A 440016-nucleotide genomic window follows, 5' to 3' on the forward strand; every position below is an offset into this window, starting at 1 on the left:
GGGAATACTGTTATTGTTCTGTCATAAAAAGTTGTCTGTGGATGTATAAGTGCTTACAAAATTTCACTCTGAGGAGGTCTGCAAAAACACTTTGAAGTTCCTAGGAGAAAAAAAAAAACCCACCCTGACCCATGCTGATTTTTGCATGTATAATGTATCTCAGAAAAGCACTATTTGCAATCAAAAAAAAAAAAGAAACCCCACCAAAAAATGAACCCCCCAAAAAAACATATCACACAAACCACCACTGCTATGAAATGAACACTTCAAACTGAAGTTCAGGCACGTGCTGTCTGACCTATGAAAAGCATCCAGAACAATGTACACGCTTCATTTTCACCAAAAACTTGCTTTGATTTTTTTTTTTCCTTCTTTTTTTTCTTTTATTGGCATTTTGTAGCTAAGGTTGCTTATTTTTTGGCTGGTAAAGCTGTTGTAGTTGTTGACTGTAGAAATGAACATTGGACCTCAAACGGAATTTATGCAGTCCTACATCATAAACATTTTTTGCTCATGCGATTTATTTCCCTGTATCTAAAAGGGCTTCTTTGTATGAGTGAAACAGTAGCAAAATGTGGGCATGTTTCAGAGTTTAAGCCTAGCAGCTACCTTTCCTGATACTGCAGCTTAAACACTGAAATCACACCACCACCTAAAGTCTTTGCAAGATATGACTCTCCATTTGTGTGATTTGCAAAAGATACAAGTGAAAAAGATGCACTTGAAACAGGTCATTTTCCTCATTTTCAATAGTAAATGAACAAAACTGTGCAAACTTATTCTTTCAGACCATATTTAACTGAAAAATTAGTATTTTGCCATTGCATATAAATATAATCTAATTAAAACGAATTGCATGAACTGCCATGAGCCTTTTTCCTCCAACTTTATTGATTCACATGTATATTACAGTCATAAATTGATTTTTTTTTTCCTGAAAGAAGTTCTAGTAACGTAGATGTTAAGTAAAACAATCCAGAGGACACATTCCCCAATGAGTATACAAATTATTTCAAAATGTAAATGCCAGTGGACAAAGACTTTCGAATTAAGTTGAAATTAGAAGAAAACAAATTATCAAAAAATGTGCTACTACAGTGCAATGTCTGTTTTGTTTGTTTGTTTGGAGGGGTTGTGAAGTCTCATTACCTTAACGGGCAGAAGGTATAGCTGCTCTCAAAGGAGTTGAATGATATACAGGAGTGAATACTGTAGATGAAATACTACTGCTTATAAAATATTTTTCCATTTTGAACAAATCTGTAAACTACACCTTTGTTTATAGGAAAATGCTTGTAATAGTCACTGTAATATTCAGCTGTGGATAAAAAAAATTTGTGAAATAAACACTTTTGAAGAAACTGGGACTTTTGCTCAAAAATGGGAATGTAAAAAATACACCTTTCAATATGTAATTCTATATATTGGAAACATTCCTATTTTAAAATTACAAAGTACTTTACAAACACAAATGAACAGTCTCGAAGCTTTTACTTAAGAAGTTGAAAGGTTTAGAAGATATAATGTAATTTTGGAGGTGCTGAAATACTGTGAGTTAATTAGAAACCAATTGAGCGTGGAATCATGGCCTTGAAGGCACTTGTAAATGAATGGAGAAGAGGGGATGCAGTGCCAGCCCCTGTGTGTGTGTTTAAATAAGATAATTTGATGGCAGAGAGAGGAAACATAGTAAAACCCTCTGCTTTTTTCTTAAAGACAAAGTTGCATATTGGTGGATGTTCATTGATTTCTAGACTCATGAAACCATTGGAAATGATACTGAAAAGCCTGTTGAAGAAACTCTCTAAGACCCGTTTTGGAGTTTTAGAAAGCAGGCATTCCTTATTGCAGCGCTGAATGCACAGAGGATAGTTCCACCTAGCATGCATACCACAGCTTTAGCACAAACAGGTTCTGTAGAATAACTAATTGCATATTAATCAGATTAGTATACCTATACATAAAAATGACTGTAACTGATTATCATAGTACTTCCTACATCCGATCATGCGCAATGAAGGATCTATTTGAGTCAAAGGGCTGCTTTTGTGACCACTGACCCATTTGAAGTTCTTGCTGGCTGTCCTTGAATTCTTTATTCTTGTCCTTGTTCTTTGATCTTGAAGCTTAATGCAGTTTCAATCACATGTGGTCAGTTTCAATATTGTTCTCATCTGGTGTACAGGAACATCTAGTTGTAAGAGTGTAAAGAACTGCAAAACTTATGAGTAACTACCTCTACTAGTTAATTGCTTGGCTATACTTTTGTTTATTGTTTCAATCATAGTGTTAGTATAAGATTTACCAAATCTCACTTCTACAGTCACCTAGCAGCAAACCAGTTTCCACGGCTGGTACAAAATATTAAAACCATCAAAATATTTAGACATACCATACAGAATGTATGGAAATATGCTATCGAATTATGTAGGGAAAGCAGTTGAAAGATAATATTAAAATAAAAAAAAGGGAGTCTTCACGGGAGAACTTTTTTTTTTCCTTCTCGAAAATTTATAAAACTTAAATTGCATCAGTGGGGAGCCACACAGCAATTTTTATTTGTAGACGCGGTATTCTGACTGATGCTGACAGTCTGAATGCTTCCACTACCGTTTTTATGAGCTTAAATCGCACCTCGGCGTGCATTTTTCAACCACCAGAACTCTGAAAGGTGGGTTTGGTTTTGGATCTCCTACCCCCAGCCGGGGGGTTGCAATGGAGAGGGGCCACGGAGGGGGCCAGGAGCCAAGTCCTCCTCCCCTCCACCCGAGGAGAAAGGCTAAATCTTGGCAGCAGGGGCAGCTCAGGGCTGCGAACCTCCATTTTTAATGGCGCCCCCTGACGCGGCGTCTGAGGCGAGGGGCAAACCGCCCTCAGGGCCTCCCCTGGCTGCCGCCCGCGGGTCTCAGGTACCTTCCCCAGCACAAGCTTCCTCACCGGTCCCCGCGGAACTCGGCTTGCGCAGTGGCTACTCATCACGGACCGCGGCGGGGCGACCCCGGGCCGGGCAGGGCAAGGAGGAGCGGAGCGGAGCGGAGAGGAGCGGAGCAGGCCCGGTCCGCCCGCCGCCGCCATTTGTTACCGGGGTAACGCCGCGGCTGTCGGCGCCACCCGCCCTCCGTTTCCTCCGCCGCCGATTCGCCAAGGCCCGCGCCGCCCTTTTGAAGGCGCGGCGGCGTGAGGCGAAGAAATCAAACCCAAGTTAAAGCGAAATAATAATAGTAAAAATTAATAACAACAGTAAGGTTTAAGACAAGTTAAAAAGTGCCGCCTCCGCCCCCGGCGTGGCGAATGTGCGGCGGGGGAGGCGCAGGCGGCGCGGAGCGGAGCGGCCATGGCGTTGCTGAGGGGTGAGGTTCCTGTCAGGCGGTGGGGAGCCGGGGGGGGGGGGTCCCTGGTTTTTCGGCGTGGCTCTGCCGGTCCCTGAGGGAGAAGGAGCGGGGGCCGGGCTGGTTCGCCGGCTCTGAGGGAATGGTGACCGGCGGTAGGGCGGTTGTCCCGCCCGGGGTGGTAGGGGCCCGTCAGCCGGCGGCAGCTCCCGTTGTCCAAATCCAAAATGGAGCCTCCGAAGCCGTTCCCGTCCTTCGGGGCCGGGGGACGGAATTTTCCTCCCCGCTGTCTCGTCAGCAGTTGTGGTACCAACAAACCTATAGCGAAGGGTGCGTGTATATGTCCCGAGAACTGGCCGGGTTTAGGTGCGGTGACTGGAAGTCACTGGAGGCGACGCTGGACGTGCCAGTGACTGAAAGTTTCTTTTGTCACATCCAGCCCCTGCCTGTGCTGGCACTAACGGTGCAGGATAAACTCTGTTTGTAAGTGCCAACGCTTCCTCAAAGCGTTTTGTGTAAAGAAGTACTTTATGCTCGGCGTGGTTTAAATATTACGTCTCTTAGAAGTGAGATAAATACGCCTTCTAATGCCTGATCTTGTTTTTAAATGAGAAATTTACTGAAATAGGGCTTTTTATCTATTTGACAGTGCTTCGCTGCTTGACAGGCTGTACCTGAATAATAACATACGTGTAAGTCGCGGTTTGAGGTTTCGGTGCCAAAAGCCTGTCTAGCCAGTGTTGCAGTAATTCTGTATTGCTCTACTAAGCTGGATAACACAGAGAGCAGCTTTGCCTGTACTTGTTTGATGTTAGTTTTCTATGCCTATTTCAGGGTCTTATCTCATCTCTTGCCACGATATTTTTCATATGCTGTTCTTGCTCCTAAATTTTTTTGAGGGTAATGACTGTTCTTTAGGCCTTCAAAATAGGATCTGACGAAGAAATATTTTCATACCATGCACATTTGAGAAATGTTGGAGGGTTAGAGAATGTTTCAGACCTATAATAGCAGATCCCCATTTGGCAGCAAGTCGTTAACAAAACCAGATTAAAATATGTCTTGAATAGAGTGTCTGATAAGGATTCAGAGTGACCTTTGCTTTCTAGCCCCCAATATTTCCAGATACCTGTGCATTTGGTAGTATCCTGCTCTCATCCAGTGTTTATCACCTTGGAAAACTGCAGACATTCTGGAAGTCTTGCCATGGTAATGTAGGACAGTACTAATTAACGGAGACTTAGAAGAGCTGTCAAAGGCCATAGAGTCCTTTCTCACTCAGGACTTCAGCCACCCCTTGTTCCCCTTCATGAAATTCTGTGGAGGGAGTAGCATTTGTAGACCAATCAAGCAAAACTAGGCAGGCTCTGGAGTAATATACCCTTAGGGCAATGGCTCTGTGGTCAGTTTAATTCAGCATAACTCAACACAGGTTGTGCTGCTGCTTCTTCCCGTACTGGTTCAGTCCAGCCTTCTCTTTTAGTCTCAGATTACTGTTTTATTGAGCAGCCAGAAGGTGAACTCGGGTGCAGAGCTGATCCAAATGAAATTTAGCCCCTCATTTTCCACCAGCTCTGGGTTAGTCTTCAGCTACTGCAGTTATGTGATCTGCTCTGGTTTACGCTTTGGCCCCGCGGTGCTGCTGTGAAGAAGCGGGCAGCAGTGAGCAGCCTTGGTGAAAGAAAGCACGCGAGAGATGTTGCTATTGTGAAAGGAAGGTTTAAGGGCAAAGTTCCATCCTTGCCCCTGGACTGTTTGTTTGCGAGGCAACACGGTGTATGTGATTCAGCAAATAATGTGGATAACCAACAACCTGGCCAAAAGGGAGGAGAGCAAGTTCTTTTAGCTTGATCAGGTCCCTGAGCTGGTCTGCAGCAAAACCTCGTAATCAGCTATTGTTGGCACAGTTTTGGAGGAGGCAGAGGGACAGGAATCAGTGGGCAGGAGGTGTGATGTCAAGGTGAGTGTCAAGGCCTGCTTTGCTGCAGGGGAGATAAGCTTAGGAACATGAGATCGTTCTTAAAAGAGCTAATGGTCTTTTTTTCACAAGCTTTGTTAACATTTAACAAAGACTCAAACTTAACATTCCATAAATTATTGTTAATACAATCCATTTTGGATAGTTTAATGAAAACTACTGGTCTAAATTTAAATCTGTCACCTGAATGTCCAGGGACTAATTCTGCAGTGACTGTATGGAACACACCTGTTTTCCATAAACATAAATCAGTTAAAGCATCCTCACCTTTGTTAAAAAACCCTGTAGGGGTTCACATGTTGTGTCTGTTAGTAGTTTTCAGCTTTTTTAAAAACAATATGTATAAACAAAGTAAAAAAAATTCAGTCAATGGATTAAGAATTGTTTCGGATTAAATTGAATTACTTGTTGGTATCAGTTGAATGATGATTAAATGAAGAGTGAAAAACTATGATGGATATAGCATACACTGTGTGTATACAAGGGGTCAGTTCCAAGCATTTGTTCCAAACCTGGGTGCAGGACCTTCCCCACAGTACCAGCTTTGGTACTTTTCAGACCTCTGGATATACAGAGGCCTCTTGAGATATACATTTTTTAATGACACTGGTGTTCCCTCTACACTTAAAAACCTGAAGAGTGGGCTTTTTGGATATATAATACTTAGCAGCTAGTTATTCCTTTGAGGAAATAAGTTCTGCTTCTCATAGTTTATGACTAGTTACCATGTCAGCACTACATTTTAAGGGAGCAGCAGTAGTGAGCTTAGCAAAGACTTCTTTTTAAGGTCTTCTGGGTACCCTGGAAAGAAGCCCATAGGCAGCATGAGGGTGTGAGGGTGACACTCTGTTTTGCTGTCTTCATGGCATAGAAAGCCACCTTGGTTTTCGCATTCATCCCTCTCCTTGAAGCTGCAATTCATGCTTAGTCTACTCCAGGGTATTTCCCAGATGATCTTCTGAACATATTCATTGCCTGTTTCAGATCCCAACATTGTGTACAAGTCCTTGTCAGTGGAGCAAGCTTGACCTTCCCCAGTCTGGAAAGTCCTTTCCTATAAATGGTGCAGCCTGGGATCGAAATACATGAGAGACAGAGGAGGGACCCTCTCTCTGACAAACCAGCCAAAGAAGATGGATCACACGGCCTCTAATAGAAGGCCTGAGAACAGTGTCCTTGAGCAGCTTAACGAAGAGGCATTTTAATTTGCCTTCATTCTTATATCTGTATATATTCTTCCAGTGTTACTTAAAATAACAGTGGATGTTTCATGGCAGCTGTAGGAGAAGGGTATGTGAGCTCTGTTGTTCAACTGGGGCAAAGTTCACAGGCTGCCTCCCACTTGTTTCTGCACGCAGAAGCAGAGAGCCGCTGTGGCAAGCAGTCAGCAGATGTTCGGTTTGGTTCAGAGACAGCTTCTCCCAAGCTGAAATTCATATAGACCGCTTCTGGCCAAGGCATTTGTACACATGCGCTTGCACACGCTCTCCTGTCCATTGAAAACTGGATTTTCTTCTCAGAAAGTGGAAGACTGATGCTAATGCATTTTAGATGACCTATATAATTCTGGGAATAGCATGACATTTTTGATTAAGGAATGTTTTTCCTCTTAAGTTAAAGGAATCAAAGTTAAAATGCATATTAGAAGGGTTTTTGTTTTCCTTTATTGTTTTGGGGCTTTTTTTTTTCTTTCTGAAAATTCTTTCAGTGTATAAGCCAAAAATCTGCTGATTTTTCTAGGATGTGGGAATGGCCTCTTTGTGGTTTTTAAAAGAACTGTTTCTCATCTGATTATTTCACAGGTGTCCACTATGGAATTTCACGGTTGTTACTTTCATGCTTTTAGTACACTAGCACTGATGTCTGCTGTGGTGTGGCAGCCTCCTTTGTCTGCCCGCTATCCAAACTATCTGTTTTTTTCAAATCTCTGTGTGGAAAGGTTTAGGATCTTGGGAATCTTCCCAGCCTTTCTTTCTGACTATTAATTCTGCATGCCTTCCCTGTCTAAAGTATTGGTGTATCTTACTTATCTTGAACCGCATGGGTTCACATTGCCTATATTTACAAAGCTTCTTGTGAATTTAGGATGTTATCCAGTTGAGGCTGACTCGGTGATTTTCTGTGTGTTAGACTCTGCACATCTGGATAATTCTTGCTTCTCTTGCAGGTGTATTCATTGTTGCAGCAAAGCGAACTCCTTTCGGGACCTATGGAGGTTTGCTGAAGGACTTCACAGCCACCGATCTGACAGAACATGCTGCTCGAGCTGCTTTGGCTGCTGGCAAGATCTCTCCTGAGATCATTGACAGCGTCATTGTCGGCAGCGTCATGCAGGTTGGTAGCACGGAAAATTTGCCGGTCACTGATGATTTCAGTCGTCTCCTTCAGTGTTGTCCTACAGATAGTTAGTTACCTCTGTTTTGCAGCCAAGAATAAACCAAAGGGGTGGAAATTAAATGGGTGAGTAGTGTTTATAGTGTAGTGTTTCCTGTTCATGTTTAAGGGACATACCCTGCATGATTGGTGATATTATTGGGAGCAAGGCTTCGCTTTCTTTTTCTGGTACCAAAGGTAGTTTAAACTAGGACAAGCTGATCTTCTAAAAACACGTGGATTCATTAAATGGTTAGTTGCTAATCCCTGGTACATTTTTCCTATTTTAATGACTTGAGCTGTGTAACTCGATGATCAGTTGGTTTTCACTGGATTGTATAAACCCCTGTCTTTCTGGAGACTGTAACTGATCCGAGTCCATTCCCCTTGAGTTTTCTATAGAATTTTTTTGAGTGGCTATGAGTTTACTTTGAGCTGGAAGGATGCATCGTTTGGCAGAGACATTTGAACAATTGTGTCTTTTTCCAAAGAGCTTGTGATGTAGATGCTATTGTACACAGGGCACCAGCTTTGCAAAACTGCAGTTATCCACATACCTAGATGAGGGTCTTTGTTTTAGACAAGACAGCAAAGAGCATTTCTGGGTTTGTTTTGTTCTGTATTCTGACTTCACCGTTAAGGGTGGGCAGTCTTATTTTGCACTGAGTGTTTCAAGGGTGCAGAAGAAACAAATAACTGAGAACTTCTGTGATAAATGAACAAACGTGCAGTATTCCTCCTTAAGGATTTTCAGCCAAAGGAGTAGCTTTTGAGTCTTGCATTTCCTACAGCTACCATCTCAGCTTCTTTTATGCCACTTTTAGATTTTATAAGAACTGTTTGTGGCCTAGGAAAAAAAAAAAGAAAAATTGCTGCATCCAAATCTCTTGTAATGCTTTCGCATAAATAGCAGCATTCTCCTAATAAAAAAAAGTCTTTTCTTGTTGAAATAATATTTCTTTTCCTTTGTATCATACTTTCCCATCCCAGTAGATTTTCTTCTTTTCGTCTTGGATTCCTTTTAGGTATTATTTGATTAAGTTTAAACGACTGTGAACGTATGACCATTTTAAACTCCCCTTCTTCAGCAGAAGTGGCTTCATGGTGGCCAAGAAGGCCAGTAGCATCCTGGCTTGTGTCAGAAATGGTGTGGCCAGCAGGACTAGGGCAGTGACCGTCCCCCTGTACTCGGCGCTGGTGAGGCTGCACCTCCAATAATGTGTTCAGTTTTGGGTCCCTCACTGCAAGAAGGACATTGAGGTGCTGGAGCGTGTCCAGAGAAGGGCAGCGAAGCTGGTGAGGGGTCTGGAGCACAAGTCTTCTGAGGAGCAGCTGAGGGAACTGGGGTTGTTTAGCCTGGAGAAAAGAAGGCTGAGGGGAGACCTTATCGCTCTCTACAACTACCTGAAAGGAGGTAGGAGCGAGGTGGGTGCTGGTCTCTTCTCCCAGGTAACAAGCGATAGGATGAGAGGAAATGGCCTCAAGTTGTGCCAGGGGAGGTTTAGATTGGATATTAGGAAAAATATCTTTACCAAAAGGGTTGTCAAGCATTGGAGCAGGCTGCCCAGGGAAGTGGTGGAGTCACCATCCCTGGAGGTATTTAAAAGACGTGTAGATGTGGTGCTTAGGGACATGGTTTAGGGGTGGACTTGGCAGTGTTGGGTTTACAGTTGGACTCCATGATCTTAAAGGTCTTGTCCAACCTAAATGATTCTATAATTCTTTTTTTTTTTCTGAACTTGCATTGGCAAGTAGTATTTTGCACAGAACTTGAAGCATACCGCTCTGTGTACAGTACTTTGCTTTTCAAATAGAAGTGTGGTAGAACCATCTCTGCAAAGTTTTGGAGGAATGAGATTTCATTGTTAGAAAAGGCCAGTGTCCAATTAGAACACAACACTTAGGAAATTTCACAAAGTGGATGTGAAGCAGCAATGGCATCTCTGCATTTTCCACACTGTTTTTGAGCAGGCCTTTCCCTGCCACTCTGAGCAATTTTATTTCATCTTGAAATAATTGCTGCTTGCCAGTCAGGATCTGGTCTTATCTCAGTCTGTTGTGTGCATGCTGTTTTGAAGATAAAGGGTAAGGGAAAACATAAGAGTATTAAGTTCCTGACTTCAGTCTTAACATCTGTAGTACCATTTTTGGCCTGATGTCTAGCTTTTATGACATAGTTTCATTAAAATGCATATTAAGACTTTGGCCCTTTTTGATCATACAGGATGGTGGTTTTTTGAAGTGAATCAAAGTGCTTCTTGCAACTAGTAGGATTTCTGTTGAACATACACTATCTTCTGTCAGTGATACAATTACACCATTCTGACTTTTCATCAAGACTTTTACTTTCCGAAGAAATGAGAGTGTAACAAAACCTCCTATTTGTTCTGTCTGCAGAGCTCCGCAGATGCAATTTATATTGCGAGACACGTTGGTTTACGCGTGGGAGTTCCTGTCCCAGTTCCAGCCCTCACTGTCAACAGACTTTGCGGCTCTGGTTTCCAATCCATTGTCAGTGGATGTCAGGTACAAAGCTCTTTTTTTCTTGTGTTAGTTGTAATCTTTATCAGACTGTTAACATGAGAGAAGAGACGGGTGGAGAAACGTGTACTTTGTGTTTGGGATGAGTCTTAACATGCATTTTGAACACTGATAGAGACTTCCTGTTGTCCTGCATGGTTTTGTGCAGGAGTTCAGCCTTCACAGTGCCATTTTTTTTGTGGTTGGTTTTAAAAATCATCATTGTAGCTATTTTGAGGTTAATATAAGGAATGCAACAAGTGTTAGCCAGTGAAATAGAGCTCAGCTGTGCAATAGTTGCATTCTGTGATCCTGTTTGTATGAATTGGAATTACTGGGCATCAGAACCACAACAGGAGGCTTTCATCTTTTGATCATTGCTTATATTCTCTAGCTAGCTATGTAAGCAGCAACCTGTGCTTTTTAAGTGTGTTTTTGTTCAAAGATCCAAACCCTCTGGTGGGTTAGGTAATTTATAGTGTCACTTCTTCTAAAATAGAAGAAAACCAACTTCTCTTTGAGTGATTGGCCAAAACCACTGAGTAAGATGGTACAGTGGTACAGTGATTTTTATTTCATTTGTTCATACAGACCAGTGGTCTATGACTAGCAGTGGTCTAGACTTTACAAAATTGAAGGGTATTTTATGAATATTTGAGCAACCACATAGTTGTTTTTTGTTGTTTGTTTTGTTTTTTTTTTAAAGTTCCCATTGGCTAGAGAATTGTTTTAGGTCTGATCCTCTAGAGGAAAAAACGTGGAAGACAACATAGACTTAAGGTTACATATTTACAGTAATATCCATCTGACTGTTCTTTCTAGTGCTTTCTGTAATGGCTATACACACATCGGTCTACGCTGAAAAAATCTGTTGGAGAATTTGACCACTTATATATCGAAAGTATGGTTGTGAGGTCTTTTCCAAAGATGGCATTTCATCAATGCAGCTAATGTTTCTGTATTTCTCTTGCACACAACAAAGTTGCAGTTTCTGTTCTGAGCTGCTTAAATGTGTACAAAGTTTTGGTAACTATAGGAAGCGTCTCAGCACGTATTACTGCAAATCAGTCATACTCATTATTAACTAGTCATCTCAAATGCATATCAAGATAATTTCATCTGCTTCCATTCCAATACACAAATAACCTTAACTGTCCAACTGACTGACTCATTTTAAGGAAGCAGAATTTTTGAGTGGTCTGATGGCGTGTTTAGGAATTAGGGCTTTTAGGTTCTGTGCGGTTTGCCACAATGAATTAGTGTGTTTTGGGGGTTTCTTTTGGCAGCTTACCTGGCTAATGTTTTCTAAAATGATGTCCCATTTTTTTAGAATCATAAGGTCTAGTGAGTTTCAGGCTTTGAGGTTTAATTTGTGTTCCTTTTGAGAAGATTGGGAGCTCAAAAAAAAAAAAGCTCAACCATCTGTCAGCCTAACCACACAAGCATGCAGATGCTTAATGGCTTTATGCCTCCTTCCTGTCATATGTGTGCACCCATATTCTCTTCCTCCCTCATTGATATAATCATTTCCTTGCTGAAAGGAGGAAGAAGGAATGAAGGAGACAGACCCCAATCTTAATAGAAGGGTAAACCCTTTATAAATGTACACATGGCTAAGCTTGAATGCATTCTCTATGTGTGGCTTTGTAGGTGATGAGGTCTTTTTCTAAAACAGTTGTTACTGTTTTACAAAACCAGCAAACTAAATCCTAGATCTGTTTTGTTTTTCTGTTAACAGGAAATTTGCCTTAATGACTCAGAAGTTGTTCTGTGTGGTGGAGCTGAAAATATGAGCCAGGCTCCTTACGCAGTTCGAAACATTCGATTTGGAACCAGATTAGGAGCAGAACTCAAGGTCTAGTACTTTTTTTTACTTTTTTGTTTTTTTTCTCTGAATAAAGTCATGTTTACAGAGCAACGTAAAGTGTCAGGCCTGTAGGCACTCTATCCTTGCAAATGAAATTATTGGAGATTAGATCCGGATTTAGTTGTTCAAAGCATCTATCCAGTATTCAGACATTATCAGAACAGTAGGTTCAGGCAATTTTGTTAAGCATGCCAGTTTTCTAGCTTTTCCAAAACCTTATTTGAATTCCTGTTCCATGTTAAACATATTAATAAACTCTTAGAGACAAAACTTAGCTCACTTGGTACATCCCATCAAAGTACTGTATATAATATAAAAACTTGTCAGAGGCAGTAAAATAGAGGCATACACAGCTTAGGTAAAGCTAGTAAGGCTAGCAATGAGTAGATAGACTAGTAAAGAACATGTATACCTCCAAGTTTTAAGCATCTCTCAATTTTAAAAGTGAAAACTTGAAATTAAAGACATTGACAGATAAGTTATTTTTACATTTTCTTCTGAAGATAATCCTTAGTGGATACTGTGGGAAATTTGGAGCAGGATCCAGTTCTGCTCTGATAATTACCATTTACTCAGTGGGTCATAACCAACATCAAAATGCTAAGTTAGGGTATTTCAGTGTTTCAGCCCTTTGGTTTTTTATGCTGTTTTTCCATTATGAAGGTGGTGAATATGAAGTATGCGTGACTCGGTTCTGTAAATCTTGTGCGGCACTGTGACTAAGCCTCAGTTCCTACAGAGAACACATTCACAAGGTTGCTGATACACTGAGTCTCCATAGGTGCCACTGGGTTCTTGTCTTGAAGATAACTGAATTATACAGTTCCAGGTGAATGAGTGATTGATATTGCAGAACTTTGCTGGTGACAGAGATAACAAAACCCATCTGGACTGATTGGGCTTGCCTTTATCAGTGAAGTTAGACTTGGCTATTTTCTCACCTGAGATGTTTTATCCACAGAAACCTTTGCCCCAGGTAAGGTGATTTTACCCCACAGTAGAGCAAGCCAAAGAATCAGTAGGGTGTTGTGCCTTTTCACAGTTCCTCACCTTTCCTTCTTGGTAACCAGAAAGACAGGTGTGTTTTCTCATAGGTCCCTAATCAATAATTCCTGCAGCAGTGAAATACATGGAAATGCTAAGAATCATAGGCTTTTCCCAAACCTCTCAGGGCCACATGTGAGTGGAAAGAACCACACTAGACCACCGTGGAGATTAACTAAAATAACACACAAGAACTTGCCATACTGTTTTGCAGTATGTTTGTTCTGATTTGGATAAAGTATCTGTAGTTAACCTGAGTTAATTTTACAGAGAGACATCAGTTTCCAAGAGGCTGCTGAATAATTAGAAATGTCAATAATAAATGTTAATATTGCTGTGCTTTTATAATTTTTTTTTCATAATGTACCATGCAGTTGGAAGACACATTGTGGGAAGGTCTAACAGATACGCATGTTAAAATACCGATGGCAGTTACTGCTGAAAATCTGGCTGTAAAATACAACATCACGCGAGAGGACTGTGACCGTTACGCATTCAAAACGCAACAGAGATGCAAAGCTGGTTAGTAAATTTAGGAATGGAAGTGTTTATATGATACTACTTTCAAATCTACTCAGTTTTTAGCATCAATTCAAGGTATTTTTAAATTTTGCGCAGCCCCTGCATCTTGGTGTAATTTGTCTTTTGATTTGCAGATACTGTAATTCATGCTTTTGTTTGCCCTGTGATACAAGTAGCCTGCTCCTAGGGGGGTTGACTTTGAATATACTGAGTCAGGTGTTGTGCCTGTCAGCAGGTTAAGTAACAAGCCCCTTTCCACTGGCTTGCTGCGTCTTCCTAGTGGACATGCAATAGCTGTTCAGGCAGGGAATGCCACTGGCCTGTCATGTGTCACCTCCTGCCTGAACAGGATTCACGTTCGTGAATGGAGCTTGTTGGTGCCCCTTTGGTGGGATGCCTTGCCCTTGTTTCCCCTGCGGCAGAGCAGCATTGTCCCAGGCACGCTTGACTCCACTCCTTTCTTTCCTCTCCACTACAGAGCAGTCCTCTCCCACAGCAACCCACATCCTTCTTGCATGCCAACATGTGCTATAATTGATGAAAATCTTTATTCTTTCTTTTGCAAATCATATGCTATTCTATAACCCTTGAACAGTTAGAGCAGATAGAATCTGAGGAGGGAATATTTGTTCAGGACCTGCGTTTAAACTGTTCTCTGTGTGGTTTACATGGCCAAAGCCATAATTCAAAGGCGTTGGGGTTACTGTGAAATTGATTGATAGTGTAAACAGGATGGTAGGCCAAAAGCCAGTAGAATAGTGGTTGTCCTGGAACTTCAACGTACATTGCAACCCAAAGGTTAGCATAAGAAGCAAAGATCTAAGCATACTTTTAGATTCTAATGATGGTGCTTTCTGCTACTCTTGAAGGAAGATTTTGTATTTTTTTCAATGGGCGTAGCAGTGCTTTCTGTAACTTTTCTCAGTTGTGTGTTACCTTCCCTGCTGATTTTGTTAGCTAACTCCTGCCATTCCTGGAGCCTTTGCTAGAAACTGTGCCCCTATAGAGGCTTTTGCTTCTTTCTTATTTTCTAGGATTTTGCCTTGCTGTTTATATTTCTGCTTGTTATGACAAGTTCATCTTATTCCACACTAAAGAGAGTCCTGTGGCTAATCAAGAAAGAAAAAGATTTTGTAGAATTTATTGAGAAACTTCAGAGGTAGCTAAACAACATCAGATGTGGCAATTTCAGTGTCTTAGTTTTAAATCCCTTAGAGTTGCATTTGTGGAATAATTTGAAGTGGCTGGGAGTCTTAGTTCAGTTTTGGGAGATAGGAGTTGTTTGGCTTTTAAATCTGTGCCTTCACATCGACATTGTGGACACAAAAGGTAGTGTTTAGTTGCCTGAATATTGGTGTCTAATGTCATCTTAGGTGATGTGCCCAGATGTTCTTATGGGCATCTTGGATGCCTACAATGTCTTGAATTGTCTCAGGTTGTTTAGGCAGCTGAATCCCATTCTAAGATTGTGACTTGACTGTGAGAACCTGTGGAGGAGCACCTTGGACAGGAGTTTAATTGGTATACAATAGCTTATGCTGGTTATCAACAGAGAAAATGTGGCTCAGGATTTTTTTCCCTGTTAGTCTCTGAGTGAGATTTACAGCTTCTTGGCCTCTGATAAGTGACAGAGCTGTAGAATAAAGCAATGGTACAGGGGGACGTGTACCAAAAATAAGTCTAGTGGTTTAAAAAGAAAAAAAAGAAAAGTTCAGTTATTTACAGCTGAAATAACACAGACTTTCTTTGGAGAAGTTCGAGAATGTATTTGTAGTTTTTGTCCAGTTTCTGAAAAAAAACCCAAAAATAAAACACCAACCAGCACATTTAAACAAAATAAGGCATAAACAGGACTGTCCCTGGACTCTTGGTTAAAATAGAGCAAAAGTTGTGTGCACATGAAAATAGGATTACTGGTCATGCTGCGCAATCATCTTGATATTTTTATCTGAGTCCGTTTATTTTCCTTTTTGTGGTTGCAGCTCATGATGCCGGTTACTTTAATGCTGAGATGGCACCAATTGAAGTGAAAATGAAAAAAGGGAAGGAAAGCATGCAAAAGGACGAGCACCCAAAACCCCAGACCACTCTGGAACAACTGGCAAAACTTCCATCCATCTTTAAAAAAGATGGAACGGTCACTGCTGGGAATGCTTCAGTGAGTACGTCAAAGCTTCGGGTTGTGAATTGTCACCTCTAAGGTTCTCCATACTTGTTGTCACTGCATTTATGTCTCACTGAGCCACCTTTGGCTGTCAGTGGTGTCTCCTGACGAAAATGATTTCTAGTTCTGCAGTTGAATGCCCCTGGTTGACTGTTGTAGCCCCAGGATGGCAGGGGATCCTTCAGTCTGCTCCTATGTCCTAAAATTTGGTTCTGTGGATTGTCACTGATCTTTTAGTGAGGCATTGACACTTTCTTATCAGCCTTATGATATTATCAGCCTGAATTATGCAGTTGATACCTGCAGTGGCTGTGTAGAATTAGCCATTCTACTTTCTTTTGGGGGCAATGGTTACTGAATATTTGCTTTACAAATCATGCATTATATTAGTAGGCATGCTGCTGCTGCTCATCTTTGTACCACAATTAGTATCCTCTGTAGTCCAAACCACATTTTGCTCTTACCCAGAGTAGACTGTGTGCTTAGCAGCATGTCATTACAGACTGTTCCTTTTACAGTCATTATCTTAATCGATTGATTAATGTTCTTTGGGCCAGAAGGACCACTGTGATCATATGATCTGAATTCCTGCCTAAAATAGATCATAGCCACAGTAAGTGTGGGCATCTGTAAGCTATCTTTTATAATTAATAGTACATACATTATCCAATATTAATAGCGTTCTTGCAAGAATGATGTTTCCAGTGTAAAGGAGACCTTAAGTGGCAAAAATGTATTTTACTTTTCTAAAACTTTGAAATTAATTAAACATCTATACTTAACTTTCTTTCACAGTCCACAGAACACTGAAAGATTGTGGTTTGTTGTTTTGAATAAACACTAATACAATTGTCTGTTAAATGTTAATAATAGGGTCTTGGACTCAAGCTTTTTTTGAGGGGCATATTTAGTTTAAAGTGTGGGGGTTTTTTGTTTGTATGTTTTTCACTAAGATTGCTTGTCTCTCTTATTGCAAGGGGGTGTGTGATGGAGCTGGTGCAGTCGTCATTGCCAGTGAATCAGCACTTAAAAAGCACAGTCTTACTCCTCTGGCAAGAGTAGTAGCATATCACTCAGCTGGCTGTGACCCTTCAATAATGGGCATTGGTAAGTTGCAATAAAGCACATTATATTATAGCATCAAGCAGCATTAAAATATCCTTGTGTTGGGCATTCTAAAGGAAAAAAGGGGAGGCAGCAGTGTGCTGAAGTCTGGTAGCGCTGAAGATGTTTGTGTGTCTTACTACAGAGAGACTGTCCATTTCACTGCATCTGTCCAGCCCTTTTACGTAGAGGGGCTGACTTACTCCTCAGTTTGGCTGAAAGGGTATGTGCAGTGCCTAACCTATAGCATTAGCACTGAACTGTAGTCCCCCAGCCACCTTTTTTTTTTTCCTTATTTACTGTCTCTGTTAGTAAGTCAAGAAAATAGGCACTCCTTCAATGTTTTTTAAAACCAGTTTTCTCCTGAAATTCACTTTAGTTTCTTGTAAGCTTTAAATCCCATTATTAAATGTGTAACTATGAGTTGTTTTCCTCACCTCTTGCTGAAGGAGTATTGGCTATGTGTACACCTTTCAGCAGTTACTCAGTTGCTCAAGCTAGGATTGGATTCCAGGATACACATCTGTTCAGGTATTATTTTGGCAAACCAACTATTCTTTTTTTGTTAGTCCCATATTTTATGCTTCCTAGTCAAGTAGCTGTTAATGCAAACAAACCCTCAAAGCCAGTCCAGACACCCCAGGATTCTTCCCTTCTGTTTAGTTTGTAGACAGCATTGTATCCCAGCCTTGCTTTTCCTTTCTGCCATTCTGTTCAGAGAAGTTATTGTTGACTGGTTCCATGTGTCAGTAGAAATGCAAATGAAGCATTGTCAGATTTGTTTTCTTGATCAGACTATCTGACTAACTCAACCTTCAAAGCAAATGTAGAGGGAGGGTTTCTTTCGCTAGACTTCATGCTGTCATTGTGCTTTCTAAACTAGCCCATTCTTTCTAGGTCAGGCAACTCTTTTAGCTTGTTTAAAAACTTCATAAATCATATGGAGAAACAGTTAGTATCCTAACTCCTTAACACCACAGCTTGTCCCCAGCAACTCAAAAAGACCAGATGAGATTCATTGACACGACAGCAACAGATCTGAGAACAGGAGCTCAGACTGAGCAACTGCCCTTTCACATACTGATAGTGATACGGAGTCCTGCCTCACAATGTCTAGTGAGAGAATTCATTATTTTTTTAAAAAAGGAGGAGGGGGGGAGTCTACTTGGCTGTCATTAATGATCTTTGTATTGTCCACACGAGACCCTCCCATTACTGTCATGCGTAACAGGCATACTAAAATCCGTCTGTAATGAGATGCATTTAGAGTCTAGTATTGAGCCGCCTGAGGCTTTCTAATAATCCACTGAGCTTTGAACTGGGCCCTTTCTTCTTTTAATTTTTCTGTCTCTCTGGTCATTTGCGTATTTTTATGGTTTTTATTCTTTGAGCTATGAGTTGTCAATACCATTTTTTGGCAGTGAGGTAACATTTAGGATTGTTAACGTTTTAGGATTGTTTTTTTTTTGTCTAATGATCAGCTACCAACTAATACCTCAGTATCTTTGTCCTACAAGCACGTTTCTAATCAACCCTTTCAAATTCTCTTTGAGTGTCTCTTTCCTTAGGTAGCTGTGCTTTGAGATTAATTTCCCCTAGTGGATTATACTGGGTCATAGATGTCAGCTTTCTTCCAGAGAACAGTTTTATTGCCAAACTCTAATAGTCTCAAAAAAAAAAAAAAAAAACACCAAACCAACTTAATAGCTTCAGCTGGCTGGGACCTGGGTCCAAGGGAACATTTTATTGTTAGGTTTTTTTTACTATAAAATTTTCAGGTAAATTATATTAAGAACACCAAAACAACGATACCCTTAACTAAACACATGACCAGCAAACTCCAGAACAGCCTGCCTTTTTCTTTTTGTATACCTGGAGGCTGCAAGTTATGAGGAAAGAATAAGCTGAACCAAGAGTATGGGGAAGGAGAATGCCTCGAAACTGTCGTGAAATTGTTTTATTTGGCTGGGGACTGTCAGTTCTCTTGACTTGAAAGCTATGCATTTGTTTACCGACATAGCTGTGCAGCAGTAATGACACTCCTAACTTTCCCTGGCAGTGTGCTGAGAAGACTGCCAAATAGTTTTGAGATTTAGCAGTTCTCTTACCACCTAATAAAGCAGGTGAGTGGCATATCCAGAATTCACTGGCTGCACAGAGGCTCACAGGAGGCTCACAGGAGGGGATCTGAGGAGGCTTTATGAAGCTGTCCTATGTGTAACGTGTTTATAAGCCTTTATTTATTTATTCATTATTTAACTAACTGTGCACACAATTTCTGAATAGGCCCTGTACCTGCAATTACTGAGGTTCTGAAGAAAGCAGGATTGACCCTGAAGGACATGGATTTAGTAGAGGTAAGGAGTTTTAACGTGAACAGTGAGGTTTCTGATCATTTTAGCAGAAACATTCCACTCATATGTGTAGCCTGTCATCACAAGGTAGGAGTTTCTTCATGTCTGGAGCCCACCCATCTTAGCTCGCCTGTATGACCTCTATCCATCTAGTTTCTACCACACAGTTGCACGGTCATTACAAAAATCTCAGGCATGTGGAAACTGAAAATGGTGTGATAGCATTCCATGGAAAAAAAAAAAATCCTCATGTGACATGACGTTTCACTCTGTTGGCTGGACTGTTAATGTTTTAAGTCAGTCACACTTCCCCATTTATGAGCAAGGCCATTTTTTGTCAGAGCAATAGGCTCTTCATGAACACACTGCATCAGAATATACCACACCTTTTTTTTTTTTATAAAATGTACTACATACTTGCTTTGTATCACATGTGCCAGAAGGATTTAAATTTACATCAGGTTGGCCTGACAGTTTGTACATTATCTGAATACATTTTTCTAAACACAATGTTTAATATTTTTCTCAATCAAAATGACCTGGAGAAGAAGCACACCTCATTTAATCTTGTATGCACACATGCTGCTGAAAGCTTGCGTGGAAAGTCAGACATGAACAGTTGTATTGTTTCTCTGGTGTTTTAGGTGAATGAGGCCTTTGCACCTCAATATCTAGCTGTCGAAAAAGTTTTGGGCCTTGACCCTGAAAAAACCAATGTCAACGGAGGTGCTATCGCTATAGGGCATCCTTTGGGTGCTTCAGGATCACGGATCACAGCTCATCTGGTTCATGAATTAAGGTATGTACATAGCCGATAGCTGCTGGTAGTGAATGTAGTGCTGATGTATTTACTCCTGCAAAAGATTTTTAGCACGGATGCTGTGTGACTAAAATCTTCCAGTCGACTGGCTCCTTGCTAAGGTGTACCACTTTCTGTACAAATTTGTTACCTTTGTGCTGTAGTCCAAGTCCTGCAGCTTGCCTCATATTCCATTCTGTTGTCATTACAGGGTTTTTTGCTTCCTCTAGATCTGATCCAAGCCCACAGTAGTCAGTGGGATGGTTTCCTTTATTGAAATGGCCTTTGAGGAAAGTCTGTTCTTTTCTTAACAGGGGGCATTTAAAAAAGGCTTTGTCATCACTGTCTTCCTCCTTTAGTCCATTTTCAGAAATTTTGACTCTTTTGGCTTGCTTGATGTGCTTAGCGCCATTTTAATCTGAATTTTCCTTTTTTTTTTTTTCCCTCAGGGCAGAGATGGCTGTATCTTTTTGCTTGTACTTACAACATTATATTAATGTTCAACCATAAAGCCTCAGTTGATTTGCACTTTGCAGAAAACTGTTTCTTGGAGTGTGGCTGTAGAAAACTTAGCTTTTGAAAACTACCTTGGCAATAAAATTATATTTTATTTATGCCATTTTTGTTATGCATTGAAACCACAAGTATCCTGTAATGTCATTCCTTGCCATTTTGTATTCTTGAGAACATATAACGTACCATCTTTTAGATCGCGAAAGACTCAGACCTGCAGCTCCTTGTTTTTCTACAGAAATATTTCAACATCAGTTGAAAAGAAGAACGTACACATTCCAAAATGTTATCTTCAGTAGTACCTAGTTGATAGCTAGTTTCCTTTCATAAAATCAGGACAACAGCTACTATGGTTTCATAAATGTAAATAATTTTCACTGTGATTTTTCTGTACAGGCGTCGTGGCGGGAAATATGCGGTTGGGTCAGCTTGCATTGGCGGTGGACAAGGTATTGCTCTTATCATTGAGAACACAGCCTGAGAGATTCTGGACACTGCAGCATTGCCCAAATTACTAATTCCCTGAGAAACTTCTGCCTTTTGTGACAATACAGCATCACTACCTGTCTTCGTTTTGTGCCATTCCTGCAAGGTAAAGGAATAGCTGAGAAGTCTGAATTATGAACAGAAAGATTCGTTAATGTCTTTCTAATTAAAGGAAGTGTAACGATAATATAATTTCACACTGATGAACATTTTCTAGAGGCTTCTTTTTGATCAAAGTTAATGAATTTCTGTAGGCAAAATTCTTTTCATTTCCTGAGGAAATTGCCTGTCAAACTTTCACCAAACCTGCCTTAAAATAGCAGTCAGTGCAGCTTTTTAAGCAAGTATTGCTTAAACTATTCTTACTTCAGCTACTGCTGCTGTCTGGCACATGTGCCTTTTATCATCAGGAAATGTGAAAATTTAATTGGAGATTTCTGAAGTATGTACTGATTGTAGATTGATGGCTGTAACCTGTACCCTGCTGTTTTGCAAGGGAAAAGAAAATGAGCGAAAACTGAAATTTCCATTGTGCCTCCCAAAAGAACAATAAATATAACAGAAAAAAGGGCTTGGTGTTCATTTGTTTGTTTGTTTATTTTAAAAGTAAATGACTGTGAGAATTGTTACTTTACGTAAGTCAGTGTTTGTTTTTGGAGAGACTGTTTTTCCTGGCTGAGGGGTAACTGGTGTTTACTAGGTAGTTTCTAGAGAACTCCAGCAAATCTGCCAGCATTCCAAGAAGGAGGGTAGTTGCATCTAACCGTGTTGCTGCATGGTAACTGCATACATAGAGCAACTCATGTCTTAACTTCCTCTGGTAGTATCATCCGTATCTCTTGGGTCACTTAATGTGTGACTGTTCTTAGCTAATTTGAGAAGTACACATCTGAGCAAGTTGTCTTGCCTCTCACGGGCAGTGGAGTTCAAGTTATGAATCGTTTGACATAATGTACATGACATTTGGATGAAATGAGATCTCCACTGACTGTACTCACTGCAGTCCTCTAGGCTCGCTGTACTGTCAAGAGCAACTTGCGGCTTGCTCTGATGTGGATGTCTACATTAGATACCCACAGTTAGTTGGACAGATCCCACGTCAGTGAAGGCACACACTTCTCCATAGCCTGTACAGTGCTACATAGGCTGAAATAGCAGCAAAGACTTCAGCCTTTACTCTTTCTCATCCTCTGTCCACTGTCAAAATATTGCTTATCTGCAACTTCATCTTGCCCCTCCGCTGGCATGAGCTGTGATGATTGTGAAAGATGGGAAGCCATTCAAAACCTGACTGCCTAGCCTAGCAAGAAATTCAGGTCAAGGCAAGTATTACTACAACTGGTGGATAACAGTTGAAGTATGCTGATTGCTGTTTCTGGGGTTTTTATGGATGCAGTGTCTTTAATGACTGTAGAAATATTTAGCGCTGTTTATATGGACTAAAAAAAACCCAGCTGCCATAAGCCAGCAAACCAGATGTTCATCTAATACAGTATCTGTTTTCCTCTTTCTACTGTATCTTAGTAAGTTAGGGTTACTGGGGTTTCACTGTTCAAGATACAGTTGGCACACGGATTTTATAAAGCAGGATGTTTTCTATTCTTAGCTTCTTCCGTAATAACCGAAAACTAATTCCTTCTTCCTTCTTGACTGTGGATAATCATCTTCTTTTCAGAGAATTGGCTGCAGTTTTTCCAAGATCTTGTCCCTGTGTAGTAACAGTTCTTTCAGGGCTCATCACTGTGTAGGTACAGTAAAGAATAATCCCCTTCATGCACTTTATTTTGCACATGTTTCACTTCCCCCTTTTATCAGTTTTTTGAGATCCATGTGTAATTCTGGCTGTGAGAGTTGCATTTGGTTATTCTGAATAATTGTGTATTTTCTGCAGAATGCATCATGATGTCCACCTCATTTTCCAGATAACTTATGAACTTATTACCAGCACAGATGATTGCACATCCTGCTAGTAACCTTTCTTTGCTGTATGAGCCAACTGCTTATTTCCATATCATTCCATTTTTATCCTGTTCATTTCCTGTAAGAGCCTCTGATGAGGGGCTTTGTCACACTAAAGTAAGACAGTGAAATCCTTTCCTATGAAGTTACTGGGACTTAATGTATTGCACTTCTAATACATGCAACTTCTTCCACAATTCCCGGTTTTAAAGTTCAGTGTCTGTATTTTCAGGGGCAGTAAGGGAAAACACTCTTGTTTTGGGAGTAAATTAAATGTCTGTCTTTTTGCCTGGCTGTGGTCTTGGGTTGCGGTGCCTGGTGGCATGAACACTCCCTCTAAAGGATGCCAAGTTCATTTGGTTAGGGAGAATGTAATCCCTTCTTTAGGTTTGAAACCAACCTAGGTGTTCTATATAGGGTGAGTTATGTGTGGATTGTCCAAACGTGCTTCTGCTCTCTGTTGCCCATTTGAAATGTGGCTGCTTTGTTAGACTGCTGCTGAAAGGGGTACTTTGCATCAATGAAACCGTTGAACAGTTGAGACCATTGGCAGTCGCTCTGTGTAGACTACCAGTCATCAAGTGAGTTGTCAATGACTTTGTATCCAGGGGGAATTTCTTCTTCTGAAAGGTGCATGGATGCTCTGGGTTTGGGGGGAATATACTGCATTCCTCTTCGGCAGTTCCTGATTTCACTTTTAAGCCTAGAGTGTGGTATTCCCAGAAATGCAAAACCAGGTCCTCTGCTAGGTTTTGCACAAACGCAGTTTGCTGTGCTGCAGAATATTGGCTTTTTCTTACTGAGCTATTACTAAAGATGAGCACGAGAATTGACATTTGATTCCTGAGCCAATCTTCCACAATATATAGGGGTGCCTAGCCTTGAGGACTTGGTCTGAGCCTGTCTTTACTAGCAAGTCCGATCATTTATTACAGAATAACAGCAGTAATATCTGATCCTTGTACATCATTCCAGAGTATGTTCTCCAGTTTCCCAGATACAACAATGGTAGAACTGTGTTTCTGCCTTTGGGAAATGAAGGCATCTCTGCTGAGAGCGATCAGGATTAGGGCAATTGAATAGTGTCCTGGGAGGAGTAGAAGATACAGAAGAAATGTGTTAGATTTTAGAGGGGTAATTACATACATTGATTGTACCAAGTGCATACTTATTTTTCTCTTTTTAGGCTCAGGTGTATTCTATATTTTTGTGTGAGTAGTCCCGATTATACAATATAGTGAAAATGTTGATTTTGTCTTTCTTGAGTGAGAAAAGAAAGCATTTGTGGAAAGTATTCATTGCCCACATAAAGCTGTGCAGTATTTCCTCCTAAATGTAGATGTAGCTTTCTACCACTGGGTGGTGCGTTTTAAACACCCTGCAGATCTCGCCATGTTACAAAGGCGTTTGTCCTTACAGTAGCGGAGCTTTTCTCCTATGTGCAGGCTAGGTTAACCTTGAAACTGAATCACCCAAAATTTCAAGTCCCATTTCTCCTTTTGTGGGTTTTAAACAGGCAGGTGCCATGATACTAACACATCTTTGCTACTGTACACCCCAGAGTCTTTGGTGCTACTTGGTTTCAAGTGAATTAGAAACCACCTGATGTTTTACAGAGTGGGTTCCAACTACAATTTGAGAGGACTTGTTCAACAAGAGGACTGAAGTACTATATCTGGCAGGAGATGAAGAAAAGAATAGATTATATGATCCCTTTGTCCAGAAAAAAGCTATTGAACCTTAATCCTAAGCAACTGTATGTGAGAGAAGGAGAAGGTACAGACACCTGATGGAGATAGACTTACTCTTGCACTCATTTCTGGATTATGTATAAGCAGTTCCGTTATGTTGCTAGTGTTGGAGTATTACTCCAATGATTAAGATGGGATGTTGTGTAGCAATCTATAAAAAAAAAAAATTACATCTTGAAGCTCCTAAAGTGCACAATTTCAGGCAAGTCTCACCTCATTGTGAGAGTATTTCTAATAAACTCTTCCTCAATCTGTAACTCCAGACATTTTCCATCTGGTGTGATGCTGTTAAGCTGGGCAGGGCTCTGTGTCGTCTCTCCACCTAGCAGAGTCTGTGTTGTCCGCCTGGGTCAGCTGGATGCTGCACAAGGATGCCGAAGGGGATTGATCAGAGGGGAAGTTAATCCTTCTGAGAGTTCACAGGCTAAGAGTTTAGTAACGAGGGTGCAGTTTTCCTCTTCTGAAAACAGCTACAAGGAACTAGTGCTAGCAATGTCTTTGCTGGGTTAGGTACTTTCATTTACATGAAAAATTAAATTTAAAAGAACAGGTCGATTGGAGCATGAGTTAAATCTGAATTACACAAGTGATTGTTGGTTTTAGTTTTCTAATGGATAAGTATTCCTCATGGAAGGTGAGTTAAGATAAAAAGGTAACATTTTTGAACTTATTTCAGGCTGCTGTTTGATCCAGCTCTAGAGCTACTAATGCCAGGTCAAAATATTGTAGCTGCAGGAATTGCAGGGCAGATCAGGTGTAAACTCAGGCTGCTAATCCACAGCTGTTCGAAATTGTCAGCATGATAAATTCATCCTGGCAGGTATTAAGCCAGAGCAGCTATTGATTTTCCTTCTGTGGTCATGTTCTTATTCAGCAGGAGCAGGGCTGTATGTTCACACCCTATCTGGGCCGAATCTGGTTTCTGAGAGATCAGGAATTGCCTAAATGTGGCATTAATGATTGTGAAACCACAGCTTTAATCTTTTTGAAAATCAGCAAGACAGTGATGTGTTGCACAGAAACTTAAGGTAGCAAACTCAGGACACTTAACGTGCCGGTCCATGGAGCGATTGTGGTACCTGACCTAGACACCAACAGCAGGCAGGCCGAATTTCTGCCCGTGGTGGTGGAGCGGGGCAGAGCCTGGCCCTGCCGGGCTGCCATCAGGCTGGATGGTTCATTGCTGTCCCAAACATAGGTGTTGGAGCAGGTCCTCTGCATTAGTCCCAGGTCACTTAGCTACTTCTGTGAGCCAAAAACTATGAACTATGGGGGTGGGAGAGGCAGGAAGAGGGGAAAGGTTTTGTGCTTTTATTTCTGTGTTGCTGCATGATAACCTATGTGAAATGTTTATCCTTCCTGTTACTACCTAATCAATCAGTTAATGAAGCTTGGAAACACCATCTGACTACATCTCAAAGGAAAACTCACCCGAGTTTTGCTTTGAGAGAACTTAACATTGGCAGCAAGCTGGAGCTCAGAATTTTTATGGTGTTAGATTCTTCTGCAAGTTCCTCACAGTACTGTATCCAAACATTTTTCTTCAGTGTTGAGTTGAGTGTCTTCTATTTTGCGTATTTTCTCTAGCAGTGTATTTATTATAGCTGTTGCCAGGGAGAAAAAAAAAAAATCTTAATCCCTCTTTCTAAACATTTAGCTCTAGTATAAGATACACATAATAAAATCATTGGGCTTCTTGTTTTGTTTGTAAGAATACTTTACACTACAATGTTTTTCTCCTTCTGCTGTGGTTATTTATAAATAGAGATTTTTCAGGTCTCGAAAAGGGATTTGCAAAATGTAGTCTGTGAAGCAGAAGACAACATAATTTAAACACAGAAGGGAGAACTTAAGAGATGGCAGAGCATTGAGAAGTTGTATTTACTGGACCTCTAATTGTTGAATTGACCATTAAACAACTCATTTTCTGGAGTTTTTCCTCAGGCTCATGAGGCTAAAGTTTGTCACCTACACAAAACTGAAGTTATGCTCTTTTTAAGAAAAAGTATACTTGCCAGACTCCAGAAACTTCTACATCGTATTTTAAGAGTAATAATAAAACTGTGAGATTCAGCAAATCTGCAGTTGGTAAAATGGTAAAAATTTGACTAATTTGGAGAAAAGCATGTAAGGTTGTGGTGAAAAAAAAACCAGAATGTAGCATTTATGACTACTACTCCAACAGTGGCAAGTGTCGGTCTTCAAGTACTTACGATTCAGGGGAAGGTAATAAGGAAGTGGAGTATGGAGTAGACTGCGTATGAAGTTGAATGTGGAGTAGGTTGAGCATAGAGTAGGTTGAAGTTGAGGGAAAGGGCAAGTATAGATATGAATCAAGAACTCACTGTGGCAGGTGTTGAACGCAAAACAAAACTACCCTATGCAAACACCAGTATTTATTCATTACTGCTATTTCTAAAAAAAAGGTGAGATGCAGGTGCTATACACAAGGACCAGGGATGTCCTGTCTCTGGCCTCTGTACCTACAGCATTACATCCTGGAGATCGGGAGCCCCGAGTGCTGGTGCTCTGTGCAGAACTGCGTGGATTGGGCTCTGTTTCAGGGGAAAGCTGCAATCAGCTATGTACCCAAGCAAAAGCTGAGTTGCAGTGTGCGATTAGTCCCATTGAATCTAGTGCGATTGCTTGTCCACTTTAGTAGTTAGGCATGACTTCAGAAGATCAGTGGATGCAGGTTGATGTGACTGCAGAATGAACGGTGGCCCTTGTTCTTCACTGCAGTATGTCTTTCAGCCTCCCCTGGGTGCCTTTTCCCTTACCAGCACGCAGAGCGTGCATTCCTCTAGGAACTTCTTCCTACGGTTGCAGTAACATGGTGACCATGCACTAAAGCTATCAGGAGTCACATTCTCCAGAACTTCGTATTGCTCAATGCTGATGCTCTCTTAAAATGGCTTCCAGATATCTCAGTGGTGGACCTATGACTCTTGTACTTCAAAGCAGGTCTGCTCCTTGCTCAAGTCTGTTTGTTTCCTGTGCTGGAGGGTTGGTTTCTGTTTTTAGCCAACAGTGGCTGCCTTTTCTTGCTCTGCCCAGTACTGGGGTGGGAGGCAGGGTGATTGAGTGCCACGGAAAAATGCAATTGCAGACCTAAAAATAGATTCTCTGAGAATCATTTTAGAGATAATCAAACCCAAAGAATTTGCGGTATGTCGCTACCACCTGTGTAATTCCAGTCTAAATCACTGGCTTCTGAGGTGGGAAGGATTTCACCGTGACTCTCCTGGGAAGGAAGGGGAGTGTCAGTGACTCCCATCAGTGCGCGTGTGATGGAGGAGAAGTAGCTTGGGGCTCCTACCATATAGGGATGTTCTCTTTTTCCTTCCTTTTTTCTGTCACTTCCCTGTTCTCCGCTTATTCACGGTACCTGTTGCTTAGACATTTGTGCAGTTAGGTGGTACAGCTTCTGGAGATAGCTAGGTAGCTAGAACGAGAGCTAGATGTGCCACTGCTGGAACGGGCCTCTCCATGAGATTGCTGTAGTTGTGGTGAACTTACGCTCACACCTCAGCCTGCTTCTCAAGGACTGCCAGCAGAAGCAAGATTTTTGCATGTCAGGAGATTCTCTGATTCAGTTTGACATTGCAGGCGGTCCCCTTTCCTGTCTCCCATCCTTGGATCTGAAGAACGTACTGCATAAGTACAAGGGACATTTGGAAGCAAGATGCAAAACTGCAGAGCGCAGCACAGGCACCCAAAGGCTGGATTCCCAAGCTCCCACCCTGCTCGGTCCCCCTCCTTCCTACTGCTTTCCTCAACATACTCCCTTGTGCAAAGCTTGAGCTCAAGTCAGTAGGTTGCAGTCTTTGGGTCAAGCCCTGGATAGAATTCAGGAGCAGATCTATGAGGTCAACTCTTGGCTAAAAGTGGAGCAGTAGAAAATTATTTTTCTGTGAAATAAAGTACATTAAAATTCTGAAATTATTCCCTGTGTGAGATAGCTCCTTAAGCTGTTATATACCACTGATAGTGCTAGGGCAGGTGCCTGGTACAATCCTGTAGCACACTGCATAAAATGGATGTCAGAATCCGGCATATTTTAAATAATTAGTCAAAACCTGACTTTCAAATTCATGGACCCGCTCCCATTTTCCATTCCAACCCTTAAGCTTATCCTGGCACCAGGTTTGCTGGATGGCTCTTTCCCAATATGGACCTGAGCAATTGAGACCTGCTGTTGACTTTGGCCAGTAACTGGTTGCAGGTGGGGAGCTCGGTGGTGTGACTTAACACCTGACATTCAAGTCAGTCACATTCAGCATCACCAGCTGAAGCAGCTCCTGATCTGCTTGTGATAAAAGGTTCCAGGCCACCAAAGGAGGTATTTAATGCCCAGGATCCTCAGCTCCCAAAAACGGGGATGTGGCTGTGTAATGCAGATTTAAGAGTGCATGCAGGTCCTTACTGTTTTGTGCAACTACTTGATTCAGCCTGACCTGGCACTTGAGCCCTACTGTGCTTCTTTGCATAGCCCAGCCGCTGTGCGAGCACGTAGTCTGAATCCCAGATGAGGTAAGATTGGGTTATGTTGGTGTGTGCCACGTTCACAAAGTCTGATTAAGAAATGAGTGTTCTCAGCAGTTGCTGAACAAATGCATTTGTGCAGCCTGTTGTTTGTCCTAGGAGAAGTTTTAGTTCTTACGTAAATATATGATTTGTGAGCCCAGTTGAGGCCAGAACAGGGGTCAGTTTGGCATGTTTTGAAGTGACTATCAGCTCTTTAAAGCATGTATTTGATATAAATAAAATCCTTCAGGCCAACAACCCCCATAAATATGGTGAAGTTTATCAAGGTACTCGTTAAACTGCTAGAAAACTTGCAACTGGAGCTCCCCCTGCCCCTTTCTAACCATGAAAGTTTGTGACTGAAAAACAAAGGGAGGACTCTTCCCAGGGAAAACAACATTCTAGTGATGGCGAATATATTTCTAAAAATGTTTTATGTGATTTATGGGGCTGCTTGTTGCATGTGTGTATTCAGTGCTGATGGTTTGATGACCACACAGCATGTGAGCTGAGGCATCACTGGCTTTTGCAGGCTTCTTGGTAGTGTTCTCCGCGCTCTCTGTGTGCTGAGGAGGAGTGAAAGATTCCTCTCCTCCCGCTTCGGGTCTCGATGCCTGGATGATAGAAGCAGAGTTATGCACATAGATGAATGTAGTTGCTAAACGTGGTGGGCTCATCCAGTCTCAACCCTAAGGTTACATGGTGGGAATGCAGTTTAGTGCTAGAATAAGGAAAACTAGGTATGATTTTAAAGGACGGTTTAAACAACTGAGCAACCTGTCTTCTTCCTTTCTCTCCAGGGAGATGTCCGAGGTGGTGCTTGTACCTGCTTGCAGTGTGCCTTAGGATGCAAGCCCTTCTAGCCCACTGTCTCCCTATGGGCTAGGATTAAACCTGCTCATCTTCCTGTGGGACAACCACAAACCCACGAGTACTAAAGCTTGTACCCTTCCTGAGGAATGGGGAAAGAAAGGCTTACTTCTGTCTGTCTTGTGAGACACAGAAGTAGACCACTGTCGGTACTCGGAGCTGGATTTGTGGTAGTCCCCTCTCACCTGAGTATGAATACTAAAGGCAATCAGAGCAAATGTCCAGAACTCGAGATCAGTCTGTGGTATAAGGCATGCCCATTCTCCTGGGTTTGACCTCTTTATTCCATTTTGTAGGTGTGCTTAAAACCTGTGAGTATGCACCTATCAAAACGGCAGAGGTGCCTGTCAAGAAGACGGTGTTACTCTGCTGTAATGCACTTGAGGTTTCAACAGCATAACCTGCACAAACTGTTCCTCAGAGAAGTGGATTTTCCTGTTTATTTTAGACCGTATTTGGGCTTGGTCTTTGGCCTTAGCGGCAAGCTCTCTGGCAGGTGGTGCACGCTGGTTATACCTGCTCCGTCACCACCTATGGCTCCTTTACTTGTCGGCTGGCGTGAGGTCTTCTGCAGGCTGGATGGCTGGGGGTCTTCATCAGGGACTGAATGCTCTGGGGCTGTTGCCTTCGGCCAAGCAGAGCATCAGGGGGAGGTCAGGATGTGCTGTAGTGTTTTCAGTCGGCAGAGGTTCTTTAGGGTGATCTAGAAGAGATGAGACCTCAGTTTTAGCCTTGCATTGCCTCTGTAGCTGCTCCTATAGGGCTGTTCGTGCGGGCCACTGATGCTGGACTGTTCATACCCACCATTTGTCCACATTAGCACTCCAAAATCTGCCTCTGAAAAGGCCCAGCTGGTATTTGCAGAGGAGATGAGTATCTCAGCTGTACTTTGGGCTCAGGAATGTGCCATATCTCGCATGACTGGACTGTGACAATGTGCAGCACCCATGAAATCTGTGTGTGTCCCTGCAGTTACATCACGTGGCTGACCGCAGGCAGACACAGTGGCCTGAGACCCTGCTTAGGAGGGCTCCAGCATCTCCTCCGACAAAGAGAAGGCTCGGTGTCGGGCTGAGCTTTGCCCAAAGTCTTGCTGATGCCTGCCACGGGGCTCTGCTTTGGGACAGCCAGGTACCATGCAGAAAACCAGCCTCACATGAGGCCATCCACCACCTAAAAGCAAGGGATGGGGAGAGCTGGCAAATGCAGTTTATGAACCGTGGCTTTGCAGTGTGGTCTGCAGTTAATGTTTGGGGTTTTTTTTCCCCACACTCATTTCAATGGGACTGGAGTCAGGGTCCTTATACATATTTTTGGATGAGTGGATGCCTGTTGGGACTTCAGGGTTCATAGAGGCTTATTGTCATCCAAGGGATGTGTTTACGTTCATGCTCAGTCTCTTTTGCACAAGTTATGCAACAACCAATTCTGCAAATTTCATTTCCACTCATCAGGGGTCTCAAGAAGTGGAAGTGAGGGTGACAAGAGGAATGGTGCTGTCAGGAGCTGAGAGACTGCATGGCAATGTTGCAAGCAACAGTCATTGAGGGGTCTGGTGCAAAATAAGGTGTTAAAGGATTTTTACTCATTGAAAAACTATTGTACAAATCCGTATCAAATTTTAATTTTGGAGGAGGATTTTAATACTCAAATCGGGAACAGGTAATACTTCCAGCAAATATCAGTTATGATGGCATTTATTTCAGTATTCATGTTAGTCCTTGCTTGTAGTTAATGCACAATCTCAAGGTGGGGAGGAGGAGGAAACGTGGATGTAGCAAAGACAGAGAAATCTAAAGCTTAAAGGATTTTGCAGATCTTCCCAGTACCACAGGGTTTCTCTACCAAATTGCATTTAATGCTTTAGGCATCAAAGGAAAACATGCTACAGCCAGCTCTTTCCAGCTGGCTCGCTGTGCCTGAGCAGTGACACATCCACCCAGAGTGGGACTTTTTGTGGGTTACACCTCTCAGAAGACTCGACTGTGGTATTGGTGTCTGGCTTGGATTTTCTCTGTCCAGGGAAGACACGTTTAAGTCATGGACTCAACTCGGGCTCCTTGCAACACGCAGCCAGCTCTCAGCAAGCCTGTCACTTCTGATATGATTTCAATTTAACCGGGTTTCTTCTGAAACGCTGGCTTACGGAAAGGATTTCCCTTTATGCTGCTGGTTATATTGCACCAAGCTCAATTTGGGTTGGGAAACTTAATGCTGGTCTTGTAAAACGGCTTCCACTTGCCTCTGATTATAACAGAAGATAAACCACGCAGCAATGGGAAACACAAAACTCTTGTAACTGGGTGAAGAAATGCACGACCAAGCCACCAAGGAATGTAAAAAAAGAGAGGAATTTGCAGCGGAACAGCATCCCCAGAAGGTGCAGGAGGACTGGGCAGCGATGCCACGCATCTGGTGCAACTGAGGTCAGGCTCTTTAGAGCTACGCTTACGCAGTCCAGCAGCGTGCTCTGTCATTTGGGATGTGTGCATGCCTCGCCTCGCCTCCCTCCAGCATCATCTCCAGCCTCCGACCGAGATTGGCTGCGGCAGAGTCAGCCCATATCTTACTAGAGGGAAACTTGAGACCCGCCAAGCCCAAATGTCAAATGCTGCTTAGTCTGATGAATAGCAGCAGTCACAAGCAGCCAGCCTGGGCTCTTTCCACATTTCATCGGGGCAGGCGTTTTGCATCTGAGCTTTGTTTCTCCAGTGTAACGCGGAAAAAAAAGTTTGTGTGGAGCTGGCGGTGTGCGTGGAAAACCAGCATCTGCCATGTAAAAAAAAAAAAAAACCAACCAAAAAAAAAAGCAGATAAGCTTCTTCCCCTCCCTGCTCCGGCTCTGCTCCCCACACACCTTCCCCTGACAGCTGGATGCTAAATATGAGACCAATAAAGGGAAAAGCCGTCACTTGCAAGCCTTATGTTGGGTTTTGCAGTGCAAGGCTCCAGCAATAAAAACGGGGGCTCCTTTCCAGGACTTCTCCTTCCCGGGTGTTAACCCTGCAGCCCTCCGTAGATCTCTAAATGTCTCCTGGTTGTGCGCGCTCATCCAGGAAGGTTTTCTGGCAGCTGGGGGCTCGCACCGTACCTTTGGGGTGATGCTGGTGGGACACCCTTTGCCTCAGGCACCCGACTAAAAGCGTGGGGGTCGCGCTGGGTGCCGCTGTCAGGAGGAGAAGCTGGTTTGGTGGGGCTCTGTTCTTTTTTGGGTCTGCACATGCACACACACATTTGCTTGCTTGCATGCATGGTTGTTACAGGGCGATGAAAAATGCTCTCAGGTTGGAGGTCACAGACAAATTTAAACTTTTTTTTTTCTTCTTTTTTTAAAATTTTTTTCTCTCTATTGGACCTTCTTTTGTATTTGACTGTAGCTCCTGCATATGAACTTCAGAGATGCTTGTTCGAATGCTTTCAGAGTGTGCCTTTGTAGAGCAACGCTGCTCTGGTAGGGGTCAGCCGTATCTAACAGTAAAAATATCCCAAGCAATTAATCTCAGCCGAGAGGTTGAGAGTGCAAGCACCTTGCTTGCTTCCATGTTTACCTTTCCTTTTGAACCAAAGTAAATGGACGCTGGCGTGCTTTCCTGGAGGATGCTGGATGCTGGGGGTGCTGCCAGCCAGCACGGCAGGTCGCTCCGGTCGGCTGCCGCAGCACCTCCGAATCATCCTGACCTCCCCAAACCTCTGGGCAGCAGCAGCAGAGGACTAAAACACCCTTCCAGAATGACAACTGTGATTTTTCCAAGGACTCCAGTGTGCTTTGGATTTGGGCCATGCATTCAGGAGTTCTGCTGAGGGTGGAACACCTCTGATTTAATTTCAGCCCCCTATTTAAGTTTGGCATTCGAGTGCTTTCTGCAGCCTCTGGGGAGAGAGAAAGGAAGACCTGCACATAGCAGCTATCTTAATCGGTGTTAAAAAAGAAGCCAAGATGACTATCAGCCATTTAATTTTTAGACAGCTTATGTTAGGCGAAATTAATCCCTTCTTTGCTTCTGCCACTTGCAGAATATAGATGCTAATGTCGCTAAATACCTTCAGGTCCTTCTTTTTCCTTTGCAGGGGTGGGAATGCAGGGCATGCCATGTGTTTTAGAAATCTGAAATTCTAGAGTGAAAAGTGAGCTTGCTGGAGGTTTTTCTGGTATCATGTCTTACTTCTGCAGAATTGTACATTCCAGGATTACTTTTTTTTTCTTTTTCTACGTATTATTCCAATGGGGTTAGATTAATGTGAGCTTGTTTTGTTTCTAAAACCTTGTAAATGTGAAATATCAATTCTGAATTCAGCAGTTGCTGGCATCTCTCAATTAATAATATCTGGCTTGTTTAAAGAAGAACAACCATGGATGTTTGCAGACTCCAGTATGTGTTTCCAGGGATAACATCTCTGTGCAACTCTGGCCTCCCATTAGAAAGTAATTGGGCAGGGGTAGAGGTTTGAGCAGAGCTGATACCTGCTCTAATGAGAGCAGTGACAGACACCGAAGGCGGCGCGCTTGAGTAGGAGCAGATGGCAATATGTGATCTGTGTATTTTGGTATTTAAACATCAGCGTCATTCGATTATTACAACTCACCTTCCCTCCTATTACTTAACGTTTGGCCAACTCTCCTACCCAGCCATCTCCTTGGAGAATCCTCAGACTTCCACAGGGCAGAAGAACAACAGTGAGCAATGCATTCTTTTACAAATTGAGGGCTAATCAACGCATTCCCCTGGAAAATATCATATTAAAAGACAGGGATATTTTGTGCATCAACCTTGTCACTGGGAAGCTGAAATTTTGGGACTGCATCACAAAATCCCAACAAGTTTATCAGCTTAAGTCAGCAGTGAGTGTGGTATCTGTATTTAGCCTCCAGCTCTAAGAGTAGTTGGCATATTTTTCCTGCCCTGCAGTGTTGTTCTTCCCTTCAGCGACTGTTTATTCCAAAAAAAAAAAAAAAAAAAGCAACGATTGGTGAAATCTAAGGGAGCTTTTGCACAGAAAAAAGTGTTGCAACTTGCAATGTAAATAACACGCTGTGTTTCTGGAAATTCAAGTACAAACTGCTTGCATAGAGCTGCCAAATGATGCATGAAGTCTCCTTGTTTCATGAAATGAAGAGGAAAAAATACTTCTGGTTTATTGGAAGCAAAAATAATTAAGATGTGATAGAAAGAGGTTGAAAAAAAAAAAAAATCCAGCTCTATCATCTTTAAAAATGAGGCATTTTATATGTGTTAAGTATATACATGACATTGCATTCACAGCTTTTTTAGTACAAAAGCACCTTCTGCATCTCTTCATGGAAATGATGGCTCTGTTGGGACAAACACAGTGACATTATCAGCAGGTTCAGAAATGTGGACCAAACTTTCCAAAATGGCTTACACCTTTCCCCAAAAAGCTTTTAAGTTCTTAAATAAGTAAGAAGATATATTTTTTTAAAGCACTTAGTAGCTCTGATAAATGCTACATTTAATACTGTGAGGTGTTTTTGAAATAATATATATACAAGTACTTACAAAGGTGCATGGCCTCTGATAACTGGTAGATGTGACTTCCTGAGTGTACTGGGATTCATTTACTCAAGGCAAGGTGTTTCAAATAGTTTCTGAAATCTGTTTATTTCTGTTGATAGTAAAATAAATGCTCTTCAAGAAATTCTGAAATTATTTAAAGAATTTTTTAAAAATTTTTTTAAAATATTGTTCTTGAACTTGCTTCTTGGAGGATGGAGAGAATTATTTTTGATTAAAATAATACAAATACAACCTGTTTGATGCTGTGATCCCAGAAAACATCCAGGGGCAACTACCCTGATGGCATATGACTGTCTTGTGTCTTTTGCATGAGGGTTTTGCATACAGCAAATGTAGCTTCTCCTGAGACAGGAAACACCGGAGAGTGTTCAGTGTGAATAAATGGGAACAGGCGAAGGAAAAGTAAGTCATTCCTTTTCCATAGGTGCTCCAACAGGAAATCTGCAAGTTTCTTGGCATCGCTGCCATCCAGAGCTTGTCCCTGCGATTTGGCTTCCTCCGATGTCTCCGCTATCGGGAGGTGTGGAGTGCAGTGCTGATGGGAAAGGGAGAAACTTGTGTGCCTTTGAATGCCAGCGGGGTAAGAGTGATAAAGTCTGAGATAGTACTAAGAAATCAGATTTTAAATCAGGAGGGAGGATAGAGGAAAATTGAGCTCTGGTTACTGACACCCAAGGACAGTTGAGTCGCACCTGAGAGCAAGAAGCCAAGTAACTGGGCTTGTGGCATTCTTGAGTGTGAGCCCTTGGAGGTGAAAGGAGCAGTGATGAATAAAGAGGAGGGAAGGAAAAACGTCTCAAAAGAATCAGAAGCAAAGTGGAGAAGCGGTGTCTGCGTTTCGGTATTGAGTCCCCTTGCTAGGAGCATCACAACTGTCAGTCTGCAAAAGAAAAAATCTCCAGCAGCCCGGTGAGTGAGGGGGAGAGGAGCTGGGAGATGCTGCATGCAAAAATGGGGTGGGTAAGCTTTCATTTATGTATTACAGAGGTGCGGTACATGAGAAAAAAGATTGAGTCAGCAACTTTATCACAGATACTTTCCTAACGCTGGTATGAAGAAGAGTCTTGCAGTAGAGTCTAGAGTAAGTACAAGAATGCTGAGCTGGGCCCAGATTGCTTGTGTCACCAGAGGCATGCCTTTGTGTGAAGGAAAGGATTAGAGAGTTACAGCCAGAGAGAAATGATGTAAAGACCCGTAGCAGCGTTGTGCTTGTTACCCTACTCCAGACTCACTGGGACGTGTGTGTGCTCCAACAGTGATGACGAAGGAGCTGAGATAAAAGCTGAGCCTAAACAAGATTTCCCAACTAAACCAAATTCAAATTGCAGGTAAATAGGTAGTTACTTTGAGTGCCAATCCCTGAAACTCGGTCTGGAAACCGAGAGTCATTCTGGGCTCTTTCCCGTTTGCTCATTAACAAGAATAATCCCACAGATGGGTCTCCATCGCTGCCTCTGGCCAGGTATGAACCGCAGAGGGAAAGGAGCTCGTGAATAATACAGGAATGAAAATTAGCACTGATTCCTCCCCGCTGGTACAGTTATGCATTGCAGTTGAATCTTTGAAGTAAGAAGTTGCTGCTTGTATTGAGACACCTTTTTCTAATCCTATCCAAGTTTTAGCACATGGACTTGCTCCAGCATTGGGGCAGAGCTAAACTTCATCGTTAGTTTCAGAAAGTGCTTTGAGACAGCCAAAACCAGGGCTGCGATAACAGCGTGGTTACAGCTTTTTTTTGTTTTGGATCAGGATCTAAACTGTTTAATTCCTGCTGTCTCTAACGCACCGCACAAAGTGTGCATCAGGATCTTGGAAACGGGCTCTATTCATGCAGAAAAGTAGGGAATAAGTATGTAAATATGTATATAATGCAGGAAATGCTATGTGAAAATACCTGAACTGGGAGAACGTCGTGACTAAGTGAGACCAGCCTCATCTGTGTTGGGCTGTAATCTCCTATACCCGCATTTACGGACCTAGCCAGCTGTTTCCTAGCTGTAGTTAGGGGCTAACTCTTTTTGGATCTACTAACCACTCTTAAGATGCGTTTGGTCTTGCCAAAGTCTTTTTAGGGCTTGATCGTATCGCGGGACGGCAGGGTACGTGAAGTAAGCCTCGGCATGGGCTACGACTTGCACCCATCATACCTCACACCAGTTGAACCTGCTTGTGCACCCCTTCTCCCCGGGGCCAGTTGGGGACCGGCGGAGGCATATTCCCACATAAGGCAACGTGGCACGCTGGAGCGTTGTTATTGCGATGGAGGAGCTCCAGGCTATGTCAGGAATCCTCCTCTTCGGTGGCTGAAAATACTGAGGTTACTTTCTCGATAACAGCCGATTTCCTAGTTTAAATTTAGGGATTGAGATCACTGTGGGCAATGGGTGGATTTTTTTTTTTTTTTTAATGCAGCTGCAGGGTAAAAAAGGCTGTGCTCTGCACTTTCCCTAGAGAACTTCACTTTGCTGAGTTGTTTTTAAATAATGTGGGTTTTATTCTGGACTCCACCAAAACTATTAGTCCTCCTGGTGTTAATAAGTGTTGATGAGAATCCCCAAGAGAAAGTTCAGTCAGCGCTCTCTGACTGTGAGATTTCTGTGATTCACTTGCCATCAATTGATACCTTCCTGTTCATGAGCATTGCAACTTATCGATCTGAGGGAGAAGCTCTGCCCGGAGAGGTTGTACAGCCTCCATGCTTGGAGACTTCTGTGACTCAGCTGGATAAAGCCCCGAGCGACCTGGTGTGACTTCATAGCTGACCTTCCTTGGAGCAGGGTTTTGGGCTGGAGACCTCCTGAGGCCCATTCCAACCTGAATCATCCTATGAGCCTAATGTTGAGGTTGCTAGATGAGCTGGATAATTAGCTCTGGGTCTTTCCTTGGTGAACAGCTGCTCATTTCGAATTTGTATGGCTTGGAAACGAGCTTTCTATTTCTTGTATGTTGTCCAAAAGAAGAAAAACCCCCGTTCCTGTGAGCATTGCAACTAGGAAGCCTGATTTTCTGCGGTCTTGTGTCTTGAGGTTGATTGACTTTGGTGTTTAAGAAAGTACAAACTCTCATTGAAAGTTTTCTGACGGTCAGGGCGTTTTAAGGAGTCTCTGGTGTGTGTGTTTCTCCATTATTTAGTAGGATGGATATGGGCCCTTAGATTGATTCTTACTCTGATACATTTACAGGGTCTTTCTTTCTCTCTGTTCTGGCCAACACAAACTTTCAGAAACCTTTGAGAAAAACTAATTCTTAGAGGTCACTCCTTCTTTGTCCAATTTGCTTAAAAACTTGCCAGCATGAGGCATGGTGGAGGGAGAGGGATCCTCAACTGCTCGTCTACATTCACATGGCAAGCAGAGCTGCAGACAAACCCCAGATCTTTCGGGCCCTCTTATGTCCTCTGTTTAGGACATAACAGACACCGACCTCTTTGAAAATGTGACCCTTATTCAGGTTTGTATGTGAGAGCTGATATCTGCAAATATCTGGTGTTGTATTTCTTTCGGTCAAGAAAACAAGTCAGAATGTGGCCTGTGACTGTACGAAAGTGGGAAGGACCTTCTTGATCAAGGACAAGATCAAAAAGAAAGCAGAGTGCTTTGTACGAGGTTCTGGGTGCCCCTTAGCCTCTGATCCTCCTCCCCCTGTCTCCTCCTCTTCCTTTTTTCTTTCCTTTGCTTTCTTTGTTGCCTTTTAGCCCTAGTATTTGCTACCAAAAGCAAAAAAAAAAAAAAAAAAAAAAGGCGTCGTGCAGTACAACAGGGGCTGCATATAACAAAATCCCACCTTGCTTTTCCTTTTGGTGGTTCTGCTCGACTGCTTTATGCCATGGGATAGTGTTGCAGTAGACTCTTGGTCACTAAAACACCAGAAAGCCTGTGGTTTATCTTGGAGCTCCCTTTGTGAATGTATGAAAGATTTCTGTGTCCCTCAGTCAAACCTTGGTTTTTGTGTTTATTGACTAGGTTGACCAAAACATGGGACAAGCCCTGGGCTTCAAGGCACAGTTCTGTGAATGGGGGTCTAAATTCCCTGGTCCTGGGTCCATGAAGCCCCCAGCATGAACCTGATAGTAGCAGCCAGTGTCTGAAAAAGAGTATTTTGCCATTGACAGGAAAGATACGGTGAGTGAGGTGCTCTGACCTTTTTCTCCCATCTCAGACATGGGGAGGTATCTAAACATCAGCTTAAGTGCCCCAAAGCATGATGAGGTAATGAAGTCCCGTGAGTAGTGCGATGATCTGCAAGTCGCCGCCGCCTTCTCCTGAAGGTTTCCAGTCCATTGTCATCCAGGACAACTAGTGGCACCACACTAAAGGTAAAGGACAAAAGAATATCAAGAAAACAAGGGCAAGGAGCAAGAAGATTTGTTAGGGTCTGGAGGTACTGCCAGCTTGCGCTGGGGGGTGTTGTGCCGTGTTCAAGATCCTTAAGCCCAGCTGAGTGACAGTAATCTGGCAGCAAGAAGGGATGCCATGAAAACCCTGTACCTCCTAGAGAGGATAAAGGGCATTCTTGCCCTGTAAAATATCACACGTTGGATTGTTTTATTTTAGACAGTCATGTTTTTCTGCTGGGAAGGAGGAATGCGGCTTGTGTTTCACACAGAAACGTGGGCTTGGTTACGCTCTGGCTTCTGCCACTCAAGGAAGGTCCATACCTGCTGATGGGTCTGAGTTTGAACAGTAACCTGCCCCATTTACATATATTAAAATAATTATTTTAACAAAGAACGCTGTGTTCTGGCTAATTCTCCATTCAGTGCCCTGGTCAGCTCTGAAATGCCATCAAGGAGAAGATTGGCCTCGCCAGGGAGAGGTCACGACTACAAAGAAGCAGAGGCAAGGGAGAAGGAGCGAGCGCGACGGGATTTTTCTGAGCGCTGTAGATCAATGGGTTGGTCCCTCCGTGCTTCCCACGCTCTTTGTGTTGCGTTCCCGAAAGAAATATGGTGCAGAAGGGTGGTGTGAGTCGAACGACATGGCCTGAAACAGCCGTGGTGTGAGCAGGACTCCTGCGGTTGTGCTCCACCTCCTGCAAACCAGCAGAGAAGGCTCTCAGACGAGAAGAAAAAGCCACATTTAATAAGGGAAATTGTTATGATTACGTTGCAGTGATACCTGGGTCTTGGATGTGGTATTAGGTTCACAAAGAGACTTCAAAGTACTGCTAGGTAAGTGCTGCTGGGCTCCAGTAGCAGGTGGGGAAACTGAGGCACGCAGCTTTGGTCCTCACTCAAGGTGAGGAGATGGCTCGGTGCTAGAGATGGAGACAGATTTTGCTGCTTTTGTGCTGGTTAGCCCTAGCAAGCAGCCCAGGCACTGGGAGACCCAAAGCAGTTGTCCCACTCTGGAGTGTGACCCACCACAAAGTTCAGGTGCCGAAGATGAGATTTAGGTGGAATTCAGACCTGAACTTTAAAATTTTAAACCTTCCCCCAACCTGCTGCCTACCACTGTCTTCTGGGTCCTTGCCGTCCATCCCAGCTCGCTCCAGGCAGGCTCCCCGCTCAAGTGCATGGGGATTCCTGGAGCCCCTTCAGAGTTGTTCCAAATCCAGGCCATGACAAAGCTCTGTCTCCAGACCAGGTTTGCAGAAAGCTTTTTGTGCCTGGCAGCAAGCCCAGGCTGAGATCTGAGCACCTCCGAGCTAAACCCCCTGTAACTCTTGCTTCTTCCTGGGCTGAACTTGCGCTCGAGCTGGATTTTTCCCTTGGTTTTTATGGGCTTCCTTGAATTTTATTGCGAACATAATGACTGGAAAATGGCAGTCACCAAGGTGTCTTGGAGCAGGTGGTGGCTCTCCAAAAAGGCCAGGAATTGGCCACACCTGCAGAGCAAATAAGCATATGGGTCACGTAACAAGGGTGCAGGTGATGGGGGAGATAAAAGGGCCCATCTGGCATCTCCTACCTGGTGTGGGTTTAGCTCTTACAGCCTGAATACCATCAAAATTTGCTAAGGTTTTTCCTAGGAAAATGAATGACCGGTCTGAATCAACAGGGAGACCTGAGGCCAGACAGCGTGGGTCCTCAGCCTCCGAGTTGGAAGATCTATACCTGCTGCTGTCCTGACAAAGAAACCATCTGTACGTCTCGCTGCTAGCTTGATCGCTGCTTCTAAATTTGATCCTGGTGCATGGAAAAACTTGTCATCTAATAAAGCAGCTGGCTGGAGAAGCTAGTTGGCAGGCTGCAGTGGAGAGCGGTGTCCAGCCTGCATCATGTTTTGGCATGTCCATCTCTGTTTCTAGCCGCCTTGGAAGATTTCCCAAGATATTAGTTCTTGATGAAAAAGAAGAAAAAAAAAAAAAACAAACAAAAAAAAACCACCAACCCCCCAAAACCCTAATGCCTGTATTGCAGCACAGCATTCCATAACCATCTCCCAGCAGTTGAGTGGGGGGCCGGAGCAGGCAAACAGCTGTACCTCATGGTAATGCAGCACACTCGCTCTGGATTTTGTCCAGCCTGCGCTTTCCTGCTCAGCGATGATTATCCCTCTCCGTCTTCTATGAACACCCTTAAATAGAGATGATCTGACAACAGAACGACTGGAGCAGGCTTCTAGGAAAGTCTGCTGTGCGCGCTGCCTTGGGGAGCCCCGTAGGCTTATGGGGCAGGCGTCCTCCAGTGCTGGAAAGCCTGACCTCAACCGAGATAGCTATATGCTTCAGGTTTTCTAAAAAGCATATATGGTATATTTTTCTATGTTATAGCTGATGCAGCTCGTTGAACGATTTATCTCACAGGTGAATTACAGCAAATCAAAGCCAGGACATGGATTCAGTCAATTCAGATGTTAGAGCTGGCAGTCACCGATTAGGTTTGGGGTTTTTTTTGAGGCTTGTACGGCAGCTGGAAGCTGGGCACTTATTTTATTGCTAGGTTGGCTTTGCACCTCTTTTCCTCGTGTATCAGCTTCTAAGAAAGTGCGTTTCAGAAGCTGCCCCACTGCATCTCCCGCTCAGCAGGGGATGACGGCAATTGGGGGATGTTGGCTGGGGTTCAAGGCTCTGAAACATGTGATGGATGTGGCCCAGTGAGTCTCCCAGCTTTGCCCAACTGCTAACCACACACAGATGACTGCGATCACAACAATTTGTAGGCATATTTGACTTCTGTAAGGTTGGATGACAAAGAGCTCGACAGGAGGACAGGGCTGACCTTAGTGTCACGATAACCAAACAAGTATGTTTGTTTCTATTTAAGGCTGAGGTTTTTTCAGTCTTTTGACAGATGAGGTCTGCTAATCTGTGGTAATTAAGGATTTTCTCCAGTTCATGAGTACGTTGGAAAAATATCCGTGTGCGTGTTATTTAGCTCCGCTGACATCTCAGATAATTTAATGTGTTTTTTAATGCTGTTTGTTGAATGAAGCGGGTGTTTGCAAGAGATGTCAACATTGGACTGGAGTTCGCCAATATTGACGTGGTCACAGCTCACTGGAAAGCACAATTGCAAATACAGGATGGAAAAAATGGTGATGGGAGAGACCTTTCCCATGTGATAGGAAGTCTTTAGTATTGCAAGTGGGCTCTTGTGTCCAAAGCAGATAGCTAGAGAAGAGACATCCTTTCATTCTCCATCCATCCATCCTTGGGACTTTCCACTCCTCTTTGATCCCTAGTACCTGCTTCTTTGCAGAGAAGGGGGGAAAAATACTCAGTAAAGATGTCTACTCTGGGGAAAAATGTATTGGTAACTTGAGCAATCAGCTTGATATACCAGGATACCGAAGGATTTTGAGAACCGTGTAAAACAGAAGTTGTTTTTAAAGGAAGATTTTTAGTGTGCTTCAGAGTTTAACAGTGCTTTTTATTCAGCCTTCTAGTATGCCTGGAATAAATTGGGGGGGGCTGGGGAGGAAATAAGTGCCTATCAAAAAAAGGAGGGTTACCAAATATAATCTAACATAGTCTTATTTAGGGAACACCTTGGGGGTGTGTAATTGGAAGGTAAAATAACCATGTATATAATGTTATGATAGGCTGTCAGCAAGTGGCTATGTTCCATGCAGACATCCAAGATGTTTTCTTTAATGTTCGAGCCAACGCTCAGTTTGGGGAGGACAAGCTGTGGTGATGTTAGGGTTTTATTATGTCCCGTTCCGCAGAGAAGCGCTGTGCCTTGGAGAAGCAATTTATGAATGCGCTTACTTCTCACATGTCTACTTTGCTCTGAATTTTCTAATAAGGCACTTTTAACTGGTGTAAATGTGTTACTGGAATGAGCTGGTCCAGATTTTGGGGCTAATTTCTGTTCCACGGGAATGGTAACTTGGGAGGTTACCTGGAGAGCAGCCCTGGTCCTGGGTGGGAGATACTCCATATAGTGCTACGAATGCAGATGTATAAACAAACACGTACAAAGGAGATACCCCTCTAGGCTCGTGTACATGGTGAACTTGAAAAACAGATGCTTGTTATGGAGGTCAAATCTATACGTCTCTATATGCCCCCTCCCTCCCCCATTAACAGTTTCCTCTTTAGCAGCTGAGCCCATCATCTGTGTTCAGGGTTTGAATTTGACACCTCTGCCAAGTTTGACATTTCCTGGCTCTTTTTAACCAGGAAATTTCTCCTTTCTGTTTTTCTGAGCTAGGAGAGATACGTGATGATATTCATGAGCCGCTAATCCGCTCGGTGGTTTGTGTGTGCAAAGCACTGCCCTTGAGCCCGATCTGGGATCCTCCGTCCATCTGCAGCTCTGGGAGAGGCTGCAGAGCAGGAACTGGAGAGATCTGTGTACAATGCAGCAATTCAATAAGTTTTAATATTGCAGGAACCCCGGCTCACCTTAAATTGCCAGTGCTGAACCATACAGCATCCATATGTATCAGCTTTCTTCTTTATGAATCACTTGCAAAGCCCCTATTTGACTCTTGAAATGTTTTTTAAATTCATTCATCTCTAGCTGTGCTGCATTTATCTCCAGGTCAGACACCAGCTCCTAAGTGGGATCTGATATTGATTCAAAACAGGTTGAGGCTTTTCATCAAAAACTTTTTCTTGAAGTGCACCGTGGCAAATCTGGATGTTTAATACATTTGAGGAGAAAAAGAACTTTTTTTTTTTTTAAGCCTTGCAGATAGTCTTACTCTGTAAATCACGTTGGCTGCAAAAGTAGGAAGTGTGTCTGTACGAAGGGGAACTTCTGCGAGGGTTTTTGTTGAAGAGGTCAGTATTTATTGTCAGGCTGCTCAAGGATGAATGAACGAGTATAAAATCGTGTGATACCAGTATCTGGGGTTACTTCAAGTCAGTGAACTTCAGTTGCAGCATAGGTAACACCTCAGGCCCTCTCTTCCAATAGGAAAAGGACTTTTACGGGGCGAAATCAGGAGAGTTTGTCGACCAATGAACGTTTGCTCTGGGAGTGAGTCACATTCATAAAGAGTTTCAAGTTTGTGGTCTGGCAGATCCTGAGAGATGATTAAACCCACATAAAAGACCATTATTAATACAGTTTCTATAGTTCTGCACCCGCGTTAGTTCATGCAGTTGGGGCAGGGGAAGAAGTACAGAGGGGGGGGGAAAAAATTACTTAACCAAGCGTGAGTCACTGCTCCTCTGGGTGAAATACAATCCTGTAAATGCTCTGTGGGCACCGCATACCTGCTGGCATTCTTATCAGGAAATTCCTATCTGGGACAAAGACAGAAGCTTTGGGAGTTGCAGAGCAGTCGACCCAGAGGATTTTTTAGCTGTGGTCTTTATCCGAGGTTGCTTTGAAGCAGGTTTCCACCTCCTGCTCCCTGGTGTCCTGCCCGCTGCCCCCAGCAGCGCTGCCTGGCCGGGATGGTGACCCCGGGACCCCACCGCTGTTGGGTACTGGGATAAAATGAAGGGGCAGGTCAGCCCCCAGCAGCTTGGCCAGGGTTTTCCTGGAGCGGTACCCACCTCTGCCTGGCCTCCTGACAAGATGCTTGTCTCTCCCTCTCCACCGCCGGGACCAATTCGCAGATTTATACAATCCTTGTCTTGGGTTGGAATAATTTGTCTTGATTTTTAACATTAAGATGATTTCTTAATGTTTCTATCCCTGGAAGTCTTCTGTTGGAGAAAATGTTTCTCATTATCGGCTACGAGGTTGCCAGGTCTGGGAAATACTTCTGTTTTATATTACTCCCCACGCTCCTCCTGGTGTGCGTGAGACATCCCAGAACCAAAGATGACGAGATCCCTGTTTTATCCGTAGGAAATAGAAGTCAGAGGGTACAGGGGGCTGCAGCCCCGTCCGTGGTACCCCCACCAAAATGCCGTAGTCCTGACTCTGCCATCAGACCTTCATCCCCTCTTGGACAGCAAGCATGGGGATGCCCGAGGACGCCTGTCCCTGCCGCCGATGCTCTGCCACCCTCCTGACCTACACACCTCACTGCAGGAGAGAAATGGGTGCAATTCTGACACCTTTGCTACCACAGCAGCAACTTCCAGGGAAAGTGCAAGAGTAACGATGGGGAGGATGGGAAGAGGGACAAATTACGGAGTGGCAACCTCCTGACATCGGGTCAGAAGTGGCTTAATGGGAAGGAAAAGGAGAGAGGGACCCGTACGGTGTTTGGCCGGTGACTGCTGGGGGTGGAAGCTGTCTCCCTTGTCTTGGCAAAACAGCTTGAGACAATTTCCCCAACAGAATTTGATCAGAATTTTGTCAGGGAGTGAAAGCATCGAGCAAGGCTCATCCCAGTCCCTCTGTGTGTTTAGGGAGCTGCAACACAGATCTGATAACAGCTGCTGGTTAGATCTTCGGATGGACTCTTCTCCACCTAATGCAGGTACCCAGAAGACAGGAGATGTCTTTGGTCCCGGTACACTCCTGTTAAAGAGCTGTGAGTAGGACAGTGATTTTTCTCTTCCATAGCCTGTGACCTTCTAACAGCTCTTGCCTTTGCCTGAAATAGGCGGTTTTCCCCTAACCCCCCATGGCTCTACCACCCATCCCACTGTAGGCTGAGCAGCACAGGGAGATGTCACAGGACACCAGGCTCCCATGTGCATGGGGAAAGCGTGAGCAAAACTACCTTCATCTTCATCTTCTCACCCTGCTCGGGGGCTCTGCAAGGAGATGCAATAGCTTTCACATCGCATCCTCCTCCAGAGCAGGAGAGAAAAGGACTTTTTTATCACTTGGCCCCATGGGCTGTTCCGCCAGGCCCGTTGTTTGACCAGTGACCAGACGAGATTCCAGCTGAGGTCATTCTACTCCCACCTGATTACGCCCTGCGATTTTCTACCTAGGTAAATAATCCCACACTGGCTTCAGGAAGGGCAGTCCCAGACTGAACTAAATATTTCTACAAGCAAATACCGTTCTAGTATTTTTGGAATGAGACTTAAAAAAAAAAAAAAAAATTTAAAAAAGCCACATTTGCTGTTCCTCAGGACCCCGTCCACCTCTCTTCTGCTGGTGTGTCAGGCTGGATGTTATCCTGAGCTTTACCAACACTGAACTAAGTCACTTCCCATCAAATATATGTGTTGGGAAGGCTGTTCTCATCCCTTTGGCTTCCTGCTGAAGAAACAAAGTGCAGCTGGTCTCAGCCATACTGACTGGTTCATTCACATTTTTAGGGTTTTTCATATGGAAAGGAGCTAGAAAATCATTTTCTCAGATCTGCCTTAAAGGGAGAGCTGGTAGCAATGATTGCTCATGGCTCTGCTCCAAAGAACGGTACAATCCTGCTCGTCCCATGTCCAAGGGGAGCTCTGAGCTGGTACCCTTCAAGGTACATGATCTCCTCCCCGGGTTGGGGATCTCCTGGATGAGTAGCTCCTTGCATAGGGCCAAATTGGTTGACGTAGCTCAGCATGAAAGCAAATGATGCAGCCAGCTCTGCTGTGTACCGCAGGGGTGGAGAAAGCCCTCTCTAATTAGTCTGTGAATAATAAGAGCAAGATTTGGGCTGAGCGTGTTCTGCTCTGGAGGTATCGCTGCTGAGGAATGCTGACATGGGGCTCAACTCATGACAGCTTCTCTGGAGGGCTGGGGGAACTGGGAGCACTTATCTGGACATGGTTCAGCTAGCAAATTAGCTAATCTCCGTGTTGTTACCTCTTTCCGTTGTTTATCAGTCTAGCCATTGCATGTGTTTCACATTAGCTGGTAAAGGCTTGGGGCAGGGACTCCAAGTACCCGGCTTTTACTTGCAGGGTTAGCAGGCAGGAGCCTCGGTTGGAAATGCCAACCAGACACGTTACCGTCAGGACGTCTCTGATAAAAGCCTCATCCTATGGTCCACGGACAATAACTCCCTGTGGCCAAAAATCACCATGTATGTGTGGTGGTCGTATCTTCAAGGGAAGAAACAGGTTTCCCAGAGAGGTGGTGGATGCCCCATCCCTGGGCACATTCCAGGTCAGGTTGGACGGGGCTCTGAGCAACCTGATCTAGTGGAAGATGTCCCTGCTCATGGCAGGGGGGTTGGACGAGATGACCTTTAAAGGTCCCTTCCCACCCAAACCATTCCGTGATTCATTCTATGATTCTACAAACAAGGGTGGCTCTTGAGGGACCCCACCATGCCCCGTGGGCTGGGAAGGGTCCCAGTGAGACCATGAACCCAACTTGCCACTTGAAGGTTAGGAACTGCCCGTCCCTGAGCCAGACTGAGCCACGTTTTACACATCGGGTTGTTGCTGTTGGCATAAGATGGGTGTTAGGGGAACGCACCAGGCTGTAAAAGCACCGGGTGCCGTTAAATCATCCTGTCCTGCAAGCTGGTGGAGTCCCTGTTCCCTCTCCAGATCTTTGACTGGAGAAGGGAAAGCCTATCATCACAGCAGTATTTAAAAGAAAACCCAACTACGAAAGCTTTCCCGAAGCAAATTCTGCAAAGTTCTCTCTTTTCAGTTTTTTTTCTTTTTTTCCCGGCAAATTTACACTTCTGACAGAGAGAAATTTCTCGCTACAGAGAAATTTGTGGGGTTTCATCTTCTGAGAAAGTTCCAGAGCACTGACTCGAGAGGGGGTTTTCTGCAGAATTAATTCAGCGGATATGCTCATGCTACGCGGTGACAGAAGAGGCTTTCAACACGGGCTGGGACGCTTCTCATTTCCTTGAAATGTTAGCTGGGGAATTTGGTTTGCTGCCATCAGCTGCTGCTCTTCAAAGAAAACCCCCAGTGCAATCTCATATCAGTAAAACATAAAAAAACCCTCTGCTGAGCCCTAGTCCCATGCCTGGATCACTTGCTGCAAGCCTGGGAGGTATGACTTTGGGGAGAAATAGTTATATCAATCTTGCATTGTGTGTTCCGAAAGCACATTTTTAAAAAAATCTATTAATGTCAGTTAATTTTGCTGATTGAAGCTTATTAATACCTGGCTTTAGTTTTGCCAGTCTGAACAAATCCACATCCTCAGTCATGATTTTTTCCTTTTTTTTCTTTCCCCTCAAACCAATCTCTAAAGTTGGCCTACATTCCTGGGTAGGTGCTTTTTTGGTTTTTACCTGTAACTGAATGCTCTTGAGGTAAATGCTATAATCTGACAACAGCAAAATAGTCCTTTCTAACAATCTACCTTGAAATTATTCCATTGTCTATTTAGCATCTCTGTAGCCCAAACCTCAAATAACACAGTATAGGGAGCTAAGATTTTTTTGCTGAAATAAATACTTTGCAACTTTTTTTTTTTCCCCCAAAAGATTTGGAAAATGGATTTCTTTTAATACTTTATAGAGTCAGAACCATTCCTGGGTACTGGTGCTATTAGTTTCTCATTTTTGTTGTTATCAAAATTTAGACTTAAAAAAAAAAATAAAAAAAAAAATCCCTGAAAAAAAGTTCCTTTGACCCCAATTTGTTGGCCAGTTATTTTCTGGGGAAGTAACTGTTGCATGGTACAGTTCAAAAGAGAAACTGAAAACTTTCCTTCCCAATAGTTCCTTCTAGTTTTATATGGTGGTACTGTGGGAAAATATAGTAGAAGTAGTGCTTAGAGATCGTGAACTTGACCAGGAGCCCATTTCCAGAAATGAAGGTGTCTCCTGAAAGAGTCCCTCCTCACCTCTGTCTTATAGAGGCATTTGAATTCAGTGTCAGCTTTAGCCCTAGCTCTCTCACGTATTATATTAATTAAAAGTTAATCACTTCCCTATCTCCCCAACACAGAAAATTGCTTGAAATCACAGTGGCTTGTTTGAAATCATGTATTCAGTGAGGTTTGTTTACCTTTTCATTTTTGAGCTTTTTGATCGTTGTTTTTCCAGCATCCACAAGAAACAGGTTTTGGTTTTATGTTGGCGACAGCTAAATTTTTCCTGTAAGCACAGAAGCCTGGGAGCTAAGATTTTAAAGAACCCACTAAATCAGGGGGTGGTAAGAGTGAAGAAGAGTGAGGCAGCTCTGATTTAATTTATTATCCCATCGTGAAAGGTACCACTTTGCTTTGGAGATGCAAGGCTCAGCTTGTGTGTAATTCCACCACTTGGCTGTGGTTTTCGTTTATAAAGAAGGAAGTACGATGGAAACAGAGATGTCTTTTCTGCTGTTTGATGGCTGCTAAATGATTGTCAAGGTTCTTTGGGCACGTTTCCAACTCTGTGAAGGGATACGATGGTGCCGATGATTTTTAGTACGTGAAGCGATAACGTGTGGTTTCCATGTGGAACCGAAAGCTCGTTCTAACATCCTGCCCAGGAGGAGAAAACTTCAGCCCCATGCAGAGCAGCTATTCAATAGTCTTGTACAACCTTTGTTGAACAGATATGGAAGCGGTTTGTTTTTTAGTACGTTTAATTCATTTCTGACATGCCCCAGACTATTATTTAGCTATAATTTGACTTCCAGAGACTTTTGAAAAGGTTAACATGTAGAATCACTTTTTTACCCAGTCAAGACTCAAGGAATAACTTTATTCTCTTACAACTCACTGATTCATACAGCCTCAACCCAACTGTTGAAAAAAGGAGATGGCAAGGGATGAAGACAGGAGGTAGCTTATTGCTTATGAAGCTCTGCAGAATATGGAGCAGTTTGGAAAAGGACTATTGACATCTCGGTATGCTCAGCCCCATTTTGTGCTCTTGAGCCCAGTTGGTAAACAGAAATGATGAGGGGTAGGTTGCTGCCCTGAGCTGTAGTCGTTGAAGACTAAGGGGTGTCTCTGGGGAGGAAATAAGGAATAGACCCATCAGGCAACTTCCTAAGAGCATGCTGCTTCGTAAAGTTGCATTTGAAAATGCAGTGGGTTTTGGCTGTCTGATAAATTAGGGGTTTACACGCAAAGTTGTCCGTTGTGGCTTGGTGGAGCTTAAAGGCCTTTTTTGTGGTAGATGGCTCACGTCGAGACAGATGGCAGTGGGAGAGCTAAAACAAAAATAGCATTTAAAAGCTGAAGAATACTTCTGAACAGCACCAGCTGGTGCCACACAACATAGGCTGCTGTTCTACTTGGACACAACCATTTCAGTGAGGTACTTGGGCCAAGGAGCGTGTCGAGGCATAGGAGAGCGATGATGATGTTCCTGCTGAGTAATATGCAGATATTAGGTGGAAAGCACTCCAGTTTTCTTAGGGACCAGTTTTCTTAGGGTTCATGCACACATTCAGCTATCTTGCTACAGGTCAGAGACCTTTCTTGAGCTTTTTGGTCACTGGAGGCACCTTTTCCCCTCCCACACCTGACCATCAGCAGCTCGTGACCCAAGTAGTGGCTGACCTGAAGCAAACCTCCGTGCCCATCAAAGCACGATGCTTTGGGGAGGTAGCGCTGGGTGATCACGTCCCTCTATCCCAGTTTGAAGGGTCGCCAACCCCAGGGGAGGAGAATACTTTGTCGTGTCTCAGCTCACGCTCACCCAGCTGTACCACTAGACAAGACAGACAGATGAATGAGTACATGAGGCTAAAAACATAGATTTGGAGCAAAGGAGCAAAGATAAGAGAAGATAAAACAAGAAAATACCTTCTTAAGGTTATGCTTAATTACGGAGATGGTGCTTAGCTGGCTCGGTACTTTGACTGGCATGGGTTGCTCTTCCTCCTGGAAAGAAGCTGGAATCACCCTCTTTTTCCTCCAGTAACTAAGACAGATCCCACATCTTTCTTTCCTCTGCTCTGGAAGAGGAAAAGGTCCAGAGGAAAATCCGTGACCCTTCCAGTTAACAAGCCCAAGCTCGAGTACCCCTAGTTGTGTGTGTCTGTTCAAGCTCCACACCTTGTTCTCTGTGGCTGGGTGGTGGGACAGGGCAGGGACTTGGGAGAGGTGAAGTCTTCTTCTCCTGAAGCCTTCTGTGAACGTTTGCATCTTAGCTAGCTCTTCACTGGCCTCTGGCTGCTTTCTTCCTATTCAGCTGTCTAAAGATGCATCAGTAAAACTCTTTGTATCTTGAGAATATCCTGACTTCTCTAGCTGAGTTTATAACTTTTTTTGACTAGAAGCACTATATGATGAAGTCCATGGGTACTTTGCTGGGGGGTCTGTGCAAGGTAGCCAAGGCAAGGAAATGTGCTGGCAATAGGTGTTCCCTTCCATGGGAAAAAGTCAGAGGCCCAGGGAATAATAAGAGTTGAAAATGCTGGCCGTAGGGTTCAGACCCATTACGTTAAAAATTAACAGAGACATGTGAAAACCTCAACCCACATCTGTGGCTCATAAGTGAAGGTTTACAGTTGAACAAATTACTGCTGAAGTCTATTGACTCGTTGAATTCGCTGGACTTCTGGTAGGTCTTTTAAAGGCTGTGTTTTGCTTTTCAGCACTTCTCCACATTATGTGAGACAAGTAACAACATCAGCGTTCTGTGGAAATCCAGTCTTGTCCTCTCTTGACATCTTCATGGCTTGCAAAATATACGGTGCAGCCAGCCAGATAGCTAAGGCATGCACTGTGAGTGTAAACTCCTTTTATTAAAGAGTAATGAGGTTTAAGATGGAAAACAAGTGCTGGTTATGCGGGTAAATACCAGCACCGAAATAGAAGTGCCTAGGAGAGCCTCCTGTTAATTACTGTGTGCATCTGCTTGTGTTTGCTTTGCATCCAAAAGCAAGCAGGCATTTGGTGGCTGCGTGCTAAACGCTGCGTATTCCCAGGAGATGGCCGCTCAGCTGTCAGGTGGAGATGCTGTGAAAAAATATGAGCTTGTTTATAAGGCCTCATTTGAAGTTTTGCCAGCAGAGTAAATAAAGACAGGATGTCCTCAGAAGTCTTGGCCCAGTCATCTCCAAGAGCTGTGCCTTTGGGATGGCTGAACCGAAGACCCCAGCACTAAAAGAGGCAGTGATGCGGCTGATTTAGGGAGGACTGTGGCACCAGAACTGATTTTTTTTCCAGATGAGAGGGAGCATTTCACACTTCCAACTTTTTGGTCCTTAATCTGAAGAGGAACTTTTTTGTACCACCTGAATTTCTAGGGAATTCCCAAAAGCATTTCGGTTTGCCGGAATCTTCTCGGCACCCGGAGCCGTTCTCATGTCATGCTAGCTTCATTATTTCCTCCTGCCATCCATTATCCCGTACGTGCCTAGCTGCCTTCATGCTTTGCCTCCCAACATCATTTACATAAGAGTAAAATTAGCAGCTTGAGTAATTACGAATAAGTCACATTAGACAAAGAGGCCTTTAGGCTGAATGTAGGGAGCTGAAATGTCTGGCATCGCAAACCGTCAACGCACCAAACAGCAGGGAAAGGGTCCTTTTTCTCTCTTTTGGAGTTTCCCAGAAAAATGCCAAGGGGTTTAGGAACCCAAATCCCATTGACGCTCAGCGGGACGCTGGTGGGGACACGAGGGGATGCTCAGCCTGCAAATATTCGAGGTGCCCAAGCTGTGGTCTTCGGTCTGGCTCAGCTTTGTCGACCTTTTCTCCGTAGGTTGGCCACGTACAGCGCCCAGCCACGAGCATCCCTACCCGCCCGCATCCCCTCGGGTTATTCTGCTGCCGACGCGATGCTGCGGTGCCAAACACCGCCGAGCTTTTTCCGAGAGCCGGGGCCAGACTCGGGCCCCGCTCATCGCTCGTCAAGGGCTGGGCAAGCAAAGCTGCACCTGATGGAAAAGAAAAAAAAGATCAGAGTTTGGGTTGGTGTTTTCCAGATTGAAGGGTTTACCAGCCCCATCTAATGAGGAGAACGGGTGCTGCTAAGCTGAGTCCAGGACAACAGCTGTTGCTAGTAAAAATAATGATTGTTTTTACTAGGAAAAAACTACTCACTGACAGCAGAAAAAGAGTTTTACTTGAGTAGAGTCTGCAGGGCCTGTCTCCTCATAGCCATGGATAAAAAAAAAAATCTTAAAAGGATAGCTTGTAAAGAGCTAGTTCTGTTGTCTCCAAGGCCCGATGAAAATAAAGGAAGCTATTTCAGTTTTTGCGTATATTTGCACACTTACTTGCATAAAAAGCAGCTTGCTTTTGTTTAAAAATATTAAAATACATGTAAAAAAATTAGGCTTATGGGCAGTTTTCCAAAGGGTACCACCACAATCCCCCCCAGGAGTAACCATACCTGCGCCGTGGCAAACTTCCGTGCTGAGAACCCCCAAGTGATGGAGCTAATCTGGTTTTTTAGGTTTTGAGTTAAGCGCTGGAGGTTCACTTTTGAAATGCAAAGCCCAGAGATCACATCAGGACACGCACGCTGGCCCATACAGAATCATTGTCAGGGGTCCCAGCAGAGCCAGACTGATAAGAGCCTGCATCTGACCATCAGATTTTAATTGCAGCCAAAGATAGTCTCATTTTTTTGTGGTTTGGTTTTGTTTTGGGTTTTGGGGGGGGTTGTGTTGTGTTTTTTTTTTGTTCCATGCCATAAAAAGAATGAAGTGCTTCTCCCATCATTTATGTATGGAAAAGGTCTGGTTCTGAAATTGTGCACTTCCCACTTGGAAGCAGATGACTGTTTTACAGCTTGCTGGTTTTCAGTATTACTCCCCCAAAACGTGTCATGAGATGATACGTTTCAAAGCGTGATTTTTTTTTTCCTGCACCACAAGACCTATTTGCATTTCATTCTTTTTTATTCTGGCCTCTGATCATTTCCTGGTCCCTCAAAGTTTTTTGTTACCATTTTGTATCATTTTGATATATTTGCCCTGCCAAGATTTCTATTTTATTCCAGCTGTCATATTTCATCGGGATTTCGGTCAGCCTGGCCAGCTACAACATGTAGAGGCCAGAATAAAAGCTTTGTTTGGCAGAGGTGTTGAATAGCTTCTCGACGAGCACAGTTTACTGTACACAAAGACATCAGGGAGGAGAAATTTCCTTCCGTCTTTCTCTTTTTTCTAATTCAACCTCTTCTTCCTTTAGATCTGATATCCCAGCGCTGCTGCTTGATGTGAATTTGCTTAAAGATTCATTTTACCATCTCTAATCCGCTGATTCTTCCAACCTTTCACGGGCTTGCTTCCTAACAAAAGAGGTTTTGAAACTTTTTTTTTGAGGTTTTTTTTTTTTATTGTTGCTAAGAAAGCGAAGGGGGTCACAGTCCTTCATCCCTGTTGCTTCACTTTTAACGGCTAATTTGAGCCGATATCACAGGGCAAGGAGTTCCCCAGGTATGCTTCACATTGTACGAAATCACTGCTGAACTCTTTGACTCACTTTTATTTTGCTCTTCAATATTCCCACTTGATCACTGTGATTTTTGCTCGCCTCAGTACCACCAAAAATCTCTTCTTATAATATTTTGCCTTCTTAACAAGTAGTCGTTTGTCTGCTATAAATCCCGTGGTATATTTTACATTGTTTTCCCTGCAAAGATAATTTTAAGAAAAGTAGCAGTACTGCAGATACTAAAAGGTCATGGGAACCTCTTGCTAAGATTAGTCCAACTTCTTCCTATCAATAGCTGTAAGTGGCGTTAGCATTTTAAAAGGAGTACTGTGTGAGCATTAAAAGACATTTTTTTTCCCAAGTACACATTGAAAAGCACTTTTATCCCATGGCTAGGGCTGGGCACTAACTGGAGCTCTATCACTATGGGCTGATGTTTTCTATTCAGGGGCTCACAGAGAATGCATTGTTCGAAGGAGAGCCGAGCTGCAGAGGTTGGAACAATTTCATAAGCATAAAATTATTGCAAGGTGTCTATGAGGAGCCTTCAGACAGAAGGGAAACCCTGTGATGCAGGCTGTTAAGCAAATGAGCTTTACACTGTACAACTCTAAGAACGGAAAAAATAAAATAAAAAAAACCCTGAAGTTGGCAATTCCCTTCACTTTACTCAGTTTATCACTACCAGGAGCCGGACAGAAAACATCGTGTTGTACATAGATGTAGCAAATAGATTGTCCTGAATTTTTCCAAGGATTTACTAACAAGCAAACACCTTCCAGCACAGAGCATCCCTCTCCAGCGTGGTGGCTGTTAGCATCTGGCAACACTGTAAAGACATGGACACACGTTTTTTTCTAAAACCTGAGAGATGCGACTCTAATTTGAGCCCCCTACCCAAATGGATTGAATTTCTCAAATGGCTCCTTCTCTTTTTTTTTTTTTTTTTCTTTGCAGCATCTGGAGTCTTTACAGAGGGAGGGTTGTAGGCTGAGAGCCCTCATCTCCATGGGCTGTGCTGCTTGTTCCGAGGAGTGGCTGGAGGCCGCCTTTTCCAAAACGCCATGGGTCGTCCTCGGCACAAAGACTCCCCACTGCTCAACCTGAGCCCTGCCCAGCACCCCTGGCAGATTATTCCAGTTACAAGTGCATTTCTACCGATATGGAGGGCTAAATGTGTTATTCGGTGGCTTTCCTGCTCCCCCTAAGGCTGTTCTCATGCTTGCTCAGCCCTTAGCGAGAGGAGGAAAAATCAACTTGGGAGAACACCGACTTCTGCAGGGGAAGCATTAAAACATCAGGCAATTACTGAAAACTCCTGTGCAGTGACGACAAATATCCTGACGCAACTGGAGAAAGACAAAGCCGTCCCCCGAGTAAGATCAGGGTTGGCTAGCACAGCAGGAAGAACAAGATGTGATTTTGGAGGTTTTTTTCTCTCTGAAAAGGAGAGACCATGCTTCAGAGAATCCTCCTTGTATTGCTTTCTAAGTGGTGCTTCCCACTGAATGACCGATTCATGGTGCTGAGGGCTTCTTCAGCAAAGGAAAATTATCCAGTTCCCTCTTGTTTTCCCCCCATTATTCACAATAACTTGGGTTTGGCTAAAGCATGCTATTGAGAAAGGCACTGTCTGGAGCTGAATATATAAAAAAACGCAGATCTATCGTCTCCCATGATGGTTGTCTCATGCGGTTAATCAAACCCTCTGCAAAAAGGCATTTTATTCTTCATTTGCAGTTGTCCGGCTTCAGCTGCCGGGGGTCCATTAGTACCCATTTACTTTTTTCCCTACCCAGGCTCTCCCATGCAGCGATCAAAACACCATTCCACCCTCCTCTTGCTAAATCAGAGAGGAGGGTGCCCTCGGACCCCAAGGTGGACGGAGTCTGCTGTGAGACCTTCCAGTCGGCAAGATCTCAGCGAAATGCCCCTCGGCTGTGGGGATGCCGCAGCCCCAGCCGGACCTGTGACCCCCCCAAAGTGGATGAATGTCCACCTGCATTTGCTTTTTGTCCTTCCTTTTGGTGTAGAGACCTGAAAATATTTCTACTACCTTCAAATAATTTGTCTAATCCTTTTTTTTTTTCCATCACTACCAGCTTTTTCAATATTATTGCAGCTGCAGCTGCAATGCATCGTCAACGCAGTATCATTGCATCTGCATCTTTTCCAGCTGAAACCTTCCAAGACATGTTTTCCCACCACGTAGATAATAACTACAGCTGCAGCTTTCTGTACAGCTCAGTGAAAAACGGGATTTGTCTGAATATGTTTGGCTGGCTGAAGGATCTCCATCATCCTGCGCAACTGCCCTGCCCTCAATGATAGCTGCCATCCTGCCAATACTAATATTACCTGCAGATTTTATCAGCAGTGTTGTGTAGGCGTATTTCAGGCTCATTGATTAAAAAAGTCAATTAGCATAGCAATATTTCCCATTAAAAAAAAAAAAAAAATCAGAGTTGCTTCCAAATTCTTGAGATTCCAAAGCTGTGAGTGTCTTTCTTTAAAAGGAGCAGGGAGATGATGCTGCATGAAGGAAATTGCCTCTTGAGTTGGAAATTTTTATCATTTCTGCCCACCCGGATATCCACAGGTATATTCTCTCCCATCACAGTGCCTGTGGGGTAGACATAGCTGGGGATGAGGATGTTTTGGTTGTGGTGTAGGAATTTTGTGTAGGAATTTTTTTTTTTTTTTCTGGGAAAAACGTGCCAGCCTCTGTAAGTGCTCCTCAGTGGGAGTTCAACAGCCTTGTTGGTTTTGAGAGCGTGTCAAAGGGCAAGAACAGACAAACTCATGCTGTAACACAAATACAAAAACTCTGGGAAATTCAAGGGCGGATAGATCTGAGGTTCTGCCCCAGGTCCATTCCTACACTGAAGCGCTCCATCCAACAGCAGTGCCACGGCTTTTCTTTGGAAAATCTTCTGCTCTGCAGAAGGGGGTCCTCTCGCTGGGGCTGTGCTGTTAGTAGTAATATTTTCCACCCCAGGAGTCCAGTGTTGACCGTGGCATATCTTTTGGCCAAGGCTGATAATATAAAGTAACAAACCAGAGCAAATATTTTATTTGTATTTAATATACACCCTCAGTGAAATGGTTGTGGGGCGTGTGCTTAAAAAGTACAGCCTGAATTTCACTCATAATTAATTTCATGCAAAGAAATTAGGAAAGCTTTTGCAATATGATGAGTGTGGCAAAAACACGGCAGAGTGGATGTAGAATAGTATTCTGCAATGCTTTTTTTTTTTTTTCCCTTCGCTTTATACAGTGGACAGTACACAGTTTTGTCTGTCTCATCAGGAACGACTGATGAAACACCACTGGAACAGATCTGGAGCATTTCTCTGAAGTGTTTCTTAAATGGGTACCAACTGGTTAAATAAATTCACTTGTAGTTATCAATAAAACAACTTACACAGCGGAAGCAACGAGCAATCTGATTTTGTCTTAAGCTTTTATGCAGTCCCTTTTTGAGACTGGTGAAAGGACAAGATCATTCCTATGGGAAACATAGTGGATGGGATGGGATGAACCGGGACTCTCTTTATGTGAAAGGCAGGATACAGAAATTATTTGATCGCTTTTTCTAAGCAGAGATTTTGCTGATGTTCTGCTTGGTTTTCTTTGCTCTTCTAGAGCGGATGAAGGAACGATGGTAAAATTAAGATATTTTTCTGGGCATGGTGGCAAATTGACAGTTCTCCATCAAGAGGCCGATATTATAAATCAATGGTTATACTTAATCTGTTAAAGTTATCACAGGATGCTAGGACAATCTCACCTGAGCATCTTCTCAGTGCCTTAGAGGAAGGTATAGAGAGGACGGTAGGAAAAGACCAGCTCTGAGACGCAAGTGTGGCCCAGCTTGTGGAAAAAGCAGCCCCCGGGGTAGCTCCTGGGCTTTGCTGGCACCTCGGGGGTTTCAGGAGCTACAAATCGAACAAACCCCGCAACAGTGCTGCAAATTCTGGTTTGGTCGAGGGAGACGTGAATCCTTGCATTCCCGGTGTGGCTGTGGCCCTTTGGGTTAACAACGCAACCTTTTTTTTCAGCCTGGCTTTTGAAGTCTAAAGGCGTTTTTCCCCGAATGCTAAGGCTACATTTGCTTTTAACGAGGCTTAAAGGAGCAAACGGGGTCCTTGCAGCTCCCACGTGGCTGCGCAACGTCGTTCCTGAAGGCCCCGTGCTGAACCCAGGGCTTCATTTCAGTCCCGAGGAGTCCAGCAAACACCAAGCGGCCATCAGCGTTTAAGGCTTTGGCGTAGCCGAGGGATGAGAAATCCACTGGTCCTTGCCAAGAAAAAAAGTCAACTATCAGAGAGGCTGGTTCTTAACTTCTCCCAAACACGTCCCGTTATTTCACGGGCAGATCTTTCAATCCAGTTACGGCATGGTTGGATACTTTGAGGGCTCCCAGGACGCAGAGGCTGTGTCCACGTTTGCAAGGTCGGAGCGCTTCTTCAATGCGTCTTCCAGTTGGGTTTGAGATGGTTCGCGCACCCGGAGCCAGGTCCCTTCTGGGAGCCAAACCGAGGCAATGGGGACCTTTCGGAGAATTACCCCCGAAAGCATCCTCCAGAGCCAAACCGAAGCTCGGATGTGGACCGAGGGGAAGCTTTTGGACGCAGGCAGATTAAAAAGTGGGTGCTCTGGCTGTCGCTGCCCCCAGGTACTCGTCGTCCCCCTCGCCTGGGATCCCCATCTCTGCTGCAGGGGGGGTTAAGCTCCCACGGAGCAGCTGCTCGACAGCTGCAGGTTACACTTCACATATCAAAGAAACCCCAAATCTGTGTGAAATTTCCAGTGGTTTAACAGCTGTTGCCTGAGCCAGGCTGTCTGTGTCACGTATACGGGGACACTGGAGGGGAAAGAGGCAGGACAGACAGCTGGGAGCAGTAATTTCTCCAGCCGCTTAGTTTTAATCTGCTTTTGCTCATGTCAGAGCCTTTTGAGTGAAAATTTGAGAATGGAGAAGCCTTTGGATTTATTTTCGTCCCTTTTCTCACCCCCTAGCCCACGATTGCAGGGAGCCTAGTGCGAGCCAAACTCTGTCATTACGGGATTTATTTGTAGGGAGACTTTTTGGTGGGTCATTGCAACTTACTTGGAATGTCTGAGCAAGTCAAATGCTCATTCTTCTGAATGGAGAGGAGTAGCAATCCAGGTCAGTTCAGCTGAATTAGCTATTGGTTTTAGAGAAAGACAGTTTGCTTTCTGAAGACAGGAGTATTCTCTGACTCTAAAGCTACTTTTTTTTGACTGCAGTGCTGGGGGTAGGTCCTGGTATGTGCTGGATCTTCTGGGAAGGGGAAGGTGTTCTGGAGAGACGAGAAACTTTTGAAGGAGAAGTGCCACTAAAAATCAGGAAATTAGTTGTGTACTTTGCAAAAACCATGCAGAGCGATTTGCCAAAGGATCTGGAGGGTGTTTAAAATATCTACATATTAATAGGCTGTGGTGTGACCAACTGACCAACCTCGTTTGCCTGTGGAGAGGGAGGGTTTTATGCCCAGGCCATAGCAGGGAAAAGTCTGGGTCACAAGAAGGGCTTCGTTCACCTCAGCCAACAATAAAGTGCAGGATAAAATCTGTGGTATTGCTGGGATTTATTCTCAAAACACCTGGTATAAACACTTGGTTTTATTTCCCAACATTTTGCACTCTCTCTGCATTTATAAAAATAAAATGACCTATCAATTCTTAATCAAAACCAGTTCTTAATTCTGGGTTTTTTTACAGAAATTGTATTTATGCCAGGAATCCCTTATTTGCTCTTAAATGTGAATTCAGGTTAACCAAAAAGTGATGTGATTTTTAGCTGTGGGAAGTACTGCTGCTGGCAGAGGCGACGCTGCAAAGTTAAAGCCCGCATAGCACACGTCGTGTCTTCCCACCACTGCTTGGCTGTATTTTGGCTGGTATTTCCCTGCTTCGTTGCTTGCCCGATGGGTCTCCTCTAACGTAACATCAGTCTCTGTTCAGATAATACCGACATCAAGGAATCACGTCTTGATGGAAGAGGGTCTCCTACAACGAGACAGGGGACGGGTAATTTCTCTCTTGGTTGCTCTGGTTGAAATTGTAACTTGAGATGCGGTTTGAGTGCAAAACCAAACTGGCTTGGGTCTTGGCGTCCCAAAAACCCTCGGCCGTGCAGGGTGCTGTTCCTGTACCCCAAACCTCCCTGTGGGTCTAGTGGCTCCACAGGGATGGGACATCAGGGAGGGAGAGAGATGGAGAGGCAGAGGGGAGACCTTGAGCTGAATATGTTACCCCGGGGGAAGCCCTCCATCTCCTCTGGCTTGCCCAGCAGCTTGAACACAACTTCAGTAACCCCCAAAGGCTCCGTGAGCAGCACAAGCCGGAGTTTTCTGTTTGTGGCTGCTGGGCTGTGAGCTGCAGCCGGCTCCAAGACTTGCTGGAGGAGGCCAGGACAGCTGGAGGCCCCCAAACTGGTGGGAGCCGGGCTGGTCGCCAGCAGCTGTCGTGACGAGCCCATGGACGTGCTCCTTATGGAAGGGAGAGCAGAAAACAGGGATGGGTCTGCCAGGTTGGAGCAGAGCTGGGAGGGTGCATGGTTTTCCCACCCCCAGCCCCTGCAAGGGGCTTGGCAAGCCAAAAACCTCTCCTCGGCGCAACAGCGTAGAAAAGTTGCGTCCCACCTTTGTCCCCTTGCTTCCACGGCACGGCCACCCTCGCCGTCCCACCGGGGAGCTCCAGGGGTACAGAACACCCCGTCTCTGAGATGGGTCCCGTTCGGGGACACGAGGTGCGATGCCACCAGAGATGGCAGGGGACAAGGCGAGGGGCCAGCGCGGCGTGTTTACCCCATCCCTTCCCCATCATGGGGTTGTCCCTGCCCTGGCACCGCCGGAAAATTCGAAGCAGAAAACGCCAGGGCTGGATGGGCGATGGTTTGGTTTTGTTGTCTTGTTTTAAACAGCCCCTGTGAACAACCGTTGTGGGCGAGGGGCGGGAAGGGGGGGTTGCCATGGCAAAATGGGATTTGCTGGGAATGAATAGCTTTCTTTTTCTCCCCTGAAATGAATGGGTTGCTAAGACCTCCCTGCATATGAAGACTGTAGGTGCTACACTCGGTGGAAGAGACGGCGAACAATATCCCCCCCCAGCTTTAAGTTAGCCATAGGCCTCTTAATACAACTCAATCTTATTACACAAAAAAATGTGATCTCAAGTGTAGATTGAGAGAGACAAAATGTTCCCAGTGGGATCTATCCGTGTCTCTTCCTCAGTCCCCTCCAACAACAGGGATTAGCGGCAATGTTTGCACTGACTGTAACTAGGACATAAAGACCATGGTTCATTTCTTCCCATTCAGCTAATTCTTTACATTGCAGACACTACAGGATCCATTTATGTTTTGTTTTGTTGTTTTTTTTTTTTTTTTCCTTTTGTGAAAGTAGGTTGGGGTGGGAGGGGGTGAGGGGGAGAAATCTGCTGAGGAAACTGTTGGCATCTCCAAAGAAAAGTATCTTTTCAAACCTTAGCCTGCAGCCCACAGCCCTCCTCTGCCGGGGATGAAAGAAGCCGCCGTCCACATGCGATGCAATGGCATTTGCAGGCGACGTTGCTTTTAGATGGAAGCCGTGATATATTTGCCAAGAATGGCAACTTTTAAGAAATAAATAAAGCTGGCAGATTTGACTTCCCATATCAAGTTCTGGGGCTTTTTTTCAGCAAATGGGAGTGCTTGCTCTCAGCCGTCTCTCATTCCTGACACGTACCCACCTCTAAAGCAAACTACAGCACCGACTTTAGGTATGTTTTTTTCTGGGAGAGCTTTGGGAGGCAGGATTTGACCATGTGGAAAGGGTTTGGCCAGGAGCCCAGGGTAAATATTTTTGCCAGCCATGCGATCCCTAATACGCATCGACGGACAATGTTCACGTTTTTCTCCCCTTTGGAAGAGAACTTCGCCAGCAGCCGAAAACACGGTTGTGGGACACAGGATTTGTGCAAAGGGGCTAGAAGATGCCCTTGGTTTTGTGCAGCACAGTCGTGCCACAACCTCAGCCTGTCTGGGGAAGGGTCAGCGAGGCAATGGCATCTGGAGCAGCTTCGTGCAGGTCCTGACTCACTCCATCCCTCTTCTGGGGCATGGGGATGAGAGAAGAGATGGTTAATGTTGCCAAAATGCCTTCTGGCTGACCCGGGAACATACTTTATTTGCTCCAAAGCCATGCATCAATCTTGCCTTAACAGACAAGTCCTGCTGACTCACAGCAGGTTCACAGGAGGTTATGTCACAAAAATGAAGGATTATGAGATGAAGGAGGAACTCATAAATCTTCCCGAGGTGGAAGGCCGGCAGGGCTCGGTGTCACAGGCAGTACACGGTGACCCATCTCTGCCTTGTGGTCTCTTGTTCCTCACCGCTGAAGCCAAATACTGTAGAAATAAGAGCCACAGAGCAGACTTTGGAGCTTCAAAATGTTGACCGTGGTGGTTTATTTCCTTATTTAATTGCAAACTTCCAGTCTCAGAGAGCAAAAGTGCGCAGCATGGACACACCTCTTGTCTGAAATTTCATCATCACAGTTACAGGCCATAATCCATGTGAGGATTAACCCAGATTTGTGCACAGACAAAAGAGAGGAAAAATGACCTCAAATTGCAACGTGCATCGTGGGTGAAAAATGACCTCAAATTGCAACGTAGCACCCTAGCTAGTGTGCCCCAAATGGGTGTGATGATATATCTACTACCTCTTACCTCCATTCTTGGTGCTGGGAGAAAGAGCAGATGATTCTGAGCTGTCCTTTTGGGGAGCACAGGCTTGCCAAGGACTTCAACACACGCTTTGGAGAAGGACAGTGCATGTGCTCGAAGTGGAGGGCGATGCCTGGGTATGTTTTCCTGCAGCACTGAGAAATATCCTAGGAATGGGCAAGAGTGCTGATATGCATGACGTATTCCTCGGCACCTTCCAGCAACGGGAAGGCATGAATGGTGCCTTGGAGAAAGTCATCTTTCTACCATCTCAAGATCTTCTTGCAAAGGATGTCTTTTGGTCCAGACCTCCCAGGGTGTCGGTGTTGAGACCGATAGACAACACATGTTCCCTGTTGGTTCGTAGGGGAAAAAAATACTAGGACTTTCACAGGGTCCTACTTGAAATCTGCTCTTCGCATTCAAGTGTGCCAAACTGAAAGAGGAGAGGGTACCAATGGAAAGCAGAAAATAGTTGAGGATAAGATGAGAGAAGTTTGGGGGAGGCTGAGAAGGCAGGATTTCCTCCAGTGGGCCTGATCCAGCATCGTGGTGAGGAGCTCCAACCTGGGAAGTTACTAAGAAGGACACCACGGGTGGGATTCAGGTCCGGATTGTCAGTGTCCAAATGTAGGTACGCACTGGTGTCTCCACGTGTGGTCGGTGTCTGAGTTCCCATCAGCTGGCAGAGATCTAATCTGTGTGGTCAAGCGGCCGGAGGATGACCCGTAGCTGCTTTAGGTTGAGCAAAGTGCTCTCCAGCCTTCATCACCTGCATCCATCAGATCTCAGGTGACTCTGGTGGGAGCTCAGATGTTTACCACACGTACAGACACCTCAGTTCAGGTGTTTCTCATCTTGGGCTGAATCTTGCTGCTTTCACTGACACCTTTTGTTCTGCTGACCATTATTCGCCAAAAATAGACAGGACGCTTGATCTGCTGATCCCAGGAATAGTTATGGGGAGTGCTCACCAAAGCCACACAATATTAATATAGTGGCTGTCCTGATGAGTTTTCCTACAAGGGAGGGATGTGGTTTTGGTAGGTCAAAGGATGCTATTTTTCAAAATAAAGGTATATTGGAGACTTCAGAGAACACGTGCTTACACTGACATATTCAATCTGATGCTAATTAATAAGGACAGGGGACATATGTTGTCAGATTCAGAGCTGTGTGTTAGCTCACCCCTTGCAGCCTGTGCTGGATGAATGATTTATAGCTTTAAACCTAAAGAATTTGAAAACAGAGTTGCATTTTCTTCCCATGGGATTACCACCAACTCGACTTGTTCTAGCTTTTTTAAAGTCTGAAACAAAGATGGTTTTAGTGCATTACTGTCAAATGTGAATGATGCTCTGACTTTGCAAAAAAGTAACATACTTCTAAAATGAGTGTTATCCTGTTTCACTTTCTTCTCGGTCACTTTGTGCAAGCAAAGAGATCAAACCTTCGTGCTTCTCCAGAACAGAAATCGTTCATATTTGAATTAATTTAAAATGAGGTCAGTGTGTATCCACACTTACACAGTAAGCGTGGACTGATTTGTTTTTAAAAATCAGGTGGGAAGAAGAGCATACTTTGATATTAGGAAATATTCTGAACCTCCAAGTGCTCTTCAAAGATGCACTGGAGATCAAATACCTTTTAGACTTTCTGTTGCAAAAGCAGTGAACATCATACCCTGTTGCATAAGGGAAAAAGTTAAATATACCGGACACCACAAGGTAACCTTCTTACTCATTTCAGTCATTGTGAGACTTTATCTGGGGCAGAGCTGAAAAATGACTTTATGTACTATCTGTTCTGGTTTTGGCCAGGGGGTTGGACTCAAAAATCCATCCTACCCTATTTTCATTTTTTTATGGCGATTTTTAATTTTTTTTAATGTAAACCACCTAATAACCACAGGAAGCCAGCTAACTGTTAGTTCCAGGCAGACTACTTCAGTTATCAATTAACTTGGAGGAGTTAGAGTTTTTGCTTTCACCCAGAAGCTAAATCTCCTCATCATCCAATTTATGCAATGACGAAGCTGCTGAGGGTGCCTGCAAGAACTTGGAGCAATTAATTACCTGCGTATTTCCTGTGGCAGGAGGAACACCGATTGCTGGAACTCTCTTAACTAACACAAATCTGGACAGTCTCAGTAGCCCATAAATCACTGCTGGTTCCCACATCCAGAGCTACGCAGCCATGAAAGTCAGTCTTGTCTTGGTATAAAGTAGGTCCCCTCTCCCTTCAGTACAGTCTGTCTGCAGGTGTCCTTTGTCACAAAAAAACATCTTTAGAAGATGCAACTCACCTGTAAGGAGAAATACTGGTGGGTGGTTTCTGAGCACAGCTGCAATTAATTACCAAAGGTCTGCCAAGCGAGGAGTGTCTCTGTCAGCAGGGGACGTGTAGCTTTGTTTCAGAAATCCAAATGCAATCAAAAAGCTCAGAAAAAAACCCTTGTTGAAGATGTGGCAAGTCCACCCCTGCACACTGAGCTCACCAAGCTCAGAACGATGCGTTCGTCCCGAGTTCGGGTACACGGGTGGAAAATGGGAGGTGAAGATAACCCTGGAGTAAAACCGCTGCCCAAATTCAACAACTTGGCATTGGTTTCTGCTCAGGTGGTTTCTCAGGAGGCCTTGGCCATAAGGACACGTGCTCTTGCTGCTGGCAGAGGGTGCAGTCACCCCTGCTGCTAATTACCCCATCAGCTGGGAGGGTTATTAAGTTAGGTTGGCTTCCTTCTGCTAACTTCGCAAGGAGCTGGGTAGCGATGCTGGAGTAGCACTGGGATGGGAGGAGGATGAGGATGAGTGGTGGAGCAGTAGAGGCTTCTAAACCATGCGATGGCTTAGAGGGTGGTCCCTTGGCTTTATCTCCAGCCAAGGCATTTGCTTCAAAAAAGGTAAGTCTTTTATTTCTATTGGTTTTTTTCATGAGCGCTTGCTGTGGCTGGTGGGGCTCATTATTTTGAAGGGGCAGGGAGGAGGACGTGCTGGTGTGGATGGAGATCCAAGCAGCCCTGTGGATGTTTGTTCGTTTAGCTGCGGTGGAGTGTTCTCTTTTCTTTTGTACGAGCGTGTTGTTGGATATTAGCTTTGCGTAGCTAAGGATCCAGTATCTCTAGTAATTAGGGTCTTTTGCATTTCATCTGCTTCTGATAGACTGTGACTGCAAGCTAGACAATAGAGATATTGCTGGATTTTTCTAGTTTTAGGAATTTGGGAGTGTTTTACATTGAGAAACTAACTAGGGGATTTTTCTTCTTGGAGACATTATTCTACTTGGTTACTAGACATTTGAGAAATGTTTTCTGGCCAAAAGTCCAGTGTAACTGTTGGAATGGTAATGAAGTTGGAAAGTATATTTGGAAAACAAGTCATCATGAATTATTCATAACCTGGCTTTTTTTGGTTGTTGTTTACCTATTGTATTATAATAGCATTTTTATTTTATATATCTACATGTTGTTATTCTTAGAGAATACAGTATAAGTGTGTATCTTGTATGGAAGAACTACTTGGAAAAATAAGGGATGGTTCTTAATTTTAAATAAATTTTGGGGGAAAAAAAACTTCAATATAGCATGAACACTTCTAATCATCAAGCATATGGTTCATTTGTCAAAGTTTCCTTTAATCCGTTTAAAATGATACTTATCGTCAGTTTAAATATATTCAGAATATATGATGAATATGCATTTTCAATTTTGCAATCAGTTCTTGAGATTGCGTACATGTACCATTAAAATTAACATCCATTTGAAACTCAGTTTTAATAGACGTGTTTAGATGGGGAAAATTACATATTTACAAAAGCAGAATTCCTTTTTCACTGGGATAGGGAATGAAGATGACAAATTCCAGAAGAAATGTGGAACTGAAGGGCTGGGATTTTTGAAGATAAAAAGATGAGATCGTTTCCTCATTCAAGGTCCAAGAAGCACTGCACATTACTGAATCTTTTGACATGCAGTACTCTGCCTACAAATAATCCATCCCTGGGTATCTGGGGAGCTAAGGTCCACCCTCGCGTGAAATCCTTTGCGTGTTTTTCCTGTTCTGCAGTGTTGTGTTATTAGATACAAATTTTATTTACAATAAAATAATCTTTGATCTATTTGCTATTGTGAAGGTGAGCTGTGTCTCACCATCTCGCTTGGCTGCTGGAGGAGGAAAGTTAGTCATCCCACCTCTCTCCACAGTTTTTGGAGAGACAGATAACTTCAGGAAGCAATCAGCCCAACTGTGCTGGGTTTTCTGTTGTTTCTTTAGTGTTTTTTTTGGTTTTTTTGTTTTTGTTTTTTTTTTTTTTTTTTTTTGCCGGGACAAGACTTCTCAAAGTCATTTGCTTGTGTATCTTCTTACGTATTGCTTTTTATGTTGAGATCATCCTTCTTCTGGAAACGCTTCTCTCCTACAGGTTGTAGATGAGGTGCTTCCTATGGCGATGGTTGGAGCGAGACGAAATTTATTTCTCAGCCCCTGCCTCCGTTATTTGGACAGAAGCAGGAATTTGCGACTTCTGGCTTCTTTTGGTATCTGTAAGGCCTGCCTTTAGGGACTTTATGGGCTGGGGAGGGGAGGCTAGCTTGTTTATTGGTTTTAAATCCCCAGTGTGAAATCAAACTTTCTTACGAAAGAATCTTTTCCCTTAGCATCTTCCTTCATGGGCATGTGGCTGGTAGACCAAGGGGAGGAAGGACAGATGGACATGGAGTGCCGGGGTGGTTTGGGAGCAGGGGATGGGACCAATGCCATCCCTTTACTGGTGGATAGGCATTGACTTCTCAGCAGCACCAGGGAGACTTCAGAGCTCCTAGGCCTTCTCCTGGGGTGATTAATCCCAAATCCCTTGGGACGAAGGTCCCCGAGAAGCTCTTCCTCTCCTATCTATTGGCAAGACTGCTTGGAGGGACATTTGGCTGCAGGGCAGGATTGCCAACAACAGCAAAACAAGAAGAATTCTTTGCTGTGAGCAGAATTGCTAACTGGGTACTGATAAGGTGATGCCCCAAAAAGCAGGGTGATATCTTGGGGCATGGTGGGAAACAGAAAACAGCCAGGAATGAGAGGGTCTTGGGACAGCCTGTCTCAGAAAACGCAGCTCAGTATGTTTTGGGGTTTTGTTTTGTATATTTTTTTTTTTTAACAGCTTAACTTGCTGTGGGTGAAACCACGTGTGGCTTCCTGTTTTCATTACTTGGCTTTTCTTATTGTTTGGCAAGGATGGGTTTTAGAAGCAGAGTCGAGTCTCTGGGCCCACCTTAGCAGGTTTGGCACTGCCGTGCAGGTAGCACGGGCACCCAGGGGCTCTGTTGAAGGGGTTTGCACCTCATTAAAAGGAGAGCAGCTCTGTATGGCAAAGGGGAGGCAAAGAAAATAGGTGTAAGGCTTGTCTTGTCACAAAGGCAATAAATATCTGTCCGCATGTCTGCTTTCGCTGTTGATACCCAAAGCTCCCTGGCTGGAGGCTGTTGCTGATTTATAATGCTGCACAAAGCCCTGAGAGCTGGAGTAGACAAAACAGGAAGCAAAAAAAGCTTTACAAATACAGCAAGTATTAAGAAATTGCTAACTGCTGGTGGGTCTTGCAGAATGATAGTCCTTTCCCCATGAGAGTGTGTGCGTGGTGGGGGAATAACACAAGAAGCACGCGCTGGGCCACCTCTTTGGCTGCTTTTCCCAAAGATGACTCTGCAGGGAGAAATCAATCCTGGTTTTTTTTCCCCAATCCCAGTTTATACCTGGTATTGATACAACTGTGCAAAATATGATGGGTATTTGTATCTCCTCTTGCTTGTGTTTCAGATGGCTGAAATTTCTTAGAATTAGCGGTTCTCTGCCAGTCCGAGTGCACGATGGAGAAGGTGTTGCTCTTAACAGACCATCTGTACAAACTTTAAAGGAGCCAAGAGGAGAAGCACGATGTTGTGGCCCAGTCTTGGCTCCAGGGTTGGCTTAGCAGCAGTGTTTTCTGCGTTCAGGATTTAAGAGAAATGCGGTCATGGGAAAACATAGGCGAAAAGTGTTGCTGCACTTGGAGAAGAGCCTCTGCTGCTCCAGCCAGTGCTGCGGAGCTGAAAATGTGGGTTGTTAATGAACTCGTATTACAAATGGAGTAATATCTGTCCCTGCCCTGTTGGGTTCAGTAGGAGTTTCACCGTTGTTTCAGGCTGATGCTGGGTTATGTCCTTAGAGCCTGCGAAGGCCAGAAAGGACAGGAGCGTGTTGGTCTCCTGCTCGCTTCCCCCCATCATCTGCCAAACTCCTTCCAAAACACCTTCTCACGTTGCAATGACATCACGATGTGCTGTAAGTGACCTTCTTCCCTAAACATTTAGAGATAAACTTAGCTTTTTAGTGCCTTTCAGTAACAAGGAAAACTTCTTCTTTTTACGAGCTCTGTGACTGAACCCTGGAGGTCAGTACCGATGAGTGGGGGTTTTGTCATGTTTCCTGGAAAGTTTCTTAATTTATAGCCCACGAGTTTTTTTTAGGAAAGACAAAAAATGTTCACATTGTATAAACCTCTGAGAAGCACTCGTTGCTCTAAGTGCTGATAGAGCTGTGTTACACCAGTTTACATTCTGCAGATGGCTGATTTATGGTGGTGGCAAGTTGTTTTCCCTTCTAGATGCAAGGTAATTTCCTGAGCAAGCCTGAGGTTGAGTATCTGTCACATGTATCCTGCAAGAAATAATTTTGTTTAAAGATCTCTCCAAAACGAGAGAATTGAACACCCTACCTGTATGCAATCGGTACCAAGTCATGTTTGCAGTGAGCAGAAGCTCTCCCCAGGCTGTGGATGAGTTGGAGATGCTGGGGAGGCAGGGTGGCTCCAGTTCCTGCCGAGCAAAGGACCAGTATCACAAAAAAATCACCAAAACATGGACTTTAATAATTAAGGGTCTTAAACAATTATTTTGCTCCTAACAAAAACCTGCTCCTGTGGAAGTAGAGGTGTGCAAGCAGCACTGGATGAGAAAAGCCGCTGGTATTTGGTCTGTAAAGGTTTTATGAATAACCAGTGCAGTTCCCTGCATCAATGTGCAGCTGAATACACTTGAGAATAGTTAGATATATATTCTACTGCTCAGCAACAGTAAACACTGTCTCTTCTTCCTTAAAAATAGCTCGTTCATGTTTATATCCATGACAACACATCCATTTTTGGCACAAATGTTTCTTGGGATTTTCATCTGCTTGAAGTGTCACAAGAGGATGAAAAGGAATTGGGGATACATCTGAAGGTTGAGCTGTCCTTCCTTCAAAACATCAAACCTCCCCGGGTGAAGCAATGAGGGGTGCCTGTGGAGCTGCAGGTGCCCTATTTGTTGGGGTTACCCTTGTCGTTTTGCAAGTGGCCTCCAAATTTTGATGCCACGCTGGAAAAAAAAAAAATTAGGAAAAAAACCCTAATAGAAACTTTTCCTGTAGGAGATCACTGAACAGAGCTTTTCAGTGCTAGTGTTCTGAGGTTTCTTTCTCTGCTCCTGCTTCCCCTGTTTTGTATGTACATCATCAGATGGATTAGCTGGATTTAAATGTCCACCTGGCTGAGATGCTTAATAATGAGTTGGCGGCACTTTCTGGCTGTGCACAGGTCACTGCATGTGGCTGCACATCTTTAAGCAGAAGCTCTATAGGTATTTTCAGCTTTTGTGAGGAACTGAAAGTAAAAAGCTCTTTGTCACTGTCAGGAAATAACAGGAACACCTGAGAGGTAGGAAGCAGAAAGAAAATGCGGTTTTTCTTTCACAGAAAGACAAATTCGGAGAAATAGAAGAACAACAAAAATTTGACTGCAAATTAAAAACTCCATGTAACTTTCTGGAGCTTCTGGAGGCTTCTCTTAAGATTCTCCCTCTCCATCCAAAATGTGGTTTTAAACAAAAAAACCCAACCCTACGTATCTCTACCAGTGGCAGGGAGAATATTCCTGGCCAGCTCTGCCCACCAGCCTTCCTGTAATATGCATTATTTTGGCTTCTCTTGGGTATGAGCTGCAGCATGCAGATTACAAGGACAACTGTCTGCAAACAGTTGATACTGGGACTAAAGCCGGTAAAAACTGGAAGAGTGCCTAGTCTGCAGCTTCAGAGCTGTAGTACTGCAGATATGCCATGCTGGAAAACACAGTGAGAACTCCAAGTTCATGGCCACCTCTACTTAAAAAACAAAATAACCCCCAAACCAACAACAGCAAAAAACCAAACAACAAAACCCTTCCTCAAAGATGTGCTAGTGATGTGACCAGTACAAGAACTGCACTGAAAAATTGTTTTAGGAACATCCTGAAAATGAAATGCTCTGAAAAGACAGCTTCCTTCCAACATTGCTGACATCGAGTGGGGAAACAAAGGAGGCTATGAAAAAATGCAAACATTAATGTAGATAAAAGGGATTCCTTGGAGAAGATGCATCTGGGAATAGAGGAGTTTCACAGTGGACTGACCTCACGTGGTCACGGAGAACCTCCCTGGAGGCAGCGGAGCCAGAGGGGCTTTTCAGGACCGTCCATCCCTCCCTAAGAGAAAGGATAAACATGAGCTAAATCATCTTCAAAAGCGCTCATTATCTCCACTGACTGTAAGAAACCTCTTGGTGAGGCTCGAATGTCGAACTTTTAGCAGTCTAAGATTAAGTGAGGTGACTCCGACTTGGTGACCTGTGAAATATTTATTTTGTCTCTTTTGTGGTGGACCACGGCAGTGTCTCCATCCTGGTGTGTCAGCCCTTGTCCTCTGGGGGAGGCTCGGACCCCTGTCACAGCAGCGTCACCCAGCCTGGTGGCGTGATGGTTTTGGTGACATTCCAGGAGCTTCTTTCCCACGTGCTGGATTTCGGGAAGGGTGTTGAGATTCCTAGTTTTAGTTTAAAATGATGTCTGCTCCTGGTTGTGGCAGGGGAATTCTGCATGAAGCAACTGTGCCCTGGGCATTTAAACGTCGCAGCGGAAGCATTTCTGTTTTCTAATTTTGTGACGTTTTAGAGGGCCTGTGACTCATCCTTTTTGAATGCCTGGGATTAGCAAGTCCCTTCAGTTCAGTTAAGGGTGGTTTTTTCCCCTTCATTTATTCATCTTTGAATGTTGGTGCTGCATATGCAATGGCACAGAAACAACATCCAGACAGTCAAGGACATCCAGAGCTGCTGCTTAAATTCTGTCCTTCGCAGGAGCCTTGTGTGCCCGGGCTGGATGCTCCAGCTGTCCCTTCTCTCTCTGTGCTCCTCTAGGTCTATGGAGGGATTTTCATTCTTCTTGCTTTGATCGCAGCTGAAAAAGCTGCGTGAATGCAGATCCTTCTCCTTTAACGGGCTCTGCTGGGGGAGTATTTGCTGCAGTTGCTGCCTGGGTTATGTTGGTGGCTCAGATTTCAAGCCTTTTGTCTGCTCCGAATCATATTGTTCTTTTATTCACGCACTCTTGCTCGTAAGAGGCATCCTCGTCAGGTTTTTGGCAGCGCATCTTGTGGGCACTATGGCTCGCTTGATGGTTTTTGTGTTGGTTTAACTCCTGTGGTACAGAGGCTGGGAGCGTTTGGCCGGTTGGAGTGGGGTGGGCTGGGCTCCACATGCTTTATGGATGATGCCGCAAGTGATGTATGGTGTCAGAACTATAGGTTAAGCGTAATTGGAGTCCATGAATTACTGTGTCGGGTTGGGAAGACAGGAAGGGGAGAGGTCAGTTTAATTTTACTCTGCAAAAATGAGTTATTTTGTAATCTTCCTGCCGCAACTAGGAACGGGATCTGGATAAAGCCTATTAATTCAGATTTTGCAAGCATCGGAAGAACAGGTCCCTGAATGCCTTCCAGCCGTTTATCCTGAGCAAGTAATTCCATTTATCCCGAGTAGTCTCCAGCTCCTTTTATCTCTGAAGATGCTTCTGTGGTGCTTTAGAGGAGAATCTGAGCAGCGTCTCCTGCTTCACGCCGAGATGTGCTCGAAGGTCTCCTCTGCAAGCAGGAACCTCGACTTGCTTAGTCACGTGGCCGATCTTCGTATCATCTTTTTCTCTTCCAAACACCATAATTAAGTTAACTGGTCAGCCTGTAGCCGTGCCAGCTGAACGTCGGTCCCCTGTAGTCACGGCAAAAGATGGTCACGCTGGTTTGTGTGCTTGGGGTGGGAGCAGAGGACACTTCTTTCTGACTCAGCCCCGGTCACGGAGTCGCCGGGACACTTTCATGGTGGAACAAGTTTTGACAAAGCATGACAGTAACCCATCATCTAGCTTACGTGGCCAACTGAGTAATTCAGTTAAATAGTCCAGAAGTTCCTTCTGCCGTTTTGCCTGGAATATGGGATTTTCCTGCCCCAGCTCCCTGTTAAACAGGTGCTTTTTGTCATCTGGAAATAGCTGCGTTTCAGCACGGGGATCAAGTGGATTTCACGGAGTGGCTGAGAATCGCTTTCAAGCTTGGCTCGTGCGATGTGAAAAGCTGGCTCTGCATGTAATAAGCACTAATATTAAAGCACATTTCAGGGTGGGCACTCTGACAGAAAAATACCACCATATCACAAATGCAAAAGAGAAAGGTGGGGGGTTTTTTTTTCAGTTTTGGGGGGATTTTGAAGTCTTTTGTTGATGTTCCAAACTATGCTGCATTTGGCCTAACCCACAGTAATAAAAGTAGATTATCTCATGGATGGAGCAGGCCAGTAAGCTCAAAACTGTTCTTTGCTGATAACAGGGAACAAACACCCTTTGCATCTCAGCACGTCGGAGGAACAGGCTGCGTTCCCTCCCTTGCTCCAGATCAAGTCAAAGCAGGAATCTTGGCTGCGTGTGTGAAAATGGGATGCCAAGAGATTTTATTTTGTTTTTTTTAGTTGATTTATGACTCCACCTGCAAAATATTCCCAAATTGACATCTATTTTTTTTCCAGCGTCATCCTGATACTTTGAAATAGGATCATGATTCCCAAAAAAGCAGGAGGTGTGGTATGCTCACCCTCTCTTTTTCTCTCTCTCTTTTCTTTCTTTTTTTTTTGTGTGAAAAAGAGGGGGGGAAAAGTAAAAGCATATTCAGGATAAAGATAGTTTCTTATAGCATGAGTATTCTTTGTGGTGCCAGGAAAAAGGATTTTAAATGACAAGACACTTAATTCCTCCATTTAGCCCTTATTTTCTTTCCTTTGCATCGACTCGGTCGCTGTGCCATCCCTTGAAGCCTTGAGAAGCACGGTGGGTGAATGCGCAATGAGGGGAGCGCGTCGCTCCCAGCATTACGTGGGCTCGTGGCACGTCTCTCTTGACATCATGCAACAACAGCAACAAATCTTTCATCTCCTATGTATCACACCAGCATGTTCAAAGGATTTAATTAACTACGAAGGTAGTAAATTTTTAGAAATCCATCTGAAGACGTTTTGAGGTACTTCTGGTGCTGCAGTTTCCCAAACACACCTTCCCACATTTTGTAATCGTGGTCTTTGAAAGATCCCCGGAGACTACAGAAACTGGGCACATGCACAAAACAAACGGAAGCAGGGAATTCTCTCTTCCTCTCTCAGCTGCTGAGATTTTCCTTTCTCCCAGCTGTGTTACCTTCAAGAAAATGAAAATGCTTCTTGAAGCTAATGTCAGTTGTACTGTATTTTGTGCAACAATGCAAAAACGACTATAAAAGGCTGCTGATATCGTGTGGGTGCAGTAGTATGTTTTCAAATGCAAGTAACTTGGTTGTCCAAATGCTGATATGTTCAGCGCAATTAACCAAACAAGAGCAAAGATTTTCATAAGTAAACCTCTACATACCCCCGTGCTTTCTATTATTTTGACCACTCTCTTTTTGTGACTCAAGCAACAGACCTAAACTAATTTGCTCTGAAGATACTTTATGGTGTAAGAGATGCTGTTGCTACACTATCTGTAGTGATGAAATGAGCATGCAAACGGGTGGCTCACTGCATAACGGAGGCATCCGTGCACGGAGGGTTGCTGGGGTCATCCACTAGAAATAAGGGGCTAAATGCACGGAAGGACTTGGGAAAAGGAGGACCGGGGTACCACCTCCCCTCTGCTCCTGATGTGGGGAGGGTTGGAACTCCAGGAGAGAGCTCAGGAGGTTGAGGGAATGCTGGAGATACTAGGGCATCTTCCCGAGTGTGGCTGGAGCTTGGCCCTTCTGAGATAAATAAGTGTTTCTTTTCAATTTGGGAGGCAAAACTAAGGTAGGGTGATAAAGGGGATATTTTTTTTTTCTATGAAAACAGAGCAAAGCAGGGCCTATCTCGGGTTTAGTAGTCCAATGGAGAGACCACACGCCTGAGATATTGAAGAGCATTGAGCTGCAATCTGTTCTTCAAGCTATATGCAATTATTTATGTAAATGAGAGCTGCATCAGCAGGAGATACTGGCTGAGGACCCAAGCTCAAACCTAGGCAAGGAGGACTTGAACCTGGCGCTCCCTTGCCCCACTTAAAATGTTCTGGTATCCGAGTCAAAAGGCATATTCCTTCCTTGACTGGGTTGGGATGTTCTTTGGGAGCTTGGAGGCATGTTCTGCACCAGCAGCTTGGCTGGGGCTTTGGGAGTTTCCGTGATGGTGTCCGGAGGGGGTACGTGTGCCGGTGGGTGCAAACCTTGCTGAGCCCAGTCTTGGGTGGTGGGAGCCCAGCTGGGGTCGGTCCTGTTCCCGCTGCCCTTGGGAACACGGTGTGAACTCTCCTCCTTATGATGCCCAAATCGTTTTTGGGGTCATCTTAGCTTGGGAGGGGAAAAAGGTGCTAGTAAATATGCAGACAATTCAGTAGTACAGTTGTTTTGGTAGTTGAACTTACTCCCTGGCTGTTGTATTTAAGAGCACGTAGTCGTAGCTTTTGTGGCTTTTGTTTTGCAGTGCCCGGGTAAGGGGCCATCATCTATTTTCAAGGATACAGGAGACTGTGGAGCTGGGGGTCCTGAATGCAGAGCCCACGGCCCTCCATCGCCTCCCTAGTAGGTACAGGCAGGCAAAGTGTCCCTTCTGGGGGTACGGAGGGGGACATGGGTACCCTGCCCATCTCAAAGGCCCTTTCTTTGTCCTTCCTTGAGTTCTTTAAGACCAGCAAGTTTATTTTCCTACAAAGGCTCTATTCTTTCTCTTTAAAATTAGTATTTATTTCTGTTAAAATCCCTTCCAGGCTACAAATACCAATATTTCTCCACTTGTGATGCTGCACTCGGCATCAAAACAGAATGAAAAGTCAGTCCTCCCAAATTCTGCAGGAAGGAAGGTTTTTCTCGCGATTAAGATAATTGCTGTCTCGGTCATTGTGTACAGCAGGAGTGCTGCAGAACTGTCCTTGTGCATGAAATCTCGGTGAAAGTCACTTGAAGCAGGCAGGGTTGTTTTCATTTCCCAAAACAAAGAGAGTTTGGACTTAGACAAAACAACCTGATGGGAGATATTAGCTTGGCAGTTTAGACTCACTGGGCTTCTCGGAAGGATGGTGGCTATGGGAACAGATCCGAGGTCAGTTTAAATTACATATTGAATGTTCAGATAGTTGTAATGAAAAAGTGGTTGCTACTACTGATTTTTTCAGAGCTGAAGGGACCAGTGCCGCTGAGATAAAACTTACCAAAATGTTGTTTGCTCCTTGGGGCCCAGCTCTGCTCTCCGGTAGGCAAAAGAGCGATTACCATATTTTATTGTTTCTATTTCCCTGCTTTGCATTGGTCTTCCCAGCCTACATCAGGGAGAGTGTGTTAGAAAGGAGACGCGTTCCTGCTGAAAAGGCCTTTTTTAAGTCTCCGCTTTGGCACTTTTACGTAGGCTTTCCACCCATATAAACAGCAAGGCGGCAGCTGTTAACAGCAGGGAAGGCAGCTGGAAAGGCAGGGCGTGCAGCAAACAGCTGGTATTTATGTTGTCTCCCTCTAGTTTGCAACTGCTGCATTTAATAAGCTGAGCAGTTCTGTTATCAGCGCAAATGGATGCGCTCAGACGCAGCAGATGCTCTAGGAAAGTATAAAAAAGGACAAGGCCGTAGCGGTATTTCTGCAGCTATGCCTTCCTGCAGGCTGCATCACTGGGACTTCTCAAGCCAGAGGTGATACCTGCAGCTTGGATAGATTTTACCGCCTTGGAAGTGTCTAATCTTGCTTCCAACCTGTTGCCACTGAGACCGATGTCATTTTGTCTGTGGCTTTTCCCAGTTTCATGAGGCACTTGATGAACAAGGACCTTCGTGATGTCTTTTTTTTTTTGAAGCTTTTACCCGGTAATTTAATTTCTTGCCCTCCTGTGCTTGGCTCGCAAGAGTGTGGATGCAAAATGGGCAGCTTGGGCATCAAAATGGGATCTGCAATAATCTTTTTAATACTGCACAAAACCATGCAGTTGCATCTGAGCTTTTGCAGATGCACCTTCTAATTACACGTAGACACTACCTATAAACTTTTACTCCTGGGCATAGTTATAGCACCTTTCTTTTAAGGCAGTTTCCTTGTTTCCCTTAAGCTGCCATCAGCTACAAAACCCAGCATGCAGCCAGACATTTGCAATGTTCTTCTAAAGCTGGTGTCCACATTGGAGGCGCGTCTTTCCGTGCCAAACTTTGCCGTCTTTAATTTGAGTGTCCGAATAGAGTTAAGAGTCTCAAGCAGGCACAACGCTTTCTTACATCCCGAGACACACAGCAGCCACGGAAAGTTCAGACTGCAGCTTTGAGGTAGGACCATAGGGATCACGGTGGGGAAAACTCAAACCCAGCATGAGCCGGTGCTACGTGGCCAACTTCAGAAGATCTGTAGCTGTTTATGCCAGTGGTGATGTTTGGCAGAAGTCGTGACCTGTTAAGAGGCAGAATGGGTTCAGTTTAGCTGATTCACATGAAATTTAATGGGATTTGAAGTCGCAAGTACCAACAAGAACCTTCTCAAAGGTGTATTTGCTGCTTGTTGACTCATGCTGCTTGGGATAAGCAAGGCACGGTCAGGATTTGGGGTTACTCTGTTCGTGCATTTTGTCATTTCTTTCTTGGGAGACAAATACCTGATATGAAAAATTAATTTTGTAGAGCAAAATGGTCAAGATGGATACGAAATAGTTGTGTGATGGAATATCAGCACCACATGTTGCTTTGCAGCACTCCTCAAACAGTACATTTTACTGTTCCCTTTATATGCCAAAATAAAGGCTATTAAAGATTTGATGAGAAAGTATAGAAATGGAGGAAGGGGAACACGTGAAGGATGAGGGGGCAGAAGGTCTCTCGATGCTAAGGCTATGGAATGCTCGTCAGGAGGAGTGGTGAGAAGTTGGACAGATTTCTGAGTTTATTCCTGTTCTTGGAGAGGTCTGAGCTCACAGTAGTAGCCAAACCAGTGGGAAATACAAATTGCAGTGGCTTTTCGGGTGTTTTTTCTTTTGTTATTTGGTGGGGGGTTTTTCCCAAAATACTCTTTTTCTTTTTTTTTAATCTGTATTTTCCATTGGTCTTTTGTTTTGCAGACATTCATACCAAAGACAACTAAAAATAGAAAGATACTTGGTTTCTTAAAAACATAGAAAGAAAGAAATGCCTGATTTTTCTGTAATGTTCCATACCACAACAAAAAGTAGTCAAGAATCCCAAAGTTTTCTATGAACAGGTTTGGTTTTTTTTTTTTAAATTAAACCTTTATAATACCAAATGGATATGGAGACTTTTTGTCTTTTAACTCAAAAAAAAAAAAAAAAAAAAAATGTTTGGGCTAGCCTGAATTTTACTTTAGCTAACCTGAATAATCTGGAGTTGCAGTCTCCCAGAACTTCTTGAGTGTCACACACTGAAGCTCTTCAAGGCCTTGAATGTGCCTCAGATCCCTTGGCTTTGCAGAAGGAAAAGTGATGTTTCTAGAAGACAACTAACAATATTGCAAGGGGCATGGTTCAGTAAATCTGAACCCATTTACATTTTCAAGTCACCTGTTTATGTTTTCAGTTGAAATAAGCCTTATACTAGTTAAATGCAGGGAAAACACTTAACTTTGGTAATTGCTGGGCCATGAAGAACCCAGTTGCTAATTCAGTGCTAAGCTACTGCATTTAATTCCTCTGCATTTTTATGGGGTGAGGGTGAAAGCCAAAAATGATGGTATTTAGGAGTTTTGCTGCACGACTGGTTGGCTTTGTGTTGGATTTGAAGTTCTCCAGCACAGTGTTTCTTAGTACATGTGTTTTCTGAAGCCCTGATTTCTTAAATCCAGAAATTCCTGTATATAATTGTAGCGTTGCCAGGTCATGGGTTTCTTTCATAACTCTTGCAATTTGCTGTGGTGCTTTTCTAAAGCCTGATTTCTTGTGTTTGTGAGAAACTCAGCTTTCGTTAAATAAATAAACAAAGCTCCTGGCCATCTTGACTGTAAGGAGAAGAAAAAAAAAAATATCTTGAAAAACATGACCGGAGTATAACCCGACAGTGTGGGTGGATCCTCCGCCCCAGAGGGAAGCGGCATCCCCAGGTTTGCAGAGATAATGTGTGTTACTGGAAGGGGGAGCTGGACCCGTTGTTCAGATGTTGGGGATTGCTCTCTGCAAATAACATATTGGGTTTTTTTGGATCACCTTGAGGTGCAACAGCTCCCAGAGGAGAGATGGCTCCTCGGGTCTCCTCCAAAGAGGGGTCTTCTATAGCGTCCCTGGCAAAGCTATCCATAGGGGTTGAGGGAGGTATGGATCAGCTGTCAGCCAGCGTAACGTGCAGAATGTACCCATAGCCCACGGCAGGGAAAGCTACTGGCTTCGTAATGTCCTTTCTAGCGTCTGTCTGGCAGCTGATAAGCAGGAGATATTCAATGTATTGGAACATAGACACCTTAGAGCCAAAACTTTACCTCTACTGGTAGCTGCAAAGATGTAATGGAGATGTAGGAAAGGCAAATATTTTGCCAGTCTCCTAACCTCCCCGGTCCTCGGAGGATCCAGGTGCCCTTGCCGAAGCAAGAGATCAAGACTCGTGCGTTGTGTCATCGCAGCGGCCGTGCTTTAGAGAACTCATTTCACGTGAAGACTGGTAATTCCTTAGGAACTGAGAGGGGCTTGGAGCTATCCCTTACCCAATCCTTTTACCTGCAAGTATCGGTATCATTCATTCACAAAATACCTGGGAAATGTGTTGTTACTCATAACGACAGCATGATGGATTGTGGAGTCCTCCCGAAGGTAGGCGTGTGCAGGTTGGCAACACATCTCTGTGGTGCAAGAAGGAATGTGCAGGATTTTCTGGAGCGTTGGGGAGTGGTCAGGCAGGAGGTTTGACTGAGGCTGCAGACACCTGAGGTCCTGTAACATCTGCTCAGAGTGAGTCATTCCAGCCTCACAGACTCGGAGAAGTATTTCACCAAATTCCTTCTTCAGCTGAACTCACCCCCTACAGTATGAGCCTTTTATCCTGGATAAATGGGAAGTGAATCTCCATATTATGTCTGAATTTTGAAATTGAAACAAGAAAAGTACTGACTTGTTTCTTGTCTGACTACCTTGGCACTTCTGCTTTAAAGTATTTCTGGACTTTTTGATTAGTTTGTGTCTTGTATTGAACAAAAAACCTACTGTGCTTAACATTATGAATACTTATTTTTGGTATTGTTTGTTTGGAGGCCCTTTCAGAATTGGAAATTTATTGCAGTCAATGCTGTCCAAACACATGGGGAAGCGTGGTCTGTCTTTCTCTTTGAAGAACTGATTAGAGATCCAGATTTGGCACAAATAGCATCCCAGAGGTGACTAAAATGGCCTGATTATACTTAAGGAAATGCCTATGTACAGTGAACGGACAGACACAGCCATCAGACACCTATTGACTTGGTGTTCCACTTGGTCAAACGACCTATCTGCTGCAATGGAAATGTGACCCTCCGGCTTCACATGGGCCATCGTGTCCTCCTGCAGGCCACCTGCCAAATGCACATATACCTATTCCGGCTGATTTAGAGGCTGAAGCTTGAAGGAGCATTTTAAAGAAAAAGTTTTAGACCTAGAAGTGATTAAAAACAACAAATAATCGCTATGTGTCTCTTGGCATGAAACTGGTACCGTGTTGGGAATGAGGAGGATTAGCAGTCCAGCAGTGTTTCTCCAGTTCTTCTGTCCTTTGATCCCTGCTTAATGCATTTCTGAGGGTTATGCTTTGGGTAAATGTAAGGTTTTGGCCCCAGTACAAAGGTGACTTGGTGGATGGAGCCTTCCAGAGCAGCCTCCAAACTGTGTCCAGTTCAGCCTCGTGTTTGGATGTCATCCACTGTAGAAGTAAGAGCCACCCACGGAGATCTGATCTAATTTTAAACTTTCCAGGAGCGTTCAGAGGATTTGATGGAGATTCTCAGTTGGGGATTGAAGTAGAGGGATGGAATATACATGAGCTCCATGGCTGGATAAATAGGATCCTAGCAGGGAAGGCCCATCATGACATAAACACATATGCTCCTTAACAATTAGATATTCACTGGGGCTGTTTATGTCTGTCTGAGCATTTATGCAATCCCTAAAACACTCTGAAAAAGCAAAGGCGGTGAAGCGGAGTAAAGCAGAGATGCTTGATTAACCTGGCTCAAAATTACCTGCAGCAGTCCCAGAAAGCCAAGGAGAAGTTAGTGAGTGGCCACTGGAAAGAGGCTTTCGGGAGGCTGGGTGGAGAAAGATCTGTTGCTGCTGTTCTGATGCGGTGAGTTTCTGTAGGTTTCCCAGAAATAGGAGTTAGTGTTCCTGTTTATGTATGTACTTCATGTACATGCTTTAAATTCATAACTGATCACAAGTTAAACTTTTGGCAGGAAAGAATGAGTGTCTTGACTGTTTCTAGACTTGCAAAACTCAGTTCCTCAGGGTTGAGCTGTTGTTGTTGTTATTGCCCGTAGAAGACTCGATGCTCGGTCCCGCTGGGCCAAGTCCCCCATACACCAAAAAGAGGGTCTGTCCCAAATGACTTGCAGTCTGAATACAAGAAAAAAAGACAGACAGATTGGGAGTGCCAAAAAAAAAGTGAAGATACACCTCTAGGCACAGCAATAGCAAGCAATCCACACCTGCCAATTGTTAAATTCCCCTTAGCAAAGGTTTCTGCTTAGCAGCTGTATCTGAAACGCTTTTATTAATCCAAATTATTCTTCCCCCTTTCTCTCATGCAATCATTATGATTTTATCTTTTTTGCCCCTCAATTTTGGTGAGTTTTGTCTCCTGTTGTTTTGCTGTTTAGGATTTTGATTGTTTCCCCTTTATCTCCCCAGCCCATAGTATTACTTTTTTCCCCAAGACTTTCTGAGGACCCAGCTTCCAGCTGCTTAAGCTACAGAGGTGGCCAGCTGAAAAGGCCAGCTCCCACCGCTCATTCCACAGAGTCTGGTCTAACCCAAGTCCCCAGTGCAGATTCTGGATAACAAACTCTTTGGGGTGATGCTGTCGGACTCGGGCAGAGCCTGGGTCAGCATAGCAAGCCCTTTAGCTGACCTATAAGTAATGGCAGCACACACAGAGGATAATAATTACATTAATAGATGGAGATGTGAATAGCGTGGTTAGTTTTTACTAAGCCCCTGAAACTGTACAGAGGCTCTATTTTGCAGTATGGGCCCATTCCAAGCAAAACTGGAGAACGCCAGTGACACAAGGAGTGAGGCTGTTCTCTTGCCCAGTTTTCCAGGTTCATGACGTTTGGAGCTTTCAGGCTCTCGGATGCCGACCCAACCCTTACGACGCAGTCACTCCGGGGTGCGTTCAGGCAACATTTTTCAGATGCTGAGGAGGTACAATGAGGGCCAGACTTAGAAAAAGCTCACATTGCATTTAGGCAGTCGGATAAATCTAAGCTGCTCCTTTTAGGGTGTACCAGTTGCAGAATTGGGTGCTCTACCATATGAGAAAGGGTATTGGTTTCGCCAGGGTTTGAGCTGCTGCAGGGCTATGGCTCCTTATACGTTATCCCAACCAGTGCAGGGCTGGCCTGAAAGAAGCAGCTAGATACGGGAAACCTGTGTCTCTATGCCAGAAAGAACAGATGGATATTAAACAACCAGATTCCCCCAAACACGAGTGACTGATAATATTCCAAATTAATGTTCTGGGTAGAAAGTCCACAAGCAAACAGAGTATTTTACTTTTTTTTTTTTTTAAGCTCAGGAGAGTGGTCTCTGTGCATCAGTGTGCTGCTGGCCAGGCTCCAGGACTGGATGTGTATCAGGTTTCTGCCTGTGTATTTATTTGCACATGGGTTTAGGTTGGGGAGGAAAAGCCCTTCCTCCTGTGATGCAGCCCCAGCCTGTGCTGGTTTTTCAGCTGCCCGAGTTACTGCAAGTTGGAATGGATTTTGAAAAGTGTAGGTCCTGTTGAGACTGCTAAGAAAAGGCAACTTCAGTTTTGATCCTTACAGCCAGTTTTTATGCACCCCTTTGTATTTTTGTATTCCCTTCAGGATCGAAGGCCTTACTTTGGTGTCTAAATAACTTTCTTTGCAGCTGAATTTTATATCAGTGGTCACTTTTCCATGTGCCTGGGCATCTGATGCATCAATGACTCTTCTTCCCTGGTATCTATCTCTTGTTTCAGATGACAAATGACTGAAAGAACCGCTTTATATTTCCATGTATTGAGCGTTTGCCCTGTTGAACTGACCTCAGCTGCTTGACTGCGCTTGACTTGTTTCCATCATGCGGGAAACTGGTGCGAGGACAGATCTGAGTCAGCATAAATATGTTTAGGAAGCTGATAAAATTTTATTGTGAAACCCCCTCACTCACTCCCTTATTACATTCCCTGTTATTGTTGAGGTTTTAATGTGTGTTGACTGCATCCGGCTTCTGTCCTTGTCCTCAATCAACCTCTCGTTTCTGGTAACCTCTGGGCTGTGTCTCCTTGGGACTGTTTGATTGCCCAATTTCATCACTTTCTCTCTGCTTGGCTCCCACCGGCTGAAGCTGGTGGTATTTCTGAACAAAGAGTCAAAACACCCTGATTCCTACAACATACTTGCATCCTACTGCATTTAGTTTATAGACATTTATGTCTTTCCTAGCCTTTCTTGGTTATGTTTTTGGCAGGGGGGTTAACCCTCTTTTTTTAGTCTGTCACTTTGCCTCTTCTGCTCCACCTCTGGGTCTCCAAGCTTTGTTCTTTCTTATCTTCACAAAACGAAGGATTCCACTAGTCCCAGCTCAACAAGCTGCTCAGGTGCAAATTAAGCTGGTTTTTTTTTTTTTTTTCCTCCTTTTTGGCTGATGCCTAGCACACTTTAGTGCTGTGGGTTTTGCCACAAAGAGTTCAACCTTTGAAAATTAACTAAACATCCCAGGAGGTATTTAGAAGACGTGTAGATGTGGCACTTAGGGACATGGTTTAGTGATGGACTTGGCAATGTTGGGTTAATGCTTGGACTTGATGATCTTAAAGGTCTTTTCCAACCTAACTGAGTCTATGATTGAAGGAGCTTGGACCATTACTGTAGGTGCCTGCTGGATGGGGAACCAAAATCTCTGTCCTCACCTGGGTGATGCCAGTTGAGTAGTCATGCACTGGTGGGGGGTGTTGTTGAAAAACTGAATTGGCACATCCCTGGGACGGGAAGATGTTTACCCACCGTCTTCTCTAAGTACAAAATGTTTCTTTTCAGTAGGAAGCCTGCAGTTTGTAAACACAGAAATTGCAAGCCTAAAAATACAAGGTTAGAGTAATCTCCCATTCTCAGCTGCTTTTCAGTTGCTGTCCTGACTTTTTCCACTGAACCCTGATGATTTCTTTCACAGGTCTCTGAAACGGAATCATTAGTGCCTGGTTCCTCTACTACTGCTGGTGGTTGTTTTGTTGGCTTTTTAAGATGGGGGATTTTGTAAAACCTTTCAGGAAGATACACCAGTGGCCTGGGCAATACCCTGTAGGTCTGAAACTGGTTTGGTGACAACCCCTCACACACAAATTCTTGGTAAACTTTTTGTCATATTTTCACATGCTTTTGGTGCCTTGTGTGGACAAATACAGTGACTAGGAATTTGGGCATGCATGTTGCTTGGATACTGAAATTGATACTCTTCTGCCTACAAAAATATATGCAGCATTGAGTATAGTTAAAATATCTTCAGAGAGGACATCTTATACTGCATGTGTGCTGTACTAGCAGAACAAGAATATCGTGGTGGCCACCTGTTGCATAGGTTGCATCTACAATTGCAAGCCTAAGGACAGTGATCTTCCTGGTACCTGTTCCAGCTGTCAAAACTGGCTAATGCAAAAAGGATTTCACAGTTGTTCCTGGAGCAGGAGCTCTGTGGTGCAGGCACTTGACTCTTTTGGCTTTGTGCAAGTACTTACTTCCTAATAGGTGAAGAGTAAGTGAGTGCAAGTCCCACCTAGGTGGCTGTTGGTTCAACATGTCCAATAAGTATAAGAAATTCTTTACTTTGGCAAGCATGTTACGTGCTTTTTGTGTTAATTGTGCTTGGGACAGCCACACAGAAGTTGAGAAACTGGGACTCTGTCTTTTGGACAGCATGGCCTTAGCTAATGCTAAAAGATCAAGGTCAGACCTGAGAACTTGGTGCTGACTGAGAAGCAACTGGTCCTCCAGTGACATGTAGCACAACCTTCTTCCAGCAGCACAAAGCCAGAGGGGTTCACACTCAGATGCCCGTACTTAAAGATGGGCAAGTTCCTATATAAATAGTATATTTACTTTTGACAGACTGGTATCATAAAAAAAAAAAAAAAAGATTAAGGAGGACTGCAGCATCACTTCTACCCAGATTGCCAAAACTCCTCAGGAAAGCCTTCAGCTCTGCAGAGTATCAGTTATAGAGGAGAGGACCAGGCTCAGGAGGTGGGAATCGCTAAGGAGCTGACGGTCTTGTGGAAACCAGCACCCACCGTCTTTCTATGTGGTCTCTGAAAACGAGAGGCAGCTCGTGGGGCTGATGTCCCGAGAGCCGCTGCCAAATACGGAGCTGCCCGTGTCTGCCAAGTCCAGCGGTAAATAAAACTGAACTGCCCCTCTGCTAAGCCATGCATCAAGTAAACCTCCTGGGAATGGGATCAGGGGCTCGCTTCAAATGCAAATCGCCGTTCATCCCCGGTGGAGGCGCGGACTCACGTGCACACACTGCCATTCTTCCAGCCGTGAAAGCCAGACAAGAATTAAAACGCGTAATAAAGCACCTAATTGGACTTTGACCTCTGGCTGCAACGGGCCCGCGTGTGAGCGTGGATGTGTATGTGTGCGTGTGTTTTGCCCTCCTCGGCCGAATTCTTCCCCGGGGTAGCTGCTGCTGTCTAAATGGTGTGGGTCCGTCCGTCGCAGTCTGCTGCCTCTTGGCTGGGTTCCACCTGGCAGCCTTTCGGCTAAGCCCTTGGAACAAAATAATTCCTCTGTAGGGTCTTTCTTACTTTTCCCCGGGGGCTGGGAGCAGCCGGCGAGGACCCCAGGACCACAGTGCTACGGCAGCAGCGAGGGGTTTGTGCCATCACCCACCCCGTGTCTCCAGCACGGGTCTATCATTCCAGTTCTCTGCCCCCAACGCGGTCCTTGTCATGCAAAAAAGGCGTTCGAAGCTTTAGTTCATCCAACAGGGGATGTTTTGGAGGTGAAATTCCTTGATTCGTCTAGGCGGAGAAAGAAGTTGGGGTAGAGAAAGTGCCAGTGCTGGGTCATGTGTTGTTTTTCTTTTTTTTAAGGTAAGAATCCCTGAGTGTGCCCAACTTCTGTATTTCCTCTAAAACCTATGGAGATCTGGGGGAAGCTGCGTGCCATCAGGGCGCTGAGCCTTCGGCTGCCCTGGTCCTTCAAACTGGAAGGAGGTTTTCCTAATAATTTCCAAAAGACTTGGAGAGCACACAAGGGAGGTTGTGCTTGTGTGCACAGGTATTTAGAAGTTACCCCAGGGGACTGGGAGCTATCGATGGGTTTTGTGACCTGGCTGATTCACCTTGCTTTTTCTATACCTTAGTTTCCCTTCACACACTTCGTGTTGCTGCTTTATGCAATGTAATCCCTGGAGAAGTTACTCTTTATTTACTGAGTACCTGTAAAGCACGTGGAAAAACAGGATTTCAATCTATTTTGAAACCTCCAAGATCTATCTTTCCCATAGCAATTAAATCCCCAGGAAAAAATTCTGCTCTATTATGCAAGGTGATCTACAGCCATCTCTTTATCTTCTCTTTACACTGAGCAGCAGGAATAAAAAAAAAAAACAGAGAGAAAACAAATAAGCCCTGCCAGAGCCAAATGGGCTTCATATGGAGTTAATTCTTGTTTTGCTGTTGCACACACTGCAGTGATTTTTGCCTTCCTTTAATTCACCTCTCTCCCAACCCGCACAGGCTTGCACAGATGCAGCTGAAAGTGGAATGAGGCCCATGGTCCATAAACACTTCAGCAAAGATTAAAGGTACTCCATAAATGCAGAGTATGTTGTTGTAAGGTGTTTCCAGATGAGAGAAAAACGGATTATCCTTCAACTTGGTCAAGAAAAATATTATAGTGCAGAGCCAGACTCTGGAAACCTGGTTTGAAACAAAACCAAACTGGTTTGAGAGACAAAGAAAAATATGCATTATCTTGTTCTCCTTGGTAGCAAATAGGGTTCAGATGCTACAGCATCTGACATGATTTCTTCTCTTTTTACGGTGTAGCAGTGATGATTTTACTAGCTAATTCCTTGTTTGCTCTTCCCCTGTTTTTAAATATGGAAAACCAGTAGTTTTCCTTCTACTCCTGGTTTTCTGCCAATGTGGACCAGTTCACTGACTTGAAGAGCTGATCATACCTGCAGGTGACAAATAACCAGCAAACAGTAGTGAGTAAACTGGCTAAGTAAAGAGAAAAGTGCTGTTTTCTTGTGATGCTGAAGCAGGATTGATCATGACCGAGCTCTTGGGAAAGTTTCTTTTGTTAAAAGGCAGAGTGAGGATTTGGTGCTATTAAATGCTGGGCTCCCTGCTGCTGTATGGCAGATTTTTGTCAAAACAACCCTATTCGTTCCTTGGGGAGATTATGGTTTTGGTAGATAAAGGCAATATAACAATGTAAGACTCTGACTTTGGAAAGGTCTCTTTGTACTATGTGGAAATTGATAAAACTTTCAGTGCTGTTCCTAGCACTGAAACCATAAAGAAGGTTTTACGTGGGCTGTAATTTGGGTGAGATGGAGGAGCCTTGTTTAAATTCCAGAAAGTCAGCTATTACATCCTCATCTTAGGTGTTTGAGTTGGATCTGAAATTTCACCTTAGACATTTAAGTTGGATCTAAAATTTTGCTGTCTGAGAGCTGAAAAACTCAGTCAACTCTTTGGGTTTGTTTTTCCTTTTTTAGGAAAAAGGGATAAAGACCTCAATAGAGAAACTGCAGAGGAGTTATCAGGCATACCTGTTTTTGGGGTGGGTAGGGGGGGTTGCTTTTTTTATCACTGTGTATATTGATAGCTAGATGGATATTCTGGCTCCACAGACCATACTCCACAGGGTGTTGATAACTTAGACAAGGTGCATGCATGCGCCTTCCCCCTTCCACCAAGCTGAGGGCTGAGCGCACGTGGCCCATGCAGCCATACGCTCCAAAACTCATCCCAAAGTGTGCTCCTGTTCCTTTTTTTGCTTCTCCAGCCTGGTTTCCATGTCTGACAGTGAAGTCAAAGGGCAAAAAAGTGAGGATATGTGCTGCTTGCGGTAATCGTTGGTGGTTTGGGGAGCTCCCTCGGGTTCTGATGCTCTGTCCCACACACAGAGAGCCTCGGCCAAGAGCAGGAATCCTTCATGGTGGGAAGATGACAAGCACGTAGTAGGAGTCACTCCCCACCTCATGAGGCTCTTGGAACTCAAAGCACCTGTTTAATAATCTGAACCCGCTGATTTTCACACCAAAGGCAGACCTTGCAGCAGTTTGAGATCTGCTCTAGTGTCCTCTCGCTTTGCTTGGGCAGCTTTTCCAGAAGGTACGAGAAGGACGTCAAGGAAGGGTTGACGTACAGTCCAGGTCCTGCGCAGCAGGTGAGCACAGACTGGAGAGGAGGATTTATCTACAGATCTAAAAATCTGAGGTTCTCCAAGACTGAAATTCCGGCAGATGTTGAAACTCCTGTGCAAAACCTGTGTTTCTTGTCTCTTGACAAGTGAAAGCATCAACCGCAAAGTCCATAAAACACCAGGCTCTGGCAGGAGCGCTTGCAAACATGTTGGAGAACGGGTCTGGGGCCTTGGGTTTAGGTATGGTACGGTGTCCTCTGCTGTAGGAAAGGGCTTTTTTGCAGGGAGTATTACCATCTTAGACTTGGTTTCTGGGTGTTTTGAAGAATAAGGGACACGATAACAGCAGATGATGAATATGAAGGGGAGGTGACCAAGGGACAGGCAGGGGGGCAGATCCTCTGCATGGCTGGGTGCATCCTTTGAAGACAGCCCTTCAGGAGAGCCCGCTCTGCTCCCACCTGCCTCCTCTGGCACCTGAACATTTCTGAAGTACTCAGCTGGGTTATTTTAGGCCCCTGAGCTGGACCATAAAGGCCAAGATGGATAAGACCTGATGTGTTGTCACAGGCAGAAAAAAGTACTTTATCTGTGGTCTTACTGCACAAATTCTTCTTTCAGACTTCTTTGTGTCTCTGGATTTTCTGTGTGATGAGAAAGTGGTTGAGCAGGAAAAAAAGAACGAAATCCATTTTCCTAACTCTTCCTCGCTTATTTTGCGATGCCAGCTACGCTCAGAGGGTGGTCCAGGAATGCCAACGGTCTGTAGGAAGCTACTCCATTCCTAGTCACAGTCTGTCACCGCTTTGGCTTGCAACGTGACAGCAAATGGCCCCTCTGATTTGATGCCCCCCAGCCTGAACACCCCCAGACTGGCGGTGCTTGGGGAACACATCCCTTGGCTGTTACCCAAGAGCTCTGGTCATGGATGAGTGGAGTAAGTTGGGTTTACTCCAGTAATTGGTGGGAGGTTGTCCTGCAGCTTTACAGGATTAATAAGGGACCTAAGCAGCAATGTTGTCTTTCTGGTGTGCTCCCTTGAGGGCGTGAGTAACACGTTGGGGACCAGATTGTACCCAGAAGCTGGGAATTCAAAGCTACTGCTTGGTGACCCATCATCGGGGACTATTTCTTCAGCAGACTTCAATGAGGTAGGAGCTCTGATAACGTTCTACTGTTGAAAAAGGCTATAGCTGCCAAAATAAGCGTGTCCTTTTTTCACCCTTGGTCAACACTGGTCGTTGATGTCATGCATGGGGTTGAGAGGGACTGTGTCTTTCTGCTTATTCTAACCTGTGCTTACACACAGCTGTGTACAGGATTGCCACATGGATAGCTGGGGTCATACTTGGCATGTTGTAAGATGTCCCTTGGTAGCCTTCATACGCTCCGCAACATCATCCTGCGTTTGCTGTGGATCTGCAATATAATAGTCTTAAGCCATCAGCTCAGAGAAAGAAGCCACAAGCTCAAGATGGTGCCAGCATAAATGTTTGTCTTTAAATAGATTTCACCCGTGAAAATCACCTTCAACCAGGCTGGGTTGCTGGTGACATCCTTTCCCATCTCTCAGGCTTCAACAGGCAGCTCATGTCCAGACCTGAAGCAGTTTCCCCTGTAATCGCAGACAGTAGGCGCAGCAAGAACAGCGAGTTACGGCTGTGCTGTTGAGAGATTTCTGGGCTTAAGACCCGAATACCTGGGTAGGCTTCAAGCATCCTGCAGGAACAGAGACCAGCAACCTCACAGTCTGGTTTTGGCAGTTTGCCGGAGGTTTTATAGCCTATTTGGTATGTCTGGGCTAGTCTGTGACCTTAAGGTTGTCCTTAAGTATCAATGTTGACGACCAACCTTGGATCTACTTTGCTGTTCTGTGCTATAACGAGAGACCCTTTTTGTGGTCAGTCAGCCAGTCAAAATATTATATCTGTGATTGCTTCAGCATCATCTCCAGAGACTCCGGAGAGTCAACAGGAATCTAGTAGCCAGGAGGGAGATGCTTGGTGTGTATTTTGCAATAGGTCAGCTCTAATTGCAATGGGTACAGAGACCATCGGCAGCCTAACAGGCACTGTGAGATTTTTTTGTTGTTGTTGGCTCCTGTGACCTTCCCTGGACCTTTCTGCCATGGAGCGGTGGATCTGTTCACAGCAAAATTCAAATTAATAGCTCCTAATATCTGTAACCTGCTGCTCCAACTGCTCCATGATAACAATTTTATATATATATGTGTATGTGTGTGTATATATACTTTCTGCCCCACCCCCCAAAAGCAGGTTGAAAAAGCTACATCGTATAAGCCCAAGCCTGAACTCAGTCCTTTGCCTTTGTTTCTTGAGCTCGGTCCCATTAAAGCTACGTGATGGGATGTTCTAGGCAGAGCAGTCTGGGTAAGCTGGCACCAACAGCCTCCTGGCTTGTTGGAGCACAAAATGCTGTTGAAGCTGCGTAAGGAGGTAACTCGGTGGGATAAGAAAAACAAATTTTGCTTGCTTCTTAAATAAAAAAGCTTTTTTTTTAATGGAAGTTAAACTGATTCAGCAAAACTGGGAGAAAACAACACAGCAGGAATTTAAAAATCAGTTTCTGTTTGTCTGCCACAGGGTAGAACAATGTGTGTCTTTGTTCAAAGCACAGATTATGCAGGAATAAAATAATAAATAAAAGGGCTGCTGAATGGAGCTGACATAGTGTGCCTTCTGAAGGATACTGAATTAATAAGAGGAATAAATCATCCTTGGTTTACAAACATGCTTGCTAGTGTGCTCATCTCCCAAGGTGTAAATCAGCCCCAGCCAGCCCCTGATGGTGAGTAGCTGTTTCAATTCTCTGGGCCGGGTCTGGAGCTGGTGTAAAGCAGGTGCTGCAGGTGGCTTTATCCTGATTTAAAACAAACAAACAAAACAAATTGAGTGGGCAGGGAGCAAAGCTCTGCTGTTGTACAACCGCCACAGAGCCCTCCTGAGCATGGCAAGGAGCGTGGCTGGGGGAGGACGCAGTCCTTCAACTGGCTGCAAATTTGGGTAGGGGCTGGATGTGATCGTATGATCACCAGCTGATGATAGCTTAGAAGCACGTGGGAGGAGAGCTCTCATCCCATAGAGCCTTCCCAAGGGGCTGATGTGAGAGCAGAGCACAGGAACCAGCACCGCAACCCCAGTTTATCTCTGGCACTTCCCAGGAAAGGTTCCTCTTGCTGTGCGTAGTAGCCGTCTCTTCCAGATGCTCAAGCCAGGATCCGTAAAGATATTGAGGAGGGAGCCCTGTAAATGCCTTTGACGTTTGGGGTGTGCCGTTTGGCTTCCATAGCGTCTTCCAGTGAGGCGGGGGAGCTGATATTTGGCAAATGGGCTTGACCTTTGGTGGCTTCTGCCGTGGCTGGGTGCACCGTGCCTGCTGCTGCTGTCACAGCTCCTGGTGGGTACTTCCACGCTGCCTGGAAGGAGTTTATTGCGTTGGCTTTACGAGGGGGCTGACGTGGTCAGCGTGTCCTCCATCACTGTTTATGGACAAACCTTATAAAACCACTTGCCTGATCTCAGCCGCTTTGCTGCGTGGCTCTGGAGGTGCAGGGACACGGGAAGCCACGTACGCACCGTCCACTTGCTAAGGCAGTGTCGTTGCTCTTCTCACCCTGGCTGTTACTGGGGCCATGAGCAGGGGGTTCTGCTCCAGGGTGGGAGCAAGTCATCCTTAGGTTCTTCAAAGCTTGCCCTGGATGCTCTTCTATACCTGGCCATTCCTCAGCTAAGGAGGGGGAAGAGTGCTCAAAGTATTCCAGGAGTTACATCTTGGGGAGCTTAGCACATGGGAAGATGAGGAGGAGCTCAGGGTGTCGTCTGAGCTTTGGAGAGGGTCAAAATGTAGGTTATCCTTGGCTGAGCTCTGTGCTGTGTGGTTGTTTCTCAGCAATGGTGGTGGGAAGAACCTCCTGGGTAATGATGAGTCGGTGGATGGGTTGGGAGTGGTGGGGTTGAGCTGGATGGATGGAGCGTAACTTCATGGTGGAGAGGAGTTACTGGTGGGTGAGTGATGGGAAAGAGAGAAGGTGGAAGGAAAAGACTGAGAAAGAGGTGGGCTCGGGCTTGGACCTGGGGGTTGGACGGGGACCTGTCCCCAGCTACAGCACTGCTGGTGGGATTGTGCCAGCAGCCCTTGGGTTTTTTAATTTTCCAGCTAATATTTGAGCGCAGCTATTGAGACTTTGGAGGACAAGCATGGGCTCACTGTTTCTCCAAATGTAGGCAGGGGTGGAAGGGGCCGATTCTTCTAAAGCTTGGCAGAAAAAGTAATGAGGAACATAGATATGGATCTACTGGGGAGAGGCGGTGGCTTGTGGGTGGGAGCCAACCCCAGGATGCAGCTGCAGAAACATGGGTGCAGGTTGACTTTCACAAGCTGCGAGGTGAGAGGAGTTGTGATTATGCAGAATTAACTAAAAAAGTTATCTTCTATATGGTTTCTGGAAAGTAACGATGAACAGCAGAGCTTGGCTTTGGCTCCAGCGGCATGTACGTGATGTGATTTGAATTAACGTGGTCATCTTCATCGAAATGGTTGTTTTTAACATACAATTTTGATACAAATAGAAGAGTGGAAACTTTTTTCTGGTTACTTTCTCCTGTCCCAGTTATTTCCAGTATTAATGATTATTATCTTAAGGAGATAGTATTTATTTAAATATCATAAGTCTATTTGATTTTGTCCTCGCCTCCCTCCACTCCTTAATAACTTGTAATAGGACTAGAAGAAAAGGAAACAGTGATGGTTTTTTATCTTTATTTTTTTCCCCCATTTTTTTCCTTAATCATTTGACAGCATCTCATTTATACAATCAGGTTCATTGCTTCTCCCACGTATTTGGCAGACTTTCTCCACTTATTTCTCATGGTCTTCCAGTTGGGAAGGGGAAACAACTTTAAAGAACGCTAAAATCATATTACAGAGCAGCACAAGTTAATTGAGGATCTCTGGATCCAACTGAAAAAACAGAGCTTCGTTTGGCTCAGCTTTGTAAAGATGCACTAGATATAAAGTTCATCGTGTCCTGTTAAGTAGCTGTTGGCCAGAACGCAGAATCGGTCTAGGTCAGGGCTTTGATGTTGTTACTGGAGCTGGCTTGGAGGCAGCATGTGGCTTGGACTTCAGACAGGAATTTAACTGAGGATGATGGGAAGAAGAAACAGGAAAAAAATGTATGAAGTTTAATTTTTCTGAATTTATGCTTTTTGCAACCAGTCTTGCAAAGTGCAGAGCGTGCTCCGTGCCTAGGCATTTCGGCAACAGGTCAACTTCTGTTGCCTTCCTGGAGCAGCATCTCTCCGTGGGTTAAAACCCACCAACCTTCTGCTGAAGTCTGAGGAGAAACTCCTGTAGATTTCAAAGGGAACCCAGCTGGAAGACTCGTCCACGTGCTTAGCTGAGTTCGGTGTGCATGTCCTACCGAGCAGTGCCCCGGCGGGTGAACCTGAACTTGTGCGAAAGCAGCTGGTCAGAGCTCTTGCGACGAGGACTCTGGAGCCCGACTGCCTTCTCTGCCAGGAGGAAGCTTTGCAGACACAACTTGCAGGGAAGTTAACGTGTTCCTGCTTTTGCAGCTTTGGCTTTGCTTATGGAAATCGCTGAGGCAAATACCTACAGCGTGTAAACATGCTGCTTCTCTCCTGAGAATTGATGTTCTACCATGACAGCCATTAGGAGTGTCCTCCTCTCCCTTTTAATTTTCAATTTCCTTCACCTTCTGGCATATAATATGGGGATGGGGGTGTAGACCATATTAGACCAGGCTGAACAAGAAGAAGGCTTCAGTAAGTGAAAGAAACTCTTTGACTATTCTTCTGCTCGGAAGAGAAGACCATGCACCCTTCTGGCGCGTGTGTGCTGAGCAGTTACTCAAGGTCAAGGCATCTGGGATTTGTCTCTGTCACCGACTTGTGGAATGCTCTTAATGCAAAGCTATTAATCTTGTTGTGCTATCAGTTGATTTTGTTGTGTTTGAATTTAGTTATTTGCATGTCAACGCGTTGAGGATGGCAGCCTTGCCCGATCACGGAAAGGAGAGTTGTGCTGCTCTGGCTCCCAGGCTTCCCTGGTTTGCACTCCCATGTTATTCCCAGAGGCGCAGGTTAGCGATGACTATCACATGGATTTGTGTTCCTCATCAATAAAGTCAATGCTAATAAACTCTTTGTATAGAGAGCAGCAAGCTTTCTGAATAACCTTAGTCATCTGTAAACCAGCCAGATCCACCATTCTGAAATTTAGAGAGAAATTTCAAGCTTTATTAGCCAACTGATATTTTGAGATCCGTCATTGGAAGTTCCCTCCATTGCAATGTATGAATAATATATAATCCAGCTTTTCTATGGGTGTTTCTTTAATGGGTTATTCAAAGAACCGACAGATTTGGCCGTTTCACAGAGATCTGCAGAGCAAGGATCATCTTCTCATTAACATCTGCAGATTTTTATGGCATGGGAGTAAGATTGTTTCAGTTATACTTCCTTAGCTCCAGCTAAGCTGAATGTGGCCTTTCTCTTCATAATTTCGTAGGATATATCGGTTTTCAGCCAAAAACAGGATATGGAAAGCCATATGGAAAGGAGGAGAAAAAAATCAGCCAGATTTACCTTAAGGTTTGGCCCAAGTCTTGTGTCATTTCTTACTTTGTCTGAGCTGGTTTGCCTGTTTGCAATAATTAGGACAGCTGGCTAGGAGAGGTGGAACAGGATGGCCTGGAAAGCCTTACTTTTATTGGTCCCTTTTCCTCATTTTTCAATCTTATTACAAGTCAGGTCAGAAGAAAAGGATTCTGAACGTTTGCTCTTTGATTCTTCTTTATATGGTTTGCCATAAGCATCCTAAAGCTTTGTGAAACAGCTGCAAAACAACTGAGAACAGAAAGGACAGATAGGAAAAAACCCAATAATCAAGCAATAAAAAGTGATTTGATTTTTTTATTTTAAACTTGGGTCAGCTCTGGGTCAAGCTGCTTTACCCATCCCTCTGGACAGCATGAGGTCTCCTGATACTTTTGCATGGATTTGTAAAAGTTGCCAGATTCTTTGTGTTTGCTGCTGGGCTGGATGGGATTGCTAGGAAGGCAATGAGCTGTATAATTTATGTTGGAATGTCAGCATCTGAACAGGCGTAAAATTACAACTCGTTATCACGGTCCGAGGAGCAGGATCTTGGGTTTCTTGGACAGTTGCGGTCATCTTTTGGAGAGGCTGCTTTTGGGGATGGCTGAAAAGCTTTTACCTGGTGGAGTGGGGCTGCTTCATTATTTTAGCACGGGAAGCCGGCGAAGAATGTGCTGTCCTTGTTCCCGAAAGGACTGGCTGGTCTCTCTCTTTTCCCGAACACAGCTGTTATATTGAATTTATTCTGCCCAGATTTTGGAAAACTGTCTATGTGAGAGAGCTGGTACCTCCCGTGTCGGGGACTTCTGCTGACCCATCTGATGGCACCGACCGCAGGGGTGATGCCACGCTGGGAAACGGGGGAGAAGCAAACTCCAAACGGCCTTTGCGTTCAACTTACCTTCAAAAGCAAAGATGCTGGGGGGGGGAACCTGGCGAAACGGTGCCCGATTGCTGCTGCTCGCGGGAGCTGGTGCTGGCACTCGGATGCCGGAGCTGGGGCAGCCCCGGGCGGGGGGTGAGGAGGGTTGTAAAGCGTTCCCCGTGCGGGGCGTATTGTTCCTCCAGAGGCACAGCCTGACCTTTGGTGGGACCCGACTCGTGGGGCTGAATGGAGTGGCTGTGAAAAAGCGATCCTGAATAAACCTGGGGGATGGGGAGGGCTGCCGGGGGGGGGCTGAGAGCACGGTGGTCAGCCCTCAGCCCCACGGCCGGTCCAGCCTCGGCCCCGCCTGGCACGGATTTGGGATGTGCCTGTTCTGCTGACCCTAAATTCATTAGATATTTCAAAAAAAAAAAAAAAAAAAAAAAAAGCCCCCTTCTCTTTGTTTTTTCACTTGTTTAACACGCAACCACGCAGGGATGTGCGCTGATGTGCCGGGAGGTGTGATGTTAACCTCAGTATGTGGAGCAGCAGGAGCGATGAATTTGGGAGCCCACGTTTGCTGTGTGAAGGGCCAGACACCTGGAGGGGATGCCCATGGATGCGAAAGAGCTGCAGCCTGTTCCTCCTCTCTTGTGAGCTTATATTCTTTACCCTTTACCTCGTAGAGAGCAGCTGGATGCAAAAGGGGCCAGCACCTGCATGTCCTTGCACCAGCCCTTGCACTGCAGCTCTATCCAAGGGGTAGCATGCAAAAATAAAAAAAAAAAAGAGTCCCAGATGTCTGGAATGGTTTCTGGTATTAGTGTCCCCGCACTTTGCGCAGGGTGGAAGGTAGCCCCACAGGAACATGTTGGGGAAAAAAAAAAAACAACCCTCCAGCTCTGGGGTGCAGAATAATTAGGGGCCCTACAAGCATCCCCATTGCTCTGCCAGATCTACAAAGGTAGTTTTCCTTGTAGTCCAGCCATTGCTGGGCTTTTCGTAGGAAAAGGTTAACTAAGTAATTTCATACATATCTTGCACTGCTTGGAGGTATTTACTCTGTTTGCAAAGTCCTCCTGTTGCTGCTGGATTCGTCAGGCGTAGGCAGAGCACAGTGAGAGGTTTCCTTGAACTTGATGGTGTGGCTGCTGGAAAAAGCTGGGAAAACTCAGTTAGTGATCAGATTTGGGTACGTTTTTCTCAAAAGTATTCACCAATGGGCTAGCTATTGAAGTCAGGCAATGGTGAAGCATTTCAGGAAAAAAAAAGATGACTTTCAATGGACAAAAAAAGCATTAATGCAGGAAATCAACAGAGAAGAGGGATTTTGTCCTAACTTGTCCTGGCTGGCCTGGCAGAGCAGCAATGGTCTTCCCAGAGCCCACTGTGTTCACTGCAATAGCCATAGAGAGCAAGTAACACAAAATCTGGCTTTCCCTAGCCAAAAGCAGTAGTGGTATTGCTATGGCTGAAAGAAAACAGGGTGGGAAGGAAAAATGAATGTTTTTGGTAGTCTGCCCTGCTGAACAAGTCTTAGACATTGTGGGGAAGGGGCAGAGAGAAAACCCCTCTATTGCTACCCAGACAGGGATTTTTATTCTGTAATATTCACTCTGCCAAAAAAAAAAGACGATCCCCTGGGCACTGCTGAAATCGCATTCTCACTGCCAGGCTAAAGCTAGAAGTAAACTTGTAATGTTGTATGATGGGCATCTCGGGAGCTACAACACAGGAGGAGATATCGAGGGACAAGATGGCCATATGCTGTTGTTCTTGCAAGACACATCGAAGCTTGTGGTAGATCAAGAACAAGACTTCACTCATTTTTACAAAGCCCTTTATTTTTTTTCTTAAGGCTTATAAAAACTGTTACTCAAACCCAAAATGCTTAAAACTTTACATATGTACAATATGAGAAATAAATTATGTTTTAAGTCATACAAAAACCACAATATACAAATAGGGCTTTGAAACCGTTCTAAGTATGGCACGGTGACAAGTCACAGATACTTACTAAAGGCTTCAGTTATTGAAGCCTTTGCATAAAACCATGGGAAAAAAAAATATCTCCAAATGTGCTTGCTTTGGTAGGATTGAAGCTCTACAAAACTCAGAGAGTTGCAGGCCTCAGAAGGACTTGCTAAGTCTTCAGAACTCAGTGCACCATCTGGCAACACCATTTTTTGAGACTGCTTTTCTGCATGCCAGAAGTTTGAGGGTTGTTATACCAAGTCTCCTTCCAAAAAGAAAAAAGGGGGGGAAAAAAAAAAAAAAGCCAAAACAACAGTTCACCTCTGACAAGGTCCACTCTGCTGTAGTAAACAGGACGGTTGTAGAGTCCGTCAAACTCAGAGCAAAGCCAAGTTCACCTGGCACCAGGGAATCCAACCGGGATGTTGTGGCAATGAGGGTAGGATGTCATCTGTTTGGCTCGGTTAAATCCTTTGCACAAAAATAAGGTCTTAATAATGCGCTGGTACTACAACACCATCTGAACAGAGGCGAACGCTTTCTCAGTAGTTAAAAAGGGCTGGTGCAAAGCTCTCCTGAAGCAGTGCGGTTCCTCACCCTCCTCCTGTCAGTGGAAGGGCAGCTGGCATTTGCTTTTTGTAGAGAGGGACCAGGCAGTGACCGGGGAGCGAGGAGCGTCTGCCAACTCCATCTGCACCGTGTTCTGCCCGAGGTACAGGGAGGACGGAGTACTACCTTCTTATAAGGTCAGACAGAGAGATTTCGGTATCGGCCGGACGCAAAACAGATTTTTTTTTAAGGCAAGCAAAGGACAACTTGAAGTTAAGTGGCATTGTGCTTATTCCCACCCCTCCCCTGAACGACCCCCCCACGCTTGACCTGTGCTGTCTCATCTTCCCGCAGCCCATAGTGCTACTGGAGCCAGGGAAACTCCTACGCTAGATGCTAATTTATTCTTGGCAGCTCCGTCACTAACAGTCTGATGGGCAGTTAGCATGGTTATCTTCTCAACTCCCCTGGCAGGCAGACCAGAAGATCATTGCTGAGGTCTAGATCTGTGAAGATCTCATCCGTGGTCCTGGTAAACGGGAGCAGGGCAGGAAATTCAGCGTAGAACGGGTCAAGGTAAGGTTAAATGCACAAACCAGGCTCCTTGGGGAAGGGAGAATGTAGTTTTAGTAACTCGAGGTCTAGGACCGCAGTCCATCAATTCCTCCTCAGTTTCTTGCATCTGATCCAAGATGTTTTGTCCTGAAGAGCTGCTTGCTTTAAGTGCTACCAAGCCGGATTTTTGCCAGAGCATCTTGCTGCCTGTGTGGTCTTTGTGCATCTAGGTTGCTCAGTTGTGAGTCTTTAGAGAAGTCTTCAGAGCGAATTTGAGACAGATCTGGGAAAAGCAGAGAGAAAAAAAAAAAAGATCTAGTTAAATGCAGAAGTTAAGAGGAGTAATAAAGAATTCCTAAGAAACTCTGGGATTCTAAGAACAGGTTTAGGCAGTGCAGGTTGGTATTTTATTCTGTCAAAGCAGCGCTTTGCCCAGTAGCTACTCGACGAGAGCCCGAAGCAGACATTATGCACGCAAGTAGGCTGCAAACAGAAATTACAGGTCTTGACGCTAGACTCTGCCTGTTCAGATCCATTCAGGGTGGACAGATGTTTGCAGACTCAAATCTCCAAGTAGGGAACTATAATCTTGCAGTGACTTGGCAGGAGTGGAGAGCGGAACGGCAAGTAATTGCTCGTGATCTCGGGGAGGAAGGATCATTTCCTAGAAACCCTAGCGTGTTAGAGCTCAGATCTGCTCCTCCGCCTCGTGTAAAAGCTGTACTCCATGAGTAAGCAGGAAGGGCACATCTGCCAGCAATTCTGTTTTATGGGGGTTACCGACTAGCGTATCAAAACAGCCTTTTATTGTACCTGCAGGAATATTTACTTGCTCTTTCAAGACTTGTGGCAGAGCAACAAGTTTCTGTGAATGAAACCCCTGTGCAAAATTGTTTGCTACCGTATGCAGCACAGCTTGCTGGTTTCTGCCAAACTTGGAACAGCACCAGCTCGCATTTCTGAGCTGAACTCTGCTGCCCAAGAGGGTTGTGCAAAGCCCGACTTCCACGGGGCTTTGCCTAGCCCTAACAAGCACTTTGTCTCTGGATTAGAAGCGACAAAGCTCCGAGTTTACAAATTGAAATTTAAGAGAGGCCAAAAGGCTGCGCTTCATCTGAAGGAGACTGTCACGCAGTCAAATGAGGAGGGATTCGTTCAAAACACGACTAGAGGCAGCCTGAAGCAATCAAGCTGTCACTGCTGGGAGCAGGCTTACTGGAAGTCATGCTCTGGGGACTGATCCTAGGTGTCTGCAAAGTCCCTCGGAGGTTAAGCAGGGCTGAGGTGCTCTGGCAACACCTGAGTTTGTGCTCTCCTGAGCCAGAAGAGACTAGCAGGGCCAGAGGTGAAGCGGCGGGAGTCACTACTGTAACGACATGGCAAGTCCTCGGCTGGGTCTCGCTCGTGCAGTTGAGCTCAAACTTTAATCAAGAGATTTCTTGGCAGCTCAAGATTGTCTACCAGGCTGAAATGATCTTTGAGGCAATCCCCTGCGCTCCCAGCTTTCCTCTGTTTTACAGGGCAGTTAATAGATAACTCTCATTAGCTCTTCACTATTGCCCATTGGGTACTGGCAGCACCCATACTGTGATAGCAAGAGAGAGGTTCTTTAGGCCCAAGGATTGTGTTATACCAATCGGGTAGTAAGTATGTAAAGGTACAAGATAAACCAAGATCAGAAGTGAGGATAATATCACCCAGCTAGTGATAGTTGAGGCATACATAAAATTTAAGTCTAATAGCTGGGAATCTTGGGCTAGAATTTATTAACTGTTTTGAAAGAAAATGAGGTTCCAGGAGTCTGAACAAAAAAAAAAAAAAAAGGTTCCACTCATCCCAGCACAGCCACATGCATCAGACAGGATTTCTCTTAGCTGATTTTTTCCCTACCTTTTTTGCCATTCCCCTGTGCACTTCACAAACCAGAGCTCTTTACCAGGAGATATGTTGGTTAGCTGGGAATCCTCCACACAAAAAGCAAACCTAGGAGGAAGAATCAGAAGTCAAGAGAAGGCACCTGTTGTCTCCATGATTAACAAATAGCATATAATATGGATTGTAGCTAATTCCAGGACAAGTTGTTTGATTTGACGTCCTTCCTGTGGAGCATCTTGACACACCATTAGCCTGTTGAGTGGCTGTTTTATTTCCCACTTCAATATTTTATTTGGGGATGTCTGCTTCTACTACCCCTATGTTTCATAGATTGTAGAAACTAGGATGCAGAATACCTTACAGATGATAGGTAACGCTTATTCAAAGCTCTGAGAAACGTGGGAAATTGTCAATTTTTCTTTGACGGATCCGCGTGACATTCAGAACAATGTTAACGCAAGATTTGGGAGCGCAGTGCTGTACGTTTGGCAGGTTTACTTCTCGTTGGTTGCTGAGGTAGCTTTCCAGTTACAGAGATCTCGGTAGGAGCGATATAGTGCTTAAGGAGTTGGTGTCACCGTGTTGCCGGTTGCAGTTTTAGGTCTAGCTGCTTGTGTCAAATCAGCACGTTATGCCTGTAAATAATAGCCGTGCCCCATCTAGCTTTCAGCGTATTTGGCGCTGTCTGTACTGTAACCCTTCAGGTAGGATCTAAACCATCGGGAAGTAGGCTAATTTAGTCCCCAAGGGCAGGCAAGATAGTGTCACAGTATCTAAATAAAGCAAAAGAACATCCCAGATCTGATCTGCAGTGACTAGTTTTGCTTAAAGCCTCGTTTGCAACCTCAGGCTGGCAAGTAATCCCCTACCCTACACCATGAGGCAGCGTTAGCTGGTAACACTGAAAATGAAAGACAGTTCAGGGTGCTGACTAAGTTCAAAACCCCAACTTTTTGTGCTAGATTCTAATCTCTCTCACATGCAGCCCAACGCAAGTATTACCTCTGTTGCGTTTCCCCAGATTTCACACGTATGCGTCTGATATGCAGCTCCTGGGAAGATTTCACAGGCCGATACCAGTAGCTCTTCAGCTCTTTCCATAGATCGTACCATGACTGAGATGTTCCTTCCCAGGTGAGCTTTATTTTTAGAAGTTCACCCATGTCCTTTTCAGTATAGACCAGGAAGGTGTTAGTAGCGTTTAGGCCAATTTGATCAAGCCTGAAAGACAAGCAGACACTCAATATTGCTTCCTTATGGAAACGTGCCAGATGCTCATTCATTCCATGCAAGAAGTTAAAACAGAGCCCTCTGCAGCTTATCAAGTGCTCCACGTTCAACTGTCACCAGATAATTACTGATTACACTAAAAGTGAGCTTAGATAGCCGCTTCAATACAATGCGTTGTGTATTTGGCTCAGCCATCCGTCCATAGCTTAAAGGTGAATTTCGTGCCTTGTGTTTCTTCTGGGAGAGGCTAAAGGAGGTCAACAACGCCTCCAGAGATAGGGCTGCTTTCAGACTATACCCAAATGGGAGAGGGAAAAAGCAAAACAAAGTACTTCAACAACGAGCCGTGAAGGCTAGTATGCAGAGGACCGGGCACATCAAATTGCTTTCTCAGCAATAAACTATAATTAAGTTACTGGATGAAAAGCTTTTTGAATGGCGATGGAGTGAGGCTGCTAGGCTCAGGTGCAATGCTAGTGTTACCAGAGGAAAAAGAATGATGCCACCTCGTCTAGTCCCAGTGGCCTTCTTTACTTAAGTAAACATGACAAACCAGCTTACTTACATTTCTAAAGAGAGAGGTTCAGAGTCTCCATTGGTGCCATGAAGGGTGACGGAGAAAGTGGGATCAGCCTCTCCCAAGCTCTTGTAGCTGAAGACATGCATTTTCATCTGAAAATGGTAGACTGGAGAGAGACAAGGAGAGCGTACATGGAACCAAGTTTGTTGAGACACAACGTTGCTCAGCATGGCTCTTTGTGAAATAGGGTCTGGCCTTTGCCAGCCAACACTTTCTTTATTGAGACATCATTGATCACTTTTTCCTGCCCTTACTGATTACAGAGTTGACATTTACATAACAGCAGGTCCGCTCTGGGGAGGGCTCCCCAAACCTTACACTGCTCCAAGGTTGGGGTGGTCTTGCAAGTACGACATGTGTGGACTGTAGCCCTGCTCAAAAAGCAGAGCGTCCTTGCGGCCAGAGTCCTGTTGATTATTTTACACGGAGGAGGGAGCACAGTAATGCCACAGGACAGCAAGGCAGCCAGGTAACAGCGAAAGACTAACGCCTGGTGCTGCGCTGCTTTGAGGTGATGCTACTCTTCCACCTCTACATCTCTCCCAACATCGACTTTGGGAGTTTGCTCTTAGAGGTGAGACTATGCTCTTTCTAAGAGGGAAAGCGTACCTTTAAACGGCATGTCAGCTCTTGTTTTTAAGTACATCTTGCTGTTTCTTTTGTTCCGTGTCTTCCTGGCATTGTAGCCAATGCCGCTGCAGCGGTTCTTTCGGCAGCTCAGGCAGATGCCCTTCTTGAAGCGACTGGAATCGGTACATTGAAATGCGAAGCTTTGTTTATCTTGGTTCACAAGGGAGTCCACGAAGAGGTGCACAGACCGCTCGTGTTCACATTTAACAACTTCACCAATTGCTAGAGAAGCAGAGTTGCAAGGGATACGTTTTGTTTAAGCATTTGTCACCCCAGCAGCTGGTAAGATACAGTGAGCTATGCCTTTTTGTAGCCCAACATGAGTTGACCATGGCCAAAGTTGAACGTTTTTCAAACAGTAGCAATTCGAGAGGTTAGCGGAAGACGCTTGAAGAGGACCGTTCGCTTAGTCTCTACCATGAAGAGAGCTTTCAAGAGGATTCTAGACCCAGCATATGACCATAGTTTGTGATCAGGTGTTAGAATGAGAACATGCTACGTCAGAATTAAAAGCAGGTCTAGTTTCTAGCAAGCATCTCCAGTAGAACAGGCAGTTTAGAACGAAAAAGTAGTTTGCTCTGGTAAATCAGATCATCCCCCAGCATCAACCCGAGCCTATTTGCAAGGAGTCTACGCTGACCAGAGGCAAAATAAGTAATGAGGACTTACTCCCATAGGCAATTGCTCCCAAGACATCACCTAAACCACAGCCAGGCTGGAAGTCTCCCCCATTGGGGTAGATGTCAACATGGCCTACAGGCATCTGGATCCCAATGCTAACACCTAGAGTTTCCCTTGTGTAGGTGTGAAGGACATCCACAAAGTTAGCATCATCGGGGGAGAGGCGCTTGCTAGGGTCCACTCCTTCAAACATAGGGCCAGCTGGATCCAAGCCTGGTGTTAGAGACAGTACGCAAGATGCCAGGTAAGAAATTGGGTTATTTCATACAGAACATAGCCAGAAGCCTGCTGCTAGCAGCCCTCCTAACCAAGTGCTACACAGACAGTCCCTGCCTCGTTGCTGATACTGTCCCCCAAGATCTTTTCACCGTGGGCTCACTGAGGGAACAAATGAAAATGTCCCGTACTATTTTTGGTTCAATACGACCCAGCAGTAGCACCAGTCCGCTCTGCAGCGATGGTTTCAGATTGCCTGTTGGAAGCAATGAGTCTTTGCTTGGTCACAGTGAAGAGCTACTTCAAGAGGTAGCAGCAGAGGACCGAACACCAGAAGAGGTCTAGCACCCCACACAGACCGCTGGTTGCCAAAGCTGCCTTGGTGACGTTTAGTCGATTTTCAGGCTGGACATATGGAGGGACTAATGCACGTTTAAGCAGCAGCCAGGTAATCCCTGCATCTGAAATCCCTTGATGGGTTTGGGATGCTCTGTTAACCCCTGAGCCTCACCCCCAACCTGAAGCTGTGCTCCTGAGCCGTTCCCCAAGTTGACTGGTGATTTTCCTGCTTAACTAAATATAGGTATTTAATGCTAGGCTCTGAGCAATTCTCACTGCCAGTGTCACATTTAAATGCTTAATGCAACCCCTTGCACTATGCCCTAAGTTCTCACGTGTTGAAATCGGATTTCCTCTGGAGTCAGAAGCACTCTCTTCAAGATATTTTCAGAATGAGAGGTTGGGGGTTTTTGGGGGGGTTGGTTGTGGGTTGTTTTTTTTTTTGACCAAACATGCTATGGGACAAACAGCACCCAATAGCTCTCACTTCTGTTCATTTATGAGCTATAACTGCAATAACAGCATCACTCAGAGGCTTAGGATTTGGACAGTAAGAGCTTGAGCTGGACTTGTTTCGAACACACATTTAACTTCAAATACACTCAACGTCAGGTTGTCCTCTGAAAGGTGTTGGTTTTTTTTGTTGACCCCCACCTACATTTGGGGTTCAAAATTAAGATGCTCTCTCATAGGAAGAGACCCGTGCTCCCCACTGCTGCCACAGGTAGGAAACTTGTAATTTCTGAACAAGCAAGCCCAAAACAACATCGCAGCAACACAGGAAACAAGCCTCTTCGGGGAAACTCTGCTGCTAAGGAAAGGTAAGAGACTGCTTAAAAAGCCACTTGCCTGTAATTCTGCCTATTGTCCCATGGACGTAGTTACCAGCAAAGCCGGCAACGTGGGCGCCCAGGCTGTACCCGATCAGGTGGACATTCTCGAGCTGGAAGAGCGGGTTCTCCTGCAAGGAAAGAAAGATATGATCATCTGCCCCTCTGTCTTTCGGAGAATCTGGCGCTGCTCCTATCTGCATGACTCTCAAGTCTGATTCAAAGAAGAGACTGGAGGGAGGGGGCAGACAAGCACGCTTCGTTCTTTATTTCATTAAGACAACTACAAGTTGAATGGTTTGGATGGCACTTGTGGCTTGCCCCCGACCACAGTTCCCAGCTTCCACCCCCAATTACGATATTCTTTGTTTAAGTAGTATCTGGAGCAGCCTTCTCGCACGGAGCTGCCAGCAGCCCTCAGTACTGGCCATGGACACAAGCGCCAAGCGTAGCACCGTGCACCTTCTCCTTTTCCACCCTCTTGCCAAGCCGAGGCTGACTCTGCCCAACTCCTGAGTTCACAGCGCTCCGACAGGACTCCAAATTTGAAGTCTGCTCCACTGTCACTGATCCGAGCACGCTGCAAAGCAGCGTCTTCTAGGAAAGCAGGGTAGCGCTTGCTGGTGCAAGGGCTGAGCACAGCGCCTTAGCTACGAGCCATCACCTCGCCGAGCCTCGGGGTTGGGATTACACCAGAGCTTTCCCCACTGGTGAGCGCCGGAGCTGGTGAATGCTCCGTTCCCTTGTGCAAGAGCCTTTCACGGAGCATTACAACAGAGCCCGTTCTTAACTTGCGTTACCTGTAACCAGTCGAGCAGCCTCGCTATGCTTTTTCCGACAATCTGTGTGTTGTTCACAGCGTCGGTATAGAGCTGGTGGGCAAGCGAAAGCCAATCCACCACGACCACGTTGGCATCCTTCTCCCTCTTCTGAAGAGCAGAGACCAAGCTGCCCAGCCAGGTTTCGAACATGCCACTCATCTAGAAAGAGATTCAGGTGTTAGTTTCCAGCTCACAAGACCAAGATTACACATTCACGGTTAAGTTATTCGTATATCATTTACATACTCTGCGCCAGCTGTATGCTGCTCCTCTGCAAACCCCACTACTTCTCAGCGCTGCACTAATGGTCTAAGAAAAACAGGTTTTGAGAGACTCTGGATGTAATTAGTCACCTTGCCTTTTAGGGCAGGAAGGAGAGGCATTTATTACATGCCACCTTATCCCTCTTTTTCTCGAGAGTTTCAGCCCTTCTGATAGATTGCAAAATTATTTGCCAGTCCTGGCACCGCTGTTTGCATAAGCCCTGGTAGAATTGATAAGTCCCCTAGTGCCCACATCAAATGCAGGAGAAGAAAGCTTGATAAAGTCTGTCTGCCCTCTGTTTCTTTATTGAGGAGACCACATAGCAGAGGTGAGGACTGTGGACACGCAGCTGAACTTACAGAAAGTCTGTATGCGTGTCAAGCCGAGTGCCACCTTCATAGGGGTCAGTCAGTGGGATTTTAGGGAAAAACCTCATGTTCCCTTTACCACATTCACATTATACAGATGTGAAGTGATCTTGAATCACTTGTCGTGAATGAGCTGGGTGATTTCACAGAGTCTGACCCACCCCACTTTGCTCCAGCGACCTCAGGTGCAGCTACCACGGGGCCGCAGCGCTCAAAACACAAAAACTTGTCCCAAATCCCGCGTATTCCAGAGCAGCGGCCCCTTTACAGGGCAGCACGCTCTCTCCGAGCGGGCGGCTGGAACGCGGAGCGTCGCCCAGGAGCCCGCGGCATCCTCCGTCCTTACCGTCCAGCCGTGGATGATGAAGAAGGTTTTAGCCGTGGCGTTGAACTCGCACTCCTCCAAGCGCTGGCGGTGGCCGACGGCGAGTGGGCAACCGTCCTCCTGGTCGCTGGGCGAGGAGCGGAGGTGGAACTTCACCTGCGCCTTCGCCGCCGGCACATGCTCCCGCCTGGCCTCCAGCAGCTCGGCCAGGGTGGCATCTGGACACCAGCGGAGGAGGAAAATCAGCAAAACTCCCTACCTGGGAGGAGGAGCGGTGGGGGGGGGGGAACCCGCTTCGTGCACCCCACGGCGGAGGGGTGCTGCCGTCCCGCGTGGGAGCCCGCTACGACCCACCTTCTCTTAGCAGAGCAGCCTCCGCCACCCGCGGGGCGCTCCCCGCCGCCGTGCAACAGGTCAGGGCGGTGCAGAGCAGGAGGACGAGGCTCCTCATGGCTGGGGATGGACGGACGGACGGACGGACGGACGGCGGGGCTCGGCGGGTGCGGGGCCCTTTAAGGGGCCGCGGGGGGCGGCGCTCGTGGCCCGATGGGGCCGGCCTTGGCGGCGCCGGCCCGGAGCGCCTTTCCTATTGGTCACGCCCTCGCTGACGTCGCCCGCCGCTTGAATGGAAAGGCCACGCGCCGGCGGGGGGGCGGGGCGGAGCGCTCACGCGCGGAGGGAGGGCGGGGGGGGGGGGGAGCGCTCCGCGTGGGGAACCCTGCGGGGGAGGGGGGGGGGCATTTTGGAGGGTGAACCCCCCCACACCCCGGGGTGGTCACGGGTGGGTAAAGGGCTGCGCGGGCCGGCGGTCCTCCCCCTGCTGCAGCCACCCGCTCGGGGGCCAGCGTGGGTCTGCGGGGTTTTGAGCTTCACCCGTGGGAAACCACCACCACCCCCCCCCCCGGCTCTTTGCCACTCGGGACGCTCCCGGCTTAGTGGGCACAAGAGAATTCCCGAAGGGCATCGCCCGGCTCGCGGCCCGTCGGCTTCTGCCGTCGCGTTTGCGATACCGTAAAGAGTTTTGAAGCCTCCGGTGTGAAAACCTGTTTATTCCCACTTTTTTATTGCCTGCCTTTTTACCAGCTATTGATTTTCACCAGTTACCAGCCCATAAGAAGGTATTCCGGTTTATTCTGCTGTTATCTCGCCACACGTGGCATAGGAGGAGAGGTGATGCTCCGGGATGTGTGGCTTTCCTGGTCTCTTTTTCTTCCCCTTCCTCAGCCCCGTGGCTCCTTCCCTTTTCCTCCGAAAGCGAGGAGGAGGCACCGGGGTCTGCGGTGTATAAAAACAGCAGGGGAGAAGGCAGGAAAAAGGTGCGGGTAAACGATGGGCATAGATGAGAAGGGAAAGTTGGAGGCCTAAAACCAGTCTACGGCAAGGGAGATAATGGGAAATCGGGTACGGGAATTGCTTTAGCCCCTGCAGGTAGATATCGATGGAGAGAATTAATCTGTTTTTCCAGCGGTGCTTTCCCGGAGTGCTGAGTTTGTACCCTGTGGTCCTACGAGCCTTGCACAACCCAGCCACCTCCTGCCTCCACGTGGGTTGGCAGTTGGACCAGATGATCGTTGTAGGACCCTTCTAACTGAAATTATTCTATTTTCTGTTCTGTTCTATTCTATTCTGTTTTCTCGTAGCTCTCGTACATGCAGCAGGTTGTGGCTGGGGACTGCTGCTCTTCTTCTCTTGGGGATCGTTCCCAGAACCTCATTTCTGACTCTGCAGAATGAATACGTATTCTGGCAGCTATTTGAGCACCTCCTGTTTTAGGAGGCTGGAGATGATGCTAACTGCTTCTCCCCAGGGAGCGTGGGTTTGAGCGGAGTGTCCTGGGGACGCAGCCTCTCCCGCAGCTGTGTGGTCCCTCTCGAGGAGCAGCATCCTGACAGCAGTGGCCTAAAAAAGAAAGGACAGAGGTTTCTCAGCTCCTGGCCCACGACCGGACTTACTCCTGCAGGAAATGAATCAGCGAAGCCTCATCACCAAACGCTTCATTGTTTTAAAAAATCCCTGGTGCCAACAAAACCCTGCCAGACCATCGGTCACTGCGATGTCTTCTCATTCTTTCTCCCGTGCCTTTGCATTCAGCTGTTGCCTCTTGCCATTGTAGAGCTGCGGCGAGCGGGGACGTGTCCTCCTTTTGTCTGTGCAACGCCAGGCTCCGGGAGGGGGGTCCTGCTCTTCGCCTCTGGCTTCCAAGAATGACGGTAGCGGTGAGAATAGCTTAGCAACAGCAAGGAAGAAGTGCTTCAAAATAATTCTTGGCTGCTTCGGCCAAAAGGCGATGATAGTCCGGGGAGATGCTCAGGAACTGTTGCGATAGGCGCCGTATCGGTGCAGAGAGTGCGGCTCTGCGCTGACCTCTCTGTAACCCTAACGGCCTGGGGGGAAGAAGGCTCCCACCCAGAGCTGCTTGGAAAATAACAGTTCGTTAAGCCCAATAATTTTAAGGAGAAATTCCTAGTTTTGATTAGTTTTTCACTGGGAGAGATTTCATGGCTCCCAGATGGAATTCCTGGATATTGTAATAAGTAATAAATAATAAACCGGGGTGAATAATCTACCTTAAAAGAGCTGGCAGCTCAATATTTACAGCACTTGTAGGGATGCTGGAGGCTTTATCCCAGCAGCTGGTCTGAGCAGGGCAATGCCCAGGGAGATAGTGGCTGTTCTCGGCCGCGTCTTTCTGGCGCTCTTATTCTCTCCATCCCCGCTGTGATTTCCTAAAAATCTCAGTTCAGTCCAAAAGTAGAACAGGAATGTTTTTGAAATCATGAGTATTTTTACAGGAAATAGAAAAATGTCCCACTCGGCTGTAGTCACAAGCTCTTTGCAGGTGGGTGCTGGGTGGCTGAGGCCAAGACTGGTTTCTTCTTCAGCACCAAACATGGTGACTCAGAGCAGAGCCAGGAGATGTGGAGGCAGAAAGGACGTGAGAGGCGTTAAGCTTCTTTCTTAGTAGCAAAAAGCTAAAATCAGTATGGTATGTAAATTAATATGCCAAAATATTTAAGGGTCTGGAGTCTGCTGGTGCTCTCGGGGAAGGATTAGGCAGGTTTTTCAGCAGCAACATTTAATTTGAGAGGTTTCCATGTCCATGCATCTGGCAACGATTGACCCTTTCAATGCCATTTCCATATGAGCAGAACATCTCAGACCTGGGTTACGGTCAGTGTCTTCTGCAGGGGCTCGGCATCTCTGATAGAAATAGATAGGCTGTCACCGTCCTGCTCAAGGAGACTGAAGTCAGGAGCCTTTTGCAAAATGATTGCCTTTAATGCTTCTATTGCCCCGTCTTTAAAATAGCACGCTGACACCTCCTTTCCTTGCAGAAATCACAGCGAGAAGTATGAATGAACCGCACCATCAAAGAGCTGAGCATTAAGGGAAAAGGGAAAATCCTTCAGCATCGCACGACCTCTTTAAAGACCTGCAGAGGCAGAGTAATTCTGGTGTGAGCGGCTCCAGAGATCACAGGGAAAATAAATAGCAGCCTTTTGCATGAATGGCGCTGCCGACATTGCATCCCATGTTCTCCCAGGGGTGACCTGCCGTGGAAAGAGCAGCAGAGGGAGGGTTTTGCTGCCCAGGGCAGGGTACCACCACCTCGGTGAGTGGCTGCAGGAGGGATTTGCACAGTATTCTTGCGGCTAAGATTGCATCCCGTCGCATTCACATCACTAGGAAGGCGTAAGTGGAGCACTCGGCCCGAGTGAGCCCTCCTGATGGGGAAAAATGGTGGCTCTTGGGTTCGTGGGGTGCTTGTTACTGAAAGCAATGGCACAGCAACAAGAGTCAAAAATGCTTCGCTTAAGGATTGCTCATTTGCGCAAGCCAAAGATTGATTTCATTGCTTTAGGTCGGCTATTCGGTGTCAGGGAGTGATTATTGCTATTCTTCAAATTTGTAATTCCACATATAGAAACGTGAGAGTGTTTTACACACCCTCCATTCTTCCTGCCTGTTTTTTTTTCTATTTTCATTCCTTTTCTCCAATGAAAGAGGGAGTGGGATTTGCAGGATAGAAGGAGGAGGGGAGAGGAAGGGATTGTTCTTTTTTTTTTTTAGTTATAAAACAGTTTTTCTTTTCAATTATAAAACACAGCCTAGGCAGTAGAATTTAATGGGATTGGTGTTAGTTTCCCTCTTGGCTCCCTCTGCCTAATTTGTTTCTGAGATGATGAGGGAGGAGGGGTAGAGACGGGGCTGGAGAACAAACCGAGAAGAGGGAAGGGCTGCTCAGATGGCAGCAACCTCAGGGTGCACCGAGCTGGGGCGAAGATCGTGGGAGGACCCCCGCACTGGATGGGTCTGCAGAGCTGACTGTACCCCAAAAGGTCTGCGGTCCTGGAGAGGCAGCTCTCTGGTGAAATAACATCCCAGGTTAATCTTTGCGTCACCTTGCTCAGCCCAGGACCTCTTGGTTTGTCATCATCCCGTCACGCCGCCGATTATTTTCTACTTAGCGCTTAGTGCAGAGGGGGGAGATATTACTTGCATGGCACAGTTTCTGCTCTGGATATTTTTGCTCTGTAAGCATCAAACTGGGGTGAAAACAGGCCACGGTGTCTTTGTTTTGCAGCCATTCCTTATGCCGCAAAGGGTCTCCTCCCCTCCTCAGCCTTTCAAATACAGCCCCTCCGAGAACGTGCTTTATAGGACCAATACTTCATATTCCTTTGCTTACAGAAGTGGCTAATCTCCACCAGGTTATGAAATCAGCTCACATGCTTCAGTGGCATTACTCACTATTGATATCCCCCTTCGATCCCCGTTGAGCTCTCTTTGTTGGAGGTAACCCCTTCTCCTACTTCTTCTAAGCTGATTTCTTAGGCCACATCATTCAAGTCCCACATCCCCATGGTATTTAGATGTAGTAAAAATGACTGGAGGGAAAATAAATGGCAGCCGGCGAGCCAACTAAACTGTCTGACTATTAATGGTCCTGTTAGTTGCAAATTTACTTTACCACAAAGCCCCCAGCATGTAATCCTTAGATGAATGCCTTTGATTGTGAGGGAATATTTACAGCTGACCCTGCCAGCAGTCTGCAAACCTGCAATGGGCCTCCTATCCCACATTAAATCCGCTGGCATCTGTTCCTGGGTTCTTATCAAGCACATGCTCTGTTGGTGCAGTGTTCGGGCCGTAGCGCTCACAGATACGGTGGGCCTTGAAGAATAAATCCCTGCATTCCTGTGAAACACTAATTCTTGTGAACGTTGTCACACAGGGAGGAACGTTACAGTTTGTACCTGCCTCCGGGCATCGCCATCCACAAGGGAGGTTTCCAGAAGGCTTTGATCCCCACCAGCCACCCCCTCCCCATGGCAGGACCCCAGTCCTGCTGCTGGACCACCCTTCACCAAGGACAAACTTCTTCTTGGCCGCTCTTTGTTGTGCTGTTTTCCCAGACGTGCCTGAGTGACACGAAGTGATTTCTATGATGGGGGGGGGTTTATCTCTTTTTCGCCCCTGCCCATGCCTTGCGTTAGTCCCCAGGTTGCTCTGATTGAGCGTGTTGTTCCCGCAGAGACCCTCAGGTGGTCGTACGCCATCTCCAGCCACAGCAGAGCCGTGCAGGAGCACAGGCTGAAAGCCGGCGAGAGCTCAGCGTGTCCTGACGCCTACTCCCTGTGTCCCAGCGGACAAGTGTAATTCCACGGCTTGTCATTCCCAGCACGTCCCCGTGGTACGTGAGATGGATCCAGACCGCTTGGCTGCTTTGTGTCCGACAGAAGACCCAAGGGTGGGTGGTGGACCCGCTCCATCCACTCCGCAGACAAGGATGTCTTTAGGTCTGTGCCGAGGAATGACGTACATTTTTCTTTCTCTTCTTATGCCTTTACCCAAAGCCCACGCTTTTCCATCCAAGCTGTATGAATGCTGAGCATGTTTGGGCTTGAACGTGGACTTGGAGCCAAGCCCACTGGCAGTGCAGAGGTGTCGTGGGTGGCCAGGGGGCTGTTTGCTTCTGCTCCTTTCTGAGGTCCTGTTCCGGTGGGGGAGAAACGTCTCAGAAGTTTGCGATCACTCGACCCTTCAGGTGGTGGACGGTGAGCCCCCAGCGGTGCTTCTGCTTTAACTCTCCTGCATCCAGCGAAGGGAAAAGATTAAGAAAATAATAAATTACTAACACTGTTCCCCTGCCTTTTTTGTAAGTGGAGCCTGGAGCTGCTAGAAGAGTCCGGAGAGGAGTTTGCGGGGGGCTGTTTTTTGGTTTAGGGATTGCTTTAGAGCGCGTATCCTTATCCATCTACTTTTTCTTCAAATCTGCAGGAATATTTGGCCCAAGTCTGGAGTGGATGTGGTAGCACCATCAGTGTGATCTACTCAATGCTCAGCTGGACTGCAGCTCGAGAGGAGAGGGTAAGAACTGGCAGAGCCCGCGGCAGCTCCCCTGCCTGCTTAGAGGAGTCTGTCAGACCAGGGCACAGCCCTGTCTTTGGGCTCATTTCTGGTAATTAGCAGCTAAAAGATCTTGCAAGTTGGCATTTTGGCAGGATAATTAGAAAGCTGATAGCTCCTCCTTCTCCAAAAACTTCCCAGACTAAACTCTAAACCAGCCATCTAGAGCTTCATTTTCAGCGCTCCTAAATCCGCTTTAAATTTATCTCAGTGGTACTCAAGCTTTCAAAACTGATCCCGTAAATCTGGATGGACACCAAAACAAGGAAACTGAGCACGCCACTCAACTTCCCAGTGCCCACAGGAAAGAAAAGGAGTTATTTATTAAAACCACTTAATTTGTTACTTACTTTAGCAAAGCCCTGTAAAAACATATAATGTTTGTTCTCTCCAGTATTGCTAATTTGCACCCAAGCTTTATGGTTGCAAATCTCAGATAATTCTTTCTTCCTGGGCTGCTGTTGGGTCAAGCAGCTCATGCACGTTCTTTCTCTCCTTGTGGTCCTGACTGCTTATTTGGCTGGTGTTTAGGAGATCCTTTGAGAGTATTTTACTGTAATTCACCTTAAAGGGGAATGGTATTTTAAGCCACAAACATAGACTTTGCGCACTAGCTTCTGTTTTCCAGAAAAAGTGTGACAAACAGTTTGGGGCACAGAAATAAGCAGCACAAGAAGGTGCTGTGTGTCATCAAGGTCGGTATCATTTGTTCTCCAGCACCCTGTTTTTCATTTACCGTCCCCTTTGAGACTTTTGGCTTCTCAAATCTGAGCAGGGTGTAGCGCTGAGATCTGCCCGAGACAGGGGAAAGCCTCGAGCCATCCTTGGAGATATGTGGAGTCTCCTGCTTTCCTCATATGTTGGCTTTACTTATACCGACAGTATTACTAATTTAATTTTTCACCAGCTTTTTTACTTTGAGAACCCCTCGGTTATCCCATCCCTGAATCCAGTCTCATTCCTCGGTGTCTCAATGAAAAGGACATCTATCACATCCCGTTTGCAGTGCGTGCAATATGAAGATGGGAAAGAATGAGTTGTCCCTGAGGATGCTGGTCCCCCACTGGGCTCTGCTTCACCCCCTGGCCATTTATTCCTAATTGCCTAACTTCTCCCATTTGTTGCATTTGTTGAGTGTGTGGATCTTATTAGGAAGGGTCAGTGGCTCTGTAATTAATTAATAAAAGCTTGGGGCATTTCTTAGTACTTTGTACTCGTGTTCCTGCCTGTGATGTACAGACATTGCCAATATTCATCCCAGGAACTCCCAGTCCAAGGACAGACAGGCTGACAGACTAAGGTCAGGGCACAGGAAAAACAAGAGGGCTTTTCTGTGTGGGTAAAGGCTGCATCAGAAGAAGCGTGACCAGCAGGTCGAGGGAGGATCCGGATTCTGCCCCTCTGCTCCGCTCTGGTGAGACCCCACCGGCAGTACTGCGTCCAGCTCTGGGGTCCTCAACATCAGAAGGACACAGACCTGTTGGAGCGGGTCTGGAGGACGGCCACAAAGGTGATCAGGGGGCTGGAGCACCTCTCCTGTGAGGACAGGCTGAGAGAGTTGGGGTTGTTCAGCCTGGAGAAGAGAAGGCTTTGGGGACACCTTATTGCAGCCTTTCAATGCTTAAGGGGGGCTTAGAAGAAAGATGGGACAGAGTTTTTGGTAGGGCCTGTAGTGATAGGACAAGGGGAAATGGTTTTAAACAGAAAGAGAGGAGATTCACGTTAGATATCAGGAGGACATGTTTTACAATGAGGGTGGTGAGACACTGGAAGAGGTTGCCCAGAGACGTGGTAGACGCCCCATCCCTGGGAACACTCAAGGTTGAAGATGAATCTCATTGAAGATGTCCCTGCTCATGGCAAGGGCGCTGGACAAGATGACCTTCAAAGGTCCCTTCCAACCCAAACCATTCTGTGATTCTATTCTATGATTCTACGACATGCTTTGCAGATCAAGGGTGATATTTTCTAAGCAGAGCACCACGTAGGAGGTGTGAGCAGAGACCTGCCGGGCAGGCAGGACAGAGGACCAGTGGCAGCAGATCTGCCCAGTCTGGGATATGGGTGCAGGACTCATCCTGCTAACCACCTCCCCGCAGGTAACGCTCTTTCCTTGCACTTGCCATCCACGACCTCTGCCTCCCGTCCCGTGCCCGTGCCATCGGCGTCGCATCCCCACACGCTGCAGGTCCAGCGCCTGACTGAGTCACGGGGGGGCCGATGGCCATGGAATGGGGTGGGAACTGGAGATGTGCTATCTGACGGGGCCCCGCGTTCAGCAGATGCCTGCCACAGCCTTGCCCGGTGGTCCCGACCCATCATATGACCTTCCCGAGCACCGGCATGTGACTGGGACATGCTGGAAAAGACCACGCAGAGCAGAGAGGAGAGGTTGGAGAGGGGGAGGGCGGCTCAGCTAGAGAGGATTAGTAAGCGTGGACAGATAGGGAATGCTTTGAAAGAGGGGGCTTGTGTCAGAGGTGTTGCAATAGCAAAGAGGGACGTAGCTGGATGATTGGAAGAGGGAGGGAAGGAGCAAGCCAGGAGGGAGGGATGACCTCAAAGGTGACATTTGGGATTTAAATGGGGAAGTCTGCATCTTGCGGAGAGGAAGGTGCTGCAATCGTCAGAGCAGGAGCGAGCAGAAACTCGGGGAAAATCTCTGACGAGAATAGGAAGGAATGAACACCAACCACGTGCTGGGATGATAAATGAAGGTGCCGGAAGAGTTGCTATGGACATTAAGTTTGGAAGACAGTAGACGTTCAGGGCTGTAGCTTCTTGCCGTGCCACAAACAGAACCCTGTCTGCTGGTGCTAACTTTTGCACAGGTTGTGTTAACAGGCATCATACAACCTCGTTTCCCAGGCTCTCAGCAAGATCTCTGCCTTGGTTCAGAAGAGAGAGGGCTGCAGGGGTGACAAAGATGGGTCCTGCCTGCGAGGACCGTTCCTGCCCCGGGTCCCTCCATGCGGTGTCTGTTAGCAGCGATGTGGAGGTGCAGAAGCCCCTGAAAGAGAAGAACAGGTTTGATTGTGGTTTATTGTGGCTGATCCAGAGGGGCTCTTGACCAGGGCAGCCACAGAAAGATAAAGCAGATCATAAGAGAGGAGAGGAGGAGGCTGCTTTGATCCATTTTGGTTCGGAGATGCAATGCAACAAACAGATGGAGTTTGAGGCTGTGTTTCATAGTACGGGGCACACTCAGCTTTAGAAATGTTGGCAGGATTCACAGATTAAGAAGAGCTGAGGTTGGAAGGGCCAGTGGAGATCGTCTAGAGCAACCCCCCTGCAGCTCAAAGCAGGGTCAGCTAGAGCTGGTTGCCCAGGATATTGTCCAGTGGGGTTTTTTTAATGCTTCCAAGGATGGAGACTCCACAACCTCTCTGGACCACCTGTTCCAGGGTTCAACCATCCTCACAGTAAGAAAAAAAAAAAAAGTTTTATGTTTAAACACAATTTCCCATATTTTAATTTGTGCCTAAATTGTGGATGCAAATTGTGGGCAATATCCCCCATTCCAGGGATAGTTTTGGTTTCATTAACCGAAAGCATATTTAAAGCAGTTCTTCTCAGTTATGAGCTAGACAGGTTAGAGCAAACATAAGCCTCAGATTTAATTTATCCCAAACAGTGTTTATGATCAGGCATTTACATGATGTCTTTATTTACTGCCTTACTCGTCAAGGCAATTGGCTGGTCCATTGCTGGCAATTAAAGCCATGAACGAGCAGTCGTAGACCCGTACAACCTGCGTAAATGGTTTGCTGGCAAGAAATACACTGAATAAACACAAACTTCGGCTATGAGGTTATTTAATCACATATGAGGTTTATTTTACCGGTGATTCCCTCCTAGCTGGGTGTGCAGGGGGTGGATGAACCCATAGCTCTAGGAAAATATGCCAGAAATGTTGAGTATTAAGACAGTATCACCGATTGCTGTGTTTTTTTGTTTTGACCACACTCCTGGCTGTCTGGTCACCAGCAGCGTGGGGAAGGTGCTATGCCTGCTGCGTCATGCTTCAGCAGTGGTGACGGTAAGGACAGATACTCAGCTGTCATGATGCCAAGCTCCCTTGGCTGTTTCCTCACCCCTGGACTAGGTATGGTATATACACGACAGAAATAAACAGACTCTGTAGCTAACCTCTTCTTGTAAAGAATCGCCTGTGTTTTAGGAGGGCTCACGGGGAATCAAAAGCATTCCTGTTGTTCACATGTTTCAGATGATACACTTACGATGATTTATATACATACACTTATATACAGAAATATACACCTAAATATATATATAAAAAGAACTTTATTACATATCTGCTTAAGTAAGGACCTTTTCACCCCTTATGGAAGCATCTCTTCTTAAAAATCGCAGGGAGGAATATATAACATAACTGAGCTCTTCAAGTGACCAAGACAGAATTATTGATGCAGAGCAAAACTCCTGTAGTGTCTTGTCCTGCTGACGATGGTCAGTCTGTCTTCCAGAGATGCATCTCCTCCTTTTCCAAGCCCACAGATCTTGCTCCTGGGTCTCACTGCCTGGGTCAGATTTTAGGACATGGTGTGGAGAGTGGCTTAGCTGGAGAACTCACCTACCACGTGTCCAATTGTCGCTGTCTTGCTGACCGTGGGAGGAAAAGGAGAACAATGGGAGAGAGCTGTGCCTCTGGAGGAGCCATGCATCTGGGAGGAGGAGTGCGGGAGTCCATAAGCTGGTCAGGAGAGAGGAGTTCAGGGAAAGAAGGGGCAGGCAGCTGTCTGAAGGCTGGAAAGCTTCAGCGTTTCCAGCGTTCAAGCTGGTTTCAATTTAAAATGTCTTTGTCTTCAAGATTTTCTGCTTAATCATTAGGACAAGCAACCCATTTGTATGTGATTTTGTGAATGACAGTTAATATCCCCATATAACCCTTGGACTCCAAAAACTGGGTCTGTAAGATAAGCCAAGAAATCTACAATAAAGTTTGAGGAATTGGCTTCCGTTCCTGTGTAAAGAGGAGGTGAAAACTCCCTCCTATAGCACGGCAGATACACGGTGTGTTTTAGCAAGGCAGAGTTAAGCTTAGCCAATCAGCCCCAATGGATCTCTCTGTCACGGGGATTTTAGCACAGACCCTCCTGCTGCTCCATCTGCCCCTCTGTTAGAAATTACTGCCCCCAAGCAAGGCAGCAGTGGCAGATGCGTGCCTGCACCGACCGTCAGGCACTCAAGCTGCGACGGAGCAGGGGCTAAAAGTAATGCCTCGGCCTCTGAACCGGCTGGTCTGAGGATAGGCACAGGTTTGCTTCTGTCACATCTGCTGTGGCAGTGGTTGAACTCCAGAGCTGCTGGAAGTGAGCTCTCTTTTTGGTTCCAGACCTGCTGTGAAACCATAGCCCCGGCCAGTCCTGGAGCTCACCTCTCCCTCTGGCCAGGAGGGATTGTGGCTATCAAGGCCATTGCCTGATTGTCACACAGGATGACATTTGGCTTGGCAATTCCAGTAGCATTGATAAGGCCGCTTGTTTATTCACAGCTAAAGCCACAAAAGGACTTATGTGGTACAACATTCCTGCACCCGTACGCTCCCTGCTGCTGGCTGGGCTCTTCCAGGGCAGGCTAACGGGTGCAGCCCCCTTCCAGCCCCAGGAGAACATCCAGAGGAGAGGTATGAAGCCAACAGATTGCAGGCTGCTCGGCAGAAAACCTGCAGCAGGAAGGGTGGGAACATCTTTGCCACAGAATAGCCTCTGGCCTCGTGGTTAGGATGCGGCTCTGAAACCTCTCAAGGGAAGAAAATTGAAAGTAGGTCTCCCACATCCTGGGAGTATGCTGTGGCCACCATGCCGCTGGGTTAAGATGGGCTCTATCGCTTTCTCTTGCTGCCCTGGTGATGTGCCCTTCGCAGGAGGATGCTACCAGCAAGAGCTTCCAGAGCACAAAGTAGGGGAACGGTTTGGGTCTGAACACAGTTGGATCTTTGCTTTCAATGCCTGCTGAGAGAGTGAGGTCTTCCTGGGTGCGCACAGCACAATCACCAGGGGTGGGTGGCACGGACAGGGGAGCTAAGAGGGATGGTAGCAGGGGAGTTTAAGGTAAAGTCCTATGGTGTTGAGATTCCAGTAGGATTAGGAGGCAGCTGCCTCCTACCCAGGAGTTTTCAGGATCATGATTTTGGACTTAGATGCCTCAAATTTCTGCTTAGGATCCAAAAACTCTTTTCAAGTCAGCTCATGCAAGCTAAACATCCAAGGCAGCTGGTGCACTGGGGGAATAATCTGGGTAAATCTCAACAAGGGCACATGCTCAGCTGCCTCAGCCCTGATCTCAGCACTAGATATGTGCTAGGCTGCCTCTGAGAGCAGTTGTTAACCTCCCAACAAAGATGAAAACATGCATCTTGTTTCCTGACACCATCCGCAGGAGCTCCTACCTCTACACTTCCACCACCGCAAGCCCTCAGCAGCTGATCATAAACAGTTCCACGTGTCAGGGAAACAGAAAACGTAAGTAACAGAAAACGTGCCCTGTTTGTTTTGGATTTGATTGATGAACACAATGACCATGTGATAATTCCCACCATGTGTCAACTACTTATGTTTCACGCCTCTCTTCCAGCTTTCTCTGAGTGTCTTGCTGCGTCTGTGCTCTGCTGTTAAGAAGCTTTGTAAAGGTGCTTCCCAGGGAAAGGCTGGTTTCCTCCACCAGCCCTGGTTTCCTGCATGGAGGCATGTGCAGAGGGGTGGGCAGAAACGATGAAGGAGTAAAGTTGCATTCAGGTGGGCTGCAAGAGAAGATTCCCATAGTAGGGTGGGGAAGGCCATGGAAGTGTTTGAGGACCTCAGCTTTTGCTAGTTTTAATTTATTGCATCTGGAAACTTAGCGCTCTTGGAAGTATTACCGGTTTTGTTCCATAGGAAGTGGAAACAGACTGAGAAAGTGTCGGAAGTCATCGCTGAGATCTGTTTTTATGTATTTACTGTTTCCTCAGTCATGAGACCGCAGAGGGGACACTTTTTCTTGTCTGTTTATTTTTCTCTAGTAATGCTTGACTTAGGCTGTTGTGCGTGTATTTTGGCGGTGCTGATCCTTCTTCACATTACCACTGTTCTGAGATGGTTGTGTGTACGGAGGCGCTGAGTGGCTTCTTATCCCATGGACAATGATGGAAGTGCTAATTGGTGAAAACGCATCTTGAGTATCTCAAAGTAAGCACCCACGACTGAAAGCTAGTGTGTGTTCTTGTGAGTCTGGGCTCCTAATTCTTTTTTTCATGGGAACTTCATATATAAAAAGAAGAAATAACATTTGCCCACATGCCAGCAGGCTTCCTCACTTTGATCTTCGTTCGCAGAAGTTACTCGGAGACTTTGCAGCAAGCTTCCCCTTGACAGTGAAGTAAAAGGCACATTTTAAGGCAGCTGAATGGAGCGCTGCGGTCACAATTAGTGCTCTACAGTTTCCAGCCATGTAACTATTTGTGACATTCAAATATTTTCCTCTTCCCATCTGGGTGAAATCCTAGCTTCAAAGCTTTGGGGTTTTTTAGCTCTAAAGAAGAGATCCAAAAATAGCCTCCTGGTCAGAGCATTTACACGAACAGTAAGCTCTTGCTCCGCTCTGCCTATTTCTAAACGCAGAGTTGAACCCAGACTCTCTGGTGCCGCGGAGCTGCCAGGACACCGGACTACTGGCTGCTCGGGAAGACTTTTTTTTTTTTTTTTCCCCCCCACTCTGTCAAACTGTTTTCTATGAGCCTTTTGCTGGAGCAGGGTACCGCTTTCAGGAAATGTGTCAGTTTTTATTGAACCCCTGCTTTCTCAAATTTCCCAAACAGTTCTAGTTGCAAACGCAGCCAAAACCGGAAAAAAAACCTTTTATTTTAATAAGTAAGCTTTTTTTTTTTTTTTAAATAATGGTGCAGTAAATACCAGTTGCAATTTATAAGCAGGAATCTCTTCGGTCTCATCTCCTGGGTACCTGTTAAGCCACACTCTCAATTCTCAGCCTGAACCGCCATCTAGCTGCAGCCCTTGGGCTTGCGCCTTGGTCTAAACCCACTTCTGGCTTGCGAACAACACCGGCCCTGAGCCGGGGGCTAATAAAACTGCGCCTTGGCTCCCGTGTCAGCCTTATCCTGACTAAACCGGGTCTCTTCCCTCCACGGCCAACGGCTGGTCCCTCAGGGCGGCGCGGCCCAGCCGCCATTTTGCGGCCTTCGGCCTGCGGGCAGCCCCGCACGGCTGCGCGTCTGCTCCCCACGCTCCCGCAGGCAGACACGAGGACCTGTGCGTGGTGCACACGTTTAATTTTCACGTCCCAGGCTCACACGCGAGGCCGTGCCACCCCGACTACCCCATCGCCCTCCACCAGCCGCCGCGCATTTGTCGACGCTCCCTCCGGCCGCCCTTCGCCCCGCGGCCGGCGCAGCACTTCCGCGACGCTCCCTGGCCGAAATCCCGCCCGAGCTCTCGCGAGAAGCCGGCGGCTCTCCCGGCTCCCGGCATGCTTTGCTCTTCCTCTTCCCCCGCCGCCGCCCTGAGGTGAGGGAGCCATGGCGGTCAGGGAGCCGTCCCAATCCGGTCCCATCCTGCCCAGGGCGCCTCGGGGAGGCGATGAGGGGGCGAGGGCTCGGTCCGCCTCGCCGGACGCCCTCGGTATTTGCGGGGCTGGGGCGGGGGAGGACGGGCAGGGGATGGCGGAGCGCGGCGGGGGGGGGGGAGCAGGCCCTAGGGAGAGGCCGTGGCTGCGGTGATGACAATCTTAGGACACCTTTGGATTTAACTGTGAAAAGAAAGCGTAATTTCTGAGCAGCTCCTTCGGTTAGCGGAGGTGAGCAAGCCAGGTCCTGCATGTCTCTGTTGGAAGCTTAATACTTTTTTTTTTCCCCATTGCTTCTTTTGCAGTTGAGCTCCCAAAATGGTGCGCTACTCTCTGGATCCGGAGAACCCCACGAAATGTGAGTTGTTTTTTCGTGAGCTTTCGTGTAGGACTTCGCTGAAGCCATTGAGGTTTTAATTTCATGAGTTCTGCCTTTTTTCTCCACAGCATGCAAGTCACGGGGGTCCAACCTGCGAGTGCATTTCAAGGTACGGAGTGTGTACGTAGTTGGAAACGCAAATTCATTGGGGTTATTATTTTGAAGGAAGTGTCCCTTGCTCTCTTGTATTATTGTATAGTTACTTCAGAGCGGTAGCGTAGGTTTATGGCCTGTGCTTCTTCTAGCTGCTTGTAATGGTTTTTATCCACGGGAGCAAAACCAAGATGGTGTGTGCTAAAGAGCTGGCTGTCTAACGTAGGTAATAAAACATAATAGGAAAACAGTTGCAGTGAATTTAGGAGGCGGAATTGGGCTAGTGTTAGATGAGAGATTTGTTTTATTCGTCTTGCTCTGCCTTTTTGATTGTTTGGGAAGAATATCGTGTTTATCTGCCCATGCTCCTGATCAAGGAAGTATGGTGGGGAGGCTTGCGGTGTTTAACATGAGGACGTGGGTTCCTCTGGGAAGGGTTTAGGTGCAGCAGTGAGTTCAGGACCCGTTCGCGTTAACAGCAAAACCAAAGCTGAGCAGCTGATTTTCTGTTCGGTGTTACAGAGTATGGGTGAAAAGACATTTCACTTATTTTGGTTTGCTTTTTTATAGTGATGAGGTAGGATTATAGTTACTCACTGACCTCTGCATTTAGTATGCTCTCTTAAGCACTGGTACTTTATTCTTGATTTTTCTTTCTGAGCCTTTTTTTTCTCTTTCCTTCATAATTACCTTACAGAGATAATTCTGTTGTGTGTAGCTTGTTTTCTCATCACTTCCTCTGAGGTGCTGTATTTGACATTTTAGGAGGAGCTTATCCTTCAGGCTCCTGCTTTTTTGGATAACTGGCCAAGGAGGAGCTATGAAAAGTATAAATACTCAAGTTTTAATTTTGCTGGTTGAGAAGATCTAGCCGTTAGATGAAAAACAATAAAGATGTGTCAGAGCTGCAAATTCAGCAATGGAAGTAATACCAAGGGTTAGAAAAGTAGGTAGGACCCCCCCCCCCTCCCCAAAAGTGTTGCTAATTTTCCTTCATTCTTTAGTTTTATTTTTTTGTGTGAGGGCTTCTTTTAAACTGAGTTTGTAGCAAAAGGGATAGGATCTGGGAAAGGCAGAGGAGTGCTTTTGCTCGTGTTGTACCTTGGAAAGACATGTTAAGAGGAACTTTGCTATGCTCTGTGTTGCTAGAACACTCGAGAGACCGCCCAGGCCATCAAGGGCATGCACATCCGCAAGGCCACCAAGTACCTGAAGGATGTCACCCTGAAGAAGCAATGCGTTCCCTTCCGTCGCTACAACGGGGGAGTTGGTAGATGTGCCCAGGTGAGGTCCCAGGTGGAAGGGTGGGAAGGACACTTAGGTAAAGGCAAGAGAAAAGATGATGTTGAGACAGCGTGGAGAATGATCTGTTGTTGCTGATGATAATAATGTGTTGAAATGCAAGAGTTGCTCTTAATTCCAGTACAGCAAGGGATGCATCTGCTTGCAGTGTCAAGTCATGAATCAAATTTAATTATTTTGGTATGCAGCCTTAAGAAAAGGGGCTGTAATGGCGAGTTAGTGGCACGCGAAGGGCAAGTTGTGTTGCACCAGGACAAAAAGGGAACTCTCTTCTTTTTCCAGGCCAAGCAGTGGGGCTGGACGCAGGGACGCTGGCCCAAGAAAAGCGCCGAGTTCTTGCTGCACATGCTCAAAAACGCGGAGAGCAACGCCGAGCTCAAGGTGGGCTGTGTAGATGTCACGAAACGCAAAGTGTTGGTGTCGGGCTGCGCGTCAGCGCTCCAGAACTCTATGGCTGGATGGGGGCTGCTTCTTTAGATGAAACTGAATTGTATAGAGGCTTTTGGTGTACTGCTTGTCTGAATTAGGCTACCTGTGTTTTGCAAGTTAAAATGCGAGGTAACAGTTTTTCACAGATGACTAGTTTGCGTGTGGTTATCGACTGCTTAGGTCTCTTAAAATCTACAAAACAGAGGAAAATAGCAGTGATGTGTGGGGGTTGGTTATTGACGTTTTTGCTGCAGAGATTATGGATTTGAAGAGAAAAACAAGTCACAAGTCTTTACCTTCCAGGGTCTCGATGTGGATTCTCTGGTCATCGAGCACATCCAGGTCAACAAGGCTCCCAAAATGCGGAGGCGCACCTACAGAGCGCACGGTAGGATCAACCCCTACATGAGCTCCCCCTGCCACATCGAGATGATCCTCACCGAGAAGGAGCAGATCGTTCCCAAGCCAGAGGAAGAAGTCGCTCAAAAGAAAAAGGTACCGAGTGTCGTGTCTGGGTCCTCTTCGATGTCAGTCAAGAGATCGGAGCGTTAATGCTCTGCGGTTTTCAGACAGGGAGGGGTTGCTGTGATGACTTATCTTAGGACACCTTTGGAATACCCATGAAAAAAAAAAGGAAGTTATTTCTGAGCAACCTCAATAGTTATTGTGAACACAACCTTGAGAGCTTGGGGAAAGTGCTTCTCGGTGGTTTGTTCTTCCCGCCCCCAGAGCGGTCACGGCATTCTCTGTCCGTGCCTGCAAAGGTGTGGTGGGGCTACGGTCACGTTTAAGAGATGTAGTGCTTGCGCGGACGCTTGGATCCGTGGAAGTACGATGGGCGGATGGTTTTGGAAGGTGGTGAGGAAATCTCTCCTTGGGGAGGGTGACTGTAAAGCGAGTTGTGAGATGTGTCGGGAAGGTGCGGACTACCGCTCTTTTCTTGCTTTTGTTTTTCAGGTATCCCAAAAGAAGCTGAAGAAGCAGAAGCTGATGGCTCGGGAGTAAAGCCGAGGCAACGCATGTACATAAATAAAATTTAAAAATTAAGACTTTTTGTGTGTCTTGCTTTGCTGACCCGGCGGGGCGCTGCCTGGAGACACCACGGGGGGGTGGTGGTGGGTGTCTTACGGGTGTTATTCCTACGTAAAAGAAGATAATTTGACCCGAGCCGGAGGTGTTCACCCTTCCCTATCCCGCCGGGCCAGCAACCTTCCGCCCCCGGCCCCTGCAGCGGCCATAACGCGGCGGGGGTGGGAGGGGCGTGGGTCACGTGAGGCGCGCAGCGCCTTCTCCTATTGGCGGCGAGGGCGGCGTGCGCGTCAGCCGGAAGCGCGGGTGCCGTTTCCGGTGCGGCGGCCGGTGAGGGCGCTGGGTCGCCGCCGACTGAGGTGAGTGCGGGACGGACGGACCGGCGGGCTCCGTCCCCTCCGGCGGGACCCCGGGGCTGCTCCCCCGAGGGGCTCTTCGTCCTCCATCCCGGGCGGAGGCGTCCGCCGGTGCCGGCCTCCTCTGCGGCCGGAGCGGCTCCGTTAAGCGGGAGCGGAGGGGGCGAATCCCGAAATCCGTGGCGAGGCGCGGAGCTTTTTTTGGTTTCGACGCGTGTTTGAGCGAGGCTTTACCGCTGGGGAGGAATGTTCGGGCTCCCGAGGTTATCGGGGTACGGACGGGAGGGGGAAATGCCGCCGGCTGCGGTAGCTCGTCCTTCCCCGTGAACCGGGAAGCTTGGCCCGGCTGCTGGGGAATATTCGAGCCGGAACGTCGTCCTACGGAGAACCAGAACTGGGACGTGGCAGATAAATTAGCCCTTCTAGACTAGGTCATCCTTTATGGGGGGGGGGGGGGGGGGGAATAATTAAGCCCTTTTGTCCGTGTAGCCTTTTTTTTTCTTTTTTCTGTTTCCATAATAGTTGACTAACGAACACGGGAAACAAAGACCAAACGTACTTAAACTTGCAATGTCATGCATGTTCTCTCTGCTGACTCTAATGTATGGTGGCTTACAGAGAGAAACAAAAGCTTGCATCACAAAGAAATAAGCTTGCTATTAAAATTTGACCATTTGCCCTTTTACTCTTTTTTTTCTTTTTCTAAAAATTAATTGCCTGCTAACCAGCCAACAGAGCATCACCAAAGCACAGAAGAAGCTTGTGAACGGTATTTCCATACGTCAGGGCCAGTGTTGTGTTTCCCGTGGCTTGCTTTTGCGTCTGGCAGAGGTATGACTTATTTTTCATCTGGAATCTTGACGTGAAGTGGCTGCAGAGACGCTTGACCATTGCCTCAGGAAGGCAGCCTGGGATGTTGCCTCCAGCCAGGTTCTTTAGCTAACGGATAAATCCACATCATCTAGCTGGAAATTTAGTACCTAGGAAGTTCTGGTGGAGAGAGTACCCGAATTGTCTTTTTGAACGGCTTTGGTTCTCATTTGTGTTGTGTCCGTTTAAGATTCTTCTCTGACTTCAGATCCTGTAAAACTCGATTTGAAGTAGCCAAAATACAGTTGGAAGTAGTCAACTGGGAATTGATATTCTGTTGTTCCACAGAGCCTGGGGCTAAAAATCCTTAGGATAGCGTAAAAAAAAAAGTGAAACTCTGATCCCAGATGAAGTGTGCACATCTGCCTCTTCATTCTCCATCCTGGGAAGCTTTTGTTTTCCTTCTTAATGTAAGAATTCAGATGTCAGCAGCCTAGAAAGGAGGAATGTGAAGGGCGAAGCTGGGCTGTGCAGCAGAGCGTATCTAATGATATTGCTTATCAGCACTGAAAGGGACAGCTCTAATCCTACTTAACCGCTTCCTCTCCCAGTTGTACTTTTCTGCCCCTGCGCTTTGTCTTTCTGCGGCTTTCATCGCAGACTTCAGGCTGCTGTTTTTGAAGACTTCTTCCTGGTTTTGAGAGAGAGGGAAGGATTAATTTTCTAATAGTTTGGCCAATTGTATGGGATCGGTGTGGGATCAAGTGATTCCTCCTGCACAGGAGGAAGGAAGTAACCCATATTCTCCTCTTCTCAAATCCTGACTGGGATTCTCTTCCCATGTCACCGACCTGCCCTTCAGTGGTAGCAAGCCATCATTAGATGGACTGGAATCCTGCCACTTAATTTCACCTTGAATACAAAGGGAATGAGAAAACCAAACCTTTTGGACCCTCTGTTGTAATACAGTAGGGACTGGGCTAATATCTGCAGCTCACTGCTTAAGCTGTTTTTGTGTGGTTTAAGCAAAAACTTTTATTTTCTGAATTTGTTTTTCTAAGTTCCAGCTGTAGGACGGATGAATTAATAGCAAACTCTACTCCTTTTTTGTTAAAATGTCAAGAATGTTTCCCTTGTTGAGGACTTTATAACGTTGGAACACAGCATTTTTGAATCTTTAACAGTTAATCTATAATTAAAGAATGTTTTATGTTTGAATATCAACTACAATCTTTATTCATTATTTAAGACTGTTCTCTTAGCTCATGGTGTACAAACACTGTCATCCTAAGTTGTTTGATTTTTGTTGTGGTTTTTTTTTTTTTTTTACCTCACCAGCTTTGTCACACAACAAGAGGAAGCCATGGTGTGCATTCCTTGTATTGTCATTCCAGTTCTCCTCTGGGTCTACAAGAAATTCCTTGAACCGTATATTTATCCTGTTATTGCACCTTTCATTAAGCGTGTATGGCCCAAGAAAGCCGTGCAAGAAACAACAGCCACAAAACAAGGTCAAGGAGGCAGCGCGGGAAATCCACGGGCACCTTCAGCCACAAAAAGAGATCAGGAGGATGAATATGGAATTTATAAAGTAAGATTAATGCATTTAGCTAAGCAGGGAAACTCCAGGTAAAGCACCCAGCGAGAGTCCAGGGTGGGCACCACAAATGAGTAAATAGCTGGGCATTTTTACAGACATTTTTGTGGCTATTTTCTTATGAAAGGGTGTTACTGGTACCGAGCCAGCTAGAAATAGTGGCTTCTGGTAGGTCTTGGAAGGATAGGAGTTGCACCTGCTTTCTGAAACAGCTTAGTTAATTATTTTTTTTTTAACGACTGGCTATCCTTTCAGAGAAGGAAGAAGTCAAATAATTGGTACATCACACTAGATAGATGAAACAGAATTAAAAAAACCCACTCTTCAGCCAGCTCTGCCACTCAATGGGGGAAAATGCTTAGTGTGTGGAAATTGTGCATTTATTATTTATCTCTAACAAAATGCAAAGATTTGTATATGATGTGTCTGCCCTCATGCCCCCCTCCCCGCTCAAGCAATAATTATGTGTAAATCTGAAGAGACACCACTACTTTGGTTCTCGCTGCATATGTCTTTGTAGATCTTCACTGGCCTTGCTTCTAAAAGCCACTTTCATCACCAGCTGTTACTGTTCTGGGTGTGAAGTCCTTTTTTGACATCCCATTAATGATTCTGTCTTTTATTTGCAGTTTGAAAGCAATGGCATTGCAAATGGAATTGCCGCAAAGAGATCCACAGAAGTTTCTGACAAGAAAACGGATTAGAGGAATTCATTCTTAAGGATTTTATTCCCTTGTGTCCAATATGAACTGGTGATATTTCTCTCATTTTGAGACTTTTTTTCTTTGCACATTTTAGCTGAATAAAACCCCTTACCACTTACAGGAGAGGGTCTCTTTTGCCACTAACATGGCAGCTAGCACATTTCTTAATTTAAGATGTTTGAAAACTGAAGTTCTTTATTTTCCTCACTGGAGCTACTTTTACCATACCATAATCTGTTTGGTGTGATTAGCGTTTAGGTTAAATAACTTATGAATAAATCTAGCTTTGGAAGGTAACTGTATCTTAGCATCTTAGTTTCACTAACTGCTAGTGCAATACTTCAGGCTTTCACCTTAAAAACTATAGCTGTTCTTGACCTTGCTAAAGAACTATGAATTGCATCATGGCAACATAAGCATCATGGTTAAATTATGAAGACTTTAGGTTTTTCATGTCAAATCTGTGGAAGAGCTAAAGGAGTTATGCTATATGCAAAATTTACTTAGCTTACTAAAAGCAGAAAGTCTTGATTTGCTACTTCCATTAATTATTTACCTTGAAACATTGTGCCTTTCTTTCCTGGAGAGGAGCAGCAGGGACATGATGCAAGAGAATTGTTGCTTTATATTCGGTTGCAGTGGTTTAAAATGGTGCCGTTCTGTCTTTAAAAAAAAAAAAAAATCCAACTAAAATCTTCTTAACATGCTTGTTAGGAATTTCAGTTATAATAAACCAGGATTTTATTTAAAAATCAGTTGCTTCATACAACTGTTCTTAGGCTTCTGAGCTGTAAATATCCAAAGTGGTAACAAAATCTTTGCAAACCTGTAGACACACCCCAGGCAGAAGGAGGTCGTAAAACTACTGACTTCACCATAAAGAAAGTGAACTCGACAAGTCTGGCTTTGCCTCCTCCTGGGAAGATGCATTCTTGGTACTGACTTCCATCCCACCATTGTAGTGCAACTGTGAAGCATTGTAGATGTCCCTGAGCTTACTAAGGAATAAAAGTGGGAACTCCTGCTTTGTCCTCTCTGCCAAACCAGAGTGCTCTTTAAAAGATTCAAACCAAAACCATTTCAGCCACTTTGGACTGCTATTTAGGATTTGTTATTTTCCCAAAAGTCCTACCTAAGGTATGCCTAAAAAGGCGTACCTTTTAATATACGCAGTCCTTGAACTGTCACTGATGTCCAGCCTTGTTCTTGTGACTGTGTTTTCTCCTAACAGGTAATTAATTATTCTGAAGACTTGCTTGATGCCCGCCAAATGCCTCTGGTGAGGCGTATGGTTTCCTACCACTACCCGGTTTTGTCAGGTCATGTGTGAATTGATCTGCAATGTTCACAGCTGGATATTGGGTCCTTGTTGCTGCAACTGTTACTTCTGTAGTGAGTTGAATCACAGAAAACTCCTTGTAAGACATTGCCTTATACTGTTGGCTCTCCCTTAATGAGCTAGTCTATTGGGAAGTGAATTTAGTATTGCTGTTTAATCAGCTTTCGCATCATCCATGGAAGATAATCCCCCACCTGATCAGTGTATCACAGATACAGCTTTCTCCTAGACCAGTGAAGTACCTACCCTTTGTGATATTAAAACCTGGTTTTATTATTCTGAGCATGCGCACGTGGTATACTTCATACAATAAAAGATAACAATACTAACTGTGCATTCCTATAACTTCTCACAGATATTGTTGTGTGGATCATGTAGTAGAAAAGACAGGGATTGGATAGCGGAAGCAAGGGAAAGAGGCCACACTAGTTTCTGATCATTTTTGTCCTCCGTATCTTTGGATATTTCACCTATAATGTTGCAACAGATCATAGCCTATCCATCAGAACTTCAGCTGGTAAAAGGTGGATGTAATCTTGGCTGTGGTGGGTTGGGTTTTCTAAACCAATCGACTGCCACCTCTGCTACCGCTACTGTTGGAAGTTCATGCTCTAAATCTGAAAGCCGGGAACTTCTAAGGGTCTGAAATCACCTTGCAATGAGAGAGGAGTAAACTGCCTGAGAAAGTCACTCCAGAACTGAGGTCATGCGCAGTGTCTTTCAAATGGCTATAGAAGTGAAGATTTGTTGCAGGTGTGCAGCTGAACATGAGTACATGTTCTTACACTGTAAGAATTGCTGAAAAGATTGTCCCTTCTGCCGTGCTTCCTGTCCCAGAGCAGGTAACCTTAGCTGCTGTTTTAAAATCCTGGGAACCTGATCAGCAGGCCAAAGTTTTGGAGCAATACGTTCACCTCTAACAGCTGTGAACACGACAAAAAGTAGAGCAAGAGCTGTATTTGGGCTCCTTTAATTCGTAAATGTAAATGAATGCAGACAATTTATAAAGTGTACATAATCAACTACTTTGAGTTACTTGGGATATTATTATACAAGGAAGTGCATCAGAGAGTAACATGGAAAATAAACTATAGTACATCAGACTGCAGGCTGAACTGGGCTTCTAGCTGTGTGCCAACACCATATTGAAACACCAGGCCTACTGCAAAGACCGCAGAAAACCAAAATAGGCAGACAATACAAGTAAAATTATACCGCTTGTGCTTTCTGGAATGGTGTTTCAGTACTTTTATTAGCTGCAGTTAAACACTAATGTGAGTAAGCTTTATCACAAAGCTTTCCTGAATGAGGCACTTCGCTGGAAGTCCCAGCATATTTGTGTTGTGAAATTTTTCAAGAATAGGTCAGTAATCCTATTGTGTAGTGAATAGTTAAGCAATAAGTCAAAAAAACAGGTGAAAGCAAAGGAACTGCCTGAGCCTGGGCAGGGGTGCAGGAGATCTGCTGGGATGCAAAGAAGCGCACAAAGCCTTGTTTAAGAAAAATAAGTAGACAGAAATTAAGGAAATCCTCACATAAGAGAACAGTATATATCAAGTAAATTTAGTTTAACTGAGATTTCTGTATGTTTGTTACTCACTGAAAGCAAGATTTACAAAAGGGCTTAGGCACCTAATGATGGCAGGTGGACATCTCTCAGAATTTACTAGACCAAGTAGCAGCTTCGTTTACACTGAAGACTTTTAGAAAACTGCAGAGTAGGCATCTTTAGGGACCAAAGTACTTCTGCAAATCTAAGATCTTCAGCATTAAAGCTGTCTGCATTTATTTAAATACCACTGAGGAAGAATCAAGAAATCAACCAGTATTTGAAAATATTTGAAAAAAATATTTAAATCAACTAATTTAAAGTATTTTTTCTTTATGGGAAGGTCTGAACGTGGTATCTTTCATGTGTTGGTTTGCACAGGTAGCTGGATGCCAAGGACTTAAAATAAACTTCATTGAAATACACCTTTAAAATACTGCAAGTATGTGCAAAAAGTTCTTAAATAAATGTTCAGAAGGTTTTATGTTGCCAGTTATTTTGATGGGCCTGATTCTGCAGGCAAAGGAAGTTCTGGCAGGTTAAATGGAACATGATCAGCCTCTAAGGTTGTCTAAACTGACAATGAATTCTGTGCAAAATTATCTTTATTCAGATGTGTTTGTAGAACACAGTTAAATTCTACCCCCAAAGCTGATCCGATGACAGTAATACAATATGCTGTTATTACCCAAATGTAGCAATTGCGCTCCAGCATTCTTGGAACTGTTGGGCATGTTGCTAAGGTTCAATTCCTTCTTGACTTCTGTACAATGCAGAGCATTACTGATGAAAGAAGAGTCTTTCAGAGGCTGCAGGTAAAGGAAATGAAGAGACATTTAATTTACACTTAGATTAACTAAATCTGCCTTCAATGAGAACTAATTCTGTTTCATTAAACTGCCTAAGACATGAAAGAAGGGATTACCTTCCTTGTGCAGTTTTCTGATTGTTAGCACATGCTTGCTGAACCAAATCATATTTTGGGTTTCACAGACTGTCATTATTTTTGCTTCTCAGTGAACCTGACTGCAGTAGCTCAGCTGAAATGGTCTAGAAGACCATGTTTGCTACAGTAATTCTCTTCCTTTAGAAGAGTTTTTAGATCGTAGTGCTTATCTTTCTCTCATTGTTGTATTTGAAACATGAATTATTTGAAATGTTCTGAATAGATGTATTTATACGTAGATAGATGTAGCAATACTTGTGCATGAGGATTGTTTTTAAACTCCTTTTTTGTGCATGCAATCCTACCTCTTTTATAGCCACTAACTGTTGACCATGCACCATTTTTCTTGCCATAGCGGTCTGATCAAACACTGTATGAACATGAAGCCAAACCCTATGCCAAGATGTTTGCTTTTACGTGGCAAGGTATATGAAGTGGTTACACCCCACCTTTGCACTTGTGCTGTTTGCATATGTGCTATTTGCTTGCGCAGCCTGGTTAAAGGTATGTGTAAAAGCCAGGCTGCATATTTAGTGTCATGCACCATGATAACAGGATTATGCTCAGGACTAATTATATTCATAGAATCACAGAATCACAGAATGGTTTGGGTTGGAAGGGACCCTAAAGATCATCTAGTTCCACCCCCCCTGCCAGGGGCAGGGACATCTTCCACTAGCCCAGGTTGCTGCAAGCCCCATCCAACCTGGCCTTGAACACTGCCAGGGATGAGGCATTCATAGCTTCTCTGGGCAACCTGTGCCAGTGCCTCACCACCCTCACAGATGAAGAACTTCTTCCTAGTATCTAATCTAAATGTACCCTCTTTCAGTTTAAAACCGTTACCCCTTGTCTGATCATTACATGCCCTTGTATATAGTCCCTCTCCAACTTTCTTGTAAGCCCCTTTAGATAGTGGAAGGCTGCTACAAGATCTCCCCGGGGCCTTCTCTTCTCCAGGCTGAACAACCCCAACTCTCTCAGCCTGTCCTCACAGGAGAGGTGCTCCAGCCCTCTGATCACCTTCGTGTCCTCCTCCAGACCCGCTCCAACAGGTCTGTGTCCTTCTGATGTTGAGGACCCCAGAGCTGGATGCAGTATTGCAGGTGGGGTCTCACCGCAGCAGAGCAGAGGTAGAGAATCCCCTCCCTCGACCTGCTGGTCACACTTCTTGTGATGCAGCCCAGGATACGGTCGGCTTTGTAGGCTGCAAACACACATCGCCGGGTCATGTTGAGCTTCTTGTCAACCAACACCCCAAGTCCTTGTCTGCTGGGCTGCTCTCAATCCATTTGCCACTCAGCCTGTATTTGTGCTTGGGATTGCTCCCACCCATGTGCAGGACCTTGCACTTGGCCTTGCCCAACTTCACGAGGGCCTGTCAAGGTCCCTCTGGACGGCATCCCTTCCCTCCAGCACGTTGACCACACCACACAGCTTGGTGTTGTTGGCAAACTTGCAGAGAGTGCGCTCAATCCCACTGTCTGTGTCGCCGACAAAGATGTTAAACAGCACTGGTCCCAATACCGACCCCAGAGGAACACCACTCGTCACCCATCTCCACTCAGACATCGAGCCATTGACCGCAGCTCTTTGGATGTGACCATCCAGCCAATTCCTTATCCACTGAGTGGTCCATCTGTCAAATCCACATTTTTCCAATTCAGAGACAAGGATGTTGTGCGTGACAGTGTCAGATGCTTGGGAAGGGTTTCTCTTTTGAAGGAACCATTGGGTACTTACAGAACCAGCTACCGTTGGCACAAAAAACACGTCGCGGATGGAGGTTACCAGAGGCACAAGCAATGATTTAAAGCAACGCGAGGGCAGGGCCTGTGCCCGGTAAATCCTCCCTCCCTCCCTCCAGTCCCCCTTTCTCGAGTTACCTCCCATCCCACTGACCGAAAAGGCGGGCCGCAGAGGAGAGGAGCCCCTAGCAGTCAGCCCGTGCCCCCGACCACCCGGCGGCTTATCGAGAGAAGCCTCTTACCGTAGAAAACCCTCACCCGGAGGATGACGCCAAGCCCGTTGACCTCCCCTCACGGGACTACACTTCCCAGCATGCCCCGCGGCGCCTTCCCGCCTTTTAACCCTCCCCGGCCTTTGCGCATGCGCGGCGGGGGCGCGTTGGCGACGTGGAAGGCTGGAGGCGGGCGGCAGCGGCGGGTGCGCGCATGCGCCGGGCGGGGGCCGTTGGGCAGCGCCCCCGCGGCGCGCGGGTGGGTGAGGGCAACCTGTGGCGGCTGTGGAGGCTGTGGAGGTGAGGGGAGCGGGACGGGACGGGACGGGACGGGACGGGACGGGCGGCCCCGCCAACTGCCGGGGCCCGCGGTACCGGCCGCCTCCTGCCTTCCAGCGTTGCGGTGCGAGCGGGCGGGCGCCGCTGACGGGGTGAGCGGGGCCTCGGCGGTACCTGCGGGCCAGCCCCGTCGCTGTGGGGGGGTTGGCGGGGCGGCCGAGGGGTTCGGGGCAGCGGCGGGTGGCGGGTGCGACCCCAGCGGGTCTGCGCCGTTCGCCTTCAGTGCTGGCTCCCGAAGGGGGCGGGAGAGCGGGGAGCTGCCGCACGCCCCTAAACGACCCGGTTGTCCCCTTGTCCCGACGTCCGTCGTTGCTCGGCCCCGTATCGCGATAGAGGGCCGCGTTTGTGCCGTGACTCTCTCAGCACCGCCGCTGCGGAGAGTTCCCGGGACCGCTCCCGGGCCATCGGCAGCCGTTGTGCCCCCGCCCGGGCCGGGGAGCAGGGCGGGCCGCGGTCCCCCTCCAGGTACTCCCCGTCAGGGTCCCCAGGGACACGGGGTTGTGCCTGCTGTCCCTTCCTACGCGGTCAAAGCCAGAATAAGAGAGGTTCATAACCTGTATTTCTTGTTCTGTGCCCTTAACGACACTTATTTTTAATGAAAAGACTATAAACCGGCAAATTTTCTGTTCTGCTTTTGTGAACTGGAGGGTTTTCATGGTGGTCGGTGACTGCTTTTGCAGTATAATGGGTCTGCTCAGCCCCACTCTGCTTCCTGGTTGCTCTTGCCAGTTTGTTTTCATACTTCTGAAGGGTAATGCTTAGCAAGGGCGGGAAATATTTTGATTTAGAAGAGAATTTCTATCTGACCTTAATTGATGTCAGGTTTTGTCTTCTGTGCTTTCATGCAAAGCATTGTTGATTTTTTTTTTTTTTTTTAATCTTTTGTGCTGACTGTAGTGATTTTGTGAGTCTGTAATCTGATTTCTTTCATTGCGTGTACCGAGGGATAACATGCTGGGCTGCAGTTACAATCATTTGATGTATTTGTCGAAGTAAGTAGATTGTTAATATTTCCTGCACTGAGCACTTTTTGAGTGCTGGGGAGTGGAAAGAAGCTCCCGGGTGGTTGGGTCCAGTTTCCTAATGCAGGCCGCTGGGTTGTGTAATCCCCCATTTTGTCAATTCCCAAGTAAAAACTGTTGAAGTTGCTTCAGTTGGGGTGACTTAAAAATTGCCATTGCTCCTTAGATTGCCCAGAGCTCAGGCAGGCCTCATTCTGATCTCTCCCTGGGCTGTTTTCTCTTTTCACGTTGCTGCTGCATCAGGAGAAGCCCGTGGATGGCCCTGGAGATGTTGGACCCTGCTCAGCACTCTCACCTGGCTGAAGCAACCACCAGCTCCTTTTCTTCCAGTCCTGTGCTGATGTTTTACTAGCACAGCTTCTAGTGCTTAATATGTTGTGATAAATTCAGTAGAAAAGTATTTATAGCAAATTAATGCTAAACTTAGATGGCTCTGGTGCTTCAAGTGATTTTGTCAGATGAATAGGAAGATCCTGGGATGTTTTTAACATGCTGATGACTGACAGAAGATATTAAAAGTAAGAAATCATGTCTGGTGGCTGATGAACTCTTGTCAAAGTGGATGGTTAAAGATGATAACGATATTTCTTCAAAGCCTATTCTCTAGAGTGGGAAGCCTATTGCACCTTATAGTAATTGCACACTTTGGCAAGTGTAATGTCATTTGCAGTAGACCCTGGAGATAGACAATATAAATCATCATGTGTAGTATAATATAAAATTAGGTGTACGTACAAACCAGATTTGGCCTTCTGTACAATGGGCATTTTTTATGCTGTAGATAGATTTCTAGCTGTGGGAGACATAGCAGAGACAAATAGCTCTGTTGTAAAAATACGCATAATGTCCAATTGTGGGGAGAGTGCGGATGCCAAAGTAATTGTATAACCTTTGAAATATAGCAAAATGTACCAATATTTAAAAAAATGCAGACCTTTTAGTGGACATTGAAGTATCTTTCTGAAGCTTAAAAGGTAGTTGAAGTTTACTTTTTGAAACATCACTTTGGCCATTAGACAAGTTTAATTTGTGTCTGAGAGTGAAATAGGGAGAAAATCTTAAATATGTGTAACTGTAATCTTAACATCCCTTCCATAAAGGCATAACTGTACCAAGCTAGTAGCTACTTAGATAATTAAATTGTGCTAGGTTTAGCATGACTTGTGTCATATTGAACCCAGCTGCCCATTGTAATTATGGTAGTAGCTGAATGAATTACTATAAATTGATTCTTAGGTAGGTATACAAAGTATATAAAAAAAAAAAGAAGAACAAATTCATGAATAATCATGAACCATTTTCATATCAAACAAAAATTCTAACACTGTAATCCACCATAGATTATCAGGTAGTTTGTATAAAATTGTGCTTTGGAAAACCATTGCTGTATTTGTGGTAATAAAAGTATCTTTTCGGCCACTGGAAGAAGATGGGGTCAAACCAGTAATATTGGTACTGATATGCAGTATATTCTTGAGCTGTGACGTCAGGTCTCAGTATGGGTTGTGCATATTCTTGATTAGTCTTTTTTTTTTTTTTTTTTTAAGCTCCATATTCCATTGATATTCTTGTTTAAAGTTCAATTTGTTCTTCTTGTATAGTTCCAGTACAGCTGTCCTGCAAGCAGTAGGAATCTTACTGCTGAGGGCAAACAAAACCTTTAAATAAATATCTGCCCATTGCAAAGAGCAGAATTAGTGTTTGAATTTTCACTTCTTGAAAATTTTGAAAAATATGTTATATACCTCTAGTAGTTATTTAACAGGTGGAGAAAAGTTGAGCCTTTTGCACAGAAAATAAGGTGCACAGCCTTCCTCCCTTCTAATGGTGTTTTGCTAATCAAATTAAAGAAATTATTTCTGCATGTATTCCAGAAAACATTCACTGTGTTCGAGTTCTGACTTCTACTTGGGACCTATAAGAGTAAGGATAGAGGTAATTTTTTTTTTTTATTGCCCCCCCACTACCTCTCTTTCCTCTACGATAGGATGTATTTCTAAAACTGATGCTGTCATTCTACTCTCAAATTGGTAGGCTTGGTGCAGTAATTATTTAATAAAATGTTATGACTGGAATTACGTAGGAGGTCAGAAAAATTATCTTTATAATTTTTGTAGCTTTAAATTTTGTTAATTCATGACAAATGTTAGAGGCTTTTGAACCTTCAGGGAGATTTGGCCACAAGTATCGTGTTTTAGTGTGGGAGTGTAATTAGTAGCATTAAAAATGGACGGAATTAAGGAGTCCCTAATGGGTCTCGTGGAACTGATAGTAATGAACTAGAGACAGGTTTTGTTGCATGTGTGTAAACTAGACAAAGAAGTGCTTAAATGCTATAAATGCTTATTTACCTGTAAAGGTGAAATGAAAGCTATCTGAAGTGACATCAACTTCTTAACAGAGAGGTGTCTGTGGGATTCACATCCTGTCAGCAAAAACTCCTTCAAGAGGTTTAATATGTACCTGCTGTCTTGCCTTTGACAAAACATTGGGACTGAGGGGAGGGAGGACAAATAAGCTTAATATAAATTAGTCTTGTCACTTAATGGGTTTCTTACCCCGCTTAATTGGTATGTGCTAATGTAAGGGCCGATACGTGGTGGATGGAAATGTGGTAGTTTTGAGGTTTAGGTCTTCAAAACAAGATTATCATTTATCACAAGCATATATTTGCTTATTGGTGTCCGGTGCCATAATGTAATATTTTCATATTCTTTAGAGTGCTGTGTATCAGATGTGTTTGTTCTGAGGCAAACGGTTGGAAGAGTAAGAAGGAATGGCATTTTTATGTCAAGCTTTTTTGGATCTTGTATAACTTCAGAGGAAGGCAGTTTAAGCAAGGTTCGCTCCCCCCCCGACATGAGTCAGTAGTTCCAGTTCAGGACAAGGCTTTGAAGGTGACCAGTGAAGGTGACTAGTGCTTCATCTGAAATAAGCTATTTTGAGATTCGTAAACAGGCATCTCCTTTGTGATCAAAATTAGTAGATTTGTTCACCACAACAGTAACCTGTTGGTTAGTGATTATACGTTACTATAAAGAATGAAAGAAAATGTGTGTTAGGTTCCTGAGATGGCACTGAGAAAATACACATAAGCCATAGATCTCAGTGTCATTTATAGAATTTAGGTTTTCATCTTTCTCTCACCTATTCAGAACACTAACTAAAAATCAGCAAACTGTAGGATTACTGTAGGGTGAACTGGCAAAGACAAAGGTGATTTACAGCATGTCTTGTTGAGCAGTTTGGTGAACAACCACACTGTCCAGGCTCGCTCACATCTGATTTCTTCTGCTTGAAATACGCTCCCTAACCAAGAAGGTCTTGAAAAATCCCTTCTTCAGTTGTGAGCAGAACAACTGTTCTGTAGGTGGGACACAAAGTAAGCAGATTGTGCTCTTCAGAATTAGGCTTTTATTGATGACTGACTCCCACATAAAATGCATGTGGAAAAGGAACTGGAGCAGAAAACACAGTACCATTGCTAGTTTTTTTAGCTGCTCTTTGCCTTCCCTATGAGGGCCTACTTTGCCTGCAGTAAATCTATCAAGATTAATCACTTCTGCTGCGTACAAGACTCTTTAGGCTTCAGTGGAACCTGTAAGGACCATACTAATGTCACTGCAGTGCTGCTTTGTTCGGGCTTTTACTACGGAAGAGGAAGGCCCTAGAACAAGTTACTGGCCAGGACGACCAAAAAAGATGCTGTGTTTGTTCATCCAGCAGACTAAGTAGTGGACAAGTCAGATAAATTATGTTGAGAGCTACCTAAAGACCTTAAGATGGGGTTTTCTTTATTTTTCTTGTACTTAAGCCCTGCGTGGACCACTTCATAATTGTGCTGCGTTTCTTACTGCTCTCCAAAAGTACATCTGTCGTAAGGTATTGAGCTTTAAGGAGACATATTTAGGTACCTGGCAAATGGTTAGTGTGCTATGCTGCTGCAAAAGTACATTAAAGGATTGTAGATATAGTGGAGACTTTCATGACCCTGGACAGTAGCCATCAAACTTGGTAGAGTCTGAAAAATAGTGGGTAGAGGAGAACTAGAGAATTTGACTGATATCTGGAAAGCTATGAAAGGTGGTATTTGCCCCCAGGTTGCAAAGATAGACCCCTTTATGGACAGTCAGGTTCTCTAAAAGAGCTCATATATTGTATCTTTCACAAAACCAGCTTGCCTGTCTCCCCCCTACTTTGCACAAAACCTTTTTTTTTTTCCCCTGGTTTGTTTTGGTGCTTGTATGTGTCTGAACACTTTCAGCGTGGAAAAGTAAGAGGCGTGGGTAAAGGAAATTGGAGAAAGGAGTGGTTGCCATATACACAGTAGAAAACGGGAGGAAAAGTACAAATCTGTACAGTGAAAAGTAAAATGAGCAGAAACAGTCTTTCCTGCCTAACTCATTAACTTAAAAACAGTAGGAAACATTTTTAATTTGTAGTCGTGAAGGGTGCATTTATTCTGTTCTGAAATCTCCCCTGCAGCTTGGTTGTAAGTGACTGGTGTATAAGAGAAGGTGAATTCTTTGTAGTGGCTTGATTGTATTTGATGATTGCCAGGCATTAAGTTATAGCTGAAATATGTTGACTTGTTAACATGCTTTAAAACAAACCAAAGATTATTTCAGTGCTTTTCTATGATTAAAAAAGCCAAAATTCCTAAATTCTGAGGATTGTAAAGATTTTTATTTTTTTCCCAAAGATTCCTTTTACAGGCATGAATTCTTATTGCTGTATATTTCTGCATCATTAGCTTTGTTTAGCAAAATTTTACTAATTTAATTGGTAAACCCCAAATTCTTACGCTTTTGTACCTCACTTTGGAGTATACGTGAAGTCTAACGAATGATCTCTTGGTATGAGTGAAATATCTGAATAACTGCTTTTTATCTTTGAAGAAGTATCATGTCACATTTCTTGGTGTTTTTTCAGCCTCACTAACAGCACCAAAACTTCCCCAAAACAATTCCCCAAGCAGTGCACTTGAATGAACATTTAATATGCCAGGAAAGCTGCAAAGCCATCCTTATTAAGGGACCTTTGCCACTTTGCTTTTCAGATATGTAAGTGTATGCTTCAAAGAGCTAACTTAACTATGGTTTGTATTACAAGGACTACTTACTGTTTGTTGACTTCTTTTCTGGAAGGGGGCAGAAAGCAACTAGAGGATATGTAGATAAGAGAGACTGTGGTTTAGCTCCTGAAATCAAATCTTTTTTATTTTTACAGCATCCGTGTTCATTTCTACAGTTAAGATGTGTTAGTCCTTTTCTGGTACCTTTGGGTATGTGGGGTATCCAATTCACTTTCCTCTTGGAAAATTGTTCTGTGTAGACACCATAGGTATTTCTAGCAGCAATTAAAGTTAATCAGTACAGAGATTGTGATTTTTAGATGCACTGGGGAACCAGGTGACGTTGTTTCTTTAGGTGTATGTTTTTATTTAGAACATTTCTTTCGTGTCCCAAAGTGCTACGTGGTTGTTTACTGATAGACAGAAATAACATCTCTTATGTCATGAAGATTTTGCAGTCTTTGGAATGTGATGAAACGTGGTACAGGTTTAGCGAAGCCGAGGTGCAGAGAGGCAAGGATTAAAGTAGTACATGAAAGCACTTGATCAGATCAGCTGGGACCTATTTGATCTCCTGTCTTTGGTTTGGCTACCTCCCTTTCAGTGGGCCTAGAGATGAGATATTTTGTGTGTTGCATGGAAGATTGGAATATTTTAATAGGAATGAAATCTCGTATTGGGGAATAAGCTAGGACAGAGCATTGAGACTGTGACAGAAATAGGCTAGTGAGTTGCAAAAGCTGATTTGCTGGGTGCAGAAAGTTGAGGATCTTAATAAAGATAGCAAAAGAAGCAGGGCTTCTGGTTTACTGCAGCTTTCCCTGCTCTAATAAAGCAGGATGAAACACATTAAACAAGTATTTCCCATGAACAAACTTGAGGGCTGGGCAGCTCCCTTAGACCGCTAACTCGGGCGTGCTTTAGACCATTAACTCTGATCCTGCACGTGAATATATATCTGCAAGGTGTAACTTCATTTTTTTTAGACCGTTCTTTATCTGTGGATGTGATATCTGTTCATAAGTTTTGTAGGTATGTGTTGTGTATTTTACTTAGTCCACAAAGCATTTGATCCTTAGGTATAAATACTATTGTAATGTGCATAAGTAGACAATTAAAATATGTTGTGTGGACAGTAAAATACAAATATTGGAGCTGAACAATACCTACTGTTAATATATCTTCTGTGTCTTCTGTTGGTGGAGAATTACATATATATCGTGGTAGTCTCCTAACTCTGTGAGAAGTTTTATGTTAGGATTTTGTGGGACATTTTAATGTCTTATGGGTGAATGTCGTGGTTTAACCCCAGCCAGCAACTAAGCACCACGCAGCCGCTCACTCACTCCCCCCCATCCGGTGGGATCGGGGAGAAAATCGGGAAAAAGCAGTAAAACTCGGGGGTTGAGATAAGAACAGTTTAATAGAACAGAAAAGAAGAAACTAATAATGATAATGATAAGACTAATAAAATGACAACAGTAGTAATAAAAGGATTGGAATGTACAAATGATGCGCAGGGCAATTGCTCACCTCCCGCCGACCGACACCCAGCCAGTCCCTGAGCGGCGAATCCCTGCCCCCCCCTTCCCAGTTCCTAAACTAGATGGGACGTCACATGGTATGGAATACACCGTTGGCCAGCTTGGGTCAGGTGCCCTGGCTGGGCATGAGAAGCTGAAAAATCCTTGACTATAGTCTAAACACTACTGAGCAACAACTGAAAACATCAGTGTTATCAACATTCTTCATGTACTGAACTCAAAACACAGCACTGTACCAGCTACTGGGAAGACAGTTAACTCTATCCCAGCTGAAACCAGGACAGTGAAAGATGGTCTGAAACACACAGTTCTTGGATGCAGATAGGAATCAGCCAAAAACCTCAGTGCAGCAGCTTTGCTAATACTTGAATAAGCAGTATTACATCTCATACGTTCTCATCTTTACAGTGATATTAGCTGCTTTGCTTGAAAGGAAAACAATGTCCATTTGTTTTAGTTCATAAAGCAGCAAACTATAATGGTAACCAAAGTGCTGTTATATATGGGAATGAAATTTTGCTAGCTTTTCAAATATGTAATAGCATCACTTAATTTATTTTCATATGGTTGTGTTAAAGACCCAACCTAGACACCAGATCTCAGATGGCATCCTAAAATTGTCTGCATGACTGTCTCAAATTCTTGCACGTTAAAGTACTTATTTAAAAAAAAAAAAGTATATATAATCTATATTACATGGGTTGTCTGCAGACTCAGCCAGACAATCATGGCAAGGATAGTTTTGGAAGGGGGAGCTGGCTATACTGGATGGATTAGCAAAATGTCAGCATTGGCAATTAAGTTGTGAGACCAGTAGGAGATTTAATACTTAATGGAGCTATAATTACTTGTCTAAAATTATTTAAACAGAAGGCTTAGAGACCGTGACAAGTTTTTTTTTTTCCAAGTTCAACAGTACACATACTGTAGCTTGAGTTACACTTAAAGTGAGCTCAGACACAGCCTGTATGTATTGCTGAATTGCTTTTATCTTCAAGAGGAAAAATGATATTCTTGTAAATGTTGTTAATAATTAAAGTCTCTTAGAAGGGACAGTAAACTTGGGATTTATATCTACCCCTAGCTATTTGAGATTGGAATGAGTCCTGATGTGCAAAACAAACTCCTTTGTGTTTGCTCTGAAGCATCTGCTCCTGCATTGTGGAGCCAAGTTCTGGGACTAAACAGATGTTGGGTTTAATAAAGAATGGCAATTGTAGACGAGGCTGTGATTCTTTGGGGGTGTTCCCAGCTTATTTAGAAAGAAAGAGTTGTTGTTGGTAGATGTAATAATACTGTATTAAACTAAGTGACTTGCTAATAAATTGTATCTGTATTTTTTTGAGCAAATAACTAGATTAATTGCTTTTCAAGAGAAGACAACTTTTTTTTTAATGAACCATGCATTTATTTAGTGTGTTTCAAGAAAAGGATTTTTAGATTTCATTGGTAATTTACTGCTGGGGATAGGATTGACTATTCTGGAGTCAAAGTGTACTTTGTATTACTTGGTGTTTCTTGTGACTATCCCACTTCAGCATGTGAGGAAGCAGAATCTGTTTAACCTTGTGTTCAGAAGTGACTTTGGGATCCCCTGGAGCAGCAATTCTGTGCAGTGGGGGCTGTTATGAAAGTCAAGTTTAGGGAGAATCACGGTTAAGTGAGAATTAGATGCTATTTAAAAAATACTGTGGTAGTTGTGTTCCCAATACTGACCAACCTTTTATGTTGTCTGAAGACCTGAGCCTCTACTACCTTAACCAGCATATAGTGTTAGAGACACAACAGTAGTGCCTCCTAATCAAAAGCAATTTGCAAATTTAAGTGGTTACATGTTTTATTTGAGTGATATTTTCAGCTAAAGGCAGCTGTTTCTAAAAGAAACATGTCTGCTATTTAATAGCATTTTTGAAAATGATTTAAGGTGGTGACTGGAATTTAATTTAGTATTATTTAATAGCATCTGTCTTGGAAATGTGTTGGAGGTCATGGGTAGCATGTAACCATCTAAGTTGTTGTTAAAATGCCAGGAAAGTAAATGTTTGTTGGTTTGGTTTTTTTTTTAAATTTTTAATTATTTTTAGGCATTTGTCCTGTAGGATATTCATGAACTCCAAAGGAAAGACCAGTTTCTTTTGTAACCTGATGGCTGGAGTTCCTCAGAAATGTCTGTCTTATTTAAAGCTGGGCCTATGGCTGTTTAGGTTGTAGGAGCTAAAGGTGCTCAGGCTGCATCGTAACGTCATCGCAGAGCACTTCATCAGGTTTTGAGATAGCATAAGTTCCTCACGGAAGGAGTTAGCTTTGTGACACCCGTTGTATGTTGTTTCTAAGTATGGTCATCTACAGTAAGTATCAGTAGAACTTGCTGAGATTTTGACTTTAGAGGAGTATAGTGAATATAATGTTCTTATACAAAAAAACCCACAACAACTTCCTGGGATATAACAGAGAGAGAAAAATCTGCATGTTTATTTGATGGCTCTAAGATTTGTTGGCTGACAAATTAGTGGAAGGCAAAGCTCGCAAAGTCCACAAACCTACTAACTAGCTCTACAAGTATTTGGAGCTCGAGCTAGCAACTGGATTTGTCTGACAGATCTCAATGGCTTGATGTTTATTTTATTTAGAGGAAGACAAATAATTGGCTAGTGCCTTATTTTTCTGTCACTTTGAGAAAGTGCTGTGGAATAGAAAAATGTTCTCTGCAGTTTGGAAGGAGCCAGCCAGGTGCTAGGACACAGGGAGAGCTCGCGAGGAGTTCTAGCCAGCAACTCAACCTGTTGCTTCAGAGTATGGCTTTGGCCACAGAACTGGGCATGTTCTTGGGCAATGCGTGTTTGACACTGACTCTGAAAATAGACAATAAATATTTTGCTAAAACTTACTTTTAAAGTGCTGTTTATTTTGGAGGATTTGTTTTAATGGAATTTAATCTACTGGGATACTGCAGGAAATCTGGAAAGTATGCAGACTCTTTCCAAGGTCTAGCTTGCAACCTGTTCACATCACTCTTGTATTGTTGGGGAAATGGGTTAAACTGGGGGGCTTTGAGAGCTGCAGCAAGCTATGAGAATAGCTTGTGAAATAGAGAACAAAGTGGAGTTACTCACCGTGGGAGGATGGGCTAAGGATTTAGGGCACGGTCAGAGTGCTGCCATGGGGAACTCAAGAATTATAGGTTAAGGTGGAGGAATTTGAAGGCAGGGCTCCAGCTGCCTCTTGTTTATCTTCTCCCTTGGGTGTTCATCTTGGAGCAAATGAGCTGCTCCTTACGTGAGCTGGAAAGCACGAGCAGAGGACGGGAACTTGAGGCACACACGGACTTAAGCTGTCTGTACTCCAAGAAATAAAGGTTTAAATGTATGACCTTTAAGTCGTTTAAAGGTGCAAGGAAGGGACTTGAGCCAAAACATGGGTCCAGGGCCAAGAACATTGTTTTTGGCTTCTGTGGTAGTTGGGCTGCAGACCTGAGATGTCCATGTGCAAGCTGAACTTTGATTCTTCTCCTTCAAAGCTATGATCCAGTATTCTTGTATATTATGCAGACTGGTTTCTCTTCTACTTTATTCTCTAGCTTTAGTATTCATTGGCTTTATTTCAGAGGTAGTGTACACTGAGTCTTGGGCTTTTTTCTTTGAAGCGGCAAAATTTGTATTCAGGTAAGATGCATTCATTCTGTTCTGTGAGTAAACATTCCACCAAAGTTCTGGAAGCCCTCTTAAATTAATTGCATTTTATAATCCTTTAATGCTTCTCCACAGAATTCCCTGGCACAAACCTCCTCTTTCACTCCTAGGCCACTTCTTAATTTCTCTTCCTGCAGGTAGTCCCCATGACAAAAATGCCTTCTGCAAATGCTGCAGACAGTGTCTTCAGAGCTTTTTGCTAAATGAGACATACTTGAGGTTATAAGGTTTTTATATCTCCCTCCCCTTTGGTCAGATGTCAAGGGAGGTGGTAGAAACCAAACTGTCTCATAAAAATAGATCTCCCTGGGTGCCTGATGGCAGTGTTACAGCGGTGGAGTTGTTGTAAGAGCAGATGTACTGAGTCAGTGTAAAGTTTCATCTCACTGTATTCTGTCTCCTACACCAGCTAATAGTGATGGTGGAGGATGGAGTACTAGAATGGAGGGAAGGAGTGTGGACTGGTATTTTCCCAGCCTATAGTGTCCCCTACAAACAAAATTTAGGAAATAATGAACATTTTCCTCATTTTTCTAGGATCTCAGCTTTTAAAGATGTCTTTATGACTTAATAGTATCCTATATTCTACTCTCCATCTGTGCCGGCATTTTGTTGTTTGTGAAATATTTGGTTACCATGCATTCGCTCTAAATCTCAAATAAAAGTTCTTCAGATAGCCTCCATGATGGCTGCAAACATTGCAGCTTTTCATTGAATCTCTTGGTTTCTTTTTAGTAAGTTTTCCTCATTTTCATACTCTTCTTTATTAATATTAACTGCTACTAGAATGGTCTTTTCTGGAAGTAGCTGCTTCTGCAAAGATGATGAGTCTAAGAGAATTGGTACTGGAGTGATTCTTGAAACAGATCCTGTATCTTTGTTAAGACCAAGGGAAGAGTTGCTGCTGGGTAGTAGCTTACATCTTCTAGTATAGCTGTCCCTGTTCTTATGTCTTATGCCAGCTCAGGATTGAGTATTTAGGTTACGCAGTAATACACTGCACAGCGCTTTTATCTTAGTGGGCATGTTTTTTTTAAATATAAACTTTTAAAGCTATTAGTCACAGTTATTTCTTCTCAAAAGATGGAAGATTATTGAAGCTGATGTCCTGGAAAGTTGTAAGATGCTTAGGAGCATCCCTAGCACGTAGTTAATAGCATCATGGTGGATTTTCCTTTAAATTGTTTATAAAGGTGAGAAGTGCTGAAAACCAGCATGGAGAATTGAAATCTCATTCTACGCACTGATCAAATACAACACAGCTAGTCATGAAAAGAGGTTTTGGGGTGCATCTCTACCAACTTCTGCGGTGTTGCTTCAAAAAGCGGTTGTATTTCCAATGTGTTCATTTTTTAGCTTTTCCCCCCTTGAAGCAGTTGATTGGAACCAACCCATTATTTTACAAAGGTCAGGAGGTTCATGTATGGTCAGTAGTACCTTTCGTCATTTGATTCAGGGTAACTGTGCAGCAGGGTAACTGGTAGTAGCCTTGATATTGATCCAACTGTGACACTGTGTTCTTGCTGAGTGTAACTTATGAAAATCCAAGTGAGATGATGACTGAGGTATATAGCACAGTAATTTTAACTTCCTTCGATGAAGATGTTATTGTCTTAAGTTTGTTGAAAGAAAGATTTTCTTTTTAATGTCTTCCTATGCGTCTGTTTTCTACATTTCAGTAACTGTTCAAGGTAGTGAACTAAAGCTTTACCGATAGCTAATTTAGGGTCTGTATATTCCTTATTTGTATAAAAAACTTTAAATGTTTCTCTCTTCTTTTTTTTTTTTTTTCCTTGAAGAAATGAAAATTTAGAAAGGGATTTGCCAAATAAAGAAGATGGGAGCAAATAGCAGCAGCATCAGTGAGCTTCCAGAAAATGAGTACTTAAAAAAATTATCGGGAGCAGAGCCCATCTCCGAGAATGATCCGTTCTGGAATCAGCTGCTGTCTTTTAGCTTTACCACTCCAACAAACAGGTAAGAGGGAACTAAACTTTGACCAATATGTTTATGGAAGTGACAAGTCTGAAAGCAAAATGAGTGGTTACATTAATTATTCCTGTTTTAGGTAGCAGAGGAATAAATGCCTATGTAAAATGGACTGTTGTTTCTAATTTTGGAAGCTCTTTCCACCACCTCTTCCATTCCTGTGGGTTTCTTTCTTCTTCATAATAGGTGTAATTGCTATTCATTCTCCTGGTATCTGGGAAAGATCAGAAGGAGGGTCTGTAGTGTTGGGAGGGAGCTTTTCTTTTTTTCATTTGGTTGTTTTTTTTGGTTGTTGTTTTGGGGTGCTTTTTTTTTTCTTTGAGAAAGCCTCTGGTGTCTCTGGAGTTGCTGGAGACTCCAACGTGTGATGTTTCCTCTCAACTTATAGTGAATTGTACATTTTCCATGACTTAATTGTAGATTAGCAGTTCTGTTTCTTAGTCTGGTGCTTTCTGCCCCCCCCCCCCCCCCCGCTTTACATTTTAAAAAGGGGCTTGGCACGATGTCTCCATAAAAATATTTTCTAAATATCTAAAATTCAAGTTTTGCATGTCTTTTCACTCTAGCAAGAGGTGTAGACATAAACAGAATTAATATTTTTGAGAGGATCCGTAGCACATCTCCAGAAGTACAGAACAGAAGTCCTCGTGACTTCTGCTAACCCAAGTCCATTGCTAAATTCATTGGCTGGTATGTGGATTATCAGTCTTACAAGAACAATCTGGTATTACTTAATACTTTTAAGTGTTACTTAAACTGTTTATATAGTTTACAGTGTGGCCCGATACTTTTTTGTCAGGTGAATGTCTTATTTACCCCCTTTATTATCAGCAGTATTTCCTTGCAAAGGACCTAGCTTTTTCATAAAGGGTCATAACAGACTACATCTGAACACTTGTGTAACAGGTTTAAATAGGCCACAATGTGTTACTGCTAAAATTGGGAACACTCCTAATCTTTATTAAATTGGAAATGTGTTTGAGAGCTGTTCTGGCCAATTAATTTTATTGTCATCTTTCAATTTATTATTTTTTTTTTTGTTAAAACAGAGCTCCTCTCAAAATGAATGGTAGTCAAAGGGTTGGTTTTTTGGTTTTTTTTCAGAAGGTGAAAAAATAGTTCAGATTTATGACTACTCTGAGCTCTGGAACCTTGAATATAAATTAGTGATTGAATGAAGAATGGAATACATTTTCTAGTGAGATATAGTTTACTTGTTACATGATTTACCTCTCTGCTGTGTCTTGTGCACGGTAGATTCTGAAAGGCAGACATGTTTATTTTCATAACAATTAGGAGGAGATCTGGTACATAATCTGTCTTGTACTAGAGTGCCTGTGAGTAAGTGAAAGTTCAGACAACTGGAGGGAAAATGTTTAAGGTAGAGAGCTGGGAGACATTTTCTAGGCATTATTTTTGTAAAGAGTGAGGAGGAGCAAGGATTTTGGCTTCTGCATGGAGAGAATAGCTAGAGCGTAGCAAGAAGGTACAGTGTTGTGAAGGGTTGTAAAGCTTGTAAAGAGTGGTACATAATTGGCAGTAGGTGAGGGAGCAGGCATGTTTTCTCTAAGATCCCTGAAGATGCAAGAATTGTTTACAGTCTACCCATGACTAACAAGATGGACAATGTTCTAAGTTGTCATATAATACTGCATTGTTTGTTTTGTGGTTTTTTTTTTAAGTGGGAAATAGTTATATATAAAACCCCAGCAATCTCTTTCAGTTGTTCTACTGCTCCTCCCTCCCTCACCAAAGTAAAGTTTTTCATAATTTGCTTTGCAGCTTTTTTGTGCCTATTTCATGGAGTCAGATCCAGTGCAGCGTAAGTTTGCTTAAAAAAACAAAACAAAACAAAAACACCAACCAAACAAAAAACCCCAAATAAGAAACATAATTAAAAAAACAAGCAAACAAAAAAACTGATCCAAAAGCAGGTTGAAAGTTTAATTAGCTGAACACCAGATGGTGCTCTTGCCTGGCAGCTAGAAGAGAAATATTTTTAGCAGCATCTTTTGTGCAGCTTAATAATTGGAAGGAAACAGAAATTTCCCATTAAGTTGCATCTACCTGAAAACCATTTGACAAATGATGTCAGATGATGTTGGCTGCACAGCACCCTCAGCCATTGTCTAAATCAGATAACCTTGCCTGCAGGAACAGAACAATAGAGGTCAATGTTCATTTCTGAGATTGAAAGCTTGCGAAATATCAAGTTAACTCTGTTTTGTTTTAATGAGGCTTGAGTGTGGGTAGTACTTTTGACAGGAGCAAGATGCTAGTTTCTGACTGTTGTGGAAAGGAGCCAGTTTTCACCTGTCAAACAGGACAGAATTTTAAAGTTTTCTTGTCTTTTCAAATTATTCTTTTTTCCAATTGTCTGTTGCAAAATTAGTGACTGTTTGCAAGTGTTATTGGGATCCATATAAATGGTGTGTGTGTTGTTTTTTGTGGAGGTAATTGATGATACTCTGTCCCACTTCCTCAGATTTTTGCAAAGATGGGACTGATGTGATCCCCAGGGAGAAGAGGGTTGTATTCTCTGGGTGCTGCTTTGGACTTCTGTTCTACATACAGCAGTACTATAGGGAAGGAGGAGGAGAAAAACATAAAAGGAGAAGGTAGTAGGAAAATGCATGGTAGTAGGAAAAGCACCCACCTATCCAACCAACAACAAAAAAACCCCAACCAAAAACCAACGACACATGGGAGGTGGTGGGGCTGGGGTGGATTGCCTCCTTTCAGCGACAGATGCCTGACATTCACCTTGTTGTCATGAAACCTTGCCCATAGCAAGGAACCAGTATCTGCAAGGAAGGCAAAGGGTACTTTTGATACTTTTAAGGGAAATTTGAATCTGTATGTGTAAGTAAAGTTTGTGGGGTTCTTAAAACTTTTCTGTGCATGCTTTCTCTCTAGTGACGATTATGTGAATAGTGCTTTGCTTTATAGAAGCTGTTCCAGATTAGTCCAGGTACTGCTGATCGCAGCTGCCAAAGGGAGATCTTTTAGGCTGCCAAACAGAGTTGGATCTTCTGAGGAACAATAGTCTTTTAATCCCCCAAATGAGAAGCTCAGGGCCTTGGCTTCAGAGTTGGTGAATTACTGGCTTCCTAATCTGAGAAAGATGAAAGTGTGATACCATATCTGATTTTTTTTAATGGTATTGCTTTGTTTACTTTTCTCTTTGTCTTCATTTTCATATGCTTTGCTTTTCTCGGCACTTTGTATTAATTTCTTTCTTTGTCATTGTTTTGCTTTTCTCCCATTCTCATTTCAGTTTGGTTGATCTCTTTCTCCATTCATCAATTTCTCATCTTCCTGGTTCTCTCTTTTGCTTTCTCTCCTCCCTCCTACCAGATTGTACATGTTAATCTCTCTTTGTGTGGTTCTGTGTGTAGTTCTTTAGCATTGCTTATTTACTCAGCCATGTCTTTACTGGGTTTATTTTTTCAGTCCAGTTAACTTTTTCGTCTGTTTCTGTGAAGAACACAAGGTAGCTTGCAGGGGGGAATAAAGTTTGCCAAATACCAGTGTTACTGACTGCAACGTTGCTGTGTCTCTGTCAGCAATACTGATGCAAGATACTCATGCCCTTTCACTATCCCTTCCAGTGTTTATTTGGGTCTGCTGTGGGTTTAATCAGGAACTAATCTGTCTGAAAAACAACACAGCAAAAAAGTGTTTATTTTTTCAGCCAAGTTAATTCCCTTGAGTGATTGATAGCATGGCACCACAGAACAATTCTGGCACAATGAGGGATTGATTTTTGGGGCATAGCAGGCTGTTGGGCTAAAAGGTGGCATTGCTTAAATCTGATGTGCTATCCAGAAATGAATGTGAAAATGTGGGGTCAAAGCAGAGCTGGCTGCTGGGAGTGTAATATTGTGCTTTTCTGGGCTGTTTGTTGTCATCCTGTCATAATGTTGATTTTCTTAATAGCTAAGCAAGCATTAAGAGGGGATATGAAGTGGGAGTAATTCTGGTCTGTGCATTCACAAACCCTGATTATGAATCAGCTGTCAGTAATGAGAAATGAGCTGATGGTGAATCCCTGCTCATTGCCTGTGACTCCCCTGGCATGAGTGATAGTAACAGCCAGAGCAAGTCTTGCGTACTTGGCAGGTAAAGCCACTGGGGCCTTGCACAATTTAGGAGTGGTAGGAGATAAGTGATGTATGCCTAAGTGATAGTAAAAGGAAAAGCTGCTCTTCCATAAAGCAGGTCATGGATGCTAGGCAGATAAAATCCCCTTGGGCTACAGAAGCGTCTGCCGAGAAATTTCTAGTTTCAGCCGTTAGGAAGTACTTGGTAGTCTAAATTCACACTCCTGCATATTCTCTTTTTTTCTTCACAGATCCTTATTTGTTGCATAGAATGGACTCAGGGGAGCTGAATTAATATTGTGTAAAACGTCTTAAATCTGCCACTTCCTACGTTTAAAGTGGCTGACATCAATCTGAATAATGTTTGGATATTGGAAAAGAAAATATGGCTTTTTCTGGATGACTTTTTTAGTTATTGTTACGAGCAAGAGCTGTAAGGTTTACTTTGGAGTCTTAGCTCTCAGTTTAGGCAGACCTTTGTGTTTGGCTCTCCTACGAGTTGCTACCAAGAATGCAACCTCCTTCTTAGTGGTGGGTATTAGTTACGATTCTTTCCTGATGGAAAACTTAAAGCAGAGTTAACTAACACAGAACTTGCTGAAAATCATGTGCTTAATATTTACTGTTCCGCTTTGTTCCTTCCCCAGAGTTTTTAATGAGTGGCTGGTTCAAGAATAGTGTGCATGAGCCTTTAATGGAAAGACAAAAATGAGCAACTTTTATGTTGCCTTAATATGGTACATTTTTTAAATTGGTACAATAAATTATATGCAGCTTTTTATTCTTTGACGTCTTTCCTCCAACTAGTACATTAAAGTCAGCATTCCCACAGTATGAATTTACTGAATGGGCTGATTCTTCTGTTTTGTATTTGATGGCAAGGAAAAAAGCTTTACTTAGAGGAAAAAAACTGTCAGGAAAGCTGCTCCCCCCCTTTTTTTTTTCCTCCCCCTCTTTTAGAGGGGGTAGTTGTCTGCTATGGTTTGGGCCTTATTATGATAAGGGTAGGTGTCACGGTATGGCTGTGTTTATAGTTACAGTTTGTATGCAGAATACTTTCTCTTGCCATGTTGAGATAATTTAACAGTAGTCACTGCCACTTTGAAACCTCTTAGATTGTGATGCCTCTAAATAAAAGCAGATAAAACAATGTTCTTCAAAGATAACTGTTGTCAGGAAGTGACTTTCTCTGTCTTTTATTAATTATGGCTTTGCTGAAGTCTGTGGGACTGATTGTTAGCAAATTTAAAGTAAGGCAACTGAATTCAGTCTAAAATAACTCCACTGATTTTTTTTTTTTTTTTTACTATTTCCCCCCCCTCTTTTTGAAAGTAATCTTTTTTTACAACATATGCCAGAGTAGCTGACCATAGATTCCGTCTTTCTGGTAGTATGAAGCCAGATATGAAAATCTGCAGTCAATGAAAACTATGAAATCTTTTTGAGCAATAGGCTGCTTAATTTACCATTCTTCCCTACCTCTAGTGAAAAGATGCTTTCTTACAGAAAACTAACTTGCCGACGAAGAAACTCCTTGTACTATGATCAGTAACTACAAAGTGATTAAATCCCAACAACGTAAAAAAACTTGACATAAGATCAATTATGAAATGATAGAAGAGCAATTTCAGCAAGACAAAACGAATTTTTATTGTCTAAATACTGTTTCAATATTTTGTTTTACTTGGTCAGTAATCATTGCCTATACATATGATAGATAACTCATAATTTTCACTCTTCCTTGTGAAATAAGAAGAGGCAATTTTGGCTTGTTAGTATTCCCGTATGTTTTAGTGAGCGTGTGTGCATCGAATTCCCAAATGGCATTTTTTATGATAGTACAGGTTTGAGGGATTGAACTTTTGTATCAGGAAAAGGAGGTGACCTCTAGTATCAGAGAGGCAGTATTTGAGCTTGCAAGTTTGAACTTAATTTTGATTTTTTCCCTCCTCTTCCTAGTACAGTGTCCTTATGTGACATAGGGGTGTAGTGGTTGTGCTGTTGTCTTTCCTACAGAAGCTAATTACCCTTGATTACTTTTTACTTCCATCGCTGATGTGTGATACCTGGTGTCACACAGACGCTTCCTGTGTATAGATGAGTTTGTAGTGACAATTTGTATGCAAAATATGCTTGCTGTGTTGAGGTGTTACAAGACAATAATCACTGCCACTGTAAAACCTCTCCTGTTTCGGTACCTTTAAAATAAAACAAGATAAAACCATTTTCTTTAAAGAAGTCTGTGCTGTCAGGAAGAAAATTTCACTATTACTATTAATTTTAATTTTGCTGAAGTCTGTGGGCCTACCCTGTACGTAAAAAAACAAGTAAAATTAATTTCTTGCTTTTATAAAGGACTTTGAAAATGCTAGCCACCAGATCACAGGATGAGGCAGGAATTCCTGTGAAGCCTGAAACTTTTTCCTAAAATGTGTGGGAAGCAATCCTGCACCTCACATGTTTGCTTGGATCTAAATGATCCAGTCAAGTCTGTGTGGTTAAGTATAATTTTCTTTGCATCCTTAGTGTTTCCCGGCTGTGCTCACAACCTGTTTGAATCCCCACACCAGGTGATACCTTTTGCTGATGCCTCGGAAAATTGTAAACTGGTAAATATGATTGGGATACGTACTACTTTCCCAAAACCAGATGGTTTAGTTCAGGTAGTGCCAGTTGAAATATATAATTACATGTACAAACTCACCCAGGTCACTGTGATTGTGATACTAAAGATCCGTGGCCTGAAGATGGTGTTTGTTGCTGTGTGCATGTGAACATCTTCTAAAGTGGTGTCTTCTCCATGGCAGGGCTTACTGGATGTTACTGGGCTGCCTGGGTTTCTCCTAGTGATGCTTAGCAGTGCCATCAAGCAGCAGGCAGAGTTTACTTACCTTGCTGCTTGTTTATTGCTAGAAACTGATAATCTTTTTCTTGTTGAGAATGTACTAATGGTTCTCATAGACCAGAGGGTATTTTACTCCTCCATCCCAAATGAATCTCTCTTCTGTTTTTACATGTTCTACGAAACACTGTCTTTCAGGAGCTTCTTTTCCATTCTGAAAAAGTGTAATTTTTTTTTTCCCAGTTCTCGGTAGACAAAATTGCAGAGTGAAGAATGTGTGGGATCTTTTCCTTTTCTTTTCTGAAAGGTTGTTTTCTCCTGGATCCTCCCATAGGTACTTTGTTAAAATTAAATGTAATGTGTTGAAAGGGATCAATTTAATGCATTTTAGACTTTTTTTTTGTGTCCCAAATGGTGAGCTCCTAAAATCTCTCTCTCTCTCTCTGTGTGTGTGTGTGCCTGTGTATACACACATAGGTTTGGCAACAAGGCAGCCTGTATTCCTCGGGTCATGGTTTTCAGAGAGAATTAGAACTTTTATTTGTGATCAGTGCAGTGAAGGAGCTTCACTCTGTCAGTGCTTGCTCTTGTTGCTAGTGCTGAAAAACAGTTTGAATGCTACCAGTGCCTCTCTGTGGATTAATGAAAGGATGGATGTTTTAGTGTTAGGTTTCCATTCTTGTATTAATTCATTAACCAAATGTCATCTTCACAGGGATTATAGAGCAAACTCAATACCATAGCTGGTTGTAGCATTTCTTTTGTACCACCTTATGAATCTTGACTCTGGCATTTTCTGCCAAAGTGTTATTATAATGTATCTCCTGTCTTCACAGCACAAAAAAATAGGCAGATGGCTTTTTCCACATCTCTCACTTTTCTTTCCTGCCCAAGTTAAGAAAAGAAAGCCACTACTAGGCTTTGCCCCAGGTACCTGGAAATGGGCTGCTATTTTTTGTATCCCCCCACTATACCCTGTCTATGAATCCATCCTTGGGATGTAGCAGTAGTATTACTTCTCTTGAGTGTAAGAATACCATTTCACTGGTGTGTGTGTGTGTGTGTGTGTGTGTGTGTGTTGGGGTGATATTCTGCTGTAGTTCCTTCTCGCTAGGTGTTTCTATTGCACGAACTGAAATTTTGCAGATGTTGCCTCGTCCTGAGGATGGCAAAATTCAATTCCGTATTCTTGTTGTATGAATACAGGGGAGTGGGCTGTAGTTAGTTTTTAAGCATTAAACTTTGTTTTGGTGGGAAAAAGAATGACTTGATTGTTGAAAGCTTTGCTGAACATCTGCAGGTCTTGCTTGGTTTGCCACTGTTTTTGATCCTGGCAACTTGTAGAAATTAGGCAAGTCTGTGGAATTTGTTTGAGGACTTTGTGTGGTTTTTATAACTCGAAGGGAAGAAAAAAAACCCCAAAGAACCTGTAAGAATGCTATACTTTAAAACCTAACTACTTAGAAATTAGGGGAAAAATTAACCAGAATTAAAAGCTGTATGTCTACATTTATGGCTTAAATCCTGGAGCAATTACAGTAATCACTTGGTCTGTATTATAGAAGCCCCCAGCATCTTTGGATAGTGGGAGGTGGGTCACATTGTGTTGGGTTACGATTATTTAGTACCGAAGAACTCTCTAGTCAGTTGGTGTCCAGTATTTGCAGGAAAGAATACATCCTCATGACAAGCAGTCAGCTGGACAAATTTAGAAGGTTTTTTTTTTGGTTTTTTTTTTGTTTGTTTGTTTTGTTTGGGTATTTTTAAGTGCAAAAAGTCCTTGTCTCATATAGAACTAGAAAACTGCGTTGTCTGTAGTTGCTGGCAGGGTGTTCTAGCTTTATACCATTTGTTTTTAATTACTCTGCATGTTTTTAGCACTGAAACAAGAGACCACCTTTGAGACTGAGACTAAGTCTAACATTTTTAAAGTATATATGAAAGTGTGAGTTTGTTCTTTCTGAAACTTATGTTGCAAAGCAATTTATGGGGGAGGAAAGAATGCTGATACTTGATATCTAAAAAAGCCAATCTGCATAATCTGAAGTTGTCTTAGGATATTCAGCTGTAGGTGAAGAGCTGTCTCTGCTGTCAGCTCACTGCACAGTAAATTAGTCTGATATACAGGAAAATTTGCAGGCATCTTAAAACTTAATTTGTTTGATGTCTCTATCTTGAAGCATTTCCTATTGAAAAGTTTTGAAAGAATTATTTTGGCTGCTGTTTCTACCAATACCCTTACCTCCTCTTCTAGTCCTAAGGAATTTGAGCACAGCTCAGACAAACTCAACAGCTTCCAAGAGCATGGCTCCACATGAGTTTTCAGCAGTGGAGCTGCTTTAGGGGCTTCCCACACAGCACCACAGTTAGTCTCAGGTTGATGCAACAGTTGTTAGGACTGTGCTGTAAACTGGATTACCATCTAAACTGAAGAACAGAAAGAAGGGGTACTGTTTCCCCCACTGCTGCATTTTAGAAGCTCACTGGTAGAGTTGTAGGTAGTTGCCAAGAGCAGGTGGGACAGAGAAAGTGCGTGTGGTTCCATGCCCTTTTTGTCTCCAGTCTCTGATGTTTTTATATAAATCAGGTTACTCATCAGAAAATTTAATGCTTAGGAAGCAACAGCAACTTTGGCAATCTAATTATGGCAGTATTAAGTTTTCCAATATCTTTATGTGAGAGGAGTGCTTGAACGGAGGCCATACCACTGACTTTTACAGTCTTAGTTACTATTCAGGTTTCATTATATTGCTACTTTCCTATTTATTCTGTGGATGGTGATTTTCATACCTTTAATTACAAGGATGTAGCTGCATGAGCTCTGAAATTGTTCAGCCTATATTACATAGTATGTTATGTCTGCAAGCATTGAATTGTTTTTTTTTGACTGGCTTTTAATCTTCTCCGATATCCTGAGCAGTAGGGCCTGTAGTGATAGGACAAGGGGTAATGGTTTTAAACTAAGAGAATAGATTTAGGCTAGATGTAAAGAGGAGATTTTTTACGATGAGGGTGGTGAAACACTGGAACAGGTTGCCCTTTAGGTGTTAATATTGGGACACCATACTGCTTAACATGGCATTGGATGCAATATCTGATTATTATTTCTCTTTTTTTTTCCCCATCTGTTCAGGAAAAATATACTTTCCATGTATTCTTCTGTTTTGTTTTCAAGGATCAGTTACTCTATACTGGTAGGTTTGTAGTGACAGAAGTATATAAATGTCTTTTGATGCAGCTGGTGTTTACTTTCAGTGGTTGTTGGAAGGTTCTGCTTTAGTGCTTTATTGTTTTCAGCTGATGGTTTTCATTGAGGCATAATAACAGACAGTTAATGAAGTTATGAAAAATTTGATATATCTTGTGTGATTGTTGCATTAATAAAACAACATTAGTTAAAGGAAAGTGGTGCTTAGGTTGAGGTTAAATGTTGGTTTGAAGACTCTTTAATTTATGCTTTTTGAAAAGGTGTTACTTCATATGATAGTTTGTGTCAAAAATCAAGCTCTTTCTGTAGGCTGCCATTGTATGTGTATTTTCAGTGGCATCAAGCTAAGCATGGCAGTATTGAAGCCACAAAGGTGATAGTAACACAAATGATGTAGTGACATCATTTCACCTTGACAAACAATTCACTTTGCAACATTAGTGTCCTGTTTTATTGTCACTGTATGTCAAATGCATGTTTTACTGCCTGACGCTAGGATGACCGAGCACTGGAATGGGTTGCTCAGAGAGATGGTGGAGTCTTTGTCCTTGGAGATACTCAGAAGCCACCTGGACGTGGTCCTGGGCAACTGGCTCTAGTGGCCCTGCTTGAGCAGGGATGTTGGACAAGATGACCTCCAGAGGTCCCTTCTCACCTCAACCACTCTGTGCTTCTGTGGTATCTATGTAAAGCAGCTAATGGATTGGTAAAATTAAGTGCTGCTTAGAAATATTTTACTACTGTTTTGTAAAGAATTTTCACTTCAAGTACAGGAACGTAATTGCTTGTGTAACCATTTTTTATTTTCTTTTCCCCCTCCCCTAGTGCTGACTTAAAGCTCTTGGAAGAAGCCACAATCTCAGTCTGCAAGTCTTTAGGTGAGAAATGGTGACATCTTAACTTTTTTCCATGTGCTTTATCAGAAGAATTAAGAAACGGCATACATGTGCACATCCATGTCTTTAGTATACTTAACTCTACTTGTATGTGTTCCACTAGTAAGATTAGTGTAAAGAGTGTTTTTATATATCCTGGACTTCTAGAAACTTCCATTGTTAGCTGTTTTATAGAACTTGAAATGACTGAAAGGTTTAAAACAAATAACTTGATCCTCACTACCTCTTTTTCCCTCTGCACTCTAAGCTGATCAGTAAGGGGGAAGAATTAATCAGAGGATTAAAGGAAGGGATAATGTAAATGTCATCAACAATATTTCAAGAAGGTAAAAACTAGTTGTGAAAACCTGTCTAGGTTTCTGACAGGTGACTGTTGTGCTATAGACAAGTCTTGGAAAGGAAGAAGTAGTAAGAGCTCCACATTTGGGATATTTTGAATCTAGGATGAAAAGTATTGTTTAGAGAACAATTACGGAGTAGTAAAGCATGTACTGGAAAAATCTTAAAAGAAGAACAAAGCTGTACAGAAAAGTGGACATACTGTGCTTTACGTAGAAATATTTAAGACATTGAAATTTGGTTTCATTCTATGTATTGTTTGAACTAAATAGTGTCAACTTATGCATGCTATGTAATTGTGTCTTATTTTTCCTCATCTAGTTGAGAAGAATCCTCGAACAGGAAACCTTGGGTCTTTGATCAAAGTCTTTCTTTCTAGAACCAAAGAGTTAAAAATTTCAGCAGAATGTCAGAAGTAAGTACCTGGAAAAAAGCTGTGTGTGCCATTTCAGGTTTTTTAAATGTTCCTTTTGCTGCTAGCTCTTTGAGTTTTTTACTTTGCTAGTTAACATACCTACAGACCAAAACTTAGAATTCTCTTAAATTGTTGTTTGAAACAGAACAAGTATCTAGTACTTTGCCAAACACAGAAGATTAAGTGTAATAGGTAAATAGATTGCTGTGGAACAAGACATGTTTGTGTTCATCCTGCCTGTTACATAAACACATTTGTGTGCAAATGGTGTAACTTCTGCTTACTCTGGGTTTAGAGCTGTTTAAAAATCACCTGACCTTTTTAGCTAAATCTTAATGTATGAAACAGTATTTTATCTTGGAAATATTTTAAATTGGATTGGATTTGAACACAAACATCTGTATAAATATGTTGCTTTGAAATCATATCTTGCATCTGCTATTGGTTTTGCTTGCCCCTTCAGCAGTAGGAAATAACTCTTAAGAGGTTACGTGTGCAGCACTGTATAGTTTTTGCAGGAAGCTTTCTGTAATTGTTCCCCCACACCCATAGACAAATGTCTAACTCTCATCAGATTTAAGGCTTCAAAAAGGAAGACTTTCTCTTTAATGTCCCCTTGCTCCCGGGGCTGCCCTCAACCTTTTTGCTTATATCTGGAGAAAGAAGTTATTCCTGCCTGGATAGCTCCTGCTGCTTTAATCCAAAAATACTTTAAAAATACAGCTTCAAGTAAGAGCTTGACTATATGCTGTTGTATGGGCTTCCCAGCAGTTGCTTATTGGGACTCATGAAAATGTAACGAAGCTATATTCCCCTTGCATTCAGAAAGCTTGGAAAATGTCTCTGTGTGTTGCATAGAAGAATCTTGCTATATTGTGCTTCTGAAGTCTGTAAATGCCTATGGTTATCTGAAAGCTATTTGCCTGGGAAAAGTGCTAAGGTTCAGGGAGCCAGAGTAGCTTTCATATCAACGCTGTTGAAAATTTCCAAATGCCTGGGATCCTATAGTATCTAGAAACCTTTAGAAGTATGCTGAGCCATCTGGTGAGCTCTTCAAAAACTGGTACTTCTGGCAACTGTGGTGTATTTAACAATACAGACTTAGTTAGGAATAATTAGTTAGGAACAAAAGTTAGGAATTGTATTCTCTTGGGGGAAGAAAAAAAAATACTTTTAAAACACATTTCCAGTTTGCTGTAGCATCAACTGAAGACTCCCTGCTTAAGCACTTTGGCTTTTCCTCGCTTCAACTGTAGGAACACCTTTGTCTACTCTGGCATGTATGTTCTTGTGGGTTTTGATGCATGATTGCAAGTTAAGCATTACTGATTCTTGTTTGTTTCTGCTTCTTTTCTAGTCACCTTTTTATTTGGCAGGCTCACAATGCACTGTTTATTATTTGCTGCTTGCTGAAAGTATTCATCAGTCAAATGTCAGAAGAGGAGCTGCAACTTCATTTTGCTTATGAAGACAAAGCACCGGGCTCATATGGTAGGTATACACTAGTGCTAGTGACACAAATATCCCACCAGAGACTAAAAAGTGCTGATGTTTGTAGATGTGGCACTTAGGACATGGTTTAGTGGTGGACTTGGTAGTGTTAATGGTTGGACTTGATGATCTTAAGCGTCTTTTCCAACCTAAGTAATTCCATGATTCTATGTTTTGTTTAGACTATGAATCCCAAACTTTGCTTTAAAACTAGAAACAAAGTACTAGTGAGGTTACATACAACATGTTTACTGTTCAGGACAACATGTGAGATTGGAAGTATGTAGTCAACAACAAAACTGATTGACTTCCTTCAGGGTCTGAAGTAATTTGGTGTAAATCATCTTCCTTTGTATCATATATGTGAAAGAGAACACCTTCAAAATGTGATGAGAGCTTTTCATTACATACTGACTGTCATCTTCTGCTAGAATTAAATGTTTGTTAACAAACTGTTGACATGTTACAGGTTCTTACAGCAAAATAGACCTCCTAGAGCAGCGTTTAAGTTGTTTGGTTTATTTTTTCTTTAAACATTTGTATTAAGTTTAACATGATCATTTATTTACAAACTTAATTTGGCATTTTTTTAAAGAGTTGTTCAGAAGTGCTGCTGTAGACCTACCTTAGCTTTAGTTATTTTCATACAGTTTGAAAGGTGGTAACTGTTCTCTTCAGAAGAGCAGAAAAGAGTTGGGGTGAAGCTGACCGCATACTACTGTAGGAACAGTGACGTTGCAATTATTTAGTGTTTCTTCTCACATATGTTTCATAAACTGGCAATAGCCGGGGAGTGAATTGAATGCAAATTTTAGGAATCTAGTGAGGGAAGATAACAGTACTATGGTTAGAACTGATCTATTGAAAAGGCAACTGCTAAAATGTAATTAGTGGGCAGTAGTTTATACAAGACTATGGGAAAACTTGAAAGAGTTTAAGCAGAATATTCAAATATAAGTGCATCTCCAGGATATGGAGCATGTATTATGCAAGATGAAAGATGGCAGGGAAGATGCTCAAATAATCTAGCTGTTCTCTTTCTGCTATCTGGTCCTTCTTTTTGAATGTGAATAATGTGAATACATTCAAAATCAGTTTGATTACAGCAAAAAGAAAGTCATAACACTGCCACAAATCTTTGTGTAGTGCTGTATCAAGATGCTCTTACAGAACACGTGATGGATAATGCTGGCACAGGAGCCCTGATGAGCCCTTTGCTTTGTCGTAAAGATACTGTTGAGTTTGTGGTTGCACGTTGTTTATAGCATAGAGCCAAAAATGGCCTGGCAAAAAGGAGTGGTATCAGAATGCTAATACAGTGCAAGTGAAGTGTGGAAGAACAACCAAAAGTACCTGAGTGTGGATTTCCCTCAACAGTCTGTCCAGCAGGGACACGTGTTGAGAATGCCTAATAGCTGCTTGCTCACCGAATGGTGAGAGCTGTTCATTAAAATCTGTTTAACTCCTTGGCACCTGCTGTTGCTCTGGGGAAATCAGACTTCTGGTGTCAAAAGATTAAGTGCTACATTTTGAAATGGTTTAATGTATTTTAAACTGTGATGAGTAATCTCCAAGAATGAAGTCAGCTAACCAATGCATTAGAAATAACACCTGCTTATAATAAGCTATCACTGCGGACTGCCTATGGGTTTATACTTGGTTTAAAAAAATGACCCACCTCTTGCTTCAGTGGTATAGTGTAGCACAGTAGAATGGGTGGAAAAGCTGAGACGTCTTGTTAGCTTGAACCCCTGTGATTTTTATTGCCTATGCTGGGAGTTCCTCACAGCATGGTATGAAAAGTGATTCTTGTCACTGGGGTAGATCCATGTTTATACCATGTCTAGTAGCACTTGACTATAATTCACAGTGACATTTATTAGTGATAATTTTGTGCATATTGATGGCAAATGTACTTAGCAATTATCTTTGAGCAGATTGTTTGCTGGATGTTCTTGATTAGGGAGGTAATTGTGTGTGGTCTGCTGATGAGAGCAGGGGATGGAGGCAGGAAACGAGCTCCTCCTTTGCTTGCCCTGCTCAGCCGTGGCTCGAGTCCGCTGCCACTTTTGGCACGGGTTTCCGATTGGAGAGGATTCTTGTGACCTTCCTCAAGGTATTGAGGTTCATAATGTGCTGTGTTTACATAGCCATTGTTTTTGGTTCCTACCAAATCGTCACACAGGTTTTTTTAAATATGTATAGAGCGTGGCAATGGGGTGAATGCCTTCCTATAGCTTTTATGCTTAGCTATAGGAAAAGTGCAGTATCAATAATGGAGTCTAATAAACTGCTATTGTGTTAGGGCCATTAAAGTGAGCAGAAGAAATGAAATGGTTTTTTGTTTGTATTTTTATAATTAAGTCAAGTGTAGTTTTCTTGAATCTTTATTTTTCGTTCTTTGGAAACTAGAGCATGCCTTGTTATTGTGAAGTTCACACAGATTCATTAGTACTTTTACTAAAGTTTTATATACTTAATGGTATCTTTGGTGAACATGCTTTTAAAAAATTTAAGTTGTTCTTAGTTGTCCGTGCTGTCTTTTCATTTACCAGAGCTTGATATTATTTTAATATTCTTCAATTGTGAGTGTGATAAAACAAACCTTATAAAATACATTATTACATTAATTATATAATGTAAATAAAATATCCATATAGATGAAAGCTTTAATATAGTGTCTGACTTTTGAAGTACTGTTTGCTTATTTTCTTAATGGCTGGTGAGTAGTTACTGGAAAGAACAGTACAACCAACCAACAGCACAAACAACCCCTCTCTCCTACAATCTGTTTTTGTATGCTTTGTTCAATCTTACAGCCTTCTGAGAAAAGGTAACCATTTTTTTCAGGATCATCTGAAGACTCCTTTGGAAATCAGTGTGTGGTGGTGTTTGTTTCTCTGTTTAAACTATGAGTATCCCTTTTTTTTTTTCCTTCTAGTTGGAGAATATATCCCCGTACCATGTTTTGTGAGTTTAAAATACAGCATGTCAGGCTGCTCACACTGCAGTCAGTCAGAGCATCAGCACCTGCCGTGCGATATTTGGTGTGTCAGGCAGAAATGTGTACTGTATAATAGTAGTAATGTATGGAAAATATCCTTGTCACTGGCTACTCAGCAATATGTCTTGTATTTTGACAGGTTATATACGACATAGCCACTATTGTTTAGTTAGCATTTTTTATAACTGTCTTATCTGGAAGAATTCTCCTTCCAGGTTTTGCAATTCATATGCTTTCACTTTTTCTGAATGTCCAATTTGTGCTTTTTCCTTCTAGGCTGTGTTTTAAGCTCAGAAGAAAGCTGTGCAATTGTGCTTTGTGTCATAAAATGTAATTGAGTTTTTTCATTTTTCAGAAAGTTTGAGTGCATGGATATGTTGTAGCCTACCGTTATAAAGCTGTAATGAATAAATTGCACAGGATCGACTCCCTGCTAACAGCACTGTTTACTGATTTCCTTCACAGTAGTCAGACCATTAGTAGAAGTTTGTTCTTTTGACAGTTTTCAGATGGTTCTTTGGCCCAGGAAGTGCAACCTTTGCCTCTTCATCCATAATTGGGAATTTGCGTATAACTTTGGAGGATATTGCACAATTCTGATTGTAGGAAAATCCTTATAGATTCAGCTGCAAAATCCTGATATTAATAAATCCTAAACTGGACTTGGCATATGCTGATCTGAAGCTGGAGTTAGTCTTGCTAACATAAATCCTTCATCTTTCAATGAGGCTTCCACTGTCTGTATCCCATAATTTCTGCATGTTCTTTAACTGTATTGTGATTCAGAGATGTAAGAGAGCACATGCTGTGTATTGTATTCTAAGTCAAACCATCAATTCATTTAACCTATTCCCTAACCTGTAGTAGGGAACTTTATTCATTCTCTATAGAGAAGTTTTTATCACAAGGCTGCTAAGGACTGTATTTGGTGTATGATAGCAAATAAGAGGACATAAAGGAGGGAATAAATAACAATACTTTTGCTGCAACCCTTAAATGATTTCATGAGTGTTCAGCTATCATATAAAGGAAATGAGGGATGGCAGTTAGTTTATGTACTCATTATTAACACTGTTAAGTGAAAGTTGGGAGCTTTTGAGAGTCCTCAGAGCTGGAGATCAAACCACAAAACCCAAAGAATCTTTAAGTCTGCTGGTTTTGTAATTAATTGAAAGGGTGAGGCTTTTAGGTACTGTTCTACAAGTAACAAATTATTTCATTACTGATGTCCAGGGTCTATCCTATCTGTAGGAACAACAGGGCAGAAAAACGAGTAACATCTAAGATGACGCTATGCCTTGCTATGCCTGAATATCTTATTGACATCAGACACGTCCAGCTGCTACAGCAGCTCAGATCAGGTCGTGACAACATAGTAGTTAGGTTCTTGAGAAGAAAGATTGTTTTACTGTCTATGTTAGACCCTGTATCATGGCCAGTGAGGGAGCTGGGCTGGTTTAACTGGAAGTGGAGTCTCCTGGCATGTATACTTTCCTTTGGATAAGCCATTTTGCCTGTGTACTGTCTGCTAATCCAGTGTGTGTAATGTGCATAGCTTTGAAATGTTAAAAAAAATTATTTATGTTAAAAAAACCAACCAAACAAAAAAACCCCACCCAAAACCACAACACCCCACCCCCCCGCCCAAACAAACCCCACCAAAAAGCCAGAAACCCCACAATGCAAGTAATCCACATGTTCGAGGACTTAAACATGGCCGATGAAAAATGGTGCCGCATCATAACTGGGCTTTTTAAAAACTGTGTGTGTTTGCAGTTACTTCTACAGTGCGATAGAGCTTAGAAGATGCACCTATGATTCCTCTTTTTGCAAGTCTGCTCTAATGTTATCTGGACAGATTCACCCTTTACTTATTTTCCCCAAGGCTTTACATGTGTCTTTGATCCAAGTATGTGATCTATTAATGTGAATGAGTATTGTATGTATTGTCTTTATCCTGCTATTGAAAAAGGCATTGTTTATGAAAACACATAGTGTTCCATGTTTATAGCTTTCTCTCACGTTATAGATTTGGCATGCATCCGCCTCATTGTCTTGGCAAGACAAGAATTAAACAAGAATGTGTGTGCCCCAATGGGGAAAAGGATACATTAATTATTGCAACTGAATCACATTGATTACAGCAATTAAGCTTTTTTTAAAAAAAAGAAAAATAGTTTGAGAACAGCAGTAAAGACTAACATCTTCCATTTTACATGATTGTGCTAACCCAATATTTTTTTGCTTTATTTTGAGTATAGTGTGTGGGGGGGAAAAGCCCTCTTTCATACTCAAATGTTATTTAACATTATTCTCTCTGCAAATGAGTTGTGTATATAGCATGGTGGAAGAAACGATATTCTTAAGATGCACTCGCTTTACTTTTTTCATCCTTTTTCTTCTCTCCTCCTCCCTTTCCTCAATTGTCAAGAGAAATAATTAGGTACCTTTTGGGAATTAACAGCAGTCTTGCTCTATAAGCATTTTCTAGATTAAAAAAAACCTTAGGAAACTGTCACGTTCCAGTTACATTAGAAGGCATTATCTGGGCTTCATTATTGGCTGTGGTTTCTGTCTAAGGTTAAATAGTCCTAGCAGTTCTCAGTTTTTACTAACAGGAGCTACATTGTGTTACTCATGGGGGATTCTATATAAAGGAAACCACGTTTCCGTGATAAAAAACTGATTTCCTTTAGAATGTGCAGTTCACTAGGTGACAATTTTTAATGTGTTTTTAATAAACCGATTGTGGAAAGAAATAATTTTGCTTTATTGTGAATATTCCCTCTGGTGTGCTTCTTAAAATTGAGTCCTGGATTTAAGAACAAACTTGGGTTAAACAGAGTAACACCACCATAACCTGGCTATAATGTTGTGTTTATTGCAAGACTTATTTATTTGAAAATACAAAATAAACAAGCATTTGGGTAATCATTGTGCTGCAGTGCTGTAATGCCTATCAGGTAATGCAGAGGGAAAAACTATGCCTGTTCTTAGGCCATTCAACACTGTAAAGCCCTATACTTCTTTGTGCTGTAGGTTTCTCTTTATAATTTTATTTTGAAAGCAGAAAAAATCCTGATGAGCCAAGAGATTTATCTTCTATTTTGTTAGTATTATATGACAACTTCAAATGGTTTAATAAGCTTTTTCCTCAGTAAGTCTTGCAAGTCTTCTGTTACAGTTGCTTTTAAAAATTGTAGTGCTAATGTAAAATACCACCAGTGTTACTGCTTAGAATAGTTGCATTTTTTGAAAATAATTTTTAATCATCTCATGCATTTTGTCACATTGTGTATGAGTAGAGAATAATTTCCGCTCACTTAAAATGCACTCCGGAAATTCATGAATCCATACTTGTCATTGAACTGTAAAAACCTCTTCAATAAATAAACGTGCATTCATGAAAAAATAGTGTGTAGATTTAATTGTGTAAGAGCAGCAGTGATGTGTACGGTAAGCTGCATTCATTTGACAGATCACAGTTTAGAATATTGTTCTGTGTATGTTAGACAGATGAAACTGTTTTCTATTTGTCTCTGCTTATTCATCACTTGGGATTAAAAAAAGGAGTGGGAAAATATGCAAAGTGCAGGGGAATTTGAGAGGAGACTTGAACTGTGGACCAGTTAGAAGTCACTAGTGATCAGTTCAACTGTTAGTAATAATGCCATTTAACATGACCTTGGGTAAATAGTAAAGTAAGGCTTGATGTGCTTAGTATTAGCATATTTGTACAGTATCAACATCTCATTTAACTTATCCAATTGGTATTAGTTATTCGTTTTATATATAAAAGGGTAAGCATCACCATTTTCTCTGGTGATAATCCCAAGTGCTTTCTGTTTCAGGAAAGAATGCTATCTCCTTAAACTCTTCTAGTGTTTGTTCCTTAAGTAAAATACTTTTTGTCTGGATCCATGAGTTTAAATCTTTGCTTTCTTTTGGTTTTTGAAAATCCAGAAAACCTTTGGTATGCTTCTTTTCAGGAACAGAGTGTGAAGACCTCATAGAAGAGTTGCTGTGTTGCCTCATCCAGCTCATTGTTGAAGTTCCCCTCTTGTAAGTTGGCTTTTTTCTTTTTTTTTTTTTAGCCTACTTCTATAAACTGAGCATTTGAGAGAATATAAAACTTAGAGCGATGGGGTTATAATGTTTAAATACTTGTATTTGAATGCTCCATGTGATGGTGCAGTACTGATAATGATAACCTGCTGCCAGTACCAGCCCTGAGTATTCTGTTGGAAGTACATGATGAGCATATCGCACCCAGTTCAAACTACCATCAGAAATTATCCTGTTTTATTTTGTAGGAGTTTTGACGGTTGTTTCAACTGCCTCTGTCAGCACACAGCTACTGCTAACTTTTGGCTAGAAATGGTTGTGCTAATGGTACAGGGAAAGGTACATTGGAGGTGTCACACCTGGGGGATGCAGCGAGGCGCAAACAAAAGTTCCCCTTTGCACTTGTGTGGGTTTTTGAACTGCGTGTCCATTACATAAGTCATATGACTTATTTAATACTGATTTCTGAAATACCAATGAATTGATGTCTGAAAAAGAGAGAAGAGAAATCAGTAAGTGGAAAGTTTCTGTAGATCTCCAGATTTGTTTATATGACTTTTTTCATGCATCTGCTGTATTTGAGATTTGTTGATTCTACATCTCATTGGGATATGTGTCATGAAACATACTTCAGTATTACATGAAGGAGAACGAACTTTGTTCTTTGGAAGTAAAAATGTTTTTCTACACCTGTCCTGATAAGTTTTAACTTCATTTTTCCCCAAGATAAACTTTACCAAAGATAGCGTTAGCAGTATCTTTTGTGTTAAATTGCATTGTAATCTGTGCCTAAAATGTAGTGCCCCAGTTAAAGCATCACAGCTTTGAGAGAGTTTCAGACTATCTATTATAGTGTAGTATATAGCTCTGCTGATGATTCAGTTTTTGTACTTTGGATTGTTCTTTTGGTTGGAAAGCTGACAAAGATGCAATAGTTCTTGAAACATTGCTCTCATTAAATACAACTCTGTCAACATTACATGAGGTTTTGTGTAGGTAGTGTGTAATGAATTAGTGATATGATTTAGAGTGTCATTCTGCAAAGCTTGTCAGGACTTCCTGGAACAGATACACCTTTTGTTTGGAGCAGATTAGAGGAAGTACAAAGGGCTGAAAGGACTGCGATATATGGGCAAGTTCATAAATCCTGCAGGGTTTTATTTTTCTTTCTTGGAAGTCCAATGTGTGTGTGGAGTCCAATATCATTTATTCTGTCTTTCTGGCAGAAAAAGTTTTACAGGAATGATTGTTCTTAACCCTTTTCAACAACTAAACCTGTCAGCATCTCTATTTCTGTGTGAATGTGGTTGCTGGGAATGGAAGTAGCTGTTGAAGGCACTTAGTTTACTATATAATATAATGATAATAATGGGTTATTAAAAAAGGAGAAGTTATAAAGCTGGTCTATAATCTTTAATGTTCAGCTATATTGAAAACATACTCACTTTTCATGAGAGAGAGTTGTGGAAGGTTTTTGGTTTTTTTTGTCAAATAAGTTTTCTTAGCTAAATTTTTCCTGAAATAACATGCTACTGAATTTTGAATAAGATACTAACACGTACAAAAGTGTACATTTTTGTCTTGTTTACCAGTATAATATGTTTAACAATGTGATAATGCCTTAACTAATGATTATATAATGATATCATTGAAGGGGAAGTAGGGTAGGGGAAAGGAGGTATGGAAAAATTTGCTTTCTCTAATACACAATTCAACTCTGCTCTTCATAGAGATGTTACAAGGCTGAGACATTTTTGCTCACTGTACTATTAATTTTTTTCAGGAGAATGATCAGGATTATTTTAGTAGTGAGTTTACTTTTTACTTTCCCCCCTTCTCCCTGATCAGAGTTACACTGTAAATTCTTTCCCTACTTTGTATCAAGGGAGTAGTTAATTTCTGTCTTTAGCTGGAATAAATCAAGAAAATTACAAGCCTAGTATGTGACTTTTGGGAAGGAATAGATTGAGTGCAAAACATGAAATATTCAAACTTGTAATGATTTGTGTAGCAGGACTTAGGATCACTTGCCACAGGATAGGCAGCTTTGGCAGCTTACAGTAGCACTGCTAACAGACTGTCTGTCTGTAAAGCTGCTATTAAAGATGAATTTTTGTTGTGACAGACCATTAAAATCTCCATGCTGAGCCTGTCTTTGAAGCGTCATTCAGAATAGCAAAGTTTTTGTTAGGAGCATTCAATAGCCTTAACAGAGGATTGTCACAATTGGTGTGTCCCTTGGGTTCTGTAGATGCAGTTTCATGAAGGAGTGGATACAGCTGGCAGCTGCTGTCTAAATATACTGCTTCTCTATATCCCAGTTTAAGCTGCTTTTTTTCTCCTTCACCAAAATGCTGAGATTATTTTTACAGCATGGAAGACCATCTCCTTGTCCAAACTGCAGGAGCCGAGGCACCTGTATAACAGTCCTGCACTCTGCTTTTGAAGTTGTTCTAAATGTCATGTTAGGTGTTTTTTGGTGAAAGCAGTATGCTTCAGAGGTGCTATAATTTTTTTGCCCTCTCTCTATATAATTTCAGATGTGCTGTCTTAATTTTTATTTTTTTTTTTGCAAATGTGTTACTGAAGAGTGGGCAGCATTGCTGGATGATGCTCTGTAGATACTGTTACAGAGTAGCGAGAAATTTGTGCTTATAACATAGATCCTATTATTCTTCACTGTTGAGTATCATGTTGTGAAGATGTATATGAAAGACAACACATACTGTTGGGAGGAGAGCTTATGATACCTGTGTGTGGTATTTTGCAGGCAGGTAAGTAATCTTAACCCATGTTCCAGACTGACCAAAAGCAAGCGTAAGAGTTTGGGCTTGGCAGGGGCACAGAGTTCATGAAGGCTTGAGTCTTTCCTGAGCGTGGGCAGAGCTTGCTCTCACCTCTGAGCTTGCTTTACTTAGAAGCCTTGGCAGAATGAGCTCATGTCTGCCTACAAAATAACCTACAGACATACTTGGAAAACGCAGGTGGGCAGTCTAGCTCAAAATGAATAAGGAAGGTGTGTGAGATGGGGAAGACGACAAAGAGTTAAGTCTGTAACCCACCTCCCCATATCCTTTACTGTGAAATATAACTGAAGAACCAAAATGTGTTGATTTTTGTTGGGAAAGGCTGCAGAGATGTACGGCAAAGCATATCTAGGAGTGTCTTAGAATTGTATATGATGAATTTAAGGAACGTATTTCTCAAAGCTAGTTTATATTGAGGAAGGCAAATGTGCTTTAAGGCGGTTACACTCAGCATAGCTAAAAGAGGTTGTAGTAGGGACCATGGGACTCTGCAGCATTGTGGCTCTGTATCTCAGAGTTATTAAAAAGATCTTGAATTCCCCTTTTGAAAAACAGGCTCTGCTGCATTGTACAAAATGCCAAGGAAAAGGTTTCACGTTTAATTTAAAGACATTTTATAGAAACTACAGCATTATTGCTTTTCAAGAATTAGACTTGTTCAGTCCCTTATAACACTTGGGTTACAGCGTGTTGATGTTTGATTTATGGCTCCCTTGGGTATGTTATGGATACTCTGCTTTTTCTTTGGTTTTGTTAATGTTAGCACTCAAGAGTGTACATTAATGATTAAAACTGCATAGTCAGCAAAAAGATGCAACTTCAGTATTTAATTGTATGATTTTTATGTAGAAACTATTGCTAACATTTAGTTGCAAGATAGAGCTCCCAAGGCTTTAAATTATGAAGGCTTCTTTCAGCAGCTTGTTAAGAGCTGGTATACATAACTGAACATCTGGTTGTTATCAGTACATTTTCACTTCATTAAAAACTACAAATACATATGGAGGAAAAATGAAATACTGTGATCTTGTTACATCACTGTTAAGTAGCACCCTGTGGTGCCAGTAGAATTTAGTTGATATTTCTATTACATTCCATTATTTTTTGTAGTTACAATTGTTTTAGGTTGCAATCTTAGTTACTTCCAAATTTAAACGTTAACAGTGTTTTGACTCATTTAAGGATGCTCACTACATTTCCTGGGAGCTTAAAAGTCAAATGTAGGAGGAAGAAGGGTGATATAATTGATTATAAAGCTTTATGGAATCATTGCAATGTAGGAATGATGCCATGTACAGGTGATGAGAAATGTTTAGGCTTTTTTTCGTTGCTAATTGTGAGCAGTGAAGAGGTTAAGAACCATTTACTCTCCTATTTCAAGAGGGTCGTATTTTTAATTTTTTTGTTACTTTAAAAACAATAAGTCAGAATAGTGCTTTTTTTAAAAAAGGACTATTTAAGGAACTTTTATCAAGATTGTAGTGGCTCCAGTATTTGAAGAGCTATTTGACTTCAGCTTTTTTGGCAACTTTTTCTAATCATCAAAGGGAAACTTCCATCTGTTGAAACTTAGGTTGAAGCTAGCAAAAATATCCAAACTGAAAGAGATTTGTATTGCTTCATTTTGAAGATCCTCAAGGTTTAAGACTGTTGTGCTCTGTGTAGGAGGTATCTGATGAGTATAAAGGGAGTTTTACTTGCTGCTGCACCTTGCGGTGGTGCAGCAAATAAAAAATATGTATTTATTTGGAAGATTTTCTTCATCACTTTTATATCCTTTTCTCTTTTCTGATGGCAGTTGTGTGGCCTCTTAAGTGTCTAAAGGTCCTAAGTAGAAGAATTTTTATCTATCTGTCACATTCTTCTTTCTGTTCCAATTCTATTCTAATTTAGTTTTTATTTTAGACTTAGATTAGTGTTTCTCTGACCTGCATTTTAACTAGGTGTGCTTTAACTTACATTCAACTTGTAACAAACTTCCTAATCACAGAGCATAGTTATCAGACGTATGTACTCTTTATCATACATCGTGCTGTATATTCAAGCTCCTACTAGTCTGCATTCTCTGTTATGGTTTTCAGCCATGTCTTCACAAAAGATTGTGAAGATTGCATCTTGAAAAACACCTGCTTGCTAGTATTTGGGTTTGGTCGTTGGTCTGGGCACCAAAGACACCTAGGCACTAAAGTCAAGCGTCTCTCTCTTTGGTGCCTTAAAAGTTTGCAGACTGTTTCAAAGCAGTGACAGCGACCAGGCTGACAGGCATAAGCCTTTTTTCTCCGTTGCCTAGACAAGCATGTGAGACATAAAGAGATTATTGCTGCCACTACATCAAGATGGCTCTGCCTTCAAACTAGCACATTTGAGAAGTGGTGTTGTAGAGAGACTATGGAGCAAGTCTGCCGTTCACGCAGGCTGCACGGCTGGAACACAGGATGTGATTTGTCTGGTCTGGCTCTGTCCAGATCTCTGCAATGGTCTATGGTAGCTTTTTTGCGCACATGGGTCGTCTCTGTGGCTGCCTTTTCCCTGAGGTATGAAAGCTACACAAGCCCAGTCATTCGAGCTGTCCATTTTTATGGGTATTTGGATTGCTCTTGTGTTCTGTTCTTTGAAGGGTAAGGTCTTTCACTTAGATTTAGTGGGTATTGCTAACAAGACTTGTTGATATGAAAGGTAAGTACAGAAGAATATAGATTCTCTGTGCAACGTTTAAGTCCTGGACTTTTTCTAATATTTTTAATCTCTAGAGGGAAGAACTGAATGCCAGTGAGGTGGATAGGTACACAGCCATGTAGTCTGAGATGGTTTAGGAATAGGTCTGGGAATAAAGGGTCTTGAAACCAACTGTCATTTTAATCCTTTAGATACTCTCTTTAGAGTATTTCCATCTTTTTTTATTTTCTCACTCTCATTCTGTCTCCCAGTCAAGAGTATCCAGTGTGGGGGAGATGCAGTAGGAAATGTCAGAGATGCTCTCTGTTTCCAGTTGGTGTTTCTTGAGTGCCCCTCTGGGACATCTCCCCAGTGCTTGGAGTCAGCTGTAATGAGCATAGTGCATTATTGGCTGCCATGGTGCGTGTGTGGCATCAGCGGGTGTAAAATTAGGAGTGATTCCAAGAGGAAAGATTATGTTCACTTTGAGTTGTTGTACTTGTATCCTGAGACTGATAACCAGATATTCTACTTGCTTTTCAGCTTTCAAAACTGATCCTATTCTCTGTGGTGACTCCTCTTTCACCTTTCTGGTGGGCCCTCAGGAAGCAGGGAAATGAAACCTGGTTCCTGTACGATTTGAGAGTTTTTGTATGAATCAGCCCTTTTGGCAACTCTCCTAAATTAGAAAATGAGTTACCTTTTAACCTTTTAATACTCAGAGTAGACAGCTCTGGCTGGGTGAAAGTTCAGGAAAATATTTAAACTGGGAGGGGGTTTGGTCTAGTGGTGTGACTTGAAATTCAGAGGTTTGTTTCTGACTGTTCAGGCTGTTTGCTCTGTAGGTGTGAAATAATTTATGAGCTCTCAGCCTCTGTTTGCTAAGGTATTAGAAATAGCTGCATTTCATTGAGTAATTAAAATGTTTACAACAGCATGTGCCTTCAGAGTGGTAATTGGAGTTCCTAGCTGAGATTTTCTTAATATATTGCCTCTGTGCTTCATCTTGGTTCCTCTTTCACAGACCTCCCTCTCGGAGGCAGGGAACAAAGCTGAATGATGTGGTGAGCACAGAAAACAGTTGTGAGCAGAGCTTGGCATTGGAGAGAAGCCAGCAGCAGCAGGATGGTGAAACGTAGGTAGACTGTTGAAGTTCTCAGTAGATGACACTGCTAGAAGGTCATCCACATGGTTTTGAGTTGAAAAAGCAGATGCCAGGACACTGGGGAGCTGAGGTTTTGACAGGACCATAGTTCTTGTTCTGTGGGGGGCGATTGCATCATTTGGAAACAGTAATTACACTAATACCTCTCCCCTTAACAACTTAAATGCATAAGCTGCTGGTAGCATCAGATTCCGGCGAACTGCTTCTATTGCTTTTACTTGAGTCTGCAGGAGTAGACAAGCATATTTTGGTTTTCGTATTTTCCCCACGGGCTATGAATGACAGATGGCCTTGCTATTATGATCTTCACGTTTTGGTCTGCTTCAGACTCCAGAGTTTTCTTTGTAGCTCAGAAGAAATCTACTTTGAAACCTAGTGATGTGTCATGGTGTGGCATCTGTTTGCTGTGTGGTACCATTTAGTGTGAGCACTTGTCTGTGGGTGCAAGTAATGGCAAGTGTTCAAGCTATTGCAGTTGGAAGAGCTATTGCTCGGGCATGTTGCCTTAACTGGCTGCTTGTGCGTGCTCTTTTCCTGTTTCCACCACAAAGAAGATCTTTCATTTTTGTTAAAGATTACTGTTTTGACCATAGACCTCTTTTTCAGACATTTGGAACTTTTTAAGTGCAGTATCAGCATTGTGATATATTTGAAATAAGTGTCTGTAAAAGGGCAAGGTAAAATCTTGGTCCAGTTCAAGCCAACAAAACCTTGTGAGGGTGTGATACGCAGATAGATGGTCTGATGCCATTCTCAAGCCCCAAATGCCTGAAGGTTGATAGCTCTGATGGAATTTACAAGTTTGCCACCACAATTAATAAATGAAATAAATCAATAAAAATGTATGTTCTTGATGGAAGACCAGAAGAGAAGTGATATCCTTTCCAGTTTGTATCCTGGTAGAATTAGTTACCAATTTTTTCTAAAGCAGTACTTCTTTTAAGTTTAAATACAGTGCTGCTTTAAGCAGTACTCCCAGGGCCATAGGTGTCTCAAATTGGAGTCCAGGATCTCTGCTATCTATCTGACAAAAGGGATTAAGATGGAAAGTGTCGCTGACTTAGTAGAATTTTTGTCATTTGATTTTAATGAGTTGTCACCTAAAGATTACTATAATACAAATTGTACATGGTTGTTTAAAAGCATTCATTGAAATGATCTGGTATCATTGCGTTTGGAAGGAATCCATTGACCTATCAACTGTTTCTCATTGAAATGTAGATACTAAAAAGTGTGTTAAAGATATGCACACATTTATGTTATGCTAGCATCTAGGAGTCTTGCATTTTGCAGCTCAAGTTGTCATTCTCTAAAGAATTCATAATTTACAATAACAACGGATACATATGATATGTCTTTGCTTTAGAGACTAAATGTGTATATATAAGGTTTGTTGCCAGAAATCAGTTTTAACTTGGGTGTCACAAGAACCTGGACCTATTCCATCTGGTTAAAGAAACAGGCGCTTGCTTTGTGTCACGGTGTAAGAAATGTGATACCAAGGAGGACAGCTACTTGTAATAAGGAAAGAACCCAAATGCAGGAGAGAAACGATTGCCGTGATTTCTAGAGTTCAGTCTATGCCAGATTGTTCCCTCATCAAAAAAGTATGTCTTAAGAGGGACAAAAGAATAATATATGTTAGCTTGTCTACCCGATATGAGAATATCTTCCAGTGTGAAGGAGAGAGAGAAAAAGGAAAAAAAATTAAGTGAGAATAACTATTGAAATCTCCAAAAGAGAAAATCCAGAATGAGGTGGGGGGGGAAACCCCAAACCTGTGTATGCTTTGGTACATTGGTCTATGAAGTCCATATTCCTGGGAACATGAGCTTTATCTGCGTTCTGTGGATTTTGTTTGCTTTAGAAGACACTTTGGAAGGAAAAAAACCAAAACCCACAGAAGCTCAAGTCATCATGCAGTTCTTCTGGTTTTCTGAAATAAATAGCTAAATAATTTTGACATGTAATTGATACATGAGTTCATTATTTCTAGTTTCCTCCTTATCTGCAAGCAAACAGTTTTCAGAGGAAGCTGGAGATCAGCATAAATTCCATGTAAAGTCGTTCTATATGACCGATAGCTTTGAATTAAAAAAAAAAAATAAATCAAAAACAACCCCCCCCTATTCTATAGTCTCTCAATATAAATAAACAGTATTTTCTTTGAAGTTAAAAGAGGTTCCTGGTAGTTCTTGTGACCCTTTAGAAATGCTTGAGTTTCAGAAAACTGTACATTTGACCCTTGGTGGAGAAAATAATTTTGCTCTGAAGCTTTATCCTTGTGCTGATAAATTAAGGGTGACTGTAGCTGAGGGGTTACCCCAGCTATCAGGACTCTGGTTGTGTTTATGTCAGAGCAGATTTAATTTGAACAGAATTCTACAGGTTGAGTGGAATGTTTCTGCAGTTAAATGTGCCCTAACTGGGTTTTGAATCGAAAGAAAATGAGAATAACTGACTAACTGGAACTGTATGAATTCAGCTTTCTTTCTATTTTTTTTCTTTCAGAGTTATATAAGGGTATTGAAAGCAGATTTTTTTTTTCCCAAAAAATGTACTTAATACATTACAGTAGCCTCTTTGTTTATTTCTTCACACTGAATCTTAGAAAAATAGAAAATAATTTTGTAATGTCTCCTCAAATTTGCTATTCCACTTGTATGGTTTGTCAGAAAAATAAGTGAATGAATGATTGAAATGGAGAAAAAGTATAGTAGACTCTAAAATTTGTTTCCCCTCAGCAAAGTGACCCAATGGATGTTGTAGTGTGTCACGAAGTTAGCCTTTTCATTCATCAACTCAGGGCTGGAGATGTTATTCTTGTATTGACCCTTGGTAATAATAAGCTTCTGATTTTTTTTTCTATAGCTGAAAAGCATTTTTTCCAAGCTGTTGTTTTTATTTTGATAGAAAAACTTTTCTTAATTTTTTTTGGTGGTGGCTCAACCTCTAATAATCCATATATATTGGACTTCCTTGCTTTGCTTGGGATGAACATGGGTAGTGGATTGCAAAGCATCACTGTTCTGGAGAGGGAGTGGGAGCTGTTCCTAGCTCAGCCTTGTTTCTGGCTGAGATGAATTTGCAGTGGAACCAGATCAGTGTAACCTCTGGCCTGATCTAATTATCAGCATTTACACTGGCTAACTTCCTCAGTAGTGGGCAAAAAGTCAGGTAACTCACAAAAACTAAAAGTAATTACAATGTACTACATGATTTTAAGGAAGAATGTTATTCAAGCAGTATGTTTCTTCCTGACATATATAACTTAAAATGTTACAAATTCAAATACTTAAATTATGCAAGAGAAAACAAAACCAGAGAGTTTGCATAACCTTCACTTTCAAAACATTTTTATATCAGAGGTAGTGCCGTTCTGTAGACTGTGATCCAGGAAATTGAGATTCCAGTTTGCTCTTGACTTTGAGCAAATCTCTAGCATGCTCTTTGCTCAGAAACTCTGGCCTAGAGCTACTGCAGAAGCGCTTAACTTAAGCTGTCTATACACCGTGATGCATGAAACTCTTCTTCTCATGCTTTACAGTAATGCACGTTATTTACAGTATTTCTAGCAGCACACTTGAGAATATTAAAGTATTTGAGTGTGCTAAAAATCAGACTGATTTCTTCTAAATGAAATCCTGTTCATTTTGGTAAGGACCACACCAGTTCTGATCCTGAGACTAATGAAGAATTTTACTCCGGCCAGTCTTTTCTGTGGTTAATTTGTCTTGTTTCAAGAGAGATTGCACTGTAGTTTTCAAGTCATTGTTATTTGAAAGAGCACTTAGTTTTATGCTTATGCTTGTTTTAACTCTTAAGAATAACATTTTTGGAAGGTGACATTGTAACAAAGAAAAACTTAGCATCACTGCTTAAACACGCATTGATGCTGATTTTTTTTCCATTTTTTTAAATTTTAGATAGAGATACTATAAAATCTTTGAATTTGAGAAGTATAAATAGATTTTGAATTTCCAGTAGGTCCCAGGTCAAAAAACCCCTTGATAATTGATGCTGGACAGCTTTTGTAACTTAATGATATTCGGTTGTGAAGCATACAGTGGAAATTAAATAGTAACAGTGGGGGAAACCTTAAAAGTACTTAATGACAATCTTTCTAATGGATTACAGCATGGTACTGTTACACCAAATGAACTATCTCCTTACTTTTGCAGGAGGTAGAAATGGTCTTTGGTTGAAAGCAAGAACAATACTGGTTCATGTCCAAGTTATTTCATTGTGTTTTAAAAGGTTTTATGTAGTCTGCAATCTATGACTGATTAAGGAGGCAAATGCCATTTTTCTTCCCCTTTTAAAAATAAGATATGTCACAAAGACATTATAGGCTGAGGTGGGAACAGAAAGCACAAGATATCCCAAATAGTGGAGCTCTCATCCATTTTGCTGCACAGCCTTTCCTAATTAACCTTAAGTTAATGAGCTTTGCTAAACTGTCTGGTATCAGCATTTAACCAGTACAGCACATTCTTTGGGACTGGCTGTAATATCTTCAGACTTCACCGTTACCTCAAAAATACCATTTAAAACTGAACAATTGTATGTAGTATCTTGATATTCTGAGCATTTCTTACACAAACTAGCATTTGTGCATTATATTCCTTTCTTAGGGATCCACTTTTCCTGGCAGATGGACCTGTGTTTGGCTAGCTGGACTTTTCCCTGACTTTAGCATGATGTTTTTGTGACAATTTTATTTAACAGGACAAAGGACATGCTTTTGAGATATATTTATTATTTTTAGAGTGAAGCGTAGTCTGGAAATTGCAGCTGGAATGTTCTGGGCAATACCTCAATGTTTTTACATTGTCTTCTGGTGTATTGGGGGAGGGGGGAAAGCTTATATCTAAGAAAAACAACCCATTGTTGTTATGAAGAGATGTTGCTTTTTGAGTGGGTTTTTTTTGAATTTGTTGTTTACGTGTTCCCAATTGAAACTTGCTGTGCTAAACGGTGTATAACCTCAGGTGAAGCTACCGAGTGTTCTCAGAAGTCATTTTGTAAACAAACCCAGTAGATTAATCTTCATAAATTTTCCCTTTTTTTCCTGCAGAGATATTACATACAGCATTTCCTTGGAAGCTGTGACAACTCTCATCGTCTTCCTCTCGTGCCAATTATTCCACAAAGAAATTCTACGAGAGAGCATCATTCACAAATACCTGATGCATGGTCGATGGTATGTTGTGTTCTGGGGTGGTATCTAATGGCAAAGCAAATGCTTCTGATCGCTTGTTGAGACTGTTTGTACTTGAAAACAAAAGACAGCGAAATACATTTTGGTGGAGAACTTGTTCTGCTCAAAAGAAAACAGAACACGAAAGCAAACATTTGTAAAGGCTGCTGGAAGGTTTCAGGTTTAAATTTCACAGCCCAGACTTCAGTAAAACTATTTTGGAAGCCATTTTTGTTTTTGGTAATTTCATTAACTTAAAACAGCTTTTACTTTTCAGGATGGCTTTTTTGTTTCAGCTGTGGGTCTTTTCCTGTAACACTGCAGTCTAGAGAACCCATGTACCTCAGAAGTGCCAATGAGCCTTCTTGCAATACAAATAAATAGCAGCCCCTCAAAAGATTGCAAATACGTGCTACGCTGAGTTTTAAGCAGCAATAGTGGAAATACTTAGCAGGTGGTAAACTCGGTCCTGTGAGTAATACTACTTGTTCTGGCGCGTGGGTTGTTTTGTTTAAATGCTTTGTCATGGTGGCTTATATGCATTTTCGTCAGGCTACCATTCATCCTCTTTCAACTTTAAATTCCATGTGGGCAGATTTTTGGTAAATGTGTCTATTGTCTGGTTTTCTGAAATTTCTGCTAGATGTAAGAGAGAGGTATTGCTCTGGGGTGACACGTGGGGAAAGGAGGGAGGCTCAGCTTGCCTGCGGGCAGAGGGAGCACGGGGCAAACTTCAGCAATATGTGGGCAGAGCAACTGGAGGCAGAAGAGGTATTTGTGGGGTTTGGTGGTACTTAAATCTCAGCACTGAGGGAATTGAGGGTTTGGGGCAAAATGGGGAATGCTTGGGAGAAGAGGTAGTATGTGTAGGTCTAAGTTGGGAGTAGCAGGTACCTGGTCTCTGGAGACAGGGGTGGGAATTCGGTGACTGGGAATCTAGGGCAATGCGAAGAGCTGGAGGGGGACTGGTTAGAGGGGACTGGAGTTCATCATAACACAGCCTCTGTCTGTTCACCTCTAAATCATATGGGAATGGGAAACAACTGTTTGCCTCTGTGGAAATCCTTCTCTGTTTTGGAAATATTGTAACCTTTTGTTTAAAACCAACAAATTTTACGTGCATTTGTCAAACTCACTGATGTGAGGTCAGATGTTTCGTTGGTCTTTGCAAATTGGCCCCAGCCCCACACACAGACAAAAATATTGGGGGTGTGGAGAAATATTGTTGTTACCTGTTCTATGTAACCAAAGCATGGAGGGAAAACTAAACAAATACAATGTTTCTTTCTCTTGTGTAAATATTTTTCCCGTTGTGTCTTGAGGTAAAAGAATATGAGTCCGCAAATTACGTGAGTGGTTTAAAAGTGATATTGAAAAAAGAAAACAAAAAATAGTTTCCATGATCCTGTTGTTGAAGGTGCTTTTGCAGAGCCCTGCTGAAGTCCGTGCATCTTTGCATAGGCAAGACCTTGGCATTCTTTTCCTTTTCAGTCTGCTTAGCACTGGGAGAGTTACTGTCCATGTTTAATGCCAAACACCAGCCTTTGCACACTGCCTGGGCTTTGTTGTGCCAATTTTTTGCAAGCTGTGAGTCAACTAAAGCTGTTTTCTTTTTCTTTTCAGTCTCCCATATACCAGCAGACTTGTGAAAACTTTACTATATAATTTCATTAGACAAGAAAGAAGCCCTCCTCCAGGGACCCATGTCTTTCAGCAGCAAACAGATGGAGGAGGACTGCTTTACGGAATTGCATCTGGGGTGGCAAGTGAGTCTTATTTTCTATAAACTATATTTCAAACCTTATGAAGTTTTGCCTTGTATGTGACCTCTCTTACAAACACACCTGTAGCCCATTTCTTTTTCAACAAGTGATACTGGTGTGCATGCTCAGTATAGAAAAGCTGTCTGCAGGCCTGCTTGGATTGTAATCATATACGGCCCATCTTGAGACGTGTTAGAATCTGAAGCAATTACATCTGCAGGCACTGCAGGGATACCTGCAGGACAGCACATCGTAAAAGTAGCACTTAGGCCCTATTTTTCTTTCATTAAGATATTAAAAAAAACTCCAAACAAATGAACAAGTAGTGCCCCATTTGATAAATCATGTGCTTCAAGTTACTTAAAATGTTGTAAGAAATACTTTTATGTGCATATTTTGTTCTTTATAATCACACAGTCAATACGGTGACTTGCTCTGCGGCTCTGTTTGAGCAGAAGTTTGGACTAGGTGGTCTCAGGAGGTCCCTTCCAGTCTCAAGGATTCTGTGATGTAAGGGAGTGACCTAGATAGGAATTTTTGCAACATATTGTAGTGTATGCCTTTCCCAGTAGGTTGACTAATGTTTTTTCCTGAATAGTATGACTAGATTCTGACCTTTTGTGGGTGGACTGTTTGCTATAGAGAGATATTGCCTGAAGAATATGAAAGACTTGATGCCATTTTTTGTTAAGAAAAAGGGTTCTCGTGTTTCTTAATACTATATATTGTGTTTGGGTTGGTGGTTGCTCTCTTCCCCACACCAGATGTGTTTTATTGGTGTGTGTATTACATATAAAAATTCTTCCTAAGGGTTTTTCTTTTCCATATAATAAGAATAAAATATAATATATTGCTAACAGTAAAGGTATATGTTATTTTCTTTTTCCACGATAAACTAAATAACACTTTGCATGTCAGTTGCTGTTAAAACTGATACTATTTATTTTACTTTTTTGTGAGATCCATTCACTGGATGCATCCCTAGGGGATATTAAAGTTCAGGCCGCAAGTGTTCTGCCAGAAAATATTTTACAGTCTGTGACAGTGCACGTGGATCTCCTCATGGAGGCAGTAAAAGAGCATGTCTCTGTAACTTGGTGCAGCATAGCCTAAACACATTGCTGCCTCTGCATAAGATGAGGTTACACACAGCTCAGTGTGCTGCTGGAACATGCATCTCCTTTCTGGTTTCCAGTTTACATGCTCAAGGCTAGACCACTGCCATGTTTAGGCTGTGCCCGTAATGTAAATGCATCAAAAAACAGTCGCTTGGTTTGCAGTTTATTTAAACAGAGAAGAGATTAAGTTGTTCCCTACAGTATTTTTGTTTAAGAGTCCCAACAGGTACATTCTTTTCCTTGTTTTCAATTGCTAGAGAAAATTGTCCTTAAAATGTTTTTCCGAAGCAGTTTTTCAGTATGTGGTTTGTACTTCCGCTTGTGATTGGAGAGCAGTTCTCACTGTGTATATTGATACCTCTGCTTACCTGATGGTATTATTCTTCCTGGTTCTGATCTCTCTAGTCACGCTTGAGCATCTTTCTGCCTTAGTGCTACCACAGGCAAAATGGCTTCGTAAAGCTTGATTTGTGAGGTCCATCCACATTGCCACCACTCCTGCCTTCCTCTGTAGCTCCTCTGATATCATATCCCCCTGTGACTTTTTACTACTTGTATATCGAGTTTGCGTTTCTTAATGCAAACTCTTAATGTTTCAGCCTACGTCTGTTCTTGTCTCTTCCTACACTTCCACCCCCTTCACTCCTCTTGAACCGTTCTCTTAACAACTCCCTTGGCATACTCCTACACTTATTTTCTTGCTTCTTTCATGAGTACCTGAAGTGCCATCTCTTCTCCCAGTGAATTAAATATCTTCATTTAAAGCTTTAAGTAAAAGAGCCTTTATAAAGAGCTTTCTAATGACCTGCCCTGGGAAAGGGGAAAAAATAAGTACCACATCCTGTTAGAAAATTGAAATTTTTTTTCTGCTTGTGCCCAAACATTTGGTTAATGGTTTTTTGTCTGATTATTTGCCTGTATATGGTGTTGGAGTATAGATGAAACTCAGACACAATAGGATTGGTAGACTAAATGGCAGATTTGCCCATCCATAATATCTCCGAATTAATCCTTTGCAATCCTTTGTTTTACATGGGATCAGGTACATGGGTAGAGTGCAATACAGATTAGAAGACAGCAACATAAATTGATAGTCTGTTATGAAACAGAAGCAAGTTTTGAGCAATGAACAGATGTGGAAACTTAGACATGATTTCTGTATTGTGTTATTTTTGTGTATTTTGTAATCATTACAGGGTAAGAATTGAGAATAGAAGAATTGAAAATTCACTTTTATGTTGCTCAGTGTCTTTTAAATACCACATAATGCTTAAAATAAGTTTACTGAAATAGTTTAAATATTATCTATTTAGGAGGAAAGGAGATAGGAGCCTGTTTTTAAAAATCATTTATTTTTCAGACAAAATTTCAAGGCCTAAGGTAATTATAGTATTTGTTAATTTGAAATTATTTAACTTGATACCATAGTCATCTACGTTACTGTGTATTACATTATGCATATTTTGTAGTCACTTGCACAGCACCAGTAGATCAACAAACTCTTATAAGCACTGTATTTTAAATCCACCCTCCCCCCTTTCCTTCCTTGCGATTCAGCAGGAGTGATAGTTATATACGATATGAGCAGAAGTTTACCCTTTCCCACAGTTAACCTTCTCCTGCTTCTTATCCCTCGTAGTCTGTGGTTTTTGTTTGTGTTGGTCCCCCCCCCCCCCCCCGCCATGAGCCTCCTTAACTCTGAAACCATACAGTGAACATCCTCACACCAATTACTTCTCCTTGGTTTGGCCTCCGACTTCATGCAAGTTATCTGTGTGCAAGTACCTTTCTCCATCCTGTATGTAAAACACCTTCATTAGTATTGTATTGCCAATTATCTTATTCTCCAGTAGTTAAACAATTGGGGGTTTGGAATGAGGGGAGAAATAATGATATTTTAGTTCTGTAACTTGATAAAGGACATTCTTCTATACTGAGTCAACTTTGCTTTGTCTTTGCAGTCTTTTTGTAGGTGTGCAAAATAATTGTGAAGTGCTGCTAGATCTGGTGCTATGTTGTTGATGTGTTGTGAAGGCATAAATGACATCAATATGCATGGCAGTAGAGATTAGACCTCATATATTAGAAATTAGAAATCCATTTTTCTTGGTTCACAAGGTACACTGAACCAACTTACTTTCAAAAAACATTTTTTTCTTGGTTTTAAATCATCTCCTCTTTTTTTGGAGTATTATTAGTATTTGTCAGTTCATGGTCCACAGTTAACCAAGTTGAGAGAACTTTTTGTGGGCAAGCAAAATTTTTTAATTAGTCATTTTATTTCTTGCAAAATAAAATTCATGTTACAGTAGGGAACTGCCAAACAGATGATACACTAAGACAGGAAAATGTTAGTGCTACTCAAGACTATTGAAAAATAAATCAATTTAAATGGTTTCATTTGAAATAGTGGATCCTGTTGATACTTTGCTATTAAAAAAATAAACCAAACACACTTTAATGCATCTTGCAGTACTTGGGGGTTACTGTAACGGTAAGTTCTAATTGACTTAGTTTGTGCTATTTAGATGATTACAGATGTAATGGGTACAATGTTGTACCTGTAAGAAACTAATGAAAAGGCAGTAGCTGGATTCATCTTCATTAATCACCTAAGCAGTCATGATAACTCATCTGACCCACAAATTTACTGTTGTAGCATTAATGTAAATTGCAGAATTCAGTGTATAGTGGTCAATAACGACTGGTTTTCTCATGTCTGTACTCTTTGGTTGGAACTAGGCAAACATTCCTGACCATTAATGACTTTCTATCATGTAAGTATATACTTCACTCTGCATTATGTCGTTCAGCATTAGTGTACTTGAAGGCATTGGATGACCTCTGTTGTACATCTGTGACTTATATATATGCTATAGCTTATTGCTACTTTTTTTTTGGTCCTACATTCTGGTTAAAAGGAGCACTTGCATGGTTATCTTTAACTTTACAAGAAAACTATTTATTCATATTTAGCATTTTATGTTAATATCTTTTTCCTCTTCAATTTTATGTAGTCTGATTTGTAATCCCTTGATTAAAACATGTCAAAGTAGAGAGACACAAAAAGCTACTAATGATGTGTCTGTTATTTCTTACGATTCCATCAGGTTTTTTTTCTACTAACAAATATTTTGGGCTGGTTGTTTCTATCTTCCAGAGACTTTTCATGATGTGTCACAGATCTGATGTATGATCTGCTACATAACTACAACCTCGTCTATCTCCCTGGTGCTTAGTCAATGTTTAATTGCCTGTTCATGCTTACCGTAATGAAAATGTAGACCTGAGGCTTCTTTCCCAGTTCTGTCTGTTCATCTTCCTTCTTGCTTACAGTCCGTAACAGCGTCATCCTCTTGTCACTGTAATCGGGGCGTTTTGGCCTGCCTGAATGTGAAGATTTAGATAGTGTCCAGATCTCTAACCTTTCTCTTAGTTTCTCTAAAGATGTGTCTGAACTGGAGCAAAATGTGTGGCTGCAGTTCAAGCACACGTTCTTTGAGACTAAGTAGTTGAGTATTAATAGTAGTGTAGCTGTGGCAGGCTCAGTCTGCAAAAGCCGCCCAGCAAGCTGGGTTCTAGAGCAGCTTCATCCTGACCAAAGTATGTGTTTTGGTGCTATGAGGACCATAGGAGCTGGTTTGAAGTTTGCTTGAGCTACTGTCAGAGCGGTGCCTAAATGTCCCCTTTGAGAGTCTTGGTTGCTTTTTTTCATGAGATAAAACTCATCTTCTGTCTTAATCACAGTAGCACAGAAAAACATTGCCTCTGGCATAAATCTCTGCAGGCCAGAGATGTATTCACTATCAAGCTCTTGCACACTTCCTTTGACATACACTGTGTTGTGGTTTTTGTTTTTCTTGAAATCTAATTTATCTTTGTGGTTTTGAATGACGCAAGAGTATAGAAGAGTTTTATGGCAGTAGCACTTCTGCTAGCATGCCTTGCCCCAGGTCCGCCAAACTCTTGGGGCTTTCAGTCACAAGGATCTGAAACCAGAAGAGTTGTAGTATAATTAGTTAAGAAATTCTTGATCAATCTTATAAATTTCACCTATGTATTTTTGATAGTAAAGCACCAGTGATTTAGAACTAGCTGGACAGGTAGCCTAGATTTTTGCTTTGGGATCCCCACTCTTCGTAGATGCTGAAGGCAACGATAGCAAAGCATCCTTTCCCAGAAGAGCAACTTATATTGTAAGATCCGGGGCTTGATAGTTCTTGGAAATCTTCCATTGACTCTGGTGAGACTTACACATTTGCAGGGAGCGAACGGCAGAGTTTTTTTCTTTCCTTTGGAGAGGTAGATGCTCCTGGGGAGCCTTGGCTGCCACCACTCCGACCTTACGGCAGTGACAAAACATTTCATACTGAACATTCTTAAAGCTTATGTGTGTTTAAGTCTTCTCGAAAGCCTCTTTTCTGTGATATCTACCTGACACTGTCTAGGCTCATGGTGTGCTGGGAGCTCAGCTATTGTGCTGACTAATACTGCCTCTTCTCCAGCCCCTCTCTGTGCTAATCCATCTCGTCTCTCGCCCTACGTGTAGATTGTAAGCTGTTTAGGGTAGGGACCGTTGCTGAGTATGTACAATACATAGCATAGCGAGGCTGTGGTTCGTGACTAGAGCCTCTGATTTCTGTGGTCATACAAATCATAATTGTAACCATATGTTCTAGCTTGTTTACTGCGAGTGCTGCAGCAAGTTTCACGAGGTGTGTTGGTGATTTATCTCCCTGACATTTATCCTGATATTCCAAAACCTGAGCAGCTTCAAATAACCCATTATAAAACAAAAAGAAAACCTATTGGCTCAAAAATGATTTTTCTTCTTTAATTCTTCAGGGGAAATCGGTTGTTAAAGGAAACCGAGAATCAAGCTGATGTATTGTAACAACAAAAACTTTAAAACTTGATATCTTGCAAGCATGAGGGCTAGGAAAAACGAATTCTGTATTGGTGAAAAGGAGGCATTTCACGCTTTCCAAACTCTTAGCTCTAGAGAGTTCCAGAAATTGAAATTGAGATAAAGACAATATTTATAATTACAAGACTTCAGTAATCAGTTATTTTAAAAAGAAAAAGTGTTATACTTGAGTTTTTCTTAAAGTCCTATAAATTTCACTTGGGCAATGGTAAGAAATCTGTACTTTTTCACCTTACAATCCAGTGTCAACAAAAGTGTTCATCTCCTACATAGCATTTACTTTAGCAATAAGTGTGAAAACGCTTTAAGAACATTGTAAACACCATTATTTCCACTTTGTTTTTGAACATATTGCACATGATGAAGAGGGTTGACCATGCCATCTAAGAAACGGACCAAAATCTGGGAATTAAAGTCTTCAGGTTCAGCGTCTTCTTCCTGTAGGCCACAGTGCTTCTTATGAAGTATTAACAGATCTTAAACTTTTTGATGGTCATCCTTCTAGATGTTAGATACAGAGTATGTAGGGTTAATATATGACTGAAAGGATTGGGGTTTTTTGCACTAATATGGGATATTAAAGTAATACCTGTGACTTACAACTCCGTAAGGCAGTTAGTCTTCATAATTTTGAAAATATCTGCAGTGTGCCACTCAAGATGTGTTCTTCTGCTGCACGTTTTCTGATTAAAGTGGCTTAGTAGTTCAGGAAAAGGGATGGCCTGTTTAGTTTCAGATGCACTGATACTGTATTACAAATGGTTTTACTCTTGATGTCTGATTACTGGCAGGTCTGTTGGAGGGTTTGGAAAGTGAATGGAGAAAATGAGCTGCATTTCAGGTCAGGGTGAGGAACACTGATAAAACACAAATTCTTTTTTTTCTTATTGCTGGTTTTCAGGTCTGCTAATGGATTAAACTCATCCAAAGCTGTATTTGTTATTAAATTACATGTTAACCGGTTTCCCTTCATTCTCCTGCCAGATGTCTGTACCATCTTTTGGGGTGGGAGTGTCTGGACATCAGATCATTCAGGTTAACCATTGCCTAAGTTCAGCATAGCAGGGGAGTTGCTTTGCCTCCTGGCTGGTGCATGCACTTCTACTTCAGCACCTTTTCATTGTTGAATTTTGTTTTTCAGTTATTGGTCATGTCTGTAAAGACTGAAGAAATGCAAAGGCTGTCCTGTGGACTGCCTGCCTGAAATACTGATTAGCTAGCCCCACTTTTCTGTGGTGTTGGTTCTTTGGGTTTTTTTTGTTGTGTGTTTTTTTTTTTTCTTTTCTCTCCAGTAGCCTACTGGAGTACCAGTTCTGTAAAGTTGCCACATTCTTTTGCATTTTTTTCTTTATGATTTTATTTTATTTATTTTATTATTTACGCATTATAGGTGACGTGGGGAAGCTGAAAGTGTGTCTGTGTGCTTTCTGTTTAGTTCCCTTTCACCTTTAGCTTTCTGCTCCTTCCCCCAGTAAGTGATGATGGATTTTTTATTTTAACCCCTTCCTCAAATAACTCCTAAAGTCTGGTAGGCTTTTTTAACATGTACAAGGTGAAAGAGGAGAAGTTTATTCATATGATATCTATTATGTTCGGCATAGAATTACTGATAGGAGCAGCACAAGTCAGTTGTGGAAGTATTGTGTCATGATCAAATTAGATCAAGTTCTCAAACAGTTTTGCCTTACCAATAATTTTGTCAGGGGAGAGGAGAAATTACTTCAAAGCTTAAAATAAATTAAAACAGCCTTTGCCTTGGAAAGGGAGTGGAATTTAAAAATAAAAAAACTAAAGAGTACATTTTCACAGTTAGGGACGTAATCATACATGGCTGGGAGATGAGGGAGGCAATGTCTGTCACTTGCGTGGACAAGAGGAGCAGTGAGTTTGCTTACATGTTAATTGCATTAAATCCTTAAATTAAATCCTTAAATTAACACAGCAGAACTTCCTAAGTATACATCTTGCAGATACAGTGGAGCTTATGGTTTTCCAATTAGCAGTAGACGTTTTAATTTACATAACAGATCAGATCTAGTATATGAATTTGGTATGAATGTAGTCTTAATCTGTGATGTCAGTCTCAACTGCAACATTTAAATATAAAGAATAGTTGACATAAGGAGCTTGCAGATGAACTCTTATTTAATACGGTACTTTTGAGACAAGAGTGTTCCTTGCAGAAGGTGGTAGCTGTCTTGCTAGTGCTTAGAACCTGTCCAGAAGGAGATGGATAATTACCTACATTGTTAACTAAGTCATTAATGCAAGTAGATGTCATTCTGGTGGTTGAATATATGTGGTGAAAAGGAATACTGTGCTTTTAGGATATGATGGCTGTGGTAGGTTTTGCAGGGGCTCTAAGGGAAATGAAGCAAAACATAAGTGTATTACAAAAGCAAAACTTTTACTGGTGCCAAAACTCAAAATCAGATGAACACTTGAATCTGATTAATCTGTAATGAAAACATTTGTGTGCATTAGGACATCTGTACTTCAAAATCGCAGTCTTGCAGAATCATAGAGAAACTTTCAGCCTTGACTCGGATCATAAAACTACAATTTTTATTTTCCTATGCAACATAGTTTTTAATTCCGTTTTATAGTGCATTTTTCTAATTGTAGTCAATATGCAGAAAGTACGTTGAATTTGCATAGTGTGAGACAAAAATATTTTGGAGGATAAGTGGACTTACTGTGAAAATCTTGGCTGTAAAGAATTTTGTAATTTTGAGGTAGTACAATCCTGCTGGAGCCACAGTCCATCTGGATGTGGCTCATAGTATGTTTTCTCTTGAGCCTTGTTGGGTATGTACTCAAGAGCACATATTTACAATATCGCCTGTATGGACTGAAGTGTTTGACTCTGATTTTGAGGGTTCATTTCACAAATAATTTTATTTCAACAGCTATAGTTTCTAATGAACAATTCTTGTTTGAGAGGGAAAATGTTCCTCTTTATGTTTGAGCATAAAAAAGCTTGGAAGTCTTTCCATCTTTCTTTTATTTCTGTGGATTATAGCTGTACTTCCTTGTTTTTGTAGACCCATGGAGGAGCTAAGCTCTGCAAAGAATGATCTAAGATTTAATGAGGCCTTTGACTAAAATCTTTGTCTTAAACCAACAAAGACAAACCCTTAATGCGATTATAACATAGTTATTTTTTACTTAACGTCCTAGAAGAGCCAATGGTAATTAAATGTGTTCTGCCAAACTGTAGTTTCCAACACAAGTATGAGATTTTTACATAACCTGATAAATGGCTGTTTTTCCTTTTGAACAAGCCATCAAAAACATTTTCCGTCTTTCTGCGAAAGACTTCCCAGCCAAATTAGAGCAAAGCCAAATAGATCATGTGCTTAGCAGTGTATTAGTAGAAACTATTTTAACAGTTGCAGATTTAAATTTTATTTCCTTGTCCTGGAGCCAGTTACTATTGTTGAGTAATTTGGAACTTTTCTTTTCTGATTGAAGTTTAAGTTATCGGTATGTGGTAGTTGTAGTATAGAGAGGTGAACATTCATTTTCATGACAGTTGGGTTTGTTTGTCAATTTTTCTTTCAAGCGAGTGGCATTTTCCAGAGTGACTCACTTTGGGGAAAGAAAAATACTATTAACAAGAAAAGAATGTGGCAACTAGGAATAGACATCCTGGTGAAAAGAATGGGTTTCCACTATTGAAAAATAAATTTCTGTATTACATGGAAATTCAATTATTATCCTTATAGGAAAGTGTGAATTTTTGCTTGCTTCTCAGTAATTAGATTTTTATTTGGATTTCAAATTTGCACCAAGTCCAGAGCCGTGCTGCTGCCAAGCTATGTCAGTCTGGTTGATGGCTGTAACTGTCACCGGTGGGGGGACATGGCTCAGACCAAAGTGACGTCCTGCTTTTGTGCATGCTGGGCTGCTGACTGGGCAGGCACAGCCACATTAGGACAGGCTTAATGACAAAGCTTCAGCCTGATGGTTCTGCCCCTCGCTTACTGTGGGTGGAGGGCTGGAGCAAGTGGGACGAAATGGCATTTTGCTGGTGTCTGCTGTGCTAAGGATGCTTTGCCAATGGCAGTGTAATATGGTGGCGTTCCCAAAGGTGTCCACGAGAGAAGGTCTTTGAGTCTTACAAAAACAGCTGTAAAATTGTTGTGGTGGCATCATAGTCATTATCTATGAAGGGGAGGTTTGTAAAGAGAGGCAATATTTTCCATTAGACCAGTTACTGCAGTCAGATAACACAGGGATGTATGCAAAGTGTAACACCATACGTGTGCTACGCAAACCGTCTTCAGATGGCACAGCTTCCAAGAATTCAGCCTTAGGAGAGGGCTTAAAGACTTTGATGTTGGCACCCAAAGGAAGATTTCTCTAACCATTTTACTGGGAACAGATCCTGAAATACAAATTCTGTTACCAGCACCATAGCTGGAATACAGCTTTATTAATTTCATCTTTCATCAACAAGTATTTGAGCTTAATGAAACTAAGCATTATAAACTTATAGCTGTATCTCTTTCACCATGGAACATAAGAGAAGGATGAGGTAGATGAGAGGCTGGAGAGGAAGGCACAGAAGCAAATCCCTTATTGTACGAGTTTGTTTCTCTCCTATAAGATGAAGGATTGGGGATGGCGTGGAGCTGGGAAGGCAGAGTAGATGTAGGGAGGAAGATGACACTCTGATATCTCTAACTCAGCTATGATTTGGCTGGCTGACATGAAAGCTCTTGCCTATATGTAAATTAGTGTTGTGGACATAAAAACATTCCTGATGTGAATGTATATACAGAGAAGTTAATGGTAAACAAACTTCCTTTGTTGGGGGATCATTAGGGGCTTGCTCTTGCGAAATGGAGAGCATGTTGGTCTGACAAGCTCTTGCACATTATTTAGCATGTTAAGCAAATGCTTTCATGTTTGGCTTTTCTAGATCGGTCTCTGGATAGCATTTCTTCCGTTGTGCCAAGCATCGCCCTCTTTCCCACTCCTTATGGAGCATTTTGTGAGGTTTGAAGTAGACTGTTATCGGGGGAACTGCTGCAATTCAATGGACAGATTTTCCTTGGCTGAGATCCAAACCTTGTCTTCCTGTTGTGGATATTAATAATGACAGAGTTGAGACCTTGTCACTCTTCTACTGAATAGTGTAAGTAATAAATTTGAAACTAGGTTTCATAAGAGAATTGTGGTCAGGAACAGGACAAGGTTTTCTGTCTAAATGAAAAACTTCAGGAGGAGTCTAACTCTGGAATAATTCCTTATAATTGTTAAAAGACTAAATTTCTTAGCATCCCTACTAATATTTTGGATTTTTGCTCAGCATTATGAGAATCTGTGGCTGATAAATACACAGACCTGTAGTCTGTCTGACTGAACTGAAAATGTTTACTTTCCCGTTGGTCTTAATTTACACAAACCCCTCTCGTTAAGTGAGATAATTTTATGCTGCAGCTAACATTCAAAATAAGTTTAAGCCCATTTATTTCTGCCATGCACATACATGACTTCTGTATTAAACAGTTGTTGTAGGACTTCAAGTTTTAACATGTGTCTGGGGCAATGTACAAGTCTTTTGGGTGCTTGAGGGTGAAAGACGTATATCAGCAGGCTTTCTCAGGTCAACTTCAGCTGGCACTTAATAATAAGGCTTCAATAAGGTATTGAAGGTTGGCTTCTCGGATTTATTTCGCGCTTCACATCTTGTGAAGAGTACATCTAAAATGTGCAGACATTCATCAGGAGCCCCATTCCTAGAACACATGGTGATTATAAGAGGATGCACAGGACTGTAAAGAGGACGTTCTGCATCAGATCTTCTTTCTTTCCACCACGACACCTGTAATCACTGTCTTGTGTCATTTCTGTCTATAGCAAACAGAGTCTACACAAGTGAGATGTCCTGGTGGACACTCACAGCTAGTGCTGTGTCTGAGAGGTTTTAGGAAGGGGTAGCAGGCACATCTTACACAGGGGTTTGCTTTTCATTTTCTTTGGGATTTTTGTTTTCTTTTCCTCCTTTGTCTTCTTTTAGAGAATTGGGGAGTGGGAAACTGAACTTTTGTGTTTCCTTTTAAGTGAAAAAGGAGAAGTTCCTCTCTTAAAATCCTGTTATAACTCCTCCTGCAAAACGCAGGCATGCGTGCCCACCCTTCCTTTTGTTGCAGAGGCTGGGGGGCTGCCAGGCCCCTCCGCTGCTCCATCTGACATAACCAAATTTGCTGTCCTCTGACCCTCAGAGTGTATTGTCAGTACGTAAGCCTTAGTTGTACATTAGGAGAAATTTAACCATTAGAAACCCTGAGATGTCTGCCATATAGCTAGGTTTGAACCCTTGGGAAAAGGTGGATTTATAAATTCTGTTGAGCCTTTAGAACAAACTAGTTTTCAGCAGATCTGAATTAGGGCTTTAAAGGAACTAGGACTTTGCAAGCAAGAAATAGCTCTTTCGCAACTGGTTCTTACTGTACCAGTCATGTAATAGCTGCCTGAATACATTGCTTTGTGAAGTGAAATTCAGAAAAAGTGGGTAGAAGGATTAGCCAGTAGAATATATGAGAAGTGAATCATTTGCCGAGAACCATCTTAGCTATTTTTTCCTCTGTATTCTCAAGGAAAATCCTGTATTATAGTTATCAGGCTTACAAACTTTTATTTTGGACTGGCAAAGGAACATATCATTTCTTTAAACAGAAATTTAACTAGAGGCTGCATGCCTGAAGGCTTGTCTTTTTTCCAACTGCATAAGCTGGTCTTACAGTACTCTCAGAATACTTTGCTTTTGAAGTTTTTGTGTAAACATAGCAGAAGCGATGCAGTTCTTTCTTGAAAGAGAACAGACCCTGAGGATTGCCATTAAGCGTAGATGACAATGGCAAATTATAGAATGTGTGATATAAAAGCCTTCCTATTGCTCTATGTGGCAAAGGACACGTATTTATGGCTTCAAAGCTGGGTATGGTTCTGATTCTGGGGTGCAGTTATGCACAGAGACATTGTGTGTTCTTGCAGCATCCCAATAGCTTCAGTGGAAATCTTTTGAGATGAGAGCCTAAGCTTTCAACTCTTTAGCTTTAGCAAAGGTACTGAATGGTCGTAGGGAAGAAGGGACACTTCTTGATGATGCTCTGCAGCTTATGGTGATGGAGGAAATATAGGAGCATTTCATTTTTCCTAGTGTACCACGTGGAGTGTGGTGGGTTTTTAAACAATTATGTTCAAAGCAGTCAGAAAACCATATTTGGAACAAACGTAAAGTCACAATATTGAAGCATTTGAAGAAGGAAGGTGGTGTAGCCAGTTAGAAACCAGGTATGTCATGTAGTGGTACAATATATACAGAGCACCTTGATGTCTGGTGGGAACATTGTGATAAAATGTCTGTAGCCACTTTTGGTCCTGAGGCTGTACCTGACATCTTTCAGATGAAAGAGCTTAAAGCTTCAGGTGCAATTTCAGAATGTCTTGATATCTAGATATTTTAATAATACTATGAAGAGTTTGTATTTCTGTAGTCAACTGCAAACTCTTAGGTCTTTTGTGTTAAGTGCTGTTTCTTAGAGAAGTGTGGCAAATGGAACAAAATAAGTCTAAAGAAAACGGTTTTACTAAACAGAGGACATAATTATTTTATTTTCCAAGTACAACGTATGGAACTCCATTGGATTTCTGTAGTGCAAGGTCAAGCAATATATTATGACATGCATGACAAATTACCTCTACTGGAAACTGTTCTTTTAGAATGTCAGAGGTTCTAAAATGTAGTAACTGCTATAGTATAGTATATAACTATATATATAGTAACAAAAACATGGCTGGAAAATAAAATAGTAATAGGCAATTTTTGAAATGCAATGAGTTTAACAACAAATTGCTTAAAGGGTACTTGCTAGGATGTGTTAGTAAACTGCTCATGATCTTGTGGGGGGTGGCAATCGGGCACAGCAGCTGGAATGCCTGTGACAGTTCTGATCAACAGAATTTGACATTGCTCTTCTGAGACCTAGTGACTACCCCAAAAATGATTCGTACAACCGTATGTATCTAACCAGAAACAACACCTGTACTAGGTAATGGAATAAAAATTCCTTTGGGTTGGAAACTGTCTCCTTGGAGAAAAAGTAGTTGTAAATCTAAAAGTACACTGCTAAAAACACATGTATTCTCTTTATCCAGAGGATTTTCTAGGAAGCTATATGTCCTGGTATGGAATATATACTAAATTCTGGCAGGTGGGATTGACTGCAAACATGCTTTTCAAACAGCTGATCAGAGGAAGTGAAGCAGCTGCTTGCAACTCTATCACCTGCAATCTCCTGAAGGAAAAAGTAAAAATAAAAATTCCTCTTCCTAATAATCCGATGAAGACAACCAGCTAGTCAGCGTGTGCTTACAAAGTCAGGTAATTTGAAATATCAAATGTTTTGAAGAATGATTTTGGAATTCTTGAAATTAATACTTGGTTGAGGCTGTGTAGGCCAGTTAGACCAAGGTATTCTTCTGGCAATGGGAATGAAAGCAAAACCACTCCTTATCCTGCTAAAGTGAGTGGTGCTTTTCCATTTCACCATGTGGAGAGCCAAGACAGAGAGACTGCCTTTCATCCAAATATGCATGTGGCTGACTTCAGAGCTTCTCAGGGCGCTAGTCCAGACTTATCATAAAGTCATTAAGGAATCTTAATTCAGCTGAAATTACGGATATTAGAAATAAGTTCTGTCCTCAAAAGCTGAAAACCTTCTGGGAACAGAAACAGAATGGTTGCTGTTCATGGTGAGGCACTCTGAGTGTTAGTATGTGCACATGAAGGACTTAGTTCAAACGTGTGTCTCCAAACAGTAAAATAAGTAATCTGTAAATTTCCTCAGTTATCCAGTTGTTTAGTCTCAACAAAACACATGAACAGCAACAAATCTGGAGTAGTTTTTTTTTTTTAATTAAACACCCCCCCCCCCCCAACCAACCAACCAGATTCATTATGGGAATAATGGCAAGTCTGGGCACTACTCCAAGCAGACACATTCCCATACTTGAATAAAGAGGGGACTCCATTGCTACAAAGTCTGACCTTACTTGAGATTATCCATGAGTTTTCCTGTTGCCAAACATTTGGTACAAGGAATCAGATGACTGTAATCAGAAAACTATTGAGATGACTTTTGTTCAACTACTTTAAAGTGACCAAGGAGGCAAAGTGTTCTTCCATTGACATTTTCAGCAGAACCGCTGGTCTTCCAAGGTATCTCTCAAACAGCATCTGGAGCATCTGCTCCCAAAATGAAATCTAAGATCTGCATACTGCAACTCTTAGAGGTAGGCTTGCTATTTAAAATAACCACAGTAATAGTTTGGTGATCATTGAATGGAGTTTGCCAACATGCTTAAACATAATGCCACTTTGTTGCAGAGAAATCTTTACTTATTTCAGGCATTTTTTTTTTTTCCTCCTTGACTTCCTCTTCTGTTTTTCAGTGTTGGGATATTGTGGGCTGTCATTTCTATTAAAAGTTAAATTAGGGATTTGTTGCACAATGTAGTCTTCAAGGTGGTGTTTGCTTCTAGATCAGAGCAGTCTGGGAGGTGGACAGAAGCTATAGAGCCTCTGATTTTTGTAACAGTTGTTCTTGGGCAGGAATTACATGTAATCTAGGTTAGAGAACTGCTTATTATGTAAAGGTTTTATGCAACTGAAAGTGCAGCATTTTACATTTCTGCAATTAAGAAAGTTGTCCTGAAATAGTCTTAGCATAGATGGAAAACGTGCTCATTAGCCATCCTTGCCCGATGTTCTGTTTAATTTTTCTGTAAACTTTTAACTTGTAATGGCTGCTGTCACTATGTTTTTTTTTGTTATAATTGCTGTATTGGTTAGAATTGCTCGTTAGTGAAGATTTATATACATTTTCCCCTTTTTAACATCTATTTACTTGCCTTATCCTGAGTTCTAAAACACTCTGAAGCTTTGCAAAAGTTGTTGTACTGTTTCCCAAACAAACAATTTTTAGCTGCTGTAGCAGTCACAAAACAAAGTCCTGGTGACAGCACTTGGTGCAACCGGGTGATTTAATTGCAGCATTAAAATGAACAAATGCAGGGAAAACTATTGAGTGTGGCTGGTCTGAGTGCATTTGCTGTATATGCTAGTGCTATTTCATGACTTGAAAATACATTATGTTTATTATGGGCTCTCCTGGGACTGTGTAAGTTTACTAAGTAAGTGTATCAAGTGATAGGAAGAAAACAAATCGTAGACTGTAAGAGTCTTGTCTCTCCCTGCTCTTTTCTTCTGTTCCCTTGGTGCACTCTGTCTACTTGTAAAAGTCTCTCAGAAATGAAAGTTTAGGTAAACTTACTTTAAATGATATACAGAGCATAAAATCTAAGCATTATTTTCAAGATAATTAGATTTAAAATTATTTAGACATAGTCCCATGTAGCTTGTCTAGTCAGGTTCATGATTTGTCACATAATTTGTAGCTACTTGTGGAATTTTTGTTTTTGCTAAATAGAAAACTTTTATCTTTGCCATTTGGCTTCTTAGTATTTTCACTGGAAGAAGAAAAAATAACCTTGCGCGCTTTTGCAGTTTGTGTATTGGAAAATAATGTGTTCTCAATCACTGTTACAGTGTTTCTCTTCCTGTCTTTTTAATAGCATCTTTTTTTCCCCTCTGTGTTTTGCACTCTCTCTCCCCACCACAACCACCACCAGTCTCTTAAAACTCATGGCATGCTCTGATATTTGCAGTCATTTTTTAAGTCATTTCAGCATCTTATTGGTACGTCAACAGCTGGCATATTTGCAAATTGCAGTAGTCAATTCGTAAAGCATATAAACTGTGTAAAAGTTTGCTTCGGCACATATTTAGAGCTCTCCAGTTAATTAATTTTAAATTAAATTTTCACTGTGGTTTGGCACATACTTGAAACAAGCACAAGGCAACTACTAAAGATGGAAACCTGAAATACTTGTAATTATTGCACCTTATGTACAAATTAATCCCTTTGTTGTGTAGAACTGACATTTTCCTTGTCACTTTATCCTCCTTAGGAGGCAGACTTTGAAAAGAAATAATGACTGTATAAATTAAAATTTATAGTTCTGTCTGGTTAGTGTGGGTGTCGTGCTAGACATAATTCCTTATGAAGTGTGGTGTCCGTTATGGAAATCGTCATTGTATCCTTTCTCAAGCGTAGGAAGGGATTTATAATCTGCTAGAATGCCAAATGCTTTTAACTAGAATTGAATGTGGTCCACTATCCATAAATTATAATCATGCATGCATGTGGGTGTCTTATCATTAAACTCTTATGTCTGTGTGAGAAGTGTGGGAGGTAATAAGAGCTTGGGATATAATAGTTGATATATTGTACATTTTCTTTTTAAAATTTGTTCTGAATGTATTTTGGAGTCCTTTAATTCACATTTTCCTCAAAAAAATTAATGCTGTGTTTGGGATATTAATTAAGCACGACCGTGTTTTGTTTTTCTCTTTTGGGCTTGTACCAAATGGTGATTATAAAGTAGTTAATGAGGTCCATAGGCTCTGCTCAAGTATGTAAGGCATGTTTACACAACTTTGTCGTGATTTTAGGTATTTGAGTTAGAACCGAGGCTTTTACTGCAATAACTACGTCAGGGCATTCCTTATTGTGGAGGCAGGTGTCTCTATAGCTGCTTATGCTTTTCTTAAATGTATAAACTCAAGCAAGAGAAGCTTGGCTTAGCTGTAATTACATCTACGGTGAGGATTCCTAGGTGTGAAATTAATATGAACAGTAAAAAGTAAAGATTTGCATCTCTTTAGTTATACAGCTGAATTTCAGTAGTCCAGAAACAGATAAATAATGAGAATCGACACTTGACGTGGATATTGAGTCTTGTGGGACAATCTAAAAATGCCACATGTCTTAAAAGTGAAATTATATAGTTCTAAATTTTTGTCTGGCATGCTATTGCAGCAGTGCTAGCCAGCTGTAGAAATGGGGCTGGTTTAGCTACAGCAGTCGAATGGCTGGAGCAAAAGTAAATTGTGCTTGGCCAACTGCATTGCCTTTGCAATAGTAAAATGACAAAGCTTGTGGATGAGGGAAGAGTGGTTGAAGTTGTCTACCTGGCTTTCCTAAGGCTTTTGATAGTCTCCCATAGCATCTTTGAGTGCGGTATTATGGTCTAGGTGGATGGACTGCTATGTAGGTGAGACACTGGCTTAAAGGGGGTGGTGGTTTTTTCCCCCATGCAGCACTTTCAGTTAGGTTTCTGTCTCCCACTGTCAGAACATCTAAACGTCTTCCAGTGTTTTTACTTTGACTAGTCTCAAATCAAAGAGGCATGGGGGTAAGGATGGTTGTACTTGAGATCTGAACATTGATCAGTTTGCCTTTTGGATGACTGTAAGGTTTGAGCTGACACTTTCTGGGGACTATGCATAATGATTCTGAGATTTCTTTCTTGAATGGAAGTAGTTAATTTAGAATTTTCTATGACATGTAGCTTGGATTTCTTACCCCGTCATGTGTATGTATGTCCTCCCTTGCATTTATCACCCTAGTAGTTAGCTGGCATTCCATCAGGAGATTATTCTGTGACTCTTAGTCTCTTTAGATTTGATGATCTGCATTAGATTTTTGTGTCTTCAGATTGTAACCCCCGAGTGCTTTGGTTTCCAAGATATGTGTGAAAAATCAGAGGTGTTGGTACCCCAGTTAGCTGTATGGTAATCTACAGTCAATCTTCCTTCGTTATGCAAACTGACCATTTATTTCTTTATTTAGTCCCTGTTAAGTCTTATGAATGCTTTTCTTATTCTTTCAGAAGTTTGGGGGGGTTTTTTGAAAAAGACAAATCTCCTAGAAATCCAGTTGTAATGGGTGCAATTCCGCATTCACTTTCAATCCAATAGACATATGAGCTACTGTTGAACGAAGCACAGACCACATGCTACTGCTTTTGCCTGTGTATTTCTGCCTCTCCGTTTTTTGCTTATATTTGCATTTGTGTGGCCACATGGTGAGCTGTCGCAGAGAATTGACCTAGCTATTGTCCTTCCCCTCAACTTGGCTAAAGAAATTAATTTTCCTGTGTGGCTACACAAATACTGGTGGGTTGTTGTTTTGGGTTTTTTTTTTGTGGTTTTTTTTTTGTTTGTTTTTTTGTTGTTTTGGTTTTGTTTTGTTGTTTGTTTTTTTTTTTTCTAGAAGGGTACAGAAAATGTGGAAGAAATGTGCAAAGGGAAAGGGCTGCTGTCTTGGTGGAGGCTATATGTTGACATGCGCTCTTGTATCAGCTAGATGGCTCTTATTCCTGTTTGTTGACTCCTTCAAAAAGTTTTGAAAGGTCAGCAAGGTAGATATATGGATAAATGTTAAGCAAATGAGAAGGGTTAGTACAACTTTTTTAATAGGTATGACTTACCTATGTAAGAACCCAATTTGAATCTTCTCCAAAAATCATAATTTATTCCTGTGTCTCCTGCTTGTAGTCACTGCTCTGCTTATACATCGCCTACAGTGATGGTACGGAGATGTCGTGTCCTGCATCCAAAGAAGCTCTTCACAGATTGATGTTGCAGTTACCAGCTTATGCTTCTCTATTAACAGACTCATTCTGTTTGAGGGTTTTATAGTAGAGTTACTTTAGCACTACCAGGTGAGCACTCTGGTCTTGATGATTTGTGGCTATTCTGATTTTTTTCCTAAATCTTCTCCTGACCCTTTATTTGAAGACTTCCTCCAAAGGCGGCCTCTTGTTGAGCCTTAATCTGATTGAAGAAGACCTGTTGCCGAAGAGGCTGAGCGGGACACCACAGCAACTGCGCCTTCCGCTGGTCTTGTGTCAGAGCTGCTGATAGTGTATCCAGAGTGTGTTGGAAAATGCACCCAACATACTTCATTTAGCTCATCTGCTAGAGCCTGGCCTTCTGGGAGTGCTCCCTTAACACCTCCGTTGCTTTTTGGCCTCTCTGAGGAGCTGTCTACTTCAGATTATTTGAAAAAGCTTTTACTGTTAATTTTTATACCTTTAGCAATCTGTTGCTAAGTTATTTTTGGCTTGACTCAATATGGTTTAGCATTGAACTTGCCAAAGCTTATGTACCTTTTTTCTTTCCTGATTTGGAAAGGACTTAATCTTTTTACATTAATAGTCTCCTTCCTTTGCAGTTGAGTGTTGGTGCTTTTTTGTTTTGTTCGGGGTCTCTAATATCTGGTATGCATCTTCTCTGAGCCCTTAATGCAGTGACGTTGTCTTACTGCTGTCTATGAGCAATTTGTAAGCTGAGCCTGTTTTCTTACCTGTTTCTTAATCTTTTGGGTAAATGCAATGTCAATGCTGAACTTGCTAACTAGCAAAATTAATTCCACTTTGATAAGATACTTGGAAACTGGAAGAATCCTCTGAACATTTTATAGTTAATGGACTTCAATTAAGAATGCTTGTGGAAATACCTATGTGTAGGTTGGTGAGGGTTTCGGTTTTTAGGAAGAAAATCAGATCATGACCTTGGGCAAAGGTTTTCCTTGTCTGAAATAGGAGAGAAAGTAGAATTATGGGAGGTTTCAGCAGAGTTTACTCTCAGCTGGAAGGAAAATCTGGGTCAAATTAATTCTGCCAAGAATGGGGAATGTTTTTAGGCAGCACAGCAGTTGACAGGTGTTTGATACCCAGAAGTTTTGTGTGTGTGTGTATATGTATTTATGTAATAGGAAAACTAAATAATATAAATAAAATATAGTAACTGTATTTAAAAAATGCAAAGATAAATACATTTTTATAATATAAAAATATATATGACCTTGCATACTATATATATTTATATTCAATGTGTATATATACAATTATATATAGCTAGTAGATGTCAAAATACCTAGTAGAAATAAAAATAGGTTTAAGTTTTATATTGGAATGATTTGTTATATAACTCTAAAGATCATGTTATATAAAGATCAAAATACATGTAAATATATTAAAATAAATGTAGCTATGTAGAATGTAGATAATATAAAAATATAGTTAGAAAAAAAGTGTTTTGGCTTGCATAATTTTAATTTTGGCTTCAGGTTTATCCATGTAACTCACCGCTGATGTCTGAATTGAACCTCAATAGTTTATATTTATGGAACTGCTTTTCTCAGCAAGTGGCATTTTCAGAATGTCTGTCAATAGAAGATCTGTCTTCCTATATATTTATACATGGTACCTGCATATTTATATAATTATAGGTATATATACATGTGCGTACACACACACACAAATGTGTTATATAATCTATTCCAATGTATATATAATCTATTCTGACTCTCTTCAATGAGTCAGAGATGTCTTAGGTGATTAGGACATTAGCTTGGGATTTCTTGCTGCAGCCGTCGGTCCTGTCCCTGACTTGCACCAGCCCGGCATTGTTTTTATTTCCCGAAGCAGTAATCGGGAAGCTGGGTAGTTTACTACTCATTGATAATTGTTCTTTGGTCCAGATTCAGGAATCGCTTGCAAAGCTAAGGATTGTTTCCAGAAATATTATTTCACTCCTTACCTCCATGGGAAACTGTAATTATGAGAGTAGTTTTGGTAAAACCAGTGAAATTGTTCTTGTGCTCAAGTACCTTGCTAAGCTGGGATCTTGGGGGAGATAAATGGATATTGTCCAGTGCCTTAACCAGACCAAAGAGGACACATTCAGGCCAAGGGCATCAAGAGGTAAATGCCTTTATTAAGTAGAAAATTCTCATTTTTACAAATAGGGGAAATAGAGGAAATAACATGCTTGCAGCTTGACTAAAATTGTACAATGAGTTGACATTAGAACTAGGAACAAAATTCCAGTGTCCTGATCTTTATCCTCATGATTTAACAGCTAGGCCTTGCTTCAAGGTTAATAAAACATGCTGTTTGCATGTGATAACTTGTGTAAGATTCACACTTAACTAACAATTTCAGATGATTTTGTAAAACGTATATACAGCATATACATGTCTCTCTCTTGTCTGGTCTTGCTAATTATAATTCTTTATTTTGCTAAGTGGACTTTAGGACATAGGCAATCGATATCCATTTTTCCCCTTCTGAGGAAGCGTGTCATCAGTATTCCTGAAGAACCCGCATAGTAGAGTAACTAATGTGAAACACTATCAGATCAACTGTAATTTTGATAGATACAAATACCATTGAATATTTTAGTATACAAGTATTTAAGTTCGTGGAGCCTGAAATTGTCTGTTCAGAGCAACGGTATCATCAACCAACCTCACTAAGGGTGACGATGGGAGGTAAGAGAGTGGACGAGTAGGAGAACAGCGAGAAGGGGAGCTCAGCTGGGTGTCCGGGCAGGCGTCTTGTGCTGTGGCTTGCGAGACAGCGTATGTACCAAACAGCTTTGGCAGCATTTGTGATTTTTGCATAAAGTTAGCTGAGTAATGGTCGTGCAAGTCTTGAGTCAATGTTGGGGATAGTGGAAATATTTTCACAAAAAAATATTACGATATTCCAATTAACTACTTAAAAGCAGGTAGCCTAAAGAGGATTACTCTGCAGAAGTGGCAGCTGCTGATGCTGAAGGCCTACAAAGCTTGTATACAGCATAGGGCTTGCTTGGTTAGCTAGGGCTTGCTAAATAGTTTCAGCAGAAGAGTTTGTTCCATGAAAATCTGAGAGACTTTTCAAAAGCGAGCATAGTAGCCCTGGAGGCAGTTGTGCTGGCTGTCACCCTTGAGGGCAGTCCTGCTGCTCAAATTGGCATTTTTAACACTTGGGTTATTCTTGTGTAGAATGAGAATTACATTGTAGGTTATATTAAGAAGCTGTATTAACTTCTCTTTCTCAGTCATGGGCTTAGACCTTTTGTGGGTGACAGCAGAGAACGCAGTCATGGGTAGTTCTCTGTATTTCCTAACTGTCTTCCCAGAGAGCAAACGCTTTACTCTTTATGGCTTGGCACTATTGCAAAATCCTTATGAACAGGAAGAGCCTAAAGGAATCCCTTGCCCTGTGGTAAAACATTTTTGGGTACTGAAGATGAAACATTTTGGAACTGAACACGCATGCTAGAGACAAAATAAAGTGCCTCTAAATGTAACTTCTCATATTGGGATAAATGCAAATCTTTATGTAATTCATGCCATAAGGTAGGTTAATAACAACTGGCAAATCAGTATTTGGAACCAAAATTTTCTTAATACGTTATATGTAATTTTAGTCTTTAATAGTAAAGTTGACGAGTGTTAGCACATGTTTCTATATAATTTCAATGTTAACTATCAATTTTTGTTGGAAAAAATATCTCTTTATAAAAAAGTGTGTATATACAGGCAGAGTTAGTAATACTTAGTCAGCCTTTTTCTCTCCCCATAGTGTTGTATTTTTGTAGTCAGCACATTTGACACACCAAAACCTTTTCCAACACCATTCCCTCCATGCTGGCCATCTACCCAAAAGACAAGCAACTTAATAGGTATTAGATGCATAAGGGGACTTCAGATAGGATATCGTGTATTGCAGCTCCATTTTGTTGGTTTGAATCCAACCGTGGTGTCTGGTGACAAAAACTTGTTACTATCTGATGCCTCTGGAGCTGATTTCAGTTCAGAGACCGAAGCCAAAGGGCAGGTGCTAACATAAAACAGCTCATCAACATTGGCAGTAATTTATGTCCTGCTCTGAAGAGTGAGCAGGGAGACCGGATTCTTTCAGCTGAGGCGGCATTTTCTGCTAGTCAAGGTAATGAAAAATTTTGCCCTGGTTTGCCTGTGGTACGCTTGTTCTAGGGATAGGACTTCATTCTTCAGGCCTGCCATTTTTCTCAATGCTTTATCATTAAAAGTACCATTTTAATAATGTTGATGTGGCTGGAGCTGGTATTGATGCCTGTAGATAAGCTTATACAGCACTTTCTGTAGTAAAATCCAACTTTCAGTTGGTCATAATTTTTTTCAAACTTCAGTTCGTGATGAAACTTTTCATCCTGAGTATCTTCCTTAGGCTGATTTTTTTTTTTTTTTTTTTTTGTGGTACTGCTTTAATTGAAAACAGTTCTTCTGTTTCTGAGAATGAGGTTAAGGAAAAATGTTACTTAACCAATGCTGAATTCTTACATCTGTTTTATTGAGGAGTTTTAGAGCCTTCATGCCTTGGAACAGGCTCTTGAGATTTGGGAAGGGGGGCTTAGGGGAGTGAAACAGTGAACAAAGATGTGCCATTTGCAATCCTTAAAGTTTACTAAATCTGGCCAAGTTACAAGGTCCTGAAACTTGCTGTTTGCATATGTTGAGCAGAAACTTGTTGAAAAACTGGCAGCAAAATTGTCCGAATGTTGAGTTTTCATGAAGTGTGTTCCACAGAGTGTCATGCCAGTGGGGCTTTGGGATGCAGCACCCCTCGTGAAGTCTGAGAGCCTGTTCCAGGATGCGGAGGGGGGCTTTCCCCGCAGTTGCTTCATCCAGTTGCTGGTGGACCAGGTTTCAAGGAAGAGAATTAACACTCGGGGACCTTCTCTTCCTTGGTAGAGCAGGTAGTGTAGAGGAGGAAGTTATCTCACTGCATTACAAAATATTATAGCTTAGAGCAAAAATAGGGACAGGCTGAGGTGGATTAAAAACCAACATGCCCATTGCATGTGTGCATCAAGGAGAGGTGGTGGGGTCCAAGGAGCATGAGCAAATCTTCTCAGAAATAAGGGTGGCAGCCAGAGCACTGAGGTTTCCAACTGTACTTATATTTGGAGTGTTATTTAGTTGCTTTTAAATGCTCTCCTGAAGGCTCTGGTGGAGAAGCAGGTTGGAACTGCTGCAGGTACTAGTGCTCAGGTGCTTCCCAAGTTTGGAGGAGTGAAACTTAGGCCTAGCAGGGAAGCAGCATATCTGTGATGACTTTGCTCTGTTAGGTATTCCTGCTTAGTTTTGTTTGGGGCAAGAAACAGGAGATTGGGATCTTAGTATCTGGCATACGTGCAGCAGGCTGGTGAAAGCAGCAAGCAGGCATTTATTTCAGTAGAAGGAAGGGCATGAAGAGGCTGGGGAAGATGCTGAGATTTATCTGTCAAGATGTAATTCAATGATGGGTTGGAGGGAATAATGAAAACTGGGACCAGGAGGAGAGGTGCATCCTTGCAGAGCCAGGTCCAGCAGGTCTGCTAATCAGTCCGGTTGTGATTCAGGCAGTGAATTCACCCCTTGCATTATCCTGCTCCATTGCGATTGCTTAGTTCTTGCCTTGTTAAACACAGATAGAGAGATGCTGAGTTTTGCCATGGTAAAGCTGACCCTTGTGGTTTCCTGAATACTGGGCTTGAACATAAGTCTGGATTTGGCCCCTCGAGTGGTGGCAAGAATGAGCTCTGAAGTCCTTCAACAAGGCATATGTCTTGTCATGGAATTGGGATATGTCTTGTTGTGTTACTTGCCATGGAAACTGAGCCGTTCAACAAGTAAGGGAACAGAAAGATGAAAATTATCTTGTGTTTTAGGCAACTGAGTCCAGAAACAGTTGTCCCTTGCCTCTTTGTGGTTTTTTTGGTTTGGTTTTTTTTTTTTTACGACATTAGACAGATCATGTTAGAGGGAGATCTTTCCCAGGAGCCACTTGCTCATGTGCCTCGTGTTCTCATGTCTCACTTTGGAAACAGGTTAATTTTGAATTGAGTGCCTGTAGTCACAAGAAGTCAACAGAAGCAGTGTGTTAAACTTGCTAAGTGATACAAAATTCTAATTGCCCTGGAAAAGTCAATTGTTGGATGCTTTGATCTGTCTAGCAACATTACAGGTCGCTTCTGTCAATAGCAGTTGGAATTTCTTCTTTCCCCTTCCCCCTCTGTGCAGGGATAAAGTTCTTCTGAGGGTACTGCTTCAAAAGCATTAGTATAGGTACCCTGATTAGCACTATTTAAAAATAATACTGGAATCCAAGAAATAAAAATGGGTGGTAAAAAGGAAAATTTGAGTGCCTTTATGGTAGGATAATCTAAGGCATAGAAATAGGGATTCCTGTGAGTTAGTGTTTTGGTATCATCTGCATATGCAAGAAAAGGGAACTGAGGCACAGCATGGACAACCATGATTTTTGCAGTTGCCTGAAATTGTCAACCAAGGTGTCACTTGTGTATCTTGCGGTTCATGATTGGAACAGATTGACCTTGCAGTAGGAGAAGAATGAGAAAGTGTTGCAAACTTTCATTACCGCTTGTTTTCAGTAACTGAACACCACATTTCTAAGTTAGGTCTTACATAGTGTTTGAAGTGCAGCAGAGCCTGTTTGCATGGAATAGCAGCAAATTGTCCGTAGGAGAAGCCCTTGTACTTGGAGAAAATTTGCACTTAATGCGTTACAAATGTGTATTTATAAATGATGAGTACCTCATGATTCTACCTTATTTACATATTTATAGCTGATATAATATATTTGATAATTTATATAAATAGATGTTATTTGATAATTTATATAAATAAATGTTACAATTACATAAAATACATATATAAACCCCCAAATGTATCTATCTACATAAAAAACCATTAAAGTAATATTTGGCCTTTTTGCTATGGAGAGGAATTCATGCTGGAAGCCCTGTTCTGTTAAGTGGGGTTTCAAAGGTTTCTCTTCCCTCTCTCTGAAATGGAGGTTAATCAAGGTGTGCATAAATTTGTGATAACAAATACTTGCAATTCTCTGAGTGCACAGTAAACCAAAAATAATTTGAGGACAAGGTTATCGGGATAAATCCAGAGAGTATTCTGCAGTATGCTAGTAGCTATTTAAAAACTTTTGGCTGCAACTCTCCAGTAAATAGCAATCAGACTTCCAGAAATGTTTGGCAGTCAGCAGCTCCAGTTGTTCTTATGGTTCATACACTATGTTCTACCAAGATCATTACTTGAAGATCTAAAACCTCTTCTGCAGTGCTGAAATGGGAGATAGTTTCTCCTGGAAATGTCTGCATGTGGTATATGGAGCACCTTTGGAGACACGACCCTTGAAAGACTTCTCACTTTTAATCTTCCAGAGTTTTGTTAAATTCAGAATACTGTCTTACCATTACGCCATCTCCAAACTTACAACACTGATCACTTCTCCTAGTAAATCGTGTCTCTGCCCACCGTCGACATGGCTGCGTAAGCATTATTGTCTGGGGTAGCTTGAGTGTGATTGTGGTAGATTTTTTTCCAAGAAGAATCACACATTACTCTGACTACTGTCTTTGTCAAAATATTCAAGCTGTTTATAGCTAGCCCAGTATGATAAATTCACCTTGATGGATTACACTATACATTCCTTAATCATTCTTAACTTTTATATAGTATACTAAATGTAATTACCTTCTTCATCTGATTTGTACTCCATGCTTTTCTTTCAGGTTTATATTTGTCCTTCTATGCTCTATTATAAACCCTTAAAAGAGATGCATTCTTTCCCTATATGCGTGTTACAATGCCTTGCGCAGAGGTAGGTGTAGCTCAGATTGCTGAGAAGTACCTAGCGACTTCATTGCAAAAGAAATAATGACTGGCAAATACAGCTGACAAGTGTCTGACTTGCTGGTTTTGTATTAGTAAAAGTAACTTTGATATTGGTAAGTAGAGCTAGTATTTTGTTTGTTTTAAATGTTTGCATGTGCCAGCACTAGGTTTAAATGTGTTCTTTAATTCATTCAAAATACTTCCTCTTTGAGCGTGTGTGCATCTTAAAATCATTTCCCCAACAATCCTGTGCACCTGATTTTAAATCTCTTGAGGGTAGAGGGAGGAATGAATGTGAAATTGTAAGATCAGATATCAGTGTCACTGCATATAATTTTTCTTCTTGAAAAATTTATTTTGTACTTGTGGAAACTTTTTTGTTGCTTGTCTTCCTTCTCCCTTAATCCTGTGTTAAACATGTAAGATTAGAAAGGGAATTTTTTTTCTTTTTATAAATGAAGACTTAGTTTGCAAAGAAAATAAGAGATTCTGGAATCCTATGGAAATATTTATGCGTGAGGACCATGAGGATGGTTGAGCAGTGGAGCAGGCTGCCCAGGGAGGTTGTGCCATCTCCATCCTTGGAAATTTCCAAGACTCAGCTGGATGAAGCCTTGAGCACCCTGGTGTGACCCCATAGCTGCCCCTGCTTGGAGCAGGAGGTTGGGCCAAAGACCTCCTGAGGTCCCTTCCAGCCTGCATCATTCTGCAAGCTTATACTCTGAAAAATTATTTCTTCCTTTCTACTGAACTTTTAAAACTTCTCTGTCTTTTCCATCCTCTTAATCTGTTTTTTTTGAGCCCTCAGTTCGGTCCTGGTTGTGTTTTCCTTCAGTGGACTAGTATGATCATTTTGTTGTCAAAATCAGTGCTGCAAATAAATTTTGCTCTCAGTTTACCAAGATATTTTTTGAACAGGTTTCCATGTTTGTTTCCGTCCCCAATTTTGTCTGATTACGTTGACAAAAAATGTTACTGAAAATCCCACTGTCAGTGGGATTATACACACTTGCCGTGCTCCCTCCCATTCTGATCACAACAATAAAGTACCAGAACAGTGCCCTGGGCAAAAGCCAGAGGGGTTTTCTATTTAACCCCCTCCCCAGAAAGAAAAAAAAACCAACAAAAAAGAAGACTAAAAACCAACCATCACCACCCCCACCCTCGCCCACCAAAAAACCCACCAGAAAACCCCCAGCCCAAAAAAGCCCCCCAAACCCAACAACTGCTTTTTAATGTCTTGCTATGTGAGTTTGTTGTTGGCTTGAGGTTTGCTGTTCCAAGGCTGATAGTTGCTTGAGTCAGACAGTTGTTGTAAAATTGAATCCAACACTGGGTGGATTTGCAGTTTTTCCCACATTTCTTGTACGTTTTCCTGTCTCTCACCCTCCTCTTTCCTAGCTTGCACTTAGTTTCCCAGGTTTGAAATAGTCATAATCCAGTGGTATTCTGTTCTTATATAATACCATAAAACCTTTCTTTTTATACTGTGGTCACATTTGCAGCTTCAGTTATACTGGACAGTCTTCAAATGCACAGCAGAAATATTGTTCCATCTCAGAAATTGTATTGCCTGTGTCCAGAGGAATTGAAATAAGTGTTTCCAGCAACGGGCCAGGACTGGAGCTAATAAAAATGTGAGGATTTCCTTCCTTGTTTAAGATGTTCCCTTTCTATAGTTTTTCTGAACATATTTCTTGAAGTGAATTAATGGTTTATTAAGAGTTATTTCCAGCTTTATTTGGCAATTTTATAGCCTTTTGATTCAGGAATGTGGTATGTAATTTGCTTTACTTAATTCTTCAAGGTGTCTGTCACCAGGTATGTCTACTGCTCAGATTCATGTTACAGGTATCACAAATGTCTTCAGAGCTTTCCAGCTAACAAAGCTATCCCGTTCTTCAGCATCTGTATGCAAGTGAGAGAAGCAGACCCCATCTGGAAATGTTAAATGTATAACTTAATTGAGACAGTTTAAAGGTGTTGACTTAGTTTTTAAATGTTTCTGTAGTTTTTCAGAGGAAATAATTTTTGGGGGGTGTCTTTATGCATTTCTGATACAGCAGTGGTGTCAAAAGCTTTGATGGGAATGGAGGTCTGCAACTGAGCTTCAAGCTCTTGGGAGAAGGTGGTCTTCTCCTTATTTTGAAGTTCAAAACAACAACAAAAAAAAGAGTTTGGCAATCTAGTGGCATAGATGGGCCTCCTGCCCTGAAAAAAAAGCCTACATCGTTTTAGATGTCACAGTAAGAACTCCTGAGATCTAGTGATAAAAAAAGAGGATAAATAGTTTCAAATGAAATAAACACGATTTTTTCAGTGAATTGAGGAATATGCTTGTTATACTAAACTGCAGAGATTTAATATTTGTAATCTTTTTTCAGTGTGGTGACGTTTGAGAGGTTGTGCAAAGTGTTGGAGCTGGGATTAATCGCAGGAAGCAAAGTGGAAAAGACTTTCAAAGAAAGGAAAGAAAAATCTGTGTATATAATTTGGCTAGGCAACAAAGGAGACATGACTGTGCCTTTTATTTAAAGGCTGTAAACACTGAACTGGGGAAGAAATGTTTTATGGTATTACATAGAACCACTTATAGGAATAAGTAGATGAAGTTGAACAAAGTAATGCTTAAGCTGAATATTAGGAAAAAAAAATCTTAACATTGAGGTTTATTAGATTATGGAACACTCTTCCCAAAGGATGTGGTTCAAGCTCCATTACTAGTCCCTTAAAATTAGGCTGGATAGAATAACAAAATGTACTGGAGGGAACACTGTTGCATGGGTAGGGGATGAACACAGTTACCTAATACGTCTTCACATTTCACTTGCTTCCATGATTCATTTCCTGAAAAACTGCTTCCAGAATGTGTTAATGACATCACGGCCCCGGCCTCCTCGGACACGTTGGTGCTTCTCAGTGCTGTGGCTTTCAGAGAGTTTATTTGGAGTTTTGCTGGGCTGTCTTTTTTCCGGTGGCTCCTATAGCTCAACCGTTCCCTGCAGCTTTCCTGTACTGCTGCAGCATTGCCGGGAGCAATGGGGACAGACAAAAATCAGGTGCCTGCGGTATATTTAAAAAATACAGATACACACACGTGTTCTGGGCTATTCATGGAGAGACTGTGATCAGGAGTGGGGCAGGCAGCAGAATTTGTGTTGCAGTGCTTGGCTTCACAGAAATGATTACCTTCTGCTATTCTTGGCAAGTAGGATGAAATACTTGTCTCCTTTAGAATAGTCTTATTAGGTGTGAAAACCCACAAACAAATATGTCTTACTCGGTCATATATTTCAATGAGAGAGTCTTAGTGGTTCTGTTGCACTGATTTGATGAAAAGAAAATAACTTGTTTTTAAAACGTCTTCTACAATTATTTTTTTAAATTTAAAGTAGTTATCTAAAACATGCTGTTAATCTTTCTATAACATTGCAGTCACTTTTCTGTAGTATTTAGGAATTAAATACTGAAAATAAAGTATAATAATAATAACAACAATAAAGTACCTGAAATATAATAAATCACCTGAAATAAAGCCCATGGCAATCCACTGTGTAAATTGTCGAGATGTGTGACTTTGACCTTGCGCAGCACTTTGCACCAAGGACTAAGTGGTAGCCTGATAGGATTTTAAGCCTGGATATGCTCTTTCAACTGATCACGCGTTTACCCTGATATACATCCTTTATTGTTCCTATATTCCAAACAGTAAGTAGAGTCAAGATGGACTGGTACATAGCTGTTGGCTCAAAATGCTTACAGCACTGCACACAAGCTTTTAAATTTAGGCTCTCCCACGTGTGAATTCTTGCTGCAGCTTGCTGATGACTTGGAAACCAGCTAGCCTACCAGTATTTAAAATGTGTATTTATTTTGCTAGACTTTGTGTTGCTCAAACTCTTCATTTATAGTTGCTTTTAAAAATTCTTTCCTTCTATGTCTCAAGCTAGCTTGGGTTAAGTCTGTCAGTCTAATGCCAGACAATGGAGAGCATGAAAAATATTGCTGAAAATTTAAAAATTGTTGCTTTTGTCATTTGTATTGCCATGTCAGATATAACGTTGCAAAAATCTATCATTTATAAGAACTTGTGTCAGCTGGAAAAGTTACTGCAATTAAAAAGTTACTGCAAACAAAAAGTTACTGCAATGTTCAGGATGGCCATTTTTATGCTTCTGAGTTTTGTAATTTCCCTACCTAAAAAATCTACATTGTAGTCGGATTCACTTTTTCAGTCAGAGGTTGTAGTTTGTGTATGCATCAGTGTGTTTGTGCTCCTTATGAGTTCAATGTTGCTTGAGGATGGAATACTTCGCATGCAAGTTCATTAACCACATAAAAATTATGCCGTGTTTCCTGTACTTCACTTTGCTAGTTTCTTGCTGTAATGCATCTTCCAAAAACTTGCAGTGGGACTTCCCTAAAATTAATGTAGCTGTTGTTTTTATAGTCTTTTAAGCAAGTACACCCGGTGCTCCTCACAATTAACAATTTTAAGTTGCTTAAATAAGTATCTGAGATGTTAAGGGTGTGCTTATAAAGTGTAAAATGACTTTGACTTGAGACATTATGTGAACTGCATCTTGCTATAGCAGTTGCCTCACTGATCCAGCCTCTCCTGCTTACGATTCCATGGATCGCTTTTTCCTCTCCCATTCATTATCACATAACATCCCCGTGGCAACTTGAGAAATTGCTTACATGGAAAAGTAATCGTAGGAAAGTATTTATGTATTTTTAGCTTTCTTCTAACACAGTGTAGCAGCTGGAAACAAGGACAAGAGCCAGCACAACATGAACTGCCAGCTCTCCATGGGCCACCAGAAAGTGCTCATCAGACCACAATGTGAGAACTATTGAATTGACTTAAGAAATGTGACACACATAATAAGCGTTAAATAAAAAAAAAATAAAAAAAAAAAAATCCCAACCCTCAAGTTCCCAAAGCTGCTGCTTGAATGTAATAAGAATGAAATAGTAATTGTAATGTTTTTGAATAATATGTTATTCGCTGGTTTTGGTGGAGGAAGTACATGATGGTATCAATTAGATGCAATGAAAATCACTTTTGCTTTAGTTCTTCATAATCTATATTTACTGTTGTCTTATATGTTGTTGAAGCATTGAACAATCTTCTGGATGCTGAAAGTTTCATAAATAGGAAAGTGGGGTGTGGAGCTAGGACTTGATTTGAACAGATTACTGAAACTTAAGTTAGATCTGTTCTGTTTGGTGTTTTTTTTGTGGTTGGGTTTTCTTTCTGATATTTAACTCTTTTTTTTGCCTACTCCTCTGGCCTCTTCTACTTGTGTTCTTTCCATTTTTGCAACAAGGGAGCAGGACTGTCGTTTTGGAAATGTTAAAATGACAGGAAGAGATCAAGAAGATCTTTTTAAGATCTTCATGTCTACCAAAACTCTTACTACTTCCTTTTCAATGTCAAAAGCAGCCCGGGGGTGCACCTCAGTCCGGTTCACTCTGCAAAATAGTTTCAAAAGCAATAAAACTCATTGGCAGGATGCTAATGAGGTATGATAGGACTCGGGTTGTGTGTAAGGGGGAAATGAGGAAAGGATCTGCTCTGTTACCAAGGCCCAGTGAGGAGAGAAATGAGCATACTCAAAAAGGCTATGCCAGCATTAATTGAAATTTCATGCCTATGTTTAAACTTAATGAAGGATAGGCCATTCAAAGGAAAACTTGATGAAGTTCAATTATTAATATGATTGCATTTTGCAACTGCTATTAAATTAAAAAAAAAAAAAATCTCCTTTTCCCAGAAAGATACTTTGAAATAAGTAACACCAATTTCCTCTGCATTAATTTAATGCTCTTTCCCGGGAGAGAGCTCAGAGGGTTTATCTTCCAAGCCTTTACACTGAAGGTTGAAAAGTAAGACGGGTTTTGTGGAAGAATTACAACTAGTTTAATAAATATCCCAAGAAAGCTCACAAGTCAATTATAGCTCACAGTTTGTTGATACACTAACTTGAAATAATGGTATGCATGCTAGAAGTTCAGTTGGCTATAAATTTCAATGCTTTATAAAGAGTAAAATTTTAAAGTACCCTCTGCACTCCTACCTGTCTTTTGGTTTTAAAATGTCTTTAAAATCAAGCTCTTAAAATTTTGCTTCGTCACGTGAAACTATAAGTAAGTGCATTTAAACTCTTCTCCAAGTAGGTACAAACATGAACCTTATTTGTATCTTCTTGTTGTGTAACGGAGACCAGAGCGTTAGGCTGAGATTTCTGCAGAACTGTGTTTACGTTAAATAACAGTCTGGTGAAAGAAAGTTCTTTTTAGATGAATGTGTCATAACTTCATTTTGCCATTAAGTGTTGTTCCACAGACTGTCAAACTAGATTAAAATCCCGGGTTTGTTTTCATGGCTATGGGCAATGTTTCTAGCCATCTTACAGAAGACCTCAGATTCTCTATTGCAAAAAAAAGATACCTTGCTCTTAAGCAAGACCTGCTTTTCTTGCTGTGCCTTACATAGAATTGTATGAATAGGGAAAAAGTTGTGATGGGTAGTTTTGTGGAAGAGAAGGAAAAAATGGATCGGCCCATTTCGTTTTAAAGGTAACAGCAGTCTGTTCCTTCTCAAAGAATCTGTGCATTTGCCAGAAATAATCGGCAAAATTTTAATATTTTGCTAATTGACAAAGATTCGAAGAATGTGGTTCCATGTGGAATTGCATCAAGAAATAAAGTTATATTAAAGAATTGCAATTAAAAGTAGATTACAGGTATTTTTGCAGAAAACAGTAAATTCTGTGGGTGGAATCAAGTGATCCAAATACATACACAGTTGAGGATACTGTTTTAGGCTTATGGATTATTAACTCTATCACTTACAATTAGCACCCAAAAGGTAGTATTTGGTAATGTAGAGCTTTTTCAGAGTTTGTAGCTTCCAAAGCACTTTGGGTTGTGATGCTATTGCAGGCAATCTGCCCCCTTCATCCTTTTCACAGTTCAGTCGTATAGTTTTGAGAGTTGTGGCTCATCTTTGCCACTGCCCAGAGATATAGAAAGCTTTAAGAAAACTTCTGTAATTTGCATTTCCCTTGGGATATACTAAAATGACAAGAGAATAGGAGTAAATGAAATTTAAAGTGAAATTTAATTGTGAAAGAAATACAAGCACTATATGTTATAATGTCTAGGCAGATTTCATTCCATGCTTTTAATGATGCCAGGCAGCATTACTACAATTAGAGCTACCTATGGCTATCCTGTTGGCTTAAACAGGAATTTTAAACTTGCGATTTTCTTCCTTTTATTCTGTTTTTTCTGTGATGTTCTGAAGAAGCAGAATCTGAAATCTGATTCTGGCTACTCTTTCTGTATCACTGTATATTCATATGTTTTCTGTTAACTGTAACCTCAGATATAAAAAAAAAATATAGTGAGGACAGCTTCTAAGGCATTATGGCATAAATTATTTTTGTTTTGCTTGTTAACATCTTAAATATAGCTTAGTAATTTTGAAATATACATAAATGTAAAACCAGGTGTAGCAAAGTGATATCTAAAATATTGTGAACATACAGAGTACAATTAGAAACACTGACTGCTTGTCTCTCTGTCCTCCCAAACCGTTTATCTATTCAGCACTTTAATCTGCTGTTAATGATAAGAAACAATATTTTCCTTAGAAATGTCTCTTAACTTGAGTATGTTGGGAGCACCATCCAATACTTAGCACCTAATGTGACTTTGCATTTTGGAATTGAAAGGAATATTATGGACCCGTTAGCATGGGGTTGTTTTTCTGGAGGAATACACTTGCCAACAAGAGCCAGAACTTCAGGAGGCTACTTGGGTCATATATCACTGTGCAGATTTCTCTTGGACATAATTACCTCATTCTCCCTGGTGGAAGATTCAACTTACTTGCCAGTATTTTGGCCATATCCCTCTTTTCCTAACTATGGAGGAAAGGTGTAGTAATGGCAGATGCCAGCCACAGAAGGGTGGGGTGGTGGAAAATTAAAAATGAGAACTACACTAAACTTTAAAAAAGGAAATGTGCCGAATTTGAATTCATTTAACACATGATGATAAATATATGGTTACTTCCGTTTTTTAAGAAATAATTTCTTTGCATGTTACCTATCTGGATAACTCATGTGAGTTTAAAAGCTAACTTTGTGGTCAGCATTTTTATTCGGCTTCGTTGTGATTTGAGGACAGTGGATCAAAAACACAGTGATAAAGGATTATTAATGTAACATGAAATTTTTGTTAAGAAGGCTGTAATTATAGTGCTTTTTATTGTACGAACTCCCTCAAGCTGCTTAACACTGAATGGCGTTAGTTCTTTTGCCCTTGACATGGCAGTAATTGCCTTGCAATTGTGTTGATGAAGGGAATGTTGGTTTATTACAAAATCTGACTATATAATTATGTTTGCAGAAAAATACTCTTTGGCTGGCTTGAAATTCTGTAGGGCTAAGAGTACTTTAAATTCTTTTAATTGGTTATACTATAGTTATGTTTTGCATTCAAATGGCTTACCGTTTTTTTTTATTCTTTGCACCTAGAATCTTGCAGACTAGAGGATTGAAAACTAAACTTCCTTAATTTTTCTGTTTTCTTTAAGAAACTGTGCTACAATTAATTTTTTATTTAGGCATTAATAAAAAAAGGAAATAAGAACTTTAGGGTCTTTTTAAAGTTAAGATTATTTCTTATTTTTGTGCTGTATAATTCAAAACTTTGACCGATTAAGTGAATAATTTGATGAAATGCTCAGTGCCTGCCATAAAATTTCAAGATACATTCAAAAAAATTAACTGCTAAACAGGCATTTGGGGACAAATATAATCCAATGTGATTGGGAGGGGCTGCTTCTTATCACCTGGGAATGTATCAGGAGCCCAGATGTGATAAAGGTAGAGGCCCAGTGACACCGAAGTTGTTGTGTGTCACCATAGCCATGGGGAGGGCAAGTTTTATCCTTGCAGTCTCATGAGCAGTGGCAAGGAAAAAGGCTTTATGGATCTGCTGGAGATGGCTGAGGGGAGTCTTCTAATCCTCCCCTGCTGCTCCTTCTCCCTTCCAGTCTCCTTTAATCGCTATTTGGGCACGTAGTTGGTCAGCTTGGTTCACCAACGCTGCTGTAATTAGGAACAGGAATTTCAAATGCAGTAGTTTAGTATTGGACTTAATTTTTTTTAATGCGGTAAGGATTAAGTATGAAAATGACTCTGCATTTCAGGCTCAAACATCAAAGTTTAAACGGTATGATAATGAGAGTTTTAATGAGCAGCCTTCAGGTGCTTTATAGTGGCTTTAAACTTTATGCCTTAATACTGGAGCTGTATATGCACCACATACATATACACCTAGGTAAAGGGGAGGATATGCTAACATGCATTCTTGTTGTAGTTCACGAGCGAAGAATTGAGAGTTGGTGTGGAATGATGAGCTATTTACATTTTTGTACCTAATAAATTTTTGCAGGTCTAAAATGAATGAAGTTTTGGTGCTTTGTTATGTGTGTATCTTTGAGGCAGTTGTGAGACAACAAAAACTTGCTTGCCCAAGGGGAATGAATCAGTCTGGTTTTTTAACAGTATCAATAGTGATTTGTCACTTCAAACTTTTATTTCTTTTTAACTAGATTTTTAACTTCAAATTATTGTAAACAGTTGGTACTTCCATACCTTTACATCTTATGTACAATCTCTTAAAAAAGAATGTAAGTACTTCCAACTGGAGTGCTTTTTGAAGTTATTTCATTTGCTGTAGGAACGCAAAAATAGGAGGCTGAGTTTAATAATACTTTAAAATTTAAATTTAAATTGCTCTTGATCTTGTCTTTTTTTTTTCCAAGAAGTTTATTATTTGCTATTATGTTGTCTACCCACAATAATGAGCAATGATGATGATCTCTACAGGACTCTCACTATGGAGGTTCTAGTTTAAGCAGTATTAGTTTTTGTTACTGTGTTTTGCCTAAAATATGCTGACTATATTAAAAGTAGAATACATGAGAAAAATGCTGCATGATGGACCAAGTCGGTTTTATTAAAAAGGCAACAGACAAGCTCTTTTCCTCCCTTAATATGTTAGCATTATCAGGATTGCTGAATCTCTCAGCTGGTATCTGCTCTGTGTTTAAGGTTCTTCCCTTCAAACATGCTTTTGTTTCACCTCTCCTCATTTCCTTTTCATATATTCATATGACTTAATTTTCTTGAATTTCCAGTAATCTTTTAATTCCCATCACTCCATGCCCACTGCTGTGTTACTCCTGAAATTTTCATTTTGAGAAATCAAGTAGCCAGACCTTTCGTCTCATTGCACGGAGGTGAATTGTTTTTCCCTCTTCTCTCTACCTGTGTGTCAGATGCTATCTTTTCCTCTAAAGGAGCTTTGTTCATTAGAACGTGAACACACATAATAATTTTTTTTTTTTTTTTTTTGCCTTTTCTCTCTAGCTGGCCTGTGGACAGTCTTCACGCTAGGTGGGGTGGGGAGTAAAGCAACGCCACAGCTGGAGCAGTGCTCCCCTCTCGCGAACCAGAGTCTGCTGCTTCTGCTGGTCTTGGCTAATCTGACCGATGCTCCAGATACGCCGAATCCCTACAGGCAGGCTATTATGTCCTTCAAGAACACACAAGGTTTGTATCTGTTCGTACTTCAAAGCGTGAACTGATGAAAATGAAGTGTTAAGTTGCTGTGACTACTTGGAGGTTCTCTTTCCAAAATTTGTTTCCCCTCCAGCCAGCCCGTGGAAGAGCAGTAACAGTACGTTTTCCCCTGGGAGTTTTGAGGTGGAGTTCCTCAGCTGCTGGAACTTAATGGAAGGGGCAGAGGGAGAAGGATACTCTATCCTTCAGACCTGAGAAATTTTAGAAAGCTTCATAACTGCATAAAATATAAATAAAACTGTCCTATAAGTAGGTCGGTTATCCAAGAGTCTGCAGGAGTCCTCTAAAACTTTATAGCACTTGGGGAAATTCTGTTTAGCTGGAGTCATGTTCCTTAGAGCTAAGATAAGCAATTGAATTGCTAACTGGATTGATTTGCTAACTGTATTCCTGTACTGCAAATGTGAGGAGAAACTGGTTAATGTAAACACTTTTGTGAGACTTGTATGTACAGAAAGTTTCAGAGTTGTTTCAGTGCTTGCCTGGTTTTTGAGAAGGCTGGTTGCAGTCTGTCTATCAGGTAACTGCAGGTGCGATGCTGTACTGACTCAGTGCCCTGCTGCAGAGGGTCTTGCTTGGGATGCAGTAATGCCTTAACACAGCTTGGACTGTCTAGATAGCTCAGCTTGCAGGTAGTGTGCTTCTCTTCATGTATACTTTATTCATACACTCAAATCTCTTCAAGTTTTAGCCATGGGGTTTTACCTTTTGTTGGCTTTATGCAGGCTGACAGCATGCACAGAGCTACTCAGCCCAGCTCAGGTGCTGCACGATAACCTGTGGAGCCACATCAATATTTCCGAGTTATTCACTTTATTTGGGGGGGAGTTTTTATATTCCTTTAACCATTAAGTTTTTAGCAGGCTGAGCTCTAAATTCATTCACCGTTACCTAGGAAATTTTTTGGGGTTATGAGGATGGAGGGTTGTTCTCATAAGAAGAATTCTTAGTCCTAACGTGCCCTTTTGATTTCTTGGATACTGTTTACAGGCAATTGAGATCAAATTCTTGATACAGTTTTTGTTTCATTCTGTTTTTTAACCTGCAAACTTCTATGAATGTTTTATTTTGGTCCACTTTGTTTCATGTCATCAGTAACTAGTAATGTATTTCATTGAAAACTGTTATACATGTATCATAATAAAATTTTAAAGAACTTATTCTATGTCAAAAGTGGCGTGAAGAGCAGTGTTTTCTCTAGATGTGTTTGTTTATAGAATGATGTATTGTTTCCCATAGACTTATTTCCACTAGCAGCATTCATAAAACTGAGCTTAAATATGATTCCTGTCAATGTTCTGAGGGGCTGGTGAGAGGAGAATGATATGAAAAAGAAAGGCTGGTTACTGTCATCATGATCTATAGTATAAGACTATAAAATGAAAACTGGCTTTTTTGTTGAAGTAATTTGTGCAATTTAATTGGGATGAAACCAATAAAATTCAGGATAGTTTTCTTTAATAAAGATAATTCTAATATAATATTCTACAATTCTAATAATCTATAATTCTAATATAATATTCTAATAAAACAATTGGGACAAAACTAATAAAATTCAGGATAGTATTCATTATTCTACATGGTCTAGAGTTTTTATTTTAGTTTAATTTTTCTGTTGGTCAGTTTAATGTTTTCTAGAATAATACGGGATATGCTACTGTTGCTGATAAGTTACTTTAATACTGTTTAGATTCTTTTTTTACCAGTTTTAAATATACTTTAATAAAACAGGTAGTGAAGTGTTATAAATATAAGTGGAACGGTTTAAACATCCACAGAAGTGAAGCTTGAAAGTCAATGGACGCTCCTCAGCTAATGAACCGTGGCGTCAAGTTGCTGCTTAATAGAGCATGTTGAATTGATCTGGTTTTGCTGTCTGCTTCCAAATTTTCCCTAGTAAAGAGAAATTCTCGCCTGAAGAAGGTCGGTTTTAAACCAATCAGTCCATAATCACGATCAGTGATTGAAGGGGGCACGGGGGCCAGAAACGGTAGTTCAGAAAAGCCAGGTTTTGATCTCTCCTCTGCCTGTTGGTACATCATTTTGGGGAGAGGCAGGGTTTCCATCGCCCAAGGGCTGCGTCTCGCCTCTGTGCGTGCGGCAGTGCCTCCCGACTCCTGCAGAAAGGAGAAGCGTTTGCTCCGGTGCCTCCTGCTGAGTTCAGCTGAATGGCTGGAGCCGTCACCCCTCGCCCAGGCCAAGAGAAGCAGCGGCTCCCCGGCACGCCGTCTCCGCCGGGCCCCCAGAAACCCGGTGGGAGCCAGGGCTCCTGTGGGGCTCCTGCAGGTCTTCCAAGCACTTTTTCCTTCCAAAGAGGGTGGAAATGTTGTTCAAAATAAGTGAACTACCACCACATTCTTCCATGCTGAAAGCTATTTAGAAACTTTGCTAAGAATACGGGCAAAAAAGAAAGGGGAAGGCGAGACATCCACATCTCAGTGGGTGTAGGGAGTCTTTGTGTGATCAGTCCCTACCAGTATAGAGATTTCTCCAGACGAATGGAAAAGTTTGGTAAGAAACTATGGGAGCATTCATTTAAGAGCCAAATTTGCGTTGGCTCACGGTTGCCGCCCATGGGCACACACGTGACGACACTGTTCTCACCGTTTTCTGTGGTGATGCAATCTATAATATCTGAGAAATCTTTCAGGGTTTGCGGAAAAAGAACGATTTGGATGAAATGCAATAGTTGCTGCCTATTATGCTGGCTATGGTAATACAGTTGGCTGTAAAACGCCTTGTAAAAATGCAGGTTTTGAAATTTGCATTGTTTTTTTCCTTTATTCTTCTGAGTCTTTTCTTCCTCTCCTTAAAATCCCTTCTGTCCACAAATCACTGTGCAGGAGTAGTAGTAGTATTGTCATGCTGTTTTATACAGCAGAGCTTTCTTAACTTAATGCGTTTCTAATAAACGATAAACAATTCAGAGATCTGTAGTCTGTTATTGTGGGAACTAGGGAATTTTAGTTAAATTCTTCAACTTTGGACATCTTGTTTGTAGTAATACGGAAATTTTTAAGTCCAGACCTTTGATATACTTGAGTATCCAAACTGCTATTGTTCCCAGAATATCATCTTGCCATGAAATTGCTGTAATTTTTCCATATACATAGCTTGTTTGTGTGCTCAGAAAAGATAGCCTTTGTATTCAGTTGCCAGGATGCTGAAATAAATCAGCCCAAAAAGGCAGACTCGTCCTACTTCACATATCATCAAAGAAGATGCATGTGTTGGTTGGATGTTTTTGAACAGAGCTGGACAGGAAAATACTTTATAGACATGTCTGTGAAGCTTTTTGAGAGTTGAGAAATGTACCTGCTCTGCACTGGAACAAAGCCTTGCACTCTCAAAGGTTTTTTTCTATGAAGAAAGCAAAGGCAAAAATCTCTGACCTGGGGAGATCAGGAGGCTAAATAAGGACATGAGTCTGGCTTTCTGACATGAGTATGAGTGCATCGACTGTCACATTTGCTTTTTCCATTTCCACTGGAAATTCCTAGATGTTAGAGATCTGTGCTGATGGACGTTTGTGTTGAAACTGGTAAAGCTTCTTGTGAAAAGGTTCTGTGAACAGAAACCTGTTTTATTCTCACTTCCAGCTCTGGCATGGATTGTATCGTGAACGTGAACAAACTGTTGTTACTTTGAGGGATGTTAGACTATATGATGTGGTGTTTTAAATCACTTCAATTAACCCACTAAACTCCTCACCACACACACATCTTTAAAGTCCTGACCACAACTATGTTTCCCTGAAAATATCCTGATAGTCTTGACCTATGTGCATATGCCCTTTGTGCCAAGAAAAGGATAGGAGATACTCCACCTTGATGCCAGTGACCTAAACCTGAAAGTTTAGGGTGCAGGGTTTGGAAATACATGAATCATCAGTACATCGGTCCCAGAGAAGACACTGTAGCTGCCCTCCTTGAAGCAGCAGCTCCTGGGTTTGCCTTCCTTTCTGACAGTGGAAGCCATTTGGAAGAATAGAATAGCTTTATAAAGAAAGACAAGTGTCTTGTGCAGATACAGGGCTCATACTGGAGCTCATGTGGGAGGACCACCTCAGCTTTTTGGCACAACTGAAGCTTTTTGAGACCCTATTGAGGCTTATGATCATCGGTGATAAGAGTCATGGATGACTTTTGCGTCTTCCTTACTGTGGTGTCTGTATGAAATATTTCACTGAGAGAGTTTATAAAGTTAACAAATAGCTGGATGGTAAATGTATTTGTTAAGGATTGGGTTTTTTTATTTCTTTATTTCAGATAGCACTGCCTTTTCATCGTCAAATCCACACGCTTTCCAGATTAATTTTAACAGTTTATACACAGCTTTGTGTGAGCAGCAGAAATCAGATCAAGCGACTCTTCTTTTATACATGCTTCTGCATCAAAACGGCAACGTACGGACGTATGTGTTGGCTCGAACGGACATAGAAAATCTTGTGAGTATTGCTCTGCTTGCCTTACACTCATCACAAAGGGGTGGTCCTGGAAGTTTGGGTGTCACCAGCTGCCAGTGTCCCCTGTTCTGCAGTGGGGGCAGTAGGTTCTGACTCACTTATTCACCAGTTCTAGCTCACTTATTCATTTTTATTATGTCATCTCGGGAGTATGATGCTAAACATGTCACTGCAGTAAAAGATAGTACTGCTGAAGCTACCAGGCTGTCTTTGATTCCGTCTTTCTCAGTGCCCGCTCTGATCCAGGTCAAACCTGCTGACCTCTGGGCACAGTGTAAAGCAACTGGTAGCAGATATCGTACTATTCATTCTTTTCTTTTTCTTTTTTAGATATTCAGGCCAAAAAGTTACACAAGCTTACTGTGTGCATACAGGGATAATAGTTAACAAAATGAACTGTAACTTGACTAATATGCCAAATGTCTTACTGGGTTGACCTGAGGCTGAAACTCCTCAAGGAGCAGCTGACAGATTTTAATAGAAATGCAACTATAGTGACATTTTAACTGCTTTAAATGGGATTGTGGTTAATGGCCAATATAACAGACACCTGGTACAGTTTTTGTAGGTTATAAATTAGCTTATGCTCCCCACTATGTTTAGTAATGTCACAAACCACTTTAACAAATCTTACTTATTAAAAAGCATTCCTTTAATAAGATAATGGCTGTCTAGGGGAATTGGTAACGGAACAGAGAACCCTTTCCATTTTAATATTTGAAATCTTGCCAGATAATTAGATCCCTTGCCTGTTTGATGGCAGATATGGAATGAGTTTGGTCTCGGTCCAAGTTCTAGCAGATGTATTGCTAAAATCAGAGTTGATAGACACCACTCTTTGCAAACTTGGGTGAGATGGTTGATATTGAATTGATTCAAGACTGAACTCCTGTGTAGTCTGCTGCAGATTATCTAGGTGAGACCTGAGTCATTTTTGTGTGAATTCTGTGAACAAATGGTCATATTTAATTTTCTGGGCTGTTAGTATGTGATATGAGATGTCTCATAGCTGCTGGCCATATCAATTTACCTTTAGAGAAGTAAAGGTTAAGTGTGTGCATTGTTTTATGATTATAATGTCTGATATATTGTAAAACTTCCAGAAAAAGCATGAAGTGCATGTGTCAAAACAAATCCAGATGCAGGTACTTAGATGCTCTGCAATGTGGGATATTTTCATATATTATCACCTATCTTTCCTTCCCCTCAAAAAGAAATAATAAAAAAAATTTCCCAGAATCACAGAAATAATCAGCAACATTAAACACTTTGTGGGAAAAGCTGAGAAAATTGAGAAAAGCATCACTGAAAAGTCAACAGCTTGTTTGATTTATTTTTTTTAATACCAAAATTTGAAACTGTCTGCTCTTATTTTGCTCTTCATTAACACTGTTGCTTTTTGTGATCCCTACTGACACATTACTGACATCTGTGTCCAATCCTCTTGTTTTTAGCAGGCTAGTAGGTAAGGATGAGCCGCAGCCAACTGAGAAGAGCACTTTTAATTGCTTAGTAACACAGGCTGAGCCAGACACAGAAAGGATTGGGGGTGGGAGGGTTACTGGACGAAGAAATCATGATGTCCCAATTACAACCCTGCGGTGAAAAAGGCTAATTCAGTCTTGGGCTTGTAAACGAGACGAAGGGGCAGGAGTAATGGAGCTGGTTATTTCCTTCCCTATATGGCAACTGCAAGAGTGGTGCTAACACGCTGCATGCTATTCTGGTGGTGTACTACCATACTTCATAAAATATTTACAGGCTATTGAAAAATGGAGAGAGTGTAGAGAAACATTATTTTTTTTTTTGCTTTAAAATTAATAAAACTGTGAGAGGCTTAGAAAGCTAGCTCAGTTGGTCAGAAAAGAGCTTGAGAAGCATCAGGATGTGTACGTGCCTTTGCAAGGGGAAAGCCTTGAACAGAAAGGACTCTCCGCTCGCAGAGACGTGCTAAGAGCTAAAGCCTGGAGGTTGAAGCCCACAACTTAGAGATGTGGGAGCAAAACAGTTAAGGTAATTAATTCAGAGGCAAAACAGTGCTCTCTAGGGATATCTTTGAATGAGGGTGGATGACTTTTTGGAGGAATATGGCCGAAGTCAGTGGCTTCTTCATACAGAGGCAGTTGGGTGAATGGTCTGTGCTATATGAGAGATCACGTCAGCAGTCAGCTGAGTGCTCATCTTAAACTTTTAGGCGGTTTGCAGGTTGTTCCTGTTTCACTGCACTCAGTGCATCACATCTGTTGTGTTTTCCCCTATTTTAATTCTTCTTGGTTTTGGTGCCCAGGAAGCATCACTAGCAGATGTTCTGTGACATTTCCTAGGGGTTTTTGAAATGTCTTTGCTCTTTTGTAACTTTTGTTTAATTTATAAATTGATTCAGTGTGTTTTTCTTAACTGTTGTAATAGATAATGTCTCAGCTTGCTTCCTAATTTGTGTATGAATCTACCTCTGTCAGTTATAGATAAATACCTTCATCTTCTGTTGTGCTTTATAATGCTTTATCATTAGTAGGGCAATGTATCTTTTTGTTCTTATAATAAGTCTGCTTGGTAGAATGAATAGGATGTTTGTGTATCTTCCGTAACTTACAACATGTGACTTTGTATAATTTTATAAAATAATTGGGTTAAATATCTGATGCTGTTAGAGACGTTCACATCTGGAATTTGCCTGTCTTACTGAAAGTACTTGCAAGGATTCTCCAGGAAGTGATGAGACTGGTGAAATAGGGGCAATTAAGCATAGTGTCGTGGTCTGTGGATGGGAGAACGTTGAGCCTTTTTCTGTTTGAAAGAGCAGTTACCACCCATATTGCAGGTAAAAATACCAGTGTGAGATCTGCTTATAAGAAATAAGCTGTTCCCATTGAATATGTTTGCTTTGGCTGCTGAGTTGACATTTTGTTGCTGCTCAGCATGACTGGACCGAAATAACGTATATGATGATGTATTTATATCAACTGATGGTACAGCAGTATTTTTTCCTGTGGTATAAATTTGGCTTAAGCAGGTTACTCGTGTGGCTATGCAGTCTTGTATTTTGTTGTATATTAAAGACAAGGTATTTTAAAACTCTTTGCTGGGGAAACTGTTCCTGACCTTGGACTGAATATAGCACCTGCAATTTTCAGTGTCTGTTTTTACCTGCCCCTTGTTTTGGGGATTAAACATAACTTTTTAATGGGGGCTGTGTCTTGCCAGTTAAAAGCTGCTCCTGATGGAGGAGTGTTAGTAGTAGTCCAGCAATGATAGTTTAATGACTATGAATAAAAGGGCCAGCAATACAAAAAGAAGTGGTTATTGTCTTCTCAGTACGTGGCTGGACAATGCCATTGCATAACAAGACAGCTATAAAAGTTTTAATGTATGTGCGTAACATAGAAGTGTAGAAATGCATTTTGGTTACAATTCTAGATAAATTTTAATATAATTAAAATTTAAATTTAATCTTAATCTTATATATTAACTCTTTTTGATTTAAGTGGTGGCTTGTCAAATAGGTTTTGTTCTCAGAATGGTAATAGTTGTCCTAAAGATGTGTGTACATCAGCAACCAGTATACAAAGGAAAAAGTGTTTGAAGGAGGAAGGGTTATAGAAACTGTATGAATTGATTCAATTTTCATCTGGTAATGGCAGGTAGAGGGAGTTCGGTTGCCGTTTGCCTCCTTAAGTTTGGTCTGGTATGTGTATGGAGAGAAGTCTGAAAGAGGAGTGGAAAGGAAAGCATGGCCGGGGGAGAGGAGGTGGGAAGAAGAGGTTTTGAAAGCTTGCAAGGTGTGTTTGGGACAGGAAGACTGAATGCGGTGATCTGGAGAGCCAAATCACTCTTCAGAGTAAGAGTGATTTCACTAGCTAGTATGAAATTTTAGTAAGAGCACTTTCACATATCAGCTCATACGGAAATGTCTATAATGTCTTAATGTCAGAATCGAGGTACCCTTTTTTAATGTAGTTTCTAGCAGCACACTTCTAGGACTTGGAGCACTTAAGGAACACAAATGCGCTTTTTCAGCTACAGTTTGGCCTAATAGTAATGGGTGTTGACAGAGGAGATATGTTGGGCTGTTGTGAAGGAATATGTTTCGCCGGAGTGTTTTGTATGGTATTATTTAGCACTAACCAGACTGCATCACAGTTACATTGAAGGAGTGCAAGGCATGTACTTTATAAGGCAGTATATTCAATTTTGAGTAGCTGTAAAAATTAACGGACACAGCTATTTGGAAGCTGTCTTAAAAACTAAGAAGTTGTTCCACTGGTTACCTTCAGAAAGGCTTCTGTTGATCTCTCTGCAAAGTCAAGTTGTAAATGCAATTCTTCAGTAGTTTTACATTGCTTCCTGCTATATGCAGCTTATCGTAACGCTTGGACTTGGAAATGACTTTGTGCTTATGCAATGCAAAGCTACATGAGATATAAATATTGGAGGTGGAAATAATTTGAACAGCGGACTAATGCAGTGATGTTTGACTCCCTTTTCTCCCATCCAAGGAAAAGGACTAATGGCTTTTTGCTAGCTATGTAGATATTCTAGTGAAAACCTGGTCTTTACTCTTAAGACCTATATTCACAAAACACAAAGACATTGACTCCAGTTTCAACTGGAGAGAGAGATATTTGTGAAGGATCTTTTGAAATGGTAAAGGAAGGATGTTTGCAATGTGTAAATACTTTTTCCTTCTGCTTTTGTTGTGGTATTGTCTTGACCTTGGCCAAAGCATCCATCAGAAGGTTTTGTGGCCTGCAGCATTTAGATCAATCTCATTGGTTTTAATAGAAACTGTTGTGTGTTTTAATATGTTCCAACTGTTTTGGGACTGGTTGATTGTGAGAGAACATTCTGGTAACTTCAGAGGCTTGTGAAGCACTCGGTGTCCTGGCCGCTCACCAGAATAGGTTTCACATGATTCATCCTGCTGCACTCGGCCTGTTTTGAAAAACAGAAAGTCTTTAGGTGTCTAGAAGCTTCTTGGAACAAATTCTGCATCTCATCCGCTATCTTGGAATTGAGAGTTTTCTCCAGTTCCTTTTTCCAGGGTATTTTGCGATTTAGGCCTATTTCTGCAGCCTGGGGAAGCCACGTTGTACTGAGCCAGTGGAAAGCTAATTTTCAGTTGGTAGAGAGACAACGTTTGCATCTGGATTAACTTTAGACTAGCATTCAGGTATGCTTGCTGTTGCAATGAAATCTCATTTTCATTATTATTGCAAGACTTTGGCTTAAGCTGTTCATCCTGGTGGAAATGTTGCAAGACCTTGGGCTGAACTCTCATCATAATGTCAGTTCTCTTTGGCTGCCTATTATCTAGAATTGGAAAAACAGGCCTTTTCTAGTCTTAATCCAACCCAAACTGGTTCTTTTCTGGGATTATCTCCACACACCAAAATGGGATTTGAGTTTCAGGTCTCGAAATGCCTCTGTGCACCTCAGCTCCAATATGCCTGGCTATGTTTGATGAGGACAGTCCTTTCAGACCAGGCTTGTGCTAGCACAAATGGTTAGAAACAATTGGTTTCCTGCTTGAATGTGTGAAAATCTTGTTTAACAATTTTATTTTCCCATAGTCTAGAGGGGAACTAAAGCTTTTCGAGCCTATGGTAACTGGTATGGCTGGAAATCTCATTTATTAGGAATTGAAATTCCATGTCTGACCACAAGAAAGAATTTGTTTAGACTCTCTTGTGGAGACAGAATAAAACAGATGGAAGGTGTTTGAATGCTGCACGTCACTATTTAGGGGTGGTTATTTCAAGAGGGAGGAATTGCTATGATATTGTTAAGGGCAGGGTGATACACAGGAGGTTTAGAGTCTCCTCTGTTTATTGTCTGAGGTATTTGAAAACTAAACTAATACGCACGTTTTTCCTTCCCTAAAGGTTCTGCCAATTCTTGAAATTCTCTATCACGTTGAAGAAAGGAATTCACACCATGTTTATATGGCTCTTATCATTTTGCTGATCCTTACAGAGGATGATGGCTTCAACCGATCCATTCATGAAGTGGTGAGTTGTTTTGGTAAATAATTCTTCAGGTCTAAAAATCGTTTAAATATTTATTTTTATAAAGGTACATCTGTATATCTGTTTCCTCAGCAGAGGCTGTGTTCGTCCGAATTTGATGGCATATACGTATTTCTTTTGTAAGGACTAGTAGCCTGAAGTTAGAAGAGTAATTTCAAAGATTTCCTGAGTGAACAGATGCGCTTGTTCTTGTAGAGGAGATGCTGCATATACCTCTTTTTCTGTCTTTTTTTGGTGCTTCCTGTTACAAATTAATGTAGTAATAGCCAGGCAGGCTGCCTCAAAGATGCTGAGTGTTTGCCATGGAAGTGGTGGGGCTAGAAGAGAGAGAAAAACAGAAAACCTTTTTTATTTCTCTTGAAAAACTTCGCTTAACCAGTTTGATGCAGCTGAGAGGAGCTTTTAGTTGGAGGGGTTTTTTTCCAGGCTGAATGTTACTTCCTTACTTGGCATTTCTTTTTCTGTCTTTCTGCTAGATTAATATCTATTTTATGTTGTCCGTATAATATGATCCAAATTTTGACTAGCTTTGATGGGCCTTGACCATCTGTGCTGGAGAATACCTTGGATAATTATGTTCTAGTTTCCTAGCTTCTAAAGCTATGATAATGCAGAAGATGTCCGCACTGATTTGATTTAATTTTTTGTCTGGGACATGGAAACTCTCATTTGGGGTTATGTGAAATTAATGAAATGCAAAAAGCTGGAAGCAAGTTTCAAGGTATCGAAACAGAGCTCTTCTCCCAGGTAAATTTCCAGCCTGTTTTGGAGGGAACTGGCATTTTTTTCTTGGTGCTAAGCAGTAGAGACTTACAGTATTTATTTGCTGAAATTTCAGGTTATTTCCTATAGCTCTCTATGTAGAAAGCAAGAAGAGATGATGTTTATATGCAATTTCCTGGGAGTACCTTTTAGGAAGCGGCTTTTAGGAGGAGCAGCTATAGTAACCACACAGTTGACTGAAACAACATTTTCCTGAAGCATTCTTCTGCCTCATCTTCGTGTGCCTTGAAAACCTATACATACGTACGTGTGTGTACATGTGTGATGTGTATTTTGGGGTTCCATATCACTAAGTCATTTAAATTGTCTCCTAAATTGAGCTTGTTGCAGGTTAGAGTACAGCAGACAAGGTTTTGCTCCTTCCTCAGTCTCTTCCCCTGTCATTCTTCATTCATTTTAAAGACTTTACACATGGTCTTTCAATAAATTCCTTACTGGATAAGTAAAAGTGGAAGATTTCCCTAAAATTGTTCATGAGGATCCAGCTGTGGAATGAAAACATAAATCAAGTTTTCTTGTCCAGTTTATTCTTGCCTTTGCAGCTAACCCTGCCAATATAGTTGTAGTGTTTTCTGTGCAATGTGGATATTAGTTTACTGCCTCCATTTTAATAAAAACAAACCCAAACCCCACCTTGTTCCTTTTACCCTGCACTGATTTTCTCAGTCCTGCCTTTGCTTCTTCCATCATCTTCTCAATTTAATCTTTGATTTTAATTCAGAATTTCACTAACTGCTTCTTTTACTCTGTGGTTGCGTTTTCCCGCTCCATAGTGTCTGGTGTGAAGCATCCATTCATTCAGAACGCTATGTGGCCAGAGTTTTGCTGGTTTTGCTTCTCAGCTAGATAATGAGGTGGCTGTAAAATGCCTGAGCCTACAGGCCTGTCTATGTCAACTTCTCCTGTCGGCCCTCCTGCAGAAAAAGCTGTGAAAGTGGAAACTTTTACCATCAAAAACCAATGGAGTGTTATGACACCGCAGAGGATAGATGTGGAATAACCTTAACCCTTCCTCCTGTCCTCCTCTGTTCCTTACTACTCTTTCTCTTCCCTTGTCTCCATTCCCTGATGGGCAGGGCATGTTTCATGCCAAAGGAGAGAGCAGCTTGCTTTTCCACCCTTGCTGTGCTTTTCTTAGTGAATTGGAAGGCTTTTTCTTGCCCCATGCTCTTAATCTTGGTGTCATGTGGATGGACTGGATGCAGTGAAGGAGAAAGAAGAGGTCTCCTCTTGTTCAAATCTTAAACTGCACACTCCAAAAGTCACCTAAATAAACTATGATATAGACAAGAGTTGATGACCATGATCCCAACTCTCACATATTCCTTGTAGAAAGGCTTCCTTATTTATAGAAAAAACACATTATGTTATACTTCAAAAAAATAAAGTTTCCTTCTTGATCTACGTGACCTATGCCATTCCTGAACTTTACAGAGGGATGTGGCTATCAGAAAACAAATGTGAGCATCACATCTTAGCTTGTGAACTGTTGGGAAATGGATATATGGGTAGGGGGTTCCTACAGATCTCGTGATGGGGAATAAGTGTAGTTAGTGCCACACTTTGTGGAAAAAGGATTCAAAACCATATTGATAAATCACTTCCCACTCACCCATCTTTTAGAGTTTTTTTTAAGTGGGTGTTTCCAGGTACAAATGACCAAGTTACTATTAAAAAAGTACAGTATAAAGTAAGAAATTAGTCTCATACTTTCTTAAATAATAACTCCACATCTCCTAAAGGCTGAGAGGGTATTACAGGGCAGCAAAATGAAGGGAGTTGGGAAACCTGTTTAGGTATTTCTGTAAGATATGAACATCTAGTGTCAGTTACACAACTGAAACAAAACTCTTATTCTCTGCAAGTATTTATCAAATTTTAGCAATTGCAGCAGGATTATTTTTTTTCCCCATCACTTGGGTAAAGTATGAAGAAAAAAAGATTTGATGTATTTTAGATCAACCTGTTTTTCTCTCTGCTGCTGTGTATCCTGTGTACTGTTCTTATAAGAAGCATGACTGTACAGTCCATTTATGGGCTATTTTCCTTTGTGGTATTTAACCCACATTTATTTATTGATTTTTAAGATTAATTTTAGTAAGCACAGTTTTATAAATCTTGTGATTATACCGACTGGTAAAGAGCTCAGGAAACCACAGAAACTCTTTTTGACTGCTGAAGCGTTTTTTGTTTAAAATGAATGTGGTCTTAACTGCCTGGAAAATATGATCAAAACCATAGGTCCTGTTCCTGCAATTGGCTAAATGCAGTTAGGTCCCTGTAACCACACAGAGCTCCATTTCTTTCACTAATAATAATAATAACAACAGAGTAAATGAGTAAATGCAAGAATTCCCTAAAGGGGACAAATATTGGTGATTTTTCTTCTCTGATTTAGGAAACCATAAATAAAATTACACCAGATGTCAAAATAACATCATATAATACTTTATGTAGCAGTAACCTATACTATCGTAGTACTTCATGCTGTAGTAAATAGCAATAGACTGTAAAATCACAATTTAACTGTGTTTATTTTTAATGTGTTAAGAAATATCTCGCAAACAAAGTTATGGGAAACTGAGAATCTCTGTTCTCAGTATATATAGAACAGAGTTCCTGTTCTTTGCATCTGCAGTTCTTGCACCCTGAGTTGTAGGTGTCCAGGAGCCTGGTGCTAATAAGAGTAATTAATCAAAACCTTTTAAAAAAATTTTTTTTTAATTATTCTTGCAAGACTATCGCAGGTCTGAGCTTTTTGTTTTTCTTTTTTCCCCTTTTTAATATTATCTGCAAACCAATGAGATTGTTCAAATTGTGGCACTGATTTCAGGTAGATGATTTTGAAATTTAAGGTACTTTCATGTTTCATGCTTCTGAAACCCAAAACCAGGTGAGGGATGGTGGTGGTTGCTGTTGTTGTTTTTTAAATAGGCATTTCATTGCCTGCCTGCTATGGTTGCTTTCTTCAGTACAGGGGAGAGGAGAGTAGAGGTGACAGGGACTGGTATGTAGCTTTTTAACTTTGAAATTATTTTTTTTTTTAAGAATAGTGGACTATTCTAAGGCATAGTTGTCTCAGTGAATGTAATTTTCTGGGGCTGGTTCTCACTGAAACTTTAAAAACACCATTGGCTGTTTCTGGAGTGAGACTAGGGATGAGCATGTCTTGTCCATGGTTACAACTGTCAACATGTTCTTTAACAAGCTCTGGTAACTTCATGTTTTGCATTTGGAATTTGGAATTTGGCAGGTGGCCTTTGTGCTAGGGCTGGTGTGCTGCTGCTAATCTGACTAAATTTGACCAAATTATAAATCTCGGGGGGAAGAGGAGCAGTCTGTTTCCATCTGCAGAGCAGATACGTAGCCAGAGGTGGCCTGTTGTCCGTGGTGACTGCATATTCTCATTTTGCTGGGCTGTTTGCATCTCCCCTCTCCAGGGGTCAGGTATCAGTTGAGATACACAGGGACGAGCTGGAGCTTGCGTAGGTGCTGCTTCCAGCTCCTGCGGGATGGGACTGTGCTCCCAGGGATGCTCCTGTTGCTGCTTGGCGATGGTGGAAGCCGCGTAGAGTCATTTAGGTTGGGAAAGACCTTTAAGATCATCGAGCGTGAATCAAGGAACTTCCACTGTGGTTGGTAAGGTACAGGGATGCACCCCACAAAATAGCACCAAAAGGGGTAGGAGGAAACATGGCCCTCGTTTCGTTTGTGGGAGGAGGTTGCTTTGCTATTTCACTCATAAATGAGAGACTATAAGAAATAGCTTATTAGAGATTTAATCAATAAGTTAATCATTTTTTGTTGGGGTAAGTGTATTTTGTCTCAGAGGGGCAAAAAAACCCCAGCCCTTGGGTATCATTTTAGAGCAGGTTGGGTGAAATTTCTTTTCAATAAGCATCTGGAAATATGTCCCTTTATGTGCTATTGGTTTGGATTTATATTGTACATCATGTCAAAACAAACAGTATTTTATACTACCCATTTTCATAGTTATATTTGGTTTTAAAGAGTATGTTAAATTTTCAGTAATCTAAGCATTCAGAAGTCAGGAAATGAAAGGTGCAACCACAACTTATCCCTCTTATATTTATGTATTACAGAGTGTAACCATTACTTAATGATCATACATGATTCTTCAGATAACAGTATATTTTTCTTCTGGAAGGTTCAAGTGCGCAGCTTGAGATATTTTTTGTTGTCAAAGTGGTTCATTTATTTCTTTATATAAAATCTTGTCTTGAAAACAGAGATATTCACATAGTCATAAATAAGCTGTTTCTAAGAAATCGCAAACAGTTAGTTGCAACCAAAGTGACTGTCTGCACTTATTTTAGCATTTTGCAGTTGTGAAGTAACCCACTAACTTGCTATATCTGTTCATAGGTTTACGCTTAGCAGCCTTGGGATGTTCAAGCTCTCTAGCAGAGTATCTTCTTACAGTGAAGTTCATACGTGTAATCCATGAATTACTCAACTAACAGCTTTTTAACTTTTCAGTCGCCTGTATTGTGAAAATACACGTGGATTTTTCTTTGTCTTTCAGGCTGCTCCTGTTAATCATTTTTGTTGTTCGTCCTGACTAGTTGTCCTTGTTTACTGAAACTGCTTGGATGACTTGCTTTCATTTATACCATAATCGCTTTCTCTTAAAATAGTATTAGTGACTTGTTATAACCAGAAATTATACCTGTTTCCGCATCCATTCATAGCCTGCTATATGTGGAAACCTCTCTTGTAGTGATTTCATTTTCCTATTTGTTCCTCAGCCTTGACCATTCTTCCCTTAAATACCTCTCAAGTCTTTCTCTTTTTTCCGTATTCTGATTTTTCTATCCTTTTAGCAAAAGGTGTTTACCAGAAATTGTCACACTTGAACCTGTTGCTGGGGATGTTTGTCACCTTAGCCAGCACTGCACTACTATTAAACAGTGGTTTTCCCATCTATAGGTTATAATTATTGGCTTCACTTCAGCTCCCTTGTGGGTAATGGGACAGTGCTGACAAAAAGTCAGGTACTAGGTAGCATGTGATAGCAGAGATACTTTTTTAATTTTAATGGTCTGAACTTTTATTTTGTCTCTTCATATATGGTACAGAAATGACTTCTATATCTCAAACTGCATCAGCTTACCTACTAACATTAATTTCCTGAGCCTCCTGAATGTCTTCAGTGGCTATATCTTTTTTAATTTTAGTGTATCTAGTCTGTAATGATATTTGGGATGTACTTCTTGTTGCATAGACCTTTTGTATGCATGATTTTCAAAGCATAAATGGGTAAGAATCCTTTTAGGACATTCCTGCTTTTTAGGAGGTTCATCAAAAAAACCCACCAGGATCTTTCAGCATAGGCAAATGCAGTCTTCTCTGAAATACTTCAAGAAAGAGAGGCTTTTGGGTATGCTAGGAATAAAGTGAGGGAGGAGAGAGTTTGATGAATCCTAATTAAGATGCTATTTCAAATGTCTCTTGTACTGTCAAAGAGCTTCAAGAGACACACAGTTAAGGTGAGAATGAGGGTGGGAGGTAAATGAAAGAAATGTATGTGCATGTGGAATTTGCAGAGCCTGGAAGGTGAAAAAATGTTTAAAAAAAAAAAAAACAACAACCAAAAAGGCATTTTAAAGATAGTACTTATAAAGTACTACCCTTGTTTAGAATAAGTTTCATAGGATTCCTTTTTTTCCACTTGGGTTTTGCTTTAGGATCTATTGACTAAGGTTTTTGATAAAATATACGTGTAATTATGTCTTGACTATTAAGTATTACTTACGGTAGGATCCTACGCAGTGCTAAGGGAAATATAATATCCCCCAGTGCCTTGTGTTAAATAATACCCTGATGTTGCCAGCAATACTCCTATCCCAAATGCTGGGAAAAGCCATGATACCCATTGCAGAGCTCGGCTTGGGATGCTCTGCGGTGGAATACTTGAAAAGCAAGTGCCTTGATGGGTGGCCTGGGCAGCTGGGCACTTACAGGGGGCATCAAGTTGGGGGTAGCTGAGAAAAATCGGTTATGTGAAGGTGGTGACTGCTTTTCTGCCCCAAAGGAGGAGTCCTGTGAAAATGCTTCCTTTAAAAGAAAATTTTTTTTCCTTTTAATTCTGCTGGTTTGAATGTTTCTGATTAATCACGTATAGGTCTGTCACGACTGCAAATTTTGCTGTGAGAGGAACTGTTGGATGCATTTCTCAAAGGTCTTCGTTGTCATCGTGCTGTGTATTTGATAGGATAGTCTTACTCTGCTTTGGGTTTGGAGCTGATAGGGAAGGGATATAGTCAGAAGTGTGTTTTCATACAACTTTTTAAGAGAAGAGGTTAATTAATGAATTTGATCGGTGAGGTTCGTGGGGTTTGGATTTTTTTTTAAGACATCTGTACATGAAGTTTCAATGAAACATACTTAATGTATCAAATATATTGAAGTTATATGGAGGATCTTCATGGTTCTTGGGCAGTTCCTTTTGACTAATTTTTACCAGTCCTTTAAGGCAGGGGGGATTTGTGCATGTGTTTGCTATATCGCTCTAGGTTGATCGACTGAGGAAGAGGAAAGAGTGGATTGATTCTCCGTCTGCAATAAAGTCCAAAATGGTGGTAAACTTCATCCACCCGGATAGTGGAGAGCACTGAAAGATACGAAGCTCTTAACCTAGCTGATGACTTTTTGTAATGTATTAGGGGAAGAGACCTCACCTCTGGCAAGAGAAAGGCTTCAGTGTGAAGTCAACAGTTAACCTGTTGATCTGCCCTGCATCCTTCAGCATGTGCGCTCTTGCCCATCAGTCAGAGCTCGTACGTGCTGCCTCTTGCCCAACTTGTAATGAGGGAAAATGGGGAGGAATTGGCAACATTATTCAGGTGGCTAGGGTGGAATTGGAGACTTTATAAAGTGTAAAGGGTAGGATTAAAAAGAATATAGGAATGTGGTGGCACAGGGCATAGAAATTAGGGAACTGCCAAATTTAATCATCTTTCTACACTTAGTGTGTTTCCACATGACTTATGATAAAGTTGATGAGGTCTACTGGGTGGTAATACTGCAAAGATCTGTCTCTCTTTTTTTTTTTTTTTTTTTATTTTTTTATTTTTAAAATCTTCCTGCTTTAGAATCCAATTGGTTTTGGTCACATTAGAGGCTGGAAGCTAATTTACCTATCTTAAGGAATGTGAGAGTCCAGACAACTTTCTACGTTCTTATTCAGACCTAAGTGCTGAAGAACTTTGTTGTTTGTGGTTTTTTTCAGATATTGAAAAATATCACTTGGTATGCTGAGCGTGTCTTAACAGAGATCTCACTTGGGAGTCTCCTGATACTAGTTGTGATAAGAACCATCCAGTACAACATGACACGGACAAGGGTAAGAGTTACGTGTAGCACTTCTGCACGTAGTGTGGATTTCTAACTCCAACAGCATTAATTCAATTTCAAACAGGGTGTGGGATTTTTTTCTTCATTCTGTTGCAACCAGTTGGCATCTGAATTTACAAGAGGAAAGGAATGGGAAGATTAGCCATATTAACTAAGCGCAGTATTAAGTGGTTCTGAACTAGTAACACCATCTCTGTATTATCGTTCAATTCATTGAGTAGGTTTCTCTAAAGTCTGTGATCCAGGCACCGAACTGCTTATCCTCAGATGAGAAGGAAAAGTTCCTTAGGCTAATGAGTAGAAATGATTCCTTATAGGTTGCTTGTCTCTATTCGGTTACTCAGAAGTGGGAATTTCAGCTCTATTTATTGTTAGTGTTTTTATGAATTAAGACAGTGACCAGGCCATAAAACCTTTGAGCTTTAGCAAAGCAAAACCGCTTCAACTTTATAGCCTCGTATCAGATTTTGTGCATTTGTCAAGTATTTGATTCTATACCTTATCTCAAACATATAAGCAGGGTTTCATGCACTTTTGAATACTTTCAACAATTAAAGGCACAGAAGTTTTTACTTGAAAAAGTAGCAAAAAATATTTAAATATATTTTAAATTGGAAAACTTAAGGATTTCACTTTTATGATCAGAAGAATTGGAAGAAATGAGGGCATTCTTGGCATATATTTCTAGGGTTTGGAATCTGTTATGTTATGTAAATGCGTATTTTAGACTTGAATAGGGAAATAAATCCCTATTGGATTGGATAAGTGGACACATCTGGTTCTGTGAAAACCTTTGACTTCAACAGGGCCATCCTCTAAATGCTTATCTGCTCAAATGGTTTCAGGGATGCTAGCAAGGGAATCAGACCTCTGAAGTATCGTACGGTGTTAAAGATATATAGAATGCTTTGAAAGAGTTGATAGGGAGATGAGTTATGAAGCAGAAAATTTTCGGATTCAGGCTACAAAAAGGAGAGAGAGGAGTATGTCTTTCAGTATTTGTTACATTTATGATATCATTGTGAATCAACATTACTAAAGATATGAAGACATACACATATACGTATGTCTGTATACATATACACTCTGAAATTTGTATGAAACAATCACTCTTTTATAAGCCTTCTATTTTAAGAAAACATATTTAAAATATGACCAACTATATACACTTTGCATTTCTGCTGTATGCTTTTGACAGTGTCCTTTAAAGCAACATATATTACTCAGTCTTTTGAATGATTCCTGCAATAGGTGTCAGTATATACCAAAAGGACAGTTTGATGTGGGTTTTTTTTCTTTCCTCTTCTTTCTGACAGGACAAATACCTTCATACAAATTGTCTGGCAGCCTTAGCAAATATGTCAGCACAGTTCCGCTCACTTCATCAGTATGCTGCTCAGAGGATCATCAGGTAAATATAAAGACTTCTCTTGAAACTCATCTTTGCTGAAACTCAGGAGTAGAGAAACTTGAATTTTATATGCCTTAATAGATACTGATGAGCTAAATAGCTGAAATGATAACTGAATAACTAAATAATCCCAGAATAAACCTTATTTGCTTTATACTTCAATCTGTTCTGAATGCACAGAAAATATTAGTTTCTCTGAGAAACTGCTGACTTCTGATTCTCTGAACAGAACGGTACCTGCCTTCAAACTGGAAGGTTTTCAGGGATTTGTGTGAATTATGCTTTTTTTACTCATGTATCCCGTTATTATAAAAATGCACTGAGTGGTGGTTCTCAAGTACTATGCAGACTGGATTTTCAGCTTACTTTACTTCTTCCTGCATATTTGGCAAAGGATCTATTTGTTAAATCAGACAAAACACAATGATTTTGTGACGGTGCCCTGCAAAGATGGGCAATAAAAGCCACACCAGTGCTTTTCAACTGATAAAGTTTATTAGTCTGTATAGTAATAAATAGTCAATATCTGTTCTGGTTCTAAAACAGGGCCTTAATTTTAAAGTAGATATTGAAGTTGGTCCTTCCTAGTTTGTATCTGTGCTGCAGACCCCTTTGTAAAGGCAGGTAATCATGCATCAGGCATCCTTCTCATCTTGGCAGCAAGCCCTGCTCCATGCTCCAAGAGAAACCGGGAAGGTCCTTGTTAATGCGATCTGGAATAAACTGTTAAAGTGCTTGTCAAGTACAGACAGTGTGCCAAAAATAAGTAAATGATAATTGCGTGCCTGCGCACTTTGTAAAGGACTGGGTGAACAAGAGATACATCTTGTTTCTAAATCACTGCTCTTTAGGATTTAATTCTCTCTGAGCCCCTTTTCTTTTGGAAATGGTTGGTTGTAAAAGTATGGACAAGTAACCAGGATGAATGCATTCTGCCATTACCTTTTCCCTGCTTGATACTTGCCTCCTCTTCAAACCCTTGGCAGTGATAATGAGTGTTCAGAGTTTGAATTGGAGCTATTTTCCCATTATCTATCACAGACATTGTCTTACATCCCTGCTCTCTTCATTTCTCAAATCATAGGCATGGAGTCTGAGTTTTCCAAGCATTTGCAAATGTTGACCTCTGAAATCATAGATCTTGGCATGGTGTGAGATACGCTACCTTGATGCTCAGAAACTTGGTCTGTTTTTTGGTGTGATACTTTGTTTGCAACTTCAGAGCTTTTTCTTATGTTCCCGGTTTCTGATTTTGTTCCATTTTATTCTACTGCTGTTTCTGCAGACCAAAGCAAGATGTGTTCCTCTGGTTATATTTGGGCCAGGAAGAGGTTATCTTGCTAGTCCCGTTACAGCTGGCTGTTATCACCATTCAGTAATCTTGTAGTCATCTAGCATCGCTGCATGTGTTTTTATGGGTGGCTTGGCTTTTGTCAAAATGCTTTGAGTTTATGGACATCTACTGTTCAAAATTTTAACTCATGGTTTAAAGTAAGCTCAGCTGGACTTTTTTGATTTAATTGGGTTACAAAATGGCTAAGCATGTGGTCTGCTGGCTTACTGGAAGAGTTGGCAGCCATCAGTAGAGAAGCAGTAACCTCAGTACCTTTGTACATACGTCTCGCCTCAACCTTACAACTCAGTAATGTAAAAGGAGCCTTTATGTGCTGCGAGGCTCCTCCCCACACCAGCCTTCTCCAGCCTTTTCACATGTGGTTTTCACCATGTGTAATGGCATCTTTGAGGCAGATTGACTCCCTGATGTATAAGACCCATCTCAAGACCCAAGGAAGGATGTGCAACACCCAGAAATTCTCTTGTACTCCTTGTATACAGCTTTTCAACAATCTGCTGTGACATTTGGGTGCCTTAGTCATCATCTCTCTAGACATGCATAGTTATAATGAGACTTTAAGATTGCTGCTTGATTTTAGTTGTGAAATAATTGTGTGGGGAGACTTCTGTTGTTGCTTAACTCTGATGCACGCAGAAAGGGGGCAATAGGGGTGAATGGCAGAAAACAGGAAAAAAAACTTCTGTCACATTGAAATTGTCTGTCAAATTATCTATCTTTTATTGTGTGAAGGACTAACAAAGCCATGCTTGAAATGTGCCGAAGAGAGAGAAAGACCTTAGAGCAAACACATAGTGGCTTATTTGAAACTCTTAGTTCTTCCAAAGTTGTTAACTCTTAGTAGCTACTGTTGGGTGGTTTCTCTATGGCTTTTAGCGGAGAGACTTCACATGGGATCTGGGCTGGGCAGTATTACAAATAATAACCAAACAATATCCAACCAACCGTAGTGTGGTAGTATAGCAGTCTGAGAGGGATGCTGGTTATGCCAGCCATTGGGTGCCAGCAGGGTTGGACCTGTATTTTTATAGTTGGATGTAATGTAAGGATAGGCACAGAAAGTGGGCATACTCATCAACTGAAAAAGCAAAACCAAACGGCAATATGATATATATCGTATAGAATATGATATTCTTACATAGTCCAAAGATACTCCATGCTGTTATTTTTAAGGTTCTGCCTTGTTGTAGCCAGATGCTCCGTATTGGTATAGTGTAGAAATTGTAACGGAGGAGGTGAATTTAAATTTAAAACAGAACCAGAAAAACAAGAGGACTGTTAGGGAGTACATTTGATTTATTTTTCTTTTCCCCCTTTTTTATGTGTAATGTTGACTGAAGATCTTATTTTGCAGGTAGAAAACTGGACAATAGGCAAAAATGGCCACCAAGATTGGGATTTAATTTGTCACTATAATCATGATTGCTTATAAGTCAAAAGACCCTACTATAAAAATATATTAAAATCTGTTGTAAAATGTCCTGTGGGGTTAGGACATGGGCGGGCTGGAAGGAATAGTCTTCTTACTTCCAGTAAGTCTTTATTGCTAGTATGGTAACATTTTCTTCTCAGGAGCTTTACAACCTTGGCTTTCCTGGCAGGCTTAAGCACCATAAAGGAAATATTTTAACCTGATTCCATTTGAGTATACACAGAATTTTTATAAAGTTTCAGTTATCAAGAAAAGCAATAGGAATAAATACTTACGAACACATACGTTTCATAAGAGATTGATGTTTTGAGGCATACATTGTCCTGCCTTTTCCTACCTTATGAAGTCTGTTAGCCACTGTTATTAAATTTAGCCAGCGCTGATGGACCCAGCTTGCTCTATGATTCCAAAGCAGAATATTTATATTTAAATTCATATTCTGGTTCTACCATCAGAGTGCAAGTATCTCTGAGAGAAGAAACCACAGTATCCATAATGAAAAAGTGTTTGCTGTGAAGGAAAAGCCTAAAAAGAAGATGGGACTTTATATTACATAAAGTATTTTAGGGTATAGGTTTTTAAATTAAGTAGCTGTGAAACACTTAACTTAAAATCTGCTTAGCAATACAACTGAATAGACAGTCATAATTTAAGCCTCACCAGATGCTCTAATGATTCCTTCCTTAATGTGAGAAGTAATTCCATTTCCATGCAGGCTTTTTCCTAATCCTATTCTGAGCAGAGACTGCCAATTGTTTTAAATTCTGAAGACTATGTTCTATGAAAGAATTAGCTGGGAGTATTCAACGTAGTGTACTTAAGAGCTCAGTAAAATACAACTTCATCATGTTGGGTAATTTGTATCACATTCCAGCAAGCATGAAAATTGACAGATTTGTATCAATCTATCAGAAGCAGCTGCTGGAAGTAAAAATAGATTTAATAGATGGTTTATAACAAGATCCAGGGCAGTATTGGTTTAATGTTGGATGTCCTCTATTGTAGACAGCCCTAACTTTGAGATCCTTCCCTTCTCTATCTGCTGTTACCACTTAATTACCTATTATTATATACCTAGCTTTTTTATTGCCATAGTGCCAAGGGTGATATTGCACTGCACTGTCTCTCTCTTGCATTTGTGGAGGGCTGACATTTGTATTATCTTTAAATTATATTGGTAGACTGTTATAAAGAAATAAAATAAAATGTGTGTTGATGTCATTATTGTCACAAACGACTGCCAGAATTGGCTGTATAGTCTCTAAGCAACAAAGCACAACCAGGTGGAGTGTTACATACCTGCAATAAGGGTAGGTTTTTCCTTTGCTTGGTTTCTATCCTACAAGTACAATTACCAAAAAGTAAAGCTGTGCATCTAACTGGCATATAGTGCAGGTATTTGCTTTGTCACTTAAAACTGCAAGTCAGTTTGCATTAATTCCTTTAACCTATTTGGGAACACCTTTCATGATATTCAGCTTTTCTACCGCTAGCCTGGCTGCTCTAGTGTGTGTGACAGTTGGAAATTAAGAGGAGAGTCTTTCCCTGAACAGCTGTATTCTGACATCTCATCACCATGTCATTCTAATAAAATTGGTGACAAGAAGATGACTGATTACTTAAGGCAAATGCTTTTCCTATAGCTTCATATATTGGAATGTTAGCTGTTTTCTAAGCAGGCATATACCACTAGAGGTTGCCATGCACCTCACTAATTAGACACGCACATTTAACATTAAATGACTTTATGAGGCTAGAAACACTATGCAGTTTTCCTTTTTTTTCTACACTGTCACCACAGCTGTTCACATGCAGGGCTGTGTGAGCTGCTAAGAGCACTTTATCGGTTGCACTTCTCCCCGTTAGAGGACTTAAGGAACTTAAGTATCAAAAGATAGCACGTAATTATATCAACGTTATATTTTGTTGATTTCATTGGCTGTCGTAGAGAGTTCAGTGGGATTCAGGGAACGATAGGAAGAAAGGTTTCTGTCATCCTCCTGATGCTCATAGGAGCCAAGTGGAATTAGGAAAAAGGGCGTGCTTAAAAGGGATACAGAACAGAGACTTTAACACGTGCATGCTGTCGAATGCAGTATGTTGTACTTGAGTGTCATCGTAGCCCTTCTATACCCGTTACGAGAGCAAAGCGTGACACGTAGAGCCGGCCGTACTGATTCTGGTGCTGTCTGGAAGAGGCAGAGAGAGTAATCCTACTTCTCACTGGTCAGCCAGCCTTGGAGGTGATGGTGATGAGTGCTGTAGGATATCTTGGAGCATGATGCTGGGCACTGGAGTAGCTCAGTGTTGGGTTTTTCTTTTTCTTTTTTTTTTTTTTTAAATACAGTTGTAAGCAGTGTGCTTAAATGTCCATGCTTGTAGAGGATGGCTGCATCACTGTGGCTCCCCAAGTCCACTTTCTCTCATCTGAGAGAAGGCTGAAGCCTTTCTCTCCCTTTGCACTCTTCAGCAGTCTTCATCGTTTCATAGAGTCAATTGTATTTCATAAGCTACCAAGAAAAATTCCCATCCGTTCTGATATCTGCTGCTGTATTTGAGAATTTTCATCTCCCCAGCCAAACCATTTGTTTTACAGTTTCCTATGTTAGTAATTTAATTTTTCTGCTACGGTTTCCTCTTACAGGAGTCTGACGAGATTTTCGTGAGTGAAAACATTTATCACAGTTCTTTAAGCATAAGAGTACATGATGTTGCTTTAAACTGCACTCTTAAACTCAGTTTAAGATTATGCTGGATTAAAAATTGTCTTTAAGGTGGAATGTGTGAGTTTCTGTAGAAACACTGTATTGCTACTGCAATATATTTGTTAATACTTACTAGCTGCAGGTAGCTTTGATCAGCAAATTTCTTGCTGGCTGAGGAAAAAAAGCTTACTGTGGTTAATGCTACAGAAAGTAAAAAATACATATGGCGTGAAGGAAAACATGTATTTCTCATAATTGGTCTTTTAACTTGATTTTTTCCTGAGGAAGTCTCTGAATTTTGATAATAGATGCATGTAGCTGTGTATTTTATGTTCCTGCATATGAAACCATGTAGCTAAATTTTTTAAAAAATGGAGTAATGTGCATTCAGAGTCTAATGGTTTCAAGTTTATCAGCCATTTTTTCCATGATGGCCCTAATTGCTCTGAGTAAGATTGTTAGAGTACTGTAAAACTTTTGTGATCAAAACAGTAACTCCGGATTAAAAAGTGAATTATAAAAACATTTGCCGTGAAATTTTTTTTCTGTTTTAGCACACAATTTTTAATCATTTAAATGTGTGCCTTGTTCTTGGGTACTGGTGTAATTCTTGAGTGCTCGGATTTGCAGAAATGAAAACTAGTTTGTGTGCAGAACAGTTCACTGCTTATCCAAGAATGGGTTTTGCTTCTGATAGAAATATTTGTTGGGTTTGTGAATTTGAATTTTGGTTAGTTCACAGTGTCCCTAAATAAAGTGGTTAAATTTTTCTTGCAATGTTTTCCTTTTTCAGTCATCTTTATAGAATTGCACATCTTTGTAATATCCCCCATGTTATTTGACGGAGTGCACGACATGTTATTTTTCCTGCCTACCTTTTTATAGGCTGTAAGTAATCAGGTTAATTGTTATTATTGTCGATTTTCATATTATATTGTCCTTAAAAGAAGAAAACTAATTACTTCCCTCTGCTTCCCCCTAGATTGTCAGTTGTTGCTTTTATAAATTAGGGATAAGAAGGAAACTAATCAAATTTTTCACATGTTGCTGTGTTTGGCAGAACGATAATGACTCTCTAACACATGTATTAATTATGTCTTCTACCATGGCCTTTTTTCTGGGCCTATGAGTATTTATTGAAAATATTTTTTATTTATTTTATGTGTACATTGGTGAAGTGTTTTTAAACCTAAGCTTTCTTCAGTGAGGATCTCTGTGTATAGAGCAGAAGACATTTTGAGTTTGCCAGGCATTTGTTTATTCAAATAGTCCAGGATGTGTGTTCAGCAAAGACGAAAAACGTTTATGCAGCAGTGAGACGTGTGATCTGACCTGCTTGCTTATTAAGGGCCACATTCAACCGAAAAATCTGAAATTGTTAGTGTGTGTGTGTGTGTGTGTGGTGAAATGAGAATTTACCAATTGCTTAATAAAAGTTTTTAACAGTACCAATAATGAGATGTAATTGTTGGCTCGAAACTCATTAGGGTGCTGACATAGGAAGATAAACAAATTTCTCTCCCACATGGCTTTACACTTGGTGAGCATTCTGGTTTTCCTGCCTTTTTTCTTTGATGTCCACGGTGCTTTCAGGAAGCTCTTTCACATATAGCTTTCTCTTTCATTGGAGAATGGCGATGGGACAGTTGGTGCAGAAAACTAGTGAAATCGAGTTACCCAAATCAAAGGCACTTCTTAAGGAGAAAAACTTGAAAAAACCCCAAGATTGCTGCATGAATACTTCAAAGCTTTTTCGTTCCTAATTCTCATTTGTTTTTAATTCTTATTTGAATACTTAAGTATAGGAACAGAGGAGTTGCTTCTCATACAGGAATCATGATTTTTAAATGGTAAAATTTTAGCATAGCAAGCATTTCAAACTTTAAATGAGATGTGTGAATCGAGCAAAAGAAATTAGGTGAATATGGTATGCAGTACTTCTGTTAAACTCATCTTTGTGGCTTCTTTCTTACAGCAGGGGAATGAATGGTGTTCAGTTAGAGCCATTTTTCAGATAGGAAATTTCCTAAAATTGTTCTGAATTTAGGGGTGGAACCCTTTGACCCTGTGAAACCTTATTTTGGAAAAGGCTTATTTCAGAGATACCAGCTTTCAGTTTTCGGTAATCAAAAAGCAACATAATACTAGTAAGATGTCAGTGATAGATTCATAGCATAACAGCCAACCTGTACCTTTGTTAACACACAATATGAAAACGAGTTCCTGCTCTCTTTATTACTTCTCTGTCGGTATTGTTGTAACAAGGGATTTCTGTTGCTTAGAGCTGCGTGGCTCCGAGGATGCTTTGAAACACGCAGGTTTACGTCATACCATGCACGCTGGGAGCCTGGGCTTCGGATAGGCTTTAATGTCACCATAAGAACGATCAATAGACAAGTCTTTTATATTCTGGGTTCAAACCTTAATTGGACCATTAAATTAAATCTCAGTTTACTGATCTCTTAATCATAATAGAGGAGTGTTCATAATAGCAAACCCCAGAGAAAAGAGGCTGCTTCTGCTCTCACACCGGTGTACATCAAGAGATTTCACAAGTCAAATTATATAATAATAAAAGATCAAGCTCTGAAAGTGGTTCTTGGAATTAATGTCCTGTGGCCAGAGCTGTTAAATACTGAACCCTCTGAGCATCAGCTTGCCTCTTCCTTTTTTATAATCAAAAGAAAAGAAAAACGAAAGGAATTGAAGGTAATGAATAGTTTCACTAAACCAGTGATATCTGCCTCTGCAGGTATTGGGAGGGGCACAGTCACAAAGCCCTGGTTTCTGATAGCGAAAGATAAATATCTCCGGTCTGAGCTGTTCAAGGATAATAGGTAATTTTTTCTCCTCTTTTGCATCGCATATGGACTGTAGTTGTGCTAGAAGGAAATTATCTTAAGGGAAGTTACTGCAACAGTGTGACTGTTTTCTAAGTTTTCTAAGCACCAGGGGTTTTTCATGTCAGGCTTATGTTGGATTTCACTGGCAGTGCTCACCTGCAGGCCATGAACGTGCTGGATGCCCTGCAGCCCTGGACTCTGATTCGGTATTTTGGGGGGACCTGTTGATACAAACAGTGGCTTTCAGTAATTCCTGTTCCTGAGTATTTTCATGCAGACATCATGTCATTGAAATAAATAGGGGAAAAGCATCTTTCTGTGGATGCAATTTTGGGTGATTTATCTGCAACTCAAACAGCTTGTTTGATTTTTCTGTGTTTGCTTGAAAGCAATAGAAAATGGCCTGTTCATCCCAGCAAACTTTCATTGCCATGTAGTGCCCTGGTTGGTGAATGTGTTACTTTGAAATATTTGTGTTGACTTCTCCCCCCCCCCCCCCATGTCCTTTGCTTTGGTGCCATTTACCATGTGCTGTATGCCTTTAGATTTTAGCAATAAATTGTCTTCAGCATGGAAGGCCACAGAATTGACTGTTTGACATTGCCTCAAAAATAAGAATGAAAAACCTCAAAGACATTTTGCTTTTAATGCTTCTTAACTTTGAAATAGTTTTCTAGCATTTTAGTTTAGAGGAGAAAACCTGTATTATCTAACCTGGATATAAAATGATATTCTATTTATGAGAAGCTGCTTTATAATGAGATTTTTTACCCCCCATGCAGTGCAGTATGTTACAAAAGCGATAATCCCATTTTTATTAGATGTTCCAAGTGGAGTGAAAACTAATGGCTTCTCAGAGAAGGGCCTTCATGACATTCTCAAGTTCAGGCCGTGTTTGAAAGAGGACACTGCAGGAATGGAAGATCAAACAGCTCCAAGCCACTGAATCTGAACTTTGGTTTTAATCTGTGGACTCTCAGGAGTAGAAGTTGTGTGCACAGCAGGATACCTGGAGAGATTTTGGCGTCAACTGGTCAACCTTGGGTAGCTTTGGCTTGCTCTTTCACGAGCTGTTCACAGGCACAGACAGACTAGTCTATTTGCAGATGCTTTTTAGGCTCTTCATCCTCCGCTGTGTCACTGTTATTTCTTATACAGAGGTTTCTGAGTCTGTGGAGTGGCTTTTGTTGGGAGACAGAAGCAATTTATAAAGATCTCAGTAGCGTTAAATAAAGGAAACATATGCTGGCCTTATTAGTAGCTTGTTGACCTAGATTAGCTGTGGGGAAGCTTATAAGCTGATCAGCCATTCCAAAATTGGGAGGTGTCATTGCAATTAGTAGGAAAGGCTGTGACAAAAGGGGAGACAACAATTCTTCAGATAAGGGAAAAGAATATTAGTAGCAAATGTCCTCTTGCTGGTATGACTTAGCAACGTAAATCTAATTAAGTTATTTTTTAAAAGGCATGAAGCATCCTTTGTTGCTATGCATTGAGTGTAGTTGTGGTCAAACGTATTAAAATGCTGCTTTAGCTGTTATCAGCAGAAAGAGGAGTACTCTGTGTGGGCTCGCCTGTTTTTGCTTGTGCGTAACATATGGAGGTGAGGTTTTAGGCTGATATCAGCTGTTTCCAACATGGAAATATCATTGAACTTGGTTTAAGCCTGGTTGAACCTGCTGGGGATTCTGAGTGGGCACCTGATGGGTCGGTAATACCCTTGTCCCCCATCTGGTGTGAGCAGTTGAATGCCCTGCATGCCATTAGAAGTGTTCGGAGCCCGGGACCCCCAAGCTCATGGGTTATGGAGACTTCCCAGATGGACAGACAGACTCACAGCCTTATTTTGAGATAGATTGGATCAGCGTGAACCACAGAGGGGTCTTGGGCAAACTCTTGCTTCTCTCTGTCTCAGGGTCTTCTTGCATGAAGCAGAGCGGTTGAACTGTGTTACTCTCTGCCTTGCATATCATAGCATGGGACTCCTTAAAAATACCATTGCTGATCTGGCTTAAAAAGGTTTTTAATACCTAGATACGTACTGCTCTAAAAGCCCAACTTTGGACAAGATAGTTTGCTCTTCCCTTGACCACTTTTTGTGTCTCTGCTGACTTGTAAGACATAGCCCTCGTGGTAATTCTGTCATTTTGTGGGGGGATGTCATTACGACATCTCATTAGTCTTCGGCCATCCAGAAAATTGTGCGGTACTTCAGTGCCTTATAAGCTGCCAGCCATTGCTTGGCAGAATGTGTGATTAAATGAATGTGATGCAAATTAACACAGAATCTTGGCCATAGAACTGAAGTTTATTGAAGTCTTGACACCTGTTTCAGGGAATCTAGAGCATCACACAGATACTTGCATGCAACGGAGAGCTGCAGTTTGGAGGTAGAAGATCCCGCTGTCCCATCTTTAATGATCATGAATGGCCCATTCATAGTTATTGTGCCACATCAGCTCTTTGGAAACAGCACAGTTTGATAGTAGTCTTCAAATTGGGGAATTAAACTTTTCTGCTTTTGGTGGAACCTTACAGCTTTTAAAACCATTGATCTTGGGAATCTGTTATGATGGAGAGGAAGAAATATATGAGGAAACCTGCAGAGAAATAACTATTTTTGTGATAAACTTCCAGTGTTGCTTTACAGATGAATTTGCAGAGTAGACTCAGGTTCTGATTTGTGTCACTTAAGTTTTCTGCATGTTTAATAGTGAAATGAAGCAAAAACGAGAAAACCAGTAGCACTATTCCAGTACTGCTAATGCAATTTTGATTTCTTTTAGCTGGCCCGGAAAAAAAGGTTAAGGGCACTAAAATGTTTACTGGGTTGTATCCCACTTTATTATTTGGGATTTGAGTGTGTAATATGCAGTACACTGAAGATGTGAGTCTTACAGTTTTTGCATTTTAAAAAGTCTGGTTTATAGCAATAAAATAAATAGCATAAGATTTTCTGAGATTTAAAAAACCAAGGGAATTCTAATAGTCTACTATTATTTGCTATTCTAGTAGAATCCTAGAAACTGCAGTCTTGTCTTCTCGGTGTGTTTTGAATGGAATGTATTTATAGGACAGTGTTCCTTAACAGAAATAGAGGTGACTCAAGATAATGACTTGCTTGAACCTGTCTTTTATCTTCAGTTGCAGGGTATTTGGCTCATTAACCACTTTATTCAGATACAACATGTACTCTTTGCTTTTTAGAAAATTTTTTTTTTGGAAAAAAACTGTGGAGTATGATCTAAAGTAATGAATGAGTAATGAACTTACAAGGATTTATCTGACAAACTAGAATATTATGGCTGTAAGTAAGCATGAGTACAAAACAAAAATATAACATTGATTATAAATCTTTTTTTTTTTTCTTGTCAGGGTGCTGCTTATTTCACACTTTAACTGATGTCATTGTATATGTCTAATGTTTTTCCAGCTTTGCAGTTCAGTGAACTAATTTCTCTCTCCAGGTACATGAAGCCAGGATGGGTATGAGTGGCTGCAGGGAGGGAAGTAGGGCAGTTACTGATAACACCCAACTGAACTGTGTTGGTGCCCTCCAAACTGCACTTAAGTGAGGATTTTCAAGCAGGCTTTCTAACTGAATTTAAGAATACGAGATAACAGTTTATGAAATTTCTGAGTCTCTTGAGTACTCGAGCCAAGGTGTTTCCCACTACCATATACTTTTACCATAGTTTGTGTGGCTCACATTGCACTTTGAAACATCTGACACCTTTAAATGGAGGGTGAAACTATAGGTACAGAAGAAAGAATCGGGATTTAACAACTTTAATGTGCATCAGGTCTTTATAACTGTTGAATGACTCAACCTTTTTAATGGTAATGGCCTTCAGCAAGTTTAGGAAAGAACAGGCTTTTAGGTAAAGTAAATACACTTAGTTCTGCAATGAATAAATAAATTTGCTGTGAAGTTGTGTAGAGACATGTTTCTGTAACTCATTAATTGTGCTCTTGGGTCCACAAGTAGATCTTTCTCCAAATACCACAATTTACATGGGCTCAGATGAGATGATGAATCCTGCTGCGGAACAGGGCGAGGGCTCAGACAAGCGCTGCCGACTCGTCGCGGTGCCCTCTCTTGCCGTGCTGTAGCTGTTGTCTCCCGACGGAGGATTTTCAGGTTCACGCAGACTGAGATGCAAATGTCCACGTTAATGCGGGTGTCGTAGGCATCTCCTGTAATCCCGTGCAGAGCCTGTGAATTATCACCAGTGTCTAGCCAAAGGATAAGTGCGCAGGAGGTTTCAAAAGCAACATTCCCATAGTAGCATCTCTTAAGCTGCCAGGGATATGTGCCTTCCCAGTAATGGTGCATCTGGGTGATTAAAGCCTTTGCTCTTTGTCTGAAACATCAGTACTGAATAGACACTTCCTCCGAGCTCTTTCATATTTTTTTTTTCTTATGGGTCATCAGTTGCTTGTGTCTGCTTCTAATATACAAATCCTTTTGTTCTTTTTGATAGAACTTCATCTGTGCAGAGGTAATTTGGCCTTTCTATAGAAGACTCTCTTATTATTTATCGTTTGACTTTTCAGTCTATCAAAGAGCTCCAGGACTTGTTTGGTTTTCATTTCCTTGCCCTCCTTCACTATAAATACTTTCATGCATAAAGATAATATTCCTCTTATAAGGCTGTTGTGTACATTTGGCCAGTACTGTGACAGAGTGCTGCTTCGGGGCATGGGAACTTACGTCTGTGACACATTATCACAAATAATCATTTCTTAAGTATTTAAATAATTTTCATGCTTCTCTGTTCTGTGTTGTTATGGCACCTTTAACCCTATAATGACCCCTCGCCCCCAAACTGCTGCTTTGCAATAATGTAGTTTAAAATCCTGTCATCACTAAGATACAAATTTAGTGATACTTGTATCTGAAAAGTAGGTCTGCAGGAATGAAGTTTTTTTAGAGAGTTAAGAGAAGTCACCCTGTTACTTAGATTAGGAAGTTAGGTGGGGATCAAGGAGGAGGTAAAGTACCAGTAGTGAAAAAGGGTTAAGTCAGGGATTACTTGAGAACTGACACATCCATGTCCATGGGACCTGGTGAAATGCATCCGAGAGCGCTGTGAGAATTGAGTCATGGCATGGCAAGACCACTGTCTGTTGGATCACATCTGGAGAACTGCATCCAGGTTTTGGGCCCCTGGACGTAGGAAAGGTGTTGCTAAACTGGAGCAAGTTCAGTGGAGGGCTGCCACGATGGTTGGGGGCTGGAGGACTTGGTGTAGGAAGATGGGCTGAGGGAACTGGGCTTGTTTAGCCTGGAGAAGAGAAGGCTGTGGGGCAAGGCTACGGCAGGAGTTTCAGAGAAAGGGTTAGCAGCGTTCCCACACGTAGGAGGAGGTTACTGAGAAGATGGAGCCAGGCTCTTCAAAGAAGTGTGTGGCAGGAAGATGAGAGAGAACGGTCATGAGCTGAAGTCAGGAGGTTCCAGCTTGATGAAAGAAGACAATTTTTCATGGTCAGGGAAGCATTGGCACAGCAGACCAGAGAAGTTGTAGAGTCCCTCCCTGGAGGCTTTCAAGACCCAACTGGACAAAACCCTGGTCTTGTTTGGAATCAGTGTTAACCCTGCTTTGAGCAGGAGGTTGGGCTAGAGACCTCCTAAGGTCCCTTTCAACCTTAATTATGACTCTAAGATAATAAAAAAAAAATACCGAAACTGGCTAAAAAAGGAGACATTGTTTTGAGTGTTCTAGTATGGTAAGTGCCAATGCAATCTCCTGCATCCCCACTACTGACTTTTATTGTACCTTAAGCAGCTTAGCTGTGCTAACGCCACAGTGGCAGAAACCCACCCCAAAGAACCCTAAACCACGTTCCATGGACATATGCACATAAATCTTTCATAACGGTCTGGGTACTGAAAAACAAATACATAGTATTCTTTCTACTGCCTGTCATCAGTACCACAGTTCATCATGTCATCAACGGCAGAGTACTAATGAAAACTTTCATCCAAAATCCTCATTTTGGGTGAGGTATGTGATGTATTTTACTGTTGGTAAGAAGGTAGATAGGCTTTTGATGGTTTGCCTTTCTGCTGTTTATACTGTATGAAATAACGTTAATAGGTGATACTTTAGGCAGACAATAAATTAACCATTCTTGTGGAGTGGATGATCTAATAAGTTGTCATCATCTATGTAGTACTTGAGTACAGAATGTATTTTGTTTGGATTTGTCTTTGGGAACATACGAGTACTGACTAATAGAACTTCCTAGGACACAAGTTATCTAACATGAACGGTAGTAAAATGGTTGTAGCACGTCATGACATTCTCCCCGCATGTATACAGGTAGTTTGGGGTTCTGACTAACGTGTGCTAGTTTAATTAGCTTATACTTTCATTGTTTTTCTCTTAAAAAGGCTTTCGTATTGGCTTTCGCATAGAGTCATGTTGTAGCATAACTCCCTTTTGAAAGTATAGTGATTAAGTCTTCAAACTCAGCGAAAGATGTTATTTGCTGTGCATTTTTCAAATTCTGCTGCAGAAACAATATGACCTAAATATTTAATCAGGCTTAGTAGAATTGGCTTTTTTTATTGCTGCAGATTAATCTAGTTTCTCTGAGTTAATATATGTGGCATGTATGTCTTCAAGACCTTACTTTTTCTCAATAACGTTAAAGATTTATAGCCTTCATAAAATCTGGCATGCACCAAGAGGAAGATTATGAATTACAATTACTTAAACATTAGCACTGGGAATTTTTCGTTTGAATCCGGTATATGCTGTTTCAGACTAGGTTGTATTTATAGAGGGGTTAGTGAATACTGTTTTTATACCACTTTTCTATACCCTGCCCAGTGTTCTTCATCTCTGTGTTGTTAAAAGGATGGTGGCCTGGTGCTGTTCATGTTTTTGTCTTTGATATGTTTATTCTAAAATTGCAGTTGACTTCACTAGAGAAAATATCAGCTTTCTGCTTTAAATAAATAAGGATGTAAGTGGCTTTGCATGTTTTGCTTAGTGCTGTTGTCTTGTTCAAGTCTGTCCTTAAAATTAATGTGGGGGTATCATGAATTTCAGCACTTCTTATTTTTTAACTCTTACTTTGCGAAGTGTTTAGTCTGTGGTTGTAGTCTTGTGTACACCTCTTGAATTACATGGAGTTGGAGTTAAAAATTGGAGTGATATGATCACTTAAACCAAAACAATTGCAGTGACCATTTAGGACATGGAATTTTCTTCGGAAAAACAGGAAAAGCAGCAGGTCTGGAAGAATCTTCAGCAAAGTCTCATTTGTGTGTTGGTTTTGATTATCTGGATGTTTCACACAAGGTTCTCGGAGAGCTTCCAGATGACCAGGGAGACTCAGTAAAGCTGCAGGAAGCCACGGCATCCATTCGTGCCCTGGCAGCCGAGAGGGCAAACCGCATCTTGGGGTGCATCAAACACAGCGTAACCAGATGGTCAAAAGCGGGGATTATCCCGCTGTATTCAGCATTGGTGCGGCCTCACCTTGAGTACTGCCTGCGGTCTGGGCCCCGCAATTTAAGAAGGATGCGAAGGTCCTTGAATGCGACCAGAGGAGGGCAACCAAGCTGGTGGCAGGGCTGGAAGGAATGTCCTATGAGGAGCAGCTCAGGACTTTGGACTTGTCTAGTTTGGAGAAAAGGAGGCTGAGGGGCGACTTCATTGCTCTCTACACCTTCCTGAGGAGGGGACGTGGAAAGGGAGGTGCTGAGCTCTTCTCCCTAGGGTCCAGTGGTAGGATGCGTGGGAATGATTCCAAGCAGCACCGGGGGAGGTTTGGACTGGACATTAGGGAGCATTTCTTTACCGAGACAGTGGTCAAACCCTGGAACAGGCTTCCTCGAGAGGTGGACGATGCCCCAAGCCTGCCAGTGCTTACGAGGCATTTGGACAATGCCCTCAACAACATGCTTTAACTTTTGGTCAGCCCTGAAGGGGTCAGGCAGTTGGACTAGATGATCGTTGTGGGTCCCTTCCAACTGGAAATATTCTATTCTATTCAAGTGAGATGTAACTCTGCCGTAACGCGAGTGGCAGTTCAGCTCACAGCTAACCTCCACCTCCCCAGTGGCTCTAGCCATCAGCCATCAAACTCCCATTCATTTTTTAGTTCTTTGATGCCCTTGTTTAACTGCTGTCATCGCAATACCTTTACTGGTTTGGGTTGTCCAGAGTCTATGGAAAGGAAACTTTTCTCTGCCTTCATCAAATCTACACTTACTTACAAATAAATACAGATATATTCCATTAATTTTTATATGTATATAAAAACTTCGTTTCCCCTACTTGTGCCTGGGTTGCAGGCAGGGAATAATGCGTACAGGAAGGGTCTCTGCCCTCTCTGACGTCGGAGTGATGATGAGAGCGTTCATTTTAGCTACTGCTGGTTCAGACAAATCTAAAAAGTTCTCGGGAAGAGAGGACCAGAGCGCCAGGATTACAGGAGATTGGTATAAGCAGGTGAGAGTATACTCACAGCAGACAAGTGTAGGCGTTTGAAGATTTATGAGAACAGGCTGTCCTTGCAGGGTGGCAGCATGAAGGACGATTTGAGAAGCTGGGGAGAGTTACAAGGAAGAGCAATTTCCCTCTTGAGCAAATTTACTTTTTTTTTTCTTTTTGTAAAAGAGTTTGTTGGGGTTTTTCTTTTTTTTTTTTTTTCTCATTTGCCCAGCCAATGCTGAAGCTTCCTCCCTGCCTTCTCATTTTATACCAGCTGCTGGGCAGGATTAGACAATGCTGGGATCAGGGAAGTAAACACTGTCATGGGTGCCAGAAAGTTAAGTAGTAGATATTCTCAGGTAGTATGTAGTTTACAGGTCTCTTCAGAGATGTCAGGTTCTCTATGCTGTCTTTTCTAGTGTCAAATTATTTTAGGTATATTTTTATTCAAAAATACACATTCATGGTTAGTAAATGAGCCTTTTCTGTGTTGGTTTTGGTGTGTTGTTCAATTTTGGTCTCTTTCTTTCAATTCCCCACCCACTATGTGTAGTAGAGAAAGTGAAAAACAAACAAGAAACCCACAAAAAACCACCCATGGGAGTAAACCCTTGGAGAGTTCTAAATGCTATGTTCTGACTTGAAAACGGTTGACTCTGGTGCTTTGGCTTGATCCCTGTCAGTTTTGAGCATTTTCGCTTATCTTAAAGATGTTGTTGGGTTTCGATGTTCATGGTCATTTCCAACCCATTTGTATTCTGGAATCACTACTGATCAGATGTGAGAGATGGGTGACTACCAGACAGAGAGATTCCTGCCACTTTAGTCTCCAAAATCTTGATGCTAACCTCTGTTGGTTTGGATCTGAAAATTTTGGGGTTCTATGGCTTTAATAGCCTTGACTATTAAAGAGAAAAAATGCTGATAACTTAAAGTTTAATGGAGCATATGGAATTTTTTTTCTTTAATAGATTTAAATTTCTAGAGAATATAGCTATGGTAATATTTGTGTAGTGAGAAGGCATTAGAGGAGCTCTTTTTTTTTTTTGAGGTAATGAAAATAATAAAAAAGTGAACGTTTATTGTTATGTAAGAATGTATATATTTTTTTAGCTGGGATAACTCAAGTCCACCCTGATTTCCCAGACTTATGTAACCAGACACTCCACTTCTTAGCTATTAGAATTTGACACTGTAATGTTTTCTTATCAGAATTCAAGATGTTGATCAGATGGCTTTTACTTTTTATAAGAGGGAATTATAATCTTCTTCTGGAGTGGGATTTTAGTAAAGTATGAGCTGAAGTTTTGTCCTCAGGGTAAATAGAATACATGAATAATAAGTGCACACACACCATCAATCAAATATAGTGTTCCTTATTTTCTGCAGTATTGCTTTTTCAAAATTTTCAGTACTATATTGTAGTTGACGATTGTCTTTTGCTGTAAAGCAAAAGTAATATGCCCCATAAAACATACGGAAGACAAAAATTCCAGTAACATGTAACTGTAGATGTAGCAGCTGCTAGAAAACTGATTTCTGGTGATTCAGGTAAGTCTGATTTCAGACTCAATATCCATGATTAGTCAGTGATAGTTGGATGTAAATTTTTCTTAACGTACATATCTGTTGAGGGATCTAAGCCTTGATTTTATTCAGGTTTAGCTTAGAGGTTTTAATAAAGGAGATGCTTAGTCTTTAATATGATGTAAGCTATGCTGGTCATAGTGGCTGTAATGCCAGTTAGAAGAGGCAGGTTTATGGGACTGCATTGCTCTTGGTGTGGGTTTAAAATCACACCTTTCAGTAAACAAGTTCATCTTTGAAAATAGGAATTGCCTTGTCCTTGTTACCTGAAGTGGTGAAAGGGAGGATTGCAGAATTGCATTGGCCGTGTTGTATAAACACCCAAGAGGACTGGTGACGCTTGAAGGTTGTTTTTCCAAAGTATGACACTTGAAGAAGTGGGACCTTCAGCCAGCAGCTCCACTGACACCTGGAGCCGTCTGAAAGCCGTCTGCCCAAAGAACCTGTCTCTCCTGTGCTCGGTCCTGTCCGTGCTGTGGCAGGACGAGGTGATGGCACCGAGGTTGGCCGCGGTGGGAGAGCAGTGCTGCTGGCACTGTCTCACCCTGCGTCTGTCTCAACAGGGCACGAAACCTCTGGGTGAAGTTTTGGGGAAATTTCTTCTCCCATTGCGTGCTGCGTTCTCATCCAGCTTGTCAGTTAAGCCGAAATGTGGTCATCGTGCTTTGGGGATCAAGTCTTGTTGTTCCTATCTATGGAGAACGTTGACAGGGGTCAAAGATAAGTGATAATAGAAGGCGCTTTCAATTTCTTGACAAAAGCCAAACAAGGTCAAATGGCTGGAATGAGACCTATAGAGGCTTGAAATAAAGTACAGTTTTCTAGTAGCAAGGCTGGTGCAATATACTAAATGGGAGTAGTGGACTCATGACCATTTAAATCTTCTAAGCAACATCATTCTGAAAGATGCTCTTTAATCTGGTTTTGGAAAGAATTCTGTGGCCTCTGTGGGTAGCTGGAAGGGCAGGCTCATGTGTTGAGGGTTCCCCTTGGTACGGGATCCTGTAAATACCATACTTTATCTTCTCCATCCCTGGCCTGTGGAGTGAAGAGAATAGCCTGTGTTGCTCAAAATATGCTGTGGTCAAAAAAAAAAAAAAGCATGATGGCTTAAGAAATTGCCTCCTTGCAGCTGCTTCCTCTCCTGAAGACTAGTATATCTGCAAATCAAGTGCCAAAAGGGATTGTGTGTTCCTCACCTTCCAGAGCAGAGGTAGGTGACTGACTTCAACCCAGTAGTGAATGCTATTTAAACTAAAGCAATGGGAGACGGTGGTTTTGATAAAAATCTTGGGCTTAGAGCCTCACTGATTGCACCCACGGATGAGCTGTTGGTGGCACTCTTTTCTGTCCTGTTCTTTGCCCAAGGTGCACAAATAATTTGGTCTCCTGAAAGAATGTTTTAGCCACACGTGACTATGTCCAGTAGAGGGATTATAGAGAGATACTAGCCTGTGAAATGCAGACAGTTGGGTAGATAACCCATTGGCCAAGTTTCAGCCTACGAAGCTATGAAACGATGTTGTTTTGATTTGGTAAGGACGTTGTAGCCTAGAGTTCAGGTGTTTGCTGATCCTTGACAAAGTCGGCAAAGGAGGCTCTATTTCACAAATCACTTAGTCTTCACTCTCTGCACTGGAAACTTTCCCAGTTTAGCACTCCAAGGGTATATGTCTGTACTGGAGAGATACCCAGGCTGCAATGGGGATAGCAAACAGTCTGGTAGGAGCATCTTGACGCTTATGAAGAGCTGTCTTAATTATCTCACAATGTATTAGGCTGCTTAAGGCACTTTCTGGAGGACTTGCCACACACTATACCGTGGGCTGTACACCATTATGCAGTCAAGTATTTTCTATGTAAAACCTAAAATAATAGAAGTTCGAGGTATATTATGTGTGTGCTTCATAGTTTACCAGTGATGCAGTTTGTTGCAGGTGAACTACTCTAATTAGTTTATTCTTCTTCCCATTATGAGTGGGAGAATATCCTGTGAATAGGCATAGGCAGGCAATATCTCTCACTCAAGAGCATTCAGGGTTGGTTAGTATGTATACTACATATTTTATTGATTGCTCTATAGATATTTCATGGAAGTGATTGTAGTTTTTCATGAAAAAGCTGACCAGGTCTTAAGTGTGTAACTCAGTTATGATAAAGCACCATGTTTGAAGGAATTAGAATTAACAACAGGAATACTCTACCACTGGAATCCCAGGCTGTGAGAGCAGTTTGCATTGATCAGTAATGCTGTAAAGTGAGATGTCAATTTCCATGAAAACCAGTTAAATTTTGTGAATACTCTTAAGGTTTTTTTAATGGTTAACTTTGTAAACAAGGTTCAGACTCGTGCATTTATATATTCAGGGTGAACTGAGAGAGGCAAAACCTTTTCTTAATATTAACCAACCGAAAAAAAAAAGAGCCCAATTTCTCGCATTTCTAACATGTGAGACTTGGCGAGTTCTCTTTGCGGTAGTGACAGAACCAGCGTATGGGCACAGGCTAACAGATCCTTCTGTCTTTTGAAACTGTTGCTTTATGTCAAACTGCTCCATTGCTTACTTGGCATCTTCCATTGACTCTTGGCACAAAAACCAAGGACGTTAAACCATAAATTAGCTTTCTTAAAGGAAAATACCTCTCTTTTCTGTTTTTTCTCCCTTTACCCTTGTCTTTCAGTTATACCTGCCGCCACTTGCGGAGATATGTATATGTCTTGGACAAACTGTATTTCCCCCACTCTCACTGCTCTACGCTGCAGCATTGCTTCTCGACCCTCAGTGACAATGGAGAGGAACTCTTGTCTTTAACTTGTTCTCACATTCTCAGATCCTATGCTTCCAGGTTATTAACCTCTGCTCTCCATTTACTGCATGCTGCATGCTCTGTGACTGATCTGTGCATGTTTTCAGTAAACTGATGAATAACATTAATTTTTAAGGGGTTGGTTTGTGTCTTTATGGCATCCTTGATGTATGTCCTAAAAAGTGCAGTAGAAATGGGAGTCTAATAATGGTTTGGTTTTGGTTTGGTGTTTTTTTTTAATTTAGAAGACAACTTCTGGAATTAATGTGTGGCCTTTGGAAGTTTTAAATGCTTTTTATGTTAGAGTAAAAGTATTTTAATCCTTTTCCAAAGCTATGACATAAGAACGTAAGCTGTGATTCACAAAGCTTCCATAGAGTTATGTAGTTTGTTTGGAATTAGTGCAGAGATCTAAGTTGTCTTACATGTAATTGTCTAATACTTTCTTGACGCCCGTTATTTTGGTAACATTGTCTATACAAATTTCTTTTTGAGAATGGGAATGATAGAACTTTTTTCCTCAAGTTCAGTAAATTGTCATGGCACTTAATGGTAAATTAAGAAAGATCTGCCCTTTTTTGATATGCCTGATCAGTTTTGATTGTACAGAGTAAGAATGGTGAGAATCTACCAGCCCAAAATGACTGTAGCTACTCTACAGAAACAGTAAAATAGTGGGAATTTAAAAATAAATTCTACTTGCAATACCCAAATGTTTTTTGTTTTTTTTGTTTAAATTTAAAAACATTTAAAAGCTCTAAGATGTTTACTCCCAGTAAAAATTTAAGTTTTACTATTTCACTGTTGATGCTGCAGATAATAAAATACATTGACCAAGATGCTAGAAGTTTTAGGAAAACAAGGAAAAAATTGCATGACAAAATTGATCAGAACATGGAAAGCATCCAGGGTGGAAATGCAGCTTTGCATAAGCCAGCATACAATAGCAATAGACCACACAGTAAACATAAGTAAAACCAGCTTGATTGTCAAGGGAAGAAAATATGGCATGCAAGCTGAAATAGCTCTTTTTGTACAAAAGAAATTTTATAGTAGTACATAATGACGGAGAGTTACACTGAAGCATCTCAACAGGAGATGAAAATCTAGCTGTCCCAGGGGCATTCTCCGGATTAATTTGGAACAGGGGTATGGTATTAAAGTAGGCAAAAACCTAAAATTTCAAAGGCGTCAGTTAAAAATGAATAATAATAATGAGGGCAGTCCACACCAAAATCTTGTTTACGATGGAATGTTTTACATGTAGGAATGATATCCTGAAAACATAAAAGAAATGGCATTAATTATTCCAGCTTGTTTGAATGAAATTTTGGTAATTTTGGTAATACAATGGCAACACTACAACACTAAGTTGACGAAATCATCCTTGGGAGATTAAGTGCTACTCCATGGAAATTGCATCTTTCAAGTGGCTTTATGGATGAAAATAAGCACTGATAACACTATAGGCATTTTCATATAACAAGCTTGTAAAGTTTTTAGAGCAAAAAGTTCATCTAGTTAGTCTCCATGCTGAAACTGATGGAGAAATAGTTTACTGGTATTACTTTCTGAAACGGGAGTTATGCATCAGTTGAGATATATTAGAATATATCAGCCTAGAAGACTGTAAAATCTCTGGTTTTCGTTAGAGACTATCCTTTTATGAGATAGGAGGACAGAAATAGAAATTGCTGCTTCAAAAATATATAGGTAGCAGGTTTTAGTGGCTAATTCTCTGTTGGTTTTTTGGTAATATATGATTAGAAAAGTGTGTGCCCAGGAAACTTGTCTGCGTAAGTCTATAATAGCATCAAATACAGTGGCATAAATGGAGGGTGCCCAAAAAAGTGGTTTTTTGTGTGAATCTGTGCACCCGTCCCCTATTAAGTCCTGCAGTATTTTATCCTGTGAGCAGCCTGCTTAGGCAAGAGACGGAATGCATAAATTACTAAAGGCAGAGGATAATTAATTACGGCGGTTTATAAATCATGACACTCCCATCCAGGCCTCTTTGCCGTGCTCCTGGTAAAGAATATAAAACTTAGCCCTGAGTCATGGCTGGGCTCCAACACTGTCCTGATACCCCTAGATGATGTTGCCTGTCTTCAGACATCCTATAGAATTAAAGTTTTTATTCCTATTTTGGCACATTTTGTGTGCAAACACGAATATGTATATGAACAGTTGTACCTTTAATTTGGAGGTGGGGAGAGGGAATTAATAAAAGGAAAACAAAGGAGAAAAGGTGAAGGCGGCTTTGGAATGATGGCACTGCCTAATTAATAGTTAATAACCACTATTTTCCCTTAAAGCGCTTATAAAAGTGCGTTTATGCTGCTGGCTGATCAATGTTCACATTTTCAAGCTACCGCAGATTTGTGTAAGATACTCGTAGTGACCTGTCAAATATATAAGCACACCGCATCCCACACTTACTGAACAGCTAAGCCTGGTTCAAGTGGGGGAGAAGGGAAGGAAAATAGTATATATTCTGATATCCTGCCCGGAGTAAGCCCGCAACACCAGGTCTCCAGGCATCTTTAATTGGGATTTAGTGCCAGTGTTGCTTTCGGTGTCTTTTCTAAATTATAAAACCAGGGGAGACACAACACCTATTTTATTATGCAATGCATTTAGCATAGCATAAATATTGAGCCTGGGATTGCAGTCTGTCATTGCTACTGTCTAATAATTCTTTTGTGGCTGTGATATTTATTGATTATTGCAGTAACTGTGCTTCGTGATGTGAAGTATGTTCTCCCACCCTTACCATTATGGTTTCCTTTTGAATTGCATGTCCATCCTGTGATGTTTTAATGCTCGTGTGTGTTCCCTTTTTCTTTTAAACCTCTTTGGGTTGCAGTCAATCTCAGGAAAATTGTTTTTGAAAACGAAACTGGCTTAGTGCATGCACTAGCAAAAGGCAGCTAACAAGCAATGATTTGTTTTGGGATGCTGAACAAATTAAGGACAGTTTTATTTTCATAGCTAGCTTGACATTGTTTGTGTGAAAGCAGGAAATATGGTCTTGCTGAGCCTTGTAAATTGAGTAAACATGTTCGTGAAGCAGTAGAGCAAAAGGAAAAATTATATGGATTCACTTGAATTAAGTTTTTCGCCCAGAGAAAAAAAGACAAAGAAATAGGATGTCAAATTTGCAGAGTTCACCCATTTTGCCTATCTTTTATTACTTTATGCTAGGTTTGTTTAAACAGCAAAATGTATCTAATAAGATTTTAATACTTCCTTTCAGAAGTGTTCTGGCACATTGTCTGAAGCCTGTAGAGGATAAGCTTTGCAATCGTACTCCTCCCATGCCATCAGAGTCGATGGAATTCTGCAATTACATTAATTTAAGAATGTGCAGTCTTTGCAGGATCAGAGCCTTGGAGGTTAGCTTTGAAAAATACTGCTAATTACCAGAAATGTTTCTGTCGCTGCAATGTGATGGTGAAGTACTGCGTAAAGCCAACTTGTATTCATTATCCAGTTGCCAGCTCCTTTTTTCCTTGGAGTGTGAGCTGTGCTGGGGCATCCGAGCTGGATCCCAGGAATGTATAGACAGCCCTTTGTCATCATACGGATTACTGGCCCGTCCTTCAGTACGAACAGGGAAGGTGTCAGAGTATCAACCTTGAAAACAGCTAAAACATTTGCAAGTCTGACATATTTGCTTTGGCTTTTAGTCTGTGAAGGGAAGGTGGGGAGAAACATGAGGCAGATACGTTTATTATTGAACCTTAAATGGTTTTTATGTGGATTAATGCAATAGAGGGAAGTACATCAGTTAGTATTCTTTCAAATGGGTTTTGACAAGTGTGGGCTCCTTTTCTCTGATTCTATAGATCATCTTGAGCATTTGTTTACATTCAGTTTTTAAGCAGTTAATATAACAATCTCGCCTTAAGTTAGTGCAAGTAAAATGTCAGTACGTCAGCCTTGCGTGAGTACTAGCTGGATAACAGAAGGTCTGGGTGTTCTCTTCAAGAGCCCCTTCAGCCTTCTGAAAACTGGTCCTTTTCTATTTTCCTGCTATTTCCAATTAAAGCACTCAGTTCTTTATAACTTTTAAAAATAGTTTATATCACTTCTGATACTTGCTCTGTGTGATATTTGAAAAATGAAGTACCAAATATTGATCCTTACTTCACTGGGAGCTTAACCTTGTGAGAGGTGATATTGAAAAAGTTCACCACGTAAAGAGAATCAAAGCATTATTGAGAAATACTAACAGTTAAATTATAAACATCTAGTAGGTGGGACAACATATAAACACAGCAGTCAACAAGATGAGCAATATTATTTTGACTTTAATGATCATTTACATGGGAAGGTCTCTATTTGGTATCACACCTTGGGTAAACACGGCTGTCTCTGCAAACAGGTTGCCCAAACAGAGTGAAGTCAGTGCAGGTAGGCTTCCATCCAAAGTGGTGTGTGAAAGCAAAAATGTTGCAAATTGGTGTAGGCAGATGAAACTGGTTGAGAACGAGACAACTTCCAAAGGTGACAAAAAACCTTACTTCTGCAGGAAGACGATGCTTGAGTCTTTTCTCATAAGGGGCCCCAGTCACAGGATCTTATCTTTATTGATAAATACCTCAATAAAAATCTGAGAAAGGAGAATAATTTGTGATGTAAGTAATTGGACCTTATCGAAAAGGCTTTTTAAGTCTTTATAAGTTTTGATCAACAGCTTGCTTTTTTCATGTTTTATGAATAAACCCACTTATGTCATAGGATTGGAAGTAGAATAATGAAAATGGCAGAGTCTGGACCCGTCACAGGCGAGAAATACCTTCACTTCATTTATCACTAAAGCAAACTATTTTTGGAATAGTAGATAACTTAGTTTAAAAATTGTTGGTTTTTTTTTTTAAAAAAAATTATTTCTCCAATGAAAAAGTCTAAAAATCTTGGTGGATTTAAGGGCTTTTTAAGAATAAACTAGCTCGATACTCTCTTTTGACAACACGGATTAAAAGCTTTTGTTCTGTGGGATATGTTAGTAAGATTCTGTGCCTCGCCTCCAAAACTGGCATCCGACCGATGGTCTGTGGGTCCTTTTCCTTTTCCTTTCCTTTTTCCTTTCTGCTCCCACAAGCGTTATTTCGTGTGTTCTGCTCAGCATCCTGCCAAGCCAGAAGGCTGATGAGAACAGAATTGGTACCCATTCAGGGATTACAATATCGTTGCATTATCATAGAGTATAATTATGGCTTGGTTGGGAAATTTTTCTGGTTATTGAGACATGTCATTATTCATCCAGGTTCTAATGTCAGAGTCGGAAATTGTGCATTTTTGTGGCAATTAAAAAAAAATTTCTCTTAATGTGATCACCTGTACACTGACAAATTCCAACTGCTGCAATTACCAGTGTTTAACCTAAAGACTCAAAGATGGTCTTTTTTCCTGATGGGTTTAATATTCATTGTTGGTTGGTTTTTTTTCCCCAATGCAAACCCAATGCTGTGGGTTGCTGTAATAGTCATCAATTTCAGTGATTATGGTACATAACATTTTAAATTTCAGTCCTAGGTAGATAATGGAACAGCTGACAATCTAATTAACTTACTTAAATAAAAGTAAGAATAAGTAAAAATGGACAAAGGAAAAAAGAGACAATCAAGCTACATTAATATTTCTTTGAGGATGCAGGCTGGTTTTTTAATACCAATATGCTGAGATTTCTATAGAGCAGCCTGTAAGTTTTTGTGGAAACTCTGTTCTCTGAGCTTCCATGCAGGATGTTTTGTGTGGACTCAGTTCCCAATCTGGGATCACAGGTCAGGAGATGAGGCTTTTTTTTTGGCCACTGCAATGCTGTGGAACAACGTTTCCCTGAAATCCAGTTCATTTAATCATTTTCCTTTGGGAAAAAATAGAAATTAAAAAAAAAAATGGTCAAAGGTCTGTTGAATGAATATAATTTAATGTTTTATTGCTTTTTGATGGTGATTTTTAGTCAGCTGCTGATAATTTTATTGAAGGGTTGGAGTTTTTTTGTTATAGAAAGATCACTTTACACTCAACATTGAGTGACTTGGCAGAGGGGACTTGTTTATAAATAATTCTATTACAAATTATTTGTCTTTGTGCTGTGCAGCACATCGATTATGAAACCAGTGAGATATAAAATCAATGCTGTGGGTATTCGGTGAGTGAAAAATTGCCTAGCTTGTAGGTCTCAAAATGTAGTTTAACTGGATGTTCATCAAGTGAGTGCACCTCTAGTAGAAACCCTTGTGCGTTGGTTCATTAACTCCTACCCTGTTTAAAATAACGTACCGAGAACAGTTTTTAGGGAAGCGGTGATCAATGAAGGGGAAAGATTGCCGATACCAAAAAGTAACCATCTAAGCCTGATGCAAGCAAGGTGTGTTTTCACAGAGCCGGTAGAATTTCATGCACGTAGGTCACGCTCTTGGGATAAGAGGTCCAGGTAAACATTGACTTTGAAAGGACTTGGAAGCACTCTGAGGCAGTTTTCTGAGTTTGCTCTGCAATGATTTGGGAGATTAAGGGTAAATAAATTCTTTAATAAGGAGCCTTTTAGTATGCAAAAGTGTAATGCACTCCAGTAGCTGGAAATTGAAGCAAAACCAATTGAGACTGGCTTGTATTTTTTTTTACACGGTGGATGAGTCACTGGAATAGTTTAACAAGGGCTCTGGATTTCCCAAGATTGGAATTTTTAAATGAGATTGGATGTTTTCCTAAAAGATATGTCCAAGTCCATCCACAGCTATTGGACTTGAAGGAGGAAGTAGCTGCGGGAATTCCTATGGCTTGTGTCAGACAAGCTGATCAAAGTGGCTTCTTTTGGCATTAAAAATTGGAGTTACAGGCAGATTGCCATGCAGGATTTTGTTGTTTTGTTTGTCTTACAGATTTCTTTGAAAGGCTACGTTTTGATTCAGAATTCTCCCTTTACAAACGTTACCTCTTCAGCTACTATCACCCAGGTGATCTGACCCAAATAGCACAAACCAGCACAGGTTGCCAAAACTCTGTGTTCTCATGCACACACACAAAAATTAAACGGAAAGGGAAAAACTGCAAGAGCGATGTTCTTTCTATATAATAATCTTTATTCTTCCCACCCTGGTAAAAATTTATCACATGATAATAGACATGATCTAGAAGCATTCTACCACATTAGCATGTGAAACGAAAACACATCTCGATCAGACAGAATTATTTTTAATTGAATGCTTATGATCCCACGTTCCAATGAGATGAATTTGGAACAAAATTACTTTCACACATTTCCATTGTAGCAGTATGTTTGGAGTCCGGGGGGTTTGCGTTCATACGTAATGTCTGGCAATTAATCAGGATTGGGAAGGGTGTCTTATTCTTTTATAAGTATGTAAATAAGCTATTGTTTGGAGACTAAAAAGAGAATTATTCTATAGCTTGCATGAAATGTTCAGGAGAATGCTAATAAAATGAATGTCAGACTGAATATAGTTTAGCAGTTTATAGCTGAAAGCAGAAGGGATTTTTGCTCATGTAAGCCAATCTTCTGCTTAGACCAAAAAGCCTGACTGAGGTTCAGGTCCTCTGTAGTATCTGCTGACTTTCCTGGGGTGCAGAACAGCACCTCTTGGGTGCAGAACATCATCTTTCCAGCAGCTTCAATAAGTCATTGTCACTGGCAGCATGGAGTGCAGCGTGGGAGTTCTTTGTTTTGTCCATCTAGGTGATGCCCTGTTATCTGTTTTGGTTTCCCAGACAGCATTGCATGAACTTTGGCTAGTGAAGGCAACTTAGTAAAATGTGTAATTATTGCCTAAATATAGAGAATTATTCACTTAGAAAATAACAAACATATGTTACTGATTCAAAACTTCTTCCAATTTGTCAAATTAAAGCACAGATTCTCACCAAAGCTACATTTTGGCTTATGCAGAAGTCCTCTTCATCATGAGCTCTTGTTGCAAATCAACAGAGTGTAGCTGTGATTCCAGCACTCCTTATGTTCAGATGAAACGAGTTGAAAGTATTGACTGCAGCTAGAATTATCACAATTGATAATTGTGATTAAGATGTTCCAGCCAGAATGCCTGAAGTTAAGCATCAAAATGAATACTCCCCCCCACCCCCCGCCTCTTAAATTCTGAGGAGTATCTACCTCTTGTAATAATTGAGTACTAAATATTTAATCTGTACCCGTGGATGTCTAGAGAGAGATCTGGGTGTCCACCTGGAACTGGGTAGTGCCCTAAGTACTAAAATATTTCAAAAAACTTTGCAAACCTGAGTAACAAATGAGTCACAAGTACCCTGGAAGAATGGTGGAGCAAATAACTTTGCAGGTGTCTCTTGGAGACAGAGATGCAGGTGATTAAGGGATTCAAATCATGCAGATGAACTGTGGTGATGAATGAAGTTTTAGGAAAGGACTTTGAAGAACAGAAGCAACAAGAGATTTCTGGTTTTAGTGTAGGAGACAAGACATTGGCTTTTAAGGTTGGAAGCAGAGTATCCCACTCCATAAAACATGTAAAATTTTAGTTCAGCAGTAATTTTTAATCAATAAACCCAACAATCAATAGTGCAGTTAAAGAAGGGGGGAAAAAAAAAAGAAAACCTCACAACATACTCTTAACATCATACGTGGCTTTCAGTTGAAATGTAATTTGGTTAATGGGATTTTGGGCATAAGATGTGTGGCTGAGTAATCTGCTGATTTTGGGCTGATAGTGCAAGCACACCTAGTTGTTTTACACATACTGGCTGACTTCAGGATACTTAATGGTATGTTAGTTTAGAAGTGATGAGTCCAAAAGATAAACCTTATATAGTAAAATCCAGATTTTTTTCAGTAAGCCCAGACTGTCTCAAAGCAGATGTTGCTATAAGTGCTGCGGAGATGTTCTGCACAGGAGCCACAGGGTAGAACTGCTGAGTGCAAATACCTGAGAGTTTTCATTTTCCTAATGAATTGCAGCTCCAAGTAGCATGAGTGTGGAAACATTTAATAAAAACAAACAAACAAAAACCAAAACCAAAAAAAACTCAAACAATAACAATATAAGTGATTAGAAGCATCATCCTCATGGTTCTCCTTCTGGAGTAGTTCTGGGTGGTCTCTCAGTTGTCCAGCCGTTCAATTTAAATTGCTGATTCTCCAGCAAAGAGGCAAATGCCACCAGCGCGGTGTCGGAAGCACGTGGCAGCGAAGGCAGAGCCCCCGAGCCGCTGAGTCCCGCAGACCTGGCCTGGCTCCTCGGGGAGACGCGGAGGCTGCACAGCCCCTGGGTGGCCGGGGCGGGATGGGGAGGAAAGGAGCTGGATGGAGGGAACAGGGAACGCTGCCGACTTGCTTAGCGGAGGTGTAGAGGCTAAAGATTTGGAAACTGGCATCCGGATCCATTCATAGTGATCTAAATGACCTGGAACGTTCCAGATTTGCAGAATTAGTAACACTGTAAGAACTATTTCTTCTGTTCGTTTCATTTCCAGCTTGGTATCGCCATTTCGCACCACAGCCTATTTGACCAAGAAATGCAGAGGTGGGGAAAAAATAAAAAAGCGAGGGGGGGAATCAGTCAGCTTTTTATTTTAATCCTCCAAAGGATTGATTTAAGTTGTGTAAGGAGGTTTTGGATCCCCACGCTACAGCAGGATGTAGGGGTTGAGAGCTGTGAGCTATTCTTAAGTGTTTTTGTTCTTTCGTGTTTGTAAGCTGAATTTGTGAGAAAACATTGATGAGAATGCTCCCACTGCACCAGCCGCAGATCAGAAAAAGCAGTGGGAGAGGAAAATAAGAGCAACCACAACTGGTTTCCAAAGATGACTAATCCTGCAGCCCCAGTGTAACCTCCAGGACAGTGATTAACATTTGGCTTTTCTTCTAAATGCTGGAAAAGTTTTCTGGGGCGTCAGCCTAGCTGAAAACTAGTTCAATACGTGTACACTAATGAAAGAAGATTTTAAAGTTTCCATTTAATGTTCCTGCCTCATGTACTTGGTTACTTTAAGTACTTCTAGGTGCATAACATGCAGTATCGCATCTCATCTATGTTCCGTATTAGTTATCAGAACATTTTATGAAAGAGGAAAATCCAATTTTGTAGGTAGGATAAAATAAGGTACCCCTGAGGGAAATGACCTGTCAGGAATCACAGGATAGGTTTTTTTGACTTCCAGTTGGTGAAAATTCGACCCTTACGTTTTGTAAGCTTGCATAGATTGAAGTGCAGTCCAGCTTAGTGGTCTTCCACTGAGAAGTGAGCCTCAGAGGAACCTCTACGTTGCTGAAGGTGAACCTCAACCCTACTGACTCTTAAACACCACTAAAGTTCTTGTTATGTGTTTGGTAGTGCACGGTCCTACAAAGAGCTGCGCTTCCTTAAATTAGAGTTTTACTGTGAACTCTGCTGTGATTGCTTGTCAGTTTTGCAGAATAGTTTTAAGATAATTTCGTGTAGATGTTTTACTTTCCTCTGCAGTGCAAAAAGATGCAAGCCCTTGCTTTCAATGTTGTGTTTGCCCAGCAGAAATTAAAAATTGATGAATATAAAAAACCCCTAAAAATAAATAAATAAAATCAGATCTTTCTGATGCTGCATTTTTCTAATTAATCACCAAGCCGTCCTTTTGCTACTGCAGGATTTTACCCTAAAATGTATTTCCTGTATTTCCCAAAGTGCTTCGTAGTGCAATTGTGGCTTTGCCGGTTTCTACATTGACTTGGTGTTCATTTCCAGCAGGCTGTGTTCCTTGCATTTTCTTGTTTGTTGCAACTGTGCTAATTGTTTAGCCATGCTCATGGTGATTTCAGGGAGTCACCAAGTGGCTGAGGCTGGGAGGCACCTCTGGAGATTGTCACATCCAAGGCAGGGCCACCTAGAGCCAGCTGCGCAAGGCTATGTTCAGTTGATTTTTATTATCTCCAAGGATGGTGACTCCGCAAACTCTCTGGTTAACTTGGTTGTTTTCTTACATTTAAATGCAATTTCCTGTATTTCAGTTTGTGCCCATTTCCTCTTGTCCTTTCTCTGGGCACCACCGAGTCTGGCTTCATTCTCTTTCCACCTTCCCATCTGATATTTGTACGCACTGAGGTTCCCTCAAGCCTTTTTTTCCCCAGGCTAATCGGTCCTAGGTCTCTCAGCCTCTCTTTGCTTGTCAGATGCTCCAATCACTTCGTCTTTGTGGCTCTTTGCTGGACTCGCTCCAGTATCTTCGTGTCTCTACTGCTGGGAAGCCCCAGTGCTGAGCAGAGAGGAAGGCTCACCTCCCTCGTTGGGCTGGCAACGCTCTGCGTAACGTAGCCCACGGTGCCGTTGGCTTTCTTTGCCGTGAGGGTGCGTTGCTGGTGTACGTTCAACTCGGTGTCCGCCAGGACCCTTAGGTCCTCTTCTGCAAAGCTGCTTTCTAGCTGGTCGGCCCTCAACGTGCAGAATCTGATATTTCCCTTTGTTGGGTTTCATGAGGTTTCTCCAGCCCGTCCAGGTCCCCCTCGACAGCAGCGCGACCGTCTGGTGCATCCGCCTCTCCTCCCAGTTCTGGGTCACCTGCAAACGTGCCGAGGGTGCGCTCTGTCCCACCAGCCGGGTCGTTATTGAAGATGTTCAAGAGCGTTGGCCCCAGAATCAACCCATGGGGTTTGCCTCTCGTGACTGCCCTCCAGCTGGACTTTGTGCTGTTCTCTGAGCCCATCCTTTCCACCAGTTTTCTGTCCGCTTCCCTGTCCACTTCCCTAGCCTCAACTTCAACAGTTTGTCACAACTTGGCTTGATTTGAAAATACCACGATTATCTTGATTGTACTTTCAAGCCTTTATACTGTCTGTATAGCTGATCACATTTACAAATTGCTTTAGTATCCGGAATAGTGTTGGCCTCAGATTAATCCAGATTACACCAGCAGAGTTGTGAAAACTCACCTTTGCACACCTTTGGTTGTCACCTGGATAAATTTAAATTCAGATAGGTATTTGTATGTGCCTAGAAAGCCACGTTGTGTCTCTTCTGAATATCCCACTGAAATACAGTTTGTCTTTGGTCCCATGCTCTGGCTTGGTCGTTTGTTTCCCAAGGTGGAGGGGAATTAACATCCCAACCCATGAGGGTTGTACTTGCTTTTCGTACAGTATAGAATAGAAAACTTTTGGTGTTTGCTTTATCATCATGCTAATTCAGTTCTTGGAACTGTGTTCTTTGCTTTGGGAAAAACAGAGAATAACCTGGAGTATCACAGAAATTTGTCTTTTTAAAAAGAACATTTTGGGGAGGGCATTTTTTTTAGGAATTTGGGAGGATTTTTGAATTGATAGAGGCAGAAAGAATTACACAGGGGAATAAGATGTATAAAACTGAGTGGGAGGTAAAGCGCAAAAGCACAACCTCTTTTCTCTGTGGGAATGAGGTTAATTTCCAAATAAATTGAAGACAATGTAAATTTAATTACTGTGCAACTTGAGGGACTGGGACTTAAAAAAAAATATATCATGTTGGTTTTTAAGATGGAAAAATATTGCACAACTGCAAGTATGCTGAAATGAATCATTAAATCAAATCTGTATCAGTTTTCCCACCAATCTTGAGACTTGAGTGTGTTTGTTTGAATGCAATAAAATAACCTCTCTTTGGAATGACAAGTTCAGTAGTGAATAAGGGAATTTAGGATGACAGAGTATGTGGGAAATAATGACCATTTTCCTACTGAAAATGTAACGAACAATAACTTTGAAGTGTTACCTAAAATAAAATCTGCTTTCTCTTACATAAGGGCTCTTCGTGCCCGTGTTTCTAAATCTTACCGGTAATGTCTGTAACACCTTTTTAACTGAAGAACAAAATTAAAAACCCTGACAGGCAGACTGCAGTCAAGAAACAGGATTACATTTTAGCTCTGTCAAGGTCGGATTACGAAACATGGGTAAGACGTGCTTTTGCTAAATATGGAAAGTATTTTTATAAAAGATGAAGGGACGGTCAAAGACGGAGCTCCTTCAGGATGCTGACAAGCCTTTTCCTGCTGCGAGCCACGGTGATTTTGATTGCACGCATTTGTCGTTTGGGAGAGCAGTACTGGTGATGGAGACAAAAGCTGGGCAAATTCAGTACTGCGAACATTTTTCCTTCCTTAAAGGCTTCCAGATGATCTGTTCCGAAAGTGTCATCTTCCTGCAATAATGAGTAGTTTAGAGCATTTCAAACTGCCTGTAAGATATTTCTAAAAATGTTCTGTAGATGCTGAAGATGATGCTATGTTCTTGATACGTATATGCCGTACTTGGGAGTTGCGTTTGTAACCGCTACAGGTCCTTGTTCTATATTTGTGCAGGTTGTTTTTCCCTTTTATGTTTGGGGGTTTTGTAAGAGCTGTAGAACAAGGGTGAGAAAACCACTGAGCTCTCCAAATTTAGGATGCGATGCGATGTTAGGAAGGGCAGCTTCATTGTTCATAGTAAAGATGCACAGAAAAGGAAGCAGATGAAAAGCCCTGTCGTTATTTCTAACACATATGTAGGAATAGGCATGCGTGCTGTTGAGAGGCTCTAGCTACTAAGAAGAAAGAAATAGAGAAATTAAGAAAATAAAGAAAAATGTTAAGTAACAGGAATTAAGAAAATGCCCTGGGCTGGCTTCCCAGGATGTTGGCGCAGCACTTGTACTGAAATGGGCAAGGGCAGGCTGGGGCTTCCTAAAGCCAAATTAACCTCCATGTGGATCGTTAACTGTAGCTTTTTCCATAGTGAATTGAACTCTTACGAAATGCTTCATTATCCCTTGTTTTGTTCAGCATCTGCTGCTGTTGGATTCTGACTGGATATAAACATCCCTTAAAAAAAAATTAGTGTTCTTGATAAATGTTTTCTTTCAATGACACGGATATTTTTGAGGGTGAAGAGACCTATTTTTTATTTCCTATCTATTTTGACATGAATTTTCCTTTGGAAAGAGGTTTATGACTAGCTACGTTTTGCAGGTTTATATCTAGGTACATAAATCCACAGAAATTCAACAAAGGGGATTGATGTTGACATTACGATGAAGGATGTAGGCAATTTTTACTTGTGATATTTATTTTTAAAGTACAGTGTTGTTATGCTTTTACAGGAAAGGTTTAGTAATAGAGATTAAACTTAATCTTGGTCTTGGTGTTGAAAGGTATTTAATGTATTACATTATTTGACATTATCCTGCATTTTTCCTTTTTTCAAGTAGTAGTACTGTCATGTACCTCTGAAAATTTTTGAGCATTTCAGTCTTTTTCAAAGTATGTATACCTGCATGTCAGTGCTATTTGCAGACAGAAGTAATATTTCCAACAAATATCTCTCTTGAAGGAAGTTGTGTGTATCTGTATGTATGTGCATACATTTGTGTTACACCGAATACTGTAGAGTGAATTTTGAGTTCATGATAAAGTACCATAGCCTTTCAACAGAAAGCACTCTTCTTGATTCCTTTAAATGTATTTCATGTCCAACATGATTTATTCAGAAAGGAATGCATAAGTAAAATTTTAAATTTGCTTAGAAATTCTGTATTTGTTGGTTTGAATACACGTGCCTTGGGAATTGCAGTTTGTGTACCGAGAAGGAACATCCTTCTGAATAACTGCCTGTTGAAATTGTAGGGGAATGAACAAACTGCTGCTCTGACATTAGCTTTTTTTAGTACTGCAGCTCAAACTATACATTTTTTTCATACCTGGATATACAGTTAAACTAGATTTTTTGAGCAAAAAATCACTAACACAGTGTGGATGGAGATACTCTTCTGAAGGAGTTTATTACTAACTCAAGTCCATATTTTATGTTTTACACCCTACATAAAAAACAATTGCCTTGATCAATATCGAATTTCACTCAAAGTTTAGGAAATAATAGATTAAGGTTGTCTGTGAAGTTTTAATTCAGCATCTTTGTTTCAAAAGCAAAAACACAATCTTTAATTAAGTGACTATGCATTGTTTTTTGTTCTGAAGCAGGGCGTCATTCAGTGAATGTAGTATTATTCATGCTGCTTTTTTTTTTTTAATCGTCTTTATTCCCTGTGTGGCCTCAGGGCACACTGAACACATGCCATCTAAACTCTGTCTGGAAGACAAGAAATATTCATTTCCTTAATTAGTGATTTTTTTTTTAGATCCCGTGGTACTCATAACAGTTTCTCAGTGCTTCACAAATACTCACAATGAAAATACAAAGTGTTTATGATTTGGATTGGGAAAAAAATTACTACCCATTATGAACAGTTACGGAAGTTTTCTACAGATGCAAATGCATAATCTTTCAAATTTTCTTTCCTTGTGGGGTTTTAGAAGTCTAGAAATGACCTCATTGTTATGCAAGAGACAGTCCTTGCATCCAAGATTATGTTTGGGAGCACGTCTTAGCGGTGAGACCTATGTGTGGTTTGAATTTTTTGTCATTTCTGTAAGGTCCTTAGCAAGAGCTTTACTTTAGAGTCCTGATAGGTCCAACTGATTGTCTTTATCTCCTCAAAAAAAAAAAATGTTTCCAATTTAAAATTTGAGAGGTTTTCTGTCAATAAGGTAATTAAACTAACTGTAGTGATTAGGGAGAGGCACGTAGAGGCTTTTCGTGACTGTCAGTGGGACACTGCTAGGATCACTGTGGGGGGAGAAGGATGTGATCAGGAGGGACACCTGACCGAAGAGAAGGTAAGTCCACGAGGAAAACAATAAAACTCATTCCTGTGAAGCAAGAATGGCAGAGACACCTTTAGGACAGGGCTTTGAAGAAGAAGAAAGGTGGGGAAAAGGAAATGAAGGTGTGAAAAAACTCTAATATTCTCCATCTACAGCACAATGTGTCCTCCTAGCAGCTTGTTTCTTGTTCTCCTGCTTCAATATTGAAACTCAGTTTTATGAAGTTAGGTCAAAGCCGTGATATTATTTCCGAGGTTCAAAGGGGAACGCAATGAACGATTCATTTTAACCATATCGGAGCACTGAAAAGCCAAACCCGCACCGAGCGGGGTTGCTCTAAGGCTGGGGTGCGGGTGACGTGCGATGTCAGCGGGGAGGACTCATGGTGATGGAAGCACGGTCCAAAACTTGTGTTTTGCTCAAGTCTTAGCCTAAAGAGAGCTGTTAGCAACACACATACCCTGTGATCTTCTGCGTATGGAATGAGTCTGTTAACTCCTAATGTGGATCCAGATTCTTTCCTGTCAGAGTGAGTGCAGAGAGGCACAGCAATTTTCTTTATAAGTGCAGCAATGACCCAAATACGTATAAATACGTACGTATACGTACACACACACACCCTGTGTATTTGAGCAAAGCCATGCCAAATAAAAGCTGCTCAAAGGATAAGGTTTTGGACCTTAGATTGCATGGCAGTGATGGCTTTTTAATTTTCTTGTTGTTGTTTCATTGTTCAGAGTCTGTCTTTGGGTTTTTGGGTGGGAGTTTTGCTCAGGGTGCTTTTTCCAGCAATTTCCTCTGATTCTCACCCACAGAGTTTTGTCCTAATTCAAGACAAATGTCTTGTCTCAGCAGCTATGAAACACTTACCCTATTGAATTAAGAGCAAGTGGATGAAATGGAAGTATTGTGGACTCTGCCCATTCAATATCCTTATAAAATATTAACAGGACAAACACAGGGAACATTGAAAGGAATTACGTTCATGCCTTGAGACACCTAACGCAGATTCAGGGATATTTAGCTCAGAATAAACCTTAAATTAGTCTGAGCTTTACAAACATGTATTCTGTTTATCCTGGACTGCATACATTTCCCCCCACAGCTTTAAGCCTTCCTGAATTTAGTTTGCCACTTGCCACTCTAGGTTAGAGAAAAATACAGCAGATTTGCATGGTGGGTTACATCTGTAGTAGATAGCAGTCTGGTTATTTATTGAGTTTATACTTTAATATGCTATAGAGTTAGGAAGGTGTTTCTAGGTAGTGCTCTCCATCCTTGCCTGACTCTATCCTTTAAGTGGAATTACAAGGATGTTATTTAGCATGCCAGACAAAAGGGGAATTAAATTATCTGTAGCAAGATAGAGGAGAAGGATTTTACTGCTTTCTGTGCCTTTTACTTCTCTAGCAATAGCAGCACCCATTTCCCAACATTCGTTGGAAAGTAGCCATGAGCTGCCTAACAATGTATGCCTTCAGTTGAAAAATACATTTCCCGCTCTCTGCAAATTAAACTCTCGGCTTACTTTTGTAAATATTTACTTTTGTCTCACCACATCAAATTCCTTGCTTCCATGTTTTTTCTAGTCTCTTTGTCTTTTCGATTCCATTTTAACAGGAAATCCTGTTTGTTAATGCAAAGCCTCCATTAATTGTTCTAAGTTGCTTCTGAATTTGCTTATATTCTTTTGCCACAAGTGTATGGTGACTGCGTGTTTTTTGAGTTATTAAGAAAATTTCTTTAGGAGACAGAATTTGGAATGTCTTCATAGCACGTGAATTATAAATCTCTGTTCATATGCAAGCAGTGGCAGATAAAAGGATACTCTTTAAAATTGAGATGCTTTTGTCCTGAACTGAAGACACCTTGAAGTACTTCGTTTATTATGATCGAGTTTAGGACTGTAGAGTTAAAAGAGAATGGTCTTCAATGTTTGCTCTTTAACAGGAAGATGGGATAGAAAGCATTTGTTTACCCAGGTTGCATTAAAATCATTTGCGATGCTTTGGGATTTGCCCTGAAACAGCAGGCAGCTGAGGTGCACGGCCTGTTTCCAGGGGGACAGAAACTTATATTTTTGAGAAGGCACTAGACAAGAAAAGTCAAAAAAATTCTGATCACTGACCAGCAAAGTCAGAATGTGGCAATACCAGTCTCACGTGGACCTTTTGCTACCTGGGTGTGATGGGTTGACCCTGGCTGGCTGCCAGGTGCCCACCAGAGCCGTTCTATCACTCCCCCATCCTCAGCTGGACAGGGGAGAGAAAAATATAACAAAAAGCTTGCGGGTCGAGATAAGGATGTGAGAGATCATTCACTAATTACCGTCACGGGCAAAACAGACTCAGCTTAGGGAAAATTAGCTCAATTTATTATGAATCAGCCAGAGTAAGGTAATGAGAAATAAAACGAAATCTCAGAACACCTTCCCACCACCCCTCCCTTCTTCCCGGGCACAACTTCACTCCCGGATTTCTCCACCAAGCCCCCCCAGCGGCACAGGGGGACAGGGATGGGGTTTACGGTCATGACACGATATCTTCTGCCGCTTCACCTCCTCAGGGCGAGGGCTCATCACACTCTTCCCCCGCTCCAGCGTGGGGTCCCACCCACGGGGTCAGTCCTCCACGAACTTCTCCAACGTGGGCCATTCCCACGGGCTGCAGCTCTTCACGAACTGCTCCAGCATGGCTCCTTTCCACGGTGTGCAGTCCTTCAGGAGCAGACTGCTCCAGCGCGGGTCCCCCACGGGGTCACAAGTCCTGCCAGAAAACCTGCTCCACGGGCTCCTCTCTCCGCAGATCCGCAGGTCCTGCCAGGAACCTGCTCCAGCGCGGGGTTCCCACGGGGTCACAGCCTCCTTCGGGAACCCACCTGCTCCGGTGTGGGGTCCTCCACGGGCTGCAGGTGGAGATCTGGTCCCCCGTGGACCTCCCTGGACTGCAGGGGGACAGCCTGCCTCACCAGGGTCTTCACCACGGGCTGCAGGGGAATCTCTGCTCCGGCGCCTGGAGCATCTCCTCCCCCTCCTTCTTCATTGACCTTGGTGTCCGCAGGCTTGTTTCTCTTACATGTTCTCACTCCTCTCTCCCGCAGCTGTTTCTCCCTCTCCCAACTTTTTTCCTTCTTAAAAATGTTATCACAGAGGCGTTACCACTATCACTGATTGGCTCGGCCTTGGCCGACGGCGGGTCCGTCTCAGAGCCGGCTGGTATGGGCTCGCTCTCTCTCGAACACAGGGGAAGCTTCCAGCAGCTTCTTACAGAAGCCACCCCTGTAACCCCCCCCGCTACCAAAACCTTGCCACATAAAACCAATACACTGGGAGAAGCCCTTTTCTTTCCCTGATCCTTTAAACACTCTTTGGTGAATAAGTTCATCAGTGATGCCCATACAAACCATTTTATTTGCATATATGACCTTTGTGGAGACTGCACACAGTAAGTCTCTTGTTTCACATCATCTCTGCAAGCCAGATGGACCTAATAGTAAATATAGCAAAGCTTTACTCAGCAGAAGTTAGTCATGCTTCACTTGACAAGATTAGAAAGTAAGATAGAAAGTACGTTCTTATTTGCTGTTTAGCAATTTGATATCTTAATTGGTTAGTTTCTCTTTCCTGAGATCCCAAATGTCTCCCAGGCGTTAGAGTTGGACTCAAGTAAGAGCAGTGTCCCTCCATGGAGTAAACTGCCCCGCATAGCCCGTGGAGTTCTCCATGGCTATTCACTCTTGTTATTTCTATTTATGTGCTGTTACAGCTTGGATAATTCAAATGCAGAATGCCTCAAGGGCTCTTCAGTAGACATGGGCATTTGGGGACTTAGTGATTTTTTTTTTTTTTTCTGCACTTACTCACGCTAAATGCATTTCTCCCAGGGCCTGGTTCCTTAAGTGCTTACAGAGCACTTCTCCGTCGCCCACAGAAAGGCTGCACAACTGTCCCTGCTGCGCTTGCTTGCAACCAATCCTCCTATGTAGGACTACAGGACAATGCATTTACTTTGAATATTTACTTTCATACGAAAGAGCATGGTGCGTTTGTTTTGATGTGACTTCTTACGTGACCATACGTGAACCGTTATTCAGGCAGATGAGCGATTCAGATCCTCTGCTTGGAAGTGTCTGCGCAGGCATCCTACCCAGCACATGTGTAGAGTTCTCATGCCATAGCACTCTTTTTTTGCTGTAATTCATTAAAAAATAGGTCAAAACCAAGACGGGTTCCTTACATATACAGGAATTAAGGTGTGGATTTAACTTTTAGATGTCAGGTTTCAGAACTAAGATATTTTTAGAGCTTGCTATATAAAGGGGTTTTTTTCCTAATATGATTGTGGTGTTCGTGCAGGCATTGTAAAATCCTATTGTTTAAGGAGTATTTGCATAACATGGTTTCGGTGTTTAGGGCTTATATTTAATTTTTTAAAATTGAGAACAATAGTACATTTGGCATGTATATGACAGCAGAGAGAAGGAACAGCACGGAGTATTGCTGAATTGTTTGAGAACATTCATCATCAAATTTTTTGATCCATGGAACTGGTTTTTTTCCACCACCAGATAGTGTTTTGTGTTTGTGTGCTGTTCCGTTTGTTTGCAGCATACATCTGAACTAGGAGAGTGAGGAGAAAAGATTCAGAACATCTGAATTTCCAGTCTTCAAATAAATTCTGTGGATCAGTGCTTTAGTCCTCAAGTAATTCTCTACTCAGCGCATATAGAATGTTTTTAAGTATTCAGATAACTGAAAATTTTTCTCCTTGAGAAGCTCACTAGTGATTTGGGTTGGCAGAAGTCCGTTCTTTATTCCTTTTTTCTGTCATATAACTCGATCTGACCTTCCTCTGCTAATGTGCTGGGTTGGTCTTCTGCTCTCTGACAGTGCCCCTTTCTTGCAGACTTCCATTTCTTTCTTTTTGTCATAGCATCAGTCTAAGCTCAACTAACACGCTCCGTATTGAGATCCTCTTCTATCCTCCCAGATTTTTCTCTCCTCTATGCTGTTGCTCTGACAGTGTAAATAGGAATTTATTGTGCCTCAAGCCTGGTTTCAACCACCTTTGTTAGAGAGAGATGTGCCCGTGCAACCGGTACTTTAGTTTCTGTTTCAATAACTTTTTCTTCTTCTGGTAGGTTAAAGGATCCTCTGTAAACAAACTTCTTTTCTCCATGTGCGTATATCTGTATTTTGGTCAAATCACCCTTTCATTTTTTCTCAAATCTGTTGGGGCTTGGAGCAACCTGGTCTGGTGGAAGGTGTCCCTGTCCATGGCAGGGGGGGTGGAACTCGATGATCTGGAAGGTCCCTTCCGACCCAAACCATTCTGTGATGATTTTATGAAATAATTGAGGTGTTTGAACTTTTGATGGGGAGGTGTGTTTTCTGGTTTAATAATCAATATCCTGATTCTTCTCTGAACCTTTGCATTTTCAAACCATTGTGGTGAAATCTGCACGCTGGATGCCAGTGGCGGGTGCTGTAGAGCAAAACTTTGCTGGATATAGAACCATAGAATCATTTGGGTTGGAAAAGATCTTTAAGATCATTAAGTCCAACTGTTAACCCAACACTACCAAGTCCACCACTAAACCATGTCCCTAAGAGCCACTTCTATGCATCCTTTAAATACCGCCAGGGACGGGGACTCCACCACTTCCCTGGGCAGCCTGGTCCAATGCCTGACAACCCTTTTGTTGAAGAAATTTTTCCTAATATCCAATGTAAACCCCCCCGTCGCAGTCTGAGACCGTTTCCTCTCTTCCTATCGCTTGTTACTTGGGAGAAGAGACTGACCCCAACCTCGCTACAACCCCAGTTCCCCCAGCCGCTCCTCGTAAGACTTGTGCTCCAGACCAAGTTCGTTGGTTCATCCGTTCGTTCTTCACCAGCTTCATTGCCCTTCTCTGGACACGCTCCAGCACCTCAAGGTCTGTCTTGTAGTGAGGGGCCGTAGTTTTTATTAATGCCAAAGACAGTTCCTCTTTCAGCAGCTTTATTGCATTCTGGGCAGCTGTTTGTTGGTCTGGTCATCTTTAGTTGCTGCTCCCAAGGTGAGATCCTTCACACTTAGGGAGCAGCTTGGATTCTTTGATGCTGTATTTATGCCTTTGAGTTTGGCTGTGTTAAATCTCAGCAAGTTTATTTTGTGTGCAACTTCCTGAAAGATAAGGAAAAATTTAATAAAAATGTCCTTTTCTCTTCATTTGACACTCCTGTAATGACTGTGCCATTTGCAAAGTTTAACCATACTATTTCTTTATCTTTGATGTATATCAATGATATGCGTCATATATCATCTCTGTGTCATTGGAAGTGTTTTGGTAGCTTTAGCAAATGTTAAATAGCTATTGCTATTTGGAAGGGCCAAGAATATATTCCTATTTGGCTCTATTAAGAAAACTCGTTTCCAGGTTCAAATTTGAAGATTTTTCAGAGTGTTGAGATGTCTCATTTTCAGTTCATATATTGCATGCCGTGTTGCTTTTTATCATCCAAGTGTCTTAATAAAAAAACAATCCCATGTGGAACAAAGTCATATAAATGACGAGTAGAAGCCTGTTACAACAAGGATAGTATCGGATTTTATTTTATTTCTAGTCTCACTGAAAAAAAATTGAGTGTGCTTGACAAGGTTTATTTTTCTATGCCGGTGATATCCTCCTTTGAATGAGTCTCATGATCGCCGTTCTGTTATTATGCTCAGGATTAACTAGTAGGTCATTAATCTTGGGTCATCCTATTTACTTTCTTAAAATAAAGTACACTGGTACCTTTCCTTCTTGTTGTCCAAAGCTTTCAGACAGGTCCAGTTTTTGGCAAATTCTAACTTTGGATTTACTTTAAACTTCTAATTTCAATTCCCTTATCTTTTTTTCTATTTTTTTAGCTCTAAATGTTCCATTTATACATTCATTTTTTGTGTGTGAGGAGTATACTTTATGAGCTGTTTCAATCTGCTGTAAATCAGACTTTCTGCAGAACTTGCAGAAGCTTCCCCCCCCCTCCCCCCCCATGATTGCTGGCTTGTGATTTTTGGTGGACTAAGAAGAAAGTTGTTAAATGAGTTCTCATTATTGGGTTTTGGGGTTTTTTTTGGATCCACTGGCTTTGTGGAATTGGCTTTATGAAAGCGTCAAGTTCATATATTACTGGTTTGAATTTTATTGTGTGTGCAGATAACACATAATCAAATCACTTGCATTTAGGCAGCCATTGCTGTTTAGTCTGTAAACATTTCTTTATTGATCGAAGTTCAGCCTTGTATTAAATTAAAAACTTCATCTATGTAGAGGGAGTTAAGAAACAAATGCTTTTTTAATTCCTAAAAATCAGAAACACAAGACCTTGAGATTGTTTTTCAGCCTTGAGTCTTCCTCGTTGGTTGAGCTCATCCATGGTGTGATTTGATGATCTGTAATAGATGCCAGCTGTTATTTCATCTTGCTATTTTTCCAACCTATTATTTTGCATGGTAAACATTGGTCCATAAGTACTTCTGTGAGTGAGAGATGGGTTGAGGTACCAAGACATTTTCATTCTTCTGAACATAATTTGTTATTATTATAAAATGTCCATAGTGGGTGAGATCAAAGGGCTGTCTATCTCCATAGCCTGTCTGACAGTCAATGGAGAAGAACACAGGAAAGAGGAAAAGTGTTCTGGTAGAAAAATCTGTATTTTTGTCAACTTGTGCAGGCTGCCCTCTGGGACCACATAGTATATGTATTTTCAAATTTGATCTCAACTTGATTTTTAGCAGGGCAAAACCAGAACTGTGACTCATGAGGGAAATTTGGGAGACAATCTTAATTTCCACCTCTGCATGAATTGGCATTTGTCTCTTGTACCTCCCTGTGGGGAGGCAAACAACCTTGTTGTAAAATATTGTTGCCTTTTTTTAATTGCCTTACTCATGCCTTAAATGTCAAAATAAGCCCCAAAATCTTATAGACACTGAAGATGTGACTGCCGCAAAATCACACATCTCCTTTAGAAGGCAATATTTGTCAATGATAAAAGATTTTTTATGAGCTAAATACATATAAATGCCTTTTGAGGACTGTAATTAAATCTGTTCCAATACTTCAGAAATGAAGGTGATATTTATCAAGGTGGTTTTCAGAGGCATAGTAAGTGAATTACTTGCTGGTGAAGTTTTACACCATTTCGGGAGGCAATGCCATTTCCTTTGGACCTCCAAATTCAGTAGATAATCACAGTATTTTTTGCCTTAATTTTTTCTATTTAGTTGTAGTGATTCAGTGAAGCTCTTTGAGGAATTGCAGTTTGCTCTGGGTGCAGTTCTGTGATATGTTTTTATTCTCAGTATGAAAATTTCCTGCCTACGTGTCCCTGCCCTCGTGGTCCTCTAAGGGATGGTTCTTTGAGAAGGATAACCAATTTATGAAGAAGAGAATTGTGCTGAGGCTTTTTTAACCTGAATATTGGTGTTGTGGTCCCACAAAGAAGCGTCTCAGACAGGTGCGAAGGTGATGAGCTGTGGCAGGAAAGCAAAACTTTGCAAGGGGAAGCTCTGGTGCCAAAGATGACGTATAATGGAGCGTACCCCCTCGCTGCTGCTTTGGAAATAGAAATCAGCCGCCAAGGGCTTGCTTATGCCGTAAACAAGTACTCTAGTTTAGTTACGTTACACTTAATTTAAAAAAAAAGGAAAATATTTAAGGAAGCAAAAATAAGATATAAAGAAATAGTCTTCTGTCCTTTTCCTTCCACCTTCTTTTTCCCAGTTTTCTACATTTCTGTCACAGAAAATAAATCTGCTCTTTGCTATTCCGATTCCACATGGAATACCACTGTATGTGCATTTTCCTCTTTACATGCATTGAATAAATGCACTTTTCAAAATCCTGATCCCACTTCTTTGCTTATATTTAAATTCCTTTATAGCCAAAAATGCTTTACGTATTTTGGAGAAGAATCTACTAGTTGGAAGTCCTTTTTATTCCAAATTCTTCCTCTTTGTGAAATTATCTGTATCTTCTGAAGCAGAGAGACACCAGATTTAACCTGTTCTTGCTGTACCCCCACCCCATAAGCATCACCAGGTTGGTTTTAACCGATTATTCTGTCTCTGCAGCACTAGATGGTGCTGATGACAGTATCTCTGAAATCTGAGCCTTCAAAAATACCAGTGATTGGAAAAGTAGTGCTGCTGTTTCAGGCCAAGGACCAGTTTGCAAATCCAAATTATGATTTGAGCAAGAATTTTAGTCTGTGGATACAGGCTGATTATGGAGGGAAAAAGATGGAAACGCTAGTAGTATATCTTATTTCTGTGTTGCTTCTTTTTATCAGGGCATGTTCTAGTGGTTCTGACTAATAGCTGTAAATTAGTGGGAGGTTGGCATTTGGTCCCAGGAATGACACGTCTTGTCGAGGCTCTGTTGGATAGCACAAAGAAAAAAAAATAAAATTCCCGTTTTCATGACGTCAAATATACTGTGTTATCCCGAAAACACCAAATGTTCTCAACCCTTGTAACCACCACAGAGGTCTCATAATGTCATTCGATGTTCTTGCCGTATCAGTCCAGTCGCGATTATCGCCGCCTCAGCGATAATGTCCTGGTGGGACTGGGAGTCGGGCAGCCGCGGCACCGACCCTGGTTTTGGCCGTGCCGTTTCGAGCCCATTCCTCGTGCTGGCAGACTCTGGCTGAACCTTGAGGATGGTGCAACCTACCCAAGGGCTCTCACGCAGGTTAATTAGATGCCTGAAGTGCGGCGAAGACCGTCCTTAAAAGGAAGCTGTTCATCTGTTCTAAGAAATATCTGACGGAAGAGGTGTTGGGAAATGGTGGAATTGACTGAGTTGGCTCTTGAGAAGTGAGATTTAGGCTTGAGAAGCGTAACTAATTCCTTGTGGCAGTGAGAAGCGTTCAAAAAGCCTTTTCCTGAGGCTTTTGGCTAGCAGCGAGGGGACAAGGACTGATACTCCGAGGAATCTACTTTACTGTCTGTGTAGGATACAAATATCAATGATAAATTTTGAGTAAAAATATAAAGAGGGCCTCTTCAAACACTCAGCGTCATTTCTTGAGGCAGAAAAGTTTTCCAAGCACATACTTCTGAGCACTGAAGCTGTCCTCCAGCTCCAAGAATAGAAGCTATCTAGATTATAACACGGAGGTAGTATTTTGCCACTTAGTTTTTTAATTACTAAACTGGCTTTAGTATTTTGTAACGGAATCTGATGAACAAGAAGTCTGCCACTTCTCCTTGTCCCATCAACAACTGTAAGCAACTCCAAGAGCAGCATGCTCAGGCTTTAGTGCCTTTTACTGGTGCTTATTTGTCAAGGCAGCCTTTTTACCCTCTAAGGACCAACACAGTCATCCTAGGAAAGCCTGACAGGAGTCCTGTAATGCTCCAAAAAGAAGCCAGAAGAATGTTTTTGGGCACAGAAAGCCTGAAAACATATGACTTCTGCCACTATGGGGAGGAGGGAAAGTGGGTTATCTGTGAATTGAAAACCACGTTTGAGGTATCCGGGGGCTTTACAGAAGCTTCTGACTCCTCGAAGCTGCTGAGCACTAGCTGGTGGCCTTTGTCCGCTGCTTCTGCTTCCTTCTCATCTCTCCTTCCACACTGCAGTCAAGTTATATTCTCATATATCAGATTATACCAGCCTCCCTGAGTGTCATTGCCATGCTTTCTTTCAAAACGCATGAAAAAAATGTTTATTTCTCTGTATGTATATGGTCCTCTGATTTCACAGATTATTTATAAAGCCAAGGTAATGCCTTATTCTTTGACTTAAGCTAAAATAAATTTGGAAAGAATAGGTACTAGTAAAATGCAAAAACTCAGCCTCCAAATACCCAAAGCTTCTGTCGTACACTTGGATTCCTCCTGTACTAAGCAATTAGGTTATTGAAATGAATAATACACAAGATGCTTAAGAATATGTTGCATGAGGTGCTGCACTTAAAAATTGCATTTTAGCGAACACATACTAGTTATGAACTGAAATTGCATGTATACATTCCTTCTGCTACAGTTTTTTAAGAATTTAACCATGAACATATGATGTTCCTCACATCATTTATTGTATAGAATATTTCTAATTCAAATTCTGCTGTTGCTTAGCCCAGATGTTAAATAAATAAATAAATTCTATAACTTATGCATTGCGTTCTAAAAATCTCTTTATTCAGGTTTGTGCGTATAATAAAGCAACTCTTCTGACTGGATAGTCTAACTATTTCAGAACATTATTGTGAATTTATTTAAATATTTTTTCTCCTTTCTTCCCTCCAGTTTATTTTCTTTGTTGTCTAAAAAACACAACAAAGTGCTGGAGCAAGCCACGCAGTCCTTAAGAGGTTCCCTCGGTTCAAATGACTCTCCGCTTCCTGATTATGTGAGTATTGAACGTAATGTTTTAGTAGGTGCTTCAAAATAGAAGTGGTAACATCCCTAAATCTGCAAAGATTTATCAAAATGTGTGACAGCTAAGCAACCACCAACACCAAAATACAGGAACCTGTATGAATGATGTCATGTCTGAAACGTCTTTAAAAAAAAAAATTACACTTACAAATGGCAAAACAAAACCGCAACTATTCATAGCTAAGAGACTTACAGTACCCTGTTAACTTGCAATTTTCAAGCCATTTGTGTTTCAGGATATTTAAATCATACAGTTAAAAACATTAATTTTAAGAACGGGGCTTTGGCATCCACAGTATGTTAAAATGCCTAAAAATGATTGAAAACAATTCCCAGTGAGCCTTTAGGGGGGAGTACTGCAGTCACAGGGCAAATTAGTATGTTCTGAACACATGGATACATACAGTCCTCCTCAGTTTACTGAGCCAATACCCACAAACAGGCAACGATTTTGTAATTTAATTGCACGGCTTGTTGGAAAATCTCTAGTTTCGGTACAAGAAGGAGACGTCTTCCGAGGACTTGAATAATATCTTTGTACTACTGAAGTATCTTTGGTTTGTACTCATTTGAACTCTCACTGCAATACTGTGTTAAAAAAAAAAAAAAAAAATTTGATTTATCTTGCTCTGGATTTTTGAGGATGAAAATGTAACAACTGTTTTATTTTCAGTGTTAACACATGTTCCAGGACACGCCTGCCTAAGACTGTACATATCATATTACTTTAGCGCTAGGTATAAAAATACCTAAAAAGATAATTTGATATAGTAGTTTAATGACTTAAATCTAATTCAACTAACAAAGTTTCTTACCCCGCATCTTTTAGGTATTATTGCTGACACGTACTACACAAACTAGAGGCACTCCGTTATTCAGAGACATGTGGGTTTATAGAACAAATGAAGCACTCGCAGGTTTCTCCTGTGTATTCCTGCTGTCTTACCATGCCCTAATTCATGCGAAGCTCCTTACAACACTTGTGGTTTCTGATTTCTCTCCCAGAAGTTGCTATCTGACCTTTAATTTTTGGAACTTCTAAAACATTTCAGCAAGAACCCCCTCAAGTTAGGTTGTGGTTAAAGAGCAGGAGATCCCACTTCTGTTTGCCTGGTAAGGTGATACATGAGCTGGATAAAGCTCTTTCATCTGCATGGGCATGAACAACTGAAAGCTCCCCAAGACTTCAGACCCCTTGGAGAGGACTTGATGACCCTTTCCCATGGGTTTGCTTCTCAAGGAATAGGGGTTCTTGGTATATGGGTTTCCACGGTGGTGAGGACTTGCAGGATTTTGGATGCACTGAGCGTTTCCGACTACTGTGATTGATAAGGCTCTTGGGGCTGTATTTCTCAGAGGTGATTAACGCCGGTGTCGTGCCAGGGTCCAGCTTAAGCAATTCCACCGCTACGTGTTCAAATTCCTCCTGTGGTCTCATGGCTCTTTGTTGAGCTGTCTCGGAGAGCTATGGTGCTTCACTTGGCTTCCAGGGCAAAGGGAGGCTGCTTTGGTGGAGACGATGGCTTTTCGTACCTGAGATCTATCATGTCATATATCATATCATGAGATAGTTCTGCGTAACGTGCGGTATCACAGCCCAGAGGGGTTGGAGTGAGTGCTTGGGACCGGGTTTATGGGTACAGGGGCTCCGTAAGCTGGAACTGCTGCTAAAGACTCTGTATTTTGAAACTAACCTCTGAGACATTGTGGGGTCTTGGTTAAATGACTGTCAGGCATCTTCAGATGCCTAGAGAATAGGGCTGAAATTTCTAACACTAACTTATATAGTCCCTAATGCAGGGACTACAGTTGTATGTAGCCTGTTGTCAGAATGAGGATATTCTTATTTAGTTGAAGATGTCCCTGCTCATTGTGGGGTAGTTGGACTAGATGATCTTTCAAGGTCCCTTCAGCCCAAACTGTTCTATGATTTATGAAAAGACACCCTTGTATTTTCTTCCCCAGAAGAAAACAAACAAATTAACAAATTACCATCCCCACTGTTCAGAGGAAAGAAAACAGCATGATGCACGCCTATCTTTGTAAAAGGGCATATATAAATAAGTATCTATATATGCGCGCACACACGTAGGCATATATTTAAATATATGGGGGTATATATATATGTATATATTTCAGTGTGTGTTTGAATTTGGTGCTTAAAAACTATTTCATACATTTTGGACTTCTTTTTAACTTACTGGATGTGAACTACATACTGCAGCTAAGGAAAGACCCAAGGTGCTCTCTGATCAAAGTTATCCCCTTACAGATGGAGACAGCTGAGAAATGCAGTTTGTGGAGCAGTGCTGGGGAAGCACTCTGGAGTGCAGCCCAGAGACTTAGATACTTCACTGAATTTCTTCCCTTTTATTGTTGGTATGACGTAGGGAAGAAGGGGAGGAGAGCAGTTGGAAAGATTGCTGTAGGGGAGAGTAAAATCACTGAAGTTCATGGCCTGTATTTTGAAAGAAGAATGTATACTTTTATGCATGGCTTTTTTTTTTTTTTTTCTCCAAATTGCTCATGTTCCAGCTCAGTCTGAGGCATAGGCACTTGACTAAATAAAAGTTGAGGCCAGATTTCATTTACTTCAGCATGCTCTGCTTCTGAAAGCCTGTATTTGTGTTGTCTGTAAGAAGAGTGAAGAATCTAGGAACTGAAATAACTTAAGTGTCTGAAGTCCTGAAGCCTATTCTACTTCTGTATCCCAGCATGGAGCTAAAGAAAGGGATGGCACCGAGACTGCCTGTTCTGCCTCGATTTATGTCTAGAGAAGAGGAAGAGGATTGCTTAGCAGGCTATTGTCTTCATAGGTTTCATTCAGATCAGTCAAATATGTGTTTTAAAAATGTATTTCATTATTTTAATTCTTTTTTTATTTATTTAATTCATTTAATTTATAATTTTTTTTTTCTTATGGAGTTGTCTAATCCAAAAGTGAATTTTGATAGTAGCTGGGTCACAAGGGTTAAATCGTACCTAAAATTTTTCTAGGTGTTGCTTATGGTCTTGTCTTCCTTTCCATGGTTTTCTGCTCATTTGTGAGTACTAGACTTTGAAAAACAAATTAGGGCCAGGAAGGCTATGGAAGGAAGGAGGCAGCATCAATCTTGAGTTCTTGAACTGAACCCTGTCCATTGTGAACATCATAGGACGGAGAGGTGCCGTGGCACAGTATGCCTGTGCCGTAACGCATACACACAAAGGGAGCAAATGGAGGTTAGATGAGATGGGCATCTCTTAATTTCTAAGATCTGAGGATCTTCCTTTACCAGGTTTCCTATGGTCTTTTTGTGAGTATCTGCCGCAGACTACGGTCAGGTGTCTGGTGTACCACCAAAGCTGCGGGTATCTTGCTGTGAACTAGAATAAGGAACTGACCTGGTTGGTTTTTATATTGTTCTTATTGAGTTTTTGGGGGCTTTAAAAAAGAAAAGAGCAAGTTGTTTCATTTATTAAGGCTGGACCATTTTGCTGGTCCTTTTCCTGATAAGCTGTAGTCAACGCGATGGGATTCAGGAGCAGGACGGAAGAGCCAGCAGGGAAGAGAGAAGAACCCCCTGTCATCAAACCGTTGACTTGGAGACAGGAGCTTTGGTTAGACCAATTCTCATGCTGCTTCATGTACTAGTTGTTTCATAAGCTTTATTATTAAGCATTATTTTCATAGCAGCAATGACCTGTTTTGAAATATCACACTTCTGTCAAGTTGTCCTTGTCCGCGAGTATCTCCAGACTTGAAGAAATGGGAAAAATCCAGTTAGTTTTTTTTTTTTTACTGCTTTCTTGCATTCAATGAAAGCACATTCTCCAAAATTTTTAACAAACAAGAGCACTGGTAATAAAATAATTGAGAATTTTGCTTCTTTCAGTTCAAATCAAGACAAATTACTTAAGTAAACATATTGATTATTTTCTTTGTAATTTTATTACAGCCTAATGTAATTTGTTAAATCATAGATACTTAACAGCATAACTGGAGGCTTGCTAACTTCCCTTGGAAAGTAGCACGTCAGACCTGTTGTTGGTGCTACCATCTACCCAAAGGGTTGCTTTTTAAGCTTTTCAGAGCATTGGCTGCAATTTTCGAGTACTTCAACACTTGTTATGCTGCATCTGGTAATGAGGATTCTCCTTAACTATTTCTAGGGAGGGAGGAGAGAGAGAAGGAGATAGACAATTTTTAATTTTGGCAAGTTTATGTCAGAAGTTCAGAATTCTCTTGCTGATGTAAGAAAAAAAATAACTGCTTAATGCAGAAATTGAGGAAAATAAAAGTCAAATGTAGGAATGGTTTTAGATTCAAATGCTTTGGCACGCATCATCACTTGAGTCTGTATGGGGATACATAGCTTTTGATTTGGTTTCTAAATTTATTTCAACATCATCTAATGCAACACAGGGACGAGGGATTTTATGTCAGCGGGAGACAAACTCTTGTTTACTGGTGGTGGGCGTGAAGGCTTAGTAGTTCAATGAAAACTCCTTGGAGCACATTTTGAGAATCACTCAACACCCAGGGTAGGGGTCACGGTTCTGAGCACCCCACGCTGCTCTCTGCTGGGAGTTCTTCTCTCTACCGTCCGTGGGGATTTTACCAACAGCCTTCAGTTGCTTTAATGGAATAATATTAACAGAAAATAGTGTAGGTAGGATGATCGCTAGCCACATGGGGAAAAATTCTGAAATTCACTTCAGTTTAACTTTTTTTTACCTTCTAAATTTTGGCTATAAAAAAATGCATTGTTCTATGCAGATGAAGCTTAAATGTGTTAGGGAAAATTCTAAAAATAATCCCACTTAGTGCCAATATCTTCAATTATTTCATATATAGGACTGTCACTTAACCAGCACTTCAGTGGTGGAGGAATTTTGTCAGTGATAGAAACAATGTCGTGCAGTGTTAGACTTTGCATATGTACAGATGTACTCCTGTGAATATATGAAGAGCTGTCCTTTAAGCCCCTGTCCAAAATCTGCTGTTTCTTTGTTAGTTAAGGTATAGAAATAAGTGCATGTTGGCAGTCTGAAGGGAAAAATATAAAGAATATGAATGCAATGAGCTCTCTGTGTCTATGTATCCACACACACGTGAATATATGTATATATAAAAAATATAAATATATAAATATATATATATAAAGTCTGCAGTAGCAAAGCCTGGTGGTACTGGGAGAGTTCTCAATCAGAGGTGACTCTTTTCCTGGCTCCTTACCAATCCAGTTAAATCTACCTGCTGTGCGGAGCTGGTGTTACATGGAGGCTTGGAATTCTGTGCATGTCGATGAGTTTTTCTCTCATCTTAATAACGAGAATTAAACTTTGCGTTTGGGTGATGAGATTTCTATATTTCTTTTTTCTTTTCCTTCTCAGTTTGTGCTCCACAATGGGCTAAATGAAGTCTAATATTTAGATTCTTCTTTGATTTATCCTTGATTTATATGGTAAATAGAAAGCAGCTGTCTATTTAAGCATCTAATTCTTGAAGCTCCTAGGCCCCTCAAGCGTCATCTGGAAATAATGTAGCTTGTAAAACAAAGCTAAGAAGAAAAAGCAATGTTTGTTTTATGTGGGATGAATGACTTCAGTTGGGGTCCTTCTAATTCGGCCATTATGAGGGTTATTAAAAAGCAGTATTACAAAAGTGGTTTCAACAAAAAGAATTTTTTTTGTAACTTGTATCTTGTTATTACAGTTGATTATATTCAAAGCTGCAAGTACTTCATAAATAGTCCTTCATTTTGGTTTCTCCAACAGAGAACGAACCTAATCTCCCTCCTATACGTGGGTAGATGTTAAAAGGTTCCCTGTTTCATTTACTCCCTAGGAAGAAATTGTCTTTTATAAGTAGGGGTTCCGTATTTGTCTTAGAAATTTGGAATTGCTAACGAATAGGTAAAATAAGGTCTATGAACTGCAGTATTAGCTGTCTTTTCTAAAATCTATAAATTTTCTGGATTCAGTTACATTACAGTGGATGAAAGATGGGAGTACTATAGGTTCAAAAGACTGAAGTCAGCCTTATTTTCAGTATATGCAGTTTAGTCGTGGCCTTGCTAAACAACTAAAGCAAAATGAATAGAAATATGTAATATTAACAGCTGTAGACTAAAATCTTTTATCCATGACATTTGCCTACCATTTCATTGTTGTATAAATTCTTTTCTGTCCCTTTCATGGCACTAACCAGAGTTTTTTCATGTAATAGTTTCATATTTCAGTTAAGGTTATGGGATCTTGGGCTGGAGACATGTTTTTATGAAGGATGCCGTGCAAAACAGTTAATGATTGTAGCCTATCCAGTGCGTAGAAAACAAGTATTTCATTTACTATCAATGTGAACAATATTTGAACTGTAAATAAATGTTGTGAAGTGTTGGGGTCCTATAATATATTCTGTGCTTACATAGCTAATACTACATTAGATATGCTGCAGCTCTGTCTGATTTTTTTTAATTATCTAAAGAACTGGCTTAATGCTGAGCTCTGCCACCAGACATAAGTGTTTTCCTATAAATGCGTGCTATCGTGAAGAAGTAGGAAGTCTTCCCTGCGATCATCTGATGACTTTAGTAATGATGCAGAAATGAAATTAAAACCTCTTCCAAATAAACTGGTCAGCCATAATAGAGTTAGTATGATGCAATTAACGTTGTTTAGCTGGTAGTCTGTAAAAATACTGCTTAGTGGTAACTGCTGTGAATGTACAAAATGTGTATTACTTGTTTAGCTGTAGAATTGAATACACTGTTGGCAGAATGGGAAATTTTTACCAAATTAAATCAAGACTCCTAATTGAGAGATGTCCATATTTGTCAAATACAGGATGGGGGCGGGAAGGGAAGCTAAGGTAGTTTATTTTGCCATAATGTTTCTTCAAAACTCAGAAGCCACCTGCTTTTCACCAAAGCACTGCCTAGGTCTCTTCAATACATTTTTGTCTATATTTTGTTGTATTTTTATATGTCGCTAAGTAACTCGATAAGATTTTTTGATTGCATTAGCCATGCATTGTTAATAGTCTACAAAAATTCATTTGTGTGTGTGAATTTTTAGATCCTTTTGTTGTCTATTGTAATGAACTTAAAACATGATTATGCAAGAAAAAATTTTTAGGATGTTGTTTACTGAAGGTAGTATATGGTAAAACAATATAATATTTTAAGGTTTTTTGTACGGTATGTGGATTCTAGTAATTTAAATTGCATTTAATAGGAGAATTGCCTTGTTTTGCAGTAAATTACCTTCTTTTTGATTACTCTGAGTTGATGGCTTATGAGTAGAAGTAACATTTTCAATATCAGGTTATTCTTGGGTATGCCTGTCTCCACTCCAGTATTGAGCCAAAGGCCTATAAATACATTTTCTAAATATTAGTCATGCACTCCTTCAGATGAGTTATATTTTAGTTTGAAGAATATTACTCCTACCTAAACCCCCTATTTTTATATAATCAAAAAATAGCAATTTCAGAATAGACTGAAATAACCAACGTAACCCAAATCTAAAGCAAGCTTTTGTATTGAGTAATAGCCAAATTCTGCAGTTCTGTCTGAATTTTTAATCAGTTCTTTCCTTGAAATGAATTGGAAACTTTCCTGAGAAAATGCTGCATAAATTATCCTTTCCTAACAGAAAGAACTATGCTAAAATCCTGTGATAAAGGTGTTGGTGAAGTTCAGTCTGTTTAAACTTCTGTATATTAGTATGAAGGACTAATGGTTATTTGCAGTTGGTCTTTGCGTTGTTGTGTCTTTAACAATATGCTTGTGGTTGAAGGATTTTGGGACAAATATATTGAAGAGCATCAAGAAGATGTTCATCAAAAAGATATTGTTCTTTCATCATTCAGAAGTTCCACAGAAGTCTCGTTGGCGTCTGGTATTCGTGTTACATAGATTTCATTAAGCCTTATTTCACTTAGAAATTCTCAATATTTGGGAAAATAAGGATGACAACTGCTATTCCTTTAAAAAAAAATAATAGTGTTGCACCAGCATCTTATGATCATCTAATTAAAAATCTTCCGTTCTTCAGATTTCTGAGGTATGAGAACAAATTTGAAGAAGTGGGAAGAACTTCTGACATTAGCAATACAAACGCCTACTAAAGTCTTTTAAAAAGCCAGTTATTTTGGTCATTACATACATTTGAAGGAAGCCAAACATGAACATTATGATTTTGTACTTATTTTCCTCCTTCAATAGTTATATAGGTTTAGGGCATTGTGGTTATTTTGCAGTAAAGGGTGTAAACGATGGCATTTGTTTGCGTTTTTGTATTCAAAACACATGGGTTTTATAAGACCACTTAAACGAGCGTCCTTAAAAGAGAAGACGATTAAGCAAAAGAAGATGCGAGAGCTTGTTTTAGAAATGGATGAGCACTATCTCAGGGTCCCTTCACATCTCCCCAGATTAAGCAGTAGAATTTTGTATGCTGATTTTTCTACTCTGAGCCTACTTGTGTTGCGTTTGAGAGAGCTGGCAGCCTGCTGCAATACCGGGATTTTAGAAGAGCCTGAGGTGTGATACACCACAAGCTATAGATAGAATATGTGATATATTAAGAGAAAGACTTCACAAGCCTCTCTGTAAATACTGTTTATTACTGCCTTGCAAGCCAACATTTCAGACTAATGACAAATTTTGAAGTGCTTGGATGAAAAAAAAGTAACAGTACTGATCTTCCGAAGCATCTCTCTTTGCTGATTTGGTCTTTAGACACTTTTCCGGCTGCCTCCTTCACACGAGTGGGTTGTTCAGGGCTTTTCAGGAGAAGTTGATGGCTCCGGATGGTTTGTCTCTGTCAAACCTCCATAGACAAACAGAAACCCAGTGCAGTAGCTCTCCAAAGAGTAGGATTTATTTTTGTAACTGCTATGTATTTCAACAATGTAGTAAAACAAACTTTTCATGTTCCTAAAGCAAGGTTTTGATTGAAAAATGTAGTGCTTAAAAACCAGAAGTATGTTACCATATGTTATAAACATCTCAGTAATTCTTTTTTTAAACTTGCAGCCATATAAAATAAAGGAAATGGATGCAGAAGGAAGTCTGTTCAGACCCTTTTAGGCTGTTTGGTACTAAATACTTAATTGCAATTGGAATCTTTTTATGCTACTTTTTCTGTATGAGATATTGGTGAAACATGAGAACTTTTTGATGTTTCACCTTCTATTTCCAACTTCTCTTCATGTTTTACAGGGACACTTAAGGACTAACTAGTGAGTTTCTAGAACTCTTTTAGCTGTTAATTTAAAAAAATCAATCCATTTATTTCGAAGGGCAGTAAACAGTTACCAAAAAAAGTAGCATAACAGAGATCTTTCCAATTCCAAATCGTAGATACTGCAGTGAAGGAATCTAAAGACAGCCAAAGAAAATGAGAGAAATGAAGGTAAATCAAGGCTTAGTGATTTTGCAAAAGATGGTAAGAGGAAGATAGTGTGCTGTAAAATCATGTACGAAATTGTTCACCTGGCAAATTGCTGCTCAAATCCGTCTGAACTGAAAATTAAGTTAAAACGGGACCATCTTTGATCTCCGCAGAGCCACGCTTAGTTCAGCTGTGTCCCAGTTACAGAAGCATGGTCCCATCAACTTAAAATTTATCTTCTTGGAGAGGTATTATCCCCTGAACAACATTATCGCAATGTCTCGCTGAGGGCAATTCTCCCACTAATGGCTGTTGTTCGTATTACTTATAATGTCATGCAACTGCTGTTAATTGACAGTGTGGGTGGCCAAGGGACCGAATGATGGGATGAAGGAAAGGAGAATAGTTTAAAGGGAATGAGTCAAATAAGATTGAAAGACAGCCTTGGTGTATGAAGTGAAAAAGAAAAAGGGTTGGACAAGGAAAATAATTGATACAGGCAGAAATTCAAACCCAAAAATACCCTGGCAGGGCTGGTTCCTCTCCTGCTGCATGTAAGCAGCATCACATGGCACAGACTAAGCCACTTACTGAAAACTGATTTCCTCATCACCTGGCCTGAAAAGCAGCATTAAAGAAATGTAGACTAGAGAATTGTAATTTTGTTTATCCCCCTTGACAGTGGCAGATTCTTGTTCTCTGTGAAATAACTTTGTGGAAAACCTGTCAAAACATGTGAAGAGTATATTTAGAAGAAACAGGAATTTAGAATAATCTCTGGTTTTTGTGTTTATTGAATTCTATAAAGTCACCCTACTATTTTTCACAGACAGAACTTGAAAGATAAACTTTTATTTCACTTTCATGTAACCAGTGATTTCTCTTGAGTTTCTAATTTCTTTGTAGTTTAGGAACTAAGCGAGATCGGGGAATACATTGCTCATTTCATATGCTAAATCAGTTTTTGTAAATAGGAATTATTCCACAGAATTGGTTAATTGCAGAAGCAATAACCCAGAAATTGGACAAAAAGTATCAATTCTTAACATGCTAGGAATTAGATACAAACATGATGGTTAGAGGACTCTGTGTGATGATAGTTATGTAAACTTGTAATTAAATTGTATCTTAACACATACACATTAGAATAAGGGGAAGCCTGGGCTTTCAGTCTGATGTCTGGCTTTTGAGGGTTTCACCCTGCAGCTTTAATTTTAAACCAACAGCAGGAGAAGTTTGGGATTAACACATAAATAAATACTTTTTTTTTCTTGACTTATACCAACATAAAATTTTCTAAGGTTTTTCAAGGGGGAAAGAAATTTTTATTAAACAAAAAAAAGCTCATAGTTATATACTACATCTGTTTTCTGCCAGTGAAATACCAAACATAAAGCCATTTCAGGGAAGCATCTTTTAAAACATTCATAACAAGAAAAGGCTCTAATATTACCATTATTTAATCCCGCTATATTCTTATCCCCAACGCTGTTGGGAGATGTCTGTGATTGCCTACGCTGCTCTGAAACAAAGTTGAGACAAGTAAGATTTATTTTTTTTTTAATTGCCCTTCAGATATGTTACTGGAATGTGGTGGAGGTTTTCCAGAACTGCTCTTGCACATATTTAGGCTTGAGCCCAAGCTGAGTGAGCTGTGGCCTGCTACTGAAGTGTATGACATCTTCTTCAGAGACACTGTGTTCTGCTGCATTTTTCTTGATATCAAGCTGGTACAGCGTGTACAGAGCCTGTTCCACTCCAGCGCTTGTGTGCGTGCTAACCCAAACTCTTGAGCTTAAAGAGTCTGTTTACTAACAACAAAAAACAACCATCTTATTTGGGAAAAGAGAAGATGGATTGTAACGTTACAGGTTAGATTTAATTTTTTCATTGCAATAGGAATAAAAATCATAGGTATATCTCTTCCCTCCGGATAAACTGAAAAGAGAATGGATGTTGCAGTTCCTAAAGGCAGGTCTTTAAGCTACTCGCCAGCAACTTATCCGTGGCACTTGCAAAGAAATCAGATGCTTACTCAATGCAGAGAAAAAAATAATTGTTATCTGAACAAATAATGATAAGTTTTCCCATTCCCACACTAATCTTTTTAGATTTTGATAAATCAAGACCATAGGAAGAGTCATGCCACATTCCCGTGGGAAAAAGGTTCATTGAATTTTTCTGAAATATAACATTATTTTTCCACAATAAATTAGCCATCTTACCTTGTGGTGGACTCTGTTAATTAGAATTCCTTAGAAAACTTAGCTTAATTTATAGGTAAACAATCATAATTGCTTACAGGATTTTGGTGAGGAACAGTTGACTGACTCCAGGATGGATGTACAAAATACCCAAGTGCTTCTCTGTCTTTCAAACACAGTGATCTCTTACCTTGCCAATGTCCGGCACTGCAGTGCTTAATGAACCAGGCTACACAAAATTTAAGTTTTGTCCCCAAATAGATGAGACTTCATAAATATTTCAGCAAATTTTATTTGGTTTTTTCCATATTTCTATCAAGAGTGTTTTTCCTCAGCATTTGAAAAAATGTCATCTGTTGCTTATACTTCATTTTGGAATGGGTACCTGTGTACACAGCCTTCTAGAATTATTTTCTCTGAGTTTTGGGGTTTCTGCATCTCAGTTAAAGGTTCATTTTTCAGCATTCAGGCTACATCTGCTGTGTGCTTCCAGACCATTCGGCAGGAAGCAGAGCAGTGGTCATCAGCTTCTGTGTTTATCAGAATTGATGCAGCATCCAGGGGAATGCACTTGAAAAATAAGACGGTATGTAGTAAAAACAACATTTAATCTAAAGGTTACTCCATTTATTTGGTTTGCGTGCTATCAGCTCTCAAAAGGCTAGTTCTCATCTCCTTCCTATTTGCATTTTGTTCAGCTGGAGAGCTGTTCCTGAAATTTGGTTATGGAGGTTTTTCAGGCCCATCTTAATAGAATAAATGATACTACTACTGGCAGTGACTAGTTTTGAAGAGATGGTAAGATAAGAGGAAAACAAATAAAACCATGTTCTTATACTTGATTATATTTTAAAAGGGCTTGCCTAGAGATCCTTTAGACTGCAAACCACTTAAAAGATCAATAATGCAGGTTTTCTTTTTGATAGGTTTCTCACATCTTTGTTTATCTATCTCCTTTAATTTTCAAAATATTTAACACCACTGAAAGAATTAGTATAGTATGTATTCCAAGTGGTCTCATAAAGAGTTGTATTTCTGAATTACTTTTCTAACGGTGCTGCTATATCTTAATATATCGGAAGAAATGAAAGCACTCTTCATAATTTATCATCAGCTCTCGGGTAAAATGATGGCTGTAAAGCAGCATATTCCTGCTCACAACAATTTGGGAATCTTATACTGTAATCCCTTATCAAGTGTCGATTATCTGGGACCTGATGTTTTTTATCATGTGCTGCTAGTATTTAAGGAGCTACAACATGCAAAGAATACTGCACCATCATCAAAAGTTTTCTCTGTGCACATTGGCACCTTCTGGAAGAACAGCAAGGGGTTAAATCAACCTCTTTTTTATGATGACGATGTTTATTATTATTATTATTGTTTTTAAACGTGGCTAATACTGTCAGGAGGCAGTCCATAGGTTGGGGTTTTTTTCTATTTTGTGGTGAGTTTTCTATTAATGTCTTACTCAACTCAGTTTACCTTTGCAGTGATTTTTCTTGTTTGAGCAGGAGTCTTATGCTGCTGAGGCACAGGAGGAATCCTGGGTGGTCTCTGCAGTAACACCGCTCTGCTTGCCTCCTTGACATTCCCCAAACTGTAATGATGGAAATGTCTGCTCCTGACTTTCTTATGCCTCCCACAATAATTTCAATAGCAGTTTTCACCCTAAGGGCAAAAATACAGAGTCTTTTGGCTGCTGAGTGTGTGGAGAGTAGCACTGACTTTTTCCACTGACATCCTGTGCGTCATCGGGACCAGAAGATCTTCTGCTTGGATGGTCTGCAAATTATGGAAACTTGATGCAGTCCGTGTTTATTATTGAGGACTTGGATTCTACAGTCTCGCTTGTAATGTTTCTTCTCTTAAGTAGGGTCAAAATTATTCAGAGTGGTACTTTCAGTGGAAGACAGTTGTCATAGTTCCAAGGCATCGATGGTTTTGAAATGTCACGGCAAAGATGCTGAACCACAGGATCTAATCAGTGAGGAACCAATGGAGAACTTCTGACTTCAGCTTCTGTGCAGTTGACAGCTTTAGTGAGGAATTGGTATTTATTCAGTTAGTTTTGATACTTTCTCAATTAAAATAGCTTAGATACTGAAGATAGGTCTGCAAAATCTGTAGCACTGAGTGATTTTCTTGAATGACAGCAGTTGGTTCGTTGGAAAATCGCTCTTAGATGTATATATATATTTTGCAATGAGTGTCATAGCTGTTACTGCCAAATGTAATACCAAGGGTGAAGAAAATAGTTGATAATATAGGCAGAGATGATGCTGGGGCTATAAGGAACTGGTGGATAAATTACATTCCTATAACTGTGATGTACTGTATGGAGGAAAGTTTGGGAGGTGTGAAAGGAAAATGTGAAGAAAACTGTTCGGTTTAAATTGCTAATTGGTCTTCTGTCTGTTTGCAACATGCAGTGTTTTTTCATCGTATTCTTCATGATAGAATTAAGGGCTTCTATACTTCAGTTAAACATCACATAGGATAAAAAGGGATAAGAACCCATTCAAACAAGCATTAAAGATATGATAAGGATTCTTAAATCTGGACTTAAGTACATACTAAAGCACAAACATCAGCACATATGTTAGCAACTGTACCCGCCTGGAAAAAGTGTTAAGAGGTTCATCAGAAGTCATCTTTAACGAATACACTTTTAGGTCTAGAGGTTTTATTAAGTAACGCTTACATATTAAATGCAAAAATGCGAAACTTTATGTGTGTTATATAAGACCTGCCATGCAATTTAAAAAAAAAAAAAAAAGAATTAGGAAGTGTCGAAGTTTCAGTTCATGTAGCAGTAATTACTGCATAACACCTCCGAACAGTTTTGCTGGTGACATTTTACAGCTAAACTGCAAGTGTAGTGCTGGAATCAGAAACTTTTTCACTTGAGTAACATCTTTAAAGTCCTTGAACTGTACTCAAGGTAGACAGGTTCTGTTAATTAAAGCCTGTATCATGATGATCTATTTACCTTTGTATGGTGGAGTTGGGGTTGCGTATGGAACTTGTCCTTTCCTGTTCTACCAGTCAAACCAAACAAAATCTCCCCATACCTCTAGGGAATACTGCCCAGTTTCAAGGAGAAATGGAGAATTCTCCATTTCCTTTTAACAGCAGGAAAACTTCATTATTATTTCAGGCATGATTTGAGAAAAACACGGATTCACAGTTTTAACTTTAATTTTTTTAGTATGAACATTGTCATTTTCCTAGCAGCAGTTGCTTCCCAGGTTTTGTGGGACCTTAGAAAATGATTGGGTTTAGTTCTACTAAATACTATTTGCATTTTGTTGTCATGGTTGCATGTGGTTTGGAAATACTGTGTTCTTGTATGGATTGTCTTGGAGCTTCTAGCTGGTGAATATCAGGTATTTTGGAAACTGTGGTGGATCCCCTTATGCTGGAGCTTCTCGGTCGGCTTAGACGAACCTCTGAAGCTTGACCTTGAGTAAATGCCTTCCATAGTCATTTACTTTTTCTAAGCCAGTTGGGGTGAAAAGCATTTTACTTGATTTGATTTGTCATTTTGTCATCTTAGGAAATTACTGGAGGAGGAAACTTGTCAGCCCTTTGCTTTCCAGGGTGGAATTCAGCACTTGAATTAGATGGGAGGTTCCCAAGAATGGAGTTTGGAAAAGCCGGGACGCCGGGATGAAATGCCAGAGAGGAGGACTATCTACAGTCCTGTTCTCTGTAACTGAACACCTTCTGCAGTTGTGATACTGAATCCCACCCTCAGAAAAATGCGAAAGTCCGCATCTCTCCTGCACTTAGGTGTCTCTCCATCCTTTTGGATCCAGATGGCTGCTCGTTCTTTCCTTTTAAAGCACAGGAGCCTTACTTGCAGAATACCTTAGTAGTTGTAGCATCCCCCCAGGAAGCGAAACACCTTTAGGTCATATCTCCATAATAACCAGACTGTAGGTTCGGCAAGCGGAGTCAACATCTGTCCTTCTGACTGAAGTTTTGCCATGCTGCCAACAGAGATCCTCTCTAAAAAGAGAGAATGTACTTCACTGTTCATTCAGGGAAGGAGTTACTCTGCTAAAACTGTTTGTCAGTTAACTCCTCACTATTAATATCACACAGGGATATGCAGTACAAGAATTAAATAAACTAAAAGGTTTCCCAATTGTAAAATCCTCAGTAAACAGGTAAAATGGGCACAGGGCTATGAGAGTGAAGCATCACCAAGAATCAGTAAAGCACTGAGGGAATTTAGGCCAATGTCTAGAAATTTTTGATTGATTTGGGAGCCTGACTCTGTAGGGAGATAGAAGATAAAGTATTTCAGTGTGAAGTGTTTTAGGATTGAAATTTGAAAAGTAGCAAGTGCATGGATGAAGAGATGAAGGTGAAGATATGGCCGAGTGATGAGTTGTGGATTAGCTGTAGGTTGGCCGAATAATAAACATGGTACGGTGAAGTCGCTTGAGGAGTACCAATAAAGGAATTGTACCTTCACTCAGATATATCCATGTCCTCAGAAACAGCTTTGTATTTTCTTGATCAGTGGCTACTGAAGTCAAACCCTAGGGCAGAAAGGTCTGTGGAGGATCGAAGCAGTTGGGCTTGGCACCTTGGCAGGTGTTGTTCGGCTTCTTTTCCCTTGGAGCGAAGTGTTCCCAGGCTGTTTTCTCAGGGACAGGACACACCACCACGGCATTTCCTCTAGTGTAGCCTTGTCACAGGCTGTCCCGGAGGTTTGCGTCACGATACGGGCTGAAAGCGTTGTGTTTCTCTCGGGAAATGTTGCGTTACCCCATGGGCTGGCTTGACAAAATGGTGGGACGTTGCTGAAAATCTGCTCTTTCAGCTTATTCGGTTATTCGGGAAGGCAACGATAGTGAGCATCAGGATGGTATTTTTATTTAGTACAGTATCTGGCAACAAACTTTGCTCCCGGTGTGACAGCTCTTCTTTCATTTCTAAGCAGTGATCAGAGATGCCAGGGTTAGTTTTTGAGGTTATATTCACCATAAGCCCTGCAATTTTTCACTTAATACCTACTTTCCCACAATTCAGCATTATGGCCAAAAGTTATCTGGGTTTGAGATAGAACAGCAAAAGAGTATATGCCAGTAAAATAGATGAAGATAAGATTTCTGTGACCAAAGGCTTGGCTTGGAAGTTCGTTTGCGCATTAAATGTAAGAGCAGGTTTCTTGTGCGCTTCCTTCTTTCCCCTCTGCTCTTCCAATCCTTTGGCAGAGCGAGTTTATTTTGTTGAAGGTTTTATTTTCTGCTGAAAATGCAGGAAATTCAGACAGCTTTCTTGGAAGCTCCCCAAAGCTAATACAAACAAGATACATATGCTTCTCTTAAAGTAACTAAAAATAAAGTAAATTATTTGAAACTATTTAACTGTAGAAATTCCCCTGTAAAGAGGAAAGGGAAGTTTACATCATTATAATTGTGGATGCTGTTAAATTGTGTTATCAAGGTGAAATTCCCTGGAGTGCCAATTTGTCTATTCCATACAAAAGAGTACATCACCCTGGAGTTTATAATAGCTGCGTTAGAGGCAGGCAAGGGAGAGCTAACTACTGAATGTCCAAAAACATAATCATTTGAAGTATTCCTTGGCATGTATAAAGCTAGCTGAAAAAAATGTAACGGAAAATGAACTGAAGCTGCCCGTTCATCTAGACTTTTTGTGGATGTGGCTGATGGATCTGGAACAGTTTACCAAATTTTTCCTCCTTGTTTCTCCCTAGTAAAAAGAAGAATGGCAGGAGCTGTCTGTTTGGGGTTAATTTGGCATTCTTAGTCTTTTTGATAAGTGTTACGTATATGGTGCGTGCATCCTTTTGTTTTCCATTGTTGACAAAATGCCTTTAAAGTCATATCTGCGTCACGAAGGAAGTAGTTGTTTAGGATTACAAGTTTTTATGTTTTATGTTTGCAAATTATATTTTGGAGGGGAATCTCACTGAAAATATTACACGTGAAGAATTATAGCGAGGCATCACGGGTAAGGGCTCAGAATGAAGAAAAGCCATAATTAAGGTTGCCCGCTCAACATTCACCTTCCCTCTCTCTATTCCCTCATCCATATGGTAGCCTTCAGCCTCAGATGTGAGGATGGGTGGTCCCCACCGCATGGATGCAGCAACAGGGACGTGACGCAGTGGTACCCAGAGTCCCGTACCCGCTGCTTGCTCTGCATACCTGCACCTTCCTCTGACTCTTCCTCCACGCTACCTGGCTGGGAGAGGAGGACTGAACTTGCAGAGAGAGGCAAAGGGAGCAAATGACCTTGAGGGGGCAGTCAGAGATAGCTGGGAAAGTGGAAAGTCAGAGATGGGTTTGCTGCTTTGAGTTCTGGAGTTGTTAGGACGGAAACTATTAAAGCATCTCGAGCTAAAGCTCCTTTAAGTAGTTTCTTTACAGCTTTTGCGTGCTGTATGTGCTCCTCGCTCTGCTGGAGAGGGGCCTGCAGTGTCAGTAATTGTGAACTAAAGCCACCGAGCTTCAACATAAAGAAACTTGCACTTTTGAAAATTCAAATGTCAAGGCATCCTATTACCTGCAGCAAGATACCACTCGCTAAAAGCCATTCATTGTCATAAGCAATAAGTTCAGAATTGTGTTTGAACATGTTTCTTTGTCAGCCTGTATTTCCATCATGTATTTCTTTTGCTATTGTAGGTGACATTTCCACTTTATTTCATCAGGTTTCTTTGGATTAAGACTTCACTACAGTGTGCCTTTCCTGGTTGGTTTTTTGTTTGTTTTTTTTTTTTACCCTATTTACATTGTGCAGTTGTAGCATATTGCATTACCCATCCCTGCTCGGGTTTTGGTTTTTTTAGGCAGATAAGCTTCTTCCTGCTCAAATTGTGCTAACTGTATAACTGCCTTTTTGATAGTAGCCGTCGTCATGCCATTTCAACAGGCAGAAACCCCTAGCAGTTATTTAGCTGAAAGTATCATTTGGCTGGAAGATTGCTGTGATGTGAATGCACGGTGAGAAGTGGGGTGTTTTTTAGTAAGCAGTAGTGTCCTGGATGTATACACGTATTGTATGCTGCATAGCATCATTCATGTGGATCTTGCCGTGAAGGAAAAGTTGCTCTGTTAGATCTCTGATTTTTAAAAAAGTTGCAAAGTAGACGTGGTTAGACTTACAATTACTTGTTGCTTTGGATTGCGGATTACTATACATCCAGGTAAAAATGGGATGAAAAAAAAATTGTTGCATTTAAGTGAATTTGAGCTTGCAATAAACAAATATTTAATCATATTATAATACATCGTGTGGACACGATATGAGACTTAAGTTTGTGCAGTAGTGTTTTTTAGAGTCATAGAATAGAATCACAGAACGGTTTGGCTTGGAAGGGACCTTTGGAGGTCACCTCGTCCAAAACCCCTGCCACGAGCAGGGACATCTTCCACTAGATCAGGTTGCTCAGAGCCCCGTCCAACCTGGCCTGGAATGTTCCCAGGGGTGGGGCATCCACCACCTCTCTGGGCAACCTCCTCCAGTGCCTCACCACCCTCATTGTAAATAATTTCTTCCTTCCATCTAGTCTGAATCTCCCCTCTTTTAGTTTAAAACCATCACCCCTTGTCCTATCGCTTCAGGCCCTACTAAAAAGTCTGTCCCCATCTTTCTTCTAAGCCCCCTTTAAGTATTGAAAGGCTAAATTTTTAGCCTAAAGAAAACTGTAATTATTTCATTCCTCACCCTGAGATCAAGACTTCAATATTTCCTTGGTTTCAGCTGTACTGTCACTGCTGGTAACTGGTGGCTGGCAGTTGAACAGTTAATCCAGCTCAGGTTGCATGGCCCTGGTGGGATGCTGTAGCCGAGCGTCCAGCAGATCTTTGCCATCTTTCTGGGTAAATGGTCAAAAATGCAAAATGTCATGAAGAAATCTAGCACCATCCAGCTGGCGTCCGTGCTATGAAATACCCCGGGTACCATGCCGAAACGGGGCAGCGCTCGGCTTATAGCCTGTCCCCAGGACCGAGGGTCAAAAGATGAGCCAGGCTCAAGTGAGGGGCTCCTCCGCGGCTCAGAGCCAAAGCGGGGACAGGAGCACTCGAATCGGGTGATGCCACATCTCATGCGGCCACCAAAGGATGGCTGAAGTGGGCTGCTGAGACTGCGGGCTGCAATCGCAGAGAAAATGGCTTCAACGAGACATCTTAAAGTGTTTCTTTCTCCAAAACTTAATACAAAGCTTATTGCATCGTGAAAGACAGCCTCGTGTCCAGCCTTGCGTAGAAATGTCTCTTCGTAACGTCGCAAGTGACTGAAATTCTGATTTGCCAACAACTGTTATTTTCCATATAAACTAGAAAGCAGAAGGCAGAATAATTTTGTCTCGCTTTTTATTAGACAGTACAAGCCGTGAGGGGTAGTTAAGCAAAGTTAACCTGAATGACACATGGACATGCCTCCCTTTTTCTCCTAAAAATTACTAACATTTAGAGGCTGGAGATTTGCATTCATTCCTAATAGAACTTTTAAAATCAGTTCTCTATTATTATAAAAATTAAAATCAATTTAATGTCAAATTAAATTAAAAGGATGAGCACTCAGAATGTTCCAGGGTAGGAAACAGAAGATGGGTACCATAAGTTAAGCAGGTTTTTGGTGACGCTGAAGTCTTGCATCCTCCGCTGACAGTGATTCAACTGCTTTACTTTTTTTGGTGGGTAACCATGCCTGTAAGGAACCAAACTGTGAGCATCTGCCCAGGGTTTGGCTTTTAGGCTGCTTCGCTTCTCTGATATTTTATAAGCCATATACCTTCAACTGTTTTCACACATCAGTGTCTTTCCAGCAGTAAGTATTGAATTCTCTGGAAGCCTTTGCCCTGGAGGATGTCATGCTAATTATTAATTATATTGCAGTAAGGAAAGCAACAGTATTCCAGGATGGTCAGAGATGAGAACATCCAGCTCTGCCCGTAGTTTGCCTTGGCTTTGCACATTTGTGTGTTCCTTGTTAGTGTTTATCAAACTCAAATTCTTTTTCTCCAGATAACGTTCTCATTCTTGTGCTCGTCCTGTTTTCCTCTGCATCGTCTCAGCTTGTTTCCATTCTCTTTTCTCTGGCATTATCACTTGTTTGTTCCTTTTTCTTTTAACAAAAGAGACCCAGCCTACCCAGACTGTACCTGCATCTCCTGTAGCTGTCGCTGCTGGTTTGTTCCTTGTGCAACTAGAACATGACCAAGCATCTGGCTTTTTGCGTTAAAAATGAAAATCTTTGCAAAAAAACTACCACATTTAATTCCTATCCTGAGAAGGAACCATGAGGTGGTTACCTAGGATTACCCACAGTAATGTTAGTGTTGTGCCTGCATTCCCATCCCTTTTGTAGGCACGATCTCAGTCTCAGGAAGTTGGTACCAAGCTTTAGCTTCCGCATTTCTTTTAATGATGAGTATAATTATTTCTATGGGCATAAACAAAAAAAAAGGCCGGGGAGGACTGGTACTCATCAGTATCAACAGAGGCAGCTGAGCCCTGTTTTTTTAAAGGAATACTGTAATAATTTTGAATGCGAATGCCACATTGAATTTGTCAATTGTAAGCAATAGGAAAATGCCATTACTTCTAACTCCTCTCTCCTTTAAATATACTGTTTAATAGATTGAAACTTGTCTACCTGTCCCCCCAAAATCAATATCTGTCTTTTCTTTTCATATAACAGCTAATTCAGTTTAAAAAATAGTCTTGCAAGGTTGCTGCGGATGATGTGGTAGTCCTTGTCTTGGCCATACACGTTCAGCATTTCAGCTGTGTTCAGCTGGTCTGAAAGTTAATACGCAGGGTGATAAACTTCTCTTCAACTGCAAAGTGTTTTTGTAACCTTATTTATATCTGTCGTGACGCCATGTCTAGATGCAGAGGGGCCGAAGCTTGATACTGGTGATACAGAGCAACAAAAGCACACAGCATTTTATCAGCTCTTACAGCGTTTCTCCATTGTCTCATCCAAATGCTGTCCTTGGCTTTCTGCTTGTTTTTTCCTGTTTTGAAAACTTTTAAGCCTTTACAAATGCTTTAATTGCTAATTATAGGAGCGTACAGCTCTCCAGATAACATATATGCAATACTAGGATTCAGTCCCACTTCTCTGTCTCTTATGGAGCTCGTTCCTCTTATAAATGATTTTTTTGGTATAGTCAGTTATGGGTAAAAATCTTCACTGCAGCTCCTGGTTTTCTTCATTTGGGTCCCAGATTCTTCACCTCGAACACTGTAGCTGAAAAACAGATGGCTGGTTCTGTCCATCAGCTTCTAAAAACTTTAAATATGATTATTGAGCAATAACCTCTGGTAACTTCTAATTGCTTGAAGCTGACCAATAGCAGAGTCTGCCTTTTCTTGAAATAACACGTTTGGAGATGGTTAGCAATGCTTTCTGTTTAAACTAGCTGTATGCCCGGGTTTTAAGGTGAACATATTTCATTAAAAAGCATTTAGTTTTTGAAAAGCAATTGTGTGACTAGTTACCTTTCTGGTAACTGGATAGATCTCGCTTGATCCTGAATTATAATGTTTCTGCAAAAGCAATGCAATCTGTATTTTAGGATAGTGTCTCAGTCACCAGGTCATCCTGCTGCATTGGGGACAGAATTATGCTGATGCTTGGGGCTTTTTAAAAGCCACCATAATATACCATATTCTGAATTAAATCCAAGTTGATAGGCACGTACCACTCCACAGATGAGTTAGCCAGATCTGGCTTTTTCTTCAGATTCCAGCTGAAGCAATTATTTCAGGTTTTGTCTAGTATTTTGCATTATACACATTTCATAGCATCTAACTGGGATGCTATTTTATAGGAAATACAGACGGAGGAACCACCTGTGTTTTGAATGCAAGGATTGTTTCTGTCACAGAAGAATGCGATCCCATTGACAGACTAAGTAGCTGCGGTGCTCAGCTTTGTAAGGGTTTCTGCCAACATTGTGAGCTACGCTACAACGGTTATTCAGGTGGCTGAGACAAAGCTATTAAAAAAAAAAAAAGAGGAGGAGAGCCTCACATTCAGAAAAAAAATCTGTAACCTCCACAGTCAGGCAGGCACCATTGCTAAAGAAGGAAATCTCATTGTAGTGTGTGCACCAAATATTGTTCTTCAAACAAGATTTTCAAAAGGCTTTCATCCCTTAAATCTCCTTTGTACATGTAGAAGACAAGCATTGGGGATAACCGAATTAGAGGAGTGCTGCTGTGTTTTGGCAGCAGTGTGGGGATGGGCACTCCCTTCTCCACGGTCCTCAGCGCCGTGGAAGAGATGCAGGAGCAGGTTAGAGGAATGATGCTGCCTTCTGCAGGGCCGTATCGACGCTTGCGGGAGGAAACGTATCTTTGCTTCCCACTGAAAGTAGCCAGAACAAAGCGGTAGCAAAGAATTTTGTTCTTTATATGAGTCTAACCAGGGTTATGACAAGTTCCCGTATTCTGTTCTGCTTTGGTAAGAGCATGTATCTGACAAGTGATGATTCCTACAACGCTACCTTATAGTAGAAAATAACTCAGCTATGTACGGATTGACTGAAAGTCCAACAAAATGCTGTTGCAAATACAGCCTAGTTACGAAGTATTTAAGTGCCTTATGATAACTCGGAAAAATGACTGCTTTGTAGGCAGTTGGCAAAAGGAAATGCCAGTGGTTTCAGTGTTCATACTAAGCTGAAAAACTCAAGCCGGTTTGGTATGATTCACGTTCTTGCCAGACCTGTAAAGTCTCACAGTCCAACGTTTGATGTGGTGGAGAGACCTAACAATACGAACAAAGTCGATTTGCCTTTTTTACCCTACCCCAGGGGAGGACAGACAGCTCTCCGGTCTCAACAACCATATCGGGCATATCCTGATGTGCAGCCCAAGGAGAGAAATCCAGAAGGCTAGCAGGGGTTCACATGCTAGCTTAGAAAGTTTGAGTTTCAAAATCATCAGGAATGCTTTGTCAAAGGCAAGGTGAAAAGCTCTACAAGTTTATCTTGAGCATTAAGGCTTAGTGCACTACAAAGGGAGATTTCTTTTTTCATTTATTACAAGTATTCCTCATTGCCAAAAAAATATGGAAAAAATAAAAAGGCAAGGGACAAAGTCTGGAGAACGGTGGCAAATGTTCAAGGTGGAATGGGGTTTGATCCCAGTCAGTTTTCCTTCTCCTGTCTTTGCTTTTCTCTTTCACCAGCCACCTTTTGTCTGATTTTTTTTTTCTTTCTTTTTCTCCCTACCCCTCTCCCCAAGCAGGGGCTCAACAGAAAATGTATGAAATTAAATGTATGCTGAAGTGCTTTTCCGTAGCATAGGAAGGGTTGAAAAGACTTAAGTTCACTTAACCCTTAGTGAATTTGGCTGACTACAATATGTTAATGCTTTTTGGCATGAGAAGATGGCTCCTGTTGAGAGAATGAAGCTATGAAGCTGAATACTAGAGTGCAATGCATTTCGGTTAAAATTTTGGTTATTACAGGAGAAAACAGATCTCTTTCCTGATACAGCCATGCCAGATTTGCTCACCATTGAGACGTTAACCAGCTAATAGCTCCATTAGTAATAATTACCTGTGCTCTGCCTTTATTACCTAATATATTTTACAACGGAAAAGGGCACACTAACCTTTTATTCCTTTCTTAAAGGCGCAAGACCTGAATGTGATCGAGGAAGTAATCCGAATGATGTTGGAGATCATCAACTCCTGCCTGACAAATTCTCTTCATCACAACCCAAACTTGGTGTATGCACTGCTTTACAAGCGGGATCTGTTTGAGCAGTTTCGAACTCACCCTTCCTTCCAGGACATAATGCAAAATATAGATCTGGTGAGTGATACATTATTTAAAGGATGCTTACACGTTGTTATTTGATCTCTTTATCCTTTTGAGAGGTAGAAAATATTCATTATCAGTTTCTTTTAGAAAGTATTAAAATGTTGAATTTCTCTCCCTTATTTTCTGGGTCTCCACTGTGACTTATTCTGGGCAACCTCTTTAACTCATCAGAGCCAGAGTGGGATTTGGGATGCATCTGGTAAGGAATTCCCAACCTGTGGCGCATCTTTCACTCCCCTAAGGAAGGACAGCGTCAGCTTCTCTTAACTGCCCCTTGTTAGAATTCAGTCTTTCAGGGGAAAAAAAGCAGATTTTCATCATCAACCAATCTTTTTCTTTTCTCTTACTCCCATCACCAGCCTATTAATGGTGACAGGGAATTTTTTTAAAGTAGTTAGTTAAGAGCAGGCATTCAGCTGCCTTATTCCCTGGGTTGTGTCTGAATGTGTGTTGCTTTCACCTGCAAAGTGTCTCTCCACAGCAATCCCTTTGGGTGAGTAAACATTTTAGAAGAAAACAAAAGGGAATAGCTGTGGATCAGAAGCTGTTACCAGTGTGGCTTTCCATGGAATATGACTTTGGAAAACTGTTAGTTGTTAATTAATTACTGCTGCATCTGATAGTGGCTTTCGGGTTCATATTGAGAACCCGAGTAATGATTCCTGCTAGAAAATAACAGATTTTAAGTGCAAGAAATATTTCTCTGTTGTCTAGTCAGTATTTGCAGAGCTGAGTAATGCTTGAAGTCACACTGTGACCACTGGATGCTAAATACTGGAAGGGGAGGCTGAACAGGACGCTAAATTTCTTGCTGCAGTGAATAGCACATTTATTCAGTGTGAATAAAAATCTGCTGAGGTTCTGGCTTGATCTGCTTTTATTTTAAAATATTACAGGAGATTGACAGATTTCTGATGATCCATAAAGGAAAGTAATTTTAAATGTCAAACTGAAATCCTGCTCTGTGCCTATCCCTTCCTCTTCTGTTCTCACTTCATATTTTCTGGTCATGCGAGAGCTTGGAGAGCAGAGGCTTCAGAGCTCAAAACTCTCCCAACTTTTGGCAGCTGCAGACTACATCCAGCCCGATACTGCCTGGATGATTAGGACAAGATGTCTTCAAGTTGTGTAAAGAGAGGATATGGTGCAGTGAAGATAACCGCGTTCTTCATTCCCGACTGAGATAGGGACCTTTTTTGGTTACTTGTCCAGATCCAGGAAAACTAGCGGTGGCCAGAACCTTCTACGTGACAGCCCTGTGCCTCCCCCAGATAGCAGCACATCCTTTCCTTTGTAACACTTAAATGTAGGTTTTCCTCAACAATTTAAACAATTCCTCCCCAAAACTGTTTAATATTGGGTTACAGCATAATGCCAGTTACATTCAGAAACTATTTAAAGCTTTCCAAGGGAGCATGCTGAATTTTTAAATAGCTCCTTTGTTAGAGAAGCGAGGATGTCAAAAAAAGATTTATTTTTTTTCTTTCTAAATGTACCTGTCACCAGCTGGCAAGTGGTGAGAGCTGTCAGGCTTGCAGATCTGAATAAAAGATTAGATTCAGCTGACTCCTCTTCTACCCTGTCACATCCTCCAGCTAATACAGGGTATCAGCAGCACTACCATCCCAGACAGAACCAGCCTTTGTTCTGGTTCTTGTTCTGACCAGCCAAAATGTTTTAACTAGTCTTGCTATCCCTTGAAAAAGTGGCAAATCATGTTAGTTTTACTATACACGTGGGGGGAGCTTGTCTGGGACCATGTGGGCAGTATCTGAGAAGAACCAAAAGGAGTTTCTGGCTCCCAAACTTTGCTCAGGCTTTTCTCTGCAGCAGTGGAGGTGGGAGCTCCATCCTCACAGCCACATGGGACGTTGTGAATGTCTGAAGTGTAGATGTGCTCAAAAAGGTGTCAGAAAATCGGGGAGGGGGGGGGGGAATCTTTAAAGATTTGACTCAATAAATTCCTAAGCTGTATGCTGCTGGAAGCTGGGAGGATATATTCATGGGGAAGGATCTCCCTATTCTTGACCTATTCTTATATTCTTATTTAAGCATCCATCCCAGCCTGCTCTCAGGGACAGAATAGTGAGCTGGCCACGCTTTTCATGTGGCCAAGGCTGGTTTTTCAGAGAAGGATGGATCCACCAACTTCCCATGTATTGCGGAGCTATGTTGGGTTTCAGGCTGCTGTGCTCAACGTAATTTGGTGGCCCAAAGCATAAATCGTGGGTGTAAATGGTAAATGTTGCAGCTTTTGGTAATGGAAGGGTGGGGAAGAGCAGTTAGCTTTCTGAAGCCCCCAAAGCACATCTGCAGGGGCTGTGCTACATCCTGACTCCCTCCATTGGTACTTTTTGAGGTCATTACACAGCAAAGTACGTTTGGATTATGTCCACCCACACTACAGTGGAAGCATGAGTGTAATTTCCATCATCAGATGCCACTAGAAGTCCACATGAGCAGAAGGTGCGTGTTATGCACTGGGTCACTCCTGACATCCCTCTGTGCTTCAGCAAAATCCTCCTTACATTGGGTGTAAGATTCTCTGATCCTAATCTGTAGTCCAGATTTGTTTTTCATATAGAAATACTAACAGACAGCATGGTAATGTTCTATATTGAAGAAATCTGACCAAAAATACAGAATATGTGCAATCTGTAATGAGTTTTGGACACCAGAACAGTTGCCAGGTTGCCTTGTCAAGTATGTATAAAATGGATATGACATATCTTGACTTTAATACTTACTGTTTTTACTCTGTTGCACACAATGTTCTCATAAACCAAATAAGGAAGCACGGAAGAAGTGAAAATGCTAAAAGTTGGATGCAAAATTAGTTGGAAAATGCACTGAGAAGGTAGAAATGAGTAGTTGATGGTGCAAGTAAAAAGAGGCATCTGCTGCAGTCCTGTGTGGGTATGCAAAGGAAGAATAGCCCAGAGATGTTCTCTAAGCCTACTCGTGCTAGCGACATCTTAGCTGGATTACTCGTAGAGTCATTTAGGTTGGAAAGGACCTTTAAGACCATCAAAAGGGAGAGGGAATAACCTTTTTCACGTACTTGTGGATTCACAGGTCATAAGGAAAGACTTTCTAATGTTAATAATAACGAAGCACTGTGGTAGGTTTCCAGGGACTTCAGCATTGGAGACCTCTGGATAGCAGACGGTGAGGCGGAGGACAGAGCAGAACGTGTCTGTAGGCACACGTGAATGTGGGGATGGCTCTGTAGCTCCACCGGCTGCTCAGACCACAGCGGCAATTGCGCAGGTTAACTGCGATACAGACTTGGTCACAGTAATTATGGACTTTGCCTCAGGATTTGGACCGTTCAGTTTACTCTGGAGATGGCACGTGACCTCTGTGTGCTTCACCGTTGAGGCAAAAATGAGTGAGTGTTCAAGGGTCATCAGTGCATAGAACGCTTTTTTATTGAAAACTACTTATTTGTCTCTGGGTTTTTATAAATAAGCTAAAAATCACCATTGCCAGCTGATTGGGAACATATGGGAACAGTTAATGCTGTACAGAAGAAACTGAAATGCAAATACCTTCTGTTTCCTATTAATTTACTTTTCATTTTAGAAAGTCATCTTAATAGGATATTGTGCATCTTGTTTAGCTAAATGGGATATTCTTCCTCTGGATGGTGAACAAAGAGGAATGCTATGGTTCCTGTTCTGGCCTCCTGCAGAAATGTTTCAGCTGCGAACTATCTATATGCTCCGTTTCAGCGGTGGTCTATAATTTGGTCAGCAACCTCAGATGTGTCAGGAATTTGGTAGATACTCTTCGCTAGTAATTCCTAAAGATGAGTTTGGTTCATGGCCATCATGAGAACGCATTGGCTTTTATTACTTTCATATTTCCTATGAGCTAGTGATAGATATCATGTGGTTGAACAGGCTTAACTAGGAGCTGCTAGAATTTTGTTTGCAAAATAGTCTGATAGAAATCAGGAGGTCGGGAGCAATGGTTTAGCGATGCAAAGGATTGAATTGATGCAATTTCCTGCTAGGAATTTAATTCTCCAGAGACATTTCCCTGCTAGATATTTTAAAATCAGTTGAGTTGGCTTGGCTCTGGCATAGCAACTCCTATTTCAAGACCTGCAGGACTTGCAGTGAACATGAGAACTGATCTTTCGTGGTTTTCCTTAAAATGCCCGTAGAAAAGCCTTGATCCTGCTGATTACTAGAGCCTGGCTAAATACTTTAAGTGATTTTTTTTTTTTTTCTTCTTCTTTCTGTTTTTTTCTCCCCACTCCTACCCACTCTCTTTTCTAGGAGTGGGGAGATGAGAAGAGCAGGGTACCTTGAAAAGTTCGTGTGTCTTTTAACATGCTTCTAGTTTCAAGGTGAATCTCAAAAACTTCAGTACTTCAAGTTTGCTGATAAACCTTTTGTGTTTCTCCTGCTATTGAATCACCTGAAAGCCATTTCGTCCCTACTTAAATCAGTGAGTGTTGGCTTTGCCTCACTTTTCTCCAGGACAGAAGGTATGACTATTGGCTACTGAACATAGCTGTGATTTCTGTCTTCCTAAGGAAGCTACTTAGCTGAAGCGCTACTCCTATGGTACTTTACCACAAGAGGTTTGTTTTCTCCTTTTCTTCTCCTTTCAGCGTGCCATCAATACAGCATGTTACTCTCCCAGGGGTGAACACGGCTGGAAATGTAAAATAGCCAGTGTCAAAATGCACGTCTATCTTTTTTCATCGCTTTCCAAAGGAAAAAAAAAAAAATGACAAAAAAGGAATCAGAACTTTTTCATTTGGTGCCAAGTTACTTTTTTTCTCTTTTGCAGAGTTAACCTTGACAGTTGCGGGCAGAGGAGGCAGCAGCAAATCGTACTGTTATTTTTAGCTGGAGGAGAAAGCGAGGAGCTGTAGTGTTAGTTAGGCAGCAGCACTGCCTGGGAATGGGCTGGGGCATCACACCACTTCAGCATCCACGAAAGAATCCAAGTGAAGAAAACATCTTGTCCTTGATAGTTCTGCTGCTTGGTGCATGCTATAGTAAACAGAAATATTTCTTTACTGCAGCCTTTCAGCCCTATGGAAACAATAGATGGGTGAAATAAGACATTGTGGTTATTTCCTCATAATCTTAAAAAAAAAAAGCTCCAAAACTACAATGTCTCTTTTAAATCGTTGTAGCTTTCTTGTAGCACTTTTTATCTCTGGAAATACTTTGTAAATTTGTTGTTTAGAAAACAAAAGGACTAAAGATGAGTCTCTCGGGGAAAATTGACCTCTTAAATGGAAAAGCTTTATGACAACCAATTTTGGAAATCACTATAGAAAACAGGTTTTGTTCAGAGATCTTGATTATATTAATGGTATATTAATACAAAGCCTGGAAATCCCTGAGCTGATGGTGACCAAGCCATGTCGCTGCGTGCCCATCGCACCACATGGTTGGGTAGCTTGCACAACCAGAATTAGGCTCTCTGCACACGGCAAGGCGCTGTAGATACACCGTTTTATCTGGACACTGATGAGATATTCCTGATGAGGGGTTGTCTAATCCAGGATTAGACGTGCCTTTTAATCTCTGTTAATATGGAAGCCAGATTGGAGAGAGAGCTTTTTAAAACGGGTTATGTTCCTTGCAAGGAGAGGGTCTTTCAGCGCACAGCATGACTTGGATACAAGTAATGCACGGCGACTCATTAAGTTTCTTGTTATTCTTCTTCTTAAGCAGTGTTTGCAGTTATTTTCTGTTTTCTTAGACCAGTTGCCCAAATAATTAATGAGAACAATAATTTTCAGAATATCAAAAAATGGACACCATCTCTCAGCCTAGTTCGTTTGCCCTGAGATCTGTTTTTTCCTATACATTACAGTATGATGTTCAGCACTGGGTTTTAAAGCATGTGCTAAAACTTGAAACTCATTTAATATTATCCACCCAGTTTGCTTTCTCTGGTTCATTTTTCTTTTTAAGTGGACAAGGAGTTGAAATCTGTTAATTTGCATGATTATTTTAAACGCAGGTCTGTTACTTCTGTGTGAAAGATAATTAAAGCTCTTTCAAAGGAAAAGGCTACTCTTCCTTAATATTATGTTAAGCTTTTGTATTTTTATATTTGGGCAGATTACTAGGTAAAGTGTTAGACTTTCTGCTACAGAAGAGATGGGAGTTTGGGCAGTAGGGATGTAATGGTTTTTGGTTTTATTACTAATCTAATGGGAGTAAGCAAATGCCTCTTTTAGGATCTCTGTATAACTGATCTTTTTTTTTTTCCTCGTTCCCCCCCCACCATTTTCTCTTATTTCATTTGGGGTACTCATTGAGTACCTGAGTATCTCATTGGGGTACTGTGCTATCAGGGTTAGAAAGAGAATTACTCCAATTCCATGTTGTCTGAAGCAGTAAGGCAAATGATGCTTAGAGATAAGTATTATTGAAGTAGATATTTTGAATTTCAGTCGTCAACTGCATACCAAAAATAGCCATTCGAAGTTCTGTGAAATGCTGACGTAGCCTGAAAATATTGGAAGCTTATCTTGCTTTTGTTCTTTGTGAAATGTAACTCAACCAAGATTAGTACCTTTACCACAAAAACATAAAAGTCTTTTTTGAAAACATGTTAAGATTGGAGGCTTTGACTTTCCAAAATAGGAATCACCAGAATTCAGGTTGTATCTGTGAGTTTCATTCAGTTTTTTATGCATATGTATTATGATACTATTTTATCCTTTTGATTAAAAGCCGAATATTAAATTTTGCTTTTGTTGTGGTTTAGCAGAACTTGAGCTAACAAGGCAGCACTAGTGGGATGGATTCTCTGCATGAGCCTGCCCTGGGCAAGGATAGGTTTCACCAGTGATTACTGACATCAGAGGAGTGTTGAAATGCAGGAAGATGTTTTTTTCTTTCGAAGTTTGTGGGCAACTTTCTCATTCCTCTATGAGCTGTGTATCCTCTACCAGCAATTTGTCCCAGACCCTATGCCAAAACCATGTCAGCCTTTCTCCAAGGTCCTCACGCTCTTTGCGCAAGCTGTTTCTTGCAATTTTCCTCTGTAATTTCTGGTTCCTCCCTCCAGCTCCTTTGCTTATGAACTCAGCACATCTTCCTACTCCTGTTTTTTTCAAGGATCAGAGATCACAGTGCTACACTGGGTCCTTATCTGTAAGAATGTAAAACCTACCTGCAGCATCTGCCAGAGGCGGTGAAATTCTCCCTTCTATTCAACTGTGGAGATAATCGTAAGGACAGTACAGAAGGTTAAACCTGAATTTTCTCTTGACTGATTTCCATACTTCTGTTGTTTAAAACAGAACAACAACAAAAAAAACCCACCAAAACCCCACAATCCCAAAAAGCTGCTTCCAGCAAGTGTCATCGGTCTCTATCTCACTCGCTTGGTGCTTCCATTTCTAGAAAAAACTACTCTGCGATCCAGCAAACGTACCTGCTCAAAACAAGGGCTAGGGTTTCGGGGATCACAAGAGAGGAACAACAAATTTGAATCTCACAGTAATCAAGCCATCAGCTGTCTTTGTTTTATTAACAGCAGCTGAGCTGGGAGGCATAATTAGGGTAATGGTTTCTGGCTCCAGCTGTGTCTCACTACAGAACAAAGAGAGCTCAGCAGAGATTTTGTAGTATAATACACTTTTCCCCCCCTTCTACTCGGGAGACTTAACAAAGATTACTCGACGTGCTGGAGGCTGTGACTCAGATACAAGTGGACATTAGTACTTTTCCGAGGAGAGCGTGTCCAAAGCCTACGAGATGTTGGGGAACCTACCAGCAGCATGTGCAGCGAGCGAAAAGCTGTGCGCGGCTCCGGCCAAGGGGTAGCTCGGTGTTCACGCGTGCGTGGGCTCTACCAAGTGGCTCTGACCATCTTCTGGTACTTTCAAAGGACTCTAAGTAGGTGTTGAAATTTTGCCCTGTACCCTTTTTGCGTTGTTTTGAGTTTCGGATCCTCTGCGTGACTGATGAGTTCCTCTGGGATAAGGGATGGGGTTTGCAAAGTGTGCTCTTTTGGGATGAAAGGAGCTATAGAAATGGAGGTTTTCTGATGTCCCACATGGAGAACTGCCGGTGGGATGTCTGCTTCTGGTGTGACCTACTGAGCTTGGAGAGGGATGAAAGTTAAAGCCTGACCTAACTGTGTTGTAGCTAACAAGGACCAGCTGGGTCACAGAAAAGGGGGTGGGGAGGGAAATATGGTGAAAATCAGCTTGGCCTCACCAGGGAGAAGCATGGAGGGATGAGAGCATTGAGCGGGAACGTACAGGTCCTTGGGCCTGGAATCTGGGATGGGGAAGGTATGTGGGGCACTTCAGGTGGTTAATTTGGGGAGAAGAGGAGCTTTCTGGGGTTTTGGGGGTTTTTTTTGCTCCCCTCCAATTGCTGTGGCTTTGAATGCTATAAAAGCGCCAGGAAGTCATGTAGACTCTTGTGGTTGTATTGAGATATTTAATAGTGATCTTAAAGCCTTGTGTCCAGGAGTTTTTTAAACTATAAGGATTTTACTTTAATGCTTGAAAATGAAAGTAGATTTCTAGCCCAAACTATAAAGAGTAGACTGGAAGGCCTCAAAAATCCTGATGTGCAGAAGTACTGAGAGATAGAAATATAAGCATGTGTCAGTACACAGGACTTGAAAATGTAAATTTATTAATTAATCTGTATGTATGTGTTAAATTGTAAAATCATCTATCTGTTAAAAATGGCTGCAGGAGGATACTGATAATTGTGCTAATTTGACATTAACAAAGTCTCCCTGGCTGTGACACAAGCAATAACATGATTATTCTTTAAGAAGTACAGATACGTTGATCCAGGGAAAGAAGATGACAACTTTGTGCGTAAATTGATACAAAGATCTCTCCTTTTCTATTTATTTATGTGCTCTGATATTTCATTCCAGGTGATCAGCTTTTTCAGCTCCCGATTAGAGCAAGCTGGAGCTGAGCTGTCAGTGGAGCGAGTTCTGGAAATCATCAAGCAAGGAGCTGTTGCGTTGCCCAAAGACAGGCTAAGAGTAAGTGCTCAAGACCTCCTCAATTAAAGTCTACTGTTCCAATCAATTACATACATCCCCTTTATATCTGTAAGGTCAAAACCTCATTTCTCCTATCAATAGCGGCTGATAAGGGATTACATTGTGGATTGCCATATTTGTACATATTAATTTAAATTCCTAATTTGTGCTAAAAGTTTGGGTGAGTTTTCTTGATTAATTAGATTGAAGCGTGTGGAGGAATTAAAATTTGCTGAGGCTAAGGTTTTCTTCATCAGATGCAGTCCCACTTCTCCATCTGTTTAGTTAAGCTGTAACCAAACTTCGATCATTCTTTTCTTTTGTTAACTTATTCTTCTTTCTCTGGTGTTCTGCACCTCCATCTGGGTCTACGTAAAATGCTACAAAGATACGTTTCTGGGGCTTTAGTTCAGAATTAACCAACCTAGTGAAAATCAGTTCAGGACCTGTAAGCCTGGTCAACGTGATCACGAGCTTTCTGTGTAATCCTGAGCAGACCCCTCCGTTCCCTTCTGAGAGTCTCTCAAATCTTGTGAGGGATTTACCAACTTGACAGGTTTTGTGAGGCTAAAATCCATTAATGGCTGTGTGATGTTTAAATACTGCAATAATGAAATCTGTGTAAGTAGGTAAGTAAGTAATTTGAGTTACGTGTGGTTTTTCAGCACAGGACAAATTTTGCTTCTCCATTTTGCCAAGTGTATTTTAAGTACAGTCTGCTTTTTCCAGAACATTTTTGTTACTACTGTATGATAAAAGAGCAAGAGCGTCTTCTCAAGACCCATTTCTTTTGTGGTAACTTTAGGAAAATATCATCTGATAAGGCACGCTGAGTACACATGGCCGTTGGTGGCGGCTGGTAATTTATTTATACCTTGATAATTTTAAAACACCCAGTGGGAATTGTCTAGCTGGCTGCATATACTAATGTCTTTCCTGCAGTTCCCTGTGTCCCTGAGGTGGCACGTATTTAGTCACTCGGACTGAATTACTTCGAGAGAGATTGGTCTAGAGCCTGAGTCCTGAGCCGCAGTACAGGAATAGTCTAAGTTACAGCAGAGGAGTTGTTGGATCCAAATCCAGCCCTTCAGGTTGTGTCCTTGCTATGCTGTGATGCTGTGAATACAGAGAAACGCTGGACCTTTTGCTTTTTCTATGACAGCATATACTTACGGGCTGATAATTAAAAGCTCTTGCGTTAAGAGGCTACAGTGATTCCTTCTTGACATAGAGCCATCGCTAAATAAATTTCCTGCTTACAAAAAAATGAAGGTTTTATCAGTTACTTATGGTGCCAGATGACCTACATGTTGGGCCACAATTTCAAGAAGTTTCTGGAGTGAAATCCCATCAAGTTTACGTTTTGTATGTTAATTATATAAGGCGTTCAAAATGACATGTTTATGTTGCCTCTTAAATCAACAGATCAAAATTTTTTGACAAGTGCCAGGCTCTGTAAGTCCTCACCCAGCGGTCTAGTACTGCCAATTTTAAGGATGCTTATAGTGTGACTTAAAGCACTTACCTTTCCTCTGAAGGACTTGAGTTTGGGGCAGGATTACCAGGTGAACACAGACAGTTTGGCACATAATTCTTCTACGCTGCCCGCTTATACTTACTGGGTTTTGTCATATTTTTTTTTTCAAAATCCTTTTGCTGAGCAGCAGTTTGGCCAGAGCAGGTTACTCCTGCACGGAGAAAAGTTGGTGACGCTGACCTTGGTTATCTGTAATGTCATGCATTAATTTGTAAATGCAAATAACATCCTTTCTTTGCACAGACAGTAATGATGAGCGGCACGCGATTCCCTCTTATAGAAATGACCTTGTGAGCCTTCACGCTCTCTGTCCTTGTACCTCTCTCCTAGGAGTCTCACGATTCCTCAGACCTTCCCGCTTCAGTCTCTGAGGTTTTCAGGGGAAGCTATTCTAAAGCTCGACAAAATCATGTTAAGATCAGACTAAAGATATAGTTACGCAACAACTCTGGCAACTCTGAGGAATTTCAGCAGCTAAATAAAGGAGAAAGCTTTAATCCACATGTCTTTAATGACACTCTCTGGGCATGTCTGGATGGGTGGGAGCAACCCTACCCACAGTCGCTTTGCCTGCACAATAGGCTTCGTGGCTGTTTGCGTCGCTAAGCTCGCATCTGCGAGCTGGAAGCTGTCTAGCTGCGTAGACCAGCTAATATTGCCTGCCGAAAGGACAGTTTTCTAGCGCAGGCTGGTTGGGGCATGGCCAATTCAGAGAGGTGGCTTCTGGATAGGAGTTGGCTTGTGCCTGGCCAGCTTGGACGATGGGTGGAGGAATTCGGGGTCTGTTGCATCTGGGTTGACATGACCTCCACGTGCCTGCAACGTGCAAAGCTGTGGAGTTTAATCCTCAGAATTTATAGATCGGCTTTGCAGTTAATTGCTAATTAATTTTCAAGCCATCCTTGCCTTTCGCCATAGCATATTGAAGTGCTCTAAAGCAGAAGAGACCTTGCGGAGACATGACTCCTACCTCCTAGAAATTACCATCTTCAGCTGAAGCGCTCTGAGGGAGGCGGGTGAAACGCAAAGATGTTTTGATTTGGAAAACTGAGGAGCGAAGCAGCGCTTTTACTCACTTGCTTCCCTGCAGCTCAGACAATGGTGGTTTTTTTTCTTATGTATAAGTACCTGATGTATGCACAGATAAATATAGTGAATGTTTTCAAGTTGCTTATCTTGGCCTTTGTCGAGGAAGTGAGCATTCAAGAGGTGTTACATGTATTCAGATCTTGAGTCTGTTGCTTAGACCATAGTTCAAACATGAATAAACGTCAGCTAAAAATAACAGCACTTAGAGCCACGATCCTGATCTGCATAATGGAGCTTATCAGTTTTGTAGCACACCCTGGTACTCCTGCTCCTTTTCAGTGTGGGAAGCAATATGGGATGCAAAGTGAGCACATATATATATATTTGTGTGTGTGTTAGGAAAGATAGCCTGCATTTTCTTAGCAAATAATTATTGGCAAATGGGAGATCTAACTCATATTTTCCTTCCAGTCCTGGAGCAATCTTGACTGGAGACAAACAATATAATTAACATTATTTTAAGCGTATGCTTTTAGCCATGTACTGTGGAAGGCAGGGAAAGTCCAAGCTGAGTAATTAGCCTTTTAGAAGACTTCTGCATAAACAGAGAGATAAAGGGCAGGTGCTGAAATCAAGAGCTGGTTATTTCTCCTTCAGTCTGTGGGAGGAGATAAATGAAGTTAATATGCCCAGGATGGAGGCAGAAGCCATGGCGTGGAGATAGAGCTGTCTCCTTCGCAGACGAGCAGCCCACAACCCAGGCTCCCTGTTTTATTGCAGAAGCTTATTAAAGGCAATTTAGAGATCATAGTGATAGGTGAAAATTGGCCTCATTTTTTTCTTTATTTTTATTTTTTTAAAGTTCTCAGGCTGCCTTTCTTCCCTTTGCTGAAGTAGCTGTGCTTTCAGGATTAGGAGTGTGAGAGAAGTGGGACTGTGTCTCGAGTCTGCGAGTTATCGCAGGATTTCAAGGGGAGTTAGCCAGCAGATAACCGCTCTTTTACAATAAGTGGGAAAACTTGTTTTGAATGCCAGCTAGTGACTGGAAGCTGACATTTGGGTTCATGGAATGATCACACCTGGGAGGCCACATTTAATGCTTTAGAAAAGGAAAGTTCCCATTAGCTAAGCCACTTAAGGCAGAGATTTCATTTTCATGAACATACTCGAGCTGCTTTTATTTTTCTCCTATTCCTTTGCTCCCTGTGTCAATGAGCATTTTGCGATCAGTGTGCATTCTGTCGTATGTTCTTCATGTGCTATGCAGACATGCCATTATGCCATCAACTCGCACCTTTTTGGTATGGTACAAAATTTAATATTTATTGAAGTGCGTTCTAGTTCGGGCATTAAAATTTCACAGAATATGTAAAAGGAGCAGAGGTAAAAGCCTTCAGTCTCTTGACAGAACAAGTTTCGCTTTAGGTGTTAAAAGCACTTCTTGTAGGTTTCCCCTTCTATTAAGGATGTACTTCCAATTCCTTCAACTTCCATCTGTTTCATTAGAGAAAGCCCCTAATCACCGAGGCACCAGAGCGCGGGGGAAAAGACTAAATTGTCATCGGAGTGGTGGTAGCTGGACCAGAACAGCTTTGTGTCCCCGGCACATCGCCCCGCTCCTGGGGAAGCAGCCCCGATGTCAAAAGTTCAGCTACCAAAAATGTCATAAAAATTATACAGTTGTTGACTGAGGCGGCGGTGAATTCAATGGGGGACGTCAACTCTGGGAAGAAGGGATAGCCGTAAAAGAAAGTGCCTGTGAAGTCCCCAAAACTGAGGGAGTCTAAACAGTCTCTTGGTTTAGCTACTGAGCTCTCCGTGCAACGGTTGCCCTGCTTCTGGAGATGGTCCTCCTAGGGAGGAGACATCGCCTGTTCATCGCTCGTTTGTACCGTCACACCGTGCAGAGGGGCAGGGCATGGGTAGCACTCAGCGCCCCGGATTGCGAAGGAAATTGGTAACGTTTTAGACGTATGCGTCCTCCCTAACGTGATGTTGATCCCAAGAGACCATCCGTTGCCCCATCTTCCATTACAGTCGCTCATGATGATGGTGGGGTTTTTTTTCCCCAGAGTCCTGATGTCCTTAGTCCTTGGTGGTTGTTATTTGGCCACGGCAAGATGCTGGCTTCAGAGTCCAGACCGGTGGTCTTTAATGATCTAAATTAAAGCCTGGGGCAGATCTGTAATTCCTAAGCTATGTACAGCTTTCTTGCATTTGGTTTACTGCTGTAACAGTACCTCACTACCGTGGGTTTTAGGTAGAAGACTGCACAAATTAACTCGGTATGACACTGTAAAGAGGTAGGGGCAGAGGAGTTGTGGAGACCAGCAACCTCTTTGCAGAGCTCTAGGGCGTAGCAGTAAGCAAGAGAGACAGAAAACTTCCTTAAAAAATAAATTCATCAAATTCTTTGTGATATTTACGTTTTTCTGGCTGAAGGGTCAAAGATCTTATTACAGTGGAAGCCGATTGTGTCTAATACATCCTCAGGTCTGACGCTAGGCAGGCGTCTATAATGCAGACTTCCCTTTTGCTGACCCTCGACTGCTGTTAACCCTTAACCTGAAGAAGATCGGATTAGTAAAAGAAGTGCAAGAAACTTTTAAACAAAGTGCTTTTTGGGCCTTTCCAAAACACCAAACATATGCTAAGAATAATAGTATTTATGGACTCTGTATTTCCTTTTGACAATTTATACCGTCAATTAAGATGTCAAACTTCCCTGCTTCCGTGAGCTGACCTGCAAGTGATGAACAATAATTCACGTTTCTTTTGAAGGCACTCGTTTTAGAGGTCAGATTCTCGGAGACCTTGGGTAGAGAAGAATATACTCCCCATCCCTTGAGAAATATGATTTGGGGTAATCAAAATTCCAGGAAGAATGATCTTGAAAGTTTTGGTGGGCTTCGTGGTCAGAAAATAACTTATCATCACAAAGCTGTGAGCAGGCAGTCAAAGACATGTCTGCACTCAGCTGACTCGGGCTAATCTTAAAGTGGGATTAGAAACCTGTCTGTCTGTCTGAATCAGGGCAAACCCTTATGCAGGTGCTCTTCTATTAATATAAGCCCAGGTACTTAAATTGTAGAGAATGAGTTGAAACTAAACTGAATGACACCACTTTATAAGAAGTATGTCCAAGCAGGAGTTTATATCATTTAAATCTACTTAATTAAATGGTGCAAACTTGTGTGTAGGCAAGATCTAAAGTATGTGAAAAATATTATGGAAAAACTGTGACTATTATAGTACTTAAAGTTAGATACTTGCTGACATACTGCATCTTGACTGTGTATAGTAAAAACTTACAGAAAGAAAGTCAGAAGTCAGGCTCTTAACTCCATAATCCCAGAAGGGAGCCAAAACTTTGGAGCTGTGGTTCAGAAATAAATACCACCATCATTTTTGAACATTAATATGATAATCCACAGAAACGCTTCCTTAGCAGGAGGTAGACTTGAGTAGCTAGTTAGAATATATAGCGTGATAACAAATTTTGCAAATATTTTTAAGCAAAATTGCAACCCTTATGCTTGTTTAAACATTTTTTCTTATGTGCCTGGTTATTTTTTTTAACACTGAAGAAGGCAAGGGCCAAAGTAAATTAGCTTTAGCATCTGTGGATTCAAAGTCTTTGAAATTTGGTGACTCCTTTGTTCCATGGTTAAAAGTGGATTTCAGCAGTCTTTAGAGAGACTTGTTTGTAGCTGTGTATAATGCAAATACAGTTATGAGTTGGATTGAATACTAACAGCACTTCATTTTCAGAAGCATCCTTCACATAAGATAGAAGAAATCGGTTAACTGAGAAGCTTTAGGGAAAATGAAATAAATTATACTGCAATCCTTTGAAATGTAGTTTGTCTTGAAACTTGCAAGCCATGGAAAGCCATGGAGCTTCATATTGCTGGACTCAAGACATTTGAAATGTTGGCATAGTCTGGTAGTGTTGGTGAGTCACTTATAAAGCATATTTACTTATTTTTTTAAAGTTTGCCTTAATATTTTTAAGTAAAAAAGCCAACCAGAACTCTTCATACAGTTACCATTCCAGTAAGTGTTTGCATGGATTTTGGATGTCATACCTGTCAAGATTTGCTTTTCTTTGGTGTGGTATAAGATGAGCCCTTCTGCACGTAAGGTCTTAGTTACAGCTGAGTATATTATCAGTTTGAATATTGCCAGGTCTAACAGCGGTGGTGTGTACCATGGCATTCGCAACCTCTCTTTGGTGCTCCCAAAGAGAGTTAGCTAGCGCTGTAACTGATACCATATTTATATGTTACTCTCAAGGCTCTTTGAAAAGGGGATGTGCTCTCCACCTCTCCCCAGTTGTCTTCTCAATGTGAAAATTATACAGTATCACATTTTTAAAATTATTTTTTTTAGCACTGGGGGAAGGCACCATAAAAAAACCCCACCCCTCAAATGGCTCCAGGAAACTTCATTTCTCAAATGCGAATGCTCCTGAGAACCCAAACAAGTTAGGTTTGCTTTTACATAGCAGCTGTCAGTCAATTTTGGAATTAAAAACAGCTTTTTAACTTTAGTTTACTTCAGTGGTTATAAATTCTTCCATGGGGGTGGAGAAAAATAAACAGTAACTTTTGGCATTGTTGACTAGAACAAGAGGGGGAAAAAAAAGCTATTTTATTTTGCTTGTCTGCCTGGCGCACAGTTAAAAACATATTAATGCTTTTCTGACACCTCCCTATTGAAGAGTAATATAAACATCATTGCAGCATCAGCATAGGAAAATATGCATTAGCAAACTCTTGAATCTCTGATCTTTAAACTGTTTCTCATGTAATATCAGTTTCTTGCTGTAAAGGAGCCAAAATCTCTTTGAACAGAAAATAATAATCATGCTTTCAACTTGGAGGGAGCACTATATAAAGCTTTTCTTCACAGATCAAGAATAAACGGAGAACTTCAAGCTTGTGTTCTTCCTAGTCACTGAAACATTCGTTGCTCTATCCGAACGCTTCAGAGATCCATGGGAAAAGCCCTGCTCTCACTGGAGACTTTTGCTGTTGGCTTCAACAGTCTTAAGGTTTTCAAGCTCTTTGTCTTCACACTGACGAGATGCTACCAGGCACGTTGCGAGCAAGACGCGGGGCAGGTGCCTCGGACTTTGCATCTCCCGCGGTGGGGAGTATGTGGCTTGTGCTGACTGGTGTTAATTATGAGGGAAGAGGGACTACGTGTCCCTTTTCTCTGTCCCTTTCCTCCCTCGTTTCCTTGGCTGCTGCTCTGTAGGAGTTGCATTGAGCACTAAGCGCAGAAAACTGAGAAGATGCGTCCTGGCTTTGCCTCTCCTCTGTTGCTTTGAAGGACAGCATAGGACTGGTTTTTTGCATTTTTTGCATTTGCATTTTACATCACTGTAGGTGTAAGGAGACCAGCCGCATCGCCTATATCTGCAGTAGTTCTAAGGGCTACCGAGCAAAGCTGTCCGTGCCTTTGCAAGGCAGTCATGCCCACGGTGGTCAGCAGTCTGGTAAAGATCTCAGGGCACGAGATCTTTGTGTTTCTTCCTAGGCTGTGTGCGAACAGAGCAGGAAAAATGAGTCTGTGAGCTTCTGAGCTTCAACCGACTTGGTTGAAGTGGGTTGAGAGAAGCAGCTGAAGGAGCAAAGAGGTGGAGGTAGAGCCCTGTTAACTGGTGAACAATCAGCTCGAAGAAGCTGGGAGCGAGCCTTGGTTACCCACACCAAATCCATTCAGCTTTTGCAAGCTCCCATGTTGAAATGGATGGTAAAATGTCAACTATTGAACGAGTAATTTCTTTTATACGGGTTATAATTGAAGTAAGACACTGATGGCTAAATCCCTTCAATGTGCTTTGACTGCTTTTCTTAGGAGTAGTATGTGAATACTAATATTACAGTGCCAGTTTTTGCTTCCACCAACCAGTCTATGGTATATCATGCCCTGCAGTATTATCCTCCGTTTTAATGCCGCAACCTGAAGAGAGAAGAAAGTAGGCTACTTGTTTTCTTGCTTGCTCGCTCTGCAATGATGTGCGTGGAGTCATCGCAGTATTTGGTAAAAGCATAGCAGTAGCCCAAAAAGTATCGAGGATACTTTCAAAGGCAGCAGTAGTGTTAATATTAAAATGCTCTGAAAAAAGAACTGATCCTCTTCGTGTCCCTTTCAGGTATTCTCATTGCTTCTCTCATTTGGGGTCTAAAATGTTCCCTAAATAACATGAGCAAAGTCACGGAAAGAGCAACGGCGATGGGACTCCTGGAGTTTGTTTGCTCTAAGCGTAGACCTTGGTGTGTCTGGAGTCGCTGCTCCGGTATTCCTCCAAGGCATGGACCTTGTTTACAAACCTGGGTAGATAGTTAACCTAGAGAACTGTCTTTTTTGATATTATTAGCTTGTGTTTTTCATGGTCTTGAGCAGAATGCATCAAAGATCCCAGCAAAGGAATGAGTAGTGGTGGTGTGACAAAGGGCAGACTGAGTCAAGTGAGCAGCATTTTCCGTGGGAGCAAGAAAGAATTTATCCCAGGCTTTCCAGAGAACTGGAAGACACAATAAAACTGAATTCTGACACTTTGGTTGAAACAAGCATAATATTTCTTCAGTTTCCCCGACTTCCTTTTTAGAGATTTTGTTTTTCAGTGAAATGATGTTCTGCTTCCCAGTAAACTCTAGAACCAACAGTACTTTCTCCCTGTCACTGTGACATCTGGTTGTGTTGGGGTAGCTAATCAATTGCAGACGTTGTTGCTATTATAAGCCTGCAAGCCACTTGAAAAGTTACCCAGGATTTTGGTAATGAAGGGCCTGAAGTTATTATTTGAGCTATTTTTTTTGCCTTTTATCTTCCCTTCAGGGGTCATCAGACTGGCAATATTTTTTTTTACAAGCTCAAACTTTAGACTTTTAAAAGTTCAAATCTCTGTGTGTCAAGCTACTTGAATTTCCTGTAAAAATGTTGGAGTTGTGAATCAATTTGTAATAATACAAAAGCGAACAAACATTCAGGTTAACTGTATGAAAAGATGGCATTTGAATAGAACAGAAACTCACAGCTGAGCTTGCGTTGAGGCCCATTTGTCATTTTGCAATTAGAGCTGATATTTACTGTTAAGATTCAGTGAGGCTATCAGTCACATTTATGAGGATAACTTTGCAAAAAATCAATTTATAGTTTAAAACTGAGAGTGACGTTCAGCTTTCCACGCGACACAGCCAACAGCTCCTATTGAAAATGCATCCTCTGCAGTCTCGCTAATGCCAAAATCTATCCAATAATGAATGATTTATCCTTCTGTATTTGGCTTTTTCCTGTTGGAAGGGCGGGGGGGAGATTCTAAACTCCAGAATACCGAGTCACTCCTAGCACTTGGCTTTAAAACACATAAACAACGCAGACCGTTACAAGTCACATCCCAACGCCTGTTTTCTACAACCATGTGTTTTCAGCCCGCTTGCTTAAAGTCTAACAGCAGACGTGTGCTGGAGCTGGTTTATTTTTTCAGGGGATCCCGTGTGTTGATGAAGCGCTATCACGTTGCGCCGCAGCTCCGGCTCGAAATGGAGTCTGGCAGCGCCGGCGTTCGGATGGTGCCGTTTGGCTGGGCGGCGATAAGCAAAGAGACAGTCTGGCTCCTTCCAGGAGCCTCTCGGTCATGTCTGAGCTCTCGACAGTTCCCAAAGCCTCTGGCTGACTTTCCCCTGTGGACCGTTCATTTATCAGGAAATGAAATTGGTTACAGGATTTCGCACGTTGCCAAACCTCACTGACGAAATCGGGTTCGTTCCTGCTTTCAGAAGTAGGAAGAACGCGTTAACTCTTTGTGCTTGGTACTTGTTTTTATTGCTTTTGCTGAAAAAAAGCCAGGTTCCTTCTAACTTCTAAAGTTTCTGGAAATCGCTGACATGCTTTCACCCTATATGACTGTACTACCAATGCAGAGAACTCGATAATTTTGCCTGTTACATTTCTTCCTTTGCATCACGGTTGCCCCTGTCTTTCTAAATATTATTTGGGGACAGTTGAATTATTTGGGGACAGTTGAATTATTTGGGGACAGTTGAATTATTTGGGGACAGTTGAATTACTTTTAATGTGAGATTTGCCTACTGAACTCAGTGCATTCTCGCTTGAAATATGCCGTCTAAAGTAGAAGAGGGAAAATTAAGCTTTACTAGAAATACAAACAATGCTTTGTTGTTTACAGGGAGGTCTTAAAGCAGGTTATATAAATTACAGAAGCTTAACCAGAATTGACTAGAAACACATCTTTAATTATGCAGATAGGATGACATCAAAAAACCCAAGTGCAAACAGGGTGTAGTTGTTTCTGAATGTATTGCTGTGTTTGCATCTAGTTAGAAACCCAGCCACCAACTTTTTTAGATGCTATTTGGATGTCATGACCTTTCATTATATATCGAGTTTTCAGCAAATTTCAAAAAGGAAAAGCGCTTTTTAAAATCCAAATGGATGTTTTCCTGACATTCACCAAACTTCAGGCTGCTCTGAAGTTCATAGGGTACCGCTGGTTGGCAATCACTTCTACATGAGCAAATCCTCAGCGGGGCAGATTGCAGTGAGAAATAAGAGCCGGTTTATTGGTATTAATTTATTTATATTGATAGGTACTCCCAGTGATTTTTTCATTTCTCCAGTGGTCAACATCTGTCTCAAGACCCTATCACTTTTGTCCCTAAGCAGCTGAGCTACCTGCTGTCATTCTCCCGTTGCAGTACTGTGGTTTTGTGTTTAAGAGGGGATGGAGAAATGACCATTAGCAAGTTGTCCGCTGATGGGTGCAGATGGCTGTTTCTAGATCCCTTGAACCATTTCAGTTTGTGCAATGATGCGTTGCAGTGGGAGCATTTCTGTTGTAACATATCGATATGTTTTAATGCAATCAGTGGTTGTAACCTCCTGTGTATGAAATTAATAAGCCCAGAGGTAAAGCGCAGTGCACATATGGTAATTATTATGTCTGGAAGTGGTTGCTGCATTAATTGATAGCAGTAGCAAGTAATACAGCCTTACTTAATTTTGTTGCTGCTTATACGAAGATCCTGTAAACAGAATTTTTGCACTCCATTATATCAGAGCTCTTTCTCCTTTTTATTAAGAATGGATCACTCTGAAAATATTTAGAGCTCCCTTAGCTCATTTAGCTTTGTTACAATTTTGGATCCTTTGTCCGTAAACAAAAAGTTGCTGAAAACAGCTCGTCCGCAACCTATGAAAGCGCCATGTAAGTCTCATCTGCCACTCACCGAGGCTCAGTTGGTGTCGCAGGATCAGCGTGTGGCTGATGCCAGCGAGGGATCCCGTTCGCAGCCTGCGTCCTACAAGGCTAAGCTGTTACAGAAGAAGATAAGTAGATGACTTGGCCTCCTTGCTGACGTAACTGAGACTCGTAAAAAATCAGATGCTTTCAAAGCTGAAGTTAACTTAAAAATATTAAAAATATAGCATTCCTTGCTTTTAAAAAAAATTGTGGTTTAGTAGTATAAATATGATTTTCCTTAAAAAAAACCACATTTACAATAGTGTGCCATATACGCTACTGAGAATCTGAGAGCATTGGTCCTTTCCATTCTGAACCAGGGAAGCCAGAAGATTGCTAAGGGCTCTGTGTGCTTGGAGATCCCTCATGTCTGTCGATGAGAGACTATTGATGGTCAAGGCCAAAGTGGCACTAACACTCAAATCCACACTTGCTTTTATGTTGAAAAATCAGTGAACTTGTCATGGTCCCAAAAAGACCATTACTATCATCAGGGGAAGCTCCAAACAGTTTAGTCCAATTTCTTTCTTCAACCCTTGCATAAAATCTTCATTTTCTTTAATACCTACAAGATAAATAACTAGCTGAAAATAGACTAATTTGGTGTAATAGTTAATAATAACAAGAAGTGAATTGTATAAATGCCAATATAATGTAGGAAAACCTTACATGCGGGGTTTTCAGAAGCACTGGCGAAGCTTTCATTAGCTTCAGGATTATGGTGGCAGTTGTAGTTTTTAAATCCAATATTTTACATATTTTTATTATCTCCTTTACATCCTACTCGTAGTTTGATCACAGGAAAGATGCATCTTGGTCATACACAGGGCTTTGTTTATCTTACTGGAATCCAGAGAAGCAAATTTCAACCCGAGATGAAGGCACGCGGCAGGAGCTGGGTATTGCACAAGAAGACAAGGTAGCTTGGGAGGGTGGTGCCTTGGGTGAGTGACTTGAGTAACAGTGATTCCGCAGTTCAGGAATGAGGTGCATTGGCCAAGATGAAGATGAAGGGTGGGCTAGCACAGGACACTCCTATTCCCAAGCTGTTGTCTACATGGAGACTAATATTTACATGGAGGCTTAATGTCTGTCCCCTCCACCCCTGAAAAATCTTCCAGTTACCTTCTGGAAGCTGCATTCTGGATTCAGTCACTTCATTCCACAGTAATTGCTTTTTTCACGAAGCTGAACAATTATACTGGAATGAAATCACCTTATCCTGGAGTTACCATAGCTGCTTCAGAAGAGCTATTCAATAATATTGTTATGCAGGTCAGCCTTCCACAGAAATCTGGATGGTGTTTTCGTTATCCAAAACCAGTTTTGAGAATAAACTGAAATGTTCAGATGACAAGGTCCTCTCTACCCAGCCAAGAGAAATGTAAAGCGTAATAATAACAATTTAATTGTATCAATGCAAATACAACAACGTTATATTAATACAATACATATTGTTAGTGATTCTGAGACTTAACTCTTCAAACCCAGAAAAACGTAAAAGGGAAAATAAACCCTTCTAGGAGCCGGGTGATGAGCAGTGCAAGAGTTTTGCTGTTCCCCAGTGGGTTTCTCCTGTGGTTGCCTTCACTTTGCCGTCACCTGGGTTTAGTCCCTTCGCTGCTCCACAGAACTGTAACTGCAGTTATAGCCCCGTACCCAGCCAAGCTGATTAATGTCTCAGCCTTGCCTGTGGCAGCTTGTGGATTGTAATTAACTGCTTCCCATTAAGACAACAGATGAGAATTCATGCAGTTACATGCAGAGGCTTTAGAAGATGGAATACTGTCCTATAACAACAGTTATTAAAGGTGGGTTTTTTTCTTTCTGACCCGGGATTAGGCCATCGGGAAACTATCGATGTTGTAAAGTTAAGAATTCCTTTGAACCTGAGCAGGAGCAGAGCTGGGGTCTGGGCAGAACGGGAGAGAGTGGAGGGCTGGTTATCAGGATTTTCAAATGCATCATGTGGCCAGGTAATAATAAAGTCGTTTATTCGTGTTTGTGATGAAAGTTCATAACAAAAAAAAAAAATGGGGTGAAAGAGCTGTTCGACAAGTAGCCTAGGAAAGAGCAGCACTGATAGCAGCATAGAATTGGCCGTTCAGCATTTGGTAAGGGTTTAGTTAGCATCCTTTCGCCCCCAGTGATAAAAACTAGGAAGGGACTATGGGGGAAAGTATAACAAACGATAATGAAGAAGCAGCAGCGGTACTCTCGTGGAGGCTGGTTACCTCTTAACTGTTAGCCTTTCTCTTTTCTCCTGAAATAGAGCAACAAATACAAAATTGGTGTTATATAAAACCATCCAGGTTTCTAAATATGAATCTTAAGAAATAAGTATGTAATTCTTTATGCATCCTGTAGGGAGCAGAAAAATATTTCTGTAATGGCCACAAGAGAAGTCCATTGCAATGATCCTCTCCTTCCCTGAATCAGAAGAGTCTGGTTGTGCTCTCCTGGTGACACAGCGTGAGAGGGGGCCCGTCAGCATCTTCGTTTCACGTCTGGCGTAAGGTGCCTCAACCAGTTCTTACCCAGAAGGAGGCTGTTTTGCAGCGACGAGCAGGAGCCACCGCTGTTAGGAATGTTGGTTTAGAGGAGAAAAAAGCGGTAAGTGGTGGCATTTTCCTGCTGTCACCCAGGATGAGGGAGATTTTCCGTCCTGCTGGTGCTCCCCAGATGGCAGAGCATCCTCGCACAAGGTGGTGATAAACGTGGGACGTGATGTTAGGTGCTCTGCAAACTTTGTGGAGGGGAAGGGTCAGGAGATGACATGCAAACTCCAGTCGCTAAAAGGAGTATGGGTTGCCAGAAGAGATCAATCAAATATTTCTTTATGCACAGCTGAAGTCTGGTCTTGGCCTTCCATTGCACTGTGAAATACCCAACGAGACTGGAAGCGAGTGTAGCAACAGAATCCAATTTTTCCATGTGCGGTCTTAAGATGTCAGTGCATCTACTTTGATTTAGCTGTGCAATTTAAAAATAAAGAAATATTCCCTACATTTAATTTTTCAGTGGCACATAGAAAGGTAGGGTCATTCTCTTACTTTATAGGAAGGAAGGGCACATGTAGGGACTTTGAGCAGAAGATTTTAAACTTTACACAGATTCTAACGTGAAACAGTCTATCTTTGTGTATCTGGTTGGTTGTCACCAGCTACATTAAATTTGGTCGATTTCATTGGTTTAAGGAAGCCACTACAAGACAGACATATAAAATATAAGGCAGAAAGAAAGCACTGGAGAAAGGAGAGGATGGGAAAGCAGCGTGAGACTTTCCAAGGCGCTCCCCATAGTAACAGATCTCTGACACCGGTAAACAACATTTTGCACGCGTACGTTTCTCAAAGCTACTGCCGTTCTGCTAACCGCTCGCCTGCCACATAATTTGAACTCTGTTAACCTTCAAGGATGATCCCATTTTTTTTGAAAGAGAGCACAGAGGAGCTTCCCTGCCCAGAGCTGCAGAGCTTTGCTGGCTTGGCAGGAGCCCAGCGCTCATGAGCAGCCCATAACTCCCCGGCCAGTACGTCTTACGGGAGGGAGGGCTCTGAGCCAGAGCCCTTCCCCTATTAACTTAGGAGCTATACATTTGCTCAAGCTAAATAACATTTCCCAAGTTGCCCTCCTCCTCCGTACCCTCGAAAGCCACCCTATACTTTTATTATGTTTTTCGCTGCGACTGAATCTGCTTCGCATGTGTTGTGCAGCCTTCCCTTACTTAGTTGCATATGTTGGGAGTCTAATGAAAAGGCCAGTGCCAAATGCACTGCATGTGCATGACGTGTTGTTTCCAAATATCTTGCAACTTTGGTCAAAGCAAAGTAAAATTACGCTGAAATACTCTGACTTTTTTTTTTTTTCTTCTCCTCGGTTGAGACCTATTTCCAACCCATGTGTTCGTTTTCTACTGCAAGGCTTCAGTATAGGCAGGGTAGCTGAAAAGGAAAAAAAGTTGCATTTAAAATGGATTTATTACTTTCTTCGGTTAAAAACAACCCACATTTTTTCTCATTCCATTTAAAAAAAAAAAGAAAGAAAAAGGATTAACCTCTTTTTTTAAAAAAAATAAAATAATGTGGCAGAGGCCAACAGTTTTATCCCAGAAGGTGCAAGATTTGGCAAGTTATGAACTGAATACAAGATAGAGGGAGGAAAAATCATGTAACCAACTTCTAATTATACTGGTCCAATTGCTCTTCCACTTTTAATGTTTAGCTGTCTTTTCTGAATTAGTCTTTTAAATTAAGTTTCCCTAACATGTGGCAGATTGAGAAAAACAGTCCTCAGAAGATTTTTGCCCTGGTTGACAGATGAACTAGATAATGGAGTATAATCTTTTCCATTTTCATGATTTGACACATTTTCACTTCTGTGTGTATGTTTAAATCAAGGAATCAAAATAAATTTGAGTACAGAATATAAATCCCTGACAAAATTACAGCTTTCATTGCAGTGTTGGGTTAAATGTAAACAGCATGAATGTTATAGATATCTTTTAATTAAATGCATAAATCAGAGAAATGTCTTGAATGTTTACAGCAGCTACACCAAGAAGTGAGAATGAGGAAGAAATGTACTTTGTCAGCTGATGGCTGCCTCAACTGCATTCCCATACTGAGTTTAATTTTGTCACAACCTTTGGTACAAGTTGCAACGCTTCTCCCCAGTTGATTTAGAGGCTGTTTGTTCCTGCTTAGGATGATTAGTGATGTAGATGGCTTTTTCCTGGCCAAGCAGGGGATTTCTCACGTATATCAGCATCGCTGCTGAAGACTCTGCTGTTAGGATCTAGAGGGCAGCTGGTTTAGGTCACCATGCCTTTCCTGTAGCTGTATTTGTTATGTAGTATCAGATGATTGCATTGAATCTCGAACCCATGTGGATTTAGGCTGGGTTTATGGTTCCTGAGGTTGTGACGCTCAACCCACAATCTGTTGAGCTTGCAAACAAGGAGTGATTTTTCTTGACCATGTTCTCATGTTGACTCCTTACCCTAATAAACCCTACTATACTCTCCTCTACCCAGCTTTTCTCCTTGCACTTGGTGACCGTACTACCGCTCCAGGTAGGTGCTAAGTGTTTCCAGCCACCGTGGGCTTGTAGAGCACGGGAGATGAGGAAAGACGGGGAGCCTGCGGGACGTCCTCCTTGCATGCCAGCTAGGTAATTTATACTAGTTCTTTGTCACGAAAGATGTCTCAGCTATGAGGAGAGCAATCAACCCGTGGCTCGTGAGCTGTCTTCGGCTTGAGGACAGACAGTATAGCAGTGAGGTGAGAATTTCCCAGCTTGATAATGCTGCAGCAGCATCCAGAAGCTCCAGGAGGAAGATTTCCCTTCCTTTGCCACGGTGTGTTAGGCATCAAAAACCCCAGCAAGGATTGGCTTTTTACAGGTAGGAAACCAGAGGCTTTTATCAGAGAGCTCGCTGAAGGAAGCTCTGCTAGATGGTATGAGCACCTGGCAGCTCCAAAACAGAGCAGAAAATTTGTGTATCTGTGGAGAAGACTGGAAGAAGAGCAGAGTCCTGAAACTTAGGTGTTCTCTTTAATATGAGACCCGTGAGATTCAAGTGGTGCCTGTAGCTCTGAGCTCGGAGTCAGGCAGCAAAACTTTATTTGAATTCCTCGTGCTTATCTGTCCCATCAGGTTTTGCCAAGCTCCATCCTCCTGTGCTAAGACCAGCAAAGACTGAGTGTTGTCACCAGGGTAAACAATCTTGACCTGAATGCACAGGGAGGAAGGGGTCAGATATGTTGGATAACAAAGGGACTTAATAGCATTTGTGAATAAATGAGTTTTAATATTCCCCAGTCTAAGGTGGGGAGTTCTCTGGAACTGTTTGATTCATGTCCTAAAGACAGTCTTTAGCAGAATAGGAGGTCTTTATACAGTTAACGTCACTGAAGGCAAACAAATCTGGAAATACTCCATCTAAAACGTAGCAAAACAGAAAACACAAGTAATTTTCCTGCATTATTGAAGGAGCACCTCACTTGAGGCCCTTTTTCAAGTTGAGGTGATTGTTTGCATCAGGAAAAACACAGTTTCACTATAGGAGAGTGCTGCTTTTTAAGCTGGTTTTAACTGGCTACTCCTTAGTAGCTATCCCTTTCTCTGTCCTACACACTACTTGCCTCTATCAGTGATAAAGGCTTGTTTCCACTAGCTAATTTGAACATGCTATCACAACCTTTATGTCCTTCGTGAATAGTATAGAATATAGAATAGAATGAGCAATGAAAAAATCCATTTAAGAAAAGGCACCCTGGTTATATGTTGAGGTCAACTTAAACCCCCCCTGGCTTGGATCTGCCTTCACAGGACTCTCAGCATTCGGGCAAATGAAAAAAAAAAAAAGCCGTGAAGTCCACATCCGCACAATAAAGAGCATAAACGTCCACATTTGGCACCGATTCCTCGCCTCGCGGTCCCAGCAGAGATAAGGCTGCAGTCTGGCCCCGCGTGCTACGACTGGAGAGGTTTTTCTGTCCTTTCACGTTTCGCTCCTCAAGACAAATAAATAGGATTTCCTGCATGGAGCGGGGCAGCGCTGCTCATCTCACGGCACGGTTTGTCTGTTTGCTGAGCCTTGAAATACTTAAGAAGGGAGTACGTCCGTCGGGGTGTACGTTTTCCAGTTTGGGGAGATTAGGGAGCCAAAGGTCTGCGGACTCAATAGGGGTGTTAGTCAGCACGTCCTGAACCTGGGGCAGATAAGGGTCCACTTCCTAGGCTGCCCTGATCGGAGAGTTAACAGTTGGTGACAGCGAGTCTGTCTCCCTTCTTAAGTCATTGTTATCGTTTTTCGTAATATTTACAGGCCTGGCTCTCTCCGATTAAAAAGTACAGAATCAAAAGGAGGTCTTCCTCCACGGGCGCTTGGGGAGGGGGGGAAGGATGTTTGGGCTTGGCGTGCCGCCCCGCCGCCGTGCTGGGGGGGAGGGACCGGAGAAGGATGTCGGCTCGGGCTTCGTCTTTGCGGCTGCCGTTATGTAAAAGTCAAACCTCGTAAAACGAGCCGCGAGAAGCCCTCCGCGCGAGGAAAGGCGTTGTAAATGTCAGCCTCCGCCAGGCAAAGCGAAGGTGTTAAACTCAGCGGGGAGAGGGGGCTCGTTTCCCCGGTGGATGCACAAAGCCGGAGTCCGGGCGGTGTTTTGGACCCCTGTACAGTGATAACGGAGAGGAGCTCGGTCCCAGTTGTCCAAAGGAATGTTCTTTTTGGCTTGGTGGGATGTTTTGGATGCTGCTGCAGCATTGCACCAATTTCCAGTGAAAGCATGTCTGGGACCTCGTCACTGGAAAAATATGCAAACTGAATCACTCTGCTCTTCTCCTGCCACCTTTTGTGTTGGGGGAATATGTTCTACGCAACTAAATGAGAAAACAAACAACTGTGACATTGTAGTAACTCTGAATTTTGGTTGAAAGAAACAGGCGGTTGAAAACAGCATTTTGATCTCTCGCTCCTCTGCCTCTGCGCTTCACCTGGATAATCCCAAGGTTGTATTAGGGCAGCAGAGAGCGCTCATATAGGTAGTTTCCAAAGGCAAAAATCCTTTAACTATGAAATTAGTGTGGTTTTATGCTGTCAGCATACTTCACTCTCTTCCCATCTTAGATCCCGAAGAGCAGGGAGATCAGCGCTAGAGACTTTATAGGTGGTCACCAACTTCACCAGCGAGCACAAGGTGGGTCTGAGTCTGTAGATGGACGGCGATATCTCCAGCTCTTTTCCCAGCATGGGGGAAGAAAAATCTAACCCTGGGCATGGCAATTCCTATGAAAAAGTGAGAAAAGGGTAACATTTACATATTACTGGGTCAGAATTTGTCCATTGTCCAGACAGGGTTCCTGAGGCAAGTCCCTCTTGCAACGAGGCAGAGTGCTCACTCCGGCGCCTTACCGAAACACAAAAATGTGGGTCGTGTTCTTGAAATTTAATGGTTTTCTTCATTGCCATACTTGTAGCAAACACCCTCTGCTCATTTTGCGTTGCTGATTGCGTGACACGCACCATGGCAAGAGTTTTATTTGCACAACTGCTGAGTTTTTGGTGGGAGTAGAAGAGGTCGGGCAGCAGTGAGAGGTTTATCTGGGGCATGTTTTAGGACGATGGGATGGCACGTTAGCCTAGGTGGAGCAGTCATCGGTGATGTTATCTGGAGCGCAAAGCATTTCCATGATCAACAACGTTCCTCGTATTTTAGACTAGTCTGCTGTCAAAATCAAAACAGCTGCTGTGACTTAAAACAGTAGCACTTGCTGCTAGAAATTTAAAATATATAGTTGGCGCTAAGATTTGTGTATTGTTGACTCGCCCTGTCTGTGACTATATAGCTACACATATTAGCATGCATTCATTACTCAGCAGGATTATTTTTTCCAAACCATCCATTGTTCATGTTTCATTGACCTTTTTAAAACTTTTCAGGTGAGGTTTTCTTTATTGTTAAAGTGTAATAACTTATATCAATTAGACTAAAAGCGTGCAATTCCCTTTTCAGAAAATAATGAGCAGATAGTTGTCTCTGATGTGACAACTGGGTTATTGGTTGGCAGTTATAGTACTGGTTCTGTTTTAAAAAAAGGTTGATGAAGGGAACACAGATCTGTAATTTTTATCCAGAAGCTAGAGCAGACTTTATAGCCCAGATCCACGAGTTAATTCTTCTCTGCTGTCTTCACGTCGCAAGCTTTTCGTGTCATCTTCGATATCTCCAAGAGGAGACTTTGCCTTTTTCACCCCTACTTTACCCTCCTTTGAGTTTCTCCACATTGTTGCAAATAATCAAATTGTATGGGAGGAATTCTTTTGAACTTTGGCAAGTCCTGACCCATAAAAAGCCCTTTTTGGTTTATATAAGGGTTTCCCCACTGCCCAGGTGATGCTGGGGCTCTGAAGGCACCATGAGCTTTCTCTGGAGGGACCAAGCATCTCATCTTCTCGCAGATCTGCTGCTTGACTGTGCGTAACTGATCTTCCCCTGCCTTCACTTGCTTGCTAAACTTAATATTTCTGTCTTTGGCATAGTGATCCAAACAATGCACGTAAGGATTTAGGACAGCTTAAGTTTTTGCCCAATTCAAGACCTTCAAAGAGTTGATATTCCCACCTCCCCGCCTTGATCTACACAATCTGCAGAAGTGAGTGAGAGGTTCCCAACAGAGTTATTAAAGCCAATTTCTTTGTTTAAAGTTTACATTTTGCATACTTGAAAAGTGGCAGATTTTCAACTGTCTCATTCATAAAATTCTGGAGAGAAAAAAATTCAGCCTTGAATCTGCTTTGTTTGGGGGGAGAGTGGTATTTTAGGTTTGGGGAAGTCTTTATGAGGTTGCAGGGTTTAATTCTGAGATGCAGGAAATTCCTGGATGTCCGAGCCCTTCTTTGAGGGTACTGCTAAACATCATTAACTTAATTGTACGTTGCAGCAGAGTAAAGTGTCCAAAATCTACTCCTAATCTTGTAACCTTTTCTTAGCAATTATACAAATCTTCTATATAAAGTTGGCAGCGACTGAGCTATTTCTAAATGCATTCCAGTTTTAACAAAAATGTTTGCTGCAAACATACTGCGTTTCACTGCTGTGTAAAGCTTTGCACGTTATTGAGAGAAGGATGGGTTGTGAGCTGAAATGCAGGAAGCCAGGGCTTAAACTCATTTACATTTTCCTTAGCACTGGTAAAAATAGGGTCTGCTGTTATGAAATGTGCATTTTCTGCAAATCCCATGGTAGGAAGACTTACACATCCACTTCATATCGATAAAAGTTTTCTGAGTTGATAGGTTTGTCCCCATTTGTGCGGTGGTGCCCTTTAATGCTACTGAGAAATGGGTCCAGGGATTATTTTGGTTTTCAGATTTTAATTCCCTAAATTCAAAAGCACACAAAGGATTTTACGTATTTATCTGAGTAGTTGGTGTGTGTACATAAGAGGATCGCAAATGCTCGAGCGAGGTCAGGCACTAGAACCATTTTTGGGAGTTGGGCCAGTAGCTTTCTTCATTCCACATGTTTAAATCTTTTCTTGGTTAGTTTTATTTCAATTTTAGAAACGTTCCTCATTTTTACCTGTCGTCATGTTGAGGTTGTTCATTTTTTGCTCAGATCCCACGCCTATGTTCTTTCTTCTAAAAGGCCTCTGTATTTTCAAAGAATTATTGTTGTTTCAGGTTAAGCCCTGAAGTGGATGAACATTCAATTTTTTTGTTGATGGTACCTCATCTACACATCATGCCTTCATACTCAAGCTTAACGTGTAATTACATATATCAGTCTCTAGTCCTGTTTTGCTTATTATTTGGCAAAGCCAGCATATATTGTATTTTCTGCAGTGTTGCAGACGTCCCTGTAGTGTTCCCATGGCTGTTCCCCGTCTCTCTGGTCTGGCAGCAAGTCACAGCTCTGTCTGGCTCTTAGCTGTTGAGCTGTCATCTTGGAAGTGTTCTGAAAAGATGTGTATCCATCTAGACAACATTATATACAGGACAATCCTGCCATGGCAAGAAAATTGTAATTGTGACTATATATGTGTAATACATACAATGTTATGTAGAGGTTAATGATGCTTAACGGCGCATAATATGCGAGTCCTGCTTTAGTCTTTCATCATCTTCTTAATCTTCTCTTCCCATTCCGAAATTTCTCCAAGTAGATGTAGTATCCCCGAAGCTGAGCAGGGATCCCCCTGTTTTCTCAAACTAACCGCTTAAGGGATTTTCTCTAGATCAGCTCTTCAGGTGGCACGTTTTCGGCCGGGTTTGCTGAAAAAACTGCTGACCAGTGGTCCAATTTATTTACTGTCCTGTCTAGAAGTAGCCCAGAGACAGAGGTTTCTGAGCTGGACCCAGGACAGCCTGCAGTGGGTACCTGGCCTCATCCTAAGCTCAAATTTTTACTTCTATACAGCGCTTTTGGAATTTGTACAGATTAACAGCTCGGTATGAAGACAAAAATAATTTCTATGGCGCAATTTGGAGCTATTGACATTTATCAGCAATATTTCCTGGCTGTAAGGAAAAGAAACAAGTGTGTACGTATGTGCATCCCTGACTCTCTAGAAGGACTTTAAAGCTGTCAGTGTTTGCCATCCTATCTTAGAAAGAAAGGCCATCTTTTTCTTTTTAGCAGTGTGGTACTCCGCAAAGCTTTGCACCCTGGCAGGATTAACTGCAAATATTTCACTTCTTCAAATCATTGTGTCTTTACCAATAAACATCTAGGCACAGCTGTTTGGTTGATTTTTCCAAAACTGACCTGGCTTCTCAGTACTCTATAAAAAAAAATTGTAATTGCTGAACTCTCACTAGAGGCACATCTGCTTCTCTGGTGGTAGTTCACATCTTACAGCGCAAATTCACTGTTGGCTCCCGGAGCGTTTATTTTCTTGCAGCTGTAGTTGTGCAAAGCTTTGAGTGATCTGAAAATGGAAATCGCATATCAAAGATCCTAACTTGCTAAAAGAGTTGTCTCTCTGTAGATAAACTTCCCTGCCCTTCTGGACCAGGAAGATTGTGTCTCAGTAGTTGAGTGTGGGTTACTTACTGAATTTTACTCTGGGAAAAATGTTGTTTTCTACTACAGCTCATGTGATTTCTTAAAGTGGGGATATTTAGCCCATGCATAGATTATTTTGAACCTCTTCTTATCTTCTGTTTCTTTTTTCAAAACCTCCTGACACACTCCGAGCCACCGTTTTCTTCTCTGTCTTTAAATTTGCACCTATTCCTTACACAGATCTCTGAACAAGATGTGCAGCTCGTGCTTAGTCTAGCAGATTTCCTGTTTGCTTCCTTCATCTCCCCACCGTCATCTTCTGCCGGGCTGTCTGTGCTTCAAGCCTGAGCAGGAGACAGAGATGGTATCAGGCAGGTGTGGTGTACCCCATACAGATATTTCACCAAAGCCATATAGACTTTCCGTCTTGAGTCAAAGAGAAGCACTGTAATGAAATGCAAAGAGAACAGGAGAAAGATGAAATGGCATTATCTCCCCAGAAGAATTAAATAATTAGAAAAAATTCAATCTGTCAGTATCTTAGAAGAACTACTGAGAAATTTTCTTCCATAAATTGTGCTCTGTCAAAGCACTTAAATGCTTATATATATATAAAAATTAAAAATACCAATGTTTACATATGTACATGTATATCTGTACCATGAACAGTGTAGCAGGCATGACTTGAGTTGTTTTCAAGACCATTAGCCATTAATTTGACTCAGATTGGGATTTTGGGAACCAGATTTCAAAGTGGCATCGTGGATTTTGCAGACCAATGTAAATGTTCTTCCCCAGGCCAAACTCCTTACAGGTTGGTACGTTTGGTGCAAGGCATGTTGTAGGACTAAACCTTGCTGGGGTAAATATTCGTTAGGGCACCTATAATGAAGACTTGGTATGGTGCTGAATCTGAGTTCCCCCTCCCCTTTTTTTTTTCTTTGCCAGTTTATATATATGTATTGCTAATAAGGTCCAATCCTGCAGATGCTCCCCAGGCAATAATGCTATATATAGCTGAAGCAATAGGAAACACATAATTTGCCAGCATGTCATTAGGTTACCAAACAAGACTCAGGGTAAGCTTTTCAAACACACACAAATCCCATTTTCAGAAAGACTTTGAAGCTTTGGATTCATGGAGAGTTAATGTGAATTTGACTCTCAAATGTGTTCAAACTCCTCTGGAAATGGTCCTTTTCTCCTAAACCAGTCACATGCTTTTGAAAATACTGACTCACATTGGATTGCTGTTTCAGAAACCAGTGTTTCTAACCGAGGACTTGAGGAAAAGAGGATTCTCCAGGTTTATGTTAATCCAATTCTTTGATTTCTTTTCTTTCCACGTGCCCCATTTCTTTGATGAAGGCTGCTTTTCATCCAGTCGAGCATCTAGATCACTGAACAAGCAAAGACGTAGCTTCACTCCATCGCTCCTAAAGCAGCTCCATCTGCCCTTGCTTATGTTATCCGAGTGAAGAGCATCCACTGACATGACACTGCAGCCTCACAGCAGCTCTGATGGTTCATTTGGGAAGGGAAGGGGATTTTTATTTAATGTATGGCTCAAGTCTTCTAGCTCAAATGCCACTGAGTTGCCTGGAGCCGTGCCAGGTGCTGTTGACTGGCCGTGATGCTATCTTCCTAATCGTTAACTGCAAAAAAAAAAAAAAAAAAACAACCAAAAAACCCCGATGTTGTTGAACTTTTGCGGTAGGGGAGTTATTGCAGTTCAGTTCTGCATCTGTTCATCGGACTTCCTGTGGTTTTTCATCGAATCATGTGATTGACAGTGCAGACAGTCTGCAAAGTTCTTGGTCTGTCTAGTTTATACCCTCGTCCCAACCACTAAATCTGACTTCTGCTTTGTCTGGCAGAAGAAAACAAGATAGGGTGCTGTGGTAGGTTGATTCACCAGGGCTGGTAAGTGGTGTCTGTGTTTAAATTGTGCAGTTCAAATCCTAGTGTTAACCCTGGCTCTCAAGTTTTCAAGTACTGTCTCAGGTTGGTTTGTTTTAAAGTAGCTGGGGTTGTCTCTCCTCTGGTAATGACTGGAGAGAAATGCAAATAATGACTCCGCTGGACCCATTTATGTCAGGGCAATGAGTTCAAAAATTTAATAGCGAAGCGAACGGGTAACGAAGTATTTGTACATCTTTCAACGCCATCCAGCTGAACGAATAGAGCTGTGAAGGAAAAAAAAAGATTATTTCTCCCATGCCAAGGCTTTTCCTCTATTATTAAGACTACCATTTACGATGCCTTAGAGTGGTCCCTCTTTTCAGAAAGTGCTAAAAATCAGGTTCATTTGGGTGTCACCAGCTGGGGAAAAAATGTCTTTCCAGAATTGAGATGGACACAAGAGTAGCAAAGCGGAAGAAATTGCTGCTTTGACGTGCCACTTTGGGAATTTTGTTAACCACAAAAAAACCCTCACCAGTGCTGGCTGGGGTGTTTTCTGGGAGTGCCCTGAGACTCCTGTGACCTGGTGGTTTTACAGCTCTCCTGAAACATTCATTTGGTGTCATCTCCTGTCTGTCTGCAGCATGCGGTGAAGGCTCCTGATCACTCATTTGGAAGCAGTACGTGCAGGAGGTGAATGGCACAGAGCTGAATTTAAACATTCCTTGAACTATCACCCATCAAAAATCTTAAAGCTTTATGGCATCGGTCAAGCTTTTTAGGTGGTGTTTAACCCTTGCCATTACAAATTGTTTTAAAGTCAGTCTGATAAGTCAGAAACTTTCTGAGGTGACTTAAATTTGATGATTTTGAAAGTTAACAAATTTCGTTTTCAGTGAACACCCTAGCAGTGAAACAGTATGGGTAGTTTTTTATCTTAACAGTGGATGACTGCCATGCTGGTAAATCGTGCAAGATAGAGGTTGGTACAGTTCTCTCCATGCTGGGCCTCTAGGATTTCTTGGTTTAAATGAATGAGAAAACATGGCCACGACGTAGCCATAGATCATTGCAGTCATCCAAAGAAGTTGGGTTTGAATTATTGACCTCAAAGTCAAATTCTCCGTGTCTCGTTAGCAATACATTGAGCTATCCTGGGTCAATGTTCAAGTGGACCATCAAAAATCCATCACTTCTGCCATTACTTACCTTCTTTTTATACAGATATATTTGAAATGGTGTGTTTATAATGGTAACGTGTATTGTATCTCTCCTTAAGAAATCTCATTATCCTTGTCTACATTTCCAAGATAAACCTGCAGAGTGTTCAAGGCATATGTTGACTGTGAGAGAGTCCAGGCTGATTGCAGTGAGTTATAGTCTTTAATCTGAAATTGATTATTAAATTGCTATGGTACGATCAGAATAGATGGCAACATTGATCAGTCTGAAGAAAGGCTTAATAATAAAATCAATGCATGACTGTTACTGCCTGAAAATATGAATGCTACCTGATTTATTTTATGCTGTCCTTCCAGCTGTGAGATAATGGGATAGTAAGAGCTGAGCATCTCAGATGTAGCTATTGGAATTTCTAATACAATTTTACCTACTGTTTTAAAGCTAAAGATGTTTGTTAAGCTGCATGAGAGTCCAGAATGGTCCCAGGCTACTGCCATGAGTGTTTGCAAAACCAGTAGCTATAATCTGTGACCCTGAAGGTGAAAAAAGTTATCTGTGTTTAATTCAACTCAAATTAGCATCTTTAATCACTTTTTTCCCCTTCCCTCCCAGAAGGACTACTACAGGCTGCAGTACTGGCGTGCAGCCACCTTTGGGGTGAAGAATGACAGCTGTGTAAGGGCTTTTCTCTGCTAGGAAATGTTGCAGTGGTTTAATCATGAGGTTTAACCATTCATTCTGCTGATGCAATGCTGAACAGAACGTGTTCCTGTCTACAGTGACCACAAGTCAGGAAGCGTTTAGGAGGGAAGTGGGGAAGATTATACTGAGGATAAGCAGAGTAGAATATCAGTTTAAAAAAAAAAATAATATTAAAATCTACATGAGGGCTTGATTGGAGTGAGGCTTAACCTGCCGAAAGAATCGTGCTGTCCTGAGAGGAGAGGTGGGGTGGCAGCGGGGGAAGGCAGGCTCAGCTTGAGGCTTTGGAGCCGAGGTGGGAAGGGATAGAGGATGTTAATGAAAAGGACGATCTCGTAAGGCTGATGAGAAAAAAGAAAACTTGGGCAAGTATAAAATAGAAAGATACACTAAAGAGAGACCGTGAACGTACAGTGGAAGGGAGTTGGGGATGGGAAAGTAGAAGACAGGATATTAGAGATGGGGTGGGTATAGGTGCAAGACGCCTAAGAGGAAACCAAATGATGTAGAAGATTAAACAGGCTGGTCAAAAGCGACTTGGGGAGGGAGGTTGTAGAGAGGTGGTAGAAAACGGTTTAGGGGCACAAAAGGGCTATGGGAGAGCTTCTCCACCACAAGCTGCATGTCTGATGCAGGAAATGAAACTTGCTGATGTACCTTTGAGGTTCTGGGCTTTGAACTCAACAGGAGTTAGATGCAGAAGTGCCTTGAACAACCTTATCTTTTAGCTGCCTTAGTTCCTTAAACAGAGATAATAGTGCTGAAAACAATGCTGTCCTCCTTCCCTCCCCGATTGCTATAAGGATGAGCTCCCCACACATTCCCAAGTCATCCAGTACAATAATGACAGCCGCACCGATGGCCAGAATGGTGCCTCCCAGGCTGAATATTGGCCTCAAGGAAGGAGTAGAATAGTTCCCATGTTTTCTGACTCCAAGAATACAAATAACCTGGATGTGTAAAAGTTAACTAAATAACCCTGAAAGCCAAGTGGCCAAGAAGTGCTCCTTCAAAGGAGACTGTTCCAGCCAGAAGGTTCTTGTACCCTAACGCAAGGAAACAGGACACTGTGAGCTCCAGAAAGATGATAGGGTATCCCTTCATTATTAATGGGCAAAGAGGCTTCTTGGCCATTGCTGTGCTTGTTCTGATCATGTCACACCGTAGAGTTTATTCTTAGTCTTAGCCACAGCCTTATAAATAATAAAATGGGTCATGTTTTATCTTACCCCAGTGATCATTGTAATGCGGCTTTTATCCGAGACTCTGCCAAGCTCTTGACACAGGCAGCATTTAGAAGTAGATAAAATGATTGAAGAGCACAGTACAAAAGTAGGCCGAGCTCTTCCCCAAAACACAGGCTTACCAGGAGTTGAACGCAGTAGGTTTGCAGTGTACGTGCTGCTTTGGGAGGGAAGAAGTGAGAGAAGATTGGAAAATTGAGGATGCAGGGTGTCTATCCAGTTAGGATGGGCTGGGCTAGGACATCTGATGTGTGTTAATCCTGGAAGTGCTTTGCTTAAAGCTGCTACTGAAAAACAGGGCTTTTGTGGCAACTGTATTGCCTGGCCTGTAATTTCCAGGAGTGGGGGGTATCTGCACGGATGGGCAATAAGGTCTACGTGCACGGGTCTTGCAGTTACAGCCTTAGAGGCTGAAGCGGGATAGAGGCGTGACGTGTTGCAGTTGAGGAGCTTGCAGGGTTTTGCGATCTTAATTGCCACAGTGATGCCGTTAGCGTGCTCCTCAGCAATGGGAAAGCCAAGGCACCGAGGTAAATGACCTACCCAAAAGTACAGAAGAACCTGTAGCAAAACTGGAAGTGGCCTCCTGGACCCCAGGAGCCCACCCACGGAGCCTAGACGTGCTTCCCACCGTGCTTCCTAGAAACTTCTACATACGTAAAGGCTTTGAGAATTAGATGGAAAAAGTCAGTTTGCCATAACACTGGGTTCCTGAAAACTTATCACAGACTGTGTTTATTCTTACGGCCTTTCCAAAGGATTGTCCTGCTAAGGAGCTGAGTATAATTAATAGCAAAATGCTTTTTAGGGAAAACTGCAATAAGCAGGTCTGTACGTGTGCAAGCAAGAAGGCTTTTGTGGGGCTGCTAAAAATGACAGTTTTCCTTAAGACCTTTGTGTTCTGTAAAGGATTCACATGTTTAGTCTTTGTTAACAGGCAAATTGAGTGTGACCAACGGTAAAAGGGTTGAATACCATACACCAATGTAGCGTTCAGTTCAAAGAAGAAATAATAAATGATCTCTTTATCCCCTAATTATTTTCCTTCGGGTCTAACGGTTCAGTTCCTTCCATTATTTTTTTCACCAGACCTCTTTCTTCAGTGTTTACGTGGGCTACGTGTTTGCAGACATGCAAATCTTCCCTCAGCAGACTTTGGTTTCTTGTTGCAGAAGTTCCCTGAGCTGAAGTTCAAGTACGTGGAGGAGGAGCAACCTGAGGAGTTCTTCATCCCCTACGTTTGGTCCTTGGTCTACAACTCCGCCGTGGCCCTGTACTGGAACCCGCATGACATCCAGCTCTTCACTATGGACTCCGGCTGAAGGAGATGCCCCAGTCAAGTCAACACAACGCTGTCTTACAGAAAACGAAACTCTGCACCGCGTGTTAATACGTGACCCCTTCCAGCGTGCACCCTCTGACCCCAAAGCTTACGGAGAATGAAGCTTGCCGCTAGTGTACAGTCCAACATCGATGTTTTGGAAGCAGATTGCCACCAACACGCTGGCAACAGACTGTGGTGTGAGGAACTGATGGCTTGTAGGCAACCTTGTATTCATAGTCCTATAACCTAGAGCTTGTTTGATGAAAATGAGGCCTTACACATGGGGTGTGATGTTACTACCAACCACAAACCCGATTGTTCTTTTAACTTAACGGGGTAAATAAGGAAAGAGTTTGTGAACTTTGATTTGGAAGCAGCATTTGTATTTTCGTTTCTTTAAAGCGAGGCAGCTTCGTTGGGACAAGCTTTCTATGGTCTGTTGGTTTCTGCCATGGGTTGCTCGTTACCTAATCCCGTGCTTTCACTCACAGCCCTTTATTTTGGTGGCACTGTCAAGGCTGCAGTCGTTAAATTGGTGTCTACCCTGTCATCCGAGTGAACTAAGCAAGCAGCATACTAATCAGATTAGCTCCCAGGCAGATTCAAAACACTTGATTTAGATGTCAAAATGTTTGTGGGAGGATTTTCAATAGCAAGTCTTTTGTTGTTGTTGTTTGACTGGCAAATACTCTATAGAGGGCTAGAAACACCAGCTTTCAGAGTCAGGTCCCTTACAGACTTGTTTTACTGTGCTTCTGTGCAAAAGTTGTTCCTGGAAATTGAACGTGTGGGAAAAAAAAATCTCCAAAGAAAATAGTTATAAGATTGTAAAATAGACCAATGTCCTGTAAAACTGTGTGTAACGGTGACAGTGTGTCCTGGGGATCCTTGGCAAAGTTCTGTGTTGAAAATCCCCTGTTTGCTATTAAAGGTTTTATGGCAGAAGTATAAATTTATCTGAATGTAGAATACTTCTCTTTTATGTTGTTTTAAAGTGTCCTTTCCTGATATACCTGTTTCTGCAGTTGGAAGAACAAAAGAAGTGGCTTGACCTGATTTTGAAAGAACATCTCATTTTTCAAAATGAGGATCATTTCTTCTCTGGGGAGGCTCCTGACGGTGCCTGTTGCACATGCGTGCAAACACTCTAATCCCACGTGCTGCTATGTGAAGGACTGTCACCAGTTCATTGCATGCCAAAACATAAATATCAAGGAATTACTTCCTAAACATACATGGCAACCCCCTGTATCCACTGCCTGCTCCAGCATGTTCTGTCTATTGACCTGAAGAATTGGGTGCATTTGCTTTCAGACAGTCCTTCGAGCGGCTTTAAATAGAATTTCTTGCACCCCCCCCTTTTTTTATTTTCCCCTGAAGGATGCACTAGGTTTGTACTTTCCCTTTATCTGCTTGTTTAGAGGTGGAAGTCCATTTGAGTCCTACACAAATGGAAATGCTGGCTTAAAAAAAGAAAAAAATAAAAGCTTTCCAAATTTATTTAAATATAGCTACAAAGCGGCATATACAGCCCAGGAGCATTTAAGACTTTAAAATGGCAGAAGCTTTTGAGAAATGGCAGTAGTAAGACTGGAGATGCAGTTTTTCTTAGGAAAATATGAGAAATGAATGAACCGTGACTGAGCTTGCACATAAGTTTATGCTGTGTTTCGGATTTATGGAGGGGTTTTTTTGTCTTTGAGCAAACGTCAAAGGGGAATAACTCTTCTTGGTTCTTGTAGTGATTCGTAATTTTGTCTTTATTAAAAGACTAAGCATGTTTGTGAGTCAGCATGGCTGCCCAGCCTTTGGAAAGGTCAGTCCGAAGATGCACTTTTAAACGGTGAATTCTGAAGCTACTGGGATGGCTCGGTTTTCATCTGTCTTAACCGCCCGTGAGCACCTGAACCTGCCCCGAGGTGAGCACCCTCCACCCCGCCGCCTGCAGCAGAAGCGGAGCACTTCATGAAAGAGGGCTCAGCCAGAGCAGATGCTTATCAGCCAGGTGTCAAACTGGAGAGAACCCGATTTGTCTTTGAAAGGGCTTTTTCTAGAGAGAAGGGTACATAAAGCAGCAATCTGATAGAATAGGTCAAAGCAGCTGCTGAATCGATGTAGGAGTCGCACAGTAAATTATTGCTCGCAGTCCTCTTGTTGTGATGACATTGAGTTGAAGTACAGAAGGAACAGGTTTGTTCCGATCGCATAATTTCCTTGTGCATTTAATTAATGTGCAACGCTCCCAGGGCCCAGCTGGTTTGGAACAGCTGGAGTTACAATCCAAAGCCGAAACAGCAGAGCCAGACCAAGATTTATGCTGAAATCCATGCTAGCCCCATTGGCCCTTCCGAGAGTTTGAACGCTATGTGGGTCTGGCAGTGTCCTGATGTCTGCAGTCTGGCACGGCCACAAATACTCTGTTTTCCTTCAGATCTGTAAAGTATCACCTTAGGGATCCTTTTCATTACTTTGTGTGAAAGATTTATTATGCATAATAAAAAAAAAATTAAAACAGTAAATACAGGGTGTAATTGTATTTGTTTTACGTGATAGCTGCCACGTGGTGATATTCAGCCAGCAGGTCTTGGTGTGGTCATCAGACCTAACATGCATGAGGTTTTATAATGTTCTCTGTGACGTGCGATAAAAAGAACATTATTTATTTATTGTATTAAGTAGACGGTTGTTTAAATCTCTGCTTGGTGAAAGAAGGGATGTGTCGTGCTGCAACGTCATGCTGAATCCCGCCTAACGGAGGGCTCTCGCCAACTCAACTTCTACGGTCGCGATAGGTACAGCCTGGAGAAGGCACTGGGAACGTGCAGTCGTAGGAGGGAGCAGAGGCGGGACAGGATTGTCCTCTTCAGACCAGACCAGACCAGGCGTGAGGTGTTGCTGCAGCCTCGGTTGCTCTTTCCTGCTGTTCTGGCCGCACCATTTAGGCAGATGGTGTCTCCCTGGTTTTTGGGGGTTGGGTTGGGTGTTGAACCAGGACTTTAGCCTTAACGTGCCCATATTGTTGCTCCGAGGGCTGATGGCTAGTGACGCCATCTGCTTAGGCTACTTGAGGAGCGTTAGAGAGGGAAATCCATCGCGTCGGGGTTGGGGAGGAGAAGGGAGGTCTGCTGTGTCCTCACCCAGAGGACCATCCCTTCCATGAGTCTCCTCTGGGCTTGAAGCTTTTGGGAGAACGGTCAGGAAACCAAGTTGCTGTGTAAGTTAGTGAAGTGGAGGTTGTGCACGTGAAGCCTGATGCACGTGTCCCTGATGAGAGAGAAATTGTCCTGCCTCAGTTAATTGAGAGAAACTCTGATCTCGCTGTGAAGGTGGTGGGTTGGAAGGTACAGATGAGTCGGGCATCATTCACTTTGGCAAAAGCACTCCAAAACCCTTCCAGATTTCATGGCATTTCTTGATCCTACTAGCTTAAAACCAAAGAGTATTAGGCAAGTTACTGGGAAAAAAACCAAACTGTTTTCTACATGCCTGCTAGATTGTTGATCTGCCAGTTAAACAGGAGAAGCAGCAGCAAACAATCCCCCCCTCACTTCTCTGGAAAATCTAAAGCTTTTTGTACAACCTTTTCTACTGGGTGACTCAGTTTTATTCTTGCATATGTGGTCTAATTCAGCCAACTAAAGGTCAAATGCCATCTTATAGCTGGTCAACCCCAAGCTCTCTCCTGATTGATTGGGCTCAGTCTGCAAACACCCTGCCTTCTGTGCTTGAAGACCAGGAGTTTTCTATACGATTGCACTTCCATAATCACCTGACCACCGTCAATCCTTTCCTGTCTTCACCCATTAGCAGGACTTTGGCCACCTTACCTAGCTAGCTTTAAAAATTTGTACCATTGGTACCCATAATACTGTAAAATTCAGGGTCCCAGCTACTTTTGTGTTTGGTTTGTTGTTAATTTGTTTTGGGGGGAGTTATTATAATAATAAGTATTCTCTATTATAACAGACTCTACTAATTCGCAACTAGCAATGTTTAAGGTAACAGCTCCGTGTCTGATAGCAACACACGACAGCCTTGACGGAGTTACCAGATTCAGAGGAAGGAAGCGTTTCCTCGGTACGTTCCTGTTCATCGTTGTGGTCTCTCCCGCTCCTCCCCGAGCCCAGATCAGGGTGCCAAGATCCGGATCAGGGCACTAATCTTGCTACAACTCTTCAGTTTGCGGAGCTTTTGCTTGTACTGAAAGCTGCATGAAGGTTTTTACCTTTGAGGTTTCTCCAGCTGACATTATTGGGTTAAATTCTGTATCAAGCACCTATCCGCACCAAAAAGGCTCCAAGAGGGTCCTTTTCCCTTTAATTACACAACAGAAAATCCATAAAATTGTCTTCAGCAGCATGACACAGACCCGATCATTTTTAACATTTCTGGCAGTCAAATGTCATTTGTCATTTAAAGGGTGGGGCGGAAATACCTACCCGCTCCCTCGGCAAGCGGCAGTCAGCTGGTGAGGCAGGAGCGATGTTCTCCTCGGCTCCACCGGCGCTGGCCTCTAGATCCAACCGGACTGCTCCATCTTGACCATCAAGAGCTGGCTGGGGGCACCAGTTGGGTTTACTGCCAAAGAGCTCTTAGCAGCAAATTTGCTCAGGGTGTCCTGAGCACCTGGACGATGACGCATCGGCTCCTGGACATCTTCTAGCAGAAGCCGTGGTGGCTGTAAGCTCTCGGTACGGTACAAATATCCCTTGAGATGAAATTCTGCGGAGAAGGATATCCCGGATGTCACAAGGTTGGTTGGCTGGATGGGGCTGGGAATTATTTTGGGCTTGGCTAAAAGGCTGGCTTTTAACTCTGAGAATTATTCATTCACGGTGCCTTGGCACGGTTCATTCATGACATTCAGATTCAGTAGCAGTGCTCCAGGGGCAGCAGCATGCGGATGGGTTCAGGGAAAGGATCATGAAAGCAGGGAGTTGGCCTCTTTTTTTTCCCTTTCAGAAAAGGAGCTTGTTGGCAGGACGTCCCCAGGCTGCTGTGGCATCGCCGAGACGCTGCCCGAGTTCTCCGGGGTTGTCCTCCTTGCGCGTGAGACATCGACGCACATCACCAGCGTCATTCATTATGCTGATAACAGTTCTGTTATCAGAAGATAATATTTCAAAGGCAAAAGGGCAATTCTTATAACCTCGGTTGACCTGACCGGCAGAGCTGTACTTCCCGCTGTGACTTTGGGAACAAGAACTCGTTAGGAGCAGGGCAGGGAGGTGCTATGGGCTGTGGAGGCAATGGTTTAAGGTAATCGTGGAAATGGCTGCATGATTGCACGAGCTGGGGTCTCAAAAGCAGCAACACGTGAGTTACATCCCTCCTTTGCATGGCCCTGACTACAGATTTTTGGGATCCCTTCCCTGGGAAAACCTGGGACTATTCTGGAGTAAGAGTGTTGTAAATACTTTGCTCTTTGAGAGTAGTTAACCCTGAACTGCAAGGCTCCAGCTGAGATTACAGCATGAAAAGCTTGCAAGCATTTAATCATAGATGCTAGGTTATTGCTGGATGGATGCTTTTCATATGGTGGGGCGATACTGCGTTCTTGCAAATGAATTACTTCAAGTAGCCATGTTTAATATTGAAGGCACTGCTACTACTCACGGGTTGTGCCAGCACTTACATGTACTCAGATAAATGAAAATGTCACTATCGGTGAATCCCTCCAAATCACAAATCAAATACACCGCTGAGCTGCCAAACTGGGACAATTTGAATGAGAGATTTAAAAAGAAGAGAGATTTTTTTCTTTTTTTTTTTTAATGCTGCTGAAGCGCATGGCATAATCCTTCATCATCACTTTAAAAACTGTCTTAAAATTAATCCAAAATGAATATGGCTTGGCAGACGTGATGAAATGTTCGGCTGTACATAAAGTTTTTGCCAGCTGTATTGGCAAACTAAATGGCAGACTTCAGTCTTCCTTATAGTCACTTTGTGCTGCTGAAAACCCTAAATCCGACAGCACCGGGAGAAAAGCGGAGGTCTTGGAGCATCCAGAGAGGAGCTACAGAGCGGTGACAAACTTGGTGACGTCCCCGATGATGCCACCCCGGCCCCTCCTCCTGTTTACGAAACGACGAAACAAATGCTTTTCAAAGAGCAAACCAGCTTATTAAAAACTGGCAATTTAAACTAGGAACAGCTGGCCTCACCCCGCTGCTTCTATTTTCGTCCCTGAAGCCATTGGCAGGGTCCGTCCCCTCTCCTGGCGCAGCTCCTGCATCCCAGTCTGCAGTGCCCCTCTCCGTGAATCCTGCCCAGCGCGGGTGCTCGGGGTACTGGGGACCTGGGGTGCTCAGCCCCACCAGAGCCGGCTGTCCCTGTTTAAGGACTGTCTCAACCGGCGAATAATGGGAATAAACCATCGGGGGTCAAAACTGGATCTGGAAATTCAAAGCTTCTTCCAAACCAGGTGCTTGAGGACCACCGGTGGCCTCTTCAGATGGGATCTGGGTCAGCAAAACCAGTAGGGAAAGAGGGACTGCACCTGGGATGGTGGCCCTGGGGGCCAGCGTGGCAAAGGCACCTCTCTGGGGAAATGGGGAATAAATGGTGGGCAAAGAATTGGTCGCTAGGAATTGCCTGAAAATGTGGGGTTTTTTCCTAATACAGCCTTGCGTGTTGTTTTGTTGCTCAGGCTGTTCCTACAGGGCGGAAAACCCACCGTCATTCCTTGATACGGGATATTCAGTATCCAGTATATTTACTTGGCGCAGCTTCAGCTTAAATATTCTGGTTAGTGCCTTGTGTCTCCTAGTGTCTCTGCAGTGCGGAGCAGTGGAGCAGAGAGAAGCAACAGAGCCATTTTCACCCTGAAACGAAGCTCGCTCTTTGTGATGGCTCCAGAAAAACCCTTCAACATCCCCCCAAGAAAGAGCAGCTTTGGCGTCTGCAATCTTGCAAGTTTCTCCCAACTGAAATACGAAGTGAAAATTAAATTTAAATTCTTTTCTTTCTGCTAAATCAAATCTCGCAGGCGCCAATTGCCCTTTAAAAGGTCAACCTTTTAGCCCACAAAATAGGTAATCAATACATTATTGACCTAAACAATAGCCATAAACTTCAGGCTGCCTTTATCTCCTTGCTTGGCTTCTCCTCCTTCCTGAGAGAACACGTTTGGGCCAGGAAAGTGGCAGCTCCTGATGAAGGTGGGGTGGAGAGAGCTCATAAAACCCCACATCCCCAGTGGTCCTGGAGGAACACGACTACCACCAGTGCCACATGAGGCAGGATTGCCTCTTTTCTTTCTTTCGTCGTCTTTCTTGCTTGCTTTGGTTTCCTGGAGGACACATTAGCAGTTTCAGAGGCCGCTTGCACATCTTACAGAACCATTACTGTAGGACCAAAGAAATTGAGTTTAACAAATGTTCTCCCAGCTGTTTGAGTCTGGCCAGTTTGGGACTGGAAACCGTTTCTGGTGGAGCAGCTAGTCTGGTCGGGAGGTGGATTTGCAGCATGTCCATCCCTCCCATAGACCCAGAAGATGTTTGCCAGCAGGACTTCTTACGCTCATCACAGCGTTCTCCGTTCAATTAGGTGTGCTAATACACACACCACACCGGTGCCGCACCAGCACACGTCAGCAGCAAGACCAAGGGGCCCACGTCCAGGTCACCGTGGCCACCAGGACCAAGGGTGGCCTTGAGAGGATGGAGGTGATGCTCTCCTGAAAAGTGACCCTTTCCCAGGGAAGAAAGGGGCAGAGGCTGGCCCGTGGCTCCCCGCAGCAGGGGAGAAGGTGGGAGGCTGGAGCATGGGGACGGATGGGTTGATGCCACATTTGAGGGTACCGACTTCCCCGCTGGTGAGTACTGGAGACAGATGGCAGAGGCCTTTCTTGACTATTTGGGGAAGAAACAGCCATTTTCAAGCAATACCTTCCTGCTTGTTGTCACTGACGCTGCGCAGCCAAATGAAAGTCCAGTGAGTACACAGAGGAGCAGTGCTAGAGAATAAACCAGAAACCGTGGTCCTGACCCAAAGAGCTAATAATTAGGAAGAAAATACACTGATTGGGAAGGGACCGAGCCTAGACAGGCAGCTTGGATGTATATGTTTATGCATATGTATATGTATAGTATGTACATATATGTCAAAATGGCACGTCATTATTATTTATTATTCTGTTGCTATCTATAAAATGACTCCCTTTCATGGTACCACCCTATCTGTTGAAGGGCCATGAGTGGCGGCACACCGCTGGTTGGGTTTGGGTGGGTGGGTACCTTATAGTACACTATATATATATATATATATATATATAAAAAAAGAGGTGATGGGTGAGTAGTGGCTACAGGTAGCATCTCAGCTGCATTTGGGGCATGACTTTTAGAGGATGCCAGGCTTTTCCCAGGCTGGTTTCAGCCAAGCTGGCCACCACACTGGCCCTTCGGGAGGGCAGCAGGAGGGTGCCGGGGAGCAGGAGCCGCGGGCGGCGAGGCAGCGCGCCCCGTGTAATGAGGCTGCCGATGACGGATTTACCTCATCTATTACCTTGTGCGGCGCGTATGTTTATGTTGTGGCTACGAGCATTAAACGAGGGCAGATTAGTTGTGTTTGTGCAGCTGCCAAGCTCGCTGTTGTGACATTTCCATCTGCCTCGCTGTTGTATAACCCTCTGCTCCCGCTGAAATTAAGAACAAGGAAGAAATCCCCTCCTTCCTCGCGCCGGGGCTGGCAGGACAGCTTATCCCCCAGCCCTCGGCATCAAGTCCCAAAACCTTCCCTCCAACCTAGACCTGAAATCCCATGTCTTGCCCCATGGCCTTGGGCTGCTCTGCAGCCAACGGAGAGCAAAAACCCGGTTTGCACTGATGTATTTCAGCATCGCAACTGGCTCTGATAAGCTTTGAGGGCTGACGGTCATCTTCAGGTCAAAACAATTTAGGACCTGGTCTTGAGAAGCCCTTATTTTCACCTCTCTGGTGTGCACCAGCAGCAGCTAAAGGCAGCAGCCGTTCGTGCCATGGCAGACCCTTACCTTGCCTCCCCCCAAAAAAAAGGCAGAGTAGGATGCAGAGCATCTCTGAAACATCCCAAATCATGGCCTGTAGAGATCTACTGGCAATGGCTGGTGGACCCAGGGCTTTTTCTTCAGCTCTCCACGGTCTGGGTCTTGGATCTGGGACTCATGAAGTTGGGAAATGTGGGCAGGTGACCCTAGCGGTGCCTCCGTCCCCCATCATAGACCATAAGGACCAGAAGTTGCCCAGTGAATCCTCTTGATTTAAGAGACTCAGAAGAGGATTTGGCACCCTGCACTCCCTGGAGAAGGCCAGACGGAGAGGGGTTAGTCTTAGGACAGGTGGATAGGGATTAGGATTTTTAATGATGCCTTTGCAGCCCTGCCCTTCCAAGTATTAAGAGTGTCTTCGCTTACTCGCTTTCTCCTACCTCGACAGTAACCTTTGGGATGGCAAGTTGGTGGGGTGAGTGTGGGAGATGATGAAAGATGGGGAGGTGAAGAAACTTGTACCGAACATATTGTTGGCTCTTGGCCTGAGACGCTGGGCTCACTCAAGGTCTTGCCAAGATCGTTTTGGCTGGGAGGATACGCTGATGATGACAGCCAGGTATTTCTTTGATGCAATTCTGTGTATTAATCGGGAAAGTACGTAAAGTCCCGTTTCCCCGAACACCGCAGGACCAAGTAGGCTGCAACAGCCTTGAGCCCAAGCCCGAGCCTGCCTGGAGCCACTCCTGCACGCTCCGTGTGCTCCCTCGCTTCACGTTGCATTTCCCCAGCTCCCTTTCTGGTACCTTCCTGGCACTTTGCTGGCTTTCTTTTTGCTTTCTCAGCCCTCTAACATAGATGAAAATACACACACGCACACCCTTTTGTGCAAGCAACAGCAACCCAACCAGAGCCCTGGGAGAAAGAGTCGCTCGTCCGTCCTTTACCGAGATTCCCAGGGTAATCGCTCATTTTCCAGCCCAGTTTTGCCATGGTGGTTTGTGGTCTGTGTGAGAGTTTTTTCCTGTTTTGGCTTTCACCAAACAAGGCTGAGAAACGCTTCTCTCCTTTAGACCCGAGGCCACGTAGCAAATTGGCCAACATGATGCTCGGCTTAAGTGAAACGTGCCCTCGGATCAAGATGAGGACTGATGGCTGCACAGCTGCACCTCTGCAAGGTGCCTCTCTCTGTCCTGCCTGGTGGAAAGGGTCGTGGGTTCCTCACCAGCATCGCTGTCCCTCGGAGAGCTGCCCCACGGCATGTCCAGCCCACACCGCGTGGGTACCATGACCCTGGGTGTGGAGCAGAAGAACTCAAAGAGGGGTTACCGCTGGGGTCAGCCAGCGCTTGTGATGATAGAAAAATCCCATCTTGAGCAAAACTCAAGGAGATATTTGCAAAGAGCAGTCCTCCCAGAGGCTGCCCAGGACTGGGAGGAACAGGAGCCTGTATAAGCCATGGTTGGAAATTTCTCTGGATGGATGCTCAGAGGGATACAGGGACCAACGACTGCAGCAATGCAGTGCAGGAGAAAAAGGAATTTATTTTTGAGGGGAAAAGGTACTGAATGTGGGGGTCTGCATCCACCAAGGTAAATTTACGCATGGGATGTCCTGCAGATGGAGGAAACCGGGGGGCCGCTCGGGGCATTAAGTAACCCAGATTCCTACCATTTGTTTAGCGTGAGACGTTTTTTTCTGGGGAAAAAAAACCCAAACCCTTCTTTTGCAGCATTCATGAGAGTGGCCCACGCACGAAACAACGTAAGAAGGGAATGGTCTTTTTTGGCTGCCGTGTTCAGGACAGAGTGTCTCGGGACTTCTGACAAATAACGAATGAAAGACAAATGTTGTGGGACTGATGCTGACGATGCTGTGCGTTACCCCATCGGAATCAAGACGTGAGCTGGGGGTCGTGACCAGCAGAATCCCACATGAAGCAGCACGATGGAGATATATATATTTTTTTTCTGCATGTCGGATGCCTGTAGCTCCTTTACGGGGCAGCGCACCATTAAACACTCAGCACATCCGAATGCACCGTGCACAAGAGCAAAACATCTGGACATGCTGTACAATAAACAAGACGTTGGCAAGTCACGCCCCTCCAGATAATCCATTGTTCAAAGTGAAAGCTCACCACAGAAATTTGGAAAAGGGGGGGAGCCGGGCAGGACTCTTATTATGCTTGGAAACTATTTAAATATGTCAATATTAAGGGAGCATAATCACCACTCAAGCAATTCCAGCAAACAAGTCGGTAACAGCGCCTACTTTACGGGAAGTGCATTTCCTCTTGGCAATCTTCTGGCTGGGAATTATTGAGTACGCAGCTCTCCCGCTCCCCTCCATCCGCTTCATCGCCGGCACCGGGGGAACCAGCATCTTCCAACCAAGCAGGGCCACGGAGCGATGTGTGCTGGGGTGCAGGTAACTGCACATGGGGGACCGTGCTGGTCAACGTAACCCGCTTGGAAGTGATGCCCTAACCCCCGAGCAAGGTTCTGCTGTGGGTCTGAGGACATCGAGCTGCCCCGTGGTGCTGAGGAGACCCATCCCGTGCTCTCCTTGGGGTCAGTGCCGACCATTGTGTCTGTGGTCGAGGTCACCAGGAGCAGCTCAGCGCTGCTCTGCTTTCCAGAGCATCTGCCCGGAGCATCCCTTGCAGCTGTGCTGCGGGAAGAGTCCGAGGAGGCAGAGGACTGCGGTTAAGGGACCGGACTCCGTACCCAGATCTCCCGAGTCAGCTCCCAGCATCGCCACCGACGTCCCGTGTCCCACCAAGCGAGTTGCTTCACCCTCGGTGACACCGGCTCCTGCCTTGTAAAGCCCTTCTATGGTCAGTTGTGCGGCAATGCAGGGTTGTGTCCGGCTTGGGGAAGTTACTAATGGTCTTTGACTCCTGTTTTGAAAACACTGAACCCAAAAATGAGGTTCCTTGAACCATTAGTCATCGAAGGAAACAGCGGCTTCCCTAAGCTGCTGAGAACCTTCCCGGGGCTGCTGGGAGGGGACGACATCCCCCTCCCTATTGGAGATGCTTGGGGCGCATCCAGGCTGGCACGTGGTCCAGGGAGAGGCTGAAACTGGACAATTCCTATGAATAAAACCCATCTCCTGGGAAAGCTACCCTGTGGAGTGGCCACCCTGCAGCCCTCCACTCCGGGATCACCCATGGGTGCTGCTGACCCCTCAGCTACCTGGTGCCATTTATGTGAGAACCCATTGAGAGAGCAAAAAAATCATCTTCAACCAAAGCAGTGGCAATTAAGCTCACCCCTCTTTAGCTAGGGTCTGTATGTAATCCTTATTATTTAATCGGAGCGTTTTCCAGCATCCCTGTGTGCTGTGGAAGTACTTTCATCCACACTTTGCAGACGGTGAACCAAGATTTCAGGGGTTTGTCCCAGACCACCCAGGAAGCTCACCCATCTCCGCCAAGATGCTGGACCACTCTCCCCAATGCTGGGTGACAGCAGTGGTCACAGCCCATCCTTCATCAAAGACAGGTCCCAAAGTCCATGTGGGGCAACATGATGCTCAGATGAGGTCCAGGCATTTGGGTTTGGTCAGTGGCTCTTCACAGTCCTGATTTTGCCACCACTTTGGCTAGTTTTGAATTGCATTGACTCGATGTTGCCCAGGATATTCTTACAAGTCCTATGTGAAGTGTGTGGGTGCTCATTATTGTTCATAATGCATGGGTCATGGCATAGGCCCTTAAAAATTTGTTAAAAGCACTTGAATATTTTTAATTGATTCTTTTTTTTTTTCAATATCCACCCAATTTGAGTCCTAATCCCATCTAATGGCTGCAGAGGAGCTATAACAAAAGATTAGCTCATGTTTAATGTCTGGTTAGTGCCTGAAAGGCATCTTGAAAATGTAAAATGCCACAGAAATGCTGAATAATCTTATTTTTGTTGTCAACACTCCCCTTGAGCAATGCCCTTAAGCCTGACAAATGCTCACTGCAAGCGAAGCGAACGTCCTCTCATTATCTTTGAACAATGAAATCTCATGCCCTGATGTACCGAAAACCCACTGCGATGGTGCCTGTCTAGCTGGGGACATTATTTTTGCTGGGCAGCCCCATTTTTGAGTCGCCCCAGAATTTCTCATTGCAAAGCTGAAATTTCTGTCAGTCGCTTAATCGCTGCCTGCAGTAGCTGCTGCCGTGTGAGGTCCAGCCTCCAGTGCCCCAGCAGAAAGACGATGGATGGGGTCACCATCCATACCCTGGGGGGGGGGACCTGAGCTGAGCTGCTTCATTTTCCTCTATTTCACCCTTTGTGAAGGGTGTTGGCAAATGTTATGCTAAATCCTTGCTGAAAAGCCACCACTGAGACAACAAATATTTTTAAAGCATATTTTTCCATTACATTTTGCCCATTTTGGGGGGGGGGGGATAGCCCCATTCCCTGCACGCAGAAGACACCCCACTCCATATTCATTGATTTTTTTTTCTTACATCCCTCACATCATACCAACTGATCCCATACGTGTGTCCACGCGTTTTTCCCCAAACAGCCCCAGCTCGTGGCATTTGGGGGAGCCGGGGCTGCCCGCAGCCGCGCGCTCCACGCCGCATCGATCGGCACGGTAATTCCTCCAGCGGCGCAGGGCACGCTGTGCATTAATCTGCTCCCGTTAGCTGTAATTTGATAACATTAATGCTTGGAGCCCAGCCTGCGGGAGGATATGGATGGCTTCCCACTTGCGCCGGGCTCCTGCTCTTTCTCATGGCATGTTGTGACGCAGGGCCGGGCGCCGTAATGCGTGCAAGTTGGTGGTTTTTGTTTTTTTTTTGGAGAGGGGGGGAAGTCTCTTAATGTGGGTAATGCACTCAGGAAGTCAGTTGTGGAAAAGAAAATCAACAAAACCTTAGAGGAGACAACGGGGGAAGGTCCTTTCCATCGCCCATCAGCACAGCTGCCGTGCTGCTGCGGGGGCGGAGTGATGATGAGGGACCCTCGCAGCCATCACAGCATCGGGTCCCAGTTGATTATGGTGAGTTTTGGAGTTCACGTGAGCAGTGACTCAGTACAAGAAGGACGTGGACCTGTTGGAGCGGGTCCAGAGGAGGCCACAAAAATAGTCAGAGGGATGGAACCCTTCTCCCATGAGGACGGGCTGAGAGAGTTGGGGTTGTTCAGCCTGGAGAAGAGAAGGCTCCGGGGGGACCTTATTGCAGCCTTTCAATGCTTAAAGGGGGCTTAGAAGAAAGATGGGGACAGGGTTTTTAGTAGGGCCTGTAGTGATAGGACAAGGGTAATGGTTTTAAACTAAAAGAGGGGAGGTTCAGACTAGATAGAAGGAAGAAATGTTTTACGATGAGGGTGGTGAGACACTGGAACAGGTTGCCCAGAGCGGTGGTGGATGCCCCATCCCTGGGAACATTCCAGGTCAGGTTGGACGGGGCTCTGAGCAACCTGATCTGGTGGAAGATGTCCCTGCTCATGGCAGGGGGCTTGGACGAGATGACCTTTAAAGGTCCCTTCCAACCCAAACCATTCAGTGATTCCATGAATAACAGATGAACCCAGTGGTGGTGAACACTGAGTGCCTCCACCAGGGCAGAAGGTCTCAAGCGTACGGAGGAGCTGCTCAGTGAAATGAGGACAAATACACTGGTGCTGATGGCGATGCCAAGGCAGGGAGCTTGCTCCCAGACAGGATGGCAGGAGGGATGCTGATGTTTTACGGCACGGACCAAACTATTCTGATTTGACCCTCTTTGCCCGTCGCATTGTCTTAATACTGTCTGGTCACTGCAAATGAGGAGGAGGAGGCAGGAGAGCACAGCCCCGGCTGCACCAGCGCACACCGGGCTGTCTCGGGGCTCTCTGCATCCACAGTAGGTGCAGGGATGTAGGGAGGGATGTAATGACATGCGTGCCAAGGGGGGATGTAATCAAGTGCACGTTAACGAGAAGAGAGGAGGCCCCCATGTAAGGGTCATGTCGCCCTGCTTTCCTGCCCCTCCCCGGTTATTCAGAAACTTGGAGAAAATAAGCTGCCGGCTACTGTCACGTTTTTTTCAGGAGTAGCCCTCCCGTCTCTCAGCAAGCTGAGCGCGTGGGGAGGGCTGCTGCGAGTTTCGCAGCGGGAATCGCAGCTTCTGCAAGGTGCGAGACTGTCTGGCTCCCACCGCCCAGGGATGCTCCGCGGCTCTTCCCTCGCCGGCGGAGGTCACGGTCCTGGATCTGGATGTCCAAGGCTGCGCTGGCCTTGTCCCAACTGTAATTAAGGTGCGGGCAATCGCTCCAGTCTGGCAGTTTAATTATTAGACAGCTAAAATTAGGAGAGATGAATCCCAGCCAAAACATGCAACTTTTGGCCCTGGAATAGAATAGAATAGAATAGAATAGAATAGAATAGAATAGAATAGAATAGAATAGAATATATTGCATCCCACCACGCCGTCCTGAGAAGAGAGGCTGGTCCATGATGGTTGCTCCACCTTCGTCACTGCTGGTGGCCACAGGGGACGTGGACACAGGAGATTTGGGCTACTCACTGCTTTGGCTGGATGAGAGCGTCCTGCAGCCGTGAGCTGCTTTCTTGACCTTTGCTGATGGGACACGTGGCTCAGTAAGGACAGACTTTCTCAAGGCAGGACAATAGTAGTTGGTGGCTGAAATCAAGAAATTTCTTTTAAATTTAAGGTCTGTTAGGAACAGCCTGGCTAAAACCTAATGCAGATGGAAATACAGGAGCTGGAAGCTTGAATCCTTTGAGATCAATGATGAAACTGCTGTTGTCTTCAGTAGGGCTAGAGCACAAAGAAAAACCCAGCTGTGTTACAGGGAGTAATCATTCTCCTAAAGCAGCGGGTCACGCAAAAGAGTGATTTCTGTCTGTAATCCCAACAGTATTGCACTCAGAGAGAGGACTGAGACGCTAATACCGAGGAAGCTTGATGCTTCGTGTCTGTTTTATTTGTTTGATGAAAAATTATCAAGGAACGAATGGGAAAAGCAGTTCTTCTTTTCTCTAATACGTAAATGTTATCCCACAAAATAATTTCTTTTCCCTGTAATAAATCTTGGGGATGAACTTCTCTGACAGGCATTTCACCCTGGCCGTCAGCTGAGATAGATGTATGGGAAGATGTAGAAACAAAATAAGGAGATTTAAAAATAATCTAGATTCCATTTCTCTATCAGACATAATTTAAAGTGAGTCTAACCATCCACGTTTCATTGCCTGCAGACAAAACAAGGTGTAACATATATCCCTTCAGAAGCACTTGAGATGATTAAGAGAAAGGCTTTCATAGAGCGTAATTCCTTGAATAAACACCAGCTCTCCTTCCCAGCTTCGGCACCGGGTACCCGACCACAGTGATCTCAGCATCTCACAAAATGAATTTCAGAGGGAAAAAAATAAACAGGGGGTGCAAAACGCACCAAGGAAAGCGGATCGCGCCCTTAGGCAATGCAAGGTCTCCAGGGAGACCCACAGCCTGGTTTTCAAGCAAATATTAAATATCCAGCTCTGAACGGCCTCAGACACCCTTGGCCTGGAAAGCCCTGCCGAGGCAGAGCATCTTGCTTGTGTCATGCTTTCATATGGATGCAAGCTTGGATTTTAACCAAAGCGCTCTAATGGAGATTAAACAACTCCACAAGCAGCTGCTCTATGGTGATATTAAGTGGAGACTGGATAAAGTTATCAATTTAGATTGAACTGGGGAAGTTCTGCTAATGCACTTGAACAACAAAGGTGCACAGATGGCAACTGAAATGCTTAGGGAACTTCTTAAGAAAAATCCAGCTGAGTCTTATAAACAAATGTCCTTTGTAAAAGCGGCATCTAAGGAGCGAGCGAGGGAGACTCTGTCTGAACTACTTCAATTAATTTTTTTTTTTTTGCCATCAGAGACCTGCCTGAAGTGTGAGATGTTTAAATTATCAGTACCATTGCAACAGCCACATGGCTGCGGGGAGTAAAAAGGGAAGGCAGGATTTGCATGTGGTCCATCAGTGCTTGTTAAGGAGACGGCAATTCTGTTTTTTCTAAAAAAAATAAGGTAAATAAACCAGCTTTATACAATCCTTTTCTGCTCATTTTCTGTTCGGCAGAGGCGTTTCTGAGCACAGCACCTTGCATCCATTCGTGGAGGTCTTTGAAGCTGCCCAAACACAAAACATCAGGCTGAAGACCTGACGGAGGTTGCCTCGCTTGACACGCACACAACTAATGACAGAAGAAGGCGACGCGGCTTAGCCGATGGCTTTGAACTCATGCATATGCCTTGCAATTATTTAAATGGCCTGGTTAGATAAACATCAGTACCCAGGGATAGCCGTTAATATGCACAAGAACAAATGTTCCGGATTTTTCCCCGTAACTTATTCAAACCAGTTGGTCGGGGAACGGGGCTGGTGGACTCGTGTTGCCTTCAGACCTGAAGCCTCCTGGAGAAGGGACTTGTCTGCCCGTGTTCACTTGGCCACGTACTCTTATATAGAGACAAGGATAATGGCTGGTGTCGAGTGATCCTGTGTTTGAAAGATCTGCAAATGTGCTTCGACGTCATCTGCGAGAGGTCATGAGCAGGCGTTTGTCTTTTGCCGGGGTATCGAGCGGGCTGCATCGTCAGCATCCTTCCGTCGCTGCTCCCCTCGGAGGTCGGATCTGCTCTCCTCCAGCCGGAGCACGTGTTTCAATGCCAGGTCCCCAGCAGGACTGGGAGGGTGCTGCCTGCTCTGGCTCCTGTCAGCCCGGCCGAGTCCCTCCTTTGGCCATACAAAGATTTAAGGGCAACCAGGCTCTTCATGGGGTGCTGCGGCTCTTGCTGCCCATGGCAGGGCTTGAAGCCAATGGGGGACCCAAGACATTGGCAAAGAAGCGCTAATTCAACGTAATTAAGCTTCTGGTCTGTGGCTCACCAGGATATCCAGAGGTGGTCTACAACATGATTGCCACTCCCAACTTGTATTATCGGGTGGAATTAGCAATATGTCTCATTAAACGTTTATTCCGGGAGATGGTGCCCTGAGGAAGGGCAGGAGCGCGCACATCTTAGTGTGATGTCCAGGAGCCCGGGCTCAGCCTGCCTTCATCAGCCATCCCACACCAAGCTCCGTGCCCTCCAGCAGCAGGGTGGAAGCAGAGAGCTGGAGGTTAGAGACGATAAAACACTGCCGCTCTTCGCTCAATGGCTGTGTCGGTCCTCGTACAGCTCCTCCTTGCAAGCTTGACCCCAACTCTGGCACCTTTGGCCAGCTCCCCAACACCCGGCATTCCCGCTGTGTCCCTCATCCCCATCACCCTTCCCACAAACCATTTAAACCACCGGCGAAGGGAGGTTTGCACAAGGACACTATTCCTGGAGCAGAGATGGTTGCGGTTGGGCGCTGGCAGCGCCCCAACTCTTGCAGGATCCCCACCAGCACCACCAGCACCACCAGCAAGGTTGAGCTCTGAGCTTTTCCAGCTGCCAGGGAGAAAAGTTTTTCTACAACCTGGGCCAAGCAGAGGGTGACGATGACTATTCGTTGCTACCAACTAAACCAAGGCAGAGCAGGTGGGACAAGAAAGGGCTAGCTATCACGGGCACGTGCTTGAAGTGATACAATAGGACAATAAAGGAAAGCAACGAGCAGGCAGCACTTTCACATCACTAGTTTTCCGAATATCGCCTGACCCTGTTTAGCTAATTTTATCCTTGGTCTGCACGGGAAGGTGAGTTCATCCTACATGCCTGAAATACAGCACCTCGATACAGACATGGGCCAAATTTACGAGTGTATTTGATGTGGTTTGCACGTCTGTAAGTTGTTAGGTCTAAGTTCTGGTATAACCTGGGCTTTCTGGGCCATGAGACCTTCCTTTAGTGGAGACCAATGGAGGAAGGAGAAGGTGAAAGGTGGGTTCTGCAGACAGCCAAGAGGAAGAGTTTGCTGTTCCGGTTAATAGGTTATCAGTGTTAAACTAGTCTTTATGTACTGGTATTGCTTACCTCTGCAAATCCAACCGGTTGAGGAAAAAACCACCACCACATTGACAAGGTCTTTAAAAATTGATTTTGCTGTATGTTGAAATGATACAAGCCAACGGCAGAGATGTGTATTGACATTTCTGAAAGCTGAGTGACGTATGTTGTACATGGACTGGGGTCAGTGGTTTAAATTTTCATGGGTTAAGGGGTCTGTGTCTTCACTGCTTAACCACAACCAGCCACATACGGACAATAGGGACTTTCTTGTCTTCTTTGGAAGCACAATAAAATCACTCACATGCTGGAAGAGGGTGTTAGATGGAGGAGTTATGCCATAGTAATAAAAATTACTATACAGGCTGTGCTAGTCAACTTCCCCTTCAAAACAAGCCCTACCATGTGCCTTATTCCCTGGCTTTCAATTTAAAAAGTATTTCCCATTTCTTTTTTGAACCTGGACAGCAAATGCTGTGATGTTAGGGGATTTTTCACTGTGCAAAGCAATTCTTTTTTTACTTCACAAACAGCCATGTGTATCAGCTTGGATGCCTTACATCAGCCACTGCCCTATTATCTTGAAACCTTCGTGATAAAAGGACTCCAACAGCCCCCCCAGTTTCTCAGCAGCCGTGGAAGTAATGCACTGGGCATTCCTGTAAACTGTTGCTATTTAGATTAGATGCACTTCACAGGATAGGTGGAGACTCCTTTTCCTCCAAAAATGAATTAGACATTGATGTTCGGCTTTTTCGTACTTACAAACACATACTAATGTATCAAATGCAACATAATGGCCGTGTGCTGTGAACCTTGGCCCAGGTGAGGAATTCCCAAAGTCCACAGAGCTGCTCGCTCCAGTAAAGACCACTTGCATCAATGAGAGCTTGGCCTCTGCAAGCATCAGTGATTAACTCGAAACACAAATGGTTGAGATCAAAACTTTTCAGAAACCCATTAAAGAAAAGGCTGGTGCCAAATCAATAAAAAACACTGTTTGCAAGACCAATTAGCTGATGAATGAAACAGAAAAGAGTGAATCATATATTCACCTTTTCCGGACTCATTTTGGGCACAGCCTAACTGTCCGTATTACTGTGTGTTACTGTATTCCCTAACTGTCTGCCTGGGTACCTTATTCACATTACACATGTACTTCCATATAATCATGGGGGGGGGGGGTGTTGCACTTTTCTTTCTTTAAAATACTCTTTGTATTGGGAAAAGGAGGGCTTTCTTGTTGCATTTTGATGCACCTTGGTCACAGCAGCCCTCTACGTTTCATGGCAAATATTTTCGGAGCGAGTCAGAACGATGCTGACCTTCCTCGCGTGCATCGCAACCCGTGCAGAGCTACACCCAACCTCTCCGATGCATCGCTGCGCACCAGGTCCTTGCTGGTGAAGAGCGCAGGCAACGAGAGTTCGCGGCTGCTTGAATTCTGGCGACACCAAAAGCGCCTCAATCTGCAGAAGTTTTCGTAAACCTGTCCTTGAACAGCAAGAGATGGGATCCCCAGCGGCACACAGGGCTGGCATCCTATCTGCCCCCAGCGTAAGTCTCCAATGCCAAAGGCAGACTGGGGGGAGATCAGGTTGGTGGGTACCCAAAATATTACCCCAAGGAACTGGACTCGGTGTTTTTAGCACAGGGTTGTATCTCCGATTGCGTATAGTCACATATAAATTCTTTGTGCTTCTTTGCATGCTGAGCTGACCCAGAGGCTAATTCATAGGGTATTTAGTGCAAATCGATGCTGACAACAGTAACCCATTGTCTTTGGGGTTAGCCGGTATGAACCAAGTATCAGGATCCCTGCTCTTGCTCTTAAGTCACAACTCTTACACTTGGAAAAGGCTGTGCAGGTTTTAGTACTACACATTGGTTGTCATGATCTTATTTGCCAGCCATTCTTAGAAAAGAAGAAATTGTATATAATATTTTGGTGTCTAATTATGAGGGCCATTTTAGTACTCCGTCTGCTGGTCTTGTGCACTGATGCTTATATTGTAATATATGTTGAAAAATGCCTTTACAATTTATCATCTGGTAAAGCAGCCTGGTGTACTGGTCAAGTCACTCTGAACGGCAGAGATGTCCTTGCCCTCAGGGCACCAGTCCCCATTTTCTCCTTATTTGTGGTCCAGCAGAGCAGTGACCCTGCTGATGCTGGAGTTTCCTGAGATGCTGAGAAGCCATCCAGCTTTTCTCTCAGGAAGGGGGCTCTGAGGACACAGGTATATCTTGTGCAAAGGTCCATATATCAATCACAAATAACAGTGGCTGTTGCTTTGGTGGGATTTTCTCATTGAAGTGCAACGGGTGCAATTCCCAGAGAGCCTGCCATCATCAAAAGTCATTCAAGAGTCTTGCATACCAAGGACCGATTTCAAGGAAAATGAGTGAACCCTAGAGATGCAGCAATGGAAATAATAATAATAATCATCATCCAGTTCTGGATTTGGCAAGTGGACAAGGGCTGATGTCCGGAAACAGGGTGGAGGCACGACGGGCTGATGCCGCCCAGCAGGGAGCCGGGACTGCCAGTGCTCTGCGACCATGGGGATTGTTTGCTCTGGTTGCTTTCCAAAGTCATTCTGATGCCTCCAAGGTGAAAGGTTTTCAAGGAAACATTCGAGATGCTCATTCGGTCACATCCGAACCTTTTTTTTTTTTTTTTTTTTTTTTAAAACGTGCCTCAGCAAAATGACTCGCCGTTTCGCACGGGAAGGCATGTCGTACACGGCGCGTCAGCGGTGGAAAGTGCCGGAGGCAGAGCAATGCCACGTGGACGGCGCTGGGTCCGTCGGGCGTCTGGGGCAGTCAAAGGCCAACGAGATTTTCCAATATCCTCTAACGGGTGCTAGAAGGAGAAATATGAAAAGCCTGTGGGGTGCGATATGAGCTGATTAAAAGAAAAATAAAACAAAGCACTAATTAACTGTGCTATTAAAGGTCCATCCACTTCATTGGAGGAAAGAGCAACATCTCCTAGGATGGATGCTCGCTAATAAATCAGGAAGGCTTTGTTCATCTGCCAGCTCCCCCACAGGCTGGCTGGGTGGTCTTGCTGCGAGTCAAATCTCTTTAACTTCAGTTTCTCTATCTGCAAGATGGGGAGGAAAACTATGTATTCCCCTCTCCCCTTTAATGCATGTTGAGCTCCAAAAAAAATTTAAAAAAATTAGAAAGCACTATAGAAGTCTGAGGTGTTGCTGCTATTTGTTACATAGCAAAAGCCAAAGTTCCTGGGTGAGGAGTTTTTTTACCCTTTATTATCACAGAGATTTTTTTTTTTTAAGATAGAGGGGATCCAAGAGAGGAAATATGTCAGCTGCTCCCTAAGGAAGGAGATGGACAAAAACTGCCAAATCCTGAATGGGACCCCTCCCATACTGGAGGAATTGGGCAGAAGTCTTCCATCAGCAAACTGATAATCTGCTGCTTAGAAAGGTGGCTGGCAGGAACTGCCTCAAAACATTTATACCACCTTGGAACTGGTGGGGTTTCCCGCAGGAGTGCCATGACCCGATTCCCATGACGAAGAGGTCGACGCATGGAAACCAAAAGGCCGTCACGACTCCAGCTCGGCCGCAGGGATGTCCTATGAGACACCGAGGCTGGGGAGGTGGATGGAGTACACGAGCTTTGCAGGACGAAGGAGAGACGTGGGCTGCAGCGGGTCCTCGTGATAAGCTCTACCCCACCTGGTGAAAGAGCAGAGGGAGAAAGAGCTGGTGGAAGCGGCGTAGGAAGAGAAGACCCCCAGGCGTGAAGACAGATGGGGTTAAACCCAAACCCAGTGGGTCACATCCAACTTCTTGCAGGAACAACGGATGGCCAGACATCAGGACGCTCGTTAAACCAGATCAGGTTTCCCTGCGCTCACTGAGCCAGGGCTCGCTCAGCCTCTTCATTAGTTTACAGTTTTTCCTGATCCAGTCTGTTTTTTAGTTAATTGCTTTTTACCTTGGATTATCTAGAACAAGCTTTTTATGTAACAGCCCTTGCTGAGAGAGAAAGTGTGATGGGTGGAGCCTGGGTCCTGCAATTTGGTATCTAGGCAGCTCTGTCAAGAGTGTGGTCAGGAATGTTGTAGAAAATGGTAAATCTGAACATCCACGGTGTCTGCCGAGTCAAAGGGTTGCAACTCAAACACGAAGGCAGCCCTCCAGAGGGAACTCGATTTGTTTTTCAAGGTAGCCAGTCTAGATGTAATTTTAGCACTTGCACCTTCATATTCTCGTGCTCTCTTCTTATTGTCCTTTGGGGAAAATTCTGAGACTGCATTTCATTATTTTCTACCGTCAGCTCCACGATTTGCGAACGCAAACTGCAAGGTGTTAGCAAACAGTAGGAACAGTAAAAATACTTGCTTCGCTGCTGTTGTGAAAGCATAGGTATAATGCATCTATTTACTGAATTACAGAAAATTGCTCTCCTCCTGCAGGTGAGTGTTGGCAAAATTGGTCACTTAATTCTGAAAGACTGAGAGAAAGGTAACAGCAATTACTTCAATGTCATGGCAACATATGCCAGCACTGTGAGGATCTCAACATCTCCTCGCTGCTGTTCTCCCTCAGGAAAAAAAAAAAAAAAACCCAACATATTTTTGGCAGCAGTTTAGCACTGAGGTTTCCTGGGAGCAGCGCTCCTGGGGAAGCATTAGGCACGCTACCAGGTCTGCTAAATTTGGGGGAGCCAGCCCCATTTCGAGCATCCTTCAGGCAGCCGCCTCTGCTCTGCCCAACCCAGAATTACTATCAGCAGGCGTTTGACAGCACCTCCCTGCCTGCTATTAAAATCCTCCCCCGAGCATGCACAGAGCTTTTCAAGAGAGCAGCCTCTGGGAGAGCACAGCACCAACATTTTGTCGTTGTGGCCATCTCACGCGATCAAGCCCTTGAAGGGGCTTTGCTGAGTGGGGTGATGACGGCTGGGTGTGGGGGCTCAGGCTTTTGGCTTCTCCATGTGGGAGTAAATGTAAATTATCTTGCTATCCAAGCTAATTGTCTGGGAATAAAATCCTTACAGGCTGTAAATTACACTGAGTCTCTAGGATCTACAACTCACCCTCCCAAAAATCAGCTCTCTTGCCTTCAGCCAGGGCTCAGCCGACCGTATGGGTGGAGTATGGGTGGATTCCCAATGATATCATGGAAGGATGTGGGTTTGCCTGCGAATTCCTGTGTCTTCTCCTGAGCTAATTTCACTCTTTGTTTACTCTTATCAGGACCTCTGCAGCCAAGAATTAATTAGCAGCACTGCCTCAGTACATCAGGGTCCTACCAGTTCAAGGCATTGTACGCACACAAAGCCAAGAAGATCTGCACAGCTTAAACCAATTTTTTAAAGGAAACCATTACTAAGCACTATTGCTAGTAAAAAAATCAGCTAATTTTACCAGCAAAAATAAACACTTACGTGGGGAACGTCTCTCCAGTTTCACTGTATAAAGCAAGCAGCGTTAGTGGTTAGGAAGAAGATGTTTTAGTAAGGACTTACTTTGGCATTTTTTTGCTGGCTGAAGAGTTTTTCTACTGCCCTCCACCATGCCTGGTACCTGGATAAGCCGGGCTAGATAGCCTTAGTTATTGCATTGCCTGGGGCTGTGGATTTTTGCTTTTGTCTTTTGTAGTTGTTTTTTTTTTAAGAAGGATAAGCAGCATCCTAAACAGAGTGATACTGTATCGCACAGCATTAATGCAGTTGCTTGAAGTGAGACACGCAGAGGTTATTTGCTTCCTCTCTTTGCTAAAATAAATAAATCGTGTGTAGATTAAGTGCCGTGCAATGAAGGCAGCATTGTACACAATATTCCCCGGCAGACGCTTACATTTCCTAGATAAGATACATGGCAGCGAAGGCTGATGAACTACAGACTTTCACATGAAACTACTACTAACTGCTATTACTACTAAAAATATCACCTAGCTATACTTGCTAAAATAAACATTTATATGCACAGATAATCCCCAAGCTTCAATGTATAAACCAACCGGTGGTGGATAACTGTTAGAAAAAGCTGTGCCAGTAAGTGCATTGCTGCAATTTGCCTGTTATGGGCTCTCTTCTGGCATCACGTCCAAACTATTGACAGGAGTTGGGACACCTCGGCAAGTGGAAGCAAATCCAGACTGCGTCTGTCCCAAACCAAACAAAAAATGTAATTTCTTTTTTTATTGGTTTTAATTACTAGAAAATCATTAGTAAATATTTTCACATCGTAATTTTCATGCCGATGAGAGCATCGGGCCAAAATAATAGGAGTCTTATTTCCTCTTAGGAAACTAAATGAAAAATGAGGCTTGGAAAGAAGTTCATGAAGTCAGCTAATTCTGTCGCACAGCTCCAGGAGAGGATTACCCGCAGCAAACGGGGCTTCAGGAGCCTTTTTCCTTCACGGACAGTGTGCTGGGAAGCTCTGTATAAGCCAACTCCGGGATAAAAGCCCCCATCCCAGTGTGCTCCCGCCTCCGTGTATCTCCTCTTGAGAGAAAGTCCATCTTCCCTGTCTGGCAAGTACACATCCTTAGCCATAAAAAAGGTTTCTGACCTACAGGAGGCATTTTTTTGTTCTTCTGTTGTGTGGAAAGACAGGACATTAAGTAGGCATTTGCCAGACAAAATCAACTCCAGAACCCAAAACCTTCTACAATGGGAGACCAAAAGCCAGATAAGAAACTTACTCAAGCGTCCTTGTGTAATGTTTCTGCTCAGTGAAGACTATGGCTATGGTTTCATCTGAATATTTTGCAAGTGCGTGTGAAATAATAATGTGATTAAAGTTACCCTTCATAATGCTGATCTTGCTATTTTAATTTTTTTTTTTTTTTCCCAGGATGGATTGAACTTAGCCATTAACGTAATTCTAGGTCCAAGCAAGATGATCCAAACCACCTTGGAAACATCACTGAAGTGCCCCAATAAACATTTTGTTGGTGGTGCCCAAAGAACGGCCATCTCAGGCAAGGTAGAGCCAGATACGTTGCTATGTTCGTTCTTTCGGACCAATCCTATCAACAGCAACCTGTTATTTTAGGCAAATCAGATCAAATGCAGCTATCAGTTCTCTTAAACTACTTTTGACCCCGTGCTTCTGCCTATTTTTGCATGCCTGGGATGGCAATATCGCATGTGAGGCAGCACCATGGCCTTGAGATAAAACAGTACCGCTCCTGAAGCACGAGAGAAATAGCTGTCAGTGCTTACACAAGGAAGAGTTTGTTAGGTAAATCTGAATGCAAAAATAGCGAGATACATGTCAAAATCATGTACCGGGGCTCAGTACATACAAATCCCGGAATAAAGATAAGCCAGCCTAACCATCTGGATACGTATGTCATACAACAATCTATGCAATTTGGTTTTTGCTTTTAAATCCCTCTGTCCTAAAAAAAAAAAAAAAAAAAAAAAAAAAAAAAATCAAGTTAACTTTAAACAGGTTTTTTCTACCACAAACATCTAAATTGGAAAATCCTCGAGCAAGCTGTTCCTTTTCTATTCCAAATCTTAAAAAAAAAAAAACCCAACCCCCAAAACCCTGAACAATTAAATTCTGCCACAGAAATCAATGCAGACAGGCCTCCTCTCAATGCTAGGTATTTGTTTTCCTGTATTAAGTGTTCCTAGTAGACGCGTGAAAGAAAATATCTCAATTTTTGCCTTTCACAATGTGACTTCTAAGAAGCATTTTTTCAGTGCCAAGAAAGATCAGTACATTATCGCTGGCAGTAAGTAGCACTCCCACAAGCTGTTAAATTCTTTACCTGCAGACGAGTGGCTCTTGAATAGGTAAAAAAACTATTTCCTGCCTTTTGAAGATATGAAAGAGACCCAAAAGGATTATGAAATCGCTGTAACTGATAACCTTCAGACAGCAGCATTATCAAAAGGCAAGGATAAATGACGAAATTCATCCAACATCTAACTGTTTAAAGTCAGTAAGTTCAAACTGGAGATGAATTGCCTTCAGCAAAGCCAGGGTCTACAAGGTGTTGTGTTAATGAGTACAGTGAAAGGATATTATGATTGACAGCAGTAGTATATATATATAAAAATATATGTGTGTGTGTGTATATATATAAATCTGGAAATAGCATACAACACTTCAGAGGAATGAAACCACAGATCTGGGGTAAAATTAACAAAGGTGCCAGCATGATACAGGAGCCTATTTCCCAATTTAAAAGGAAAAAACCCTACAGTCTAGACTGGGAGTCTGGAGCCAAGAAACTCCTGGGGTCACTTTGTCCAGAAGAGGAGACAAGCTCGCCCACAGCGTGCCAGCTCGAAAAGGGTTCATTCGTTGTGCCTGTCCTACAATCACATACCACCAGGCAGTTACCCGAAAAGATTTTTGATGGGTTACTGTTTTATTAAAGCCCGTAAGTCCAAGTCCTCCGCCTGCGGTGAGCACTGGGACTGGAATTGGGCTGTAGACGTGTCTCTCCCCTCCTTCTTGCTAGGACCTACCCCCTTCGTTGCTCGTTTCATTTATGGGTGGCCCATGGTTACCCATCTGCCAGTAAGGTCAACGTCAGGAAAATGAGGTCCGTGCCACCATGCGCTCCTCATGGCGTGACACAGACCAAACCCAACTTTGCAGGCAGGGCCGGCTCTGTCTTTAAAGGCGTTGTCCCCCCAACAAAAGTTGTAAAGACTTTCAAGCTCTCCCTGATATGGGCAGTAATTGAGGACGCTCTACCTCCCATGGGAACAAGCTTTGTTTCCAGGCATATTAAAAGTGCTTCAGGTTATTTTGGCTTCTCATTTGAAATAATCCCATTGGGCTTTTGCTTTGACCATGCGTACTAGGTTTGTCCGGCACTCCACAGAGCACGAGGCTACGGCACGAGGACTAAGTAACTCAATCCTCTGCTTCTGTGTTACCTTCCTCTCACCCATGATATTTTGAAAATTCACAAGAAAACCATAACTGGTGTTATTTATTATCTGTCAGTGTTAGCACCCTCACAATCCTGAAGGACTTCTTCATTCTCAAGAGGTAGCAGTTCCTGCTCCAAAAATGGCTTAGCATCCAAGTGGCTGGGCAAGTCAACAGAGGAGCATGAACCAACACCTTGGAAATTAAAAGAAAGAAAGTGGCTTGTTGATAAGGCTTGAGGTTTTCTTGGCAGGGCTAATGTGTATCAGCAGAAATATCCTCGCAGTGGCGTAAACTTTGATTATCAACACAGACAGGTAGGTCCTCCTGTTCTTCTAGCTCACGCCATTTGGAAGATCAGTTTAAGCTGCACACGAGGAAGAGTTTTAAAGTCCCCATTTCCCGAGCAAGGGGTGTCTGGTTGCAATGGTACAATTCTGCTGCTAACTCCTCTAAGCATCAGCAAACTCAGTTCCTGCCCTACCTAGCCTCACCTGGAGGGCTAAATCTGCTGAAAAGGCCTGAATTCAGAAGGATTCACCTGGAGCCACACCTGACTGGTGTTTGCAGCAACGACCGAGCCAGAAAAAGGGCAGACCAGGCAGGGAGAGGGACTGGGGGAAGAGGCATTTTGCAAGGACTCTGTAAGCAGAGCTGCTGAGGGTAAGGAATGACCTGATGACAACCAGCATGTTTTCAGATGTCCTTAGATCCCAGTCCAGATGTTCTTCTCTCTGTGCCGTCCACATCACTCCAGGAACAAGCTCTGGGTGAGTGAAGCTGAGCGAAGGATGGCCTATGCTTGCATTCACAGAGGATGAACCGTGTACCAGCAGGTAAGAGCAAGCCAGCAGTTAGAGATTAATATTCTGGTAGCTAATATTTTATCCATCATAGCTAACAGGGGACTTGCAGGCAGATGTGTCACCTGCAGTGACAAATGAACTCGCATTTTGAAGCTAGCAGCTTCCCTTGCGTTCCTCTCTATACCATAGACTGCCATCACGTTATGGACGTCTTCTCTTGAGCCACCCCTATCAGAATGCCTGGATTTATTATTATATCACAAAGTGACAGGAGGAGATAGTGATACGTGTCCCCTCTACATGCCATTTCCCACGAGGCCTAGAAAAGATCATCATACTTTATTTTATGATCAGTGGGTCATTCATCTATATCTGCTTTGAAGCCACAGTAGACTTTTTGCCAATCACTAATAGAAACTAAATAAACACAGCCAAACAGTGTCATCTATCTGTGTAGTGAGTAATTATGAGGGATTCCTCTTTAAATAGATGCTTAAGTAAATATAGAAATATCATTTTACAAATGCTGGCTCAAGAAGAGATGTTGGGGAATTACAAAGAAGGGACACCTCATGTATGTACATATATAAGAGCAAATGTGAGCCTACACTGTTATCAAGTACACAGCAAAGGAATTTATTTCTACTTTTATAGTCATATGTGTGCTTTCTTCAATGCACCATACTCAAAGATGGAAAAGTACTTTTCTATTTCCAAAGCTTCATTCATAAAAATGACCTTTTCATTGAATGTTTTTGTTCTAGTATGCAACATTATTTATTTCCCAAGGAGGCTATTGGGGGACTATTTCATATAATACATTATGAGTTTGTGCAGTACAATGGAGGGTTATAATGCAGCTGTATGATCCTTCTATACCCTATATAGATATATGTGTGTGTGTTTATTAATGACCCCGTAGCACTGAGCCCAAAGCACTGGGTGTTCTGGCTGACCCAAATTATTTTGCTCTGCCCACTTCAATCCTCCGTCCGTGTCACCGGGACGCAGTCTTCACCCTCGTCTCTGCTCCTGCAACGTCAGGCTGGGCTGCGGGCCGAGGTGTGGACGTTTCTCAGCGCCACGCGGAGCCGTTTGCTACCTGTAACGTAGTAATTTAAATATTAAGGATGGGTTGGTTTGGGAAGCTCAGCTCTTGGTGAGCAAAACTCAATTCACTGTGGGAAGAGGGAAGCAGGAATAGGGAAGGGGAAGCAAGAAGGGTTTCAAATGCCTCCGTAATCGTCTGCGGATCAGACGAGTGACTGGTGACTCCCATTGACGCCTGCCAGCATAACACCACGCTGGCTCACCCGGCCAGATGAGTTCGACTGAAAGATTTATCTCCCAGACAAAGAATGGAGGTGGTGGTATAGAGGGAACGGGCAGACGTGCAAGAGGGAGCGGGGCACAGAGAACCGCTGCCAGGCAGAAAACCAGGGCACCCAAATCTGGAGAGAGAAGGGAACGGGTCCCTGCCATGGGCAAGCGAATGGATGACCTTGGAGCATCGGGGGGTTGAGCATTGACTGGCGTTGTATTTCTACCGTCGTCGTTCTTCCCCTCCGCAGCTCGGTCCCTTCAACCTCCGCGCGCTCATGGTCCCCCGCTATTCCTACTAATAAAACTCTTGAACCAGAAAGGAAGAAAAATGCAGACCTTTTGCAATATCGCTGCCGTGGCATGAAAATAAGTTGGCAGGGAAGCCAGGAGTCAGGATTCCTGGGACTCGCAGCCACACGGAGGGAGACGGCAACAGGGCACGGACTATTGCGAGAAGACGTCCCTGCTTCTCCAGCGCTTGGTGGCTCTGAGCTCAGCAGGATTGCATGGCGAAACGCCATATCATCGTGTGCTTTCCATCAAATGGGGCTGTGCCATCACTTTTTTTTAGGGAAACAGCTGCTTTCTGACTGCCTGCAGCTGTGGCTGGGGACACAGGCTAGGCACAGCCCGGACGGTGACCAGCAGGTCGATGGAGGGGATTCTGCTCTGCTCTGGTAAGAGCCCACCTGCGGGACTGCGTCCAGCTCTGGGGTCCTCGGCACAGGGAAGACGTGGACCTGTTGGAGCAAGTCCGGGGGAAGGCCATGAAGGTGATCAGGGGGCTGGAGCACCTCTCCTGTGAGGACAGGCTGAGAGAGTTGGGGTCGTTCAGCCCGGAGAAGAGAAGGCTCCGGGGAGACCTTATAGTTGCCTTCCAGTACCTAAAAAGGGCTTGGAAGAAAGATGGGGACAGAGTTTTTAGCAGGGCCTGTAGCGATAGGACAAGGGGTAACAGTTTTAAACTAAAAGAAGGGAGATTTAGACTAGGTATATAAGGAAGAAATGTTTTACGATGAGGGTGAGATACTGGAAGAGGTTTCCCAGAGGGGTGGGAGATGCCCCATCCCTGGGAACATTCCAGGTCAGGTTGGACGGGGCTCTGAGCAACCTGATCTGGTGGAAGGTCTCCCTGCTCATGGCAGGGGGTTGGACAAGATGACCTTCAGAGGTCCCTTCCAACCCAAACCGTTCGGTGATTCTATGAAAGAGCTGCTCCCAGCTGGGCAGCGGCACCATCTCCCCCCACGCTGCAGCAGACCTCCCGCGCATCTCCTGGGAGCAAGCGGGGTGCCACCAAGGGTGCCTCACCCATGCGGTGATGGGTGTTGAGGAGAAGGGGGAGGAATTGCCCTCTGGAGGGATATGTCTCCTCTTAGGGACCCTGAAGAGATCCTAGATGACAGTAGACCAGAAACCTAACTTTCTTCTGGCCAAATTTAGGTAAGGTGAACACCACCTTATAAATGGCCCAGCCAGGTAAGTACCAATAGTGACATTAATTATTTCAATCAATGTCAAACGGTCTGTGAATTAATTGAGTTTTTCCTATCCAGTCTAGAGAATAGAGATGAAGTGCCTTGGAAGATGCTGGAACAGAAATACACACTGCCCTCAGGGGTGCATATAATGGCATGGGATTACTGTACGTTACAACATTCCTTTAAAACCATGTCATCTAATGACAGACTTTCTTCTCTTTGTTTGGGGGGAGGGAGAGAGAAATTAGCTTTGTTATACGATTCCCTCCCTCTTAGCTATTTCTCATTTTAGTTTTCAGATAAATGCACGCCATAGAATGCGTGTTAACTGCAAATAAAAAGTATGTTCTGCTTTGTAGTACCTGCCTTTTGAGAGTCGTGGGGGAGTAACTGCATCTCTGGACTGCAAGCAGTTCATCAGCCCTGGAGTAATAACTCAGCGAGGTACCTGTTAGTAAGCAAGGTTACAGCCTGGTAAACTGAGGCAGGGGTTTGGCCCTATTAAAAAGGGGTCTCATAGACCAGGGATTAAACCAGCAATTCTGTAGAATGTATGAAAATCTCTATGAATCTTATGTTATTTAATACAGAATGACACACTTTCAAACTGAAATGAATTTTATTTATTTTTTTTCTATTTACCCGCTTCCCCCACACCAGGGCAGTCAATATTCCCTCCTAAACGCCGTGACAATTCCACCCCAGCAGTGCAGCAGCATCCCCCAGTCCCACCAGCGCCAGCAGGGCCGCGCCAGTGAGCGATGGCACAGACAGACGGACGACAGACAGACCCCGCAGCGGGGCTGGGGAGGCGGCGGTGGTTCTCCCCACCCAAAAAATAAGACCCGATGGGCAGGCGGTCACTGGTTCAAGCTGCACCCAGACTGGCAGGGGTCATGCGTGGGGCTGAGCAAGGCAAGTACTATCGGTGGCAATTTTATTATATGTTAAATAATAACTAATTTTATTATTTAGCTTACCAAATACTTCATGTTTGTGCAACTGAAAGATGCTCTGAAGGCATGGAGAGGCTTACATCTTTTATCCCAGGGTTGCCTCCCAACTGGTGCTGTGCGAGAGCCTTGGGGGGGTGCTGTCAGCAAAATTTTGTCCGTGGGGAGGTAGCACTTAAAATAGTTCAGACCTATAGAAAGCACATCCTTGCTTCTGAGACTCCGAGTAGCCCTGTGTTCACGGTAAGTCAAAGCAATTAAGAGGGCTTTCTGGCTTTACTTAATCTAATTTACCACATTTTTCTGTAATGAATATGTTGCAAAATAGTTTAACTAGTCCAAACGAAACGAACCTTCAAATCAATGCCAATTTACCTTACCTGCTGTTCTGCAAACTGATGTGCTCATCATTGTGAGATGGAGGAAGATGATGCGCTCAGACTCACCCTAACACTCACCAGAGGTATCGGGACAACATGTCGTGAGGTTTCTAGCCTGAAATTAGAAGCTGAGGTCTTGCTGTCCCTTCTTTTTCTCTCTATTCAAATTTTGCATTGAGTTTATGGATTCAGTTATTGGAGCGGAACGCGAAAAGCTGGAGTTTGCAAGCATAAATGGCCAGCTGTATATTTGCTTGCCGTATATATGGGTCAAATCTGTAACCAGGCTGATGTAACTGGTCCTATCAATTAAGGCCGTGTTGGAATTAATGCTGCAATCTAACAAAACTATCTCCCTGAGCAGGACCTTGCTGGTGGGGAAGCCCTGAGAGCTCTCAGCTCCCATTGACACCCTTTGGAGGTGAGGCTGCTCCCAGTAGGAGTCACTATGGTCTTGAGAAACCTGAGCTGCAGACTTCCTAGCACATCACCATAGACAAAGGGACTAATAGTAGTAATAATAATAATACTTAGCACGTAAGGACAATAGCTGTTGGGGCTGTGAATGGGCTGGTTCTTGCAAACCTCTCTCTGTGGTGCCAGTGATATCACTCAGTCTGGCAGGAGGTCTGCTGCTCCGATTTCTTAAGGCCTTCAGGAGGTGGGAATTGTCTCACTTTTGCTTTAAACGCCGTGTTAATTATGTTTTTTTAACAATGGCTATGAACTTGTCCTTTAATTCTTTGTAAAGTGCTCTTCCCTGTCTCTATGATTTGGGGGGGGGGTGAGTTGTTGGAAGGCATTGGGGGGGGTTACAGTGAAATACATCACTAGGGCCATCAAAGGAGAAAAAAAAGAACTTTTTAATTTTGCCCATTGTAGTTGATACACTTTAAGTTGTGTTCTTCTTTGAACTTGAAGGCACAGTTAGCATAGGATCCATTACAGCGCACTTTCCCTCTTTGCTTCAAATTGTTTTTCTTCTCTATTCCATGGATGATGTTGGGTGGTTCAACCTTGTGTCATTAAATTATGCCAACAACACCCCCTCCCGCCCCAAATCATAAAATGAAAAAAAAAAAAAGTGCCTGTAATATCCTTTGGACATTTCAGATCCAAGGTTACTTTTATGTCTTTGAAAAAACAAATATTAATACATTTGGGAAATGGTGGGCCGTGTTCTGCAGTCCCTAGAAGACCCATCCAGCAGCCCACAGGTATCTCGACCAGTATGGCTGCTTTTACCTTCTCACAGACTGTAATTTTTCCTCTTAAACAAGGAGAACAAGTCTGGGCCTCCTTTGGATTAATCATTGCTATCAGATGGCATGCCTTCTTCCCTCCAGATGAAATGAATGTGCAGGTTCGGGTAATGTGCTTTTGAAAATCCAATCTTTAAATTACACTTTACTATTAATATCTTTTTTTTTCTGCAGTTTATGCAATTTGAATTGTGAAATCAGGGTAGTCGGTTCCTGTCCGATCCTATATTTCTTGTTTACCTGAAACTCCCTCGTTTCAGGTTCAAAGGAAATGTCTCGTCCTGGAGGCAGCGACTATCAGATGGGGTCCCAATTTCATTTCAGTGCCACTCTCCACTTCTCAGGCAATTTCTGTCACTTGGATATTTTAAGAAAAAATTCAGTTCCGAGCAGGTTGTTTTCCCTGGAACTGAGCCATGTGGAAGACTGTCATGAAAGCATTTCTGTTGGGTTTAATATTTATAAAAAGCTATTAAAAAATCCCAACCCTACATTTAGACAAATGAGGACTTTTCAATTATCTGTTTTAATACACTGGCTCTACTAATTCATAAATTATCAGGTACGAAGGGCTATTCCTACTGTCTAGACTACCCACCCGAGTAACTCAGGGCAGAAAGACTCCCTGCATCTGTACAGGTTTAAACCAGCTGGAGCTCATCTTCTGAATACCACCAAAACCTCACTTCAAAATAATTATTGACAGAGCATCCACCACAACCAGTGGTTAATTACTCTACCTGGATCGTTACTGGTGAAAAATGATGTTTTGTTTCTCACTTGTATTCTCCTAGCAGAACATCCAGCTTTTGGTTCATCCTGTATCTTTGAGAGACTCAAGAAACCATTATCAAAGCCTTTTTTTTTTTTCCCCTCCATGCAGATATTTTGTGACTAAGTCATTGCAGACTTCTAGATAAAAGACATTACTTGTCTGCAATTGTCCTGATTTTGGAGCATCTTTTAATTATTTGCTTGCAGTTCCCTCTTAAGCACATCATAGGGGTGTATCATACAGAGCCCAAAATGTTGTCATATAGAATGCTCCCATAAAAATGCAATATAAAGAAGCATCCAAGAATTTATTTAAAATGAGAATTTATATTGGATTTGAGGACAAGAAATCTAAAACATGTTCTTTAAAGCAGACTGTTGCACAATGTAACTGCAATACTCTAGGCTTAAAATGTCAGTGCTTTATAAAGCGCTTGCATCGCAGATTCCTGATTGTTGAATTTTTTTATTTTTTTTTTTATGTCAAGCTGTAGGTCAGTATGAGGAACACCTATCCCAAACAACCTATCATAAACATGAGATTTTTCTTTTTACAACAGGCTGATCCCAGTCTCTGTCTGGATCAAATTCCCATTAGCCTCAGTGGGAATTTTCCCTGGGAAAGTCCATGAAAAGCATAAGCTGGTATCTCACCGCCCGTGAGGACATGGCTAATGTTTGAGGAAGAGAAATCACCTCCACAATGCATCTGGCCAGGCCACTGCAATAAATACAGAAAGACACATAAATGATGGTAAGGTTACGACCTATCCCATTAAAAAGGAAGGAACTCCAAAATTACACCCCTACCTGCTAGCAATAGGAAATACAGAAGCTGGCCATTTTCCTCTTGCTTTGCCTGCTACTCTCCCATCCCCTTTACAACGATTTCCTTCTGCCAAAAAAGGGGTTCGGTAGTTTTGTTTGATCTTAACGAAGGACTTGTGGGTTCCTCCCGCCGGTAAGCTGGTGTGCAGCGCGGTGGCACCTCGGTCCCCTCTTTCTGGGTAAGCAGCTGATGCCGAAGAAGGGCACAGCCCTGCCTTGTGGCTGCCAGCCCAGCAGCCCAACTTTCAGGACCTGATAAATTCCCCTAAAGCTCGATAACTCCCACCAGAAGTCAGGGAGCACCTTGATAACGTTAGGACGGAAATGCTGCTTTTAAGTGATGGACACCCCACCCTTCCTCAGCCCCCCCCAGGCGTAGGTGTTGCAGTGTGGTATAGACCATATATTCAGCGTCCTGGAGGCAGCGGTTCCACGCGTGGGATGTACCCTGAGGTCCACAGGCAAATTGGGACCACTGGCTGAAACCAGAAATTAGCTGTCTTCATCTCCATTCTGGACTCCAGAGGTTTCAGGAGAAGGAATCGTAGGGTAACAGACCCCCACCCCCTATTTCCCATGCCAGCCCCAGTTCTTTACGTGTACCCCATTATTTGGTCCAGAGCTTGCCATAGGTAACTATAGGTAATTACAAATAAAACATTGCAGTTCATGCATCTGGCAAATGTGCTTACTTGAAATAGGATTTTGATTTATGCCACTGAAACTAAAATGCTGAAGGGGGGATACCAGCTATATTGCCCCCCTGTGCTTGCCTTTAAAATGTGCCAGCAAAGCCACTTTGCTGTTTCCTTATAGAAAAAAAAAAAATAAATCTCTTTTTGAGAGCTTACACACCAAAACAAGTCTGAAAACATCTCTTTACTATTTCAGACAGCTGAAAGACAGAAGTACAGGTACAATATAAATGAAGAGTTACAAGTAAGGTGGTGCATTAGGGCTGTATATTTCATATTAATATTGAGCCTCCCACTCTGCAAGATCCTGAGGAGCTCCACAGACCACACGCGGATCCCAAAGGCACGGGGCTCTCTGGGTCGGACTGCCGGAGGAAGAAGCCGGTCTCTTCCTCAGCACAGCATGTCCCAGCAAAAGGGATTTGCAGGCTGTCCTTCATCTGTAAACTTCAATATTCCTCCCGAACGGCGTCACGTTCTGCGCTGCCATCCCCAGCTCCTGGGTCATCCCCTCCCAGACTGCCTGACCTAAATCCTTTTCCTCTCACCTCCTGGTCACAAATCCCACCGGCGACATTCGGCGGGAGCTGGGGGCTGAACCTCGACCCCCACTAGTGACACGGCGCCGCCGTCGCGGGTTATTTGGGGGGACGGCGGTGTGACGTGGGCGAAGACGTAGGTGTGACACGGATTAAGGGACGCTGCGGCTGTGAGCGACTGCCGGAGGTGCCACGAAGGGCAGGCACGGCTCCTCCTGCCCACCTCGGCTACCCCAGGTTCTTTTTTGCGGTGGCATCTGCCCTCCGACACCGTCCCCCGTTCGTTCGTCCCTTCCCTTTGCAGCGCGCTGGGTCCGGCCTGATCCCTGCGCCGTGTATATTCCTCTTGGATGGACGTCGTTATACCAGCGCCTTCTGTTCAAACCAGCAAACTGGGGAGAGATTGTACTGATTTAGTGTATATTTTTATATATAACATTTCCTTTATGTTGGCATGAGGGAGTCCAGGTAAGGAGTCTGCCTTGCGTTTAACCCCTCTCTAGCCAGAAAACCTAAGCAATACAACATTTGTGTGGTCGAACCATAAAGCGAACAAAATTTCAGCTAGCAAAGCACAGGCGTAAAGTCAGGCACGTGTGAGTGCGTTGATGGATCCAGGTATTCCCGTGACTGATGAGTCCTCCCGAGCCAGTGCCGACGGACCACTCGATTTGGCTGGAGAAAGGAGTTGTTTTCCCCATGCCTGATAAGCACAGGCAAGGGTCCGCCTCACTACGCCTTTTTCTTTTGGCTCATTTATTCTACTCGCTTTGCAGTGAATCTCTTTCCAACAGATGCAGCCTTGGAGTGGCTGAGAGCGCCCAAGAGCACCAGCACCGAAATGATGACTTTTTTTTCACTTGCAGTGAATCTCTTTCCAACAGATGCAGCCTTGGAGTGGCTGAGAGCACCAGCACCAAAATGATGATTTTTTTCGCTTGCCGTGATGGGTGAGAAGAGCGAGAGCGTGTGAGGTCCGCGTGTCCCCGTGACCTGCCGCTCAGCACGTAGCAAGGTTGCCCGGCGAAGAGTTTTCTTTGCAGACCTGAGGTCTCACAGCTTGAATTCGCTGTGTCGGTGGGAGCTGCTGGAGCCGAAGGAGACCTCGGGTACAGCCAAAATGGCATCGTAACCCAGACTTTGAACATTGCTTGAGAGCTCCGCTCTGAAAATAATGCGTAAAAATAGAAGCAGGGCCACAAGCTTAGCTATTCCTAATGTGCACAAAAGGATGGGAGAGTGCCAGGAGCCTGCCTGCGCTGCCTCTGCCCTGCCTTCAGCCCGGGTTGTTCTCTCCTACCTCCCCTGAATGGCTTTTCAGCGCTGTTAAAAAAGAGAGACATACCCCCAAAAGAGCAAAGTGTGTTTGTTATTGACCCTCGCCTCGAAAGTGTATGAAGAGGGATCAGCTCTGTTTGTTTGTACCCGGTAATGATGTCAGGAAAAGGGTTGTTTTTTTTTTTTCTCTTTTTTTTTCCCCCCCAAGTCTGGTTTTATCCCCTTTGTTGGAAGTGCCTTTGGTGAGTCTCACACCCTGGTGCTGTTAGCAAAACAATTAGGTTAACAGTGCCTTGGCTCCAACTGTCTGTCAAAGGCTGAATTGCAATGCAAATGAACTCGGCTTTAGCTCTTCAAAGACAGCTGGGTTCAGGAAAGGTCCCCAGAAACCTCCATGAGAATTGAGGGCTAGGGATGGGGAGCGTGGGCTCGGTGGGATTTTACACGCAGGACCTAATGCGTTTCGCGCGAGGGATGCGATACCTTACACAAATACATTATAACAAATGCGATATAGCATACAAATCCTTTCAGTACCTAGAGGGGGCTTTGCAGAAAGATGGGGACAGAGTTTTTAGTAGGGCCTGTAGCGAGAGGACGAGGGGAAATAGTTTTAAACTAAAAGAGGGGAGATCTAGACTAGATAGGAGGAAGAAATGTTTTACGATGAGGGTGGTGAGGCACTGGAAGAGGTTTCCCAGAGAGGTGGTGGATGCCCCATCCCTGGGAACATTCCAGGTCAGGTTGGACGGGGCTCTGAGCAACCTGATCTGGTGGAATATGTCCCTGCTCGTGGCAGGGGGGCTGGACTGGTTGACCTTCAAACGTCCCTTCTGACCCAAATCATTCTGTGATTCAAACAGATTTTATTCCTTCTCTTGGGTTAGCAGCAACCCCGGTACATTTTGGGAGAGGTTTCTGGTCCAGGCTGACGTTTACCTGCCCGTGAGCAATGCCATCCGCAGCAGCACCGGCTGCGGGGTATCCCCCCACTTTCAGAGCATCTCCCCAAGCCAGGTACCACGCTCTTCTCTTATCGGCTTCATTACGCTTATTTCTGTATTTTCCATATGGGCACATACATATGGTCTGTTTAAACAAGTTTGCAAGGTTAATTAGAAAAGAGTTCTTTACCAGTCATTTAATATTTAGCACTTTTGGAGTAATTTTCACCTGCAGAGATCACGACGACAGCTGTACGGATGGGCAACCAGAGCTGCCAAAGCCCAGCTCACGGGGAAAGGGATGTGCCCAAGATCCCCTAGAGTACCTATGGCAGGGCCCAAAAGATATATATTATTAACTCCCGGACCCCGTTCCTATCCTCCATCCCTTCACAGCATACGCCACGCTACGCTTTTTGTCACTCTGTTCGTGACAATAAGGTAATCGCGGTCATCAAGTCATCGGCGAGGCAGGAGGAACCGCAAAGGGAAAATAAAAAACCCTAAAGCCATCAATCTCATTTATAACAGCCTGGAAAGTTTTTAAAATTTAAAAAGTATAATGCATGTATTAATGGGCATGTCCAGCGTGTCTTTCACCAGCAGATACGGGAATGAGAAGGAACTCTTTTTTTTTTCCCCCCTATCAATTTACCATATGCATCACAGTGGAAAAGGGATTGAGGTTCTCTAAGGAAACGGGGAAATCGGCCTCGGTGTACGCGAGGTCACTCCGGAGGCTGGTGAACAAGACGTTAAACTAAAAAATGTTATCAAATTGCCATTCTTCAGGATGCAGAAGTGACCATTGAAAAACCGACGGGATTTTTCCGGCGAGCGCGGCAGACCCAGACGCTGATGCCGGTCCGGCTTTGGCACCTTCCTCGGTCACCCCAAGGCCAGATGGCTGCAGCCCCCCCCGACCTCGGAATCGGCCTCGGCTGCAGCACCAGCAGCTGCAGAATTCGATGGGTCGTTTAATGGGCAGCTTATACTCGGGCCGTTAATTATTTGGAGGCGAAGAAGCGAGGAGGAGTCCATCCCCTTCCTCGGACTCCGGCGCGATAACGCACCAGCCTGAATTTTATTTTTTTTTAGATGCGGGTAAATAAGGTTCTTACTCTCCTCAATTTTTTTCATACTATTTATCACAAAGCACATTCCGGGCCTGGGCAGGTGTAGTCTCATCAACATTTAATAAGGCTGCCCCAAAATCTAGCCCTTTCTCCCTAATTTAGATCCAGATTCAGCCAAATCCGTGAGCCTCCCCGGCCCAGTCGTGAATATTTGCAAGATGGGGCTCTAAAATTATCCCTGCACTCCTGCCTGCACCAAAGGAGAGAGAACCCCGGGAATACCTGTGTTTTACGGCTGGTCCCTTGTTTAGTCGGGTGCAATTGTTTTAGAATTGGATTTGCTTATAGCAGCCATGATTTAAGAGCCTTGGCTCCTACTTCCACCGCGATAACTGCCTTACCGAGTGACCTTAAGCAACTTCTCCGCCCGCGTTTATGAGATGAAAAAGGAGCTACTCCTCCGTGGGAGCGCGCGTGGGATGGGGACCCTCCGGGATTTCTCCCGTCCCGCAAAGCCCGGCGCTGGGAATTCTTAGCCTCGTGTGCTGGACGAGCCGCGCAGCCTCTTGGTGGCTCAGTTTCCCCATCCTCTGCAGGTTCCCGCGGGCAGAATTGGGCTGGGGGATCGGTGGAAGTACCCCCGGGGACGCCAAAAATGATGATGGCTGGGAGTACCGGTAACCGGACCGGTCCTAGCGCTACGCGCTCATCGTTTCTGCTTCTCCTTTCGTGAGAATCGGGAGTAGACTTACGCTGGACGGAATACTTTCCCTTCTTTTGGCGACAGGTGCCGTAAAAGCGCGAAGTATTATTAGCGCGATCGCTTTTTGCGCCGTGCCCTCTTTCGATGCCCAGAATTGTATATACGTGGGTTTGGTTTTTTTTTTTAATTTTTTATGGCCGGATCGGCTTTAATACTTCAATATTTACAACGTCTCCAAGTTTTGGGGGCTCAACCCCCCCCCACCCCTTCCCCTTTCCCGGGGGTGCAAGCGCGGAGGAAGCACCCACAACCTTTCAGCAACCCGAGCTGCCGCTTGGGTTTGAGATAAATATAAAATATATATATATATAATTTTTTTTTTTTTTTTTTTTTTTTTTTCCCGGAGCGACACGGTGTCTAGACGCCCACGTGACGGGGCCGGGGCCGGGGCCGTGCCGCTGCGCACTGCGAGCCGCCGCCGGGGCGGGCGGGGGCGGCGGAGGGAACCGGCCCCGGGGCGGGGGGGGGGCGCGGCCGAAGCGCGGAGGTACCGCGGGTGCTGTGGGCTCCGCTGCCGGGGCTTCCCCCCCGCCCCCTCCCCTTAAAGGGGGGGAAGAAGAAGGAGGGGGTGGTGCGGGGAGGAGGGAGTTGTGATTGAAGAGAGCGGAGGGAAGGAAGGAGGGGAGGAGAGGAGAGGAGGGGAAAGGAAAAAAAAAAAAAAAAAAAAAAAACCAACCCAAAAAACAACCAACCCAAGAAAGGAGGAGGAGGAGGAGGAGGAGGAGAGGCAGGAAGGAGGAGAGAGAAGGGAAAAAAAAAAAAAAAAACAGAAAAAAAAAAAAAAAAAGAACCACCGAGCCAGACGCGCCGGCAGCACGGAGAGGGTCGCCGGCGGGCTGCCCCCGCACCCACGTAAGTCCCGCCGGGGACCGCGGAGGGAGGGAGAGGCGGCTGACAGCGGCCCCGGCGCGGAGGGGCGCGGAGCCGGGGGCGGGCAGGCCGGCTCTGCCCCCCCCCCCCCCTTCTCCGCCGGCGGTAGGCTGCTGGGGAAGGAGGGGACACAGCCCCACTTTTTCTTTTTTTTTTTTTTTTTTATTTCTTTTCTTTTCGTAGCAGCCGGATCAAGACTCCGTGTGTGTGTGCGTGGATTAAAACCTTTGGGAAGAAGGAGGAAAAAAAAAAAACCCCAAAATCCAAACCAAAAACCAAACAAACCCCAAACCCCGCATCAGGACGACCTGGGCTTTAAAAAGGGATACAACACTCTGGATGCGCTTGTTCTTCTCTTTTGTGACAGATGCTTAAACCGATTCCGACGTCCAAATCTTAGGGTTGGTGTTTTGGGCTTGCTTTTTTTTTTTTTTTCAATTTTTGACGATTTTTTTTTTTTTTTTAAATAGGCATCGCTTTGGCTTGCTTCTTTTTTATTTTTATCTTTCGATTCTGCCCTGCGCCGCATCAATCCCGGCTCTCTCTCTTCCCCCCCCCCCCACCCCTCCACCCCGACCCCCCCACCCCTCCGCCAACCTCCGCCTCTCCCCCCCTCCCCGAACACCCCCCCCTTTCCCCAGCACTGGCGGGTTGATGGGAGCTGCGGCCCCCGGGAGGCCGAGGATCCCCCGCGGCTCCAGCCGCGCTCCGCAGCCGCGCAGGGCGGCGCGGCGCCGGCAACCTCAACCCGCCTCCCCCAGCGCGATGCGCCCCACACTGTAGACGGGGCTTTTTTTTTAATTCTTCTTCTTTTTTTCTTTTCGGTTTTTCGGCCAAAGCCGGAGCGCGCAGCGGCCCCCCCCTCCCCTCCCCTCCCCCTCCTTTTTTTTTTTTTTTCCTCTCCCTCCCCTTTTAAATTCTCTTAAATTTTTCAATTCTTTTCCCGCCCCGATTTGTCTTTCCTTTTGGGTGGGTTTTTTTCTTTTTTTTTTTTTTTTTTGGGGGGGGGGGTCTTGGCAGCGGGCAGAGGCGCGGGCCGACGCAGCCCCCCCCCCGCGGGAAAGGCGGCGGGACCCGCGGCCCCCAGCGCGGAGACTGGCGCATGCCACAGCCCGCCTCGGCCCCGCCGCCTGCCGCTGCCCGCCGCCGCCGCCGCGTCTCGGCTCCCGGCCCCTTCATGCGCGGCGGACGACATGCCCGTTTTGTAGCCGGGGGCCCCTCCTCTCGTCCCGCATGTTCAGGACCAAACGCTCGGTGCTCGTTCGGCGGCTTTGGAGGAGCCGTGCGCCCGGCGGTGAGGAGGAGGAGGAGGAGGCGGCGGCGGGGGAACCCGGCCCGGCGGCGGCGGTGGTGGTGGCCGAGGCCCGGGCGCATGTCTGCGGCGGCGGGGGGCGAGGGTGCTGCCCGGGCAAGGCGGGCCGAGGCGGGCGGGCGTCCGCGGGCGCGGAGGCGGAATTGAAGGCGCTGACCCACGCCGTGTTGAAGCGGCTGAAGGAACGGCAGCTGGAAGGCTTGCTGCACGCCGTGGAATCCCGCGGCGGGGCGCGGACCCCTTGCTTGCTGCTCCCCGCCAAGGCCGACTCCCGGTTGGGGCAGCACTGGTACCCCTTGCCGGTGCTGCTCTGTAAGGTGTTCCGCTGGCCCGACCTCCGCCACTGCTCCGAAGTGAAGCGGTTATGTTGCTGTGAATCCTACGGCAAGGCTCACCCCGAGCTCGTCTGCTGCAACCCGCACCACCTCAGCCGGCTCTGCGAGCTAGGTAGGATGGAGGAGGAGGTGGGTTGGGGGGGGGGGGGATGCACTTAACTTTAATTTTTCCCAATGAAAAAAACAAAAAAAAACCCACCCCAACCCCCCCCCCCCCCCAAACTTCCCGTCGCCGTGCTTCGCGTGTCTCTATTTTTTTAATTCTTTATTGAGGGGAGGGGGTGGGAGCCCCGGCTCCGTCCCCGCTCGGTGCCGGGGGATTAGGGGCCGCCTGGCGCGGGGTTGGCCGGCCCCGGCGCTGCCGCGGCTCCGGCGAGAGCCAAGGAGGCCCCGATCAGACAGCCCGAGCGGCAGATAGCAGGGAGACTGGCGCCAGACGGCCCCTTTTGTTTATCTGACAGCTAAATATCAAGGCAATCACCGCCTCGCTGCCCTGCCTCCAACCCCCAGAGCTAAGACAAACAGTTTTGCTAAAAGAATGCCACTGTTATCATAAGTTCCTATCTTTTTTCTTTCTTTTTTTTTTTTTTTTTTTCCTTTCTCATGGCTCTGCCTTTATTTTCTCTGTACTTTTCTAATTCCAGAGTCTCCCCCTCCACCCTACTCCAGATATCCAATGGATTTTCTCAAACCAACTGGTAAGTGGACTTTTTCAATGCAGACTGCAGATAAAAAAAAAAAAAAAAAAAAAGGGAAAACGGCCCCTTTTCTCAGGGGAAACGTCTCCCGCTTTTGTCACGCCGCGACGCGTTTCGCTTTGGGGCTGCTTGCGTGCTTCTGCGCCTCCTGATACCCCTGGAAGAATGAACATGTCATTTATCTGAGACACCCTCTGCACAAAGTAGGATTTTAAAAACTCTGGCAGGAAACTTTAGGAGGGATTGCAATGCAGCGCAGGCCTTCCCTGCCCCGAGTCACTTGGAAAGCCGGGAAAAACCCTGGGCTCCACTTGTAAATGGCAGTGCTCCGGCACCCCTGCGCTGAATTTGTAGGGATTTGGGTTGGGATCCAGCGCAGCTCGCGTTAGCATCTCCCTGATGGCTGGGAATCCCAGTGAGCCTTGGCAAATGGAGTTGGTAGAAATCTGTCTGTGTTTTAAAGGAGCCTCATCCCACCTCATCAGGTTGAAAAAATTAGGAAAAGGGGGTTGAAAAGTTGGGTTTTTTGGTCTGGGTTTTTTTTTTTTTTTTTTTTTTTTTTTTTTTTTTTTTCATGCCTGTTGCTTGTAATTGAATGTCAGGGTGCCAGGGGAGAAGCCCATTTGAGGCTGGCACCAGCTCTTTTGCGGTTGTCTGCATAAACTCTTGGTTGGCAGCGAGCTCGCCGGGTGTGAGATAAATCGGCCTGGAAGAAGGAGGAGAGGTGGGGAGAATGGGAAAACGGGGGGGGGGTGCTGGGGGATGAGCAGCTCCTGGCTCCCCAAGGATTAGTGGGTCTGGAGCGTTGGCTGGAGCGCGGTGGTCTCTGTGGTCGAGTCCCTCGGTCCCAGCAGGCAGGAGGGACGCGGTGGTGCAGAGAAATGTCTTTCTGAAGACCAATACCATTTTTATTTTTTTTTTTTTTATTGGCCAAAAAAGCCGTTTCTGTAAAATTACCGCTCCTCAGTTTCTCAGGACTAGAAGAAACCCCGAACTTGAGGTTGCTTTGGACACATGGGGTACCGTTGCGGGGTCCCATCCTGCCCACTACTCCCTCGGAGGCTGGACTGTTGTTTTTCCCCTCTGCAAACTCTTCAGAAAGGCTTAACAAGTCTTTTTGTGCCTTGTGGAAATAAGCAAAGCTGTTTAACAAACAGTCGGGTTGCGAAGACTGAAATATTTTGCCTCTGCGTGAAAAAACAGGAGATAAAGGCTCGTGAATGAAAGAGGGTTATCGGGAAGAGGTTCAACATCCCGAGCACGTGCTGGGATGCGGAATGGTTGTTGCCTAAAAGACTCCGAGGGTCCGCCGGGTCGCAAGGTTTCGTGGGTTTGGGGGAGATTGGCATCGTCTTCGCCTGCATCCCTGCCGGGGAATGCTTCCCGAAAAGTTTACATTTCTGCCTTTGAAAGCCTTTCTTTCCACCCAGCGATGATCCCGGTGTGGGATGCGAAGGTGTTCGGAGCTGCAGGAGAGAAGGGTTAAAGCTTGCCTTGGGTTTCCTGTAAAGATGTTAGGATAAATCTATTAGCAGGGTTTAAACATCCAATCTGCCTCTGCCAGGACCTCATTTTCAGTTAGCCGAGTGATATATTTATTCATTAGCAAGTGTTGACATAAGGTAGCAAAATGTGTGTAAACAGAAAAGCCGCAGAACATGAATGTGCCATTTCGAAAGGAAAAGTTATTCCTATCGGCCAATAGGAAGTGATTAACGCTGCCCATCGGAAACGCAGAAACAACTGGGTTACTCACCAAAAAGTCCTCCTTTTTTTTCCTTTTTAAAAGAAAAATCCACTTGGCAGCTGAACTCTGACTAACGGGGCCGCGACAGGCACAGAGCGGAGCCTGGGAGTCTGTTGTTGCAGGTGGGTTTTGCAAGCTCAGGGTTTCTCGGCGTTTCCTCTGCGGAGGGACCGAGGGTTTCCCGTCCCAGCACCGGTGCCATCTCCTGCGGCACTTTCCCAGCTGGATGTTGAGGATTGCTCGCCACGGGCTGGCTAGAGGGAAGAGGGACGGTAGATGACGATGGGAAAGGTGTGAAGCCTTTTACCTGGCTGATGCCCGTGAGCCGTCTTCTCCCCTGCGACCTCGGGTGGGAACGGTCCCACCATTTAGGCTTGGGCAGCTGCGTCTGCCCGTGGAGCTGGGAATGTGCATCCAGTGGGAAACTTGTGCTTTTTCCATCAAGCGTGATGGTGGTCATAAAAATATTTAAGCATTTAGCGCTAGGTCTTGTAAGTGCTTGGTATGGGCAGACGGACAGGAATGCCTGGGCCAGCGTGGGCTCTGGCAGCGGTCGCCGGTGCCCATGGTCACGGAATCACGGAATGGTTTGGGTGGGAAGGAACCTCTAAAGGTCACCTCGTCCAACCCCCCTGCCATGAGCAGGGACATCTTCCACCAGATCAGGTTGCTCAGAGCCCCGTCCAACCTGACCTGGAATGTTCCCAGGGATGGGGCATCTCCCACCTCTCTGGGCAACCTCTCCCAGTGTCTCACCACCCTCATCGTAAAACATTTCTCCCTTCTATCTCATCTGAATCTCCCCTCTTTTAGGTTAAAACCATTGTGATGGAGATGACGTTTGTTTTTGGAGGTGATGGAGGTTGGGAGAGGCTGGCTGGAGGAAAGCAGGGATGGGCAAGGAGCTGTGGGCAGTGAGACGGTCACATTGGTCTGTGTGCTGCTAGGATAGAGCCGTAGCCGTAGAATGGAGGGATCTGCCCTGGACAGCCGGTTTGTCTGCGGTAAGGCTGTAGGACCAGGCTGGCTTGCTCTTTCATCAAGGAGAGGACTTCTCTTCTCACAAGGGCCGGTTGCAGGGAGGGATGGCGGTGGCTTGCGCGGGGCCAGGCTGGCTCTGCAGTGCTGGAGGCTTGTGGGCACTCAGCATCCCCAGTATCCCTGCAGGAGCTGCCGCCTGGGGCTCTGCTGGAAGCGAGATGGATGGTGGTGCCCCCAAATAATTCGAGCGCATCTTTTGACCCATCGTGAAGTGCGACAAGGGGCTGCAAGTCGCTGTGTCCATCGTGCTCCTGGGTGGTTGGTCATGGTGGTGCTGGATGACGCACTGAGATGTCGCTGCAGAGCCCAGTGCCCTCCTGTAGCATCGATTTTCCGGGGAGTTGGAGGTTTGGCAGCCTCCAGGAACTATTCGGCCCCTTGCAAGGTTGGGCTGGTGACCACCAGGAATAATTGTATGTGTCTGTGATGGTTTTATATTGCGGGAAGGCAGTTTTGGGAGGAGATTCCCAGGCAGTTGGCTTGATCCTACCTCTGATCCTGCGACCTCTCTTGTGCTGAAAATAAAACAAGCCCAAGGACCCGCTACTAGCAAGAGCCCTCGGCAGATCTATGGGTGACGGGAAGAGTGTGAGGATGAAACCAGCCACGTGTAGGGCAGAGAGCCCAGGAGGGTCCTGCTTTTGGGCTTATCCCGCACCTGGCCATCATGCTTGGTCTAGAGTGAAGGTGCATCAGCTCTGTGTCCTCTAAAGAGTCTTCAGAGGGTAATTAATTGATGAAGGGCACCGGCTGTTGGATGATGGGACACGGGGAGGGAGCCGACGGCTGTAAAGAAGTCATGAAAGCGCCTCACCCCATCGCTAGGGTTACGCATTTTAAGTCGGGGTAGGATTCTCTCCTGCCATCCTGTCCGATGTGCTAACGGAGGACCTGGTCGCGTACGATCCCTAGAGCAAGACAACGTGGAAAAGGCAAATGATGTCCTTTATCCCGGAGGGACTCTCCTCAGGGAGCTGTAACTGGGGGCAGACGGAGCCCAGCGCAGGGCAGGATGGTCCAGCCTGCCTTCAGAAAGCACCTGTAGCAGCCCAAGCAGTTGAAGGCAGCTCAGGGAAAGGGCGTGGGGAATCTGCTGTCTGGGTTAGAAAGGGTTAAAAAAGAAAAAACCATGCTTCTTTGAAGCATAGAAAGCACTACAAGGCATTTAGAGAGTGTATCGTATACAGTATTTCACAAGTAAGTCCATTTCCTGTCTCCCCTATTGTTTTCGGTTTGATTAAGTATATCCTGTTAAACTGTATATTCCTGTTAGGGCTTCTACTTTGCTCTGATAAAATGAGGTTATGCGGACAGGAATTTCTTTTTCGCTGGGATTTTCAGGGATGAAATCTGGAAAAATGACTTTTATTGGTAAGGAGAAAATTATCCCGGCTCTCCTGGTGGTGGCCCTTGCTTTGAGATACAGTCGTAAGCAAAATGATGTCATCAGGGATCCCAAATTTGATGAAACCCAAAGTCCCCCAGAACCTGCCGAGGACCAGAAGGTTCCGTGAACTTCACGGAACTTCTCGGGCTTGTCCTTGAGCTTATCTCCCCCGTGGTAGTGACTGAAAAGCTGGAGTTTGCCCGTAGGACCAGGGGGGATCGGTGTTGGCTCGTGGCTGTTGTTGCCTGGAGGAGCGGGCTTGGGATGGAAAGGTCCAAACCTTGAGCTCAAACACCTCCATGGCACGAGGAGAAACCTCTGATGGGGTGGCCGATCTTCCCCTGCCCTTGCCCTTTGGGGGTGCATGGAGGGGTAGATCCAGTTGCCCACTGGAGGTGACAGCGGGCTGTAAGATCTGCCAGCAGCTGGCGGTGACAAAAATTGAGCGGGGGAACGCAAACGTAGACCGTTTGCTGCAAAAGGGCGGCGATGAGACATTTCCCTTTCGGTTCCCATTTCGGTGAGTTACAGGTGTTGACTAAATCGGGTGCATAAAGCCACGATTTAAGCATTTTTGGGAGCTTGCTTACATCAGAACGACGACAACCTTGATCTCGTTACCCGGTGACTTGGCCGGAGAGGTGGCAGCCAGTCTGTAATTTTTGCCGGTCTATAATCAGCGTTGGCTGGTGATGAAGCGCAGCGCGCAGCCTTGATTGAGGCGACGAGTTAGGGTGGATGCTTCTTGATGAACTACCGTCTCTGCGCGGACAATTAGTAATCGCTTCCTGCTAAACCCTTTGGAATGTGTGTTCTGCTCGCGGCGATGCTGGGAGCCTGCGAAGAACCGCCTATATACTGATTTTTTTTATTTTTTTTTTTTTCTTTTCCTCTGCTCCAGCAGATTGTCCAGACTCTGTGCCTTCCTCCACTGAAACAGGGGGAACTAATTGTCTAGCCCCTGGGGGGCTTTCAGGTAAGACATCTCTTGTTGCCCTTGATTTTGGCCGCGGGTTGCGTTGAACGAGGGTCCTGACGGAAGGCGAAGTGATGCCGGGGAGTTTTGGGGATGCGCGTCGTTGAGAAAGGCATGCTCGAAGGGGGAGTTAGGTTTCGTTTCAGTAGCAGCCGCGTGCCTCTCGTGCAGAGGATGTGTTGAAATCCCAGGCGAGGTTCTCCATCCCCGAAAGCCCATATTTCCTTTGAATTCCGGCCTTAACGCTCCATTAATTTTCGGAGCGAGGCAGGAAGAGGCGTGTTGGGGAAGGCTAAGCGATGTCGGCCACCCGTTCGTTCGGATGCATGGATTATCAGAGCAGGTGCGGTCGTGCCGTGCAGAAGGATTTGGCGTCAAGCTCTCCTTGACTTGGTGGTGGTGGTGGCACCTCTTGTCTCTGGGACGAGAGCCGACCTTGGGCTTTGCTCCTGGTAGGGTAACCGGCATCCCACGTCTCACGTGTGAGGCCCGGGGAGGAAAGGTGACCCTGTTTTTTGCAGAGGGAGTTGGACTCGATGATCCCGATGGGTCCCTTCCAACTTGAGACGCTGTGATTTTCCCTCGTTTTCCCGTTCGCCATCTTCTTCGGCCTCCAGGTGCCGTTACGGGATGGGCGTTCGGAGTGTGGTTCCCCCGCCCTTCTTGGGCTTTTCACAGAATGCTTTGGCTCGGAAGGGACCTTGAATGGTCATCTCGTCCAACTCCCAACACCTCTTCCAAGGTGTGATGTCTCCAACACCTCATCTCCCACCCCGTCCCGGCCGACGCTGTGGCTGGGCTCCGTCTCAACCAGGATTAAAGCGTCTGAAACCATGTACCTGCGTGTACTCGCTGACGTTTGAAGGTGCTTCCCTTTGTGGGGATGTCTCCCTGATTTATGATTTATTCATCGCCCTGAAACTGGAATTTCAGAAATAGGTCGGTGGCAGCCGCACGCGCGTGTGCATCTGCCCCTGCCTCTCTCCAGGAATTGCGTTTGGTGTGGATGTCTTTAAGTGAGCCTTGTTTGTTTTTCTTTGGGTGTAATATATACCCTGTCTGTTATTTGAGAGGGGAGCATATTGTTTGTTCAAAGGCCCTAATGAGAATTAATCAAACGGAGGGGGAGAGGGAACAGAGAAACTTGTCGCTGTTGTGTTTTTTTTTTTTTTTTTTTTAATGCAGAAGTCTTTGGGCTTTTTCTTTTTTTTTTTGCTATTGGAGCCTATAGCTTTAGGGAAGAAAAAAAAAGAGGCTGTAAGAAGAAAAAAGACAAGAAGCAAAACAACACAATAAGGATGTTGTTAGATCCTTTTTTTTTTTTTTTTTTTTTTTTTTCCTTTTTCCTCCTGAAATACACCCGTTGCGGAGGGGAGGAGAGAGTTCAGTTCCACAGGATACCACATGAAATAAGCAGAGGAAGTACTCGCTTTTAAAAGGGGGCTTTCTGTAAGGTTCAGCCTATTGATAACATCTCGTCTGGCTGCTCTGCTCCCGAAGGGAAGGCGGGAGGTGGGGGCTTGGGCTGCAGGAAATAACACGGCTCGTTCCCGGTGCCTCCCGAAGGGCCGCGGGAAGGGGAGCCCCAGCTCCTCGGTAGACCCTCCTCCCCAAAAGAAAGCACGTTCCCCCCTGAAAACGCTCTTTTTTTTTTTTTTTACTTATTATATTTTTATTATTTCATTGGATTGGGGTTGGGTTTTTTTTCCTAGTCTTCCTTATCAAAGGTTCCCCCCCTCAAAGCCTGGAAACAGAACCTTTTACGATCATTAACCGCTCTTTTTTCCTCCCCAAATGTAATTGTAGCCATTTAGTTTAATGAGGAGCTGATAGGAGAGTTGACTCATGAAGGGATACGGTTAGCTACCCAAGCCCTGAAACAAAGCCGAATGCCTCCACATGAAAGAGCATTTGTTTTGAATTTGCTCTGATTTACTGGCATCTCCCTTCCGCGCGCAGAAGTGCAGCGCTGAAAATTCCCAACTGGAGAGACCCAGTGGAGAAAGGAAAATAAACGCACTTTGCAGCAATCCTCCAAAGCTCACTTTCTTCTTTTTTCTACCCCCTCTGCATATTTTAGTTAGCAGAAGGGTGTATTTGAAGAGGGCTTTAATGAGTTATTGGCAGGGTACATGGGGGGCGCTTCGGCTTGGTCTTATCGGTAAGTTTGGGCAGCTAGGGATCGGTGATGCCAGGTGGAGAATCCAGCATCCCTCATCCCCTCCGGACCAGGGCTGGATTTGCGGTTCCTTGATGAAAGGACGGCTTTAACAAAAGCAAAAAAAAACCCCAATTTTAGTAGATTTGGAGCGGGAGGCTGTGGAAGATACCGTGGGTGGATGGTGGTGGTGGGTTCCTGTAGCATCGTGGGCAGGTTAGGCTTTGGCCACCAGCGATGAGCGGTGGATGCTGGTGTGGTAGCGGTGTTCCAAGTCAGTAGACCGGTTTTAACGTCTCGAAGCTGGAAGGGTAGGATTTAGGGAGGCCGATCTCTCTCTCAGCACCGAGAATTTGGGAATGGGGCCAGCCTGGGGTTCACAGCTCCTCTGGCAGGGAAACCGCATGGTGGGGTCGGGAGGGCGATGGCAAGAGGAGCGTTAAAAAGGGGAACGAAGCGAGCGCCCTTGCAGCTCTCCGTGAGCATTCTTTGATGAGGAGGAGTCTCAGGTCTGGCCACCGCCGGGGTCGCAATCTCCTTCTGGAGGCCGAAGGCAGTTTCATTGATGGATACCAGAGGTGCTGGAGGATGTGGGAGGGGGACCGGCACGGCCAGGGGGGATGTTTTCCCCGTGCGATAACTGATCTGAGCCGCTCTTGCCCTCCCTCCTCTTTCTGTTCTCCTTTCTGGCCCAGGAATGTGATATTGAGTAGTCCTTCACGCCGTGCTGGTGTCTTCTTCTCATCCCACCTCTGCTGTCTCATCCCCAGGCATCCCCTTCTCCAGCTGATGCACCCCTCGCTCCTGCCGAGGCGCTGGCTCTCACTTCCAGATTCTTGCCTTTATTTATTTTCTTATATCTATTTTTATCGGTGGTGGCTCCGTGGGTAGGTCAGTTCTCCTCGCTCACGGTGTCTCCCACCGAGATGGTTGTGCTCAGGTATTACCAGTCCAGATCCTTTCTATCCTTGACGTGGTTAAAGAAGAGAGCAAAAATACCCCAATTGGAGATAAAAATAATTTCTGTAAATAGGAGACAGAGGGTGGTTTTTTTCCTGTATTTTGAGCTGACTCGTTCTCAGCAGGTGTGTTTGGTTATGACTCTTCTTTCAAACAAGCAAACCCATGCTTGGAGAACCTGGAGGTTACCGGCCCGTGGTCCGGTGGCATCCGATCGGTGAGAGCCGAATTCCCGTACGACCCACGGAGGAGCTCTGCTCCGAGGGTAGAAGTGAGCTGATGGTGCTTGATGGTGTTGGTGCTGGGTCTCCATGGGATGCTCTCCACCCGGCCCTGGATGTCTTCCTCTTGACCTGTACGTGGCATGGGACTGGTGGCTCTTGGCTGATGGAAGGTTGTGGTGCCCGTGGTGGGTGTGAAGGTGGTTCTCCTGCAGGACGGACGAATGGTGCTGGACCTGCTGGTAAAGCGAAGCTCTCCAAGGCCATCAGAGAGGGAAAGCAAGATGAGCTGGCTTGTGTTCTTGCTACCTCCACTGCTTTTTTATTTATAGGGGTTATTCGTTAAATACCAAAATCAAGAGTTTACCCAGATTTCAGCCCAATCCTGTTGACTTGCCCCAACTCTGGAACCACCCCAGGGTCTCCTGGAGCCAGTGGATGTTGAGGGATGATGCTTGGTGGGTGCTGGACCATGGCTCTGCAAGGCTTGAGGCTGGGAGACCTGCCAGGCTTTTCTGGGGCAAGCGCAGCCTCAGTTTCTCCCTTCTGACTCCTCTGCACCGAAAAGTTGGGAAAAGACCACCGGAGGTGGGAGAAGCACCAGCATCGCTCCCTGCTCCGCCTCTCCCGGCGGTGGGACCTTGTCTGGTTGAAGGGACCGCTTGGCCGAGTGACATTTCATTCCGAAATTGTGAGCAGGCTGGGAATGTTTCACTATGCCTCTGATCCCCGCTGGTATCTGCTCGCCGGGGAAGAAGCACCTTGTCCAAATCCGGAGCTATTCGCCCCCCGATGCGGCTCCCCATTGCTTCCCCCCCCCCATGTAAACAGGATCCCACACGGTTTCTCCGGCAGAGTCCTGCCTGTGTTTTCCCATTTCCCCCCTCCTTCCACCTCCCTCTCGGACAGAGTTTATAACCTCCTGTGAAATGCCTTTATTTACAAATTGGCATCCTATTATAATCTGAAATTGAGACATCTTCCTGTGGAACTAGGATTGTATATTTGTCCCAGGGATAAACAATTGCTTGGGAATTTTTTTTTTTTTTTTTAAAGTCACTTCTTCTCGGTTTATTTTTGAGCATACGTCCTTTTTATATATATATATATATTTTTTTTTTTTAATTTGCTTTGAGCATCGCAGGGCATCGCACCCTTTCCTTCCCAGCCTCGTTGAATCCGCGACCCCCTACCCCGCTTACCTAAAAAAACCACCGTCCCGTCCTGGAAAGGACAAGGTTATCAGGGGTTAAAGCCAAGATGACAGCACTGGAGCCTCTGGAGCAAAGCAGGCTGCCTGCCAGGCTAGGAGCCTCCCGGCTCGCCTCGCACATCATCTGACCGTGGCCGGCGGGGAGGAGGGAGCCGGCGCTTGGCACCGACCCCGGGGCTCTTGGCTTGGCCGCCCGCTCCGGCTCCTTCGGCCCCGTGGGTTTTTTTGGTTGGGTTTTTTTTTTTTTTTTATTAAGGAGGATTTCGCCCTGCGGGGACCCCCCCCTGGGGACACGGTCGGGATAGCCCCCGTGCTGCTGCGGGGATGCTGGGGGCATCGTCCTCCCGGCTCTTAGCTACTTAAAATCCCCCCGCAAGCAAATAGGACCCATTTAATAATTAATTTCAAGTCTTCCAGAGCCTTCTGATCCTTTCCTAGATACTCTTCGAGGATGGGTTTTAAAAAAAAACCTGATGGCAAAGTGCTCCCCCCATTAAAGGCCGGGTGTTCCAATCCATCCCTGTACAACCATTAAACCCATTTTGCCGGCCGCCGCCGGATTTTCCCACCCAGACGGCGCCTCGAGAGCGGTTGACGATAAAACGCAGAAGACGACCCCCACCGCCAACGAGTCCTTCGTGGCGGGCACCGCGATGGGGACCGCTCGGTTTTTACCCCAGCAACCTGGCGCTTTTCAGGGAGGCGGAGGAAAAAAGGTGGATTTTGGAAGTTGGGCGTCAATCCAAGCCGGGCGCTGCTCGCAGAAGATGAGCGCCGGCAACTTGATCGTTGGGGACATTTAAAACTCGGTGGGACAAAAACACTCGTAGGGGAGCAGCCCCGGGCTGGCAGGGATGCGGGCTGCATCGTTTCCATCCCCGCTGTCTGCCAGCGGGTATCACTTACGCTAGAGGAACCAGTAACATTAACCACATGCGTTTCCCCGCCGCCGGCATGGGGAGCGGGGGGGATATGCCTATTTCTAACCGCGGCGGCCAAGACCGTAAACGTCGACGCTGGGTTAGAACGGGGCGCGTCCCCGGATTTTGGGGGCACGAGGGGGGGGGAAACTGGGGTGTAGCGAGCATCCTCCCCAGCTTGAACTGGGTGCTGTGGGGTGGGTGGCGGGTGCTGGCCGGAGCCCGGCGCGGGTGGGTGCCAACCCCACCGCCGTCCCCGGCCGGCTTGAATGACCCACGCCGCAGGCTGGCCGCCTGCCTACTGTCACAAAGGAGCTTCCTTTCCAGTTTATTTTCAGCACGGAGATATTATTAACCGCTGAGGCACGGTCTCTGTTCTAACCACCCTCGCTTTTTTGCCTAAATCGCTTTGTTTTCACCCCCCCCGTCGGCGTGCCGAAGCCGCCGGCTTGGCTCCGGTGCCGCCGGGGTACCGGCTGCGTCACGGCTGCTGTTGAGGAACGGGAGGGCACGGAGAAGCGAGCGGCCTGATCCTGCACGGGGCTGAGGTCGGGGAAGGGAAGGAGCTCGGCGTCTCGCAGGATTTCCGCCCGCTGGCGTTGGATTAGCCCCTTGGTTTTGGTTGTTTCTTCTTTTTTTTTTTTTTTTTTTTTTAATTTTTTAACTTCTTCTTTCAAGAAAAGCAGCATCTTGGGTGTTGCCGGCTGCCTCTTTCTCTGCAGTTTATTTTATTTTATTTATTTATTTACTTTTTCTTTTTTCTTCTTTTTTCTCTTCTTTTTTCTTTTTCTTTCTTTTTCTTTCTTTTTTCCTTTTTCTTTTTCTTTCTTTTTCTTTCTTTTTCTTTCTTTTTCTCTTTCTCCTCTCTTTCTCCTCTCTTTCTCCTCTCTTTCTCCTCTCTTTCTCCTCTCCTTTCCTCTTTTTCTTTTTCTTTTTTCTTTCTTTTTCTTTCTTTCTCTTTCCTTTTCTTTCTTTCTCTTTCCTTTTCTTTCTTTCTCTTTCCTTTTCTTTCTTTCTCTTTCCTTTTCTTTCTTTCTCTTTTTCCTTTTCCTTCCTTTTCCTTCCTTTTCCTTCCTTTTCCTTCCTTTTCCTTCCTTTTCCTTCCTTTTCCTTCCTTTTCCTTCCTTTTCCTTCCTTTTCCTTCCTTTTCCTTCCTTTTCCTTCCTTTTCCTTCCTTTTCCTTCCTTTTCCTTCCTTTTCCTTCCTTTTCCTTCCTTTTCCTTCCCTTCTTTTTGAGAAAAGAGCTTTTCTGGGCAAGCGTTGCAGGGATTTTCCATCCCCTTCCAGGGCAGGGTGGGGGCTCGCATCCCCTGTGCACGGACCTGCCGCAGGAGCCACCCTTGGGGGGGTCTTTGCCAATGGGCTCAAGTCCTCGGATCCTTTTTCCAGGGGAGTTTGTGCTGTTGGGGATGTGATGTGGTGTTTGCTAACAGCCAGCCCTTCTCTCCCCTTTCTTCTTTTTATTTTCCTTTTTATTTTTCCCTTGGTTTTTTCCCCTCCCCTCTTTCGGGTAGCCATTTAAATACGTGATGATAACTTTCACCCTGTTAATTAACAGGAAACATTGGGACAAGACAGGAAATTACATCAGTCTTTTATGAGGAAAGAGCCAAGAAAAAAAAAATACAAGAAAACATAGTTATTAGTGAAAGCAAAGAAAGTGCTGGGGGAGGAGGAGAAAGAAAAGGAGAGAAAAGGAGAAAAAAAGCCATTCCATGGGCCCCGCTTTTCCGAGGGAGGCTGCTCCAGTACTTGATTTTATTTTTATTATGTCGAAAAATATTTGACTAGCAGGGTCACCTTTGCTTGAGCGCGACGCTTGAGCTTCCCGAGGAATCTTTTTTTTTTTTTTTTCATGCCTTTTCTCAGCTTCCTTCCCCAAACTGTGAGGCCTAGGAAGCTCTTGGCCGGGAGACTAATTTTGGTTTGGCTGCTCAGCCCTTCAAATTGGTCCCCACCCAGTGTCATTATCTTGGTTTTAACTTGCAAGAAAAAAAAAAAAAAAAAAAAAAAAACACCCTGTAAGAGCTGGCTCAGCCCTTCTCTACCCTTTTAACCTCGCTGCATAAAAAAACCTCCCGGCTTCAGCTCCCCGGTTGGGTTGTGCCGGCAACGCTGAAGAACCCCGGGGTGGTTGCAGGAGGTCCCGGTGATGCTCTCGGTGATGCTCCTCCGTGGTCCTTCCTCATCCTCCCTCAGGGATGAAGTAAGATGCCTGGTGGGGTGGTTGCAGGAGGTCCTGGTGATGCTCCTGGTGATGCTTCTCTATGTGCGATGGCCGGTACCCGGCTCTGTGGTCCTTCCTCATCCTCCCTCAGGGATGAAGATGCCCGGTGGGGTGGTTGCAGGAAATCTCAGTGATGCTTTCGGTGATGCTCGTCCATGTGCAATGGCCAGTACCCGGCTCTGTGGTCCTTCCTCGTCCTCCCTCAGGGATGCAGTAACACGCCTGGTGGGGTGCTGGGTTTTGGCGAGCCGTCTTTGGGGTGAAGTCTTGGCTCCCGTGGGCTTTCCTGGCTTTTCCCTGAATACCTGAGCGGGTGGAAAGGCAAATTTGGGCATTAAATGAATAACTCAGAACCATTCAGGCTGTTAAGCCTTGTTGCAAATATGTACCTATATGTGTTCATAATAAGCGAGGCTATAGACGGTTATATATTCAACAAAATCTATTCAACCTATATATAGGTGTAGGTTGAACATATATATATCTCAAATATATTCAATATATTGAATATGTGTAATCATATATAATATGTAGGATATATTAAATATATAATGAATATATTGTATATATAATTGTGTAGGTTGAATATATTGTCTATATAATTATATATAACATACATATATAGGTTGAATAGATTTCGTTGGTAGAGCCACCAAAACGGCAACAGTAAGAGCTGTCTTTGCATTGGAGAAACTCAGGTGTTGGGAAGGTGGTGAAAGTTCACACATCCTTTGCTTTTACAACAGGTGAAGTTAGCTCCGGATCCGGTGATTTTTGGTGACAGAAACTGGTGGGTCGAATTTATAGATGCTAAAAATTGCCGGGCATCGCTGCCGAGGGGAGCACCCTCCATGGCGGGTGATGCAAAATAATACTGGAAGGGTTGTGTGTCTGTTTGCACGTTGGTGTGCAAGGTGAGGTTTTGAGTAGAAAAGCAGGGAAAATAGCAAAATAGTTGAGGAATTAAACCGTGAGATGGGGTGCTGGTCGCCCACGCGGGACGGCTGCTGGTGACCCCATGGCTGGGCTCCGGCGGCACCTTCCTGGGCAGAGCGGATGGAGTAAATAACTCCATAAAATCATCCTTCGGGCAGAAATCAAGTAACAGGAGTTTTATTTGGAAAAGGAGTTGGGAGCCTGAAGTTACATCACTGCGTTTGAACTGATGAATTCATTTTCTTTGGAAGCTGGGCTGAGACTTTTTAGCTCATTATAAGAAACAAACCCATAAATCTTCATATGCAGAGGCCCATAGTTTTCCTGTTCTTTGTCACAGCCGAGCATGGAAAATGTATCCCGGGTGTCAAGAGCACGAAGCTGTGACACACCTGAGATGTTGCACCATGGTTATTTTCTGGAGCAGGCGGCGTGGTGCTGGATTTGCCGAGCGGCGGTGCCGAGCCCCAAATCCCCTGGGCTTTGTCCCCATGGGAGGATGCCGTTGGGTCTCGATGATGTCCCAAATTCCCTGGGCTTTGTCCCCATGGGAGGATGCCGTTGGGTCTCGATGATGTCCCATATTCCCTGGACTTTGTCCCCATGGGAGGATGCCGTTGGGTCTCGATGATGTCCCAAATCCCCTGGGCTTTGTCCCCATGGGAGGATGCCGTTGGGTCTCGATGATGTCCCAAATTCCCTGGGCTTTGTCCCCATGGGAGGATGCCGTTGGGTCTCGATGATGTCCCAAATCCCCTGGGCTTTGTCCCCATGGGAGGATGCCATTGGGTCTTGATGATGTCCCATATTCCCTGGACTTTGTCCCCATGGGAGGATGCTGCTGGGTCTTGGTGATGTCCTAAATCCCCTGGGCTTTGTCCCCATGGGAGGATGCTGCTGGGTCTTGGTGATGCCACCCCGGCTGCGGCGCGGTCCCCACCTGGGACAGGGCTCTGCCGCTGCCACCGAAAGCAGGGTGGGATGAGCACAAGGAGCTTTCTGAGTTTTTGTTGGGTTTTTTGTGTGTTTTTTTTTTTTTTTTTTTAATCTGGGTGCTGCCGACCTGCCCCGTTTTATAGCCCGGGGCAAACTTCTGCCGGCCTCCGTCTGCAAAAGGGGGGTGCCAACTCCGCCGGAGCGCCGGGAGGGTTAATTACTTAATGAATGTAATATTCTCTGTAATTGCTAAGCGTTATTAATCCAGAGCAAAGTGAGAGGGGAGGGGAGGGGTGCGTGCGTGGCCAGGCTTGTGAACTCCATCCAAACGCCGTCCATCCGTCCATCCCTTCTTGCCCCCGACCCGGGTAGGGACTGATGCCGTCCGTCCGTCCATCGGTCCGTCCGTCCGTCCCTGGGCGGCGACCCTGCCTGTCCACGAGCGTGCTTTGCCGCCTGCTCTTAGGAATAGGCGTGATTAGATTATGAAGGCAGACAGAAGTAATGATTAACTTTTTCAGTCTGCATGCTGTCTCCAGTCTGGCGCTGGGTGTTTTTTTTTCCCCCTAAGTAGGCCCTGGCCCCGCGTCGACAGGGTATTAGGTTGTAAAGAAAGCCAGGAGGAATGAAGGCAAAGGAGGGAGGGGAAAGGGGGGGGAGCCTTTTCCATCGGATCCGGGACTGGAATTTATTGGCAGGAATGCAGTAAATGCTCCAAATGCCAGCCCAGCTAAACAGTTTTCATAATTGTTACGGAGCGGGGCACGACGAGCGTGAAAAGGACTTTTGTTCCAACCCTGCTTTTTCCATGGGTTTACGTCCCTGTGAGGGATGCTGCTCTGGGAAAGGGAGCTGGGGGAGGTGGCTTCTTTTTTTTGGAAGTGGGGGGGAACATATATTTATGTCTGTTTTTAGTCTTTGGGGAGAATTCTAGGTCGGTGTGCTGCGGGGAGAGGCTTTTTTTTTTTTTTTTTTTTTTGGTATTGAAACGAGAGCGGCAGCGATGCCGCGTGTGTGTGCGTGGAATGCAGTTGGGGGGGGGAAAAAAAATCCTAACACACATCTGTGTATTAGGTATCCGTTTGGAAATCCTAGACTGCTCTGCTTCAGGTTTTATTAAGGTCTTTACAAGGTTTTTAACGTGTAACCCACATAGCTACATGTTGTCAGTGCAGAGCTGCGGCTTTCCTGGGGGCTGTATCCCTGTCCTCCCCGGGGCATCACTGGGTACGAGGCGACCTCCTCCCCTCGCCAACAGCGGAGCTTTATTTTTAATTGCAAAAGGTCTTCATCCTCTAAAACCGAGCTCGGTGGCCGCGTTGAGGGGGGGTGGCATGGCTTGGTGGCTTCTGGTGGCTTCAGCATCCGCGTCGGTGATTTATCCCCGCGCCGAGGGCGATGGGCAGGATGCTGTCACGGGAACCTCCAGCACAACCCAAGCCGGGAGAAATATTTTGGCGAGCTCATCCTCAGGTCTGATCGGTGTCGTTATAAGTCAGGAGCCCTTTGTGTGCTGGTTTCTCCTTCTCGGAAGGTTTCTGGTTGAGATCTGGGTTGGGTATGGGTGGAGAAGAGGTGTGTCTTGGTTGCTGCTGAGGACGAAGCACGGAGGTGTTTGCTCATTTTGGGGAGCTGGGGCTGGTACCAACCCCCAGTCGCTTGGTGGTTGTGTGGCAGCATCTCATGAGTGCTGGCTTGGGCTCCCTGTGTTTTCCAGAGGAGCCTCTTGGCCGATTGGTATTAAAACGCGATTATTCTGGGTTGCTATTAAGGTGGGGGAGGAGGTTGGAGGGTGCACGGGGCTGCGGAGCATCTTGCAAATCCTCCCAGGACTCATCCCCACCAGCGCAGGAGAACAGCAACGGGGACATGTGCAGCAAAAATAGGATTTCTGGGGTTTTTTTCCATGTGGACCTGCATGCCGTTATGCCTATCTGGGTGGCCTGGGGGTCTTAAAATCCTCGTGGATGTTGGGAGCACCCCTCTGGAAGGGTCTCCCCTCTTGAAGCGTCCCTTCGTCCTACCCGGCCGCCGGGTTGGAGCTTGGGGAAGGGATTCCCGTCCTACTGCTTTTTTGAAACAAGGGAAAAGTTTTCCCACACCTTTGAGGAGTGCAGGAGGAGAGGCAGATAAAGAAGGTTCTTTAAATTAAAACTTCAAAAATAATTAGACTGACTGTATACTAAACAACAGCAAAGAGGCCCATTTACTGTAAATATTATGAATGGATTTGGCTGGCTTCTTCATCCCCACCCTTCCTCTAAGGCTTTTCTCTGAGCCGAGTCGAAATTCGGCCTTCAGACAGCACGGTACTCTATAATTTGCATGGCTGATGAGGCCCGAAGCCTGGTACGGAGGAAACTGGAGTCAGCTGGCTCCTCTCTAACCGCTGGAGACAGGCAGACAGGCATTTTTGGTGTGTGCCTGCGTATTTTTTTTTTTCTCCCTCCTTGTAGCTGCAGCCTTGCTTGGCTTTTAAAGAAAATGGGCACAAAAAAAGGTTTGTCTCTTCTCGAGTCGTTTTTAGCCGTGGTAATTGATTAATCACTGTAATTAGACAGTAGCAGTGACTAATAGGATGTTTATGAATCAAATTTCTGGTTTGGTGGACTCCATGAACTCAGCAGTTTCACTTTGGTTCATTCTTTGCTGTCCTTCGATGCAGGGGACGTCGGGGAGCTGGGCTTCCTTCACACGTATATATTGGTCACCCTCTATTTCTCTTGGACATCCCTCCTGGGCCAGCCTTGGCGTTTGCCATACTGGCGCCCGCTCCTGAGGCTTTGTAGGTCTGCCACAACGTGCTGGCAGGGACCCTTTCTCGGTTTGTTTTCTTGCTTTTGTGTCCCATCCCTGAATTAACCCTGAAAAGGGCAGGGCTGAGTTCCAGGCTGGGAGAAGGTTGACTCAAGGTGCCACCAAGTTGGGTTGGGAACCTTAGGAAATGTCCTCAGGGATCCGTCATCTCTACCCACTGTCTAACCCGACCTCGTTTTTGTCCTGATTTCACAAGAGGGTTTCCCAGCCATGGTGAGGGCGATGGAAGTTCTTGGTTGGGTCACCAGGGGACCGAGCAGAGCGCTCCCAAGCTTGTAGGTCACCGCTACCGTGATGGAACCGAAGCCCTAATTACAAATATCGGGAGACCCCAGGCTCCTTCCCCTGATGGGCTTCTGCCAGATTTTATCCTCTGTCTCCCCATCAGACTCGCAAGGTTTCAAATCTGGTGGCAACATCTCTGCTTCTGGATACCAGCCCTTTGAAAACTCCAGCAAACTGAAGTCTTGGGGGGGAAACTCAGGTGGACGTTTATTTTCGTGCAAGGTTGACTTACTTTGCTGGGAGCGAGGAGGCATTTCAGTGATTGGGTGGACAACTTGTTAGTAAATTAAAGAAATAATCTTAAGGCTCTTTAGCCTGCACGACTACTGTGTATGTTGAGTAATAAGAGCTGCCTAATTAGACATAGACACAAATTTATGGTCTAGCCTGTCAATCCGCGGATTAAGGACTCCATAAGTACCTACTGACATGATGGGCTGTAATGGCTCCTAAAGAGATGTTATGGTCTATCGTGTCAATAATCCACAGATTAAGGGCTCCCTAAGCATGTGTTGACGTGACTGACTGTCCCAGCTCTTTGGGGGCTCTTGTGTTGGCGCGGTGGAGGGACCCCATGGGCCAGCTTGGGTGGTGGCATCCCTGCCGTAGGTAAGGGTTTGTTTTCTCTGCAAACAACAGGAGCTTAACACATGACCATCCTCTAAATTAGCCTTTCAGAAATCGTCCCAGCCATCAAAAGCAGGGGGAGGGTGAGGAAGCTGAAGCTGTCTAGGCCTTGTGTGCAGGGAGATATAAAAGGGTTGGGGCAAACATTGCCGTGGGTGGTGTCTCCAGGCTGCCCATAAACTCCGTTAAAGGCACAAAGACCCTTTTCTGCAGCAGGATATATCCTTTAATTTGGATTTTTTTTTTTCTTTGCTTTTGCAAAGCATACCTGGAAATCTGGCTTTGAAGGATTTTTCTTGGGGTTTTTTTTTGTTTGTTCCCCCGCCCAAGTAGCCTGTAAATCACCCAAGAGACTAGAAGGGAAGTAAAATTTCCCTTTTTGGTGCCCGTTTTTCTTTGCTTTGATGAGCTGCATGGTTGCACGTCATGCTCGGTGTTCTCCTCACCTTGATGTAATGCCGGTTCGCTTCTCGAGTAAGAGTCGAGGGGTGTGTTTTTCCTGAGATCCTGCAGAAACAGCATTTGCCAGTAACACGAGGGGCAAAACTGCAACTGGAGTGCCCCGAGCTGCCCTGAGGACCCTCAAGAAGAGCACGCAAAACCCCATAGAAAGCTCAGGGGTTTGCGTCTCCATCTCTTCCATCTCGACGAGCAGGAGAAGATGGGGCCGTGGCTCTGCTCCGGGCTCGCAAATGCCGCTTAAGGTCAGCCAAGAGAGATTACCGGGCGCGAGACGTGCTGAGCTTGGTCTCAGCCTTGGCCCTGGCCAGACGACACGTTGTGCTGACATCAGTCCAGCCAATTTTTTTTTAAGCACAGATGCCCTCTGTGTGTGCTGTCGGATAAAGAAGGAAGGACCGTAGGTTCATCTGCCCATCGGCGGTGCCCACATCGCTCGTTTTCCAGCAGAAAGCTGCCTCCTGGGAAGGCAGGCAGGGATCTCGCCACTTCTCCGGGTCTCCTTGGTGCCCACGTCTGGGTCCTGGTCCTTCGAGGAAAGGTCCATAAGACCAATTTTTTGGTGCTATGATTTCTTGGTGGACGTGTACATTAATTTATCTGTTGCCTTTACCCATTTGTGTTGGGTTATCGGTCATGCCTGCGGTGTCACCTCCGCAGGTGGCTCGGGTGAAGGTACCACAAAATCTGAGCAACCTGATCTAGTGGAAGATGTCCCCGCTCATTGCAGGGGGGTTGGACTAGATGACCTGTAAAGGTCCCTTCCAACCCAAACCGTTCTACGATTCTGTGAAAATGAGGAGACTTTTGTTAGCGGTTCAGGTTAGGTGATGCCACGTTGAGTATTGCGTCAGGGTTGATGTTCGGTGGGAAATCCAGCCGCAGGGATCACAGAGGAATGAGGGAGAGGAGGGGGTGTGATAGTGAGAAATTGAGGAAGAGCATGAGAAGATGCTCTGGGTCAAAGCTGCTCTTAAAAAAAAAAAGAATAATCTATAAATACATATATTAAAAAAAGTATAAATACATAGTTTGAAACACTTCTACAGTTGGATAATTTAATTTGCGTCTAATCCTAATACCACTGAGGAAAGATCCAATTACAGGCATTTAAAAACCTAATCAGGAGCGCAGTTGTATTCCCATTTTCAGCGACAAGTTGTTATTATCGCAGATATCAGTGACAATTTAGATAGCTCTTGACTTGATCAGATGGGAGTAGTCCCGGCGGGTGAGATAGCTCAGTGTGTGTTAAACTTGCTGTTTTCTTTAGAGGTCGGTTGATTACAGGAAAACCTTTAGCTATGTCAAAACAAAATAAAGCAAAACAAAAGATCCCCAGCCCACCTCCCCTCTACGTTCATGAACTTGGCACCGGGACAAGGCTGAGATCCAAAAGCTGGCCAGGAGCTGTGGTGGTGTTGGTTTGTTGTTTTTTTTTTTTAAATCCAATTTTGCTGAAATGTTTCAGTTCCTCCTGAATGAAAAAAGAATTTTTTCTTCCCAAGCTCCTAATAAAACTGCCAGAGCTCAGAAAGAAAAAGTAGAGATGATAGGGTTTTATCATCTTAAAAGCGTTGATGTGTCGAGGAGAAAAGCCACACCAGAAATTTCATGCCACTTCCAAGCAACGTGAGATGCGAGTCCTCCTGCCACAGCTTGGGAGGACCAAGCCATTACTGATCAATTTGGGTGTTTCCGTGGTGTGAATCTTTCATACCCACCTTCATGTGGACCTCCTTGGTTTCAGCAGCTTTTAATTTTGGGGGGTTATTGCTCTGGTGTCCCATCCTCCAGGATTTCTGTATGGATATAGCATTTCCCGCAGCATCCCTCCCTGGAGCAGGATGATGCCCCGAGCCCACGGGCAGCACGTGCACACCCGAAGCTAGAGAAATCCTGGCTGTGGCCTTTTATTGAGCAATTTTGGGCAGGACTTGGTGTTCATGAGGGTCAAGGCGGGTGCTGGGGATCCTCGTAGCCTCCCATGCTGGTTGGTGTGTTGGGAAGAAGCTGGGATGATGCTTTTGTGGAGGACACTCCTTCCTCTCCAAGGGATGCGCCAGTAAAAGTCAGGGTAGCCCTTTAGGAGGGTGTAAAAAATAGGGAAAAAAAAAATCAGTTTTTCAATGGGAATGTGATGTTGAATAACATGGTTGTGCTGGGACATCGCCGTCTTTGTCACCATCCACACTAACCTTCCAAAAAATATGACGCCAAAGACTTTGGGGTATCAAACTATTGCCTTAATTTCTCCCTTTCATGCAGAAGGGTGCTCTGCTTCAGATGGCTGTTCTCTGTAGACCCAACTATAAGTGATCAATACGACCAATTCTCTAAATTCCTGAGGGCAGACTTGCTTTATTTTCAGTTATTTGGTTTTTTCTTTTTTTTTTCTCACAATAAGCTTGCACAATGCACTGGGGGGAGCCTGGTGGAGCCCCTAGGCAGGCTGTAATGCAAACCATGGAAAATACTAATAAACCAGCGATAGCAGCAAATGGAGGGATGCTTAATAATGAAATAATAGTGCGGATGTTTATAGCATTAAACATTATCATTGTTTGCTGGAATATGGGAACGCTCCCGGTTTGCTGGGAATTTTCCAGGCATTTAGAAAGGGATGTGTTTGCTCCAAGGAGCTCATAAAAACGATGCTTTTAACTCAAAACAAGAATCCCAACGCGTTTCTCAGGCGTTTCTGGGCTGTCACACACAAGGATACGTTGCAGGTGATGTGGCCGCAAATTTCCCAGTATCTGGGTTTTTGTGGGGGTTTGCGGCAGGCGGAGACAGGTGTTGGATGGTGGGTCCAGATGAACCCGGCGGGGCGTTTTGGGGCAAAATCCACGTATTTGCTTCATTTGCCCACACCCATGGTCATTGCCACCAAAAAAAAGCCTTTTGGGGAAAAAAAAAAAAAATCTCCATCACTGCAGGAAACATCTCTGCGTCAATTTTTCCTCCTCTCCTGCAACCTCCTCCTCTGCCTCTGCCGCCCGAGTGATCCCACCGGCTTTTCCCACCCCTTTTCCCAGCAGATGCCAAAATCAGGGAGGCGGGTGGGAGCGGGGAGGCTCCGCCGGGGTCCCAACAACCATGAAAAGCAGCTTTGGTGGCGGCTGGCAGGGAGGCCTGATCCTGTTTATCCGAGCTGAAGCCTTATATTCTCATGGCTTTTTGACTAGACATCCAGTCAACAGCCGAATCCCGCAAACGGAAGAGGCTCTGGCATATTTATACTGTGTACTGGCATTGGCTCCTTAAAAAAAAAAAAATAAAAAAAATCCCGGATTACCTAAGACTTGTCCTTGAGGTCTGGTCACCCCATGTCATTGAAAAACCTAGTGGGATTCATTCATGAACTTCCAGCCCTCCATAAAGGTCTGTTCATTCATAGCCAAGGCAGTTTTCTTTTTTTTTTTTAGGTTTCTTTTTTTTTTTAATGCGCTGGCAATTAAATAACTCTTTGTAAGCGGCAATGAGCTACTTGTTAAGTGGTCTTCACTAATGCAAGCACAAATATCAGGTGAAAAAGTCTTTTTTTTTTTTTTTTCTTTCCCTGCCTCCTCCTGAAAGGGATGCTTTTATGTTCATATAAACGAAAACCTATAGGAATTTCAGCAGGGTTCAATGGCTGCTGCTCCAAAATTCTCTCAGCTGCTGTAAAACAAAAAAAAAACCCCAAGAAGCTCTGAGCATCGCTGGCAGGCAGTCGGCGGGGAGGGGGGCGATGGGTGCTCGAGGTGGGGACAGATCCAGGAGCATCTTCCCCCTGGATGCAGGAGCATCCCCCTCCCAAATTCCTCTCTCTCTCCTGGGCATCCTCCTCCCAAATTCCTCTATCTCCCGGGCAGGTGGGGGAAACACCATCCTGGGGGGGATTTCTTGCCCCACTGGGTGCACCCTTGGGTGGGGGGCACCCCATTTTGGGTTAGGGAGGAGGTAACCCACGCCGCCAAGCCTGTCCCCCTTCGGTCCCTCGCACGGTGCCAGCTTTCAGCAGGATGTAAAGTTATCCGCGACAAAGTCTTGGGAGGCACCGAAAAGGGGAGATGGAAGGACAAACCCGGGCACACCTCGAGGGATGCTCTCCCACCGCCGGAGCCCCCATCCCCGGTTTCACCTGGGAGCGAGGGTCCTATTCTGGGGCGTACACAGTCAGGCCCATTTTTAGTAGCTGCCTCCAGCAACTGGAGAAATATTTTCCTTGCTGGCATAGAAATGAGGAAATTAAAAGTGTGTGGCTGGGCTTTTTTTTTTTTTTTTTTTTTTCTTTAAAAGCACAGTGCAGAGCTTGAAGCGCGACTCGGAGACGGGAGAAAACCGCCTGCGCTGGGGAAACTGGCTTATTAATAGCAAAAAAATAGAGAGAACAGGGCAGCCGGCGTGCCGCTGCCATTGCTCATGCTGGGGGGTGGTTTGGGGGGCTGCCAAGGTGATTGAGGGAGAACTTTGGGGTGCTGGGTCACCCACCATCCCTGGTCCCATAGCTGTTCCCATGGTGCAGGGGATTATTTCGGTAGCGCTCACTAGCTTGCATTCCCAGCTTGATTTTTTTTTTTTTTTTAAATATATATTTCTTTTTTTAAATACAGTTCTAGAGATGACTAGTTCCCAGGTCTTCACATACTTACCAAGGCTGGAAGGAATTACCTGCTGAGCAGCGTCGGGCTACTAGGGATCCTCCGTCATGAAAGGGGGCTTTTTCATGTTTCTTAGCCGCCCCCGCTTGCTTTTTCCTCCTAAGTCGTATCCTTGCTGCTCACACGGGGTAGCTACGGGCAAGGGAGTTGAAAGAAGGGCTACGGGAACAAAGCTCTGGGTTTTTTGGGGCCATTTTTGTTAAGAAGTGTGAGATTCCTGGTCAATGCCCTGCCGCCGTCTGATGGTGCTTCTTGTGGGTCAGAGCTTCATCCAACGTCTCCATCCTCTCCATCACCCAGGCTCTGCCTACGGGCAAGGAAAAGCCCCATGAGCTAGAGCAGGCGAGTTCTTGGCTCCTCCAATCCCATGGGGTGACCTTCAGTGTGCTTTTCTTAGCAGCGTCTTGGTTTTTTTCGGTGTCTGTGCACAGTAGATAGTTGTTTATGGAAACGGATCCGTCGTTTGGTGGGTGTAAATAAGGGGTTTTAGGGTGTTTGGTCTTGCTGGAGCATCTCATCTCCTGTTGGCGCTGAAGGTGGTCCTAGGGATGGGTTGGCTGAAGGATGGCTGCGCCGCGGGTGCTGCTGGTGGGTCTCAAGCCACTTTTGAAGGCGGACCTGGTGATTTAGGACCCGTAACTCCAGCCAGAGCTAGGCACTGAAGCAGCACGGGAATCCCCAAAACCTGGGTCAGCTTAAATGGTCTTAGTAGTGGCCTTAACACGTGGCTTTTGGAAACGGTGGCTGTGCTGTGGGCATCGTGAAGACACGGGCAGCCAAGGACCTGCTGGCGTTGCGTCGCTTTTGGGTCGTATTACCCACCCCCGGCACTCAATTTTACCTTTTCTTCCTTTTTTTCTCCTCTTCTGTAGATTCCCAAGTTCTTCAGGAGCCGGGGGATCGGTCACACTGGTGCGTGGTGGCATACTGGGAAGAGAAGACGCGCGTGGGTCGGCTGTACTCTGTCCAAGAGCCCTCCCTGGATATCTTCTATGATCTACCTCAGGGGAATGGTTTCTGCCTCGGACAGCTCAACTCGGACAACAAAAGCCAACTGGTGCAGAAGGTCCGCAGCAAGATCGGCTACGGCATCCAGCTCACCAAGGAAGTGGACGGCGTGTGGGTGTACAACCGCAGCAGTTACCCCATCTTCATCAAGTCGGCCACACTGGACAACCCCGACTCCAGGACGTTGTTGGTTCACAAAGTGTTTCCAGGTTTTTCCATCAAGGCTTTTGACTACGAGAAGGCGTACAGCTTGCAGAGACCCAACGACCATGAGTTCATGCAGCAACCATGGACCGGATTTACTGTTCAGATCAGCTTTGTGAAAGGCTGGGGCCAGTGCTACACGAGACAGTTTATCAGCAGTTGCCCGTGCTGGTTGGAGGTTATTTTTAATAACCGATGACTCGAGACAGAGTGGACTCATGACATTTATACTACTTTGCTGCTATTATTTCCTTCTGAGTGCTTGCTTTTCATGCAAACTTTTTGTTTTTGTTTTGTTTTGTTTGTTGTCCCCCCCCTGCCCCGTTTTGAGAAATAGCTTATGGAAAGATTTTTTTTTTGCCTTGGGTATTTTGATAAATATATCTATTTTTTAAAAGTGTGAATGACCAATAACTCAGAAGGGCGAGAGAAGGGTGCGGGGGGATGGATCGCATACGATAATTGTTTCACGCCTCTGAAAGGATTATCCTATGTGATCGATGGATTCGGAAGCCACTTGCTATATGTTACAGCTCCTTCTCTTGGATAAAACAACAAGATACCTGTATTTTTTATGCACCACCTTCCCCTTGCCACCAGCCATCCCCGGTGACGGTGACACCAAGTCCCCTTCCCCAGCGGTGCTAACCCCACGTTGCCGCCGAAGGATGGTGCAAAACCTTCCCAACCAGGTCTTTACCCACCCTTTTAATTTTTATTTTATTTTTCTTGTTGCTGGGTTCACGTCTTGTCACTGTGTTCATCCTTCCACTGCCTTTTTTTTTTTATGGTCATGGATTGACGCAAGGGGAGAAAACAACGGCGGAGAAACCTCGTGCATGGCCCGTGCTTTATAATTTGAGCTGAGATGTGAAGCGACAGAAGCGTAAGCCTAAAAAACCGAAACAAAACAAAACAAAACCAACAAAACAAATGAAAAACAAATGGGAAAACAAAAGAAAAAGTGTTCACGATAGTTGGTCTGTTGTAACCTGCTTAGATCAGGTTATCCCGGTACCATCCTATCTGGAAATGCAGTTGTGCTTTCATTTCTTCTTGAATTCATACACGAGTATGATACTTTTACACTGTTCTTAGCTCAATGAGCATGTTTAGACCTTAACATAAGCTATTTTTCTAAATATAAAGGTTTAAATGAACAAGAGAGCATTCTCATTGGAACTTTAGCATTGTAGTGCTTTGGAAATAAAACACACACAAAAAAGGACTCCTTAAAAAAATCCTGAGATTTATTAAAGAAAAAAATGTATTTTATGTTATATATAAATATATTATTACTTGTAAATATAAAGACGTTTTATAAGCATCATTATTTATGTATTGTGCAATGTGTATAAACGAGAAAAAAATAAGAAAGATGCACTTTGCTTTAATATAAATGCAAATAACAAATGCCAAATTAAAAAAAAAAAAAAAAAAAAGAACACGAGATTGGTGTTTTTTTCTATGGGTGTTATCATCCAGATGAATGTTTTTTCTAAAGGAGTTTATGTTCCATTAAAAAATAAAAACGTACACTTGATCCCAGGCTGTGCCGAGTGGCTTTTTTAGTGGCGGGGATGAGGCAGGCAGGAGAGATGCTGCTCTAGGTGGGTACCGCGTGGGATCGGCGCTGAGGGCACCCACCCCAGCCCCGTGTGGGACCTCTCCGGCGTGGGTAGCACCCAGGTAGGGTCAATCCTGAGCTTTGGGCTCCGTCGGGCTGATTTCGGTGCACGTGGCTCTGGGCTCCCCAGCTTGGATGCACCCAGTCGGTCCCAGTCTGGAGGGGCTGGCCGGATCTGGGTGGGTTGCACAGGGGTGTCTGGCTCGCTGCCCAAAATCTGCTGGGGTTATTTTTGTTATTATTCCTGTTTTTCGTAATTTCAGCTTGAAAGAACCCCCATGCTGGGGACCCAGCTCCCATCGGACACTGCCCCAGTCCCTGAAATACCACGGAGGGCCAAGCTTCTGCTCTGTGCTGGGACACGGGTGGTCCACGCCACCAGGCGAGGAGGAGAATTCAAGAAGAGGGGAAAGCCAGTCCTCGGTGGGTTTTCCTCAACCATTTCGTGCCCCCTTCATCTCCCATGCCTCTGGAAATAAAGGTTATTTTTTTTCCTTTCGCCCTGCTCACCCTGCCTTCAGGCGTTCACCGCTCCACTGTGTCGTATCCCGCTTGCACATGTCCTCTGCCAGGGAGAAGGTCCCTACGGCTGGTTCCTGCCTTTTCCAGAGGGGGACCTTGAGTGGAAACCACCAGAGCGCTGGAGACTGAAGGATTTGGAGAAAAGTAGACTGTCCGGATGGGCTTGTAAGCTCCGTCGCTGCCAAAGCGCCTGGACCCCAGGAATGTGACTTCAGCCTCTGCTGTCCTTCATGCGGTTGATGGCCGTGGCAGTAGGTGAGGCTTTGGGAGCATCTGGACCAGGTCTGCTCAGCGCTGTGCCTTTTGGGAGATGCGGCCAACCCAGAGGGATTTGGTGAGGTGCGGTATACGGTTCGCTCTGAATGGACTCTGCCTTCCGCTGGGGTCGTGTCGCCGAGACCACGAACCAGCTTCAAAATGGCTTTCGATCGTGCACGAAGTTTGCATGGGAGTTTCAATTTCCAGGCTTTCGCCCCTCATCCTTCAGGTGGGAGTGGGCCTCGAAGGCTGCGGACATGATGGATGCACCCACCCTGTCAGGCGTGATGTGCACTAAGCGACACCTGAAAGGGCAGATGTTGGGACACTGTCATCTGCGCTACAATTTGGCTCATTTCCATTTCATTCTGCAGCAGCAGACTTGAAATACCCAATAATCACATCATACCTTCGTGGTCCAGCAGCCAAGCCAGCATTGATGGCTTGCATCATCAGAAGCTCAAGGAAGAGCGCGCCCACCCCTGTCCCTGATGCCCACCCTGGGAACACACCGTCAAAGGCTCTACAGATGAAGAAGGATGAAGCAGATGACTTTATTCCAAAACCGACCGCAACTTCTCTGAGCTTTTGTAGCGTTCATTTGCTGTGCAGGCCGTAGGGACCTGGGGTTAGAAAGATCCCTCCAAGTCTAGGAGCCACCAGGTCAATGGCCGCACTAGGGTTACAGTCAGATGGCTGAGAAGTTGGCTTTTGCTCTCGGGTAACCAAAAGGTGGGGAATATTGGGCTCACTCATACTTCTCCCACCTCCAAGCTGTTGTGCAACTAGAGGTGAGATGATAGTTTTGTCCCTGATGTGTGACACCAAAGTAGCAACAAGCCACGTGGGCACACCAGAGGCCTCTGCGTTTAAGAGATGTTTTTGCAGATGTTTTCACCTTATTCCGTGAGGTACATACCATATCCTGGTGGTTAAAGCCCTGAAGCCAAATTGTAGCGTAGGTGGCGTTGGCCCTTGTATTGAGATCTGGGTTCTTGTCCCCACTTACTGGTCCATGAGATGTGACCAAATCACTTAACCTTGCTGTTGCTCAGGGTCTCCACTTGTGAGATACAGAGGCTACAAACCATTGCTCCTCCCGAGAGCTGAAAGTCGAGGATGGAAATACTGTACCCCTAAATGAACAGTCTTCACAGCAGCTTTCCAAAATACGTAAGGGCTACAAAATGACTGGAGCGCTGGAGCACCTCCTGTGAGGACAGGCTGAGAGAGTTGGGGTTGTTCAACCTGGAGAAGAGAAGGCTCCGGGGACACCTTGTTGTGGCCTTTCAGTACTTAAAGGGGGCTTGGAAGAAAGATGGGGACAGTTTTTGGCAGGACCTGCAGCAATAGGGCAAGGGGTAATGGTTTTAAACTAAAAGAGGGGAGGTTCAGACTAGGTAGAAGGAAGAAATGTTTTACAATGAGGGTGGTGAGGCACTGGGAGAGGTTGCCCAGAGAGGGGGTGGATGCCCCATCCCTGGGAACATTCCAGGTCAGGTTGGACGGGGCTCTGAGCAACCTGATCTGGTGGAAGATGTCCCTGCTCACGGCAGCGGGCTTGGATGAGATGACCTTTAAAGGTGCCTTCCAACCCAAACCATTCTATGGTTCTGTGATAATGCAAAGAGAAAAAACGATCCAGCAAAGCCCAGAGGCTGGCTGTGGAGGTGTCCATATGATGGGCGCAGTGCTGGTGGGCTGTTTTGTCACTTGCAAAGTGTAGTGAGGGCCCCTGGCCGTGGCTGGAGACACGTTGAGCTGGCTGGACCTTCAGCTGGACACGGCTTTCCAGGTCAAATGGTACAGTGATCGTCTGGAGAATGAGCTGAAACACCTTGCAGAGCACTTCATTTTATGGGATCTTTACTTGCATTCATCTGTCAAAATAATAGACCAGGCGACGCTGTTCACAGTAAGAAAGCTGGGAAATAATCAGCAAAACTACGGCTTTTCAATACTACGGCAGCTTTAGCTAAAATGTTCCAGTCTTCACCTCCTGCTGAGCTAATTTTAGCTCTCATTCAATGCAAAACAAAAAAAAAAAGAAAAGAAAAGAAAAAAGAACACGACAGAAGGATGCTGAGCACCAGCTCATATGTGTCCCCATTCACCCAGAGCTTGTTCAGCTCTAGGGCTGGTAGATGCCGGGTGGGAAGTAATCTGAAGGTTAAAATACAGATTGGTGGTTCAAGCGAGGAAGAATTTCCCCTTGGCTGGGGTTTGCTGATGATGTAAAACCATCTTTAGGGCTCAGAAAAGCTGCAGCCGCATAAAGCAAGAAGTGCTGACCTGGTATAAACCTGGTCCGACGTGGTCCTGCTGGCGTTGACGCTGCCCGGCCGGAGTCTTCGTCTGGTTGTACCACTCTCGCTTTACGTGAGTCCCTCTGCAGCTGGCGCAAAGCCAGGCTTAAAACACATGCGCTTACATAAAAATGGAGTGCTGGAGGTAATTTGTCAGAAATGCAGTTATGTGGTCGCTCTTGATCTGGTCAAATTTGGATGATCCAGTAATGCCCGGATTAAGGAGCAGAACCACAGCCCCGACCTGCCCTTGGATGGGGGAGCTGTGGGTGAGGCTAGAGCCAGCTCCTTCCCAAATGAAACCGCTCACGTCCAGCCTCCAGGTGACTCCTGGCCAGCAACATGATGTCCTTCTTGCTCCATGCCCACAGCACCTAAATTCAGGCACGTCCCCAGGTATGAGCACCCCCAGCTCCATGGACATCCATGGACATCTTCCAACAGAGCCGTGGTGGCCTGGGACCTCACGTTAGCATCGTGCTCTGTACGGCTTAGCTGTGCTTTCCACGCTTCCCTCCTTGGAAATCACCTTAGAGAAATCTCATTCACGTAAGAGGCTCAGACATTAGCTGGTTGAGACAGTCTGAAGTCCTGATTTCCCAGTGGATGGCGGGACGCATCTCCCTCCTCCCTTCCTTATAAAAGGATTTCTCTGGAAATTTGGGATGTCTGAAATCAGTCTGGTCTAGTTAACTGTACTCTTGCTTTGGACCACGGCTCCAGCATAATCAGCGCTAAATCTTCTAATGATACACTGCAACACAGTAAATTACAGCACGGTTGGGCCTTTTTTTCCTAACGTTGCCCAGCAGTAATTGACGAGTGCAATAAAGAAGGGCCAAATGATGTAACTTTTTGCTGCTAAACCATATGTGAAATATGCTCCAAGTGTCAACTGCTGATAAAAGACAGTGTCTATAATGGCTGATGTACTGCAAGGGAAGGAGGTAAAACTCCACCATCTTGAGATCATGGTTTTCCACATGGGAAAACCGTTTGCAAATGGATTTCCACTGGGATCACGGTGCAGATCCATGATCCCAGTCTCACTTAGGTAATGCTCAGCATCTGACTCGTTCCCCATCCTCCCCAAGGCATCCGTGGGCTCTTGAATTGCAGGTTGTTTGCAAGCCCATTAGATGAATGGACCCTGCTGTCCATGCAGCCCTCAGGACGATGTGGTGGTTACGGGTTGGCGGCTCCAGACAATTCAAAGAGTGAGTCCTTGGAAAGGTATTTGCTTTATGCTGGTTGCACTTTGCTCTCACTCTTTACTGGTGTAAAGTTGCCCCAGTGGAGCTTAACTCAGTCTGCGAATGGTAGCTCAGTTGGGTCTGTGGATATATCTGCATGTCCTGGTCTGCAAGGGCTTCTGGAGGCAAAGTGGGGAAGAACTGGCTTAAGATGAATTAATAAAAACCACCCCTACATGGGAACAGCGTTTGCTTTGCGTTGTCTACATGTGTTTAAAAATACATCCTGGTTTAGCGGGCACACGGTTGGTGACAGGACGTCAAGGTAGGGCTACATCTCTGGTGGTTTAAGGGAAGAGATGAACGTGGGCTGGGAAAACCGACTGGGAGAAATGGTCACAGCAAGAAGTGATGGCTGGAGCTTCTCCTGTGCCATTTATTTGTACAGTAGTATGGACTCACATGGGGTCCTGAGCCTTTTTGGGACAGGCGTTAACAGAGAGAAGGACCTTGCCCCAAGCAGCCTATGCACAAGCAGCAGTGAGAGGTGCTGTGCTGGGGATGACAGCAAGGCCAGGATTGGACCTGAACCCCCAGCCCAATGTTGGGGAGGTCTATCCCCCGTGACCCCACTGTGCCAACCAGGCTTTGACAGAAGGACATCCCTGCCCAGCCTTTGCACATTTGCACAGCGGAGCCAGAGGGACATCCCTGGGCTCTCCAGTGAGTCATTGTACAAATATTTGGGTGGTTTAAAGATGAACCGAAACAAAACTTGAAACACTTGAGAGGCTCCGGTAGCCCTTGTGGTTAACAGGGAAGTCACCGCTGTGTCACGTTTACCAGCCAAGGTCTCTGTCATCAGCTTCAGTGGAAAAGCCCAGGACGTTTTGTTTTCGTCATGCTGCCTGGACCAGCATCAGAAACTGCCAAATTACTCCTGGTGATGAATCTGACCATCCTCTTTTTTTTTTTTTTTTTCAAACATTCTGGTTTCTGAAAGCCGAGAGGCTGCAATGCTCACACGTCCGTCTGGCTGTCAGCTGCACGCCAAATAACTCCTGAACCCTGTGACAACGTCGATCAAGTCTGATGGAAATCTGAGGGTGAATTCCGTTCCCGCTTTCAGAAATGAAAAAGATTGGGTGGAGGGAGAAGACCTGAATTAGCGGCTGTCCTGGAACAGAGGCAGGCTGAGCTGTGCCATGACTCGTCCTCCTTGAAGGACCCTGTGGTGAGAACAAGGGTGGGCTCTGCCATCCGGGCTGCGACAGTGGTCCTTTGGTGGCTGGGCTTTTGAAATGTTCATTGGATCTGGGAGCAAGGAAAAGCAGGACTCCGTGGTTAGAACACCCTGTGCAAAGGGACGTTGACGTCCCCAACCCAGCCCCGGCGTGTGCCTGGTGCTATATGCAATAGCGAGATATTTATTGCGGAAGATGGGAAGTCCATGCGCTCTCTCCGGTAAACGCACACCCATTTGGGCTGAAACGCCCACCCACCATCGTGGGTTTGTAGGCACCATCGAGAGGTGGGGGCTCTGAGCTCCTTCAGCCAAGAGGTGTTGAGCCCCTCGGTTGATCCCGTTGTCGTGGGCAGATGCTCAAAGCTCTTGGCTCCATCACTTGCAGTCTTGCATCTGTGCAGGGTTAGGGCTGAAGGAAGGGAGGTTGAGGCCCGCTGGGTGTTAGAGCAGCTCTGCGAGTAAAATCTGGCTGGTTTCATTAGCCTTCAGCGTCGGTGAAGTGTTTGCAGTCTTTCTTCATATCGGAGGGGAACAAAGCAGCGTAAGTCAGACGACGATATGGGTGCTGTCGGTTACCAGGGTTACAACACACGTGGGAAAAAGGGAAAAAAAATCTCATATATTGCAAGGAACTAACTATTAATTTTGCTGTAGTGGCAATACTTAGGATTGGCATTACCATGGATGTATTTATATCCTCTGTCCTGTAGAAAATATGTAAGTTATTCTGAGGCATGTGCGTACCCGGAGCTGGAGCTGGGCCACCAGAGACCTCTGGGGAGTTGTTGTGCGAGAGCTGAGGGGGTCCCCTGTTATTCCCTACAGCTGCCCAGATGAGAATGCCAATCTGAATATGCTTAAAATAAGGAAAAGTCACATTCTAACCCCAAAGCTATCCGTTTTGCACAAGGCACCCTGCAAAGAGAGGAGTAGGACAGCTCAGGGTCCCATCATTCAACCAGTGAAGGGACATAACTGGCCCCCAGTATCCCACCCACTGAAGCTTGTTAGTTCAGTTTAGAGGCAAGGTCCAGTGGAAAAAGGGTCAGAAAACAAGTTTTGCCTCCCATCAGCAAGGCAAGCCAAGGCTGAGAGCTTGCAAGGGAGGGAGGAAACAGAAAATAAAGCCGTTGTAAAAGGGGTCCAGTGAAAGAAAGCAGAAACTAGGTGTCGAGGCATTTGCTAGAAGCCGATGGAGGTGAAAGAAGGGCACCCAACCTTCTTGGTCTAGACGGGAGCTGGGGCAGCTGAGAGGACGGTGGGACCCAGCGGGTGGGCAGGGTGCTCGGCCGAGGCGGCCGCGGGAGCCGAGGGGGAACGTTGGTGCCAACAAAACCAAACCCCTGGAGATGCCCCAGCACCACAAAATGCCCCACTGGAAGCGGTATTTACTCCTTCCCCTGGAAGCGCAGGCCCTGCGGTTTGATTTTTCCAGCCCAGCACGCCGTGGGGAAGCTGGGCTGAATTTCATGGTTGGAGGATTTTCTGGTTTTAATAATTGATCAAGAGCGAGCAGTGGGACAGAAAGGCCTCGTGCAGCGACCGGCTGCCTGCGGGCTCCCTAGCCGAACCGCTTCCAGCGGGGAGACGAAGACGAGCGGGGCTGGAGGCGAGGCATTGCCTCCGCAGGACGGGCTATTAAGGGCTTTAGTGCCTCCACAACCAGGCAGAGGGGCTTGCTTTCATCTGCCTGCCTGCAACATCTGGAGCCTGGACTCGTAAAACTTTCATTGTTACTTTAACCCTTCAGGCCCTTTTTTTTCTTTTTTTTTTTAGGGTGTTTTTTTTTTGGGGGAGGGGGGACACGACGTGAGGCTGCAGTTGGTGGAGCACTGAGCCCATGCGGCAGCATCGCTGGTTGGAGACGCTGCCGGCTCCGTCTGCTGCCCATGGAGAGAAGGACAGCGGGACATCAACCCACAACTGGGATCGTCCCATGGAGACCTCTGGCCTGAGAGAGGCTGTCGGGCTGGACCACTAGCAGGCCCTACCACAGTGGGTATCCTATAAAAACAACAGTTCTTGGGACTTTTGTTAGGTCTTTTTTGCAGGGATGCATCACAACTCTTGGCACCGCGGCTCCGGGGTTGGATTGATTTTCAGCACAGTCAACCCCGATGCTCCTAATCCAAAGGATTTCAGCTCCTGGAGGTCACGCTGAGTTCAGGAGGCAAATTTCTCACCTGGGGCATATTTTTGTTGCAGGAAAACAGATCTCTAGATAGGGACCTGCTTTGTTACGGGAAACCAATCTCCAGATACAGACCTGCTCATAGCTTGGGAAACTCCAGGGAGATGGAGACAGGGCAATTTTGGTGTTCGAGAGCTCAGAAGCTTCAAATACGCTCACCTCCTTCCAGTGGAGATGGACAGTCCAGCTAAACAACCTCAGCTCAAGCAATAAGGGGCACAGGATAATGATAAGGCAGAATCCGAGGAATGTCTGAAATGGGCCTGGAAGTGGAGATGGTCGACACGAAATGCAGGAAACCAAAGGGAACAGCAAATCTCAGTCACGTGTTTCTGCCCCAAAGTCTCAGCTGCTTTTTTAAGCTCCGTGCAGCGTTCTTTCCCACCCGTGGCCTCTGCTTGGTGGCTCCTGGATGTCTACCAGAGGCTGACAAGCATCTGAGAGCTCCAGGACCTGTGGGGACATGAAAAAGCTGAAAGCACACACAACTCTCCAGTCCTCCAACGGCGGGAGAAACTTAAAAAGTGCAGGCTGAAAACTCAGAGGCTGGATGGGTGAGAAAAAAAAAAAAGGTTATTAGGAGCTATCTGGACTTTTAATTCAGCCTGAGGATCTCTGTGATTTTTTTTTTTTTTTTTTTAATATGGTTGGCAGGGCATGGCTGGGCTCTGGGACTCCTGCTGGGAGTAGCTGAGGGACAGCCTCAGGCTTGACGTGCCAAAAGCTTCTCCGTCAGGCACGGAAACCTCCTAACCTGAACGATATGAGAGACTCACCTGGTCCAAGGGAGCTGCTGAGTGATGGGGGAGGAAGGAAAAAATGGGAGACCTTACACAGAGACAAGAAGTCACACTGGATATGGTTATATCCTTCCATAGCCATCATCTCCTGAAGCAACAAATTTCTGCCCCTCTGCGGTTTTAAGTGGTTGTATCTCAGGGTCTGGCCCAGAAACTTAAAAGCTGGACTTTAAGCTTGGCTTTTGGTATCTGGCCCATGGGCGTGATGTCTCCCTCGCATCTCATGGTTACGCAGTGGTCCGTGGTCCGTGGTCCATGGTAGCCTCGCTCTGCCAGTTCCTCCCACTGCTGCAGCCTTTCGGATGCATCCCTAAGCGTGTCACATCACAGAAACGCTCTGAACGACCTCGGGCAAGCTGCTCCTGCCTCAGTTTCCCCTCCATCCCGGTTATCAGCCCCTGCGCCTGCGACGGCATCTGGAATGACTTTCCTCCACCGGCAGAGATTGTTTATTTTAGAGGCTGGTGATGGCTTCTCCCCAGTCTATTTATACACCCGTCGCCCAACCGAGCGCTGGAGATGAAAGCTGCGTGGCTTCCCGAAGGAGAAAGAGCCATGGGAAGGGGAGTTGCAGCAGGCACATTAGTGCTGCCGCCGACGACTGCCGGTGTTTGTAAAAACCTCCACGCCAGGAGACATCAAAGAGGGTATGGCACCCTCGGCTCCCAGGCAGCGGGGAGGTGAAATGCCCTTCCAGTTCAGGCATGCTTCAGACTTTGCTTAAAAAAAAAAAAAAAACAAACCCCACTTCTTATTAATCTGCGATTGAAACCGTAATTATGTCATCGCTCTGAACAACCCCATCGACAAGTTCGGGCACGGGGAGAGCCTGAACGGTCGAGGCTGGCGTGCCGTGCACAGCCCAGCCTGCCCTTCTCTCCCGTGCTCACTCTCGGGGTGATTTATTTGGGCTGGCGGATTCCGCCGCGGTCCACGGCGTCCTCTCCGCTGGGGCCAAAACCTGTGCCGGGGTCCTGGGGCAAAGCTTCTCGTGGGAGGCGTGATGGACTCGCGTGGTCACTGCCGTCGTCTCGTGGTTGTCCCCCCACCCTCGTGCCACCAATCTGGGCGCCCATCTATCATCACCTCGCCTTCACCAAGGTTGGCTTCCTCGGTTTCACACCTGTGTTGGCATCCCTTTGCGAATGCAGGGCTCAGCCGCTTCTGCGGGGTGCTTAATCCAGCCAGCAGACCCTCAGCGCACCCGGCACCTCAGCCTGGGGGGGTGCCTGGGTCCCAAAAAGGCCTCGGTTTCTGATGCTGCTGGTCTCCTACCTCCCTAAACGCCACCGCGGGTGGTCGGTGCTGCCCCTACGCCGCGCGCAGCCCCAGGAGCCAGCACGCACGGGGCATCTCCCATCCCAGTAATCCCCCAAAACCACCTCTCGGAGCTTTTCTCTCCCCAGGAGCCGCCACCTCTTCAGGTGCCCCTCATCCCCCGGGAAACCAACCCTGCTCCCCCAGCCCCACGCTTGCCTCCGTTTGCTCCAAAAAATGCCGGTTTCAGCTTTCATTGCTCTCAGATGTTTTTTGGACCTTATTAAATAACATTGCAAACGCTGATGTTAATTAAAATTCCTCCTAACCGCTCCCTGCTCACCCTCATCTTGTAACCCCTCCTTAAAACCTCATTCATTTTTGGGACCTTCCCAAGCCGAGGCTCTCCAGACCCAGCTTTATTCGGAGCGTTTCTCCGTGCCACATGTCTCCTCCGTAAAAAGCTCTGAGATGTAAAGCACAGTCTGCTTTTTCTTCATCGCCATCTTACTATCATTTTGTCTGTCCTTGGAGCTTAAGCTTGAAGAACATCAAAAGGATTTATCGCGCTTACGCTGGTCTTTATCTGTGCCAGGAACGCAAGAGCCCGCGCTATCGACAGATACGTAACATCTTGTGGAAACAAGTCTTCGTCTCCCGCGCTCGGGGTTGGTACTGGTTACGTCTCTCCGAAAGATGACATTTTAGGAACCGAGTTCCCATCTGTTCAGCATTGGACCTTAAATATCTGGAATAATGTCTACTAAATCCCTGGGGTTTGCCGTTAGTAATCTCTGCTGTAGGTTTTTTTGGTCCCCTGCGTGTGCGGGCTGTGTGTCCTTTGGAGATTTGTTAGCCTTGCTGGAGGAGAAGACGTCTTCCCTGCAGGAAGACCGGTCTGCAGACAAGGGAGAAAAATGCTAAAGAAATGAGACATTTCCTTAAATTTCAAAATGCAACCCAATCAAGGAAGAAAAATAAACTGAGTAATAGAAAATGGGGCTGGAAGAGAGCACTGAAAATCAGCTAATCTACCCCTAAACCCAAGGGCAATTCAGCTATCCTTAAACCACCTGTGATCGGTGTTTTTCCAACCTGTTCTTAAAAATCTGAAATGCAACTAGACTATTTTTTCAGGCAATTTTTCCAGGCCTTAATTAGCCCCTCCGCTGGCAAACTGCCCTCCGTCACCCCGGCTGCATCTTCCTTCCTGCAGTTTAAGCCCGTGACTTCTTAGTTCTTTCTCTGTGATTATGAAGAGTTTATTTCCTTTCTCTCGGTAGCTATATTTTATGATTTACTATGTCCCCTTGCTGTTTTTTTCTCCTCTAGACTAAACAACCCCAGGTCCTTCAAGCTTCCTTTTTGGGATATCTTTTAATTTTCTAAGCACTTTACACACTCTCCTCCAGACTCCCTCTATTACTAGTTCACCACCTTTATTACTAAATCATTATCTAGCATTCATTAGACATTACTTATTCAGGTAAATGCTATTTATTATAATATCTTTATTCTTCTCATTATTATAGAATATAATAGCTGTTGTCCAGCCATCTGCCAGCTCTTTATGGCTTTGCAGAGGTGAGGGATGGGTGTGTTAAGAGCAGTTATTCTCGGCACCAAATTGCAATAGGACCATAGGGAGCTCGGAGGGTTTTAACGAGAACCAGCTCAGCGGTTTCCAGACTTGCCAACCGTCGCTCAGACATGCTTGAGGACCCCGTTCCCGAAGAGGTGTGAAACACGCACCAGAAATTTGTGGTTCCTCTGAGGTCTACATGGTTTTGGGGAATCTCTGGACCGGTCCAGTCCCGACTTGCAGGGTTCCCTGGAAAATCAGGGTGACGTCCCCAGATTTGTGCTAGGCAGGGAGAAGAGCAGCCAGGCCAGGCGCTAAATGAAAGCGGGGACAAAACCACCACTTTTTATCTGTTTTCAGATGATGTTTTTCTCCACAAAGGCATTTTGATAAGAAAAAGTATTTTGTGTTATTTATTGCAATTAGCTCTGAGTATACAGTTGACTCCGCTGAAGATAAGGACCCTGGAACTGCCGAAACAGCATCACCAGTGAGATAAGCAACAGCCATCAGCGCACAGCGGGTTTCCGTTTCAGACAGAGGACGTCAGACCCCCTGCTAGAATAAAAACGTCCAGCCCTACCCAAACACACGCAGCCAGAAATATTTTTTTCAGTTGAAGACCTGGCCTGGGATCTGTACGATAAAGCAGCGAATTGTGCGTGCACTGCGTATCTGCTAAGGATGTTTTTAATGCAAAAACAACACAGTGCCTTTTTTTTTTTTTTTTTTTCTGCTTGGAAGGTATGGTTTTGGGGGAGATGTCTGCATGCTTTGCAGAGGTTTTGGTCAAAGAGCTCCATTTACTCTCCTGCAGATTTTAATTCAGGCCATTTGAGACTAAAATACACACTAAAATACACCTAAGTGCATCTTCAGTAGCATTTAATGGTGTCACCTCCATCAAGGGTGATGATCCCGAATCCACCTTTCTGAGGCTCAGTTTCAAGCCTACCTTTGCTTAAAGAGGTGGCAGGAGAGGAGGTGTCCCTGGAGGGGACATCGTTCTGGAGTAGAGACACCGCCGTTAATGATGGGCAGAGCAGTGAATTGCCCCCAAAGCCCTGTTTGCCGGAGCAAATAAGTCGGATCTGGGAAGGGGCGGCTGATCCCAGGGGAGTTTTGGTCTCTGAGATGCTTAGTCGTGTCCTGTGAGCCCATTACGTGAGAGGGAGAAGGTGTTCAGGTATTAGGGAAACGGGGGAGTAGAGGGCTGGGGAGGAGGCATGACTTTTCCTCAGGGATCCTGGTGGTTTTCTCACTCCTTGCTTCACTTTCCTCCTCTTTCCCCCCCCCTTTTTCTCCCTCCCTCAGGCCAAGATCTTTTCTTTTTTAAGTTCCAGGTACATTTGTGAAGTGACCCTTAAACCAGGCTGGTTTAGGTGAGCAAAGCCCCCGCCAGCCGCTGCCGATTAATTATTGCTTCCATCCTCCTGCCTCTCAACCTTGGGAAACTGCTCTGTATTGGGTAATTCCTTTTTTTTTTTTTTTTTTTTTTTTGTTCACAAATGGACAACAGTCAAACTAAAACTTGCCTCAGGCTTAAAAAAACCATTTCCTACCAAAACGGCGGGTTGGAGACAAGAGACCCTTTTGGAAAGGGATCCATGGATGGAGGGATGCCCATGGGGATTTCCCACCTCAGAAGCGTAAATTAATCTGCACCAGTATCTGGGAGCAAGATTTTGCGGTGACATTAGTGGCCTGGCAAAGGGACATGGCAGAGGCTGGCTGTTACGACACTGAGCCCTTCAGCCCTCGGCACGATTTCCATGGGCACCTGCGTCGGGAGCCAAGCGGGAGACCTTTGCTCAGCTTCCTATTAACCATTTAGTTTTAATTAAAGCCATTCACCAGGCAGCTGTCACTGACCAGCTGGGAGACTAAATGGGTGGTCCCTAACCATCACGTCCACCTATTTTATTTTTTTTTTTCCTCACTAATGTAGCTGGTTTTGGTTTTGCAGAGGAGGGAAGGAGATGGGTGCAGAGGGGGTGCTTAGGAAAAGAGGTGTGAGGTTGCGCTGGAGCTTTTGGGGAGAAAAGGGATGAAAACCCTCACGCTGCAGCGTGCACGGGGATGAAGGACCGAGCGATGCAAAAGCCCGCTTAGCCCAGCCTGAACTTGAACCCTCTCCCTGTATATTATTGTGAATGGCCGGTTTTGGGCGCGCACACCCAAGAAGGAGGGTGAATGCATCACCCCAATCTCCCCCAAGTACTTCGGTCCCGGTATCACCCCGCTGTCCCAAAGGACTGGGGAGCTCGGGCTGCCCACGCTGCACCCATCCACCATCCACAGGGGCTGCAAGTTCCACTCCGACGGTGTCCCCGTGTCCCCCCCCCGTGCACTGACATCTCTCCCTTGCAAGTTGAGGAGGGACAGCAAGCGGGGTGACCAGGCTGCCGGCCAGCCCTTATCTCCTTCCTCTGCCTTATCTGCTTCCAGTAGAAATTGGATTGGGAACGGGCGCCCCAGGAGCAAGGTGGGGAGCTCGAAATGGAGCGGCCGATGGGGGAGGCTGATAACGGCGTTTCCTGGAGACGGAGCACTTGGGCAAGGACTGCTAGAAACAGATCGCGGGGACGGCGAAGCGGAGATGGGTGAGATGATTAAAAAAAAAAACAACCCCTTCTGCAGTGCTGGATTCCTCATCTGCTTGCAAAACAGCCGGCGCTGAGATCCTATCTGACACCTCGGAGGCGAAACAAAGCGGCGAGAGACCCTGAGGACCTGGGACGACCCTGCGAGGTTGGGGAGGATGGACGATGCTGGTGGCCAAAGCCGCAGCTCCCGTGAACTGGGAGCGAACAGGGCAGCTCCCGCACCCGAAGCAGCGCAGGAAAAGTGGGTCACGGCTGGAGATCAAGACTTGTCCTAAAAAAAAAAAAAACCCCACCCTGAGGTAGCAAGGTCGGGGAACTGCCCGTGGGGTGAGCAATGTGGGTCAAGCCGTGGTAAATAGCCCTCGTAGGTAAGTCCAGGTACGGTCCCGTGGGACCAGCGATGCGAACGTGGGAGGGATTCGCACCAGGGCGACCCGCCGCGGTGTGCCCTCGTCCCATGCATAGGTTGTCCCTCGTGGTAGGGCACAAATCACCCCCGGCGAGCCCTTGGGCTGATGTGGGGTTAGGGTTTGCACACACAAGGGTGACAGTAAGGGACAGAGGCCACCAGTTGTCCTCCGAAGACCCCGGCTGAGTGCCCTGGGTGGAAAGCGCGGCGGTGCCCTGCCGTCTGGGCTCCCTTCCAGGCTCGTCATGGGACTCCCAGCAAATCCCCCGGGGCAATCCGATCTCCTGGACGCCAGGCACCTATCCCTCCCTCCGACACGTCGGGTTTTCCATGGTTTAAGGTGCCAAAGTTCATTGATAGTCCCGGCGGCTCGGGCACACCCACAGCCTGTGCCACCCTTCATGGGACAACGCGGGTCACCCAGCGAGGAGGAAAGAAAACAAGGTGCGATAGGGATAAAGCCGCTTTGCACCCATATATAAAACCTGGGGTGGGGGCGAATCTCCCTCGTGATGCATCCTACGCAAACACCAGAGAGCTTGTATCGCTGCTAGTAGATATTAGCCGGTTTTATTTCACGGAGCAGTCAGACTTGATGATGAAACTCTGTCTGAAGCTTCACGGAGACAAATGACACATGTTTCCCAGTAGTCCTTGAATGGCTATCAAATGTGTCATAGTTAGGAGCCAGCCTGGAGGGACTTTTTCTCCAGTAGCTCCTATTCCAGGAAATGAGTCTGCCCTGTGCATTCCCTAAATTTGTCAGTGATCTAGGAGGCATCTTTGTTAAAATTAGAAGGTCCGTTTTGGTAAAGCTTCTACTAACTGTTGAGTAATTTAGGAGGTGAAATAACCATACGGTAAAAGTCTCCCATCTGTTCTGGGAAGAGATGATGGGCTTATTGGGAAACACAACTTGCCCAGGAGTGATGCGGTGCCATTTGTCCCTCTGCAGTTCTGCTAGGGGTCCGAAGGGAAACCTCCACCACCGTGTCCTTGTGCTGCTGCTTGCACCAGCTCCCACAGCCCATAGGGGACTGTGTCCCCCCCCCAGGGAGGTGCACAGCCCCGTACGTGCTCTCTACACCACCCACACACCTTCGCGTGGGCGCCAGCAGCTTGCGCAACCCACGGTGGGTCAGGGACATGGAACACGGCTCCGGCTCCCAGGTCCCTTGGCGCGTGTCCAGGCGAGCAAATTCATCTCTGCTATGGGGTGGCCGGATGAAAACTGAGGATTAGGAGTAGTGTCAGGTCCATATGAGCCCCTCGGAGATGTTGGAAGGTTGCCTGGAGGCCCAGCTCGTTGGCACGGGACAAAACTGTGCCAAAAAGCCCTCACAGCATCCCCAGTGCAGAGTACTGTGGTGCTTTCGCACAGCGTGGTACCCACCAAAACCACTCCGGTTTTCCCCTTTGCCTTCCCATCCTCGGTTGGGACAGACCCAGGGCTGAGCTAAAGGTGGCACAGGGAAGGCTTGGTCAGCCCTGCATTAACCCAAGCCCAAATATCTGACACGAAATAGATGCCTGTGGCAGTATATGAGCCACCTCATCACCACCTCGAGCTGGAAATACTGCGAGAAGAGCCTTTCTAAGCAGATGAGACACTCAAACTCCGGCAAAATCACAGAAAGAGCAAGTTAAAAAAAAAAAATCATCCAGTGCCCCCCCTCCTCTTGCCTCCCTCCCCATGAACTCTTATGAACTTGGAAAAAACCAAAACAAAATAGGGCTGAGTTCAGCCTCAGTTCAAGTTGTAGATAAAGTTCAACCTACTTCTAATTTTATCCCGATGGTTCCCACCAGAAAATAGGCTCAGGCGCGGCGCCGTGGGGGTAAGCCAGCCCTGACCCTCACCCCTCTGCCAGCCCCCC

General features: G+C 43.2%; 6 protein-coding genes, 1 long non-coding RNA gene and 2 other non-coding genes across 17 annotated transcripts; 7 read left to right on the plus strand and 2 right to left on the minus strand.

Moving 5' to 3' along the window:
- The first annotated feature begins 3253 nt into the window (after nt 1-3253).
- ACAA2 (acetyl-CoA acyltransferase 2) lies at nt 3254-21623 on the plus strand. The gene is made up of 10 exons (XM_075020135.1): nt 3254-3350; nt 7475-7641; nt 10078-10206; nt 11939-12055; nt 13486-13633; nt 15616-15791; nt 16775-16904; nt 19188-19258; nt 19900-20054; nt 20964-21623. The coding sequence occupies exons 1-10, from the start codon at nt 3335-3337 to the stop codon at nt 21046-21048; spliced, it is 1194 nt and encodes a 397-aa protein (XP_074876236.1). The 5' UTR covers nt 3254-3334; the 3' UTR covers nt 21049-21623.
- Nucleotides 21624-99197: 77574 nt separating this feature from the next.
- On the minus strand, nt 99198-109171 carry LIPG (lipase G, endothelial type). The gene is made up of 10 exons (XM_075019380.1): nt 108944-109171; nt 108611-108807; nt 107612-107791; nt 106831-106942; nt 105415-105639; nt 104725-104967; nt 104101-104221; nt 103308-103526; nt 102321-102413; nt 99198-100713 (listed from the first exon to the last, which is right to left on the minus strand). Exons 1-10 carry the CDS (start codon nt 109038-109040, stop codon nt 100692-100694), a joined length of 1509 nt encoding a protein of 502 aa, XP_074875481.1. The 5' UTR covers nt 109041-109171; the 3' UTR covers nt 99198-100691.
- Nucleotides 109172-123437: 14266 nt separating this feature from the next.
- Nucleotides 123438-126830, plus strand: RPL17 (ribosomal protein L17). Of its 2 annotated transcripts, none has more exons than XM_075020504.1 (7): nt 123438-123522; nt 123886-123938; nt 124028-124068; nt 125202-125336; nt 125637-125735; nt 126087-126278; nt 126741-126830. In XM_075020504.1, exons 2-7 carry the CDS (start codon nt 123899-123901, stop codon nt 126786-126788), a joined length of 555 nt encoding a protein of 184 aa, XP_074876605.1. In that variant the 5' UTR covers nt 123438-123522; nt 123886-123898; the 3' UTR covers nt 126789-126830. The 2 variants fall into 2 exon arrangements, with proteins under 2 accessions (XP_074876605.1, XP_074876606.1); XM_075020505.1 differs by having other exon boundaries at nt 123517-123636.
- Nucleotides 123726-123794, plus strand: LOC142027544 (small nucleolar RNA SNORD58). The gene has a single exon (XR_012649176.1). It is a non-coding gene; the product is annotated as a small nucleolar RNA SNORD58 (small nucleolar RNA).
- Nucleotides 126364-126436, plus strand: LOC142027546 (small nucleolar RNA SNORD58). The gene has a single exon (XR_012649177.1). It is a non-coding gene; the product is annotated as a small nucleolar RNA SNORD58 (small nucleolar RNA).
- A 264-nt stretch (nt 126831-127094) lies between the features above and the next one.
- CZH18orf32 (chromosome Z C18orf32 homolog) lies at nt 127095-130342 on the plus strand. Of its 2 annotated transcripts, XM_075020185.1 has the most exons (4): nt 127095-127171; nt 127897-127999; nt 129317-129569; nt 130205-130342. In XM_075020185.1, the coding sequence occupies exons 3-4, from the start codon at nt 129342-129344 to the stop codon at nt 130277-130279; spliced, it is 303 nt and encodes a 100-aa protein (XP_074876286.1). In that variant the 5' UTR covers nt 127095-127171; nt 127897-127999; nt 129317-129341; the 3' UTR covers nt 130280-130342. The 2 variants fall into 2 exon arrangements, with proteins under 2 accessions (XP_074876286.1, XP_074876287.1); XM_075020186.1 differs by lacking the exon at nt 127897-127999 and having other exon boundaries at nt 127120-127171.
- A 380-nt stretch (nt 130343-130722) lies between these two features.
- On the minus strand, nt 130723-136208 carry LOC142026810 (uncharacterized). Its single transcript, XR_012648917.1, has 3 exons — nt 136104-136208; nt 133856-133976; nt 130723-130942 (listed from the first exon to the last, which is right to left on the minus strand). It is a non-coding gene; the product is annotated as an uncharacterized LOC142026810 (long non-coding RNA).
- A 38-nt stretch (nt 136209-136246) lies between these two features.
- DYM (dymeclin) lies at nt 136247-354212 on the plus strand. Of its 4 annotated transcripts, XM_075019603.1 has the most exons (18): nt 136247-136373; nt 149541-149718; nt 160709-160761; nt 161440-161533; nt 162891-163024; nt 170018-170090; nt 181798-181923; nt 183544-183686; nt 221614-221796; nt 226095-226273; nt 232174-232299; nt 240353-240466; nt 241794-241888; nt 262942-263106; nt 289995-290097; nt 314355-314537; nt 323439-323552; nt 353105-354212. In XM_075019603.1, the coding sequence occupies exons 2-18, from the start codon at nt 149579-149581 to the stop codon at nt 353252-353254; spliced, it is 2175 nt and encodes a 724-aa protein (XP_074875704.1). In that variant the 5' UTR covers nt 136247-136373; nt 149541-149578; the 3' UTR covers nt 353255-354212. The 4 variants fall into 4 exon arrangements, with proteins under 4 accessions (XP_074875704.1, XP_074875701.1, XP_074875702.1 ...); XM_075019600.1 differs by lacking the exon at nt 262942-263106; XM_075019601.1 differs by lacking the exon at nt 262942-263106 and having other exon boundaries at nt 136276-136364.
- Nucleotides 354213-394074: 39862 nt separating this feature from the next.
- On the plus strand, nt 394075-423685 carry SMAD7 (SMAD family member 7). Of its 4 annotated transcripts, none has more exons than XM_075019821.1 (5): nt 394075-395011; nt 395213-396788; nt 397321-397374; nt 402451-402525; nt 421803-423685. In XM_075019821.1, exons 2-5 carry the CDS (start codon nt 396263-396265, stop codon nt 422339-422341), a joined length of 1194 nt encoding a protein of 397 aa, XP_074875922.1. In that variant the 5' UTR covers nt 394075-395011; nt 395213-396262; the 3' UTR covers nt 422342-423685. The 4 variants fall into 4 exon arrangements, with proteins under 4 accessions (XP_074875922.1, XP_074875924.1, XP_074875925.1 ...); XM_075019823.1 differs by having other exon boundaries at nt 395216-396788; XM_075019824.1 differs by having other exon boundaries at nt 394077-395011; nt 402454-402525.
- The last annotated feature ends 16331 nt before the right edge of the window (nt 423686-440016 follow it).

Source organism: Buteo buteo, chromosome Z (assembly GCF_964188355.1).
Source record: "Buteo buteo chromosome Z, bButBut1.hap1.1, whole genome shotgun sequence".
NCBI classification, from domain to species: domain Eukaryota; kingdom Metazoa; phylum Chordata; class Aves; order Accipitriformes; family Accipitridae; genus Buteo; species Buteo buteo.

Excerpts from the sequence above, each read along its gene's own strand:
- CZH18orf32 (XM_075020185.1), top strand. The coding sequence starts at position 129,342 with ATGGTGTGCATTCCTTGTATTGTCATTCCAGTTCTCCTCTGGGTCTAC. Across the intron at positions 129,570-130,204 it reads ATGAATATGGAATTTATAAA|TTTGAAAGCAATGGCATTGC; the intron begins GTAAGATTAATG and ends TTTTATTTGCAG.
- SMAD7 (XM_075019821.1), top strand. The coding sequence starts at position 396,263 with ATGTTCAGGACCAAACGCTCGGTGCTCGTTCGGCGGCTTTGGAGGAGC. Across the intron at positions 396,789-397,320 it reads CAGCCGGCTCTGCGAGCTAG|AGTCTCCCCCTCCACCCTAC; the intron begins GTAGGATGGAGG and ends TTCTAATTCCAG. Across the intron at positions 397,375-402,450 it reads GGATTTTCTCAAACCAACTG|CAGATTGTCCAGACTCTGTG; the intron begins GTAAGTGGACTT and ends CCTCTGCTCCAG.
- DYM (XM_075019603.1), top strand. The coding sequence starts at position 149,579 with ATGGGAGCAAATAGCAGCAGCATCAGTGAGCTTCCAGAAAATGAGTAC. Across the intron at positions 232,300-240,352 it reads ACCGATCCATTCATGAAGTG|ATATTGAAAAATATCACTTG; the intron begins GTGAGTTGTTTT and ends GGTTTTTTTCAG. Across the intron at positions 290,098-314,354 it reads ACTCTCCGCTTCCTGATTAT|GCGCAAGACCTGAATGTGAT; the intron begins GTGAGTATTGAA and ends CCTTTCTTAAAG.
- RPL17 (XM_075020504.1), top strand. The coding sequence starts at position 123,899 with ATGGTGCGCTACTCTCTGGATCCGGAGAACCCCACGAAAT. Across the intron at positions 123,939-124,027 it reads TCCGGAGAACCCCACGAAAT|CATGCAAGTCACGGGGGTCC; the intron begins GTGAGTTGTTTT and ends TTTTCTCCACAG. Across the intron at positions 126,279-126,740 it reads AAGTCGCTCAAAAGAAAAAG|GTATCCCAAAAGAAGCTGAA; the intron begins GTACCGAGTGTC and ends TTTGTTTTTCAG.
- LIPG (XM_075019380.1), bottom strand. The coding sequence starts at position 109,040 with ATGAGGAGCCTCGTCCTCCTGCTCTGCACCGCCCTGACCTGTTGCACG. Across the intron at positions 104,968-105,414 it reads GGGAGCAATTGCCTATGGGA|CAATTGGTGAAGTTGTTAAA; the intron begins GTAAGTCCTCAT and ends CTGCTTCTCTAG. Across the intron at positions 102,414-103,307 it reads TCTGGGGAAACGCAACAGAG|GTTTGCTTTTTGTGTGGAGG; the intron begins GTAATACTTGCG and ends TCTTCCTCCTAG.
- ACAA2 (XM_075020135.1), top strand. Across the intron at positions 13,634-15,615 it reads GCAACAGAGATGCAAAGCTG|CTCATGATGCCGGTTACTTT; the intron begins GTTAGTAAATTT and ends TTGTGGTTGCAG. Across the intron at positions 19,259-19,899 it reads AGGACATGGATTTAGTAGAG|GTGAATGAGGCCTTTGCACC; the intron begins GTAAGGAGTTTT and ends CTGGTGTTTTAG.